The following is a 559,002-nucleotide window of genomic DNA, read 5'->3' on the forward strand; positions in this document are numbered from 1 at the left end:
AGGCTGGTCTTGAACTCCTGGACTCAAACTATCCTCCCGCCTGGGCCTCCCAAAGTGCTAGAATTACAAGCATGAACCACCTTGCCCAGCTGCAAGTCATTTTACTGTTGTGCTCATATGAAAAGGTATAAAATTGCTTTGACCTCCTGTGCTGGAGCTCAGTCAACCATCATGTCATGAGTGAACAATTAGCTGAGGATTTTCCAAGCTATGGGGCCTATAGGATAGAAGTTAAAGGGGCTGAGCAGGCCAGACTGAGAAAGGAGAACTTTCCAAGACAGGGTTGAAAAAGAGTGTGTCAACTTCACACACATTGAAGTAGCATTTAATAATTTTTATGAAATTGGCTTCAGAGTAAAGTCTATATTTTTGGAATACAGAAGTAAAGGAGAGTGGGAGAGAACAATATGATGAAGTCGAACCCAAGTCAGATGGAACAGGTTAAACGTGAAAGTGAATTCAGAGTCCTTTCCCTCAAACCCCCACCCACACTCCTGCTGCTGTTCCTGAGTATGGCCTGAGTTCAGGGCTGTAGCTTCTCCACAGCAGCTAAGGAACAAGGTCTACCCAAAAAAGAAGAGCTGGTGCCCTAGTGTGTCTGTAGCACTGGAAGTGAGTATCTTGTGAGGGCCTCTAGGTTAGGAAGATAGGAATGGAACTGGAGAGGAAGTGGTCAGGTTGAACTCCCCCCTTCAAGTGGTTTGAAGTGGGTTTCCCTTCCTTTCAGCCTCCCTGGAGAGACACCTAGGGCCAGAGAAGGCTCACACCTAGAGATGTAGCACTAGTCTGTTAGGAACATATCTCTTTTAAGAGAGTGTTCAGGGGAGGTTCCTGGTTGAAGCATCAGAGAAAAGACACAAGGTGGAGTTTTCCTGGCCAACACTCACTTCTAGGCAGAGGGAAAATAACCAGGCATCTTTCCAGCTTTGGTTAGAGTTTTCTGAAAGAATCCCTTGGCTGGGGCTGGGGGAACAAACCCAGCACTTAGTCTCTCTTTTGGATAAGTATAAGATGTCAAAATTGGGATCTCAACCCCTAGGATAAAAACCACAGGTGACACAAAAACAGACATGGAGAAACATTCAAAGATGAAAAGAAATCATTGGTTATGAGGGTATAGACAGTGCTTCCATGAACTAAACCCCAAATCCATAGATTAAGAATAATCCACATTTACTATATCAAACCCCAAATTATTATATGTAGATTCAGGCAACACATCTTCTGAGTTGAGACCCCAAGTTTGCTCTCTTCAATATATGAAGTCTGAATTTTCAGCCACAGAATGAGATTCCTTTCAATTGAGGTGAGAGTTTGACATCTAATACTAAAAGATTTAAAAAATGAAATAATAGAGCAAGTTCCTTATTACATTAGAGTCCATGGGGGGGCTGATCAGATTTTGTTGACAAGGCGCTTAAAACACCAAGTGACCAAGTCCAAAAGCATGACAGAGTAGAAGGAGAGAAAAGCAACAGAGTTGTGTTCAGTGCACACTGATGGAGTGGTATACTTGGGAGCTGGTATCTGTGAGGTTCCAACTGCCCAGATGCAAACCTAACAGCAGCTTCCTTGGTACTGGTCTCTCTGCACATTATCTTGACATTCACACTGTGTGCCTGAACAGTTTCCCATGCTGCAGTGGAACAGCAAATGCCTCCTAGATGGAACCTGGAGACCCAGGGCAGCAGCAGTAAATAAGTACCTTGCATATATGTCAAATGCAGCCCTCAAACAACACCTTACATCTAGTAAAGTAAGGAAGTACTAACAAAAATGATAGGCTTTTTTTCTTACAACAATGTTTAATCTCCATGCCAAGAATGTCCCATTGGACTTTTCCCCCCTGCCTCTTAAAATGAGGTGACATAGTAGAAATCTAGTCATGAAAATAAAAAGGCAGAGGTATATAAGCCCTGGCTCAATGAGACATATCAAATACACAGCATCCTGGTGTCACAACATAGAGAACTGTCCTAGACACTGTGGGGAAGATGGATAGTGGAGAGGTAAGAATTCTATTTTACTTAGTGATCACTCACACTTGAACAGTGTATTAGTCATTGAATGAGGGTACACTGCAAAGGGCAGGGAGGGTAGAAAAGTTGTAATTCTCTGTAATGAGGGTTGGTAACATATACTCATGGCTGGGAAATTTTAAGTAGTATGTTTATTATTACTTTTTTTTCCAGCAATCTTGCAAGAGGCAGAAGTGTGACATTGAATTGAGTGAGACGAGTGTGTGGGTGGGTTGGCGAGGAGCCCTTCTCTTGATGCAGGCTTCTGGCTTGTCAAGGAATGGCTGGTTCCACCGCTGGGACGTGTTTACTCTTTCGCTTCAAGGAAAAGGGTTTCTTGAGGGAACAACTTTACCTCCAATAATGATTTATTTGGGTCCAGCTGAGTTATCTAAAGAGAAAGAAAACACATATTCAAAAGCCTGGAACAAGCGCTATTTTCTCCACACGGCATTCTATCTGTGCACGTTGACTTTGAGCCTACTATGCACTGGTATGAGCATTCTCACATTATCTTATTTGATTTTCAAAATAACCCTGTGTGGTGTTGTTATAACACTTCCATTTTATAAGTGAGGAAACCAGAGATCAGAGCAATGAAGTCTCATAGTTTAGTTTGGTGGTGGACTAGCATTTGACCTCAGGGTATAGGTTCTGGAGATTTAACCTCATCCTGTCACCGTCTCCTTGTTGGGAGTATATTTAGTTTGAAAAAAATGAGTCAATGTCATAATTTCATATTTCAGAACTTTAAAAAATCATTATTTTATAATATGAACTATTAAAAGTAGAGCTAGACAAAATCTTGGCTCAATGGGATATGCTAATCATAAGGGCATACTAATTTAGGTTTATGCCCTCCTAGGCCAGAGACAGGGATGGGACATGAAGGTTTATGAAAAAGGGGGCTGGGTGTAGTGGCTCACACCTGTAGTCTCAGCACTTTGGGGGCCAAGGTGGGGGGGGATTGCTTGAGACCAGGAATTTGAGATCAGCCTGGGCAACATAGCAAGACCCTATCTCGGAAAAAAAGGGGGAGGGTCATGAATTTTTCAAAAGTTGAGAAATATTGGAACTAGGAAGACTGTAGTTTAAATCACAGCTTGTGTTGGATATCAACTTTGTGGCTTTAGAGTTAATATCAACCTTGCAGGATGGATGTGAGGATTAAATGACAAAAAATATATAATTATCAGTGTCTGGCACAGAGCAGGTGTTCAATAATGGCTACTGTGTATGAAAGCAAGTGTAAGGATGGGTGGACAAAGAGATGAATGGGCAGCTCCGAGTGTGTCTGACAGGAGTGCAAGCAATCTCTAGTCAGGGCTGAGGCTGCTGTTGTGCTAAATACAGGAGCTCTGGGCCTATGGGTAAAGACTGCAGCATCTGAGGCAGGCAATCTTGTCTTCTGCTCAACTCAAGCCACTCCTAATGAGATGATTCTTCTGTCTTCTAGCTAGGGGTAAGGGGAGTCCCTGGGGCCAAGGCCGGGTGTCACAGGCAGGCTGGCAAGCTGAAGGGGCCAGAAGGCGGACATTACCTTAGACTGTATCTAGATGGAAACCTGGTATGCCCAGGAGGATCATTAAGGAGACATATCCACCCCTAGAATCCTCCCTGCTTATAAGGAACCCAGGACAACTCTGCTCTATTAGTATTTCTTGGGTTATGGGCAGATGGGCAAACAGGGGTGGGGAAGGCCCAGCCTGCTGTCTATCTTCCAATGCACTGGGGGGCAAGCTGCTGGCAAATGTTTACCCACTTCCCCAATTAACGTACAATAACTGCGCTGGCTTCTGTCAACAAACAGAGCTATGCTGTCTCTGCTTCTGACTCTGGCATTTTCTGTCCAGCTGCTTCTGCTATTGTTCTTAATTAACATGCCAGAGCTCTTCCGGCATCTTCTACTTTGTTATTTGTGGTTTGTAAATATGATGTTTGCTGGGAGAAACCAAAACTATAATAGTGCCAGGGCTGTGAGTACAGGCAGAAAGATGTAGTAGGAAGCAAAAGAGGCTGGGAGGCCTGAGTATCAGGCCTGAGTCACACCCTGCTGGGGCTGACAACATGCAAGGTTAGAGACTCATAAACCGTACCCAGTTTTCACATGAGAAAATTGTGTCCCAGACAAGTTAAGCAATTTTCTCCAGTCACTTTAAGTGGGAGAGCTGGAATTTGGGAAGGAGGAAACTAAAATTTCTTGAACTCCTATTACATGTCAGGCCCTTATATTAAATATATTATTTCATTTATCTGTACAACAACCACGCAGAGTTGTAGAGAAGAGAAAATTGAGGCTAGAAGTGGCTGCCATATGCTTAATGAGTATCTGTCTACGTGGTATAATGGTTACCAACAGTGAAGCAAACTGGAGTCAAATCCTAGCTCTGTCACTTCTTACCAATATGACCTTAAAAGAAGTTGTATAACCTGAAAGACTCAGTTTTCCCACCTATAAAATGGGAAGCATAGTTTCTTCTTTATATGTTGTTGTGATGATGGTTAAATGGAATAATGTTGGTGAAGCCTCTGGTACAGTGCCTAAGCCAGTGGGTAATAGCCATTTCTGGTTGGGGCTTGCCTTGGGTAGGGGCCCTGATCTCTAACTTCAAACCTGGAGCTCTTTCCCTGAAGCCTGTTGGAACTCTGATCTGCAACCTGATCTGAAGGCTGCCTTTCTTGTTTCTCTCCCACTGTCCAGCAGGAATGCTACCCTTTCCCTGATTGGGTAATGTCTGGATCTCTGGAGACCCCCTTCTATAGCTTCAGTGTTGCTGTGCCACCAATGGACTGCTTCAAAGCAAACATGGCTCTGCTGGAGTGCTCCTTCTGGGGTCCCAGATCAAGCAATTTATTTTTTCATTTGAAGGTCATTTTAGATAAGAATTTCAAAGTGAACACAGACAATCTCTGTTTACATTCCCATTTTCCTGGCTTGGGCAAAGATTAAGGGGAACCTAGGATGGTGTAGGATACCATGATTTTCCCCAGCAAGATAGTGGCCATATGTGAAACCATACTACAGTGCTCTGGGCCCCATTCAAAATGGAGATGGAGCATGCCAGGAGGGACATCCTACTAGGGAGGAGCCTAAAAACTATGTTCTCTGAGAAATAACTGCAGAATGGGAGATATCTAGTTGGAGAGAGGGCGTTGAGGAGTGGTCCCGCTGCCTCTGCCATAGGGCAGGGAGGAGGCTGTGCCAGCCTCTTTGAATATCTGAAGGTCTGACAAGTAGAAGATAAGAGTAGATGTGTTCTGTGTAGCTCCAGTGGGTAGAGCTAGGATTAGTGAGGTAAAATCTCAAGGAAGCAGAGCCTAGGTAGTCAGAAAGAACTTTTTAACAGACAGAGCAGCAACTGGCATTGCTACTCCTGTATCTCTTTCTTTCTGCTCCTCATGTTCTTTATTTTCTGTTTGTTCTTCACAGTCATCATCATCATAGCAGCAACTGCCATTTATTGAGCACCTACTATGTAGCTGGAATCATGCTGGTACTTTATATACTTTATATATAGTACCTTAACTAATCCTCACAATGGCTCAGTGAAATAGGTATTATTACTTCCATTTTACAGATGAAGATATCATAGGTTATCTTGCCCAAGGCTGCAGGTAAAATAAGGTTTTACACTCAGATCTGTCTGACTCCAAACTCATGATAACCAGAAAGCTTCTGGCCAACATGTCAACAGTCTGCCTTGGGGAAATGGAGGAGTAGGGAGAGAAGTGAGTAAACTCCATGCTTTGAGTAAACTCCCTAGAAGCATTCAATTAGGGGCTTATTTGCAGATGATGATAGCTAACATTTATTGAGCATTTATTTTTTACCAGGCATATTCCAAGCACTTTACATTTATAAAATAATTTAATTTTCATAATAATCTTCTGAGATAAGTTATCTGATAATTATTATCTCCATTTTACAGAGGAGAAAATTGAGTCATAGAGCAGATAAGTAACATGTCCAAGGTCACAGAGCTATTAAGGGCAGAGCTAGGATATGAATCAAAAAGGTAGTCTTAATTTGGAGCCCACATGTTTAACTATTAGATTACACTGCCAGAGGTGCTACTAAGAGTAGTATCCATACATACAGAGAAAGAAGTTGGATGAGACGATTCTGAGGTTGTTCCTAACTAAGCTTCCAGAATATAAGATGTTTTGCACTTTAGGAATGGCAAAAGGTCATGGGTCAGGGAAAAAAATCCTGAAATGTTTATAAAATACGAATACAAAAACCCAATCTGAGCTTGTGTTGTGCCATTTACTTGGGACTTTACTGAATTATTGACTCTCTAAATCAACAGAGAAACTCACCCTTTGGGACTCCTAAGGGAGGAGGGGTGATCTCAAATAAGAGGCATGATTTGACTTTGTCTATAGTTAGAAAGGGAAAGTCAACCATCCTGACATTTTCTTCATTGTACTTAGGAAACCTGAATGGATATATTTTCTAATTAAGTTAATCATTTAGCAAATTGGCTTTGTGAAACATGTTTATGTTAGCAAAAATGCGACACATTCTTTGCCAAATAGAGCTATTCTTTTCAATATTCAAATTTTCAATAAATTTTCTCAGTGATTTGAAATTTCATATACATTTTATTTCTATTGCTTCCCTGGGCTTCAGTTGCTTTTCTAAAAAATATAACATTGCTATTGAGAAATATATGAATCAATGTGACAGATTCTCATCCTAGGTCATACTATGAATCCTAGAATGTTAGACTGGGAAAATTCCTTAAGTGCCAAATAGTCCAACCCCTTCATTTCACAGGTAGGTGACCTGAAGCTCACCAGCCATCAAGTGACTTGGCCCAGGTCACATGGCTGATTAGGGGCAGACACAGTACTCTGCCCCAGAGGTTCTGACTTCTGTTTTGGGGTTATTTCTAGTCACATCATTCTGCCTCTCACTTTTTTTTTTTTTTTTTTTTGAGACAGAGTCTCGCTTTGTTGTCCAGGCTAGAGTGAGTGCCGTGGCGTCAGCCTAGCTCACAGCAACCTCAAACTCCTGGGCTTGAGTGATCCTTCTGCCTCAGCCTCCCGAGTAGCTGGGACTACAGGCATGCGCCACCATGCCCGGCTAATTTTTTATATATACATCAGTTGGCCAATTAATTTCTTTCTATTTATAGTAGAGACGGGGTCTCGCTCTTGCTCAGGCTGGTTTTGAACTCCTGACCTTGAGCAATCCGCCCGCCTCAGCCTCCCAAGAGCTAGGATTACAGGCGTGAGCCACAGCGCCCGGCCATGCCTCTCACTTTTTAAAAAGAAATCCTCAAGCATAAATATAATGTTACAGGTTGAGTACCCTTAACCTGAAATCTTAAATGCTCCAATATCTGAAACTTTTTAAGCACCAATGTGATGCTCAAAGAAAATGCTCACTTATAAGTAAATATTCCAAACTCTGAAAAAAATCTGAAATCTGAAACACTTTTGGTCCAAGCATTTCAATAAGAGATACTCAACCTGTACTACTAGGCTGAGAGCTACTCGAGGGCAGGAGCTAATACTAAAAATAATAGCAGAAGTAATATTTGCATAGTTCTTTATAGTCTATAAGAGATTTACAGAAACATTAACTTATAGTCATGTAGAAGAGGTGGTATTATCAGCCCTTTTAAATTTTATTTAATTTTATGAGGTAATGTTTTGATTTTGAAATTGAATAGAAGAAAGTCTGGATCTAATATTTTCCATTTTGAAAAAATGCTAGGTTGGATTTTTTTCTTTTTTCCCCCTTAATATTCCCAATGTATTTGAATAGCTTATGGGGGGAAATGCACTGTAACAGTATTTGAAAATCAGCCCTACTCTATAGATTAGGAAACAAGACCCAGAGATTAGGTTTGCCTATGATCACACACAAAGTGGTAGAGACAGAACCAGAGCCTGTGACTTGTTTCCTCATAATTCCCATTGTAACTCCCCACTTGTAAGTGGACTAATAGGGTTCTCTCTTACTCCATGAGTTATAGTTTTCAAGTTCAATGTGTGAGCAATAAACTAACAAAGGTTTCTTAAAATGTATTCTTACTTTTAGAGTAAAATTTTCATTTTGGAAAGTTCCAGCTTCTTCAAGGCAGAAAAGCTCTCTGTTTGTTAAATTTGCTCTAGTATTTGCTTGCTTGCCTCTGGTGATCAACAACTACCATTTTCTAGATCATATGCTGGCAGCACTGTGAACAGAGAGAGCACTGCATAGCCTGGCCCCCAGGAGCAATCCTTTGCCACAATGGCAGAAATTTTGTAAGTCTCTTTTAGTCTACATAGAGAGCACACACCAGAACCTCATCTATACCTCATTTCCCTTCCCATCAATGTGAAAGAAACCAGGTCCCATCTTCTACATCAGACTCAGAGCACAGTAAACTTCCCCAAGCTTAAGGAAATCCACCCTTTCAGTTATAGCCTACTTATTTCTGAAAGGTCTCCCTCCTCTGAATTCCTGTGCTGACTGCCATGGCTGTACACTATCTAATGTTGTCAGGATCAAAAGGACTAGAACGTATGAGTTCCAGTCCTGGCTCTAGCAGTATGATTTTGGACAAGTCGCTTTTCTCTAGGCTTTAATTTTTGCATTAAAAAAAATGTGGGACTAGTGATTAAATGGAGTCAATTAGACTATAGTTGAGCTTTGGAAATAGAAACACTAGAATTCAAATCTCAGCTCTTAGCCAAGTTAACAGGATGCTTAGAGCACTCCAGTTTCCTTATCCACTGGCTGAAAGGGTTGTTGTAGGGATTGAAATAGCCATCACAATGGATGCTATTATGATTCAGTGCCTTCTTTATGTGTTAGATGTCATCTGTATGGCTAGAGCTTCCTAATGGTTGGAATGGTCAAAGTGTGATGTAGGGAGGGATACTTGGGATAGATTCCTACCTCTATAACCTTCCAGCTACCTGATGACCTTGAGCAAGTTACTAACGTTTTCTGGTTCATCATTTCTTTATTTATAAATTTGAGACATTTTTTTGCCTTCCAGACTTGTAAGGATTCAATAAGATAAAGCTTATAACCCTTTTTGGGGGGTCCATTTATTTCACACTCTTACTTCCATATGGGGTGACTTTTAGATACTTTCCCTATCTTTCACACAGGGTAAGAGACTTAACTGCTTGATGAGTCTGAGAGAAGAGTCTGAGCTTAGCCCCTTCATTTCCTTTTTCTAGAATCAACCTGCTCTAGTGTTATAAGGTGCCAGGGCCTGCAGTATCCAGCTGTACCATGGACTGGGTGGACAAGTCTGTATAATTTATGGGCAAAGAATATCACCAAGTTCCTTGGCTACACATCTGAAAACATGATCTCTGATCAACTTTTTGGGTAGCAAGTGTGATGTTTTTATCCCCACCTGAGTTCTGTGTCCATCTTTCAGTTAGTCTTGAACTAGTCAAGTAAAAGTGTATTATTCAATGACCCCTAAAATCCCAAATACCCCCATAGCACTAAGCAAGTGCTTAACAATTAGGATTTAACAGGGGCATAATTTTTTTCTCTCAAAGCCTGTTTGGTCTTGATTAAAAGATAAGCCAACCAGACAGGGCATAAATCAATTTTAAAGTACATTTTCCATCTGTACATAAAGTTACAACAAAGCTTATTCTTACAGAGATGCTTCTTTAAACCCAAGTGATTTGAATACAAAATGAATGTGCTAGTAAACTTCCTTCTGAAGAATGGACACATAATAATAATGACTATTATTTTAGAGCTCTCAAAGCACTTTACATATAAAACCTAAACCTCAAAGCTCTCCTAAAAGATTCATCTTCATTTTTAGAGATGAGAACACCAAAGCTCAAATAGGCACATTTCTTATGCATGGTCATAAAAACTGGAAATTGGTGGAGTTCACATTTGAACCCAGGTTTTCTCCCTTCAAATCCCGAGCTCCTTCTACTCTGTGAGGCAGCATACAGGCTGCATATATATAAGTTCCCAGACTATATTGAGGCTGAATGTATCTGCTTTTGGTGTTGATCAAAGTTAGCATTTACTTTGAATTTGGGAGAACAACTAATCTTTCTGGTATGCTATGAGTAACTTATTAATTAGTATATTAGAAAAATATGCATGTTAAATATCAGAAGCTTAATAACTGATTATTAATATCATCACTATAAAAAAGTTACCTTTTATTTGGTGTTTTCTAAGTGCCCGGCAATTATCTAATTAAATAGTCACACATGAGATAAGTACTCTTGTTATTTAATATTTCCATTTTATAGATGAATTCTCTGGTAAAAAATGGTTAAGGGACTTGCCCAAGATTACATAGGCAGGAAAAATAGGCCAGATATGTACCCAGATTTGTGAGCTTCCAGTCTGTATCCAATGCTTGTCCTTTGTTGCCTCTCAACTATGATCCTTCTTCTAAACAGGGGACAGTTTATGTGACTAACTGGCTTTTCCTTGGGTATAAAGAAAGGTGTACTCTGCAGCTGTGTCACAGTTCATGTCCCTATTATGGTATGGGCTTGTTGTTCCCCACAGGAACCCAAGCTATCTTTTGTTACTGTCACCTTAGTCCTAACAGCTAATTGCCATTTTCTTTAAACACCTTTTGATGAGCTAGGAATCCCTAATGAAGGGGTTACATCTACAAAGTATCGGAGGACTTTGGAGTTGATCTGCTGGTTATGTGCTGATCAAAGTGTAAAAAAGCTTTGTAACTGTAAAGTCTTTTGCAAACATAAAAGTTGCTATTATCATTATTATTAATTAATAATAACTATAAGAACCACCACAACAATGCCAGTTGTAGCTGTTAGTAACTTCTCTACTTTTGCTGCAGGTGATAACACAAGCCCAAAAGGAATTTCCAATCTGGAAGGGTCCCACAATGGGACTAATTTATGGTTTATCTCCATCTCAGCTTCCTGTGCAGTTGCTGGGCCAATCTGTCTCATTGGACCACAGGAAAGAAATGACACTGGGATGAGGGTGTCTAAGAAACAGTGACAAATGCTCCTCTTTTCATTATTGAACTGTGACAGAACAAATGGGGTACTAGAGAGTAAGGTTGGATGGGCTTCCATGGCTGCAAAACATAGGATGCCTAGGATATTTTCTCTCCTTGATGACTTTTTTGTAGGTGGGAAAAAGGAAAATAAAAGTAAAACTAAAAGAAGAACAAATGGAGAGAAGAGTAAGGTAAGAGAGAGATAAATTGTGTCTTGTAGGCTACCGTATCTATTCTTTGTTTCATCACATTATAATAATGATAACAACAGTTAACATTTATTGGAAGCTTACTCGGTGCTTACTGTGCCCAGTGTTTCATAAGCACTACAACAATCCTATGAAGAATAGAGGCTCAGAGAGAATATATAACCCACCTAACACTGCACAGGCAGGAAGTGGCAGAGCAAGGATTTAAAACTAGGTCTAGATCCAAAGTCTGTGTTCTTAATCACCACACTAGATTATTTTAGTATTGTAGTCATGCATTGGACTATTTATTCTAAGTCCCTTGCTTGGAAGGACTGTACCCTTCATGTAACTGAAGCACATATTCTCCATAACAGAGTAACAGAGTATATTATCACCTAAAGCATTTGGGCAAATTTTACTCATCTAGCCTTTCAATTATCACAGAGCTAGTGATTATTAGAGCTGGATAGGTCTTGAGAGGTCATCTCTGTAACATATGGGTACAGAAAAGCCAAGTGAGTGGAAAGAACTTATCCAAGGTTACTTAGCATTTATGGCAAATCTGGATTCTTTATTCTCAGCTTTTGTGTCTATTTTTAAATGGGCTGTTTAAATATCAACTCTACAGGGTTACTAATGTTAAAATGGCTTCAAACATGGCACACTGTCAGGGACACTTTGGACACCAAACAAGAGATATGAACTTCTTGCATTGGTATCACTGATGGTGGCTTTGGTCACTACACTATTAAATGACAATGTTAGTGGGAAAGGCCTAGAGGGAATGGAGAGGATTCCAACAAGGATGGGGTGGGGAGGGGAAAGCCTCTTTAGTCTAAAAACAGGAAAAGGCTCAAGTCTGCAGAATCACCATAAAAAGAATAAAATAATAAAGAACATAAAAATAATGAGAACAGGAATTTCTCCCCATCCTAGGAAGTCAGTTACCCAAATTAGCCCCCCTTGAGATCTAGAAGACACAATGTCAAGTAAATGAAAGGAAGTCCTGCTTTACAGAGCAGTTTGTAAGCTCATGGTCCCTGAAAACATAAACAGGGTATAAGCAAATGCGTGAGTGACGATTCTGTAGTGTGGCAAGAGAAACCTAGTACAGATCAGGCCCAGCAATGTGCCCACGAAACAGGTATGCCAAGATACCAGTTCTCCTCATCCCTTGGCACAGCCAAGCTCCTCAGGGCTGGGTTGCCTCTGACCCTGAGCAGCCCAGTATTGTTCCCCTGTAAAGCATACAAACATCATTTTCAGTGTGTGTGGTGATCTGAAAAAGGCTGGGAAGCACTGATTTAGGGGACGTGCCTCACTTTCAGAGGTTAATACCATGTAAGGTAGCCAGGTGCTTGTATAAAAGGTTCCTAGGATGCCTCTAATAAAAGATTGGTCCACAACACTAACCACTGTGTTTGGAATAGGACATTAAGAGACAAATGAAAGGAGAGATACCTGTTTACTGGTTAGGTTTAGAACTGTTAACTCAGCTTAAAAGCCTTCTGAGAAATCCTATTATTGTTTGCCTCAGAATTTCACCACTAGGCATGGATTAAGTGCTAATTAGGGAGGCAGTAAGAAAAAGCACTGGCGGGTTTTAAATCCTGGCACTGCATGTATGCTCTTGAGCAAGTCATTTAACCTCTTGTCATGAGGTCAAATTTCACATCTGTAAGCTGGTGACAGTATCACCCAATACCCAGTGGTCTCTCAATAGGCCATTTCCCTCTGGGTCTCTTTCCTTCACACTTCCACTCGTGAGAGAGTTGAACAAAATGTCTGATCCTGTCTCTCTCCTATTTAAAGTTCTTAAATGATTCCTTACTGAAACAAGAGAGACCCCTTTTGCTTTGGCTTCATTTTCCCAATATGTAAATGGGTAGTGTTTCTGAGAAGGCTCATAGCAGGCATATGGTGGAAGACATGCTGGAAAGACAGGTTGGAAAAAGATCATGAAGAGCTCAAATGTCTTAATAGGTATTATTTAAACTTCTGAAAAAACCTTTTCTCCCTGGCTTCACAGAGATCTGGAGTGGCATACTAGATATGCTCTTCAGGCAGAGTGGCTAGGGAGAAAGTGAGCATTTTGAATGCATTTTAATACCCAAGCAGGACCACGAGAGCTGGTGTGTGCATAGCTCTACATACATGCAGACACCGCTCAAGAGCTGGAGCTTTGAACAGGAGTTAAAAGAGTTGAGTCCCTAACGACATACAAAAGACTTGCCGGTGTGATTTATTCTGATGTATTTACTTATCCAATTACCAAAACAGCAGGAGATCATTAAATTTTCTAGTTACCAGATGCAGCACGTTCAATATCTTAAATGTTACCAAGGCTCTCTCTTAGCTATTTTGATATTACATTTCATCTCTCAAAAGCTTATGAAACTGGAAGGCAAGAATCAGGAACAGAGCAGGTGTTTTCTTTGATGGCTGGTCCAGCAGCTGTCTGTACTATACCAAACCCAAATTAAACCCAAAATTCCCAAACTCCTGAGCTTAAGGAAAAGTACCATGATGAGAAACCAAAGTATTTAGGAAGAAAGGATGGTAAGGCAGTAGTAATTGAAGGTGGCTACAGATATGCATTTTACCCAGCCAGGTTTTTCTTCATGTTCATTTCCTATCAGTTCAGTCTCCATGTCCACAGAGCGTCAGGGCTCAGAGTAGAGTGAGGAAACAAGCATCTTTTGGGAAACTGCAACCCTGTCTCCTAACCCTAGCATACTGCTTCTGACTACCCATGTGACCTTGGACAAGTTACTTTTCCTCCTCTGAGTTTCCATGTCTATTAAACAAGGATGTTGACGTCTGTTTTTTTTTTTGAGACAGAGTCTCACTTTGTGCCCAGGCTAGAGTGAGTGCTGTGGCATCAGCCTAGCTCACAGCAACCTCAAACTCCTGGGCTCAAGCGATCCTTCTGCCTCAGCCTCCCGAGTAGCTGGGACTACCGGCATGCGCCACCATGCCTGGCTAATTTTTTTTTCTTTTATATATATCAGTTGCCAATTAATTTCTTTCTATTTATGATAGAGACAGGGTCTCGCTCAGGCTGGTTTTGAACTCCTGACCTTGAGCAATCCGCCCGCCTCGGCCTCCCAGAGTGCTAGGATTACAGGCATGAGCCACCGCACCCGGCCGATGTTTATGTCTGTTGCACCACCTTGTGGACCTACTATGAGCATCAACACAGCTTACCTTCTGCTGTACTTTACATTAATGTCTCCTGGTTAAGACTGAGCAACTTGAAGTCAGGAGCTGCATGTTTGCTATTTCTGTACCTCCAGTACTTATGCAAAGGACCTTCAGCATTATATGTTCTCAATAAATGCTTGTTGATTAAAGTATCAAACCAGAGAATGTACACGATGGAACATTAAAAAATATACAGCACACCCACATTAACAACATTTTAGAAGTGGCAAAAATGTTTATTTTCTCTTGAAAAATATGTCAAAATAAGTGAAATCTGGGCCTATTTTTTTTTTTTTTGGAGACAGAATCTTACTCTGTCACCCTGGGTACAGTGTAGCAGTGTCATCATAGCTCACTGCAACTTCAAAGTCGTGGGCTCAAGGGATCCTCCTGCCCTATCTTTCCAAGTAGCTAGGACTATAGGCACATGCCATGACATCCAGCTAATTTTTCTATTTTTAGTAGACACAGCGTCTCACTCTTGCCCAGGCTGATCTCAAACTCCTGAGCTCAAGCGATCCTCCCACCTTGGCTTCCCAGAGTGCTAGGATTACAGGCATGAGCCACCATGCCTGACCTAAAGCCTAAACTTTTTTAAAGGGTGGTGGTGGCTTGACCCCAAGCCACATTCTTTTTTTTTTTTTTTTTTTTTTTTGAGACAGAGTCTCACTTTGTTGCCCAGGCTAGAGTGAGTGCCGTGGCGTCAGCCTAGCTCACAGCAACCTCAAACTCCTGGGCTCGAGTGATCCTTCTGCCTCAGCCTCCCAAGTAGCTGGGACTACAGGCATGCGCCACCATGCCCGGCTAATTTTTTTATATATATATATCAGTTGGCCAATTAATTTCTTTCTATTTATAGTAGAGACGGGGTCTCGCTCAGGCTGGTTTTGAACTCCTGACCTTGAGCAATCCGCCCGCCTCGGCCTCCCAAGAGCTAGGATTACAGGCGTGAGCCACAGCGCCCGGCCCCAAGCCACATTCTTACTATTCTGATCTCTAAATAATATCCTCTCATAGACCCTATGCTCCAGCCAATTACAGTAGTTTGCTATTCCCCAAATGTGTCTTATACTCTTTCTCCCTGAACATTTGCTATGTTGTCTCTTCTACCTGGACTGTCCTTCCTTTCTCCCCAGTTCCACTTATTCCAACTTATATATATCCCTTCAAGGCTCAGCTCAATGCTACTTTCTCCACAAAACCAGGCCTGATTGACATACGGCCTCAATTAATCTCTTTTTCTTATTCCTGTAACAGAGTTAATTGTAACTGGTATGGTTTCCCATTCACTAGGCTCATGGAACATAGTGACCATATATGTTCATTGTTATTTCTCCCTCATGTGCCTTTTCCATTGCCCTGCATGTGGTCAATCCATGTTTACTGAACTAATACCTTTATTCATCTTAGGCTCTATAGTCAAGGCAGCTGCCAAGGTCTGTTGGCAGACTCAAGGTCAGTGTTTAAACTGGAGTGTGGGTACTGGCAATGCCAATCCTGTTCTTTGCTAAAACAGCACTCTTACACTTTGACCAGGCAAAGGATCCTAGAGGACCTAGCTCAAAGGATCAGCTACAGTTTCACACTGAGTTATCTGATTGGTGTACCTCTCAGGCTGTTTTGCAATTATTTGTTTGTGAGTTTGTCTCTCTAGTCAGGTTGTTCTGAGGGGAACTGTGAGCTTTTGCTGGCTGCCTATCCCCAGGGCCTAGCATCCTGCTGGAAACTGTGTGATTTCAATAAATGTTTGCTAAAAGACTGACCTACTGAATGACTGAATGGAGCCTCCCCACTCCTCCCTAAAGCCTCCATCAATCCAAAGAAATGGAGTCTAGAGGAGCTGTATCCCCAGACCTCTTGCCCTTAGCCTCACTCTTATAGCAGGCAGACCCTGTCAGTGATACCATTAGCAGGTCAACCCAGCAGGTCTCTTGGCTCTAGATGCTCTCTGGCCCAAGCCTTAGTCAGTCTTGCTGCACACAGGGGCTGACAATAAGTTTGCATCAGTTGCCCTTTCAGAAGGGACAGATTTTTCCCCATATAAACCGCTGTTGGAACTGGCTAATTAGAAGGATTTAAAAAATCTTAATAGTCTAAACAGAGAAAACTGGTTCTGAATTATTAAGCAACATTTTCAATGCATTTGAATAACCTTAAGTGACTTAGCTGCCACCTGATCCTAAGCTCTGGCTCAGATAAATAAATGTGAAATATTGTCAAAGCCTCGGCTTATAGGAGCCTCCAGCTACAGTAAATAAAAGCTTAAATCCTCATAAACTGTCTGGGACAGAGACATTCTCATATAAATGGAGAGAAGATGATCTTAAATAAAGCCAGTAGACCAGGAAGCCAATGGCTTTGTTCCAGTTTTCAGAAGAGAGTTGTCAATGGGGCAGGTATTATCAACATCTAGGTTATTTAATCATAGAATCACATAGTATCAGAGCTGAAAGATTATTAAGAAAACAACCATTTTAATCTCTTCATATTTCAGATAAGGAAAATAAGACTCAGAGAAGTATGTGGCTTGCTTGAGATCACACAAGTGGCTGGAAAAATCAAAATTTTGCTCCAGGATGCCTGATTCCCAGTTTAGTCTCCTTCCCACTGCACCACATTCTTCAGATTAAAAAAAAAAAAAATAGAGACAGAGTCTCTATGTTGCCCAGGCTAAAGTGCAGTGGCCATTCATAGGCATGATCATAGTGCCCTGCAACCTTGAACTCCTAGCCTCAAGTAATCCTCCCACCTCAGCCTCCTCAGTAGCTGGGACTATGGCCATATGACACTACAGCCGGCTTGCAACACTTTCTTCTGAGAATGTCCTGCTGATGATGTCAAAATGAGAGGATGACAACTGGCTATTACAAGACAACTGAAAATTTTAACTGAATGAGTCGCTTCTGGTGCTTGAGCTCTAGAGACTCCATGCTCCCCACTCTCCACCTGGGAGTTCTACTTCCACAGCCATGCAGGGAGCAGATGAGGGCAGGGAGGGAGGGAGGGAGGGAAAGAATCCAGGACTAAGTAAGGGTCAACGTCAACTATAATGTGGGCCCTCACTTGCCTATCGTCAAGCCATTAGGATATCATGAATTTTTGCCTACTGAGATGGAAAACAAACAAACAAACAAAAAAACAGTGGATGTGTAAATGGGTAGGAACATTTTATTTCTTCTCATTTATTTGCTAAATAAATGTTTCCTGAATGTTTATTACATGTAAGAAACTATGCTAGGTATTGGATTATAGTAGTGAACAAGACACTATCTCTGTCCTCAAGGAGTACAGAGTTCAGGGCAGACAGTAGACAAGAAAATGGCCCACTGCAATTCAGAACATTAAAGGGCTACAATAGGGAAAAGGGCATCAAAGGAGCACAAGGAAGGCAAATGCCTAACTTGGTCCTAGGGTGTCAATTAGTTCCATATTTTCTTTCCTCCTTGTCTCATTCTAATATGAACAACTGTTTACTACAATTTAATTAACCATTTTACTGACTTTAAATTCAAACTTAATGTGTACTTTTTTTAATGTTTGTCTAAAAAATGTATATCTTACTTTCATTTTGTGACTAACTATATAAACTTGTGCCAGCCATTTCTGCTTTTGGTGTCTTTTGGTTTTCCTAGGCCTTGGGGAAGTTACTTTCAGACTCTGAATCTTAGTTTTTTCATCTGTAAAATAAGGGTCTTTTCTAGTTCTCACAGTAAAGAATGTGTGCATGAAGAAGGCCTGTTTACACAAGGTTTTACATAAAGCCAACTAAAGGAAGAAAAGTGAAATAAATTTGGAAACAGCAAAAGAATCTTCAGGTTTGGGATTCAGCCATAGACATTAAACCTGAAGCCTTGAGGTCCTGGTTCTAGGGGAAGAGCAGGGTGTGGTCTGGGTGAAGCAGGCTGGGGCTGGGGCTAGGGCTGGGTCTGGAGTTGGCACTGCAGTGAGGCCCAGGGGAATTTGGCATGTTGATGCATGTGCTAATATACTCTGGAACTCCAGCACTGGCTTTGAAAATGACAAGGAGTGTCTAGAAAAGGTTAATCTGCGCATATACACGTTTGCAGTTGTTTGTGTTTACAATGGGGTTATTATACAGGCTTTAAGTGAGCAAAGCATGTCTGCTGAAGCACCTGGAATACTGAGCACAGAACTAATGATTTTTTTATTTATGGCTGGATGGAGTCAGATTGGATTGTATGTACAGCCTTCAAAAGTTTATTTGATTTCTGATATAGCAATTTTGAATGGTATAGTGCTTATAAACACCTTACAAAATTAAGTTCCGGGACAGAGTAAATAATTTTGAAACGAGTTAAATACCTCAACACACTACACATAATCAGTAATAGTCACTCCATTTTATATTTAGTATAGTATGGGAAAAGGATCTGGGTTTTGAGAATCAAATACTGATACAGACACTGTGAAACACTGAGAAATTTAACCTCTCTAAGCTTCTGTGTCCTTATCTGTAAAATGGGGACAATATCTGTCTTTCAGAGAACTAATATATTTGAAGTATCCAGCATATAATGTGCACAAAAAGAAATGGCTATATTCATTGCCATCGCTCCCCACCATTCTAAGTCCTTTAAACAAGTAAATAAGTTAGAAAGAGGCAAAGGCAGATTTTATTAAGACTGAATTCCACTCAGCTTCCCAGATATGGCAGTAATTACCTCACACATTTTAAAAATTCCTTTGTGTATTCCTTTGATCTGGTCAGAAGCATATAATGATGAATTTTCTCATGTACTACTACTGGTTCCCTCAATACTTCTATGGGTTAGCAAGATCCTTTCCTCTTCTTGCCATCAACTTCATCATAATAGCTTAGATATACTGAGTATTTACTATGTGCTAGTGCTTTATAAATATCACTTCATTTCATTTTCACAACATCCCTATGAAGTAGGTACTATCATTATCTTTATCCTAAAGATAAGGACACTAAATTACACAGAGGTTAAGTAATTTACCCAAGGTCAAATGGCTGGGAAAAGGCCATTGAAATTTAGTCTAGGACTCCAGTTACACTGTTTCTTCCTTGATCATCTTCAAATCTGCTGTAGTCACTGCCAGGGACATTTTCTGGTGTTGAGTCAGCCTCAGTTTAAATATCTATCCTCTGCTAGAAAGCAATGCCCGGACTTTCTCCTGGCCCCTCAGACTCAACAAATCCCAAAGTGAACCTGCCTCTCCCATCTGTTTTCCTGATTTCTGTCTCTACCATCCTGATTTCTGTACTACCATCATCTTAGTCATTCAGACTGGGAAGCTCTGAGTCATTTCTGATAACTCCTTCTTCTTATTATCCCTCCACCTTGATATAGCCAGACAATCACCAAATCCCACTGATTCTTACTTATTCCTGCTTCTATTGCCCAATGCTCATCCCCAATTCCTGCCATCTTATTATAGTCTCCCATAGTCTGTTGTCTTGTCCTACTGGTCTCCCTTTCCCACACTCTCCCTACTGTAATCCTTCCTAATCAAAATAATCAACAGGGTTGAGACAGTGGAAAAAAGCAAAAATGTGGACTCAAAAGACCTATGTAGAGCTATTGCTCTGCAACTTAGCTATATCAATTTGTATCACTTGGCAGCTCTAAGCCTAAATTTCTCATATTTAATATAGGGGCTAACACCTACTTTAGCTAGTTTAAACTAGCACTAGAATTGGTTTCATGAAGGCTTGTCTTCTATTAGTGGACATACAGTAGTGAAGAAATCTATTAAGAACTATTCATTACCATATCCCCAATGTCTTGTGCATAAAAAGTGCTCAAAAAAATATTTGTTGGATTAATGGATAGAAAACTCTTCAGTACTTTTTCATCTCTTATTTCCCTCCATATCTGATTTCATACCCTAAATCCCAATTGTAGCAAAGTGTGTGCTATGATTATGCTAGTTTACATTCTTATGTTTATGCTATGATTATGCTAGTTTATATTCTTATGATTTTGTTCATATTACTTCTGCTTGGCAAATGTCCAATCCTTTTAACTTTTTATTTGAAAGTAATTATAAACTCACAGGAAGTTGCAAAAATAGTAAAGTCTCATGTACCCTTCACTAAGCTCCCCTACTAGTACCAACTTATATAACTATAGTATAATATCAAAACCAGGAAATTGATGCTGATATGATACTATTACCTAGATTATAGGCCTTATATTTTATGTGTTTTTATTTATATTCATTTGAGTGTGTGTGTATGTGAACAGCTACATGCAATTTAATCTCATGTACAGATTAGTGTACCACTAATCACAATCAAGATACAGAATGAATCCAAGAAATTTATGGCCATACTCACCCTTCACAAAACTCTTTATCCTTAAACACTGACAAACATTAATTTGTCCTCCATTTCTATAATTATGTCAATTTAAAAATGTTATATACCCAGTTACTTGGGAGGCTGAGGTGGGAAGCTTGCTTGAGGCCAGGAGCTCGGGATCAGCCTAGGCAACATATTGAGACCCCACATCTATAAAAAATTAAAAAATTAGTTAATCCTGGCTAGCTACTCAGAAGGCTGAGCCAGGAGGATCACTTGAGCCCAGGAGTTCGAGGCTACAGTGAGTTATGATTGTGCCACTGCACTGTGGCCTGGGCAACAGAGCAAGGCCCCATTCTTAAAACAAAACAAAAAATAAAACATGAGAATGTTATATAAATGGAATCAGATGGTATGTAACATTTTAAGACTGCATTTTTTTCACTTGGCATAATGCTCTTGAGATCCATCCAAGTTGTTGCATGTATCAAGAATTCATTCCTTTTTATTGCTCAGTAGTACTCCACAATTTTTTTTTTTTTAAAGACTTGGCATAAACTCCATTTCTTCTGTTAAGCTTTACTGACCTTCAGGTAGAATTAAACCCTCCAATCTTCCTTGGGTTCCCACTATAGCCAGCATGGACTATTCAGCAGTTTTGACATTTGAGTATTTTGATTTTTTTATGTGTCTATAAAGCCTTTGGTCATATCTCTGTATCTTTGGTACCTAGCAAGTACCTGATAAAACTAGGCATGTATGAAATGTTCATTAAACTAATATATGCAGAGTAACTTACAAGTTGTATGTAAAAGTGTCACAAAAATGGTAAAATGCTACGTAAATCTTCCTAAAAGGCTACCCAGCTTGTATATTATAGTCAATCCTCATCATTTGCTGATCCATACTTTGCCATTTGTCTACTTGCTGAAGTTTTTTATAACCACCCAAATCAAAACTTGCAGTACTTCATGATCATTTGAGGACATGTACAGACTGGTAAAAAATTTCAATTGCCTGATGCTCATGTTTCCAGCTAAGGCTGAACAAGCAACATTCTGTCTTCTTGTTTCAGCCCTCATACTGTAAATAAATGTGATTTTTGAAGTATATTTAGTGCCATGTTTTTTCACATTTTTTTGCTTTTTGTTAGTGATTTTGCTATTTAAAATGGGCCCCAAGCATAGGGCTGTAGTGTTGTCCCATATTCCTAAGTGCAGGAAGGCTGTGATGTGCCTCATAAGGAAAATATATGTGTTAGATAACCTTTATTCAGGTATGAGTTTTAGGACCATTAACTTTGAGTTCAATATGAATCAATATTACATATTATATAAAGTGCCTTTAAATAGAAACATACATAAAACAAGGTATCGTACTGATTGGTTTATGAAAAGTGACCAGAGGTTCACAAGAACTTAACTCTGTATTTCCCCTAGGAGAAATGGTTGAGTATTTGCTAATTCAGTGTTTGTGGTAACTTTATACAACATAACCACTGTGACTAATGATAATCAACTGTACTTCACACCCTCCATAGTGTATACTTGCCATCTATTCATCCATCTATCCACCCACCTACCCATAATTCAGTGAGCTCTGTGCTAGGCCTATGTAGGTCCTGTGCCAGAAACTGAGGGTACAAAGGCAAATGTGACACAGTACAGCTACTGCCCTAAACAAGCTTATACAGACAAGTCCCCAGAGGCTCTTGACATAAATGAGGTAAAAGTCTCTATGAGGAAATAAGCCTGTCTCTCACACTAGGAAAAACACTGTATTCTAATTCAGGAAATGTTTACAACTCTGAAAGAAATCTGCTGGTTTGGTTAAACAGAAGGCAGATAGTCAACCCTAAATATTTCTACTTAAATACCAGTCTCAACCTTTTGTTATTAGGCATGTAAGGTATACTGTTTGATATCCTTACTTGAAAGCTGGTAGTTTCCAACCAGTTAATATTGGACAAAGATTCTTTATCTTCTGAAAACTAAAACATTAAAAAAAAAGAGAGAGAGAGAGAGATAGGAAGGAGTGAATGGGGTAGGGGAGAGAAATAATCACCAATGCCACCATATTAACTACATTATTAGATTCTTACTCTGTATTAAATACCATATTTATATATATATAAACATTTTATATTCATTCTTTAATGCTCATAATAACCCTTTGAAGTAGATAGTGATACTCCCATTTTACCAAGAAATTAAGTAATCTAAGATCACTCAGTGAAGAGTTGATCCAAAATTCAAGGCAAGATCCATTTGATTCCATAGCCTGTGTGTGTTTCAGTCTATAATGTCTCTGAAATGTGGTTGAAAAGAAGAGGTAGTGTTAAATAAATTATCTTTACAGTGTTGATATATATTTGTTTATATAACAAGCACAGAAAAATAAATACAAAAAACTCCCCCCCTTTTTTTAAGTAGCCAGTTTGAAGAAAGTGTTCTCCCTAGGCAGTGAGGAAACAGAGGCTGCAGCCTCAAGGACAACTGTAGGGGCTCTGAGCAAACTATTACAGAGTTTGGGGCAAATATGCATTGGATATATTGACACCCTACAAACTACATGATGGACACCTTCAGAGACTGCTCTGCACTCAGAGTCTCTTAAAAATCTCCTTTGAAAAGGTAGAGTTAATTGGTGCTTGTTAGTATATTCTTCTGATACTACTTCTACCCTTTGCTACAAGACTAAGTTATGTTCCAAGCTAAGGTGGGAGGCAAAGTCAAATGCTTAGAAATTTCCCTGTTTATAGGGTTACCCCTATATATCTAGCAGTAAACCCCAGAAGTAGATTTGGGACATAAATATCTTAAAAAATAAAATTATATATGCAGAGAAGGGTTAACATAGGCAGACCTGACTGCTAGTCTTTTAAAGGCCTGCCTACAAGGTTGGCCCTTGGTTGACATCTGGGAACTTGGATTTCAAGAGGGTTCCCATTATTTCCAGAACTGATAAGAGTGGCTCATTACACCTAAACTGTGTGCAAACAATACAGTTTACATTGAACACTTGATTTCCTTAAGAGAGTCTGGCATTTTGGTATGCGCCTGGCAGAAGGTACCTATGGGGTCAGCCTCCAATAAAAATCCTGGGCACAGAGTCCCTATAAGCTTCTTGGTTGGCAACATTCTACACGTATTGTCTCAAATCATTGCTGATAGAATTAAGAAGGTTTTCTCTGATTCTGCTGGGAGAGGACCCTTGGAAGGTTGTGCCTGGTTTCCCCTGGATATTGCCCCATGTACCTTTTCTCTTTGCTGATTTTACTTTGTGTTCTTTTTCTGTAATAACTCATAGCCATCAGTATGATTATATGCAGAGTTCTGTCAGTCTTCCTAGGAAATCACTGAACCTGGAGGTAGTCTTGGGGACCCTCAACACATTATATGAAAATGTTCCTGTTTAGGATAAAGGGCATAGGCTTTGGAGGCTGGAATCCCAATTATGTCAGGTACTATGTAATGTGACCCTGTAAACATTATTTAACATCCCTTAGCCCCAGTTGTCATACCTGTAAAATGAGGCTACTATCTATTCCTTAGGATTTTTATAAAGACTACATGATAGAATACTTTCTGAAGTGTCTACTCAAGGTCTGGCACAGAGCAGAACATTAATAATTTTTAAATTCCTCTATCTTACTGAGTGCTAGAAAAGGCTGTAAGAACCAAAGAGGCCACCGAACCAGCCATAAAAATTTCAAAGAAAACTTCCATATCAGGGATCTACCACCTCTAAGAAGGCTCTGTACCAACTTATCTTGAAACTAAGCAGAAAATTGTACCAGCACATTTCACTGAAAACCTCTCTGTTGTTTGGTCACATTTCCATGCAACCCTAGCTGAGAGGATTTGGGTTTGTGGAAATAGTAATATGGAGAGAGGAAAGAATATGCTTAATTAAAAAAAATTAAGATTGAAAGTGAGATGGTATGGTTTCATCCTACACACAATGCCCTCTGGGGCAGGTCCAGTTGGTAAGCTGTGCTGTTTCTTCCCAGGAGAGGTCTACACATATTAGTTTCACATGTCCTGTGTACCTAGCATGTGCCATATATGTGCCCTCATGTTACCTCACTTAATTCTTATAACCAGCTCATAGGTGGCTATTATTATCTGCCTTTTACAGGTGAAAGAACCAGCTTAGAAAGGTTACGTTACTTGCCTAAGACAGCTCCAAGAACTGGTTCTTTATATTTTGTCATCATGTTATCTCCCTGTCATGATTGCAAAGGCTCAGAACATATTTTTCCTGCATTTAAGGGACTGCAATAAATAGTGGACTTTTTTCCAAGGCAGGGTCTGTTAAAATGCAATTGACAAAGGGCAGGTCACTTTTATACTAAGAATGAGGAATGAACCTACATTTTTTAAAAAGCTAGAAACAGGTCAAAAGCAATGACTTGTGGGAGATGGATCAAAGAAACTCAGCATTACTAACTCAAATGGCATGGCCTTCTGCTGTTTACCAAGTATTTTCATTATCACTTTTTTTTTTTTTTTTTTTTTGAGACAGAGTCTCACTTTGTTGTCCAGGCTAGAGTGAGTGCCGTGGCGTCAGCCTAGCTCACAGCAACCTCAAACTCCTGGGCTCAAGCCATCCTCCTGCCTCAGCCTCCCAAGTAGCTGGGACTACAGGCATGCGCCACCATGCCCGGCTAATTTTTTATATATATATCAGTTGGCCAATTAATTTCTTTCTATTTATAGTAGAGACGGGGTCTCGCTCTTGCTCAGGCTGGTTTTGAACTCCTGACCTTGAGCAATCCGCCCGCCTAGGCCTCCCAAGAGCTAGGATTACAGGCGTGAGCCACAGCGCCGGCCTTATCACTTTTGATCTTATAATCACAATTTATCTGTGAGGACACATGATACTATCCTCACTAGCAAGATGAAGTAAGTGAAATACAGAAAAGAGAAATCATGTACTCAGAGTAACTCAGCAAATAGGTAGAAGTGCCAGCATTAGAACAAAGATCTGTCTGACTCGAAGTATGGAGAAGCCAGGAGAAGTTACGGAGCCATTTTTAGTCCAGACATAGGTAGCCTTCACATCGAATCATCTTTCTAATCTTCCCCTGCCTGGCTGCATTTTTATCAACTTCTTTTAAAGACTTCCACACCCTTGGCTATTCCTTCCTGGCTTCCATCTTTCTCCATGTTAGTTCATCTTTCCAGGCTGCCAGTGAAATATAACAGAAAGAATCAGCACCTTCATATTTAATTTCCAGCTCTGTACTTCCTGGCTATGTGATTTTGGTTAAAACACTTCACTTATAGTTTCAGTTTCTGTATTGCTACATAGAAATAATATTTGCTTGGTATAATAGATTTTGAATATAGGTTTGAAATCTGCTTCTTTGAGCTTTTAATTTCCTAACTATAAAGCAAGGACAATAGCAATCTTATAGGGCTGTTGTAAGAATTCAATGAAATGACAACTATAAAATATCTAGCATAGTTGCCTGACACATAATGGAAACAATAAATAGTGGAGAGCATTATTACTACCTTATAGGCTGTTTTTCCATTTGCATCATTCATTCATTCATTTAACAGATATTTACTGAGCATCAGTTAGGTTCCAGGTACTGTCCTATGTGCCAAGAATGTAGCAGTGAACAAATAAAGTTCCTGCCCTCAAAGAGCTTTCATTCTAGTAGTAGGGAAACAATAAACAATTAAATATCTATTATGTCAGATGGTGATCAGTTCAATGGAGAAAAAGCATAGGGATTGTCAGTCTGGCAGGGTAAGGAAGACAGGGGAGGGAAGGGAGACTGTTATATGGGTTGGTTAGAAAAGGCCTCAATGAAAGGACAATATTTGAGCAGAAACTTGAAGGAAGTGAAGGCATAAGCAATAAAGATACCAAGAGGAAACCTATTTCAGTAGAAGAAAGTGCAAAGCCCTTAAGTGGGAACATGTTTCATGGTGTTGCACAAGTAGCAAGAGGCCAGGGAACTGGAAAAGACTGAGAGGGAAAGGGGTCAGAGAAATGCCAGGGAGTTAGATCAAGGAAAGCCTTTCCCTCTCAACTGGATGGAGAGCCTTTACAGTGTTTGAGAAGAGAAGTGACATGATTTGCCTTATTAAAGAAAAAAAAGAATCACTGTTTTTTTGGAATAAGACATTGAAGCAGGGTGGGGTGGGAGGCAGTGGGTGGAAGCAGAGAGGCCAACTAGGACATCATTATACAAATCTGGACAAGAGATTATATTGGTTTGGGCTGAAGTTTAGTTGTAAAGGCGGTGAGAAATAATTCTGAATATATTTTGGAGGTAAAACCAACAAATTTTGCTTATGAGTTGGATGAAGAAATGAGAGAAAGAGGAGTTAAGGATGATTCTAAGGTTTCTGCCCTAACGAAAAAGAATGAAGCTGCCATTTAATAAGATAAGGAAGACTGCAGGAGGAGCAGGGTTGGGAGAGGGTAAGAATGAGGAGTTCAGAGGCCTGGTGTAGTGGCTCACGCCTGTAATTCTAGCACTCTGGGAGGCCGAGGCGGGTGGATCATTTGAGCTCAGGAGTTCGAGACCAGCCTCAGCAAGAGCGAGACCCCGTCTCTACTAAAAATAGAAAGCAATTAGCTGGACAACTAAAAATATATAGAAAAAATTAGCCGGGCATGGTGGCACGTGCCTGTAGTCCCAGCTACTTGGGAGGCTGAGGCAGGAGGATCGCTTGAGCCCAGGAGTTTAAGGCTGCTGTGAGCAAGGCCGATGCCACAGCATTCTAGCCCGAAGCAGAGTGAGACTCTGTCTAAAAAGAAAAAAAAAAAAAAAAAGAATGAGGAGTTCAGTTTTAACTATGTTTAATTTGAGATGCCTGTTAGACATAAAGTGGAGATGTTGAGTAGGCAGTTGTATACATGAACGTCTGGAGTTGAGGAAAGAACATGGACTAGACATATATACATTTGGGAGTTGTGACTGTTTATGATATTTAATACCACAAGACTGGATGAGATTGCCTAGATAACAACAGTAGAAAGAGATCAGAGGACTGACATTTACTGAACTCCAGGCAATGTGGATTTTTAAATTATGGTATATTTGTAAGTTATGGAGTAATGTATGAGTAAATACTCTTTGATGACAACCATGATGACTATGTCATTCTGTTACTCAGCACATTTTACATGGAATAAAGCCAAGTTGCTTTGCCTAGTATTCCAGGTTTTATATTAATATATTCTGTTCCCAGTCCCCCTTCAGCCTTTTCTCCAGACTTTATTATATAAATCCCACATATTTCAACCAATCTGGTCTATGTTCTACTTTCTAGACATGCCTTATGCTTTCCAACACTAGCCTCTTTTCTTAAGCTTTCCTAGCTGTTGAAGAATGTTCTTCTCTTAACAACTCACCAAAAATCCTATCTATTTCAAAGTTTTATTCAACTGCTACTCTTTTATAAGCCTTTCTTGGTCACCCAGGCCAACAGGGATTTTGGCCAACTTTGACTTCTATTGCCCCTTTTGGCTAACTATGCTTTGGACTCACTGCATGAACTGCAGTGAAGTGCAGGATTAGTTATGTGTGAGGCCAGGATATTCTTAAATGTAATAAGGACTATGCCTTATTCCTTAGCACTGAGAAGATTGCCTAGAAAATAAATTTGTTGAATAAACAGGGTATGAAATACAACTAAGTGTTTATTTTACCTACATCTGGTTGTGACCCAGGAAAAGGAGTTACAAAAAGGAAATGAAGACATTAGAGATGATGAAATCTTTCCAAATATATAATACTGACTTTCATTTACACATAGAAAATATTTTTCTAGATGATAATCTACCTCACTAATTATTCCTTACCTGGCTCAGAAGGCATGATGGCATAGGGATTAAGAGCACAGGCCCTCAAGTCATACACCTAGGTTTGTATCCGGTTGTGATATTTACTATGACACTGGGCAAGTTACTTAACCTCTTTTGTGCCTCAGTTTCTCCATCTCAAAGTGGAGATAGTATGAGTATTTATCTTTAGAGTAGTTTTAGGATTAAATGAGATAATGCAGAGAGGACACGTAGAATAAGGCCTAGTACTATAAACCTTCAACAATTATTATTATTACAAAATTTATCCTGAACATTTATTTCGCTGTTGGATAATCATCATCACTTCTCATATTTGAAAGCACCTCACAGTTTACAAAACACTCATATATATTGCCTTATTTGAACAATGCTATGGTCTTAGGAGATAAGCAGAATTTATTGTTATTATTTAAAGGGGAAAAAAACTTAGATTTATGGGGTGGGGAGTACCTTGTTTAAGGTTGCATAGCTAGTAAATGATCTTCTGATTTTCAGTCCAATGTTCCCTCTTTTATATCATTTTTTTTTCTTTTCCATCTCTTCAGTCATTCTAATGATAAAGCAGAGATGCCCTCCCTCCCCTGGCCCAGAATATCAGTTTTCAGGTTGATTAAATGTGTAAGGCATTATTGTTAGGGGTAGGAAAGGGAAGATGTTGGTCAAGGAATACAAAGTTCCAGTGAGACACAATAAATACGTTTTAGAGATATATTGCACAGCATGGTGACCATAGTTAACGATAATGTATTGTATATTTCAAAATTGCTAAAAAAGGATATTTTAAATATTCTCACCACAAAAAAATGATAAGTAGGTAAGGTGATGCTTATGTTAATTAGCTTGATTTAATCTTTCTACAATATATACATGTGTCAAAGCATCATATTGTCATCTTTAAGGATATATAATTTATTTGACAATTATAATTTAAGAAACTTATAATTTATAAAATAATACATTTCTAAAACAGAATAACCTAATGAAATATAAACCACCCTAGCTAGAAAGAGTATTTTTTCCCTTTAATTAGATTGCTATTATGCCAGATTATAGTTTCACATATATACCTATTTAAGAAGCAGTTACATTATTCTTTTAAACCTTTTGCTATTTTGTTTCTTTTCAATATTGTAAATATTGTGTGAACAGTTTACCAAATGATTTCAACCTATAAACTCAAGTGTCCTGTCAAAATAATCCAGAACATTTTTACTTACAACATAATGTTTGAAAATAAAGCAATAGGGAGGCCTGACTGCAGTTCCTGGTTTCATTAATCGAACATGCTCTCAAACAAGTAATTTCACCTCAAAATCTCATGTTTCCCATCTGTTGAATGGTACTAATACTACCTATCTTGCTGCCTCTAAACACTGGCAAGAAGAGGAATAAAATAACTCTGTAAATGTACTTAACAACTCAGTGAGATCTCAGTTTCTTTAACTGGCAAGAAGAGGAATAAAATAACACTGGCAAGAAGAGGAATAAAACACTGGCAAGAAGAGGAATAAAATAACTCTGTAAATGTACTTAACAACTCAGTGAGATCTCAGTTTCTTTCAGTCCAGAAGTTTATTGTGGTTTAGTGGTGGGATGTCTGTGGTGGGAAAGTAATGGGAAGGAGTGAGAAGAACTGAGCAGGAAAAGGAAATGGTGAGAAATTATGAGGGATCTTATATGTCTTGATAAGGAGTTTGGACTTTTTCCTGTTGGCCATTAGAACCCCTGGAGGTTTTTAATAACCAGAAGATAGAGAGAGATATTCTGATAATCTGTGTCAGAAAAATAACTCAAGAGATAGTGGGGAGGATGGATGGAGGGTGAGATAAGCAAGACTGTAATCAGGGAGATTAATTAGGAAGCCACAGGTTTAATCTGGGCTATGAAGATTTGGGCAGTGATATGGAGGGAAGGAGAAGAAAAGAACAAATTTGAGAGAAGTTAAGAAGCAGAGATAATATTGTGATCATCTAGATATTAGCTGTGTTACATCCCAAAATCATAGTTCATATTCTCTGAATCTTGATCATTTAGGCATACTGGAAAATTTCAAATGACTAGATACAATGATATAAAATATCTTAGGGACAGGTGCTGTTGAGTGCCTAAAGGACAAAAGCTACCACCTCCCTTGAGGCTAGCAGTCTTCTCACCCCAGCTGCTTATCTCTTCTGGGAAGAGTCTACCCTCCATGGAGGCAAGTCTTTGGCACAACCACACCTCCCCTGCCAGAGCATTTCAGTGACAGGGCATAGCCAGTGTGGTAGCCTTGCATAATGCAAGCTGAGCTGCTTCTACCACCTCTGCAGCAGGTAGGCTAGGGTGGGAGTTGAGAATCTGGGTGCTTTTGTGCCCCTGAAGAACAGAGACCACCATCACTGCCAAGAGAGGGAGGTGTGAGTGGTTTGTACGTACTGGAGCTGCCTGTGGCTGCTAATCTCATCAAGAGGGTCCCCTCTTCCTGCCACAGGCTCATAGTGCACCCACCCTTCTCCTGCCTAAGCATTCTTCCACCCCATCCCTCATTAACACTGCCAGCGCCTGAACCCAGGGAAGCTTGAGGGTAAGTTTGCTGGCCTAGTCTCAGCCTGGTCCTTCCAGGACTCTAGCAAACCATCCAGGGGTCTGGGAATTGGGGATTACCTAACCTAGTCTAATACTGCTAGCATCTCAACACCCTTCCAGAGGTCTGAGGTTCAGCTGATACAATTGCCAGAAACACCACAGTGGGTAACTACCCACACAAGCCAAATGGCAGTGTACCTCTTCCTGTCTACACTGAGCAACAGAGTTACCAGTAGAGAAGAACAGGTGAACTACAAAGCTATCTGTTTTGAGCTGAAGAAGAGGTTCCAGATGAGAGGGAACCAGCATAAGAACCATGACAATATGAAAAAACAGGCTCCTTACACCCCCCCAAAGGATTACACTAGCTCTCTAGTAATGGACTTCAACCAAAAGGAAATTTTTGAAATGTCAGATATGAAATTCAAAATAAGGATCACAAGTAAGCTCAGTGGAATTGATGAGAAAGTTGAAAACCAACACAAAGAAACAACAACAACAAAAATAATAATTCATGATATGAAAGAAAAATTCACTAAAGAGATAGACAGACAGTTTAACAACAACAACAAAAAACTTCTGGAAATGAAAGAGCCATTTAGGGAATTCCAAAATACAGTGGAAAGTTTTAACAACAGACTAAATCAAGCAGAAGAAAGAATTTCAGAGCTTGAAGGTTTTGAATTAACCCAGTCAATCAAAAATAAAGAAAAAAGAATCAAGAGAAATAAACAAAGACTCTAAGAAATATGTGATTATATAAAATACCCAAATATAAGAATCATAGGTACTCCTAAGGGGAAGAAGAAAAATCAAAAGGCATGGAAAACCTATTCAAGGGAATAATGGAGGAAAACTGTCCTGCTCATGGTAGAGATATAGACGTTCACATACAAGAAGGTCAATGAACTCCTAGAAGATTCATTGCAAACTGGATATCACCAAGGCACATGGTCATCAGTTTGGCCAAAGTCGAAGTGTAGGAGAAAATCCTACAAGCTCTGAGACAAAACATCAAGTAACTTACAAAGGAAAACCCATCAGAGTAACAGTAGACTTCTTAGCAGAAACTTCACCAGCCAGAAGGATTGGGGTGCCATCTTTAGTCTTCTTCTTCTTTTTTTTTTTTTTGAGACAGAGTCTCACTTTGTTGCCCAGGCTAGAGTGAGTGCCACGGCGTCAGCCTAGCTCACAGCAACCTCAAACTCCTGGGCTCAAGCGATCCTCCTGCCTTAGCCTCCCGAGTAGCTGGGACTACAGGCATGCGCCACCATGCCCGGCTAATTTTTTCTATATATGTTAGTTGGCCAATTAATTTCTTTCTATTTATAGTAGAGACGGGGTCTCGCTCTTGCTCTGGCTGGTTTCAAACTCCTGACCTCGAGCGATCCACCTGCCTTGGCCTCCCAGAGAGCTAGGATTACAGGCGTGAGCCACCACGCCCAGCCTTTAGTCTTCTTAAACAGAATTACTGTCAGTCAAGAATTTCACATCCCACAAAACTAAGTTTCATAAATGAAGGAAAAATAAAATCTTTCCCAGATAAGAAAACACTAAGGGAATTTGTCACCACTAAACTAGCTGCATAAGAAATGTTCAAAAGTGCTCAAAACACTGAAATGAATGGTTGATACTCTCCAATATAAAAACACTCAAAAGTAAAAATTCACAGCTCTTATAAAACAATAATACAAGGGGGAATACAAAACAATTAGGTAGCAACTAACATGATAACTGGAATAGTATCTCACTTATCAATATTAAAATTGAAAGTAAATGTCTAAATGCCCCACTTATGAGATATATAATAGATTGACAGAATGAATAAAAAACACAACCCAAATATCTGCTGTCTGCAAGGAACCCAACCACTGTATTCTCTCTCACATGACAGAGTGAGACCCTGTATCCAAAGGAAAAAAAAAGCTGCACAGACTCAGGATAAGGTGGTAGAAAAAAATTCCACAGAAATGGAAAGCAAAAGAAAGCAGGAGTAATTATTCTCATAGCAGATAAAATAGACTTTAAATCAACAATAGTAAAAAATGACAAAGAGGGTCATTAAATAATTATAAAGGGATCAATTCAACAAGAAGATAAAAGAATTTTAAATATATATGCAGCTAACACTGGAGCTTCCAGATTGATAAAACAAATACTACTAGACTTAAAAAACAAAATAAACAGCAACATAATAATAGTGGGGGCTTCAACACTTGACTGACAAAACTAGACAGATCATCAAGGCAGAAAAATCAACAAAGAAACACTGGATTTAAACAAGACTCAAGAACAAATGGACCTAACAGACATTTACAGAACATTCTACCCCCAAACCGCAAAATTTACATTTTCCTCATCAGCACATGGAATACTTTCAAAGATAAACCATATATTAGATCACAAAACAAGTTTTAGCAAATTTTAAAAAATCAAAATCTTACCATGTATCTTCTCAGACCACAGTGGGTTAATCTAGAAATCAATTCCAAGAGGAATTCTCTAAACTACACAAACATGGAAATTAAACAACCTGTTGCTGAATGATCTTTGGGTCAATCATGAAATCAAGATGGAAATAAAAAGTTTATTTGAATTGAATGACAATGGGGATACAAACTACCAAAATCTCTGGGATATAGAAAAAGCAGTGCTAAGGGAAAAAGTTCATAGCACTAAATGCCTACATCAAAAAGACAGAAAGATCACAAATTAACAACCTAACATCACATCTCAGGGAACTAGAAAAACAAAAATGAACCAAACCCAAAATTAGTGGAAGGCAAGAATACTATAACAAAGATCAGAGCAGAACTAAATGAAACTGAAACCAAAAAACAATGCATAGGATCAATGAAATGAAAAGTTGGTTCTTTGAAAAGATAAACAAAACCAGCAGACCACTAGCCAGATAAACTAGGAAAAGAAGAGAGAGGATTCAAATAAGCTCAATCAAAAATGATAAAGGAGATATTACAACTGACACCACTACCACAGAAATACAAAAATTCATCTGAAACTGCTATGAACACTTCTGCATATAAACTAGAAAATCTAGAGGAAATGCATAGAATTTTGGAAACACACGACCTCCCAAGCTTGAATCAGGAAGAAATACAAATCCTGAACAGACCAATATTAAGTAGCGAGATTGAATCAGTAAAAAAAAAAAAAATCTCTCAACAACAATAACAACAAAAAAGCCACGACCAGATGGATTCACAGTTAAATTCTACCAGACTTACAAAGAAGAACTGGTACTTAGTCTACTAACACTGTTCCATAACATTGAGAAGGAGAAAATACTGACTAACACATTCTACAAAGCCAGTTATCACTCTGATACCAAATCCAGGAAAGGATATAACAAAAAAGGAAAAATACAGACCAATATGCCTCATGGAACATAGATATAAAAATTCTCAACAAAGTATTAGCAAACTAAATCCAATAGCACATCAAAAGGATAATTCACCATGGTCAAGTGGGTGTCATCCCAGGGAGGCAAGGATGGTTCCACATACACAAATCAATATGTGTGATTCACTACATAAACAGAATTAAAAACAAAAAACATATCATCTCAACAGATGCAGAAAAAACATACAACAAAATCCAGCACCTCTTCATGATAAAGACTCTTAACAAACTAGGCACAGAAGGAACATACCTCAAAATAATAAAACCCATACATGCTATCCATAGTCAACATCATACTGAATGGGGTAAAGTTGAAAGCATTCCCCCTAAGAACTGGAACCAAAGATGCCCACTTCCCACCTTTACCACTTCTATGCAACGTAGTACTGGAAGTCCTAGCCAGAGCAATCAGGCAAGAGAAAGAAATAAAGGGTATCCAAATCTGAAGAGAGGAGATGAAACTATCCCTTTTTGCTAATGATATGATCTTATATCTAGAAAATCCTAAAGATGCCTTCAAAAGACTCCTAAAATTGATATATTCAGTAAAGTCTCAGGTTATAAAATTAATGTACACAAATCAATAGCAATTCTCTACACTAATAACAGCCAAACTGAGAATCAAATCAAGAATACCATTTATAATAGCTACAAAGAAAATAAAATATCTAGGAATACTTAACCAAGGCGGTGAAAGATCTCTACAAAAAGAACTACAAAATACTAATGAAAGAAATTGTTGATGACATAAACAAATGGACAAGCATCCCATGGTCAGGGATTAGAAGAATCAATATTGTTAAAATGCCCATACTGCCCAAAGTGATTTACAGATTCAATACAACTCCCATCAAAATACCGACGTCATTTCTCACAGAATTAGAAAAAACAATCCTAAATTTCATATGGCACCAAAAAAGAGCCCAAATAGCCAGAGTAATCCTAAACAAAAAGAACAAATCTGGAGGCATCACATTACCCAACATGAACCATCAACAAAGCAGACAAAAACATACACTGGGGAAAGGACACCTCATTCAATAAATGGTCCTGGGAAAATTGGAGAGTCACATGCAAAAGAAAAAAACTCGATCCCTATCTCTCACCATACACAAAAATTAACGCGAGATAGATTAAAGACTTAAATGTAAGATCTGACACCATCAAAATTCTAGAAGAACTCTTAGGAAAAATTCTTCTGGATATTAGTCTAGGCAAAAAATTTATGACTAAGATCCCTAAAGCAAATACAACAAAACCAAAAATAAATAAATTAAACTAAAAAGTTTCTGCAAAGCAAAAGAAATCAACAGAGTAAATAGGCAACGTATAGAATGGGAGAAAATATTTGTAAACTATACATCCAAGAAAGGATTAATATCCAGAATTAAAAACAAAAAACCTATCATCTCAACAGATGTGGAAAAAATATTCAACGAAATTTTGCTTTGCAGAAATATCCAGCATCTACAAGGCACTTAAAACAGCAATGAAAAAACCAAATAACCCCACATTAAAAAGTGGGCAAATGTCATAAACAGACATTTTTCAAAAGAAGATACACAAATGGACAACAAACATATGAAAAAATGAGCAACATCACTAATCATCAGGGAAATGCAAATTAAAACCACAATGAGATACCACTTTACTTGTCAGAATGGCCATTATTAAAAAGTCAAAAAAGCCCCAATACATATTGGCACAGATGTAGTGAAAAGGGAATGCTTACACACTGTTGGTGGGAATGTAAATTAGTACAGCCTCTAGGAAAACAATATGGAGATTCCTCAAAGAACTAAAAGTAGACCTACCATTCAATCCAGCAATCCCACTGCTGGGTATCTACCCAAAGGAAAAGAAGTCATTATATCAAAAAGACACATGCACTTGTATGTTTACCACAGCACAATTCATAATTGCAAAGATATAGAGTCAACTTAAGTAAGTGCCCATCAACTGATGAGTAGATAAAGAAAATTTGATACACACACACCATGGAATATTACTCAGCCATAAAAAAGAATGAAATAATATATTGCACAGCAACTTGGATGGAACTGGAAGCCATTATCCTAAGCGAAGTATCTCAGAAATAGAAAAATAACACATGTATTCACTTATAAGTGGGAGCTGAACGATGGGTATATATAGTGTTACAGAATTGTGCGATGGACTTGGAAGCCTCAGAATAGGGGGAGTACGAGAAGGGTGAGGGATCAAAAATTATCTATTGAGTACAATGTAGATTATTCAGGTGATGGGTATTCTAAACGCGAGTGATTTTACCACTATACAATTCATTCATGTATCAAAAACTACTTATACCCCCTAAATCTATTGATTAAAAAAAAGCTCAAAACAAAGTAAAAAAAAAACAAACCCAAAACTTGAAAGGAATGGAGGGAACTCAGCAGTAGTAACTTCAACATGTATTTCACCAATTAGATACTTCATCTGGGTTTATTTTGAGAACAAAGCTTAAAGATATAAGTAGTTCAATGGCATTAAAGTTTTTCCTTTTGGCTTTGTTCTTTTTTTAAATCAGACTCAGTCTACTGTAAATTGAAAAATCAATTCCATTGCAATATTATAGGTTTAAAATACAAAAGTTATTGAAGTACAAAATATTTTAAAATACTGGTGCTTGGAGCTACTTTGGGGTGGGGAACCTGAGGTCTTGGGGCCACATGTGGCCTTCTGGATCCTTGAGTGTGGCCTTTTTCAAAAGACTGAATCCAAATTTTACAGAACAAATCCTTTTAATAAAGGGATTTTTTTCTGTGAAGTTTGGATTCAGTTGAGGGGCCACACTTGGGGATCTGGAGGGCCACAGGTAGCCTTGAGGCCACAGGTTCTCTATAATATATTAAACGATTTTTTAAAAGGACCCAACAATCATAAAAAGTAACAGTCATAAGAAAACTTGAGTGTTAGTATCAGAGCTGTTATGATTGATCATATGATTTAAGTGCTTAATTTTACCATGCCTTGATTCTCCCATCAGTAAAATGATAACATTAGTCTTGATATATCTGAAATCCTTCTCAAATATGAGATATTACAATTTCAATGATATATTCTTCTGAGTTAGAGCATTTGGATATTTGTAATGCAAATATCCATCACCATTCTAGAGTAGCATTTACTGCTGCCATGCTTCTTTAGCTGCAAGACCTTCCTACTACTACTACTACTTCTCTCTACTTAGGATAATTATAGCAGATACTGTTTTATGTCCTAGGGACACAGTAGTTTACATTCATTTATCTCTTACTTATCTCAACTCTCTCAAACAGACAGTACCATTTTCTTTCAAAGAGGAAGAAATGAAAGCAATCACCGCAGCAACAAAAATAAACAAATGGGATCTGATCAAATTAAAAAGCTTCTGCTCAGGCCGGGCGCTGTGGCTCACGCCTGTAATCCTAGCTCTTGGGAGGCCGAGGCGGGCGGATTGCTCAAGGTCAGGAGTTCAAAACCAGCCTGAGCAAGAGCGAGACCCCGTCTCTACTATAAATAGAAAGAAATTAATTGGCCAACTGATATATATATAAAAAATTAGCCGGGCATGGTGGCGCATGCCTGTAGTCCCAGCTACCCGGGAGGCTGAGGCAGAAGGATCACTCGAGCCCAGGAGTTTGAGGTTGCTGTGAGCTAGGCTGACGCCACGGCACTCACTCTAGCCTGGACAACAAAGTGAGATTCTGTCTCAAAAAAAAAAACAAAACAAAACAAAACAAAACAAAAAGCTTCTGCTCAGCCAAAGAAACTATCATTAGAGCAAATAGACAACCTACAGAATGGGAGAAAATATTTGCTCTCTACACTTCCGATAAAGTTCTGATAACAACAATCTATCTAGAACTTAAAAGAATTAACAAGAAAAAAAACCAAACAACCCCATCAAGAAATGGGCAAAGGAAATGAACAGAAACTTTTCCAAAGTTTTTTCTATTTTTGGTAGAAACGGGGGTCTCGCTCTTGCTCAGGCTGGTTTCGAACTCCTGAGCTCAATCGATCCGCCCACCTCAGCCTCCTAGAGTGCTAAGATTATGGGGGTGAGCCACCATGCCCAGCCCCAAATACAGTTTATTCCTGAATGCATATTTGTCTGTTTTGGGGGTTCACATCCATAGATCTGAAGGAAGACATGCTCTTGAGGCAAAAACAGGGGCTATGTGATTATATCAGTGACAAGGCACATGGACCATCAGTCCGGGGAGCTCACCTGTCATTCCTCATCCTCCTTTTCTAATGCTCTCCAGTCATTTTATAAATTGAAAGACCTCCTTTTCCATTTGTAGGTAGAGCTCTTCTGAGTGACATGGATATGAGTAGGCAAAAAAAGAAAACAGAGGAGGCAGGAAAAAAAGTTGTGAAATAAAGAAATATGGAGGAGGGAAGAGTGGAAAGAAGGGGAAACAGAAAAAGGGGAAAATAGGATAAGAAAGGAGAGGGGTGGGAGAGGAAGGAGGAGAGAAAAGGGAAGATAAGGAAATAGCACAGGAAAGGAAGGTTGGGGATACTGACAACATTATATCAAACAGCTTAAGTGACAATCAGGTTTTCTGAGAACGGCTTGTGTCTGGGCCACTGTAGGCCCAGAGGGCAGCAGTCCCTTATTCTGACAAGAGAGACAGGAGTCAGAATATAGGAGTAGTAGTGGACTCAGTGTCATTACTCAGTTTTTAGGACTCAACTACTTCATTCATGGGCAACAACCAGGTAAGGCAGATGGGCCACTGATGTTCATATGGCTTTAACATGTCCAAGAGGTAGAAATTAATGACATGAAATTAATGATCAAATAAATACTACCCCTTCTCTTGGTAACTGTTATTATAAAAATAGAAAAAAAGGAAAAGAAAACAAAACCAAACCAAATAATTCAATGCTCTTACAACTTAACAATTAACTCTTCTGGGGAAGTCCTATGTTTACTGCTATTTTGGTTGTCCCACAGTGCTCAATTCAGTGAAATATACCCAGCAGACATTTAGTAAATCATTAGACAGCTGAGAAATCTTAACATAAAGTATTGTTTTGGTTGTGGAGAGATGGAGGTACAGCAGAACGTTTAACAGGTCCTTTGGTGAGAAACCAGTCTCTCCTTTGTGGAAAAAAGGCTATAGACACAATAAGACTACTAGAGTCTTCTATTATTTGTTATTAAAGAGGCAAGGTCTTAAGATGTGCTTTTTAACAGTCTTTAGTTTGGCTGTAATTTAAGATGACTTTTACAAATTAGATCCTAATCCTTGCAGACACAGATGGCTGTTACAGAATAGCCTTGCAAAAACACTAGTCATTTGACTTGAAAGAGAATTCAGAGAAGGATGAAGAGCCATTAACTCTCACACCACCCCTGGCTCTAGGAGGCCTAAAGAGTCCTGGGTGGGCTTTCTGGGTTTAGGTCTGGAATCTGGGTGGGCCACACAGGGGTGGGAAACCTGAGGTCTCAAGGTCACATGTGGCCCTCCAGATCCCTTTATTAAAAGGATTTGTTCTGTAAAATTTGGATTCAGTCAAAAAACTGCACTCAAGAATCTAGAAGGCTACATGTGGCCCCAAGGCTGCAGGTTCTCCACCCCTGGAGGGCATCTGCTCTCATTTGGAAGAGCCTCTCCATTCACTCTGGAACCAGATTTAGGGGAGCCTGAGGTTATTAACATTCAACAACAGTTACTGAATGCTTATATATGAGGTACCATGCTAAGAAGTACAGGGGAGACAGATATGAACATGATATGGACTGTCTTTGAAAATCATTATAGAATAATAGGACAAGTGCTATAAGAGAGGAATGTACAAATTGCCAGTGGTACATAGGTCAGAAGCTTGGGAGAAGAGGTAGGGCTTCACAGAGGAGATGACATTTGAGCTAGGCATTAAAAGATGAGTTCAAACAGGCCTGGAAAAGTGGAGAGGTTGGATAAGAAAGGACAGATTACACAAAAGCACAGAGGCATGAGAGTCTCTTGTGCCTTTAGTGAATAGTGAACAATCTCTTATTTCATGGTGATGGAAATAAGTAATGAGAGGCACGATATAAGGTGGGAAAGGTAGGAATGGACCAGATTGTAAAGAATTTTTGGAAACATTCTAAGGGGTCTATATTTATCCTAGGGCAGTACAGAACTACTAAAGAGTTTTTTAAGCAAGATGGAATGATCAGAGTGAGATTTTGAAAAAAATGACTCTGTGGCAGATAATTTCAGTTTGACCAAGGACCAAACTGAATAAAATAGACTTGTTGATGGATATGGGGGAGGCTCTTGATTTCTCCTATAGAAGCAAACTTCTCTGGGAAACTGGGCCAAACTTTTCATATTACAGTTCCCCTGCTTCTTTGCAATAGCAACTTTTCACAGTCCATATTTATACCCTCTGGGAAGAGGTTGTTAATTTTTTTTGAGACAGAGTCTCGCTTTGTTGCCCAGGCTAGAGTGAGTGCCATGGCATTAGCCTAGCTCACAGCAACCTCAATCTCCTGGGCTCAAGCAATCCTGCTGCCTCGGCCTCCCGACTAGCTGGGACTACAGGCATGCGCCACCATGCCCGGCTAATTTTTTCTATATATATATTACTTGGCCAATTAATTTCTTTCTATTTAGGGTAGAGACGGGGTCTTGCTCTTGCTCAGGCTGGTTTCGAACTCCTGACCTTGAGCAATCCGCCCGCCTCGGCTTCCCAGAGTGCTAGGATTACAGGCGTGAGCCACTGCGCCCGGCCGTTAATATTAATCAAAAAGCCTAACTCCTTTTAAGATATCCTCTCCCTGACCCTTGTCACTAATCAGGTTTAAAAGTCAATTTGAAAGAAACTAAAATTTAATTTTAAAAATTGGGAAGGACAAATTGAGCTCCTAAGTTTTGTAAGCTCTCCAAGGTGAGATGTTCATCACAAACAAAGCATGAGAACCAGGCTGATCTTGAATACTTTGATAATGGTTCTCTAAATGTTGACACATTTAGAGTTGATCTTCAGTGACAGAAAATTTAAGGTAGTTTTCTTAGCTGGCTGTGTGGTAAGAAGATGTGCATATATGTGCATGTCTGTGCCTTATATATGAATAAAGGGAAAGAGCTTGGAGCAATAGGTGAGGCCAGGGAGAGAAGGACCAATGGCCAGTGCCTGGGGTTAACTATAGTCTCCGGGGCCTAGATATGTGTGTTGGGATCCTCATCCCACTCAGAGGGAATTGTGGTTGGGTGGTAGAGCTAAAAACATACCACTGGTTTATGTCTTTATCCTGTAAATCTGACAGTCAATGTGAGGGACTTAGATGAGCCTTAGCTAAATTGTTGGTTTTGGTATGCTAGGTTACTAGATTTAGATCAAAATGGAATTGTGGAGTATTAAGACCTACTATGTATCTTAGAGTTAAGCCAATCCAAGTCCCAATCCAGGTAAAGCAGAAATATCAGGGATGAATCTCTTTCCATATATATCCATTACTGCTGAAAAGAGCAGTGGTTGGTAATCTCTAGTGATAGGAAAATTAACACTTCACAACACAAAATATTCCTTTCTGAGAAAATGTTTTCTTGTGTTAGGTAAAATTTGCCTCCATTAATTTTCAACTCATTGGTCCCAGTGATGCTGCTGGAGCCTCACAAAGTCAGATCCCTTGTTTACATGGCAGGCCTTCTAGTAGCTAATGATAATAACCATGTCTTCTACAGCCTTTCTTTCTCTAGAGATAATGTTCCTCAAATGACATGATTTCTAGTTCCCTCACCTTCCTACTAACCCTGTTCTAGACATGCTCTTATTTCTTCAGGCTTATCTTAGTGTAGTACCATTAAGTTATTTTCTTGTTGGGATTACACCTCTAAAAATGCAGTTAACTTTTTTGTTGGCAGCCACAACACATTATTAATGTATATTCAGCTTCATTCAACAATAACTTTTGCTAAAGGAATCTATTTCTACATATTTCTGTAAGATTTCAGCAGCTTCATTTCTGGCTACAGTTTCAGTATTTTAAGGTTTTCTTGAATTTTATTTTTCATAATCCATAAATCTGCTAAAGTCTGCATTTAGGTTGCCAATAAATATGATGAATAATAAAGGATTAAATATAGAGTCTCTTGGTTCCCTACATGGAGACGGCAGTCAACATTTTCTGAACACAACCGTTTAATCAGCAATAAATCCACCTAACTATAGATCTGTATCTCTCTACTTTGCCCCAGAATTCCATCAAATACCATTCTGAAATACAGGTACACAGTGAATATAGGTCACCCTCCCTGACTTCCCAGGCTAGTAAGACTATCAAATCATAAAATATTCTTTGTTTAACATGACTCATTCTTAGTAAACCTATAATGGTTGACCTTGATCTCTAACTGCTAAGCTGTTAAGCACACAGTTCTCAGGTATACTCTGAGGTATACAGAGATGAGACCTCAGGAAAGCCTGTGTGAATGCTACAGTAGGAGAAACAATTTCTTACAGTAGTAAGATATTTCCCCCAGTAGTCTATACTACTGGGTACATACATGTCTGCTGGCTTAGGAAGCCATAACTTCTCCAAAAGCTGAGGAGAGAATGATATAAATAACAAAGAAGGACGTCTGGGTGTCTTGTAGTACCCTGTACCATGTGACTTTTCTTGGGCTCCTTTGTTCAGCTCTAATGATGGGATATCTCCCATCTGGACATACTTCCCAAGATAGGCGTGGGAACTTACGTCTCTCCTAGGAAAGGTGCTCAGTAACTTGAACTCATCCCATGGAAATCCTTTGGAAGCTACAAAATCAAAGACAATCTGGAGCTTATTGCTGGCCAGGAAACGCCGCTCCAGGAACTCGCCACTGGGGGTCCGGATCCTCAGTTTGCTCACAGGCTCAGCATTTTCTTCCTTTGGCTCTGGAGGCAGGGCTTGCTCTAAGGAGAGCCGGATAGCCTAAGAAGAACAAAAACTAGGTGTTAAAATGTGAGATGGATGGGACTGTAGGGTGGGGGAAAGAAAGATTAGAAAAAGACTGCTGCTTTCCAGAAACTCATTGAAAAGTCACTGACCCATTTACTAACCAAGCCTCACGCTTGAACAATAGTCATGTATTTTTCATTTTTTAAATATTAGCCCAATAGGTAATTAATTAAAATAAATTCCACCTTGATGACACATATTATTAAATCGATAGGTAACTATGTAGAAAAGAAAGGCTTTTTTTCTTTTTTAAACTGAATGGCTCAGATACTTGTGACCAAGGAAATAGGTATCAAATACCCAACTGATTCCTTTCTAGGGTATGAATTAAAGCTATTAGATGAAAGACACACACATACATAAACGTTTATAATGTTTGAGAAAAATTTCTCAAGTAGATGTAACTGAAGAGTTTGTAGAATACCAGATAATGTGTTAATGTCAAAATGGAATGGAAAGATTCTGTTAGGGGGGTGATGAAAAATTTTGGAAATAGTGGTAATGGTTGGACAATATTGTGAATATAATTAATGCCACTGAATTATACACTTAAAAATAGTGTGTATGTATATATATGTGTGTGTGTATATATATATATAGCCACAATAAAAGAAAAGTTAAAAAAATGGAATGGAAAGAAATTTAAATATCAGGTTTACTGGAAGTTGGAGATCACAGTCCTAGTTCCAGCTTTGCCACTAACTTGCTATGGGATTTGGCCAAGTCTCAGAATGATTGATTTCTGTACCTACAGATGGACCAAACTCTTCATTTTACAGATAAAAATATAGATTCAAATAGGTAAACTGTTGGGAGATCTTATGGCTAGAGATGGGCTTGAATCCAGGTTTCAGTATTACATTGTTTCACATTTGTGACATTCCACTGGAAGGAGGTTAGAGGGTCTCTGAAGTCCCTACTCCCGCTGGAACCTATGGCAGAAATCCACTAAAATCTTTTTTGTCTCTAGCACCTTGAGAAATACTTCATCTTAGAATCTATGGGATTCATCTAAAGCAGTGCTTATGCTCAGAGGAAATTCATAGCCTTAAAATTCTTGTATCAATAAAAATGAAAGAATAAAAATAAGTGAATTAAGAATTGGACTCAAAAGGCTAGGGAAAAATACAATAAAACAAATGGAAGGAATGCCGAGAATAAAATAATTAATTATTAAAGCTAGAAGCACAAAGGAATAAGTTAGAAAAAAAGAAAAATATAACTACTCAACCAATAAATAAGCTGGTTCTTTAGAGGAAATCAACAAACTTAGATAAATAAAAAGAAAGGAATAAATATGGTAACCTACAGAGGGTAGAGGAAACAGGCTGAAAAAGGTGACAGAGAATGTTTTCTGTATATATCTCATTATATTTTTGACTTTTGACTTATGTAAATGTATTATATGTTGAAAATAACAAACAGAAAAGCAAAGTTTGCTCAGACATGAATATGGATAAGAAATTAGTCAATTTCGGTATCATTTAGGAGAATGTCGTTGGTCCTAATATGAAAGTATTTTTAAGAAGTCATTTGAAATTTCTGTAGTGTGTAAGGAAAGCTAGTCTCTCCTATGACTTTGAGGTCATTTTCCTTTTGGAGGTACTATATAACCACTTACCTTACAGGGGATTACAGAGATGGGAATTACCCACATAACATAAGTAAAGTTCACAGTGTGGTGTCTGACACATAATAGGCTTCAGCAATGATTGCTTTTATTATTTGTAGAAAGAAGAAAAGAGCTACATAGAATTTCAGACCTGGAAGAGGTTGCATTGGCCAAATAGTCCTACACTCTCCTTAAAAAAATTGTGTGTGTGTGTGTGTGTTTGTGTGAAGATGGAGTTTCACTATGTTGCCCAGGCCGGTCTCAAACTCCTGGACTCAACGGATCCTCCCGCATCAGCCTCCCAAAGTGCTGGGATTACCGAGTTGTGAGCCACTGCACCCAGCCAACTCTCATTTTTTATGTGGGGAAACTAATACCCAGAAATGGTGACCTAAGAAATATAGTTCAAAAATCAGAAGAATAGGAAGTGAAACGAGTTACTTTTGCCTTCCTTTCTGATAGTATGAGGGGAAGTTTATCTATTAATAATATTGGTTTTCTGAGTCAGCAATGATTTTCAGCTGAATATTTCCAAATATTAAAATATTTTATGAAATTAAAAATAAATAAATAAAAAGAAATCTGGAGAAGAAAAAGCCTGAGAGAATTTAAAATTAAAAAAAATTTTTTGTAACACTGTCATCTACTAATAACCCAATGAATGGATGAAACTGTGTATATCAAAATTAAATGGTAGTTGTATAATAATATGTCTATTATAACATTCACTATACTGTACCACAGTTATCTGTTTAGAGTCTGGCTTTCTCATTAGCCTGCAAGCTCTGTAAGTGCATGGGAGCATATCTTATTTCTTATTCCAAGTATTGTGCATAGCACAAAGTAGTGCTCAATACGTATGGTAAGGGAAAGAATAAACTAACATGCCAATGAAATAAAATTATGCATGCTAAATGAAATAATGCATGTGAAAGTGTTTAGTATGGTTATAGACACATAGTAGCTGTCCAATAAATGCTAAAAGAATCTGAATATCACGATCTCTACTTCTAGTAACCAAGAACTAAACATCTTGACTCTCCTTCCTCTGAGGTCTGACTCCTTCTAGCATCAACTGTTCAGATTAATTTTCCATATATATGTCCTTTAAGGCTGCAGTGCTCAACCCCCAGTCCACGGCAGAGTTCCAGAGCTCCACTACCTCTGCCATCCCTCCCAAACTCCCCTCCCCCATCTGTGGAAAAATTGACTTTCATGAAACTTAGGGAAGGGGGGGGTGTCCCACAGCAGGAGGTAAGTGAGTGACTGGCAAGGGAGTGAAGCTTCATCTGTATTTACAGCCAGTCCCCATAACTTGCATCACTGCCTGAGCCCTGCCTCTCCCAGACCTGTGGAAAAACTGTCTTCCATGAAACCAGTCCCTAGTGCCAAAAAGATTGGAGACCACTGTTAAGAGCAAACCATGACTTGCTTATAGGTGTAAATTTCTGTGGATAAGAGTTATATATATTTTCCAAATTATTAATGGAATCAATCATTTATTTCTCAATAACATTGGTAGTTCTTTAAAACCATATCTTTGAGATTTAAAAACATTATTTCTGATTATAAAAGTAATATAAACTCATTGCAAAAATAGATTAAATAAGAAAAACATTAAAAGTAATTGGTGGATGGCAATGGCAAGAGGTAGCCATTGCCATCATTTGGGTGTTTATATGCATTAAATTTTAAACTATTTTAATCATTTTTAAGTGTCCAATTCAGTGGCATTAAGTACATTCACAATGTTGTACCATTACTATTTCCAGAACATATTTATCACCTCAAGTATAACTTATGAAAGAGTACATAAATCTTAAGGTTACAACTTCATAGTTTTCAGAAAGTTAGTATGCTTGTATAACTAGAAGTATCTCAGAAACATGCCCCTTCCTGGGAACTACCTCCTCTGAAAGTTAATCATTATTCTGACTTCTAATAGTGCAGTTTAAAAACTTCAATTAAATGCAGTATTATGATTAGGAACATAGGTTTTGGGATATGACAGACATAGGTTCAAATCCTGGCAATAAGGCAAATGACAGTCTTTGTGAACTTTAGTTTCCTTATATAAGAAATAGGGGCTGGGAAGGTGGCTCATGCCTGTAATCCCAGCACTTTGGCAGACCTAGGTGGGAGGACTGCCTGGGGCCAGGAGTTTGGGACTAGTCTGAGCAACATAGCGAGACCCCATGTTAACAACAACAACAACAAAAAGACCGGTGTGGTGGTGTGTACCAATCTGGGTTAGAAACTGTCTCAATTAAAAAAACAACAAGAACAACAAAAATTAAAAAAAAAAAACAAACAGAAATAGGGCCAATAACATCTTCCTTATAAGGTCCTTATATAACATGCAGAATATTTTTTTTTTTTTTTTTTTTTTTTTTGAGACAGAGTCTCGCTTTGTTGTCCAGGCTAGAATGAGTGCCATGGCGTCAGCCTAGCTCACAGCAACCTCAAACTCCTGGGCTCGAGCGATCCTTCTGCCTCAGCCTCCCGAGTAGCTGGGACTACAGGCATGTGCCACCATGCCCGGCTAATTTTTTATATATATATCAGTTGGCCAATTAATTTCTTTCTATTTATAGTAGAGACAGGGTCTTGCTCTTGCTCAGGCTGGTTTTGAACTCCTGACCTTGAGCAATCCGCCCGCCTCGGCCTCCCAAGAGCTAGGATTACAGGCGTGAGCCACCGCGCCCGGCCATGCAGAATATTTTTAAAACACTTAGTGTTGATACATGGTCAGCACTCAATTAATGACAAATGCCTAGCACTGATCCTCATGTTGTGTTAACACTGTGATCAACAGATGACAGTTGGTGGTGTTACCATTATTGTTATGATTATTCCTTTGCAACTACTTTAAATCAGAACTTAATGTGATATTTTCTGGTTTCCTCTCCTGCTCTCCCTTTAATCCACCTGTCTGCTTACTTTCTATTTTGACATTTCCCTGCAGAGTATAACAACAGATGCTACATCATTGTCTGAACTCAACCAATTATACTATAGAAGAATAAACAACAGTAGCTCATTACTCCATTCATTGTACAGACAATGTCTGCTCCTCAATGTACACAGTCTCCAGGGCTTTCCCCCAGAAGGAAAACAGACCTCAGATATCCTACACCAGTGGAACAATGTGGAAAACAATAAAGAGATATTAGGTAAGTCAGTAACCTTGGGATCTGAACACCCAGCAGTTTTGCTGGCAAAAAGAACAAAAATACATCAGTAGTTCAGTTTCAAATATACTGGCTAGGAGCAAGGGCCTCATGTAAGCAAACAGTTGTAAAACAATAACATAAAAGACACCTACATTCAAACAGCAGTCATAGTAAACACCATTGTTAAACTTCAAATTGGTTTGTTCAACAAATACAGTTTTTTGTTTGCATTATTTTAGGTTTGTAATAAAACAAGGAAACCTGGTATAAATTAAAAATATGAACTGATCTTGGACTTTTTCTTACTAAAAATATCTGAATATTTAAAGCATTTACATCTGAGGATGAGAACTGGGGACATGTTTTGAAGTGAAATTAGGCATTGAAAAGAGATACCCACAAGACTGTTTTTTTTTTTTTTTTTTTTTTTTGAGACAGAGTCTCATTCTGTTGCCTGGGCTAGAGTGCTGTGGCGTTAGCCTCGCTCACAGCAACCTCAAACTCTCGGGCTCAGGAGATCCTCCTGCCTCAGCCTCCCGAGTAGCTGGGACTACAGGCATGTACCACTATGCCCAGATAATTTTTTCTACTTATATTTTTAGTTGGCCAATTAATTTGTTTCTATTTTTAGTAGAGACAGGGTCTCGCTCTTGCTCAGGCTGGTCTTGAACTCCTGACCTTGAGCGATCCGCCCACCTTGGCCTCCCAGAGTGCTAGGATTATAGGCGTGAGCCACCACATCCGGCCCCACAAGACTGTTTTTATACAATTACATTTTTAAGAAGAAAAAATAATATACACTTATACCAATCTCTTACAATACAAATCAAAGATCAGCTTAATTTACTTACACATACACATACAGATATATAAATACATGCACACACACAATATCATGTAGGCTTCTATGAGTATATACCAAATAACATTTTATAGCTGGCTGAAGCCTAGTGTTAAATAGTCTATAGCTAACATTCATTAATTTCACGAATTCTTACTGAGTACCTTGTATGTGTCAGGCATTGTTCTAAATGATGGGACAATAGCAGTGAACAAAGTAGATAAAACGTTCTACCTAAATGGAGCTTATATTCTTGTAGGGTGGGGATAAAGACAACAAAGACACACATAGGAAAATAAAGTTATATGCCACATAAGGATGTTTTGATCAATGCTGGACTGCATACACCACAGTGCTCCTGTAAGATTATAATGGAGCTGAAAAATTCCCATTTCCTAGTATTTACTATACTATACTTTTGATTGTTATTTTAGAGTATACTTCTACTTATAAAAAGTTAACTATAGGTCAGGCATGGTGGCTTATGCATGTAATCCCAGCACTTTAGGAGGCTGAGGCGGGAGGATCACTTGAGGTCAGGAGTTTGAGACCAGCCTGAGCAACACAGTGAGACCTCCCATCTCTACAAACCATACAAAAACTAGCTGGACATGGTGCTGCATGCCTATAGTCTCACCTACTCGAGAGGCTTAGGCAAGGGGACCGCTTAAGCTTAGGAGTTTGAGGCTGCAGTGAGCGACTGTATTCTAGCCCAGGCAACAGATTGAGACCCTGTCTCAAAAATAAAAATAAAATAAAACAAAACAAAAACTGTAAAACAGCCTCAGGCAGGTTATTCAGGAGGTATTCTAGAGGGCAGCATTGCTATTTTAGGAGATGACAGCTCCCTATCTGTTAGTGCCCCTGAAGATCTTCCAGTGGAACAAGATGTAGAGGTGGAAGACAGTGATATATTGACCCAGTACAGGCCTGGGCTAAAGTGTGTATTTTTTTAACAAAAAAGTTTAAAAGTGGAAAAAAAACCTTTTAAAAATAGAAAAAAGCTTATAGAATAAGTATATAAAGAAAAAGAAAATTGTATAGCTATACAATGTGTGTTTTAAGCTAAGTGTTATGGCAAAAGAATTAAAAAGTTAAAATAAGTTAAAGGTTTATAAAGCAAAAATGTTACAGTAAGCTAAAATTGTTACTGAAAAAAGAAATTTTTTTTGGTAAATTTAGTGTAGCCAAAGTGTACAGTGTTTATAAAGTGTACAGTAGTGTACGGTAATGTCCTAAGCCTTCATATTCACTCACTACTTACTCACTGACTCACCTAGAGCAACTTCCAGTCCTGAAAGCTCCACTCATGGTTAAGTGCCTTATACATGTATACTATCTTTTTTTTATCTTTTATGCCATATTTTTACAGCACCTTTTCTATGTTTAGATATGTTTAGATAAACAAATACTTGCCAGTGTGTTACAACTGCCTACAGTATTCAGTACAGTAACAGGCTGTCCAAGGTTGTAGCCTAGGAGCAATAGACTATACCATATACCCTAGGTGTATTAGTAGGCCATACCATCTAGGTTTGTGTAAGCAAACTTTATAATGTTCATACAATGATGAAATTGCTAATGATGCATTTCTCAGAACATATCTCCGTCATTAAGTGACTCATGACTGTATATAGTTTGTCACATAATGATGAGGACTATGGACGGAGTGTAGGGAATGCTAGTAGAAGGGAGGGAGGGGCAAAATTTTAAATAATGTAAGCTTCAGTAAGCAAAGGCCTAAAGGAGAGAGAAATCCACATGGATATTTAGATTGAGTAGAAGTATATTATAGGCAGGAGCAGTTATAGTAAATACCAAGGCCCTGATGCCTAGCTTGACTAAGGAATAGCAAGACAGCTGATGTGTCTGGAGCAGAATGAGCAAGGAGAGAAGCATAGGAGTTAAAATTAGAGAGGAACCAAAGGAAAGAGGCAATTAGATCATACATGGCCTTGAGAAGGCCAGTTAATCATTTTTTCCCATTTTAAAATTAAGGTATAATTTATACACACTAAAATCTGTCAGTTCTGTAAATTTTGACAAATGCATACATTTGCATAACTACCATCACCAATCAAGATAAGGAACAGTTCTATTACCTCTCCCCACCCCTACAAATTTCTTTATCCCTTCCTGTTAATAACCTGTTTTCTATCCTTAGTTTTGTCTTTTCCAGAATGTTAAATAAATGTAATCATGATGTCATATAAATGGCTTCCTTCATTTAGCATAATGTATTTGAGACTTACCCATGTTGTTGAATATATCGGTAGTTAATTTGTTCCAATTTATTGTTGAGTAGTAGTCCATTATGCAGATACACTACAATTTGATTATCCCTTTTCCAGTTTAGGGACACTTCAGTTGTTTCCAGGTTTTGGTGGCTACAAATAACACTGCTATAAACATTTTTGTGTGATCATAAACTGCTTTGTGTGAACATAAACTTTACAGTTACTTTCGTTTCACTTGTATAAGTAAATACCTAGGAGTGTGACTGCTGGGTCATAGGGTATATGTATTTATAACTTTACAAGAAAGTACCAAGCTAATTTTCAAGGTGGATGTGTTATTTTGCATTCTCAGCATTAATGTATGACTTCCAGCTGCTCCTCATCTTTGCCAGTATTGTCCCTTTTTCTTTTAGAAAACCATTCTAAAAGGTGTGGATATATTGTTTTAATTTGCATTTCCTTAATGACTAAGAATGTTGAGCATATTTTCATGTACTAATTTGCCTTTTATATATCTTTTTTGGTGAAATGTCTGTTTAAATATTTTGTCCATTTTTAAATTTGGGTTATTTTCTTATTATTGAGTTTTGAGAGATTTTTATGCATTCTGGACAACAGATATATATGATTTTCTCCCAATACATGGCTGTCTTTCCAATTTCTTAACAGTGTCTTTCAAATAATACAAGTTCTTAATTTTGATGAACTCCGATTTTAATATTTGTTATTTTATGGATGGTGTCTTTGGTGTTAGATCTAATACATCTTTGCCTAACTCAAGGTCATGAAGATTTTCTCCTGCGTTTTCTTCTAGAATTTCAATAGTTTTAGGTTTTACATTTAGAACTATGACCCATTTTGAGTTAACTTTTGCTTGTGATGCAAGGTATGAATTGAAGTGTTTAATAAATATTTTTTGCATATGAATATCCAATTGTAGCATCATATGTTGAAAAGACTATCCTTTCTCCAGTGAATTGCCTTTGCACCTCTGTTGAAAAATCAATTGATCGGGTATGTGTGGACCTACTTCTAGCCTCTTTAGTCCATTCCACTGACCTATTGGTCCATCTTTTTGCCAATACCATACTGTCCTGAACTCTGGTAGTGTGAGTCCTCCAGCTTTCTTCTTCTTTTTTAAAAATTGTTTTGACTATGCCAGTTCTATTGCTTTTTCATACAAATTTTATAATCAGTTTGCCAATTTCTACAGAAAATCCTCCAGAGATTTGATTGGAATCACTTTATGATTTTAGCTTTTATTTTAAGATGTGAAGCCATTGCAGATTTTTCAAGTGACATGATTTGACAAGTGGTTTTAAAAGGATTTGTTAAAAGACCATAGGAAAGGCAAAAATGGAAAAATATAATCAAGTTGGGAGGCTATTAAAGTAATCCAGATAGCAGATAATGGTGGCTTAGATAAGGGTGGTAGTGGTAGAGTTAATGAGAAGCATTTCAGTTTTGCATATATTTTGAAAGTAGAGCCAATAGGATCTGTTCATTAAATATGGATGTGAAATAGAGAAGTCAAGGATGATTTCAAGGTTTCTGGCTCAAACAGCTGGAAAGATTTTCCATTTATTAAGATAGGAAAGACTGCAGAAAGAGCAGGTTTGGCTGAAGTAGGCAAGATGAGTTGTTCAGTTTTAGACATACTAAGTTTATAATGTATATTAGATATCTAAGTGGAGATGATGGGCCAGCCGTTAGATATTCAAGTCTAGAGTTCAGGGAAAGGGAGGAGCTAGAGATATAAAATTGGGAGTCAAATGTATAGATGATATTTAAAATCATGATATTGTATGAGATCACCAGAATAGAATGGATCCCATATAGGAATAGTTGATCTGACCCAATTCTGTAGCCACTACTGGCAACCAATCATCCATCTAGAGAGTATTACTACAAATATAACCTCACTCCTAGATAAAGTCAGCAAAGCAAATGATCATATTTCCTAAATCAACATTCAGATAGATGACTTCTAAGCTGCTTCTGGATATAAAGAAAAGTATGTAGCTTGTGATTTGGACCCTGTAAATGTAGAATTTCTGGTCTGTTTTAATGGTTCATGAGGACAACAGTGGAATATTTCAAATTGTAACTGTCCAAGGAATTGTGGATTTATGGTCTCTATAATTACAATGAGATGTTTAAGTATTGGTACCTACATTTTTGGATTGTTGTAAGAATTCAATAAGATAATTAATGTCTATAAAGTAATCACTATTGAGTTTAACACATATTAATTACTCAATACATAGTGATGATGATCATGATGATAACAGAGATGATTATCATTATGGTCATTAAAATTAGTTTACCTGACAAAAGCAACTTACATAAGACAAAAACACAAATTATAACAAGCAGTTTTGCTTTCATAACCAATTCATGGTTCTATCTTCATTTTTCCAATGTGGGGTAATAAGTAGAATGAATACTGGATAGAACCTCTGGTTCTGCTTTTGCCAGGAAAATGTAAGAATTTAAAAATACAAAACATAGAATTATTTGTTCTAGATCTGCGAAAAATGATGTTAGCATTTTAATAGGGATTGCACTGAATCTGTAGATCACTTTGGGTAGTACAGACATTTTAAGAATGTTGATTCTGCCAACCCATGAGCCTGGTATGGTTTTACATTTGTTTACGTCCCCAGCTATTTCCTTCCTCGGTGTTTTGTAGTTCTCCCTATAGAGGTCTTTCACCTCCTAAGTGAAATATATTCCTAGGCATTTTATTTTCTTTGTTGCTATTGTGAAGGGTATTGAGTCTTTGATTTGGTTCTCAGTTTGACTATTGTTGGCATATAGGAATGCTACTGATTTCTGTACACTGATTTTGTAACCTGAGATCAGAGAAGACTCTGTATAGCAAAAGCAATCTTAAGCAAAAAGAACAAATTGGGAGACATCAATTTACCAGACTTCAAGCTATACTACAAGGCTATAGTAACTAAAACAGCATGGTACTGGCACAAGAACAGAGACATAGACCAATGGAACAGAATTGAGAACCCAGACATAAAACCATCCTCATATCAAATCTTTGACAAAGCAGACAAAAACATACACTGGGGAAAAGCATCCTTATTCAATAAATGGTGCTAGGAAAATTGGATAGCCACATGCAGAAGACTGAAACAGGATCTGCACCTTTCACCTCTCATAAAAATGAATCACAATTCATTCATATGGAGAGATAGGAACACGCATATACTGCTGGTGGGCCTGCAAACTAGTACAACCTCTGTGGAAACTAATATGGAGATACCTCAAAGAGTTACAAGTAGAACTACCATTTGATCCAGCAATCCCATTACTGGGCATCTATCCAAAGGAACAAAAGATATTCTATAAAAGAGACATCTGTGCTAGAATGTGTATAGCAGCACAATTCACAATTGCAAAATGTGGAAACAACCCAAGTGCTCATAAATACATGAGTGGATTAATAAAATGTGGTATATGTATGTATGGAGTTCTACTCAACCACAAGAAACAATGGTGATCTAGCACTTCTTGTATTATCCCTGGATAGAGCTGGAGCCCATTCTACTAAGTGAAGTATCACAAGAATGGAAAAACAAGCATTGTATGTACGCACTGTCAAATTGTTATTAACTGATCAACACTTATGTGCACATATAGTAGTAACATTCATTGGATGTTGTGGAGGTGGGGATGGGTATATTTACACCTAATGTGTGTGGTGAGCACTGTCTGGGGGATTGATATGCTTGAAGGTCTGACTTACCTGGGCAAAGGTAATACATGTAAACTAAACATCTGTACCCCCCAAATATGCCAAAATAAAAAAATTAAAATTAAAAAAAGAATTTAAAAATAGGCTTTAAATTTTTATTGTACTTTTTTAGAGATAGGGTCTTGCTATATTGTTCACACTAGCCTTGAACTCCTGGGCTCAAGTGTTCCTCCTGCCTCAGCCTCCCACTTCCAGAGTAGTTGAATCTACAGGCATGTACCATTGTGCCAGGCTAAAAATAGACTTTTAAATCCAGCTGTGATCTTACTTTTTTTTAACTGTAAAACAGTAATGATATCTGCCTTACCAATTTTATAGAGTGGTTGTGAAGATCAAATCAGAAAACTGAAGGGAAAGCGCCAAGGCTTCTAATTCCATGTTCTTCTGTTCCTTCAGTTAATGGCCATATGACATGACATTTTCTACTTAAGGAGGCACCAAGGCATAAAAGGAAACAACTTTGAGTGGAAAGGCAAAAATTAACTTTTTTTTCTGTCTAAGGGAACCATCAGCAAAAGGGAATAGATTTGTGTCCATTTTTTCTACCCATGATTCTCCAAAATTTAGCCCTTTTGCCCATAGCTCTAATTATTAGACCATGTCCTAAATTTGTCCATGTACTGTTTGACCTGGGAGTCAAAGATTTTAGCTAAAACCTAGTCTGCTTACCAAAAACTCAGTGGCAAAAAACAATATTCGGGAAGGCTTTCTTGGAAGATATGTAGTTTGCATATTCCTCTAGTTATTGTAAAATCCATTCCTTAAACCAGGCTACCAGAAAAATGTATTAATTGGATCTTTGCAGAGATGATTTTACTAAATTGTGCTTTCGTCTTATGAACTCAGAATTACATTTAAAAAGTTATAAGAAGCTGGCATACATGACTTGCTATTGACAGTATAGTTATTGGATATAGTTGGGGCTAGTATTCACCACATTGCACAGCTTCCTTTTGAATAGAAACCACAGGAAACAGTGCTTCAAAGTCTCAGTGCTAGAAAAATGTGGGCATCTTCTGGGAGACTGGCCTTTATCTGATGTTACACACAAAGTAAAATTTGTACACTATAATTTTTTATTTATTTATTTTTTGCCTTGGCCCATGAGAAGTATAGAACAAATTTTATGGCTCATGTTGAACAAATGTATAGAACCCTGTCACATAGATTTGGTGCCTGTACTGGATTATCTGTTGTCAACATGTTAATCTTACCTTTGGCTTTACCTTTCTTTATTTGTCCTTTCCCTTGATTTCTTTACCTATTCTTTCTTTTTTTAATCCCTTTCAATTGCATGTATTTATCTAAGTTTCTTGAAACCGATTTTGTAGAGAATAAATAAATATATAAATTAGTAAAATAGGGTGAGATCTTTGCTGTTATTTCTTTGTTTTTCTTTCAGAATAGTCTTATACCCTTTTTCCTTACCAGGGCTAAGGACCAGATCAATATACTTTTCTAGATTTTACTGATTTCTCTCCAACAGTTACCACACAGCAAAATGAGGTCCACCAGTAAGGAATTTCTCTAAAACCAAGGTGATTTAACTATTAAATACTTTGTTTTTCTAAAGGATCTTCAAATACTGGAGATAATATAAATAATAAAACCACTCTTATTGACGTAATTATACGGGTTAGGATTTCTAGTTAGAAGGAAGGTAGTGATACTATGAAAAGTCAGGTGACCATAATCTGATTCAGATTATATGTGCAACCAGTTTGGTGACCATAGGCAAACCATATAATCTTTCTGGGTCTCAGTTTCTTCAGAGGTTGCACAATACCAGTTTTTTTCCAAACAGGGGTTTGTGACACACTAGTGTGCTAACATATGTTAATTACAAGATAAACAGTTTCTTTATGGTGGGATTTATAAGAGCCTTTAATTGTGACTCTCAGGTGAAGGAGGGTAGAGTGCACAGTATTATCCGAACTTGCATTTTATGGGAGCACATCAATGGACAAGTGCAAGTAATGACTAGGTGCAAAATCTTACTCCCCTCTCTCCCCCCATGCCTTATCCTCTCACATGTTAACAGCTGGAACATATATACTGAGTTATGCTAAAAGATATTTATAGGGTCTTCTATGAAAGGACATGATTTACATTTAGAAAAGAGAAAATTTTGGTCCAGGTTAAATTAGGCAAATCGTCAGAAGAAAGTACATATGCTGTCAAGCTCTAGATCCAGAACATGCATTTAATTGCGTACTCTTGACATTTTAGCAAACCAGGGTGGTTGAAGATATATTAAGAGAAAGAGAGAGAGAGAGCATGTATGAAATAGAGCATAATGGAGCAAGAATCCTAAGTTTTACAAGTATATTTCTTGAAATAGCTTAAAAGCATAAGTGATTAATCTTTTTCTTATTTAAACTTTTGTGAAACTCTGCATATATGACTATTATAGACACATACAATGATATATGTCCTTGAACTGGAATAAAGTATAAGAAAGAACATGAGCTTTTTTATTTATTTATTTATTTTTTGAGACAGAGTCTCACTCTGTTGTCCGAGTTAGAGTGCCATGGCATCAGCGTGGCTCACAGCAACCTCATACTCCTGGGCTCAGGCGATCCTCTTGCCTCAGCCTCCCAAGTAGCTGGGACTACAGGCATGTGCCACCATGCCCGGCTAATTTTTTCTATTTTTTAGTAGAGTTGGGTTCTTGCTCTTGCTCAGGCTAGTCTCAAACTCCTGAGCTCAAACGATCTGCCCACCTCGGCTTCCCAGAGTGCTGTGATTACAGGTGTGAGCCACCGCGCCTGGCCAAGAACATGAGCTTTGTAGTCATAAAGACTTAAGTGAAAATCTCAGCTGTTGCCATTTCTGTATGTGTGACTCTTCAATGAGCTTCAGTTTTCTCACTTGTAAAGAGAAATCTCTAACCTTGTAGTCTGTTTAAACAGTTAGTGAGTAAGCAATGTAAAGCAGTTAGCAGAGTATTTGATACACAGAAGATGCTCAACAAAGTATTTTCTACCTTCCATTACTGAGAATCCTCAGAGTACAGAAACTAGGGTTTGTCATGCATAGTATCTTATACATATGTGATAGTTACTCAATAATTGTTTTAACATAGATAAACAATGATTTCCAAACAGTGAAATTTCACACATCTTTCAAGACCTAGCTCAAATATTACTTCTTCCACATGTTGTCTGATTATCGAACCTGTAAAAGATTTTTTCCGTTGGTCCTGAACTCCCTAAGTATTTTGTTCTTAACTTTTTCTATGTCATTTAGCACATTTTTCCTTGATTTGCTGTTACTTGTAGACATGTTATAGCTTCCCTCCAAGATATAATCTCTTCTTCATTTGTTTCCCTTCAGTGCTCAGCACAGTTCTTGTTTGAAAAGCATGTGTTAAATAAATGAAAGATGTGGATGGCATCCTTTGAGAGAAAATGATGACTGAATTTTCCTCAGCCCCACTTAGGGCCCTCTAGGCCTTTCTGTCACTTGTTAGAGGGCTTCCTCTTTTTATAAGTGAATCTTGCCACTATATCTCACATCTAGAAAAAAGTTTTATTAATAAAAGTCCTCTACTGTGAAGCCAACCTAGGAAGTCATTTAACTCCCCTTTTTTTTTGTTCCCACTGCACCTTAGGCATACCTCTACAATAACTTTTACATATAGTATTACACCCCTATTTTTATAAGACTATTAACTCCTGGAGGGCAGGATCCATATCTATATCACTATGCCCTAACAGATTCTGGGTATGTAGTAAATATCCAAAAAGTGTTTGCAAAATAAGTGAATGAAAAATTCTCAGTATTGGTATGGACATAACATGAACTCAGAGGGGAAAAATATTAGCTAAGCTAAGTGGATTCAGGAGCCCAACCAATGTCAGATGTTGCAGAAGTAATCTATAGTATGTTTTGGTGGGTAAAGTGAAGCCTGAGGAAGGGACAGGAAAGACACTTTCTATTCTTGGAGTGAGACAATATCTAGGAAGGATGGGAAGAAAGTATTTGTCAAGCAGAAAAACAGGAAAGGAATTGAAGATAATAGAAAGCTGTGAATTTAGTACAAGATTAAGTTCTCTAAGCGTTCCATACAACCGATCAGGAATGACTAAGGAAAAGTTAGGTCTTCCATACTGAAATGAGTCTAGGAAAAGTAGAAAAAAATAAGTTATAAGAAATATCAATAGCCTCAGCATCAAATACAGTGGAAATATAACTCAGCTTCTGAATAACTTTTGTTAAAATTATGCCATACCTCACGTTCCTCTTCTTGTTCTTTGCGAATCTGCTCCAAACGAAACTGTTCTGCCATCTCTCTCTCATGAGCTTCCCTCTGTTTATAAAATAGAAAGGGAGCAAGCACTCAATACTTAATACACACTGCTTAAAAATAAATGAATGAATGAATGAATGAATGAATGAAGAAGGAGCATGTTGTATTCAAAGGGCTCACTCCTAGCATGACTTGGGGGTATATTGTGGTAATGGATACGTTTTTCTCCCAAACAAGAATGGAAATGAAAGCAACAACAGAGCACAATTCTCTAAAAATGTTGGGTTCCTAACCAAACACCTTCGATAGCTCTGAGTAATGTGGCATTTAAGATCCTTCAGGACCTTTCACTGGTTTTCCTTTCTGGCATTTTCTGTGTCTCTTCTGTATTCAAGCTCTATTCACATTAGTTTCTATCCATCCTCCATGCTTTAGACCCTTGATGATAGCTTATATTACTTTCTCTTCCCTCCTACTCCATTTTCTCTGTCCAGTTCTTATATATCATTTCTTCTTTAAAACATTCCCCAGTATATTCCTACTTCCTGGCTTTCCAAAATTTAGAAGAAAATTTCCACTGAAACTCCTGTTCACTGAACTCTCACAGAAGTCAGTACCTCCCTTGTGCCCTTAGTATCCTTGCCTTATGTTATAGCTATCTGTGTTCTTGACTTAATCTACTATACCACATTTGTGAGCACTCCTTTCAGGGCAGAACCTGTAGCTTATTCATTTTCCTCCCCTTCTTCATGCCCAATACAGAAGCAGGTGCTCAAGAAGTATTAAACAAATCAGTGGTTCTCAATCCTGACTGCACATTAGAATCACCTAAAGACCCTTTAAAATATTGCTGGCTTCTATTAAAGACCAATTAAAAAAACAAATAAAATAGATACAAGGCTCATTCTTGTTTTCATTTTTCATGATTTGAGACAAACTTTATCATCAATTATGAAGCATGCCTTAACACATTGACTGCCACACTAAAAAAAAAAAAAAAAAAAAACAATTTGGAGGGGCCACAGTGTTTTATCATGAAAATAGAATACAAACTGCAAAAATAAAATGATCTTTTCTAATTTAATGAAAAATTTGTTATTTTTTATTGTTTTCTGTGAGTTGTATGGAACTTGAAAAGTAGTTCACATGGCTTTTAAGGATCTTTTTAGGGATCAAAGTGATAAAAAGGCTGGCATTTTAATAATGAAAGACTATTTAGGTTTGAGTGGTTTATCCAAGAAGTCATCTGACCAAACCTACCTTTGCTCTGTCCGCCTCAAGTGAAAGGCGATAAGCCTCGTCTTGCTCTCTTTTTACATTTTCTCTGGCTTCACGTTCATCCTTAAAAGAAAGATAAAGATTCAAATATATTTTACCATATTATTTTGTTTAAGAAAAGATAAAACCAATGATAATGTCTTTGTCTTACTCCTGTAGGAATTTATTATAATAAGAAAATTTTTATGTGTATAGGATATAAATAAGGAAACAAGATGATGAATAATACGGTACATAGTGAAAATAAGAATGCTTGAATCCTAGTTCTACCACTTACAAACTATTTGACCTTGTGTAAGCAATTTAACTTCTCTAGGTTTTAGTTTCCTCAACTGTAAACAGAAACAATATTTGCCTTATATGGTTATTGTGAGAATTAAATGCAATGATATATAAACTGTCTAGCAAAGGATCTGGTACTTAGTTCGTTTTCCTAAGTATTAGTTCTCTTCCCCTTTATCCTGATTCTCCTGAAACTTGGAAACTGTCTGTATTGAAACTAAGGACTGGAACGGAGTTGTAAAAGACTAGGAAATAATCCCCTGGTTAGCATAGAAAGAGGCTGAAGGCAAAATACCCTGGTTAACCTCATTCCATACCACATCTCTAAAGCTTTGGTTATCGAATAAGTATTTCCCTACTATGTTCATACTCAGGAAGTGTGGATAACTAAGTTGAAAATCTTTTAGACTACTTTTAGCTTCTGAAGTGATTATACCATCTGCCTATATTTAAATCATGATCCCCTATAAAATTAAATCACTAACAGAATTTCTTATTTGTTAAGTTCAGAAGTATAGCCAATATATATGTACTTAATAAATATCCACACTTGTCTATATTATAGAGTTCCTTTTAAATCACTTGTTTATTAAGCCTGAATCATAGAAAGTCAGCAATATTTAACTATTTTTGACCTATAAAACTGGAATTTTCATATGGTTTAACTTAATGTTTTCTTACTTTTTGTCTCCCTAATTAAAGGCCGAATATCTCTTCAGCATTCTCTTACGTGCTCTCTCTGATACCTAACCAAGATCAGCCTTCTGTGTGAAGCCTAATACTTCTAGTTTCAATAATTCAACTAATTCCAGAAGCTCAGGTATGAAGAGTAACATTTCACTGATTCCCAATTTTTCAAATAAAGAATTAAATGTTGCTGGTCTGAAGCTAACTGTTATACTACAAAATATCAGGAACCATGTTTAGCCTGAGAGACCACTTAGGCTGCAAAGTATTCAGAATAATTTATATATCATACAATACTACACATGAATAAAACTGGGTTTTAAAAACTTCTAATTAGAGACTTGTACTTAGCAGTTAGTATTTATATTTCAAAGAAAGAAAAGCATTTTCCTTTAAATACATTTTCACTAATTCCAAATGGCTCTCTTACTTTGGCCTGTTTATTAAGGTTTTACTATGACTAGATACAACTAGCCTGATAAGGCACATTTGTGTATTTCTGTTTATATTTGTATTTGCCTAATTCACTACTCTGTAACTCTTTCTTTCACCCAAAACACAAGTTTGTACAAAGTGACCACTTAATAGTTCATTTGGCCATAGCTGATCTATATTTGATATATAATTTCTTTATTTTTCAAGTAACTGAGGAGAGGTAATGAGAAGATTAGCAGACCTGTGTTCAAGTCCTAGCCCCACCAGTAGCAAGCAATGTGTTCTTGAGTAAATAACATTTCCTGTTTCAATTATCTATTAAAGGATTGAACTTCTGATGATCCTATGCCTCTGTGGATAAGTCTATCTTTCCAAATTTAGATATCTCTTGAATGTAATCAACAAACTATGGGAGTAATCTTACCTTTCTATATTTGAATTGGGGAAATATTAAGATAATTAAAATTTCAACTTTGCTTTTTTTATTTTTGGAGAGAGAGTTTTGTTCTGTCAGCCAGGCTAGAGTGCAGTGGTGTCATCATATAGCTCACTGCAACCTCAAACTCCTGGACTCAAGTGATCCTCCTGCCTCAGCCTCCTGAGTAGCTAGGACTATTGGCATGCACCACCACACCCGGCTAATTAAAAATTTAATTTGACCTTACTTTTATGAACTTTCCCCTTCAAATTCATTTAGGTTTCTCTCATAACATTCTGTACTTTCCCTTTAAAGCATTATCACAATTGCAATTAATTATTGTATAATTATTTATTTAATATAGGATTCCCTCATGACACTGTAAGTTCCACAAAGACAGAGAACTTGTCCATGTTATATACTTCTGTATTCCATACACTGTCTAGACTTTGAGAGGTATTTCATAAGCATATATTGAATAAATGAATCATCTTTCCAGGCATAAAATACTTATTGCCTACATCAAGAATTAAAAGGGAAAAAGATACAGCTCATGCATAAAGCAGCTCCATCAGTGTCAATGAAATTGACTGGTTGGGCAGGAATGAACTGTTATGACACTATATACACATAAGAAAGGGACATTCTAAAAGCTATCACAGCTGGAAGCCCTTTAAGCACAAATACAGTTTATAATAAAAGCATTCTAAGTAAACAGCTCTGTTTTAAAATAGACTGTAGCAGATACGAAAGGCCACTAAATATAAGGATCTCTGCCATAGAATCAGAATGTCGCACTTGTCGTACACTCTCTGACCACCTGGAATTTCTCCTATGCCCTACAAAAGCTGTCCTTGTGGAGGTGCCCCTTTCTAAATCTGAAAGGACACATCAAAGTAACTAGAAATTTCTATACATTGATTGAATGGAGGTGGAACAGTTAAATGATCAGATTCAGAAATAGGTCTTAAGTGCTGCTCAGGCTATGGCTTAGGCTATTTTGACATTAAAACACTCCTTGTGGTTGTGCAAGGTGGCTCACACCTGTAATCCTAGCACTTTGGGAAGTTGAGGTGGGAGGATCACTTGAGGCCAGGAACTAGAGACCAACCTGAGTAAGAGCAAGACTCTATCTCTAGAAAAAATGGAAAAATTAGCTGGGCATAGTAGTATGCACTGTAGTACCAGCTACTTGGAGGGGCTGAGACAGGAGGATTTCTTGATCTCAGGAGTTTGAAGTTGCAGTGAGCCATGATGACACTACTGAACTCTAGTTGGGGTGACAGAACAAGACCATGTCTCAAAAACACAAAACAAAAGTATCCGCTCCTTGTCACACCAAATTAAGAAGCTGGTTTGCTCAGAAGTAAGTGATAGCCTCAACTGTAGCCTTTCATTTGTAGCGTATTTATCACTGCTCTCATACTGCTTGGTGCTACACTCATTTGTGTATTTGTCTCACTGCTCCCCACCTGAGCTGTATGCTCCCAGAGAGAAAAGACTCCATATGTCCATATATAAAATATCTCTGATAGTATCCAGGGTACTATATGACAAGCATCCAATACATCCTTGTTGTATGAATGAACGGAATTATGAGTACCCAAAAGTTATATAAGAGAAGTCATAGAGGCTCAAGGTGTTCTTCAGACTAGTAATTTTTATATAAATATATTTCCTATCCTGAGTATTATGAGTTGTTAAGAAGTGCTGAAATTAGAATTCAAACCTAGTCATTCTCACCCTGAAGCCTATGTTTTCCCCCTCTGTAGCACACTAGATGGGTTCAGTATAGTCCTATATCTCTGAGATAATAGCCATTGAATCAGATTTCACTATAACTCACTATAATCCGTTAAAAATAATGAAAACATTTTATGAGCTGTCAAATGGTTCCTACAGGAAGAATTAACCAAAAGTGGAATTTAGATGTAATTTATTACCCTTAAACAGTGAAGATTAGTAATCATTAATTAATTCTCAAAAGACTAATACAAAACTGTGAATTACCAAACTGTAATTTTACAGGCTATAGAGGTTAGGATTTTTTCAAATACTTACCAAATGCATACATACATATGACATTTATTTGTTTTTCTCAATGCCCAGGTTAGAATGCATACCCTGCTTTTTAATAAATATGTCCTTTTAAACAGGGAAATGGCCCTGCTCTCTATCCCTCAAGAGATATGAATCAAGATAACCTGAAATTCTCTCAGTATGAATACTTAGAGATAGTAGGTAAAATATAACAGGTATGTTTAAAAAGTACTACTGAGCATGTCAGAAAGAAACAAAGAAACAAAGAGAAGTTTCTGGGTACTAGAAATAAAGAGCAAATTGAAAATCAGAGATGTAAATAATAAGGTAATAAAGAACCTGACAAGGTAGGTTATCATCTATCTTGGTAACCTAGAGGCCCAGTTGTGAACGGAGACCTTATTTTGGACTCAATCAAGGTAGGGAGTTATAAAAGTTATCTCTGGGATAACTTTTTGCACCTGAATGTAAAGTTAAATTGGAGTCTGGGGATGGAGTGAGGAAGTAAGGGGAAGAAAGACTACTTTAAGAAATAATGGCCAAAATTTTTTCAAATTTGATGAAAACTATAAAGCCACATATTCAAGAATCTAAACAAACGTCAAGCAAAAGAAACATGAAGAAACTACATCAAGACACATCACAATCAAATTGCTTAAATTAATAATAAAAAGAAAACTTAAAAGCAGTCAGAGAAAAGATGAAATATGCATAGGGAAAAAAAGACTGAGACTTCTCATCAGAAACACTGCAACTGAGAAGACAGTGGAGCAACATCTCTAATGCACTGAAAGAAAAAAAGCCTATCTACCTATAATTCTATATGCACTGAAAATATCTTTCAAAACTGAAGGTGAAATAAAGGATTTTCAAACATACAAAATCTAAAAGAATTGATCACTAGCATGTGTATTAGAATGAAAGTAAAAGGAAGTCTTTCAGGTAAAAGAAAAATTATACTACAGGGGAATGTTTTTGTGTTAAGACAAAGTCATAAAGAAAACTATAAGTGGAGGCTTCATAAGTAAATTAATAAATATTTTTCTTATTTAAAAATCTCTTTAAGAAACAATTGACTGTGTTCTTCATGGCATTTTTTACATAAATAGAAAAACCCATCCCTAAATTCATATAGACTCTCAAGGGAGCATTAATAGTCAAAACAATCTTGAAAAAGAACAAAGTCGAAAGACTCACATTTTCTGATGTCAAAACTTAACATAAAACTACAGTAATTAAAATAGTGATGTACTGGCATAAGGAGAGATATATAAAACAATGGAATAGAATAGAGTCCAGAAAAACGTTCACATATAAAGTGAATTGATTTGAACAAGGGTGTCAAGACCATTCAATGATGTAAGGACAGTTAACTATTGGTGTTGGAAAAGCTGGATATCCACATGCAAAAGAATGAAGTTGGTCCTTTATTTTATGCCATATTAAAAAAAAAAACTTGAAATGGATCAAAAACCTAAATTTAAGAGTTAAAACTGGCCATGTGTAGTGGCTCACGCATGTAATCCTAGCACTCTGGGAGGCCGAGGCGGGCGGATTGCTCAAGGTCAGGAGTTCGAAACCATCTCTGAGCAAGAACAAGACCCCGTCTCTACTATAAATACAAAGAATGAATTGGTCAACTAATATCTACAGAAAAAATTAGCCGGGCATGGTGGTGCATGCCTGTAGTCCCAGCCACTTCAGAGGCTAAGGCAGGAGGATCTCCTGAGCCTGAGAGTTTGAGGTTGCTATGGGCTAGGCTGACACCACCGGCACTCATTCTAGCCTGGGCAACAAAGTGATATTCTGTCTAAAAAAAAGAAAGAGTTAAAACTATAAAACGCTTAGATGAAAACACAGGTGAAAGTCTTCATGACCTTAGATTAGGCAATGATTTCTCAGAATGGCACCAAAAGCATAGGCATTAAAAAGAAAAAAATAGATAATTCACATTTTATCAAAATTAAAGACTTTTGTATCAAAGGATACCATGAGTGAAAAATAATCCACAGAATAAAAGAAAATATTTACAAATCACATATCTGATAAAGGATTGATATAATGAACACTTACAACACAGAAACTAAACAAGCCAATTCAAAAATAAGCAAAAGATGTGAATAGACATTTTTTTAAAAAAGATATATAAATGCTCACCATGCACATGTTCACAGCATTATTCATAATGCATTATTCATAATGCCAAAAGGTGCAAATAACCCCAGTGTCCATCAATAAATGAATTGATATACAAAATATGGTATATACTGTGTTTCCCTGAAAATAAGACAAGGTCTTATATTTGCTTTTCCTCAAGAAGACACCCTAGGGCTTATTTTCAGGGCATGTGTTATTTTTCCCTCAAAGCCTCAGCTAGCAGCACGCACAAGATGGCCGGGACCTGACGGGGGAGCCGACCTTGTTGGTGGGGCTGCCTGCACCTTTCCGGTCACCTCTGGGATAGTAGCTGTCACGATGGGGCAGATGAGAAGGGCTGCTCATCTTCTTTATCGCTCTACCACAAAATGCATGGGTTGTGCAGATACGCTGCGTAGCCAAGCCCATCACTAGGTCTTATTTTTAAGGTAGGGCTTATATTGCGCAAATGCTTAGAAATCCTGTTAAGGCTTATTTTATGGGTAGGTCTTATTTTTGGGGAAACATGGTACCTATAGTGAAATATTATTCAGCTATAAAAAGGAATTTAGTTCCAATACATATGACAACACGGATGGACCTTGAGGACATTAGTTAGGCAAAATGAAAGAAGCCAAACACAATAGGACAAATATTATTATGTTTCTACTTACATGAGATACCTAGGATAGGCAAACTCATAGAGATAGAAAGTAAATTATCTGTCTCTAGTTTAGGATTGCTTGAAAAAAGAAAAAAATAGTAAGTAGATTAGAGGTGCCAGAGGCTGAGGCAAGGGGAAATGGAGAGTAATTGCTTATTAGATTGGCTAGAACTGCCAGTTTAATGGTGAATAGAAAGATATGAACAGATATCCCTGCCTTTTTCCTGATCTTAGCAGGAAAACATTCAATCTTTTACCAGTAAGAAAGATGTTAGCTGTAGGTTTTTCATAGATGCCCTTTCTCAGGCTAAGTTATACTTTATTCCTGTTTTACTAAAAGATTTTTTAAAAGAATAGATTAGCTTTTGTCTGACGCTTTTTATCTGTTGAGATAATTATATGGTGAACTTCACTGGCTGATTTTTTAAATCTGATGAGGTAGGAAAATGAAATAGAAAGCATGTAGGATAGACAGAAAGAAATAGAACTTTCTTTATTCATAGATAAAATGATTAGAAATGTGGAAAAGTCTAAGATTCTACCAAAAGCTATTATAAGTAATAAAGTTGTTAGGTAAGGCTACAGGATATAAAATAGATCGATAACAAGCAACTGTATTTCTTTATTTTATTTATTTATTTTTTAGGCTACTCAAGTAAAGTAATGAGAGTAGAGAAGGAACAAACAAATCTGTAACTGGTTGTGATTAATTAGTTGTAAACACCACTACACTTGGACCAGCCTATATTTCCATACACTAGCAAAGAATGATCAGAACTTAAATTTTAAAAATATCATTTATAATAGCCTAAAATATATTAAATACTTAGGGATAAATTTGATAAAAGATGCAAACGATGTGTACACTGAAAATTATAAAACATTGCTGAGAGAAACTAAGGAAGACTGAAATAAATGGAGAGATACAGCATTTTTATGGATTAGAAGAGTCAATATTTTTATATATGTTATTCTTTCTGAATGATCTACAGATTCAAAACAACTTCAATCAAAATACTAGCAAGGATTTTTTGTAGAAATTGACAAGCTGATTGTAAAATTCACATGGAAATGCGCAGGACCTAGAATAGCCAAAAAAAACTATGAAAAGAAGAACTAAGTTAGAGGACTTATACTACATGATTTTATTCAAGATTTTATTATAAAGCTTTTATAATAAAAGCTTTTATTATAAAAGATTTTATTATAAAGCTAAAGTAATTGTGTATGATATTGGTGTAAATATAGACAAAAGAACAATGGAACAGAATAAGGTCCAGATATAGATCTATGCATATATGATCAAGTGATTTTTGACAAAGATGCAAAAGCCATTCAGTGGAAAAAGGATAGCCATTTCAACAAACAGTGGTGGAACTACTAGATATCCATCAGTCCTCCACTCCCCTCTAAAAAAAGAACTTCAATTCATATGTATACTATTTATAAAATTTAACTCAAATGGATCATAAACCATAGATCATATAAGGTATAATACTTATAGATCATATAAGCTATAACATTTATAGCTTATATCATAAGCTATAAGAAGAAACATAGGAGAAAATAGTGACTTTGGGTTAGGCAATATTTCTTACATATGACCTAAATGTATGATACATAAAAGAAAAAATATTTAAATTAGACTTCATCAAAATTAAAAACTTCTACTCTCATAAAGATAATTGAAAATGATAGTGGGTATGCTTATATTAAAATATTGTATGTACCCCATAAATATGTACAATTATTATGTATGATCTGAAGAGAAATCAGAGTATATAACTATTACGTATCCATAAAAATAAAAAATAAAAAACTATTTAAAAATCATAGTTTAAAATTAAACCTGAGGTACACAGAAGTATTATAACTATACAATTGTAAGCTATTCATCTAACAGTGGAATTAAGAGTTATAAAACATGCTGACAATATGATCTTATATCTATCTAGAAAACCCCACAGGCTCCACCAAAAGACTCCTGGAACTGATAAATAAATTCAGCGGGCTGGGTGTGGTGGCTCATGCCTGTAATCATAGCACTCTAGGAGGCTGAGGTGGGAAGATCGCTCAAGGTCAGGAGTTCGAGACCAGCCTGAGTGAGACCCCCTCTCAACTGAAAATAGAAAGAAATTAACTGGCCAACTAAATATATATAGAAAAAACAAATTAGCCGGGTATGGTGGTGCATGCCTGTAGTCCCAGCTACTTGGGAGGCTGAGGCAGAAGGATCGCTTGAGTTTGAGGTTGCTGCGAGCTAGGCTAATGCCACGGCACTCTAGCCTGGGCAACAGAGTGAGACTCTGTCTCTAAATAAATAAATAAATCCAGCAAAGTCTCAGGTTGCAAAATCAATGTACACAAATCAGTAGCATTCCTATACACCAGTAATAGTCAAGCTGAGAGTCAAATGAAAGACTCAATACCATTCACAATAGCTACAAAGAAAATAAAACACCTAGTAATATACTTAACCAAGGAAGTAAAAGATCTTTACAAAGAGAACTATGAAACACTGAGGAAAGAAATCATAGATGACTTAAACAAATGAAAAAACATATCATGTTCATGCTTTGGTAGAATCAACATTGTTTAAATGTCCATACTACCCAAGCTGATTTATAGATTCAATGCAAACCCTATCAAAATACCAATGTCATATGTCATAGAACTAGAAAAAATAAATTTACATTTCATTTGGAAACAGCAAAGAGTCCAAATAGCCAAAGCAATCTGAAGCAAAAAGAACAGGTCTGGCAGCATCATGTTACCAGACTTCAAACTATACTACAATGCTATAGTAACCAAAACAGCATGGTCAGGTACAAAAATAGAGACATAGACCAATGGAACAGAAAAGACAACCCAACTGGTAGAAAAATAGAGACACAGACCAATGGAACAGGACAACCCAGAAATAAAATTATCCACATACAGCCAACTGATCTTTGACAAAGCAGACAACAATATACACTGGGGAAAATAAGCCCTATTCGATAAATGCTGCTGGGAAAATGGGATAGCCACATGTGGAAGAATGAAGATCCATATCTCTCACCATTAAAAAAAAAATTGATTCAAGATGGATAAAAGACTTAAATGCAAGGCATGAAACCATAAGAATTCTAGAAGAAAATGTTGAAAAAACCTCTTCTAGATATTGGCTTAGGCAAAGAATTTATGAAGAAGACCCCAATGACAATCATAGTAACATCAAGAATAAATAAATGGGACTTGATTAAATTAAAAGGCCTCTGCACAGCCAGGGAAATAATCAACAGAGCAAATAGACAACCTACAGAATGGGAGTAAATATTCACAAGCTATACATCTGATAAAGGGCTAATAACCAGAATCTACAAAGAACTCAAGCAAATTAGCAAGGAAAAAACAAATAACCCCACTAAAAAAAGTGGGTAAAAGACATGAACAGAAACTTTTCAAAAGAATACAGACAAATGGCCAATAAACATATGAAAAAATGCTCAATGTCACTAATTATCAGGGAAATGCAAATTAAAACCACAATAAGGCCGGGCACGGTGGCTCACGCCTATAATCCTAGGTCTCTGGGAGGCCGAGGCGGGAGGGGGGGGGGATTGCTCGAGGTCAGGAGTTCGAAACCAGTCTGAGCAAGAGTGAGACCCCATCTCTACTATAAATAGAAATAAATTAATTGGCCAACTAATATATATAGAAAAAATTAGCCGGGCATGGTGGTACATGCCTGTAGTCCCAGCTACTTGGGAGGCTGAGACAGAAGGATTGCTTGAGCCCAGGAGTTTGAGGTTGCTGTGAGCTAGGCTGACGCCACGGCACTCACTCTAGCCTAGGCAACAAAGTGAGACTGTCTAAAAAAAACCAAACAAACAAACAAAAAAACTCACAATAAGATATCACCTTACTCCAGTTAGAATGGCTCATATTAAAAAGTCCAAAAACAACAGACGCTGGTGTGGATGTGGAGAGAAAGTAATGCTTATACACTGTTGGTGGGACTACAAATTAGTAAAACCTTCATGGAAAATCGTATGGAGATTCCTCAAAAAACTAAAAGTAAACCTACCATTTGATCTAGCAATCCTACTACTGGGGAAAGTCAGTCCTTTTCCCAAAGGAAAAGTCAGTCATTTTATCAAAAAGACTCCTGCACTCAAATGTTTATTGTAGCACAATACGTAATCGCAAAGATGTGGAATCAACCCAAGTGCCCAGCAATTTACGAGTGGATTAACAAAATGTGGTATATGTATATCATGGAATACTACTCAGCCACTAAGAAGGATGAATTAAGGCCTTTCGCAACAATTTGATAGAACTGGAGACCATTATCCTAAGTGAAATTTCTAGAGAAAGAAAAACAAATACCACATGTACTTGCTATTAAATTGGAACTAACTGATGAGCACACATGTGCACAGAGGAAAGTATTAATTAAAACTCAGTGGAAATCAAGCAGGGGGGAGAGGGGATGGGTGAAAATCTACCTAATGGATACAATGAACACTATCTGGGTGATAGGCACACTTCTAACCCTGACTCAAGCATAACAACATCAATACATGTAACCAAAAATATTTGTACCCCTGTAATATTTTGAAATTGAAAAAAGAGAGAATTTCCCAAAAAGTAAAACAAAATAGTTATAAAACATTTCCTGAGCAGGAAAATGCTATCTAATATTTATTATTGTGAATTATCATGAGATACCAACAAATATTACTTTTGAATTATAAGCAACAATAAAATAGATCTGTTTTCTCAATAACCTATAATTCTACCACTCAATACAAAATGTGTACTGTAGAATATGTTGGAAATAAATTAATTTGTTACAAAAAGAAAGAAAGAAAATGATAGAATAAAAGACAAGCCACGGACTGAGAGAAAAATCTTTGCAAATCAGAAAGACTGCTTGAGCCTAGGAGTTTAAGGTTGCATGAGTGACTTGTGCTATGATGATGCCACTGAACTCTAGCCAGGGCGACCAAGTGAGACTATTCTCAAAAAAAAACAAAAACAAAAAGGCTAATTACATCAAGTGTTGACAAGGATATGGAGGCACTGGAACTCCTTATACACTGCCTGTGGGAAAGTAAAATGGTAAAAACATTTTGGCAGTTTCTTAAAAAGGTAAGTGTATATCTATAATATGATCCAGTCATTCTATTAATAGTTCTAAGCACAATGACCCCAAGACAAATTATCATATTGCCCTATGCCAATACAAAAAGTATACATAAATGTTCATAGCAGCTTTATTTCTAACAGCTAAAAACTAGGAAATAATCCAAATGTCCATCAACAGGTGGATGTTAAAAATATAAACACTATTGAAAGGAGCAGTAGAGTGTAAGGCTGGTGGCGGGCCCCCTCCCTTCCCTAGATCAAAAAAGAAAAGGCTCATGAGACCAGACCCACCAAGGACAAAACTGCCAGGCCCTGTTGAGAGGAACCACACCCAGATGTCTACCTGGATAAGAACGTTTAGGCTCTTGGATTCCACAAATACCTCCAGTCCCTCCTAAAATCCCCAGCTCTTTCTAGCCCAAAGTCCCTAGCCCCACCCAAAGGGTATAAAAGGCCTCAACTCCTTCAAACAGAGGTGACTTCTGGGCCCCCCCCCTCTCTTGGGGCCCCAGAACCTTGTCCATGAGTGTATAATAAAGCCACGTGGTTTGGTCCCCATTCTTTCTCTCTGTCTTTTCTTTTCACCACTGCCGAAAAACCTTACTTAGAGTTTTTTTGCCAAATCATTTCTTCTTCAGAGCAGACAGATATTGGAACCTCTGTGGTAATATAACAATTTCTCTTCATAAGATTTCAGAGAATAGGCATGGCAAGCCAATCATGACAGGGTTTGGAGAATTGAACTCTCTAACGGGAGACCAAATCTTGCTTAGAGATTCAAAGGAAGAGGTATGCTCCGAACTGAGTGATAGTCAGATAGCGGGGGAAGCAACACAAAGCAGACCCTCTCAAGACCCAGGAAGACAGCACTGATATGTAAGGTTAGATGAGATTGCTCAGCCACAATCCCAAAACAGAAAAAACAGAGGAGACAGAGCGAAGAAATAATTCAGTGGGAACTGAAACTACTCATTCTTAGCTTTGTCCACTTAATTTTATTAAATGAAAATGATGATGTTGGCCATATACAGAGTTGTATTAAAGTACAGACTGACAATCTTTCTAATGGAGATTAAGGGCACATCAGTATTTAGAGTGAATTAAGTAAAACAGCAGTGTTTGTTTCAGTGCCTGTTTGACAGGAACTAAGCTCAGGCAGTTGCCTTACATGTATAAATGTTATAGTCATCATATCATATTGCTTAGTTGCTGTTGGAGGCTGGACTTATCCTATAGGTTGGTAGCCTGTTTTAAGATCCAGGTTAGCTAACAATGAAGTTTTGGGGGTCTGTTGAAACATTGTATTTTAGTATAGCTGACTATTTGGGCTTTCCTGTGTGTATGTGTACCTGAGAAGCTAATCAGGAAGAAAAAATAATATATTGTAATTTTGAGCTACTTTGCTGTGTTTTTTACCTTATTTTTTATTTTGTTTGTTTGTTTATTTATTTATTTATTTATTTTTGAGACAGAGTCTCACTCTGTTGCCCAGGCTAGAGTGCCGTGGTGTCAGCCTAGCTCATAGCAACCTCAAACTCCTGGGCTCAAGCAATCCTTCTGCTTCAGCCTCCCTAGTAGCTGGGACTACAGGCATGCACCACCATGCCCGGCTAATTTCTTTATATTTTCAGTGGAGACGGGGTCTCATTTTTGCCTAGGCTGGTCTCGAACTCCTGAGCTCAAATGATCCGCCCGCCTCAGCCTCCCAAAGTGCTAGGATTACTGGCGTGAGCCACCATGTCCGGTCTACCTTATTTTTTAAAAAGGCATTTATGTAAAAATTTAAAATGTAATGTTAAATTATCCTCAAAGGCAACATTGGTAATATTGTTAGACTGTTGTTGCACAACATTGTAAATACACTAAATGCCATTGAATTGTATACATTACAATGGCTAACTATATATGAATTCCATTTCCATTTTTTAAAAAAATGCTAAAATCAAAACAAAAAATTATAAAATTGTGGTATATCCAGATAGTGGAATACTACTTAGCAATTAAAAGGAATGAATATTGATCAAGTGACAGTGGATAAATCTCAAAATGCTCATGCTGAGTGAAAGAAGGCAGACTAACAAGTATATATATGGTATGATTTAAATTTTTATGAAATTCTAGAAAATGCAAACAAATCTATACTGACAGACAGGTTAGTGGATACATGGGACTTGGGTTGGCAGACAGAGGCAGAAGAGAGGGATGATGAATTAGGAAGCTTTTGAGAGTGAAAGTAGTTCACTATTTTGATTGTGTTAAAGGTTTCACAGGTTTGATTGTGTTAAAGGTTTCACACATGTCAAAATTTGTCAAATTGTATACTCTATATAGGTATAGTTTATTATATATCAATTATACTGCCATATAGTTTTAGAAAATAAATGATTAATACTACGAAAAGTTAATGGATTAAACAGCAGCTTGGACACAGGCGAAGGGAAATCAATGAAATGGAAGTAATCAGAAGAAATTACCTAAATTGCAACACAGAGAGATACAGAGAAATAAAATATGATACAGAATTTAAGAGAATACAATCACAGTGTCTAATATGAATCTGCTAAGAATTCTAGGAGGAAATAACAGGATCGAGCAATACTCAAAGAGATAATGCTTTTGAATTTTCCAGTATATATGAAAGATAAGAATAAACAGCCATTTCAAATAGTTACTCCTAGTTTTACAGAAACTACTAAACCGAATAAACTAATAAATTGGTGGGCCTCACCATAGTCAAAGATTAGAGTTTTGATGCCACCTCTCCTATAGAATACTAGCTCTGATTCTTGATTCTGTTGATCCAAAGATAAACCCCTGGACGACTGGATTGTAGTAACAGAAGCAGTACTTAGATAGAACCTTGCTAATCAAACTGTGGTCCAAGCAGCACTGAAATAAATTTGGAGCCTGTCAAAGCAGAATCTTGGGCCCCACACTTCAGATTAAGTCAGAATATGAACTTTAATAAGATCTCCAGGTGATTCCTAGTCTATGTACACTAAATTTTGAAAACCTCTGCTTAAGAAGACCATAGTAGTCTTCTGAGCAGGGAGTCTTACTGATTATAAAGAAACTAGGTACATCTTTCATTAAAAATAATATGCTTAATACTGCTTAAGTAAAAAGTGGTTGGAATATTATTTTTGTGTTCAAGAAAGATATAAGCCAGGCATGCTGGCTTGTGCCTGTAATACTAACACTTTGGGAGGCTGAGGCAGGAGGATCACTTGAGGCCAGGAGTTTGTGACCATCTTGAGCAACACAGTGAGACCTCCAGCTCTACATTAAAATTAAAAAAAAAAAAAGTTAGCTGGGCAAGGTGGCACATACATGCCTGTAGCCCTAGCTACTTGGGAGCTGAGGTAGGAGGACTGCTTGAGCCCAGGAGTTTAAGGTTGCAGTGAGCTATGATGATGCCACTGCACTCTAGCCAAGGCAACAGAGTGAGACCCTGCCTCAAAACAAACAAACAAGAAAAGAAAAAAAAGAAAGGCATCAATGGAAAAGTTAATCCACATTGGTACAGAAGACTGGCTAAATATTAGGACTGGAACCTAATCCTTAACAGCCAGACAGGAGTTTGGGATATAAGACCTGTGCTTTTAAATAGAGACTCTACAATAAGTTCCCAAACAGACATGCAAATTCCTCATACAGGAATATGTCCACTGAAAGCATATATTCAGAGAAAGGTAACAAAAAACGTAGTCAAACACATATTTCCTCTCTAATATAGTAGCCCTGTTACATAGTAAATCCAACTAAATAAATGCTCTGAAGAATTGTGTGGTGCATGTATGTGCATGTGTATGTAACAAAGAGATGATATAATGGTCACTGATAAAAATCTGAATGTTGCATTTTGTGGACACTTCTCTAGTTAAGATTACTTCCTGAAAGTAGACAGATAAGACAAGAGGAATGAAGCTTACTTTCAATCACCCATCAGTAAATTATGGTCTTTGGGCCAAAGCTGGCCTGTCTCTGTAAATAAAATTTTATTGGAACATAGCCATGCTCATTCATTTATGTATTGTCTATGGCTACTTTTGTGCTACGATGGCAGAATTGAATAGCTGTGACAGTATATGGCTCCAAAGCCAGAAATATTTACTGTCTGGTCTTTCATAGAAAAAGTTTACTGACTTTCTAACATCACTATAAATGTTAGTTTCAGCCTTTTAAACTTTCAACTTTTAGTAAGCAGGGAATAAAATTCTAATGGGATTTAAAGTTTATAGAAGTCTAGAGGGAGCTTCAAGAAAAGGAAAGGTGAAATAGAAAGAGTAACTAATTTGTTCATTACAACAAAATCAGAAGCTATAACTTAGCTCTGATATTAGGGTGAAAGATTTAAAGTCAAATGTCTTATAGCAGTATGTTTCAAATTTTACATGGGCTAATAAGAGAAAGTCTTGAAAGAACAGACAGGTTTCTAGGAATCTAGGAAAAGTAGGGGAATAATTTCTAACTTTAGACATATTTTAAAATGCAACCTGTCTTGGAGGCTTAGCTATAGAACTTTTTGTTCTGAACACTTGGTATCTTGGCTTAGTTTCAGGTAACGACTCCATTGAACACCTAATATTAGCAATGCACTGGACCAGGTACTGTGGGAAAAAGAAAGGTGTTAAAACTAGTTCCTGGCTGGGCGCGGTGGCTCACGCCTGTAATCCTAGCTCTCTGGGAGGCCAAGGCGGGCGGATTGCTCAAGGTCAGGAGTTCAAAACCAGCCTGAGCAAGAGCGAGACCCTGTCTCTACTATAAATAGAAAGAAACTAATTGGCCAACTGATATATATATATATAAAAATTAGCCGGGCATGGTGGCGCATGCCTGTAGTCCCAGCTACTCAGGAGGCTGAGACAGAAGGATCGCTTGAGCCCAGGAGTTTGAGGTTGCTGTGAGCTAGGCTGACGCCACGGCACTCACTCTAGCCTGGGCAACAAAGCAAGACTCTGTCTCAAAACAAACAAACAAACAAAAAACTAGTTCCTACTTTAAAAAGTATCTAGATTTTATCTAAAATAACAGACAAAGCTTTTTATTCTTATTTTCATAGAAATTTTGTTGTTATATACTGCTATTATCAGATTTCTATTGTTGAGAGCACAATCAGTATGGGTAAAATAATTACTTTTCTAAAATAAAAATCATATTGTAACCTCTTTTCTGACTTTCAATGATTCTCCCATACTTTCAGGAAAGAGTCTAAACATGTTAGCTAGCACAGCAGCCTCAGATACTTTATCAGCTTCATCGTCTACTTTCCCCTACCACATACCCTAAGCTTGACTTACACAAGCTCTCTCACGACTCTTGACCAGATTAGGCTTTTTTGTACCTTTCTGACTCTGTATACCCTTTATTTTTGGCTTGGAATAATCTCCATCCCTTCTCCTTCAGGCAAAATCACATTCATCTTTCAGATGCAACTTAAGTGCAGCTCTGGGCATTCCTAGGTTCTCCCTCCTCCCCTAACCTTGGACTGAGTGGCTTCACTTCTGTGCTCAATTCACATTGCATGATTATAATGATTTATTTGTTTCTCTCACTAGACTGAGCACTTAGATGGCAGGGGTATTGTTTTATTAATCTCTGAATTTTCAGCATAAGTTAACATGGTTAGTACTTGGTAGATAATAGCAGTTAACATTTAGTGAATGCTTACTATAGGTACTCTTCTAATCATTTCATATTATTGTCTTATTCAATCCTCACATTGAGAGATAGAGGGAAGAAAAGAGGTGACCATATATAATAAGAAAGAAAGGAAAAAGGAGCTAAGGTACCGGCTCTATCATCAATCTCAAAAGTATCAATAGCCTTTACAAGGGGAACATTCTTGCTTTGCTTTCTTCTTGTTGCCATTACTGCCATTATCCCTAGATAAATTCTGAGATTTACAAGATGGCTGGAAGTAATAGGCAAGAATGGGAATGAGAAAATAGCTCTACTGAGGAAAATTATTCTCTTATATAGCGTGCCAGGTTATTCTAGGACTACCTTTTGTAACATAATCTACATGGGTGACATGTTTCTTTTCAGGGGGAATCTTCATGCTCATGACTAGGCACAGTGCTGACACACAGTAGCCACTGAACAAATGTGGACCGAATTAAAGTAGGAGGACAATGAACTGAATTCCTGAATCACTAAAACAGACAAGCAAGCCCCTGCCAAGTTTGTAGATTCAGTGATATTAAAAATAAAAAAAGTAAAATAACTTAAATATTTGATAATTTAAAGGCAAGTTTTCAAAACCTGCCCCTAAAACCAAATTGGTAATTACATTTTCTACGTAAGTACCTGGTTGGTATGAGAACAGAGGAAGCAGAGATTTCGGTAAACTATTCTTAAAGAGATTAATTAATTAGGCACTAGAAAGATATAAAAATATGTCTCAATTTCTTCTTTAGTGTTTGGAGGTGAAAAGCTTATTTAAAAAAAAAAAAGTTATGGACAAATTGGAATAGAACTTAAGTTCAGGTATTTCAGATCTTATTTTTGGAAATTTCTCAGGCCATAAGCCATTCTGATAATCTTGCTTACAAAACAAGGTATTGAAATAATAATATTTAATATTATTTAAATAATATTTAAATATTTAAATAATTTCTTATATTTTCAAAGAATCAGAATTAAAAAAGAAAGATATGTCAATGGCCAAGAAGCACATAAAAATATGTCAACATCATTAGTCATTAGAGAAATACAAATCAAAACCACAACATGATACCACCTCATACTCATTAGGATGGCTATTATTTTTTTAAAAAAGAAAAAATAAGTATTGGTGAAGATATGGAGAAATCAGAACACCTGTACATTGCTGGTTAGAATGTAAAATGGTATAGCCACTCTGGAAAAACAGTTTGGTGGTTCCTCAAAAGCTTAAACATAGAATTACCATATGACCCAACAATTCTAAGAATATACTCAAAAGAAATGAAAACAGGTGCTCAGATAGTTATACATGAATGTTCATGTATCATTATTCATAACAGCCAAAAAGGTAGAAACCATGCAAATGTCCATTTACAGATAAATGGATAAACATAATATATTATCCATACAATGGAATATTATCCAGCCATAAAAAAGAATGAAGTATTGATACATGCTACAACATGGATGAACCTTGAAGCCATTATGTTAAGTAAAAGATGCCTGACACAAAAGTCATATATTGTATGACTACATTTATATGAAATATCTAGAAAATGCAAATCAATAGAAACAGAAAAGCAAATCAATGTTGTGAGTGTATGGGGGGCAATGGGAAATGACTGTTTAATGGGCATATGGGTGATGAAAATGTTTTGGAACTAGACAGAGGTAACAGTTGCACAACATTGTGAATGTTCAAAATGCCACTGGCTTGTATACTTAAAAATGACTAATTTTCTCTTACATGAATTTTACCAAAAACCCAAAAACCCAAGTATCAAAATTATAGAGGGAGGTCACATCAGCTGGTTGTCTTCATGGCTACAGAGCCAAGAACAAGCAACAACAAAGCTGTCTGCAGAAGAAAGAGGGAGAGGACATTTTAATCTTTCTGCACTGAATTTTATCTCTAAAATGGGAAAAAAACCTTCCAGCTAGATTGATGGAAGGATGAATTGAAGTAATGAATATATATCACCTAGCATATCTGAGACTGTAGCATGTTTTTGATGAATGTTACCCTTATAATAATAATCCCAATAATATTTATCATCTTCCTTCTAATAACTAGATGTGTGGCTTCAAGACAAACAGTTGAATTTCTCATAAGGACTGCCTGGGAAAGACCTGGAGCAAATCAGCCCTCATTAATAGCATCATTTTTCTGTAGGTAAAATGGCAATGGTACAGGAGGGGAAGTAGGGGAAGGTTCAGAAATAATTACATGAACGTGAGCCTAAGGTCTCTGTGGTATCTTCTCATTGTTCCCTGCCTGATTGTTGTACCCCACCCAAGTTGGTCTCTATATGCCAGGGCTCTGAAAATAAGAAATTAGAGGTACTAAGCACACATTTTACAGCATATGCAATTGAGAAGAAAAGTAATACTTAAACTGCAAATAAGTTTCAGAAGTCTCGCAAAATTCTCATTTTTCTCACAATGATTATTATTATTATTATTATTTTTTTTTTTTGAGACAGATTCTCGCTTTGTTGCCTAGGCTAGAGTGAGTGCCATGGCATCAGCCTAGCTCACAGCAACCTCAAACTCCTGGGCTCAAGCGATCCTTCTGTCTCAGCCTCCCAAGTAGCTGGGACTACAGGCATGAGCCACCATGCCCGGCTAATTTTTTCTATATATATTGGCCAATTAGTTTCTTAGAAACTAGTTGGCCAATTAGTTTCTTTCTATTTATAGTAGAGACGGGGTCTCGCTCTTGCTCAGGCTGGTTTCGAACTCCCGACCTCGAGCAATCCACCCGCCTCAGCCTCCCAGAGAGCTAGGATTACAGGCGTGAGCCACTGCGCCCGGCTCACAATGATTATTTTGATTTTTCTGAAATATAAAATTTCAAAAAGGTATCTTTTTAAATTTTTACTGTATTTGTGAATCTACTCTTCTGCTTCCATAAGTGCTTAGTGTGCCTTTGAGTAATCACACTCTAAGTGCAGGAGGTGGGGCAGATAGAGGAAGGAGGCACTTCTGTATGAAGACCCAGGGCAAGCCCCTAGGTTTGATCTACTTAAGGTGGCCCAGGCTGTGAGGATCAAATGGAGAAACATATAGTGGGATTGTGCTCTGAAATGTACTAAAGGTTTCCAGACTAAAAGGAAAAATCATTTTGTTAATGGAATCAGGAATAACTTAGAAGGCTTCATCTCTGTGATAAGAATGAGTTCCCTGGCTCTAGGCCTAATTTATCACTATGGCTAACATTCTGTAAAAATCTCTCATTTCCTTGTTTATGTCATCTAATCTACTATTAACGAAGTATTTGCAAAGGGAAAATGTACAAAGTATTAATGAATATCCTCCTGCCTAAATTTTTATCTCAGACTTTAAATCCTTTAAAGCTTTATATTTCAACGTTTACAAAGCACTTTCACATATGATACTCATAACAATTAGATTGGCCAGGAAGGGACTTTTATCTCTATTTAGAGATGAGGAAACTGAGACTCAGAGAGCATAGGTTATTTTCCCAGGGTCACACAGCTTGTTAGAATGCAGGTGTGCTGTTACCTAATCTAGAGCTCTTTCTGCTATTTTACTTCTCTTGAACCTACATGCTTTTTGTGTTTCTCTACCTGTAAATTTTCTTCCTTCCAAATAGTCCTTTAATCAATATAGGGGATAGTTATGGAATAATATCTGTATCATGTTTATTTCTGTTACACTGATTTGTCTATAAAATCATTAGTGAATCGATAGTGTTCAAAAGCAGTGAATTAAGGATTATGGTAAACCTGACACTCAATATTCTTTCAGGTTACTATTTATCACATCAAAGATAGATCTTAAATGTCAGACTAACTGGTTATTATTAAAATTCCAGTTATCAACAGTTTTAAACACAGAAATTTCAAAATAGTCCATGGAAGACTATGAAAACACAAGTAAGCAAGAAACCTCCAAGTCCTAACTGAGATCGTCTTGCTCAGCTAGAATGTAAATCTCTGGAATTTCCGGTGGAGATGTTTAGAAAAGATTCTTTTTCATCTGGATAGAAGTGGTATGTGGGAGTGAGTTGAAAAGCTGGATTTAGGACTGGTTTGTTAATTTCTTTAGTGGCAGGATTTCAAGGGATGGATTGCTGTCTCCCTGTCTGCTTTAGAGGAAACTGGCTAACTTGTGAGAGTTTATGTTAAGGCTAAACCAATGCAGAGACAATCTACGTATCTGCCTGGTAACCCACGATGGAACCTGCACATTTTTCAAGAACGATGCCTTAGTTTAGACCCTGTCATCTCTTGCTTTGACTATGATATTAGCCTCTTAACAGGTCTCCCAAGTTCCAGTCCTTTTCCATAAAATTCAATCATTCATTCGTTCACTTAGACATTTATAAAACATTTACCGCACATCTACTAGATTGAGGCCCTGTGTTAGAAACTGGAGACAATAATATGAGTAAGATAGTTCCTTTCTTTCACTAGTTGTAGAAGAAAGATATATAAGCTTGGAAAGGAAGGCAATAAATATGACGGCCTATTATGGGTTAGTCATTTTACATATGATGTTTTTTCTTCCTTCACACAATATTATAATAGGGTAAGCATTATTATTTCCACTTGATAGGGAAAATTGTGACTTGAATTGGCTATGTAACTCATCTGTGGTATATACCTCATGAGGGACTGAATCAGGTTTTATATGTAGGTCTGTCTGTTTCTAAAGCCTAGTTCCTTCTGCTAAGCCATTGGTTCTTAAATTTTAAGATACATAGGAATCACTGGTTATATAGGAAACTTGTGAAAACACACTCTCTGTCCCCCTTCAGAGATTCTGATTCAGCATGTTTAGCTTGGAAGCCCAGAAATTTGTATTTTTAACAAATGAATGATCAATAGAACACACTTGGAAAAGCACAGTAGTCCAAAAAATAAACAAAATAACAGAAATTATAGTAAAATGGTATTATCATAAAGATATGAACAAAGTAGGTGAGCAAACCTATAGCCATCAGAATTAGTTTCCTAAATTGCAAATCTAATTATGTCAATTTCCTGCTTAAAAGAAGTGATGAATACTCACTACCTACAGTTTAAGGTTCAAACTTTATGGCAGAACATAGACATACCTTCAAGAAAAATGTGCCCTAATGAATATTTTTCAGTCTCCTCACTTCTCTCATCTCTACCAACAGCTTCTTCTTGCCTTATTGCTTTACTTCTCCTTTTCCATATGCCCCAAGCCACTTGACACCTACAAGCTGTATCATGTTTTCCAATTTTTGCTATGTACTTCATCTTCAGTCTAAATGATTCTTTCTACTCATTCTTCCAAATGCAGTTTATAATATTATTACTATAGAAAGTATTTCCTGAGTACTTTCTAGATGTCAAGTACCAGTCTAAGCACTTTACATAGATCAACTTTAATCTTCCCAACAATCTTATCAAATAGCTACTAAATGAAGTAACTAAGACACAAGAAGATCAAGAGATTTTTTTCAAAGTTATATAGCTGCTAGGTGGCAGAGCTAGGGTTTGAATTTGGGCAGTACAACACCAAAATCTCTCTCTTTTTTTTCCAAAATTTTTTAGTTTCTTTTAAAATTTATATAAAATTTAAATAAAAAATATTAAACCTTTTTGATTTAAACAAATATTAGCCTACATGAACTTTGACTAAGCACCATAATCTCTTAATCACTAATTTACAGCTATCTCTCATGAGACAGTGAGTATTCTCAGGCAAAGACTCTCTTCCACTTACCCAGGGCCTAATTCAAACCCCATCTCTCTTTAGATTCCTCTAGCCTACCCTCATATCTTCTTCTTCTAAACTTTCTTACATTCTACTTGTATGTGGACTATATCTCCCCATTTTAAACCCAACTATTATGTAATTGTTTCAGGTACTAAAGGTACTAAAGTAAGTGGCAAGCTCCCCGAGGGCAGAAATTGTGTCATCCTATGTAGTGTGGCCTGAGCTTGTCACATGGCAGACAATGAAATAATTTTTCTTGGACTGAAATACAGAGTAAGCATTTTATCAACTTAACTATGTTCAGTGGTTAGAGAGAGAGCACATGAATGGGTAATGGGTAGTCCCTCCAAAGTGGAGAGTGAGGGAGAGTGCAGCTATATGTTAGATAGTTCCTTTCTTAACAGAAGGCTGTTAGTTTGAGAAGCAAATCTGAAAGGGCTCTCAAGCATATGAAGGTTTGTTTTCCATGCTTGACTGGTACTGACTTTCAAAGTGAAACCCTACAGTTCAATCTCTTAGTAAATAGTAATTAGATACCTACTGCTATACATTCAAACTGATCTTTGGATTAAAAAGCTGTATAGAAGGTTTCAGTCTCTTCCCAGATAAGAGATTTTCATAAACACTTTGGTTGTAAATCTGAATCTTTCTATTGCTTTGCATGAATAAACTAGTTCAGGATTACAAAGTGTATGTTCTTTGTCTCAGTTACACCTGGAATATTTGCAGTGAAAAGATTCCATAAGTTGTAATCTTTATACTTTACATGCAGTTATTCTAGCCTATCTTTTCCTCAGGGTAAATCTTTTACAACTGCTAAAGTAGCATAAACAAATATATACATGTGCATATAAAAGCCTTATAAAAAAAGAGAATTTAAGGAAGCAATTTTAAGCAAAAGTATGTAGGATAACTATTTTAAAAGGAAAATGTTATTTAAAAACAAAAGCCAGAGTTCAAAATCATTTGAAAATCTTCCCAACCTCCCCATATCTACTAGATGTCTCATTACAAGAGAAATACTTTAATTTAAATTAAGAGCAAATAATACTAAAAGGAGAAAAAAAATTAACGAAAACAACAAAAGGCCTGACTCTGTAAGTGACCGTGGGCAAATAACTTATACTGAACTCAGTTTCCTCAATTATAGAGTAATGAAGTAAGATTAAATGAATTCTAACATTCCTTTCAGCTCAGCCAAGAGTAAAAATAAGAGCAATAATAGTGCTTACTAAATACTAGGCACTAGGGCATGCTTTGCATACATTATTTAATTTTCAAGACATGAATAGCAGGTAGATGCATTATCATCCCCATTTTATAGAAGAGAAAATTGGAAACTGACTCACTAGATCAGAGGCCCAGAAATGAATTTTAAACAAGCTCCCCAGGTGACTGTGACGCTAGTAGTCACTGTACTACACTTTGAGAACTGCCACACCAGTGGCTGTAGTTTATATTGTTAAAGATTGTGTAATCCCAACTGTTGCCCATCAAATAAGAGTTTTTTTCCGATTAGTATATGACTTGGGAAAGTGACTGAAAGTTCTGTGCTACAGTTTACTCACCTGTAAAATAGGTATAATAAAATTTGTCTTGCAGAATTTGTAAATAGCCCAGCCCTATGCCTATAATGACAGCTATTATCATAGGCATCCAAAAAGTTATTATTAATAAAACAAATGAAAGAATAAAATTTTGCTAAAACCCATTTTAAAGTCCATTCCATGGACTATTTCTTTTCCTTGTTTTTAATTTTATTTTCAAATGAATAGTAATAGTAAAACGGATTATTTTTAGTGTATAGTTCTATAAATTCTAACATATGCATAGATTTATGTATGTCAGAATCAGAATACAAAAGTTTGATCATACAAAAAAAATTCCCTGTAGTATCTCTTTGTAGTTACACTTTCTCCTGAATCCTCTAGCAATCACTGATCAGTTCTGTCCCGACAGTTTTGTCTTTTCAAAAATATCCTATAATGGAACTATACAGTATGTTAACTTTTAGAGACAGACATTTTTTAGTAAGCATAATGCCTTTGTGATAAATTCAAGCTGTTGTATGTATCAACAGTTTGTTTCTTTTTATTGCTTAGCAGTATTCCACTGCATGGACAAAACACAGTTTATTTACCCATTCACCCACTGAAGGTAAATTGAAGGACATTAAAAACAGTTGGGTAGTTTCTAGTTTTGGCAAATATGAACAGAGCTTCTATGAACATTCATGCACAAGGTTTTGTGTGAACCTCAGTTTTCATTTTTCTAGAGTAATACCTAGCAGGGGTTGCTGGGTCATATGCTAAATGTATGTTTACCTTTCTGAGAAACTGTTAAACTGTTTTTCAGAGTGGCTGAACCATTTTATATTCCTATCAGCAATGAGTAAGAGTTCTAGTTGTTCTCCATCAAGACTTTAGTGTTCTTTCTTTTAACTCAAGGGGAATAAGCATCTCTGATTTAAGTTCCCAAAGCTGTGCAAAGCTGTCATACGTATTTTAGCATACAAGCAGTGAATTGCTTCAGCAAAACAACAGTGGGTAGCTGAGAATTCCAAAAGCAAATCCTCTATTAAAATAGTTGTCTCTAGTCTGCTAAAATTTTCTGTAAGAATGTTTTCCTATATATACCTAGTCATAAAAATAAAAACCTCTAATAACAAAAATTTAGAAGTATGAAGTATCATTTCTTTTTTGCCTTGACTACCTTTGGTGTTGCTTATGCTAAAAATAGCTTGCAAAGATGAGCATAATAGGAAATGAGAAGTGTATATATTGCTATTGTTAAAGTGAAGTATCTAATCTGAAATTAGAATCTTTTGGCCTAACTAATCAAGTAGCCCTCATTTAACACATTGACTGCCACAGTAGAAAAAAATTTTTTTTCCCTTGGGGCCACAGTGTTTTATTACGAAAATAGAATAAAAACTTCAAAAACAAAATGATCCTTTCTAATTTAATGAAAAATTTGTTATTTTTTATTGTTTTCTGTGTGTGAGTTATACGCAACTTGTAAAATAGTTCACATGGCTCAAGATAAAGAGACATGGTAGTTACATATGCTTCACAAGGCCGGAGGCTCAAAACTAGCCTGAGTTAAAACAACTCACGTGGCAGTTAATGTGTTAATTACAATGTGTCCCTTTTGAGTGATGGTGAATTCATCCAATCTAGCCATCTATTGGAAAAGTACTATTTCTTCTAGAACTGTGGTCCTCAACCCCTAAGGCCACAGAGTGCTACAGGTTCTGGCCTGTTAGGAACCAGGCCACACAGCAGGAGGTGAGCAGTGGGCCAGCATCACAGCATAAGCTCTGCCTACTGATTTAAGTTCCCAAAGTTGCGCAAAGCTGTGATGTGTATTTTAGCATACAAGCAGTGAATTGCTTCAGCAAAACAACAGTGGGTAGCTGAGAATTCCAAAAGCAAATCCACTGTTAAAATAGTTGTCTCTAGTCTGCTAAAATAGTCTGCCTCCTCCGTCACACCAGCAGTGGCATTAGATTCTCACAGGAGCATGAACCCTATTGTAAACTGAACCAGTGAGGGATCTAGGCTGTGTGCAACTTATGAGAATCATATAATGCCTGATGATCTGAAGTGGAGCTGAGGTGGTGATGTTAGTGCTGGAAAGGGGCTGCAAATACAGATTATCATTAGCAGCGAGGTTTGACTGCACAATACATGTAATGGCTTGAATCATCTCAAAGCTACTCCTCCCCCTCTACCACCCCAGTCCATGGAAAAATTGTCTTCCATGTCCCTGGTGCCAAAAAGGTTGGGGACCACTGTCCTAGAAGACACTTCTCTGCAAGTCTACCTGCCACAATATTGCTTTTGAGTTCCAGCTTAAAAGAATTTTCCTTGGTGAGGCAGGTCTAACTCTGCTAGGCAGATCTAACACCCTACATCTATCTCCATCATGGAATTTGTGTCATTACACTGGAATTTTTTGTTTACATGTACTGAATGTCTAGAGGACTGTATCATCCCTACATCTACTGGTGTTGAGCAAAATGTGGGCATATAGCAGTTCCCTAAAGAAATGTGTAGGTTTAGTAGGCAAAACAAATTAATGGTGGTTTATCTGGTGAACCTCTACATATCATCCTTGAAGACTCAAATATTTTCTCCTCAAGAAGTTTTCTTTGTGCCACTCTTGTACCTTATATTTACTGTCACTGTTCTGTTTTCACCCTATATTGCAAGTAGTTGTTTACTGGGATGATAGGTAATTGAAGTCAAGGTAAATTTTTAAGTGAAAGAAAAGTGCCAGAACCTTCTCAGGATCCTCCCCCAACTCTGCAGAGGCATTAAAATCAGAGGAAAGTAATTTGGAGAGGTAAGGGTGACTTGTTAAAAATACTAATGGAAGGCAATTCAATCTTTCCTTCTGCTATTTTTCTATACAAATTCTGTGCTTTTTACAGCCAACATGATTTCAACTTCTTTATACCATTCCTTTGCTCATGTTTTCTCTATATTGCAAAACTCTCTCCTCTTACCTCTGCACATGCAAATTGCACTGTCTTTTCTAGACCCAGATCAAATTTTACCTCTTTAGAGAAGTTCTTCCTGACCATAAAGATTGTTCCTTCTGAATTCTTCTAGGTCATCTGACAAAAATGTTGCTAGGGATATTTTTGTAAGGATATGCTTTGGCTCGCCAACTTCATTTTTTTTTTTTTTTTTTTAATACAGTTTTGCTCTGTTGCCTGAGCTAGAGTGCAGTGGCACATCACAGCTCACTGCAAGCTCAAACTCCAGGGCTCAACGATCCTCCTGCCTCAGCCTCCCAGTAGACTGGGAGTACAAGCATGCGCTGCCATGCCCCGTAATTTTTCCATTTTTTTAAGAGATGGGATCTTGCTGCTATGTGGCTCAGACTGGTCTCAAACTTCTGGCCTTAAGTGATCCCACCTGGACCCTAGGATTACAGATGTGAGCCACCACAACCAGTTTTGGTTTGCCAACTTTAGATGGCAAGTTCCTTAAAGAGTAGGACTATCCCTCACACTGTTTTAAAAAATTATTTTTAACTGACAAAGCTGCATATATTTATCATGTACAACATATTCTGAAATACGTATGACATTGTAGAATGGCTAAGCTAAGCCATGTGTAAGCTAAATAGCATACACATAACCTTACATACTTATTATTTTTTTGTGGTGAGAACTCACACTATTTTTTTAACCTCCTTAGAAATAACTGGTGGTAGTTCCTCAATTTGATAGTAAGAAAATTGTTTGGTAGCAAACAAGGTAAAAGTTGAATGCACATGAAAAGGCACTTTCAGCCCCTAAGTTCCCTCTTACAAACACAGCCATATAAGATCCTGTGGGGAAAGAAAAATTCATGAGGGATATGACTGCCTCCAGAGATAGGGATTTAGGTCAATGTAATATTTAAGACATAAATAGTTTTTTCTGATTCTTTTTAAAGGATATCTATAAAAAGAGAAAATGTTCCGGTTAACATTTTATTTAGATGCTTGTCCGCTCTTATGACATTGGGAAGGACTCAATAGCCACTTGAGAAGACATCAGAAGAAATAGAAGGTTTAATTTGTATTTGGAGAACACTAAGGTAGCTACTTTTAAAATAATGATACATAAAAGACAATACAGTAACTGGATATATTACCATCCCAAAGCCAGCTAACTAGAAAATTAAACATACTTTGTTAGGCCTTACAGTTACTAGAAACAAAAAATGGACAGGTTGGGCCAGCTATTTAACAATGAATGCTTTTACAGCAATAAATGGCGACAGCCCAAATCAAAAAAGAATGCATTACTGAGATATTATCAATTATGCTCTGTCATTACACAGCAGCTCCACCTAGTTTAAGCTTGTCAAAAAGTGTTACTGTAATCCATGAAGAAGTCTCCACCTCAGGCAAGAGGAGAAAAATGTGGAAGGCTGGCTCTCAACAGGTGTGTTGAATCGTAATGCCACTGTTGAATCACAAATCTCTTCACATTAGTTTCATGTATGACAATTATTAAATACTCAGAGGTGTCAGGCATGGATAAAGTGATCTCTCAGCAGGCACTTTAAGAACAACAAATATAAATAAAGAGGGAGTAGATATATCTTTTTAACAGTGAGCATTTTCCATGCACAAAAATAGTTATTCTGTTCAAGTGAATATGGTATTTGGGAATCTAGGAATGTCTAATCTACTCTTCAGGTTAGCCCACTCTGATTCTACCTAATCTTAATAAGAGTGCTGATTCACTTTATCCTACAAATCTTTAATATAAATGCACCTCAGCTTTACAAGGGATCATGATGTATCAAAAAGCATGTATGTGTGTATTCTGGCTTTTACAAAGTTGTGTTACCTTAGGCAAATTACTTAACCTCTATAAACCTCAGTTTCCTCCTCAATAAAATGGGGGAAATAACTAGCTGTTAAGATTATCATAAAATCTAGAAAAGATTATTTAATTTAACATAGTGTGTGGCCCAGCAGACACTAAACACACCCTTAATCCCTTCTAAGGTACTTCACTTGACTTTACTTCCCTACATGGTGAAAGTTTGAAATTTAATACAGAGTAATAAACTGCTCTGGATTAAAGCTCATGAAGGCAGAGCTTGGATCTTTCCCCTCTATGTCAGTTCCAGTAGTGCCCAGTAAACACAGCCCAGGAATCAACAACTTCTCAAATTGTCAGCCCACAGTAATCTCTTGCTTCTCTGCACCGAAAAGGACTAAATCCTATGTGTATTCTTGTGTTCTTTTTTATTATGGTAAAATACACATAACATACAATACGCTATTTTAAGTATACAATTAAGTGGCATTAAGTACACTAATAATATTGTACAACTGTCACCACCATCTATTTCCATAACTTTTTTTATGACCCAAAAAGAAACTCAGAACTCATTAAGCAATAACTCCCCAACCGACCCGACACCTTCAGTTCTTGATAACTCTAATTTCTGTCCCTATGAATTTGCCTATTCAAAATATTTTCTCCCCAAAATATGCCTATTTAAGAATAATATAGTGTTTGTCCTTTTAAGTTTTAAAAATAACCTTTATTTTTTTTTAAATTAATATATGCAGTATAGGAAACTGAAAAACACAAGAAGCAAAGAACAAAGTCATCCACAATCACAAGCAGTTTACAATCTGATGTGTCCTTCTAGATCTTGACACATATACAACATCCATTTTATGGGATTGAGATCGTACGGTATGTATCATGCTTTTTCACAGATCATGAATATTTACTAACAATCCAAAATCCCAAAGCTGTATGAGTATTTTTTTTTTTTTTTTTTTGAGACAGAGTCTCGCTTTGTTGCCCAGGCTACAGTGAGTACCGAGGCGTCAGCCTAGCTCACAGCAACCTCAAACTCTTGGGCTCAAGCAGTCCTGCTGCCTCAGCCTCCAGAGTAGCTGGGACTACAGGCATGTGCCACCATGCCCAGCTAATTTTTTTCTATATATATTAGTTGGCCAATTAATTTCTTTCTATTTATAGTATAGATGGGGTCTTGCTCTTGCTCAGGCTGGTTTCAAACTCCTGACCTCAAGCAATCTGCCCACATTGGCCTTTCAGAGTGCTAGGATCACAGGTGTGAGCCACCGCGCCCGGCCTATATGAGTATTTTGATAACCAAAAATACACTACACCAACTCAATCTGTTAGGAAATATATGTAATCATGTTTGTCCTTTTCTGTCTGGCTTCTTTCACTCAGTATAATGTTTTCAAGGTTCGTCCATGTTGTAGCATGCAACAATCCTTTATTGTGGCTAAGTAATACCTCATTGTATGGTTATACCACATATTGTTTATCCACCCATCTATTAATAGACATTTGGGTCATTTCTACCTTTTGGCAATTGTGAATAATGATATTAATACAATGAAGATTCATGTACAAATATGTATTTGAGTCCCTGTTTTCAATTCTTTGGGGTATGTACCCAGAAATGGAATTGCTGGGTCATATGGTTACCTTATGTTTAACTTTTTGAGAATGAACAACTGTTTTCCACAGGGGCTGACATTTAACATATTAATAAGCAATGTATAAGGGTTACAAATTTGTCTACATGCTTGCCAACACTTGTTACTTTCAATTTTTTGGATTATATCCATCCTAGTGGGTGTGAAGTGGTATCTCATTTGTAGTTTTGATTTACATTTGCCTAACGACCACTGATGTTGAGTACCTTCCCATGTGCTTATTGGCCATTTATATATCTTCTCTGGAGAAATGTCTATTCAAGTTCTTTGTCAATATTTGAATTGGGTTTTTTGGTTTTTAGTTGTCAAGTTGTAGGATTTATATATGCTGGATATCAAACTTTTATCATATATATATATGATTTGTAAATATTTTCGTCCATACTTTGGGCTATCTTTTCACTCTGTTGATAGTGCCTTTTGATGCACACAAGTTTTTAATTTTGATGAAGTTCAATTTATCTATTTTTTCTTTTGTTGTCATATTTAAGAAACTATTATCAAATTCAAGGTTAGGAAACTATGTCCTTATGTTTTCTTCTAAGAGTTTTATAGTTTTACCTCTTAAATTTAGGTCTTTGGGGGGCGCCCAGAAGATGGCGGATGAGAAACACCACCAGACAGAGTGTCTCTGCAGAAAAGACAGATTCTAGCAATAATTAGAAGAAAGGAGCAAGAAGACGAGGCTACACTGGATAAGGGTCGGAAGGAGGAGTACCTGAGACCACGGGAGACTCCACAGGAGGAGGTCACGAAGGAGACCTGGAAGCTGGGACCCCCAGAGCAGCCCGGAGACCAGCGGGAAGTGTAGGTGGATCGGCCGTTTCCCCTCCCCTGCATCCCGGACTGCTGGTGGGCTTCCCAGCGACTGGAGAGACCTGCAGACACAAACCCAGCTATGGCCGCTGCCAGTGAGCGGTAAGCCAGTAGCAGATGCGGCACCAGGCACCCAACTCCCTCAGGGCACCTCCGTGTGCACAGACCCGAGCCACACGGCAGACGCCATATTGCTTTCTCCTCCCCTCCGTCGACCCTACCCGAGGCTGCCCAGAGAGAAAGAGAGACAATATAGCCACCAGCCAGAGGCACCTACAGGGAACGGGACCTTCCCTTTTGGGGCCCTACAGCTGACTAAGGGGAACTCAGACTGTGAGTTCCCTACCTGCCAGCCCTCCCAGGTGCTGCTGGAACGGTGATCCCAGGAGAACGGGGCAGACCCTGAGGTTGAGAGACATAGACCCAGCATGGGCTCCCTGTGGGTGAATTGGGACTGGCACTGCTCTCCCTGGTGGGGATACAGTTTGAACTCTGGGACCCAGAGGTCAGACCTGCAGACCACATCCCATGAACCGAGGCCTCGCATTGCCTGGGGCACAGAAGAGATATTTGTGAACAGCCAACTGAGGTGTGTGTGCCTTCAGGGGCAGATCAGCATCCTAGAGGGCAACCCTGGCCCCAAAGGGAGGCCGTGCGCCCAGCCCAGGTGGCGTTCCTGCGCAGGGAACCTCCCCGCCGGCAGCACAGCCAGGAGAGGCCTGGTGGCGTGTGGTCTGGCCAGCTGGCAGAGGCCCAGGAGTAGCCGTGGAGTTGGGGATGGTGGAAAGAAGCCAGGCCCGCTCCAGACTATGAGTCTCAGACAGCCCCACCCCCACACACAGACTCTCTGACTGAGCCGGGCCATTCCACCCCCTCCCTGTCAGCTTTGCCTGGAAGCAGAGAAGAAAACTTTGACCACTGCTAAGGACATTGGTGGTGCCTGAGGGCAGGCTTACCCAACCCAGCTCCACCCAGACTCTCTCCTAGACTTGCCCTCACCTAAGGGGAGAAAAGGACACACTTGGAAGTCCCAGGGCCCCACCCACCACCTGAGGCACTAGAGTTCTCTCTACAGTAACATGAGCTGATAACAGGACCTAAAAACAACAGCATAGCCTGTTCCTCCAAGCAAGCACCATCTACTGACAGGGAGAGCATCCTGCACACCCTTCTCACGACACCTACTTACTCATTATACAGGGAGTGGTCGAATCTCACCCACAGACACCACTTACCGGCTCAGAAACTAAACAAGGTGTGTGAATACTCAAACAAAAACCTAAAGAAAAGAAACAACAACTGGTCGACATGGGAAGAAATCAGCGAAGGAACTCAGGAAATATGAAAAACCAAATGGAAAACACACCCCCAAAAAGGAGCCCCAGCCCCCTAGAAACGGGCACCAACCCAAATCAGGCAACCAAAATGACACAAGAGGAATTTCATATGTGGATCATAAGAACACTCACCAACCTGCAAGAACAACTCAATAACCAACACAAAGAAACCACAAAAAGCCTCCAGGATCTGGAAAAAAAGTTCACTAAAGAAATAAACACAATGAAGAAAAGTTTAACCGAACTCCTGGAAATGAAGAATCAATTCAGGGAACTACAAAATTCAGTGGAAAGTCTCAAGAACAGGGTAGATCAAACAGAAGAAAGAATCTCAGAGCTTGAAGATAACACCCTCCAATTAAATAAATCAGTCACAGAAATAGAGCAGAGAAACAAGAGAAAAGAGCAAAGCCTATAAGAGATGTAGGATTACGTGAAGAAACCTAACGTGAGGGTCATAGGGTTACCAGAAGGGGAAGAAGACATCACTCACGGGTTGGACAAGCTTTTTGAAGATATAATAGAGGAAAAAGTCCCAGGGCTTGCTAAAAATCTCGATATACAAGTTCAAGAAGCTCAGAGGACCCCTGGGAGATTCAATGCAAACAGGAAGACGTCACGACATGCAGTCATCAGACTGACCAAAATATGAACTAAAGAGGCCCTTCTAAGAGCTGTAAGATGAAAGAAGCAAGTAACATACAAGGGAAAGCCAATTTGAATATCACCAGACTTCTCTAATGAGACTTTACAAGCAAGGAGAGACTGGGGCCCCATTCTCACTCTTTTGAAGCAAAACAATGCCTAGCCTAGAATCTTATTCCTGCAAAACTAAGCTTCGTATATGAAGGAGAAATAAAGACATACTCAGACAAGCAAAGGCTCAGAGAATTCACCAAGACAAGACCAGCCCTACAGAAAGTACTCAAAACAGCGTTACGCACAGAACATCATAATAATAATCCACGAATATAAAAACAACCAAAACCCAAAGATTAAAGGCCAGATATTACAATGGCTCAAGACAGAAATCATAGCAACATCCAACCCAACAGAAGGAACAGTAATTTACCTTACCTATCAGTTCTCTCAATAAATGTGAATGGCTTAAACGCTCCACTCAAGAGACATAGGCTGGCTGAATGGATAAGAAAATACAGGCCAAGTATATGCTGTCTTCAGGAAACACATCTAACCTGCAAGGATGCATATAGACTAAAAATAAAAGGGTAGAGATCAGTATTCCAAGCAAATGGAAGCCAAAAGAAGGCTGGCGTGGCAGTTCTAATTTCAGACGATTTAGTTTTTAAAGCAACAAAAGTAGTGAAAGACAAAGAGGGTCATTATATAATGGTGAAGGGCACAGTTCAACAAGAAGAGATAACAATTTAAAATATATATGCACCCAACTTAGGTGCACCCAGATTCATAAAGCAAACCTTACTGGAGCTAAGCAAATGGATTAATAGCAACTCCATAATCACTGGAGATTTCAACACCCCACTGACGGCACAAGACAAATCCTCCAAACAGAAAATTAATAAAGAAATAATATACTTAAACAAAACTCTAGAACAATTGGGTCTGACTGACATTTACAGGACATTCTACCCAAAATCCACTTCTCATCAGCACATGGGACATTCTCTAAGATTGACCATATCCTAGGACACAAAGTAAACCTCAAGAAATTAAAAAAAATAGAAATCGTACCATGTATCTTCTCAGATCACAGTGGAATAAAAGTAGAAATCAACCCTAACAGAAACTCACATTTCTAAACAAAAACAAATTAAACAACCTCCTACTAAATGATTACTTCATAAATGAAAAAATCAAGATGGAAATAAAAAAATTCTATGAAGAAAATGACAATGGAGAGACAAGTTATCAAATCCTCTGGGACACAGCTAAAGCAGTTCTGAGAGGAAAGTTTATCTCCATAAATGCCTATAACCAAAAGTCAAAAAGATCAAAAATAGACAGTCTAATGAAACGACTCAAAGAGCTGGAAAAAGAAGATCAGACCAGCCCCAAACCCAGCAGAAGGACTGAAATCAACAAGATCAAATCAGAACTAAATGAAATTGAAAACAGGGAAGCTATTCAGGAGATTAATAAAACAAAAAGTTGGTTCTTTGAAAAAATAAACAAAATTGACACACCACTGGCTAAGCTAACGAAAAGCAGAAAAGAGAAATCTCTAATAAGCTCCATCAGGAACAGAAAAGGAGATATCACAACTGATCCCAAAGAGATATAAGATATAATTTATGAGTACTACAAAAATCTTTATTCACATAAATTGGAAAATGTGGAGGAAATGGACAAACTTTGAGAAACACACAGCCTCCCTAGGCTCAATCAGGAAGAAATAGATTCCCTGAACAGACCAATCTCAAGAGCTGAAATAGAAACAGCAATTAAAAATCTCCCTAAAAAGAAAAGTCCCAGTCCAGATGGTTTCACACCCGAATTTTACCACACTTACAAAGAAACCAGTACCTATCTTGCAGAAACTATTCCACAACATCGAGAAGAACGGAAACCTCCCCGACACCTTTTATTAAGCGAATATTACTCTGATACCAAAACCAGGAAAGGATGCAATAAAAAAAGAAAACTACAGACCAATATCCCTAATGAATATAGATGCAAAAATTTTCAACAAAATCTTAGCTAACCGAATGCAGACGCTTATCAAAAAAATAATCCATCATGACCAAGTGGGCTTCATCCCAGGGATGCAGGGATGGTTCAACATACGTAAATCTATAAATGCAATTCACCACATAAACAGAAGCATAAACAAAGACCACATGATTCTTTCAATAGATGCAGAAAAAGCTTTTGACAAAATTCAACACCCTTTCATGATACGAACACTTAAGAAAATAGGCATAGAAGGGACATACCTAAAAATGATACAAGCCATATATGACAGACCCATAGCCAACATAATACTGAATGGGGAAAAACTGAAAGCATTCCCACTTAGAACTGGAACCAGACAAGGCTGCCCACTATCTCCACTTCTATTCAACATAGTGCTGGAAGTCCTGGCTACAGCAATCAGACAGGAAAGTGGAATTAAAGGTATCCAAATAGGGGCAGAAGAGATCAAACTTTCACTGTTTGCTGATGATATGATATTATATTTAGAAAACCCCAAAGATTCAACCAAGAAACTCCTGGAACTGATTAATGAATTTAGTAGTCTCGGGATACAAAGTCAATACACAGAAATCAGAGGCATTCGTATACGCCAACAACAATCAAATTGAGAACCAAATTAAAGGCACAATACCCTTCACAATAGCAACAAAGAAATTAAAGTACCTAGGAGTATACTTAACCAAGAAGGTAAAAGACCTCTACAGGGAAAACTATGAAACACTTAGGAAGGAAATAGCAGAGGATGTAAACAGATGGAAATCCATTCCATGCTCGTGGATCGGCAGACTCAACATCATTAAAATGTCTATACTACCCAAACTGATCTACAGATTCAATGCAATACCTATTAAAATCCCATCAACAATCAAATTGAGAACCAAATTAAAGACACAATGCCCTTCAAAATAGCAACAAAGAAATTAAAGTACCTAGGAGTATACTTAACCAAGGAGGTAAAAGACCTCTACAGGGAGAACTATGAAACACAGAGGAAGGAAATAGCAGAGGATGTAAACAGATGGAAATCCATTCCATGCTCATGGATCGGCAGACTCAACATCATTAAAATGTCTATACTACCCAAACTGATCTACAGATTCAATGCAATACCTATTAAAATCCCATCAGCATTCTTCACAGATATAGAAAAAATAATTTTACGCTTCGTATGGAACCAAAGAAGACCCCGAATATCAAGAGCAATTCTAGGCAACAACAACAAAATGGGAGGTATTAATATGCCAGATATCAAACTATACTACAAAGCTGTAGTAATTAAAACAATCTGGTATTGGCACAAAAATAGGAATATTGACCAGTGGAACAGATCTGAGAATCCTGATATAAAACCATTCTCATATAGCCATCTAATCTTAGACAAAGCAGACAAAAACATACGCTGGGGAAAAGAATCCCTTTTCAATAAATGGTGCTGGGAAAACTGGATAGCCACTTGTAGAAGGCTAAAGTAGGACCCACACCTTTCACCTCTCACAAAAATCAACTCACGCTGGATAACAGACTTAAACCTAAGATATGAAACTATTAGAATTCTAGAGGAAAATGTTGGAAACACTCTCCTAGACATCGGTCTAAGCAAAGGGTTTATGAAGAAGTCCCCAAAGGCAATCAAAGCAGCAACAAAAATAAATAAATGGGACATGATGAAACTAAAAAGCTTCTGCACACAGTCATGAAAGTAAACAGACAACCTACAGAATGGGAGAAAATTTTTGCATCCTACGTATCTGATAAAGGGCTGATAACTAGAATATACTTAGAACTCACGAAAATCAGCAAGAAAAAAATCAAATAACCCTATTAAAAAGTGGGCAAAGGACTTGAACAGAAACTTTTCCAAAGAAGACAGAAGAATGGCCAACAAACATATGAAAAAATGCTCATCATCTCTAATCATCAGGGAAATGCAAATCAAAACTACAATGAGATATCACTTAACTCCAGTGAGAATGGCCTTTATCAAAAAATCTCCAAATAAGAAATGCTGGCGTGGATGCGGAGAGAGAGGAACACTCCTACACTGCTGGTGGGACTGCAAACTAGTTCAACCATGGTATGTATACCATGGAGTACTATTCAGCTCTAAGAAACAACGGTGATATAGCACATCTTATATTTTCCTGGTTAGAGGTGGAACCCATACTACTAAGTGAAGTATCCCAAGAATGGAAAAACAAGCACCACATATAGTAACCAGCAAACTGGTATAACTGAGCAGCACCTAAGTGGACATATAGGTACTACAGTAATAGGGTATTGGGCAGGGGGGAGGGGGGCGGGTATATACATACATAATGAGTGAGATGTGTACCATCTGGGGGATGGTCATGATGGAAACTCAGACTTGTGGGGGGAGGGGGGGAAAGGGCATTTATTGAAACCTTAAAATCTGTACCCCCATAATATGCCGAAATAAAAAAAAAGAAAATTAAAAAAAAAATTAGGTCTTTGATCCATTTTTAGTTCATCTTTGTATATGGTATAAGGTAAGGGATCAATTTCACTCTTTTGAGTCTGGAAATACAGGTTTCTCAGTGCCATTTGTGGAAGAGGCTGCTCCTTTCTCCATTGAATGGTCTTGGCACCCTTGTTGAAAATTCAATTGACCACAATATGTGAGTTTATTTCTGGGCTCTCTATTCTATTCCATTGGTCTATATGTCTGCCCTTATGCCAGTCTCACATTGCGTTGATACTCTTGGCTTGTGATAAGTTTTGAAATCAGGAAGTATGAATCTTCCAAATTTATTCATCTCTTTCATGATTATTTTGGCTATTTAGGGTCCCTTGAAATTCCATATAAATTTTAGGAATGAGTTTTTCTATTTCTGCAAAAAAATGGCTTTGGGATTTTGACAGGGATTGCACTGAATCTGTACATCACTTTGGGCAGCAATGTAAATATCATTAAGTTTTCCAGGGAATGTTTTTCCACCTACTTAGGTCTTCTTAATTTATTTCAGCAATGTTTTGTAGTTTTCAGTGTATAACCTTGGGCCTCCTTGGTTAAATTTATTCCTAAGTATTTTATTCTTTTTAACGGTACTGTAAATAGAATTGATTTCCTAATTTCCTTTTCAGATTCTTTACTGATAGTGTACAGAAACACAATTGATTTTTTCTTTTTTTTCTATTTTTGGAGATAGGGACTCTATCTATTACCCAGGCCAGAGTACAGTAGCATCATCATAGCTCACTGCAATCTCAAACTCCTGGGCTAAAGCAACCCTCCTACCTCAGACTCCTGAGTAGGGACTACTCAGGGTGTGCTACTACACTCGGCTAACTTTTTAAGTTTTTTGTAGAGACAAAGTGTGTCTTGTTATGTTGCTTGGGGTCCCAAAATCCTAGCCTCAAATGATCCTCCTGCCTCGGCCTCCCAAAGGGCTAGGATTACAGGCTTGAGCTCCTATGCCTGGCCCAGAAATACAACTGATTTTTATGTGTTGATTTCATATCCTGCAACTTTGCTAAATTTGTTATCACTAAAAGATTTTTGGTGTGGAATCTTTGGGTTTTCTACACAAGATCATGTCAGCAAATAGAAATAGTTTTATTTCTTCCTTTCCAATTTGGATGCCTTTTATTTCTTTTTCTTGCCTAATTGCCCTGGCTAGAAGTTACAGTACTACATTGAATAGCAGTGGTAGAAGCGCACATCCTTGTCTTTTTCCTGATCTTAGGGGAAAAGCTGTCAGTGGTTCACCATTGAGTATGATGTCAACTGTGAGTTTTTCATGTATGGCCTTTATCATGTCAAAGAAGTTCCCTTCTATTCATAGTTCATTGTTCATGAAAGGGCATTGAATTTTGTCAATTTTTTTCTGTATCAATTGAGTCTTTTTAGTATCAGATTTATAGATTATGTTATATAATAATTTGAATGTAAAATATCTGCATGCACATTTCTAGTCTGTTCTTTTATCTTAATTTGCAGTCCTCATAATTCATTGGTAAAGAAATTGACTTTAATTCTTTTAATACCAAGCACATGACACTGGCCCATGGAGAAACTAGTAATTTTAGGAAAATTTTTAAGGTCTTAATTTTTAGATAATAAAAATTAAACAATATTTAATAATAGCTTATTATCAGTTTGAAGGCAATTGATAGCTTGTAATATTTCAGAAAGGTTATTTATATCCAGTTTGATAATTCCTACCTTGACATGTAGGTTATCTTTCATATCCTATTTCTTTTTTTATTTCTAATAAGTTAGAAAGTTCCACTAAGAGGTTACTGAGAATGGAAGCAAATGCTTGTTGGCTCTTCCAGTTACATCTGAATATTTGGATCAAACAAGAAATCAAATGGAGGGATTTCTAATAAATTGCCACTGTAAACTTTGGCAATGAGCATATCACACTCAAAAGGTGAAACACTGACTATCTTGGAAGATAGTGGTGAGTAGATTTCCAAGTCATTCTTTGGTTGCTCTTACTCTAGAAAGTATTTCTTAATGTTCTGTTGCAGCTTTATTTAGGAATTTAAGATATCCTCTATTACATATCATTGATTTATTTCACTGAAGAATGAAGAAAATTATCAAGGTTTGGGAAAGGATCAAAGTCTTGATGAAATCTATGTGTACCACAGTTCCTTTTTTCTTAAGAAATCTTTATATTTTATTCTCAACATTTAAAACTGTTATTTTTAGCCCTAAAATAATAGGTTTCACATATTCAAGAATATACTGCTGAGATATAAGATTTGAAAAAGTCCTGTGCATTTTTAACATTATTATCTGTGTTATGAAAAGGTTTTCTCTCATGCCTGATTACAAATGCTTATGCTCACACCTGTCTCTTAGATCTGAGGATCTCAAACATTAGTGTGCATCAGAATCACCTGGAGGGCTTACTAAGACACAGATTGCTTGGTTCCACCCTCATGATTCTGATTCAGCAAGTCTAGGGGGTGGGGTCTGAGAAACTGCACTTCTAATAGGTTCCCAGGTGACACTTTGAGACAACTGCCTTTGATAACCAGTATACTTATTTTAGGAGAAGGAACATCTTAGACTCCCTTACAATTATTTTAAATAGTCTACTAGAAAGATGTCTATTTAAAGTTGCCTAAGATATTAGTAATTTTCATTATTTTCTTCAATATCTTATTAAGGTTTGAGGGATATATTAATTACTAGGTATTCATTTTAGTAAAGCAGTGTGTTGACTGACATTCAAGTGCAATCTTTTTCATCTGAATAACCATGATCTTCCTTCAGCAACCTTGCTGAACTTATTTAGCATTTTTTTTTTTTTTTTTGAGACAGAGTCTCACTTTGTTGCCCAGGCTAGAGTGAGTGCCATGGCGTCAGCCTAGCTCACAGCAACCTCAATCTCCGGGGCTCAGCGATCCTACTGCCTCAGCCTCCCGAGTAGCTGGGACTACAGGCATGCGCCACCATGCCCGGCTAATTTTTTGTATATATATTTTTAGTTGGTCAATTAATTTATTTCTATTTTTGGTAGAGACGGGGTCTCACTCAGGCTGGTTTCGAACTCCTGACCTTGAGCAATCCGCCCGCCTCAGCCTCCCAAAGTGCTAGGATTACAGGCGTGAGCCACCACGCCCGGCTATTTAGCATTTTTATTAACAGCTTTATTAAGAGGTAATTCATATATTATACAATTCACCTATTTAAAGTGTAAAATGCAATTTTTTTACTTAGTCACAGATATTTGCTACCATTAGCAACTTACCATAGTCAATTTTAAAACACATTCATCATCTGAAAAAGAAACCACAAATGCTTTTATCTACCATCTGTCTGTACCCTCAACCCACCTACCACCACTCCCTGAAGCCCTAAGCAACCACTAATATAGATTTCCCTATTTTGATCTTTCATATGAGTGGAATCATATAATATGTAGTCTTTTGTGATTGGCTTATTTCACTTAGCATAATGTTTTCAAGATTCATCGATGATGTAGCACATATTAGAACTTCATTCCTTCTTATGGACAAATATTATTCCATTGTATGCACGTGCCACATTTTGCTTATCCATTTTTCCATTGATGGGCATATTAATTGTTTTGCCTTTGTGCTACTATAAATAATGTTTCTATGAACATTCATATACAAATTTTTGCATGGACATATGCTTTCATTTCTGTTGGGTATATAGCTGGTAGAATTGATAGATCATATGGTATCTCTATATTTAATCAACTGAAGAGCTGCTATAGCCTGTTTTCCAAAGCTGTTGCACCATTCCTGCTAGCAATCTACTAGGGTTCAGATTCTTCACATTCTTGCCAACACTTGCTGTTATCTCAACTTTTGATTCTACACATTGTAGTGAGTGTGAAGTAGTATATCTTGTAGTTTTGATTTGCATTTGCCTTATGAGTAATAATGTTGAGCTTTTTTTCATGTGCTATTGCTATTTGTATATCTTTCCTGGAGAAATGTCTATTCAAATCCTTTGCTCAGTTTTTACGGGAGTAATTTAACTTTTTGTTATTGAGTTGTTAGAATTCTTTACATATTCTAGATACTTAAGTCTATACTAATGTTGAACTACAGCTGACTCTTGAACACAGGTTTGAACTGTGTGGGTCCACTTATAAGCAAAGTTTTTTCAATAAAAGTTATGAGTGTGCCTGTCTTTCTTGTGTCTCCTCTTCTACCTCCTCCACCTCTTTTCCCTCTACCAGCCCTAAGACAGTAAGACCAACCCCTCCTCTTCCTCCTCCTCAGCCTACTCTGCGTAAGGATGACAAGGATGAAGATCTTTATGTATTTTCTCTTCCTTATGATTTTCTTAATGATATTTTCTTTTCTATATTATGTTGTATTGTAAGATATATATAATACACATAACATACAAAATATGTGTTAATCAACTGTTTTTGCTATTGGTAAGGCTTCTGTCAACAGTTGGCATTTAGTAGTTAAGTTTTGTGGGAGTCAAAAGTTACACATGGATTTTCCAATCCCCATCCCCCATGTCATTCAGGGTCATCTGTACTTCAAACTATTATACTTAGTTTGCAGTACTTATTATACTATATTCATCATTAATTTTATGATTCAATGAACCATCTTTGAGCTATGATAAATTTTGGGTAACTAAGAATATAATTAACTTAAACAGGGAAAAACAAATGTAAATTTAACAATAACATATGAATGACATGAAAGTTCAGACATTAAAGTCAAAATGCCCCTGTTAAATGAATGTTTGCCAAGACCAAACAACCAATGCAATCTTTGCTATCCATAAGCAGGCTAATAAATTGTAACAGATGTGATGACTGAAATAGCATTTGGAAGAATACCCTAAGTTATCGTATATTTCAAAATGTAAAATAAACACAAATAAAATTGACCCATTGCTTGTTCATACCTGTCTGGGAACCATGGTAGATAGTTGGGTACTCCAGTAGTTCAGGAATCACACTGAGAAACATTGCTTTAGAGATCAGAACAATTACTGGCCTAAGCAGGAACCTGAAAACTGGCTGCTATTGTCTACATTCTTACCTGTCCTACTTATCTTGTAGCTTGTACTGGGAAAAGGCAAGAGCCCCTCTGTGTGCTCCTGCACCACCATGACAAGTTGCCTGCATAGCATGTCTGGCCTGCCCTGGCTAGCTAGGTGCTCCCTGGGCTTCATCTACCTAATCATTTGATAGACTTTGTTGGAATTTCTGGGTTGTAAGCCCAAGGACCTTGTCTACTTTGCTCACAGCTATGTTCTCAGTACCCCATATAGTGTCTGGTATATAGTAACTCAATAAATATTTATGAAATGAATATACAAATCAAGATGAGAGAAATTATCATTTTCTGTGACCTGTGCCAACTATGGAGAAAAATCACTGGATAAAGAATGCTTTTTCTGAGCAAAAAGTAACTATCTATAGAAAGGCATCTATGGTGTACCCAGCTTTCCATTTAGTACCCTAATCATTAACAGTTAACACTTCTTTCTCCTCAAAGCTACTTCTGAATATTAGATCTTCTATGACTTTTACATTTTCAGTGGACTTCTGATATTTAAAAATACTGCATTTTTGGTTTTACTGTATCTTACACAAAAACTTACATGCAGCTACATTAGGGAAAACTCTCCTAATAGAACTACTGCCTAATGAGTAGTCTTTCTAGCTTTAGGAAGTGTTCTATATACATATACATATATATATATATATATATATTTTTTTTTTTTTTTTGAGACAGTCTCTCTCTCTGTTTCCTGGGCTACAGTGCCGTGGTGTCAGCCTTGGTCACAGCAACCTCAAAAACTCCTGGGCTAAAGCAATCCTCTTGCCTCAGCCTCCTAAGTAGCTGGGACTACAGGCATGTGCCACCATGTCCAGCTAATTTTTTTTTCTATATATTTTAAGTTGGCCAATTAATTTCTTTCTATTTTTAGTAGAGACAGGGGTCTCGCTCTTGCTGACGCTGGTCTCGAACTCCTGACCTTGAGTGATCCGCCCACCTCGGCCTTCCAGAATACTAGGATTACAGGTGTGAGCCACCGCGCCTGGCCTATATACATATATTTTAAAAGATAGATAGTAAAACTTCCTTTTAAAGGTTGTCTGTTTAGTAAGTTTTGCTTTAGTTTTTGTACGAAAAGATTGTTTTTGTTCTTTATGTGTCTTGTGATAACTTATTCCTGCTTTAAAGAAACAGAAGCCTGAACCTGTATCCTATTTGTCATTATTAGCTTTATAAAAAAGAATAGGTATGACGATGGTGAGATTTTTAAACAGAGGAAAGGAAAAGGAGTGAACTGCTGAAAACAGTTAAGACTAAGACAAAGCTTAGGGAAAAAAAGTTATACATTCTATGTAACAGCACAAAGCTAACAATTAATTTCCTTTCCCAACAAAAAAGTTGCCATAAACTAATTAGCATACCCTCCCTGTGCTGTGGCAATGCTGTCTTTAAGTCCCAAATCAGAACCCTCTAAAATAAGCCTAGAATGTTCCTCTGGCATATTTTGCCCATGTATTCTTAGAATTACCAAAGAAATGAGAATGATGTAAACTGCCCTTGAAATCTGCCCTGATCTCCAACATCTGGATTGTGACAATTACTGAGCTATTGCTCATATACAAGTCAATCAGAGAGGTTAGCCTGGAAGAGAATAATTCCTACATCCAGAATAGAGAATTATAAATAAATTCATGTTGAATGAATAAACAAATGCATGAATGAAACAATAAATAGATCAGGAACTAAGTACCACAAAGTCTTAATTATCAGAGGTTTCTAGATTACCCATAGGAAAAAAAAATAGTGCATATAAACAAATTCATCCATTTACTTATTACAAAGCATCTATTATTTGGAACCAGGTTTTAAGCAAAAATAGATTCTAAAATGTGGCCACTGTCATGTAGTGATTCTTGTTTTCTTTCTCATCCCCTTTTTGGTAATAACCCCTCATTAGAGAAAAGCACCTCTTTGTCTGAAGCACCTAGCCCAGTGATATGTACTTGGTAGAAACTCAATAAACATTTATAAAACCTAACCAATGATATTAATGAAAATGTCTAAGAAGGAAGTGATAGGCAGTTCTGTCAAAAACAGAGGCTCATGTAATATATATGTCCTCACTAGAGATAAAACAATCAGTGATATAAAGGTTAGTTCATTCTGGACCATTGAAGAATGATTCAGGCTCAGGTTTGTTAAATAAAAGCTTTATATGTAGGTGTCTCTGCTTGCACTAATATAATGGAATCATTGAAGTGATGGATATAACTTAATCAAAGTTAAGTTTAAATAAATTCAGGCCTAGGAAGCCATCCTCCAAACCTGTTCACTAATTTAAATTGCAAGCTTAAGACGAAGTCTTGTTTGTAATTTTTTAAAAATAAAGGCAAATTCACAATTATAAAAGACAGTGTTTCTTGTCACATATTCAGTAGACACCAAATCATTATGATCTATGCATAGTCCAAAAGAAGTTTTTAAACTTAGAAAAGCTTTTCTTAGGAACTCTATTTATGACTTGAGTGATAACTTTCATGAAGATACTCTAAAAATAAAGAGAAATCCTATCTCTTACAGTTAAATTATAATAAAAATTTCAATTATATGGAGCCTTGGATTTTTGCTATAACCCTCATACTAAATTTTGTGCTCAGTATTAAAGGAATTAAAGTCAACTTCTTTACCAATGGATTATAGGGAATACAAAATAAGATGAAAGAATGAACTGGGAATATGCATGCAAATATTATACATTCATATTATTATACAGCATAATCTGTAAGTCTGGTACTAATGAGACTCAAGATTTAAAGGGCTGAAGAATGTGTTTAGTGAATTATTGTCAATCAATGCCTCTGTTCCAGGATAAATGTAATCTTGAATGGCAACACACCTATTATTACAAATTCTTAAGTAAGGACATTATTTCAAAATGTCACTGTCAATTTATAGAGTAACATATAAACATCTTTCCACCATATCAATTGCCTTTCCTTCAGAATAACTTTCCTTCAGAAAAGGAAAATTAAGAAAAATTATAACTATTAAGAAAAATTATAAAGTCAACATTTTTACAGCAATAAAAGAAAACCAATGAGCATTAAAACTCTAAACTAGTTATACCACTCCAAATTTCATATTTGTTAATATGGATACATTAGATTTTATACCATTGTAATCAAATACTGTTTTTTTCAAGTTACCTTATTTCATGTAAATTCTTCTAAATATTCACTTATTGAATCATTTAATAAACATTTACTGAGTGCTGACTTTGTCCTAGGCACACTGTTAAGGGGATAGAGTTACAAACACAAATATGATATGACTCTTGCTTTTAACAAACTCACAGCCTAATGGAAGACAGAGATAATAAAGTGAAATACAATAGTACAGAGTTATATTAAAATTGTCTACATGTTTCGCATTTGCAATAATTAAAAAACACACTATTGAAAACACTCACTATATTCAGAAGCTCTTCATCATTGCTCAATATCAAACTCTCCCTTATTCTATGGAAATCTTTTTTTAAAAATTAAAAATAATTTTATAAATATCTGTGAACTTAGCATCTCAAAAACAAATACTAATATTTATTTCATATTTTATCTTAAGGGTATTTTCCAAATCCAGAAATTTCTAGATTGGTCAAGTACCAATGATTACTTCAGATTATTACTTATATCTCCTACCAGCTATATGATCTTGGACAAATTTGCTTAACTTTTTTTTTTTCCAATTTGTGCTTAGATTATCTTCCATTTTCCCCTCAGGATCCATGCTCTACTTAGCTTTTTGCCCAGGGAGGTTTTCTTGCCTTCTATTAATAGTTTCTGACTGAGTTAGGTCAGTAGGAGATACTTGTAGGAGATTAGAGTATGGAAGGAAAGTGAAACTATTCCCTGGTTTCCTCCCTACTAGGTCCCCAAGGTTGGCTATATTTCTCTATCAAAAGCAGTCTTCTCCATACAGTATCTTCTCCTAGGCATTCTGGTCTAGAAATAGTAATGGCTCCCTTTAGCCTTGGGGTCAGTATCATCCCCTGATATTCGTAAACCCTGCCTATGTCTTTATAAATGGTCCCCTTTTTAAACTCTTCTCAAATAACTCTGTTTGAAAGTGTCATCTATTTCTTGTCAGAACTCTGATTGATATACAACCTCATGGATTATTTTGAGGATCACATGAGATGATGATATATGCAAAGTGCTCAGCACAGTGCTTAGTACATTATAAATACTTAGTATTTATGCTTTAAATACTTACTATTTATACTAAGTATAGACTACTATTGTCATTATCAATACTGATGTTATTATTTTATTTGAGGTTCTATGCTTATGCTACCTATAACATCTGAATATGTTTCAGAGATTGAGAAATTCAGAATTCTGGAGATCTTTTACTAATTCTCACAGTACTTAAAAAATATATTCAAATGCAAAACATGTTTATTATTAATCAATTTCAATATTTAAAAAGAATAAGAGGATCTTAAAAGTAAAGTGATAAAATCCATATAGTAGACAGGATTTTCTGGTCTGTAATTTCTTCTGTAAATATGTTTCCAAACTCATTTCTTGCAATTGACCTCCCATCACCATCCCAAAACTAGCGAAGTATCAAAAGTCCATAAATTTAAACAAAGTATTGGGTCTTAGAGTCATGGAAAGAATGGACTGAAAGGTAAACTCTATGGTTTAAAAGACCTTGGTAAATTTAGAAATGTACCTTCGTCATACTTATTTATCAATCATGACATAGTCAGGCATCATCATTTGATAAATCACCTCATTAAAATATGCTTAACCTTTCACCTTACCTCATCCTTTATATCTTCTTGTTGTTGGGCTGTGAAGATCTCCATTGCAGCCATGAGTCTCATCATTAACTCATCTACTGTTGTGTTACCTAACAACACATGGAGATTGACAAATTTTACTTTATATAAACTTTTTATACATAACTTCAAAGTATTAAAGTCATTAAAAAATGGAAAGTTGCTCTAGAATTAATCAGAAAGGAATAACTATAGTCTAAGAAATTAGTTAAAAATATTTTCATGTTTTCATTGAAATGTTCCATATGTTCAATAAGAAAGAATAACTAGTATATATTGGCAGGTAAAATTTCAGAATAGTTATATCTGAGGAACAGTCTCCTAAGAAGGATTTTTAGCACTATAAAGAAGAATGTCTAAGTCATAAGCTTGAAAAAAATTCTTTTTAACTATGAGAACATCTCCACTTAGTAACACGTACAACAACTGTTTATATGTCAGTGGTTAGCACTTTACTTGTATTATCTAATTTAACCTGTACAACAATTCTATGAAGGGGTCACTATAATTTTGATTTTAAAGAGAAACAAAATGAGCCTTAGATAGCTCAATCAACTTACCCAACCAAAGTCAAGCTGATTAAATGGTGGGGCCACAATTTGAAATCAGAGCAGGCTCACTTGAAGCCTATCCTCTTTGCCTCCTCAGTACACTGCTTTTACTCAGAATTATCTCCTATCACTACTATTTGTTTCTGGTGAAACAAACAGTAATTCAAATTATGAAAATATCTGATTCCCTTTTTTTGGCCAATTGATATGTTTTCCTTTCAGCTGCTTTCAAATGACTATACTATAATCTTTACAAAGAGGGTATTTAAAATGTTTGATTTTCCTTAATATAATTTTATTCCTTGTTCAAGTCCATAACAAACATATAGCATATATATGCCATTTCCTAAAAGCACTATGTCCTTGTGACTTGCTTTGGATGTACTATAAGAGAGAAATTCATAAGGATACATAAATATATGACAATTCTTCTCTTAAACCTACAGGCAGAGTTAGTTTTTCTCCAGGACTTGAGAAGGAGTCTTCCTATCTCATTAATGAAATGGCCACCAAAGGGACAATAAAGAGCAAGCATCTTTGCTGGTGTTTTTCCAGCGGGCTTTACTAGCATGATCTTTCAATGGCCCTTTTCCTAGTTTTTCTTATGACCATTGGCAGCATGGGGTTCAGGAACATCTGCAGTTCTTAGAAAAAGAAATGATCCAATTTGTTCACATCAGCACTATGCTCTCAATAAACGAGCTATAGAACAAATGTTATCTTGTCACTAAGGAAACAGAACTGGTTTTGTAGCCAGAGTAACAACTCTAGTTCCATTACTTATAAGCAATATGACCTAGTACCTATAAATTGTCTAGCATATGACAAAGGCTTTAATAAACATTTGTTCAATAAAGAAATAAATAAGTGAATGAGTAGACTGTAGCTTTCTAAAGATCAGTTTTCTTATTTTAAAAATGGAGATAATACTAGTTCTGTAATGTTCTTGGAAGGAGTAGAAATTAAATGTAAAGTACCTGGTACATAGTACACATACAATTACTGGTCATTATTATTAATAGATATGATAGATGGCAAAAGAAGTTTAAGAGTACCTTCAAGGTAGATTTTATTATTAGACAAATCCTGGGTTTCCATATCTCATTTGCAAACTGTAGTAATTAAGACTCAGAGCATAAGAAATACTTTATGGAGTATACTGAAATCATCAGTGGGAAAATACTATACTTGTATAGTGACAAAACCTTGGCCATTAATTTTCAGGCTTAAGCCACTGCTCATCAGCTACACTTCAGTCCTAACTGCAAGGACCCACTGCCAAACTGGACTTGTAGGTACTTTATACTTAAATCCTTAATGATCTAAGACAGAGAAGAGGTACCAGTTAATGTTAATGCAGTTCAGGGCAAACTTACTCTTCACAGCCAATTGCAGTTCTCAAATGTTTTAATGACAAGACTGCTCTATACTCTTAAAAACAACTGAGATGGTCAAAGAACTTTTGTTTATGTAGGTTATAGATATCAACATTTATTGTATTAGAAATTAAAATTGAAATATTTAAAACAAATTTATCAATACATTTAATAGCAACAATAAACCCATTACGTTAATATAAATATTACATTTTTACAAAAAATGACTACTTTCCAAAAGAAAAAAGTTTAGTGAGAAGAGTGGCATTTTTATAACATTTCTGCAAATCTCCGTAATGTCTTAATAGCAAACAACTGTATTCTCATATCTACTTCTACACTAAACTAGTTACAATATGTTGTAGTGGTTGAAATTTATGAAGAAAATCTGGTCTTAAAAAGATAGGTAGTTGGAAAAGGAAGAAGTATTTTGATAGATGATTGTGGACATTCTTCTTTGATACCACACTCAAGCTGACAAGTGGAAGTTTGTTCAAATTAGATACATGTGGAATTTGAAACCATATCAATTAACTTTTTGTCCTTTGTTAATTAAAATCCATTGCCCTTTAAATGGACCTTTTAACTGTTTGTGATTTTATAACATCATGCATTAGTCATTTGGAAAACACTGGTTCACTCAGAAGAGTTATATATTTCTTCTGAATGTTGACACACTTCAATATATGATATAAAAAATCACATTTGTTAATATCACCACTGATGTCATCAAAAAAGTATTTAAGCTGTCAATCTTAAAGTGCAGAATATAAATTTTGCTTGAAAACTCAAATTTTATCAATGACAACAAAGTATCACTTTTTTTTACTTGAAAATGACAGATTCACTTTGCTCATTTTGGAGAAAATGACTGCTAAATATCGAGGTAACACAAGCATAGTTTGTCAGTCCTATTTTCAAGTAAAAATGATTTCTGTAAAAAGAAAAAAATAAAGAACTAGTTTAGCTCAAGCAACCCACCAAGTGCTTTTGAGACAACCAGTATATGTCAGTACACAGCAAAGTGCTTTATTCATCCCTCCTACTGCATCACAAAAACTATTAAAAGGGTTAAAATTTAATAAAAGCAATAATTTTTACTGCTTCATCAGGGACATTTTTAAATGGCATTTTCTTTTTCAACTCCAAGCATATGGCAGTGAAGAATATGACAACTAGTATAGTTTTATGTGATGGCCTTGATATGTGCTAAGGCAGTGGTCTCCAACCTTTTTGGCATCAGGGACTGGCTTCATGGAAGACAATTTTTCCACAGACAGCGGGGGTGGCTGAGGATAGCTTTGGGATGATTCAAGTGCATTACATTTATTGCGCAGTCAAACCTCTCTGCTAGTGATAATCTGTATTGGCAGCTGCTCCCCAGTGCTAGCATCACTACCTCAGCTCCATCTCAGATCATCAGGCATTACATTTTCATAAGGAGTGTGCAACCTAGATCCCTCACATATGCAGTTTACAGTAGGTTTTGCGATCCTATGAGAATCTAACGCTGCCACTGATCTGACAGGAGGTGGAGCTTATGTGGTGATGCGAGTGATGTGGAGAGGCTGTAAATACAGATAAAGCTTTGCTTGCTGGCCTGGTGCTCATCTCCTCCCATGTGGCTTGGTTCCTAACAGGCCACAGACCAGTACCATTCTGTGGCCTGGGGGTTAAGGACCACAGTACTAAGGTACCAACAGTTTTACAAACTATTGCTTTTGACCCACTAGTGCAAATGTCAATAAAGTAAAAAAGGCAATAAAAAGGTCTTCTGACAATTACGAAAATAATATTGACCTTACAGATCCCCTGAAAGGGTCTAGGGTACCTCTGGAGTTTATGGACCACATTTTGAGAACTGCTAGCTAATGCAATATTGCCTCTGACAGGGAAGGCAGGAATGAAATACTATATTCATTATTCATTTACCCTATACAAATCAGTTCCCCCATAGGTCTTTTTAAACATGTTTATGAAACTGAATGCTCTAGTTATAAACAAAACACAAAATGCCAGAGGTTTACTTTGTTTGGGTTTTAAAGATATTAGAATTTATACATTCCCTCTCCTCCATCAGACCTAAATGGGGACAGAAATTAAGTATCCCAGACACAGCTTTAGCTTGGAGTACTTGAAAAACCTTTTTCCCGATAGCACAGAGAAGACAGACTGCTTTCAATTTATACTAATTCTTGGAGTGCATTAGTAACTATAAAAAATTAAAATACCATTCACTTATTTTTTTGGTAAAGTGTGCACCGTGTGCATCGCAGGCATCCTAGACATGGAATCACACAAATAAGGAGAAACAAACGTCACTGTGAACAATTCAATCTACAATATACATTGACTGGATTTTCCAGATAACTAGAGATAAGCATTTCTTTCAACTAATCAACATAATAGCAACAAATCAATATAAATGAGAAATGTCATATTTGACAACTATAACCTAATTGCTTGTTTAGAGAATTTGGCAATTCTGAACATTTAACTTGAATATCCTATGTCCCAGGGATGTGCAATTTTATTAAGATATTTCTGTTACAAACATGTAGCATGTTTTATTTTTTATAGCACTTATACTTTTTGAAGATGTTCTTCAAGATATTTTATATTTTAAAATGCAAAGACATTCGCCAATAGAAAGATATATGGTTAACTTTGATGGTAAAAACTATAAAGTTATTAAATACACAGAAGATTTTACCCTCTTTTTGACATGTACGTTACCTTGTATCACATTTAACACTTCATTAGATGATCGCTTTCCCATAATAATCAGGAAAAGTGGAAACTGATCTGTTTTTTGAGTCCGAATGGTTTGTGCAACAACACTGCCAAAATGTCTATTGCACATTGTCAGAAATCTAAAATGAGACAAAATCCAAAGTAAATTTTATTTCAGAGTTTAATAAATTTACTAGTACTCCAACAAAAACTTATTACTTTATTAGTTATGTTAAAATGAGAACCTGCCTTAAAGCAATATGCAAGATCTTGCTATATTGCATTTTCAGCTAAATCTTAAATGGTACAGAAATGATTATCATATGGAAAGCAGGAAGCATGTCCCCAATGCTGTCTGGGCTGACAGCATAGAATTCATAATCTTAAACACTGCAAGCTGTGTTACCCTTAAATTATGAAGAAAACAAACTGAAGAATTTCAGTAGGAGAGAATTTCTTAAATAGAACAAATAATATAGCGTGGTACAAAGATAAATTGACTAAAAAACAGAATTTAGTAACATTTTTACAAGTTTTTAGAATCCAGAACTGTACTTTAGAATAGTGTTTTCTTCAGTAGTAGTAGGTCTTCTAGTTTCATACTTAGTATGAGATAAAAATAATAATTCTAAGCTTTTGACCAAAAAAAAGCTCAGAGATATTAGCATACTGAAGTCTAGCATTAGTATTCTTAACACGATCTGGAATAAATGAAAAAACTGATAAAGCTTTTCTCTTCTATTAGAGGACTGTTTGAAATTAGCATTTCTTTCAAGAGAAAAGGGTAGCTTATGATATGTTTTCAGATCTGATGGTAAAAAGTAAATGTCATAATAATAATGAATTATGAAAGACCAAATGCAAATATAGAATGCTTTAATAAGATCCAATTTAATAAAGTCTGTAAAAATAATGGACTTTTAATAACACAGGTCACAAAAGGCAAAACAGTGGAAATTCTGGGGACTAGCCACTGGTACTAGCTTATTAATTCTTAATTATGTTCATGAAAGGCAACTTAAATCGTGTGTTTTCTTATGCCTTATGATAATATTTTAGGTAACAACTCCTCTGAAATGCATGTTCTGGCTGATGAGCAAAGTCCTGTTGTCACATGCATTAGAAGGTAAATCTATTTGAAAAGATAAACGACATTAAAATGTCATGTGCTCAGATTCAGTTGATATCCAAATTCAAAACAGAATCAAATCTCTTAATTTTTAAAGCCAATATATTTTCTGTAGAAATTCATCTCAGAAATTTAGGCTGAATCCTCCATAAAACCTGTGTGCTGTGACTATAGAAAGTAGGTCTTGTGAAGGACTACTGGAATTACTGGCAAGAGTATGAAGACCAAGTTAGCACCACTGCAGTAAACTCACTGGGAGGCAGGTTCACATACTCATTTAGAGCAGCAATAACCAGACTTCATGGCCATGATATGACAAGGTCTTAAGACATCCACTGTTGCCCACGACATAGTGCCATCATGAAAAAAATTCAAATCTTCACATTCCACACCTATTATGGGATAAAAGGTGGTCAAGCAGCCTAAGTTTCCATACTAAATTTCACATCCACATAACTTCAACTCATTGATGGAAAAGTGTAGTACAGGAGACTAAAAAGTTAGGATCTTATTTTTCTTTGTGCTTCTTTTTTAAATATTTGAAGTCAGTCTTGACCTTGACATAATCATTGACAACCTCTAAAATTAAGATGTCAAAAGACAGTTGGAATGACATTTTCTGCAAAAGGGAATAAGTCTTTGTTGCTTTCATACCAATGGATTAAGTGGATACCACACAGTAGATGCCCACTGCAGCACCAGCTTTACAAGTGATATTAAAAACAAGATACTCTTCAAAAAAGGTAAGAAATAACAAAATACCATAGAATAGAAGTATTAGAAAAAAAAAAAAAAAAAGGTAAGAAGAAAGAGAGAGAAGGGGAGAGAAAACAAGCAAGCCAGCTAGCCGGGAGCTGTGGCTCATGTCTGTAATTCCAGCACTTTAGGAGACCAAAGTGGGAGGATTGCTTGAGGCTGGGAGTTCAAGACTTTGAGAGTAATCTGAACAAAATAGTGACACCCTGTTTCTACAAAATAAGTTTTTTTAAAAAATTAGCCAAGTGTGGTAGTGCACGCCTGTAGTCTCAGCTACTTGGGAAGCTGAAGCAGTAAGACTGCTTGAGCCCAGGATTTTGAGGTTGCTGTGAGCTATGATGATACCACTGTACTCTAGCCCTCTAGCCTGGGTGACAAAGCAAGACCCTGTCTCAGAACAAAAAAAAAAAGAAAGAAAAATGGTGGTGGTGGGGAAGCAGGCAGGCTCAGGCTAAATGGTTTTAAGAATTTCATTTCAAGACGGTTTTGCCTGGAAACTGTGTACTCCCAAATTCTTTCTGTGAAAATGAGCAAGACGGGAAAATAATTATGAAAATGTAGGTATCTTGTTTGGTATAAAATACTATAAAACACAAATTTCAAAACCACACAAACCATATTCAAGAGAGGCACAGTCTCTAAAGGCACATAGCCATTCAATTAACTACAAAAAAAAAGCAAAGTGATCAATTTCTTTACTAGTTATTTGCAAATCACTTTCATTTTTTGGGAAGTAGTTGGGAATTATGCAGGGATTACACAGCCAGCTGACAGTTTATAAGCTTTAACTATTTGTTTCTAACCAAAGAGACTGTTAAAATTTTAACTAATCTGATTAGTCTTCCTAAAATCTGAATCATGTTTGAGATTTTCAAATTGCAATCATTGACAGCCTGTCAGGCCAATGGACAGCACCAAATTGCAAAATTGCTACTTGTTAGCTCCTTCCATTATAAGTAACAAGAACTTGTGGAAACACTTCACAACACAAATATCAAATCTTTCTCATGGCTAGGAGGCTCTCCTTCCTTTTCCCAAGATCATTCATAGCGCAACATTACCATTCATAGCACACTATCAGCAGCAAAAAAAATTCAGTTCAAAACATTAGAAGAAAAACAAGACATGGGAAAAACAAGTCATTTTAAGAGAAAAAGTATGGTTCTCATAATTGTGGTATTTTCTTGCTTTTGAACAGATAAATGTTTGACAGTGTATCTAGTGGCAGGGACAAAGCTGTCAACCCAATTGCACATGGCATTCATGAGAAATGAAGGGATAGTTTCCACAGCTATTGGATTCCTGCAATCTCAAGCCCAAAGGGGGAAACAATGACAAACTATTCTGTAACAAGGGGAAATTGTTCCGTTTTTTTTAATTATAAAAGATTTGCATAAATCAAACAACCTATAGATTGCAGATCTATTTGAGGAGGGGAATAAGAAGTTGCCAAATGAACCCCCAAGACCAATGCTAAAATGACAAACTTGAGAAGACAAAGAATAGAAGCCCTCACTAAGGGGATAAAATGAGAGAGGGAGGGAGAGAAGGAAGGAAAAAGGGTTGAGAAAAATGAATGAAAGAAAATGGTTAATCACAAATCAGGTATATTTTTATATTCACCAGTTCTTGCTATTAGAAAACTAGGAAGATAAGATTAAATGGTTTTAACCTAAAGTTTAGAGAGAAAAATAAATAATATCTGATGGCTAGCATACATTAATCAGTAAAATTTTTAGTCTCTGAAGCACAGATCTTTTCTATCTTGCTAATGGAAACCAGGATTACCAATAAATCAGATATGGAAAAAAGTAATCTTCTTTTCATTCAAAACAGAATATAGTTTAGTTTCTTTCAATGTAAGTCATAATTACATAAGTCACTAACTTTTACTAAGCTGTACTCCAACATAAAATATGTATTAAATGAACCTAGCAATTTAGGGGGAGGGAGATGAAATTCCACACAAACACATATTATCTGTCTACTGCATACCAGGTACTGTAAAAGAAGGCACATTTGATAAAAAAGAAAAAGTGGAGGTCACAAAACTGCCAACTACTCTATTTAAGGATTCCTGATTATTACATTTCAATGTGATTCCCATAAATTTAAAGGAGTCTCAGCCATAAAGTGGGAATAGCATTTATCTTTAAAACACTTGTCTTCTAGTACAGATAAAATGAGGTAAGATATAGAAAACACTTGGACTTGAACTTATACCTAAGATATAGTAGGCCCTTAAAACTGGTAGCTATTTTAGTATTATTAAATGTATAATGATATTAAACATTTTTATCATTTTTTCTTTCAGGATTAAAATGATAGTTCATACCTACAGGTCAAGGCCAACACTGAGAGATTTTTTTTGCACAGTAAGATATAGTATCAAAGAGTTGTTGACTAAACAAAAATTGTCACTGTTTTCATTCAGAAAATGAATGGGCAGGTATTGATATGTAGAAAATAAGAAAACAGAATTATATATGCAGCAGCTGTGCAATATTACAAAATTTTAAACATTTAAAAGTGGATACAAAACTAAAATCACTATTTTATTTTAAATACGTTTATATTTAATCATAATGTGGCAAAAGGTCAAAGGGGAAGCAGACACATGTGAAGGGGTGAAACATGAGGGGCATCCTTGGTTTATAACAACCCAGTCTCCCAGGAGCTAATCCATTTTCTTGACCACTAATCCAGTCTCCTGAGAAGAAGAGAGATAACTCACTATCATGAGAACAAAGGCAGAGCCCCCATGACCCAAATGCCTCCCATTAGTTTTCACCTCTTAAAGTTTCTACCTTCTAACACTGCCCCACTGATATGAGTTTTGGTGGGGACACACAAGCCATAACATAGTCCTAAGTCTTTGGTACAAATTGAGTTAGGAAAACAGGGTACGTGACTAAGCTGGGGGAGGCTGACTATAAAGGCAGTGATCCTCAACCTTTACTGGTCTACGAATCACCTAGGGAATTTATTTAAAAGGCATGTTCAGAGGCCAGGCTGGTGGCTCGCACCTGTAATACACAACACTTTGAGAGGCTGAGGCAGAAGTATCACCTGAGGCTAGGAGTTCGAGACCAGCATAGGCAACATAGTGAGACCTCTTCTCTACAAAAAGTTAAAACAAAATTAGATGGGTGTGGTGGCGCACACTGGTAGTCCCAGTTATGCAGGTGGTTACAGTGGGCGGATCATTTGAACCCAGGAGTTTGAGGCTATAGTGAGCTATGATTGTGCTACTGTGTGCCAGCCTGGGTGATAGAGCGAGATCCTGTCTTAAAAGTAAAAAGGCAAGTTCTTCAGCCCTATTCCCCCAGAGATTCTGATTCAATAGATGTGAGGTGAGATACAGGAAACTACCTTTTAATAGACCCATAACCCCATCCCAGGTGATGCAAATGGTTAATGGCCAACTTTGAGAAACACTGTTTTCACAACATAGGAATGCTTTCCTATAAGGCTTTAAGCTGCCTCTGAAGATGGTTTTTAAAGAAGTCATCCAAAAAATGTTTTGGGCAATGGCAACTTCACTGGACTGTGTCTAGTCTCCTGAAATTATCACTTTGCAAATGTTAGTTCCCACTTACTTTATTTGTATGGGTGAGCTCCAAACTGATGTGGGACAAATAAATAAATGGTTTAAAAGTCTATGAGTTCCAGGTGATGATGGAAAAACAAAGCAGGGAAAGGGAGGTTGCAATATAAAATAGAGTGATCAGGAAAAGTCTCACTGAAAAGTTGACATTTCATCAAAGACTTATAAGGGGTAAAAAGGAAGAAGTGAAACACATATCTGAGGAAGGAGAATTCCAGGGTGGAAAGAACAGCAAATACAAAAGTCTTGAAGTTGTAGAGTATTTAATGTATTTGAAAAGTAACAAGGAGGTTAGTATAGTTTCAGCAGAATGAAGCATAAAAAGACAAAATTGATGATTGTGACTATTTCCACATGGGGGGAAAAAGACAAGAAAAAAACAAAAACTGTAACAAGGCCAGAAGATAAATGATGAACAGGGGGAAATTTTCTGAATGTCAAGCCACAGAGAAAGGGCTGATATCCTAAACATATAGTATATATATATATAAAATTACATATATAATTCTTATAAACCAATAAATACAAGATCAACAAACAATATATTTAATATAAAGACAGCTTCCAGAAAGGGAAACAGTAATGCTCAAAAGTGTGTGAAAAGATACTCTAACTCATAATTAGCTAACCCCTAATTAAAACTATCCTAAAATACCATTTTTCACCTGTCATATTAAAGATTAAAGTATTTGGCATTGGCAAAGTTATAGAAAAACAATCACTACTACACACTGTTAGTAGCAGTGAAATTGGTACAATTTCTTTGTGGGCAATTTGCCAATATCTATTAAGATTTAAGTGTTCTTAACCCAGAAATTCTACATTTGGCATTTAGTCTATAGATATATTTTTATGTGGAAGTCACCTATGTACACAGTTAATTACTGCATGTTTGTAATAGCAGAATATTGAACATTACCCAAATGTCTATCAATAAAGTCTGGTTAAATAAAATTATAGCATATTATGAAATTTAAAGGAAAACTTTGTAGCCATAAAATAGAAAGGGCTTTTTGTGAACTGATGTGGAATATCTTTATGATATAAAGTTGGTGGGAAAAGTCAGGCATTAAATAGTATTTGCCATTTGTGTAAAACTGGGAAAAAATATATATATTAGCTTGTTTATATACAAAATAATATATGTCTCTGTGTCACCCTCTGCAGAGGCAATGTTGTAAGTTTCTTATTTATCCATCCAGAAATTCATTTTCCAGGGACTGTATAAGAGCAATTTTATGTTAAATATCATGTAACATTTCTTCTGTATTCTGCCTTTTACCAATAAATAGAAATTTATGAGAGTCTACTAAATATATGACAAGATAACACATGGTTGTGGTCCTTAGGATACTAATAATATTTTGGCTTTTATAAATCAAGGCCTCCAAACAGTAAATGTAATCTGGTATGTTACCAGGGCCTAGATTTAATGGTTCACATTAAGTGCTGGAGGAATTGGAAGGGAATGGGGGCCTAGAAGTCAGGGAGAACTTTATGTTGCAAGATGGTGCTCCTAGAAGGCTGTTAGGAGATGAACATCTCTTACTTATCTCTGCATTCCTAGCACCTATTATTACCTAATGTATATTTATTGTATGCATGGGCCAATTCACTTGTAACATTTATCTCCACCATGACAGTATTGATCATACAACTCTCCTTTTCCTCTTCCAACTACTTATGAAATCAGTTTAATTAAAAGACCACTGACCATAATACTAAGCTTCCCTTCTGACTTTTAGCAAACTGCAGTTTTTATTAATATATAATTTCATCCTGTCACCACCCAATGACTGAAAATGTGACTTAGAAAAGATTTAAAACATACCAATATTAACAAACTAGAGTAAGTGGGAATTACTGCAAGCAGAATAGTATTGTGGGAAGAACAAAGACTTTAGAGTCCAACAAACCTGATTTTGACACTTACTATAAATAATTTTTACCTTTGGCTTACTTAGTCTAAGTAAGCCTTAGCTTTTTCATCTATAAAATGAAGATGATGATACCTACTTTTGGAATTGGCCTGTGGCTAATAAATACTACTTCTTTTCCTTCCCTTTATGTGCTTCAGGTCAAAATTGGTGCCTCCCTCAAAAATTAAAGGTATGGTGAAATGTTTCCTAAAATAAGTTATAGCAGCAATCTCAGACTTGTATCACTGAACAAGGAGTTATCCTTAACACTGCATTTGGCACTGGATTTATTGCTATATAACTTCTAGAGTATGCATCAGTATCTTCATGATGCCCTACTATAGAGCAGAGATTTAAAGATACATATTGATGTGTGTAAGATACATATTGATGTATGTATGTATACATATATAGATTGACTGATTTAATGTCGTCATGTTCTCTGATCTTTTCCACCTGCCAAATTTAGAGACTTTGTGATTTTATTATATTAAAAAATTTTCAGGCATTTATTTCAAGGTTGGTTGGTTTCTCTTGGAACACTGACATTTATACACAATTTCCTAATGTATTTGAAAACAACTATAACCCTAGTGGATAAAAATGTATGGTAGAAATCTCATACACAGAAGGAAAGTCTTTAAAAGATAAATGACCAACAGAACAAAATATTAGCACTTCAGTCACTCATCAAAACTTTCTAGCAAGAATTGATTTCAACTCAGCATTTGATAAAGGTTCACTTGAGATATATGGCTCACTCTGATATATGACAGAGAGAGCTGAATGGACATGTTGACTGTCTAGGGTTTCCTCTAAGCTTTAAACCTATTTTGAGTTGGATCATCAAAAAGGAGTTTTTGAGGACCATATCACCTAAGCTCCCTCAAGTATTATCATTACTGGAAAGAAGATTCAATACAAAGTCCTCTGGTTTTACAGGGGATTAATATTTTAAACATCTATTTAAAATAATCTGTCTTCTGCAAAACAACAGTGGCAGATTATTGTTCTATTTAGTTTTCCTAATGACTTTTAAATAGAAAATTATACAATAAAATTCTCCCTTGAAGGCAGTGTCAGAAAATCTTGAGAAGAACTATTAGGCTTCCATATATCAGACAATGAGAACCATAAACTGTAAACTCTCAGGAATATTATCTGGAACATAAGAGAAACACAATAAATATATATGAAATGGACAGATGAATGAATATATGCCTATGATATTTCCTTTTTCTCCTTTAGCTGCAGGAATTATAGAGCTGAACTTCAACTCAGGTGCTTATAAATATTCATCTATTTGCAATTATTAATTGGTTTAATTCTGATTTTATTTTCCTCTTTAATATTGTATTTACTCTTAGATAGTAATTATATCGACTTTTAAAAGTAGAAAAGTTGTAAATGCTAAAGGGAAAAAATAGACATAGGAGAGAAAATAAGGGGAGCAAGAATGTTTTCCTAATTCAAGCACAGTATATGGTACATAGTGCTTAATAAATACTTTTTTGGATAAAGAAATGGACACATGGTAGAGTGAACAGGACTATAAAAAGCTAAAATCAATGATGATGAATGACTATAACCTGAGGAATCTGCATCCCTAAATTAAATACCATGATTTTACAAAGTACAGACCAGTAAACTTGTCCTCAGTCCCTGCAAAATCTAGAAAAGTTGCTTATGACAAATGGTTAATGAATATTTAGAACACAGTAGTGATGAATGGGAGGCAGCATAGGTCATTAAGAACACATCATGTCCAAAACTAACCATGAGCTTATAAGACTGAGAACACATCAGCATTCCATATGCTTTAACTATCCGGACTTCAGTAAGGCATATGATAAGGTGTTTCAAGGGATCCTTCAGCATTTTATAATATGGAAACTGTAACTGGGAGGATTTAAGCAACTCACCCACAGTCATCATAGTGGCCCAGTGGCATAGCTTGTGGCAAAACTAGAATTCCAATCTTGGTCTGACCAAATCCAAAGCTCATTCATATTCTTGACCATTATGATGTTTTGCATTCTTATAACATCCAAAAAATAATTATTGAGCATCGTAGTAAGAAACAAAAGTGAAAAATGTTGATGAAGTAAAAACTTCTTATGAAGTTTTTACTCTAGTGGACCAACAGCACAGAATAATAAAGCTTACAACAAGCAAAAGTAATGGCTTATTATGGAAAGTTCTAGGAGGGTGCTACTAAAGAGAATGATGGTGGAGGAGCCTTCTCTAGAAAGATTCATAAGACTTTACTGAAGAAGGGACATTTAAACTGAGACTTGAAGGGCAGAAAAATGGGTTCATTTCAGTCTTTCTGATGACTTCTGTTTTCTCAAGCAACTAATGAGGGCAGCTGGGAAGGGGAATAGTGAGGGATATGACATACTTGGTATACGAGGAGTAGTATGAAATAGACATCTCACCCAGGCAAAGAGAACTAACTAGGGAATCCCAGTAGGCTTGCCCAGCATTATTATGTGCTCATTTAAAGTTTGTATTTATTTAAAAAAAAGTCAGTGTGATTTTTTCCAGCAGTGTTCAAATGCAAGGGTACAGGCATATAGAAGGTGAATAGATGGATCAAACAAAGTGAGTGTAACAGAGGGAGTTTAAAATATAACAAGAAAATTATTAACAATGAACATCAAAATCTAAATAAGACAACGAGGGAAATGAGAATTGGACACAGGAAAGGGTAGATGGAGTGAGAGAAAGGTCAATAGACTGGAAGGCATGAGGAAAAAATCTTTAGCACTAATGATGCTTGCAGAAATGGGTGGGAATAGTAGGAAGTGGTAGTCAGAGCCAGATGTTTTAAATCAAAATATATGACATGATAGTTTCTACTGATGACCATATCTAAATGTGGTAAGGGGAAGAAGAAAAATTTTCTGGAGTTGGACACATCTAGGAACTGAGAGAATTACCAAAAACAATGATAGGAATAGAGATGACAAGGAATTAAGGTCTTATTTTTAAGTGGTAAGATTTGGAAGTTAACAGATAGAATGTGAACCCCCAAAGATTTTGTCAATGAAATTGTGTTAGTAGAAAACAGTAGAAATATCAACTTGTGGGAAAACAAGTAGGGGGGTTTCAGTTGAATCCCTGGCTCTGACAACAGAAGCCAATAATAAAATTTCAGAATAGAATTGTGCATAACACCAGACAAACCTCCTCTGGAGCACTATGGGACCTTTGGAAGGGGCTGAATCTAGATACACTATCATATAAGGACTAATTATAGTTGGTAAAAAACAGCAGGGAAAATAAGGTAAATGAGGGCTATGGCTAAATTGGTAAGAGGCTGTAATGCAGAAGAGAAGTTATGCTTATTTCAGGTAATTGCAAAATTAGAACCAAAAAGGAGAAGGGTGGGAAAGCTCTTTATAGAAGAAGCACTGTAGCAAAGATCCTTAAATGCTTTTTTGAAGCTTTCGTTTCCCTGTCCTAGCAGTATTCAGGAAGAGGTTGGAACGCCAGTTAAGCATATTATAGGAAAAAAAGGCCTGCATGCCCGCAAGCTGTACTGCTGACTAAGGATTTGTCTAATCCTCAACTCTAAGGTTTGGTGAATTTCATGTTTATTTGTTCCTTGAGCAAGTGGTCCACATCTTATACTTTTTTGATAAGATGCCATGGAACTTTGCACACAATAATTATACAGTACATTTTGTTCTTGAAACATTCAACATGGCAAGATTATGGAACAAGAAGCATCATGTAGCAGAAAAGCACAGGTAGGGTTGGGATTTACATCTGGTACAGCCATTTGGCACAACTTTTGGTAAGTCACAGAACCTCTCTGAGACAAAAATAGTTTCCTCATATGTGAATAGGACCTTTGCTGTTTACCTCAGAGAACTATGGCAAAGATTAAATGAAGTAATGTACATAAAGTGAAGATTAAAAAGCTCATGTATATAGTGTCTGGCACTATAATGTAAGTAGGTACTTAATTAATGGCTGTAATTGTTATGATATATTTTCATTTTTTAAAAATCGGTTGTGACAGTATTGCTTAGTTACTGATACTTGATAGATGTTCCTTGTCACAAATAATATTAGCTTGGAAGACAGTTTGAAGTGAAAGGAAGCTGCCTTTAAGGGTAAGAGGAAGCAAAAGACTGGCTTCCTTCATTACAACCTACTACAATCACTCAGACTAGATTATCACAAACTGGTAAGGGCAGCATGTTCATGCTATAATCTAATATACTTACAAACTTCACCAACATTTATTTTAAAAATGTAATCCTGGTTACCTCATATTTCTCTATGGAAAATAACTGTGTCCAAGTCAGAATATTAGAGACAAAGTCAAAGGTCTCAGGTCAAATAGGTGAGGTTCCTATTTTCAGAGATGTAAAAGAAAGATATAGAGACGTTACACTACTTGCTTAATACTGCCTTATTTTTCATATTTCCAGCCTGACTGAGTCTCACTTCTTAATTGCTCTACATTTTATGATTGATGTCTGATGGCATAAACAATGAAAAAATAGTTGCATTAGTATTTAAAAATCCGTTTTTTAAAAAACAGCAACTGACATATTCAAACATGTATAGGCTGGCTTTAAGAACTAATAAGTTAATACACAGTTTTCATAATAGCCACATAATAAACTTTTGTTGCTGAGGTTGAGTAATTTATTTGAGAGCTGCTCAGAGACTCCAATACCCCATTTACTACTGGGACTTGGCAACATAATTTTTCAGATAGAGGTATGGTGATCAAAGTTTATTTATTTTTCATGTAACCTTGCCTCATTCCTTCCTTAGCTGAGGTGTGTAGAAAAGTACGTATTAAAGAAAACTTTCTTGGTACTGATCATGTATTGAGGAAAAGGAAGGTACATGAAAGGAGCCAATTTAGAATTTTTTAAATTGTTGGCTGTAGCTACAGACTGAGTTAGCCAATAGTAGATAAACTGACAGATAGCTTTCTAAAAATTCCTATAGTTAAATAAAGGATTTGTGAGTAATACAAAACTATCCATCACTCTTCTCTATTACTCTAATGCTATCAAGTGAAGAGATAAAAGCATATGCTTAAGGAAAGGACACCAAATCTATTCACTAATGAATTACCCAAACACTTAAGAAACAGAATTCCACCTTATTCCACAATTGCAGATTAATAGGAAATTTCAATTTTTTTGTGTGATATATTTGGCAGGTTAGACCATTAATATTGTTGAGTACTAAAATCTCTTTGAGTGTTTATGCTGACTGATAGGCAAAAACTGTATGATATGTTAGAGGAACCAGTTTACACATGTGGTTTTATATGACTGAGCTTTCTTTTTTACAGTTTCTCTGTTTTACTACCAATATTTATGGAGGAGGAGAAATGTGCTATCAATTTAAATGGTATATATAAGTAAAAATTTTTCAGAAACAACCACAACTATAAAAGTCATTAACAATGAGAAAGCACTTAAAAAAAACAATCTTTTGTGACCTTTACAATTTTAGGTAAGAAGAAAAGCAAAAGACATGATGGGTATATATATATATATATATTTTAAGATATTTCACTTTATAAATGTCTTATTTTTAGAATTTGTTTCATTGGATAACTCATGTTTTATAATATATATAAAAACTAGATCAAACACCTCTGGCAGCCATATTTATTTCAACTTGTATGCCTTAAAACAGCGGTCCCCAATGTTTTTTGGCTCCAGGGACTGGTTTGATGGAAGACTTTTCCCTGGAGCCAGGGGGAAGGGAAGGGGCAGAGCTCAGGCTGTGATGTGAGTGATGGGGAGTGGCTGTAAATGCAGATGAAGTTTCTCTTGCTCACCTCCTGCTGTGTGCGTCTTCCCCATCCCCACCCCACACCAAGTTTCATGGAAGACGATTTTTCCACAGACAGGTGGAGGAAGGGAGGTGATGGAACTCTGCAGCCTGGTCCCTAACAGGCAATGGACCGGTAGTGGTCTGTGGCCTGGGGGTTTGGGGATGGCAGCCCTAAAATACAAGGATAATCAGCTGATGGGAGTGAATATTTGCACATAATTATACATGAGTACACCACAGAGGGTTCACAGAATGAGAAAGGATTCAGGAACAGATCAAAAAGGCTTGGAATTAAGAACAAACTTCATATATCTTGAGTGATGAATCTTGACTCATAATCAAGATACCTGGATTATTCAAAGCATAGAGTGATTAGGAGAAAGAACCAAGAAAAACACCCATAAACTAACAGTAGACTAACAAGAAAGATCTAGTGCATGAGAAGAATAGGATTTCATAAAAACTTACAATGTTGTTTTGGACTGGCTTGTCAATACTATCACTTTTGTTCTTTTCTAACAACAGTTTTCATATAGACTATTTACTGACACTGTATCTGAGTTAAATTTATATTTCCTGAATAGCATTAATTAGATTAATATAGAAGAAAAAAATAGGCTTTTTTTCCCTAACACAAATGCTTTGATTCAGATACAATGCATACGCTACCAGGCAGTTGTAATTGTAGTGCTAGATAGAAGTGTGGGAAGTAGTCAAATCAGAGTAAAAAAGGCTTGTAAACTGGTAATTTTAAATTATCTCAAAGGACAATTTTAAAAGGATAATCTATTTTTAAAAGAGTGAAAAATGTATTATGAACAGTTTGGCCATCATCTACATAGAGACTGGCTTGTTCTCAATCGTAAGAGGCCATCACCTTTCATCCGTTCCCTCTTTCCCTTCCTTTCAGTACTATTAGGAAACTATTCACAAGTGCACCCTTGGACAATGCTGAGCAGTAATTATGACTTGCTGACAAAGAGATATGAACAATTACTGAGCCCATTTTGAAACCCTACACTAATAAAGTCATTAGATGCTGCCCTTGCCATGATCCCTCTAAAAGCTTCTGAAGTTACAAGAACACATGGCATTGTTTGCAGGGACAATTGCTGCTGGCAGAACACAAACCTTGAGTTAAACCATGCTGCAAATTGATCTTGACATTCTGTTAAGACCGCCACTAAAAATCAAAAGCAGAGGAGAAAAGGAGAAAATGAGTGGGTAGGATGTAATCATGGAACAGGAGGGGTTCCTCCTCACCTTCTCTCCTCCCTCTTCACAAAACAAACCAGGGAGAAAATAACAAACTCTCCTGGTGTTTTTGGAACCTTCATTTTAAAGCATTAATTAAGCCCTTGACCTGGGATGTTTAGGATGGCAATACACTTCCTTTAAAAGTACTGGAAGGAAAATGTTACAGAAAAGGAATAAAGAAGTTTGGGGAAAATTATATGGAAATCTGGCATGAAGGCTCTCTGGAAGTCTTAGTACCCCAACAACAACATGTTCATCTGTTTTATCAGCTACCTCTGCAGAATCCGTATTTGTTTTTAGGTAGCAGCTAGAAATTAACACTCCTTGTGTCTGTGATGCAGACCCCACACCTGGGCTATGCTTGGTGGATCAAACGGAAGTGTAGGGTTAGAGTAGCACAGTCAGTTAGGCTTCAGCCAGGCATGAACCACTGAGTACTTTGGAATTAAGGGTAAGCCACTGTGAATATGGCTAATTACTGAGATGGAAAGTACAGGTGAAGACAGCCTACTGATAACAAGTGCTTTAAGTCAATTAACTCTTGCCAAAGATTAAGTAATGTGGAAAACTATCACTTGACTATTAAGGCTAACAAGTACCTGTCAGCACAGCAGCGGAAGTTTGCAGTGACCTGAAATACTGCACCCAAGGGCATTAAGTTCAAAAGCTAATATTGACAGGAAATAGAATTCTGTCTGTGAACACTGGTACTGTGTGTACAAAATTTAATACAATGCTATGTACATGTTACATGCAACTGTGTAACCCAGGCATCATCAATTCCTAGGGCACTATTTACAGCTACTCTGAACACTGCTTAGAAATAATGTGCAATGCCTGGTTTAACACTTAGCAGCATGTACACTGATAAGCAAAACATTTTCACGTCAGCAACTTACATATAAGCAACTCATTCCTCAGCACTCATAGCTGGCTGATTACCCAGTTGGCATTATCTTAGTCAAATTCAACGTTTGATTCTAAATTTTCTAGAATTAGATCATCTAAACCAGCACCTGTATTTGCCTCATGGACCCTCCTGGTCAGAGCAAGAGATGCCCACTAACCTACTTATCACTGGTTAATACTAGTGGTTTACTGTGCCATATATGTGATGTGGCTTTTCTTTATGAAGCCACTTCGGCCAAGAACCCACAGCTCAGCATAGAGGGTACTTGTGCCAATGTTCCTATGCATCAAGTACATGTCCAAATAGTTATAATAGAGGGAAACAAATTAACATTTAACTGTATTGATGCTTCATTTGGTAATTATTTATAGTTAATTCTAATGGCGTCCAAATGGAACATACCTGACTGCTTGGCATCTCTCACCATGCAATCAGTCTAGCATTCTAGTCCCATGGATATGTTTACTTCAATCAATGCCACCACTATTGCAGAAAGTTCAGTACCATCCCAGAATGGACCAATTTGGGAGGCCAACTTCTTTTGGGATATCATAGAGACTTGGTGAAATCTGGGGAAGAAACTATGGAACCACTGGATGAAGGTATCTGAGTTGGAATCCAAGCTCCTTTCTAGATGGCCTGGGGCCCCTGGGGCACATGAGTGTACGCCATGATATTCTGGGGCTCTACAGGGCCAGCAGAAGACAAAGTACCTAGTCTGGACATTTTAGTTCATTTTGCAAGGCGAATAAAGGCTTCAGGTTTTATTAGTCCCATTAGTGGCTACAGGAGAAGATCACACAATTAGAGGTATAGAGTGGTATTTCCAATGCTCTTGCCATTACCTAAACTTTTTCTCTCTTATTCATTATTTTTCAATAAGCCTATTAGAGATTATTTGTTTATTATCAATATAGCACTTACTTTTTAAAAAGCACTTGTATAAAGCAATGAGATTATAGCTCCCTCACAGAGCTGATAACCTAGCAGAGAGACAGACAATAACCATACAATACAACGAATGCTATTAATACAGGTTAGTATAGGGACATTATGGGAGCATACAGCATGTGCATTTTAACCCAGACTGTGGGAAGGGAAGGATGGGTATAGGCAAGGCCTTCTAGAGGTGATATTTGAATTTTAAAAAATTATTCTTTCATAGCTAAGCACTCATTCACTAAGAACATATTGTACTCAAAAATATTTTTATTATATTAGTTAAATCCATGATGGTTTTCCACACGTTTCATACCCAAAAGAATATATGATCTCTATTTCACTGTCTGCCTGTAAGCATATGCCAATACTGGGATGAATCGTTAATAAAACAACTTCTTTGGACTTGTCCATCCTGGTTGGTTGACCTTAATTCTCAATCTGGTTCCGACCATACAGGATTATATTAACTGGCCAGCTCCCTCTATTCTTTCTGCCTTCCACAATTAGCTCAACCACTGACTCTTCATTCCAGATACCTAATTATGAGGTTTTAGATATGAATACTGTTTAGTAAAAAATCTGCAACCCAATAGACTAGGAATTTTATCACAGTAATACAAAAAATCTCTGAATAGAAAGAGTGAAATTCTAATTTCATCTGTTTGTCATCTCTTTTAAGTCCTTCTCCGAACCCCCTCAGGTATAGCTACTCACTATGAAGTTCATCTGTACTGCTAAAGCACATACCTCATATCGTATATAAGCACTTATGCCTGCCTTGCCTACTAGACTATGAGTGTTCTGAGGGTTAGCATTGTGTCTTGTTCAACTTTTCATCTTCAGAGCATAGTACCATTCCTGGTCCATATTAAATATTCACTAAGTGTTTATTCAATGAATAAACATGAAGGAATACAGTTGGTCTTTCATATCTGTGGGTTCTGTACCTGTTGATTCAACTAAAAGAGATTCAAAAAATTTTTTTAAAAATTGCATCTGTACTGAATATGTTCAGACTTTTTTCTTGTCATTATTACCTAAACAATACAGCAAAACAACTATTTACACAGCATTTACATTGTATTAGGTATTATAAGTAATCTAGAGATGTTTTAAAGTATATGGGAGGATATGCCTAGGTTACATGCAAATATTTTGCCATTTTCTATCAGGGACTTGAGCATCCACAGATTTTGGTATCCATGGGAGGTCTTGGAACCAATTCTCCAGGGATACCAAGAGATTTGCAGGATCTCTTTTTTTACTATTACCTCTCTGTTTTTAGCTCTTCCATTTACTGGTATATCCTACTATTTCTACCAGGATCACTGTCAAATGGGTATTTAAGAAATTACAGCCTGGCACAGTAGTGGGCACCAGCTACCACGGAAGCAGAGATGGGAGGACTGCTTGAGGCCAGGAGTTCAAGGCAGCCGTGTGCCATACTGAGCCTCTGATAGCCACTGTACTCCAGCTTGGGCAATATGGAAAGGCCTCATCTCTAAAAAAAAATTTTTTTTTTTAGTTAAAAAAAATCATACCCTCTAGAACCTCAAGACTACCAAAGGGCTTTCTGTCTACTGCTTTAAGAAAGAATGGCCCTGAAATCCAATAAGACATGGCAGCCAAGACTGTACAGAATTTCCCAAGAAAAAAAAAACCCACTTAGTATGCAATACTGACATTATAAGCAAAATTCTTAGATGGAATTGGATGCATATATTTATTTGCTAAATGCTTATTGGGTTTCTTTTTCTTAGAATTTTTTAAAGTGCTTTGTTTAATGAGACAAATAAAATGAATAAACCCTTCTAAGAGATCACAATTTAGTAGCAGGAAAAACAGGCATTAATCATTACTGCTAAAGTTTGGTGACTCAGGTCACTTTTGGAATATTCCAAGATCAACCTAGAAACTATCCCAATGTTTTTATACAGATATGGGTTGGTCAATTTAAGTATTCAATTCAGTAAGAAAGTTACTAGAGTCATTTTAGAGGTGCAAAATCTAAATCACCAACCATCACAGGGGTTATGACATTTTATAGAAATCTGTTTCTTTTTTTATTCCAGTTTGTTAGAGAAATCAGGAAATTTAATTTATAATAGCAAGTGATATTCATATTCTGGTAACTTTACTAAAGCATTCACTTAGTTTAATATCCTTCACTTCTACACGAGAGAGAGTCACAGTAAATTGTGATTGGAGGACTAATGTTTTTATTGGTTTAATCAGAGTATTCCTTAAGCAAGAGTATTAAATTTGCTTGGCAAGTCCTTTGCCATCTTGGACATTAATGTTCCCAGCTATAACATCAGGTGGTAGTCCTAAAAAACCACTAAGGGACCACCCAGACCAAATTGTTGACAGGCCCAGGATTCTCTAAATTTATATGACTAGTTTGAACTTGGACAATCAGATATGGGATCAGATAAACTATCCACCAGGAATTTATTTTGAAACTTGTATCTGTTGTAAAGAAATCACAGTTAAAAGGAAACCCACAACAACTTTATTTGTGATGCCTTGAAATCTCTTCTGTATTTCCATATATTAATATGGCCCATCTCAGCTCTCATTAGTAATATGCAAATGTCACATAACCCTTCTGATACATATCCCACAGATTAATAAATATTAGTGCAAGTAGTCTTCTATTGAACTGAGTGAAAGTCTAAGGTTTTGTAACTCAAAGTTATAAATATAAACATCTAATGGATTGCATTAAATGCAGTAAATTTTCATGATAAACACCTTTGGATAAATGTGATATAAAAATCCAATAAAGATCATACAGGGGGAAACCCAATTACACAATTTTATTTAGATGAATCTATGATAGGTGGTAAGAAAATTGTGTCTAAGCTAAACTATTTTTGGGGGGCAATAAATCAGCCTAATTATCTATGGTTTTATATATCAAAGGAAATCTACTTTTACTCTTTTTTGGGAATATGCCATTCTAATGAATTTTCATCTTGTGTTTGTAAAATGTATAATTTTCCATTTTTCTTAATAATAATGATGGAACTGGACCTCAAAAGTAACTATGCAATTTTATTTGTTACTTTAATATAGAGAAATTTAATACCTTAACTTCAAATGGTTTTTAATTTGTAATATAGACAGAATTAGATTTTCATTAGGGATGCCAAGTATCTTAAATTTCAGAAATCATTCCATTTCCCTGTGTGTGGCTCTTATAAATGTTTAATAAACTGAATTCCTAGATGTTTCTATTTTTAGTCTTTAAAATCACTTCTTTTATTTTTATGACAATTACTTAATAATGGGATACCACGTTTTTAAAAATATAGGTTGAAATATCCTATCATACTTCATAGTTGGTCCTGCAATCCATAGAGAAATAGCTCTAAAGCATTAAACAAGGCCTTTATTTAGTGTTTTTAAAAAAGTGTCATAAGGAGTTAATAGGACACAGCTGTACTGGCTCTTTCTAATAAGCAGCTTCTGTCGCTTTGGTCACCACAGGTGTCTCTGTAACCTGCAAACTCTTATTACTAGTGTATCAAAGTTGTGCTACTTAACAGACTTCTTTAGTAAAACATAACAAAGCAATTACATGGCTGTTGATTGCCAGTCATAAAAAAAACCCCTCAAACACTGTTTTTCAAAAGAAACTACACTGCAATTTTTTGTCATTGTAAAATAAAAGGAACTAAGGAATTAAATGGAGGATAGAACAAAATAACAGCAGGTAGCCCACTGAACTTAGCCACTACAGATGGTTTAGAAATAGTGTTTCCTTCTCCATCAAGTTGTGGATAAAAGGAAAGGAGGAGATTCCTTACTGCCAGTGAATGGCAAAAGATTTAGCCAAGTCTCCAGTCTATGTATTTTGCCTCATGAAAGACCTTCGATGTGGCATTTTTATCTGTTTTTGGCACTGCTTTTCATCACCTTTAACTGAGTGTGAATAATAACCTGATTTAATTTAAACAAATACAGGTGCTAAAGGTTCTTTATTTATGTATAACAGGGAACACTTCCAAGGCAGAACAAAGTCATCCTATGAAATTTCCTAACCATTTGCTTAAAGAAATGAAGTATTAGGTGAAGAAATTGCTTCAACATTCTTTTGCCTCACATTTAAGGGGAAGAATCGTCTTTCTTTACTGATTTAGATTAAATAAAACAAAATCTGAATGATAACCAAAAATTCAGTGAGCCATACAATAACAAAAAGATAAATCAGATGATTCCTAATTGTTCTATAATTGCTTAAATAAGGTTAACTATAATAGGCCTGCCTTGAAATGAATTAATCTAATCTCCCTGTTCATAAGCCAGCAGCCTGTGATTATGATTGTGTTCACTCGCCCAAAGTAGCATCATGGGCTGTTATGGTCACATGTGTAATTAAACATGATGAAATATATTTCAGATGGGAAACTCAAATAAGCAAAATATGAAGAATTATTCATTACTTACAGATATTATGATTAACAAACTCAGTAAACTTATCCTGACAGCTAGGAGAGATTTTTTTTCCTATTGAGAATATGGATGTATTGCTGGCTGTGTGCAAAAGAATGTGTGCAATAAAGCGATTACATCAATTAGCATATGCTAGAGTTAAGCTATTACCAACTCCATAGACTGGTCCAGAATGTCCTGCCTTCTTTACTGAAGTTATTAAAAATAAAATACTAGGATTATATATTAGACTTGCTTTGCCTTTTCTGAATATTATTAAAAACACTGATTTTCTTAAGGTTCAATAACATATTAGAATTATACTGTATCATATTACAAAAAAGATGAGAGAAATTAATTTTTCTTTACTGGTTACTCTTGAATTTAAGAAGAGTCTTTTATAAGTTAAGGTATTATTTTCACAATTATAAATAACTGTATGTGTTAGCCACAACAAATAGCTTCCCTTTAATGAAATGCAATGGTAGAGAATTTAGTGCTGAGGATAAAAAATGTTTATGATGATGGAAACGAAACACGATTTTTTGTTGTTGTTGTTAAATAGAAGCCCAATCTATAACTTGTGAACAACAGTATTACCTTGCTCTGTTGGCATCCTTTGTCAGATCCCAAGCCCAGGTTATAAAATTTTGACTCAGATAAGAAACAATGGATTCAGCACAAAGCATTTGTGAGCAGAACACGTTGGTTAATACACTTTCATCATGGTGGAGGTAGATAGCAAGAAGCTTTCTCTGAAAAGAGGAGAAAAGACTGATCAATTAAAACATCCACTGATGTAATAAGACATCTTGAATTTTGGAGAGGCATTATCAGTCTATATGAATAACAAAGACAAAAATTAAATGCTATTCTCTAAAAGTGTACCTTACATTTGGAGTTCCTAAAGCATCTACTTTATATGAATAAATTTTGCTTACTTCTACTTTCAAAAGGCTAGGATGATTATAGCTAGTTTTATAGACTGCTATTGTAGATATCCGTTAACATGTGCAAACCTATCTCAAGCAGAAATTCCAACAGAATTGCATTTTCCTTAAATAAAATGGAATTACCATTCTTTTCATTTAATATGTACTTTGTATGTACAGGGAAATATTAACTTTGAACTATTCAAACTATATAGAGGAAAAGATACTCATTAAGATTGGAAGGCAAAAATCCCTCTTACACAATTTTTATGGTTTAATCTGAACACTGAATAGTCTCTTCTACTTGAAAGAAAAGGTCTGAAATGAAGTTTTGTTTTAGTTCCACAGGTAACATGTTCCTGTATTAAAGTCCTTATTTAAGAGAATGTAACATCTAATTGCCACTTGAAAAGATGATAAAAATTCAGTTCATGTGAATTCTTTCTAGTTTATATTTCAGAAAATGTCCAGTGTGGTTTCTCAGATGGAATATTATTCTTTCCTTTTTGCCATAGTAAAACTTGCCTTCAAGAAATGACACTTGCTCTCTTAAAAAGTGTCATCTATCATAGTAGGATATTCAATAAAATAATTGAAACTAAAAATTGAAATTGAACAAGGAAATAGGTATAACAAGAACAATGGGTGTTAAGTAGCTCTGCTTATAATTTGCAATATGTTAGCTTCAACAACAACGTTTACAAGGATGAAAAAGCCTAAATTGTTGACTAACTTCTTTGGTGGTACCTTATAGAACAGCTGAGTTTAAGAATAGTCACAATTACCAGAAAAAGGAAAGATAAAATTTTATGGTAAAGACAACATACAAACCAATCTATGAAATTCTACCACAGGGAAATTTCAAGGAATCTTAGGATCTTTCCCTTCTTATTGAATAAGGATGTGATGATAGTAAATGAAAATTTGCTGTGTGGGATTCTAAATAAAAGAAGGATACTTATAGAACAATATAAGGTTCATTCTGATGAAAGGCTAATGAAGTCTGATGCTTGGAATTATCTTGATAAAGAATCCAAATAATAATATTAATGGTAATAATAAAGCAATTATTAAAATATTGTCTTCTGACATAAATTTTGTACTAAATCAGGGTAGACAGAGTTAGATGGGTAAATTAAGATTCTAAAAGCTTCAACTCTGAATAGGAGACACAGTTTTATGACCATTATCTACTTTAATCTTAGGAATAAACCTGTAAAATAGACATTCTTAACCTCATTAGCATATGGGGAAACTGAGGTTTAGAAAGCTGACTTGTCCCAAATTTCACAGCTAGTTAGTAAGTAATACAGCTGAGATTGGATACCAGATTGTCTGACTCCAAACCCAAGTGTTCTTTCTCTGACAATACAATGATAGAAGGAAATCAACCACACTATAGTCAAGGCTTGTGGGAGCACTCTTATATGAAGATGCCAGACTGTTTATAACATCATTACTCCCAAGACTTAGACACAGCATGTAATGGGAATAAGGACAGGACTCCTGGGTATAAGTAGCTCAGTTGATCCTATCCTGCTTCTATGTGTTAATTCATTTATTCATTCATTTCACAAGCATTTGTTGAAGTACTCTTTGTGTCAGGCTCAGCAGGAAGCATTGGCCATAAAATGGTGAACAAGAAAGACTCAGGGTTTCTTCATCCATGTTGATGTCAGCAGAGAACAGTAGCAGGCTTCTAGGAAGTTTGTAAACAGATACCAGATACATTGTTTGAAGATACTTATCTAGTAAATTCCTACTAACCCTTTAAGGCAACCTTTTTGGAACCAGGGACCAGTTTCGTGGAAGACAATTTTTCCACAGACCGGGGTGGGGAAGGGATGGTTTTGGGATTATTCAAATGTATTACATTTATTGTGCAGTCAAACCTCTCTGCTAATGATCATATGTATTTGCAGCCACTCCCCAGTGCTAGCATCACCACCACAGCTCTATTGCAGACCATCAGGCATTAGATTCTCATAAGGAATGTGTAACCTGGATCCCTCGGTGCGTAGTTTACAGTAGGGTTTGTGCTTCTATGAGAATCTAATGTCACAGCCGATCTGACAGGAGGTGGGGCTTATGTGGTGATGAAAGCAATCGAGAGCAGCTGTAAATACAGATGGGGAGTTGCTATAAATACAGATGAAGCTTCACTTGCTTGCCTGCTGCTCACCTCCCGCTGGGCAGCCTGGTTCCTAACAGACCATGGACCCTTACTGGTCTGAGGCCCAAGGGTTGGGGATTGTAGCTTTAAGGCTCAAAGCAAATGCCTCTATGAAACCTTCACTGATTCCCTCAGGCAAAGTTAAGAGCTTCCATTCCTGAGCCTCTATCTCTTCCCATAATTGTTTACCACTTTCCCCTCTAGATTAAGTCTCTCAAGGGTAAGGATGTGGTCTCTTCCAGTCTTCTTTATATCATTAAACTTGCACAGGACTCAGTCTGTTTGATTAAGAAAAAAAAACTTGGAAGCTGATACCAACCACAGCCCTCTGGCAAAAAAGACACCCAATGGGAGCAGCAATGCTAAATACATTTTAGTAAATGAATCAAGAATTCTGCTGCTTTAGGAAAAGGAACATGAACCTGGCATCACTAACAAATTCACAGCTCCTCTTCTTAGGAGCTCTCTAGCTGAATAGACAGAGGGATGTCAACCTCTAATTCGGCTTGATCGTATCTCAGCAACTACATTTAATGAGACACTGGGAACAAGAGAGCTGTCCACTTTTAAATCAGCACATTTCTAACCAAACAATGGCAATGGCTAAATCTTTAAAATGCATATTTCTTTCAAGAACACTGCAATGGAACATTTAGACTTTGGGAAAGAGATTAGTGATTTACATTGCTATCTCACTGATTTAATTTAAATGTTCTTCCAAACCAAACACATATGTGCTAAAGAGGCTACTAAGAAACCCAACATGCAGAGTTCCCTATAAGTGCAGCCCACAGTGTTGACTGAAACTAAACTTGGAAATCCAGGGCACTAATGCACAATATCAAGCAATAAAACAGCATCTCTTTGGCAATATTTAATTTAAAAAAGAAGAAAGAGGCAGGCGAAGATCAGGCACTGTTTTGGAGGATCAACCATTCTGCATTTCAAAGCACTAGTCCCTGCAATATCCAGGTTACTGTGCTAGAATCTCGACTATTATATCGTGGTTGTGAGAGGGAGGGCAAAGATGTGTTTACTCAGTGATTAGGCCCTTAGAATAAGCCTCCAGCTCCTAGAGAGACAGCTCACCACTTATTCATTTGGGCCAATTCACAAAGCCTAGGAAGATTAAACATCCATGCTGAGAAGACAAGCGAATGCAGACGGTGAAAAAGAAATAAAAATTCTTTAAAAACTCTGAGATGACTTCATTATTTTTCCACAAGGAAACTTTAGGAAAGTGTTTAGTTAGAGAAAAACCCACATTGACCTTTCTCTAAACCCTTAATCTTTCCTTTGTGGTGGCACTGCTTTGTGGTAAGCGACTGGCTCGCCTCGCCCCTCTTTTCACTGGAAGCTGAGAGAAAAAAGGCTCTGGAGAAACAGTTTTCGTTCCAGGGACACAAACCCCTGACACTGTTAAACATGAGATGCCAGGAAAACACGCTTAAAAAAATCCCCACTTTAAGCTCTAAACTGAATGTGAAAAGGAGATGATAAAAGAGTATCAGAAGAGGATAGTCAGGCTAGGGGTACTCCCACAGTACCTTTCAAAATGAAATCTGAATAATCTTTAAATAATCTTTTCTCTGACATAATAAGCTTTCAACAAAAATTTTTCTTCTGCTATTATGACAGTACATAAGCAAAATATAGATTCTCAATAATATGCACATGCTACTAATTTTGGGCTATATACGTATCTGATTAAATTATAGGCACAGATAAGTGAGCTCCAGACTCAGACCTCTGATTACTTCCATGAACTCAAGCACAGGCCAAAACAGTAAGAACTGGGTTCAGCATATCAAACAATTTGGGAAAGTTAAAATGGCAAAGCAATCAGAAAACTGCTTTTGTGAAGAATGGGCATCTAGTACTATAGGAAAAGCATAAGAAAATGTTTTGTTTTCCATTACTATAACCATTTTTTCCTTTGGTCCATCAATAATTTAGTTCAATAACACTTAAAGAGTACCTGAGTGTTGGCACTGAGAATAGGAAGATGAAAAAAATAAAGTTCCTTGCCCTCAAAGAGTTGGGGGGAGAGATGTGAAGAGGCAAACATTTAATTGTAGTACCATGTAAAAAGTGATAATACTGAGGCATTAAGAATATATTTTATTTGTCCTTTCTAATTTGGCAGAGAGGGTTTAAGTCTGGTAGACCACAAAGGAAAGCAACCCAGTTACACTATTCTCAGACTCCCTTTTTGTGATCTAGGTTTTGGTAACACAGTGTAAAGGAAATCTCCAAGATTTAAAGTAATATAAAGCTCTGTTCTAAAGTCCATTCTGCCACTTACAGCTGTGTGAGCACTGGCAAGATGGGTTGTTATAAGCCTTGGTAAGTGCCTATTTACAATGCCTGGCCCATACTAGGTACAGACTGAAAGGTAGCTGTTAGGATAGAGATTCCTGAACTATCCATGCAAAATAAAGGGGGTTGAAAACATTTTCAAGAAAAATAATAGCCATGAAAATGTATGAAAGATTAAGCAGCTCCTTTGTTTTTCCTACTGGTAATAGAGACTGAAATGCTTATTGTGTCCCTGCCTTTAGTGCCTCACTAATCTTCACATTCAAATTCAGAAGCTAAGGTACTAACTTGATAGTTAGGAAATGCCCAGCGACAGCAACTGATGTGACTTGGTCTTGAGCTACAGTAGCTATTGTATTTAGACATTTAGTATCACAGAACCACAGAACATTAGAGCTAGAAGAAATGAGCTATGTCTCAAAATAAGACAGGCACAGAACAGACACTCAGGAAATATCTGCTGATGGACTGAAAAGAAGCATTTCTTTTTGAATACAAGAATATCCATAATCTGTATTCAATGATTTTAAAGTTGATATGACAAATAATTTCTATTAATAGAAATAATACAATGTGGTTCATAGCTTTTTTCAGTATAAGAATTATAGCATAAAATAATTTTCTTTGTGTAAACTGGGACGTGACTTCTTTTCTTTCCTTCCCATGTGTTATCCTTTTCCATCATCATTATCATCACCATAATAATGAGACTCATTATCACTACCATTCTTGTGTTTTTAAGTTTGGTGATGGCTTTTTGATACAATGGATATGCTGACACAATAAACACCCATTTATCCTTTACATAGATTTACCAATTATTAACATTTTGCTATATCTGCTTTATCATTCTTTTTATACTTCTTTTCTTGAAACATTTGAAAGTTGAGACATCTTGATACTTTTATCCTAAACACTTCTAGTATGTCTCCTGAAAACATATCCCCTTACACAACCATCATCTTTATTACACACAAGACATTTAATATTGTTACAATATCATCTAATATAGAGTTCATATGTCATCTAATATAGAGTTCATATTTAAATACCCCAAGATATCCTGCTCTGTTTATTGTCTTACATCCAGTATCTGATTTGGATTACTCCAGTCCTCTGCCCACTTCCACAATCCTGTTCTTATACATAGATGTTCATGAGTCCAGCTCAGCATATAACTATGACTCAAGATAAGTGTATGGTGAGAACAGAGGCAGGGCAGTATGAAGCCACACTATCTGGGTTCAAATTCCTGTTCTGACACCTCCCAGCTGTATGACCTTGGGGAAGTTACTTCACTTTACTGTGCTCGGGTGCCACATAGTTCTTTTTTTTCCCCCCTTGTTGAACAGAAGTTAATTCATTTTTGTATCAGATTCAACTGAGATTTTATTTACATACAGTAAGAGTCACCGATATAGGTAATATAGTTGTATGACTTTAGAAAAATGTATACAGGCATGTATCAGTCAAGATATAGAATATTTCCACCACCCCAAAATTCATTGTGAGAATCTTTATTGACACTTTTCTTTCTGTATCTCCAGCTCTGCTAATCAATAATCCAATTTCTGTGCCGATAGTTTTGCCTAGGCTAAATGTCATATTAACGGAATTTTAGAATAAAAATGCTTTTATTAAATGTATCACTAGCTTTTTATTTTTATTGCTAAATAGCATTCCATTGTTCAGATATATAATAATTTGTTTTTTCTTTCACTAACTGATGAATATTTAAAGTCAATATTTTACTTCTTTCCCTTATATATCATACCTGGCCCTTCTCACTTCCTAATTCACCCTTCTTCCTGGCCCTGCCCTGCTCATTTCCTACTTGACCCTTTCCACTTGTTTCTTGCTTCACATTTTTTTTTTTTGAGACAGAGTCTCACTTTGTTGCCCAGGCTAGAGTGAGTGCCATGGGATCAGCCTAGCTCACAGCAACCTCAAACTCCTGGACTCAAGCAATTCTACTGCCTCAGCTTCCCGAGTGGTTGGCACTACAGGCATGTGCTACCATGCCCGGATAATTTTTTCTATATATATTAGTTGGCCAATTAATTTTTTTCTATTTATAGTAGAGACTGGGTCTCACTTTTGCTCAGGCTGGTTTCGAACTCCTGACCTCGAGCAATCCGCCTGCCTCAGCCTCCCAGAATGCTAGGATTACAGGCATGAGCCACTGTGCCTGGCCTTACTTCACATTCTTATATTCCACATGGGTGCCATATAGTTCTGAAGGTTGGAAGTCCAACACTCTGTCTAGATGGGAGTAGTAAGAAGGTAAGGCTGGCAAATCAGTAGTAACGAGACTATAATAGACCTGGTTCTGTGATCTGGGCATAAACATCAGACTCACTGCTTCTTTGTGAAGGTAACACCTCAACTGCATTTTAAAAGTAGGATAGGGTAACTGAGTTCTCTGTGCCTGAAGCTAGATTTTAAATTTACATGATAGGAAAAGAAGAGTGAAAACAAAAAAAGCAAACAGAAAGTTTGGGAAAGGCCCAGCAGTGCCAATGGCCAAATGTGTTCAAAGAATATCAAGCCAGCTATTTTTAAAGAGTAAAGAACCAGAGTTCAAGTTGTACTGTGAAAAGAATCATGACACTTTGCCTTGTTTGGCTCCCAAAGATGACTTCTGAGACCAACAGGCAGCAACCAAACTGGAGAGGTTCCAAAAGGAAACAGCCAGCTGCTGAAATGAGGGGATACCAGGATGATGTCTTTTTTCTCTCACTTTCTGAAGCAGATGTTGGGACAGCATTCTGAAATCTTAAAGATACAGCTGTCTTTGAATCTCACATAGGGAGAACCATCATATGAAAGTCAGAGGGTTTAAAAAAAAAAGCCTAAAGTAAAATCAAACTCTCTTCATAAAATAAGCTGACAAATGTTCAGCAGGTATAGATCTTTATCAGTTTTCATTTTTAAGACTGTAATACTCCAGTAATGAAATATATTTGAGGAAGGCCAACATGTCACTAAAGTTTTTATGAATAAGGTAATTAGAAGCTCAAGTAACTAGCTCTTACAGTAAACTATAGAGAGGTAGGTATGCTCTCTGGGGAAGCTGGGAGAGGGAATGTGGAAGCAAGGAAGTAGGCAGTTTCAGGCCAGACCAAAAGATCTTATCTCATTGGTTTTCCAGGTAAACACTTAGATGCACTAACCAAGGACTTTGGAAAAGCAGCCTCTTAAAAGTACAGGAAGGATTTTTCTGATCCTCTACTATTCTCTTCTGAGAGGGATAGCACTATCTGTAGCCAACCACAGGCCTATTAAACAGGCAGAACCACATGAGTGTGAATGTGAGGTACACACTTTGAAAGGTAGTAGTAAACCAACACTCCCCTCCTGCACCTTGAGGCCATTGAGGAAGAGAAAAAGAACCCTTGGTTTACCTATCTCATCTATTTCCACATTCCAAGGGGGTGGGAGAACCACAGCCGTAAAGAATTAAACTTTTTCAGTAATTTTTCATTTAAAATATATTGTTAATAATGCATTCTTGCTAAAAATCATAAAAATTACAATTATTTATGAGTACACATATTCAGTAGCTTTTTAATAGCATCAAGTATTGTTTGGCAGACAGACCTGAAAGTAGAATATTGTAAATTATAAAAACAAGCTGAATTTAAGCATATGGAACTGGAGTAACGCTTAATAGGAGTGGCAGAGACTGCTAGTAATCCTTAAATATTTTCCATTTTCCCTTGGTGAGAATACCTCTTATTTATTTATTTTTTTTAGTTAGATTAATGGCTGACTGAAATAAAAACTACATTTCTCAGTCTCCCTTTTAATCAAGTATGACCCCACAACTCAGTTCTGGTCAATTTAAGCAGAAGCGCTAGTTGGAGTTCCAGTAGTCATTTTGAATCCTGCCATACAGTGAAGTAACATGATAGAAGGAATCCAAGTGTCTGACTCTGTGAATTGGCATACCAGGCCTGGAAAGACTACCTCCGGACTTCTTGAAGGCAACAAATTAAATTCTATTTTGTTTAAGCCATTATTAATTTTTATTCTTCTGTTATAAGCAATTAAACCCAATCCTAACTCTTAATAGGCCAACTATAATAAATCCTTAGTCATATATAAAAAAGATGTAAAACTTAGTCTATAGTATCATTAACCCATAAGATCTGAAGAAAATAAATGTATTTATGGGTTAGCTCTTGGCCCAGCAAAAAGATTCTGACAGCCTACCAATGGAACACAAATCATATTTTAAGGAATTATAATTACCATGGCTTGAGGCAAATGACCTAATTAACCTGTCATTTAGAAAGCTCCATCTTTCCATCTTGTGCATCTCTCTGGTTAGTATGAAGAGAGAAATCCTATTCTCAGAAGGCCAAGTAGGAACCGTGATTGGATAAAAGCAAAAGAAGACATGGAAGTTGCTGCTTGGGGTGAATCTAGTTTAGTTTTCATGCAATGGGGCAGATAGGGCCTTCACTGCTAACATGTAGTCTAGCCCATTTAATCCAGAGAAGATAGCCTACTGGGATTTGGAATAGTGTAATAGAGAAGTGGGCATTACTTGAAATGCCATATGCCCCAGATTATATATATTTGAGACTCAATAGGGTGGTGGAAGTCATAGTAGGTATTTTTTACTTTTTATCATCTACCTACCTACCTATACACACATGTAATTTTTATAACACAAAAGCAGATATGCTACACATACTATTATGCACCTTACTTTTTTCACTTAACAATATATCTTGAACATCATTCCACATCAATATATATAAAGTGGCTTCATTCTTTTAAATGGTTGCAGATTATTCCACTGTGTGACTGTATCATTACTTATTTAATCAGTCCATTATTGATGGGTATTTAAGATATTTGCAGTTTTTGCTATTATAAATAGTACTGTAATAAGTAATCTTGTATTTATTATTTTTCATTTGTATTAGTATCTATTTTAAAGAGATTTCTGCTATCATGATAGGTGAAAACTATTGTATATTAGTGTAGGATTAATCTGTATTTCTTGTATCATCAAAGATATGAAGCATCTTTTTATATTTTATGAGCCATTTTTATTTCCTTGCCTGTGAAATACCTGTTTATTGCTTGCCCATACTATGGTTGTTATCTTTTTCTTAATGATTTTTGGAGTTCTTCATAAGAGTACATTTAGAGAAATGTACACTTTGTGATATAACTTTCCAATATCTTTAATAATGATTTTATGTACTGTTTGACATAAGAAATACTTTGCTTTTTCTCAATATATTTATAAAAGGGTACAAATGATAAGGCAAATATAAAATCAACAAATTCTATCAAAATGTTCCAGAAGAAAGAAAGGCCAGAACATATTAGAGTAGATCTATGACGAAAGCAGTATTATTCTTTTCTATTTTTCTTAGACACTTCCAAAGATGCTGAGAGACAGGATACCAGAAGATACATGTGTATAAAAAGGTACACAAAAGCAAACAGGTTGGGAAATATAGAGCCAAAAAGTCTATAAACTATTTTGTGCTATTATTATTACTGTACTATGGTTTTCTAATCATTTCCTGATACTCCAATAGCTACACATATACAAATGGACACAGATCAGTCTCACTGTCACAAATTTCTCCCCTCTAATCCATCTTGTAAACTGGTATCATATTATTTATTCCTGTATTACAGCTCTGACAATGTCACCCTCCCATCCAAATCCTTTCAAAACCTAACCATTGCCTAACAACAAAAAATATTAGCTGGCGTTCAGGGATTTCCATGATGACTCTTGCCCCCAGACTTTTCTCTTCTAGCCCTACTGTCCTACTGTCCTAGGGCCTTATAAGTACTCTATATACCTATTAAATAGGCCTATTCATCTTCTCTAATATGTATATCTGAATAACTTGACTATTATTAAGCTAAGGATTCATTATTCCAAGGTAGGTTCATCACCAAGATATACTTATCCCCATTTCAGAAAAAACAAAATGGAGGCTTATTATATAGCTTGTCAGTATCAGGACCTACTTTCAAATCCAAATCTGCTAGATTTATTCAACATCCATCTACTATAAACAAACAATCTCAAAGATATTTCATATACATTTCAAAGATATCTTACATATATTACTTTTTTTTTGTTAAACCTTGTGAGGTATGAATTATAATCTAAAGTTTTAAATGTAGAAATTGATGTTCAGAGAAGTTGAGTAATCTGGTTAAAAAGATAGTTACTAGTAATAGCTAGTAAAACAGGAGCCAGAATTCAAACCTGAGAATTCTGATTAGTACTCTTTCTGCCATATCTCTTGTTTTTAAATGAAAATGTTTAGGAGATAGATATGGAACAAGTTTCATTATGTGTGAAGTATTTATCTTTTTAAAATAGGTAATATGAATAAAAAGTACTTCCTAGGATCTGGGAGGGCCCTTTGGGGAAAATGATACAAATATGGATAAAGCCCAGGAATAGAAATTAGTTTTACTTTTGATATCTTAATACATTTTACTAGCACTATTTTTCAAAAACAGCTTTAAAAGATGGTGAATAGCAGTACATTGTGCAGAAAGTTTCACACGGCAGCATATTTTAAAACTAATTTAATAAATTTTAAATTGATTTAAGAAATAATTTTAATATGGATATTAAAGATTTTTACAATTTTAATTAGGCAGATCTGATAACTAGATTGGAGAATTAAAGGCAAATTCTAAAAGGTGCTAATAATACACTGTTTAGTGAAAACATCTAATTACAGAATAGCAGATTTGGTATCGTTGTATTTACGTAAAATATATAGCTTTTTGACTGATAATCATGTTTATAGATTTTATTTAAAAAGTAAAAACATTTACCAGTGGTTATTTTCAGGTTTGGAATTATGTGGTAACTTTCATTTTTTACTTAAAATGTACCTGTATTTTTTTTTTTTTACAATACATTATTTGTATAATGAAAATGCATCATAATTCATATCTCACACATGTGCAGGATGCTGTCCTAGCTGTCACACAAAATTACACCAAAAGATACTGGCCTGACTTTAAGGAATTTAAATTGAAAAGATAACACAGACAAGATGAGCAGACTGGGCATATTTTCCAAAGTACAAAGAAGTTTGTTTGCCTAGTTTTCTGGATGATGGGGTGCTAGAAGCTCAGCAATTAGAGCTATGGCCTCAGATTTGTGTAGAACTTACTTTTCTTAAAGACATTGATCAATGATGGCATTTAAATTTTTTTCAACATAAGGCGGTAGAAATAGCACTACTTTAAAGTGGGCCGATTTAAAAAAAATTTAAAAATTGATAACTAACAAGCACTATTAAAGTGAAGCACTCACTTTAGTGATGGAAATGCTCATTGGGGTTTTCAAAATTCCTTTTTGGAACTGTTCTTAGATCTAGTTCATAAATGAACGAGAAAATCAGTTTTGTTATTTTACAAACATTTCTCAAATTTGTACAAAACTTCTTAATGGCAATGCCTATCTTAGGCACAGTGCTGGGTGCACTTATGGGCAGTACCCCATTTAATCCTCAAAACAACACATATAAAGTGGATATTATCATCATCTTCATTTTTTTTCCATATTAGAAACAGGCTGCTTAGGTGTTTGGGGCCACAGAGCTACTAAGTGGGAAATTGGGAGTTGAGCACTGGTTTCCTTAATATATGTATAATATCTGCAAACAGCAGAGTTAAATCTATGGAGCTATAACAGGATTACTAATATCAAAGCCCAGTCTCCCAAAGGGATGTTTGGGAAAAGAACAATCTTTCATATGAGAGATATGCTATAGCATTGAGATTTTTATTGCTGTTGATTTGTAGTTACTACAAATGTCCAATGATTCTCTAGGGTACTTTTTGTTGTGTGGAAGAAGAGAATTCAGGGGTAGCAGGCATGAGAGGTATGGGGGCTATAAGGAGAAAAAGAATCTTCTTCAAGAAACTCCCAGGGAATCATGGTATAGCCAGTAACTCTTCTGCAACCTTAATTAATGAGGCTCACCAGGGACTCTCATTTATCTAAAGATAAAATATAAGCTTTATTCAAAAAATATCTTTTAAATGCCAGCTAATGCCAGAGAATCACAGGCCCCTCCATGCGTTGGTCCCACTGATCTTTCCAGTTTCATGCCTTGCAGTGCAACTCTCTGTCCTACATTTTTTTTCCCAGTAACGCCAAACTGGTTGTGTAGTCCCCTCATCTTGATCTTTCACTGAATTTACTTGAGATCTTCCTTCTGTTTAGAATACTGTTATTTGCCTAAGTATTTCTCATATTTTAGGATCCAAATTAGATGTACCTCCTTTAGAAATCTTTCCCCTGAACATCTAAGGTAGATGAGGAACCTCTCCTGTATGCTTCTACAGCATATTATACTATATGGATCTTTATATTGTCTTATCTTCCCTGCTAGACTGTGAGTTTATCAAGGGCAGGAAACCTCTATTTCCCAGATTCTTAGTGCACATGTGATAAATATTTATAGCCTGACATCCTTCATAAAGTCAAGAAAGGAGGTCATAAAAGTGATCAACACATTATCAGAAGCCTATTCTTTGTTACAATATACTTAAAAGAAACATAAGAACTTAGCATATCTGCTTTACTGAAGTTGGAGTTCTGCTTTGTACAATATTGTAAATTCCTCAAGAAAAAAGGCAGAAAGAATTATGAGCACTCTCACTACCAAGTGCTCTCAAATGAAATCAGTTTGAAGCAGTTTTCATTAAGATGGATTGAATGTGGCATCGTGAGAAACACTTTATCAAATGTAGTGTTTTACTTAGTGATTAACTATATACCAGTTGATGAAGCTCCCCAAATCCTTTGTAATCCCACCACTCCAATAAACATTTAATGAGTATATAAGTTCAAAAAGCCTAGCAGAGGATTTAAACCTTCAATCTTGTTTTTATTTACTCTTGGAACTCAATTTCTCACTTCAAGTGCAGAATGCTGGTGCTTGAGGCTCATCTGTTGCCCTGGTAAAATTAATGTGCCTCCCACAGTTTAAATTAAACATGTGATATTTAAGATGAAAGAAATTTAGTAAGAGTGCCACAGTATCATTCACACTGGCCTTAAAATGTTTGAACATCAGCAAATTGTTTTCTCAAAAATGATTCATTCAGAAGTTTTAGAAAATAGAACTGAGCAAGATCTGTTTTAACTCTCAAATGTGAAATTTGAAAAGGAGACATGAAGTTTAATAATTAAATCCTGCGGTACAGCAGTTAGCACTGAAAACTAAAATGTGATGGTAAAGTGTAAGCCATGTTTATCTGTGTTAGAACACATGAGCTGTTATTTGGTCCCTACTACTTACTATTGCTATGTCTTGGGCAAGACATGTAGCTTTTCTGAGCTTTCTCATCTCTAAAATGGGACTATGAATATTGTATGTCCCTATCTCACTGTTTGTTGTGGGGTTCAAATGAGATATGCATAGGAAAATGTTTTACAAACCACAGAACATCATATAAATCTAATGTAGCATTACTATTACCATACTTACACAATACACAATTAAAAGGAGATGTATACAGTCTGCTTGATGACTATAATAAATGTAACTGCTTAGATTTAATTCTGCATAATTTATCTGTCATGGAGTTAAACTTCACTTAAGTTTACAGAAATGTAATAAACTATACATAAACTACTGATCTGTAACTTGGAAAAGAGAAAAGAGGGAAGAAAAAAGTCCTGGACGAGGGGAGAAAATAAAGACATTTTATCAGTCCAGAGAAATCAGTAGATTTTGGTATGAAGCAAACATTTAATTACATGAACCAATGATATCATCTGCTAAAACACCTAAATACTAATCAAAAGCAAACAATCAATTGTTTCATTAGAAATATCGAGGAGTTAGTAAACAAGATCTTATACTCCTCTGGGGATTATCAGTCTGAATAAATTCAAATGTCAATTTAGTATACAAGGTAAAAGTTCTTTTGTCTATAATACACTGTATATTTAAGTATAAGTATATACATTTAAAGGTATTATGTGTGAGGTATACATCGTATATCTTATAGAGGCTTTTGAAATGGGATTTTAAAAATATTTATGCCTATTTTGGGAGCTACAGTTTGTTACAAAAGGCCTTGACATTTTCTGGTTACTTCAAATGCTTAGCCATCTTGCTGGAAAGCAGAGACAGATATATCCCAAATACAATCTTTCAAGGAATGAGTTGAAAATTAGGTGATTTTAAAACTATAATAAGATACTCTTTCAAACATATTTATGTCCAATAATAAGTGATTGTTTAAATATAATAACATTGCCACACAGTGAAAGATTCCATAACCATTAAAAATCCTGTTATGACAAAGTATTGAGAATTACTTACAAAGCATTCTTAGAAAAAGCATTTCACTTTAATCTAACAAAATTTTTTGACCTAATCCATTTTTCAGGAAATCAGAGATACAGGAACAAATTAAATAATATCACAAGGAAACAATCAAACAAATCTAGAATTTGGAACAAACTACAAGTCATTTGGCCTGATTTCACAAAGCAAATGCCAGGAAGAAAAGGGAAAATATGCTACTTGCTTAAAAGGGATTTAAGAAATCTAACACTCAAATATAATTTGTGATTCTTTTTTTTTTTTTTTTTGACAGAGTCTCCCATTGTTGCCCAGGCTAGAGTGAGTACCATGGCGTCAGCCTAGCTCACAGCAAACTCAAACTCCTGGGCTCAAGCGATCCTCTTTCCTCAGCCTCCCGAGTAGCTGGAACTACAGGCATGCGCCACCACCATGCTCGGCTGATTTTTTCTCTATATATTTGTTGGCCAATTAATTTCTTTCTATTTATAGTAGAGACAGGGTCTCGCTCTTGCTCAGCCTGGTTTTGAACTCCTGACCTGGAGCAATCCGCCCTCCTCGGCAATCCAGAGTGCTAGGATTACAGGTGTGAGCCACCGCGCCTGGCCTAATTTGTGATTCTTGAGTGGATTGTGGTTCCAAAAAAACAGCTAAAAAGAAATTCTGGGGATAAAGTAAAGTTTGAATATGCACTGAATATTAGATAATATTAGTGAATTATTGTTATTTTTTTCTTTTTCTTTTTCTGAGATAGGGTCTTGCTCTGTTGCCTGGGGTTAGAGTGCAGGGGCATCATCATAGCTCACTGTAATCCCAAACTCCTGGGCTCAAGCAATCCTCCTGCCTCAGCCTCCTGAGTATCTGGGACTACAAGTGAAAGCCACCATACATGGCTAATTTTTCTATTTTTTGTAGAGATGAAATCTCACTCTTGCTTAGGCTGGTCTCGAACTCCTGGTCTCAAACAATCCTCCCACCTCGGCCTCACAGCGTGCTAGGATAATAGGCATCAGCCACTGCACCTGGCCTGTTAATTTTGTTATATGTGAAAATGGTATTATGATTATGTATGAGAATATCATCATTTTTAGAAAACACATACTGAAGTTGTTAGGGGTAAAGTATGATGCCTACAATTTATTTTGAAATAGTTCAGCAAAAAATAATGAATATACAGGGTATCCTAAATGTTTTTCTTCAATATTAATAACTTCAAAACCTTAACTGCTATAAACTTTAAAAAAATCATTTGAAACTTTATTTATATTTATTGGATTTTCTGAAGTTTGAATAATAGATTTTTAATTTATTTTCTGTTCTAGTCAGCATTTGGCATTTTCAAGTAGAGAGGAACTGAAACAAAAATTTGTCATAAAACTTTATGCATCAAAATCACAAAAAATCCAAATAAGTATAAAGTTATAAATAATTAAATTTCAAAGGCTGCTCTTTTGCCAGTTTATAGCAGTTAAACTTTTGGCCACTAACGCTTAGCACTCCATTAAGACTTTGGGATACCTATACATGGAAGAAGCAAATATGGCAACATTTTCAAAATTACTGAATCTAGTTATAGAACATTTGGATGTTCATTGAATTATTCTTTCTACTTTTTCTGTATTAAAATTTTTGAAAAAAAATATTTTGCTTATAAAAAGTTGAAATATTATAAAAGAAGTTATAAGGAAATGATTCTATAATATTAAAAGATGAAAAAAGCTGTTATAATAGGATTATAACATGATTCAATTTTATATTAAATATCTTTAAACATACAATAAAAAACATAGAAAGGGGGTCCAGACAACTCATGGTGGCTGCAGCAGCTTGGGTGTGGTACAGTGGTGACTGAGTTGCTAGCCTGGCAGGCTAATGCTGTGCAGGTGCTGGGCTCGCCCCAGCCAGGATGATGGTGAAGTATTTCCTGGGCCAGAGCATGCTCTGGAGTTCCTGGGACCAAGTGTTCACTGTCTTCTGGTAGCGGTACCCAAATCCCTATAGCAAATATGTCTTGACAGAAGACATAATACACTGGGTGGTGATCCCCTAACCAGAAGTTCTTGTCATGGTGACTCCTGACCAAGACCAATAGGATGTCCCGCTGGGCCAAGCAACTGTTTTCTGTCAATGTGCTCATTCAGTGTACTCCACTGTGGATCCATAGAATCAAACCATGACCACCTTCACCTGGAACATCAACCACACCCAGCTGATGGGGGGGTGGAGGAACCATGTGTTTACTATCTGAACTCTGACAATACTGGCTGTACCAAAATGCAATGGGAAGCCTGGATCTCTTCTAGCTTATTTGGCATCTCCAGAGCTGTCCTGGAATTTGGTCTTGCCTCGTTTCAAAAGCAATGTGACAAGCCAATGAAAGGTTTTGAATACATCTTGGCCAAGCTGCAGGGTGAGGCCCCTTACAAAACACTTGTTGAAACAGCCAAGGAAGCCAAGGAGAGGACAAAAGAGATGCACTGGCAGCTACAGAGAAAGCGAAGGACCTAGCCAACAAGGCAGCCACCAAGAAGCAGTAGCAGCAGCAGCGGCAATGTGTATAGCCAGCCTACCACCACCATAGCACACCAGACAACTCAGCTCAACTCCCTCTGTCTTCTTCCCATTGTACTCTATTATTAAAAATCAACTTCTAGCCCTATCCACTGTCTGGGTGGTGAGTTGTGGGAAGCTGTCCAGTTTGGCATCTGTGGTACACCAGACACATTATCCATGTCTAAGCTGTGCCTGCCATCTCCCTATAGGACAGCTGAGAAAAGAAGTGTGGTGACTTGCCCCTATCCCAGATGGTATGCAGGTGAAGTGGCAATAAACACTAGACTGTAAGCCCCATGAGGGCAGGGCTATTCGTTTTGTTCTCTGATGTGTCGTAAGTACCTGGAACAATATCTAGCACATAGTAGGCACTCAATAAATATTTGTTGAATTAAAAAAATATATAGAAAGAACATATATCATAAAGTTAATAATCTGTGTTAGAATAATTTCTCTTTGCTCTTCAGTATTTTTTGTAAACCATAAATGTATTATCATAAACAAAAATAACAGCCATTTTACATGTATTTAATACTTAAATAAATGCACAAAACAGTCCTTTAAAAGGGCTATTCTGCTATTCTTAGGGTAAAGAATAGTTTGTTTCTTAATCTAAATTCATTAAACTGTCAATGATAGCTCTATGTTTATCATCATAGAATTCAATTTTTAAAAATTTGTTTTAAAATAAAATTTCCTTTATATCAGAATTTAACATAAACTAGAAACCAGGAATCTGAGACATCCTTGTACTTGTTTCCAAAACTCCTTGCTCTCTTTAATTCCACCAGCTTTCCCGTATACTCCATGTACACACTATGCCTTCCTACTTCCCTTTCTTTTATCTTTCATTCATTAAACTTTTATTATTGAATATCTACTATGTTCAGGTACATAAGGGACATAGTCCCTGCCAAAAGAAAACCAAATCTCCTGTGATGACATATACAGAATGGACAATTATAAAAAAATGTGTTAAGTGTACCAATAAGAGATGATCAGAGGGTTTCACTGGATAGTACTAAAGGGGGATATGTGCAGTCAATGTGAGAGAAGTGGAAGAGCCAGGAAGGCTAAGTCTCAGACAAAGAGGAGTTCTCCAGGTAAAGATTAGGATCAAAGGCATTCCTAGCAGTGGGGAAGCATGAAAGAAGAGTAAGATTATGAGGAAATACAATTATTGTATTGCCAGATTTATTAAGTGTAAGGTAGGGAATGGGAAGAGCTGAAGCTATATGGATATGCAGGAACCAGATCACTGAGGTCTTGACTACTGTGTCAACATAACAAATAGAGTGGTTAGCATCTTCTTGCTCAAAATGTACCTTCTGAATTCTTATTACAGACTTTAATCTGCTGGGTTTCAAGATCACAAAGCCCATTTCTATATTTAAGAAAGAGTCTTTTTTTTTGCCCAAAGTGACTTTTGGGAAAAAAAAATTACAGTTGTTAGATATATACTATTACATGGAATAGTCATTTTTGGGAAATGACTGAAGAACAAATCCTCCACCAAGAACTTGTGATTCACATAAATGAAAAGAATATAAACATGGAGCTTGGTCCCTTCTAAACATGTCCACATTTCCTTTCCTCTCTTTAAAAAAAACTGTTTCAGAGCTTGACAAGGCCTTCTGCAAGAGCCAGCAGTACCCTATCACACTAATGTCTCCTCTGAAATGGGCATCTTGGTGAAGATTAGGTTGGCAAAAGAAGCAGAAACAAAACAAGTTTTCAATCTCAAAACAAAAACAAAAATGTTACTCATTGTCTCAGTAGGTCTAATGGTACATCTGTGGCATGCACTTTTTAATCAGAAAAGGTAAGACTACTTACATCTCGGGCTTTCACATAGAAGGCCTCTTGAAAAGCAGCTTCTAATGAGCCAATAAAAAATACAGGATGGCAGTCACCATATCTACAGGAAAAATTAAGTCTATTAATTAAAATACATTTCAAACTCACCTCAAAGTATCACAAGTCTAACCAATGACTTTTAAAGTAAACATTGGGGCTAATGTCTAGTGCAAACTAAACATTAAAACATTTCTTCAAAAGCTTGGAAATGAGCAATTAGGTTTTAGAATTCTTCTTGGCTTATACTGATATATTACAACATAGGAATTTTAAGTATACCTAGCAAATGGATTTAGTAAGTGCTGTGAAACCATGCCATTTATAAGAAGCAATTCTTGATTACTCACTTTCATAAGATATTCCTGGTTACATTAGCCTTAACTTCTCACTTTAGTTCATTTATTACATAATTCCAATACAGAGGAAAAAAAATAGTTTCCTGCAGTTTCTATGTTATAGTATAATACATCAGAAAATAGCACTAAAGAGAAATACAATTTATACCAAAATTGAGTTAAATATTAATCTTTTTTATATTTAAATACCTCACCAGACTGTCAAATGCATATAAAACATTTTATATCTATATTAGACTCTTAAAAGAAGAAGTGCTAAACAATTCCAAAAAAAGTTAAAAGAAAAAAATTCACTACACTTAAAGTTTTTAAATTACTTTTTTTATTTAATTTTATTTTTAAAGAATTATTTGTTTGTCCTAGGAGATACTAAAAATTAGCATCCTATACCCTAGTCCTTTTGGGAATATAATAAAAATATTAAATTAGAATCCACTTAGTCAACTTCGATAAAGATATAGAAATAAGTTGAATAAATCCATGAAGTGGCATAAATGATTTGCTAGTTATCTCACATTGAACCATATTGTTTCAACTCTTAGGGCTGTATAAATTGATAAATGTAGCCTTTGAATACTTTAGGGAGAAATTTTAAACAATCTATAATTAAAATTGCCCCAGAAAAATCACAGTAGCATGAAAGAACATCAATTTTATATATTTAATGTCCTAACCCTACCTTGAAGAAAACTCTGCTGTAAATTGTAATAAGGCATCTCCTTCATTTTCTGCGTTTTCTGGCACTAAAAAACAAACAAAAGAAAAAACAAAAACAAAAAAAACAAAACAAATAGACACAAAAAACAAACCACATAACATCTAATCCCACATATAAGAAATATATTTAATCAATAAAGAGGAAATAAAATTAAATTTTAGCTTCTGTGATATATCTGAGGGGACATTTTAACTCAACATATATTAGATTTTATCAAACCAGAATTAAAAACCTTAAAAAAATTCCAAGTTTATAAATTTTGGAAAACCAACTGACACAATCCTGCTAAGCATTTATACTATGTGGCAGTAGTCATTTAGGATTTCCATGTTTTCTTGAAATAGACATCTTGTGATTAAATTATATAAAAAGAGTCTGACATTATTTTAAAGATCTCATTAATTGGGAAAATAGTCAATTCTATGTAAATATCACATAAACTTCTGCCCAGAGGAATTCTCTATTTCACAGAATAAATGAGTCAGTTAAGAATTTATTTTAGTGTTCATTTGCCATATAGCATTGCTAGTTATTCTACAGTATGCATCTCATTAAGTAGAAGTGAGAGAGATGGCACATTTAGTTTACTTTTTTCCCTTCCAAAGATGGGTACCAGTGAACAGAAAAGTAATATTACTATTTTTAAAACTGGTAAGATGTGAGGAAACACGTACCAGTTACAGAAAGTACAGCTGTTTGTTAACCTTTAGGACTAAATAAAGAGAGTTATAACTAATTATATATGTAAAACAAAAGTTACTTTCCTTTGCATTTTTTATGAATTTTCCTAATGTGCCGGGAATTTTTGAGTTTAAGATAATTAAAATTCAAAAGGCTCTGGTTCTAATGAAGAATACCCACTCACTATATTTTCCCTCTCCAAACCTGAGGTCAGCAAGAGATTTTTAAGTTCGCTGTCCTTCATAAGTTTGTGCACTAGAAGGGAGAATTAAAATGCTAGACCCAAAGAGCTATTATTAATACTCACTCATTGAAGATTTTCTCAGGGCAGATGATGCCATGCCGAATACTTCTCCATCATCCACTCCAAATTCTGTAGCATCTTCAAAGTCATCTCCATCACTATCACTAACCATATGAACATCGGTGCTTTGCTATTTAAGGAAAGCCCTGATTAGTTCCATATTGACTTTAACATATCAAATTCTAACATATAAGTTATGTAATCACAATAGGATTTAGTCTTAAAAGAGTTTTAACCAATACTTTTCAAATAAGAAGTCATTAGCTAGACTAAAGCTTACTATTTTTCATTTTAAGTCTTACCTACATTTATAAACTTGCCGTGATACTTGTAGCCCAAAGGTTGGAGACTGAGGGAAAACAAAAGAATGCTTACATACTCAATGAAGATAGGGATTTTTGTCTGTTTTATTTCCAGCTTATACTACACAATTAAGTGCTCAATAAACTAGGAAATGGGTACAACTGGAGAAGTCAGAGATAAAGAAGTAAGCTACCAGTCTCTCAAAAAGCTCACACTAATCTATATTTGGCAGGTAGAAACAATGGTAGCATTTTCAAACTTGTCATTTCCTTACTGCAGTGGTTTCCAAATTTTTCATTAGTAAAATATGGTATGCTATCTTCATGACGTTATCAGAAGATAACATGAAATACACTATATATGAGAGTTCTTTGTAAACTGAAGCTATTAAATATGAGCTGTAATAATGATGTTTAATTTATGAACATTATTGAGAATTTACTGCATGCTGGGCACTGATAAACATTCTCTGCTTATTTTGCTTTTGGCAACATGAGTCGATGTTTAAGGTATTAACAACATCAGCTTCAAAATATGAACCAGGCTACTATTCTCTCTGGGGTTAGAGTGAAATTCCAAAATACTGAGATTTAAAGCATTAGAACTGGGTAGTGAGTACTGACAAATATTCAAGCCTTAGGTGAGAAGAGGGTTCAAGTAAGGTATCTGGAGACATGCCTGTCTACTATGACTACGAAGACTATTTAATAAATGAAATGTCTATCTTTTAAAAATATGGTATTATGTACTTAAGTTATGAAAATGGGGAAACTATTTGATCCTTCAGTCTATGCAGAAAAACCTAACACAGAGATAAATATTTGACAGAAAAGCATTAAGAGAAACAGAATCTAAGACTCATAAAATGTAGCTAGAGTGAATGTTAGAGGTCAGCCAGTTATTGAATCATAGACTTTTAAAGGTGGAAGGGATCTTAGAAATATCTCATTAGTGGTTTTCTAACTTCTTTTCATGGAGTTACCTTCCTCCCCTAGGCCCAAACAAAATATTAAGTAAAATGGCAATGCACACAATAGATAAAAGTAGGGCTACTCTCACTGAGGCAGAGGGAGCGCAATGGGGGACCCTGATATTCTTAGAGTTGGCCTTTTCTTCCTCATATCTGTTTGACAGCTGGGGTACCTCCAAAGGATTTCAGAATCCTTTGGAATCCTTTCAGAATCCCTGGAATACTTTTTGGAACTGCTGATCTAGTAGGTCTAACAGTTCCAAATGATTAAACTAAGATATTTACTCCATTTGACTCAGTATGCTCAGCATTTCCTCCTTGAGCATACCCAAGCATTAATGCCCAGAATCATAATCATAATATTTTTCCCTTGTATCTTTAGGACAGCCTTTCCAATAGTTTAGATAGACAAGGCAATGAAGATACACTTGTTGTCTAATACATTGGAGGAATAAAATAAATGCTCCTTTCCTTAGCCAGTTTACCCACTATTCTGATTCTACCACTATTTCTTACAGACACCTTGGTTCTACAGGCAATCCTAATCCTCCCTTGTTTGTCCTGTATAGTCAAGATAAGCTATTCAACAGCTTTAAAATTCAACACCCCCTCTCATTTCAAAGCAGTAAGGGAGACTCCTCGACAAAACAAACATTTACTAGGACAACTGTGCTTGAATTCCCTCTATGTTTCAGGCAGTCAAATATCTGAAGCGTGAAGTTCCCTTTAACTTTGAGGCTTAGTCTTAAACAAGTAAAGGCTCAAGATCTACAAGGCACATTAATACATTCCTTTACAGTGCCTGACCAGGTTCACAGATAATCAAATGGAAAGAAATAAAGGTCAGTATGACAGACCTTTTCACATCCTCTATCACTGTACTCCACAACCTCCCCCCACCCTGCAAACAAGTTTGCACAGCAAGAGGTAAGCTGTATAGCAAGAGGTGAGCAGCAGGTGAGTGAAGCTTCATCTGTATTTATAGCCGCACCCCTGGTCTGTGGAAAAATTGTCTTCAATAAAACCAGTCACTGGTGCCAAAAAGGTTGGGGACCTCTGCAATCAGCTTAAGCTACTATCTCAGCCTTTGCTTAAGTCTTGCCTAGTACTCATCCCTCTCTTTGAGATGTATCAGGTAAAGATCAAGAGGTGGGGGAAAGGAGAGAAAAAAAGGGAATGTTCTCTGCAGATGCTTCTTTCTTTTCTTACCCCTTTTACCTTACTGTCCCAGATCTATCGTCTTTCTCCAAATCCAGTTTTCAATTAAATAATAGCCCCCTTCAATAACAATAGGACTTTAGCTCATACTAAGATACTGATTTTAATTTTCTCATTGTGTCTCCATTATTCATTTTGCCTTCACAAAGTACAGAATTTGCCCTGACAATCCCAGAAAACAAAATCCTAGAACCATGACATCTTCAATAGGAGGTATCTAAAAAGCCGATTTTGTTGGAAAAAGTATATTCCAAATATGAATTATTGAAGTATCTGCAAGAATGAGCTACTTAATTATGTATAAGGGACTCCCAATCTCTTCATATTTTCTTATCAGCCATCTAACAGGTTAGGAAAAGCTTTTTCTAAAAAATGAGATAAACAATCTTTTTTTCATTAATGTTTGCTGATGAGAATAGATAATCTCTTGGAATCAGTCATGGCTATCCTAAAATTCTTTGACTCCAGAAAAGCTATTTATTAAGAATTGTAAAAACAGCTAAAAAAAAAAAAAAAGCAGTGATTCCATTTTGGCTATTTATTGCATTCATTTATTATCTTTATCATTCAAAAAACATTTATAAATCCCTACTAAATGCCACAATGCCTGAAACTGTCCGAAAGATATAGTCTATGCTCTCTCAAGGAGCTCTATATAATATATACAGATAATTATAATACTGAGTGATAAGTATTTTGACATAAAATTCAGAGAAGAATATCCAACTCACTAGGGGGGGGGAAGATCAGGGAAAACTTTCTGGAAGATATGATAACTAAACTGTTTAAGGCAAAAATTTAGAACTCGTAACTGGCATTAAAGCAAGATCATAACTGAAGCAGTTGTTCCTTTCAGCAAATTTTCACTAATTACCTACTATGTTGAGGCACCAGGTTAAAAGCTAGGTATACAGAGATAAAACATGACATCAGCCTTTAAGAAATTTCCTTTCTAAAAGGAAGATACATTTAGTGACGAATATTTCTTTTTTAGTGTGTTAAGTAATACAAAAAAACCTGTAATATGTTTTTGGAGAATAGAGGGAGAAAGTGATTCGTAGGATCAGTGAGGAAGGCTATCCAAGGCTTCACACAAGTATTAATATTTAACCCACACCTTGAAGGAAAGATATCATCAGTGTGGTGGAGTATGTGTATAGGAAGACTGGTGAGGAGGGAGTTGTATACTAGGCAGAGTAAAAACTCATGCAAGGAATTGGGTCTTAAAAAAAAATCAATAAAGAATTCAGAAAAGTAAACTGAATCATCAGCTCTATGTGTGAGATATAAGTGTGGACTGGCAGTAAGGACAAAAAGATTTGATGGAACTAGATTGTGTTAGTCCTTAAACTGGCATGCTAAAATATTTTAACTTTACTCTGATGGGAAAAGGGAAATCACTAGAGGTTTTTAGGCAGAAGAGTATTAAAGAAAACAAATCTAATGGCAGTGTGTGTGTGTGCGCACGCGCCTGTGTGTGTGGGATGGTGTGGTGGCATATGGCAGATAAGACAGGAAGATATGAGAGGGAAGACCTATTTCAAAGTTTCAGGAGAGGAACAGGGCATCTACACTTGAGCAGTAGCAGTGGAAACTGACTAAAGGTGACAGACTTAAAATATACTTCAACAGAACTGATAGGAATTGTTGACCAATTAGACTTGGAGATGAAGAAAATGGAAAAGGCAAAAATAACATCAAGATTTCTAGTCTGTGTCATTGAGCGGGGAGAGAAAGCCAATACTGGTGAGGGAGAATCTTGAGGCCAGTCCTCAGAATAAATCTGAAGTGGCTGTACCACATCCAGGTAAACATATCTCATAGGTGACTAAAAAGAAAACTAAAAACTAAAACTAAAACAAAAACACTTTCTCAGGAGTTCAGGAACAAGGTCCAGATAAGATTTAGATTTGGAAGCAATCAGCATATAATTAATAGTTAAGGTTACAAGAGTGACGATTATCACTCCTATAAAAATAGAGGAAGAAGAGTGATAATGATTACAACTCACAATAGCTCTATATATGTATCTATATATTTTCCAATTGGTGAAGGAGGAGAACCCAGTAAGAAATGAATAAACAGCTGTCAAAGATTACAAAATAAATTGAGAAAGTGTTATAGAAGGAAGGTATAAGAAAATTTCTAGAATAGGAGTGGATGACAAAAACTGTAAGTAGATTTAGTAGAATGAGGATTAAGAAAGAAATAGCTATGGTATTATAAGGAAATCAACAATCAACCACCACAACCAAAAAACCCCAAATTTTTAATCAAAGGTCATAGGGTTGAATACTCTTATCATTTTCTGTATGATTTTAGGCAAGTATCTTCACACTCCAACTCTAGAATGTGACTAATACTGACCTCAAAAATACTGTGAAAATGAAAGGAGATGGCATAGCCCATACAGTAACTTACAAAACTTACTATTTTAGCTGACTTTAATAGATAAATTCAATTTTAGTCACACAGTGCAAAGTAGCCAATTGTAGGGAGTTATGTGAATAGAAGATGAAGAAATAGAATCATTCAATATAGATTACTCTGAGAAACTTAGATGTGGAAAGAAAAAAGAAAGAGGGAGCTAAAGCATGAGGGAGCGCGAGGTTTGAAGGAATATATTTTTTAGAAGATTTGAACATGTTTTCAGGATGAAGAGAAGGAAGCAATAGACAAGGAGAGGATAAAATGCAAGAGAGACCCCATACCTATTGAGTCAGTGTTGTGGGACAAGCTAGATAATGGGCAGAACATAACCTCTAATAGCAAAGAAATTTCTCAACTAAGAGAATAAGGCAAAAATTTGCTGCCACCATAAAAATATCCTCTTTGAACAGTAAAAATGAAAGGTTCATAAAAATCTCAAGGTATCAGATCAATTGGGACAGTTTCAAAAAACCATTTGACCAGTGACCAGAGTAAACAGTTTCTGGCTTGGGTCCAATATAAGCACTAACATGAATGAGGAGATAGGTTTTTGGGAGAACATGGTAAGTTCAGTTTTATACAAAGTGAATTTGAAGTGGGCATTCAAAGAGATTTGTTTAGGAAGCAACTAGATTACTATTTAGCTTGTCTGCCTGTGGTGCAATGTCACATACTATGGGATAGGGAATCTGCAGCTTTCTGCTTTCAAGATTTTCTTCTTTTTGATAATAACCACACTAACAGGTATGAGGTGATATCTCACTGTGGTTTTAATTTTTCATTTCCCTGATGATTACTAAGGTTGAGCATTTTTTCATATACTTTTTGGCTATTTGGATCTCTAGCTTTGAGAAATGTTTGTTCAGGTCCTTTGCCTATTTTTAAATTGGGCTTTTTGCTTTCTTGCTATTGAGTTCCTTTTACATTTTTGATATTAACTCTTTATCAGATATATGTTTTGCAAATACATTTTCCCATTTTCTAGGCTGCCTTTTCACTCTGTTGACTGTTTCCTTAGGTGTGCTTTGTAATTTGATGCAATCTCACTTAGCCATTTTTGCTTTTGTTTTCTGTGCTTTTGGAGTCAAGTTCAAAAAAGTATTGCCCAGAACAATGTCCTGAAGCATTTATCCAATGTTTACTTTCAGCAGTTTTATATTTTCAGGTCTCAGATTTAAGTGTTTAATCCAATTTGATTTAATTTTTGTATACAGTGAGAGATAAGGGTCTAGTTTCATTCTTCTGCCTATGGAAGTTTTCCCAGCACCATCTGTTCAACAGACTGTCCTTTCCCCACTGTATGCTCTTGGCCAAAGTTAAGTTCACTACAGATGTGTGGATTTATTAATATTTCTGGGTTCTCCAGTCTGCTCCATTGGTTTATTTGTCTGTTTTGATGCCGGTACCATATTGTTTGGGTTACTACAGATTTGTTGTATAATCTGAAGTCAGGTAAGGTGATTCCTTCAGGTATTTACTTTTTATTTTTTGTTCAGGATGGCTTAGGCTATTCTGGGTCTTTTGCAGTTCCATTACTTTTTATATTTTCTGTGAAGAATGTCATTGGTATTCTGATGAGGATTGCACTGAATCTGTAGATTGCTTTGGGTAGTACAGAAATTTTAACAATATTGATTCTTTTAATCCATGAACATGGAATATTTCTCCATTTTTCTGTGTTCTATTTAAGTTCTTTCATCAATGTTTTATAGTTTTCATTGTAGAGACTGTTCACTTTTTTGGTTAAGTTTATTCCTAGGTATTTTATTTTATTGTAGCTATTATAACTGGGGTTACTTTCTTGGTTTCTTTTTCAGACTGTTTACTGGCGGCATGTAGAAATGCTACTGATTTTTGTATGTTGATTTTGTATCCTGCAACTTTACTGAATTTGTTTATCAGTTCTAATAGTTTTTTGTAGGTCATATGTGTCTAGGAATTTATTCATTTCTTCTAGGTTTTCTAATTTAGTGGCATATAGTTGCTCACAGTAGTCTCCAATGATACTTGGGATTTCTGCAGTATCAGCTATAATGCCTTTTTCATCTCTGATTTTATTTTGGTCTCCCCTCTTTTATTCTTAGTCTAGCTAAAGGTGTATGTGTTTTATGTATCTTTTCAAAAAACAATTTTTTGTTTTGTTGATCTTTTGTATTTTTTTTCAATTTTCTCTATTTATTCCCTGATCTTATTTCTTTTCTTCTGCTGATTTTGGATTTGGTTTGCTCTTGTTTTTCTAGTTCTTTGAGATGCATCATTGGCTTTTATACTTTTTTGATGTAGGCACTTATTGCTATAAACTCTCCTCTTATTACTGTTATTGCTGTATCCTATATGTGTTGATATGTTTGAGAAATTTTTAAATTTCCTTCTTAATCTCTTCATTGACCACTTTATATATCTGGTAGAATTCAGAAGTAAAGCCATTGGGACCTGGGCTTTTTTTGATGGGAGACTTTTTTATTATTGATTTAATCTCCTTATTATTGGTCTTTTCTTCTTCTTTTTTATTTTAATAGAGACAGAGTCTCACTCTGCCACCCTGGCTGGAATTCTTGGGCTGAAGCAATCCTCCTGCCTCAGGTTCCTGAGTAGCTAGGATTACAGATGCTAGCTACTGTACCCAGCTAATTTTTTTCTTTTAGAGATGCAATCTTGCTAGATTGCCCAGGATGGTATCAAACTCCTGGGCTCAAGTGATCCTCCTGCCTTGGCCTTCCAATGTGCTAGGATAACAGGTGTGAGCCATTACACCTGGCCAAGATAACAAAATATTTTTTTCAAGAGACAGGGTTTGCTATGTTGCCCAGGCTGGATTTAAACTCCTTGAATGTTCACCCAAGCAATTTTCCCACATCAACCTCCCAGGTAGCTGGGATTAGAGGCATATGCCACTGCACTTGGCTCAGATTTTCTATTTCTTCATGGCTTAGTCTTGGTAGGTTGTATGTTTCTAGAAATTTATACATTTCTTCTAGGCTATCCAATTTGTTGGCATATAATTGTTCATAGTAGTTTCTTATAATCCTTTGTATTTCTGTGATAACAGTTGTATTGTAATGTTACCTCTTAGAAACTTCACTTTTTATTTCTTAGTCTAGCTAAAGGTTTATTAATTGTATTTTTTTTAAAAACTATTTGTTTTGTTATCTTTTCTATTGTTTTTATAGACTATATTTCAATTTATTTCTGCTCTGATCTTTATTATATCTTTCCTTCTGCTAACTTTGGGCTTCATTTGTTCTTCTTTTTCTAGTTCTTTGAGGTATAATGTTAAGTTTCTTTATTTGAGATCTTCCTTCTTTTTTGATTTAGGCTTTTATTGCTATAAACTTCCTTTTTGAACTGCTTTTGATGCATCCCTTATGTTTTGTTATGTACTGTGCCCATTTTCATTTGTCTCAAGATATTTTTTAATTTCCTCTTTAATTTTTTCTCTTGATTCACTGGTTGTTCAATAGCATATTGTTTAATTTCCATATGTATGTGACTTTTCTTTTCTCCTCCTATTATTGATTTCTAGTTTCATATTACTGTGGTCTAAAAAGATATTCAATACGATTTCAACTTTTTAAAATTTATTAGGATTTGTTTTGTGGCCTAACATATCATCTATCCTGGAGAATATTTTGTCTGCACTTAAGAAGAATGTGTATTCTGTTGCTGTTGCATGGAGTGTTCTGTATACATCTGTTAGGTCAATTGGTCTGAACTGCTCGATGATTTTTTAATTTAAATAAGTTTGCTTTCTCCTTCATATACAAAACTTAAAAAAAAAAAATAAGTTTGCTGCCCCTTCCTCTTTCTCATCTCCTTATATGGACCTCTTATTCTGCAAATGTTGGATTAATGGTGATCCAGAGATCCCACAGGCTTTCTTCATTCCTTTTCATTTTTTTTCCCCTCTGACTGGATGACTTCAAATTATATGTCTTCAAGTTCACTTACTCTTTCTTGTGTTTGATCTATTCTGCAGTTGAAGCTCTCTATTGCATTTTTAAATTCAGTCATTATATTCTTAAGCTCCAAAATTTTTGTTTATGTTTTCAATCTCTTTGCTTAGCTTCTCATTTTGTTCTTGTATTGTTTTCCTGATTTTATTAAATTGTTTTTCTGTGTTCTCTTGTAATTGCTGAGACTTTTTAGAATACTTTTTGGAATTCTTTGTCAGGCAATTTGTATATCTCCAATTATTTGGGGTCAGTTACTGAAATTTATTGTGTTCCTTTGGTGGTATCATGTTTCCCTGATTCTTCATAATCTTTGTATTCTTATTCTTTTTTTGTTTTGTTTTGTTTTTGTTTTTGTTTTGTTTTTTTTTTTTTTTTTTTTTTTTTTGAGACAGAGTGTCACTTTGTTGTCCAGGCTAGAGTGAGTGCCGTGGCGTCAGCCTAGCTCACAGCAACCTCAAACTCCTGGGCTTGAGTGATCCTTCTGCCTCAGCCTCCCGAGTAGCTGGGACTACAGGCATGTGCCACCATGCCCGGCTAATTTTTTTATATATATATCAGTTGGCCAATTAATTTCTTTCTATTTATAGTAGAGACGGGGTCTCGCTCTTGCTCAGGCTGGTTTTGAACTCCTGACCTTGAGCAATCCGCCCGCCTCGGCCTCCCAAGAGCTAGGATTACAGGCGTGAGCCACAGCGCCCGGCCTGTTTTTGTTTTTGAGATACAGTCTTGATCTTGCTCAGGCTAGTATAATCCTTGTATTCTTGTGAAGGTGTCTGTGCATCTGAAGAAGGAGTCACCTCTTTCAGACTTTATGAACTGGCTTTGGTAAAGAAATATCTTCACCTGTGGGGATGGAGAGGAAGGGAGGAACTCTGGGTCATGCTGTGGTACTGGGTCTAGTGTCACAAGGAACCAAACATGGTGGTATGTGGTTACTTGAGGTCTGAGGGTGGGGGAGACTGGATGTCGTCAATTCAGGCAGCTGGAGCCTGTGACATCAGCACCTGTGTAGCCCTTGGTAGCAAGAGCAGTGAGAGGTCTGCAAAGACTGTGGAGGTACTGGGGTCCTCTGCTATGTCTCTCTGTCCAATGGGAATGGACGAGAGGGCTGGTAGCAATGTGTGTACATCCTCTAATGTGGAGGCTGGCTACAAACACATCTGTGTCAGCAGATGCCAACTACAGGCTCATGCACTGGGGAGAAGGCTGGGGACAGAAGCAAGGAATGAGGCTGACTGAGGGAGCACACATGGCAGTAGGGACTGGCTGCTTGCATGTGCATAACTGCAGGGGCTCTTGGGATTAGGTGACAGGAAATAGGTTGTCTGTGTGTATGTAGGCAGCTATGGGGCTATACGTGGCTGCAAGCACTGTGGTGAGGGCAGGAGCTGAAGGGTAAGTCCAGCTGCTTATGCATATACAACCGTGGGACCCAGGGCTAGCAGCATGCAGTAGCCTAGCTACAAGGGTTAGCCTCAGATACATGTGGTGGTGAAGTTGGAGCCTGAGGTGGGGGGCTTAAGGGGTGTTTGCAGACACATGTGTGGTCACTGTGCTGTGTCCTTGGACCAAAGCATACAGAGTCAGCAACTGGGGTGCCACTGGGAAGAATAGGTGATGGCTTAGGCACTTGGAGAATGCAAAGTCTGCTGAGGCAGCACTTTGGACTCAGGGGTCAGCAGCTCAGGTGACTTTGAGGGAGGAAGGAGAAGACTGGTGGGTTAAGTACCCAAAGACTACTAAGGGTACTGGGCTGGATTCCCAGGCAAAAATGACCATTGCAGTAGCAGTCTTGCAGCTCTGAGTATTTACTCATTTTTGAATTGGGTTGTTTGGTTTTATGTTATTCAGTTTTAGGAGTTCTCTACATATTATATATCAAATATTTTCTCCAATTCTGTGGATTGCCTTTTTACTCTATTGATAGTGGGTTTTGATGCACAAAAATTTTTCATATTCATGAAGTCCAGCTTCCTTATTTTTTCTTTTGTGGCTTGTGCCATTAGTATCACACCTAAGAAATCATTGTCAAATCTACTATTGTAAAACTTTTGTCGATGTTTTCTTTTTCTAACTGTTGTATTGTTTTAGGTCTTAGAGTTTGGTCTTTGAGTTCATTTTTGTATATGTTGTTAGGTAAAGGTCCAATTTCATTCTTTTGCACATGGACAATCCAGTTTTCCCAGCACCATTGCTAAAAGGCTTTCCTTTCCTCTATTGAAAGGTCTTGGTACCCTATTCAAAAGTCTTTTGAACATATATGCTAGGGTTTATTTCTGTATTATCTATACTATTCCATTGGTCCATGTCTGTCTTTATGCTAGTATTGCACTGTTTTGATTACTATAGCTCTGCAGTAAGTTTTGAAATCAGGAAATGAGTCCACCAGCTTTGTTCTTCTTTATCAGGATTGTTTTGGCTATTCAAGGTCCTTTGAGATTCCATATGAATTTAGTATGAATTTTTTGATGTCTTCAAAAAACATAACTGGGATTTTGATAGGGATAGCAATGAATCTGTGGATTGCTTTGGGTGGTATGGACATTGTGACAATATCAAATCTTTTAACTCATGTACATGAAATGTGTTTCCTTGTATTTATATCTGCTTTAATTTCCGTCAGCAATGTAGTTTTCATAGTATAGGTCTTTCATTTCTTTGGTTAAGTTAATTCTTAAGCACTTTATTCTTTTTGATATTATTGTAAATGGAACTGTTTTCATAATTTTCTATTCAGATTGTTTTTACTATATAGAAATGCTATTGAGCTTTGTATGTTGACTTTATTATATCCTGCCACTTCAATGAATTCATTTTTTAGTTCTAATAGTTTTGTTAAGTGGAATCTTTAGCATTTTCTACATATAAAATTACATTATCTGTTAACAGAGATAATTTTACTTCTTCCTTTCTCATTTGGATGCCTTTTATTTCTTCTTCTTGCCTAATTTTTCTGGCTAGAGCTTCTAGTACTATGTTGAATAGAAATAGTGAAAGGGGACATCCTTGCTTTGTTCCTGATCATAGTGAAAAAGCTTTAATCTTTCACCATCGAGTATGGGGTTTGCTGTGGACTTTTTATACATGGCCTTTATTATACTGAGGTAGTTTCCTTCTATACCTGGTTTGTTGAGTGCTTTCATCACAAATAGGTGTTGAATTTTGTCAAATGCTTTTCTGCATCAATTTAGATGATCAAGTGTTTTTTTTCCTTCACTTTGTTTATAATGTGTATTACATACATTAAGGATCTCATTAACTCTTGCTTGAGCTAGTACTATAGACTCATACCTGATTTCCCAGTCTCCAATATTGTTTCCCTTAAATCTATCCTCTGCACAGTAGTTAGAGTGCTCTTCTCTAAAATGTATATTTTGGGGGAAAAAAATCATCCCACTTAAAAATCTTTTATTGTTCCCCAGAGTTCAAGTTCTCCATGTGACATACAAAACTTATTTACTTTTGCCTCATCTATTAGCTTCCTTTTTCTCCCACTTTATTCTGTGCTGATATCAAACTGCACTTGTCTCTCCCCCTCCCCATACTACATCAGATCATGCTGTTTCCCTTGAATGGAACATAATTCCGATGATTCTTTATTCAGCTGACTGTGACTCATTCTCTGTAAGTCAATTTCGATGTCAACTCTTCTAGTCTTTTCTTTTTCTTTAAAAAATATTCTTTCACAAATATAAACTCTGTGTCTGCTACATGCCAGACACTACAGTAGGTATTAGGGTACAAAGGTGGATAAGGCAAACAAGGCTCTTGCCTGCAAACACTCTTTACAGTTACACTGCCCCCCTATATCTGTGCTTCCTTAGCATCTCATGCTTGCCTCAATTTTCTCATTAATCATACAAGAGGAAATTATCAGTTTAACCTCATCTGACCAGCACATAGTGAGCATTCAATAAACGTTTCCTTAATCACAGTTATAAACCAATGCTTTTAACATTAACTACATTTGAAAAAAATTTTTTTGTTAGTTTTCGGTTAACCTTTCTCCTTCTCCAGTATCAATTGAGAATTAAACAATTTCCAAGGAGCTAGGATCCGCAGAGCCCCCACACTGTGTAACCCACGCAGCTGAGGAGAGATTGGTACCTAGCTAGGTACACAGAGGTATGGAAAAATCACTAACAGGGGGCTCAGGAGTAAGAGGTAGATGGGAAGAAAAGAGAATATATTAAATTATTATAAAGAAAATGTGTTTGTAGGATCAGGTGAATAATGTAAGAATCAAAATTTACCCAGCTAAAGGACATATAACTACAATCCACAAAATCTAAAACTTGAATTTAACTACTGGTCCTTCCTAACTCAAGCTTTAAGAAAGTAAATATAAAAAAATTTTAAATTTTTAAAAATAAATAAATAAAAGTTAATAGCAAAATGGTGATTGTTTTGAAGTACATGAAGGCATGAAGAAGTGTAGAACCAGAAGAAAGCAGTGGAACCACTGGGTAGAAGTTATAAGTACATATATTTTAATGTAACATAAGGAAGATATCAACAGAAAGAGCTGCACAATGCAACTGGTTGTCATATGAGGGCCAAATCCTGTCACTGGAGATATTTTGGGGACATTCTTACATAAGACAGTGAGCTCTTTCAGCATAGGGAATATGGCCCTAAGGTTAGGCACCTAGAATACATTAAATAAAAGTTTAAAAGAACGAGATTGAAATGGATAAAAGAGGGGTAGATGAAAGTGTAGGGGGCCAAATGATCTCAAAAATCCCTTCTAGCTTTATATTTCTATAATAACATAAAAACTAAGTTACAAAGCTTCTTTCCCATTTCTCACCATCCTCCTAGAGGAGGTGGTATTTAGAAATTATCGAAGGAAGGAAAAATATGAGCTCATTCCGGATAGTGAGATTTTTAAGGAATTACTTTTAAAGAATTACTAAGGTTGTGATTGTTATAGTTTGGCTAGGACTCCTAACCCCACTCTACCCTTTTCTCTAATTAACACAAGAGGATGCAAGCTTCACAAACACTGCTTCTCTCTGTATGGAATTGACTTCTCTCTGCCGATAATACCATCCAAATAACATATATAATGGTGAGAGTTACAGAAGAGAATAAATAAGTCAGGAAGTTACCTATAATCTCTCAGGGCATAGCATAATTAAAAGTTTTGGTTGGAGCTAGTTGGGCAACTTTAATATTAGTTATCCATTGAAGAGTTTGAAGCATGACCTACTATAGCAGACGTCCTCAAACTATGGCCCGTGGGCCACATGCCACCTGCCTAGGACATTTATCCGGCCCTCCGGGTGTTTTTGCTGCCACTGCCTGTCATGCTTAGCAGCTAACTCGTCCTGGGCCCACAGTGTGCACTCGCCAATGGTCTGAGGGACAGTGAACTGGCCCCCTGTTTAAAAAGTTTGAGGACCCTGTACTATAGCTTTTAAAAATAGACTCAAGCACTATAAAGAAATATTTCACTAAACTATTTCTGGTAATTTCTGCCAAAGAGTGAAACTTATTCTCATTTTTCTTTCATAAGGACTAGTAAGATAAAGTACTGGAAAAAATGGTGTGGCCTCTTTAAAGAAATTAACAGTTTTGGAGGCCCAAGTACAGTATAGTACAATATAGTACAGTAATATCTGTACTAGGAGAAAAAGTTTCCTTCTCGTGGTTTTCTAAAAAATGTTAAAAAACACAGTGGCAAATTATCATTTTCATGGGAGGTCAAAGACTAGAACTCTGTTTATGCATCTTTACTTCTCTTTCACATATTTAAGTGATATATATATATATTCAGAAGATGGCTGGAGAAGTCCTGTGGCAGCCTCCAGAGTGGATGTCCAAAATTATATAGTCAGTTTAAATAAAAAATGAGCAACCACATTTTGTATAGAATGTAAGTGGGAAAAGGTTTTATTAGACTAGCCCAAGCTTTTTTTTTTTTTTTGAGACAGAGTCTCACTTTTGTTGCCCAGGCTAGAGTGAGTGCCGTGGCGTCAGCCTAGCTCACAGCAACCTCAAACTCCTGGGCTCAAGCAATCCTCCTGCCTCAGCCTCCCGAGTAGCTGGGACTACAGGCATGCACCACCATGCCCAGCTAATTTTTTGTATATATACTTTTAGTTGGTCAATTAATTTCTTTCTATTTTTAGTAGAGACGGGGTCTCGCTCAGGCTGGTTTCGAACTCCCGACCTCGAGCAATCCGCCCGCCTCGGCCTCCCAGAGTGCTAGGATTACAGGGGTGAGCCACCGCATCCGGCCTAGCCCAAGCTTTTAAATACCTGAATCATGCTCTATCCTAAAAAAATACTACTTTAAATAAAATTTTTCTGTGCTATTTAGTTATGACCTTTGTTGCATAATACTTTTTGAATCATGGTGATGACTTTTCCTAGCACATAGCAAGAGCTCAATAATTATTTCCTAAATGAATAAATTGTAACATCCAAATTCTCTTTCTTATTTCCTTATGACTATGGTCAGAGTTGAGCGTGGAAGTGCTATTTGTAGCCATGGGAGAGAATTAAAATATTGCCTTTAACATTCTTCAGGTTCACATAGATACAAATAGGCAGAACACATACACAGGCATGTTCAATCTTTACTTCTCCTCCTCTTTGTTTCTACAGTATCCTTGTGTGCACTGCTATCTATTCATTTTTTTACATTATGCTGTCATTGTTAGTTTATTATCTATCACCCTTTACTCTAAGCACTTTGGTATAGGTATAGTGTTATTCACCTTTATTATCTAATATCAAGCAGTGTCTGGGTCATAGAAGGTGCTCTCAACCCAATGAGTTAAAGAACCTCCGGGATCAATCCTAATAAATATAGTCAAATACTTAGTCATATAACCACATAGCAGCAAAGAAAATCCCTTTGTTAACCTGACAGTTCTAAGTAAAAATCATCTCAACCAATCTGCCTGAATTCTGTTGGCTGAAGCATGAAACTAACAGAACAAGAAGGAGCACATTAGTAATAACCTAGCAATGGAAAGTTTCTGCCTTCAAGAATTTACTGAGACTTTGTTCATACTACATTAATTTTATCTATTCATTGCTGTGGAAGATAAAAAAGAATGGGAAGTGGGCAGGTGAGTGGAGGATAGGCCTTCTGTTCAATAAAAAGCTAGCAACAAGGCTTACTTCTTCTGACTGCTCCTGAGTCTGTGCAGGTGAAGATCTTCTTCCCACTGTAAGTCGATGGCAAGGATAAGAGAGCCCTGATTCAGCAAGACACATCTGCAAAAAGTAGAATCCATTACTTGTAAATAAAATGTAGCCATGTTTCACAAAAAAATTTTATTTTTTGAACATTTTCTATTATTTCTGAAGCTAGATTAGAAAGCTCACTCTAGTAGTCTAGGTATTACATTACCAGGAAGTCTTTGAAAGATCTGAAAATTTTCCACACATGAGATGTTATAGTAGTTAAGGCTAATTCTTATTAGACTTGGTAATAGACTGTGGCTCCAGGAAATGGTAATAATCAAAAAATAAGGCAAATCATACACACTTTTCCCCCTAGTATGTGTCTGATTAGTAAAATACCACCTCATTTCGTAACTCCCTACACAATAAGGCTAGTAAAACCAAAGTTGCAGGTGAGACACAGAATCAAAAAATTCCTGAAGACATTTATATACCAAAAAGATAACAAAATATAAATTTAGGTTTTACCTAAAATAATCTCTGAGAAAAGAGGAAACTGCCTTATATTTGAGCATTTGCAAAAGTTCTCCTATTACAGGGTATTTCCTCGAATACTTTATTTTCAATACACTGGGAAAGACAAATTAGCTTGAAATAACCACAGTCAATGATGCTTCAGTTGCTTATGGAGTTCACCTGTCAGAATTGGTTAATAAAGAAGACAAGGATATTTACATCAATTTCATGATTATTTCTAGAGATATGATCTCACACTTATATATAAGTGTTGAAAGCCCATATAAACAAGCTTTTAAAAGATACTTTGAATAATGTCTTAGGAAGACAATAAATATACATCTACAGGACAAATGGGAAAAAAAACCCACCACTGTCCTAATGATACCTAAATAGGAACAGTATTAGATTAGTAGCTTCCCCATAGGATAGGGATAATAAGGTTGAGCTAACATGGGTAAAGCAAAGAGAAAATGTCTAGCACACAGTCTTAACAAACATTAACTTTCTATTTTTCTGTGAATGAGTACTTATGGTTTTGTATAAAATGTCTAGTGAGAGCATGACATGCTGATTCAATATGGTGCTGAATCTCAAATAACTTAAAGAGGATAGACTCTAAAAAATGTGACTCTAGTGATGATAATTATGCTTATATATATATAAAATGTATATAGAATTTGAATAAAATTATTTCATGAAATGTGAGGGTAGACAAAAGCAGTATTTGTAAATTAACATTGTTTTATATAAGTTAACATTAAGTATGTCCAATTAAATGAATTAACTTGATAAGCAATTATTATACTATATATCACAAAGTTTATAAACTGCCCAAAGAATACCTTTTTTTTTTTTTAAATAGGGATTGTCTTATAGTATTTTTATTTGCAAGATAAGGCCACATTTTTAAGCATAAATAGCTACAGTAGGCAAGAATTCAATCTGATTGTTCTTGTCAACTGTCAATGATTGAAATGTAAGGATGGCAAATCATTTTTAAATTAGACATGAAGAAACATGACCAAAATCATAAATTTGATATGTTAAAAAGTAATCCAAGGAAAAGGCAGGTGCTTGATAAATTCTTGTTGATTGCTAAAGGAACTCTTTCTATTTAATAACAGGAGACAGCTGAGTGTAGCATGGACTTTCAAAGTCAGTGTCCTGAGTTCAAATTCACTTCTATTCATTTTCAATCAATATTTTACATCTCAAACCTAAGTTTCTTCTTCTATAAAAATTGATATTACCTTTCCTAACAAGCTTTCTGTGAGGATAGCTTGAAAGAGAATACTCTTGCCACACAGTAGATATCCTTTTAGTGACTAAATACTGTAAATTTACTGTTAAATGGGCTTTAACAGTATTTAAAGTTTTCTCTTTTCTTCTGACAGAAGGTATTTACTATTAGGAACATATTAACTATGCCAATGATTCTCAAAGTGTGATCTATAGACAAAGGGTTCTTGAGACACTTTCAGGAGTTCTACAAGGTCAAAATTATTTCATAATAATATTAATACTTAGATGGTATTTGACTTTTTTCACCATATTTAACTGTACAAATTCATCTATTTCATAGGGAATGGAGGCCCAAGGAGAATCAGAATCCCTTAGACATATCTGTTGAATATCAAAAGCTGAGAATCCCATGATGAATTCCACACAAAAGCACTAGTCCCTCCAGGTTTCTTGAAACTTCAAGTGGATCATGGTAAGATGCATCCAAAATTCCAGGACTCACTGGATGAATGTTTGCCTCACTTGTGAGTAAAGGGGATTCTTCCTTCTTCGCTGAAATAGTATGGCTTGATGTTCCTGGTGACAAACGTGGCTGAATTTGTTGTTGCTGCTGCTGCTTCTTTCATTTAACATGCTGGTTCTTAAACCAAGCCTTTATTACTGATTTATCAAGGTGGAGCCTTGAAGCCAATTCCTCTATAGTAACCCATTTTGGGTGCATGGTCTTTTTGAACTCTTCTTTCAATACTGAGTTGTTCCAGACTCAAGTTTGTGTGGTGCTAATTCTTTGGCTTTGCCGACTTGAAAGTAGACATGATATCTCTTAGAAGTGCAGAACTCTTGAGCTTACTCTATGTCTTTTCACTGTATTTTTATACTGATTTAAAAAAGCAATGGTGGTTGTGTCAGTCAATGAATATAAGGAGAACTACAGTATATAAGTATTATGGATGGTTATTCAGTGCAATATGTAGCCTGAGTCCAACCAGAATGGCTGTTAACCAATTTTGAAATCATGTTATAGATACACAAACACTGAAAAATAAACCAAAGAATCCTTAAAAAAAAAAGCAATGGTGGTCAAATCTGTTGGTACCTTAGCATGAATCAGGGTAGTGGCATCAAACTGTGCTAAAATCTCCAGTGCCATTTATTCACTATAAAACTAACAGTTTCACTTAAAAATGCCCCTGTTGAATTAGTAAAAATTATTAATTTTAACTATATTTTGTCTCTTGAGTACAGGTCTTTTAATATTCTATATGACAAATGAGAAGTATATATAAAACATTCATGCTTCATATCAAAGTATGATATGTTGAGGGAAAAGCAATTGTGTTTCAGTTGTGTGCTGAACCAGCCACTCTTCTCATGGAACACCCCTACTACTTAAATGACTGGCAGACAAACTGGTTATTTGGATTTGGGTACAACTGAGTATCCCTTATCCAAAGTTCTTAGGACCAGAAGTGTTTTGGATTTTGAATTTTTTCAGATTTTGAATATCTGCATCATATATACTTAACAGTTAGCATCCCAAATCCTAAAATCTGAAATCACATTGGTGCTCAAAAAGTTTCGGATTTTGAATTTTCAGATTAGGTATACCCAACCTGTCTCTGGCAGGCTTTTTCTCCAAAATGAATGGAGTGAACCTACTACTTCAAGGAACAGGTCTGACAGTATTAATTGCTAATGATAAAATTTGAGTTTTCAAGTAAAAATTAAAAATGTAAAAAGTGTCAGCCATCATGAGCTTGACAGCTTCTCAATGCTTAAAGATTTTTCTGATGAGATTGGTGGTGATATTAACAAATGCAATTTTTTGATATAATGAAATGTGTCAACATCTAGAAAATCTGTATAACTTACAGGACCAATATTCTTCCAATGAGCAGTGAATGCATGATGTTATAAAATTATGCATGAGTAAAAGTTCTATTCAAAGTGTGAGGCAAACCAATGGATCTTACTATAACAAAGTACAAAATGTAATATGGCTTCAGATTCTGCATTGAAACTAACTTGTAGGAAACTACTACTTGTCAAGTTCTACTTTAGTATTAAAGAAGAAAGACTCTTCCTTTTTCCAATTACAAATCTGTGTGAGGCCAGATTTCTTTTTCTTTTCTTTTCTTTTTTTTTTTTTTTTTGAGACAGAGTCTCGATTTGTTGCCCAGGCTAGAGGTGAGTGCCGTGGCGTCAGCCTAGCTCACAGCAACCTCAAACTCCTGGGCTCAAGCGATCCTCCTGCCTCAGCCTCCCAAGTAGCTGGGACTACAGACATGTGCCACCATGTCCGGCTGATTTTTTGTATATATTTTTAGTTGGCCAATTAATTTCTTTCTATTTATAGTAGAGGCGGGGTCTTGCTCTTGCTCAGGCTGGTTTCGAACTCCTGAACTCGAGCAATCCGCCCGCCTCGGCCTCCCAGAGAGCTAGGACTACAGGCGTGAGCCACCGCGCCCAGCTCCAGATTTCTTTACATACTTCATCCAAAACAATATATAACAACAGGCTGAATGCAGAAGAAGAAAGATATGAGAGTCCAGTTGTCTTCCATTAAGCCAAACATTAAAGAGATTTGAAAAAGTATAAAAACAATGTTACTCTATTATTAACTAAATTTTTGGCAAATATAAATATTTCTCATAAAAATGCTGTTTATATTAACATGTATGGTTTTATTATCTTAATTAAATATTTATCGTATTTATTTTTTCTCAATATTAATTTTTAAAATGGTGAATTTCAGTAACTATATTCTTTCAGGTCTTTGATGATTTCTTCATAGGTACAAAGGGATCCTGAGACCAAAAAGCTGTAACCTGCTAAAACACACAATGTGTACGGATGCAACTAATTTCCATAAATAATAATAGTAATATTTGAAAGAACAGAGAAGCCAAGAAAGCACTTTCTTCTGTGAAATTTTAGAATCTTTTCAATGATATTTCCTCATATAATTAACAAAGCACACAATGTTTTCTTTATAAACATATTAAAATAAAATATTAAGATAATATGCAAAAGAAAACTAAATCATCATGACTGATCACTTGCTATCTCTGCCAAGTTGTTAGTATTATTATTTTAAGCTTGGCCCTTGGTGTTTATAAGGCCCTTCTTTTTTTTTATATCACTAATCAATTTTTATTGTCAAAATGTTTGTCATCAAGAGCAGAGGCAGTGGTTGTCTGGTTGGGGCAGAGGTGGAGTGAATACAAAATAGTATGACAGATCTCTGATGGTAATGTAAATGTTTTACATCTTGATCGTGGTGGTGGTTACATGAGCATATGTATTTGCCAATACTCATGGAACTGGATACTTAAAAGGGGTACATTTTAATATGTAAACTATACCAAAAATAATCTATTTTAAAAATGTGAACTAAATTCATTTATTTATTGTATTCCTAGAAAGTCAAATCATTATGCAAATAATTATTGGGCACTATGCAATTTGATTTAAATTTATAGTTTATGAAAAAATGTATTTGAAGAAAATTGATTATTTCTTCAAATTAGCTACGTAATTTAAAAATACAGCAATTTTTATGTAACATGTTTGACCAGGGCACATTTTATTCCCCTTCGGAGGAGGACAGCTTATCAAGTGACTCCTAGAGAAGAGAAGAGGACAGGGATAAAATTAAAGTAGCATATTTCCTATTAATGAACCACCACAAATTGGTATAAAATGTAGACTTTAGGAAAATAATACAGATAGCTGAGAAAATGAAACAGAGTAATGATCCAGAAACATCATAAAGAATTGCAGGTTCAACTTTGCATTTTTACTACCAGCAAATATAGTTCCAAGTAGATTTTAATGGTTTCATCTGCACTTTTCTGTTTCTCTCAGGTCTAATGTGATAACATGATTTTAAATTCTTAGCTAATTGGATGCGTCAATTTATTAACTTTCTTCCTCCCTCTCTCCCTCTCTTTCACGTGCGCTCTCACTGTCATTTAATATCTATATTGCTAAGTTCCTTTGAAATGTGTACTTTTTTTTTATTTTTTTATTTTTTTTTTATTTTGGCATATTATGGGGGTACAGATTTTAAGGTTTCAATAAATGCCCATTTCCCCCCCCTCCCCCCAAAAGTCTGAGTCTCCATCATGACCATCCCCCAGATGGTGCACATCTCACTCATTATGTATGTATATACCCGCCCCCCTCCCCAATACCCTATTACTGTAGCACCTATGTGTCCACTTAGGTGCTACTCAGTTAATACCAGTTTGCTGGAGAATATATCTGGTGCTTGTTTTTCCATTCTTGGGATACTTCACTTAGTAGTATGGGTTCCAGCTCTAACCAGGAAAATATAAGATGTGCTATATCACCATTGTTTCTTAGAGCTGAATAGTACTCCATGGTATACATATACCACATTTTATTAATCCATTCTTGGATTGATGGGCACTTGGGCTGTTTCCACAGCCTTGCAATTATGAATTGTGCTGCTATAAACATTCGAGTGCAGGTGTCTTTTTTGTAGAGTGTCACTGGATCATTTGGGTAGATGCCCAGCAATGGGATTGCTGGATCAAATGGTAGATTCACTTGTATCGCTTTAAGGTATCTCCATATTGCTTTCCACAGAGGTTGAACTAGTTTGCAGTCCCACCAGCAGTGTAGGAGTGCTCCTCTCTCTCCGCAACCACGCCAGCATTTATTGTTTGGAGATTTTTTGATAAAGGCCATTCTCACTGGGGTTAAGTGATATCTCATTGTGGTTTTGATTTGCATTTCCCTGATGATTAGAGATGTTGAGCATTTCTTCATATGTTTGTTGGCCATTCTTCTGTCTTCTTTAGAAAAATTTCTGTTCAAGTCCTTTGCCCACTTTTTAATGGGGTTATTTGATTTTTTCTTCCTAATTTTCGTGAGTTCTAAGTATATTCTAGTTATCAGTCCCTTATCGGATGCATAGGATGCAAAAATTTTCTCCCATTCTGTAGGTTGTCTGTTTACTTTCATGACTATTTCTTTGGCTGTGCAGAAGCTTTGTAGTTTGATCATGTCCCATTTATTTATTTTTGTTGCTGCTTTGATTGCCTTTGGGGACTTCTTCCTAAACTCTTTGCCCAGGCCGATGTCTAGGAGAGTGTTTCCAACTTTTTCCTCTAGAGTTCTAATAGTTTCATATCTTAGGTTTAAGTCTGTTATCCAGTGTGAGTTGGTTTTTGTGAGAGGTGAAAGGTGTGGGTCCTGTTTTAGCCTTCTACAGGTGGCTATCCAGTTTTCCCAGCACCATTTATTGAAAAGGGATTCTTTTCCCCAGCGTATGTTTTTGTCTGCTTTGTCAAAGATGAGATGGCTATATGAGGATGGTTTTATATCAGGATTCTCAGATCTGTTCCACTGGTCAATGTTCCTGTTTTTGTGCCAATAACATATTGTTTTAATTACTACAGCTTTGTAGTATAGTTTGATATCTGGCATATTAATGCCTCCCATTTTGTTTTTGTTGCCTAGAATTGCTCTTGATATTCGGGGTCTTCTTTGGTTCCATACGAAGCGTAAAATTATTTTTTCTATATCTGTGAAGAATGCTGATGGGATTTTAATAGGTATATACAAGCCATATATGACAGACCCATAGCCAACATCATACTGAATGGGGAAAGATTGAAATCATTCCCACTTAGAACTGGAACCAGACAAGGCTGCCCACTATCTCCACTTCTGTTCAACATAGTGCTGGAAGTCTTGGCTACAGCAATCAGACAGGAAAATGGAATCAAAGGTATCCAAATAGGGGCAGAAGAGATCAAACTTTCACTGTTTGCTGATGATATGATATTGTATCTAGAAAACCCCAAGGATTCAACCAAGAAACTCCTGGAACTGATCAATGAATTTAGTAAAGTCTCAGGATACAAAATCAATACACAGAAATCAGAGGCATTCATATACGCCAACAACAATCTAATTGAGAACCAAATCAAAGACTCAATTCCCTTCACAATAGCAACAAAGAAATTAAAGTACCTAGGAATATATTTAACCAAAGAGGTAAAAGACCTCTACAGGGAGAACTATGAAACACTGAGGAAGGAAATAGCAGAGGATGTAAACAGATGGAAATCCATACCATGCTCGTGGATCGGCAGACTCAATATCATCAAAATGTCTATACTACCCAAACTGATCTACAGATTCAATGCAATACCTATTAAAATCCCATCAGCATTCTTCACAGATATGAAATGTGTACTTTTATAAATAATTTATTTGGACTTTAGAAATAAATTAATAACTGATTAGTTTGATAGACTTGGGTGCTGTAACTTGATTATATTTATTCATATATTTAATGTGTACTTATGAACTATACTATGTGTGTATGACCCTCCTAACTACTGAAGAGCATGAAAAGAGATGTAGTCATATTGCCTATTCCAAGGATTTTACATATAGAAAAGTGGAGTTAGAAAAAAGCAAAAGTACCAGGACAAGGTCAAATAGAATTAATTACCAAATAAATGACCTACACGCCCATTCAATACAATAATTGCTATAAAGGTCAATGAAAATTAAGAACTTCCTAGTTTAGTACCACCACAACAAAATGGAGCTTGAATTTGATCTAGAAAGATAGTATGACAAATATTGGAAGGGTTGAATTCTTTTGTAATTTCTGTCTTCAGTACAAGGCCCTTCTTAATTACTGCTTTCATTAAAAATATAAATTAGTCCTTCAAAGTATTTTTTATTTTGTTGCCAAATTTTAACTCTCTCCCAAATACATGTTTTCAGTCTGTCTTCCTTCCTAATTATTAATGGCAGAGACTAAGACCTTTTAAGAGTACTAGACTAGAATTTAGAAGATCTGAGTTATGGGATCTTAAGTCAGTCACCAGGAGCCTTAATGTCTCCTGCAAAATATGAAGGTAACCTACCAAATGATCTCTCAGATTCCTTCTAGCTCTAATGGGCTATGATCTTAACATGTCATCAAGGTGATAAGGTTAAGTCAATGGCAGGCTCCCAGTCCTGCATGTGACACAGAGTAATACAACTGAACAAGTCTGAAACCATAGCTTCACTATTTGTATCTCTTTTTTTCAATTAACTTGTAAAACATGATTCCCTGTGTTTTAAAAAGAACATTAATATAAGAAAAGTTTTTAAAAACCTTATCTCAAGCTTGTCATCATCCTGACAAGGTACCAGCATAATTAACTGCATCCAGGTTTGAGAATGCTACTGGGTACTAGCATTGAATAAAATCATTGCAATATGTAATATGAAGATATTAATGTATGTTATTGAAGTATAGTAGGCTTATAACAGACTACACATATTTGTATACAATTTGATACGTTCTGACATATGTATATATATATATACCCATGAAACCACTTGGTATTTTAAAAAATATTTAATAATTATTATTAAGAGCTTAATATGCATTGTTATTACACAAAGTGCTTTATATACATTACCCCATCTAATTCTCACAATAACCCTGCCAGGTAAGTATTATAATCTCCATTTTAAAGATGAGGTTACTAAACCTCACATAGATTAGAGGCTTGCCCAAGGTCACATAGGTACTGAGTGGTGAGCCAAAATTAAAACTCAGGTACTTTTATCTTACAACCATTTAAAAAGAATCTAATCAAATAACTATTAAGGCTCTAATACATCTTGTCTTATGGTCTGATAAACAATAATTACTTTCTTTGGCTTAATTAAAATAGCTACTCCTGGAAGCCATCAATTTGTCAGGCAATATATAGTAAGTCCTTAACATATGTTTATCATGAATGACAAACCTGCAAATTAAAGATTATCATGATTGTATAGACCACAAAACAGGCTTAGGGAGGTAGAGTAACTTGTCCAAGTCAAATTAGGTACTAAGTGGCAAACCAAGTTTAACTCCAAAGGCCATGGAGTTTTCTATTACATCTTATTTCCAACGCAGGCTTTGAGGAGTAATAAGGAGCCTTGAAGGTAACTGCTAGAATACCCCTTTTATATTTTCAGACGCTCACTGTTCAGCTAAACAGATTACCAAGGTAGTTTTAAACCAAACTGAGTCATGAGGCTAAAATTTCATTTACTGCCAACCAAAGGGCAAATCAAAAATCTACTTTTATTCACAAGCCAAGCTTTTTCCCCCCTTTTTCCTACTTTCCTCTTTTTTTTTTTTTTTTTTTTTTTTTTGTTTAAGTCACTTATGTGCTGGAAAAGTCACACAGAGCTTAATTTGTGGCAGGTTGAAGCAAGCTTATTAAGAATGCTAGTTACCAAGTATACATCCACTTGTCTGGACTAGCCCACTGCCACATTCTTGTAGCAGGGTTAAATAGCAGTTTAGTCACTTCACAAAAAAGCACACTGTTAAAAAGGAAGTGACTAATAATATTCTGGAACAAGTGAAATATTAAAAGAGATGTGCAGGTCAAGATCAATTATCTACAAAACTCCTGTGTAAAAAGCTCAAAAAATTGTCTCTTCCGCCTGGCCTTGCTGTGCTATAGTCCTCAATTAATTTGGCAAGTTGGTAAGGTTTAATGAAATAAATACAAACAGTAACATATTTGGAGGCTTTTTGCTATATACATAAAGACAAATGCTACCATGTAAGCAAGCAGAGTTGGAAGATACGGGGATAGCTGCTTAGATGGTTTCATTTTAGACTTCAGATGCTAGAGTCGGAAGGCTCCTCAGAATTCATCAATTGCTAGTATCCCAACCAGGAGAGCACAAATCCTGAAGCCTTAGCTGAGTCAAGTGGTGCTGCCATTCCCTCCCCTGCCAATCATCCCCTGCCCCATTCCAAACTAGTAGTGAGAATTCAGAGAGAGAAGATACCAGCATCCTACTCTTAACCTTCTCCTATCAGCAGTACCACAATCCCCAAGAGATTCCAAATGAAAGATAGTTTCTTCTCACAAGATCTAGTCTAATTTTCCCACTTAGCAGGGAAAGACACTTAGGTGTGGGGAGCTAAAGTTGTTTGCCCCAAATTTCACGTCTGTTTAATGATAGCACAATCATCTTCTCTTGACTCCTAATCTTGGTTTTTCTACTAAATAACCTTAACTATGTTTTTATAAAGATGTTATGTTAAAGGTAGTTGCAAAATACCAGTAAGTATCTTGATTTAATTACCTCAACTTTTCCTTAAAGAATTTTTTTTTTTGAAATATATATGAAAATAATTCACAATGCTCCTGGCTTGCTTTTTTGGTTTATTTCTACCTTTTAATCTGGTGGGATTCAAAAAATCAAGGAGAATCACCTCATGCTACTTTTCCACATTATGATTGCACACCCTTATACTTCCCCAAACTGGTCAAACATTATTTTGAGTTTTTTCTATTAAAAAGAGGTTGTTCAACACGATTTTTTTTCTACTGCCATCTCAGCCCCTAAAACCAGACAATTACATAAGGAGATAAAGCACTGCTCACTGCAACAGAATTAGCAAAATTTCTAAGCAGATATACTTTTTTTTGGTAGCTAATAATAATTATATTTCAAAATAAAAACATTCTCCTTTGCACAGAAACCTCAAAAAGGTGTTCAGCCTATGAGCTTTTTTATTTCAGCATATTATGGGGGTACACATTTTAAGGTTTCAATACTTTTATTAACTAAATATATAGATATAATATTCTTGGATTTTATTATTTTTAGATTTTAGTGAATACACTAGAAGAGGTTCTCAAGTACTTCAGAACATTAGAATCCTTCTGAATAGCATTAAGTTATACAATAAGAAATATAGCCATTTTAGATCAGTGTAACACTGTCTAGTGGCATAGTCTCTTTCACACCTATTTAAAGAGAATGGTCAGGTTTACCTACATATTAATAAAAATACTACCCTCAGGCAGGTGGCAAGATGTTTCCTGTAAGGCAACTATAAACCAAAGCTATTTCAGTTGAATCAAGAGTTCTGTTTAAATAAAGTCAACTCTTTTGCACAGAGGCCAATTAGCCATGCTGTGCATTAAAAGGGTCCTTATTTCTCAGTTCCTGTCACTACTGCTTTACGTCATTTAATTGCTTATGAGCACCCTCTATTGGAGGGCAGAAGAAGGAAAAGAACATATTAAATGTATTGCCTCTAATCAATAAGACAGGTGAGGAGGAAAAGATCTGGAACACATGCAGATTTCGCTTTAACTCTGCCCTTCTTCTCCAAATTATTTGATAATTTCCAGCTAGTTGCTGAATAAGTTATACTAACCATATAGTTACTCAGAATCTATAAATTAATTATTCAATAAAAATTTATTGAGTGCTTATCGTATGTCAGGCCCTTGGATCCAGATAACCTGGCCTTGGATCCTGGCTTTGACATTTAATGTCATTTCCCAGAGAAGTTGCTTAACTCATAAGACCTCTGTTTCCTCATCTGAAAAATGTGAATAATATCTACGTTGACAGTAATAAAAGGATGGTAAGTACCTAGCAGGGTGGACTTAATTTTCTAATTTCAAATAAAAACCATGAAACACTTTATCTTTGGCTCCTTGCCAGAAAGCAGGATTATCATATAGGTGTTTTTTCAGTTTCAGTGCCCAATTATTTCTAACTTTAAAAGTCTAAATCTATGTGACAGTATTAGTATCATTTAAGTGTTCTATACCATCTGTCAAGTACATTTAACTTTATTAGTGTTTTGAAACATACACAGAGCAACCAAATATTAATATTTTACTCAATCTTTTCTATACCAAAGACATCCAAAAGATGTTGACCAATATTTAATAAAATTGTCTTCTTAATTGAACAAAGTAAGCTTAAATTATTTAAAGGTTTGTCTCTTCTTACATAATATTCTTGTCAGTGTAACCCTGTGGAGAATATGTTTGGTTAGAAACACTGTAGCTCTGAGAGCTTCTAAGGGCCCATCTCTAACATCAGTCACTATCTGCTTATGACTGGGATTTTCAAAAGCATATGTTACAAACTGATGTTCAAAAATGGAACTTGCTACAGGTTTCTCATGAAATTCCTGTGAGATGAATTTAACCAAAATTGAGAGGCAGTTATAGGGGGCAAAGGAAAGGGGTGTCCCTCCCTGACTGCTTTAGCGGCTTTGGGAGACCAATTATGCTTACTGAGAACATTCAGTTATTCAGCTTAAATATGTTTAACCAGGCTGTAAGCCATGTTTTTTTTTCTTCTGTCACCACCATTAAAGCAAAGCAAGTATTGCTCTTTTATGTCTTTAGGCTGCATGGTGCCCTTTTATGCTCCTTTTTCCCATCAATGCTACCTATGATATGATTCCATCTGTGTAAAAACATTGGTGGGTTAATACATGAAAAGAATACTGTATATAGATCAATTGACCTGGATTAAAATCCTAAAGCTGCCTCTTATTCATTGTGTGACCTTGATCAACTCTCTTCTCTCAGTTTTATCCCCTGTAAAATGAAAAAATTGAGTTAAATGATTTCCAAGTTCTTTTCTCTCACCTGGAACAATTTTTTCAGTTCAAGCTTAAAGCCATACCCAGCCCATCTTTTCAGCTATTACCTCCCACTATTTCTGTATACTGTATACTGTACTGTACTATATTTCTGTTTGCTCACTGATCCAAAAATGTGTTTTGCACTTGCCTACTCCTAGGCTTCTGCTCATTCTATTATTCTTGCTTAGATTTCCCTCATCGTTTTTTTCCACCTGTCCACTTCAAAGGTATATGAGGATCATGAGAAAATGTAAGTGAACACTTCTTAAAAACTCATCTCAATCTCTTCCTGAAAGCCTTTTAATAACCTCCCCAAACTCAAAAATTTTTGTCCCTGAAACACTTGGTGTCTTTTGGTAGTCAATCATACCCATGACATTTAGACAAATCTTCCAGAAAATAAGCACTTTTGTTCAGCTAGCTTCTAAGGGAAGGACCAGAATCCCAGGTAGGAGCTGAGTAGCCAGAGGCAGTAGGAATGTCATAGGCAGAGGTCCAGAAGCTGGACCCAAGAGAGGGGAAAGACAAATTCCTAGACATCAAAACTCTGTCTCCTACATTTGTGGAATTCTGCCCAGGCCATGGCCCTGTATGATATTTCTGCTCACTGGGGAACAAGTAATCCTAAGAGTAACACTGCACTTAGGATTCAGTGAGTGCAGTGGATCAGGGGATCTGCTGTTCTAGGAGGGGAGAGGAAAAGGTAGTGTCCTACTGAAGGAGGAGGAATCTTACCCCAAAATGTATCCTCATGCTTCCCAAATCATTTGTACCTGTGATAGGAAAGTGTCTGAAAAAACACGTGTCACTGTAAGGCAATTTCTTTGGTAAGAAGACATCACTATACTTCCTTGGATAGGTATAAAAGTAGAGCGATTATGAACTTGGACTTCAAAGCCACACCATTAAGGTTTGAAATCCTGATTTTGCCAATTAATAGCTGTTTGACTTTGGACAACTCTTCTATCTTCTTAGTGCCTCAATTTCCTCCTCTGTAAAGTTTTCTAATGTATCTATATCTGTCTATCTAGCTACCTATGTATGCTTGGTGATATAAATTTTGCTGTCTAATTCTGAGGGGACAGATAATATACAACTTGTTTTAAGTAGACTATACAATACTATTATTCATGCACTTAACTAATAGTTACTGACAACCATAATGTGCCAAGAACTCAGCTGAGTGTTAGGCATACAACCAAAAGTGAACAATTTCTGCTTTAATAAAGCTAATGGTTTTCTAAGCTATGTAGATTTGTGAATAAAGTATAGGCCATGCTAGTTCCATTTTATATTGCTATGCCTTATCCTTATTATACCCTTAGTGAGAATGAATCTGCCATAGTTTGCCACATTAGCATTCCACAGACAAGAAAAATGAGATTCATATTTTTACCCAAGATCACACAGCTAATAAATAGCAGAACAGAGTTAGAACTAACTTAAGTTGACTCCTAACTTTTAAAAATGACATCATCTCCACTTGGAAGGTGAACCAACCTGGCTAGCTTGTTAAGCCTCTAATTTTGGCGGTGCAGGAACATGATAAAGCTGAATTATGAGGAAAAAAGGTTAAGTCATTAGATTACCCAAAATATATAACTATATTTTAAGGCAATATAAAAATGATGAAAAAATAAAAAGAACAACTTATGTTGCAAAATCTCATCTGTTTTTTGCACAGTTAGCTTTCATAGACAGGAAATTAGTAAAGAGAAATCTCACTTTAACTTCTCTACACTTGTCAGGTCAAACAAACCTAATCGTCATGTCATTTGAATTATTTTGTTAAATAAATTAAAGTATACTTAAAAAAATACAGCTGTCAAAGAAGGTAACAATGGATTGTGCTTAAAGAACAGATTGAAAAAGATTTCTCAAATCTTCCCTAGTTTCTACTCCATTTAATTATGGCATTTGTATTATATGAAGGCTTGCAGGTCATTCAGCTTATTCACATATATGTGTTATCCTGTTTCGTATGAGTCAGTTCAATACACTGAACATCTCTCAAAGTAATTGAAAATCAAACTTTCAAATATTTTTCTAATTGGGAAAGTATCTTTTCCAAGAAGAGAATATAACTTTTTATACATTATTTGATATTTCACAGCATAATGGCTTAGCAAAACAAGAAGCATGGAAAAAAAGTTTTCTGTTACCAAAACTACTTAAAACAAATACCAAAAAAAGCTATGTGCTAAAATAAAAATAAAAGTATGTTTTCAAAAAATTTCTATTTAATGTTAATTGTTCTTGTTACTGTTCTATGAAAATATCACTTCAAAATATTTAGAAGTTTATGTTAAATGGGTGAAAAATCTATCTTGGATGCAGTGTGTTCAGGTTATAAAAGCATCAGTGCTTATTTTATCTCCCCACAAAGTGTTGCTGAGATAATTACTGCTGACAGCTTTATTCAAGGTTCATTTCACTTTTTCTGCTATTTTTCTCTGGTTAGAAGTTCAACAGAGCCCATGGGAAGCCACACCCCTCACACCTGTTAGGCTTCTTCATGTTACTAAGGGCCAGTATGGACATGTCACTTCAAATTAGTATTGTACCAGGGCGCTAACTGTGACAATTACTTATCACAGGTTTAACTTAAAAAAAAAAAAAGTTTCTAATTCAACCACAAAACAGTGTCGCAAAATGTAATTTAAACCTGTAAAAGCAGGTTGCATAAAAAACATTCAGAGAGCCACAAAATTGGTTCCCAGGGTTGAGCTTTGTGCATTATCTGAATTATGCAGGAATGCTATACAAGTGAACATTTCTTTTAAAACAAAACAAAACCAAAAAGGTAAACAAGGCTGAGCCAACAATTACCTTACCGGCCAGCAATGGTGATGAGCAGGCCTCTTTAAGTTTTCTTCAGTGTGCTTGAATATTTGGTTCATTTTGTTAATTCCTTTGTGTCAAGTAACTAAATAATGAAATTTCCAGTTAAAGCAAAGCAGCTACTTCTAGACTTACCAGAGAAAAGATACTATTTTATACTAGGTAGGACAGAAACATTCTCTTCTAGTATTTGCTTTTTTTCTACTTGTAAGCCAGAAAATTATCATTAGAGAGGGTAAATATTACCAGAAAAAGAAAAAGGAAAACCTCATATTCTTAAATGTGTTTCAAGCTAGTTATTATGAGCTTCTCTGTTTCAAGTGCAAAATAATCTCAAAATCATGCCACCTCTGAAAGTCCTAGGATGGTTGAAGGTGGTTAATATGGACTGCTGTGAGGCTAATTGTGGATCTTGAGTTAATTACTTTCTGCTGATAGGGGATTTAAAAAATAAATAAAATGGTCTTTTACTCCATTTTTACTTCAATTTAAACTCAGCAAATATGGAATGACGATGGCTAAGCTCTGGATACTTAATTATTTGCGGCTATTCTTTAGATGAGGACCCAAAGCTGGGCAGTATATCCACATCATAATCAATGCTAAGGTCCCTTAGCAAAACAATAGTGAATGGATCTGTATCTGCCACAATGTGCACAATTTGATTCACGAATGCTGAGTGTTCATTACCTGATCAGAGTTAACAGGAATTCAGTGCTATTTCTCTTTCTCTCTCTCTCTCTCCCTTCTCTCTCTCTCTCTCTCTCTCTCTCTCTCTCTCTCTCTCTCTCTCTCTCTCTCTCTCTCTCTCTCTCTCTCTCTCTCTCTCTCTCTCTCTCTCTCTCTCTCTCTCTCTCTCTCTCTCTCTCTCTCTCTCTCTCTCTCTCTCTCTCTCTCTCTCTCTCTCTCTCTCTCTCTCTCTCTCTCTCTCTCTCTCTCTCTCTCTCTCTCTCTCTCTCTCTCTCTCTCTCTCTCTCTCTCTCTCTCTCTCTCTCCACACACACACACACACACACACACACACGCTGGAGGACATAAGCCAGAGCTCATGGAGACTGGCTTTGAAACAGAATCTTAAAGTATTAAACACTCATGAAAAGCAAAGGACAAAATAATGACACCAAGCAGGAAATTCAACAGAAGAAATTAATTGCGTGTTTGCAGAAAATCACACCCATTGGTGGATGAAAATAGTTTGATGTTAATCTTGGTATGGCAACATAATTTCAGTATCTTAACAGTTTGACAAATTTTAAAACCATTATACTCACAAAGGATACATTGGAGATGTAGACTTTTTCTCAAGAAATTTTCTTTATTTTTTTAACGCTTAGAAAATCATTTATTAACAAAAGCATATCAAGTCACCATAAGAAATATTGATTATAAGAGTCCAGGATCTTATCAAAACAAGCCCTTTGCCTTATTCTACAATCACAACATAATCACAAAGAATCAAAACCAAATCTTCAGTTACAAAGGTGCTTTTACCTCAAGCTGCTTCCTCATTTTAAGTTTCATAAAGAAGTTCTGTTAGGAGAAAAATCTTATTATTTTAGAGAGCTACTGTATTAACCAGTGGTGATTTCAGTTTATCATAACCATAGAACCTCCAAATATGCAAGGATACATATCTCAAACCTGTTTTGTATGCATGAAGAGTACCAACCAGCCATTTGGCACATGTCTAGTCAATAGCGAGATGCCATTTACCCCACAAGATTGTGGAACTCTTTGGATAGCAAATATAGGAGCTCTGGATATTTTTCCAGCAGCATCTAATTCCTTGGCAAAACTCAGGCAGTTATGCTAACAACTTTGGTCTCAGCACATGGACATAGTACTGCTGGGCACCTTGTCCTGGCTTTTCCTCCTAGGAAAAATGGAACCCAAATTAACTATACCAAGTTAGGCACACCAGCATAAATGAGGACTGCCTAGAAAAAAGAAAAAATAATTTCACCTTGCTGGCCCATCCCAGCCAAGTGATTTTTTTTTCCTTCTGCTCAACTACTATAACCCATATTGTAAAACCTTTGAAATTTTTAGTTTGTGATTTAAAAGAACCACAACTTTGGCTGTGTTTGTGTTTAGGCGACTCTAAGGTCCTTGAGGACACAGTCTGGACCTTACATTCTCATTTTTAGCTGCCACAGGGTTTAGCAGATTGCTTTGCATAGGCTAGTCATACAATAAATGTCTACTGCTTTAGTTTAAATGAGTACTGTCCCTATTTTCCTTATCAAGATAAAATACAAAAGACTTGTAATTTTCTAGCAAAATTATTAATATACCTACCTAGTCCTATAACTCCAAACCTGGAAACCACTCCAAAGTGAGCTAAATACTAAAAACTATCATTAGAGTTTAAATAACTATCTGATTGACTTCTGAGCCTAAGTAAAAAGTACAGGGTTCAAAAGTATTCTGACATGAGATTGCATGTTACATTTAATAGTCACTGATGATTTGAAGCACTAATCAAAATAAGAAAATTACAGACCACTCAAATTCCACATCAATATAATTTGAATTTGTGCATTTTCATTTTTTGATAAAGGTATACTAGTTTTATTTCATATTTAATGTTTTGGTATAATTATCTTTGCATGCTAAAATATTTTATCTCTGTGGACTTCATGGGAATTAGAATAATCTAAATGTCATTTCAACTCTATTTTGTAAGATATGATGGCTCCTAAATTTATGAGGAAGCATAATGTAGCTAATAAAAACATTTTCAGATTGGCATAGAAACCATCTAACAATGTATATTAAACATAAAACTATATGCCAACACACTTTAAATGTCTCACATAAGAATAATGCATTTGACATTATTATACTATTAATTATACTTTTTAGGACTCCCACTCAAGTAAATACAAAAACCAATAAGTAATCACTCTATATACATGTGTATATGTTTACTGACTGGTTCACTGGTTCTTGTACATAGACACACATACCAACCAGAATAATCTTTTATATTAAAAATTAAAACAAAAAGCAAAATCAGAAAATCCTCATATCCAATAATCTTTTAAAAAGTAATTTTGACACATGGTAAAATAATCATCTATTCCCAACTCAAGCATGTCTTCTGTGGGCAGACTCATACCTGCAGCATTTCTTTATGCCAATACCAAAAATTTAGTATAAAATGAAAGCTGTTAAGTGTTAACTCTTCAAAACAGGGAGAAATCATTTTTGTGCACTAATTATAAGCCTATTTTTTCAAAAAACTAGTCAAACCTATAACTGAATAAACTACTGGAATTAAAAGGGAAAAAAAGAATGTTTAATGTGAGTATAACAAAAACTAAAAACTAAAAAACATTTTCCAGAGACTGGGATAAATCATTTTATATTTATTTTGATCAACACATAGTAATATCAGAAACCTTCCTTCAAAAATAAAATAAAATGCAATCTCTCAGCAAAATGAGAGAAAGAGATGACTTGAAAATTAATCTAAGATTTATTTTTTAAAAGCTCTTAGTATAGTTATTCAGGGGTCTTACATTATTTGAAATTTACTTATTTTAATTGATTAATTTCATTTGCTAAAGAATTATGCATTAGATTTGTGTAGAATCAGAGAATTTAGAGTTAAAGGAAACCTTGGAATTGGGAGTGTGGAGGATTGTGAAGAGGAACAGAGAGGATTCCAATATTTATTAGAATATTTATTATGATCTGTTGTCTACTAGAGTGGGATGTTCCTGGGGATATTGTGAGAAGGAGGGAAATCTGGCTTTCTGGAGGAGCCCTTGATAGTATGGCTGTGCATATCTGGGGGCAGCAGTGGGCACAATTGAGCACAAATGGGAGGCAGCCTGGGGTTTCTTTTAGATTCTACCCTCATCCCCCAAATCCTTCTCTAGGATCTGGTTCCTCCCTCATTCTCTTGGACTTGGTACTCTCATACCCTAGTCTCTGCCCACTAGGGCTCATTAATATTAATATCATAATAACTTCTTCTATGATCACAACATATTCACAGAGAATCAAGACCAATTCTTCAATTGCAAAGTTCTTTTACCTTGAGCTTACCTGTCTTAACAACAACAATACAAAGAATCCACTATTACAGCATGAATTTGACCCAACACAACTCTTCACACCTTAAAATCTGGCCATTCTTCATTTCTTCTGCTTACTCTTCTTCTCTAAAAGAGTGAGTGGCTCGAGGGCAGGTAAAGTGCAAAATGGTGAGGAACATAGGTAGAGGTATAGGTCAGATCATGAAGGGTCAAATACACCCCATGAAGGAACTTAGATATTATCTTGTAAGCAATGGGAAACCACTGAGAGATTTGACTCTGTTCTCATTAGCTCCTAACTTTACTGAACCTTACCTGTATTAAGCCTTAGCTCCTCAGAGCCTCAAATATCAACTAGCTCAATAAATGTACCATGCTTGAACTAGCTCATATCAAGTAAAGAACACTCCAAGACTTGGCTAGATTATATTCATTCATTGAAACTATGGAATTTGGGAGACAATATTCCATTTTGACTGTAGTTTGGGAATTTCCAGAAATTGTGGTTCATGTTAAAAAATTCCTCATAGATCAAAGCACAAATGGTACTGTGTGCTGGTGTAGCCAATCAGAAAGACCATGTAGTTCTGTGGGAGGCAGTCCGGTAGACAAGTGAGAAATGCCTGGTTCTAGTTCAGATACATTTTTTTTTTTTTGCCTTAAATATTTCTTTGGGGAAGAAATACACTTCTACACAATGAAGAGAAACATTTTTAGAGGCCAGCGGTCTTTTATTAGTTTCATCTCCTATGCCATGAATTCATAGGGAATAGGTTCCAACAGCTCAAGGTCCTTTCCCTTGCTTCTCACAAACTGTGCTATGCCTACCATGCCATGAATTCATAGGGAACAGGTTCCAGCAGCTTGGGCTCCTTTCCATTGGTTCTCACAAAGTGTGCTTCTCTGGGTGGAGTAGGCTGGCACTTCAGTTGAACCCAGGTACTTTTCTCTTTGGCTTCCTTCTTTTTCTGATCATTTTCCTTCATACGTTTCAGGAAGCTATCTCGGCTCTTAGAGTGCTTAATATGCTCCATACGCACATTAATCCCCTTAGCAAGAATCTTGCCCTTAACTTGTCTGTTTATAACAATTCTAACAGCATGCTAGGTAACACTGTAGACTCTCCCAGTTTTGCCATAGTAACACTTGTATGACATGCCTTTTTGAACAGTATCCATCCCCTTGATGTCTACAATACCATCTTTCTTATAGATTCGCATGTGTGTGGCCAAAGGAACTACTCCATGTTTTGTAAAAGGCCTAGAGAACATGTATCAAATGCCTCTCCTCTTTCCCTTTGTGTTTGTCATTCTTCCAGAACTACTAGAAGATGGCAGCTCCAGACGAAAAAAAGCAGACACAACTTTCAAACTTTGTAGTGTTCTTGTTAAAGTCATTTGCATCTCTGAACCTCAGTTTCCTTATTTGTAAAAAAATAAAAAGAAAAAAGAAAAACAAAAAAACCCCCAAAATCAATAACTCTTCTAATTAAACAGATTATGAAAAAAAAAATGAGTTAGTTTATGTAAAAGGACTTTAAAGCTAAAAAACAGAGGGTTAGGGCTTCAACATATGAAAAACAAAACCAAAATAGAAAAACTGATTGGTTTTATTTCTCCCACATTTACTAGGCTTATCCTACACAATAAATAACATTATATATCTTTAACTTCTCATATGTATTCACTTTGTGTGACTTATATTTAGTGTGACCCCAAAGTAAAATCCAAGTGACATACAGTAAATAGATGTGCAATAAAAATACGTCAACTTCATCCAAAGTGAAATGTGATTTAACTTCCCTCTTTATACAGCACCAGAATCCTACAGCTGGCCTTAGTCTTAACAACAATAATACAAGGAATCCACATTTACAGCATGAATTTGACCCCACATAGCTTTTTGGCCAGCTTAAAATCTGGCCATTCCTCATTTCTTCTGGTCACTCTTCTCCTCTAATCATCCTGTCAATAAATATTAAATTTCTGCTATGTACCTAAGGATAGAGAGATAAAAAGAATTGTATCCCTGCCTTTGAGAGGTTCAAAAACAAATAGTGAATGAACATATACACAACAAGTGTAAATAACTAATTTTACCAATGTGGTAAGTCCCATAATAGATGTTTGGGAGCAAAGATGAGGAAATGTTTAATTTTTGCCTGAAGACGTCAAGGGAAATGTCACAAAGGATTGCCAGCTGAGTCTTAAAACAATGATTTGATTAAGAAGTAGGCCAGAAGGAGTGTATGCACCTTTGAAGAGAAAGAAATGATATAAGCAATGGCAAGAATGAAGATAACACATCTATGAAACAAGTAGTTCAGAGTGGTTGGAGGACAGGTAAAGCACAAAACAGTGAGGAACACAGGTAGAAGGCAAGGCATACATCATATCGAGAGGTGTAAAATATGCCCCATTAAGGAGATTAGACATTATTCTGTAGGCAAGAAGAAGCCACTGAGAGATTTGAAGTAAGTAATATGATGGAAATGCATATAACAAACATAACTCACACTCCAGAAGTTCTGGAGAATGGAGTGGGGGAAGCAAAAGAGGCAGGCCTGAAACAGGGAAATCAGGAGAAAATGAGGAGAGGCGGAACTATGGCAAGAATGGTAGAACTACAATGGAGATGGATCAATGGACCAAAACAATGGGAACTGAAACCACAATAAGTTTTGCCATTTGTTTGCATAAGTCTAAGATCATAGTGAAATTAAAGAATTATAATCTTCAGTAGCTAGAATCTATCTGCCTGGCTACAATGATACCATTTCCTTAGTGTGTTATATTTTGAGGTATTTGGACATATATCATCTTATTTGAACTTAAAATAATGTTCCATAGTTGTAAGAATGGTAAACTGAGGGTTAGAGAGCTTTATTCATTTAAGCAATATTGAGCTCCAACTTTCTGAAGGTTTTAGGTATGCAATGATAAACACAAATAAATATCTTCCCTTGTGGAACTTATAAAAAGTAGGAAATAATCACTTGAATAAAATATAAAATCACAACTCTGGTAAATATAATGAAAGAACAGCTTCATGAAGAAATGGTTAAGTGGGAAGAATGAGTTTAAGTTGGAAGAATGAGTAAGAATTATACAGAAGACCATCAGGGAAGAGGAAAGGCCCAGTGATGGTATATTTTAAGAACACTCAGGAGACCAGCACAGCTTGAGAACAGAAAACAAGAGGCAGTAAAATATAACACTAAAGAAGTAAGAATGAAACCATTCAGTGCCAGGTTTGTCATGTTAAGGAGTTTGGACTTTATTTGGGATGATTTAAGCAGGAAGACTACTTGAGTAGATTTATATATTTTGGAAAAAGGATTATTCTGATGCAGTATGGAAAGGTGATAGAAGGGAAGAGAGAGTGGATATGGAAGCCCAGTTTGGAGTCTTTGGCAATAAATTATCCAGATTCAAGAAGTTGTTAGCTTATATTAGGGTAGTGGCATTGGAAATGGACAGAAGTGAATGAATGGGAGATATATAGGAACTGATAGGAATTGATGGTTATTTGGATAAAGTCAGCAAGAGAGACAGATATCAAGAATAACTCCTGTCTGGCTTGTGGAACTAGATGGATGATGCCATTTATGGAATTAGAAAACATCAGAAGAAGCAGGAATGGCCAGGGAAGAACTCAAATCAATTTTGTATGTGTTGAATTTAAAGTCCTTTGGGACAATAAGAAGGTTCTTCATGGGAAGACCAGGCTAGAAATAGAAATCTGTTAGTCATCATCCCATGGGTGATAATTTAAACTATAGATGTGATAAAGAATACCTAGGGAGAACATACTAAGTGAGACAAAATGAGTACATGGAACTGATTCTTAAAGAAGTCCGATGTTTAATGACTGGGTAAAGGAGGATGAGCTTGCAAAGGAGACAGAAAAGGAAGGAGCACCAGAGAGGCAAGGGAGAAACCGGGTGAGTAAGGTGTCCTGGGAAGCTAGGGAAGAGTGTTTCAGGAGGGAGTTTTCAACAGGATCAAATACTGCTGTGAATAATTTATTTATTTTATTTTTTATTTTTTCATATTATGGGGGTACAAATATTGTTAGGGTTACATATATTGCCCCTGCCATTCCTCCCCCCGCACCCCCCCCTTTACCAAAACATCAAGCATCTCCTACCCTCAGGTGGTACCCATCACACCTATTTTGTAAGTGTAAATTCTTCCCCTCCTCCACCCTCCCATTTGCCCACCACCTGATAAAAGTTTGTTTGTTTGTTTTTCACTTTTTTTTTTTGACCTTTGGGTTAACACTGTATATCTTAGCCTTTTCCTTGGAAGGGTTAGATGTATTCCCTCCCCCCTCTACTATGCTCATCACAACCCTAAGATGTGTATTTCCCCCTCCCCCAAACCCTAGTGGGCACTATCCCCATTTGAGCATCATAGTTTTAATCAGTCAGTACCAATTTGATGGTGAGTAGATGTGGAGCCCGTTTTCTTGATCTTGTGTCACCTCATTTTGGATAACGGGTTTAAGCTTAATGCAGGATAGCATAAATGGTGCTAACTCACTGTCATTTCTTAGAATTGAATAATATTCCATTGTGAGCATATACCAAATTTTAGTTATCCACTCGTGAATTGACAGACACTTGGGTTGTTAGCTGTGAAGCATTTAAATTGGCCCAGAAGTAAGGCAATAAAAACAAAATGGGAGATATCAATTTATCAGACTTCAAAACATACTACAAGGCTATAGTAATTAAAACACCTTGGTACTGGCACAAGAACAGGGACATTGACCAGTGTAACAGAACTGAGAACCCAGATATAAAACCATCCTCATACAGCCAACTAATCTTCGACAAAGCAGACAAAAACATACACTGGTAAAAGAATCCTTATTCAATAAATGGTGCTGGGAAAACTGGATAGCCACATGTAGAAGACTGAAACAGGACCCACACCTTTCACTTCTCACAAAAATCAACTCACACTGGGTAACAGACTCGAATCTTAGGTGTGAAATTATTAGAATTCTAGAAGAAAAAGTTGGAAATAGTCTTTTAGGCATTGGCCGAGGCAAAGAATTTATGAAGAGGACCCCAAAGGCAATCACAGCAGCAACAAACATAAATATATGAGACCTGATCAAATTAAAAAGCTTCTGCACAGCCAAAGAAACTGTCAAGAGAGCAAACAGACAACCCACAGAATGGGAGAAAATGTTTGCAAGCTACATATCGGATAAAGGGCTGATAACTAGAATTTATTTAGAACTAAGGAAAATCAGCAAGGAAAAATCAAACAACCCTATCAAAAAATGGGCAAAGGACATGAACAGAAATTTTTCAAAAGAAGACAGAATAATGGCCAACAAACATATGAAAAAATGCTCAACATCTCTAATCATCAGGGAAATGCAAATCAAAACAGCAATGAGATATCGCTTATCTCCAGTAAGAATGGCCTTTATCAAAAAGTCCCCAAACAATAAATGTTGGCGAGGATATGGAGAGATAGGAACACTGCTACACTGCTGGTGGGACTGCAAACTAGTACAACCTCTGTGGAAAGCAATATGGAGATACCTCAAAGAGCTCCAAAGATCTACCATTTGATCCAGCAATTCCACTACTGGGCATCTACCCAAAAGATCAAAAGTCACTTTATGCAAAAGACACCTGCACTCGAATGTTTATAGCAGCACAATTCACAATTGCAAAGTTGTGGAAACAACCCAAGTGCCCGTCAACACATGAGTGGATTAATAAAATGTGGTATATGTTTACCATGGAGTACTATTCAGCTTTAAGAAACAATGGTGATATAGCACCTCTTGTATTTTCCTGGATAGAGCTGGAACCCATTCTACTAAGTGAACTATCTGAAAAATGGAAAAGCAAGCACCTCATGTACTCACCAGCAAATTGGTATTAACAGATCAACATCGAAGTGGACATATAGTAATAACATTTATTGGGTGTCGGGCAGGTGTGGGGGGAAGAAGGGGATGGGTATATACAAACATAATGAGTGAGATGTGAAACGTTTGGGGGATAGTCACGATTGAAGCTCTGACTTGAGGGGGTGGTGGGGCATGGGCAATATGCATAACCTTAACATTTGTACCCCCATAATATGCTGAAATAAAAAAAAGTAGCACCTACAATAAAATTCCCCATTTTCAATAAATAAATAAATAAATTGGTCCAGAAGTAGAAACTACATAAATGCTTGCCTCATCAACAGATAAATAATATGGAATATACACACACAATGGAATGTCACAGAGCAATGAAAATGAATGAGCTATAACTACATATAACAATATGGATCCATCTCACAAACTAAGAAGAAGGAATTAGACATATAGTACATACTATATGATTCCATTTATATAATGTTCAAAACCAATCTATAGTTTTATCTTTTTGGTAATAGGGATATGAAGGGGGCTTCTGGGATGCTGGAAATATTCTCTGTCCTACTCTGGATGCTGGTTGCATGGGAATATTTATTTTATAAAAATTCATCAAGTTGTACATTCATGATTAGTAAATTTTTCTGAATGAATTTGAATTAAAAGTTTTTTAAAATGCTGCTAAGAAGTCAAAAATAATGAAGATTTAAAAGATCTACTTGATTTAGCAACACAGCAGTCATTGGCACTTGAAGAAAAACTATTCTGCTGGAACAATGGATTGAAAGCCAGAGTGGTGTGAATTCAGGAATAAGTAGAAGAGAAAAAATGGAAACAGTAACAATGGATAAACTCTTTGAATTTTGGCTGCAAAGAGAGAAAGTAATAACTAAAGTTAGGGAGGATATTTTGGTTTTGCTTTCATGGTATGTGTATATTTCTCAGTGTGTTTCTTTTAAGATGACAGACTCTTCATGTTTAAATGTGGACATAACATCTAGCACAATGAGATTAGTTAAATATAAAATATATTAATGAAGAGATTATTGATAGCATACGGTTGAGAAGATAGAAGGAGATACAGACCACATATGAGAAGATAGGAGATACAGAGCACAGGTGAAGGAACTGATTTTACTCACCTTGGCTAGAAACAAGGTTTTCTGACCCCCAATTCCAGTGGTCTTTTTCTACACAGTTATCTGATTCTAAAATGTGGGATTTGGGCTAATGGCAATATTTTAATGTTCAGTGTAAATGGAGTTTCCAAGTTTTAATCCTGTCTCTGTACCTTGGGTGAGTTTTTAAATAGCTAGCCATAGTATCTTCCATGTTTAAAATGGGGATAACGTTTAATATCATTTCTGGAGTTTTATGGATCAATTAGTACACTCTCAACTAATAGATTCAGAGATGAAAAGGGCTAGAATGACAATACTTTCTACTTTTTGGATGTCAAAAGCTCAATAATAAAACTTGTAAACTATCTCTAGACCAATGCAACTAAAGAAAAGACAATTGGAAGACATGGTACACATGGTGGTCACACTTCACAGTAAATTATAGAAATTATAGATCTAGTTACTGTTTGCATCCATAAAAGTGGGCTATGGTCACAATGAACGTGGCATCTTCATCAGAGTCTTACCACAATGAGTATTATGGCATGGTAAAGAACAGAGATGACAGGTTTTCAGAAACATCCTGTTGTTGATCTTCCCTGCTACTATGAGAGACATACAGTGTGGTAAGGCTGGGTTCTGTCTGGGTTCAAATCACACTACTACTTATCAATTATGTAGTGGTATGAATATGGCTCAGTTTGCTCATCTGTAAAATGGGGCAAGCAATAGCCTTCACCTGGTAAGGTTGTTAGGAAGATTAAGTTATATGGATATTACTACGACTAATGCCTCTTTGTATATAGTAAGTATTTTTTTAAGTGTTATCTATTATTGTTATTCTCAGAGGGAGAGGTCTGAGATGAACTTCAGGCAAAAGGACCAATCTTATGGGATCAGACAGATTCTTCAAGGAAAATCTCTGTACATAATAGGTGAAGCTGGGGAACTATGCTGGGGAATGAAAAATAAGAACTTGGGATTTAAGGTTCATAAAGAAATCTTTTTTTGGTATAGTGAAAAGAGGTAGCCTTTAGAGTCAAACCTGGCTCAGGATTCCCTTTTGAACACTCCTTAATCTCTGTGTTACTGTGGATAAGTTATTAAACTACCCTAAGTTCCTTCATGTATAAATACGGGGATAGTAACATTTACCTTTCAGGACTGATTAATGAGAAGATTAGAGATAGAACATATAAAGGCACAGCAAAGTGCCAAAAACAAAGTAGGATAAACATTGTTTCTGTTATTATTTTTATTATTAATAACAACAAAAATAATAATTATAGAGGCCAGGAGAAAGGGTTAAGTTTCATCTAGATTTCTTCTTCTTTTTTTTTTTTTTTGTTGTTCCTAGGGGTCAAGTCACAAAAGTATTCCACATTTTGTTGTAAGATATGTTCTGCATTAAAATAACAAAAATTCAATTTTTGAAAGTTATTTTAGTGCTCACTTTAAAACTTGTGATGTTATACTATAAAAGGCCAATTTTCATTATACTACATTTGACTTTATAATCATCTGAAAATAGATAAATATCTTAGATAATAACTATGATAAATTTTTGAGCTTCTGAATTCAAGAGATAAATTGCCATGTCAGTAAAAAGAACCAATTCTCTCAATATAATAAACATTTTTTTGACATGGACTTCCTTTACATTTTTGAGACTACATGCCCTTTTCCCCTACAATATAGGTTGCATTTTGTTTTGGTTTGCTTTCTTGTTTTGTTTTAGGTAGCAATTATAAACTGTTATTTATCTATTCTAAAATACCGTGGTAATGATACGGTCTTAAAGACCACCTCAGGGGCAAAATTCAGAGAGAGATTCCTACATGGATAACCATAGCACTGAAGAACACATCATATAATAATTCAATTCTTACAGATCTCTCTTCTGTATTTCCCTCTCTTTTATTTTATACAGTAGTCTCCCATTATCTGGTTTCACTTTCTACAGTTTCATATCTACCTATATGTTAATAGTATGTATCTATTTTCACTCTTCTATTGTGTTCACACAATTATCCCTACTGTCTAAATACAATTCTTTTAGCTGTTCCGCACTACTGCTAAGTCTGTTTTGTCCTCTTTAAGATGAAGTGGATCCCCCCTTATACATGGTTTCAGTTACCTGCAGTCAATTGTGGTCCAAAAATGTTTATTTCTGGAATTTTCCATTGAATATTAATTCATAAGCTTTAAATAGTGTGCTGTTCTGAGTGGTGTGATGAAATCTTGCATCACCTTGATCCATCCTTAGGACATGAATCATCGCTTTGTCCAGTGTATACTGCCTGTTAGTCACTCAAGTAGCCATTAACAGATTGACTGTGGAGTTATCACACAGTGCTTGTGTTCAAGCCACCCTTATTTTACTTAATAATGGCCCTAAAGCTCAAGAGTAGTGATGCTGGCAATTCAGATACACTAAAGTGAAGCCATAAAGTGCTTCCTTTAAGTGAAAAGGAGAAATTTCTCAACTTAAGGAAAGAAAAAAAAATCGTTTGGTGAGGTTGCTAAGATTGACAATAAGAACTTATCTTCTATTTATGAAATTGTATGTGAAGAAGGAAAAAGAAAATTTGTGCTGGTTTTGCTGTCAGATCTCAAACTATTAATATAAAAGTTACACCTATGGTGTGTGATAAGTGCTTAGTTAAGATGGACATGGCATTAAATTTGTGGGTGGAAGACACGAACAGAAAACATGTTCCAATTGAGGGGAATGCGTTGCGCCAGAAAGCACTGAGATCTCCTGAAACAAATGTTTTATTTTATTATTAAAAATCTCCAGAGGCCGGATACGGTGGCTCACACCTATAATCCTAACACTTTGGGAGGCCAAGACAGAACAATTGCTTGCAGCCAGGAGTTCAAGACGAGCCTGAGCAAGAGTGAGATGCTGTGTCTACAAAAAATAAAAAAAATTAGCTGGGTGTGGTGGCATTCAGTCCCAGCTACCTTGAGTCCAGGAGTTTGAGGTTGCAGTGAGCTATGATGCCACTACACTCTAGTCTGGGTGCCAGCTCAAGACTCTGTCTAAAATTAAAAAAAAATTCATGAGGCTTAAGTGGGAGGATCACTTGAGGCCAAGAGTTTTAGACCAGCCTTAACATAGCAAGACCCTGTCTCTTAAGGAAAAAAAAAAAATAGCCAGGCATAGTAGCATGCATACCTGTAGTCCTGGCTAGTCAGAAGGCTGAGGTAGGAGGATCGCTTCAGACCAGGCATCTGAGGCTGCAGTGAGATAACTGTGCCACTGCACTCTAGCCTGGGCAAGAGAGCAAGAACCCTGTTTCTAAAAATAAATAGATAAATAAAAATAAAATGATTGTTCTGTTTTATCATTATTGTAATAAATCTCTTATTGTGCCTAATTTATAAATTAAACTTTATCATGGGTGTGTATATATAGGAAAAACATAGTATACATAGCGGTTGGTGGTTTCAGGAATCCACCAGGGGTCTTGAAACATATCACCTGAGGATAAGGGGGGACCACTGCACATCAAAATACAGGACTGATGATTAAGTAAACCATAAGAAGTAAGGGATGCAATGAACACCATGGGGTAACACGGTGTTAATAAAGGTCTATCATTTGAAAATGTCATATTTGTTTGTCACTCGTCTAAAGATTGCCCTTTTTTATCTGAATTACAAATATTTGAGAGTTGAGTTTACATCTGTTCTAAATGAGACTGAAAGGTTACAAACAAGTAACACAAATCAGATCTCCAGGCTTTTCAACTGCACACCTAATTCAAGATAACTGATTAGCTTGTGTTAGGCCACATCGTTTTTCTGAACCCTCATTCCTGTGCTATACATATGCTTGTTCATTAAGCATAGTTTAGCAGCAATTTGCATGTGTTCTTTTTCATCTCTTCAGATTCTTAAGTTACTTCTCTATTTAATTCATTCTACTTGCTTCTTGTTTAACAGTGAATTACATTTAAATTTTAGGGTAAGATATTTAAGTGCTTCACATCTCCCATCAGATTTGCATGGTTCAATTTGGGTTAGTGTCCCTGATTTTTCTTGGTGGTTGGTTTTTTGTTTGTTTGTTTTGCCTCTGTCAACAGCATCAACTACACAGACAGTACTTTCCAGTTCTCAAGGAGTCCCATACTTATCCATTGTTAGTAGGATTCTCCTTCCAGAATTAAGATTATTAACTTTCCTAGCTCCAAGAGCCTAGGGAAAAAATAATGTCTTCTTATGACTTCTATGACATTTTCAGCTAAGATTCAATTTTCTCCAGTTATTTCTTGAATCTTCTCCTGTTTTTCCCCATCATCATAGGTATTCTCTTCTAAATTTGAAGTACTTCATATAAACTGCTATTTATAAAGTATCCATTTTTAATTACTCCACTGCTGAGAATAATGAAAAGAAATTATAAATACCCTTATCAAGAAAAGTGTCCAAATAAAACTATCTGCCTTTAAACAACAAAATGTTAAAGCAATAGTTTTAAATGAGAAACTGACACAGAGAAATGAAAGATAACTTTTAAAATTTGAGATGGAACAGCTAGCAGCATTCACAAGCAATTTAGAAGTCAAGTGCATTTACTTATTAAACAAGTAGTGAACTATATTGCCACTAATAGCATAGAATGTCCAAATTAACTTGTTACATATGGTTGGAGAACATGTATTGGTTCTTTAAAATTTTATTTGTAGTATCAGTCATGTATCTTCTAACCTGTCGTAATTAATTCAGTCCCCTTGCACTTTGAAATCTCCACAATAATAAGAACTTTATCAGGCTGGTGTTGGTATGAAGTGGCACAGCAAACCAAAATCCCACTGGGAGCAGTTCACAGACTTCTCTTCTAAGCAGCAAAAAGCTGTTATCATTTTCTGAATTACAGGAACTATAAAAGGACACTCTACTCAAGCTGCCGCTGAATGTCACCTGAAAAGCAATCACAAAAGGGCTCTGTCTTGGCTTATCTCTGAGCTCTGTCACTAAGGCAACCAGCAGGGAATAAGTATCTGTGGGTCTATGAATTTCAGAATCCCATAAAAGCCAGGGCTAAAAAGGCATGTGCAGCCTCTCAGAGATTGACTGCATTAATACATTAGCAAATACTGTGAAACACTGGATAAATGTCAGCAATTATGGAAAAAGCGTCTAATAACGATATTCGTTGCCTGTCAAACCCCAGTGAGGTTTGATATGTAACTGCCACTCAAAGCTGTCTGTAATTTTATCTCTTTTATACATCTGAATCCACAGCATTCAAATTTGTACTTTGAAAGTAATAAACTGTAAAGCAGTTCATTCCATGTTGATCACAACTGTCAACAAACATACAATAAAAGAACAAAAAGACTTTCATTGGCTCTGGGAACAATCAGTACCAACAATCTTTTGTGGATATTTATTTTTTAAAACTATATATATTCTACATGTAGAATGTCATGATGTGGAGCAACAACTGATTTGACTATCGATTAAGTCACCTTGAACTTAAAAGGTTGCTTACCATACATGAATGTTCATTTAAATCCTTCTTTTGGGGTTAGAAAATTTATAAGAATTCATAGCCAATTAGATACAGTTGTGAACAACCTACTTTTTGTGCACATCAAAAAATGCCATGGAATCTGTTAGCTCCAAACAGGCTATAATGTTATCTTCATGTTCTTTCTCAAATACAGAATTACAGGCAATTGATTACATATAAAACTCAAGGGTCTAAAAGCACAACTTAATAAGCTGGGACTTTACTCTTTGGGTTCATATTTCTACTGCTCAAGAAAATAACTTATTAAGAAATCTTATCACATATGTTACAGCTGCTCAGATGAAATAGACAGCATGTTAACTTGCAAACACAAATGCCAGAGATTAAGTAATGCACATATGTATTATAAACAACCTTCCATTTCTCAGTTATAGAACAGGGTCAAGTATAAGGGTTCCAACAAAGACCTTTCTCAGTAACAGAGGAAATGAGCCTGGTTTCTTGAGGAAAAGCAAGGGTGTCTCTGGAGAAAGCAGTAACATGTATTAGAGTGATGGACTACCAAATATTTATTGTAATTCAGACAATCACTTACTTTTCAGTGGCATAATTAATATTAAGGAAAGAAACATCTACTACTTATTTTGTGCCAGAGGCTATGCTGGGCACTTAAAAAGATCTGCTTTCTGCCCTCAAGGAAGTTCACAGTTTCATAAAAGGAAAGTTATTACAAATACTCTTCTTATAAACTAGCTAGAAGGAAAAAGGTGGTTTGAAGTAACCTTTAGGAAAATTGAAGATAACAGTAACTATATTGCTCTGTATACTATTTCTCTCAAAAAATACTTATAACCTACTACTTGGCTCAAATGACATCGTGTACATGACATATGTTTTGTAAACTGCAAATCACTACATAAATGTCTCTTCATACTCACCTACCACTATGTTAAGTAATTTTGAATACCAAAATAGTGTTACTGCTCATTCTTTGCCATATTAATAATATGCTATTCAAGAACACATACAAACCAAAGTGTCACGGTGAAAATTTGACACAATTCAAAGACACAAGTGCTAACCTAATAATGGAAAAGTTTTGCTTCTCTGTTTCAGCCTTTTTAAAAATTTTTTTTTAAATTTCAGCATATTATGGGGGGTACAAATGTTTAGGTTACGTATATTGTCTTTGCCCCACCTGAGTCAGAGCTGCAAGTGTGTCCATCCCCCAAACAGTGCGCATTGCACACATCAGATGTGTATATATCCATCCCTTACTCCCACCTTCCATCTGCCCAACACCCGATGAATATTATTACTATATGTGCATTTAAGTGTTGATCAGTTAAAACCAATTTGATGGTGAGTACATGAGGTGCTTGTTTTTCCATTCTTGTGATATTTCACTTAGAAGAATGGGTTCCAGCTCTATCCAGGATAATACAAGAGGTGCTATATCACCATTGTTTTTTTGTGGCTGAGTAGAACTCCATGGCATACATATATCACATTTCGTTAATCCACTCATGTGTTGATGGGCACTTGGGTTGTTTCCACATCTTTGCAATTGTGAAGTGTGCTGCTAAAAACATTCGAGTGCAGATGTCTTTTTTATAGAATGTCTTTTGGGTAGATAGATGCCCAGTAATAGGATTGTGCTAGATCAAATGGTAGTTCTACTTGTAGCTCTTTGAGGTATCTCCATATACTTTCCACAGAGGTTGTACTAGTTTGCAGGCCCACCAGCAGTGTAGGAGTGTTCCTATCTCTCTATATCCACACCAACATTTATTGTTTGGGGACTTTTTGATAAAGGACATTCTCACTAGAGATAAATGATATCTCACTGTAGTTTTCATTTGCATTTCCCTGATGATTAGAGATGTTGAGCATTTTTCCATGTTTGTTTGCTATTTGTCTATCTTCTTTTGAAAAGTTTCTGTTCATGTCCTTTGCCCACTTTTTGATAGGGTTGTTTGATTTTTTTCATGCTGATTTTCCTGAGTTCTAAATAGATTCTAGTTATCAGCCCTTTATTGGATGTGTAACATGCAAATATTTTCTCATATTCTGTTGGTTGTCTGTTCGTTCTTGTGATAGTTTCCTTGGCTGTGCAGTAGCTTTTTAATTTGATCAGGTCTCATTTATTTATTTTTGTTGGTGGTGTGACTGCTTTTGGGGTCTTCTTCATAAATTCTTTGCCTAGGTCAATGTCTACAAGAGTTTTTCCAACATTTTCTTCTAGAATTTTATAGTTTCATGCCTTAGGTTTAAGTCTGTGATCTACTATAAGTTGATTTTTGTAAGAGGCAAAAGGTGTAGATCCTGTTTCAGTCTTCTACGTGTGGCTATCCAGTTTTCCCAGCACCATTTATTGAATAAGGATTCTTTTCCCAGTGTATGTTTTTGTCAGCTTTGTCAAAGATTAGATGGCTATGTGACGATGGTTTTATATCTGGTTTCTCAGTTCTGTTCCATTGGTCTATGTCTCTGTTCAGCCTTTTATTGAATAATTGTAAACTTTCAAACTCAGTTTAATCATATTAAGACAGAAAAATTCAGCTAAATCTCTCTACTTTCCCTCTATACCATGAAATATAAAGAATCTAAATCATGTTCAACACAGTTTCCTAATCCAGAGTTATGTAGTTTTTTTAAACAATTTGATTTTTTAAACAGAGGTAGGTTTAATATGAAAACATAAGTATATTTTAATTTAAAATCTTCATAAAAATACTGGAATTACATTAGATCAGTCACTGAAATCGTCCTGAAATGGCTGACTGTCAATTCGATTGCATTAATGCCATTTAGCTCACTCATGTGGCCTTACTGACTCCCTGAGTACGGTCTATCCTTAGCTATTGGGTTCCTAGGCCACTGCAGAGGTCAGGATAATTGCCTAACCTGTACTGTAATTAGAGATTTAAGTCAGATATTGGGGGAATAGACTTAAAGTACTTTGGAAAGTCCATCCATGCCTCTTGCTATTATATAATAGTTCCCAAACTCCAATAAAGGCAAATGGTTTGACCAGTGCAGTTGCAATCATGGGAAAAATTGGACTGGATATTTTAAACTGGAACTATTCTGAGAAACATGGAAACATAAGAAATAACATGATACAAGACAAAGAACACCTGCATGGGGGAGCAGGTTTAGAGCTGAATACTGGTTCTGCATTTTATCTTATTATTTACTGGGTAAGGTTTCAGACCAATATAATCACCCTAATCTACTAGTTAAAAATAAAACTTATTGATGTCTAGTTACCTACAATAAAATGCACTCATTTTCAGTATAGTTCGAGGAGTTTTTATATACTCTTGTAACTACCACCACCACAATCAAAATACAGAAAATTTCCATCACCTCCCTGAAACCCCTTATGTTCTTCTAGTCAACCCTCATTTCTGACCCCAGGCAAATGCCACTAAATTGGTGTTCGTCATTTTATTATTTAGTTGTGAGACTTCTTTATATTAATATTACCTAGATCCAGGCCCTTTACCACATATATGTTTCACAAATTTATTCTTAGTCTGTAGCCTGTTCCGCCCCCGCTTTTTTTTAATGGTGTCTTTTGAAGAGCAAAACTTTTAAATTGTGATTAAGCCCAATTTACTGGGGTTTTTTTTTTTTTTTTCTTTTATGGTGAGAGCTTTTAGTATCCTAAGAAATTTTTTCCTATTCCCAGGTCTTACAAGATTTTCTCCTATGTTTTCTCCTACAGGTTTTGCAGTTGTACCTTTTGCATTTATGTCTATGATCTACTTTGAGATAAATTCATGTATAGCATAAGGTAAAAGTTGAAGTTATTGATATCCTATTGCCCTGTCACTATTTGTTAAATAAAGACCATATTTTCTCCACTGCACTACTTTGGTATCTTTGTACAGAATCAATCAAAAACACATATATATGAATCTATTTCTGAACACTCTATTTTATCCATTAACTTATATGACTGTCCTTACATAAACACATTGTCTTGAATACCATATTAATATTTTTTGAAATAAGGCATCTTAAGTCTTCTAACTTTGTTCTTTTTCAAAATTGTTTTGGGAATTCTAGATCCTTCAATTTTCATATAAACTTTGGAATTAATTTATAATGTCTACAAAAAAAAGCTATTAAGATTTTGATTGGCATTGCAGTACCATAGCTTGGTTTGGGAGAGAACTACCACCTTAAAAATATTGAGTGTTCCAACATATGACCACGATAGCCCTCTTCATTTCTAAGAACTCTGTTAATTTCTATCCAATAATTTATAATTTTCAATGTATAGCCCTTGCACATATTTTGCTAAATTTATCCTTAAATATTTCAAGTTTTTGGAAAGAACTGTAAATGGTATAAATTTTTAAAACTCAATTTTCAAAATGTTCTTGACTACTATATAGTAATACAATTGATTTTTGTATGTTGATCTCAGCCTGTGATCTTGCTATCATTTGTCATTTCTTATAGCGTTTTTGCTGATTATGTTGGATCTTACAGAAACAAACTACTAAATATTTTGTATAAAAATAAAGACAATTTTATTTCCTCCTTTCTAATCTGCATATATTCTTTCTTCCTTATCTTATTGTACTGGTAAGCATAACACTGAAATTGTTAAAGTGGACCTCCTTGCCTCATTTCCAAACTTAGAGTGAAAGTATTCCCTCATTAAATATGACAACTGCAGCCTTTTCATAGATTCCTTCTATCAGGTTGGAGAAATTCTTTTGTAATCCCTAGTTTGCAGAGTTCATTTGTTTTTTCTTTTGTAAAAACTTAAGGTATAGGCCGGGCGTGGTGGCTCACGCCTGTAATCCTAGCTCTTGGGAGGCCGAGGCGGGCGGATTGCTCAAGGTCAGGAGTTCAAAACCAGTCTGAGCAAGAGCGAGACCCCGTCTCTACTATAAATAGAAAGAAATTAATTGGCCAACTGATATATATATAAAAAATTAGCCGGGCATGGTGGCGCATGCCTGTAGTCCCAGCTACTCGGGAGGCTGAGGCAGAGGGATCGCTCGAGCCCAGGAGATTGAGGTTGCTGTGAGCTAGGCTGACGCCACGGCACTCACTCTAGCCTGGACAACAAACCGAGACTCTGTCTCAAAAAAAAAAAAAAAAAAAAAAAAAAAAAAAAAAAAAAACCTTAAGGTATATTGGAGACTCATTTATATATATGAAATTCACCAATATTCCAGTTGTATAAACACAAACACATTTATAATACATAAATTTCTACCACCCTAAAAAGTTTTTCTGTGTCCCTATTGGAGTCAATCTCCCCCAGAACCCCTTGGCAATCCACTGATATGATTTCTGTAGCTATAGTTATATCTTTTCAAATTTCATATAAGTGGAATACTTAGTGCTATACTCTTTTGTGTCTGTTATCATTCCCTTACCATAAGTGACATATATATGTCACTACTCTTCATTGAACGCAACATTCCATTACATGGATATATCACAATTTGTTCATTAGTCACTAGTTGATGGACATTTTGGTTGCTTCTAGTTTTTTGCTATTATGAATAAAGCTCCCATAAAAAATTCAAGTATGAATCTCTGTGACAATATATGTTTTCATTCCCCTTGGGTAAATATCTAGGAGTTGAGATTGTATGTTAAGTGAATATTTAATTTTCTAAGAAGCTGTTGTTGTTTTCCAAAGCAGCTGTACCATTTTGCCTTACTACCTTGCTGACTGATTTTTATCATGAATATATGCTAAATTTTATTGAATGCTTTTTTGGATCTATTCAGCTGATCATGCATATATTCTCATTAATTTTGTTAATAAAATTATATTAGTTGATATTCCAGTGTTGCAACATTCATATATTACTGGGATAAATCCCAATGGATCATGATGCATGATCCTTTTTTTTTCACCTCCTGGTCCTTCGTCTTCATCTTTCTTTCTTTTTAAAATAACAGCTTTATTAAGATATAATACCATACCACATATCATAAAATTCACCCTTTTAAAATGTAACATTCGTTTAAAACTTTACATGTATTTCATAAAGGTTATTGGTCTGTAATTTTCTTTTGCTATAATGTCTCTGACCAATTTTGGTGTCCATAAAACAGTAGCTTCATAAAATGATAATCTGTACAGGATTGGTATTAATTTTCCTTAAATGTTTGATAGCGTTTGCCAGTGAAGTCATCTGGGACGTTTATGTTGTGGGGAAATTTTTAATTACAAATTTGCTTTCTAAAATTATAGTTGAGCTATTCTCATTTTTTTATTTCTTCTTGGATCATTTCAGTAATTTGAGTCTTTCAGACAACTTGTCCATTTCATCTTAGTTGTAGAATTTATTGGCATAAAGTCATTCATAATATTTCCTTTTTATCCTTTAACTGTCTGTATGATCTGTAGTGATAGCCCTTCTTCAATTACTGGCACTGGTCATTTTTGTCTTTTCTCTTTTTATCTTGATCAGCCTAGCTAGAGTTTATCAATTTAACTGATCTTTTCAAAGAGTCAATGATTTTTCCTATGTTTGTTTTTTATTTCATTAATTTCTGTTCTTATCTTTATTATATCATTTCATTTACTTGGATTGAATTTGCTCTTCTTTTTCTATCTTCTTAAGGTGGAAGATGATGTCACTTATTGTGGGTCTCCTTTTCTAATATAAGTATTTAAAGCTATAAATCCTCCTCTAAACACTGTTTTATTTGCATCCCACAAATTTTGATATGTTGTATTTTCATTTTCATTAAAATACTTCCAATCTATGTGATTTCTTCAACTCATGGATTTTGTTTTTTAAAAAGTATGCTGTTTATTTCAAATATTTGGGGACCTTCAGATACCATTATGTTGTTGATACGTAATTCAATTTTATTTTGGTCAATACTACTCATTACTATGCTCCAAAATTTATTGAAACTTTACTTACGGCCCAAATCCTGGCAAATGTACCATGCACACTTGAAAAGAATATATATTCTGCTACTGTTGGGTGATGTATCTATAAAGTCCAATTAGGTCAAGTTGATTAACAATGTTGCTCAAATCTTCTATATCCCTACTTATTACTTTTCTGTAAACTACTAAGAAAGAAATGTGAAATATGTAACTATAATTGTAGATTTATCTGTTGTTTTAGTCTAGGTGGTTTTTGCTTCATATCTTTTGAAACTGTTATTAGGTATATACACATTTAGGATCACTGTGCCTTCTTGATGAGTTGACCTTTTAATTAGCATGAAATCCCTCTCCTTAATCTAATAATATTCTTTGTTTTGTATCTTTTCTGATGTCACATAATCATTACTTTCTTGCATGGTAAATATTTAGTTTAGTGCTTGCATGGTAAATATTTTTCCATTTATTTGGTGGAAAGATGTTCACAGTAGATTAACCTATCATTGTCACTTAAAGTATGTTTTTATAGGCAGCATATAATTGAATCTTGCATTTTAAAATTCATTTTGATAATTTCTGCCTTTTAATGTGTAAACAATATATTTCCTGTAATTATCAATATGGCTGGATTTAAACCATCTTGCTATTTGCTTTGTATTAATCCCATCTTTTCTTTGTTCCTTTTTTCCTGCCTTCTTTTGTGTTTGTTTGTTTTTTTAAGTATTCCATTTTTTCTCCCTTAATGGCTTATTAGCTATACTTCCTTGTATTATTTCTTTAGTGGCTGCTCTAAGGTTTACAATATACATCTTTAACTTAATAGACTACCTTTAATTATTGTTATACCACTTCACATATAATGTAGGAACCCTACAACAGTATACTTCCTTTCTGTTTTTGGTGCTATTGTATATTTTACTTCTATATATGTTAAAAAAATTCCATATTACTTGTTACTGTTTTTCCATTTAAAATTATCTTTTAAAGATATTAAAAACATGAGGAAAAATGTCTTTTATATTTAACCACATATTTATCATTACTGGCACTCCCATTCTTCTCTGTAGATTCAAATCTCTATCCGGTATCATTTGCCTTTTGCCTAAAGAACTTCCTATAATGTTTCTTGTAGTGTAGGTTTGCTGGCACCAAATTCAATTTTTGCTTATCTGATAAAGTCTTTATTTCACCTTTAGTTTTGAAGGATTATTTTCAATAGATATCATATTCTAATTGGTCATTTTAAAAATATCTTTCAGCCCTTTAAAAATGTCATTCTATTGTCACCTGACTTGCACTGTTTCTAATGAGAAATCTGAACATTCTATATTTGTTCCCTGTGTGTATAGTTTTTTTACTCTGCTTTGAAAGTTTTTTCTTTTTCACTCTATTTCGGCAATTTTTTAGGACGTGCTTTTAGTGTGGAATTCTTTGCTTATCCTTCTTGGGGTCCATTGAACTTTTTTAATTGATGGGTTTATAGTTTTCATTAAATACAGAAAAAAATCAGCTATTATTTCTTCAATTTTTTTTTCCCCTTGACCTTGTTCCCTCCATCTTTCCTCTCCTTTTATAACTCTGGCTCCATGTATGTTAGACTGCTTAATTTTGTCCCACAGGTCACTGATACTTTATTTATTCTTGTCTTTTGCTCCCTGTGCTTCAGTTTGGATAGTTTCTATTGCTGTATCACCGGTTCACTATTCTTTTCTTTGGCAGTGTCTCAACTGCTGTTCATCTCATCCAGTGAAATTTTCACTTTAGATACTGTATTGTTTATTTCTAGTAGTAATTTTTTTTATTTTGTATATTCTACTCTCTCCTCATTAAGTTCATGTTTTCATTTAAATCCTTGAGCATATTCCTAATATTATAATAGCTACTTTAAAGTCTACATCTACTAATTTCATTATCTAAGTCACTTCTCTGTTTCTTTCAACTGATTTCATTCCTGGTTATGGGTCAGATTTTCCTGCTTGTTTATATGTGCAGTAATACACATACTTTTGATTGGATGGACTTTGTTTGTAGAGGCAGTTACCTGTTAAATCAACTTGCTCCTTTTGAGGCTTATTTTTAAGCTTTCAAAAAGGAAGTCCTTCACTAGTTTAGCTACTCCACAAAGATGTAACTCTTCTGAAGGCATCTACTGAATGCCCTGTGTATTCACTGAGGGGCCCCTACTATGGTTGGTAGGAACTCAAATATTTTTAGCTTTGTGTGAACTCTGAGAATTGTTTACCTTACAGCTCCCACTTGATTATTTTTTCTGGCAGATTTTGTTTGTCTAGCCTCTTAGAATTTCACCCTATATACACACAGATCGGTATTCAGCCAAAGACTTGGGGAACCCAACGCAGACTTCTGGATATTTTTCTCTGCTGGTAGTCTGCCTTGCAGAGATGCCTGGTAGCTGTCTTATCCTCCCCAAACTCCAAACTCCGTCCCTTCAACTCAGTGAAATCACCAGCTTCTGTTTTGGTTTCACGTCCATCCAACAGGATCCAGAAATTGCCTCCAGGTAGAACATAAGACTATCACAGGACTCATTAATTTTTTTCCTTCAGAGTTCTGCACTACTTGTGTCTAGTAACTGAAAACAGTTGTTTCATGTATTTTATCCTGTCTTCTAGCTACTTAAATGGGGAGGGAAAATCCCAGAGCAGTTATCCCTTCATGGGCAGAAGCAGCAGTCTACAGATTTGGGATTTCAATAAACTGAAATCAAGATCCACAGCATCAGATCTCAGTGCTTATAAGTTTCCTATGGGGCTGTCTCACTTTCATGTGTTTTCCCTCATATTTACTGAGTAATTACATGTCCCTTGAGTGCTTCATCCACACTCCCAAACTTCTCATTCTCTCTGTTCAGGATAGAGTTGATTTCACAACTTTTCTTTCCTTTTAAAACCAAACTTTCTTCCATTGCTTTCAAAGCTGTTCTTTCCGTCTGTTTAGTCTTTGCCTGTGTTATTTGTAAAAGACTCTATATGTTGACAAGGGCAATGAACCCTCTGAAGCTACTGAGTCTCACCACTATCAGAAGCAACATTATCCATGACCTTGCCAAATAAAGAAAAAGCCAGTGAAAATGTGCAAAGATTGCTTGAATCTATCTGCCCTAGGATAGGCTAACAAAGTAATTTAAATAGCATAAGATGACCCTGAAGCTACTCAAAGAATGGTTCTGATTCTGCATGTGTATGCAATATAAAGAAGGTGCTTACTCAAGGGAAAGGGAGTTAATGTTTGTTGAATGCCTACTAAATGCCAGACATCACACCAGGGGTTGGCAAAATTTTTCTGAAAAGGGCCAGATAGTAGATATTTCAGGGTTTGTGGGCCATATGGTCTTTGTTGCAACTAGACATCCATGCCGTTATAGTGTGAAGGCAGCTAGGTACAATACATAAACAAATGGGTGTGAATGTGTTCCAACAAAACACTATTGACAAAAACAGATGGTAGGTGAGATTTAGGTCCACAGTCATAATTGCCAACCCCAGCATTACATTATGTGCTTTTACATCAGCTAAAATCATATGAAATAGGTAATATGTAATCTTTTTTGTCCTTAAAAAATGGCAATTTCATATAGTTCAACCTAATATGTTAACCCATTTAATCTTCACAATAAATTTTCAAGGGTGTTAACATTATCTCCAATTAATTTGCAGATGAAGAAACTGAAAATCATATAGTAAGTAATGTATGCAAATAACAGCAATGCTAGGATTCAGTGAATTTGTATTGGTCTGCTCACTTGTTTTCTCTCTTTCTTTCTCCCTTTTCTCTCAACCTCCTCCTCCCTCTCTCTTTTTCTTTCCCCAATATACATACACACACACATACATTGATACAAACCAACTCACAATGTAGCTTCTCCTTCTCTTAAATCTGCTATTCTATTTGCCACTTAAAAAAGTTTAGTGTGTTACAGAGATCAGGGAAGAATTAAAAAAATAAAAAATAAAAAAAAATAAAAAAAAAAGTTTAGTGTTGATAATTTTTATTAGAAAGAAAATAATCTGATTCTCTAAAAATTTATCAAGTTATTATAATCATACAAATTGACCCTTTAGTTGTTTAATTGTCATAGATGTCAACTTAGTGGAGCTCTGAACAATTTAAATAAATGAATGCATAAACAATACATTTGATCCTGCAGAGCATAAAATCATGAGAAAGATAGTTCCTACTTCCAATGTTCAGAATTAACAAAAGGGTAGAATACAAATACACAAATTATAATGTAATCAAATGTTCTTTTTCTCTGGAAAGCCTTTTTCACCATCACCATGTGTTAGCAAAATTGGTTGTTCCCTCTTATATGATCCCATTGCATTTATATAAATTTCAATTGTCACTGTTTGTTTATATATGTCTTTCAACATACTCTTCAATCCCTGAGAAGCAAGACCTTATCCTCGCAACTTTAAGGGCCAGGAAGGTTACTGGTTTATAAGAGTTGTTCCATAAATGTCAAGTGAATGAATAGATAGATGAATAAAAATAAAATAATAATAGCCAAAGGTTAATCATGTTAGACATTCTTTCGATAGGTTATTAAATAGGAAATATACAATTTCAAATCAAAAGTATATTATTGTACCTCAAACAAGAAGCAGTACAATTAATCTAAGTATGCACCTAAACTATTAACACCATTTTGCCATCTTAAGGGTAGCCTGTTTATGCTAGCAGCAAAGAAACCTGGGGAACAAGTGGAGATGAAATTGTGAAAGGCATTTTCCATAGCTTGTTGAGAACTGAATATTTTTCCTTACAAGTGATCCAAAACCTGGAAGAAGTGGTAGTCAGTTGGTACAAGGTCTGGTGAATACAGCGGGTGACAGAGAGTTTCCAAGTCCAGCTGCTATAGTTTGAGCAGTTTTGTGTGTGTGAAATGTGATCGAGCATTGCCTTGCAAGATGATTGGCCTGTCTCTATTGACTAATCTCAGCTGCTTAATCACAATCATCCTTATCATGTCATCTAATTGGTTGCAGTCCATCCCCTGTAATTGATTGACCAGGTTTCATGAAGCTGTAGTGGATAATACCAGCACTAGACCACCAGACGGACACCATTAGCTTTTTTTGATGAATATTTGGTTTTGGACTGTGTTTTGGCACTTCATCTTTATGCAACCATTGTGCCAAACACATGCGATTGTCAAAAAGAATCCATTTTTCATCATATGTAACAAAATGGTGTAGAAATGGTTCCCATTTATGTCATGACAACAATGAAAGGCAAGCTTTGAGATGATTTCTCTTTTGACACTCATTTAAGTCATGTGGAACCCATCTATGCAGCTTCTTTAACTTGCCGATGTGTTTCAAATGGTCCAATATTGTTGGAATAGTAATGTTGAACCTTGCTGCTAATTCACATGTAGATTGAGATGGATTCACTTCCACTACAGCTTTCAACTCATCATTATCTATCTTGGTCTCAGGTCACCCACATGGCTCATTTTCATGATTAAAATCACCAGATTAGAACTTCTCAAACCTTCTCAAACCCTACAATTTATACTTAATAACCTAATAGTACTAACTACTTCAATCTTCAAAAATAAACCTAGGAGTAACTGTCCTTGTAACTACTGATGCCTTTAGTCTTCCAAATAACTCTATAAGTAATTATGCTTGTTTGACAGTTATGGAGGCTGAGACCCAGAGAAGTTAAGTTGTTTGTGATGACTCAAATAGTAAAGCGATAAGAGTCAGATATGAGAAAGGAAGGGAAGAATGAAGGAAAGAAAGAACAAAAGAAGCCAGGCATGGTGGCTTATGCCTATAATCCCAGCATTTTGACAGGCTGAGGTTAGAGGATCACTTGAGGCCAGGAGTTTGAGACCAGCCTAAACACCATAGCGAGACCCTCTCTCTACAAAAAATTTAAAAATTAGCCAGGCTTGGTGGGGCATGCCTGTAGTGCTAGCTACTTGGAAGGCTAAGGCAGGAGGCTTGATTGATTTCGATGCCAAGATTTCGAGGTTTCAGTAAGATTTTAGTAAGCTACAGTTATGCCACTATACCCAGCCTCAGTGACAGAGCAAGACCCTGTCTAAAAAAAGGAAGAAAGAAGGAGAAAGAGAAAGAGAAGAAAAAGAAGACAATGACAAAGAAGTGAAAAGAATTTAAATAGAAGAGCAGAACTACAAAATAATTTTTAAGAGGGTTACAGAAAGGGCATGGGAAGAGGGACACAGGCAGGGTTTCTTAAAGAAACGTCTTGAAGGAAGGAGATAATTGTCAGTATTCTGGGTGGAAGGAATAATATTAAATGACACAGAGTGGGAGAGAGCAATAAGTATATTGAAGAAGATGAATATTTAGCTAAAGCTGAGGCATATAAGGTATAATACACGATCATTCATTCAATAAATACTTATCAAGTATTTACTCAGGACCTGTATGGGAAAATAAGCCTGGAAGGAAAGTTTCAGACCAAAGAACGAAAGGTTTGAATGCCAGCATAAAAACTTGTACATAAATCAGCAGGTATTGGGCTGTCACCTAAAGTAAATAAGCAAGGCTGAATGTGATTCATGTTGTACTTCAGAAATATTAACTTTGCAACAATGAACAGAATGACTATAGTGGAGGCTTATGAATTTACTTAGTTGGTAACTACAGTGTGGTAAATATGTGGTAACTGGAGACTGCGAGACTCTGCATTTGAATTCCTATAAAATGGGAATGGTAGTCCTGTGTCAGGATAATGTCCACAAGTAGACACTTGCTAAACACAAGACACCAGGGAGAAGTCACAGCCACCACCCCTACTCCTATAAAGTGGAGGTGGTAGTCCTGTGTCAGGATAATGTACACAAATAGACACCTGCTAAACATAAGACACCAGGGAGAAGTCACAGAAGAAAATGGTCCCCATTAGAAGGAAAAAAGCAAATGACATTCTTTCATTCAAAGATTTGTTTCTATTGAAGAACATGTCTGGTTTTTGTTTTTATTTTATAGAAAGGCCACCATGTAATGGTTTTGCTTATAAGTGACCTTACATTCTCAATGTAAAAATATTTAATGAGTAGCTTTCTGTCTCCTAACACATGCCAAAGACCCCTGATTCTAAAATTTCTAATTTTTCAAAATCTGAGTATTTCTTAGCCAATGGAAAGACCATTAGTAATCTCAAAAGAAAAATAAAGACACACAACAAGAAAGTATTCAAATTAAAGGACTTTTCCTCTATTACATAGCATTATCAAATTCTGGAATTAAAAAAACTACATATACTCAAATTGTCTACATTATAATACAGTGTCTAAATGTAATTCACAGTGTTAAAATTATTTCTACTCTCTAGAAACCAAGAGTGTCCTTGTTAAAGTGTAAAATGAGATTTTGCCTGCTTGCAACTCCTTGTTCTCACAGCTGAACTGTCACAGCATGAAAACATTCCCCTACTGGTGAAGCTTTAGATACCTATTTCCCTGATGAAAGAGTGCAAAAGGAACTGAAAGAGTTATTGACAATTCATACAATATCCCATGCTCCATTAGGGTACAACCACAAGGAAGAAAATATTTTAACCCTGAAGGGAGATGGGCAACAATATTCTTGATTGTTGACTTCACTGAGTAGTTTGAAAGTGTCAAAAGACTGAAAATTCTACCAGGTTAGTAAGAGAATCGAGATTGTATAAGAATCTGATTATAAGAAGCCTGTTTCTTCATCCTGTTTAATAGATCAAAGGTTAATGAAAATTATACTGAAGAAAACATCTCCTGTGTTATTGCAAAGTATTTCTCATGCAGTATAAAAACACAAATGAATAAGTATTTTAATCTAGTTCTTCCCCATCCACTTCTTTTTTTAAAAGAATAGCTTCATTGAGGCATAATTTACATGCTGTAAAATGTAATCATTTTAAATGTTCAATTAAATAATTTTTAGTAAACTGAGAGATGTGCAATCTTTACCACAATCTAATATTTAGAATATTTTCATCACTCCAAATCCAATAAATTCTTAATCTATGGTATTTCCACGAATTCATGGAAGCCATTTGTATTTAAAGCTACTGTATATTCAAGGCCATAAAAATTTCTGCAACTTAGCAGGAAAAATACAAACTAACCTCATTTTTAATGACCTTTATAACCAATCCTCTACTCTGGCACTGGAAGCAAATGTTCAGGTGCTTTCTCTGAAAGTTAAACCATTCTAAGTAATAAGTTATGGCACACTGTCTTGGAAAGAAATTAATTATATTTTTGTTGGTAACACATTTCAGGCTGTTTACACAGCTGACATTTCTCAGCTGTACCCAATTCATGCCCTAAGCTGTGAGGACTATCTTGTTTTGTAGCAGATGCCTCCACTTGAGTGATTTCAGTAAATATAAAAACACCACTGCCTGCAACAATATAGATTACAAGCACCAGCTTTATGAGTTTTTATAGTCCTAATGAAAGAAAGATTTTATGACACTTATTTGGCTAGGATCTCCTTAGAAGACTACAGTTATAAGCCATTTTTATCTAAACTCAAGCACTGGAGCTGGTGGATCTGCTGTAGCACCAGTTAAAAGCAGTCTGGCCCTAAACATCTTTGTTTTATCAAATCATGCAGCTTAAGGCAACATCCTGCCAATGTGACATTTGCTCTGGGGAGGTGTGGGCAGGCACCACTTCACAGATTCCAGGACAAGGTGAAAATATGAATAATGAGGCAAAAAGAATCAAGCCTCCTGGTGGGAATTCCCTCTTGTGTTTGCTGTGTTAGATACAGCACTAAGTAGCATTATAGTCTTGGATACAGTCAGTTTTAGCTGCTTTCCATATTTTCCTATAGTAGTGAAACTGCATTACAACTCTTTGGTAAGAAATTAAATGTTATAAAAATCATTAAACATGGGTCTCAAAAGACAATCAGTTTGTGACAATCCTGGACAACATAGTGAGACCCTCATCTCTATAAAAAATTTATAAATTAGCTGGGTATGGTAGTGGCACATCTGTAGCCCCAGCTACTGGGCAGGCTAAGGTGGGAGGATAGTTTGAGCCCAAGATTACAAGGAACTAAGATCATGCCAGGGCACTCCAGCCTGGACGATTGAGCCGGACTCTGTCTTTTAAAAGAAGAACAGAAAAAGAAAAGATACAAGCCAGTGTGAATTCAATGAATTAGCATCTAAAATGTAAAAGGCACTATGTTACAGACAGAAGAACTGATTGTATTTTATTGAATTTGCGTATTATTCTTGGAACTGGCACTTGATAAGCCTATTTCAGTCTAGTCTCTACAAGTGTGGGTTCCATGAGCAGTTGGTTCTTCCTACCCTGTGAAGCCCCATATTTCTAGATATTCTCTATTACCTTATGCTTGTGCTCCTAAACCAAATTATTTTTGCTTTAAACTTTTTATTATGAAAAATTTCAAATTATACAGAAGTTGAGAGAACAGTATAATAAACCCAATATACGCTCCACCCAGATTCAACAATGATCAATAGATGCCTAATCTGGATTACCTCTATTCTCACTCTCCGCCACCCACAGTTTATTTTGAAACAAATTTCAGGCACCATTTCATTTATTTAAACCAGCCATTTCACACCTGCGATCTTTTTCTTGAGTTATCTTAACGTTAATCACAATATTGACTCTTATTATCTACTCTGAGTCAGATACTATATATATATATATATATATATATTATCATGCATCTTTATAACAATCCTCCAAATAAGTGAGATAATTAAAACTCAGGAAATTTAAATGACATGCTTAGATCTTAATTTTATTTTCTTCTGTTATTTCTTGTAATGGGTTCTTAGACAATACTAAGAACATTTCTGGTTTATTCATGTCTCGTCAGGTAAACAGTAGGCTATCATTTATGAACATCACTCTTTTAATTTTGTAAAAATAAATGTAGCTCATTCTATCAAATTTCTAACCTCAAAGGAAACAAACAAACAAAAGAACCCAACAAAACAAAGAAACCCCAACAACTACTATCCTTAGCAATGGACAACCAGTCAATAATACTAATGATATACTATAATCTCAATGATAAAATCAGTTGTTCAGAAATAAATGTAGGGGCCTATACCTAAATAATTTTTTTGCTGGAAGGTTCATTAAAATAAGCTGTGCTATTTTCTGATTATTTTTAAAGTTTCATAACCCACAAAAGCATGTTCCAAAGGCACAGCATTTAACACTGTAGAGTAATTAGACGCAAGTATCATCTACATAAACAAATTGTCTTAAAATGTTTCTGTCTTCCACAGAGAATTCCTTCACATTAAAATACATGGTGTTGGTGCCAGAAGAGGAGTAGTTATTATCCAGGCAGAAACATAACATTTACTAGAAAATATGGAAAGGTAATTCAATTCTAAGCCATAATCATTAAAAGATGTTTACAAAGTCCCAATTTCTTTTTAGCCATATTTATTTTGAAAATTAGATTTAACTTCAGAATTCCTGAAAGATTCTTTTATTTTTACTTTTTTTTTTTTTTTTTCCTATTTTTACTTTTTTTAAAAAAATGAGTATCTGGTTAGAACAAGCAAGTTTATGGGAAAAAGTGACCAAACAATTTCAGTTGCCTCCTTAGATAATAAAATTTACTCTCATGGAAAAGAGCAATGACTGGAAACAAGGCAGAGATAGAAAAAAATGTCTGAAAATTTACAATAGGAATCATTATAAATATAATATCAATATAATATAAATAAATATAATAATAGGCAAAAATGACAGACTAAATCTTTTCTTCCAGTTTTTTATGATAGTGAAATTTATGGGTATATTTAAGATTAAAGTGCTTTTTTAATACTAACTGTAAAACTAGGTTTGTTTGTTTGTTTATTTATTTATATTTTCTTTTCTCTTTTACAGCCTGGGCAACATAGCATAAAAATTGTTTTTAAAGCACCAGTCTACTATGAGAAATTTAGTTTTAGAATGAAATATAATGATTAGTTGATTTTGAAATACTGTAACTTAGGAAAAAAAAATTTTGATTTGAACATTCGTAATATCTGAATATATTCTTCTCATCAAGGAAAAGAATTTAGGTCAAATCAAGAACCATCAAGCTTTTGACATTGATACTATAACATTGCCAATACAATGTTGATGTATTTGGCTTGTAATATCTATTCTTCAAGTGAACTCAAATTATTACAACTCCTCTTGTTTTCACATTGATTTGTAAAGTTCTTTCAATGGAAGATTCAAAGCATTTGATTCTGCTTATGATCAAAGCCAATTAGAATTAAAGTAGCAAAAGAAAGAAGAGGATATAAAACTGAGAATTTGACAGTTACTTACTGAGTCATCTGTGGCAGAAGTTGGCCAGCCTTCCCATAATTGATGGCGAACAGGGATACTTGTAAGGTCATAAACATTTCTCTTTACCTATTAAAAAGAAAGAAGTAGCACAATTAAAATAGGATTTCTACATGACTTATGATAGCTTCCAATCAATTTATGTGGCATACACTGAATTTCCTGTTTTCTTCTAGATTCAAAACAAGAATTTAAAACAAGGAAAACACAAGTCAGAAATATTTTGTAAAGAAGAACAATATCAAATTTAAAAGATTTTAAATGAAGACTAGATGAAATAATAGTTGAAGAAACATCCCTTTTCCCTTAATTGTTTTTCAACTCCTGGTTGACTTCAAGTTTCTTTTCAGTCAACAAACTTCACGCACACAGTTCACTTAGGGCCACAATTATAAATTTTTGTAATTTATTTAATTTTTTAAATGTGCAATGATTCAAATATATATTGCAAGTTTCTATGTGGGAGAGAGAAGGGTAGTGGTTTTTGGGGGAGGAGCATGGGAGGAAAAACTTCAAGTTGTCTTTATTTTTCCATGTAAGTTTCAAAGATATAAAAGCTTATTAATAGAGGTTATTTCTTTGAAATCATCCCAAATTAAAAATCATTTCAATGGAATATTTATTAACATCAGAGCCATCCATTATTATATTGTTTAGGCCCTTCGTGAAAATAAAATACAACAAATGCTGTTAAAGATGAAGAACTATTTTTCCCAACACGCAATATTATACCTTTCAATTTAGAAGGAGAGAAGGGAACTTACTAGAATACGGTATTGGAAGGTTAAACTCTATGTTATCCAGTAATTAAGAAGTATCATGTCTTTCCTTCAGCTTTTTTTCTAAATAGCTTATAGAAATTCCATTTTATTCTTTATTCACAAACAAAATAAATTAACAAATCATAATAGTGGAAAGACCATGTCTCTTCAGGTTAGTTATGGCATTATTACCCTATTGTAGCAAATGAAGCTAGTGTTGAAACGTTGCCCATACTATATTCTATAATAAGACTTCAATATGGTTCTTTATATTTCAACAAGCATTCATTCATGTTTTAAAAATGCAGAAGTCTAAAGTATCATGTTGTCCAATTACAGCATTTTGTTATCACATTACTCTTTCTTATACATAAACACATCTAAGCTATTCTTCCAGTGAAATAGAGATATATGTTCACTAGGGAAAGGAAAAACAAAACAAAACAGAACTCAATCTATTTTTATCTCTATTGTACACCTGTGGAAAAAAAGAGTTAGTAAATGAGATCTGAGGAGCTTGGGGTATGGCTTGATCCCTACTCAATTCAAACAAACAGCTTTTCTTTAGAGGTTTTTAGCGATGGCCAGTCTACCATGCAATATTTTGTTTATAGTCAGTCACATCAAGTTTAGAAATTTTCATCAGTTATTATTATCCAACAATTTATCCAAATGCAACTGGTTTAACATCTGATCATTTTCACCAACTGAGACTATCTAGTAATGCTTAAAAATTAGTGCTCTTAAGGAGAAAGGTGATCCAGAAACCCAAAGCATTGTATTAATAAAAGAGAGAGAATGGATAGAAGGAGTATGAGGAGTCTTTAGGCTTCAAGGCAAAAAAAATTCCTTTTTTAAAATTGTTTTTGGATCATGTTGCCTAGATATACCGAATTTTATCACCTATTTTTGAATAAAAGCAGGACAAATATTTATGTATGTTGGAAAAGTGGCCAGGCTACCCCAGCATTTGGAAGTATACACAAACAGTATGAGTATTTAAAGAAATAACTTTGGAGTGGGATTCTTTAAATTCCACCTTAATTCCAAAATACAACAATAAGGTATTATGAAATAAACAGTATTTTCTTCTTTCATTAACTCATCTGTAACTGCACTGAATTGAATAACATTCCTTTGCTATTCTAAGCCTGAAAAGCATGTTCTGGCTATAGTGTTATGTTGGTATAAAGCACAACGCCAGACTGATGTGCTGAACAAAAGTGATCAAAGTTAGAGTAATGTTAGCCACTGCACAAGTATTTGGCTTCATTGTTCTCCCCAGAATGACATCTGTTAAGCAACTTGTCATAGAATAAACTGGTTAATGCAGACAGAACTTGGCTGAGAGGGTACCATGTAAAGCATATTAGGCTAATGTTTAATTGTTCCAATGCAAAGGCTAAATTCCCGGAGTATGCTGAGATTAAGCCAAAAGAATTTTGTGTTGAACCACAATCACCAAACAACAATTTAAGTGAAAACAAATTGGTTTTTCAAAAATAATTCCATGTTTATCAATACTGTAACCACAGGTAGATTTTACCAGTATATGGGTAAAGCACAAGTGATAAAATTACAAATGCACCAAATGAGTGATGATTTTACTAACAGAGATATTAGAATTCCATTAACTTTATTGATGGTTATATTTAATTAAAAATTTAAACCACAATCCTTCAGGGAAGGCAAAAAATCCAAAATGTAAACAAAGCAAAAGTTAAAATGATTCTTTAAAAAAATTAGTATTCCAGAAAACCTGAATGATAAAATACAGCTGTGTATAAAATGATGCAGATTAATTTAAAGTCATCATGAATCAGATGAAGGACAGAGAGTTCTCTCAGAGAAGGAGGGAGGATGGAGAGAGAAGGAGAGAGGGAGGGGAAGAGAGGGAAGGAGGTGGAGAGGAGGAAAGAAGGGGAAAAGAAAAGGGAAGGAGATGGGGATGGAAGGTAAAGAGACAGAAAGAGGGAGATGAGAAAAAAAGAAAGAAGGGACAACAAGATAGAGAAGGGGAAGGGGGAGTAGAGTAATTGATCAATTCAAGAGATGTGAGAGCACTTGTGAGAGGTAGAAAGAACACACACGCAGGCTGCGTTGCTGTGGCTGGCATGCCCAGCTGTCATTATTGTGCAGCTTCTGATGGAGTTTCATCTTTAGAGTGTGTGTTAAATTCTAGTTAAGGACAAGTGGCACTTCACAGGGTAACATTTCCTAAGGGCCTTTTTGTTTTACACATTTTCTTTGATCAGCATTGGCTCAAGATCATGCTGAACCTTCATAATCTTTTCAATTCTTGTTTTGCATTAAGCTCTAAATCTATGAGATTTCAAGCTGCTAAACTATGCAAATGTTTCAATTAGTTCTGAAGGAATTTAATAAATGCTTTAATTACCAGCTGAACATTAAAATTATGTTACAAACTATAATGTACTTGGATCAAGAGTTCCAGATTGACAATAGGTTTTCCAGTTTGCTTTCTAGATTTTCTAAAGGGATAGTTTAATTTCTTCCCCAAGGTTTTAGATAAGAATTGTTTATAACTGAGAAAATATATAAATAATATTAACTCTTAATAGTAAAGAATTAATATGGTATTGATTTGTTTCCTTATTACTTTTCATTAACAAACATCTGTTCATATACTATATTTAATGTAAAATGCTAAGCAATAGACTCTACTTCGTACTTCCTCAGTGTCTGTGGAAATTTCCATGCTAAACACAGCACTAGGAAAAAGATCATTTTATTACAATCTGCTCAATATAAAATTATAAAAATACCGTATTTTAGTTTACAAGATATTCATCTCCCATAAAATTTGATTACAATTAACTTAAATTTTCCATATTATTTTTTAATTAAGTTTCATCAGAAAAATCTTAGAAAAATAATTCTTAGGAAAAGTTACTCTGCTAAAGGCTAAATTTTGAAGCTCAGATCAGCCTCAAATGAGTTTTTGTAAACTATACAAATTAAAAAATATAAAACAGTAGATAATAATGTCAGCTATAATAAAATGATTTCTTGTGAGCAAAATGTTGGTCAAACTACTGAAAAACATTTCAGGGAATTTTAAATGTCATTGAAGTATTAACCAAGTAAAAGCAGATTCTAATAATAGAAAAGTCACAAAGTTTGAGGTGTTGTGGCATAATGAGAGGTATAGAGCTAGATTTCTAATCCTAATTCTGATCGTTGTTACTGTGGGCAAACTGATGAAGCCTTTCTGAGATTTAGTTTACTTAACCTTAGAAGAGAATACAACATGGTAATTTCTGATTTTCAAAGCTCTAAAGTCCTATGATTTCATAAAAATATTGTGGTTAATCCTAGGTACAAGAAAAGAAGTGCTAAATATATATAAGACAAGGAAGTAATGAGGGGAAAGTTTAAAACTAGTAAAGCTAGAAAATGGAAGAACAATAGTAAAGTTAATAAATATAGCAGTGACATCAAAAAAGAAAATGGCAAATAATTTCAGGTGCGAAATAAAGATATAAGTGTTTGGGTGAAATTTTTCTTGGATGAAGAAAAGTCTTAGTCTTTACTTTCATTACACTTTTTTTAAAAAGCTAATTAATATTTTCCCCTTATGAGATGTCATTTAAAAATGAAGCCTGTCACATTGGTTTCCCAAATAACTATTCCATCAACCAAATGTTATTAGAGTGGCTATGGTTTTGCCATAACACTACTAAGTGATATAGTTTCAGTTTTATTAATTTATTTGAACATTTAAAAATTTGTGAAATCTGGCCCATGATTCTTCATGTAGCAAACATTTTAGTAAAGAAAAAAAAGAAAAACTCAAAATATTTAATTGCCATGGGCTTAGAATAATAGCTATTAGCACTTTAGTTTCTAGATTTTCTGAATTAAGATACTATGTCGCATTATAGCCCTTACAAAAAGTACCCTGAAACTACAGGCATCTCATTCTTTTATCATTCTTAGAAGAAAAGGCCTCTGGTCATATTAGAACCTGAGCTTATCCAAATTTTAAATATACCAAAATTTGAACTCCAAGTACTTCACTCTATCAAATGATGTTCTGGTTAAGAGTTTGCTAAATAATAACAGCACTGAACAAGTTAAGTATTTGTATGTGTTTAAATCAAAATAAGGCATACTGGCTAGGCTTAGTTCCAGTTTCCTAGCAATCTTTGGTGCTCTGAAAGGCTTATAGTTAAGAAACCAATCACTTCTGATTCAAAGTGGGTTTTGAACACATACTTCATATCTAAGGTCTTTTCTTTTTCTTCTTTTTAAACATATTGTACAGATTTGTTTTACTAAGATGCAAGTTACAACCCTCCTAAAAATCCTTCCTGAACAAAAAGCGCTTGAAACCGGATGGTGCAAGGGGAATGAGAAGGTGGCATCAGTAATCAAATGTTAATTAGCAAGCTTTTTTTTTCCTTCCCCCAGGGCTGGCCTGTGTTGGAGAATTCAAATCAGAAATCAATGCTCCAAGTGTTTAACTATTACTTCTTCTCATTAACCATTTAAAAGACCTAACTATTCTCTCGTCATAAAAACAGTAAATGGAGACATTTCTTTTTCTCAAATACTATCTTTCCAAAAACAATGAGGATATTGTTTCAAGAAAAGTATAAAATTGAGTTGCTTTCAATCAGGCTTTGAAATGACTATATTCTGCAGTTTTAAAACATCTTTTGGCTCTAAGTGAATTAATTCTTCATTCTAACCACTGTAACTTAGTTTTGCTTTGTACTATATTTAAAAACTTATTTCATCTCTTCCCTATAAAGAAATTTGACAATTGGCATTTTAAGAGATTACTAGGATGATGATGATAAAGCTAATCAAATATGGAAACTAGTTTAAATGCATATATTGGAAATGGATTTTGGCCATCTTAAAAAAACTACCAAGGATAAGGCTTAGCACTTTCATTGGGTTATATTGATAATTGCTTACACTAAAAGTCTGGTGTGGGTGAAAATGACATTAAAATTGCAAAGTTAGATCATATTTAAAGTAATTGAACTAATAATCATGAATTTATTGAAATGAATTTATATCCTTAATTAAAGGTTAAACCTGGATTTTAAGATAAAAGACAATTCATAAAGTGCTAAGAAAATGTTTATAGATGAGCAAAGCTCAGTATATTTCATAAATTGAAAAGAGGCTAAATTTTAGGAGCTTTCTAAAATAGAGGTATAGAGAAATTGTGAAGTTGCAGAAATTAAAATTATAACTAAAAAAAATCGGTCAATTATTTTTCTACAACAGTGGTTCACAGTGTGAACAGTATTAGTACCACCTGGAAACTGTAAGAAATGCAAATTCCTGGGCTCCACCAAATACCTCATGTGTTGGACACTCTGGAGGCATTAATCTGTGTGTTAATGATTCCTCTAGGTAATTCTTACCAAAGTTTAAGAAGCACTACTTTAGGATGTACAAATTGTATACAGGCTCTTTCAGGATGGTCATGCATCTTGAGTTTACTGATTCTAAAATTTTTTGAGCTCTGCATAAGATGGACAGTCCCTTCTGAGAATGAATATGATTAGTAATGATTTGTTACAGAAATTTTAGAAATACTGTAATTTTGTTTAGATAAGTAGTTTAGTCTAAGAAATTAATAAGCGAAGACACTACTTCTTTACTATAGACTTTACAGCATTCTTAATCTAAATTTCTGCTAACAGAAAATCTATGTTAATCTTCAGGTTTTCTGCCTCAAGCTTAAATGTGATTGCTTTCTGGCTATAATTTATATTTGGAAATTGCAGTAAACCTGCAAATCCACAATAAATGATCTATTGGTCACACTAAATAAACTTGGAAGATACCTATATATGTCAGCTGAATTAAAGAAATACCCTAAACACTAGAGAACTATGTTTGAGACACATAAATGACTAACTATTTTTTCCTCTTGTGGGTTAGCTGAAACAAGACCCAAAAGAAAAAGGTTAATAGCCTATCAGTAAATCAAGACCTTATTGTTGAAGGCAATATCTCCTCTCTGTACTTTTTGGAAACAATGAGGGAATAAAATTTTTCCAGTTATTTAATGGCCTAATAAATACTATAGAAGCAAATGTTTCTTATTGCCTGTAGTGAATAAAACAGCAGTCACTCAATAAAAGCTCTTAAAATATCCTCATTAGTAAATTAATCAATTTATAATTCCTTCCACAAATTTAAGCAAAAGGTCAATTATAAAAATAACTGGAAAAATTACAAGAACATTTTTAGGAGTTTTACTTTAACCTAAAACCATTTTGTGAAATTCAATTTTATGTACTACTTTAAAGATTGGTCACATAATCAAGAAATACTGCGGACCAGAAATGTTTTGATTTTTAAGTCTGAATTTTTATAGACAAACAATCTAATATAATGTCAGAAGCAATGTACTAATTAATCTTAGACATAAACATATATGCAACCAAATATTTAGATATAAGGATATTCATTACAGCCTTATTTATCATACAAAATCATCAACAAAAAACCAGCACAATCTAATATCCAATAATAGAATAGTTAAATGAATGAACGAAATACCATGCAGCCATTAAAATGATGATGTAAAACCAGGTTCAGCAAAGAACAGCCCAGAGGCCAAATCCAGTCTACCATCTTTTTTCGTAAATAAAGTTGCATTGGAACACAGCCACATTCACTTGTTTACATTTATCTCTGACTGCTTTTGCACTACTAGGATAGCATTGTTGAGTACATGCAACAGAGACTACATGGACTGAAAAGCCCAAAATATTTATTATCTGGCCCTTTCCAGAAAAAACTTACTGACCTCTGATGTAGAAGAATATTTAGCAACATTAAAAGTTGTTACTATCTAGTTAAGAAAAACCAGGTTAGAAAATCATGTACAGTTCTGTTTAAGTTATACATAAACATGTATGTATATGTATATATGTATGTATAAAAGAAAGACCAGAGAGATAGAAAACAATTGTTAAAATTTATTACCTCTATATCATGGTATTATGACTCATTTTTAATTTCTGTGTATTTCTTTTCTAAGTTTCCATTACTTCTATAATAAAACAAAATTTATTCAAAGTAAAGAAATGCACTTTGGAGTCATGGGTTTTCATTTCAGCCGTGCCACTAATTATCTGAGTGACGCAGAGCTACGGAAAGAGGAGGAAAGAGAAAGGCAATTGAAGACGTATTGAGCATTATCTGTAAACCAGGTACTATGTTAATACATCATCATCCTCACAATAACCTTTTACATGTATTATTATCTTCATTTTTCAAATGAGAAAATGAAGGCTTAGAAAACATAATTTGCTCAAGGTTACTTCAGTTACTAAACGATGACATAGGATTCAATTTGGTTCTATGAAACTCCAAAATCTAGATCCTTTCATGACTATGACCTATCTTCTCTTAGCCTGAATTTTTCTCTTCTGTAAAATAGAGTTGCAATAAATTATCTTTAAAATGATTTTCCACCTGACACTTCTATAATTGTAAAATTTCTCATAGAAAATAACCATTTGCCATGAGACCATTTACACTTAACTCTGAATGGTGGTCATTATGTGGTAACAAGTGAGAGTGACCAACTATGGGCTAAGCCTCTGTCATGAGAGCAAGTGAGCCTTTTCACAGCTGTTGCGCTGCAACAGGCAATGAAGAGCAGTTACAGGCTGTCAACTTTGTACTTTTAAGTGCTGTAGAGGAAGAACAACTGCCAGAGTAAATAGCAACTTGTTATTGTTTCAACAATTGAATGCTGCCTTCATAGTAAGAGGGCAATTCTTGATGTCACAGAGAGCTGGAAAAGAAATGGCAAGATAAAAAATTTCTAAGGAAGATAAACCAAGGTAAATAAATGGAGAATACCATATTAAAATAGTAAATAAACTTTATCATATGAGGATTAGCAAAGGTTCTTCCTCTTCCAAACTTTTGGTCAATGCCTTCTGAGTCTCCCTCACCTCTTTCGAATATGAAGGTTTTGGCTAGAATAAAATACGAAGACATTCACACTATAATAGTCTGCTACTTCTACTTGGCCAATGTACAGTAAATCAATTATGTCCTATCTTGTTATTCCAGTTTTCCATCTCTCAACAATTGGGCACTCTTGCCAACACCTCTCCTATGCTTTTGATCTGGACAAGGGAAATTCTTATCAGAAACAGTTAGCTGTGTTTTATTTGCAACCTATATAAGTTCTAAAATAAAACTGCATCTATAAGAAAGAAGATGTGGGGCAATGCCAGTAATCTACTCTGCCAATTTGTTTTTTATAGAATTGCATTTCCTTTTATTTTGATTTCACATGAGTAAAACACACAAGTGCACACATGCATAAACACAGACAAATTAAGCTACTTGCCTAAATGTCATTCATTTAGTTAATGACTAAGTCAAGATGATAATGCAGATTTTTAAAAATTCTGAATCCATTTATTTTTTCTTCTAGAAAATGTTTTTTTCTTAAAGAACAGACCATTGCTTCTATAGCAAACTTCAAAATTTGTAAATGCTGATAATCAATGTTTTTAGCAAAGAACTATCTTTATATTTTGATAAAGATCATGTCTTTTCCCACTCTGGTAGCACCACATGGATGCTCAGACATGATGTTTATATTTGCTTTGCTGCTTTCTGTTGCCTATCTAGGCCTTTGCCTTTATTTGAGACGTGAAAAAAGTGGTGGGAACCATCAGCAACAGAACCTCACTCTATAATCAGGTCTCTCATAATTTTATCTTTTCTTGTTAACAAAAAAATGCAAAAAACAAAGACAACAAAGGGACTTAGTGTTGGGGTCTGCCATGAATACTAAAGTGGCCTGGGGGTGTGGCTCATCAAGTGAAAATAAACCATTCAAGTCACCCACATCAAGAAGAAAGTTTGGGAACAACTAGGCCAGTGTTTGCATTTGGGGCCCTGGAGTCAGGAGAGTTACATTTCCCTATACTCTGATTAACTAAGGCACCAGAGACAACCTACTTAACCTCTCCTTTAGGAAATGCTAAGCTCCTCCAAAGAACCACCTGAGAGATATTTAAAAGTACGTCTGGTCAGGTTTTCTGATTCTAACTTGCTACATCCCAAGATCAGCTTTCAGCATTCTCTCTCATTAAGATACGTGGGTGGGAAGGCAGACGGGGTATTTTAAGAAAAGTAGTTGCCTTGGCCAAGAGAAAAGTTATGATAAAAGGATAGGCACCAAAATTGTACTAGTTAAGTTTAGGTAAATTAGACAGAGTTGGAAACTGGCTCCAAACAACTTATTAAATCTTGTCAAGTGAATTGACAACCTTGAATGAAAGTCTAATACTGCACACCAAACCCTAACTAAGAATTGATCCTACCAATGCTCAAAAGCTTCATACAACTGGCTTTTAATTAAGAAAGTAAAATCAAACCCAACGATTCACTGTTAGGGCTCCTTCTGAAATGCAGATAGTTAGTTTAGAAATAAAATACCAGAAATGCCTTAGCATTCCCACTTTATGTACTATTAAGATAAAAAAAATTTAAACACATGATTAATTAAATAAGCAGACAATCTAAATAAACTGCCTCAAGTCTCCTGTTAAAAAAAATTACTCCTATTTATTCATTAACAAAGCTATTCCTTAGCTCATCCCTGCCATAACCTGCTCTATTCAAAACCATATGGGAAAGGACATTAAAAAACCGCCACAAACCATGGACTTCTGGTATTAGTGCTACACACAGCATACCCCTATTCATTATTCTACCTCCCTTGTTTAATCTATCATTAAGATTCAGTGACCCCACACTAAATTTAAAGCAGATCCTTCCTTCCTCCCATGCCTAAATTCACATACTTTTCTAGTTGGGGATGCCCTCAAGTATTAACAACTCTACGGGGTTTCTTTAATCTCAGCTCTGAACTATGTCATGCTATAGAACCAAGAAATTGCTGTTTTACATCCCTAACTATGGAGGCTTCCATAAAAAAGGACCATATAATTTACTTAATAAGATAAAGGGGGAAAAATCACCATTTAATAAGTATTTTTTCACTGTATATGGTAAAAGAGACACATGGAGACACTGTCATATGCTGTGTTCTCTTAAAAGTGAATAACACCTAGAGACATTACTTCAACTGTATTCATCATAGAACTTAACAGTTTTAAATAATGGTAAAATTTTCAGGTGTTGACTATCCTAATGGATCGAATAACAAAGGAAAAAAGAACATGATGATTTAAATATATAGTTGATAAAGTGACCATTTGGGGGAAATAAGATTTTAAGAAGTCAGCAAAAGTTAGTATTTCTAGAAAATATTAAACTCTTTTAAAATTACACACAAAAAAGTCTAATGTCAATGTGGCAAAATAAATAGTAAGGAATTGTGTATTTAATGGTCTATAAGAGCTAACATAACTTTCTGTGATGACAGAAATATTTTTTATCTGTTCTGTCCAATAGGGTGGCCACTAGGTACATATGGCTACTGAATACTTGAAATGTAGGTAGTCTAAGAAACAGAATTTTAAACTTTTTAAAAATTTTAATTAATTTAAATTGCCACTCGTGGCTAGCAGCTACCCTACTGAACAATATATTAAGATTACTTAATAAAGAATATAGAGCCACATAAAAACATACCATTCATAAAAGTATAATCTTATATACTTTACTTCATTCTTATTTCATTATAGTCCTTGAAACATAAAGGTAAAAATAGTGTAGCTAAAATAATTTGTCATGCCTTTATTTTTATTATTTTTAATAATGTTATTTTAAAGTAACCTGAGAACTATCAATAGAAACTATATGGTAGAGTATCCCAAAATCAAAGAGTGATAGCATACATGTAAATAATACCTTACTTGGGAAAATACAGGGCAATAATGGACTATATAATAATAGTTAATAGTTAAATATTCTTTAGTTAAAAATGTTAAGCTTGACTTACATAGCTGCTAATTATGTAACCTAGGGTCTAGTTTTTTATTAATTCATTAACAAAATGATTATCTGAGAATGAGTACAGTGATTTAAATGTTACTATAATAGTTTATGTTAACTGTGTATCTGGTAATTTTTTATTGAAGAAAGTGATGATTCAGAATTAATTCCTTTTTTTGGGTCAAAATCCTTAAAGCATTTATGTATTAGGCTACGAGCAGATGAAATGGATACAATTGATCACTACTAGTTTCAGATTCAAATCCTTTATCAATTCAACAAGTACCTACTGAACATTTATCACTTAAGTGACTACAATACAGCAAAGAAATTGCTGAGTTAACAGGATGCTTTGACAGCAGACCTCTACACTCTCTTAAATGCAGATGGAAAAAATGTAGATAGGACCAGAGAAGAGACCTGAGAATTAAATATAAAAATTTCTGCTGGGTATCATGCCTGTAATCCCAACACTTTGGAAGGCCAAGGCAGGAGGATTGCTTAACCCCAGGAGTTCAAGACCAGTGTGGGCAACATAGTAAGACCCTAGCCCTACAAAACATAAGGGAAATTAGCTGGATGTGGTGGAGTGCCTGTCGTCCCAGATACTTAGGAGGCTGAGGCAGGAGGATTGCTTGAGCCCAAGTGTTTGAGGATGCAGTGAGCTATGATCACACCACTGCACTCTAGCCTGGATGACAGAACAAAACACTGTCTTTAAAAAATAAACAAAACCAACTTTCTGCCTCCTTACAAAAAAGCAGATGATCTCTTTATTAATTAAAAATTAAGACCCATGTAAATTAGGATAACATTTAAAAACTTTTTTAAAAGGAAATACAAATGTACTGCTAACAAAGTGCTAGAAGAATTTTTCAACAGACTTACAGGCAACTGAGAAACCTGTTCTAAGTTTAACAAGTACATTCATTGAATGCTAATAATTTATGAGCATTCAGTTGTCTAGCCAGTCAACAAATATTTACCAAGTACCTAATACGAGGAAGGTATTATTTTGCAGTAGCGACTAAAAGAGACAAAGTCTCTGTCTTCATGGAGCTTATATTCATTCTATATGTATACAGTGGTAAGGAAGAGCCGGGGGAAAGGAAAACAAAAATAAATAAGTGAATATACAGACAAGGCAATTTTAGCATTAGGTAAATGCTATGAAGCTGTCAGCCATTCTCTACTTCAGATGGGTTGAAACCTGAATGAGAAGGTGCAAGTTCCATAAAGAATATTCTAGGTAAATAAAACATGAAATGCAAAGGTTCTGTCAGGTGCTTTACATACACGTATATATTCTCTAGCACTTATCAAGTTAATGCAGCTTTTATTCTTTCTTTACAGAATAAATTAAGGGTTCAAACTCTCCAAAGTAAGTCGCAACAGAAGGATTCAAAAGGAAATCTATGAGCATCTGAGGCATTTTCTCTTTTTTACTGTACCATGATACTTACCTAAAAACTAAAACTAGGAAAATTTGTTCTTTTCCTATAGATCACCCACACATACACACACACACATTCTCCCTGCCAAAGAAATGTTACTCACACTGTTCACATACTTGGCTAACTCTTCCTTCATAGATTTGGGACATGCTTTAGTTCAACTAAATAATCATAAATCCCAAATTACTGTCAGGTACAAATTAATAAAGTTTACTATAATGATAGCTAACTCAAAGGAATATTTCAGAGATTCTGATCAAAGATACCTTGTCTTCAAACAGTTGGGTGTTGTTTATGTTTTTGCCCAAGTGAATAGATATTGTCATGCATTCCAAAATAAATGGCAAGTGCATTTGATCATATCTTATTTTTTGTCATGTTTCACTGCATTATGCCAGTAATAAATAAATAAGAAAAGCCTGTTATTTCAAAGCATCATTCTCTGACCCCCAACATTACCACTCATTCTTCATGCTGTATATTGAAAAAGAAAGATGATGGGAATAGTTGTTGCTAAAGCAGAGCTAGACCCTTATCACCTTGTACATTTTAAAGTAGATCTGGTAGACTTTCTTCCCCCCCCCCTTTTTTTTTTCCAGAGACAGGGTCTCCATCTGCCAGCAGTGGTATAATCATAGTTGACACTTCTGGGCTTAAGTGATCCTCCTGCCTTAGCCTCCCAAGTAGGTAGGACTACAGGCATAAGAAACTATGTCCAGCCCTAAACTTTCTATACTTGTATATATTTATGGTTCTTTCATTCATCCAGTCAACAAACATTGAGCACTTCCTTATGTTCCAGACTCTCTGACAGTCACTACAGGAGCAGTCTAGACATGCAAATGTCTAGAGCAGCCAGGTAAGTAACATAAATGAGTGAAATTCGATGGGAAAATGGCATTCAGCTTTAGTTTTAAGAAAACAATACTGGGGTGTTAGGGAATCTGGCAAATTGGAGAGAATGCCATATCCAAGGAGGCAGATGCTACTCCAGATCAGCTGCTTGCTGCTACGGAAAATCTAAGGTTCAGCATCCTCAGAATTTTTTGATTCTTCGAGAGAACCCAGAATTCAGGAATCCTGCTTTGTTTTGCTTGAAATGTGAAACTTTCTAGTTTTTAAACACTGGCAACCAGTTCAAAATTAAAACACTCAGGGACCCAAACTGGTAGCAAACCAGTTTTACAGTTGCCAGTTTACAACCTTTGTGGGAGAAATACAAAGATAAAGACACAATATTATTGCCTTAAGGGAACTCACAGCCCTCTAAGGGTCACACCTAGAAACTAATATTTATGATACAATATGATAGTTGTAATGATAAAGATATCAATAAAGTATTAGGAAAGGCACAGAGAAGAGGCAATTGTAATAGCTGCAGCTACCAGTTATTGAGTACTAGAGCACTAATCTAGGTAGTTTGCATATGTTATTATATTTCATGCTCACATCAATCCTGTCAGTACAGAAATTGCTTTATTATGTGATAGAGCTGGATTTGAACCCCATTATTTCTTTCAAAAATCTGTGTACTTTTCTACCATATCACAACTGTCACCAACTGCTCAAAACAAAAGTCTTAGTTTCTGAATATCAATTGCATGAAAATTTTAAAATGAAACTAATTCCTTTTTCACCCAAATAATTTCAGAAAGAAAGAAAAAATTTAGATATTCCTTTCAATTTAATAATCACCTGGGAAGATATTATAAAACATATATTCAAGATGTGATTTTTAGAGATTAACACTGGAGATACAGGAGCAGATACTTTTAACAACTATGCTACATTCTATTCCAATTGTTATACACATGAAAAATGGCAATAAAATACACATAGCAACATATACTTGATCTGTAATAAAATTAATAATGTGAATCAGGTGCCTTGGTATTGTTATAGCTCATGACTACATACACACTAATCACTTTCTAATTGAATAAATACTACAGTAACTCAGTTCAGAAACTATAATATCATTAAGACAAACAAATAAACAAAGAAAAATGTTTAATTTCACTAGTAATTAAGGAAATGCAAATTAAAACAGGATACCATTCTCATCAATTGGGCAAAACCTAAAAATATTAACATAATCTATTATTGGTAAGAATATACTCACATATATTCTACCATACCTGCCCCCATACTGCTCGTGGGTAAAAAAGTAGGTCAAGCTTTTCTGAGGGGCAATTTGGCAATATCAAAATAAAATTAATGTAGCCTTCAACCCAGCCATTTCATTTCTAAATACTTATCCTAGAGAAACTCATATAAGTCATAAAGAAGAGCTCTCATTTTATTTTTTTAGATTTCTGAGTTCCTGAGTCATTTACAATGAAAATGTTATACATGTGCTTCTTGAGTAATTAGAAAGAGTAAATAACACTATGATGGAAAAATTACTGTTAAACTTTTGGATGTCAATCTGAATTGCATGGGATCTTTTTATTTTAATTCATATTACTAAATTTAGAAAAATTATGCATTGTGAAGCAAATCAGGCCAAACAGATAAATTACAAAGAGAAAGTACTAATTTGTATTTTTTGGATAATTTAAGACTATTTGATATAGCTACTATCCCTTCAAAACTAACACTTGACTTCGGGCCCTTTGCATGCTCCAGCCAGCTCTAATCATACATTCCCACCCCCACCCTCCTTAAACTATCCCATAATGCAAAATCTAAAAACTGCATCAGGAATTTCTCCAGTCTTTCCTAAGTCCAGATAGCATTATCCTCATAAGCAAGTGTATAGGCAATGAGTAATCAGACAACCGTACTCTATTAAAACCACAATGTCATTTTTGTTATTAAAAAATTCATAGGTAAGGCAATGTCAGGCATATACTGAGGAGCAAGTTCCTTAGGGTCAATGTCAAGCATATATTGAAGGGTAAGTTCATTGGCTAGGATACTATAGGAAATCCCTTTTTCCTCTAGCCTACACATTTCACAAAACTCATCATTTTTTATGAGTAAAACACAAGGAAGAAGGCAAGAATTGGACAATTAGATAAAATAAAACTAGTTGCTTTTAAAAAAATACATTTTCCTATGTCAGATCCATAAAGGATAAACTACCAAATATGACAACATACAGTACATTTATGACTACTATATGTGGTAACAACATTACTAGTGGAAAGGAAGCCAGTTCCAATTTTTTAAAGGGTGTTGTTTAGGCTTTAAATATCAACTCCACTCATTCATTGCTTCATTCATTTAACCATTAAATGCCACGTGCTTTATACATTAACATATCCCTCAGTAACTCTATTAACTAAATGGCATTATTTCCACATTACAGATGAGAAAAATGACATCTAAGGATTTGCTCAACTGATGAACCTGTTTCTCCACTCAGATATTTAACAATGAAAAGGTAATGCAGCTAAAACTAAACTATTCTCATAACTAGTTCTCCCTATTTCAATAATTGGCACTACCATTCACTCAGTTACTAAGTAAAAAAGTTAGGCATCGTTTTTCATTTCCCCTTAATCTCACCATCCACCTCTTTCAATCCATAATCAAAACAAGACTACCATCATCTCTCAGCTGAACTATTACAATACCACCTCACTAGTTTCTGTGCTTTCACTTTTGCCTTACGTAATCCAGTCCCCACACAGCAGCAAAAACAATATTTTAGAAAATATACACTAGGATCGTATAATTTCTCTACTTAAAACTTCTAAAAGCGTTTCATTGTACTTAGAATGATCTGCCCCCCCACTTCGTAAAATTAATAACATCATTATCCTCTCACCCACCAGTTATTTGTTTAAAGATGAATGTGTGACTCAAGCTGAGTCAGTTAAATCAGTGGCAAGATTTTTGCTGTAACAATGGGAAAGGCAAATTTCACTGAAGTTACTAACTGGCAGAATATAAACACATAGCTTTATATAGTAACAACTACATCACCACTTGGGAATATACTAACTGAGAATAAAGACAGTTCAGAAGAAAAGAGATATAGAGAAGAGTTTATGCTGGTTTGTGCTAGACTTATATCACTTATATTTACTTATTATTCAAACATTAAAAACTTTCTATATGTCAAGCACAATGCTAGGCAGAGCCTAATATGATTTTGAAGATAAAAGAAACCTTTTTTTAAAGGTATATGAGAAAAATGATGTTTCCTTAAAATATACCTTCAAGTTTCCATGGTCTCACCTCTTGTCTACCCAGAAAAGTCTTAATCATTTTTTAAGGTCTAGTTCAAATACTGCCTCCTGAGAGAAGGCCTTCCTAAACTCTGTAGGTAAAGCTAATCCCAGCCTCTATAATTTTCCAACAGAATTCTTTTACAGAACTTTTTAAATCATCTTTAATAGGTTTATGTCCTCATAAAGTCCACATATAAATCATCCATGTATAAGCTGCTAGCATTGTACCTAGCACATGGTAGAAGTACCATAAATATTTATTGAGTGTAGGGGGTCTATATTTCTTTTGTACAGATGGATCTTTATGCAAATGCCCAAATTTTAAGATGTTACTTATTAAGTACAAAAAAAAATCATAAACCAAGAGCCAAGAGAAAGAAGAAAGTAATTCTGTCCCTATGAGGATGGGAGAAGTTTTATGGAGGTGGCAAACTTTGAGCATGTACCTTAATAATTTTCTAAATATGGACATGGAAAGTAAAAGAATCATAGCAGAAGAGAGAATGAACAAAGCAAATGTATAAGAAGTTTCAGGGACTTGTGCCTGAAGAATGTAGAGCATCCCTGAATGGTTGGAGCTTCTGGTAAACAAGGGGACATAACAGATGAAGTTGTTTGCTTTTAAGTCATAACAACACTCAGATATAAAGAGAGCAAGTATTATTATTCTGTAGATATTATTATTCTGTAGATATCTGCTTCTGTAGAAGCATCAAGTAATGCTGAAGTAGATCTTAACTTGCTAGAGAATACCATACTAGATATAGTAAGGTACGAGTAAAGCACACCGATTCTCCTTCTGAAGCTTACAAAAGGAAGCAATGGACACATCAATAAATAATTTTTTTTTTAAATTTAGGCCACCCTAGATTCAGATCTATAAATAAATCTAATACAATCCAAGCAACATTTACAAATAATAATGATGATATTAAAAACATGTATCAAGTTCTTTATATTTTAGGCTTTGTGTTAAGAGCCTTAATTAATACAGTTAATCTTCATAACAAATCCTGAGATAAGTCACCATCTCAGAGTTGGGGAAATTGAGACATGGAGAAACTAAATAATTTCCCAAGGTCAGAGAGTTGGTAAAGTGGTGAATTTTGTACGAAGCGCTCTGTCAGCACAGGACAGAAAGAGAGTGAGTCTGACTGGAAAAGTTTCTTAGATACAGTAAAATTTTGTCACAGCTATAGAACTAGTCGCTGGGGTTATGCCAGGGAAGGAGACAGACATGGTATTGCTTCCATGAAGCCTATAGTCTAATGGAAAAAACAGGTAGCAAATGTATAATTACAACTTGTGATAAGTCCTATGAAGGAAAGGAACTGGATTTAATGATGGAAACTAACAAAGGAGTGGAGACCTAGTTAGACTGAGGGGATGATGACAAAGATCTTCAAAGACAACATGTTGTCTTCTTAAGACAACATTTAAGCTGAGGCCTGAAGAATGAAGAGCCAAGCAGGCAAAGGATGTTCCAGATAGAACAGCCAAAGCAAAGGTGATAAGGGGAAAGACTTGTGCATTTAAGTAAAGGAATTAATGTGCTAATTGCATGGTGGCTGCAGGAGAAAAGTGGGAAAAAATGAGGCTAGAGAGGTAAATCAGATTGTATAAGATCATATAGGATCATTGTAGTCAATGGTAAGGAATCTGTGTTTTATTCTGTTATGGGATATTACAGAGGGTTTGAAGCAATGAGGTAAACATGTTTTTAAAATGTTACTGGATGCTATATGAAGGCTAGATGGAGATTAGGGGTGTAAGAATCCAAGCAAGAAAATTCAATAATGGACTACTACAGTAGTCCAGGTAAGAAATGATGGTGATGGTGACAGAAGTAGATGTGGCAAATAAAAAAGAAAGGAATCAAAGATGATGCCCAGGTTTCTAACATTCACTTGGTTGGGCAAGTAAGGCTTTTTAAATGAATAAAGACTTTATCAAATCTTCTAACCCTTAAAATCCCCATTTTACAGCAAAGGAAATAGGTTTAATGAGTCAAGTAAAAGACTTGTTCAAGGTCTCATTTTTTCAACAAGGTAGTATAACAACACAGTTAAGAGTGTGGACTCTAAAGTCAGATTGTCTGATGTATAATCTGGCTATGCTATTTGCAAACTGTGTAATTAATTTCTCTGTGCCTCTAAAGGGCCAAAGAATTTAAACATTTTCTTCAAAACAGAGCATGCCTTAGTTTTCTCACCTATAAAATAGAGGGGTCAAATTAAAGAGACCTCTAGAGATCTTTCTGAGTTGAGATTTAGAGACAGAATTGGGTATAATAGTTTCTAAGTACCTAGCCATAAATAATTTGTTCTTCAAAACAGTGGTAAGAAGTGGCAAAGAATTCTCTCCAAGAGTACAAATGGCTAAAATGGATTCACAAATTCATGTCACAACTCCTATATTCTAAACCTAGTCTACATCTTTAAGGATTTGTTACTAACATGGCATATACAGTTGAAGAAAATAATTCCTCAGTAAATTCTATTCCATTCCTATAAGTTGTATTTCAGTTTAATATTACTGAAAACGCATTTTTGCTAAGGATTAAAAGTATAACATTATGTAATTAAAATGTAAAGCACATAGTAATAAATATAAAATGAAAATATTAGTAATTGCTATATAGTTCCACAGGTATTGCGTGTCGCAGACATTCTAAATGCAAATACTAAAAATTAAATAGTTTCTGTACATGCATTTACTTTAGTAGAGTCTGAACCATACATCCTGGCAATTAATACATTCAATAACAACATTACATAGACCAACAATATATTCCATTTCTGGACTTAACAGTAATGACCTAAACAGGAATAAATTCCAGAGCCTGGAACACTTTGCTTCAAAATGAGTAATAGTTTGCCTTTAGTTAAAATCTAACTAAAACAAGAAAATCACTTTCACTGTGACATACCTAGTACACAAAGTAAATGCTTAATAAATTACTTTTGTTTCATACTGTATTAATTTTAATTCTGAAGCATTTAAAATTAATGTTTTCCAAACTGATGAAACATTAAGCTCTGATAGTTTGTAATAGATTGATAACAAATATCTAATGAATGTTTTGTGAAACTAATGCTCAAGTGTTACTGACAATTAGCTTTATCACTAAATATAAATTACAACTTTTTTTTAGTTTGTTCCCTGCTATACATTATTTAAATAAGGTGCATTTTAAAGAAAGGATGCCTTCAAATAGAAGTTATAATGCTCTATCATATTATTAAGGAAACACTTAGAAAATCCATCACAGATTCTAAGAACTTTAGAGCCAAATGTGACCTAAGGTATCATCTGGTCAAAACAACTACTCAATGCAGTAGTCCCAATAACAAAAACTCTGACAAGTAATCAGAGTTTCAGGTGCTTATATCTGTTTCTAACATGCTCAGATCAACTTAAAACACCTCTGATTTTCTTATTCCTATAGTTAAAACAATTATGCACAGAATTTAAGCAAACAAATAACTATAGGTAGAGTCAACAGAAAGCTATTCTACATGGTAACCCAAATAGTTGCTTCTACAAAGTGACCATATATGATAGAACATAAACACTACATCCAGAATTCTAATTATTTTTATAAAATGTCTGAAAAAGAAAATTTTCTTAGTTGCATGCTTCTTTTCTACCCAATTTTGTAATGATCTTGACTTTATCAGAAAAACAAAAAGTAGTTAATTTCCTATTTTGATTAAAAATTTCAAATGCTCATTAGTCTTTGTAAGGGATTCAATAATATTCTCATATGCACACACTTGATAAAAAAATACTAGCACGCTATACATTTTTAAGACAAGCACGAATACCTCATTTTTGTGATTAGCTTTTATCACTTAACTGTTCCACAGAATAGGCAAGGTTTTAATGGTGATATAGCACCTCTTATATTTTCCTAGATAGAGCTGGAACCCATTCTACTAAGTGAAGTATCTCAAGAATGGAAAAACAAGCACCACATGTACTCACCAGCAAATTGGTATTAAGGGATCAACACCTAAGTGGATATATAGGAATAACATTTATTGGGTTTTCGGGGCAGATGGGAGGGGAGGGGGGGAGGGGTATATACAAACATAATGAATGAGATGTGCAACATTTGGGGGATGGTCACACTTGAAGCTCTGACTTGAGGTGGGGGCATGGGCAATATATGTAACCTTAACCCATAATATGCTGAAATAAAAAAAAAAAAAAGAAATTAAAAAAAACCTAAAAAGATAAAAGAAAAAAAAAAGAATAGGCAGGATTTTGTTAAAATGTCATCACTCCATTCTTCTTTTTTTCATCCAGAATACACAGTGGAGCCACTATTACTCTTAAATCAAATATCTTCAATATCTGTGTTATATTAATTCCATATAATACAGTATTTCAATATGTAACTGAGTAGCTGATGCCAAAAGATGTACCTCTAGAGATAGGATGTACTTGCACCTAATTAGAACTGTTTTGACAGTTTCTGAGCTTTCCATAAAACCAACAAATATGAATTTATTTAATGTCCTTTTGTGTCTGTCTTGATTTTACCAGCAAAATATTAAAGCCATTGTCTAAAGCTGCCAGCCAAACTGCTAGGCTGTGGACCAGTACTGGTCAATGGCCTATTAGGAACTGGGCTGCACAGCAGGAGGTGAGCAGCAGGTCAGCAAGCAAAGCTTCATCTGTATTTACAGCTGCTCCCCATCACTCACATCACCGCCTGAGTTCCACAGCCTATCAGATCCGTGGCAGCATTAGATTTTCATAGAAGTGTGAACCCTACTATAAACTGACAGATCTAGGTTGCATGCTGCTTCTGAGAATCTAATGCCTGATGATCTGAAGTGGAGCTGAGGCAGTGATGTGAGCACTGGGTAGTGGCTGCACATACAGATTATCATTAGCAGAAAGGTTTGACTGCACAGAGACCAATATAAATCAATTGCTTCCAGACTCTTATCAAAATCCTATCAATGAGCAGCAAGTAATAATTAAGCTGCATCTGGTGGCAGGCTTTATAGTGGCAAGTGACCATCTTGCTACAATTGTAAAGCTGCATCTGGTGGCAGGCTTTATAGTGGTAAATGAGTTGGTGTGCTTCAATTGTACAGCTGCATCTGGTAGCTGACTTTAAATCAGAATCTGACAATTATTTTTGTCTGTGCATGGCAAACCCATTATTTTATTTACCACTTCCATCTGCGCCTGTTTCTTGCACTGTGCACTTATCTCAGTCACAATTGTGGTAAGCCCACAAGCTAACCCTAGCAAAAATGAGTAAAAGACAAACATCACTGGAGAGCTTCTTTGAAAAGGGGGAAAGATCCAACGACGGGACAGCAGAAGACTCTAAGACTGCCAAAAAAATGAAAGCTGTACTTATAAGAAAATACCTAGAGTCCTACTTAAATTATGGATTCATTGCAACAGGTGATTCACGTTCTCCAAACCTGCTTTGTAGAATATGCGGTGACTGGCTATCCAACAAAGCCATGAAAGCTTCAAAACTGCTTCACCACATGGAGACCAAGCACACTGCATTAAAAGATAAGCCTTTGTAGTTTTTCAAAAGAAAAAAAGATGAACACAAAGAACAGAAGCAATTATTGAAGGCCACCACTTCATCAAATATGTCTGCAATGAGAGCACCATTTTTAGTGGCTAACCACACTGCTAAAGCTAAGAAGCCCTTTACTACTGGTGAAGAGGTGATCCTGCCTGCTGCTATGAACACTGGCCATAAACTATTAGGAAGGGCTGCAGTTCAAAAGGTGGCATGTGTTCCTCTTTCAGCTAGTACCATAAGTAGATGAATTGATGAAATAACAGAGGATATTGAGGCACAATAGTTAGAGAGGATTAATGAGTCACCATGGTATGCAATCCAGTTTGACGAGTCTACTGATGTTGACAACAAGGCAACAATGCTTGTTTTTCAAGAGGATGTGCAAAAGGATATGTTATGTGTACTTTTGTTACCAACTAACACCAAAGCTGCAGAACTATTCAAGTCTTTGAATGATTACATATCAGGAAAACTGAATTGGTCATTTAGTGTTGGTATATGTCAGACAGAATGGCTGCCATGACTGAACAGCTTTCTGGTTTCACTACTCAGGTCAAGGAGGTCGCTTCAGAATGTGAGTCTATGCACTGTGTCATCCATAGAGAAATGCTGGCTAGCTGAAAAATGTCACCTGAACTATATAACATTTTGCAGGATGCGATTAAAATTATCAACCACACTACAATACATGGCCCCAACTCACATCTGTTCACGCAGCTCTGTAAGGAGATGGACATGGAGCACAGATGTTTTCTCTTATACAGAGAAGTAAGATGATTTTCTAAAGGTAGATCACTGGCCACAGTTTTTGAGTTACAAGAGGTGCTCAAGAGATTTCTTTTAGAAAAAGTTACCACTGGAAGCATTTCAGTGACAGAGAATGGGTCACAAAACTTGCTTCCTCGCGTGACATATTCAACCTACTCAATAAACTCAATCTGTCACTTCAGGGGAGAACGAAAATTGTGTTCAAGTTGACATATAAAGTGGCTGCATTCAAAGCCACCACACCTGGCTAATTTTTTTTTTTTTTACTTATCGTAGATACAGGGTCTCCCTATGTTGCCCAGGCTGGTCTGGAGCTCCTTGGCCACAAGTGATTCTCCCACTTCAGCCTCCCAAAATGCTAGAATTGCAGGAGTAAGCCACTGTGCTGAGCCAGAAGTTGCTATTTCTATTCTTTTAATATTTAGTGTTAAGATCTGAATATAGGGTTTATATTCTCCAAAATTAAAAGAAATTAAAAATAGATTCAAGTTTAAATGACAACAGATATCATATAAGATGGTCAGAAAACATCATTTTTTTAAGAAACCTCATATATATCATGATTATGGAGGATGTTTTAGGAAAAATTAAAAATCCAAATAACTCAATATTATCTTTAAATTTCATTTTACATATTACTTTTGATAAAATTGATAGGAACCTTAATAATGAATACAAGTTGTTTTAATACAGTCATTTTTAAAGTGATATTTTAAGGCTCCAAAGACAGGACCAAGATGGCTGACTAGACAGAAGTAGTATGTGCTTCCTCCACAGACAGGAATGAGAATAGTTGGCAGATTCTCACATTTTGAACAGATTATCTAGAAGAGAATGCAGGGATTCACCAGGGAAGCAACAGAAAGCACTAAAAGTGGGTAAGGAGTGGGTTCAGGGCAACTTGCCCAGCTGATGACTGGCTAAAAGTCAGGAGAAGCTCTTGGACATGGAGAAACAGCAAGAGAGAAGCCCCCAGGGCTCCACTGTCCAACATAAGCTTTTACAATCTTGGCTATGAGAGACAACTCCTATCCATGCTGGTCTCAGAACTCTGCCCTGCCAAAACCCACACAGGTGTCTGGCCTAAAATACAGAGCTGCTTAGAGATGGCACAGAGATGTTGCTCCATAAAGGTAACCCATGCAAAATCCCATAGCATTTTCTACAGTTTCTTGCCCAAACTGCTTGCCTGAATGGGATCCCATCCTTTCTATGGTTGCAGGTCGAAGGTATCATTTTGAGAGTTTGACACTGGGCTTCAGTCCCCACCTAGTTGGGGAGGGGCAGGGAAACCAGGCATTCTAGCACATGTCTAGGACAGTGCCCACAATCCTGTAGCCAGCTGCTGTGGTATCAAGTCTCAAGCGAACTGCACTTCCCACAGTTTCCTGCCACAGCTGCCTGCCTAAAAAGGCCCCACCCTCTCTGGGCACAGGCCCAAGGTGACATTTTGGGAGTTTAAAACTGGGCAGTGCCCCACCATTGGGCTGACTTAAGGTTGACTCTGGGCTGACTCAACTGCTGCCCCACCCAGCTGAGGAGGGACAATGGAGCCCAAGCTCTCTTACACATACACCTAGGACAAGTCCCACTGCCCTGCTAATAATAAGCTCGCTCAGTCAGAAATGAAAAAGGAGACATCATAACTGAAATCACAGAAATACAAAAAATCATCTCAGCCTACTATGAACAGCTCTAGGCACACAAACTAGAAAATACAGAGGAAATGGACAAATTTCTGGAAATATACAACTCCCTAAGCTTAAACAAGGAAGAAACAGAATGCCTGAATAGGTCAATAATGATTAGTGAGATAGAATCAGTAATAAACAAAAATCCCCACACACACACAAAAAAGCATAGGACCAGATGCATTCACAGCCAAATTCTACTACATGTACAAAGAAGAATTGGTATCAATACTATCGAAAATGTTCCAAAAGATTGAGAAGGAGGGAATCCTCCCTAATTCATTCTACAAAGCCAGTATCACCTTGATTCCAAAGCCAGGAAAGTATGTAACAATAAAAGAAAACTGCAGACCAATATCTCTAATGAACATAGATGTAAAAATTCTCAAAAAAGTACTAGAAAGTCAAATCGAACGGCACATCAAAAGGATAATTCACAGCGATGAAGTGGGTTTCATCCCAGGAATGCAAAGATGGTTCAACACAAACAAGTCAAATGTGATTCACTATATATACAGAATTAAAAACAAAAACCATATGATCATATCACCTCAATGAAAACAGAAAAAGCATTCAATAAAATCCAGCACCCCTTCCTGATAAAAACCCTCAAAAAACTTGGCAAAGAAGGAGGAACATACCTCAAAATAATATTAATAAAAGCAATAGATGACAGACTCACAGTCAACATCACACTAAATGGGGAAAAGTTGAAAGTATTCCCTCTAAGAACTGGAACAAGACAAGGATGCCCACTTTTACCACTTCTGTTCAACATAATACTGGAAGTCCTAGCCAAGAGCAATCAGGCAAGAAAAAGAAATAAAGAGTATCAAAATTGAAAAAAAGGAACACAAATTTTCTCTGTTGGCTGATGATATGATCTTATTCTTAGAAAACCCTGAGGATTCCTCTAAAAGATTCCCAGACTTGATAAATGAATTCAACAAAATCTCAGGTTATAAAATCAATAGCATTTCTATACACCAGCAATGACCAACCTTAAGACCAAATCAAGAACTCAATGCCATTTATAATAGCTGCAAAAAATAAAATAAAATACCTAAGAATAAATTTAACCAAGGAGGTAAAAGATCTCTACAAAGAGAACTACAAATAAATCACTGATGAAAGAAATTGTAGACAACACAAACAGAAGAACATCCTATACTCATTGAGTGGAAGAATCGATATTGTTAAAAAGACCATACTGTTCAAAGCATTTACAAATCCAATGTAATTCTTATCATCAAACTATCAACTTCATTTTTCACAGAATTAGAACAAACAATTCTAAAATGCACATGGAACCAAAAAAGAGCCCCAACAGCCAACACAATCCTAAGCAAAAACAAAACAAAAACCTGGAGGCATCACATTACCTGACTTCAAATTATAACAAAAGTTTATAGTAACCAAAACAGCATAGTTCTAACATAAAAGACACACAGATCAATGGAACAGAATAAAGGACCCATAACTAAAACTATAAACCTACAACCAACTGATATGCAACAAAGCAGACAAAAACATAACGGACAAACATATGCATAAAGGACATACTATTCAATAAATGGTGCTGGGAAAAAAACAAAAGTAAATTCTTGACAAAAACCAAAAATAAAATAGCCTTTTCAGATAAAAAAATATTTTAAGGCTCCAAGACATATTTTCATTTGTTGGTATTTATACCATTTATGACTAAGGAAAATCAATCAGTTAGTTATTTCTTATAATAGGAAAGGAAATCTTTCAGCTAATTTGAGATGGTTCACACTATTGGCTTCCAACTTGGAAACTGAAAAGTGAGTTAGTCAGTTAAGCAATAGATGCCAAAAACTTAGTAGGCAGCAAAGTCATAGCAGGAGTAGCTTAACAAGGTGATAATAGACAGAAATGCCATCCTTACTGTGCTATTGAAACGTGTATTTAACAGCCTTGATTACCAATAGATTTTTTTTTTTTTTTGGTTCAAACTCTGGAGCAGAAAAAATTACAGTCTATGACAATGGGCCATTTCAAAGCTCGATTCCCCAAAATATACTGGATTCCAAAATTTAGGCCCTGCCAGCAGGGGTCAGGCAGTAGAGGAATAAAGCAGCTGATATATTCAATCACTTATTTATTCAATAATTCAGCAAAGAATGTTTCTATCACACTCAGGCATTCAGGCAGAGATGAACTTGAAAGAGCTCGTAATTAAGTAAGGGTTAGAAACACACAACTATTGGTGTACGGGTAAACTGGCTCTCCCAAAACAAAAAGTCATGATTTGAACAGTTTGCCAATTTCCGTGAGGTAAATAATCTCACTGTAATTGATTTCAAACTACCAATGATTTATTAGATTCACAAAATTCCTGAATATTTAACAATCAGCTGTCTTACACTGACAGGAGTTAGCTCTAGCCAACAACTAATAATTTCAATTGAATGTTTGCAAGTTAACAACAGTAAGTGCTATAATATGTGTACATGAAAGTGCTGTGGTTAGATTGCTTTAATAAAATGCAATTAATTTTGACAAATAGATTTTGTTCCTCTATTATTCTTAAAGCATTCTGTTCAGTTCTATAGAGAATATAAACATAATAAAATATAGTGCCCCTTTTCAAAGGTTTATAGGCTATAAGATGGACTAAGACAATTATACAAAAAGTGTAACATGAGGCACAATATCACTGTGCAGTATACAAGGGCAAACTCAAGAAGCAAAGAGAGATTACATTCATATAGGATAGAGGATTATAGAAGATTAACTGATGGGTATATCAGCTGAGTGTAGTCTTCCTGAAACATATATGGGTCTTTAAATAGTGTGAGAAGGGGTCAAGCTGAGGGAGAAGAGGTGAAGGAACTATATGAGCAAGGATTCATACCCTTTTTAAAAATAGCGAGGCATGTTCAGAGACGAGTAAGTAAATATCATTTGGTAAAATCTGAGGTAAATGGAAAGAAGAATAACTAATTTTCATAAAAAGTATTTTACAGTTAATAAATTTATATTCACCTACACTGGCTCATTTTCATTCTCATAAATAGTATCTGTCAGACAAGTAATATTACCGTTATGCTAATTTTACAGATGAGGAAAGAGTCTATTTAGTGAGACACAAGAAAGGTGAGGTAGGCTATTGCTGACCGTATTAATGGATGGAAGATTTAGGAAATGGAATCTCGGAAAGCAGTACAAATCATACAATGGGAAAAAAGCAATGACTTCCTTGTGAACTGTAATATATTCTGCATCAGTACCTCTGTTTGTATAGCAGGGAGAGTTGGCCATCAAGCCCTATACTCTCACTTTCACAAGACCATTGTGTTGCATAGCTTCAGCAGGTGCCATTTTCAATTTACACAGCCAGATGTAGCATACCTAACAGCAGTAGATGCCATAAGAATCAAATGAACTAAGGTGAGGGAAAGGAGTTGAAAAGTATAAAACATTCACCCATTGTGAAGCTTCCTCCTTCCCCTCAATGAAGTTGATATGAACTTTCAAGGTCAACAGCTAGAATAACACTGACTAGAAGAGTCTCTACAGAAATACATTCAAGTTACCTTACAGTAAAAACCATTCTCCTTTTTAATGGATGTCTACTAGAAATACAGATGATATATAATAATTTCCCCATAGAGAATATGTTTTTCTAGCAGGCTAATTGATACCTTTATTCTACATACAAAGTATTCATTCCATGCTCAAATATACTGATCAAAGCACTATGCAAAATTCCTCACAGAAATTCCATATGATGATTTAAAACAGTACCTGTTAATAGTATGTCTGTCTATGTTACCATGTAGAAAACTTGGTATTAAAGCACTTGAAATGTTACTCTATTCGAGCAATAGACCTGTCATCAAATTGTCAGAAACAGAGCAGGAACGTGTCCCCTTTTAACAATTTAACAAAAATGTTTATAAAATGTAGTTCCATAAAACTCTTCAATGCTTAATATAAAACTCAAGAAAAATTGTGTCTAACATTACAAAGTCCATTTTCTCTTGATTTAACTTCAACAGAAAGGAAAAACACCTAGTCACTATCTCAAAGAGTTCTTTAAACTCTTGGTAAACATTGCTAAACTGTAACTTCTTGTTCCTATACTTTATCCAGGTGACACTATCTCCAATTCTCTGTACCTTTTTGGTACAGCTTTTCACTTTGTTAGGGGTAGCTCTCGTATAAGCCCTCAGTTTTCCATAGTCATTTTTAAAATTTTGTTTCCTTTCCATTTTTAAGTGTACAATTCAGTGGTTTTCAGTATATTCACCAAGTTGTACAACCACCATCGTTAACTCCAAAACATATTCATCATTCAAAAAACAATAACCCTGAAAAAAATGGGCAAAGGACGTGTATAGACATTTCTCCAGAGATATACAAATGGCCAATAAGCACATGAAATGATGTTCAACACCACTAGCCATTAGGAAAATGCAAACCAAAACCACAATGAGATACCAATTCACATATAATAGGATGACTATTGTCAAAAAACAAAACAGAAAATAACAAGAACTGGTGAGTATGTAGAGAAACTGAAACCCTTATGCATTGCTAGAGGGAATGTGAAAAAAACGGTTCCTCAAAACTTAAACATACAATTATCATATGACCCAGCAATTTCACTTCTGGGCATATACACTCAAAAATGGTTATATATATTTTCCTACAAATAGAAAAAAACAAAAAAACATATATATGGCATATAAAATGTATGTATCTGCATTTTTGTTCCTTTATGACTAGATAATATTCTGTTGTATGGATATACCACATTGTTTATCCATTCATCCATTAATGGACACTTGGATTAGTTCTACCTTTTGGTTGTTATGACTAATGCTGCTATGAACATTCATGTACACATTATTTGGTGGAGATATGTTTTCAATTCTCTTGGTAAATATTAAGGACTAGAATTGCTGCATCAGATGGTACTTTCTATTTAACTTTTTTAGGAATTGCCAAACCATTTTCCATAGCTACTGAATCATGTTCCATTTCTACTAGCAATGTGTAAGCATTCCAATTTCTCAACATCCTTGCCAACACAACACCTGTTATCATCATCTTTTCTATTCCACCCATCCTAGTGGTGTGAAGTGGTATCTCATTGTGGTTTTTTGTTTAACTGACATATAATAGTTGTATCTATTTATGGGGTACAATGTGATCTTTTGATGTATGTATACATTGCAGAAGGATTAAATCAAGCTAATTAATACATCCATCACTTCACATATTGTGTTTTTGTGCTAAAAACATTTAAAACCTACTCTTACAGCAATTTTGAAACATATATTATTATTAACTATGACTATAGTTAATAATGCTGTGCAAAAGATCACTAAAACTTATTCCTCCTGTCAAATGGAAACTTTGTACTGTTTGACGGACATCTCCTCTTTCCTCATCACTACCCCTCCCTCAGCCTTTTGTAACCACTGTTCTACACTCTACTATGAGTTCAACTTTTTAGATTCCACATGTAAGTGAGATAATGCTTATTCACTTAGCATTATGTCTTCTAGGTTCATCCATGTTGCAAATGACATAATTACCTTATTTTTTAAGGCTAAATAGTATGTCATTATATATATATGCTACATTTTCTTTATCCATTTATCCACTGATGAACACAGGTTGTTTCCATATCTTGGCTATTGTGAACAATGCTTCAATGAACATGAGAGTACAGATATCTCCTCAACATACTAATTTCAATTTCTTTGGATTTTTGGTTTGCATTTCCCTAATGACTAAAGATGTTGGGCAATTTTTCATGTGCTTATTGGCTATTTGTGTATCTTCTCTTGTGAAATGTCTATTCAGATCCTTTGCAATTTTCAATTAGATTATTTGTCTTTTTATTATTAAGAGTTCTATATATATCCTAGATATAAGTTACTTATCAATTTATGATTTAGAAATATTTTCTCCTTTGAATTGTCATTTAACTTTATTGATGGTGTTCTTTAGGGCACTAAAGGTTTAAATTTTGATGAAAAAAAATTACCCTATTTTTCCTTTTATTGTTTATGGTTTGGGTGTTATATCTAAGAAACCACAGCCGAACCCAAAGCCATGAAAACTTTTTCCTACATTTTCTTCTAAGAGTTTTATAGTTTTATGTCTTACATTTAGGTCTTTGATACAACTTGAGTTAATTTCTCTATATGGTGTGAAGAAACAGTCCAATTTCATTCTTTTGCATGTAGATATCCAGTTATCTCAGAACCATATGTTGAAAAGATTATTCATTCCATGTTGAATTATCTTGGTAACTTTGTTGAAAATTAATTAACTATAAATGTAAAGGTTCACTTCTGGACTCTCAATTCTGGTCCACTAATCTGTATGTCTGTCCTTATGCTGGTGCCACAGTCTTAATACTCATAGAATTTTAATTCACTTACTACAAATGAAGCTAATGACATCAAATTAATACCATTTATATTCTTGCCTCTCAACAACACAAATGCTATGTATTAGAAAGACTTGTTATTTATATGTAATTCATTATTAAAGTCTTCTTGCGTCATATGTATATAAGGTAAAAGTCTACTTTAAGATAATAAATTTTTTTATTATTCAGGAAGAAAAAAAATCCATGATTTATAGAGATTCCTACACCATGGTAACAGAGAACTGTATATCAAACCTGAACCCCTTAAATAACACTTTAAGGATTAAAGAAATACTTACATTTCACAGTAACATATTTACACATTTACATACACATACACAATGGTCCACTGACCATTGTGCACACTTGCACACATTCTCTCTCATACACACAAATAGTTCACTTGAAGCATATATTAGATTTTCTAAATTCACATGTGATCACCAAATTTTAGAACCAGAAAAGTCCTTCACAATCATTTCCCATTTCTCATAAAGGACCCAGACCCATAGTGGTTAAAAGAATTGTCCAAAATCACATAGTTAGGAAGCAAAAAAGCAAGTATTAGAATCCAGATTTCCAAATATCTTTTCACCTACTGGTTGCTGATTCATGTAAACATTTGTTCATTTGACAATCATTTAAAAGGAGCTAGGCATTATACTTAGGGCTAGAAACATAAAGATTAAATGACTGTTACGAATATATGGTTTGATAGAATAAAACCTAGTGTTCAATACCTCAGTAGGGTAACTATAGTTTATAATAAACTATTATACATTTGAAAATAGCTAGAAGAGAATAATTTGGATGCTTCTACCATAAAGACAAATATTTAAGATGATGAATATTCCATGTACACTGATTAGATCTTTAGAAATTATATGAATGTATTAAATTATCTCATGTACCCTCCCCAAATAGATTCCATGGCTGAGATCTTGTCCTCAAGGAAGCTATGATGAGAAGAAAAATGAACACACACAAAAAAACAAAAAGACAGGGGTACTGCAACAGAAGTATATACCAGGTTCAATGGGACAGAGGGATTTCACACATGTTTTAAGGTTCCAAGGCATTTCACTATATATTTTTACTAGCAAAAACTTTGAGTTGCTGCTTTTCTACATTATAAAAAAATCCAAACAAATGAAAAATAAAAACCAGGCCACTCAGGGCTAGATGAACATGTAGCTTATTAATGGCAGAAGGGTTAAAACTCAAGCTCCCTTATATGATAGCACAATGAATGATCTTTCTATCACTAGCTAATTGCTAGTTGAGAAATAACTGTTTGTTTAATTAAAATCTGTAACAGTGCATTCCTAAATTAATAATATTTATTTATTTATTCATTCATTCATTCATTTATGAGATAGGAACTCACTCATTCATTCATTCATTCATTCATTTATTTATGAGATAGGAACTCACTCTGTTGCTCAGGCAAAAGTGTAGTGGCATCATCATAGCTCACTGCAACTTCAAACTCCTGGGCTCAAGTGATCCATCATCCTGCTCCAGCCTCCTGAGTAGCTGGGACTACAGGCACACACTATCATTCCCAGCTAATTTTTTTTTAAAGACAAGGGTGGAGGATGTAGGGTGTCTCACTATTGTCCAGGTTGGTCTCAAACTCCTGGCCTCAAGTGATCTTTGGCCTCCCAAGGTTCTAGGACTACAAAAGTGAGTCATAAGAATACACTTTTAAAAATTCAGCTATAACATCGTTTAGAAGGAAACCATTAAGAAATTATTTGTCAAATATTACAAATTAAGCACAACATCAATCTATGTAAAGTAGTTTTGTTTTGTGCTTCTTTTGCAAGCTGTCTATTCTGAGCCTCCTTTTTAACAAATAAGTGAGAATTTACATTACCAAATCAGAGAGATCCTCTCATAATAACCCTCTTTAGAAAGCACATGTTTATTTCAACATTAATACTTGAAATACTCAGAAACACTTAGATAACTTCTCTTTTGCAATTGTGTTAGGCTACAAATAATGTCATTGCTTTACAGATCCTTCTTTTCTAATTCAGTCATTCATTAAGCACGGCTACTCTCTGACAAATCCAATGGTAGGCCCTAAAATAAAGAGATGAATTCAATACTTTTCCTATTTTAAGGTATGCATAGTTTAACCAGGAAAATAAGCAAGTAAATATATAACTGAAAATGAATGTGATAAATACTATGCGAGACATGTTCACAGGGAAAGAAAGAACTAGAAAAAAGACACCTAACCTGAATTTGACTACCCAGATTGAATAATCGCCTGGCATACAACACGTGGCTTCAAATTACTTTTGGTAGTTTTAACAAATCACTTTTCCTCCTTCACAGGACAAAGACTGGCCATAAGAAAGGCCATTTATGTATAAAAAATAATAATAATGTATCATAGGCTCTAAAGCCAGTTCCAGGAAACCTAGAATAACTTTTGAGCAATAAAGGATATTTGTATCACCAACAAAGATGACTGAAGGAGTCAACATTCCTTTAGATTTAAGACACATATGCATGTTAATATACCAATCACATTTCCATTAGTCATGTTTCACATATTGCTCCATTCATTATACACAAAAATTGGTTACAATATTTGAAGTGAAAATTACCAATGGAAATTAGGACTCTTAAGATATTCACTATATTTCTGATATTTCAAATTTCAAGCAAAGTGATCCATGTGAATATATGCTATCATCAATAAAAATTTTCACAAGTAAGAAAATTGTAGCTTTTTAAAATGTCTTATTAAAATTCCTTTGTTTATAATATGAAGAATAAGGGAAGCAGCTTCAATTCAACAGAAATGAAGTGATATTTAACTGATATTCTTTTCTTATGACTATCATAGCACATTATAAATATACCTCTTAAAAGGAAATATTTCATGTTACATTAGCCAAAGGCAGGCATGTAAATGTAAAGTGCTTTTGAAAACAGAACACCAAAAGACCTAGAAACAAATGCCACTGGCATATTTTGAATTTTATATACATAATCTATAACTCTAATATTGGCTTTTGAAATTGAGGCTTTTTAAAAAAAAATCAGAAATCTCAATTATTTACTTATAATTAATTTTAGTTAAATATGACTTTCATTATATTTTTCCTTCATAGTGATTATGGATCTCCTCTATAATAGTACAGCCAGAAAAAATTTGTTTTTAAAAATCCCAAAGCAAAATTTTATTAAGTATTTACTATAGTAACTACCAAATTTTGATAACAATTTGCCTACAAAAAGTATGACAAGTATTAAATTGATGAAGATTTTAACTGCCAGCAGAATGGAAGCAAAGAGGCTGAGGAAGTTAATGCATAAAACAAAATTTTCAATTCATTTCAAATAAAACTGGAGTTAGATATATAGATTTGTCACTTTCCTAAACACTTTAAGATTGTCCAATAGTGCCACTTTGGATAGATATTCACTGTAAACATTTAAAGCAGGCTTATTTCTAGCAAAGAACAAAAAGAGAATTGTATAAATAAATACAAACTAATGCTCTGGAAATGTGACATTTAATCACATATTCAAGAGGTCCAGCAGGTATATAAAAATTCTAGAGTTGCTTATCTTTAAAATCGAAGGTCCATCTCTTTTATAACATATGGTTTCTTCTATAGGACAAATTTCTTTTTTAAAAAAACTACTTGCTATTAAATTGTTAGGCAAAGGAAATTCTATCAGTATTTCTTAATATTCTCCTCATAGACAACCTGAAAATAATTCAAATTATATAAGTCAAACAAGAAATCATAGCACCTTGATTTCTAACAATGGAAGAGAAAATACACATGTAAGTCAAGTCTTATTTTGAACATTTTCTTGCCCTCTCACTTCAAAGGGTAATCCCGGACTTCCTCTGGAGTGTATCGTATGCTCCTCTCCTAAAACACATAGTTACGGTTTGCACTTCTTCAAGCAGAGGTTACTGAATGCTATATATATATATGTATATCGTCCCTGAAATATAAACCTAATTTTCCTTTGTACAGTCTGTCTTTGTTTTGGAGGGAGAAAATGTTCTCTTGCATGCCTACAGTCATTTTAAACGCTTAACTAGAAGATTCCTTTCTCAGCTTCTTCTGGAATTGGTCAAATCACATTTTTTTCTTCATTAGATTTTTTAAAAATTCAACTCCAACAAATATTTGGCTTTGATTTCTATGCCTTCAATTACTTAAAATTTGTGAGCGTTTGACTTTTGCAGCACCAAGATTCCAGAAAATTATTCTATAATCTGGAATAATTCCATAATTATTGTCTCCAAAATAGGAAAAGATTCCTTCCTTGCCTTCATCTAAATGGATACCGTATCTCTGGATACTGCAGGCTAAAACTCTGCTGGTATTTTAAAAAATTCTATTTTGCACTCTAAGTACAAATACAGTTTGTTTTCCTTGGTCACTCATAGGATTTCCCAGCATTATTCTTTTCCAAAGTACCTTCTTTCTTCTTGCTTCCTTCATCACTTTCCACCAAGTGTCCATGTTCAGTATTAATTCTCCCACTGCCCTCCCTCCACCTCCACACATTAGCTGTAAAATAGATGTAAAGCTTGGTGTAAGTCCAAAAATTTTATGATCAAAATATATACTTAGCAAATTGTTTGGCTAAATCTTTCATGTATGATGAAAGATTATTACCACAATTCATTAGCAAATTATAGACTTTGAAATGTAGGCAGACAAATATTTGGCCCTGTATCAATCAATTTGGACCAGCTGGGTAGAAATTCACACAATCCCAGGAAACCTGGGAAGTGAGGTGCTCTTTCATTTTTCATTCACTTGAAACATTAAAGAAAAATTATCATTCTATAAAAATGTCCACTTTTCAAGATTTTAGCAGAGCTGTTTTAGAATGGGTTTTATTGCCAGTCAATTACTACTTTAGTGACCAATAAACTAATCATTTTTCTTGCAATTGATTGTGGAAGAATAGTGCCTAATGCACACAGGGACACTCTAATACTTAACCATTATAATCCAGTTTAAAAAGCTAAATATTTAGTAATGGTTCTACTGACCCAAAAGGGGAGAGGAAGGGGCTTCTATACACATTAAATAAGCCTAGAAACTAATTTTGCAGTTATTCATGATAAATAATATCATTAACATTCTTTCTCTGAGCCTCCCTAGCCTAGTGAGGTGACCCTGTACAAAGATTCTGATTGATCCTTAGACTGTCTGTTTTGGTTAAGCTACAAGGCTGTATACAGGGACAGCTGCACTTTGGAGCAACTTAAAACAAATTTCATCTTAGTGGCATCTAATCCAGTGCTTGGTACAAGATGCATGGAAAAGTCAGTGTCAAAATTAAACAATGCCGGCTTTGCAATGAGCAGATGCTTTTGCCTTGCAGCTGTAAAACCTTAGAACAATCCAGTACTCTACTGTCTGGTCACGCAATGACCACAAAGCAAGGAATACATTTTGTCATTTATACAAAATGTTTGCTATAAGCTTTTAAAGTCTTTTTTCTTTAAAAAAAAAAGTTAAAAAAAATAGTAATAGGAGTATATTCAGGGTAATAGAGCACTGTAACATAGCACTATACTGAGCAGTACAACTTTTTAAAAGTATATTTACCACACTAAATATATTTTAAAAAGAATAACTTTTTGACTGTACAACACTGAGTCATACACAAGACACATTAGAAAAAAGAAAAATTACCACAACCTAATGTTTTAAGATGTTGTAACCAAATATACTTTGGCATGTAAAGACAAACCTGTAAATAATTTTCAATATTCAGGTCTTATCTTAATACACCTAGTCTTGGTGCTGCTTATGTTTATGAGCACTTTATATTGATTTACTCATCCTTTTATTTAATTCCTTGTGTTTTTGTTTATTTTATAGCTGGAGGATACTTAAATGTTAAAATACTTCTCAACTTAAGCAATGTACTTAAAGGACTATGAGGAAATTGCAGCCATTTCCAACCCATACCCTACAGGAGAGAACCTCATCTCTGGCACTCAAGAATCTAGGAGTTAATATTTTAATACTGAAAAAACTACCTCATGAGGAGCAAGGCTCCAACCACTGTCTATGAAACCCAAGAACCAACTTCACCTAAGTGAATGCATCGTCATGATCAATCCACTTCTGCTAATTGAGGTTCTGGCTTTAAAAATAGCTTTTTATTGTACCTACAAGAAAGAATCTAGTAACTTTTATTTTATTATAAATAGTATACTGCAAAAAAATTTTTTTCAGCTAGTTTTTTTCTTAATCATTCAAATTTTTTCTTGAAATATTTTTCTCTCCAAGGATATCAATTCATTAACACCTCACTGCTTATAAATTTCATTGGATATTTTGTTGGTTGAAGGTTTGGGAATTCCCCTTGTATCCCACCCTACAACTTATACTTCAATGAACAAGTCCCAAAATTATGACTTCATTAATATGAATCAAATTTTATTTTAAATATCAAAGAAAGCATGTTACCCTCTTCAATTTAAAGTCTTTGGGAAATAAAAGTATTTTGTGGTTGCTTTTGTATTTCTGTATTTTATTTTCTAATAATATAATTAAAACATTGACATAAAAAGCATATTGGGGCATTATGCCATTTTAAATGTAAATTCTAGACATTCATTTGAAGAGATAAACTAAACTTAGAAAAGACTATGAAACATTCGTTATTATCATTATGTACTATTGGTATTATTTTGTTGTATTCTTTGCTAATAGCTATAATTAAAATTAACTTGAATAACCCTGTCAATAATATATGGCATCGAACAAAAGTAAAGCATGTCATTAAAATATATCACAAGTATTAAACTTAGAACTATAAAAACAAATAAGTGACGTATATTCCTAAATTTGATCCCTTGTATCCTAACCCACAAGCTTTCAATAAGAACTAATTATTTTATAGTGTCAGTATCCCAAATCACAGTACTGTACATGAACAACTTTAAGGATAAGGAATAACTATAAATTTATATAAACTGGACTGGTTTATATTTTCTTGTTATCTCATAATAATTTTGGTTAATAACCAGGGATGCTAATAGAACTGTGTGAAAATATTTTGTTTGGAAATGTATTCCATTCAAGGTTATTAATTATACAATCCAATTCACATTTAGTGTACTTTATTACATTACATATTTTTATAGGACTACGTAGATTTGCAAAAATGACTGGCTAAAATAAATGGTTCTCTTTTAAGTGCATTTTATCCCTTCAGGTTCACTTAATCCAGCAATATATTTTTAAAGTATATATTTTACTCAAAAAATACATAAATAAGTCACAAACCAAAAGCTAACAGATGTGTGACTTCTAATTAGTTATAATAATCTCTGCTTCAATGCCATTAGAATGAGCCTTTCTTTCCTTTTGAAAACTAAAAAAGCTTTCCTTTGAATTTTAAACTGTCAGGGTGCTTCAAAGTCAATGTACAAAATCTGCTTTGATTAAAATTTTAGACATCTACAGTGATAACTTTATGAAAGGAAAATATTAAATTATAATTATCCTAAACAGACACAGTCTTGTGAAACTAACCCTACATTCATGTTAAAACACAAAGAGTTGAATATAATGAATTTGATTCATCCTCGGACACAAAGCTTCACCACAGTAAACTCAGTCAACTGTTGCTCTTGCGCCTATATTCACAGTGCTTAAATAGCGCACTTTAAAACAAAAAAAACTCCAATTGGCTTTTCATATATCCACCCTCCCCAAAAATAACGCACTTGAAAAACTCAAATGATATGAAAGGCTTCAAGGCCTCTTTTCTCCCTTTCATACCCCTTTTTTTTATTTCTGTTTGCAGTAATCTGCCTTTCTCTTTCTCTTTCTCATTGCTACAGAGCAAGCGAGGAGGCTCAGAGCTTTGAAAAGGGGGCTCAGTGTGTAATGGGTCCACTAGAATTAATTTACTTGCACCAAATCCATTGAGCACAGAGGGTTTTTCCCCCCACTCTCTCCCTCTCTTCTCAAATCATTTGGAGTCGAACGCAGCCCCCAGCCTTTGTAATTCTAGTAAAGCACTTAAAGTGCACAGTAGGTGTTCATGAGGACCATCTGGTCAAAAGCAAAACAAGCTGCTGATTTTGCCTTTGAATAGAATGAAGCAAGTGTGAATTAGTCTCTTCAATTAGCACTATTACAACCTGTCAAGTGCATATTGTAAAACAGGATTATTACAGTATTGGTCACCAGTGCAATTATTTACTCTCTGCCTTTTCTTGCATATAAAAAAATGTCTTGTGTTTATTAGTTTCTGATAACTGAACATAATTTCCCTTAACTCAGTCATTTCAAAACTATAAGCACACAAATCACATATCATGAAACATGGCCGGCTAAGATGTTAGGATGCATATATCTTAAGTGACAAAAGGTCTAAAACACAGTCTTTTATTCTTAACAAAATTTCATTGTTTCTATCATCTTGAAATGCAGGTGAACAAATATATGGGCTAAGAAAGATTTCCAATCCAAATTATTCTAAAATACTTTTAAAGGAGGAAAAAGATTTGTTCATTATAAATGACTGCATTGTAAATATTACTTAAATTTATTTCTGAAGGGGATAATTTATTAAAAGACACAGAAAACCTCAATATTTACAAAATCATCATTACTTATTTGTTCATTTGAAGTGGAATGATTTCAACAGATATCAGTTTTAAAAATGCAACTTGAATAATATATATGTATATTTAAAAGAAAACTCATAATTTCCTTTTCTGAAAGCTGAATAAAGGCTTGAATTCATTGCCCAGTTGCTTAAAAAATTATGTATCTCATTCTTGCTAAGATGTCATTTATGGTTTCAAATAAAAAAAATCAAACTATGATATATGCTAATTAAAATTGGTTCATTCTAATTGATATAATATATGTCATTAATCTTGCAGTAAAAACAAACCACTTAAACTTTTAATTAAATAAGCACACAACTTAATTTACCTTCTTGCATATGCACATTCTCAGCTACCCTACTCTTTCTTCAGTTCTAGGCCAGCATCCCCCCACTTTCCCCAAACTGGAAAACAAACCAAACAAAAAAAATCCAATACTTAAAACATTTACAGAAAGGGTGTATTAGTTAAAAAGTATAGTCAATCCACTACTAGAAAATCACTCATTAGCACCATCTATAAAAGACTACATATTTTAATTACTGTTACTAACCACCAGCATTAAAGGAGAATAGTACAAAATATACATTACTCAAGCAAGTTGAGAAAGTAACAAGTAGAAAAATAGATCCAACACACAAAACCTGATATGAGGTTCAAATTTTTAGAATCAGAACTAGCCTCATGATTTCACAATTATTTAGCTAAGATTATTTTTAAGGACTTATGTATTTAGTTCAATTCTTGATACTAATCAAAGTCTACTGGTGTCCTACTTAATCACTAGTTTGCACAACATGGTACTAGTAGTGAAATGTTTTACTACTCCCTGCAAGATGTATCTTTATAGGTTGTCAATTTTCCCCTTTCATTCCCATTAAGAGCTAAATCAACATTAATAAGAACATTGAGAATTCTGGGGTAAAGTGAAACTTGGGAGAGGATTTGAATAATTCCAATAGCTATTCATCTTGCTTCTTGCTGTAATGGATAAGTAATGCTCCATGATTCCACACTAAAAATACTTAGGTTTCTTATCATCATTATCCTGGGTCGTGTGTATATTCCTTAAATTTGGATGACATCTACAAAGAAAAGTAGATATTTTGCCTAGCAGAAGCTTTTGCAATAGTAAGACGGATAACAAAGAATCAGTTTCCAAGAAAAGTTGGCTTGATTTCAGGGACTTTATATCCTTTTCCACACCTGGGTTTAGGATTTGCTGAAAGCAAATCAATCTTTTATTCCCCTGAATTTAACCCATCCCAAGTGCATTTGTAACCACAGATCTTTAATAGTATTAGATAGAATTACTAGAACCTGTACAATTAACTTTAAAAATCTGAATTCTCAGTGTCAAAAATTAATTAAAATAAGGTAAGCCTATTTAAATATTCAAAGAAATTCACTATTTTAAAGTGTGACAAGTAACTAACTTAACCCAAAAAAGGTGGAAAAAACAGACTATCACAAAATTATTGTCATATTATTTGATAATTTTTACAAGTTGTTTTTTCATAATAGAAAAGAGAAAGGATTTTTCTTATGATTACTCACAACTCTCACTATTCTCATCTTTTATACCATCAGTGCCTTCTCCTCAAGTAGGATAATGTAAATGGAAGGATTTATAAAGAGCTTAAAACAAAAACAAAATCAAAAACAAAACCCCTCACTAACTAACTAGCTTAAATTAAAATCTAGAGCACCCAAAGGACACAGTCATGCATTGTGAGGCAGCAGACCACAGAGCCAGAATGAACAAACACTTGTACAACTATTGATTTATCACCAATGACTTGCATGACCATATGGTCACTGAAGAGTTTATCTGAAATTCAAACTGCATCTTAGTTCTTGTTTCTAATTCAGTATTTTTAAAAAAATGGATTTTGTATAATTAAAAGTTGAAATCATAGAGGTGCCTTTTTCAATCCTATTTCATTTACTAGAAATTTGCCTCTAGGGGAAAAATATTGCAAAAGCTTTCTTTTAAAAGTACAAAGGTTTCAAAAATTAAATAAATATTTATAATATTGGAAAAAAGACCAAGGATTTTTGTTTTATTTTTATAAAATTTCTTCCTTTCCCTCAATTATACTATTCAGAATTCATTCTTGGACCTATTAATACTGAAAAGAGATTCCTGAAACTGTTGAGAGAAATTAATTTACAATTTAGGATATTTAGCAGCATTAAGCTTACACATTAATTTTGAAACACTAGCATTTATACAATAAAACTGCAAAATTGTTTCACAATTTTATTTTTATCTTGGTGCAAACTCACTTCATTCATGCAACAAGAAAAACTGAACATACTTAAGTGTCACTGTGGATTGCATGGCTGTAGATAGGAGCACCTTGTCCTTCTCCTGAAACCACCCCCACCACCACAGGTATTCCACAATTTGAAGCAGAAAAGTCATAAGACTAGGCCTAGAGAATGTCTATGTGTACCTCTCTACTCACATAAAAGCAACTGACATTATTAACAACTGCCATTTATTTTTTCCTGGCAAACTAGCATTTCAAAATATTACTTTAAATTAGCTTTAAAAAGGAAAAAAGAAAAGGAAGAAGAAATCAAATTCTTGTTAGAATATCTTTGCAAAAAATTTCTGGAACATTTTTCAAACAATATTTAAAAAATGGTATGAAAAAGATTTACTGTTTTCAAGTCCTTGAAGCTTAAGATATATTTGATAATCAAAATAGCAGGCCATGGAGAACAGTTTCAGCCAACTGTGGCACACAATGGCACATTTACAGAATTTTAAATATTTCTTTTAATAATTGATGTAGTCATTTTGAATCATTCTGCATAGGATATCAGGTGTGAGCAGATTGCATTAACACTGCTTAAACATTTCAACTTGTCAGTATGGCCAACTCGATTTCGGAAATATTTGCAGTATTTTCCCATCGAAACAGTAATAAAGGCAAAATAAATATATGCCACTACTTTATAATCACCGCACATTAATGAATATTTTATGTCTTTTTAAATCTCCCTGTTTAATTTTAAAGGGTGAAATTAAGTCTCCTCCCTGCAATATGCCAATTATCTGTAAATCAAACAATAACTTGGCCATTATGCTCCTTTTTGTTAATATAAGAGAAGCTAATTTGAAAACACTGAATGGCATTTTTAGGCTACTTGCTTAATAGTCCTTTCTGCCCTCTTGTGGGAGAAAGTTGAAACACACCCCAATTATAGAACCTGGAAATGTAAGGGGAAAAAAGCAAAATTTTGGCTATAAATATCAATCAGAAAGAAAAAGAAAGCCGTCTATATTTATCCATCATGCATTATACTATTCTTCAATTCAAAAATTTAATAAACAATAAAATGAATTTACCTATTATCTTTGCTTTATGGATTAAATTGGAGTTATTTCAAATTAAATTGTCTTATTTAATTATACTCACATATATAATTTAGCTTTTACTACCATGAAGATCTTGTAATAGCACCAAGATAGAACCATAGCAAAACACTATTTCTACTGTAAAAACAAAAACTACTCTTCAAGGAATTAAAAGGTTAAATTTCAGGAATAATATATCCATTAAGCATATTAAAAACAAACATCAGCTTATACATATTTAAAATCCTGAAAAAAATCCAGAAAAAAATCAAATAACCCAAACCTATGATTCAATTTAGAAGTCAGATCAGAAAAAATTTTAAAGACTTTAGTTACTAGTCAACAAACTAAGTGATCAATGAAGAAAATAAACTTAAAACAATGAGTTATTTATGCCAAATTCAGACATTGAAATTCCTTGACAAAATATGAAAAAAAGGAAACCATTAACAGCCTAGCCATTACTGAAACAAGTCACATACTTCTGGGGAAAAAAATGATTAAGGTAAAGATGGCTTGTTCTTTCAAGATGACATTAGTAATTATTTTAAGCAATGTAGTCTAAGAAAAAAATTGAAATAATCCAAAATTAAGCATGACTAATTTTCTCTGAAAAGATTAGTAGACAAATGATTATTGCCTTCACAATATGAAGGGTAATATCACATAGTCACCATTTCACTATTTCTAAACACAAGTCCTATCATATCCTTAAACACTGTTTTTTCCCATGGAGATAAATTACTAGCTTTTAGGTGGGTGGGGCCCAAAGCATACCAAGAAGATACCTCTTCTTTCTTGAGGGAGGTTCTTTTTTGAAACAGTGGCCCTGGTTAGCCCTTTTGAAAAAACTATTGACACTATCCACTCTTCTCAGATAATCTAAGCTAACTGACAATTTCCAACAGCATTTTAAGCATACTGCCCAAGGCTGGGATTGAGCTGCTTAAGAAAAGTCTCCTCAAATTCCCTTTAGAAACAGGCAGACTACACAATATAAATAATATATTTGAGAGTGACCTTTCAAATAAATTATAAGCATCCAAAATTAATATTGTCAACAATTTCCAAATTAATATTTTGAATAATTACTATAAAACCATGAAATATATTACATAATAATGAGTTATTTTTAAGCAGGGTTTTAAGTTGACTAGTTTAAGAATTATCAAGAGCTCCCATTTACAACATCTTATCTTTCTAGGTCAAGTCATTTAGTGTATCTACAATAATCACTGATGCTCCAGCTAATTAAAATTAAGAACCCAATAATGAAACATAAAGAGAGTTTCCACTCAGAACAGATAAGCCCTCTTTAACAGGGTCAACATTAGCTATAATGAGCTACCTTTATTCCTTAGCTGTGAGACATAACTCACCTCTTGAATAGTACTGCTTCCTGAGAAGTTCAGGTTGTACTCCCGCTGGACTTCTCGGTGGGTGATGATCAGCATGAAGTTTTGATTTAATGACTCCTGCAGGGCACTGAAAGGGTTGAAAGAAAAACAGGGAACTCAGAGATGAACAAGTTCTAGCTTGCTTTACAGCTAGCTGCAAAACCCCAGGAGTACCCTAACCTCCACACAGGCATGTCCAGGCCCAATGTTATCATATTTTCAGCTCCTAAAGGCAAGAGAGCATGCTGAGACAACCAAGGGGAGCTAACCTGTTAACTCCTTCTCTACCAAGGTGTTTTTAAACTTCAATTTTAAATACTTTGCATACATAAGAATTTTCGACAAGTCACATGCTATTATCTGCATATGAATTTCCTACAAGATAACCAATCATCAATTATATCAAATTCCAACCATGCTACTAAAATATATACTCAAAGACTCTGGTTCAATACCAAGTGAAATAGCTGTTCTGTAATAACAGAAGTATGAAACTATTGTTTATGCTCATGAATGTGGCTCAAGAACAGAAATATGGTTCCAACAAAATTCAGAAATTCTATTGAATTCAAAATTCTATTGAAATCTATACAATATTAGTTGCTATACCAAAATTCCTTCAAAATAATTGTGATTTCACTTAGGACTCAGCAATACACAGAATTTGGAAATTAGAGAATTCAGAGTAACATTTTTTAACCCTATCACAAAGTTCCAAAATGTTGGAAATGTGTCAGAACCATGAAGAGTAAATGAAATTAGCCACACAAATTAAGAAACATTAAGTCATGGTTCTATTTTTATGTTAATAATAAGAAACACTATTTTCATCAGTATTGAAAATAAAAATCTTATCACTACTAGTCTGAATAATCTGTACTGTCTGCCTATAATTTTGCCATGCCATGTCTGATGCCATAGGAAATGGCATCAGGAAAAACTTTGGGTGTGCTACACAGTTCTGGCCTTCACCACTCTTCCTTTACCAATCTATAACTATGTGATAAATATAAATACAACATAAAGATTAGAATTAGGCAGCTAATCTGTCTGTCCTGTTGTCTCCTATAGAGTTCACAGGTTAATTACAGACTAAAAATACCTGGGAAGTACCAATGTATATCATGAAATATTACTGATCAAAATCAAAGTAAATTACACCCAACTAAATTAGAGTTTCTTGAAGCAAGGATCTTTGTCATTGCATCCTTAGCACTTAAGCATAATGTCTGGTATGCTGCAAATAAATATTTATTGAATAATGAATAAACTGTGAATTTCCAGAAGTCAAGAGTTTTATTCATCTTTGTATCTCACACAGCAATGTTACATTCTGAAAAACCACCATGAGAGTTAAGATTTTGATTCATTTACTTATCAACCTTAACTCAATGTCTTGCATTATTCCAGGTGCTAAGGAAACCAACCCAAATAATACACAATTCCTGTACATGAAAAACTCATAGTCTAACAGGGATAGACAAATATATAAATAATTATAGTGTAATATAATAAGTACAAATGAGAAATTGAAAGAACAAAAGTACAATAGACACTGAGAATAAAGTGCTTAACTCTGCCACAGTGAGAGGGGATGAGAATCAGAGGAAAGCTTTAGAGGAAAAAATATGTAAGTTGAAATATGAGGGTTAAAAAGTACCTTAGAGTTTTTATCACTTGGGAGAAATAAATTTTTTGTTTTGTTTTAGTTGAGGAAGGGAAATGGTTGGCATTTTTTAGACAAGAAAATAACAAGTGGAAGAACATCGCATGCCCACACACTTATTGAGCAACTACTTATGTTCATAACACTGTTCTAGTTGCTAGGGATACAGCGGTGAACAAGAAAAACATGGTCCCTGCTTTCATGAGACTTATATTCTAGTAAAGGGGATGAACAATGATCAGGAAAATGAATAAATAATTTTATAAACTATTAAGTGCTGTGAAGAAGATAAAATAAGATTATAAAATAAAAGGTAACAGAGGGGCATGGTGAAGGGAATTACTTTCAATGATAGTTGTAGAAGATATCTTAGAGGAAGTAACATATATAAATTGAGGCTAGTATGACAACAAAGAGATAACAGAGGTCTGATTATGTAGGTCCTTGTAGTAATTGCAAAGGAAAGCCACTGGAGGATTTTATAATGGGAAATGGTAAGATCTGTCTTATATTTTCATTTATACAAGATTACTATGGCTACTCTGGAAAGACTGGAGGTAGGGAAAGCAGATAGACTAGCCCAGGCTAGAAGTGATGATAGTTTGGACTATAGTGGTAGAGGCAAAATGGTGAGGAGTTGCCAAGTTCAGAGTATATTTTAAAGGTGGAACTCAGACAATTTACTGATGGAGTATGAGAGAATAACGTAATCCCAAGGTTTATGAACTGAGTAAATAGAAGGATGGAATTACATTTAACAAGGAAAAGTAGAATAGGAGTGGGGTGAGTGGGGAAATTGAAAGTGAAGTTTTGGATATGTTAAAGTTTGAAATGCCTATTAGACATCCAAATAGAAATGTTGGCCAGGCACACCTGTAATCCCAGCACTTTGGGAGGCTGAGGAGGGAGGATCACTTGAGGCCAGAAGTTTGAGATCAGCCTGAGCAACATAGTGAGATCTTATCTCTACAAAAGATTAAAAAAAAAAAAAGAAGAAAGAAAGAAACAGCTGGGCATGGTGATGTATGCCTATAGTCCCAGCTACTTGAGAGGCTGAGGCAGGAGGATTGCTTGTACCCAGAAGTTTGAGGTTGCAGTGAGCTATGATGACAACACTGCACTCTACCCTGGGCAACAGAGTGAGACCTTGTCTCAAAAAACAAAAAATAAACAAACAAAAAAACCCTTTTTTTTAATTAAAAAAAAATTAAAAATAAAAAAAGTCATGTACAGTTGAAGAGCCAAAGGTCACGTACGAAAGCTTAGAGCAGGAGAGTTGATAGTATATAGTCAGTATTTAGACTTTGTGGCCAAAAGAAATCACCTAGGAAAACAGGTGCCCCCAAAAAGGAGAGAGGCCAAGATGGAGCCCCGGAGCATTCCAATCATTTGAAATCAAGCAGAAGAGGAGTTAGTTTAAAGGAGATTGATAAATGACCAGTGAGAAAAAAGAAAAACCAAGAAAGTCTACTATACAGAAGCCAAAAGAAATAACTGCTTCAATCAGAAGGGCGGGATCAATTTTGACAAATGCTGCTGAAACATTAAAGGCAGTAAAGTGAGAAAAGCTCAGTGTGACTACAGTGAAGGGTGTGTGAGAGAAGTGTATTGGGAAATGATACTCAACCAATAGGATGGGTCAATGTTCAATATCTGTATAGTAAATTAATTTGGGGTCAGAAGTGACAAGTAATGAAAAGCCTACTTTAAGTATCAAGGCCCTTCATAGGTAGACCTATTTTTATAACTATTCTCCAAATTTGGCTTTTGCTCTAGAGCTTGGCTGACATTCCCTCATGTCAAAAACATTGTACCATGCTCACTTCAATCTCTGTTCAGGTTGTTATTATCCTCCATTCCTTTGCCCCCTTCCAAATACTATACAGCTTTCAGACCACCTTTTAAGGCCTACCACTTGTATGTACTACTAAGCTCCTTTCCTCCTCTGTATTCTTATATCACATATTTCAATACTTAATTATAGCATGTCTGATTATTCATCAGTATATCCCTTGGCAACTAGCACACTAGAAGGTGATTCAATTCAATCCTGTAAGACTATATAGTTCTACATATTCTGAACTGCATAAAAAACTACTGATTCTAATTTTTTGAGCCTACCTGTGAAATATCATTTTATTTATAAAATTGTGGTTCAGAAAGGTCAACTGCCCAAGGTCATAAAGCTATAAAGGAATGGAACCTACCTTCTAATCTATATTTGATTCCATGTTCTTTACACCTTAGCATCCTATCTCCTAAGAGGACATGCTACTTGGGAAATACAAAGATGAATAAGACTCCTGCCTGCTAGAATTTCACCATCATTCATTCTTAATTGATTCCTATTATTTGTAATAATATAGGAATAAAAGACATAATCACTACCTCAAGACTATTCAGAGAGGTTCAAACAATTAGATGTAAAGATTGTGAAGAAGGGAGAATATGTGGAAGTACTATGAGGAAGACTGGATAATGATTTGATAAACGTATATGGAGGATGATTGCTCACATAGAATAAGTTGAACAGCGATGGAGACTGGAGAATATAAGGAAAGATATAGAAAGCAAAGAGGAAGCAGTAAAAGCGGATGTGAAGAAGGGTTTATAATAGAGAAAACCTGAAAAATATTACAGACCTACATTACGGAGGGCTTTAAATACTAGTCTAAAGAGCTCAGAGTTTTAGAAGTCTTGATTATTATAAAGATCCTTCTTTATCTTTACATATGAATCTACACATATGTTTAATATATTTAGTGCTTGCCTTTATGCAATTCCTTAGATGTTGCTTGATCTAGACTGGCAGACTTATGCAATAACTTTGCAGACAGGTTTGCCAGGACCAGTACTAACTGCCAGGCTACTTTAGAAGCACACCAATTTACTCTAGTTCTGTTAATACAATTCCTGGATAGCTGTGGAAGAAGGTAAGTTGGCAAGAAAAATATTTATGGCTTTAAACTGCTTGGAAATCATAAAGCCATATTTGAATCCGTGTTCCACTACTTTATAGTTTGACCTTGACAAGTCAACCATTCATTCTTTCAATAGTATTTACTGAGTGTCAACTATATACATGGCCCTATTTTAGGCAATTGTCTACACTGCACATTCTGAGGAAAAGAATAACCCTTTCTTCATAGAACTACTTTTTACATTTTAAAAATCCAAGTGGGATTTTTTGTGTGTGTGGAAATCTCACTATAAGTGGGAATTTTTATTGAACATAAGTTGTAAGGTGACCTATTACAACTTACTGAAAATAGAACACTTTTGAGGGGTAATCTATACTTTAAAATCTTACAATGACAGTGAAACTTCAACAAAAGGATCTAAGGCACTTTTGTAACAGTTATTTTTCATGTTTTAATTCTGTTTCCTGGCCGGGCACAGTGCCTCATGCCTGTAATCCTAGCTCTCTGGGAGGCCGAGGCAGGAGGACCGCTCAAGGTCAGGAGTTCGAAACCAGCCTGAGTAAGAGCGAGACCCTGTCTCTACTAAAAATAGAAAGAAATTAATTGGCCAACTAAAAATATATAGAAAAAAATTAGCCAGGCATGGTGGCACATGCCTATAATCACAGCTACTCAGGAGGCTGAGGCAAGAGGATCGCTTGAGCCCAGAAGTCTGAGGTTGCTGTGAGCTAGGCTGACACCACGACGCTCTAGCCAGGGTGACAGAGTGAGACCCTGTCTCAAAATAAACAAAACAAAACAAAACAAAACAAAACAAAATAAAATAAAATAAAATAAAATAAAATAAAATAAAAATAAAGAATTGTTTCCCTCCAGGAGTTCACAGAGAATAAAAACATTTTTGACCACTGAACATAACTGCATATTGTGCCTAATGTTATCCAGACTAATAGTCATTGGGGCTCAGAAAACAGTACCCCAAAATGAAAGCTTCAGAAGCAGCCTTCCAAAACTGAAGCAAAATTTTTCTCTGACCTTCTCCTTTCCTGTCTCTCAGTCCCATTTTCCCCTGAGACTAGCCATAGAAACTAGACTCCCTCTTCCCCAAGGTGGGTCATAAAAACAAGAACCTTCTTTCCCGAAGGCCAGCCATAAAACCTAAAATTATTCTGTGTAAAAACTGGCCATAAAGAAATTATCTGACCTACCTTACTTGACTATAGGTCATAAGACCCATCCCCTATTCCAGAGAGAAGGCCCTGCCTCACACCCAGAAGGAAGGAATATGTGCTCAGAGAGGCCAAAAAAGATATAGACAGATAAGGTTTGCTGGGTTTCCCCACTCAGTCTATTAGCATTAGATCATACCTTCTGTGTCCAATCTTATTTCTACATGGCTATCTATACTTTGTTGATCCTGAGTATAAAAATGGACAATTTTCACTGTATCTTTGGATCTTTATTATGAAGGCTCCAATGTATATATGTTAAATAAAATTGTATACCATTTCTCCTATCAATCAGTCTGCCTCAAGTCAGTGATTTTCAGCAAACCTTTAGGGGGCCAAGGGCATTGGTCCCTATATAGTATTTTTTGTTTGTTTCTTTGTTTTTTGAAACAGAGTCTTGCCCTGTTGCCCAGGCTAGAGTGCCTTAGCAATAGTTAGTCACAGCAACCTCAAACTCCTGGGCTCAAGTGATCCTCCTGTCTCAGCCTCCCAAGAGGCTGGGACTAGAGGCATGTGCCACCACACCCAGCTAATTTTTTTTTCCTATTTTTAGTTGCCCGGCTAATTTTTTCTATTAATATTTTTAGTAGAGACAGGGTCTTATCCTTGCTCAGGCTGGTTTCAAACTCCAGACCTCAGGTGATCCTCCCGCCTCGCCCTTCTAAAGTACTAGAATTACAGGCGTGAGCCATTGCACCTGGCCTATTTGTTTTGATTTTTTAAACACAAGTCTTGTTTGGGGCTGATCTACCATATTCATGCTCCTCACAAGAATAGTTTGTTTAGAGGAGTTGGCTGAGAGTATTATCTTTGACATCAGATTCTAGCATGACTCATTCACTTAGCCATTAATAATAACGGCTAGCCTTTAACAAATGCTACTATGTATCAGACATTAAGAGATTCATGCCAACTTTATGATGTTATTTTATCATCATCATTTCCATTTTACAGATAAGGAAACTGGTATTAAGTTACTGGCTTAATGTCACATAAAAATTAAGTAGCAGTGATCTAGGTCTAACTTTAGAGATTATACTCTTATGATTTGCCCTCCAGGTACCAAGGAAGTGAACCGAGTAAGATCACATTTCTACCTTCCTTGGGTTTACTGAAGGAGGGCAAATAAGCAAACTTAAAATTCACATGTGGTACCATGTGCTAAGACCTCTAATACCGATTTTACCTAAGATGCTATGGAAACACAGAATACTTAAATTAGACCAAGGATACTTTCCACAGAAACTGGCATGTAAACTGAGTGAGTTTCGTTTGTTTTGTGATAATTTAGGGAGGACAGGGTAATGGGGAAGTCTGTAAGGAATTTGATCTGCATAATTTGCAAAGACTTTATTGCTAAAATGTTATATAGGCAAACTGACTCTAGCTACTGAAGCTAACAATGAGTTAAAAGTCCTCATTTGCTGCATCCAGGAGCAATTTTCTCCCTAACAGTGCTGTCTCATGGTTGGTTAGGATAGTTAGACATGGTTAAGCCATCTGTGAGCAGTCTCTCTTTTACATTCAAGATGCAAAGTCATTGTGACTTTAACTTTTGATATTGAGAGTCTAAGGATGATTGTCAATCAAAATGGGTGAGAAATAATGAAACTGTTTTAATGACATGTTTTCTCTTCAATTAGAGGGAGAAGAAAAGGTGTAAGCAAATGTAGAAACTTTTTAAAAGCAGTTTGAATTTTAACTCAAAGCAAGAAGTAGATTTGATAGAATATATATTCTCTCACTGGTTTTTATTTTTTTCTCCATTATGAGTTTTCTCTCAATTGAAATATTTGCATTTGTCAAGAAGGACATGGTTTGGTTTTCTACAAACAGAAAAGGGACATTAAAACTACCAGCCCTTGCTCTACCCTCAGATACAGACTGAAATTAATGTTTAAAATATTATCAGAATAATATACATTGTCTCTAGACTCTGAGCTAGTGGCTATTTGCAATAAAATAAAATAAAAATGCATTATTAAGCACCTATCAGGCAAAGTGCTAGATGTTTTCACATGCATAGCCTCCTAACTCCCCTAACCAGTTTACTGACATTAAAATTTGGATGGGGGATTGAAACAGAGGGAACCATAAAAATGTATGCAGATAATCATTTCGCTAAAGTCCTCAGTACTATAACTAAGCATTAATATCTAAGCCACTAACACAGTTCTAGAAATAGTTAAGTAAAACTCCTTTTCTCTCCTCTCTTTTTCTGTAAGTCTTGAGCTTCCGAAACTCTTTCATTAGCAAAATGTCCGTCCATCTATGCCTGGGGAGATTCATTCCAATTTAACTACAAATATTTATCATGAACAGAGAAGTTGTCTGTAAAATACCTGCCTTCTAATGAGTACTAATGTAATTTTAATCTACCAGCTTAATTTATATACTTTGCATTCCCTTCCACTTTTTTTTTAAAGAGGAAAGTCATGTATGGCAAATTTTAACAAATAGACCCTAATAAATAAATTTGAAGCTCTAGTACAGGCATTTTTTTTACATGCAAACATACAAAGCTATTTATTATTAGCTTCCACATGTCAAGTATTGATAAAATCAGCAATACCACCAAGAATGAATTTAACAGGTTTTATTGTTTTGAATGAGTTTATTTCACAAAGAATACTTTAGGAACTCACATATAAGAAAGCACAGGGCTCTTTTAATATATATGATATAGTAATTTTTCAAGGTTAACTTAAGGCTGAATTATGGAAGTATTTAATAAACAATCATTTATGAATTCCTGAAGAAGAATAGGAATGACCTCCCTCCTGCCAACTAGCACCAGGCCCATTTCAGAGGGTACCACAGTAGTAGGCAAGGTGTTTTGAACCAAGAATAATAATAGTCATTTAAAGATCTCCAATCTAGCAATTCCTTGAATCCAGAATTATCTCTTAAAGTCTTTAGTGAAGAGATTTGGCCAGGCTAACCCATAACACACCTATTAAAACATTAATAGTACTAGGGCAAATACTCACTATTTATAAAGTATAAAAGCATCAAAATTAAACTACAAGATTAGAAAAGATAAATTCATACTTGGGCTTCAGGGCTGTTATAGATTGTTACGTTTGTGCCCTCCCCAAAATTCATATATTGAAGCACTAACCCCCAGTGTGATAATATCTGGAAACAGGGACTTTGGGAGGTTTAAGTTTAGATGAGGTAATGAGGATGGGGCCCCCATGATGGGATTAGTGTCCTTATAAAAAGAGAAAGAGAGACAAGAGCTTTTGCACTCTTTCTGCCACGTGAGGACACAGCAAGAAGGTGGGCCAAGCCAGATGAGGGTCCTTGCCGAAACTAAATCTGCCAGAACCTTAATCTTGGACTTCCAGCATCCAGAACTGTGAGAAATAAATGTCTGTTGTTTAAGCCACCCATTCCATGGTATTTTATTAGAGCAGTGCAAGTTGACTAATATAAAGGCTTTTAGGGCCTCTGTATTCATAGCACTCAAGTAAATGGCTGCCGTCAGTTCAGCACAGGCTTCTAAACTGTATGTGTGCATACAGGTGTCTAATAAGCAGTCACTCCTTAAAATCCATAGATTTTCAAAATTTCACTCATTAAAATCCAAGTAGAAAACAATATTCATTTGTTAAAACTCATAAAACTCAGAGACACTTAAGAACTGTATTTATATACAAATTGTATCTCCATAAAAAAGTTAACCATAAAAAATGCTTTCATTAAACTGATAGTGACCATTTTTGCAATTAAATGGTCTCCATATTCTTAACGTTAAAAATACATCACCCTTTTAACCAGTGTAAATGGGAACCATGGATTTGTTGCCATTGTTACTTAATAACACTATATGTCCACTGACACATTTGAGTCATCAACAGTGAAATTATACTTCTCAAATTGATGGTATATGTGTAGTTAAGACAAGTAAAGTATTAACATCAATATAGTGATTGAAAGTCTTGTTTCACTCTTGCTATGTGTATATGCTATTTCTTTTCTTGCACTCGGTATTTTAAACACAAATCTCAATATAAAATAGGCTTATAAAGTTCATTTCCATAGATTTGATTTTTTAAATATGGCCTGATACTAAAGAATAGCAATTTATTTCAAATTACTGTAATTTTTTATTATGAAAATGTAATAATTTTTAAGTGTCATACCGAATTTTTATTAATACTTTATAATTTATATCTTCCAAAGGCCCTAAAATTTTTTCTCTCTTTTGTCTCTTTGGGAATATTTTGTAATCTAAAATACTCTTATCCTTTTAGATACATCAAGATTTTAAATTAAAAAGCATGACACATGGCAATTTAAATTTCCATTCTAAACTTACAGAGTCATATGAGCTCTTGTCAACAAAAGACCAAATTTACTATAATTATGGATTATTTACACTAAAACAAAATAAGAAATCAATATGTAAATGTAATGTTTGTTGTAGCTAATACAGCCAGCAATGACAGATTAGGTTCAAACAGCAATCAGTTTGAAAATCTGGCACATATGTAAATGAGCTAGGGCCTTAATGTTTACATTTGACTGTATTTCATTCAGGATTTTTAAATTGTCTCAGGGAAAGCATAAAAATAAAATGTTAATTTTTCCACTATAAATATGGCTTGAGCTCTCATCATAGCTGAAACTAGATTTTGCTCCTGTCCAGCTAAACTAACATATACTAATAATTCTGAATTGGAGATTACATCATTCTTAATTAACACTCTGCTACAGTTGTTAACATCCTCCAAGACACCATGTTATCATCACCACAAGTTCTGTAACAATCTTAAAACCATGTTTAACGAAGGTTGGCCTCTTACTCTGCAGTTACTATTAATTGCTTTCTTTGCTGGCAATTAAATATGTCTAGATAAATAAACATTTGGTTTCACATAATTCCTAATAACATTTTTCATGATGATTTCAAAGTTCAGGCGGCCTTATGTCTATAATTACTGTTTAATCAATATAGTAATATTGGATTCAACAAAATGTATTAACCAAAGTATGTAAGATTAATCAAAATGTGGTAATTAGTAGTGATAGTGATATATTGTGATCCATCAGGTAGTACATAGCAAAACTGTCAAAATATAATTCTACCCATCTAGACAAAGTATGAAAAAAGCAAAAAAAATATATTTACAGATATACTGGTTTTTGTTTCATGAATTAGTGATCAAGTTTCTGACTATCCATTAAATCAACCATAGAGAATACCTGCAGTTCTTGTTCAAAGTGTGATGCTAACAAGCTAATCTCAGTGGTCACTGACCTACCAATAGATAGTAAACTATATAAATGGGTTTGGTACATCACTCCAATTAGATGTGTTGTGATCTCCATCAATGCTTTAATTGGGACAAGTTTCTTCTTTCATCCAGAATATAAAACTTTGAGAAAATGTCTTCTTAAAATAAGCCGAAGCTTATTTACAGACAGACAATGGCTCAAACCTGTAATCCTACCATTTTGGGAGACGGAGGCAGTGATTGTTTGAGGCCAGGAGTTCAAGAACAGCCTGAGCAACATGGAAAGAGCAACCCCATCTATATAAAAAATAAAATTAGCCAGCCATCATGGCATGCACCTGTAGTCCCAGCTATTTGGGAGGCTTGAGCTCAGGAGTTTGAGGTTGCAGTGAGTTATGATAATGCCACTGCACTCTAGCCTGGGAAAAAGAGCAAGACCCTGTCTCTAAAATTAGCCAGTTTTAAGTGGTCTCTTATTAACAAAAATTTACCAACTCAACACTTCCAAATTTTATTTTTACAAAAATCTAATAATAATGCTCACTGGAATTATATTTAAGTTGAATAATAATCACAATAATGTGCTTGAAATGCTGATTTTTATCAATTTCTTCTTGAGAAATGTTACTTTAAGAAAGATATATCAAATCATACATTGTTCTGATTATAACACTGGTAACTTAAAATATTTTTACAGATAAATATTGAAAGAGCTCAGGAAATGTCACCCCAAACTAAGATGTTTTGGGATGTTGGTTACTTTGAACTGAAGACACTTGGGAAACAGCTGACACAGACAGAGGTTTTGTTCTAAGCTCCGCTTATCTGCCTTAAGACAGATCCTCCAAAAGGAACTCAATTGTCATGAATCTCCTCCCTAGAAACCTTATCACCCAGGGAAGATTAATAACTTGGATCCCAGTAGAAGAGACTGGAAGTTGACACCATGTCCAGACAAACTATCACCTCTTCTTCTGAGGGCTGCCGTAAAATAATTTTTATTACTGGGGAGACCTGTTATCTCCATAACAAGACAACCTTTATTCACCACGAATTTCTTCTCTCACCCTCACATAACTTGTGTCACCACCCCCCAACCAGAAGCCCCAAGGCCCTATTCCTCTCTATAGCCCAAGATGCTATAAAAGCTTCAATCATCTGGCCATTCTTCAACTCTCATATTTTGTGGGGCTCTCATGTGTATGCATGTAATTAAACATGGTTTTTCTCCTGTTAATCTGTCTTATGTAAATTTGATTTGTAGCCCAGCCAAGGAAGGGTGAAGGGAAGCCATTTTTCACTCTCCTACAATATCCTCCATGAAAAAAAAAAAAAATTACAACTGATCCATTCAGAACATTTACTTGCATACATACAGTTTTCCGAAAATTGTAAACTTAAAGGTCACTTAAAGTTCTCCTTTTCTGCCATATGGCTAAAACTTTAAAAATCACTAAAAAGCCATCATGAAGAAGACACACTAACAGAAAACCATTTCAAATGAAATTATAGCAAATTATTAGGAGATATTAAACCTATTTTTTTCCTAGTTTGAAAATAAAAATACTTAGAAAAAAGAGCTCCTCATTGGCAGTTGTTTACCTATTCCTGAAATAACTGCATCACTTTGCCTATTCACTCAAAGGATTTACTGAGTATCTACTATGGGCCAGCAAGCACTGCTCCTAGTTTACTTCACACATGAACTAGACTGAAATGAGACTTTATATTCAGGATCATATTAATTCTGACTTATTGAGCAACCCTTGAGTTATAGTTAAAAACTCACCTCTAGGATGTTCAAAGGCACTATGATGCGTGATTTGGAGTTCATGGCCCTATGAAATCCAAGTCCTGGCTCATCTGTTAACCAGCTCTATGACCTGGGAAAGGGAAACTCCTGAACACATGCATTGTACCAGACCTGAAGCCCACCTGTGCTATCTTAATTTAATCACATCCATCCCTCCCCAAAATCCTAGGAGGCCAAAATCATGCTGATCATTCTGAGTGAAGAAGCTAAGGCCTGAATAGACCATTTGACGACTTCTTTCTGTACCTCAGTTTTCCTAGCCATAAAATAGGACTGAATTGATTGTTTTAGCTCCTTCCAAAGATGATATCCTAGAGCAGGGTTCCTCAAACTTTTGAAACAGGGGACCAGTTCACTGTCCCTCAGGCCATTGGAGGGCCATTGGAGAGTGTGGCGCACATTCCACACATGTGCACTGTGGGCCGCGGACGAGTTGGCTGCTAAGCAGGACAGGCAGCAGCGGCAAAAACACCCGGCGGGCTGGATAAATGTCCTCAGCGGGCTGCATGTGGCCCATGGGCCCTAGTTTGAGGATGCCTGTCTAGAGCTTTCCTCGCATTCTAAGTCAGAGTTCTCATGAATGTGACTTCTCTTGCATTAGGAGACTATATCACAAACTAAAATAGTAGAAACTAGACAAAAGAGTGAAAAATATTATAAGCATTAATATTTGTGCAGAGATTGTGAGGTGTTGGAGACACAAAAGTAGGATGAGAACTTTTTGAAAGCATCCGCAGAATGCCCTTCGAATAACTGAACCCCAGAACAGTTCTACAACACTTCTCAGTTATCTTTCTTAGTTGGGATAATGGGGACAGAAGAGAGATGAGGGGCTATAATGGCCTCAGTACAGGGGGAGAGAGGTGGGAATGAGAAAAAAAAAGGTATACTATGTTTGTATGAATATCAATACACATACCACCGAGAGGGTGTCACTTCTTTGCTAGGGCCAGGGCTGGGACCACAAATGGATATCTATTACCACTGCTGCTGGATGGTTATTAGGAGCAGAGACAGAGAAGTAATACTTCAGAATTTTTCTCTTATACATTCAAACTTAATGGATGTAGTAGAGTGCAACTCAAACAGAGAGAGGTGGAAGAGACCTCAAGTATGACAATGTTTCATTTGCTTTTCCTCAAGCTTTTGCCTCTCCTCATAGGGAAGATAAAACTTCTGCCCCTGCTGATACTTCCCACTAGAGAAGAGTTTAAATGAGAAAATTTGTGACCCTGCCCCTGAATCCCCCATATTCCAGACTTATTTCTCCCAGAGCAAAAAAAGAGCCAGTTAGAATTACTCACAACATACCTAAAAATGATAAAAGTCATATATGACAGACCCATAGCCAAAATCATACTGAATGGGGAAAAATTGAAAGCATTCCCACTTAGAACTAGAACCAGACAAGGCTGCCCACTATCTCCACTTCTATTCAACATAGTGCTGGAAGTCATGGTTACAGAAATCAGACAGGAAAGTGGAATTAAAGGTATCCAAATAGGAGCAGAAGAGATCAAACTTTCACTGTTTGCTGATGATATGATATTATATTTAGAAAACCCCAAAGATTCAACCAAGAAACTCCTGGAACTGATAAATGAATTTAGTAAAGTCTCAGGATACAAAATCAATACACAGAAATCAGAGGCATTCATATACACCAACAACAATCTAATTGAGAACCAAATCAAAGACTCAATTCCCTTCACAATAGCAACAAAGAAACTAAAGTACCTAGGAATATACTTAACCAAGGAGGTAAAAGACCTCTACAGGGAGAGCTATGAAACACTTAGGAAGGAAATAGCAGAGGATGTAAACAGATGGAAATCCATACCATGCTCGTGGATCGGCAGACTCAACATCATTAAAATGTCTATACTACCCAAATTCATCTACAGATTCAATGCAATACCTTTTAAAATCCCATCAGCATTCTTCACAGATATAGAAAAAATAATTTTACGCTTCGTATGGAACCAAAGAAGACCCCGAATATCAAGAGCAATTCTAGGCAACAAAAACAAAATGGGAGGCATTAATATGCCAGATATCAAACTATACTACAAAGCTGTAGTAATTAAAACAATCTAGTATTGGCACAAAAAGAGGAATATTGACCAGTGGAACAGATCTGAGAATCCTGATATAAAACCATCCTCATATAGCCATCTAATCTTTGACAAAGCAGACAAAAACATACGCTGGGGAAAAGAATCACTTTTCAATAAATGGTGCTGGGAAAACTGGATAGCCACTTGTAGAAGGCTAAAGCAGAACTCACACCTTTCACCTCTCACAAAAATCAGCTCATGCTGGATAACAGACTTAAACCTAAGGTATGAAACTATTAGAATTCTAGAGGAAAAAGTTGGAAACACTCTCCTAGACATCGGCCTAGGCAAAGAGTTTATGAAGAAGTCCCCCAAGGAAATCACAGCAGCAACAAAAATAAATAAATGAGACATGATCAAACTAAAAAGCTCCTGCACAGCCAAAGAAACAGTCATGAAAATAAACAGACAGCCTACAGAATGGGAGAAAATTTTTGCATTCTACCCAACTGATAAGGGGCTGATAACTAGAATATACTTAGAACTCACAAAAATCAGCAAGAAAAAAATCAAATAACCCTATTAAAAAGTGGGCAAAGGACTTAAACAGAAACTTTTCTAAAGAAGACAGAAGAATGGCCAACAAACATATGAAAAAATGCTCAACATCTCTAATCATCAGGGAAATGCAAATCAAAACCACAATGAGATATTACTTAACTCCAGTGAGAATGGCCTTTATCAAAAAATCTCCAAACAATAAATGCTGGCGTGGTTGCGGAGAGAGAGGAACACTCCTACACTGCTGGTGGGACTGCAAACTAGTTCAACCTCTGTGGAAAGCAATATGGAGATACCTTAAAGCGATACAAGTGGATCTACCATTTGATCCAGCAATCCCATTACTGGGCATCTACCCAAAAGATCCAAGGACACTCTACAAAAAAGACACCTGCACTCGAATGTTTATAGCAGCACAATTCATAATTGCAAGGCTGTGGAAGCAGCCCAAGTGCCCATCAATCCAAAAATGGATTAATAAAATGTGGTATATGTATACCATGGAGTACTATTCAGCTCTAAGAAACAACGGTGATATAGCACATCTTAGAGTTTCCTGGTTAGAGCTGGAACCCATACTACTAAGTGAAGTATCCCAAGAATGGAAAAACAAGCACCACATATACTCACCAGCAAACTGGTATTAACTGAGCAGCACCTAAGTGGACGCTATAGTAATAGGGTATTGGGCAGGTGGGAGGGGGGAGGGGGTGGGTATATAAATACATAATGAGTGACATGTGCACCATCTGGGGGCTGGTCATGCTGGAGACTCAGACTTGTGGGGGGAGAGCTTCTTTATTTTCAGGTAATATGTGAGGCCCACAGCAGAGCACTGACTTTCCCAAAGTCATAGCGATTCCATAGAAGAGGAATAAAAATTCAGCTATCCTGACTCACTATTCCTCAATTCCTTATGCAGCAACCACTGGAAAATGTAACAACTCTACTCTCACTTAATTCATGACTACTGCCACCTGCTTTCCCATCAATAGTTTACCAAAGAGACACACACACACACACACACACACACACACACACAAGGTGTATGTTTTAATGCTACTGGTTTACTCAACTATCACAGGAGTCCCAATTAGCAACCTGAATTTACTTCTGCTTAAACAAATAGCATCTAATTCAAAGCCATAGTAAAAACAACTTCATAACCCAGAAGCCACACAAGAGAGTCATATGCCTGACTGCATGACCAGAGCTCAACAATACCCTCATGTGATGTCATTAAAATATTAACTGGAACCATAAGCCCAGTACAAAAAGCTCAAGGTCAACAGCAAGACTCAATTACTACTTGTAAAAAGGACAACAGAAAACAGATACCATGTTTTCTGTTACCTTGCCATAAAAATGAAGAAATCTGTATAATTAAAATGGAGCTGGACACTTTCATCACTTTTTAGACTATGACTAAAGCAAGTTGCAATGACTGTCTTTTATTGCCAAGACATCCATTTAGTCCTTTCTAGCAAGGTGATCATCAGCAACTATCAGGCCCAGAAATGTCAAACATTCTCCAACTGTATTCATACATGGTCTTAGGGCTTTGGCACTAGCTATATCTCCTGACTAGAATACTCTTCACTAAGCCCTTCACTTAAATGGCTCCTCCATTGTTCACGTCTCAGCTTAAATAGTACAACTTTAGAGAGACCTTTCTTGACCTTACGACCTACTCTAGTCATCCAATTGGTCATACCATGTCACCCTATTTTAGTTTCCAGAAAGCACTTTTTATCACTTGATATTTTTTCTTATTTATCTTGTTTATAGTCTGTTGTCTTCACTCCCCTCTCACCTCTACACATATTACATTATAAACTCCATGAAAGCAGGGACCTTGTTTGTCTTGTTTCTCATTATATATCTAGCACCTAGAACAAACACTTAACACAATCCAGGATGATACTCAATATACATCTTGTCAATGAGTGAATAATTGACACCCTGCATGTGTAACATGATAGACGAAATCTCCATTTATCTGAAAACACTTTGAGTCTGACAACAGCAAAACAGTCAATGGAGGCCGGGCGCTGTGGCTCACGCCTGTAATCCTAGCTCTTGGGAGGCCGAGGCGGGCGGATCGCTCAAGGTCAGGAGTTCAAAACCAGCCTGAGCGAGACCCCGTCTCTACTATAAATAGAAAGAAATTAATTGGCCAACTGATATGTATATAAAAAAAAAAAAAATTAGCCGGGCATGGTGGCGCATGCCTGTAGTCCCAGCTACCCGGGAGGCTGAGGCAGCAGGATCACTCGAGCCCAGGAGTTTGAGGTTGCTGTGAGCTAGGCTGACGCCACGGCACTCACTCTAGCCTGGGCAACAAAGCGAGACTCTGTCTCAAAAAAAAAAAAAAAAAAAAAAAAACACAAACAGTCAATGGAGAGAATATAAATACATAGACCAAAAATCACATTCCTCAATTAGTCATGAAAGTTTTCATATTTATTATAAATATTTATTAAGGGCCTCTTACATATGTAACACTTTTATGAGCTGAGAGAAACGCTCAGTAAGAATGTTCTTGTTCTTCATAGCTCAAGATCTGGTTGGAAAGAGAGGGTAGCCAGACAAAAAATAATACTGGGGAAGCTAAAATTCACAGAAGAAAGTATTGTGTGAGACCACAAAACTTCGTGTAGAACAGATATAAGACTGAACAGCCTGTTCAACTATAAAGTCAGAGCTCCTTCCATTACTCCATACCATGATGGAAAAAACCAGAGGGAACACTGGACTAACTAAGATTAAGGCTAACCTCATGCCAAAGAGTAGAAACTGTCATTACATTTATGGGACACTTATAAGGTCTTTTGTTCCCCAAGTATCTAGTGTGTGCTCTGCATAATACTAAATTTTCCACTATTAGAACGTAACTCCTTATCTTTGATCTCTTTTAAGAGACAAATACCCTTGAAAATGTGTCACTTTACAGTATTCATTCCACAGATATTTCTAAGTACCTACTATGTTTCAGGCACTCTTTTAGCTACTAAGGATACAACAGTGAACAACAACAACAAAAAAGGCCCTGATTTTTTATATCTTTACATTTTAGTGAAAGAAAAAGATAACAAATATGAATATGAATATATTACCAATATAATGCATGGTAGTGACAAAGCAAGGCAAAGAGAAAGAGTACGACAAAGGTGCTGTTTTTAGATAAGGGCATCAAAAAAAAAAGTCTCCAAGTATGTGACATTTGAGTAGAAGCCTGAATAAAGTGAAGAAATGAGTCAAGTTGTTACCAAATAGGAGATCATTCCTGGCAGGGAAACAGCAAAGTGTAAATGTGCTAAAGTAGATGCACAAGAGAATGTTTAAAGAAGAGCAAAGAAGCTAGTGTGGCTGGTAAGCGAGAGGCATAGTGATAAAAGATAAGGTTAGAAAGAAAGTCAGAGACAAGACTATGTAAGTACTTTGTAGGCCATGGTAAGAAACCTGGATTTTATTCTAAGTATGATGGAAAGCTAGTAGAGGGGCTTGAGCAGGGTAGAGACATAATCATGTTTTTTAGAGAGAACTGGTTCATTTATATCTTAGTGAGACCTGTTGAACTTGGGAGAAGATGCTGTTTGAAGGTAGTGGAATAGGTACTGGGAAAGAAGAGGTCATTAAATGGTAAGGCTTAGAGAAGCCAAAGAAAAGTTTATCTTCCCATTTTTATTACCTATGGTTGTGAGCTTTAGCCATATATTTTTAAAAATTATTTTCCTTTTCTGGTTTTGGTATCAAGATTATATGACCATCTTAAAATAAGATAGTTAGTAACCCTTCTGGGAGTAGCTTATATTAGACTGGGATATCTGTCCCATGAAGATTTGGTAAAATTTCTTTATGGAAATCCTCTGGGGAATGTGAGTGAAGAGGAGAAAAGCAGCATGTGGAATTTTTGACGTGGAATTCAGTTTCTTCAATAATTATATAATTTTTTCAAGTTATCTATTTCTTATACTTTATATTTTATATAAAATTTTCTAGTTAATCTAAATTTCCAATTTTATTGGTATAAGATATGCATATTTATTATTTTTATTTTAAAATAATATATTTTATTAATGATTTTAGTATTATTTAATAATTATCTTATTAGATTAAAAATCTCCTCTTAATCTGTAGTATAAGGTCCCCTTTTTGTCTTTATTGTTTTGTAGAGATGGGGTCTCACTATGTTGTGCAGGCTGCCCTTGAATTCCTGGGCTCAAGCGATCCTCCCACCTCAGCCTCCTAAAACACTGGGATTACGAGCACACACCACTACACCAGCTAATTGTTTTTTTAAAAAAATTTATAGAGATGGAGTCTCACTGTGTTGCCCAGGTTGGTCTTGAATTTCTGGCCTCAAGTGATCTTCATACCACAGCCTCCCAAAATCCTAGGATTACAGGTGCAAGCCACTGCGCCCAGCACAAAGTCCTCCTTTTTTATACCTAGTGTTTTTATTTATGCTTACTCTCATTTTTTTCTTGGCTTGACTTTTCAAACAAATAATTACTACTTTTTGTTGACTGCCTCTATCATTGATTTCTGTTCTTTAATCTTTCTTTCCCTCTGTTTTCTTCCAAATTACTTTGCTGTTATTTCTGTTTTCTTAAGTTGAACACACAATTCAATGGTTTCCTTTCCTTTCTCCTTTCCTTTCTCCTTCCCTTTCCTTTCCTTTCCTCCCTCTCTTTCCTCCTCCTCCTCCCTCTTCTCCTCCTCCCTCTCCTCCCCTCCCCCTTCTTCTTCTTCTTCTCTCTCTCTCTCTCTCTTTCTTTCTTTCGAGACAGAGTCCCAATCTGTCACCCTGGCTAAGGTACAACAGTGTCATCAGCTCACATCGCAACTTCAAACTCCTGGGGGCGCAAGCAATCCTCCTGCCTCAGCCTTCCAAGTAGCTGGGGCTACAGGCATGCCTCCACACCTGGCTGTTTTATTTCTTATTGTAGTGAATTGTTCTTTAATCTTATGTGGCCTCAGCAGTCATTTTGAATACTACCTTAACTCTCCCATACCAAAAGCAGGGCTCTGTCATCCCTGACACAGTTTTCAGTCCTACAGCATACCCAAATGTCTCAAGCTGGCAGCCAAAGATAAGATCTTAGAAGCATCTCTCTCCTCTAGCAAACTGGGCTCCCCCTTTTCTGTAGCTTTAACCAGATTATTCAGGCATTTGCCCATGAAGTTAAAGTGACCCACCTTATTCCCTCATACATACTGCTAGTTGCCACACACTGTTCTCTCTCTGCCTGACTCTTCATTCCTGCCTCCTGTGGATGGAGAACTACCCTCCTGACTCAATGTGCCCTACTGCCCAGGATCTGAAAGTAAAAAAATCTTTACACTTGTTTCTATTATAGTGGTGTATTGAATTTGCACCTTCCACCTGATACTCAAAGTATCATTTTCTTTTCCTTTCTCTTTTCTCTGTCATTTCATTAAAGGATATCTCTTTGGTAAACAACATATAACTGTTTTTAAAAATCTTATTTGAGAGCTTCTGTTTTTAATAAGAGAGTTAATACTTTCTTGTTTATGGAGATTTCTGATATATATATATATATTTGCCATCATTTTTTATTTTCCTCTCACATTGTTTTCTTGTACTTCTGTTTCATATTCCTATTTGCTAATATATTGACTAGATTTCTAACTTTCTATTTTCTTCTAGAAGTATGCAGATTATTTTTCATTAGTGTTTATCCCCTCTAGTTATTAACATTTATACCTGTTTTTTTTTAATATGAACTAAAGGTAACCAATATCTCTAGCATTCTTCAAACAAGAACCTAAACAAGCTCCCAATAACCACTATCTCTCTGTCATCACCTCACCTCTACTCCTAATTCAGTTTCTCTGTCTGCAAAACATGGGTAATAATATGTACTTATGATTTATTGTGAGGATTTAATAAAATAATATATATAAAGGACTTGGCAGAAAAGCCTGGGCTCATAAATGATAGTTTTTATGTCACCATCACTTATCTTTATTAAAATGTATGTATATGTTATTGATGTATAGAAAAATAAATGTCAATTTAAAAAAGTCAATAAAAAAAGAAGACCTTAGAAAGGAGACTAGATTATGTAATTTGAATATCAGAAAACACCAGGAATGAGTTAGAATATCAGAAAGAACACCAGGAATGAGTTAGAATCTAAGGAAATTTTCTGTAAAGTGATGAATTAAGAAAAGGCCTAACATCCTTAATAAAACAGGTTACAAGCTCTGTGAGGGAAGAGCTGGTTTTTAATCTAGCAAATAATCAGTAAATCATTAATGGAATGAATCTTTTCTATAATAATATGAACCGTATAATTAACGGTTTTCCCCCTTTCTAATTTTACTATAATTTGTAATATAATTTACAGTTGTGCCACAGGGGTACTGCTTCATTCTTTCAATTAATTAGTGAAATTTAATGTATTTTTTTAAAAGGTTTAAAATGCTTTTCAACTGTTATGAAGATTATGATTAAAGAGTTTGCTCTTAAATTCTCAGGAAGCTTGAAATTCTGTTTTCTAAAAAACATAACTTACTTTAAAATCATTCTAAACTCAATTATAGGTGCTCATATGGTAACTTTGCAGCTCTCAGCCTGTATCGTTTTTTTCCTCAGAAAGAAATTGTATATATAAATACAAAGATGCAATTACCAAGCACCCCCTAGTGGCAGTAAAATCAAACCAATAAGGTTTTGTGTGTGTGTGTGTGTGTGTGTTTAAATAGAATGTGGCATGAGATATAGTTTTCTGTATCTATAGTTGTCACCAAAACTTAATAATAAAATGATTTGTTGGTAAGAACATGTTATTTTATATCTACATTTTATTAAATGATTAATAAAATACTGTAATTAAGAGTGAATTCACATAATGAAATTTCATTAAAATTCCTGAAAAGAATTATAATAAGTGAAATAACAAAAGCAAATGTCTTTCAAAGAGTATATAATAATAAGCTACAAGATTTTTAAAAGAAATCTCCTTCAGGGCTGGGCATGGTGGTTCATGCCTGTAATCCTAGCACTTTGGGAGGCTGAGGCAGGAGGATTGCTTGAGACCAGGAGTTCAGATCAGCCTGGGCAGAGGCTGGTCTCTATAAGAAAAAAAAAACTAGCCAGGTGTGGTGGCACACATGTGCGGTCCCAGGAGTCTGAGGCAGGAAGATCACTTGAGTCCATGAGTTTGAGGCTATGGTGAGCTATGATAACACCACTGCTTTCTAACCTGGGCAACAGAATGAGATCCCATCTCAAACAAACAAACAAATAAATAAGTAAAACAAATCTAGAGAACAGCCTTCCAAAAAAGAAGCTGCCTTTGGGTCCTTGCCTGTGAGAGTGGCCACTGCGTTGGTGCTCTGGGGCTTGGACCCTGGCTAGCCAGAAAATAAACCTCCTCTTGTGTGATTGCATCCTCGATGTCTCTGCTTTTCTGTCCAGTGGGGCTGTGGAAGGTCGGTCCCTAACATTTGGGGGCTCGTCCGGGATTTGCCTTCCCCACAGACTACCGGATAGAATTCAGGGCTGAGGGAGGAGTGTGAAAATCCACCCCCGGACTAGCCAGGTGTGGTGTTGGGCAAGGGACACAGAATCCCCTTGCAGGACCCTGAATCAGGACACCGGCACAGGACCTAGGCGGACGCACTGGTGGGTCGCCGGTAGGAGCCAGGCGGAGACGTCCTCTGGCCCCGTTTGGACTCCGGAGCTGACCTTGTAGGCAAGGGCTCGGTCAGGAGGAGACCAGGGAGTAGGTCCGGACCAGGTTAGGTTGTCTGTTTACCTCACTGTCCACTTGTCTGTTGTCTGCTTTGTTTGTTGCCGTGTGTGTGTGTGTGTGTGTGTGTGTGTGTGTGTGTGTGTGTGTGTCATCTCTCATTGGTTTGTTGAAGTCTCTGGGTTCTATGGTTTCAGCCCAAGAACCCATCAGGGTTGCATGGGTTTTTGGGCTGGGGCCGTGGAATCAGGGGACCCACGAAAAGATCCGCAGGGGCGACTAGAACCTCCAGGTGAGTATTCCCCTGCATGGGCTGGCAGCACACAGTGTATTTCCTGCCGCCCGTGCCAGGAGTGGCTAGTGCGGGAGGGACACGGCCGTTACCTCCGTAGGGAGTGTGAAAGGCTAGGGATTCAGATCCTTGTCCCCAGGGCCCCAACTGCAGAATATCAGTTTGCACATCTGCCTATTATCAACTAGCCATGGCACAGGCTCCAACAACGCTGTTGTCCATCCTGGTGAGCCATTTTAAGGATGTCAGGGCAAGGGCACACAACCTGTCCCTGGAGGTCAAGAAGGGAAAGTTTGTTACCCTTTGTGAGGCCGAGTGACCCACGTTTGGAGTGGGGTGGCCCAGGGAGGGCTCGTTTGATGCCTCCTTGATCGAAAAGGTAAAAGGGGTGGTATTTGGCCGCCACGGCCATACTGATCAGATCCCCTATATTGTGGTCTGGCAAGAATTGGTTCTAGACCCGCCACCCTGGCTGAAGGCCCTACTACCTGCCCCAAGGGGAAAGGCGGAAGTTCTGGCAGTTAAAGAGGTCAGAAAGGAGAGGGCACGCAGTCCGCAGTCCGTTGGGACGCCAGTGTTGCCAGACTCCAATCTCCGAGAATCTGAGAGACCTAATTAATCTTTTAGACTCTGTTCTTTTTACTCATCAGCCCACCTGAGATGATTGCCAGCAGTTGCTTAAGGTGGCTCTTCACAACGGAGGAAAAAGAAAGAATTCAGGGGGAGGCACAGAAGCTGCTTCCGGGGGAGAATGACAGACCTACTACAAACCCGAGAACCATCAACCGAATTTTTCCCCTTGAACAGCCGCTTTGGGACTACAATGAGGCTGAAGGTAGGGAGCGTCTCCGGGTCTACCGCCAGACTCTGATGGCCGGTCTCCGTATGGCGGCGCGAAAGCCAACCAATTTGGCCAAGGTAGGAGATGTTCGTCAGGGGCCTGAGAGCCTGGCAGCATACTTAGGATCATAGAGCCCTTCCCGCAGTACACCCCCATAGATCCCACAATGGAGGAGAATAAGCCGCTGTTATGATGGCATTTGTCAATCAGGCGGCCCCTGACATTAGGCGCAAGGTGCAGAGAATAGATAGATTGGGCGAGAAGACTGCAGGACCTGTTAGAAGTGGCGGAGAAGGTCTATAACAATAGAGAGACGCCAGAAGAGAGGTTAGAGAGGATCAGGATAGAAGATAGGAAATTCTAAGCTGGGGAAGCACGGAAAGCAAACAGAGAGATGGCTAAAATCCTGCTAGCCACCACAAGAGGGGGGCATATAGGGTCAGAGGATAGGGAAAGGCCCCGGCAGGAGAGCCTAGGAAAGATCAATGTGCCAATTGCAAGGAGCATGGGCATTGGGCCCGAGAGTGCCCCAAAAAGAAAGGGGGGCGAAGACTTGGAGGTCCTGAAAAAGTCATGGTTGCAGGACAGGTGACAGACGAATAGGAAAGACGGGGTTCGGTCCCCCTTCCCAAACCTAGGGTAACTTTGCAAGTGGAGGGGAACCCAGTCAGCTTCCTCATAGATACAGGAGCAGAACATTCGGTACTAATGGAAGACACAGGAAAATTGTCCAGTAAGACCAGTTGGGTGCAGGGGGCAACAGGAGCCAAACTATATTGGTAGACCACACGGCGGAGATTGGATTTGGGTTCAGGACAAGTGAGTCACGCCTTTATGATCATCCCTGAGTGCTCCACGCTGCTACTGGGAAGAGACAACCTTACCAAGCTTAAGGCTCAAATTCATTTTGAAGAAGAGGGAGTAATAATAACAGGGGTCACTCAGATCCTGACCCTGACACAGGCAGATGAATATAGACTGTACTAGCCCACAAAAAGCAGAGAGGAAGGCATGGAGCAATGGCTCTGTGAATTTCCCATAGCGTGGGCCGAGACAGGGGGCACAGGATGGGCAAAACACCGGCCGCCTCTTTACGTTGAGTTAAAACCCGGAGCCGAGCCAGCCCGGGTCAGACAGTACCCCATGTCCCAGGAAGCCAGAGTGGGAATTATGCCCCACATTCAGAGACTCCTGGACAGTGGGATTCTCCAGAAATGCCAGTTGGCCTGGAACACCCCCCTGTTGCCGGTGAAGAAACCAGAGGGGTAAGGACTATAGGTCTGTGCAAGACCTCAGGGAAGTCAATGCAAGGGCCCTGGATATCCACCCTACAGTCCCTAACACCTATACTCTGTTGAGCTCTCTCTCTCCCACGCTGTCTTGGTATACCATCCTAGACCTAAAGGATGCCTTCTTTAGCCTGGAGGTGGCGACATGCAGCCAGGAGATTTTTGCCTTACAGTGGCAGGACGACAGAGAAGAATTCATGGGCAGCTGACGTAGACGAGACTGCCCCAGGGGTTTAAAAACTCACCTACCCTGTTCAATGAGGCCCTCCATGATGACCTTGGGTTTGCGAAAAGGCTCCACTTCTGTATGAAGGGTGTAAGGCGGGGCGAGCATGGGAGTGGACTGTGCAAATAGAAGCCGCTTTTCAGGCCCTGAGGGCAGCCATGCTGGAAGTCCCGGCCCTAGCACTCCCTGATCCTACAAAAGAGTTTCACCTGTTCATAGACGAGAAGAGGGGAATAGCCAAGGGGGTACTCACGCAGGCCCTGGGACCCTGGAAGAGACTGGTGGCGTACTTGTCAAAAAAAATTGATCCAGTGGCGGTGGGGTGGCTAGCGTGTTTGCGAATCATCGCGGCCAGGGCCCTATTGGTCAAAGACGCTGATAAGCTCACCCTAGGGCATCGGCTGCAGATCACCACCACGCACGCCATTGAGGGGGTTCTGAAGCAGCCACCGGGACGGTGGATCACAAATGCGAGGCTGACTCATTACCAAGGGCTTTTGCTGGACGTACCCCGCATCGAGTTCCGGACCCCTGCCGCCTTGAATCCGGCTACGCTTCTGCCAACCCCCGATGCAGCCGCACCTTAACATGACTGCCTTGAGATTCTAGCCGAGACCCAGACAACCCGTAGAGACTTGAAGGATCGCCCCCTTCCAGGTAGCGACCTGACCTGGTTCACGGATGGAAGCAGTTTCATCCGGGACGGACACAGGTACGCAGGGGCGGCCATAGTAGATGACCAAGGTAAACTTGTCTGGGCGGCATGCCTTCCGCAAGGGACATCTGCTCAGAAGGCAGAACTAATAGCGCTGACGGAGGCTCTTAGCCGGGCCCAAGGAAAAGGGCTGACAGTGTACACTGACAGCCGCTATGCCTTTGGGACTGTGCACATACATGAGGCCCTCTACAGGGAAAGGGGCTTCATCATGGCAGAGGGAAAGGAAATTAAGCACAAGCCTGAAATACTTCACCTACTAGAGGCTGTTTTGCTGCCAAAGGCAGTGGCGGTAGTCTACCCCGGGACACCAGAGCGGGGATTCCGTGAAAGCATGGGGCAATTGGAGAGCGGACGCTGAAGCTAAGAAGGCTGCAGAAGACACTCGGCAGCCAAACATCCTGCACCTTAGCCTGCCACCCCCAGGCATGGGATGGTTGCCTCCTCTGCCGGACTATTCCAGTGTAGATGAGGTCTGGGCATCAGAGCAGCTACGTGTAAGCAAAAGTGAAGATGGCTGGCTGCGGGACGAAGGGCATCGCCTAATAGTGCCAGAACTCTTAGGACGCCACCTGTTAGAACACCTGCATCAGACCACACATCTAGGGAAGAGAAAGATGCTGCAACTGCTGGACACTGCTCAACTAAGGTTCAGGTCACAAGGACGGTTGCAGATGACATCGTCAGAAGCTGCCGAGCCTGTCAGGTTATGCAGCTGGGGAGGATCAGAGGGACCCACGTAGGTATGAGGGAAAGGGGGAGGCAGCCAGGATTATTTTGGGAAGTGGATTTCACAGAGGTCAAGCCTGGGAAGTATGGGTATCGTTATTTACTAGTCATGGTAGATATGTTTTCCAGATGGGTAGAAGCCTTCCCTACGAAAGGAGAAACAGCTTTGACAGTAGCTAAGAAAATATTAGAAGAAATAGTCCCCAGGTATGGACTGCCGGAAGGGATAGGATAAGATAATGGACCTGCGTTTGTCTGTCAGGTTAGTAGTCAAGGGCTGGCCCAGGCTATGGGGATAGATTGGAAATTACATTGTGCATATAATCCCCAGAGCTCTGGGCAGGTAGAGAGAATGAATAGAACAATAAAAGAGACCCTGACTAAATTGGCCCTGGAGACTGGCGGAGACTGGGTGACCCTCCTTCCCTTCACCCTGTTCTGAGCCCGGAACACCCCTTATCACTTGGGTTTAACCCCTTTTGGAAATCATGTACGGCACACCCCCTCCTGTAGTTCCTAGGATGAGCCCTGAGGCTCTTCCGGGACATCCCAAAGAAGTGTTACAAGCGGTGCAGGCTCTGCAACATGTCCACAGTCAAGTATGGCCAGCCCTCCGTGCTATCTACCGGCCTGAGGAGGAGGGTGCCGGACACCGTTTCACCCACACCAGCCGGAGGACTGCGTGTGGGTGAAACGGCATAACAGCAGAACCCTTGAGCCGAGGTGGAAGGGCCCCTATCAAATTATTCTTGTTACCCCCACTGCTCTTAAGGTCGATAGAATAGTAGCGACCTGGATACAGCACTCCCACGTGAGACCTGCTAATAAAAAGACCAGGAGCGGTGCCAGGACCAGTACAGAAAGCAACTGCAGACCCGAAGAATCCTCTGAAGACCAGACTGACCCGAGAGGCGGCGACAGCCCAGGACTGCTGACACAGACTTGGACTGGGGTTGTGGCATCTAAAGATTGAACTGGGTGACAACATGGATGGGTCACGGTGGGGGTTGGTTGTTGTGTTTTGGGGATGTTGTATTTTTGGTCTAATGTTTTTGGGGTAGAGACCTACAGCTGTACTTACCGCCCCGAACCCCCGCCAACCCCATAACCTTACATGGGTCTAAAGATTACTGTATAATGGTGTTAGTTTTCCCAAAAATAATATACCACACTGAGGAGACAATGTATGAGGGCATAGTAGGGCGAAGAGTCACCAATCTAATTTTTAAAAGAAAAAGAGAGCCCTTCGCAGCCATAACCCTGGCTACTATTTTTGGCTTAGGGACAATAGGAGCAGGAACTAGTATCTCTTCTCTGGCAATGCAGCAAAGAGGGTTTAATACTCTGAGGGCAGCTGTTGATGAAGATATTGCAAGGATAGAAGATTCAATCTCAAACCTAGAAAAGTCACTAACCTCCCTATCCGAGGTAGTGCTCCAGAACTGGTGGGGGTTAGATCTAGTATTCCTCCAGCAAGGAGGACTGTGTGCTGCCCTCAAAGAAGAATGTCATTTCTATGCAGACCATATGGGAGTTGTTACAGAATCTATAGCTAAGGTCAGGGAAGGGCTTGCCCGCTGCAAACGGGAATATGAACAGCAAGCAGGTTGGTTTGAGTCTTGGTTTAACAGTTCCCCCTGGTTAACAACGCTACTATCCACCCTACTAGGCCCACTCATTATGCTAATCTTAGTCCTTACTTTCACGCCATGTGTAATTAATAGACTAGTAGCTTTTGTGAAAGAACGGATAAACACTGTCCAGCTACTAGTATTGCAACAATATCAGCAGCTACAGTCAAGTGCTATAGAACTAGAGCACCTAAGAGACCTTGAGGACGAGCAGGAGTGCTGGTCTGCTACCTAGAGAAAGGGAGGAATGTAGGACAGAGGAAGGGCAGAGGAGTTTTTCCAATTGTCGGGAATTTACTTGGGTGGGACAATGAGCTAACCGCAAACTTTTGCTTCCGGTCATTGCTTGCTTGCTACGCCGCTGTATGGGGAATTATGGGATGAGGTCATTGAAACACGGGCGACTGGCCCATCAGGCAATAGAGGGCAACCAACCCGCCAATTATTTCAAAAGGCAATAGTGGGCAACCAATCATTTTAAAGGTCAACGCATGATCCATGCGTAGTCAGCTTGTGCACAGTGGGGATAAAAGGCATGCTGTTGTTCCGGTCGGGGTCCTTGCCTGCGAGAGTGGCCACTGCGTTGGTGCTCTGGGGCTTGGACCCTGGCTAGCCAGAAAATAAACCTCCTCTTGTGTGATTGCAAAAAAAAAAAAAAAAAAAAGAAGCTGCCTTTGAAATAAAGCTCTTGGTATTTCTGTCAAGAGTCTGAAAGCTATATAGATTTCCAGAATACCACAATCTTCAGAGTCAGAATATTTACTGTTCAATGAAAACAATGAAAACAATCTACTCTTCTAAACACCTCAACTTTCTTATTCATTTTCAGGATAAGACAATAAGAGGATAAAATTTCTCAGGATAAAATTTCCTCAGGAAATTTCCTCAGGAAATCATAATTACCTTTTATTTTCTCCTTTTTAGATTACAAATTAGGTTATAATTTCCTCAGGAAATTTTATCCTATTATCCAGGAAATTTTATAGATTTCTTCATCTATAAAAAAGATGCACTAAAATAGACCTGCATCCTTACAGAATTGTTATAAAAGTCAAGTGAAATTTGAAAGAAAAGAATTACTATTGGTCTTTATTAGCATACATAAATCATTTCAATTATTGTTCTTTATAATTTGCACTTTCACATATAATGTAGCACCGTTGCTTACTGAATTTTTACAACCACCCTGACAAATGCAAACAATGCTTCTCATTATGTACACGAAAAATCTAAGGCCCTAAGCCAACTTGGAACGGGAATCCAAGTTTTTCTCATTATACTTTGATATTTTTTGTCACAAGAGATGAATTATAACCATATTACTTTTCTGATTTGGTTACAATAAATTTTGTTTAGGAGTGACACTATAATACTAATGTTGTCTAGGCCCTTGAGAGAAGACTAAAAATACTTTATAAAGAAAGAGGCTAATGTTTGCCACTGTGCTGGAATTGGAATGGTAGAATCCAGGAGCAGGCCCATATCATAGTTCTACACAATTAACAGGCAGTTTATCCTCCAGTTCCCCTCCATCTTCCAACATCTACTGAACTCACATCAGAGAAAAACATAACAAAATGAGAATTAAACCAATTAAGTATCAAACAACTGCCTAAATCAAATATACCACTTTTTAATAAATCTCCTATCTGAGATGAAGAAAGGAATGGGGATAATATGTACATAAACCTGCCCATTTTCCTCTACCAATTTCAGAGTAGATCTGTTAATTTGCCAATTCCCAAAGACAGTCCTAAGAATCATAATTACCTTTTATTTTCTCCTTTTTAGATTACAAATTAGGTTATGAATTACAAATAAGATTTCTATGAATCCACCAACTATAACAAAATTCTGCAAAAAGAAATCAATTTGATTCATTTATGGAATCTAGTACAAAGCAAACTTATCTGTCTGCCATTTTTAATATGATATGCTGTATAACTCACTAAGAAATTAGTTTTGGGCCTCCACTATACAGTTAAAATGTCAAAAATTATTTTTATCTAGTAAAACACAAAATGAAAAATCACAAGTTAAAAATAATTATTACTATTAGTCTTTAAGGTTCTACATGGATTTTATTTTGTTTTTTTAAATTATCTCCCATGAAATCAGCATTTAAGATATGTTACTTAAAAACTCTAGATTTATCAAAAGATATGTTGGATATTTAAAAACTCTAGCTTTATCAAAAGATATGTTGGATATGTTGGATATGCACTACAAGAAGTGAACCCTGGCTTTTTAGTTAGGTTTTAATAAAATGTGCACTAACAGGACTTTTATATCAGCAGGAGTGTCCATTTGCCTCTCCTCCCGCTACATCTTTTGTTTGACTTTGAATTTTTCTCTCTTATTGTTCCAACACAAGAAATAGCATCATTATAACGTACTGAAAATCCACAAAGCCAACTAGGAAAACTACTTTAATGCTATGTGAAGTATTCATTTTCCAATAAACACTGCATATCAGCAGCATTGTAGGTCCCTGCTTGTCTAGGGATTGAGTGACTGGCAATCAAACTAAGGTCAGCCACATGGCAATGAAGAACATTTCCATTAGCCTGGAAAGACATTTTGATAAATCCATTTAATCATGCTACTGGAAAGCAATAGATTATAAACAATGATGTCTCCTGTCTGCTTTTAATTATGTGGATTACATATTATATGACAGTGATTACACTTTGTTAACTAACCTACAAAATAATGTTCTACCTGATTAGATACAGAACTATAACTCTCTGTTTAACTTAATCTCATCTGAAGTTTTATATCAACATTACTATAAACACATGCAGTATAAGTCTGTAGTTTATAATTTTGTAATAGTATACAAATTCCACTTCCTACTAATATATAATCTAAACACAGTAGAAGATAAAGAGCAATCCAAGAAATCTTTAAATTCTTAACATGAATAAACTATTAATAAATGATTAAATACAATTACATTAGATTTAACTTTTCAGTTCAGTGATTTCTACTTTAGTGAAGCCGAATTTAATTTTCTTTTTGTTTCTAGCTTCCTAAAAATAAAGATATTTGGTAAATGGTGGTGGTAAAACATTGACAATATTCAAAGTTTAGTGGCTACGAAAAATGACCAAGTTATATTTAAAAGAAAAAATTTGTTTGAAAACTGTGAAAATCTAAAAATAACAAACATAATTCTGGAATAATAATGTATGAAAAGATTATTCACAAAAATTATTTTCTATCACTAGTATAATCATTTACTATAGATTGGTTTATCTAGCAATAAATATACTAAAATAATATGATCATTCTATAACTGTATTGAGTTCCACTGTGAAAACTGAAAAAATGAGGTCCTCTATTCCAAATAGAAGAAAAACCTTAATAAAAATTTTATATCAGTGCTTTTCAAACTTTATTCTATAGAGCCCAATGAATTTTACTCAAAGGTAATGTCTTCTTAGCAATGACAGAGACTGGGGTTCCATTTACACTTTGTCTTCCCTCCAACTCTAATCCTTCTCCTTTGATCACAGAAGTACCATTTGACTATTTTTTATATATCAGAGTTTTGCTAAAGATTTTCTTTGGATTAGAAGATTCCACCACTAAAACAAATAAAATTCTAGACCAAATAGTTTGAAAACTGATATACTTAATGTAGTCGCTAAGTTAAAACTTCAACAAGACTTTCATTTAATTTTGATGTTTCTATATAACTTAAAGCAATTTAACAATCAAACTTTCATTTCAGATTCCCAGGAAAAGTAAACACCTTACCCAGCATGACTAGATGATGAAGGTGGTGGCAAGTCTGGTGTAAGGACATAAAGACTGTTGTTTTTTGGCAAATGCAGTGATTTTAGGACCGTCTGAAAAAGAAAAACAAAAAATGAATGTTGATTGTGCATTACTAATTTTTACTGTCATTCTTAAAAATTGGTAATTTTATAGTTTGATTTTTCATCTTTTAATAATTTCCCAAATAGGGTAATGCAAAAGAACTGCTAAATCCAAATAACCTTAGTTCCTCTACGTATCACAAGGTAGCATAAACCTGAATGTTAAAATAATATATAAATTCTTGAGCTCATGAAGAGATACAAATAGATAAGAACAAAGTTGGGACTCAATAATTTCTTCACTGAAGAAGTGTATCCTTGCAACTAATATGCACTTCATTTCAGAGTCATTACGGAAGAAAATTAGCAATATAGGTTTTCAGAGATCATTGGACTTTGAAAAAAAGTCATAGAAAGTACTTCAAGCCAATGCTTTTAAAGATGAGGAGATACAGCCTCAGAGGTTAAGTAATTTGGATATGGACTTTAAAAGTGTTACTTGGGTCACTTTACTCTTAACTCCAGGTATCTTTTTTGTTAAAGGTCTCTATTGGGAGCGACTTAACTACTCTTTGGCTACATATGACCTACTATCTTGATAACCATAAAAATTTCATTAAATTTCTTTACCATAAAACTCATATACAGTTCAAACTCCCAATCTGATGGTAAAAACTTACTGAAGTACTTCAAACTTTTTTGACAGCAATAAACATTAACAAATACATTTTACATTTCTACATTGTAAGCTAGGACATACATTTATTCAACAGATATTTATTGAGCCACCTACTACTCGGTACCAGGGCTACTCTAGCCATTGAGGATACAGCAGTGAATTGAATAGCCTAAAATAAAATCCCTGATATTATGGAGCTTACATTTTAGTAGGAATAAGTAAAATAAGTAACCCTGTATAGTCGAATATTAGAGATAATTTTTTTGACTAAACATAAAGCAGGGAAGGCAGATAAACAATGTGTGGGTGTGGTGCTTTGTAGTTTTAAACACAGTAAACAGGCTGGGTCTCACTTGGAGAATGAAATATTTGAGCAAAAACCTAAAGGTGGAAGAAACAAACCACGAGAATATATAGAGAAATAATATTGTGGGCAAAGGAAACAGCCAGTGCAAAGTGTTTAAGGAATAAGAAGGTGTCCAGTGAACTTGGAGCCAAGTAAGCACTGGTAGGAGATAGGTCAAGAGAGGTAACAGTGATGGTGAAGACAGGACAGTGGCAGCTGCGTTGAGAATGGATGGGAAAGAGGTTGACAGAGGAGGGCAGAAGAACATAGTGGGGTAACAAAATAAACTAAGACTGATGGTGGCTTAAGCCACTGTGATAGCAGTAGAAGTGGTGCAAAAGCACTGGGTGAAGTTGCCATATCAACTGATATGGGGAAAACTGCAAATGAAGACTTCCATTTTGGACAAGGTAAGTTTGAAATGTCTATTAGACATTCAAATGGAGAAGAGAAGTTAGCAGCTGGATATACCAATCAGGAATCAGGGAACATTTCTGGGATAGAGATATAAAATGGAGAGTGCATATAAATGCATTTAAAAGCCATGAAACTGGATAAGATCACCATTGAATTTAGTAATGGAGTGGTTGGTGATTTTGACAAGAACACTAGCAGATCCCTGCTTAGAGACTAGGCTCAATAAAATAGAGGAGAGGAACTGGGGAAGTCAAATAAAAACAAGTCTTTAGAGGAAGTTTTGTTATTAAAGGGACTACAGAAATGGAGCCATTGATGGAAGAGGGGTTGGGATCAAGGTGTTTTTTTTGTTTTGTTTTGTTTTCCTTTCCAGATGGAAGAAATAACATCATGTTTGAATGTTAATGGTAACAATCTACTACAGGAAAACACTGATGGTCCAGGAGAGACAGGGAAGAAGTCTCTGAATAGAGATGGAGAATGTAATCCAGAGCAAAAATGGAGGTTTGGTCTTAGATAGCAGCTTGGGCAGGGCACTAGAGCAAAAGGAGAGAAAGGAGAGTATGTGGGTAAGACGCAGATAAGTAAACAGAGACTGAATTGGGAGCTTTAAAGGACTCTCTGAAGTGGAAGCATTAAGGGACTCTCTGAAGATCATGGTCATGAATTTAAAGATATATTAATAGTATGATTTTGTTTGTCTCTTGTCACATTTAGACAGAGAGTTGGATTTAACCAAGTAAGAATTCTGGTCAAGCAAGGACCTTGAACCAAGAGTGGAGAGTATACACAAGAAAAGTAATTATAATGACTGACTGGAATTTAACATAGTATAAGAAATGGAGGACACAAAAGAGGTAATAATGATGAAAAGAAGATAGAAACAATAGATTAGAGTGTAAGTAGAGCTGAAGGATTGTTGGAGTTAGAATACTAAAAGAAGCAAGCTAGAAAGGTAAGAGATGATGAGCAGGAGATGGGAAGCTTGAAATTAAGATTTGAGTGTTAAAAGACACCTGCACTCAAATGTTTATAGCAGCACAATTCATAATTGCAAGGCTGTGGAAACAGCCCAAGTGCCCATCAATCCAAAAATGGATTAATGAAATGTGGTATATGTATACCATGGTGTACTATTCAGCTCTAAGAAACAACGGTGATATAGCACATCTTATATTTTCCTGGTTAGAGCTGGAACCCATACTACTAAGTATCCCAAGAATGGAAAAACAAGCACCACATATACTCACCAGCAAACTGGTATTAACTGAGCAGCACCTAAGTGGACACATAGGTACTACAGTAATAGGGTATTGGGCAGGTGGGAGTGGGGAGGGGGGGTGGGTATATACATACATAATGAGTGAGATGTGCACCATCTGGGGGATGGTCATGCTGGAAACTCAGACTTGTGGGGGGTGGGGAGGAAAGGGCATTTATTGAAACCTTAAAATCGGTACCCCCATAATATGCCAAAATAAAAAAAAAAGATTTGAGTGTTGTTGTCATTATTAATACTTGATAAAACATTGAGAAGATATACACAGCTGAGGGAGGGTGGAGAAAAAGATCTTTGTAAGGGAGAAATTCAAGGAACTAAGAGACCAACATATTGGAAGAATCATTTACAAAGATATTAAAACTATTAATACTAAGAATTAATACAGAAATCAATTATAAATAGGAATTAAAAATAATCAGGAAATGAGGGGAGCTGACTTCAAGTCATAAGTTATAAGTCAGTGATATAGTCTTTTGACATGAAATTTAAAGATGAAGGAAATTTAAAGAGGAATGACAGATAATACTCTGAAACTAAAAATGAGGAACAATGAGGAGATATATTTTGCCACTTATTCCAGTGGTATGAGGGTTGACAGAGAAAAATAACTAACACTGAGAAGAGAAACAATTGTCCTCAGGAAGATGGATTTTAGTCAAAGAAAGATAGTGAAAGGAAATGTACATGAAAAAGGTTGACAACAGTAGAAATTTTGCTAATAATGAATTTGTTCCACAGGGCATAGCAAAAAGGTTTCAGATATTGCAGAGAAAAAAGGATAGAGACAGGTATGGAATGTGCAGAGACTGTGGAGATTTGAGTGAAGGGTAACCCAGGAATTTTTGGACTCCATTCAGTGACAGGCACAAACAGGGAAAAAGCATAATGAAATTAGTCCTGGTTGAATCAATGCAAATAATAATGGCAAGGCTGAAAGTATTAGAAAGCAAGGAGGTGTGGAGGTCTAAAAATCTTTCTTAACCTTGCAGATGGAGGCAAGCATGCCTGGAGGAGCAGTCTCACCCAAACATAGAACATCAGGAAATTATTCTTGACCCCTCCATTAGAGGGCCCTTCTTACTAAGTGCACAGTCTTACACCAAGGGTATTGAGTCTAACTCTTAACTCATATTAGTTATGTGTTAAATAAAAAGAAATATATACTTTCCTTTATTATTTGAAAAACACTCTGACATTTTCTATTGTATTCTGGGTTTTACTTTTATTTTTTTAAATGCTGTCTATAACCCGTTCAATTAACTTCATAACCCACTAATGGTTTGTGGTCCATGGTTTGAAAAAAATAGCATATTAAGCAATTACCTATAACTTCATAATCTACCAGGATACACTGAAGTCCTGAAACTTTTTATCAAATATGTGATGCCCTTTTGAAATTGATGTGTTATCTCTGTAGAGTTAACATGCAAACAAACAAAACATGCACACATAGGAAAATCATTTCTGTCTCTTTATCTTTTAGTATTTTACTTTGTGAATTACTGATAAATGCTTAGTCTTACCACTTCATCAAATCATTACTATCTTTTTGCCATGCCACTATCCTAAAAGATTTTCTATTAAATCTGCCCTGCAAAAGCACATATGGCATGAATAAATAAAATGGACACTTTCCTTAAGTCATTTACTCATGAATTCATTCCATGAACATTTATTGATGCCTCTTATACCAGGCACTGGATATACAATGGTGAAAGAAATAGATATGGTCCCTCTACTCATGCTGCTATGATGGAGAATGCTGGGATGAAAGCCAGATTAGACACAGAGGCCTTGTTGGAGAAGGTAACATTAAGCTGAGACTTGAAGGATGAAAAAGAGCCATCCATGTGAGGAATTCAGGGTAAAGCATTCCAGACAGTTGAATAGCATTTGTCAGATAAAGATGTAAAAAGCATGAGCCTATTAAAAGATTTAAAAGGAGATTTCTATGACTGCAGCATGGAAAGTGAGGGTAAGAAAAGCTCAAGATAAGGTTATAGAGGTGAGGAGAGGCTAAAGAATGTAATGCCTTTTAAACTATGGTAAGTAGTCTGAATTTGATTTGAAGTGCAATAAAAAGCTATGTTTTAACAGGAGAGCAATATAATTTATGTTTTTGAAAGATCACTCTGGATGCCATGTGGAGAATGCATTAGAAGAACCCATGAAAGGAAGGTAACACAAAAATAATGACATTTCATACTGAACAGTCAAGACATGATAATGGCCTGGATTAGGCAGTTGCAATAGAAATACTGAAAAGTGGCCATGGTTAAGATATATTTTGGAGACAGACTCAATAGGACTTACCAAAGGGTTAAGCATTACAAAAAATGAGAAAAGACTGACAAAACACTTTTGGATTTAGTAGTGTCTACAGAGTGCTCCCATTTATTGGGAAAAATTAGTAGAGAAGTAACATAGAAGGGAAAATTAAGAGTTACATCTTAAACATGTTAAGTTTGAGATGCTAATAAGATATGCAAGTACAAAAATCAATTATCAATTTGGATATGTGAAGTAGAAGTATGGGTTGGAAATATACATTTCAGGGCAATCAGAAAATTAATGGCATGGGAATATATCAGAAAAGAGTATAAAGAAGTTAGTAACTAAAAGTATTATTTGTAACAAAGACTATGTTTAAATATTAGAATATATAGCTTGAAGAACATTTTCAAAATGATTGCCTTTTTCTTCACAAACTTCTGAAAATACCATGCAAGTTTGATTCATACCCACAGGTTTCACAATGAATGAATGCATAAATAATACAGCTACACAAACAAATTCATTTTGGTATTTTATTTCTGTCAAGGCTGTTGATTTACTCAGCACTTTAAAAAATTTTTAATCCATGTATCAATTAGAACAGTCGTGCAGCACCAGGGGACAGCAAACCCTGGCCCCTGGGACAAAATTTAGCCTGCTACTGAATTTGTCCCACAGTCTGTTTTTGTATGGCCTGTGAGTTAAGAATGGTTTTTACATTTTTAAATGGGTGGAAAAATAAAGCAAAAGAACATTTCATGACACATGAAATTACTTAAAATTCAAATTACTGTGTCCATAAACAAAGTTAAATTGAAACATAGTTATGCTTGCTTTTATACATTTTTGTCTATGGCTACTTTGACACTCCAAAGCAGAATTGAGAAGCGGTAACAGAGACTATATGGTTCACAAAGCCTAAAATATCTACTACCTGGCTCTGCACAGAAAAAGCTTGCTGACTCCTAACATGGCACATCACTAACTTGTATCTAAACTTACAAATCTCTTGCCAACCTGAAATTCCTATAAATATTGAAATACTCAGAGCATCTCCATATTTCAAATGAACTCAGATACAAGTACTTATCAGCACAATGTCTGCCAGAAGCCACTGACAATTAAGAAAGGAAGTTGAAGATTCTAAGTTTATGCTTGGTCATTAAAATAATGACTCAGTAACTAGTGTAAAAAAAAAAAATTGATATTTCTACCTCAAACATCTAAAACTTTAGAGCTAACTAATTTTTTTCCCCTCCTTCCCCACACTCTCTGTAAAAAAAAAAAAAAAAAAAAAGAAAGTGTATGAAAGATTTTATAACAGGGGCTGTTACTGGGTCCTTGAAAATAGCCACTGTTTCCTTAAAACTGAAACACTCTACAAATTTTAAAGTATAATTAATTCCTGCCTCTATCTGCCACCATCTGAGTAAACAAAGAAGAATTCTTACCATTTAAATTCTCCAGGTTTTAAAAATTTCCTATTATTATCTTTGTTTCATAATTAATACTTGGCATAAATATATCTGTGTGACTTCTTTCAGGCCAATATGTAATTGTTCATTAACTTATTATTCCAAGGCACTCACTGATACCCTAAGAGGTTTGAGAAAAAAGTAAAGACTCTCAAAAATGAGTGTCAAACTCCTAAAAAATTTAGAAATAGGAAAAACATGTGATATTGTGCATTTGTTTACATGCTTAACTCATTTAAAATTGTCATTGGTTTAGCATGAAAATGCTTTAGCTTAAAAAACATTGTTTGGTGATTCCTTAAAATAAATTACCATTGCTGAATCTACTCTGTAATATATAACATTAATTAAAACCAATTTTTATGTATCATTTAGTCAATTGCATAACTTAATTTTCTTTTATTTCTAGGCAATTAAGAAACTTACACTGTCTTCCACATCTCCAGTCTTCCAGCCTTTTAACAGCATTTTAGACATAGGTATCTGAAGTTCATTTTCTAGAATCTGTTTAATTTCTCCTGTATAAATAAGAAGAGACCAAATATTACTAACAAAATAACACATTCAACATTTGTCCATATCCAAGGCTAGCACTAATATTTGGAATACAGTGCACAGTCAATGACATTTATCCAATGAATGAATAAGAAAAATTTCAGTAGTCCAAACTTCAACTCTCCTTGAGTAAACATGTTGCCCCTTTCAAGAACTCAGGATTCAACATTAATTATTATAAAACACTCCACAATTAATTATGTAGTTAATTTTTCTAAAGCATGGCTTTTTAAAAGAAATAGGTATTAGTGATTGGGGATTTGAATGAGACAATCTCTTTGAAACCAATAAACTGACAATACCTATTACAGGCACAATATGTGATAGGAGCTGCAGATAAAATATAAAATCTGAGGCATTACAGTATAGGGAATGATGAACATTTGGGTTGAAGTTTTATTTTGGGGAAATCAAATAACTTGCCTATTCTTATTTCTACATCTATAAAATGGGGAATAATATTCCCTATCTTATCTTGTCCTTGGATATAAGGATGAGTGGGAGATACACATTAAAGTAACTGAAAAAATAAAGCTAATATGTATTATCTAGAAGACAATTTAGGTTGCATTAAAGAGAAATGCAACAGAATTTCAGAAAAGCAAAAAGAAATTGTGCTGCATCAAATAGCCAGAGAAGGTTTTGTGAGAAAGATGAAGCTATGAAGGACAGCCAAACTAAAACAGGCAAAGACATTCTATTTAGTGAAGACAGAAAGGTAGAAAAGGAAAAATGGACACAATGCTCAAGAGAAATAGTGAGCAATCACAATTTTTGCAGTGCTCCAGAAATTCTTTTTCAAGAATCAAGCCTACTTATAAATTAATCAGCTGATTTTTGATACTGCACTATTTTAAACAGACATTGAATCAGAATGAATATCTTTTGTATATCTGCTTTCTGTTAGGTTGCTGCTAGTCTCTAATTTGAGATTAACACATAATTCAATTCTATTTATAATAAGTTAGTACATGAATACCAAAAAAACTGATTATATTATATATTAAAAGAGGAAAAGTAATTCCATGCTGATAAAGGAAAGGAAGGGTGGAAAAGCTTATGCTACACAAGTTCTATGAAAACACAGCTGTCTAGGTAAGCAATGCTACAATACAATCATTCATGGCCTCAGTGACATATTTTACTTTCCAAAAGAAAATTCCTATCTGAGTACTTTGGATAGTGATTAGCCATCAAAAAAATAATTCTGGTTCAACATTATATCTGTAGAAGCACAAACTTTAATCAACCTCGACCTGCAAAAATATCACTATTGATAAAGCATCATTCTGCTTATAGAAATAATGAGAAGGTAAGCTATACTTTTTGTACTAAATACATATAAACACTGCCTTTTTGCTTGTGCTATTTCTAAAGCTGTACTTGTCTGGAACTCAGCTTATACATTTGCAAGTCTTCCCAGCTCTTTCCTCCTAGAAACCTATCTCCACCTGACACCTCCCTCTTACACTCTTGATGGAAAAAGTAAAATGAGATTTTAACTTAAAGTCCCAGTAACTCTTTGCAGAAAACCTGGGTAACGCACAAGGGGAAAAAATAGTTTTTTGTTCCACAAGCAGAGAGGACTAGAAAACAAAGCCAGAATCATGACAGCAATCTGAGTTCGTCATATTTTTAAAATTAATTTCTACTGGCCTCCATTTCTTCTGTAAAGTGGAAATGGTAACTATACCACCAACACTTCAATGGGTTCTGTATAAATTACAGTCGTGAAAAATATTTTTTGAAGTGCCTAACAAACTAAAAAAATGTTCATTATTTTGAGTTGTACTGTTATTACAATTAATGAGGCAATATACACATAAGTGTCCAGCATAGTACCTGGCCAGCATAGATTCTCAATAAAAGGTAGTTACTGTTTCTAGGATATACAAAATAATTTGGAGAAGTAAAGTGTTAGAATGCAACAAGTTTCAGAACCAGAACTTATGTCTGGGTCTGCTTAACTCCAAAGACCTTACCACAAGACGGTACTGCCACTACAGTACCTTCCACATGTTATTTGGAAAATTATGAAGATATGCAGATGTCATCAAGAACAGACTATTGAATTTAACAGCACACTTTTTAAAAATTAACTTATTTGGATTATGATTTGCATATAATAGAATTCACTTGTGAGTTTTGACAAATATATACCTGTTGTAACCACCACATAATCAAGATAAAGAACATTTCCCATACAAAAAGTTAGCTCATATCCCTTAGAAATAAAAGCCTGACCCTGCTCCAACCATTGATCTTCTTTCTCACCCTAAACATTAGTTTTCTCTCTTTTGTGTCTGGCATCTTTTGCTTGGCATGTTTTTGAAATCCACCCACATTGTTTCATGTATCAATAAATAGCTGTTTTTCATTGCTAGGTACTATTCCACTATACAGTGTGGTAGGCAATTTCTGAAATGACTTGCAATGATCCCTGCTCCCCGGTATTAATGCCCTTTGTAATCTCCTCCCTTGATTATGGGCTGTATCTAGATATTTGCCTCTGAACAATAAAATACAGGCTAGGCGTCGTGGTTCACAAGAGGTGAATGGTGGCTACTGAGGAGGCTGAAGAAAGAAGATCACTTGAACCCAGGAGTTCAACTTTGGAGTAAGCTATGATGGTACCACTGCACTCCACCTTAGCCATAGAGCAAGACCCTCTCCCTTAAAAAAAAAAAAAAAAAAAAGGAAAGAAAGAATAAAATAAATACAGTAAAAACATGATGGGATGTCACTTCTGAGCTAGGTTACAAAAGGTCCCCAGTTGACTGCCCTCAGGAAATGAATCCTGCTGGCAACTCACAAGTGATCTTGGAAGTAGATCCTTCCTTAGTTGAGGCTCAAGATGATATATTGATTTCAATTCATCAAATACCATTTATGCTCAGATTCCTCACACACACACACACACACATAAGCTGTGAGATAACAAATTTTTATACCATTAAATTTTGGGTAATTATACAACAAATAACTAATACATATAAATAGATTTACCAGTTGATTAACATTTGGGTTCTGTTTTTCCATACTATAAATAAAGCTGCAATGAACATTAATTGTGTGAACCCTTTAGTGAACATATATGTTGATTTCTCCTAGTAAATACCTAAGAATGGAATTGCTAGATTGTAAGTGTTTAACTTTATAAAAACTGCCAAACTGTTTTCCAAAATGATTGTACCATCTTGCATTCCACCAATGTTCCAGTTGTTCCATGTCACTGACAATTGGAATTTTCAGTCTTAAATAATTTTAGCCATTTCAATGGGTATAAATTCTGATGGATGGTTTCTCATTGTGTTTTCCATTTTAATTCTCTGATGATTAATGATAACTAATGCCACTGAGCATCTTTTCATGTGCTTGTTAGCTATTTGCTTATCTTCTTCTATCAAGTGCTGAGCAGTGTTATAAGTGGCCCTAGCCTTGGTTTTGATCTTAAGAAGGAAGTAGTCTTTCATTATAAATTATTATGCTAGTTGTAGGTTCTTTAGCAATGTTTTTTTGATCCACAAAGGACAACATTCCCTTCTATTCCTATTTGCTGAATGTTTCATTTTTTTAAACATAAAATAGATGTTGAATATTGTTAAATGCTTTTTCCTCCATCTATTGAAATGATCAAATGAATTTTCTCATTTATTATAACTAAAATGGTAAATTACAGTGATGAATTAACTAGGCTGTTAAACAAGCCTTGCATTTCTGGGATAAAGCCCACTTGGCCACGATGTATATTATATACATAAGTACATAATTTATTATATTTAACTAGATTCAATTTGCAAATTTTTTAAAGACGTTCTACCTTTATGGTTTTATGAAATCTTTTCCTATAATATCTTTGTCTGGTTTTAGTAATAGGATAATGCTGGCCTCATAAAATGAATTAGGAAATGTTTCATCTCTATTTTGTGAAGGATTAGTAATACTTCTTCCTTAAATATTAAATAGAATTCACCAATGAGGCCATATGGCCTTGGAGTTTTCTTTGTGGGAAGGTTTTCACTGTCAGCTCAATTTATATGTTTGATGTAAAGCTATTCAGATTTTTTTTTTCTTCTCTGAATATGGTAACTTGTGCCTTTTTAAAAAAATGTTTCTAAGGCCGGGCGTGGTGGCTCACACCTATAATCCTAGCACTCTGGGAGGCCGAAGCGGGCGGATTGCTCATGGTCTGCAGTTTGAAACCAGCCTGAGCGACACCCCATCTCTACTAAAAATAGAAAGAAATGAATTGGCCAACTAAAAATATATAGAAAAAATTAGCCGGGCATGGTGGTGCATGCCTGTAGCCCCGACTACTCGGGAGGCTGAGGCAGAAGGATCACTTGAGCCCAGGAGTTTGAGGTTGCTGTGAGCTAGGCTGATGCCATAGCACTCTAGCCCACACAACACAGTGAGACACTCTGTCTCAAAAAAAAGTTTCTAATCTTTTAGAGTTTTATTTAACTTTTAAATTTCCTGGCATGTTTGTTCTTAATATGGCCTTATAGTCCATGTAATGCCTTATAGGTACCTCTTTCATTCCCAGCATGAATAACTTGTGTTTTTCCTTTTTTTTTTTTTGAGACGGATTCTCACTCTGTCACCTGGGCTAGAGTACCTTGGTGTGGTGTCAGCCTAGCTCACAGCAACCTCAAATTATTTGGTTCAAGACATCCTCCCACCTCGGCCTCCCAGAGTACTAGAATTACAGGCATGCACCCCCGCGCCCAACCAGGTTTTATTCGTTTTGTCTACTTCTTTTCTACTGCCATTTTCTACTCCATTGATTTCTGCTCTTATACATCCTATTTTCCTTCTGTACTTGCTTTGCATTTGATTGCTCTTCTTTTTCAAAACTTCTTAACAGCTTTATTGAGATATGGTTGACATAAAATAAACTGTACATACTTAAAATCTATAATTTTATAAGTTGTGACAATTGTACCCAACAATGAAGCCACTACTATAATCAAGGTTATGAATTTATCCATCACCTCCAAAGGTTTCCTTGTATCTCCTGGTAATTCCTCCACACTACTCCCAGCTTCTTCCCTAGAAAATCACTAATTTAATTTCTATAACTATGGATTAGTTTGGGTTTTCCAGACTTTTATATAAATGGAATTTCAGAATGTATTCTTTGTACATGGCTTCTTTCATTCAAAATAAACTAAGATTTCTCAACACTGTTGCATGCAACAATAGTCCATTCCTTTTATTACTAAGTATTCCATTGTATGGATATATACCAATTTACTTATACATCCACTGGTTTATGTACATTGAGGTTGTTTCCTATTTGGGCTGTTCCAAACAAAGTTGTTATGAATAATATACATGTCTTTGATGGACATGTGCTTTCATTTCTCTAGAATAAATACTAGGAGAGGAATGGCCAGTGTATTTTTAAGTTTGTAACAAATTCCCAGTGCTTCCCAAAGCGGTTTCTATTGTGATGTCTTCAAGTTCACCAATCTTCTTTTCATCAATGTCTGATCTGCTGTTATCTCATCTGGTATGCTTTTCATCTCAGACATCAGTCTTCATCTCTGGATGTTCAATTTGAGTCATTTTCACATTTCAAATGATTTATCATGTTAAATCTTTTCTCTTTTTTAAGATAGGAACTGTTCTAAAGTCATTATCTGCTCATTCTAACATCTGTGGTAGTTCTGGGTTGGTTTTGATTGATTTCTCTCCTCATTATGGGCCAAGTTTTCCTACATTTTTGTGTACCTGGTAATTTTTTACTGGATGCCTGACACTGTGAATTTCATCCTGTTGGGTGCTGGATATTTTTGTATTTCTATAAATATTCCTGAGCTTTGTTCTGGGACACAGTTAAGTTACCTGGACATAGTTCAGTCCTTTTGGGTTTTGTTTTTAAAATCTGCTAGTTAGTACCTGAGTAATACTTAAGGTAGGGCTAATTATTCTCCACTACTTAAGAAACAACAAAGCCCCATGAATTCTACGGTTTTCCAATCTAATTGGTAAGAACAGTCTTGTTCTCCCTAAGCCTTTAAGGTGATATTTTTAGTTCTTACAAGAATGAAGGTAAATCTGTTTCCTGTTATTCTATCTTGGTTGATAGTAGAAGTGAGGACTTTTCCTTCTTCTCAGGTGAAGCTTTAATTAAGTATTTAAACCTTCAGTTTCCTTCTCAATACTAATTTATTGATATTAAATGTTGATATGCCATGTTTTCATCATAATTCAGTTCAAAATATTTTCTAATTCCCTTTTTTTTTTTTTTTTTTTTTTTTTTTTGAGACAGAGTCTCACTTTGTTGTCCAGGCTAGAGTGAGTGCCGTGGCGTCAGCCTAGCTCACAGCAACCTCAAACTCCTGGGCTCAAGCGATCCTCCTGCCTCAGCCTCCCTAGTAGCTGGGACTACAGGCACGAGCCACCATGCCCGGCTGATTTTTTATATATATATCAGTTGGCCAATTAATTTCTTTCTATTTATAGTAGAGACGGGGTCTCACTCTTGCTCAGGCTGGTTTTGAACTCCTGACCTTGAGCAATCCGCCCGCCTCGGCCTCCCAAGAGCTAGGATTACAGGCGTGAGCCACAGCGCCCGGCCTAATTCCCTTTTGATTTCTTCTTTGTTCATGGTTTATTTAGAAATATGTTGTTTAATTTCTAAATATTTTGGGATTTTCCAGAGTCTTTTGATTTCTAACTTAATTCCATTATTGTCAGAAAACATGCTTCAGGTGATTTTTAAATTTTTTCGTGACTTGTTTTATGGCTTAGCATATTTTCTACCTTAATGAATCTATCAACAGCACATGAAAAGAATGTGTCTTTTGCTGTTATTATTAGTAGCATTATATACATTTCAAATAAGTCAAATTGGTTTCTATGTTGTTCAGATTTTTTCCATGTTCTGAACATTACTAGGAGAGAAGTATGTGGTAATTTCCAGTTAAAATTGTGGACTTGTCCATTTTTCATTTCAGTTCTATCAGTTTTTACTTTCACATCTTTCAAACCCTATTATTAGATATGTACACATTTAGGATACTTGTATCTTCTTGATGAATTAGTATTTTCATCATCATGAAATGTCCCCATTTATCCCTCATTATTTCTACCTATTATTTCTACTTTAAAATGTCAATTATCACTTAAAGAAATTAAAAAATAAGAAAAGGGTGTTTTTTACAATGTGTATCTAGTATTTACCCATTTCTAGTGTTGCTCATTTCTTTGTGTTAATCTAACCTTCCATTTGGTGTCACTCTATTTCAACCTTGAATATTTCTTGTAGCTTTTATCTGAAAAATATCTTTAGTCTACATTTCTAAAAATTATTTTTGGTGGATATAGCATTCCAGGTTAACATTTTATTCCTTCAGCACACAGAAATATCACTGTATTGTCTCCTGCCTTGCATTCCTTCTGATGAAAAGTCTGTAGTTATATTTTTAAACCTCTCTTTCACTATATGAAATATGTCCTTGTTTCCCCATATCTGGCTGCTTTTAAGATTTTTCTACTATTGATTTTGTTTAATTTGATTATGATGTGGTTTCCTTTGAGTTACTGCTGCTTGGTATAACTAAGCTTCTTAGATCTGTGAGTTTATAAGTTTTCATGAAATTTGGTAGTATTCTGCTATTCTTTGTTTAAAAATTTCCTCTTTCCAGTCTCCCCTCTATTTGGGGGCCTCTTAACACGTTACACCATTTTATGTTTACTTGCAAGTCACTCAGGCTCTATTCTTCCCTCCCCACTCCCTGACCCCCAGTATTTTTGCTGTGTGTGCTTCAGTTTGCATTGTTTTTATCACTGTGTCTTCACACTCATTGATCTTTTCTTCAATAGTTAATCTGTTAAATCAACCAGAGTAAATTTTCAACTATACATATAGCTTCTATTTTTAGCTTCAAATTTTTCATTTGGTTATTTTTTTAACTTTTTAAATTAATTTCCTAATTCTTGATTTCCTTTAAATTCTTAAACATATTTATAAGAGTTGTTTTTAAATCCTCACCTGATAATTCCATTATCTTTACGATTTGTAGATGTATTTTTATCTTCTAATTTTTCTTTGTGTTATGAGTCACATGTTGCTAATTCTCAGGTCTACTAGTTTTTTACTGAATGCCAAACATTACAAAAATTACATTAATGAGTGTCTAGACTTAATGGTTTGCCTTTAAAGAGTATAGAAGTTTACTGTGGCAGGCACTTAACTTTTAGGCATATCAGGTTGATCCTTTTGAGTCTTCATAAGATTTTTGTCAGGTGGATCTAGAGCAGTGATTCTCAAAAGTATAACAACAGATTCCTGGGGTTCCTTGAAACTGATAATACAAAAGCAATGCTGGGTAAAACTGTGATGCCTTACCACAAATCAAAGTATTGATGCTAAGATGAACTAGTGGTCATTATACTGAATTCTTTATCACCAAACACTTGCATTTAAAAAAAAAAACAAAAACAAAAAACCCTTCATTTAAGCATGTGTTTCATGAAGTAAAAAAAATTATTACTGTTACATCTTGATGCTTGATACTTTTAATATTGTGCATGATGAAATGGGAAGTACCTGAAAGCACTTCTGCTACATACTAAAGCAAAATGGTTGTCTTGAGGAAAAGTACAGTCATGCGTTGCTTGACGACAGGGATACCTTCTAAGAAATGAGTCATTGGACTCTTCTGTTGTGTGGACATCATAGAGTGTACTTACACAAATCTAGAAGGAATAGCCTACTATATTCTAGGCTACATGGCATAGCAATTGCTCCAAGGCTACAAACCTGTACAAGATGTTACTGTACTGAATACTGTAGGTAACTATAACACAATGGGGGTATTTGTCTATATAAACATATTTAAACATAGAAAAGGTAAAGATACAGAATCATAATCGTACAGAACCACCAATGTATTATGTGCTCTGTCATTGACTGAAATGTCATTATGTGGCATATTACTGTATTTGTTTTGTCACAAAGCACTGTTTTTGCTCAAACGAATGACTAAAAACTATGGTATTGCTATGGTTTGAATATCCCTGCCAAAACTCATGTTGAAAGAGGTTGAGTCTTTAAAAGGTGAATAGGCCATGAGGGCCCCACTCTCACAAAGAGATTAATGCTATTATGACTATTATGACTATAGTGGGTCAGTTACTGGGGTAATAGATTCCTGATTAAAAGGATGAGTTCAGCCTGACTTCTTCTCTGTCCTACACATTGCCTTGACGTGTGATGCTTTCCACCATGGGATGCCCCTCACCAGATGCCAGTATCATACTATTGGAACTCCCAACTTCCAGAACTGTGAAAATAAATCTCTTTTTTTAATAAATTAGCCAGTCTGTGTTATTCTGTGATAGAGGCAGAATACCTATCTTAATCTTAAGATAGGTATTCAGACTTGGTATTTTCTCAAAAATGAACTGAATGAGCCTGTAAATTCAAGGAAAACAACTGACAACATTTTTTTGCTGCCAATGATAAAATTTAAGCCTTCAAACTGATATCCAAATATTTAAAAACTTCCTACCTCCCCCTAAAGGCCTGATAGCTTCCCAATACGAACATATTTTTCTGTGAGAATGATAATGATATTAACAAACATATTTATTGATATAACATGCCAACACTTAGTTAATATGCCTAATAAAGCAAACCAATATTTTCCAAATGACCAATTCATATTACAAAATCATGCACTGAAAGTACAAAACACCTCAATGTATTTTAATATAACACCAAAATTTCACTGAAGTGGTTTCAGACTTTACATCACAACTAACCTTTAAGAAACAATCACTTGTCAAGTTTTGATGCAACATCAAATAAGAATATTCACAATTATCTGGCTATTAAAATATTCCTCCATTCAACAATGTACCTGTTTTTAGGTGGCCTTTTATTTATATACTTCAACAGAAGTAACACATTGCAAAAGAATGGAGAAGCAGATACAAGACTCCAGCTCTCTTCTATATAGACAGATATTGAAGAATTTTCAAAAAATGTAGAACAATACCACTTTCTCACTATGTTTTATGCTTTGAAAAATTATTTTCATCAAGAGTCTTATATTAACATACAATGGGTTTGCTATTATTTATTAATTAAGAAATAAGTATTTTTTAAATTTATCAGTTTTAATTACTAATAATGGAATATATTCCTTCTGGGGTCTCTACTAATTGTCCCATGTTCCAAAAAAAGTCTCTTTTCTCTGGTGGGAAACAACTTAATAGTTTCCTAGTCCTACCTATGAGTTCAAGGAATTGTTCAGCTTAGCCAATCATATACAGATTACTATGCAGCCAACGATCTCAGGAAGCACCACCATCCAGATTTCTGAAGTTTTCTCCATGTAGCTCTTCTCTGCCCTATACAATCCAGTCCTCTCAGACCCAAGGATCTCCTAGCTCTTCTCTTTAACTCTACAAAGCTGTTGGCCTCTGTTTAAGTCTCCTTTTTCTGAACCCTTATACAGAAATTTCCTCTTGACAGAAATCAGGGAAAACTATACAGCTCACCTTGTTTGCTTCCCACTTCTAAGAAATCATAGGCCTATAGTCCCTGTTGCCCAGTGTCTACAAACAGTTATTTCATATATTTTGTCCAATTTTCCAGGTGCTTACAGTAGGAGAGCAGGTACTATACCAGTTACTCCTTTAAAGACAGAAGTAAAAATTCTTATAATTTTCTATAGATCATACAAAGCTACTGCCAAGAAAAATTAAAATATTTTCCCAGATTTAATGAGTTTCAGAAAAGCTAACTTGCTCAGAGATGTAACTTATAAAAGCTTATTCCCCAATCTGTTAGACACATTAATTCTATTTGACATTAAAATGCCTACCTTTACATTGGAAATTAGGTTGGTTTACATTCACTTGGGTTCTATGTTAACATAAATCAAGTTATTACCATAAATTATTTCACCTAATAATTTATCTTACAGATTAACATGGATATTTAAAATGTTGTTCTAAGTATAATTGTCTTTGCTTTTTATTTTTAATAGCACTCTTTCTCTAAAATTTTCCAGTGTTTAATGAGAAAGAAAGAAAAGAAAAGAAAGAAAGAAAAAGAAAAGAAAAAATGGCCTACCTCAAATCTAAGTCAATTACTCTAAATGGATTTTGGCCCATCCAGGAGAGAAATATTTAGCAAAAGTTCATTCTGTTTAGTCTGTTACACTCCAATAAACTGAAAACAGATATATAATCATTTAATCTGCCATTTACCACAATGCAAGAGTACTAACCACCATACGATCACAGCCAGCTGCCTGAAAAACAAATCATTTCAAATAGCTGTTTTTATTTTTCTTCACAGTCCCAAGTTTTAACAAATACATTGTCTATAGAATTTAGTACCTGTTTTCAAGGTCATTTGGAAGGAATTTATTATTTAAATTTATAGTTTTAAACCTTTATAATTTCTGGAAGGCAACTAAACATGGTGGGATGGAATGTACATTCCAACTATTTCCTTTCAGAGAGGAAACTGTGTGGTGAAAGTTGGATACTTTGACTACATTAACCATTTACAAACACAACATAGCACAGCATTGCAATGTTGTGATCACTAACACATAGAGCAATATCCCTATTATATCACTAAGTGACTACACTGAGTCAAATTACAGGCACTTTCTGGGCCTCAAATTCCACATTACTGGAGAATAAATAAAAAAAGTTATAATACATTTCACATTAATACTGCCTGTTACCATTTTTTAAAATTAAGAATATCAACACAAGGTGGCGCCAAAAACTCAAAAGAAAAATGAGACCTAGCCCATCTCAGGGTAGATACAATAAGGAAATCAAACCTGTTACCCAGAAGAAACAAAATGTGCAATAACATATCATTTAGCTTTTTCCCAAGTACAATTCTCAAGAGCAAATTTCTTCTCTGTTTGTCCATTAACATTTTTTGCAATTTTAGAAATCTTTTACTGCCTCTATTCATTTCCTTATTTTAAACATTATAAGTCACTAGCCCTCATAATACTTTTTGTTTAAAATATAAAAACTATCCCTTTGAGAAAAAACAGGTTGAGATTCTACCAGAAGAGGCATTTTGGACTTTTAGGGCTAGAACGGACCCATCCCAGAAGATGTTTAAAACCACTCTGGGATATGACTTACTCAAGAAAAAAGTGATTTGATGACAAAGACTAGAGAGCAATCCTGCATTGCTTTTCCCTCTGCACCATTCCCATCTCACAAATTCAAAGATGCAACCCTTGCATATCCTGTTGCTTATACACATAAGTTTATATTAAAAATTCATTAACATAACACCTATAATTAAAAGATTCATAAACATGTGACTATTTGAGGGTTCTGAGACAAAAGGATTTCAGAAAGTTCAGCTCATTTTATTTATTTATTTTTATTTTTAGAGATAGGATCTCACTGTGTTGCCCAGACTGGTCTCAAACTTCTGGGCTAGGATGATCCTCTTCAGCTACCCAAGTAGTTGGGACTACAGGTTTGTGCCACTGCACCCAGCTTCAGCTCATTTTATACAACATTATTTACAGTGTTAGTGGGTCCTATGGGATTTGAGATTATTTAGAGAGAGTGAGAGCACACAAACATTTCTCTTTTACTAAAGATTATCAGATTGCGCAGGAGGAGGATGTTTGTGTCTGTGAGATTAAAAGACAGAAAAGTCTTTCTTCCCCCAAATTAATGTTTCCTTTAACACTGAAAGAAACTTAAAGATTATAATTAGTAGGAAAGTGAAGGCTCTAAAATATTTTTTCAGGGAGCAAAAGTTCCAGTCATTTATGAAAGATAATGGTGAATAAAGATTATCACTTAATTTTCATGAGCAACTGTATTTTCTATTTACCTCTTTGTTTCTTGTATTGGAGAGGCTTTAACCAAATAAAGACACTCATTCTGTGCTCACTAGAAAATCATTCTTTAACTCATACAACAAAATTGTTTTAAGTTTAGTGGAAAGCATACTGAACTGACAGTCAGAAGACAGTGACTGGCTATTCTGAGCTCTGCTACTATTTGTGGGACAATGGGCAGGTCAGCCTTCCTGAGGTTTAAATATTCAAACCTGTAAAATAAAGCAGCTTAGACTGAATGGCTGATAAAGGCCTTTCCAGTCCTAAAATCTCACATTTATGTTAATATCTACTATGAGTAGGGCACTAATTTAAGAACTTTGAAGAATACAAAAGCTTTATGTCAGGACGGGAAGGGCTTCCTTATCACAAACATAAAGCAGAAAACTATGAAGAAACAGCCCAATAGTATAAAAATTTAAAACTTCCTTGTCTCAAAAAGCACAATAAAAATGGAAATAACCAATTGGGGGCTATATTGCAAAACAGGTAACAGATGAAATAATCATCTTACTAATATATAAAAAGTTCTTATAAATTAATAAGAGTCACAACAGAAACCTATAAATTTACAATTAGTGAAGAAGTGTTACCTCATTAGTAGTGAAAGAAAATAAGATAAACTTACTTCCAATAAAATAGGCAAAGTTTTTCTTCTTTTTTTTGTGTACAATATACATACCACAAAATGTACCATTTTAACTCTTTTTGAGTCTACAGTTCAATAACATTACGTATGTTCACATGTGCAATCATCGCCATTATCTACCTCCAGAACTTTTTCATCACCAAACTACAACTCTATATCCATTAAATAATAATTTCTCCCAGTCCTGGTAACCACCATTCTACTTCCTGGAATTTGGATATTATAAGTACCTCTTCTAAATAGAATAATACAATATTTGTTCTTTTATGTCTGGCTCATTTCTCTTAGCTTCATGTCTCCAAAGTTCATCTGTATTGTAGTATGTATCAGAATCTCATGCCATTTTTTAAGGCTAAATAATATTCCATTGTGTATATTTATCACATTTTGCTTAACCATTCACCAGCTGATCGACATTTGGATTGTTTCCACCTTTTTTGGCTGCTATGAATAATGCTGTTATGAACATGGATGTACAAACACCTATTTGAGTCTTCGCTTTTGATTTTTTGGGGTATATATCCAAAAGTAGAATAGCTCAATCATGTGATAATTCTATGTTTAATTTTTTTGAGGAACTGCCATACTATCTTCCATAGTGCTGGCACCATTTTACATCCCTAGCAGCAAAGCACAAGGGCTCCAATGTCTTCACAACTTTACACAACACTTTTCCTGTCTTTTTGTTAATAATAGTCATCCTAATGGATATAAAGCAGTATCTTATGATAGTTTTGATTTGCATTTCCCTAATGATTCATGATATTGAACATCTTTTCCTGTGCTTATTGGCCATTGCTATATTTTCTTTAAAGAATGTTCCTTTGCCCATTTTTGAATTGGGTTAGGTTTTGTTGTTGAGTTGTAGCAGTTCTTTATATATTCTGGATATGAACCCCTTAACAGATATATTATTTGCAAATATTTTCTACCTTTCCATAGGTTCCCTTTTTGCTGTTAATAGTGTCCTTTGATGTCCCAATTTTTTAATTTTGATAAAGTCTGATTCATCTACTTTCCTTTTGTTCTTGTACTTTTACATATGTAAGAAATCACTGCCAAACTCAAAGCCATGAAGCTTTTCTCTTATTTTTCTTCTAAGAGTTTTATTTTTTTAGCTCCTCCTTTTAGATTTAGATCTGAGAATTTTTTTTTAATGTCGCAAACTGTTAACTAAGGCAGGTTTTTAAAACCTCTGCTATGATATGTTGGACCATTCATATGTTGCTGATTATTTTGAATTTGCCCCTATTCTCGATATTTTACTGTAATATATTACAGTGAATCTTCTTGAACCTCAGTGGTTATTTTCCTTAATACAGATGCCTAGAAGTGTGATACTGGGTGTACATTTTTAAGGTTCTAGGTATATTTCACCAAATTACTCTTCAGCAAAGTCTATTATTTTGCTACCAACAGTATACTATTTTATGCCTTAGTTAACAGTTTGCAACATTAAAAAAAAGCTCAGGCCGGGCGCGGTGGCTCACGCCTGTAATCCCAGCACTCTGGGAGGCCGAGGCAGGCGGATTGCTCGAGGTCAGGAGTTCGAAACCAGCCTGAGCAAGAGCGAGACCCTGTCTCTACTATAAATAGAAATAAATTAACTGGCCAACTAATATATATAGAAAAAATTAGCCGGGCATGACGGCGCATGCCTGTAGTCCCAGCTACTTGGGAGGCTGAGGCAGGAGGATTGCTTGAGCCCAGGAGTTTGAGGTTGCTGTGAGCTAGGCTGACGCCATGGCACTCACTCTAGCCTGGGCAACAAAGCGAGACTCTATCTCAAAAAAAAAAAAAAAAAAAAAAAGCTCAGATCTAAATCTAAATGGATAAATACCAATTAGCGGAACAGCTGGATTATATGGTAGTTTTATTTTTAGTTTGGTGAGCAATCTCCAGTGTTTACCATAGTGGCTATGCTAATTTAATTTACATTCCCACCAATAGTACATGAGAGCTACCTTTTCTCCACATTCTCTTTTGTTCATTTAAAAAATTCTCTACAATGAACATCTGAGTAGGAATGGGGTTACAAATGAAGTATTTAAAAACAGAGAGAAGCAATTTCTATCCCAGAACTTAAGGAAGAAAGGGTGAACAATCCAACTAATATCTACTGAAAGGCTTTCTTCTAAGCACTAGATTTTAACCGTGTATATTAAGTACCATAAGGGACTTGTTATAGATTTTAAGCAAGGAAACAATCTAGCAGTAGAGCAAAGAATTGAATGGGAAACAAAAAAGGTGAAACCTTATTAGCAGAGGCTATTAAAATAGCAAAAACATAAAGTGAGTGAAAGCATAAACTGCCTATGTTGAAAATAGAAAAGGTGATGCATGAGATAGTAATTTGTGAAGAAGAATTAATAGGAATGTTTCTCAAGGTGTAGTTCTTGAATCAATTTCATCAGAATCACTTATGTTGTTTTTTGAAAAAACTGGAGATTTGTGGGGTCTATTTCATTACAGAATTAAAATCTAAAACTATGGGATTCACCCTAGATAGTACACATTTAATCAGCACCCCATCCCCCACCTCTATGTAATTTTTATGCACACAAAAATAGAAACAGTCCCATGGGAATACTAATAGAACCTGAGGACAAGAAAGATGGAGGAGTAGACGAAATGGCTCAGATATCAAGTGTACTATCTCCTGTTGCTATGGGTTTTCCATCATCAGTGACTTTACTACAGAAACTCTGTTTCATGTTAGTTTAACTTAACAATCGCTTCTGCCTGCAGGTTGCTTTTTATCACACTAATCAATTGCTTAATTTACCTTTTTTAGACTGTATTTCTAACCTCTAAAGCTGCTTACAGTATGAGTTTAATAAATCAATTTAATATTAATACTAGGCCTGTCTTTCAGGGACTAGAAGTACACTTGGCATATAGCAGAACACAATGAAATGAGAACTTGAGACTTATTAGGAAAGGAAAACAGCGAGGCTAGAAAGGTAGGATAAGACCAGATAGGGAAGGAGCATGCACACATGTGCATGCATGCATGCATACATATACACACACACACACACACACACACACACACACATGTGCGCATGCTAAAGCTAATGAGCTTGAACTTACCCTAAAAGGGCACTGTTGGATGAGATGTGATCTGACAAATGTATACTCCTGTGCAACCACTGCCACCATCAAGATAAAGAACATTTCCATCACCACAAAACATTCCATTGTGTTCCCCTTTGCAGGCAATTTTCTCCCCTATTCCCAACTTCTGGCAACCATTAATCTGATTTCTTTTATAGTTTTGCCTTTCCAGAATCCACATAAATAGAATTATACAAACTGCTTTTGGTGTCTAGCTCCTTTTACTTAGCATAATGTTGTGCAATTCATTCACACTGTTGCCTGTATCCACAGTTTGTTCCTTTTTATTACTAAATAGTATTCCATTGTGTAGTTGTATCACAAGTTACTTATCCACTATTAGTTGATAGACAGTTGAGGTGTTTCTACTTCGGCCATTATGAATAAAGCTGCTATGAACATTTACCTGCAAGTTTTTGCATATATATGTTTTTATTTCTCTTGGGTAAATACATGGGAATAGAATAGTTGGACCATAGGGTAAGTACATGTTTTAATTTATAACAGACTACTAAACTTCCTCAAAAGTGTAGTATTTTGCATTCCTACAAGAAACGTATGAGATTTCCAATTGCTCTGCATTCTTGCCATTCCTCACTATTCAGTCTTTTAAATGTTAGTGATTCTTATTTTTATTTTATTTTATTTTTTTTTCTTTTTTTTGAGGTTTGATACCACATGGAAATGTTAGTGATTCTAATGGGTGTATAGTTATATCTCCTTGTGATTTTTGTTTGCATTTCCCTAATGACTAATGGTGTTGAACATCTTTTGACATGATTATGTTCTACCTATGTCTTCTCTGACAAAGTGTCTGTGTGAATCTTTTGTCTATATTTTCATTGCATTGTTTGTCCTCTAAGATTGAATTTTGAAAGTTCTTTATGTATTCTAGATACAAGTGCTTAATAAGGTATGTGCTTTGCAAGTCTTCAATTTATCTTTTCATTTTCTTAAGAATGTCTTGCAAAGAGCAGAGTATATAATTTTGAAGATCCCACCCTCAACTTTATGCTCAAGATGGTTATATTCTTCATTATTCCTTCAGATATATTATTATCATTCCTGCCTCTGTTTTTCCCCTGCCTAGAATAAATTATTCCTCACTTCACCCACATGATATATTTGACCCATATTTCATAGCATGGTCCTCTCTGAAATCTTTCCTGAACATTCCCACAACCCTATGTATTCCCTTTCCACACTCACAGCACACAACTAAAATTAAATTAATTGCTTCCTTTTCAATAACCTCATGACACACTGTATGTACTTTGATAATGGAAATTACTTCATTGGAAAAATCATGTGTTCTACATTCAGTCTAAGACTGAACTCCTGGTTCAGGAAGTCTCTAAGCCTCAGTTTATTCACCTTTGAAACAGGGATAATGGTATCTGCCTCAATGTGTTGTTGCAAGGGTTGTATAAAATCTAAGCATAGTGAGCACAGTGACTTGTGTTGAGTAGGTAGTATGTGTGATAGTGTGAGAAAAGAGGAGAGGGGAGGAGGGGAGGGGAGGGGAGGGGAGGGGAGGGGAGGAAGAGCTTTTATTTCCATGTCTTCTTCCCTGCTCCTAACCCAGCAAAGACTATGAAGTTCTCTGGGATAAGGACTGCCTTATTTACATATAGCCCCAGAATATAACATATTACTGGGCATAAAGTAATCACCAAACATCTATAATAAAATGACCTATTCTGCTTGCACAAAAGCCTTTTAAAACTTACCTCCTAATTTTCAGCAGTGATTGCTAAATATGAGAGCTTGGGAAGTGAAGTGTTATTTAGTATTATAACCATTACTACGTATGTTTATTCCTTTAAAAAGGAAAAAAGTTATCTTGAAAGATGATAGGGAAATATCGGCGAAAAAGATGTAAAGAGGAAGGGCAGAAAATAAATATATTAGAAAAAAACAAGTGTATTCTGATTCTTTACTGCCTTGCTTTGAAGATAACAAAAGTAACAGGGATAAAAGTATTTCACAGAACAGTAATTTTAAATAAGTAAAATTAAAGGCTTTTCATAAAATAGCAACCTCAAACTATATACCAAACTGATTGATAATAGCAAGAAGTAAGAATGAGGAAAAGAAAAAATACTAACTTTTTCTTATATACTTCACTATTTAAAAAACTTTTTACTATAGGTACAACATTTAAAAATGTGAAACTAGATTCAGTAATCCTACTTCTGAGTATATATCCAAAGGAATTGAAATATGTTGAATAGATGTCTGAACTTCTATATTCATTGCAGCATTATTCACAATAGTCAGCATATGAAAACATCTAAGTGCCCATCAACAGATGAATAGATTTTTAAAATGTGGTGTATATATAGAATGGAATACTATTCTGCCCTAAAAAAGAACAAAGTTCTGTCATTTGCAACAATATGAATGAATCCAGAAGACATTATGCTAAATGAAATAATCCAGGCACAGAAAGACAAATACTGCATAATCTCACTTATATATGGAATCTAAAAATTCAGCCTCATGGAAGTACTGGGTATAATGGTGGTTACCAGAGGCTGGGGGTTGGGGAGGAACTCAGTGGGGAAAGGGCAAATGTTGGTCAAAGGGTACAAAGTTTTAGCAAAACAGGAGGAATAATTTCTGAGGATCTATTGGTGATCTAACTATATTTCCAGTAAAGTAAATATAATTAATAATAATGTATATTTCAAAATTGCTAAAAGAGTAGATTTTAAATGTTCTCACCCACAAAGAAATGAAAACTGTGTAAAGTGATAGATATGTTAATTAGTTTGATATGCTCATTCTGCAATGTATACATGTATCAAAACATCACATTGTACCCCATAAATACAAATAATTATCAAATGTCAATTTTAAAGTGTGAAGCTAGAACTATTTCTAATGTATAAATAAAAATAAACTATGCACATTAAGACCACAGTTTGAGATGTTACTTACTCAGGTTTTAAAATGATTCCACAATTATTTGGGGAATCGATGGCATGGAGGCAACAGAGATCAGTTTGCAGATGGATCAAGCAATGCTACTAACACAGAAAATTTGCTGTCTTTCCTCCCCAAAAGTACAAGCTATAATCAATCCTCTTGTCATTTCATGCTCAAGATATCTTTGTAAGGAAATTAAATTGTCACTCTTTCCTTCTTTTCACATGTACTAATAACAAAAAAATACTTAAGTGGCATATATTGTTCATAAAACATGGCCAAAAGACAGAGGAGGTTAAGGCATTTGCCAAACATTATATATACTGCATCTGTGTAACAAAGTCAAGACTAGAAACTAAATGTAGAGATTTGGGAAAAAAAATGGTTTGAAATAACTTGAATTACTTTTTCAGATTGAAAATGCACTTGCTAAATGTTGGGTTTTTTTTTTTGAGACAGAGTCTCACTTTGTTGCCCAGGCTAGAGTGAGTGCCATGGCGTCAGCCTCGCTCACAGCAACCTCAATCTCCTGGGCTCAAGCGATCCTCCTGCCTCAGCCTCCCAAGTAGCTGAGACTACAGGCATGCGCCACCATGCCCGGCTAATTTTTTGTATATATATTTTTAGTTGGTCAATTAATTTATTTCTATTTTTGGTAGAGAAGGGGTCTCACTCAGGCTGGTTTCGAACTCCTGACCTTGAGCAATCCGCCCGCCTCGGCCTCCCAAAGTGCTAGGATTACAGACGTGAGCCACCGCGCCCGGCCTTGCTAAATGTTTTGAATCTTTCCATATTCAACTTGATTCTTTTAAACTAAAATAAGTATCTAATATAATAAAAGTGGCTTTAAGAACGTAGATTAAAAAGAGAAAATAAGACAAATTATTCAAATGAAAAGAGACCGATTTTTCTGCTATATTCCAGAAATTAAGGCTATGCTGAATAGGTCTAATAAAAGCAGGTTTGTTGACAATGCTGATTCAAAAAACTTTATATTAAACAAATACCTGTATGTTAAGTTAAATCCATTGCTAGATCTTAGAGACAAAATAATAAACAATAATCCCTACCCTAAAAGAGATCACAATAGTTCACACTAGATAGCATTTTATAGGAGAACCAATGCTTTAAAATAATTCTTAAAATTTGCTCAAGAAAAGAAAACAAAACTCAGAAGGATTTTGGTAATAAAATAAAACTGCAGTAATAAACAGGACACTAAAAACATTAACAGGCCAAAGAAATTACCACTAGGTGTCACTCTGATATAAAGCTCTTGGCTGCCTTTAAGCTTGCTTTCATATCTTGCTACATCTTTCGGGTAATAATGTGGAAAATGCATTATCTTACTGAGCATCTCTTTGCATTTTAATATTTATATGCATATTGCTACATGGAAGTTACTGTTTCTCCAATTCCAATAATATTAAAATGATTTATATTTATAACAATTACATTGCAGTTTATATGTAAACTTTAATGAAGTATATTTTTTTTAAATTTCTTGTGATAGATGAATTAATATATATACTTGCACTCATTTATTGAGCCATTAATTTCTTCAATAGGCACTACTCAGTACACTGGGATAAAGAATTTAGAGAAGAATAAGACCTGGTCTTTAAGTTTGAGAAGTTAACATTCAGAAGGGAAAACTGAAACACAAAGAAAGGGTAAGATGTTTTAAAAATCCATGTTTAAAATATATACAAAAATTTATGGGATCATAGGGGATGATTCAATCTAACCATGTTCACAGAGGTTAGGAAAGGCTTTGCAGCAGAGGAATTATTATGTGGGATCTTGAAAACTGAGTAGGAGTTTTCCAGAAAACTAAAATAAGAAAGGGTAAATCAAAGGAGATATATTAATAAATAGGGAGCCAATGAAAGACATAAGATTTATGTCTTAAACAGGTCACTGTAGGGCAGCTATGGAACATATGAACTAGAGGAAGAAATAAACAGAATGTATGGAAATTAGACAGGAAAATTATCTTAATAACTAATGAAAGAAATTAAGTCCTGAACTGTATCAAAGAGAGATTCAAGTGATACTGTGATAGAACTCACAGAACTTAATCCATCAAATGCAGCAAAAGGAAGAAAAAATTCTATCGTGTCCCAAATACTACACTTTAAGTATGCCTTTCATGCCAAGAGTGAACACAGAGAAGGTACATGACATGTAACTTATGACTGGCATATAATTCATAACAAGGTAGTAACTATAATTCAGAACAAATACAACTGGAACATCTAGGAAAAGCAGGAGCAGGTACATGTCGTATAATAACAATATCTGGTTTACAATTTATCATGAGTCAAATTTTGTTTACAATATGTCTGTAAATATCTTAACTGTATTTGTTTTCAAACAGAACAATTTGACTGCTCCTACTCTACCATACTTGAATACAAGTCAGATTTTATAATAAAGGCAAAGGTTTACAAACGGTGATCCATGGAAATTCTTTCATACGCATTTATGATAAAGCTTTAAAATATTTCCATAGTCATATTCTCCATATTAAGATGGAATTAAAATGTAACATTAATAATCATAATAATCCAGACAAGCCAGCATTTCTGATCACCATCCTTAAAAAGAACAGGGGAATTTCACTCAAGTTGAGAAAGTGGTTTGAGTGATCTAAGTATCCATGAACTTCCACCATACATCAAATAGTCTATAAACAAAAAGAACCAGGTCTTTTTGAAATAAGATAGTGTTCATTCAAATGAATTCACACTTGCAACATAATGGCAGTTAAAAATTTATTTAATATATAATTACATTCCAGTTTTCTTAAAGCAGACAAAAATCTGAGCTAATTTTAAGATTTAAAAGGAGTTTGATATGGCACTGAATTTGCCCCCTCTAATAATAAAAATATCTGCCACTAAAAGAAGGTAAAGGCTAAGTCATACCTTTTTTAAGTGATCCCAACTAATAAACTAAGGATGCCTTAGCAATATTATTGAAAATCCATGTAAGCACCAAGCCTGGTCAATTCTGACGAATTAATATTGTAAAGATAATACTATTTTTCAAATATCAATAAATGGGGTTTGATGATTTAAAAGACACAAATTCATTTAAATCTCATATTGAATTCATAACTGCATTTCATTATTATGTATCTTCCAAATCAAAGCTATAAAAATATTTTTTTAAGGCTGGACAAAGTGGCTCACACCTGTAATCTCAGCACTTTGGGAGGCCAAGGCAGAAAGATCACTTGAGGCGAGGAGTTTGAGACCAGCCTTGGCAACATAGTCAGATCCCATCTCTACAAAATTTTTTTTTAAATAGCCAGGCATGGTGGCACACACCTATAGTCCTAGCTACTGCAGAGGCTGAGTAGGGAGGATCGCCTGAGTCCAGGAGTTTGAGGTTGCACTGAGCTATGGTCATGCCACTTCACTCCAGCCTAGGTAACATGACAAGACTTTGTCTCAAAAAAAATAAAAAATAAAAAATAATTTTATTATTCAATGGAAGACCTTAAACTAAAAATAAATAAATAAAGAAAAAAAAACACAGATTGTAAATTTTACTAGAGGTATCCTCAACATATCTAAGAGAGTTTGTTTGATGAGTTTGGACAATCAACTTGAAATAAGAGTACAGTTAGTTACCAAGTTAGAAAAAAGAGATTGACAGCCTGTTACAAGGTCTGAATTCAAAATGAACTTTGGAATCTGAATTGATAGTAAGGAAGGAAATAAAGAAATTCAGAAAGGATCAGGGGCTGGACATGATGGCTCATGCCTATAATCCTAGCACTCTGGGAGGCCAAGGTGGAGGATCATTTGACATTTGAGCTCAGAAGTCCAAGACCAGCCTGAACGAGAGCAGGAAGATCGCTTGAGCCTAGGAATTTGAGGTTGCTATGAGCTAGGCTGACACCATGGCACTCTACTCAAGATGACAGAGTGAGACTTTGTCTCAAAAAAAAAAAAAAAAAAAAAAAAAAAAAGAAAGAAAAGAAAAGAAAGTATCAGGAATCTAGCTAAAATTGAAAAGATTACCAAGATTAATCATTGGCAAGGATAAGGAGCAACTGGAACTCTGTTCCATTGGTAGGAATGCAACCATTTTATAAAGATGTTCTGCTCCACCTGCTAAGTCTAAACAAGCATATAACCTATGATGCAGCAGCTCTACATTAAGGTCAAAAGAAGAATACTTATGTATGTCAACGATATGTACAATAATGTTTATAGCAGATTTTTATAACAACAACAACAAAAAAGAAAAACCAGAAAGAGCCCCCAAATCTACCATCAGTACATTGGGTAAATTATGGTATTATCATATAATAGAATACTACTACACAGCAGTTAGAGTAAATAAATTACCGAACATCAAAAATGTAATGTTGGCCGGGCACGGTGGCTCACGCCTGTAATCCTAGCACTTTGGGAGGCCGAGGCGGGCGGATTGCTCAAGGTCAGGAGTTCGAAACCAGCCTGAGCGAGACCCCGTCTCTACCAAAAATAGAAAGAAATTAATTGACCAACTAAAAATATATATACAAAAAATTAGCCGGGCATGGTGGCACATGCCTGTAGTCCCAGCTACTCAGGAGGCTGAGACAGTAGGATCGCTGAGCCCAGGAGATTGAGGTTGCTGTGAGCCAGGCTGATGCCACGGCACTCACTCTAGCCTGGGCAACAAAGTGAGACTCTGTCTCAAAAAAAAAAAAAAAAAAAAATGTAATGTTGAGTAAAAGAAGTTAAAAGAATATATACTATATGATTTCAATTATATGAAGGTCAAAATAGGCAAATGCAATGAAAGGTAATAAGGGTCAGAGAAAGTAAATGGCTACACAGGGCAATAAGGGAGACTTCCAGGGCAAAGAAAATATTCTCTATCTGGATCTGAGTGGTAATGGTTACAAGGGTGTTTATATTTATACAAATTAATTGAACTGTACACTTAAGATTTACATATAGTTGACCCTTGAATAATGGGGGGGAGGTGTTAGGGGCACCAACCCCCCCAGTAAAAACATCTATGCATAACTTCTGACTCACCCAAAACTTTAATAATAGCCTAATGTTGACCAGAAGCCTTACCGATATAGTGTATAGTGTAAGCATAACTTTTATATTTACCAGGAAACCACTAAATTTATTATAAAGTGCTAATTGCTTTATTGTGACATTCACTTTTTTGTGGTCATCTGAAACCAAATCTACAGTATCTCCAAGGTATGCCTGTACTATTTACCAGCCTTTGTATTACATCCTTTATATAATGGATTGTTTGAGTTATTCAGTCCTTGTCTTGTTCTCACAAAAAAGGCACTTATTAGTATTACAAACAATATTGTTAGACATGGATAAGTCATAAAATGGATAAGACAAGAAATGGAAATGAGCCCAAGATCAACATGAAGTTGATTAACACACATTTAACATATACAACTCAACATGAAGTTGATTAACATATATTTTGTATGTTATATGTATTATATACTGTATTCTTACAACAAAGTAAGCTAAAGAAAAGAAAATGTTATAAGGAAATTCATAAGAGAAAATATATTTACTATTCATTAAGTGGAAGTACACCATCATAAATGTCTTCAACCTTATCATCTTCATGTTGAGTAGGCTGAGGAGGAAGAGGACAGGGTAGTCTTGCAGTCTCAGGGGTGGCAGAGGCAGAAGAAATTCCACATGTAGGTGGATCTGTGCAGTTCAGACCTATGTTTTTCCAGGGCTAACTATACTTTACTGTATGTAAATTATACCTTAATTTTTAAAAATTACTATTAAAAGATCATGGTAAATTGTGCAAAGAAAAGACTGTGAACTTTAGAGACAAGTAATTCAGAGTTTAAGTCCAAGAATGACTACATGTAAGATCTGTGACCTTAAGAAAGATACATAAAGTGGGGCTAATCACAAAGAAATAATCTTACAAGGATGTTTTCTCTGAGTACACATGGAAGAAATTTCTTTAATATCGATGGTCAGATATACTTGCTACATTTCTGAGTAACTGGTTTGCCATATTTTAAGAATAATATTAAAATATAATAAAGAAGCCAATTTCACTTCCAGAATAGCTATTTGACAATTTGAAGGCAAATGAGTGGTTCAACTCTAACTAGGCCATTGCATGTCAAAGAATGCACAGACTTTTTATTGTTTTATTTTCATTTCTTGTCATTTTTATGACTTATCCATGTCTAACAGTATTGTTTGTAATACTAATAAGTGTCTTTTCTGTGAGAATAAGACAAGGACTGAATAACTCAAACAATCCATTATATTATATAAAGGATGTAATACAAAGGCTGGTAGATAGTATAGGCATACCTTGGAGATACTGTAGATTTGGTTTCAGATGACCACAAAAAAAGTAAATGTCACAATAAAGCAATTAGCACTTTATAATAAATTTAGAGGTTTCCCGGTAAATATAAAAGTTATGTTTACACTATACTATGTTCTATTAAGTGCACAATAGTATTATGTCTAAAAAATATACATATTTTAATTTAAAATATTTTATTGCTAAATAATGCTAATGATCATCTGAGCCTTCAGCGAGTTATAATCTTTTTCTGGTGAAGGGTCTTCTCGTAATGTAGATGACTACTGACTGATCAGGGTAGTGTTTGCCAAAGGTTGAGGTGGCTGTGGCGATTTCTTAAATAAGACAACAATGAAGTTTCCTATACTTTGTAGCATGTGAAGCTGTTAATGACAGCATTTTACCCATAGTAGAATTAATTTCAAAATTGGAATCAGTCCTTTGAAACCCTGCTACTACTTTATCAACTAAGTTTATGTCATATTCTAAATTATTTGTTGTCATTTCGACAATGTTCACAGCATCTTTACCAGGAGTAGATTCCATCTCAAGAAACTACTTGCAGGCCGGGCATGATGGCTCACACCTGTAATCCTAGCACTCTGGGAGGCCGAGGCAGGCGGATCGCTCAAGGTCAAGAGTTCGAAACCAGCCTGAGCAAGAGCGAGACAGTCTCTACTAAAAAAAATAGAAAGAAATTAATTGGCCAACTAATATATAGAAAAAATTAGTCGGGCATGGTGGCGCATGCCTGTGGTCCCAGCTACTCGGGAGGCTGGGGCAGCAGGATTGCTTGAGCCCAGGAGTTTGAGGTTGCTGTGAGCTAGGCTGACGCCATGGCACTCACTCTAGCCTGGCTGACAAAGCGAGACTCTGTCTCAAAAAAAAAAAAAAAAAAAAAAAAGAAACTACTTGCTTTGCTCATCCATAAGAAGCAACTCTGAATCTGTTGAAGTTTTATCATGAGATTGTACCAATTCAGTCACATCTTCAGGCTCCACTTCTAAATCTAATTCTCTTGCTATTTCCAGCCATCTGCAATTACTTCCTCCTTGAAAGTCTTGAATCCTCAAACTCATCCTCAAGGGTTGAAATCACCTTGTTCCAAACTCCTATTAATGTTGCTATTTTGACCTCCTCCAACAAATCATGAATGTTCTCAATGGCATCCAGAATGGTGAATTCTTTCCAGAAGGTCTTCAATTTACTTTGCCCGGATCTAACAATATCAAAGAAATCACAATCTATGGCAGCCTTATGAAATGTATTTCTTAAAAAATAAGACTTGAAAGTTGAAATTACTCCTCGATCCACAGGCTGCACAATGGATGTTGGGTTAGCAGGCATGAAAACAACATTAATCTCTTTGTACATCTCCATCAGAGCTCTTGGGTGACTAAGTGCATTGACAGTGAGCAGTAATAGTTTGAAAGGAATCTTTCTTTTCACAGCAGTTCTCAGCAGTGGCTTAAAATGTTTAGTAAGCCATGCTGTGAACAGATGTGCTGTCATCCAGGCTTTGTTATTCCATATATAGAGCACAGGCAGAGTGGATTTCGTATAATTATTAAGTGCCCTAGGATTTTCAGAATGGTCAATGTACACTGGCTCCAACTTCAAGTCACCAGCTGTATTAGCCCTAACAAAAGAATCAGCTTGTGCTGTGAAGCTTTGAAGTTAGGCATTGATTTTTCCTCTCTAGCTATAAAAGTCCTAGATGGCATCTTCTTCTAAAAGAAGGCGGTTTTGTCTACATTGAAAATCTGTTATTTAGTGTAGTGGCTACATTCATCAATTATTTTGGCTAGAACTTCTGGATAACTTGCTGTAGCTTATACATTAGCACTTGCTGCTTGCACTTTTATGTTAGGGAGATGACTTCTTTCCTTAACACATTGACTGCCACACTAGAAAACAACTTTATTCCTTGGAGCCATGTTGTTTTATTACAAAAATAGAATAAAAACTTCAAAAACAGCAGAAAAAGCATTTGACAAAGTCCAACACACCTTTATGATAAAAACTCTTAATAAAATAGGCATAGACAGCTCATACCTTAAATTTATCAAATCCATTTATGACAAACCCACTGCTAATATCATTCTGAATGGGGAAAAATTGAAATCATTCCCTCTTCGAACCAGAACTAGACAAGGATGCCCACCATCTCCTCTTCTATTCAACAAAGTGCTCAAAGTCCTAGCTATAGCAATCAGACAAGAGAGGGGTATCAAGGGCATCCAAGTAGGGACAGATGAGATCAAACTCTCACTCTTTGCCGATGATATGATATTATACCTAGAAAACCCCATGGATTCATCCAAGAGACTCCTAGATTTGATAAATGAATTTGGTAAAGTTCCAGGTTACAAAATCAATATACACAAATCAGAAGCATTCATATATGCCAAGAACCATCAAGCAGAAACTCAAATCAAAAACATAATACCCTTTATGATAGCCCCAAAGAAAATTAAATATCTAGGAGTATATTTAACGAAAGTATGAAAGATTTATACAAGGAGAACTACAAAACACTAAAAAAAGAAATTGCAGATGATGTAAACAGATGGAAAAATCTACCTTGTTCATGGATTGGTAGAATTAATATTGTTAAAATGTCAATATTACCTAAAGTGATCTACAGAATTAATGCAATCCCCATCAAAGTACCACCATCATTCTTTACAGATCTAGAAAAAATAAGTCTTCACTTTGTATGGAACCAGAAAAAACCTCGTATAGCCAAAGCAATCTTAAGGAAAAAAAACTTCAAAAACAAAACGATCCTAATTTAATGAAAATTTTGTTATTTTTTTATTTTTTCTGTGCGTGAGTTATATGCAACTTGAAAATAGTTCATGCAGCTCCCAAGGTGAAGAGAAATGAATTACATATGCTTCACGAGGCACTAGGCTCAAAATGAGGGTGAGTTCAATACAACTCACCGGGCAGTTAACCTGTTAAACCTCCTGAACCAGCCTCTGCTAGCTTCCAACCTTTCTTCTGCAGCTTCCTTGCCTCTCTCAGCCTGCATAGAATTCAAAAGACAGCCTTTCTAGATAAGGATTTAGATTAAGGGAATGTTGTAATTGATTTGATCTTTGATTCAGACCACTAAAACTTTCTCCCTATCAGTAATAGGGTGGCACAAGCAACCAGCTTATGGTCCATCTTGGCTTTTGGCATGTCTTCTTCACTAAGAGTAATCAATTCTACCTTTTGGTTAAAGTAAGAGATATGTCATTCTTCCTTTCACTTAAATACTTAGAGGCTCTTGTAGAGTTATTGACTTGCCTAATTTAACATTGTTGTAATAGGGAGGCCCAAGGAGCAGAAGAGAGATGGGGGAAATGGCTAATTGGTGCAACATTCAGAACACACACAACATTTATCAATTAAGTTTGCTGTCATATGTGGGCATAGTTTGTGGCACCCCAAAACAAGTACAACGGTAACATCAAAGTTCACTGATCACAGATTACCACAACAGACATAATAAAAATGAAAAAGTTTGAAATATTGTGAGAATTACAAAAATATGACATAGAGATAGAAAGTGAGCATATGATGTTGGAAAAATGGTACCAACATACTTGCTGTACACAGTGTTGTCATAAACCTCCTATTTGCTTTTTTTCCTTAAAACAAGAAACAATATCTGCAAAGCACAATAACATAAAGTATGATAAAATGAGGTATGTCTGTATGCACTCCATAAATATTATCGATTAATATGCAAGAGTAGAAAGATCAAGCATGAACTCAAACTGAAAAATGTCCCAAGTACACACCTTTACATATGAATAGGAGAAGGAAAAAAGAAGCCCTAAAGAATTAACAAAAATACCATGAGGGTAATATGTACTTAACATTTTAAGGTAAAACACTTCCAGTGGGTGCATACCTAAAAATACAGCATAAAATGACCACCTGGCTTATTTATCACACACACCCAAAGAGGCACAGAGGGTACAGATAAAATTACAACAATGAATAAAGAAACAAAAAATAAGCTTTTAAGGAACAATTAATAGAACTAGTTTACTCAGTGTGAGAAAGTAAAAAAATAAGTATAATGTCTTTGAGTATAAGAGGAAAGCTATACAAAGGCTAAACTCTTTTCACCAAAGATAAAACAAAACAACATGGGTTTAAACATCATTACAAACTGTTTTAGAGAGAAGAAAGCATTTCTCTGCTACCAGGTTTTAAGAAGCAGGAGGTAGAATAGTGGTTGCCAAGAGCTTGAGAGACGAGAATATGGGAAGTTGCTATCCAATGAGTATAGAGTTGCAGTTATGCAAGATAAAACGTACATATAATTAACAATCCTCTACTGCACACTTAAAATGAGTGTAAATCTTATGTATTTTTTTTACCACAATTGTTTTAAATATGAAAAACAAGAATGAACAGGAGAATATTTGGGAGCATTGAAATGAGTACAGGGAGAAGTGAGTGATTTAGGTGAGGAACCTAGGCAGAAGAAGAAATAAGCCCACAAGTACAGTGGGCTAATAACTTACTCAGTGAACTGAAAGAAGTCCAATGTGACATAAGAATAGTAAGCAAGAAGGAAAGTGGCAATAGATGAAACTAGATATGTAGGCAGGAGTAGCTTGATCAAGCAGGGACTTATAAGCCATGAATTACACCCTAAAAATCAATGAAAAGTTCTTAAATGGTTTTAAGAAAGGGAATAACATAATCTGATTAGTGTTTAGGAATGATTTAACAGCCTTGCTTTTCAAGTCTCAATTAATACAATTAAATAAAATTAGGAAAAGATCTCCCCAAAAAGGAACAAAGGGAAAATTTCAGAAATATCTGGAATTTAGAATTAAGGCAAAAACTACATTAATACAGAAATTAATACAATTTGCAGTTCTATGATGAAAGTAGATCAAATAAACTGAATCAAATATGAGTTCAACATAGTTAAACTATACTAATTTGGTAAAGTCTGTCCAGGAATGAAACACATATACTTTGAGTTTCCTTTGATAAGATAGCATTTGTGCAACTGGCAGAGAGAGAAAGTGATGGAAATGTATCTCATGTCTGACTTCTCATTAAACACAGTATTGTGGTTTTAATACATTTCATTCAAAATTCAGGTATTGCCTATGTGACAGTATTAAGATACAGGGCCTTTAAGGGGTTATCAGGCCATGAGGGCTCTGCCCTTGTGAATGAAATTAGGTGCTGTTATAAAAGGTCTTGACAAAGGGAGTTTTGTCTCCTTTGCTCTCTGGACTTCTGCCATGTGAAGACACAGTGTTTCTTCCCTCAGGAAGATGCAGCATCAAGGTGCCATCTAAGAAGCAGAGAGCAACCTTCTCTAGACACTGAACCTGCTGACACCTTAATCTTGGACTTTCCAGCACCCAGAAATGTGAGAAAATAAATTTCTGTTCTTTATAAATTACCTAGTCTCAGGTATTCTGATATAGCAGCACAAAACAAAGACACACAGTATGAAAAATGAGTGAGCTTTAGTTGTAAAGTCTGATAGGCAATGTACTTAATTAGGGCTTTTTTTTTTTTTTTAAGCTCCTAGATATTTGGTTTGCATCAGCCCTAAAAACAGCATTGTATACCATTCCACATATGTAGAACAGAAAAAGTATTCTCAAACTTACCTCAATTTTAACATAGTAAAAATAGAGTACCATAATCTGTAAGAGAAAGTTATCAGTTTCAATTTGCTTTTTCCCCCTTATTGCTGGCAGTCAACTCAAAAGAAAGAATATAAACTAAATGTTTGCCTAATAAATTATTTATTTGTGAAGGCTTTATTGTAGGAAAAACCTTACCAACAGTACAGCTGTCTTCAAGTACCACATCAACATTTCTGTCTCTGTACTCAACCCTGAAGTCCAGCATCCGAGGTTGCCTTTCTACAATCTGCCTGGATGTCATTACAGGTCGAAACGCCGAAGAAGAGGAAGTAGGAGCTGGAGCTGGATGATTTGTTGGATTAAATGCAGGTCCTGGTATGGTCTCACCTCCATATTCACTAAAATGTTGACATAAAAGAAGGATTATCATCAACCAAATCATTACAGAATACCACTAGGGACCCTTTTCCATACTTAGCTTATGTTGTTGTTCTAATCAAGTTTAGCTACCCATATGTCAAGGCGAAACTCAAGTTCTACTCCCTCCACAAAATCTTTCCCAGGGACTGAAGGTCACATTATTCTCCCCCTCATCTTTGCCTTTCTATGTTTATTGGCAGTATCACATCATTTAGCATTTAATTAGGTTTTTGCCTTGTATTGTTATGATGTTAGTAAAACATCAATTTAAACTCTGTAAATTAAGAACAATGTCTTCTCCTTCACTCACTCTTACTTACTGAATTATTTCACTCATTAACCCTAATTTCCACAAAGACTATTTTGAAATTTCACTGTCCTTGAACCTCAATTCTCCCTATCTCACTCTTTACACTTCACAGTTGTCCTACTTTGCTGAGAAAACAAAAGCTACCAAGAGAAATTTCCCTTTTCTTCTTAACATCGAATGAAAAGCTAACCTGCAAATGCACTCTTGCTCTTGTCTCCTCTCTCTCTCTTTCTCTCATTCCCTCCTTACCTAGGGATTATCATTTTCCTTTCCAGTATCTTTGATATCCCCTTCTCTACTGGATTCTCCATCTCTCTATGCTAATAGACACATAGCCTTTCATTTCTTCTTTCACCTTAATCCTTCCTATTTCATGGGGAAACACAGGCAATTTCCTCTAAGAATATTCCTTCCTCCTCAACCCATCCCCAATTCCATCTTTCTTTTAACTAATTTTTTGTGGGGTTTTTGTTTGTTTGTTTCATTGGTTGGTTGGTTGGGTGGTTGAAACAAGGTCTTGTTCTGTTGCCCAGGCTGGAGTGCAGTAGCACGATCATAGCTCACTGCAGCCTCGAACTTCTGGGTTCAAGTCATCCTCCCACCTCAGCCTCCCAGAGTGCTGGGATTACAGGCATGGGCCACCATGCCAGGCCTCTTTTAGCTAATTATACTCATACTTTTTATCTCAGATTGAATGTTTTTCAACTCAGAGCACATTTTGCTACTTCAGACTAGGTTTAAGTCCCTATTACTATCTATAATTATAAAATTAGTTATAAAATGAATTTATATCTATGTCCCCAATAGAATACAAATTCTACAGGATAACGCTCAAATTTGTGTCTTTAACGGCTTTATCTTCTACCCTGAGCTAAAAATTTTATACACAAAAGGCACTCAAATATTTGCCAAACTAATGAGTAGAGGAATAATTATTTTAAAATTTGGCTGTTCTCTGATTTTATTGTATGTATTGTCAACCCCCTGCCTGGGAAGAAGGTGGAGAGGGAGGGAACATAAGGAGTGTTTCAGTTGCAACATCATTATTGTACATATATTCCACCACCACCAGAACTCAAGACCAGCTCTAAAATATCTTTCTTCTCACCTTGAATTTATAGAAAAACAATGGACTGGGAATGTGCATAGGAACAAAATAATCAAAAACATGCCAAGTTAAGCACTATTCATACAATTAAGCAGGAAAAATATTTGTATTTATTTTCCTTCTTCATACCATTTCTCTGAACAGTGTTTATCAAACCAGATTATATAGCTGATTTAGTGAGTTGTGATCAGTCTTTTAAAGATTAGAACACAAAGAAATAGAAATTTTCAGTATTGTGTCACTTAATAGTTAGGACCAAGTATTATTTCCTAAAGCTTTTAATTCAGTTACATATTTGTTTATAGGTGCTTTGGGTCTAAGTATTTTTTCATTTTTATAAGTCATAGACAAAAATGTTTGATCTAGTTTCAACCAGTGTTCTAATGTTCAACTAGTTTAGATCTCACCAGAGTGGAGATATTCCAGTAATTACTGATCCAAAGAAAAAACCTATTCTTCTCCTAATTTTTAAATTCAAAGAAAGTAATCTTGTAAGGTAAACATGGGAAACAAGGAAAATGTTCAGAACAGAAAGAATGCCATTACTGAAATCCAAAATGTTCCTAAATATCTATGAACAGAATTTGGGCAACACACTTCACATTTCTGAAGTTTGTCACAAGTTCTCAGAACCTAAGAAAAACAGCTAATATTAGTAAACTGGTCACTGAAACTGTTTCTTGACTCCAAATCCACCCTTCTGTATAGTCTATTCTGTGATTCTAGGGCTGGGATTCTTCAAAACTGTACTTGCCTTTGCTAAATGGTTTCCTGTTAGATTCTGCCGATAGAAAACATTATATAGAGTGTAATAGGAGGAGGGGAAAAGAGACTCTCTTCTTCCTGCTTGCATGCATTTCTATCTGTATCTTCCTATAGGCAGTCCTCTGTTTTTGTTTTTTGGGTTTTTTTTCCAGCATTCTTACAACCAGCTTCTTGACATTCCCTCAGATACCAGCAGCAGCTAGACAGTGTGCATTCAAAGAAATCTGATCCCCAGCTTCATGGGACCCCTCTGAGCTTCACAGTTCTATTAACTCCTTTGTTCCCTAAACCTAACAGTAGTAGCTTCCTCCAGCAGTTATTATATACAGGTTACCACTTCTTTTTGCTCTTTTAGTCTTCCACATCTGTGTAACCAATCCTACAGTCAATTCCCTTTGTTGAAATACCTAAGATGGTTTCATATTCTTGACTGGATGCTGATATTGTAAAGGAGTCACAGGAAACATACTTTCAAAAATAGGATTCAGGAATTGGCTTGATTGTGTCCTTGACCTTCAATTCACTGTTAGCTCCTTGCCAATGAAAAATGGAATACTCACTAGTATCCATACCATGGCATAATGATTATTAAATTATTACCAGTTGCTGGGTACACTGGCTCACACCTGTAATCCTAGAACTTTGGGAGCCTAAGGTGGTAGGCTTGAGGCCATCAGTTCAAGACTAGCCAGGGCAACACAGGGAAACCCCCATCTCTACAAAAACATTAAAATATTAGCCAGGCATGGTGGTACATACCTGTAGTCCTAGTTACTCAGGAGGTTGAGGTGGGAGGGTAGCTTGATACCACAAGTTTAAGGTTACAGTGAACTATATGATCACACCACTGTATTCTAGCCGGGGTGACTCTTAAAAAAAAATCATCACTTATAACTAATTATGATGCCATGCCTATTGAAACAAGAGCCTAAGGGGACCAAATGACCGTTTGACTCAACTATTATGGTAGTAATAATGGCAACAAAGACTCAAGGATGGCTACTTCTGACTTGGAGACTTGAAGAAAATGATACACTCAGAGTTTTTAACTTTCAGCAAGTCATGATAAGATAGCTACAAAATTTTGAAAATGGCTATTTTAAAAGTTTCTTCTTTCTTATAATCACAAGCATGACCCTGCCAAGAATTAGTTCCAAAATTTAATTTGCCAGGTTGTAGAACTATGATGAAAGTTAAATAAAAAATGCTTTCTAAGTCTCTTTTTAAAAAGTTAAGATACTGTTTAGGAAGGAGTGAGACCCTAGGATGTGGAATGGATATGTGGGTGGACTCAGATGAAGGATAACCTTAAACCCCCCTGGAGTCTCTCTGAGCCTCTTTTATAAGCAGAAACAGCTCCTCTGTCTCCTATGACTGAGAGGGCTAGCCTCTACTTTCTTGAATACTCTTTAATACTCTCACCTGAGACAGTTACCTTGCAAGGAAATGCCTACTCTTAAAACCTATCCCCCACTATTCCTTATTGCCTCTAAAATCAGACCTAGGCATATGCTAAGAGAACAAGTACAATGTCTTCACTGAGAAGAGATAATTTATATCCAAAACTAATTCTAGCATTTTGATAAATTCTATCAGCAAAAACCTGGGAAATAGATATGGAAATGAATTTGAAGTGTGTTTGACCAAAAGAGTTTGGATAGAGCCAAATATAATATGTTGGCTTAAGCAGCTGTAAGTACCTCTAATAGTTAGTTGCTGGCTGAACACAAAGTCTCAAAAGAGTCTACATTTATGAGGATAGATGCCCAAAACTCCTAGCATAATGTAGACAAAAATCCAGATGCTTAAAGAAACAGGAATGCTGGCCTGGATTTACCACATATAGCCTGAATATACACGAATCCTCTACATCATCCATGAGATCCTGGAGGATATTACATTAAAGCATTGAAAAATACATTAGTAAGGGAATCTGTATTATTGAAAAACTCTGTGGTGGCTGGGAATGACATGGGGAGTTGACACTGAAAAAGACTTTCTAATGGGCTGATGAGATATCAGAGTGGCAGATCTCCAATGGCAAACTGTAATAATAAGGAAAGGTAAGAGCAATTATGTTAATGGACAGCATGGACAAAAAGTGTCAGTCATAAGGTTTTGACCTGCAGAGACCTTTGGTAGTGTTTAACTGAGTATGGTATTTCTAAGGAATAAAATTAAATATCTACTGAAATAGGCAGCCTAAATCCTGACTTCAGTAACCACCACAGAGAGTCACAGTCACTCCTAGTTTCTAAACAAAAGTTGGATCACAGACATAAAGCCCCCTTATTACTTGGAAGGCCTGGTTCCCCAAAAGATAACTCAACAGAGCCACAAGTGTATATTATAAATTTTCCCCTAAGACTTCCACTAAGAGACCTACAGCCATTTACTGAGGTATTTGTGTGCCAATAAAAGCAAAATATCCAGATTTTTATGGGAGTACTAGATGCTAACTTTGAAATGATGCCAATTCCTGGGGATTTTACAAAAGTGGAAGATCAAGGTTGGAAATGAAGTTTGGCCCAAATCAACTCACAGTAAATTCAGTGAATCTGTCAACCTAGCCTGCAGTGATTTCCCTAGGCCCTGAATGTATAATAGACACACTCAGTAATGAGTAGCCATCCCATATTGGTTCCCTGATCCAAGGAGTTAGGGACATAACATAGGAAGGGACATAACACAGGAAGGGACAACAGGAAGCTGATGCTGTTGCATATACTTTTTATTCTCTATACTAATTTGCAAGCACCATAACAAGCATTTTGCTTTCACCTAACAAGCTATACAATATACCTTCACAATCTTTTCCTAAAGATTGTCAACTCTCCCACTCTTTGTCAATAATCAAGTCTAGAGAGATCTTGATCACCAGACATTCCACAGAACATTAAATTGATGACAATGCAGACTGGTCTTGAAGAACAGAAGTAGTAAGTACAGGTTGAATATCCCCAATACACAAAGCTCCAAAACCTGAAACTTTTTGGGTGCTGGCATAATACTCAAAGAGTTCACTGGAATATTTTGGATTTCAGATTTTTCAATTAGGGATGCTTATGCATTAAGTACAATGCAAGTATCACAAAATACAAAAAAATTCTGAAATCTGTGGCCAAGCATAGTGAGTCACACCTGTAATCTCAGCATTTTGGGAGACTGAGGCAGGAGGATAGCTTGAGGCCAGGAATTGGAGGACATCCTAGGCAACACAGCAAGACCCTATCTCTATAAAAGAAAAAAAAATTTTTTTAAATGAGCTGGGTGTGGTGGCACACACCTATAGTCCCACCTACTTGGGAGGCTGAGGGGGGAAGATCACTTGAACCTGGGAATTTGAGGTTACAGTGAGCTATGACCATGCCACTGCATTCCAACCTGAGTGACAGAGTGAGACCTTGTCTCTTTAAAAAAAAAAAGAACACTGAAATCTGAAACACTTCTGATCCCAAGAATTCAGATAAAGATATACTCTGTACTGGAATGCTTTAGTAAGACATATGCATGCTAGAGATTAGCAAAGAAGTACCACAAAAATGCAGGGGCCTGCCACTTTGGTAAAGTTTCTGGGGTTCAGTGATCAAAAGCTGTACCTTGTACTTCCCATCGATAAATAAGAAATGACTAAGTTAACTGAAAAAGAAAAAATTTGGACTGGGAAGAGAAAAAGTGATTATTTATAGTATGCTGGTACTAACCAAAACTAGACTGCTGCAGCACATGGCCTCAATCAAAGATATCCCTGAAAGACAGCAGTGAAAGAAAAGCCTCCCAGTGGGGAGAACTTAGGGTTTCACCATAGATTAACCACTTCATTTGGAAGTAGAAAGAGCCTGAGGTATAAATCTACATCAAATCACAAGCAACAGATAATGGTTGACCAGCTGAACAGAACTTGGAATGAATAAAATTGAAGAATTGAGTGACAAGTCTGGGAAAGAAATATGGAAATGGATCTTTTAGAATGGGCATAGAATGCAAATATATTTGTTTCCCAAGTGTGTGTTCTCTATGGGCTAGCCACTAAAAAAAAGGCTCTCGGTAACGTGGCTAAGATAATGCTGTTCAGCCAGCTTTTTTCCCTTGCTACTGGGGATGCTGAATGCATTAATGTATAATATAGCTATGCCAACAGAGACGGAGGTTAGGCATGGGCATGACAACATGGACTTCCCTTCATCAAGGCTGAATTTGACTAGGGGAACAATAGAGTGCCTAAACTGCAAACAATAGGGATTAATATTGAGACACCAATATCGTACCATTCCCTAGTAACCTAGTAATAAATTGTTTCCATCATGGAAGGGGCAGTGATCTATCTTCACTGAAAAAGCCACTTTTCTAGATATGAAATTGACTTCTCTGTCAGCACCACCATTCATGTATTTGGGGAATACCATATTCATCTATGGCTTCCCACAGAAAACTGGTTCTAACTAAGGAATTCCTTTCACAGCAAAAGCGCAGCACTGTGCTCAGTAATGTACACCATTATCTAGGAACAGCTAGCTTGAGAGAACAATGAAATAGCTTACTGAATACTCATTTATGACACAGATTCAGAGATAACTTCCAAATTTGGGGCTCTACCTTAAAGGATGTGGTATATGCTTCATACCAGTGACCAAAACACCACATTCTTTGTCATGCTATCAGATAATATGTTTGGGAATTAAGTGGTGGTAGTGGTTCCTCTTATTATGCCTAATAATTTCCTGCAACTTTGAGCTTTGATGATTCAGAGATCATAGCAGCCATGGATGCAATGTTCCCACAAACTTCCATGGAAATAGAACTTGAGAATGTCACTTGGCCATTTTGTACTCCTTGTGGCACTGAATCAACCAGAAAAGGAAGGGGATAGGCTGGAGTGAATGGTCCTGATTACTTTAAAAAGAAGGGGGGGGGCGCAGAGGGGTGTATGGTTACACAGTGGACTATATCTGGAGCCCTGGGGATTTTCTGGAGCATGTCTAATAAGAGTTAATGAAAAATTACAACTAATAAAAAAGTTACACTGAGGATTCTGACTCTTCAAGAATGAAGGTATGAGATGCCTCACCGGGTAAAGAATCCTGACTACCTGAGTTGCTGGTTGAAGACAAGGAATATAGAGTAAATAGTGGGAGAACAAACTAAAAATATCAACTATGGCCTTATGACTAGTTACAGAAACAAGGACTTCAATAGCACATGCAAACATACATATACACACACACAACCCCTTCAACTTTCTTCTTACAGTTTTCACATTGATCCTACCAACATCACCTTAGCAGTGATATATCACCCTAATAATGGCACCCACTTTATTTAAGCATCAACCACTGATGTTAGCTTCTAGTTTTTTCAGCACCTTTTGCACACAACTCTTTGCATCTTGTCAGAGACACCAATATCAGCTGAGCAGGACTTCCTTCTCATATGTCTGAGGCCAAGTTCCTAGAGACCTTCCTCTGAGCTTCAAAGTTCTGTTAACCTCAATCTCTCTCAACTTCCTTCCTTGTTCCTCCAGCACTTTCCTTTGTGCCCTCTGGTGGTCAGCAGGGAGCTCTCCCTGGTAGGACTGCTCTAGCCACAGCTTCTTGACATGCAGTAAGCATCTAGACAACCCCAAGTAGACACACAGGCCCTAGCTCTGCCCCCTCCTCTGGGGGAAACTGCAGCTGTGAGTCTGCTCTCACCCTGGGCTCCTTTCCTCATCAGCCAGAAGGAGCCACCCCCATCTGGGCCTCGGGGTCGAGCTACTTCCTATAGTCATTATTTCTGGGTTGTCTCAGTAGCCCCCTCCCCCTTTTTGACCTTTCAACATTCTCCACATCTGAGGAACCAATTCCCTATATGAAATTCCCTCTGTTGAAATTCCTTTAGATTTTTTTTCCTTTATCAAACCCTAAATCTAATTGATAGTATAATATTTTTAATTAGAGTGGACCATTTGGTATGCTTGTTAGCCACACAGAAGATTTTTTTAAAAAGTTACCCTTGCAAATTTTCTCAGTAGTTATAATTATTCTGAGATCAATCAAAAATATTACATTTAAATTTTGGATGAAGAGTTTTTCACTAGCAATCCAATAAATGAGAGAAAGGAAGAAATCCTACTAGTTAATGAATGATCCCATCAGTTTTCACTAATGTTCAATGGTATCAAAGCATCCAAAATTGTTGACTTGAAAAAGAATAAATGTATTTTTAAAATCTTCCACCTATGGAAACTACCATCTTATAATTTAACATCACTATTCTTTTCTATTTAATCAATTAAAAAAAAATACTGATTAGAAGCCAGGCGAGGTAGCACATGCTTGTAGTCCTAGTTACTCAGGAAGATAAGGCAAGAGGATTGCTTGAGCTCAAGAGTTCCGGTCTAGCCTGGGCAACACAGTGATTCCTCATTTCTTTAAAAATAAAAGACACTGAATGGTAAGGGAATCTATGGAGAGATCTCTTTTAGATCTAAAACCTCAACTGAAGGAGTATTTTTATCCTTACTCAACTTCCCTCTACAAACCACTCAGGCTCTTGGAAGACAATGAATAAAAGTAAACAGGAACTCTTATCATTTCAATTTTTAAAAGTCATCTCATGGCAAAATCTTTGGGTACTCCTCTTAAAAAAGAAAAAAAGCATTCATTTTAGAGATAAACTTGTGAATCAAAGCAGATGTTTTAAATGGGAATTATAAGACACAGAAAGTATTCAGCTTAAAGGAGTATCTTATAAGTCATAAAACTTGGGCATTTATATATTCTGAAACCATAATGGTCAAGGTTTGAAAACAAATTTTTTTTCTTCTCTAGCTGTTTGCAATGAACTGAACAATGGACAAATGTGCATACTGTACACCTGTATGGGTCTCAAAAAATAAATGAGTTAACAAATATCACCCACTTAGCGAATGACTAAAATTACATTATTAATTTATAAAATTTTTTTTTATAAAACATAGCATCAGCCATCAACTAGTACAAGTAATTCACTAACACTTTTTTCTAACAGTATCTCCAAAAGTAATTTTTAAAGATGCTCTGGACAATAAACTGAAAAAATATTAGACCATGATGTGGTAAATACACATACTCAATGTTTATGACTGAATGAATACATTTATGATCACGTAAGTTACACCATTATAAATGTTGTGTTAACAATACACTGTCTAGCAAATAAGCCTTGGAGAAAGAGCCAGAAGACCTGCTTATATTCCTGACTCCATCAACATCATGCTATATCATCTGAACCAAGTCACTTTATGACTTATTCTATCTACCTATAAAATAAAGGATAATAATATCTGCCTTCACTAGCTTACAACTAAAATAATAACTGTAAAAAAGAAAGTCATGGGAGAAAGACATTATATACATGGACTAAATTTCAACTTTTTTACTCAAAGGAAAAATCTGAAAACAAAAGTTATGATATGCTTGCTTTACTGATCTTGAAGAAGACAGAGCAGTGTTAAGAGCATGGCTTTGAAAATGAAACAATCTAGACTTCACGACCTACTACACCACTTGTGACCTTGGGCAAGTCTATGTAAACTCTCTAAGCTTGAGTTTCCTCATATGTGAAATATTAACATTTACCTCTTACAACCTGTAATGAGTTTTAAATGAGGAGAAAATAGTCAATTGCTTAACACAGTGTCTTAAGCATTCAAAAAATGTTAGTTTCTTTCCTTAGGTCTCTATAGTTACATTAAAAAGCACATTCCCTCTTCTGGATTCACATGAAAATCTGATTTCAAGAAAAGCTATAAAGCATAAGGACACTGGCTCTTCTTCCTCCAAAAATAATTCATATTAAAGAAAAATCTAGTTTAGATTGTGTATAATTAGTACAATTTTTTATAACCTCTGGTCAAACAAATTAAGTATCAACACATCTACCAGTGCTGTAGGTAATTATTTCCTACCAAAAGTTCAATATCTCATGATAATATTGCAGTATACAGTAAGTTCTTTAAACTGGTATTTGATAACTCTTTTCTTTGTGAAGGTATGAACTGACAGATTAAGAGTCAGTTATAAACACAGACTATTTTCAATTTTATTATAAAAACCAAAGATCCTTTTAGCTCCCTGTATATACCATTCCTAGCATTGTGTCTTTTGCTTTCAGTGTTAAGCCTATGAGAAAGTACAAAGTGGCCTCTTGTATATTCCTCTGGTTAGCAGACACACAAGAGGAATTCTCAGTTATGTCAAATTCACAATGATTTCAAAGCTAAAGAACAAATTTAAGAAGGAAATAGTTGAAGACTATTACTAGACACAAGTGATTTTCATATATACACATGACTCATTCCTTTAAAATAAGCAAACAAAACCCATAAAACCCCACTAAAATCAAAATTTAACCTCAAATATTATAGTAACTTTATGAGAAAGTTAGTACTAAATTTATAGTCATAAAATGTATTAAGCAAAAAGAATCATCTGTGAGAGGAAAGATGGAATGTTTCCAGAGGAGCAGGAATTTCTACAGTTTACCCATAGCAAATGTTATTAACTGGAAGATGTATCCAATATGTACTCAGAATCTAGTAGCTAAACTCACAAAGGTTTAGCACTGAAAAAATCTGGCATAAAAAGTGGTAATAACATTTACTCAAAAATAAAACTGGAATGATATTTAACAGTATAAAACTTTCTAAACCAGGGGGAAAAAGTGATCATGAAGGAAGTTCCTATAATCATCTGGTTTGCTTTCTAGAAAAGGGTTTCAATCTAATTAAATGTTTTGAACAACAACAACAACAACAAAATAATTAAAAAACAAAATAAGTTGGTAGATACTCTAGAAATCAGTCACATTTATTCTGGATGAAACTCTGACAGTTTAAACAAGGGGCAGTGAATAAGACTATTTATCATTGCTTTCACCAAAAAACCACTAATCATTTAAGGTGGTAAAGGTCCCAAGCAGAATTTTGCTTCTATCCTAAGTAGACACAGTTTCTTATGAAGTACAGCACATTTTGCAGTTCATGGTGAATTTTTTGATGTTTTTGCAAGAGTACTTTTCTTCCTCTCCAAAACAACCTCATTCCTAGTCTGCTATTTCTGTTTGCTTCATCTGCATTTAGCAGATCATGCTTCAGTGACTTAGAAATCCCAGCCACCAAAATTCAAGCCAAAGTTTGAATTGAGAGGAAAGGAGGGTGGGGGGGAATCAAGTAATTAAACTACACTTGGAAGGGAGAATGGTTTTACCTCCAATGACTTTATAATGTGTTCTTTTAATCCAGGACCAGAGTCTCCAATTTTAAGGACAGAAAAGTTATGAATTTATTTTTAACTTAATTAATTATGTTGTAACTATTATAGTTCTCTTGGCCTCGTCTCGCAATTTTACTTTCTGGCAATGACACAAACCACTAAAACCATTCCTCTTGTTAACACTGGATTCTTCATGTAAAGTAGTTCAGAGCTGTGGCAAGTTTCATTATTAAAGATAACCAAATTGTTGCAAGTTATCGTATACTTGATTTAGAAACCAAAGGAGCAAGGAAAAAAGATTTTAATAAGCTTGGAGATAAAGCCTATATAGTTAGAAGATAACCATACTACTGAGCATGTCTCGTTTTCTTGGTGCCAATGGTTTAAAGAATTCAGTTCCTTCCATCTTATGAATCAGAAGATGTCCTTGAAAAGCTTTCTTAAAAGTAAGAATAAAACCACCTTAAAAGACAGTATTACCCAGGCTGTAATAATATACAGTTAAAAGTTGGAGCGTTTAGGGGAATTAATGTAATCAATAAAATGTCTGAAAGAACAATGACTACATTAATGAACGTACGTACCAAAAAATCAAATGCTCTATTAAAAAGGGAAACAAAAATATTAACAGGTTTCTCTTTTTTGCTCAGCTAAATTGGCATCTTACCAGTTAAGCACTTTAAAACATACCTTTGTAGAATGCCATTTTCTTGGGGTATTACACCATTGATAGCTGCCTGCAAACAAGAAACAAAGAACGACATTTAAAGAAACAGGTCAATGCCCAAGGGGAGTGGGAAACACTGTAAAGGGAAATAAGTATACTTTGAAATACTTACTTAAACAAAATACTAAATGTTTTCTTAATAATGCAAAATATTCTCTATTAAATGTTTCTCTACTTCTCAATAAAATCATATTTTAGAAAATTAAAAAACATGCATTTGGTATGTAATATCCCCAAAATTTGAGTCATCAGAAACTTAATTCCACAGTCCTCATTGAAGCAAAACACCCAGAAAACCAATGTTTAAGGATATCAGAACCAAAAAAAAAAAAAACCAGTGTCTCTTAGGAACATTATTTCCTTCCTCGGATTGAAAGGAGCAAACTATAAAATCACAAATGAAAAGTTCTATAAGAATACAAAAATTAGCTCAAGAATCAAATTCACTCTTTCCTGTTATAATCATTACTCTTAATGAAAAGAATATCAAGAAAGAAACAATGTGGAGGCAAAAGTTCTTGGATAAATCTAACACTATGACAATATCAGGTGACAAAAGGATACAATATCAGAGAAGTTTCCTTATATAAAACATTTCTGTTTGGGTTTGTCTGTTCCTTCGGTTCGTTTGTTTGTTTGTTTTTTGAGACAGAGTCTCGCTTTGTTGCCCATGCTAGATAAGTGTCGTGGTGTCAGCCTAGCTCACAGCAAGTTCAAACTCCTGGGGGCTCAAGCAATCCTACTGCCTCAGCCTCCCGAGTAGCTGGGACTACAGGCATGCGCCCCCATGCCTGGCTAATTTTTTCTATATATATTAGTTGGCTAATTAATTTCTTTCTATTTATAGTAGAGTCGGGTCTCGTTCTTGCTCAGGCTGGTTTCGAATTCCTGACCTCGAGCAATCCGCCTGCCTAGGCCTCCCAGAGTGCTAGGATTACAGGCATGAGCCACCGCCCTCGGCTTATAAAACATTTCTGAAATTGATCTCTAAGCTAAGAAGTTACTGATTAGTCAGAACACAGCACAAGTATGACACGACATGAGCGTTTTTGAAGGGTACTAAGCAACATGCTGGACTGTAGGCAGCTCACAGCAGGGTAATACAAAATATTCTCTGGAAACAAACAAACAAATAAACAAAAAACTCCAACCTTTCCAACTTTGCCTTTGCACCATAACAACTTCTCCTCTACCTTTCCCAATCCACATCAAAAATGAAAAAGTAACACAAAAACAAAAAATACCTAACACTTCAACGTTTTATCAGCTGCCTGGAAATCAACTGCCAAAAGGAGTCTGTATATTTTGTGCAACATTACCTTAAATATTTTCAAGCACAGTGTAGGATGCTTGCTATGAATTTTGAGAGTTGTAATGTTCCACTGGCAAGAAAAAAAAAAATCAAAGAAATCCACAGATTCATACAGACAGTGGAGACCATAGAACCCTGACAACTCTGGAGGCTCATAAATTCTGAGTCAAGCAAATGCAGTTTTCAAAGCCACAAATTCAATGGAAGAATCTCTGCCTAGTGCCAGGTCAATTATTCTTTTTCTGTTGATGGCAATCACTTAATATACAAATATCTCTTCTGCTAAATAATAGTAAATGGTTAAGAGAATGCTCTACGATTCTGGAAAAGAAACAAAATAGCAGAGCTTGGAAATATTTGGTTCAAATTTTACTAGGGAATGCCAAAGTATAATGGAAAGAACACCAAGGATTTAGAAAGTCATAAGTGTGAATCCAGGCTCTCTCATTTATTAATTTGGTGATCTTAGTATATTCACTGAACTTCCTTGATCCTCAGTTTACTCACCTGTATAATAAGCTAGCATTACATTCTCAGCCACAATTGGCCTGCCTTTCTGTTCCTCAATGGCATTGAGTTTTTCTATTTCTGAAGGCCTTTGAAGATATTCTCTCCATTTGTAATGCCCTTCCCCTATTCTTTGACTGGCTAAATCCTAAATCATCAAAAGTTTCTGTTAGATATACTTTTTCAAAAAATTCCCTGATCAACCCTCCATCTAATTAGGTTTACCCTAAAATTAAACCTTTACTTCATAGTAATTATCATAATTTATAATTACTTATTTGGTGATTTTTAAATGTCTTTCTCATTAGACTGCAGGTTCCATAACAGAAGAGACAATATCAGCTTGTTCACCACTTTATCTCCATTGCCTAGCACAGTGCTTGCACAAGGCACTCAATACTTATTTGTTAAAAGTGTGATAACAGAGGAGTACAAAGAAAAGTCACCCAGTCAAGACATGAGGAAGGCTCAGGGAAAGTTTTCTGGATAAAATTAAGTCTCAACTAAGACTGAAAGATGAGCGAAAAGTAGCAAGATTGAGATGGGGAGCATTCTATGCAGAAGGAATAATGACACACCTCTACTTTTCAACACTTTCCTCTTCCAACATCTCAGATCATTTTATATAGTGTATTTATCTGGGGGTAGGAAGTTAGTCCCTGACCTCAATTTTATGTACATAATAAACTTTATACATAAATAAGTGAAATGTTATCCAGAACAAACGTACAATAGAAGTATAATTTGCTACAGGGATATAGAATAAATAGATTTTTTGTTGTGAAGATTAAAGCTTCAGAAAAGAGATAGCATTTGAGCTGGACTTCAAACAATGGGTATATATAAAAGCAAAGGAAAATTCAAGATTAGTTCAATTTATGACATGTTAACTTTGAGGTGACAGTAGGACATCCTTTATTCATATACCAAATGTGGATTAATTGCCAACTATGTACCAAATACTGTGCTAAGCAATGGAGATATACTGACAGACAAAACATAGCTTGCCTTCTAGTAAAGACAAAATATCTTCAACAATTAATTTTATAATGAGAAGTTCAGGTAAAACCCAAATGGAGATGTCCAAAAGGTAATTTAAAAAATCAGAGCTAGCAACATGTGTTTAAAAGCAAATAAATCAAGCCCTAGGAATATTTTAATTCCCTCCTTCTATAAGCTATCTTCTTTGGTGAAGAGAAAAGAGAGAAAGATAAAATCTTGAAGAATTCATTAAAAACACAATAAAAAAATTAAAATGTAAGGGTCAGATAGAGGAAAAAGACCAGGAATATGTCATAGAGGGAAAAAGAAGGAACTATAACGAGAGATTAGACAAAAACTGGAAAATATGAGTTAGTTACAACATATTTAAAAACAGTTTAACAAGAACTAGATTATAAAAGGCTAAAAAATGGGAAAGTAACTACAAATGACTCTTTTGAAACATTTAGTGTGAAAAGCATAACAATAGGAACTGTAAGAATGACTGCAACAAATTTTTGTTTGCTTCCCTTTTTTAAATAGTGATTGTTTGAGCTTATATAGAATCCATTGGAAAGGAAAACAAAGAAGATTCAAGAAATGCGTAAAATGAAAGTTTGCTTCAACACACTCTTACCAAATGCCTATTCATTGCCAGGCACTATGATATAATTTGGGTATATAGACAGAGGGGACATCTTTAGAAAAGAGATCAATAAAATCTGAATTGCAAACTAAAAATGATACTGAACACTTAAAAGAACTACAAATCATTTGCTAAATACTATTTATTCCATTGCTAATATTCTTTTTGCTGGAAAGATATTATATGTCTTAATCTATAAACAGGACAGAGACTAATTAAATATTTGGTCAAAGTAACATAGAATAGAATCAGGACAATATTTCCATTTCTGAGACTGACTCAAATGACTACAGTGGAGTGTCTTCATACTGCAATGTATTTTAAGAAAACTATCTTGCCTTGACCTAGTTTATCATCATTTGAAACTCCATTTTGGTATAACTATTATTGCTTTCATGTTAATTATGTCCATGATATTTTTAATCTAGTTGATTTACCACAACAAGAATACAGCCTTTAAGTTCTCTTCAGCAAAACTTGACAACACCGCCACCCTGAGAAATGTCATTTTCCAAAATCCACTGTAAGAAACGTTAGGTGTGCATAAAGCACAGTGTAAGCCAAAGTTGGAGAGGGTCATAGGAGAAGGAGATACTCAGATCTTTTAGCCTTAACAAGGGGAAATGATGACATTCATGGTGGGCTTTAGACTTTTTGGGGGAGGGAAACAGCAAAAATTCCCATAAATCTTCTTAGAACAGTGGTCCCCAACCTTTTTGGCACCAGTGACCAATTTCAAGGAAGACAATTTTTCACAGGCCTGGGGAGTCAGGGGGTTAGGGGTGAGGAGAGGCAGATCTCTTGCAAGTGATGGGGAGCGACTATAAATACAGATGAAGCTTGACTCTCTTGCCTGCCGTTCACCTCTCCTGTGCGCTTCCCCCCACATTCCTAAGTTTCATGGAAGACAATTTTTCCACAAATGAAGGGGTAGAGGAGGACTCTGTGGCCAGTCCCTAAGAGGGGATTAGAGACCACAACCTTAGAACATCATATATGAAAAGAAACTCAGTAACTGGAAACTGGTAAATTGGTAGATTATAAAAACAGCAGCATCTAATGCAAATCATCCCCTAAATGGAATGTTAGGATATCCTTTCTCCAACACATATCTTGGCTTTGGTCTTTTGTTTTTTAAAGACTCCTAAAAAAATGGTAATGACATTATTTGAGGAGGAATGGAGATGGGACAGGGAAGTACAGGCAGCATTTAAAAGACTCGATGATAACTTCTGAGTAAAGGCATTGTAGTGACAATAACAGGAGCTAACATTATACAGTTCTTACTAGATGTGAGGCATTTTCAAAGTACTTTATATGTATTAACTCATTTGACTCTCATTTTACTCCCATTTTGCAAATGAGGACACCAAGAAAACAAAGTAGAAAATTGTCACAATACTGAGTAGGCAAGTGATGAAATTAAAAAAGTGATAAATTGGTTTAAAATTCAAAATATCTGTCCTTTGAAAGACACCATTAAGAAAAGCAAAAGGCATGCTGAAGACTTAGAAAAAATATTTGCAATAAATATATCTGAAAGAGGATTTATATTCATTATACATAAAGAATACTTATAACTTAATAGTAAGACAAGTCAATAAGAAAACTGAGGAAAGATTTAAACAGACACTCCTCAAAAGAAGATATATTAATAGCCAAGAAACATGTAAAAACATGTTCAAATTAGTCATCATATAAATACAAATTAAAACCACAGTAAGATACCACCACATACCATGGTTAAAATCAAATCGGACAATACAAGTTTTAGTAATAATGTCAAACAAAAAGAAGTCTCATATATTATACAACTAACTTTCAAAATTGTTTAGCAGCTTTGTATAAAGGCAAAAATATGATCTAGCAATTCCACTCTTAAGTATTTATCCCAGAAAAATAAAAACATATGTCCCAAAGATTTGTACTATAATCTCCCCCATCTTCAGGGAATACATTCCAAGGTTCCCAATGGATTCCTGAAACTACAGATAGTACCAAACCCTATATATACTATGTTTATTCTCATACAAACATGCCTAAGATAAAGTTTAATTTATAAATTAGGCACAGTAAGAGATTAACAGCAATAATTAATAAAATAGAACAAGTATAAAAATATACTGTAATAAATGTTACATGAATGTGGTCTCTCTCTCTCTCTTAAAGTACCTTATTGTACCATACTGTTGGTAACTTAAACCACAAATATGGGTGTACTACTATACACTAATATCCATAGGTGCTTTGTTCATAATACCCTATAACTGGAAGCAAATCAGATGCCCCAAACAGGCAATGTTGTTTGGGGCATTCAATGAAAAGTATATTTACTTGTATTCTACATTGTTATATTAAAACCTACTGTAATTATTTAGTGTGGCTATCTTAAAGATCATTTTAAATTTATACAAGTCTGAAATTAGAAAAACAGATGATTGAAAGAACTTAAAGGGTCATCCTAGTGTATTTCAGACTGAAAAATGAATAAACAGAGATGGTGATATCAAAGGAGTTAAACGGTGGAGGTGATATTAATAAAAAGTTGAAAGTAAGAAAAAAAACATTATGCTAAGTAAATAAAGTTAGACATATAAGAGTAAATACTAACTCAGCAACAACAAAAAAGCCATAAACAACCCAATTCAAAACATGGGCAAAGGACTTGAATAGAAATTTTTCCAAAGACATACAAATGGCCAATAAATACATAAAAAGATGCTCAACATCAGTAATCATTAGAGAAATGCAAATCAAAACTATAATCAAATATCACCTCACACCTATCAGGATGGTGTCTCTCTCTCTCTCTCTTTCTCTCTCTCTCTCTCTCTCTCTCTCTCTCTCTCACACACACACACACACACACACACACAGAAAATAAGTATTGGCGAGGATGTGGGGAAGCTGGAACCCTTATACACAGCTAGTGTGATATAAATATAAAGTGGTGTAGCCACTGTGGAAAGCAGTATGGCTTTCCTCAAAAAGTTAGAATTACCATATGATGCATCAATTCCACTTCTAGGTTTATAACCAATAGAAGCTTGATCAATCAGACTCTCATGAGAATGTGGGTCTTGAATGAATGAGAACTGGTTGAAGTTGTATCCTTCTAACAACAGTTTTCAAGAGGCACTTTTGATAATGAATTTCTGATGAAGCAACTCTGTTTACTGATCCCCTTTAAAGCCTGGTTGGTCAAATTTTCTCTCAAATCTGTGAATTTTTTAGCATCCTCTCAATAAATCCTGCTTCCTTAAACTCACACACCCAACCTCCATTTTATATTCAATCGATGATAAACTAAGATTAGAAGGGGTTACATGACAAGCTCAATATAATATACACTAAGTACTAGCCGACCACCATTTTTCCAGGCTTCAAGGCTTATATCATAGCATTATCATTAGCTTTATTCTTATTAGCAGCCTCCTCAGCTGCTCAATCATCAATTACTGATTGCAAATCAGTGAAACTAAGTACTAAAAACATTTCAAATACAAGAATTACAAACAAGTAGAAAATCAGTCAAATAAAAAAATAACACATTCCATTATATATAATAGCATACATTATTAGCAAATACAAGTAAGAGTACAGGTAATTTTGTATATTCCATATGTTTAAAAAGCCTGTAAATTAGAATAATAATTATTATTACAATATTAGCTTTATTTTGCAAACTATCATTTTTTCATCTCTTGAAAATATTTACCACATTGACTGCCACACTAGAAAATTTTTTCCCCTTGGGGCCACAATGTTATATTACAAAAATAGAATAAAAACTTCAAAAACAAAATGATCCTTTCTAATTTAATGAAAAACTTATTATTTTTTATTGTTGTCTGTATGTGAGTTATATGCAACTTGAAAAATATTAATAGTTCACACAGCTCCCAAGGACAAGAATAGACATGTGAATTACATATGCTTCCCAAGGCCCTGGGCTCAAAACTAGCCTGAGTTAAATATACCTCACATGACAGTTAACATGTTAGAATATAAAAAAATGCTTTCTAAATCAGTGTACTTTTGTTCAATTTGAAATTATTCTCACATGGTATGTCAGATTTCAAACATTTTCAAAATACTTAAATAAGAGGCATTCGACTAATAGTTTACTATTCACAACTCCAATCTTGCCATCAAGTAAATTCTTCCAACACATGTTAGATTTTCTCTCCACCATTCATACTGATACATAATATCTTTTCTGTTTTCCATCAATTCAAATTCATTCATTCTTTTATTCTGAGCACCTGATACAATCAAGGCAGTGTTTTAGACACTAGAGGGAGTACAAAGATGACAAGACCTTTTCTTTCCAGGACAGATAGTTATGGAAATGATTGCAATGCAATGTGAAAAGAGGTATGGGATCACTAAAGGAGGAATGTCTATGGTTGCCTAATGGAGCTCAAGACCTAGATTTGAATCATTTCCTTCAAAAAAATTTAACTGACTCACACCAACTTTTTCTTAATGGTTTTCCCATAATGTTAAGTTTACATAATATTCATCTTATTCATTAAAATATTTCATTTAGTCACTCTACTATCAATCTTTCCAACAAATTAATTGCTAAGCTAGAATTGTTCAGGGTACTGAGGAAACAGTTGTGAACAAGACAGAATCATCCTCCTCTCATGTTTTTTGCTCTGAGTAAAATGGTCTCATTCTATCAATGAGAGGTTCTACAAGAGTCCATCATTCTACAGCTAAGAATTATGGCATTTCAGCTTTGATTTCATTAGTACTATGTCAATCAAGTGAGCTATGAGAAAGAAGTTTATTTGGGATGAAACCTTCCTCAGCTACAGATATAGTAGGCCAAAGAAATAATAGTAACAGATTTATGAGTCCACACTAAAGAAGAAAGTTCTAAAGAAAGATTACAAGATTACAGCTGTAAGCCAGTGAAGTCTCAAAAAGATACTTAATATCATTTTCTCCTCTTTCTGGGCAGAAAAGAAAATCATTTTTCATAAACAAATATTTAATTTTTCATAACTATCTATAACAGACTATTGCTAATAATCTACTATATTTAAATTAATTCTTCTAAATTTTTCTTTATACTCCTACTTTCCAAAATTTTAGGTATTTTCCAAAATTTTTGGTATTCTAAACTTTCCTTAAGTACTCTCCTATGTGACTCCAAAGGTAATGATTCATTTATAAAGGACATCAATAGAGGAACATGTAAGAAACACTATGAAGGCAAACCAAGTGAAGAAACCTGACTAGCAGAGGAAAGGCTAGAAAGAAGAGATGATACTTGAATCAAGTGTCAAAGAAGGGCTCTTCCAGGGGAAAGAGACCAGAGTGGCATTCATGGAGTAATTTTTTTGTTTTAAGTGAAAAAGTATGAATGTACTTAGCATATCCAAGAAGCTGAAAGTGGTTCTGCATGACTTCAGCAAAGGTCTGGGTCAGGAAGCAGTGAGAGATAAGTTGGAAAGCTATGCAAGAGTTAGATTATGAGAGGCAATAAATATAAAGGCATTAAAAGTTTTATTTAACCTGTAGATAATGAAAAGGCAACTGCTCTAGCTCAAATTTGCATTTTAGGAACATCATTTGATCAGCAGTATGAGATATGAATTGAAAAACAGAGAAGAGCTAAGAATGATGCTCAGGGTTTCTGGCATGGGTGACTTGGTAGACTGCTCCTGGTCCAGCCCTCCCAATCATGGAAAATGGCAAACAATTCTAAAGATTCAGTTGCCCAATTTAAAAACCACATAATCATCCCAATTCTTTTCTTTCTCTCATACCTCATATCGAAAAATCTATGAGGAATTCCAAATTTAGAATCTGGCCAACATCCTCTGCTACTACACTGGTCTTACCAGCATCATATTCCCTCTGGATTACTAGTTTGTCAGTCTCCAAACTGATCTCCTGCTTCCACCCTTGGCCCATACACTTAGTCTATTCAAACAGCAGCCAGCATGATACATGTAAATGCCAAGTCAAATAAAACCCTTTTCCTACTCAAAATGCTCTAATACTTTCCCATATCATCAGAGTAAAAGTTCTCATTCTGATCTCACAAGACTATATATTCTAGCTCCAGCTCCCTCTCTGACCTCTTTTTCCACTAACTCCACATTCACATAGTAAAAGTGAACCAGCCAAGCATACTCTCCCATCAAACTCCTTATATTGAGTGTCTGGTGGAATGCTCTTCCTTTAGATATCCACACATCTCACTCCCTCACTTCAGTAAAGTTTCTACTCCAAGGTCCTCTCAGAGAGGCCTTCCCTAACCATCCTATCTAAAAGAGAGCCTCTTCCAAACATGAGACTCTAGCTAACAAATTATATATTTATTGTTCCTTTTTTAATTATCTGTCTTCCCTCACCAGAACATAAGCATCAAAGGACTTTATTTTGTTCATTGATATGTCCTCAATGCCAAAAACAGTACCTGGTGAAGTGAGTTAATATACACTGAATACATGAATGAATAAATGAATGCATGCCATGAACCCTAGAACATGAACAAAAGTTTGTGCTCAGGCTGGATGAGGATAGGGATAAATGAGGCTTTCAGTTTTAGACATGTCAATTTTGAAATACTGACGAGACATTCACATAGAGATATCCCATAGATTGCTAAGAATATAAAACATATAATTTTGAGATACTGAGTTTGGAATCGTGAGTTATCCATTTTAAAGTATTTGAGGGAAAATAGAACTACCATATGATCTAGCAATCTCACTTCTAGGTATATAGCCAAAAGAACTGAAAGTAGGGTCACAAAGAGATATTTCCATACTTATGTTCACATTAGCACTATTCACAATAGCCAAGAAGTGGAAATTAACTCAAATGTCCATTGATGAATGAATGGATAAACAAAATGTGCTATGTACACACAATGGAATATTATTCACCCTTAAAAAGGAAGGTAATTCTGTCACATGCTATAACATGTATGGACCTTAAAGACATTTAGCTAAATGAAACAAGCCAATCACAAAAAGATAAATACTGTATGGTTCCACTTACATGAGGCATGTATGTAAAGTAGTTGAATTCACTGATCCAGAAAGCACAATGGTGGTTATCAAGAGCAAGGGGGAGTATGAAAGGAAGAATTGTTGCTTAATGGGTATAGAGTTTCAGTTTTGCAAAGATGAAAAAGTTCTGGAGATCTGTTTCACAACAACATGAATATACTTAATGTAAAGCATTCATATTCTTACAAACCTGTTTTCAAATCCTGGCTCTATGACATATTTACTACTTGTATGCTGTTAGTCATTTCCACCCCCCAGTTTTACTGGGATATAACTGAAAAATAAAAATTGTATATATTCAAGGTGTACAATGTGATGATTTTATATATGTATACAATGCATAATAATTACCAAAATCAAATTAAGCAACACATCCATCACCAACCTTAGTTACGCTTTGTATATTACAGTGCACATGCACACCCTGAGAACACATAAGATCTACTTTCTTAGCAAATTTCAAAAAGTAAACAATACAGTATTATTAATATTAGCTATAGTCATCATGCTGTATATTAGATCCCTAGAACATACTCATCTTATACCTGAAAGTCTGTACCATTTGATCAACATCTCCCAATTTCCCTCATGTCCCAGCCGTTGGTACCACCATCTAACCTTTCTGCTTCTATGAGTTCAACACTTTTAGATTCTATTATACATATAAGTAAGAACATACAGATATTTGTCTTTCTGTGTCTGGTTTATTTCCCTTAGTACAATGACCGCCAGCTTACTCCATGTTGTTGCAAATTCTTTTTTATGGCTAAATAACATTCCATAGTGTACATGTACATATATTTTATATGTATCACATTTTCTTTATCCTTTTATTCGCCAACAAACACTTAGGTTTTTTCCATACCTTGAGTAATGTGAATAATGCAGCAATGAACATGGGGCTTGGTCATGTTAACTTGACTACTCTAAGATTTAGTTTCCTTATCTATAAAATGAAGGTAATAATGCCACCCTACTTTACAAGGCTGTTAAAAGGATTAAACAACATAATATAAAGTACTTCGTAAATGTCAGCCCTAGAACCATAATTATCCTTCCCTAATATGTAGTTTTCTTTTTAAAAAAATCTATTTTGTTATGTGTTATATACCAGCAGTCTGTCTCACATCAGGCTAGAAATGTAGACATATCAAAGTCCTGCACCCAGGAAGGTAGCCTGGAATGGAGCCCAGAAATCATATGTACTTTATAAGTTCCTCAAGTGATTCTGATGCACAGCTAGATTTGAAAAAATTATAGTTTTTGGCATACATATTGGAGCCCATAAAAAATCTTTTACTATGTCATACCGTATAGAATTATTTCCCATAGGCCCTGCATTGTTTCAGAATTTAATGGCTAAGGGCATAGATCCTTCATAAACTCATGTTATTATGCTCAAACTGAGTGCTCAGAAGCCAAAAAGCCACTGTATTCCAGATCCATCACTAACTAGCAATTTTGAGAAAATTGTTTAATTTTTCCCTGTCTCAGTTCCCTCCTTAGTAAAACAGGAGTGGATAACACTACTTTGTTCATACAGGATCTCACTCTGTCACCCAGGCTGGAATGCAGTGGAACAACCACAGCTTCCTGTAGCCTCAAACTCCTGAGCTCAAGCCATTCTCCCACCTCAGCCTCCCGAGTAGCTGGGAATACAGGTGTATACCACCACCTGTATAGCTACCCAGCTACTTTTTAATATATATATGTTTATATTTACTTATTTATATAGTGAGATGGGGTCTCACTATATTGCCCAGGTTGGTCTGAAACTCCTGGGCTCAGGTGATCCTCCTGCCTTGGCCTCTCATAGTGCTGAGATTACAGGCATGAGACACCACACCCAGCCTGTTCAAAATTTGTTAACACATAAAAAGTGCTTAAATGGTGCTTGATACTTTATTCAGTAAAGTACTCAATAAAGGTGAGCTGCTTTTATTGTAATTATTGCTGTACTGAGATTTATCCTTTTTCAAAATCACAAAAGGTTTTTAATAAAAATTTTTGAAGGCAAAGAATAAACACTATAAAGAAATCAACTGTAGGTAATTTATTTCTGGAATCGTTTCCTCTTTTCACTTTTTAAATAGTCTACCACCATCAAAATGTTCTATTAGTTACAGATAAGGTGATGATACCAAAGTAAAAGAAAACTGAGTAGTTTAACAGCCCTACAACTCTAAACCAAAATTTCTTTATATTAATCCTGCTGTTTATTTTTGCAGTAGAAAAGAATTCCAACTGGCAATCCTAAAACAGCTCCTAACAGCCAAATGTTTGGTTTTAATAAGTTCTAACTGGAGATTTTTTTCCAGGGAGGGGGAAAAAAACCAGAAAGCAGAACAATTTAAGAAATGTAACCACTCCACAATCTGTTTTCAGTCAAATGCAAAGAATGTTCACTGAACCTTCCAAGTATTAATAGATATCACTATCAAAATAGCCCAATAAGCAGAATCAAGATTGATCCAGATCAAATTAAACACAAGAGAATATGAGGCAGACCCTAAGACTAATGGTACCTGAAAGACTCACCCTTATCAAATAATATCTACCAGTGAAAAACCAAAGAGTAGACTATGAAAACCACAGAGCTGGAAGCAAAAGGAACTGACAACCAAGATCTCATTTACTAAAACCAAAATGCAAGAAAGATGTTTTGTGTGACAGTCACCTACTTTCCCTTCCTCCAGGTTCTTTGCCCCTCCTTAGGTAACACAGTGATAGTTAGACTTTGGTCAGCATCACATAAAGGCCCATTAACTTCTCTCTCTTACACCCACTGTATAATTGCCTTCTCAATTCAATGAATGTGGAAGGAGAATGTCAACTAATCTGTCTTTTCTAGATTGAATTTGTAAGCTAAAACCCAAAAGCATCAAAAATGTCTGAAGATTAGTTGTTTTAAGGATTTTGGAGGCAGACATCCTGCAGTATTCAAGGGAAGACTTTTAGAATGACAGGTTGATGAGCAAAGCCAACAAGCCATATCTGCTTCATATTACAAGAAGCAATAGAGGTAAACATTATATTAGCAGCCCTGAATATAGCTGCCTCCATTTTGAGGCTGATGTATATTTAAAATCAGTTTAATTCAGAAAAGTAGATGCAATTACTCTGTACAAGGAATTATGCTAGGTATTGTGAATAACACATGTAAGAGGCAGCCCCAAACCTTGGGAAACTAGGAGGAGAAATAAGATAAGCACACAAATATGTACAATATCAAGCAGAATACGGAAAGTGTCCGTATCTCAGAAACTGGCAGCTCCATTCATCTATTTGGTCAGGTCAAAAATCTCAGAGTTATCCTTGACTCCCTCTTCCTCTCATTACCCCTCCTTTCTCTATTGACTAGCAAATTACAATTGCTGAAATGTTAAAACACATCCAGAATCTAATCACATTCTGAAAGAGTAAGTGATTCATCCAAGATCATATATGGTATCAGAGCTAACATTTAAACTCAGGTTCCTATGACTTCAAAAAGTCCTGCCTTTTTCCCCACAAAGCAAACTGGGGGATTTATTTCTTGACAACAGAGAAAAGAAGATACACTTCCAGTTTCAGATCAAATCTGAAACTCAATATATACACTATACAACCTCTATGGTACACTAGCAATATTATTATTTGCTATAGTTCCATGGGCCACTAAGACTATTTTAAAAACTGAGAAATCAATCCATCTCTGATCTGTGTCTGTGTGTGGGAAGGGAGTGTGTGGGCTGGGGGAAGAAGGAGTATGAGGAGGCAGGTGTGACTAGTAACACCAGTGATCATTCCTAGAAATCTCTAAGCTATATTGAATTCTGAATATAGAATATCTTCTAGACCAGTGCTGCCCAAAAGAACTTTTTGCAATGATGGAACGATTCTTTATCTGTGCTGTCTAATACTGTAGCCACTAGCCCATGTATCTATTGGTTACTTAAAACATGGCTAATGTGACCAAGGATCCAAATTTTTAATTTAAATTCAAATACTTACATGGGATTAGTGGCTTCTGTACTAGGCACCACTGTTCCAGACTCTCCATTCCATTTCAACCATCTCCTTCACTTTTCTCACTAGCTCTCTTCTAATACTTTGGTCCATTTTTGATGATGACATTAAATATAAGGTAAAGTCCTTTTCCCAAAGAAAAGAGAAAATTACCTTACAAATAAGTCTTTACAATTATTTTTGAAAACCAAAAAACTATTTGAAAAAGATCTATAACCCGAAACAACTTCAGACAGGACCAATTTGGGACACTGAAAATAGATTATCCAGTGGAATCAGTTAAAAAGGATAGCAAAGAAATTCAACACAGATTTCATAATTATTTAGAGAATATGAATTCACAATTAAAACTTTTAGATGCCATTATAAGTAAGCCCATTAATGATTACTTGAAAGGGATTCATTGTAAAGCTCATGAGTAGTAAATGAATACTTGTGGCTGGAGATAAAAACTCTCAGGGCAAGTATTATACTAGATTTTTTTTTAATGCATTATTTGAAACTATGTAAGTAAAAATTAAGATCACATCCTCTGGAAATTTGAGAGACTAACTCTAGTAATGAGGAAGACACTAATGTTTAAAATGCATATAAAGAGTTTGAATAATTTTATTTCATGAAACAAGTATAAAAAAACAATATTTCTAAAGTAATCTGTTACTTTATATATATTAATATAATTAACTTAAGCTGAATATAATGACTATTTCTTCTACAAGCTTAAAAGTTTATATATTCAAGTTGATCAGAACATTTTTACTATCATTCATTGGGAAAATAAGAATCACCTCATATTCAGACATATAAAATAAGTCCTTATATTAATATTTATTTTAAAAGCAGCTAGGTTCACCCATTCCAGTAGGTACTAAGCTCAATTCAAGTCTCTCCTCCATTTCCTGAGCATTCTCAGTCATTCTCATACTCTCTCAACTTTTATTGTCCAAACCTATTTAAAGACAATAGGTTTCTCTTATCACATTTATTTATCACATATTATATTTTGCCTTATAATGTTAATCTTTTTTCTCCTCTGTATTACTTCTTTGTATATATCATACCACCTAGAGTTGACCAATTTTCTAGAAGACAGAAGGAAAACTGCAGTTCTGGTTCTGCAACTATATTAAAATATGTAAATGACAAAACAAAATCGTTTTCAATCTATTATACAAAACAATCTACAGGACAATTATCTCAGGTCCAGTAGATTTGAGCAATTTGCACAAGGTCAACACTGCCAAAATTCAGAGTTTTTCCAACTTCCAATAGTTTATTCTCTACTGACAGATTACTAACAGATTTGCACATTGTTTAAATATTAGCACTCAGAAGTAAAACTGCTAAAAAGTCACAAAGTATTAGGTTGATTATATTTTCCTCTTGTTTAGGCCCATAAGCCAACAAACAAGCAAGCTTTATACAGCTGAAATCGGCAATTTATTTTGAGAAATATTCTCTGCTTACCGTGTTTCCCCGAAAATAAGACAGGGTCTTATATTTATTTTTCCTCAAGAAGACAGCCTAGGGCTTATTTTCAGGGGATGTGTTATTTTTTTTTAAGTACGGTACAACAATCCACATTTATTCAAATATAGTTAAGTCGTCGTCTTCTGGAACATCATCATAACTCTTCAAACCCCGAATTCCATCCTGAATTTCTTGTGACTCTATTTCCTTTAGAACCATTGGCCCCAGTCTCTCATGTCATGCGATAGAGCTCTCATGGGGCAGATGAGAAGGGCTGCTCGTCTTCTTTACTGCTCCACAACGAAATGCATGGGTTGTGCAGATACGCTGTGTAGCCACGCCCATCACTCAGTCTTATTTTCAGGGTAGGGCTTATATTACGCAAATGCTTAGAAATCCTGCTAGGGCTTATTTTATGGGTAGGTCTTATTTTTGGGGAAACATGGTACTTCTACCTAGATCAAAGATTCTAATAGCTTCTGCCTACCCCACCCCACCAACCCTCACCAGCCCTCAATCCCCAGGAAGGGATGGAAGGCAGGAAAGAGAGGCAGGGACAGTAATAGTGGCAGCACAGAATGTATGTGTCCAGGCACATAATTTATGATAATCAGTGTCCACTTTGAAAACGTCTTGGGTACCACCAGTCAGAAACAGCCCAAACATTTCTACGCAGAAAAAAATCAGTATTAGCACAAGATATGGGATCACAAATAATTAAGACCTAAAAGTAAGCAGTACGCATCATGTACCAACCTGCCAAATCTGAAATGAAATGAAATGAAATGAAATGAAATGAAATGAAATGAAATGAAATGAAATGAAATGAAATGAAATGAAATGAAATAAATGAAACAGCTCCAGGCTGATAAGAATCAAAAGTGCCATAAACCCAAATCATTTCTTCCCTACTTAATATCACCAGGAACAGAGATTTTAAAAAAAATGTAAGGAGAGAATGCACCACCATAGCAATTAAGAGTTCCAGTTTTGCAAAATGGGAGGCATTAATATGCCAGATATCAAACTATACTACAAAGCTGTAGTAATTAAATCAATATGGTATTGGCACAAAAACAGGAATATTGACCAGTGGAACAGATGTGAGAATCCTGATATAAAACCATTCTCATATAGCCATCTCATCTTTGACAAAGCAGACAAAAATATACGCTGGGGAAAAGAATCCCTTTTCAATAAATGGTGCTGGGAAAACTGCATAGCCACCTGTAGAAGGCTAAAACAGGACCCACACCTTTCACCTCTCACAAAAACCAACTCACGCTGGATAACAGACTTAAACCTAAGGTATGAAACTATTAGAACTCTAGAGGAAAAAGTTGGAAACACTCTCCTAAACATCGGCCTGGGCAAAGAGTTTATGAAGAAGTCCCCAAAGGCAATCACAGCAGCAACAAAAATAAATAAATGGGACATGATCAAACTACAAAGCTTCTGCACAGCCAAAGAAATAGTCATGAAAGTAAACAGACAACCTACAGAATGGGAGAAAATTTTTGCATCCTATGCATCCGATAAGGGACTGATAACTAGAATATACTTAGAACTCACGAAAATCAGGAAGAAGAAATCAAATAACCCCATTAAAAAGTGGGCAAAGGACTTGAACAGAAACTTTTCTAAAGAAGACAGAAGAATGACCAACAAACATATGAAAAAAATGCTCAACATCTCTAATCATCAGGGAAATGCAAATCAAAACCACAATGAGATATCACTTAACTCCAGTGAGAATGGCCTTTATCAAAAAATCTCCAAACAATAAATGCTGGCGTGGTTGCGGAGAGAGAGGAACACTCCTACACTGCTGGTGGGACTGCAAACTAGTTCAACCTCTGGGAAAGCAATATAGAGATATCTTAAAGCATTACAAGTGATTCTACCATTTGATCCAGCAATCCCATTGCTGGGCATCTACCCAAAAGATCCAAGGACACTCTACAAAAAAGACACCTGCACAGGAATGTTTATAGCAGCACAATTCATAATTGCAAGGCTGTGGAAACAGCCCAAGTGTCCATCAATCCAAGAATGGATTAATAAAATGTGGTATATGTATACCATGGAGTACTATTCAGCTCTAAGAAACAATGGTGATATAGCACATCTTATATTTTCCTGGTTACAGCTGGAACCCATACTATTAAGTGAAGTCTCCCAAGAATGGAAAAACAAGCACCACATATACTCACCAGCAAATTGGTATTAACTGAACAGCACCTAAGTGGTCACATAGGTACTATAGTAATAGGGTATTCGGCAGGTGGGAGGGGGGAGGGTATATACATACATAGTGAGTGAGATGTGCACCATCTGGGGGATGGTCATGATGGAGACTCAGACTTGTGGGGGGAGGGTGAGAAATGGGCATTAATTGAAACCTTAAAATCTGTACCCCCATAATATGCCGAAATAATATAATAATAATAATAATAATAATAAAGAGTTCCAGTTTTGGAGTCAGAGATCCAAGTTCAAACAGGTCTTGGGCAAACTATTTGACTTCCCAATATGCAAAGTAGGAGGTGACAATAGAACTTATTTCTTAGGAATTTTGTGAAAATTTATGAGAAAACTGGATACAAACTGCTTAGAATAGTGTCTAACACATAGCAAGCACTCAATATGCTTATTTTTTATTTGAGGTATGAGGAAGTGAGCTTTTCAATTGGATATTGTTGCAATGCAATTTCTAGTAATAAGAGTGGCAAATGAGAAGTCAGGAGACTGGGTTTCATGCCCTGGCTTTCTCAACAACTTATTCTTTGACCTTGGGTAATATCCTTATCTCTCTGAGCCTTTATGTTACCAAATCTATAAAAGTAAGGGGACTGAGCTAAATGATCTTGTATTAGTCAGGGTTTCCCAGAGAAACAGAGCCAATAAGATGTATATATTTACAAAAAGAGATTTTAAGGAATTAGCTCATGTAACTATGGAGGCTGAGAAGTCCAAAATCTGCAGGGTAGGCCAGGAGGGTAGAGACCAGAGAAGAGCTGATGGTACAGCATAAGTCCAAAGGCTATCAGCCTGTAGAATACCCTCTTACTCAGGAGAGGTTAGTCTTTTGTTCTATTCAGGTCTTCAGCAGACTGGATGAATCCCACCCACATTATGGAAGGCAATCAGCTTTGTTCAAAGCCTATAAATGTAAATATAAATCTCATCCAAAAACACTTTTACAGAAACATTCAGAATGTTTGACCAAATATCTGGGCACCATGGCCCAGCTAAGTTGACACATAAAATTAACCATCACAGATCTCTAGGGTCTTTTGCAGCTATAAGATCCCATAACCTCCAACCTTTTCATCTGTGAAGGTACTTACTTCACAGAGTCTACTCATGTATCTTTATGGAATTCTTCAAGAAAACTAATAAATTTTAAACACACACAAACACACACAGATCCACCCATAAAGTTAAAACTGCTGGAGAGCATACAAGCTGGACTAGATGCAAAATTTACAAGGACTTTGTAGGATTTATAAACTGGCCACAAATTCTTTGACAATCCTCCCATTAAGAAATGGACTCTTGAATCCAGGTAGGCATGTGACTACTTCAAACAATAAAGTATGATAGGAGTATACTATGTGACTTCTGAAGCTAGGTAATAAAGCCTATAGCATTTCCCCATAGTTTTCTTAAATGTTTACTCTTGGAAAACTCCCTCTCAGAACTCAGACTCATTCTGTGAGAGACTCAAGCCACAGGGATAGATCACATAGAAATGCTTCAGTTTCACTGTCCCAGCTGAGCTTAACCATGCAATCGTCTCAGCACAGGCTCTATGTGAGTGATGAAACCACTTTGGAAGTGGATCCTTCAGCTCTATATTTTTGAGCTGCCAGTTATATGAGTCTTCTCAGCCATTCAAATTGTCCCACCTGAAGCCCCCAAAATCATGGAACAGACAAACCATTCTCACCATACCCTTTCTAAATTCCAGACCCACAGGATCTGTGAGCATAATAATGTGTTTGTTTCATGCCACTGAGATTTGGGCTAATTTATTACACAACAGCAACAACAACTGGAACTCAAAAATCAGATCAAATGCAATTTGACAAGCACACTGCTAGGCACTTTCCATGTGTAATTTTGTTTAATCCTCACCACTTTGTGAAGTAATTATGATTATAACAGAATCAAAGCAGTTAAAACTTTCCAAGTAAATGGTAACTTACAGCTAGTAAATACTGGAAATGAAGTTCTAAATCAGGTAATTAAGGTCCCTTGTCTAATATAGTGTCATCATGTTCTCACTTTCACCTCTAAAAAAGCCATACTGTATTTTATCAAGTCTTTCCTTAAAGCCATTTTTCATGGGGAGCTGTAATAGGTATCAAGAGGGATCTATTTTGATAAGTGTGAGGCTAAAAGAGGAAGGAGGGCTAGAGTACTGATATGGTTTGGTCCCTCCAAATGTCATGCTGAAATTTGATCCCCAGTGTTGGAGGTTGGGCCTAGTGGGAGGTATTTGGGTCAAGGGAGAGGATCCCTCATGAATGGCTAGGTGCCCTCCTGGCAGTAATGAGTGAGTTTTCTCTATTGGTTCACACTAGGGCTGGTTGTTTAAAACAGCCTCCTTGCCTCACCCTCCCTCACTTATCCCCTCTGGCCATGTGACACTCCTACTCCCCCTTTGCCTTCCACTTTGATTGGAAGCTCCCTGAAGCCCTTACCAGAAGCAGGTGCTGGTGCCATGCTTTTCAGAGTCTGGAGAACCATGAGCCAAATAAACCTCTTTTCTTTATAAATTACCCAGCCTCAGGTATTCCTTTATAGCAAAGCAAAACAGACAAACACGGGTAACAACATGGACATGTAAACAAGAGAAGCAGAACCTCAAATACTAGGAATTTGAACTTATGGCAACTGCAGGCTGAGTGACACAATGCAGTCCTTGGGCAATTTCTCTGGCTATGCTGGCTCACAGCCAGTGGAGTTGGGGTGCATATGATCCAGTGAAACACCAGTGGCTGTGACCAAGCCAGTGCCTATGTCGCCCCTCCCTCAACTACAGGCAGCACACCTTAGGGAGTCTTCTTCCTACTGGAGGATAGGAAAGGGAAGAGCTCAGAGAATTTTGTTTCACAACTTGAGTACCAGCTCAGCCACAGTGAAATAAAGTGCCAAGCAGACTACTGAAGGCTCTGATTCAAGGCCTTACTTCCTAGACAGGATTTCTAGACCCACCCTGGGCCAGAAGAAAGCACACTACCCTGAAGGCAAGGACTCAGTCCTGGCAGAATTCACCACTTGCTGACTAAAGAACCCTTGAGCTTTGAATAAACACCAGAGGTAGCTATGCAATAGTCACCACAGACTTTGGGTGATAATGGGCTGGCTTCAGGCGTGACCTGGTGGTGGTGAGCATGAGGGAGTACCCACCTTACTACTCTGCCAACTCCAGCAGCCCAGCACAGAGAGTGAGGGAAGAGAATGAGAGACTATGCCTGGTATTTCAGGGAATTCTCTTGTATCTTACCCAAGCTCACCAAGGCAGTACCACAAGGACTCTGCAAGAATCATAGCATTACTGGGCTTGGGGCACCCTCTATTCTGCCATGGCTGCAGTGACTAGAGATTTAGACCATAACACTCAATTCCCTTTGAGTATCTGGAAAGCCTTCTCAAGAAGGATGCATTCAAACAAGCCTAGACTATGAAGAGTAAAACAAATACCTAACTCTTCAATGCCCCAACAATGACGAACATCCATAAGCATCAAAAATATCCAGGAAGACATGATCTTACCAAATGAACTATTAATAAATAAGGTACAAATGACCAATCTTGAAGTGACAGATATAGATGATCTTTCAGACAAAGAATTCAAAATAGCTGTCCTCAAGAAGCTCAATGACGCTGGGCACAAAGGCTCACACCTGTAATCCTAGCACTCTGGGAGGCCAAGGTGAGAGGACTGCTCAAAGTCAGGAGTTCAAGACCAGCCTGAGCAACAGTGAGACCTGATCTCTACTAAAAATAGAAATAAATTAGTTGGCCAACTAAAAATATATAGAAAAAATTAGCTGGGCATGGTGGTGCACGCCTGTAGTCCCAGCTACTTGGGAGGCTGAGGCAGAAGGACTGCTTGAGCCCAGGAGTTTGAGGTTGCTGTGAGCTAGGCTGATGCCACGGCACTCTAGCCCAGGCAAGAGAGTGAGGCTCTGTCTCAAAAAAAAAAAAAAAAACAGAACCTCAATGAACTTCAACACAACACAGAGAAGGAATTTAGAAGCCTATCACAGAAATTTAACAAAGAGATTAAAACAATAAAAAAAAGAAGCAGAAGTTCTAGTGCTTAAAAACTCAAGTGACAAACTAAGAAATATATCAGTTTCTCAACAGCAAAGTTGACAAGCAGAAGAAAGAATTAATGAGGTTAAAGGCAGGCTACTTGAAAAAACACAGAAGAGAAAAAAGAGGAAAAGGTAAAAATGAAACACATCTACAAGACCTAGAAAATAGCCTCTAAAGAGCAACTCTAAGAGTTGGCCTTAAAAAGGAGGTAGAGAGAAAGACTGAGGTAGAACATTTATTCAAAGAAATAGTAACAGAGAACTTTCCAAAACTAGAGAAAGATATCAATATTCAGGTACAAGGAGGTCATAGAACAATAAGCAGATTTAACCCAAACAAGGCTACCTCAAGGCATTTAATAATGAAGCTCTAAAAGGTTACAGATAAAGTCCTAAGAAAAGCAAGGAAAAAAAAAAATAGGCTGTCCAATACGTCTGGCAGCAGCACACTTCTCAGTGGAGAAACCTTATAGGCCAGAAGAGAGTGGCATGACATACTCAACGTGCCGAAGGGGGGAGGGGGGGACCTTAACCCTAGAAATTATATCCTGCAAAAATACCCTTCAAACACAAAGGAGAATAAAGACTTTCGCAAACAAAAGCTAACAGATTTCATCAACATCAGACCTATCCTATAAGAAATGCTAAAAGGAGTTATTCAATCTGAAGGAAAAGAATGTTAAGGAACAAGAAGAAATCATTTGAAGGTATACAACTCACTGGTAACAGCAAGGACACAAATATAGAATACTCTATTGCTATAATTGTAGTGTATAAACTACTTATATCTTGAGTAGGAAGATTAAAAGACAAACATCTCAAAAATAACAACTTCTCGAGAGACTGACAGTATAAAAAGATATGGATGGAAACAAAAAGTTAAATGGCAAGAAAGGGATGGCGTTAAAGGGTAGAATTTCTGTTAGATTTCTCTTTGCTTGTTTATTGTTTGTTTATCATATGTTTAAAATAATTGATTATAAGATGTTTTTTGCAAGCCTCATGGTAACCTCAAATCAAAACAACCTACAATAGATACTGAAAAACTAAAAAGCAAGAAATTAAAACATACTACCAGAGAAAATCACTTTTAACAAGGGAAGAAGGAAGGAAGGGAAGACCACAAAACAACAAGAAATGAAATAACAACTTAGCAGTAGTAAGTCCTTCCCTATCAACAATAACACTGAATGTGAATAGACTAAATTCTCCAATGAAAAGACAAAGTGGATGAATAGATTTAAAAACCAAAACCCAACTATATGTCATATGCAAGAAATACACTTCACCTATAAAGTAACATACAGACTGAAAATAAAGGGATGGAAAAATACATTCTATGAAAATAGAAACCAAAAAATAACAGGAGTGGCTATACTTCTAGCAGCTAAAATGATTCAAGACACAAACTGTAAAAAGAGACAAAGAAGGTCATTATATAATGATAAAGGGGTCAATTCAGCAAGAGGATATTAGAGTTCTAAATATACATGCACCCAACATTGAAGCACTCAGATATATAAAGCAAATATTATCATAGATAAAGAGAGATAGACCCCAATACAATAATCGTTAGAGAATTCAACACATTCCATTTTCAGCATTGGACAGATCATCCAGACAAAAAATCAAGTGGGAAACATTGGACTTAATCTGCACTATAGACCAAATGGGCCTAATAGATGTTCATAGAACGTTTTATCCAACAGCTACAGAATACACATTATTCTCCTCAGTTAATGGATTATTCTCAAGCATAGACCATATGTTAGGCCACAAAACAACTCTCATAAAATTTTAAAAGACTGGAATTGTACCAAGTATTTTCTCTGATCACAATGGAATAAAACTAGAAATCAATAACAAAAGGAACACTGGAAAATACACTAACACGTGGGAGTTCAACAGTATGCTCCTGCATGACCAGTGGGGTCAATGAAGAGATTAAGAAGGAAATTTAAAAATTTCTCAAAATAAATGAAAATGAAAGTACATATCAAAAGCTATGGGATATAATAAAAGCTGTTATAAGAGGAAAGTTTACGGCAGTTAAGTCCCTACATCAAAAAAATAGAAAAATTTCCAATAAACAATCTAACAATGCATCTCAAAGAACTAGAAAAACAAGAGCAAACAGACTCCAAATCAGAAGAAATAATAAAGATTAGAGAAGAAATAAATAAAAAATAATACAAAAGATCAATAAAACAAAAAGTTATTTTCTGAAAAGACAGATAAAACAGACACACCTTTAGCCAAACTAAGAATAAAAGAGAGAAGACTAAAATAAATAAAATTAGAGATGAAAAACGAGACATTACAACTGATACTGCAGAAATTCAAAAGATCATTAGAGACTACTATGAGCAACTACATGCCAATAAATTAGAAAACCTAGAAGAAATGAATAAATTTCTAGACACATCCGACCTACCAAGACTGAATCAGGAAGAAATCCAAAACCTGAATAAACCAATAACAAGTAATGAGATAGAAGCAGTAATAAAAAGTGTCCCATCAAAGAAAAGCCCAGGACCTGATGGCTTTACTGCTGAATTCTATCAAGCACTCAAAGAAAAACTAATGTCAATCCTACTTAAACCATTCCAAAAAATCAAGGAGGAGGGGATACTTCCAAACTCACTCTACAAGGCCTGTATGACCCTTAGTATCAAAACCAGACAAAAACACAATTAAAAAAGAAACTTATACACCACTATCTCTGATGAACAGAGATGCAAAAATTCTAGCAAACAAAATTCAACAACACATTTAAAAGATTATTCACCATTATTAAGTGGGATCCATTCCAGGGATACAAGGATGATTCAAACACATCCAAATCAATCAATGTGATACTTCATATCAACAGAATGAAGAACAAAAACCATATGATCATTTCAATAGACTCTGAAAAAGAATTCAATAAAATTCAACATCCCTTCATGATAAAAACTCTCAAAAAAACTGCGTATAGAACAAACATACCCCAAGATGATAAAGGCCATATATGGCAAACCCACAGGTAACATCATACTAAGTAAGGAAAAACTGCAAACCTTTCCTCTATGACCTGGAATAAGACAATAAGTACTTTCACCACTTTTATTCAACACTGTACTATAAGTCCTATTCAGAGCAATTAAGCAAGAGAAACTGGAAAAGAAGAAGTCAAACTATTCTTGCTTATGGATGATATGATCTTTTATCTAGAGAAACCTAAAAAGTCCACTCAAAAACGATTAGTACTGATGAACAAATTGAGTAAATTTGTAGGATATACAATCAACATACAAAAATTATTAGCATTTCTATATACGATCCTAGTGAACAATCTGAAAAAGAAATCAATCCCATTTACAATAGCTAAAGAAAAAAAAAACTAGAAAAAAAATTAACCAAAGTGAAAGATCTCTACAATGAAAACTACAAAACACTGATGAAAGAAACTGAAGAGGACACCAAAAAAATGAAAAGATATTTGATGCTCATGGATTGGAAGAACATCGTTAAAATGTCCATACTACCCAAAGTAATTGATATATTTGATGCAATCCCTGTTAAAATACCAATGACATTCCTCACAGAAATAGAAAAAAATAATCCTAAAATTGATATGGAATCACTAAAGACCCAGAATAGCCAAAGCCATCCTGAGCAAAAAGAACAAAGCTGGAGGAATCATACTATCTGACTCCAAAATACACTAGAAAGCTATAATAATCAAAACAACATAGTACTGGCATAAAAACAGACACATAGACCAATGGAACAGAATAGAGAACCCAGAAATAAACCACACATTTATAGCCAACGTACCTCCAACAAAGGCACCAAGACCATACACTGGGGAAAAGACATTCTCTTCAGTAAATGGAAAAACTAGATATCCACATGCAAGAGAATGAAATACTAGACTCCTGTCTCTCACTATATCCAAAAATCAATTTAAAATGGATTCAAGACTTAAATGTAAGACCTGAACCTATAAAACTACTAAAAGAAAACATTCAGGAACTGCTTCAGGACACTGGTCTGGACAAGGACCAGTAACACCCCCAAAGCAAAGGCAACCAAAGCAGAACTGGAGAAATGGGATCACATCAAGCTAAAAAGCTTCTGTACAGCAAAGGAAACAAACAACAAAGGAAAGCAACAACCCCACAGATGAGAGAAAATATTAATATTTGCAAACCACCCATCTGACAAGGGATTAATAACTAGAATATACAAGGAGCTCCAACAACTTGACAGGAACAAATCAAATAATCCAATTAAAAATGGGCAAAGGATCTGAATAGACATTTCTCAAAAGAGGACATACAAATAAATGGTCAACAGGTATATGAAAAAATGTCCAACATCACTAACCACCAGGGAAATGCAAATCAATACCACAATGAGATATGATCTCACCCCAGTTAAAATGGCTATTAATAAAAAGACAGAAAATAACAAATGCTAGTAAGGATATGGAGAAAGGGAAACACTTTTACACTATTGATGGGAAGGTAAGTTAATACAGCCACTATGGAAAACAGAATGAAGGTTTCTCAAAAAAAAAAAAAAAAAAACCAAAAAGATCTACATGATCCCACAATCCCACTGCTGAGTATATATACAAAAGATGGGAAATCAGTATATTAAAGAGATAATTTGCACTCCCAAGCTTATTGCAGAGCTATTCACAATAGCCAAAATGATGTAATCGGCCTGAGGGTCTACCAGTGGATGAATGGATAAAGAAAATGTGATGTATATACACAATGAAATATTATTCAGCGATAAAAACGAATGGAATCCTGTTATTAGCAGCAATATGATTAGAACTGGAGGTCCTTATCTTAAGTAAAATATACCAGGCAGAAGACAACAAATATCGTGTGTTCTCACTCATATGGGTGCTAAAAAATTGATCTCATGGATATAGTGAATAGATGATGGTTACCAGAGGCTGGAAAGGGTCGAAGAAAGTGGGTGAAGAAGAGAGGTTGGCTAATGGGTACAAAAATACATTTATAGAAAAGGAGGCCAGGCATGGTGGCCCCCACCTAACACTCTGCAGGGCTGAGGTAGGAGTATAGCTTGAGTTCAGGAGTTCAAGACCAGCCTGAGCAAAAGTGAGGCCCTGGATCTACAAAAAGTAGAAAACTTAGTTGAGTATGGTGGTGCATATCTGTAGTCCCAGCTACTCAGGAGGCTGAGGCAGGAAGATTGCTTGAACCAAAAAGTTTGAGGTTGCAGTGAGCTATGATGACACCACTGCACTCTAGCTGGGGCGACAGAGTAAGACTGTCTCCAAAAAAAAAAAGGTAATAAACTCTAGTGTACCATAGCACAACAGAGTCACTGTAGTTAATGATAACCGATTGTTTCAAAATAGATAAAAGAGAAGAAATGGAATGTTCCCAACACAAAGAAATGATAAATGTTTGAAGTGATATCTTAATTACCCTGATTCATTCATTACATGCTATATGCATGTGTCAAAATATCACCCTTTATCCCATAAAATGTAGTTATTATGTATAAATTTTTAAAACTTGGGGGAAAAACCCAAAAATATTTCTAAGAGACACACCTTAAATATAAAATGTAGAAATGGTGAAAGTGGTTTTTAAAACTAGAAAACCACTAGAGGTAGTATGGATGTTCTCTATGTACTAAATACCATGAAAACACTAGAGCTAGTATAGATGTAGCAATACTAGACAAAGAAGACTTGAAGGCAAAGGGATGGGGAGGAGCTTTTTCATAATGATAAAAAGTTCAATCTACCAAGAATAAATATCATTTTAAAATCTGCAGATACCTAAGAACAAAGGGTCAAAAATTACAGTTAAAATAATAGAAAAATCCATATAATACAGGGAGATTTTAACATATCTCTACCAGTGACTGAAATTAATTAAGAATATGAAAGATCTGAAATAACTTGACATAATAACATAAAGAACACTGGATCTAACAAATGCAGACTATACATTCTTTTCAAGTGCATAGCAAACATTTATCAAAATTTGAACATAAGCTGAGTAACAAAGCAAATCTCAGTGAATTTTAAAGTACTGAAATCATAAAATATATTTTCTGACCAAAGTGGAGTTCAGCTGAAAAACAATACTAAAAAGTTAAACGGGGCCGGGCGCGGTGGCTCACGCCTGTAATCCTAACTCTCTAGGATCTCTCTCGGATCCTAGGAAGCCAAGGCAGGCGGATTGCTCAAGGTCAGGAGTTCGAAACTAGGCTGAACAAGAGCGAGACCCCGTCTCTACTATAAATAGAAAGAAATTAATTGGACAACTAATATATATAGAAAAAATTAGCCGGGCATGGTGGCGCATGCCTATAGTCCCAGCTACTAGGAAGGCTGAGGCAGGAGGATTGCTTGAGCCCAGGAGTTTAAGGTTGCTGTGAGCTAGGCTGATGCCAGGGCACTCACTCTAGCCTGGGCAACAAAGCAAGACTCTGTCTCAAAAAAAAAAAAAAAAAAAAAGTTAAACGGAATATTCTCCTATGTTTGAAAATCAAGCAGTGTACTTCCAAACAACTGAGGGCCAAAAGAGAAGAAAAAAATTGGAGAATATTTAAATAACAATAAAAATACATGGTAGCAAAATATTATATGCAACTAAAACCATGCTTAAGGGGAAATGCATAGCCTTAACAATACAAAAAAAAGAAAAGGCTTTGTTAAAAACAAAGATAGGCTTTGAAAAAGTTATCTAAGAACGCCTGTTAATAAATAACAAAAATAAAAACAAGTGAAAACCAAAAAAAGAATTAAAACATAAAGATTAATGTGAAAAATAATAAGAGTAAACAAATACTCTTTTTTGTGCCAAGAAATCCACTAAGATTCTCAAAGATCCATAAAAGGAATCCAACAAAAGTTGGATCTTTAATAAGACTGCTAAAATTGATACACTCTTGGCAACATGGTTAAGAAAAAGATGTTTACAGTAAATATTGTTTACTGTAAGTATGTATGGGATTTTTATTTGCTAAATCTGATAACCCTACATATGATTATGAGGCCAAATAACCCTGATACCAAAACATGTTAAATAAATGTCCAATATTAGAAATGAAAAAATCTTAACAAATCCTACAAATATTTAAAAAATCATAAAAGAATATTATGAATAACTTTATACCAATAACTATGAAAATTTAGATTAAGTAGACAAATTCTTAGCAAAACACAACTTATGAAAACACAAGAAAAAATACAAAAATCAGCTTAGTTTAAATCTATTAAAGATATCAAAACTTCAATTAAAAACCTTCTCACAAGGAAATTCCATGTACAGATAGCTTCACTGATGAACTCTACCAACATTTAAGGAAGGAAACACCAATCTTACACAAACTCTTTCAGAAATAAATAGAGAAGGCCAACATTTCTGAATTTGTCTTTTGAGTAGGGTTGCCAGATAAAATATAAGATGCCAAATAAGACTGCTAAAATTGAATTTGAATATTTTAAATTAATAAATTAAATTTGAATATTAAATAAACAATAAATATTGTTTACTGTAAGTATGTATGGGATTCTTATTTGCTAAATCTGGCAACCCTACTTATGATTACGAGGCTAAATAACCCCGATACCAAAACATGTTACGAACATTACAAGAAAAGAAAATCATATATGGACCTCTCTTATGAGCACAGATGCAAAATTCATAAACACAATACTAGCAAAGACATCCAGAAGTAAATGAAAAATAACATATAACATTCAAACATCAATCACCACCATTCACAACATGAAATTGCTATGGCAATTTCAATCTATGCAGGAAAAGCATCTTATAAAAGTCGATATCAATTATAATTGCTAAAAGATAATTTTTTTAAAAAAGGAGAAAAAAGAAATTTCCTTAACCTGATTAAGGGGAAATACAGAAACCTACAACTAACATCACTCTTAATTTAAACATTGAAATCTTTCCTTATACTATTGGGAATGACACAAGGATATTCACTAGTATTACTCCTTTAACACTGTACAAGAGGTCTGAGTCAGTACAATAGGCAAGAAAAAGAAAGTACTGAAGAAAAAATAAATAAATGAAAAAATGTACACATACCACTCATAACAGTATCACAAAAGTTTAAATACCTATGAGATATCTTTTTAAAAATGTGCAAGACTACAACAAAGACAATCATAAAAAAAAATCAAGAGATATTAAAGACAAGTTCAGTAAATAGAACATATTTTATGTTCATGGATTTGAAGACTTTATATTGTAAAGATGTTAATTCTCTTGAGACTCATCTTCAAATTCAATAATCTCGATTGTAGTTCTGGCAGATTTTTTTTGTGGAAATTGATAACCTGATTATAAATATAAATGAAAATGTAAAGATCTAAGAATAGCCAAGACCATGTTGGTTCAAGGACCTACACTATCAGATTAGTAAGACTTTTTATAAATATACAGTAAATAAAACAGGGTAGTATTAAAGTCATGATTGACAAATAAACCAAGGGAAGAGAATATAGAGTTCAGAAACACATCCACATATGTAAGGATACTTGATTCATGACAAGGATGGCACTGTAGAGAATAGGGAAAGAACAGACTTTTCAATAAATGATAATAGGTCAAATAGATACATGAGGAAAAAAAACAAACTTGAGCCCCTCATACCACAGACAAAAATCAACTCCTGATAATTTACAACTTTGAAATGTAAAAAGTAAAACCAATAAAGCTTCCAAAAGAAAATACAGAAGAACATCTTCATGAACTTAAGGTGAACAGAGATTTCATTAAAGACAGGACCCAAAAACTAAAATAAATAAAGGAAAAGATTAATAAGCTGAACTACATGAAAATTAGTCATTCCTGCTCATTAAAGACTCCATTAAAAACAAAAAGGCAAGTCACAGAATAGCAGATGATTTCTGTAACACACAACAAAGAGCTTCTATCCAGAAAATATAAAGAACTCTTGTGATTCAAAAGGAAAAAGACACACAATCCAATAGAAAAATAAGAAAAAGATCTAAATGGGCACTCAGAAGTGAGCATCCCCAAATGGTCATTAGTAATCAGGGATGTATAAATTAAAACCACAGGCTAGGCATGCATGGTAGCTCAAGCCTGTAATCCTTGCACTTTGGGAGGCTGAGGTAGGAGGACTGCTAGAGGCCAGGAGTTTATGACCAGCCTGAGCAACATAGTGAGACCAGGTCTCTACAAAAAAAATTTTTTAAAAACTTAGCCAGGGATGGTGGCACACACCTGTATAATCCTAGCTGCTCTGGAGGCTGAAGTAGGAGGACTGCTGAAGCCCAAGAGTTTAATGTTGCAGTGAGCTCTGATGACGCCACTGTACTCTAGCCCACAAAACAGAGCAAGACCCAGTCTCAAAACATTAAAAAAAATTTTTAATTATAAATCAAAAATACAACCACAATAAAATGCCTATGCTCAAAAGAATGAATCAAAACAAAAAGGTTGACAAGTACTGGCAAGAATGTAGGGCAGCTGGAACTCTCAAACTCTGCCAATGGGAGAGTAGGACATCGGTTGCACTGATAACCACTTTTCTGAAAGAGATAGTGTGTTATAACCACAGTTTGAAGGGGGTGGGTAGTGGAGGGGCCTTAATGTGAGGAGCCATATTCTAAAGTCAAGGTGGGAAATGAAACCAAGGCCAAGCAAAAGGGTCTGTTGTTTAGTGGGATAAAATATGCAAAAAAAGGCATTAACCTGAACCACCTGTTTAATGAGATGTCACAGTTTTGATTTCATAGTGTTGCCTACTGTGAATTACTAATATAATAATGTGCTATAAACCATAAATTGATTCACCCCCAACTAAACAGCCTTTCATTAGACCTAAACTCAACAGTGCCAACACCCATCTGTTGCCTTCCTCAACACATTCCACAAAAGGAAAACAGGCATGTGTGCCAGAGTAAGTAGGAAACTGAGACTGCTGCTCAGGATTAAAGGCAGTCAAAAGTAACACCCCTTCTCAAACGTCCATTTCTCTTCGGAGCATTCTGTACTACTCAGTGGAAACATAAAGAAACTAAGAAACTGCCCACACATCTTTCTCTTTTTCTCTATTCCACTTGTTTCTTTTAAATCTGGGCAACTGATAATGCAACCTGTTACTGAGTTGCCAATTTTTGACAAAGTAAAAGCCAGCCTTTCAGTTGTTTAAACCTCTTGAGCCAAACTGCTTTTGCAAGTGAGTGTAATAAGGAAAACATTGTTCTCAATAAAGTGGCATTATCAATTGTTTGAAAGTAAAGTTACAAAAGTGATAGTGGTTTAGTAATTAGAATCTGGCACTCAAGTACCACCCAAACCTTGGTGTCTTGGTGTGTCCCTTTTAGATTCAAGTGGGTTGCTGTGATGTGCAGGCACATCACAGAGATCTAGATTAAACACAATCTAACTCATTTCTCATGATCCCCAGGGTGTCATTGAAGACACAGAAACAAAAAAGTTGTTCTTACAAATTTTCTGTGATGGTCATTTGATCAATTTGAATTAACCATTCGGTTAATTCAGACTGACCACTTCAGCAACTAATACATACATCTTTTATTAAACATTTCCAAGTTTTACCAACCCACATTGTATAATCTGAATAGAATTTGTTATTAGTTTGTTGAATAAATTAGCTATTATATATTGTGGCTTCCTCCAGAGCTCAAAGTCTTGTTTACCAACTCCAATGGCTTCTCGTCCCACTTTAAAATAAAAAATTAACAAATTTAAACTTTACAGAAGAACATAAAAAGGAAACTTGAAAAAATGGGAAGCTTTTCCTGAATGGAAAAACTATGGGAATGATGCCAATTCCTCCCAAATTAACTCATAAGAATAAAGAAAATCCTATAGTAATATCAATGGAATCTTTTTTGTAACTTACTTCTAAAACCCATCTGGAAGAAAAACAGTTGAAAGCAATCAAAATATTGTTGTGAAAGAATGTAATGACAAACCATAGTGTATAGAAAAATTCAACATATGCTAAAGGTGACATTTCAAATCCATAGAGAAAATAGGTGTTATAAAAAAATGTTTCTGATTAACAACTAACTAGCTGAGAAAAAGTAAGTTGAATCACTATTTACATAATAATAGATTCCATGTGGATTAAAGAGTTAAATGTGAAAAAACATGAAAACACAGCAGTGCTAGGAGAACTATATGTGTGTTTCATCTGATCTTATAGTAAAGAAACCCTATCTAAGCATTCTAACAAAGAAAAAAATTAGAAAGAAAATGACAAAACTACATAAAAATAAAGATGTGTGATATCAAACCCAATAGATTTAAAAGACAAATGACAAAATAGGGAAAAAAACAGATGCACATCATGATAGTTTAAGTCCATATCTTTAATAGGCAGAAATTCTCTTAAAAAGTTCCATTTCTTCCCATTCTCTTTTGAAGCTAAGCCAGAAATTAGAGAGAAATTTAAGCTAATTACTTCTCTAGTTTCATTTCTCTCAAATAGAAAACAGTTCTCTATAGAAGTCAACACAGCCTTTAAATCTCTGCAGTCCTTTTTTGCATGGGGGAGGGAGTCTGGGGAGAAGACAATTCACTCTACTATGCTGTTGTGGTTTTGTTCATCTCACACCAACCAATTCTGACACCAATTCTACAATTATCCAATGCTCTGAACACCAGCTGGGTGTCCAACAACTCAATTCTATTCTAACACTACCCACAGTTAGTAACAGACTCCCCAGGTTTAAAGGCTCAATGCCACAAGACTGCCCTCACTTCAGATGCCAGTTTTAAGTACTAGGTCCCCTGGTTACCCACACTTTGGTCCACCTAGGCTACAAATTCTAGGTTCCCACAATTCCCTCCTCAGGTTTGATATTTTGCTGGAACAACTCATAGAACTCAAGAGGAACAGCCAAATAGAAAAGATGCATAGTGTAAGGATAGGGCGGCAGGGGCGTCATGCAGCCTCTCAAGGTGTGCCACCTTCCCAGCACCTCACTGTGTTCACCAACTTGAAAGCTCTCCAAATCCTGTTGTTTAGAGGTTTTATGGAGGTTTCATTATATAGGCAAGATAGATTATCAGTAGTCACTAGTGATTAACTCAATCTCCAGCCCCTCTTCCCTCCCTGGAGGTCAAGGGAGGTAGGGCTGAAAGTTCCAAGTTTCTAACTAAGGCTTGATCTTTCTGGCAACCAGCCCTCACTCTAAAAGCCATTAAAATCTACATAAAATGTTTACATGTTTTTATTTTATTATTATTATTATTATTATTATTATTATTATTATTATTATGAGACAGAGTCTCATTCTGTTGCCCAGGCTAAAGTGCTGTGGCATCAGCCTAGCTCACAGCAACCTCAAACTCCTAGGCTTATGCAATTCTTCTGCCTTGGCCTCACAAGTAGCTGGGACTACAGGTATGCACCACTATGCCCAGCTAATTTTTTCTATATATATTTTTAGTTGTCCAGATAAGTTCTTTCTGTTTTTAGTAGGGACAGGATCTCGCTTTTGCTCAGGCTGCTCTCAAACTCCAGACCTCAAGCAATCCTCCCGCCTCCGCCTCCGCCTCCGCCTCCGCCTCCGCCTCCGCCTCCGCCTCCGCCTCCGCCTCCGCCTCCCAAAGTGCTAGGATTACAGGGATAAGCCACCACGCCCAGCCTCTCCAGGTGTTTTATTCAATCAGAATTTTGTAAAGCAATGATAGCTGCTGGCCTGATAACAGAAAAAAGATGGAGAAATGGCCTAAAAACTATTGCTGATCAGATTTTGCTAACTTCAACGTTTTATGCTTTCAAAGAAAGGGAAAGTAAGACGTTCTATATAAGGATACTTACAACCTATCAGGTCCTTCTAACAACTATTTCCACATGGCTATGAATCTGTCTAAACCTCAATACCAGAAGAGAGTTTGGCAAAAACTAATAATTGAAAAAGAGACAAAAAATCGGGACATGCCCTGCTGAAAACAAACATATCACAAATCACATTCTACTACAGCCCCCCCCCAAGAGATTTTTTTAAAGAGAATTCTTAAAAGCTAAGGCCTATCAAAATTCATCAACTTCCAAAGACACAAAGCCTAGATCCTGACTCCCTATACTTTAATACTACAAATAAACTCATTTCTTGAAGCCATTGTATAATTGATTTTCAATAAGGGTGACAAAGTTATTTAATGAACAAATAATATTTTCAAAAATGGTGCTAGAACAACTGGGTATCCATTTGCCACAAAAAATAAAATAAACTTCAACCCTAAATTCACACTGTATATAAAAATTACCTCAAAGTAGATCACATACCTTAAAAGCTAGAGCTATAAAACTTCTAGGAAAAACATAGGAAAAAATCTTTGTGACCTTGGGTAAAACAAGGATTTCCTATATAGGGCAAAAAAAAAATAAATAAATAAAAGAAAATAATTCATAAATTCAACTTCATCAAAATTAAAAAATCTTTGACTTCCAAATGACCCCATTAAGAAATGGCAAGCCACATACTAGAAGGAAATATTTATACTACATATATCTGACAAAGGACTAGTATCCACAATATATAAAGAACTTCTATCATTCAGTAACAACACAAAAATCCAAATATAATGCACAAAATATTTTAATAGATAATTCACCTAAGAAAATAAACAGAGGTTAACAAGAACATATGAGGAAGATTCATAAGGAATCTATGATAATGGAAATATTCTATATACTGATACAGGCATTCAGTACATAAAAGTATAGGACTGTCAAAATTCATCTAACTATATAATTAAGATCTAAATATTTCACTTTATAAAAACTCTAATAAAAAGTATTCCATAATGTCCAGGGTTAGGAAAGACATAATTTGTTATATATAAATTGGTATATTTCTCAAATGTAATCAGGCAATTAATATCAAATTTGAGCAATTTCACTTCCAGGAATGTATCCCACAGAAATTTTAGCACAAGTAAATATAAGGATATTTACTAAACCATAGTTTTGTTTATAATAGAGAAAAAATATAAAGAGTTTAAATTATATTAGATGATTAATTCAATAAATTATGGTATATCCTACAATGAAATACTACTCAGCCAAGAAAGAAAGGACAACATGGGTTACTGAAGTAAGACTGGTAGTAATACCACACATTACTGAGACTAGAAGTCCCTCAGAACCCAACTCCTTGACGTATGAGTGTCAGGCTTTGACAAAAATAGCTAACAGGAACAAGAACTACAGGAATGGTAACTATAACCTAACATCCCAACTATAGCACTACCCCTGAGCAAAGATCTGGGCCTGCAATGGCTCTATTACAGCAGTAAGAACAAGATCTAAAGAAACAAGTTTCAGCAATAGTACATGATAGTGAATGAAAAAGACCTGTGTTAACAGACTAATTCGTAAATCCCCCTGAAAATACATATAAAATTTTGTCTTCAACATTTATGTATTTTCTCACATCTACAGCTTTCAGAATTTTTAAAGATATTAGTGACCCCAAATTAAGCTTAAGAAAAACTGGTATATATGTATGCATGCTTATATATAAACACAGAAGAAAGAAAAAAAAAGGAAGACTAGAAGAAAACATACCAAAATGCCAAAAAGTTGTAGTATAAGATTATAAGTTACTTTCACCTTTGTGCTTTTATGTAGTTCTTAATTTTTCAATAATATTCATGTATGTTCATGTACTAAAACAAAAATATATCTTAAAATATAATTAATAATAGTAAACTCAGAACAACTACCATATAAACCAAGTCTTTTTCCATTTGTTTCTTTGCCTTTAGGGTTTTGGTAAAAAGGAAGCAAGTGTAAGAGCTAGGCATTTGACTAGCAAAGACAAAAAAGATATGAAGTTATTTGAAAAGCAACATTCTGAATTAGACAATCAATTAACACAATAAGAAATGGAAATAACTGGAGAGAATGAAAAGCCAGATAGTAAAGGATTTTCTAAAAGTTGTTAAGGTGAAAAGAAAAACCCAGATAAGGGGCATAACATTTTTAAGATTAATCAAAAGTATGGCCTAAATAAATTAATGATACCAAAACTTCACCTTGACTATTAGTTTCTGTTTCCTTTCCATCAACCTGCAGACCAGTTGCTAAGCAGTATCTGGCTTAGTGCTGGACTATTATACTTCCTGACTAAGTAGGAATGCTGGATCATTACATTTCCAGACTAAGTATAAGTTTTAGACTCAGTTACACTTCTTGACTGAACAGGAATGCAGGGCCTCATTATACTTGCTAACTTACTTGAAATTCTGGACTTCATTTCACTTTACCAACCAAAAATTTAAGACTTGTTATACTTTGTCTAAGTATATTAAGTTTCATTACCTTAAGTAGGAGTGCTGGATCCAGATACACTGACTAACCACACTAAGCCACATTATATTCACTAACTAGAAGTACCAACTCTTTCACATTAACTGACTAGAACCAATACTTTCATTCTGATGTAAAACTCTAGATTTTCAGTTCCTAGATCAATGCAGCCCAAATGGTGAAAGGCAGGTAGGTATAAAGGAAAAGAGCTGAGGGTCTGGGTAATAAACTCTATGGAACAATAATGAGTTCTTCCACTGTTTCTTCACTGACATGTATTATAATAGCTTACCATTTACGGTTGACTGTAAGACAGTAACACTTTGCATTCCAAACCAATATAATTTTAGATCATTCTTAAGCATGTATTTTAATGTTTCATGCATTAATGAAAAATTCATTTTTGTATAATGTCATCAAACTAAAACATTATTGCCAAACACAAAATTCTTGTCTACAAAGTCCTACAAAATCAGATCCCTTTCTCTGTCTTCTCCTTTAAGCATACACCTAAGCTCACTATACTCTAGCCACAAAAGATTTCTAGCTCTTCTCAAACACATTTTCTCTCACCTCAGGGCCTTTGCATTTGCTCTTCCTTCTGTCTTCACAATATTTTTTCCTCAGATCTTCACATGGCTGGCTCCTCATTCTCAGGTCTCAACTAAAATAAACCTCATAAAATAACCTCACCTAACTCCACAATGCAAAACAACCCTCTCTACACCTTCAGTAACTCTATCCCATTATCCTGTTTGGTCTTCTTCATGTATTTATCATTTTCAAAAATTATACTGTACATGTATAAATTTACTTGCAGATTATCTGGATCCCATCAAGCCAAGAATGTAAATTCCAATAAGATCGTGCACTTTGTCTTGTTCACTGTTACATCCCCTGTGCCTAGAAAAGTGCTAGCACACAGTAAGGACTCAATATAATATTTGAATTAATTAATCAGTAAGTCAATGAGATAAATTCATTTTGGAATTATTTACTAGTTTTATAAAACATCATGGCAAGTGATAACAATAGAGATGTTATCAATGTCAATAATCTTTGTCTAAAACCAAAACCTAAATTTGCTATTTAACATACTACTAGTAATTATAACTGATTTTTGCTTTAATATTGAGGGCTATATGTCACATATGTGATAGGAAGATTTGCCTATGGTTTCCCATCTAATTCTTGTTTTTATTTTTGTGGGTACATAATAGTTATACATATTTATGGAGTACATGTGACATTTTGATATAGGAACATTCTAAATCTTCTCTTCTAGGTATTTTGATATATACAATAAATTATTGTTAACTATAGTCACTAGTGGACTATAAAAATTTATTCCTTCTAGTGGACACTAAAACTTATTCCTTCTATATAAATGTATTTTTGTACCTATTAACCAACCTCTCCTCATTCCCCTGCTCCCTTCCACCCTTCCCAGCATCTGATAACCACCATTCTATTCACTAACTCCATAAGATCAATTTTTTAGCTCCCACATATGAGTAAGAACATGTGATATTTGTCTTTCTGTACTTGGCTTATTTTCACTTAAGGACTTCCAGTTCCATTCATGTTGCTGCAAATGACAGTATTTAAGTCTTTTTATGGCTAAATAATATTCCACTGTGTGTGTGTATCACATTTTCTTTATCCATCACCCACTGATGGACACTTAGGTTGATTCCATATCTTGGCGATCGTTAATAGTGATGCAATATATACGGGAGTGCAGATATCTCTTCTATATACTGATTTCCCATCTTTTGGATATATATGGGATTGCTGGATCATATGGTACCTCTACTTATAGTTTTTTGAGGAACCTCCATACTGTTTTCCATAATTGCTTTATTAATAATATACATTCCCACCAACAATCTTTAAGTGTTCCCCTTTCTCCACATCCTTGTCACCATTTGATATTTTTTTGTCTTTTTGATAACAGCCATTTTAACTGGGGTGAGATGATATCTCATTGTGGTTTTGGTTTGCTTTCCCTGATTAGTGATATTGAACATTTTTTTCATATACCTGTTGACCATTTGTATGTATTCTTCCAAGAAATGTCCATTCAGATCATTTGCCCATTTTGAAATTGGATTATTTGGTTTTTTGCTATTGAGTTGTTTGAACTCCTTACATATTCTAGTTAATAACCCTTTGTTGGATAGTTTGCAAATATTGTATCATATGTATTGTATCACACAAATATTGTATCTCTTATTCTACAGGCTGTCGACCACAACTGATTTTTAAGACACTTTGAAACGAACATGGGTATTGTGAGAAATATATGCCTATAGCAGATTTTTAGAAGCAATTTTGTCACTTTTTCCTGCTAAACTCAAACATAATTCCATAAACCCTAATATACTGCTTGAGGCAGACACTCTCAATTGCCTTTGCACACAGCAAAATATAATTGAACAGAATTGGCTTAAGTGTTAAAATTGTTTGTCATCTCTAGTACAGAGGAATCTGAATCTAGAGTCAGAAGACCTGGGCTTCAAGTTTTGATACCACAGCAGTGTCAATGTAATGATGCAACCAAGAAATCTAGTTAGGAAAAGTGGATAGAAAGGATCTGAAAGACAATGTAAAGGTAGCAGGATCAATAAATTACAGATCCTAGAGTGCTTGAAAGATTTTCCAAGTCAGGTTAATAAAGGCTTTGAGATGGTGGCAGGAAAAAGGGGTGCCTGAAAATATTACAAAGGAGATAATAGTGTTGATAATGACAAATTTATAGTAAAGATTATAACAGGGTGCCTGAGGCAAGATATATGTTTGACAGGCTGGAAAGAGGAAAATATATGAAGTACCAAGGAGCAGCATTCCAAATGAAGGTTTTATTAAGAGAAAGGGTACAGATATGTAAAATTTGGTAGGACTTCCAGCTAAATGAAGTTAACACTTCATTTAGCTTACTTACTATTTGGTATCCAATATCTCCATTTGTCTCAGTTATTAATTTATTGACTATCAGGTCCAAAAATACCCTTCAATTATGTTCTGTGATTTAATGGGAAAAAAAGAAATCTCTTACATATCTCCCTCCTTTAAAGTGAGGATGGACACTGTAGAAAGAAGTTCTCCTGCAGTTTCTGTCTACAACTTGGAAGCTGGCAGTATGAGTATGAGGACATCTAGTGTCCATAGGCCCAGAAAATGGTACTTCTGCAACCTTGCAGTCTTGAACTACAAGATACTCTTTACATGGCCTTCTCAACATGGAAACCACTGTCCAAAGGCCTCCTGCCCACCTACCAGCACTCTGATTCCCTCTCCAAGACCCTGTACATATCCTGTCTAAGATCAGAGGGTTCATACCATGCTGTTACTCCTTCTGCAAGTTGCCCATGCCATACATGCAGCTGCCTGTCTGTGCCCAGAGGCTCCCACACTCTACACAAGCCCACCACTGCACATTCATGCTACCGCTTACTGATTTGCTTCCTCGCCTGCACAGCAGAGGGTACCAATTGTTTGCCCAGGGACTACAAAGCAGCCCTGGCCTGGCCAAACCAATGAACATCTTTTCTATTCAGTAAACTGAACTACACCTTCTCCAACAAGGTCCAAATCCTAAGTTTGCCCTTCATTTGTATTCTCCCTTAGTCCTATGGTGCTATATAGAATTTCCTTATATCATATATTCATTCCTTTATAATAGTTAATAATTCCTTAGGATAACAGTATGGTTTTCTACCCCCTGATTGGAGCCAGAATGTTAAACCATCCAAAGCAATACCAAACAACAAGGGGAAAATAAAACTAAACAAAAAACCTTTCCTCGCTGTGACTCAAAGAAAGAGAATGCTGAACCTTCAAAATAACTATGAGTAAAAAGTAAAAACTTACCAAATTTGATTTCTTAAGATTTCTTGTGGTCCTGGCCCCACCCTCAAATCCACAAAGACAGATCTAGAAAAACTGAGGGGAAGACAGAAAACGGAAGCTAGAGAAGGAGATTGAGGTTACTATGAAATTACTATATGAGAGCTTAAGTACAAACTATCTGAAGACATTAAAAAAACTATATGGGCAGATCAGAGCCAAGATTATAGGAAAGGGACTTCAAAAAAGCACAATTTAGGGGGGAGGGGGGAAATGGGCATTTACTGAAACCTTAAAATCTGTACCCCCATAATATGCCGAAATAAAAAAAAAAAAAAAAGCACAATTCAAAGAGGCAGGCATGATTTAAAGGAACACATAGACTAGGAAACACAGCTTCTGCAGAAAGAAAAAAAAAATTAAAAAGAAAGTAAAAAGGACCCTTTGGCAATTGAGTGGTAAAGTGGAAAACAAGTAAAATGGTTAAAGCTAAGTTCTTGTAAGACAAAAGAGAACCATAAAACGAGTACTCATTACACTTCATGCCCATATGCCAAAACAAAACAAAAGAAAAAAACCAAACAACTGGTAAAGTATCTGAACTTTGCTAAACTGAGAGCAGTGGGTGCAGTTAAATAAAAATCTTATAAATTGGCCGGGGGCGCAGTGGCTCACACCTGTAATCCTAGCACTCTGGGAGGCCGAGGCGGGAGGATTGCTCAAGGTCAGGAGTTCGAAACCAGCCTGAGCAAGAGTGAGACCCCCGTCTCTATTATAAATAGAAAGAAATTAATTGGCCAACTAATATATATAGAAAAAATTAGCCGGACATGGTGGTGCATCCCTGTAGTCCCAGCTATTTGGGAGGCTGAGGCAGCAGGATTGCTTGAGCTCAGGAGTGTGAGGTTGCTGTGAGCTAGGCTGATGCCAGGGCACTCACTCTAGCCTGGGCAACAAAGCGAGACTCTGTCTCAAAAAAAAAAAAAAAAAAAATCTTATAAATCACACTATTACCATAAAAATGAACATGCTAACACAGACACCATATCAACTAATCTATAAGAGCTACTGCAAAAAAAAAAAAAAAAAATCAGGAAACAAAAATTACACACATATCTACTAAGAAAAATTCCCTCCCCAAAACAAGCATGAAGCCAAAAAAACTATAAATCAATATTCCAAACTTAAATATACTTAAATTAACATTTAAGTATATGAAAAAACACACTGAATCAGAAATTCAAAAACTAACAGCAACAGCAAGCAACAACCATAACAAAAAGATAGAGACAAATGAAGTAAAGTTGATGGTTCTTAGGAAAAAGAAGACAAAATTCTCTCAGAAATTAAGAATAAACCGTAAAATGCTTAAGGGAAAAACAGATGTCAACAAAAATTTAATGAGAGGCATTGAAAAATGGCAGGAAAACAACTTTGTTAATCAAAATAACATAATGAAAAAAGTAAAAAGGATCAGAGGAAAAGTAGTGGGAAAATGGAAGCGAGACAAAGAAGTAATAATAGTCATAGTGTCAAGTCCCTAAAGAAGAAAAAAAAAAAAAAAGCAATGGAACTGAACTAAAATTTAAAAGCATAATCCTAGAAAAATTTCCAGAAATATACAAAAACATGAATCTATATTGGATGCCTGGGGAAAATTAACCCAGAATAATCAACTCTGATCATTTTCTATTAATATGACATACTCAATTAAATTTCAAAACCAACATATAATGCAAGGAGCACCAGTTTTTAAAAAACTCAATTAAAGTTAAGTATGAACCAAAGATTTTATATACAAATTGTTCTTCAACTATCAGGGTGACAGAAAAATAGTTTCCAACATACAAAAACTTAAGAGAAATCTGCACCAATCAGCCCTTCTTTCAAAATCTACTAGAGGAAGACCTTCATCCAACCAGCTGATGACTAAAAAAATTTAGTAAAAGGACCACCAGTGAGTATTTTTAAAAACATACAAATAAATACCACTGAAGCAAAGGTGAAACACAGAATAAAAGTCTCATAAATAAATTTAAATGTTCTGACAAAGTATAAATAATGCAATTTTTTAATGACAGGAGAGGAAAATGGAATAAGCACATTAATTGCTATATAGGCAAAAGGTAGGCTTAAAGAATACGTAAAAACTGATAAAACCACATAGTAAAGGGTTATTAAGAAAACGAGAGATTAAGACCATTTTTTAAAGTTTTAAGTACAAAAGTAACCACAAGAACAAAAGTATAAGCCATCTTAGATACCAAGAAAAAAAATTACTCTTAACAAAAGCAAAGAAAATATCTCACAGAAAGTGTAGCAAATATAACACACATAATTATAAAATATTATGCCATAGAGACCAAAAAAGCCAATCATATTAATGAATATGAATGGACTTAACTATTAAAACAAAAATTTTCAATTCAGCTCATAAAGCAAGACTCCACTATATGCCATATATATAAGACATATACTTAAAACAAAGTAATTCAAAATGCCTACCAATAAAGCCACAAACAAAGGATGTCAGGCTAACTAAAACACAGAGAGGGCAGGCATAGATAGCTATCTGATAATAAAGAAAGTGGCACGTAGGCCCAAGGCTTTAAACACACCAAAGGTCACTTTGTAATGCAAAAACCACTATAAACAATGAAGATTAATATTCTTATGAATGTATATGCACAAAATAACAGAGCAACCAACTTTGAGAAGGAAAAACGGTAGGAAATTTAAAGAGACACGGATAGGACAAAAATGCACTAATTAATCACAGGAAAGTAAATACACCACTCTCAGTACAAGATAGATCAAGTGGATAAAACGTAAGAAAAAATGTAGAAGATCTCATGAAGTATCGACAGGTATATCTTACTAGATATATATCAAACGCTTCACTAACAATAGAGTATACTCTCAAAAGCCAATAACAAATTCAGAAAAATCAATTATATGTTAAGGCGCAAAGAAATACAGTTTCCACAAAGTAGAAATGTTACAAACAATATTCTCTGAATGAAACACAATGGAACTACTATAGAAGTTAAAAACAAAAAAAGAAAGAAAGAAAATAAAAAAGAATCTTGCATCTGGAAATTTTTAAACTAAACATTTATTTGGGTAAAGAAGAAATACAAAGTGAAATTTCAGAAGTTTTTAAAATAATGATGATGGGTCATTTGGGAACTAGAAATCTTACAATAGAAAGAGGAAAGAGTAGGGAAGACAGTGATGAATGGGGGGGTGGGGGGAGGTGGAGTTAGTCAACAATGGGAACCCACTAGAGTGCTAAGGTCACAGGGCAAACAAATTACCTAAAATCTAAGAAGAGATAGGTGCCTGTAGAGATAAGATGTGGCTTACTAGAGGCGAACCTAATGGTGCATTAGTGAGAGAAGACAAAGGCAAATATGTGAGATTCCTCAAGTTTTGCAGGCTTTTTCTCCATGAACACCACCAAGCGCTCTTAGGAGAAATTGGAAGAATTCTTAGAAAATTTCCATTTGTGTGCACAACACAGGGATAGGAGCACCAGACATTGTAGGAGGGACAAAAAAGCTGCCAGGACCCTTCTACCTCCCTTACAAAATAAAAGCCTTAACCTGAGGCAGAGAAGGAGGGCAACAAACATTGTCACATTTGGGGTACTAGAGAGTATCCATAGCTGCTAGAAGAAGAGAAAAGGGGAGAAAAATCCTCTACCCAAGGAAGACAGGCAGGAAAACTTTATGCTCTCTCGGAATTATAACTGAAAAGAGAGGGACTTTGAGAAGGCCACAAACCCAAGACCTACAGATTCAATGCCTGCAGAATACTGAGGTATTGTTACCAGAACAACAGAGAATGTCCTCCAGTCCCTATGGACAGGCTAGATATACTAAGTAATAAGTAAGTAACTTGGACTCTCTTTGAAGGAAAACCAAAAGCTGAAGGGGAGCAAGGATTAGAAAAAATATATATCTAAATACAAGGTATCACTAGAAGAATTTGAAGGCTTTGGTGTATTGATCAAATCCATGAGAAAAATAAACCTCAAACCCAACCCAATACAAAATTAGATCAACTCAAACTTGCATGAAGAGAGGCATGCCCATTTCCAGGCATAAAATCTATTTACTGTAGTCTGTACTATGCTACATAAGATCTCTAGCTTTCAAGAAAAAATTACAAGGCATATCAAAAGGCCCGGAAAAGTATATTTGCAAGTGACAAGTTATCATCAAAAACAGAGGCAGGATACAGATGTTGGGAATTTTAAATGAGTATGATTAATATGTTAAAGGCTTGAATAAAAAAATGAACAACATATAAGACCATATGGGTAATTACAGCAGAGAAAGAGAAAGTAAGCTTAAAATGAAAAAAACATAGTAATAGGAATAAAGAATGTCTTCAACAGACTCATCAGTAGAACTGACACAGTCAACTTGAAAATAGTAATCAGTAAATTTGAAAATAGATGTATAGAAATTACTCAAACTGAAACACATAGAGACGAAAAGATGGGGGAAGAAACAGAACACACGATGTTGTAGGATAAAATTAAATTATTTAATAAATGCAGAGCCAGCCTCTTAGGAGAAGAAAGAAAATAAACCAAGAATTTTCAAAACCAACTACAGAGAGCTGATGGTTGCACAACATTATGAATACACTAAATACCACTGACTTACACATTTTAAAATGGTTAACTCTAAGTTCCCTGGTGGTCTAGTGGTTAGGATTCGGTGCTCTCTCTCTCCTAAAATGGTTAACTCTACATTATATACATTTCACCTCAATAAAAAAGGAAAAAAATTCAAAACCACAAATCCAAGAGCACCAAGCAAGGCTAGAAAGCTTCAGAGACCAACACTTACACAGATACACGCACCTGCAAATTGTGAAAAACAAACACAAAAAGAAATCTTGAAGGCAGTCAGAGAGGGTAAAAGATACATTCCATAGAGAAAAATATAAGAATAACAACAGACTTCTCTCCAGAAATCATGCAAGCTAGAAGATAACAGAGTGACATCTTTAAAGTGCTGGAAGGAAAAAATCTCAACCCAGAATTCCATGCCCAGTGAAAGAAAGGATCTTTCAAAAATGAAGAAGAATTTGAAACTTCCTCAAACAAAAAACTGTGATAATTTATTGCCAACAAACATACTCAACAAGAAATGCTAAAGGAAGTAGTCCAGGCAGAAGGAATATTATACCAGGCAAGAACTTAACTTTACATCAAAAAATGAAAAAACACTGGGAATAAAAGAAATGAAAGTAAAATAAAATTAACTTGCTCCCTACATTTAGTTGCTTAAAAAGATAACTATTTGAACAAAAACAATGGCAACATATTGTGTTTATAACATATGCCAAAGTAAAATATATGACAACAATAATACAAAAAAATGGGTGGGAAGAATTAGAAGTACAATGCTGTAGGGCCACGACATGCAGCAGTATATTGTTATTTAAATGTAGATTTTAGCTAATTAAAGATTATATTGTAAATTCTAGGACAATTACTAAAACACAGTTTTATAAGGGGTATAGTGTCAAGTCAATGGAGGAGATAAATTTAGTTGGCAAAAATTTAATGAGGAACAGGATTATCTGCATAGCCCTCAAAATATTTCCTCACAATATATTTACTAATTTCAAAAAGAAACACAGTAATTTTCCTGTGGACAAAACTGAGAGACACCACCTTAAGCATGTATCAAAGTTATTACCAGTAATAAGACATATTGACATCATGTACCTCCTGTTACACTGACAAAGGCACAAAATCAAATCAGTGACAGTCTTTCCTACAATAAATAAACTCAAGTCTCTCAGGAGAAAACATCAGATAAACCCGAAATGAGGAACATACTACAAAATACCTGATCAGCAATCTCTCAAATTGTCAAGGTTATGGAACTAGGAATGGCTGAAGAATTATCAGAGAATGGAAGACACTATGGAGACATGAAAACTAAAAGCATTGTAAATCTTAGAAAAAGTACATTAGTAGAAAATCTAGTGATAATCAAATAAGGTATGTAGTTTACTTAATAGTATTATACCTACATTACAAAAGTACTATCATCTTATAATAGTATTGTACCAAAATTACCAGTAGCACTATACTAATTATTACATACCATTGTACTGTGGTTATGTTAAGATGTTAACATTAGAGAAAGTTTGATGAAGGGTATTGAGAACTCGGCACTATTTTGCAAATCTTTTGTAGATACTTAACATTTCTAAGTATTCTAATGTTCTAACCACACTGCTGCCAGTAATTTACATTTTTAAAATAGTCATCCTCTGTAATAAATCAATTACTAAGAAAAAAATAAGACCCCAAAATTCAAACCTAGAATGTAAGAGTGGTATTGGATTTGCCATGTTTATAATATAGATCTCTGATTACAGAGACTACTGGCCTTCTAGAACTATATATACCTCAATTTTGGCATTAAGAAAAATATAGTATCAAAATGGATATCACTTAACTTCAGTGAGAATGGCTTTTATCAAAAAGTCCCAAAACAACAAATGCTGGTGTGGATGTGTAAAGATAGGAATACTCATACACTCTTGGTGAGACTGCAAACTAGTACAAACTCTATGGAAAGTAGTATGGAAACATCTTAAAGAACAAAAGTATATTTACCATTTGATCCAGCAATTCCACTACTCGGTATTTATCCAAAGGGAAAAAAAAGACATTTTATAAAAAAAGACACCTGTACTCGAATGTTGATGGCAGCATAATTCACAAAGATATGGAAACAACCCAACTGCCCATCAATATGAGTGGATTAATAAAATGTGGTATGTGTATACCATGGAGTACTCTTCAGCCATAAAAAAAGGTGATCAAATACCTCTTGCATTAACCTGGGTGGAACTGGAGCCCAAGTGAAGTATCACAAGAATGGAAAAACAAATATCACATGTACTCACCATTAAATTAGAAGTAACTGACCAACACTTATGTGCACATATGGAAATAACATTCATGGGAAATCAAGTAGGTGGAAGGGGAAGACAGGATGGGTAAATTCACACCTTGGTAAAATGCACACTATATGAGTGATAGGCACACTTATAACTTTGACTCAAATGGTACAAAAGTAATTTACGTAACCAAAATGTTTGTACCCCCTTATATTCTGAAATAAAATAAAAAAAGAAAAATATAATAAACCTCCTTAGAAAAAAATCAAAATGCCAACATGTTGGTAACAATGTGATACTACATTAGAGCTACTCAAGTATCTTTAAGACATCATCTACACAGTTGCTAGCAGACGATTAAAGGTATCATATAATGCATTTCCCCACCTAAACCTATGAATCAAAGTGTATGCTTTTCAATAAAGTCTTTCCTTACAGACTCTATCTATAAATCATTAAAATCCTTTCAATAATTATTACACATTCTCTTTAAATAGAATCGTGTGTGTGCACGTGTGCACACGCATGCTCCAAGGTGAGAAGAGGCAACAAGGTAGCAAAGGCTAAGTAGTAAAAGACTAGTAACCACAAGGAGGAAATAAAGTTTTAGAGTCAGGTGTCCCTACTAAGCAAAGAGGATATTAGGGAACAAAAGGGATAAACTTTAGGTGGGCCTTAAAGGATAGATAACATTTGGATGGTCAATAAGAAATAAGGGGAAACACCCATGAGAGAGCTATAATAGCAAAAGCTGAGAGGCAGGAATACATATAGCATATTTGAGATCACGGCTATTTTAGCTGGATTATGAAGTTAGACATACTCCAGGAGCTATGGAAAATCATTCATGATGAAGAAACAGGGTCAAATGATAGAGAGCTTTCAACATAAAGCTAAGGAGGAAAACCCAAACTCACTAACAGGCATTTAAAGAACAGTTAATCTTAGACTATCCTGGAATCTGAAGAACCGTGGAACTATATGGTTGCCATTGTTTACCAAGTAGAGAGATTTTATGCTTAGCTTTTCTTTTTTTTTTTTATAAGATACAGAACAAGTATATGTTTGAGAAAAATTGAATACATGCACAAGAGATAAAGTAGAATTTAAATGAGCACATCAGAAATATAAAAAATAACTAAAACATCAAATTAAATGAAATGCAAACCAAATAAAATCCAAAAATAGATTATTAAAAGATGAAAAAACTGAGAACCTGGGCAGATATAAGTAGGAAATATAAATTTTGCATATGAATATTTACACATTTTACTCAAAAATATAGAAGTATAAACTTTTAAGAAATCATATTACCATTAAGTAGCAATTTTTTAAAAAACTCGCAGTATAAAGAATTATAAACAGGAATTTTAACTCCCATATTATTTTTCTTTTCCAAGCACACACTGATTTATGTCAGCTGATCCTTGAAACTAGCAGGAGGAACTGCCAAGTCATCACATTTACAGGTGTGCTAAACCAATGACTTTCCTGCAATGATATTTTGTTTAAACTACTTCCAATAGTAGAAATAAATTAAATATCATAGGAAGGAAACTTGTCAAAAATAAGCCTATTTTTAAAATTTAACTTGCCATGCACACTGGGTCACTCCTGTAATCTACTTTGAGAGGCCAACGTGGGAGGATCACTTAAGGCCAAGAGTTTGAGGTTGCAGTCAGATATGATCATGGTATAGCACTCTAGCCCAGGCAACAGAGCAAGACTCTGTCTCAAAAATAAATAAATAAATAACTTAGTTAGAAAGCTTAAACAAAAATCAAGTACACAGTGCATCTGATTGACATGAACAATTTTAAAAACAATTTAAATTTAGATAAGTGTACTAGAAATCAAAAAACAGTAAACATTAGCCACATGTTTCCAAATTGTACCCAACAGTGGGCACCATAGCTTCCTGCTATGTAATAACAGACAACATTTTTGTCGGGCCTAGGAAAGCCTCTGAACTGTTTTCTACTATCGGTTGTATAAAACAGGATAAGAAATAAAGTAATTCTAGAACTAGATTATATTTAAAGGGAAAGTGATACAACGTGTAGAGGAAAATCCAATGTAAAAAGAAACAGAGCCGGGGAGGATCAAGATGGCGGACGAGAAACACCGCCAGACAAAGTGTCTCTGCAGAAAAGACAGATTCTAGCCGAAATTAGAAAAAAGAAGCAAGAAGACGAGCATACAGCGGACGAAGGCCAGAAGGAGGGGTACCTGAGACCCCGGGAGACTCCATGGGAGGAGGCTGCGGAGAAGAACTCGAAGCTGAGACCACGGGAGCAGCCCAGAGACCAGCGGGAAGGGTAGGTGGATATGCCGTTTCCCCTGCCCTACATCTAGGACTGTTGGTGGGCTCCTCAGCGGGTGGAGAGACCTGCGGACACCAGCCCAGAGACCGCCGCTGCCAGCTAGCGGTGAGGCTGTAGCGGATGCGGCACCAGGCTCCCAAATCCCTTGGGCACCTCTGTGTGCACAGACACCAGCAGAGTGGCAGGCACCATATTGCCTCCTCCTTCCCTCCCCTGACCCTACCTGCAGCTACCCAAAGAGACAATATAGCCACCAGCCAGACCCTTTTGGGACCCTACAGCTGACTAAGGGGAACTCAGACTGTGAGCTCCCTACCCGCCAGCACTCCCAGGTGCTGCTGGCACGGTGATCCCAGGAGAACGGTGCAGACCCTGAGGCTGAAAGACATAGACACAGCTTGGGCTCCCTGTGGGTGAATGGGGACCGGAACTCCTCTCCGGTCCCAATCCTCTGGTGGGGATACAGTTTGAACTCTGAGACCCAGAGGTCGGACCTGCAGACCAGATCCCGTACACCGAGGCCTAGCATTGCCCAGGGCACAGAAGGGATATACATGAACAACCTACTGAGGTGTGTGTGCCTTCAGGGGCAGATCAGAGTCCTAGAGGGCAACCCTCCTCCCCAAAGGAGGCCGTATGCCCAGCCCAGGTGGCGTTCCTGCGCAGGGAACCTCCCGGCCGGCATCACAGTCCGGGGAGGCCTGGTGGCGTGACGTCTGGCCTGCTGGCAGAGGCCAAGGAGTAGCTGCAGAATTGGAGAGAGTGGAAAGAAGTGAGGCCTGCTCCAGACTGTGGGTCTCAGACAGCCCCACCCCACAAGCAAACTTTCTGGCTGAGCAGGGCCATTCCAGCCCCTCCCTGACAGCCTTTCCTGAAGCAGAGAACAGAACTTTGACCCCTGCTAACAGCACTGGTGGTGCCTGAGGGCAGGCTTACCCAACCCAGCTCCACCCAGACTCTCTTCTAGACTAGTCCTCACTGAGGGAGAGAAAAGGACACAAGTGGAAGTCCCAGGGCCCCACCGACCACCTGAGGCACCAGAGTGCTTCCCTACAGGAACAAGAGCTGATAACAGGACACAAAAACAACAGTGTAGCCTGCTCCTCCAAGCAAGTGCCACCTACTGACAGGGAGGGCATCCTGCAGAGCATTTTCACGCCACCTTTAATGACTCATTATACAGGAAGTGGTTGAATCTCACCCACAGACACCACCTACCGGCTAGAAACTAAACAAGGTATGTGAATACCCAAACAAAAACCTAAAGGAAAGAAACAACAACTGATCAACATGGGAAGAAATCAGCAAAGGAACTCAGGAAATATTAAGAAATAAACGGAAAACAACCCCCGAAAGAGGAGCACCAGCCCCCTAGAAACAGACACCAACCAAAATCAGGCAACCAAAAGGACAGAAGAAGAATTTCGTATGTGGATCATAAGAACACTTACCAACCTGCAACAACAACTCCATAACCAACACAAAGAAACCACAAAAAGCCTCCAGGACCTAAAACAAAAGTTCACTAAAGAAATAGACACAATGAAGAAAAGTTTAACCGAACTCCTGGAAATGAAGAATGAATTCAGGGAACTAAAAAACACAGTGGAAAGTCTCAAGAACAGGGTAGATCAAACAGAAGAAAGAATCTCAGAGCTTGAAGATAACACCCTCCAACTAAATAAAACCATCACAGAGAAAGAGCAGAGAAAAAAGAGAAAAGAGCAAAGCCTACAAGAGATGTGCGATTATGTGAAGAAACCTAATGTGAGGGTCATAGGGTTACCAGAAGGGGAAGAAGACAACACTCAAGGGTTGCACAAGCTATTTGAAGATATAATAGAGGAAAATTTCCCAGGCCTTGATCAAAATCTCGATATATAAGTTCAAGAAGCTCAGAGGACCCCTGGGAGACTCAATGCAAACAGGAAAACGTCACGACATGCAGTCATCAGACTGACCAAAATATCAACTAAAGAGGTCCTTCTAAGAGCTGTAAGATGAAAGAAGCAAGTGACATACAAGGGAAAGCCAATTTTAATAACACCAGACTTCTCTAATGAGACTTTACAAGCAAGGAGAGACTGGGGCCCCATTCTCACTCTTCTGAAACAAAACGATGCCCAGCCTAGAATCTTATTCCCTGCAAAACTAAGCTTCATATATGAAGGAGAAATAAAGACATTCTCAGACAAGCAAAGGCTCAGAGAATTCACCAAGACAAGACCAGCCCTACAAGAAGTACTCAAAACAGTGTTACTCATGGAACACCATAATAAAAACTCACAAATATAAAAACAGCCAAAGCCCAAATATTAAAGGCCAGATAATACAATGGCTCAAGAGAGAAATCAAAGCAACAACATCCAACCCAACAGAATGAACATTAATCTACCTTACCTATCAGTTCTCTCAATAAATGTAAATGGCTTAAACTCTCCACTCAAGAGACATAGGCTGGCTGAATGGATAAGAAAATACAGGCCTTGCCGGGCACGGTGGCTCACGCCTGTAATCCTAGCACTCTGGGAGGCTGAGGCGGGCGGATTGCTCGAGGTTGGGAGTTCGAAACCATCCTGAGCGAGACCCCGTCTCTACTAAAAATAGAAAGAAATTAATTGACCAACTAAAAATATATATACAAAAAACTAGCCGGGCATGGTGGCACATGCCTGTAGTCCCAGCTACTTGGGAGGCTGAGGCAGGAGGATCGCTTGAGCCCAGGAGTTTGAGGTTGCTGTGAGCTAGACTGACGCCACGGCACTCACTCTAGCCTGGGCAACAAAAGTGAGACTCTGTCTCAAAAAAAAAAAAAGAAAATACAGGCCAAATATATGCTGTCTTCAGGAAACACATCTAACCTGCAAGGATGCATATAGACTAAAAGTAAAGGAGTGAAGATGAGTATTCCAGGCAAGTGGAAGCCAAAAGAAGGCTGGCGTGGCAGTTCTAATTTCAGACGATTTAGTTTTTAAACTAACAAAAGTAATGAAAGACAAAGAGGGTCATTATATAATGGTGAAGGGCACAGTCCAACAAGAAGAGATAACAATTTTAAATATATATGCACCCAACTTAGGTGCACCCAGTTTCATAAAGCAAACCTTACTGGACCTAAGCAAATGGATTAATAGGAACTCCATAATCACTGGAGATTTCAACACCCCACTGACGGCACGAGACAGATCCTCCAAACAGAAAATTAATAAAGAAATAATGGACTTAAACAAAACCCTGGAACAACTGGGTCTGATTGACATCTACAGGACATTCTACCAAAAATCCACTCAATATACATTCTTCTCATCAGCACATGGGACATTCTCTAAGATTGACCATATATTCGGACACAAAGTAAATATAAAGAAATTAAAAAAAATAGAAATCATACCATGTACCTTCTCAGATCACAGTGGAGTAAAAGTAGAAATCAACCCTAAGAGAAACTCACATTTCTACACAAAAACGTGGAAATTAAACAACCTCCTACTAAATGATTACTTCATAAATGAAGAAATCAAGATGGAAATAAAAAAATTCTATGAAGAAAATGACAATGGAGAGACAAGTTATCAAATCCTCTGGGACACAGCTAAAGCAGTTCTGAGAGGAAAGTTTATCTCCATAAATGCCTATAACCAAAAGTCAAAAAGATCACAAATAGACAATCTAATGAAACGACTCAAAGAGCTGGAAAAAGAAGAACAGACCAGCCCCAAACCCAGCAGAAGGAGTGAAATCAACAAAATCAAATCAGAACTAAACGAAATTGAAAACAGGGAAGCTATTCAGGAGATTAATAAAACAAAAAGTTGGTTCTTTGAAAAAATAAACAAAATTGGCACGCCATTGGCTAAGCTAACAAAAAGCAGAAAAGAGAAATCTCTAATCTCCATCAGGAACAAAAAAGAAGATATCACAACTCATCCCAAAGAGATACAAGATATAATTTATGAATACTATAAAAATCTTTATGCACACAAACTGGAAAATGTGGAGGAAATGGACAAATTTCTAGAAACACACAGCCTCCCTAGGCTCAACCAGGAAGAAATATATTCCCTGAACAGACCAATCTCAACAGCTGAAATAGAAACAGCAATTAATAATCTCCCTAAAAAGAAAAGTCCTGGTCCAGATGGCTTCACACCTGAATTTTACCACACTTACAAAGAAGAACTAGTACCTATCTTGCAGAAACTATTCCACAACATCGGGAAAAACGGAAACCTCCCCGACACCTTTTATGAAGTGAATATTACTCTGATACCAAAACCAGGAAAGGATGCAACAAAAAAAGAAAACTACAGACCAATATCCCTAATGAATATAGATGCAAAAATTTTCAACAAAATCTTAGCTAACCGAATCCAGACGCTTATCAAAAAAATAATCCATCACGACCAAGCGGGCTTCATCCCAGGGATGCAGGGATGGTTCAACATACGTAAATCTATAAATGCAATTCACCACATAAACAGAAGCAAAAACAAAGACCACATGATTCTTTCAATAGATGCAGAAAAAGCTTTTGACAAAATTCAACACCCTTTCATGATGCGAACACTTAATAAAATAGGCATAGAAGGGACATACCTAAAAATGTTACAAGCCATATATGACAGACCCATAGCCAACATCATACTGAATGGGGAAAAATTGAAATCATTCCTACTTAGAACTGGAACCAGACAAGGCTGCCCGCTATCTCCACTTCTGTTCAACATAGTGCTGGAAGTCTTGGCTACAGCAATCAGACAGGAAAATGGAATTAAAGGCATCCAAATAGGGGCAGAAGAGATCAAACTTTCACTGTTTGCTGATGATATGATATTGTATCTAGAAAACCCCAAAGATTCACCAAGAAACTCCTGGAACTGATAAATGAATTTATTTATTTATTTATTTATTTATTTATTTTGTGGGGCCAAACAACGTGGCTTTATTTAGCACTTCCGGGTGAGGTTCTGGGGTCCCAAGAGGGGGAGGGGCCCAAGAAGTCACCGATAAATGAATTCAGTCAAGTCTCAGGATACAAAATCAATACACAGAAATCAGAGGCATTCATATACGCCAACAACAATCTAATTGAGAACCAAATCAAAGACTCAATTCCCTTCACAATACCAACAAAGAAATTAAAATACCTAGAAATATACTTAACCAAGGAGGTAAAAGACCTCTACAGGGAGAACTATGAAACACTGAGGAAGGAAATAGCAGAGGATGTAAACAGATGGAAATCCATACCATGCTCGTGGATCGGCAGACTCAACATCATCAAAATGTCTATACTACCCAAACTCGTCTACAGATTCAATGCAATACCTATTAAAATCCCATCAGCATTCTTCACAGATATAGAAAAAATAATTTTATGCTTCGTATGGAACTAAAGAAGACCCCAAATATCAAAAGCAATTCTAGGCAACAAAAACAAAATGGGAGGCATTAATATGCCAGATATCAAACTATACTACAAAGCTGTAGTAATTAAATCAATATGGTATTGGCACAAAAACAGGAATATTGACCAGTGGAACAGATGTAAGAATCCTGATATAAAACCATCCTCATATAGCCATCTAATCTTTGACAAAGTAGACAAAAACATACGCTGGGGAAAAGAATCACTTTTCAATAAATGGTGCTGGGAAAACTGCATAGCCATCTAAAACAGGACCCACACCTTTCACCTCTCACAAAAATCAACTCACGCTGGATAACAGACTTAAACCTAAGGTATGAAACTATTAGAACTCTAGAGGAAAAAGTTGGAAACACTCTCCTAAACATCGGCCTGGGCAAAGAGTTTAGGAAGAAATCCCCAAAGGCAATCGCAGCAGCAACAAAAATAAATAAATGGGACATGATCAAACTACAAAGCTTCTGCACAGCCAAAGAAATAGTCATGAAAGTAAACAGACAACCTACAGAATGGGAGAAAAATTTTGCATCCTATGCATCCGATAAGGGACTGATAACTAGAATATACTTAGAACTCACAAAAATCAGGAAGAAGAAATCAAATAACCCTATTAAAAAGTGGGCAAAGGACTTGAACAGAAACTTTTCTAAAGAAGACAGAAGAATGACCAACAAACATATGAAAAAATGCTCAACATCTCTAATCATCAGGGAAATGCAAATCAAAACCACAATGAGATATCACTTAACTCCAGTGAGAATGGCCTTTAGCAAAAAGTCTCCAAATAATGAATGCTGGCGTGGATGCGGAGAGAGAGGAACACTCCTACACTCCTGGTGGTACTGCAAATTAGTTCAACCTCTGTGGAAAGCAATATGGAGATACCTTAAAGTGATACAAGTGAATTTACCATTTGATCCAGCAATCCCATTGCTGGGCATCTACCCAAAAGATCCAATGACACTCTACAAAAAAAAGACACCTGCACTCGAATGTTTATAGCAGCACAATTCATAATTGCAAGGCTGTGGAAACAGCCCAAGTGCCCATCAATCCAAAAATAGATTAATCAAATGTGGTATATGTATACCATGGAGTACTATTCAGCTCTAAGAAACAACGGTGATATAGCACATCTTATATTTTCCTGGTTACAGCTGGAACCCATACTATTAAGTGAAGTTTCCCAAGAATGGAAAAACAAGCACCACATATACTCACCAGCAAATTGGTATTAACTGAACAGCACCTAAGTGCTCACATAGGTACTACAGTAATACGGTAGCGGGCAGGGGGGAGGGGGAGGAGGGAGGGAGAGGGGGCGGGTATATACATATATAATGAGTGAGATGTGCACCATCTGGGGTATGGTCATGCTGGAGACTCAGACTTGTGGGGGGAGGGGGAAATGGGCATTTATTGAAACCTTAAAATCTGTACCCCCGTAATATGCCGAAATAAAAAAAGAAAAATTTAAAAAAAAAGGAGCAGAAAATCAAGTTGCAGGTCAGGAAAAATTGTGAACTTCAAATGGTTTCAATTTGATAATGTAAACCAATTTGAGTTTAGTAAACTGATAATTTCATCTCTGTGCAAACTAAGATTTTCCTTTGAAAAGTAGAAAACAATTCTTTCATACCCATTTAATTACACTTTAAATAGCAGTCCTCTTTCACTGCTATAATTTTTCTCCTGCAAAGCAGAACTGATAAAATCTTTCAAAAGGGTTGGATCATATAATAAGCTTTCCTTAAGAAAGAATGGCACAAGGAAAAACAAATAGCATAGAAAAAAAGATTTTCATGAGATTCGAAGAAAACTACAAAGAAAAGATTCATGAAAAGTATTTCTCAAAAAGGCTACAATAAGTAGAGACCATCTAAATTTTACTAGTTACCTGTGCTAAAACCAGCCCTAACCTAGTCCTTGAGTTTCTGGTTATCCTCCTCTCCTTCCTCTAGCCTTATGTTTGTCAGATAAGAAAAAGTAATATTGGTAAGAGTCAGAAGTCTTAACAGCAAAGATTTCCAAATATTCAAATGATAGAGAGAAATAGATCTAAAAATAAGCTTGCTAATAATAAAATCAGTCAAGCATTCATTAAGTAAAATGTGCCAAAGACAAAATTAACAAGAAACACAATTCCTTTCCTCTAGAATCTTAAAATCTATTTGAAAACATAAACATATTTAAAGTAAGGCACCATTATATGACTACAGCAAAAGCTCTCTCCCTTGACAATGTAAAATTACTTGTGAGTGGTAGGAAGAAAAAAATAGTACAGAGAAGAATAGCATACTGGGTAGGGAAAATTTGATAAATAACCTTAAACTATGGTTTTAAAGTTATGAAAATTCCTTATGTGTATTGACGGGCCTGGGTTCACAATCAGTTTTACCCTTTAACAGCCATGTGAGCTTGGATAATTTATTTAACTTTGTTAGGCTTCAGTTTCTCATCTATAAGATAAAACTAATAACTACCAGTCTACCTTATGGGACTGCTATGAGGATTAAATGAAATAATTTAGCTAAATCACTTGACACGACACTTAGCACAAAGTAGGTCCTCAATAAAAGGAGAGACAGTACAAGTTGGTATGGTTGTCAGGTTACAAACTGAGAAATTGAAAAATTCCGTAAATAATGGGCTTATGGTTCCCTGAGGGCAAAAGAATCAAAATCGGCAGTAACAAAGGAGGAGAAATTGATATGATGGGATCTTTCTTCACAGTAACTTCTCTTTTGTTATAGCAAGCCTCTGCATAAATATAAACCAGTGTCTGATGGCCACTGATGAAGAGCAATGCTCAATGCTTGGCTGCTTTCTCATGAGGACACAGACTCATTATGTCACTGGTTAGACTATTCATTGACAAAACTGCAGGTGTTCATAACACTGTATAAAGTAGAAAAACATATTCGAGGACCTCTACAGACACATCCTAAGCAGGGTAGTAGAAGAAACTGCTCTACAAAACTTTGGGATAATCATTAAGATATGTCCCTTCAAAAATGAAAACTGGTAGAATAGTAAGTCTCAGAGCACCTCGATGAATCTTAAAATGAGACATGTTATGTGCATGATAATTTTCCTTGGTTTTGATTCTTCAGTGTATATGACTTTACTGTAAGCTTCTATTAGTACAAAATTATCTTTGAGAACTAGAAATTCAGTGACAACACAGAAATATATATGCTGATTTGTATTATTTTTGTCTTAGGTTGGAACATGTAGTTAAAGATAAATTCAAGCACTCTCAACAGACTCTTTCTTCAAAAAAACAGCAATGTCAGCACAGGCAGCAAACTAGAGCAGAAATAGAGTACAAAGTTCAAAAATCATTTCCTAAGAACATTGAGTACTTAAAATGTAGTATGGCTAGGTTAATGTTTACTTTCATTTTATTTCACTTGAGTTATCAAGTATATGTAAAATACCTTTTCCTGGTTCTGTTAGAACTTATTGGAAATTTTAATTTATTGAAGGAGTTTCATATATAGAGACCTTGTATAAAAGAATTAGCAGAGCATCTTCTGCCATTATCTATGTTATGAAGTGGTTAAAAGAATTTTTAAAACTGGTATGTGTATGAGTTTTTCAAACTTATAAAGTTCTATTAAAACATTTGCTTATACTACTATTTGTAACCGACTACTTTTCACAGAATCTTAACAGAAATTAGGACAGATTCTTCATAAAAACTTCATGTATCATGGGAACTTGAGTATAATCTACTACAAATCCTTTATTTTATATGAGGAAGTTCAGAAGTTCAGAGAGAAGTAACTTGGCCAAGGCCATATTCAATGAATTAATGACAAGAGGTCTGAAAAGCCAATTCAATATTAATGCAGGTTCTTACCACTACAGATAGCTGCCTAACCTTTTGATCACCCAAATTTCACAAACCATATAGATTTATATTCTCCCTTGGCCCAAAATCTTTTATACTGAAAAAGAAAGTAAAAGTGAGTCAATTCTGGGGCCCAGATTACAATTTATAATGATTATGTAGTATACTTCCAAGTAAAAAAAACAGTCCTTTGGTAAAAGAGTCTAATTTACTGCGACTTAAATAATGCAAATTGTTCCATAAGGCCCATTTGAAAAGCAGTGATGGTCATAACTTAGAAACACAAATGTAAATGCATAGGCAAAATATAGAGGACCCCATATAAAAAGTTCCATGATGCTACTGAAAAGTTTGAATTAGTAATGAGTTACTCAAAATATTTAAGTTTTATTTTTAAAAACTACAGCATAAAGTGAGTGTTGTATGAATACAGAAGTAATGATAACATTTATTTATAGGGCAAGATAGTTACAAAGCACAGCAAATCTTTACTGTGAATAAAAGTGGATCATTTTTTGAGAAAAGCCAGCTAGAAGATATATTCCAAAAGAAAGCCAAAGTTTAAGGTTGTGAAAGCTTTTACTTGGGCCCAATACAGTGTGAGACTGCATTTCTGCACAAATATCATGCCAATGCTTTTTGCCCAAGTTCTATTACAATATTTTCCCAAAATCAAATAACTCAGAAAGTTGGAGAGCACCTTACCATTCAATTATTCAACATTATCTGGGAAAATTCTTCTTTTGCAATACTCTAGAGATAAACTGGATTGAGAAAATACAATCAATAAGTATATTAATCTGCAAAACTAATGAACATAAGCCAATAGGAAGATGATAAGGGAAGACCTTACATCCATCTCCACAACTGGTAATTCCCACATCAAAGACTTGTAGAGTTCATTACTCTAAACTTCCAATCTCCCTTTTCCCCCAACCCATATTCCTCTTATCAGTACCAAGCAAGAATACCTTGGTGGAGCTTTTAACCTCCCCGATAACTTCTATCAGTCTCTCCAAAAGATATCCCCAAAATATACAAACTAAATAAAGCAATGCAACTGCTATTGCAAAAGAAGCTTCAAGACAAGAAACTTTAGGACCCCATTTCAAATAACTTGCTGTCCCCTTTCCCCTCGTCTACATAGAAATCATAGAGCTGTCACATGTACTACGCTTTGTTTGAGTACAGCACAGTGGTTAAAAGCATGGATTTGGAGTCAGGTCATACAAATTTGAAGTGCCAAAACATGGAAAAGGTAAGAAACCAGTAGTTTAATGAAATAGACAAACTCAAAAATGTACATATTTCGTAGAAATTTAAATTAGTAAAACCTTCTTGGAAGTCCATTTGGCTATAAATACCCAAAACCCTAAAAATATGACCCAGAAGTTATAAAATGAATTTATTCAATTTCTTCTTGTGAAATAATAGGTGAAATATTCAACCGGTAAGTACAAAAATGTTCTCCATAGTAATGTTCATAATAGCAAATATTGCAAAACTCTTAGATGTCCAACAGCATAAAACTAGTAAAAATTATTACACTACAATCACACCTTGAAATACTATGCAAACATTGATGAACAGCACATCTAAATTCTAACACAATTTAGTTAGAAAAATGTTCATAATATGATGTTAAGTGAAAAATACAGATTTCAAAACAGAAGGTATAAAATAATCTGTTTTATTTTTTTTAAAAAAGGTTTAATCACATAATCATAGAAGACAATGTGGAATAATTTCCCTAAAAATGTGAAACAATTATTATCTAAGTGACGAGACTAAAGGTGATTAGTTTTCTTTGTAAATTTTTCATCTTCTCATTTCATTAAAATGCACATTGATACTCTGATAATCTGAAAAGCTTTTTACATTTTGAGTAAAAAAAAACTTAGTAGTAAATCTATATGAAGCACACAGATAACCAAGAGTTAATTATGTAAATCCATGTAACATATATGTATATATACCTACATAACTAATCTCACTACTATAAGTACATATCTTAAGTTTTGACTTTTGAAAATTAGCACTTCTTCAAAATTATAATTTAAACTTTCTTTAGCATTTCAAAGGTATTGAGGGTCATCCTAACACAACCAATACTCCAATACCATTATACAATCCATTTTTAAGTTGCTTTGAGCAGGTGAATATTTAGTGCTATGTTGTGCCTTGCCTTTTGAGTTACTGCCAAAAAAGAAAAAAAAAGGAAAAAACTAAGCCACCTTTATAATATACTGCCTGAAGTTCATAAGGAAAACCCCAGAAGAATGCCACTTCTTTAACAGCGTTAAGGAGTAATTATCAGTGAGGGCCCCAGGAAGTAAGACAGAAAAATCAAATAGAGTTATTCAGACATTCACACAAGTCTGACTTTTCTCTCCTTCCAAGCATTCCCACCCAAATACGAAATGGGAAAATGAACCATAATACACAGTAAGATAAGAGAACAATGTTAAAAATCTTTAGATTATCTAAGTACTCATGGCTATTTAGTAATTTAATACCGAACTGAATATGAACTTCATATTAAAGATATTACATTTAGATTTTACTCATTCAGATTATAGTTACAGATGAGCTTTGGGTTGCTGAACCATCTATAAGGAATGTTAAAGACATTCAAGAATTCATAAAATTTGATTACTGGTCAGAGAAAAGCAAAAATACTTACCACTAAGTCCCAATTATTTTGTTCGAGCAATGTAATAGCTTCATCAATGTTTTCAATGCCAGTGCATGCCTGGAAATGAAGTAAATAAGCATTTTAGATATAACTTTAAAAACAGGTAGGTTAATTAGACTTAAAGATGTAAATAATATATAATTTATGTTCAAATATAATATATATATATATAGGCATATAAATGCCTAACACTGCTGAGCATTTTATACATATGGTGTGAAAATTGTTAATTACAAAGTAAATTTATATTGCTCTGAAATAAAAGATAATAAAATAAATCTATAAAAGAAGTATGTTTAGATATTGAGCTTTGGAGTCCAGGATAATCTCTAATTGTCAAGAACAACTCATATTCAAAAGTTTCTGATGAGGCCGGGCGTGGTGGCTCACGCCTGTAATCCTAGCTCTCTGGGAGGCCGAGGTGGGCGGATTGCTCGAGGTCAGGAGTTCAAAACCAGCCTGAGCAAGGCAAGACCCCGTCTCTACTATAAATGGAAAGAAATTAATTGGCCAACTAAAAATATATATACAAAAAATTAGCCGGGCATGGTGGCACATGCCTGTAGTCCCAGCTACTCGGGAGGCTGAGGCAGGAGGATCGCTTGAGCCTAGGAGTTTGAGGTTGCTGTGAGCCAGGCTGACGCCATGGCACTCACTCTAGCCTGGGCAACAAAGTGAGACTCTGTCTCAAAAAAAAAAAAAAAAAAAAAAAAAAAAAAAAGTTTCTGATGAACAACATATGTGAATAAATGAATTTCAACCCAAACTTTGTACCTTATATAAAAACTAACTCAAAATAAGAGACCTAAAGATAAACCTAAAACTATAAAACTTCTAGACCTGTGCTGTTTGATTTGGTAGCCACTAGACACATGTGGCTAATGAATCCTTCAAATGTGGCTCAACTGAGTTTAGATGTGCTGTAAATATGAAATATTAAATACACACCAGGTAAGACTTAATACAAAAATTAAAGTGTAAACTATCTCACTAATAATTTTTCTTTTGAATATAAGTTGAAATGGAAATTTATGATATACTGGCTTAAATAAAACAGAATATTAAGATTAATTACACCCATTTCTTTTTACCTTTTTAACATAGATACTAAAAAACTTTTAACTACATATATGATTTACATTATATTTCCAGGACTGTTAGTAGAAAAACACATAGGAAGATATATTTATGATCAGATTAGGCAAATATTACTTAGATATGACAACAAAAGCACAATCCAAAAAAGCTAATAAAATGGACTTTATTAAAATTAATGCCTCCTGTTCTTTGAAAGACATTGTTAAGAGAATAAAATAGCAAGTCAGAAACTGAGAGAAAATAACTGCAAAATATTACTAACAGAGGACCTGTAACCAGAATATAAGAATTCACAAAACTCACTTTTTAAAAATTAAAAATAACAAAAGATTTTAACGGAAATGTCATCAAAGAAGATATATAGATGATGAATAAACACATGAAAAAATGCTTCACATTATTAGCCATTAGGGAAATCCAAAACAAACACAGAGAGATACTACTTCCACACATTATAATGCTAAAATTCAAAATATTAACAATACCAACAGATGGTGAGGATGCAGAAGTAGGACTCTCCTACATTGCAGGTCAGGACACAAAAACATATATAGCTACTTGTGAAGACAGCTTTGCAGTTTGTTAGAAAGTTATGACCCAATAATCCCACTCTTAGGTATTTCTCCAAAAGAAATGAAAATTTTAGTTCACATGAAAACCTATACTGAATTTTCATAGCAACCTAATTCATAATCACTGAAAAAAAATATCTCAAATGTTCTTCAATACATACATACAATAGAAAACTACTCAGCCACAAAAATGAACAAACTACTGATAACAGAAAATAACATGAATAAATCTCAAATTATGCTACATGAAAGAAGTCAGATTCAAAAATACTACATTCAACAGGCTACATACTATATGATTCCATTTCTATGACATTTTGGAAAAGGCAAAGTTGTAAGAACAGAAAACATATCAATGATTACCAGGAAGTAAGATGAGAATATAAGGGTTGATGACAGAGGGGCAGCAAAGGGGAACTTGGGGGTGGGAGGTGATGGGACACGTTTGATTCTGGATATCATATAGAAGCAACAAAGGCAAACAAGTAAAACAACATTAAAAAATACAATCTTCAGTTCCAGCAAAACAAGAAGAGAAGGATAATCCAAAGACTCCCAAATATCTATGAAAGCTACCAAGAACAGTTAAGATAGGGCAGCAGTTACATAGGAGAGAAAAACTACAGGTGTGCAGTGGAAGCCCAATAGCTACAAATATAAGAAAGCACAAGAAAAAATACATTTCCACAGTGATGTCAACAAAAAGAGGGGAGTAGGCAGTTCTAAGATAGAGTAATACAAGGTGGAATAAGTAATCTGTCCCTCCACGGAAACACCAAAAAATCGAGCAAAACCCATCAGACTTAACCTGTCATAACTCAGAAAATAGTCAAAAGATCAACTGATCTTCAATTCCATCAAGTGGGCAAACACTGGACCAAGAAAAAGTCAATTTAAAAACAGTGTGTAAATTTCTGCAGCATTTTTATTTCCCTTATCTCACCCTCAGCTCAGCAGCAGTCTTAAAAACAGCAGGCCACATTACCATTGTTGGAGACTGGTGCCTGGTTCCAGAGGGAGCAGAACAGATTTTATTCTCAAATAATTATTTGAGAATAATTCCAACAGAGACAATATGCAAAGACTGAGAGAGGTTTTCCTTTCGTCTTTTTTCCTTTCTTCTTTTGTTTCTACTCCAGGTATTCAAGGAAATCTCTTTCAAAAATACTAGCAGACCACAGCTAAAAAATAAGAGACTTCAGAGACTATTATGGACTGAATGACTGTTACAGACTGTAATCCCCCCCACCAAAATTCTTATGTTGAAGTCCTAAGCCCCACTATTATGGTATTTTGAGATGAGGCCTTTAAGAAATAATTAGGGATAGATGAGGTCATGAGAGCAGAACACTCATGATGGGAATAGTGCTCTTTAAGAAGAAATATTAAAAAACTTCTTCTCTCTCTCTCTACGTCTACCATGTGAGAATGCAGCAAGGAGGAAGCCATCTACAAGTCAGGAAGCAAGCCCTCGCCAGAAACTGAACATGCTGGCACCCTGATGTCAGACCTCTAGCATCCAGAACTGTGAGAAAATAAGCCATCTACTGTTAAAGCTAACCAGTTTATCATATTTTGTTATGACAGGCAAGCAGACTAAAACAGGGACCACACATGACAAAGAAAACAAATGTTCCAAAAATAGTTTAGAAAAGTCATTAAACAAACAAACAACTACAACACTCAGAAAGCAACAAAAACAAACCACAAGGAGGGGAAGAATATGATTTCCAGAGTTCTTATATTATATATTTTAAATGCCCATTTTTTCAAAAATAAAATTTGTAAAGTACGCAGAGAAATAAGAAAGTATGGCCCCTTCAACGGGAGAATTAACAGAAACTGTCACTGAAAAAAATAGACATCAGGACTCAATAAACAAAATTTTTCAATCATTACCTTAAATATGCTCACAGAGATAAAAGAAACCATGGACAAATGGCTAAAAGAAACCAGGGAATGATATGTCAAAAAAAGAGAATGTTGATAAAGAGAAGTTATTTTTTAAAAAAACCAAACAGAAATTCTGGAGCTGAAAATTATAATTACTGACATGGAAAATTAACTAGAGGGTTTCAATAGCAACTTTGGGTATGCAGCAGGAAAACAAAAACAGAACTTCAAGACTGTGCAGCTAAAATTATCAACTATGAGAAACACAAAGAAAAATGAAAGAAGAAATATGAGCAAAGGCTAAGTGAACTCTGGGACACCATCAAGCACACCAACATACACATAATAAGATTACTAGAAGGAAAGGAAAGAGAGAAAGGGGCAGAAAAAACACTTAAAGAAATAATGGCCGTAAACTTCCCACATTTGATAAAAGATAAGAATATACCAATTCTAGAAGTCCAACAGGTTCCAAGAAGTATTAATATAAACATCAAATACAGGCCAGGCACGGTGGCTCATGCCTGTAACCCTCGCAATCTGGAAGGCCGAGGCGGGTGGATGGCTCAAGGTCAGGAGTTCAAAACCAGCCTGAGCAAGAGCGAGACCCCGTCTCTACTAAAAATAGAAAGAAATTAATTGGCCAACTAAAAATATAGAAAGAATTAGCCAGGCATGGTGGCGCATACCTGTAGTCCCAGCTACTCATGAGGCTGAGGCAGTAGGATCGCTTGAGCCCAGGAGTTTGAGGTTGCTGTGAGCTAGGTTGATGCCACAGCACTCTAGCCCAGGCAACAGAGTGAGACTCTGACTCAAAACAAAAAAAAAGAAAAAACATCAAATACAGACATCAATACCAAAACACACAATTAAACCATCAAGAGCCAAAGGGAACCTTGAAAGCAGCAAGAAAGAGGTGATTCATGTACAACAGAGCCTTAATAAGATTAGTAGTCATTCTCTCATCAGAAACTAGAGAGTCCAGAAGGCAATGGGACGACATATTTAAATTGCTGAAAGAAAAAAAAAGTGAACAAAAAAACTGTCTTCAAACCTCAAGGAACTGACATTCCCAGATAAACAAAAGCTGATGGAAGCTGTGAATATTAGACTTTCTCTACAAGAAATAATAAAGGGCGTCTATCATGGAGAAATGAAAGGACATGAGACAGTAACTTAAAGTTACATAAGAAATAAAGAATACATATAAACGTCTTTACATAGGTAAATAAAAAAGTCAGCATTATTGTACAATTGGTTTATAATTCTTATTTTTTCTTTTTATATTATTTAGCAGAAAATGCATAAAACAATTATTTAAAATCTATGTTAATGGGTCCATAATGTATAAAGATGTAAGTTATAACAACATCATAATGGGGAGGTGATGAACTGCACAGAAACAGAGTTTCTTTATTTTTTATTTTTATTTTTTGAGACAGGGTCTCACTCTGTTGCCCAGGCTAGAGTGCAGGGGCATCACCATAGCTCACTGCAACTTCGAACTCCTGGACTCAAGTGATTCTCTTGCCTCTGCCTCCCAAGTATCTGGGACTACAGGTGCATGCCACCATGTCTGGCTAATTTTTCTATTTTTTGTAGAGACGGTGTCTCACTCTTGCTCAGGATGGTCTCGAACTCATGGCTTCAAGCAATCCTCCTGCATCAGCATCCAAAAGTGCTAGGATTACAGGCATGAGCCACCAAGCCCGGCCAGAAGCAGTTTCCAGATACTATTACACCAAAATTAGTATTAATTCAAAATAGATGGCTGCAAATTGAAAAAGTTATTAGTAATCCCTAAAGTAACCACTAATAAAATAACCCTAAAAACATACAAAAAAGGGGCCAGGCACAGTGACTCACACCTGTAACCCTAGTACTTTGGAGAGGCAAAGACAGATTGCTTGAGGCCAGGAGTTCAAGACCAGCTTGAGCAACACAACAAGACACCATCTCTACAAAATATAGAAAAATTAGCTGGGCATGGTGGCACATGCCTGTAGTCCTAGCCACTCAGGAGGCTGATTACTTGAGCCCAGGAGTCTGAGGTTGTAGTGAGCCATGATGATGCCACTGTACTCTACCCTGAGCAACAGTCAAGACCCTGTCTCATAAATAAATATAAAAAAGCATATAAGTGAAATAGAAAAAAATCAATTAAATATAAAGGAAGGCAATAATGAAGAAACTGAAGGGGGGAAAAGATATGGCACATAGAAAAAAACAGCAACTGGCAGAATTAAATGCTTTCTTATCAGTAATTACTTTTAAGTGTAAATGGATTAAACTCTCTCCAAATAAAAGGTAAAGATTAGCAGAATGGATAAAAAGACATGATCCAACTATTATGTATGCTGTCTATAAGGGCCTCACTTCAGATCCAAAGACACAAGCAAATTGAAAGTGAAAGAATGGAAAAAGATATTCAACATAATTACTTACCAAAAGAGAGGCTGGTGGCTATATATCAATACCCCTCTCCCCAAAAAATAGACTTAAGGTCAAAATTGTCATAAAAGAAAAAGCAGCACATTATACATTGACAAAGGAATAATCCATCAAAAAGGGACAGTCCAGAATCTATGAAAGAAACAACTGACAGAATTACAGAAAGAAACAGATAGCTCTAAAATAATAGCTGGAGACTTCCATGCTCCATTCTCAATACTGGACGAAACAACTAAACAGAGATCAATAAGGAAATAAAGTATTTGAAAAGCACTATAAACCAACTACACACTAACAAACACAGACCATTTGACCCAAAACAACAGAAACACATATTTTTCATAAGTGTACATGGTACATTCTCCAGGATAAAACATATTTAGGTCACAAAACTAGTCTCAATAAATTTTAAAAGACTAATAAACAAAGTATCTTCACCAACCACAAAGGAATCCATAACTGTAAACATCTTTATTTAAAAAGAAGAAGGCTGAGCATAGTGGCTTCCACCTGTTATCCCAGCACTCTGGAAGGCCAAGGCAGAAGGATCGCTTAAGGCCAAGAGTTCTATACCAGTCTGGGCAATATAGCAAGATCCCTCTCTACATATATACATACAAACAAACACAGAAGAAAGATCTCAAATCAATAATTTACATTTAAACCTTAAAGAAAAGGAAAAAATTAAACCCAAAGCCAGCAAAGGAAGAAAATCATAAAGATCACACATAAATGAAACAGAAAAAAGAAAAAAATCAACTAAACCAAAAGTTGGTTATTCTAAAAGTTTAACACTGATAGAATTTAATTTAAAATTACCTACATTGCCTTAAAAAAAGAGAGAGAGAAGACTCAAATTACTAAAATTGGAATGAAAGTAGGAACATTAGTATTGACCTTCCAGAAATAAAAAGAATCATAAAAGAGAATACTATTAATATGAATAATTATATGCCAATAAATTAGATAACCTAGATAAAATGGGCAAATTCCTAGAAACACACAAACTACCAAAACTGACTCAAGAAGAAAGAGGAAATCTGAACTGACCTACAAGAAATAGAAATTGCCTTTGTAATCAAAAGAATCCCAACAAAGAAAAGCCTAGGCTTTTCACTGTTGAATTCTACCAACCACTGAAAGAAGAATTACCACCAGTTCTTCTAAAACTAATCCAAAAAAACATTGAAGAGGGAACAATTCCTAAGTCATTTCATGGGGCTAGCATCACGTGGTAACAAAGCCAGAAAAAGCACAAGAAAATTACAGACCAATATTAAGTATATAAATGCAAAACTCTTCAAAATACTACCAGACTGGACTCAGCTGCATACTAAACATATTATGTACTATGATCAAATAGAATTTATTCCAGAATTGTGAGGGTGGTTCAATGTATAGGAATCATTATGCCATACTAATAGAATGAAAGAAACAAACATGATCAGCTAAAAGGATACAGAAAAAGTATCAGAAGAAAACTTAACAATCTTTCATGATAAAAAAAACACTTAAATTATGAATACAAGGAAACTTCCTTAACATGACAAAAGACATTTAAGAAAAATACAGAACTCATATTATACTCAATGATAAAAGATGAAAAACCTTTGCTCTAAGATCAGGAATAAGGGTGTCCACTTTCATCCCTTCTATGCAATATTATGGTGGAAATTCTAGCCAGAGCAATTAGGTAATAAAAAAAAAACATGCTGAAACTGGAAAAGAAGAAATAAAATAAAACCAACCCAATTCAAAGATGGCATGATTTTATATATGGAAAATTACTTGAGGATTCACCAAAAAAACTATTAAAGCTAATAAAGGCAGCAAACTAACAGGATAAAAGATCAGCACATAAAATCCAGTTGTATTTCTACACACCAGCAATGAACAATCCAAAAGAAAATTTTTTTTAAATTCCATTTATGTCATGGTCCAGAAGAATAAAGACCTAAGAATAAATTTGACCAAGGAAGTAGAAGACTGAAAACTACAAAACACTGCTATAATAAATCTTTAAAGATCTAAATAAGGGAAGACATCTTGTATTCATGGATTAGAAGATTTGATATTATTAAGAGACCAATACTAACTAAAAGTGATCTACTGATTCGATATACCAATATCCATTTTTTGTTCAAATGTAAACGCCGATCTTCAAATTAATATGAAATGGCAAGGACCCAGAATAGTGAAAACAATCTTGAAAAAGAAGATTACAGTTGGAAGACTCACACTTCCCTTTTTCAAAACTTACGACAAAGCTATAGCAATCCAAACAGTATAATACTGACATACGAATAGACATACAGACCAATGTGACAGAATTGGGGGTACAGAAATAAAACCATCTATCTATGGTCAATTGACTTTTGAAAAGAGTGCTAAGATCATTCAATAGGAAAAGAATAATCTATTTCCACAAATGGTGCTGAGATAACTAGAAATCCACATGCAAAAAAAAAGTTGGACCTCTACCTCACATCATATACAATAATTAACTCGACAATCTAACTTGGATCAACAACCTAAATATAAGAGCAAAAATCAAAAATTCATAGAAGAAAACATAACAGTAAATCTTTATGGCTTTGTATTTGGTAATGGATTCTCAGATATGACACTAAAAGCATAAGCCACACAAGAAAAAATATACATATATTGGACATCAAAATTAAAAATATTTGTGCATCAAAAGACATCATCAAGAAAATGAAAAGGCAGTCTACATAATGAAAGAAATATTTGCATAATGAGAGACATATCTGGTAAGGGTCTAGTATCCAGAATAAAAAACTCTCACAAGTCAACAACAAAAAGACAAATAACTCAATTTTAACAGGGCAAAGGACTTGAAAAGACATTTCTCCAAAAACAACATACAAATAGCCAATGAGCACATGAAAAGATGCTCAATATCATTAATCATTAGGGAAATATAAACCTTAATCACAATGACATATCATCTTGTATCTATTACGATAGCTATAATTTTTTGAAAAAACAAAATTACAAATGTTGATGAGGATATGGAGAAACTAGAGCCTTTGTACACTGCTGGTGGCAAGGTAAAATGATTCAGCCACTGTGGAAAACAATTTGGTGATTCCCTATATGACCCAGTAATTCTATTCATAGATATTCTACTCCTAGATACCCAAAAGAATTGAAAACATCTATCCACATAAAAGCATGTGAATGAATTTCCATAAAAGCATTATTCATAATAGCCAAAATATGGAAACAACCCAAATGTCCATCACAGATGAATGGATAAACAAATTGTGGCACATATATACAACAGAGTATTATTCAGCCATAAAAGTAATGAAGTACTAATACATGCTACAACATGGATGATCTCAAACATATTATACTAAGTGAAGAAAGCCAGACCCAAAGCATCAAATATTGTATGATTCCTTTTACATGAAACATCCAGAAGAGGTAAATCCACAAAAAAAGTAGACTGGTGGTTGGCAGAGGCTGAAGGGAGAATAGAATGGGGAGTAACTGCGTAATAAGTAATGGGTTTTCTTTCACAGTAATGAAAACGTTTTGGATAAAGGTGATGTTACACAATACTGTGAATGTCCTCAATGCCAGTGATTTATGTACTCACTGTATGTTTTTAAATGGTTAATTTTATGTTATGTGAGTTTCACCTTAATTTTTAAAAAATATATTTTCTCAAGGTAAGGGGGTTTACCCAACATGCAAAGTAGTATCCCTTGTTTTCAAAATGCAGTACTCAATCTGGGAAGGCTAGGATAGGATGAGAAAGAATATGCAAGAAAAGGTATAAGAAAGAAACTTGGGAAATGACGGGGCCCCAGCAAGGGCTGACATCAGAAAATGCCAGTCAAAAAAATAAATAAATAAATGTTTTTCCTAAAGGTTAATGGCCAATATTGAATGGGGGAAGAAATGTACTCATTTGTGCAACCTAAATCTATAAAAAGAATCACACAAAGGAAATATATTTCAAGAATCAGTTTCTTTGTGGCAGAGAAAGAAACTTACTTTAGTTGGTAGTGCCTAGAGAAATATTCTGGGCCTTTCTCACAATAGGAATCTCCAGAAAAAACAAAACGGATCCAGAAAAACCCAACATAAGCAATGATGAATAATGAAAAAGGAAGAAACACAGCATCAATACAAGGTATAATAGAGTAAAAATAATAAAAGGAGCAGGCAGAAAAGGGCAGCAAAGCTATAGCAGCAAGATAAAAATTGTAATCAAACATTCTGCCATAACTTTAACAAATTTAGTAAGGCAATACACACTATGAAGGACATCAAAACTCAGGGAAGTGACAATTTAAAAACAAAAATAAAGCACAAGATAGTGAAATTCAGCGAAGTTGAGGAGGAAAAAACAAACAGAAAAAATACTAAATTGGACAGAGCAAACAGGATAATAAACCATGCAAAACATATTATAAGGGATCTGGAAAAACAAAATGAAATTTAAAGGGATAAAGTATAAAGACTTGAAAAAAAGCAATAGGTTGCCAAAAGCCTGTAGGTCTAACAGACAATCTACTAGGATTAGGATCAGTAGGCAGTCTTCTACATGCCTAAAGAAATGTAAATTGATACAACCCCTAAGCATATCTGTTGCACAATATCTATCAAAGTTATAAATGCAAATATCCTTTGACCCAGCAGTCCCAATCCTGGAAACACCCATTTGTACACTTGGAAAATGATATGGAGTTATTTATGGAGTTATTTATTGCAGCATTACTTAAAATAGAAAAAATTAGAAATAATCCAACAAAGAGGCCTGTATCTATTCCAGCTCCCACCAGCTCTCATCCTTCAGCCTTTCTGACTATCCACCCATGGACATGACAAAGGGTACAAGCTGCATCACCTACACCATGTGGTGTATACATCACCTATACCATGTGGTGTCAGACATAGACATGGCTCCAGTTTGTCCTCTTGAATTTCAGCTTTCCTTCCCAGCTGCCTACCCTACTGACTTACAAACATCTTCAGGCCCACCATCATACACAGAGACAGCAGTCTTCCATAAATTTATTCACCAGTTTCCCTGCTTTGACAATACTGGGCTTTTATTACATTTACCAATTTGTGCTAGTTTCATTGGTGGTTTGATACTTTAAAATTGTTTTCACTAGCAATTATTTTACCATGTGCAGTTACCAAGAGGCTGGACTAAGAGGAGAATGTGAGTTATTGTTTAATGGGTAGACAGTTTCTATTTTGATGATGAAAAAGCTCTGGAAATGAACTTTTGATGATGGCAGTCATTGTGATATAGTAAATACCAATGAAATGCAAACTTAAAATTGGTTAAAATGGTAAATTTTATGTCATATACACTTTAACACAATTTTAAAAAGGAAAAAAGGTCCTTTCCCCATTGTATTATCTTCGCCCTGTTGTCAAAAGTCAATTGACTGTGTGTATCAATCTATTTATGTACTCTATGCCATTCCATTAATGTACATGTCTAATCTTATGCCAATAAGAATACTATAGTCCTTCACTCTAGTACTTCTTTCTGTGAGGGTATAAAAAAATAAATAAAAAGAAAAATGTTTAATATTTTTATAAAATTTAAAAAAGAAAGACTACTGTAGCTTTATATTAAATCTTGAAACGAGATGCTGTAAGTCCTTCAAACTTATGCTTTATGTTGTTTTGACTATTTTAGGTCTTTTCTTCTCCACGTAAATTTAGGATCAGTTTGTCAATTTCTGCCAAAAAGACAGGGGTTTTAACTGGGACTGTAGTGAGTCTATACTCATCTGGGGAGAATTGGTATCTCAACACCATTGAGATGTCCAATATGTAAACATCTCTCCATTTAGTTTATTTTCTTTATTATCTCAGAAATATTTTGCATGTTTTATTTATCCTTAAGTATTTCATGTTTTTTAATGGTATTACAAATGGTATTTTTTGTTCTTAAAATTGCTGGTATATGAAATACAACTCATTTTTGCATGTTGACTTTGTATATTGATTTGTTAGTTCAAGCAGCTTTTCTGTAGATTCCCTATGATTTTAATTGCAGAGAATCATCACATATGCAAATAGACAGTTTTTCTTCTTTTTCAATTTACAAACTGAAGTCTTCACTTCTCTCCTTGCCTAATTATATTGAATAGAACTTCCAATACTATGTTGAATAGAAATGGTGAACAGATATACTTGTCTTTATCCCTATCTTAGGAAAGAGTTCAATCATACCCTAACTATGACATTAGCTACAGGTTTTTCAGATACCTTTTATCAGGTTGAAGTTCCCTCCAATTCCTTGTTTGCTGAAAGTTTTTACCATGAGATGGTGTTATGTTTTGCCAACTATCTTTCTATATTTATTGAGATGATCATATGAATTTTTGCCTTTAAACTTTTAATATGTAAATTACATTGACTGCCTCTAAAATGATGAATCAACCTTAAATTTCTCAGATAAACTCTACTTGGTCATGATATATTATCTTCTTTATACATTCCTGGATTCAATTTGTTAATATTTTATGGATTTTCACATCTATGTTCTAGAATTTTAGTCTATAATTTTCTGTTCTTTAAATGTCTTTGTCATGGCCAGGTGCAGCCTATAATCCTAGCACTCTGGGAGGCCAAGGTGGGAGGATCGCTTGAAGTTAGGAGTTCAAGGCCATCCTGAGCAAGGGTGAGCCTCCATCTCTACTAAAAATAGTAAAAATTGGCCGAGTGTGGTGGCGCAAACCTGTCATCCCAGCTACTTGGGAGGCTGAGGCAAGAGGACCGCTCGAACCTAGGAGTTTGAGGTTGCTTGAGCTAGGCTGATGCCACAGCACTGTAGCCTGGGCAACAGAGCAAGACTCCATTTCAAAAAAAAAAAATGCCTTTGTCTTATTGGGTACTGAGTTAATGCTGCCCTCAAAGAATGAATATGTAAGTCTTCCCTCCTCATCTATTTTCTAAAAGGGTATGTATAGAACTCTCTCTTAAGATGTTTGATACAATTCACCAGTGAAGTGATCTGGGCACAGAGTTTTTTCAAGGGAAGTTTTTAATTATCCATTTACTTTTTAAAAATTGTATAAGGATATTCAGATTTATTTCTTAATATTTGTATATCTTTCAAGCTGTTGACTATATTAGCAAAAGTTGTTCATAATAGTCTCCTTATGGTACTTTTAACTCTGGAACATCTATAGTAATCCCCTCCCTTTCATTCTTGATGAAGAATAAAAGAATTATCATATAAAGATGAATTATCATAGGATAATTTGTGGGTTATTCTTTTCTTGATCAGCTTAGAGTTCTATGAATTTTTTTTTAAAAAGTACTAGTATTTGCTCTCATTTTTTTTATTTCAGCATATTATGGGGGAACAAATGTTAAGGTTACGTATATTGCCCATGCCCCTCCACCCCCTCTTGAGTCAGAGCTTCAAGCATGACCATCCCCCAAACATACACATCTCACTTATTATGTTTGTATATACCCATCCCCTCCTCACCCCTCCCACCTACCCAACACCCAATAAATGTTATTCCTATATGTACACTTAGGTGTTGATCCGTTAATATCAATTTGCTGGTGAGTACATGTGGTGCTGGTTTTTCCATTCTTGAGATACTTCACTTAGTAGAATGGATTCCAGCTCTATCCAGGAAAATATAAGAGGTGCTATATCACCATTGTTTCTTAAAGCTGAATAGTACTCCATGGTATACATATACCACATTTTATTAATTCACTCGTGTTTTGATGGGCACTTGGGTTGTTTCCACAACTTTGCAATTGTGAATTGTGCTGCTATAAACATTCGAGTGCAGCTGTCTTTTTTGTAGAGTGTCATTTGATCTTTTGGGTAGATGCCCAGTAGTGGAATTGCTGGATCAAATGGTAGATCTATTTGTATCACTTTAAGGTTTCTCCATATTGCTTTCCACAGAGGTTGAATGAGTTCGCAGTCCCTGCTCTCATTATTTTTAATTATGTCTTTCATTTCACTCATTTGTGTTTCTTATTTTCTTCCCTCCACTTATTTAAGTTGCTCTTCCAGCACCTTTAGATCAATGATTTTAAACCTTTTAAACCTTTCTTCCCTTCACATATAAGCATGTATAGCCATAAATTTTCCACTGGGCACTGCTTTAGCTACATCTCACATATTTTTATATATGTGTTTTCATTATCACTCAATTCAAAATATTTTCTAGTTTTCATCATGATTTCTTCTTTGGCCCATGTGTTATATTTGGAAAAATGTTACTTAATTTCCAAATATTTAGGGGTTTTCCAAACATCTTTTTGCTACTGATTTCTAAGTTAATTCTACTGTGATCAGAGAATATTATCTGTATGATTTCAGTCCTTAGAAATTTGTCCAAGACTTCTGTAATAGCCCAACCAATAATCTATATTGCTAAATGTTTTGTATACATGTAAACATGTATTCTATTAATATCTGTTATTGTGTGTTGTTTCAGATCCACACAAATATGTGTTCTATCTGTTACTATATAGAATTGACATTGTCAATTAAGTCTAGCTATTAATAGCACTGTTGAAATCTCCTATATCTTTACTATTCTATTAATTACTGAAAGAGGACTGTGATAATCTCCACTTATAATTGTGGACTGGTCTATATCTGTCTTCATTTCTGCTATTTTTGTTTGATAATACTTTTTTTTTTTTTTGGAGACAGAGTTTCACTCTGTTGCCCGTGGTGTCAGCCTAGCTGACAGCAACCTTAAACCCCTGAGCTCAAGTGATCCTCCTGCCTCAGCCTCCCAAGTAGCTGAGACTACAAGCATGCACCACCATGCCCAGCTAATACACACACACACACACACACACACACATACATATTAGTTATCCAGCTAACTTCTACTTTTTTAGTAAAGATGGGGTCTCGCTCTTGCTCAGGCTGGTCTCAAACTCCTGAGCTCAAACAATCCTCCTGCCTCAGCCTCCCAGAGTGCTAGGATTACAGGCATGAAGACACCATGCCCAGCCTGTTTGATAATACATTGAGTGTGTTAAAATTTGAAGTGTTATCTCTTGAAGAATTGATTCTCTTATTGTTATAAGTTCCTTTTCTCTTTGGTAATATTCCCTGTACTGAAGTCGACTTTGATATTACTATAGTGATCCATGTAGCTTTTCAATGATAGTTTGATGGTATGTCTTTTTCGATAAACTGTGGCTTTATTTATATAGTGCCTTTCTTTTAGGTAGCTTATAGGTATGTCTTGCTTTTATTCAGTTGGATGATATCTGTTTTTTAAATAAAGTATTTAAACCATGTATTCTTACTGTATTAATTAACATGGTTGTTTTCTATTTACTCCATTTTCTGGTAGCTTTTAGTACTTATTTTTTATTTTGCTATTATGCAGTCTGAGTATATGCTATGGTGTTTGATTGTTTTGTGTTTTTATAAATCTGAGACATTCTCTATTTTATTTACTTGCATATTATCTCTCCCACATAATTATCCCCTTTAAGAGCTTCTTATGGATAAGCAAAGAAAGCAGTTTCTTGAGATGGAATCTGTTCCTGGTGAAGATAATGTGAACATTGTTGAAATGACAACAAAGGATTCAGAATATGACATAAACCTAGTTGATAAAGTAGTAGCAGGGTTTTATAGGATTGATTCCAATTTTGAAATTAGTTTTGTGGGTAAAATGCTATCATTAACAGCTTCACAAAATAGTTTTTCCTGAAAGGAAGAGTCAATTGATGCAGCACACTTCATTGTTGTCTTATTTCAAGAAATTGACACAGACACCCCAACCATCAGCAACCACCACTCCCACCAGTCAGCAGCCATCAACATAGAGGCAAGACATGACACTAGCCAAAAGATTATGACACTGAAGGCCCAGATAATTGTTTTTTTCAGCAATAAAGGATCTTTAAATTAAGATACATACATTTTTTAGACATAATACTATTGCACACTTAAAAGACTATAGTGTAAACACTACCTTTATATGCACTGGTAAACCAAAAAATGTGTGTGACACTTTATTGTAATATCCACTTTATTGTAGTGGTCTAGAACCAAACCCACAATATCTCTGAGGTATACCTGTAGTTCTAACTTTTTGAGGATTATGCCTTCCCCCACCCACCATGACTCCGAGTGAATGGTCACCTTCTTTACAGCTTCCCTGTATCTAAGGGTAAAATTTTCCTACACATTATTTGAGACGTAGACACCAGGTTTTTATAGCTCCCAACTTCTACAGGACAATTATTAAATATTATGCCCATTAATATCCTTACACGTAAAAAGCTTACAATAAATTATTATGAGCTAAGCAACTTACAGTATCTCATTTAATATCTCACCAACCCTATGAAGTAGATACTGTTATGATGATTTTAACAATGAAAATTAAAGTTTTAAGGAGGTTAAGCAATGAGCCTTGGATCATAGTGGTAGTAAATAATATTAGAATTCCAAAGCCAGAATACTTTCCATCCCACAGTACTGCCTCTCTGTTTGTTGAATGAAAGCATAAATGAATCAGAGAGATTAATGGAATTCATTTATGATTAGTTACCTCAATTCATTAGAAACCAAATGGAATTTGGTGACTGACTGCTCGTGACTGGGGGAGAGGGGTGAATACAAAGATGACTATGATAGATTCCCTATACTCAGGTATTCACAATCTATTACATATGCCAACAATTAGTTCCATAAACCAGAATGAAATGACTGTTATAACAGAGGTTAAAAACTACATATGATATACGGAAAAAGAAAAATTAAATCCAATTAGGTAGATAGGAAGGCTTCATGGAACAGGAAACATTTAAGCTGAACTATGAAAGATGACTAGGATTTCAACTAAAAAAGGTGAAACAGGTCATTCTAGGTACTACAGTGTATTTACAACAGGTTTATAAACTTAAATGTCTTTTGAGACTAGTTAGGTAACTTAAATTTGTAGTTCTCAAGTGTTGTTCCCAGACTAGCAGCATCAGCATCCCCTGAGAACTTATTTGAAATGTAAATTATAAGGCTTCACCCCATACTCCTCTATCACAAACGCTAATGTTGGCGACCAGTAATCTGTGTTTCAACAATTCTACCACATGATTCCAATGCATACTAGAGTTTGAGAACAACTTCCTTAATTGTTTAAGAAAGCCAGGAGTAATAATAATAAGATAATAAGATGTGGAAGGGACTACGGGAACCTGCCTAAGAGAACTCAAATTCAAATTTCTAAAAACACTGAGCCAACAAGAAGAAGAAGAAAGTATAGACTCACAAAGTAGAGAAAAACGTGCATCATTTTGTCTTATCAATCATTCATGTTAAAGTAAACACAAGATAGTCTGGGTTAAAACTTCCAATTTTGGCCAGGAGACAACTTCTGATCCACTCACTCCTTTCTAGGCTGCTAACATTAAGGAATGTTGCTGGTTTCTACCCAGTAGTGTCTAAGGAGAACACTTTTATGAAGAATTAAATGGATGTCAAGCAACAAACAGACCAACCAAGGAGCTGGCTGATATTCATGTTATGGTTAAGAAATCAGATTTCTTTTCTGTCAATATTAAAAAAAAAAAAAAAAGGAAGGCTATCAGGGAAAAGGTGGCAGTAGAGTGGGAGGAGAATGTGGGAGGAGGAATGTGTAAGAATATCATGCCCCAAAATGCAATGTATAATGGACTGAATGTTTGTGGCCCTCCAAAGTTTGTTGGAGCCCTAACCCCCAATGTGGCTGTATTTGGAAGAAGGAAATAATTAAGATTAAATGAGGTCATAAGGATGGGGCATTGATCCAACAGGGTTACTGTCATTATAGAAAGAGACATTAGAGAGCTCTTATACTTTCTCCATGTGTTCACACCAAAGAAAGGTCATATGAGGACACAGTATGAAGGCAACCAGCTGCAAGCCAGGAAGGAGAGCCTCTCCAGAAATCAAATCAGGTAAAACCTTGATCTTGGACTTCTAGCCCCCAGAACTGTGAAAAAATAAGTTTCTGATGTTTAAGCCACCCAGGGTATGGTATGGCAGCCCAAGCAAAATGTGGTATAACTTATGCGCAATTATTATAGCACAGAATGAAAAAATAATAAAATTGACTTGTAAACTATAATAAATTTCATGAATAGTCCAGTCCTATAGTTACCATCTTAGAAGGGAGGAAAAAATGAAACTCTAGCATACCACTTGGCTCTGCAGTTTCAACAAGTGAAATGCTATTTATTGGTTTTCAGTTTTAGAACCACCTTATGAACCAGTGGTTCTCAATCCTTGCTACGTGGATATATTTTTTTAAATATCAATGTCAATAGCCTACAAACTCACAGATTCTGATTTCAATTAGCCTGAGTGGGGTTCGAACATTAACACTATTTAAAAAGTTCTCTAGGTTATTCTAATGAGTTATAGCCAGTGTCAGAATCATTATTCTACACAACAAACAAGTATTATTTTGCTATAATTTAAAAGTGAGAGAAAACTAAAAATTCATAGGCTCTACTCCCAAAGACTCTTTTACAGGTAGTTTATGGTGAGGTGTGAGAATCAGCATTTTAGAAAATTCTCCAAGTGGTTCTGATGTAGGTGGTCCCCTCATACAATCTACTGAACTGTTGTAGCACAAAGATATTTTTGGTTTTGTTCTTGTGCACCTGCTGTTTCCTCTGGAAGGTTGCTTCCAAGCTTGTCCTCCTGGTGAACTCATCTTGAAAGCCTGAAAACTTAAGAGTGTGCCAATTTGAGTTGGATAGTAATTATTTCTATGACTCAGTTAATTATTCCAAAAATCTGCCTATTTACTCATCCTCACACTCCCTCTCACCAACAAAAAAAGGAATATCCAGACCAAGATTAAGTCTTCCAAATATTATGGTACAGGACACTGGGGATTTGAGTAAATACTTCCTAACATGTATCTATAAACTGAAAACAACCCTCTGGAAAATTCTTAGCCACAGCTTCAGGTACTCATGCAGAGTTGGAGTTGCTCCCCATAAGGCAGAAAATAAGCTTATCACTGTTACTTTATCACACAAGTGGTTTCTAAAACAGTTGAATCCTATTTCATCTACTACGGCAAATAATATTCAAAACCTATATGTGATTTTAATCCTGAACTAAGGAGTTACTTAATAGCCATAAGAAAAGTGCATTTATGAGGAAGCAACATTAATATGTAAAATGAAAATATACACAGGTAGAATATAAATTTTTAAGTTGGAACCATTGAAGTTGGTAAGATTTCTACTATTCAGTTGATATATTTGGAAACTATCTATGATTTTAGATGTTTTAATGGTGACTTCCCACAAAAGGCACTGTCTTAGTAGCCATTAAAGATAATAATGCTTAAAATACAATAAGCATATAACATCAACACTCTGAGCAATGATTATTGGACCCCTCCCTTCCCCCAACTGGACCCCTCCCTTCCACCTATGGGCCTGGAGACTGGCTCGCCCATCCCATTGCAGCTACCACCAACACCAGCACAGCATCCCTCAACACCCAGAGAGTCACCCCAGCATTGCTACAGCCATCATCCACACTACCCAGGCTGCGCAGGGGTCAAAAATTCTGCCCACTTGCCTAGCCTGCCACTGCTACTACCAGCATCTGAGCAAGCCACCTGGAGGCCCAAGAATCAGCCCACCTGGACCTGCTGACACCAGTGACAGTGTATGCTACCCTAGGATCCAAGAACAGGCATGCTCACCCACCACTGCCCACTACTGGGGTCTGAACACAGGCACACCACCTTGCACCCTAGTCCCCAGCAAAATGTCACCACAAACTCCATTAATAATTACACCCTAAGCCACTGAGTAAATCACAGATACCACTGATACTGAAATCATATGTAGACTACACTACTGCATGTACTCAGAATCAAAGCCAAAGTGCCCAACCCAACCAATGTCATAGAAACATATTCAAGAAAAAATCCTACCCTATAAATAAAAATTTTAAAAACTGAAAGCAGCAACTATTATATCAAATATGCAGATATCAATGTAAGCAGATAGGAAACATGAAAACAAGGAACTATTACACACTAATTCTCCACCAACAGATCCCAATCAAAAAGAATTTATAAAATCCCAAAGAATTCAAAATATAGATTTTAAAGAAGGGTCTCAGAGAGATACAAGAGAATACCGGGAAACACTCTACAAACATTTCAGGATATGTATGAGAAATTTAGCAAAGAGATATATATCATTAAAAAGAACCAAACAGAAATTATAGAATTGAAGAATTCATTGAATGAAATACAAAATACATCCAAAACCCTTAATAGACAAGACCAAGCAGAAGAAAGAATCTCAGAAATTGAAGACAGGTCTTTTGAAATAACTCAGATAAAAATAAAAAAGAATGAACAAAACCTACATGACATATGGGACACCATAAAGCAACCAAATACTCATATTTTCAGGGTCACAGAATACAAAGAGAAAACAAAAGGGTTAGAAAACCCATTTAATGAAATAATAGATGAAAACATCCCAAGCCTAGCAAGACACTTAGATATCCATATAGAGAAGGCTGAGAGATCCCCAAGCAGATACAATGCTAAAAGGCCTTCTCCACAACACATTATAATCAAATGAATTGTCAAAAGTCAAAGACAAAGACAGAATTCTATCATAAAAGCAACAAAAGAATAGTGGCTAGTCATTCATAAAGGAACCTCATAAGACTAACAGCAGACTTCTCAGTAGAAACCTTAAAGGCCAAAAAAGAACTGGATGATATATTCAAAGTACTGGAAGGAAAAAACAAAAACAAAAAACCCTGCTAAGCCAAGAATACTATACCCAGCAAATTTATCCATCATAAATGAAGGAGAAATAAAATCTTTTCCAAAGAAAAGGTGAGGAAATGCATCACCACTAGACAAGCCCAGCAACAAATGCTTAATGAAGACCAATACCTGGAAATCAAAGAATGTTATCTAACATCATGAAAACACATGAAAATATATAAATTAATCACTAGTAAAGCAAGCATACAAACAAGGAAAAGACTCAAATGTTACCAATACAGAAAACCACAAAACCACAATGACAAATAATAAGAAATGAAGAAACGATATTCAAAACAATCAGAAAACATTTAATAAATGACTAGAATAAAGTCTCACATATCAGCCATAACCTTTAATGTACATGGATTAAAGTTTCCACTGAAAAGACGGCTGAATGGATTTTAAAAAATTACTCCACTAAATGTTCCTTACAAGAAACTCATTTCATTTGTAAAGACACATATAGACGGAAAGTAAAGGGGTAGAAAAAGATATTCCATGCAAATGGAAACCAAAACTGAGCTGGAATAGCCATACTCATATTAGGTAAAACAGACTGTAAGTCAAAAACAGTAAAAGGAGACAAAGAAGAACGTTATATAATGAAAGGGATCAATTCAGCAAGAGGACACCCCAATTCTAAACATATATGCACACAACACTGGAGCACAAAGAAATATAAGGCAAATATTATTAGATTTAAAGGGAGAGACAGACTTCAATACAATAATGAGGAATTCAACGCCCCACTCTCAGCATAAGACAGATCATCTAGACAGAAAATTAATAAAGAAACATTGTATTTAAGCTGCATATTAGACTAAATTCACCTAACAGACATTTATAAAACATTTCATCCAATAGCTACAGAACACACAACTACATAGACAGTATGTTAGGCCTCAAAACAAGTCTTAACAAATTTTTAAAAATCAAAATCATATCAAGTGTCTTAAAAGACCACAATAAAATAAACCTAGAAATCAAGAACAAGGGGAACATTAGAAACTGTAAGAACACATGCAAATTAAATAAGTCTCCTGAATGACCTTAGAGCCAAGAAAGAAAGGAGGAAATCACAAAATTTCCTGAAACAAAAATGAAAACACACCATACAAAAATCCTACAGGACAGAAGAAAAGAAGTGATGAGAGAGAAGGTTATAGCAGTACATTCATACATAAAACAATTAGAAAAGTCAAGCACAGTGGTGCACAACTGCAGTCCCAGCTGCATGGGAGGATGGACCAGGAGGACTGATTGCGCCCAAGAGTATGAATACACCCTGGGCAACATTGCAAGACACTGTCTCTTAAAAAAAAAAAAAAGTATAAAGGTTTTATAAGGCTGGTGGCGGGCCCCCTCCCTTCCCTAGATCAAAAAAGAAAGGGCTCACGAGACCAGACCTGCCAAGGACAAAACTGCCAGGCTCCACTGAGAGGAACCACACCCAGATGTCCACCCAGATAAGAACATTTCAGCTCCAGGGTTCTGCAAATACCACCAGCCCCTCCTATTTCTCAAGGACCATCCAAGATCACAGTGGACAATTCCCAGCTCTTCCAGCCAAAAGTCCATAGTCCCACCCAAACAGTATTAAAGGCCTCAGCCCCTTCAAACGGAGGTGACTTCTGGGGCCCCCCTCTCTTGGGGCCCCAGAACCTCATCCAGGAGTGTATAATAAAGCCACGTGGTTTGGCCCCCACTTTCTCTCTGTCTGTCTTTTCTTTTTGCCGCCACTGAAAAACCTTACAGGTTTCAAATAATTTTGAAGGATGTACCTCAAAGGAACTAGAAAAGTAAGAATAAACTAAACCCCAAATCAACAAAAGGCAAGAAATATTAAAGATCTCCACATGGAAAACTACAAAGCACTACTGAAAGAAATTGAAGAAGACACACAAAAAAATGGAAAGGCATACCATAATTATGGAATGAAAGAATTAATATCAATAAAATGACCATGCTGCCAAAGCAATTTACAGATTCAGTGCAATCCCTATCAAAATACCAATATTATTTTACAAAGAATTAGAAAAAAAAATCCTAAAATTCATATGGAGCAACAACAAAAAGCCTGAATAGCCAAAATAATCCTGAGCAAAAAGAACAAATTTGGAGGGGATCATACTATCTGACTTTAAAATATAATACAGTACTGGTATTATAGACATATTAAAAAAAAATAAAATAAAATAAAAAAAAATAAAAATAAAATATAATACAAGACTATAGGAACCACAACAGCATAGTATTGATATAAAGTCAGACACATAAACCAATGCAACAATAGAGAATCCATAAATAAATAGACATATGTACAGCCAACTCATTTTTAGCAAAGGTCCTTTCCCCAATGTATCTGTACTTCAACAAATAGTGTTGGGAAAATTGATTATTTATATGCAGAAGAATGAAACTAGACCCCTATTTCTCACTATATACAAAAATCAACTCAAGATAAAGAATTAAATGTAAGACTCAAAACTATAAAACTACTAGAAGAAAAATAGGGAAAACACTTCAGGACATAGGTCTAGGCAAAGATTTTGTGGCTAAAATCTCAAAAACACAGACAACAAAACCAAAAATAGACAAATGAGACTATATTAAACTAAAAAGCTAAGCACAGCAAAGGAAACCATTAGAGTGAAGAGACAACCCTTTGATTGGTAAAAATATATGCAAACCATTCATCCTACAAGAGACTTATATCCAGAATATACAAGGATGTCGATTCAACAGTCAAAAAATTAGCCAATTAAAAAGTGGGCAAAGGACATTAATAGATGTTTCTTGAAAGAAGATATACAAATGGCTAACAGGTATATGAAAAATATCATCGAGGTATAGAACAGAATGACAGATACCTGAGGCTGGGAAGGATGTGTTTGGCTGGGATGGTGGATAAAGAAAGGTTGGTAATGGGTACAAATATACACTTAAATAGAAGGAATAAGTCCTAATAATGTTCAATAGCAAAGTAGGGTAACTATAGTTAGCAACAATATATTGAGTCTATTTCAAAGTAACGAGAGGACTTGAAATGCTCCCAATGCATAGAAATAATATACTCAAAATGATGGATACCCCAAATATCCCAACATCATCATTACCCACTTCATACATATAACAAATACTGACATATACCCTATTAATATGTAAAATATTATGTATTAATAAGGTAAAAAATATATATACCACTTATGCTCATCATTACTTAAAAGTAAGATATTATCAGGCCTTCCATTAGATCTTATTATTTAATACATTAATAAAGAAGCACATATCTTTCTATATTACCAAAAATGATCTGAAATAGAAAATAATGTAGTTGCATTAAATATACATATATAAGTGTACACATACACAAATACTAGGTTTATGTATTTTGTTTGTTTGTTTGTTTGTTTGTTTGAGACAGGATCTCACTCTGTTCACTCTGTTGTCTGGGCTAGAATACAGTGCCATCACCATAGTTCATAGCTCACTGAAACCTCAAACTCCTTAGCTCAAGCAATCCTCTTGCCTCAGTCTCCCAAGTAGCTGGGACTACAGGAGCATACCACCATGCCCAGCTGATTTTTTTTTTTTTAATTTGTAGAGACAATGTCTCACTATTGCCCAGGCTAGTGATGAACTCCTGACCTCAAGAAATCCTCCCACCTCAGCCTCCCAAAGTACTAGGGATTATAGGCATGAGCCTCCACACCTGGCCAATGAATTCATTTTGAAACGCAGCTAAGAGGTCTAGAGTCAGGACTCATAAATGCCCACCAGATTTGATAAGTGGGAAGTCACTGTTAGCTCCACTTGGAAACTCCTATTTACTCTCCAAGTATGCAAATCAAGTGACTCTCAGTGTCATTGAGCCAACTAACAAATGTATGGGGCAATCTAAACATCAAAAGTAAAAATACAGGCCAGGCACAGTGGCTCACACCATAATCCTAAAACTCTGGGAGGCCAAGGCAGGAGGATCACTTGAGCTCAGGAGTTCAAGATCAGCCTAGGCAAGGAAGGGCAAGACCCCATCTCTATAAAAAATAGAAAAATTAGCCAGACCTAGTGGTGTGCACCTATAGTCCCAACTACTTGAGAGGCTGGCTGAAGCAGGAGGATAGCTTGAGCCCAAGAGTTTAAGGTTGCAGTGAGCTATGATGATGCCACCTGCACTCTAGCTGGGGCGACAGAGCGAGACTGTCTCCAAGAGAACATTAAATTTAAATTTAAGAAAATAAATAAAAATATCTATACTGGATTGTAATGCACTGAATAAATAAAAATCTAAGTTGATTCTTTTAAAAAACAGTTTTTATTTGTAAAATGCTGAAATACCACTCCCAGATTACTCGATAATTTGCTGAATAGTCAACCCATAAACCAAATGACCACACTAAGCATCACAAATAGTAAGAAATATCAACCTATAAGCTTTCTGGTGTGAAAAATGAAGTTCACAATATCACCCATGACACACATGTACCCAAAATATTCAGTGTAAGTCTAATCACTCTCCAAACCTAAAGGAGGTACAGGAACAAGTCAAATGACACCATGAAGAAACAATTGGACAAATGCAGAATGCACAGCATTCTACAAGACTATCCTGGACTCATCAACAAGTTAATATAAAAGAAACAAAACTGAGTCGGAAATAATGCAATATCTACTCATCATAAAAACTCACAGCAAATTAGGAATAAAAGAAAATATCCTCAACTTAATAAACATCTACGCCCCCCCAAAAAAAAACCTACAGCTAACTTAACACTAAATGGTAAAAACTAGATGTTTTTCTCCTAACATCAGGAAGAAGCCAAAGTATATCCTTCTCACCACTCCTATTCAACATCATAGTGGAAATCCTAGCTAATGCAAATCAGACAAGACAAGAAAAGATACACAGATGGGAAAGGAAAACATAAAACATGTCACTGTTTTGCAGATGACATAATTGTTTACACAGAAAATCCCCAAAATCAACAATAACAAACTCCCAAAACTACTAAACAATTATAGCAAGATTAGAGGATACAACATTAATATACAAAAGTCAGATGCTTGTGGAGAGAGACGATTTGGAGAAGATGGCAGAGTAAGAATCTCCAGGAACGTGTATCCACATCTAAACAATTTTACTGGCAGAATCTGATATAACTATTCTGGAGCTCTGGAGTCTATTAAAAGGCTGGCAATTTCTAGGGGATGGGTCAGACAGCAAATTGCAGTTAATTTGGGTCAAAAAAAAGTTAGTACAGTACAAGCTATGATACCTCCAGTCCTATCCTGAGTCAGGCAGTGGGGCATGTCTTACACAATCAACATGCATGTACCTTGTACAAGCCAGGGTAGGCTATAAGGACCCTGTCCTCCCGCATATAAGGAATCTTATCAGATCGCTGATTGCTGTTGCTCTGGCTTTTTTTATTAACCATTTTACTGAGGTTTGTTTGACACATAAAAAGTTGTATACTAAATGAATACAACTCAATGACTTGGGGGATAAGTATGATCCCATGAAAGTAACATTACCATCAAAGTACAGACTTCCCAAAGTTTCTCCCATCTCGAGTTTTTGATTACTGAGTCTATCTGTTTACTTGTTATTATTGATCTATGGATTTTCTACTTCTTCATGATTTTGAGCTGTTACATATTTCTTGAATTGTACCGTTTTTTCTATGTTTCCAATTTATTTGGCATATAATTGTCCACAAGACTCTTATACTCCTTCATAAATCTGTGGTGTCAGTTATATTGTTCCCATTCATTTATAATTTTATGAGTATTCTCTTATTTATTTTAGTCTAAGAGTTTGCCAATTTTGTTTCTTTTCAAAAGACTAATTCATAGTTTCACTGATCTATTGTTTTTTTAGTCTCTATTTCATTTATGTCTAATCTTAACTACTTCCTTCATTCTAGTAACTTCGTGCTTCGTTTGTTCATTTTCAAGTTCCCTAAAGTTAGATTATTTCTTTCAAATTTTTCTGTATTCTTAGTGTGTTTAATACTACAAACTTCCCTCTTTAAAATTGCTTTTGTTGCATCCTATCTGTAAGTTTTACAGTGTTGTGTTTCCATTTTCATTTGTCTGAAGGTATTTTTTATTTCCCTTTCTACATTGAACCCTTGGTTATTCAGGAGTATGGTGCTCAATTTCCATATATCTGTGAATTTTCCAATATTCCTCATGTTATTGATTTATCACTTCATACTACTGTAGAAAAAGATACTTGATATGATTTCAATTTTTGTAAATTTGATAAGACTTGTTTTGTGTTGTATCATATATCCTGGGTGATGTGAGAGGAGTGTGAATTCTACTTGATTTATATATTTAGGTGCTCCGATGTTGGATGCATATATATTTACAATTCTTACATGCTCTTGATGAACTAACTGCTTTATCATTATATAATTTCCTTCATCGCCTTCTGTGGCAGTTTCGGACTTAAATCTATGTTTTCCTGGTTTCAGACAACTTTGCTCTTTTGGTTACCATTTCTACAGAAAACTTTTTTCATTCCTTCCTGTTCAGCCTCTATGTCTTTAAGCAAGTTTCTTGTAGGCAGCACATAGTTATATCTTGCTTTTATCTGTTCAGCCACCCCATATCTTCTGACTGTAGAATTGAATCCATGTAAAGTAACTGTAATGAATAAAAATTAACTATTATCATTTTGTTCATTGTTTTCAATATTGGTTGTATATTGTATATATTGGTTTGACTGATCATGTCCTCTAAGCTTTCTCCACCCTTTTCAACTATTTGTTCCTCTGACTAGATAATTTCAAATGAACTGTCACTGCAATGCTGATTCATTCTTTTACTTAGCCAAGTCTGGTGTTGAAGATCTGTATTAAATTTTTCAGTTTATTCACTGTGTTCTTCAGCTCCAGAATTTCTCTGGTTGTTTTTTATTATTTCTATCATGTTTATGGATATCTTATTTTCTTTATATATTATTTTTCTGAAATAGCTTAGTTCTCAATCTCTGTTCTCTATAGCTTACTAAGCATAATTATTTTGAATTCTTTTTTAAGCAGTTCATATATCTCCATTTCTTTAGAGTCAGTTACTGTTGCTTCATCTTCTTTCTTTGGTGGTGTCATATTTTGGCAAGCCTAGAGCCTAGTTCTACACCAGTTGGTCTGGCACCAGAACCACTGGTACAGGCCTGGAGCGTGAGTACACAGTAATAGTAGATGCTTGCTTCACACTCCTTTCCTGACAAGAGAGATCTTGGGCAGAGGTGATATCTCTTAGCCCTGAGTTTTATGGGCTTGGGGAAAGAGGTGACTTGTGTAGTATGAAATTGTCCTTCCTATCCTCATTAATGCATCTGTCCTGTGTGCTCCACCCAGATGCTGTAATCTCTCCTCTGGATTCCAGAGCTTTCATGAAGGTATTTTTGTGTGCAGATAATTGTTGAATCACTATTTCTATGAGGATAAAAAGGCTGGAACTTCCTATTTTGTTACTTTGCTGACGTCATTCCTGACTGTAGCTTTTGATCTCAGAAATGCAGGCACAGAAGTGGACAGCCTTTTCTGCAAGCCCCTGCCCCTCCAGCTGAAGCAACTTCCAGGGAATTTAAAGCACTCAGTGCTTTTTTTCTTTTTTCTTAGCCTTAAGTTTTTTCCTTTGCCCCTTGTGGGAGCTAGATATTTAAAGATTAGGACATTCTAAAGCAACTGAATATACAGAATAATTTAGAAAGTCATAAAGTATGCCTAGGGAAAAGCACAGATTCAGAAAATACCTGAGAGTACTTTAAATTTATACCTAAGGATGATCCTGGCACAGAGGAAGCCTATAACAATAAAAAGTAAAAGAATACAAACAGAAAATTTTAAAAATAGCAAACATGGAGGAAGAAAGAGAATCTGATTTCCAGAATCACCACATTATCAGATTCAAATGTCCAGTTTTCAACAACAAAAAAAATCACAAGGCATACAAAGAAACAAGAAAGTATGGTCCATTCAAAGAAAAAAATAAAACTACAAAAATCATACTGGATAAAGACCAGATGGGAGATATGGCAGACAAAGACTTTGAAACAATTCTTAACAATGATCAGAGAAATAAAGAAAGGTATGGAGAAGTCAAGAGAATATTATATGAACAAAATGGAAATATCAATAAAGAGACAGAAAACCTTAAAAAAGAAAAAAAAAAAGAAAAAATTCTAGAACTGAAAAGTACAATAACTGATAAGAAAAATTCACTAGAAGGATTAATAAACACTTCTGGCAGAAGAGTCAGAATGTTTAAGATATAGCACAATTGAAATCATCAAGGAACAGAAAGAAGAAAGACTGAAGAAAAGTGAACAGAATCTACGCAACCTTTGGGAAGCCATTATGTAGACCAGCATATGTATTGTGGGATTCTCGGAGAGGAAAAAGAGAGAAAGGGGCAGAGAGATTATTTGAAGAAATAATGATCAAAAACTTCTGAAATTTGCAGAAACACATGAATATGAACATCAAGGAAACTCAGCAAACTCCAAGTAGATGAACTCAGACATATAAGACACAGTATAATCAAACTACCAAAAGACAGAAAGCAACAAAAGAGAAGCAACTTTTCAATGACAAGAATCCTCAATAAAATAATCAGCAGACTTCTTATGAGAAATTCTGGAAGCAAGAGGCAGTGAACTGATATATTCAAAGTGCTAAAAGAAAAAGAAAAAAAAAAAGCCTGTCAACCCAGAAAACTATATCTGACAGGACTGTCCTTCAAAAGTGAGTTAGGAATTAAGACATTTTCAGATAAAAAAGCTGAGGTAGTTAGATACCACTAGATCTGTCCAGAAAGAAATACTAAAGGAGGTCCTATAGATTGAAATGAAAGGATACCTGACAACAACCTGAAGCTTTCTGATAAAGATCTCAGTCAATGTAAATACCTGAGCAATTATAAAAGGAAGTATTATTGTAACCTCTGTTTTTAACTCCATTTTTTTCTACATGACTTAAGAGACTAACACTTTAAAATTTTATTAGTCTAAAAGCTAGTATTACTTTAACTTCAGTTTGTAACTCCAAATTTTGTTTTTTACATAATTTTTTAAAATAATGAATGAAAGGCTGGGCGCGGTGGCTCACGCCTGTAATCCTAGCACTCTGGGAGGCCGAGGTGGGTGGATTGCTCAAGGTCAGGAGTTCGAAACCAGCCTGAGCAAGAGCGAGACCCTGTCTCTACTATAAATAGAAACAAATTAATTGGCCAACTAATATATGTAGAAAAAATTAGCCGGGCATGGTGGTGCATGCCTGTAGTCCCAGCTACTCGGGAGGCTGAGGCAGGAGGATTGCTTGAGCCCAGGAGTTTGAGGTTGCTGTGAGCTAGGCTGACGCCATGGCACTCACTCTAGCCTGGGCAACAAAGCGAGACTCTGTCTCAAAAAAATAATAATAATAATAATGAATGAAAAAACAATTATGAGTCATGCCTTTGGATGCATAATGAATAAAAATGTAATTTTGTGGACCGGGCGCTGTGGCTCACGCCTGTAATCCTAGCTCTTGGGAGGCCGAGGCGGGCGGATTGCTCAAGGTCAGGAGTTCAAAACCAACCTGAGCAAGAGCGAGACCCCGTCTCTACTATAAATAGAAAGAAATTAATTGGCCAACTGATATATATATAAAAAATTAGCCGGGCATGGTGGCGCATGCCTGTAGTCCCAGCTACCCGGGAGGCTGAGGCAGAAGGATCACTCGAGCCCAGAAGTTTGAGGTTGCTGTGAGCTAGGCTGATGCCACGGCACTCACTCTAGCCTGGGCAACAAAGTGAGACTCTGTCTCAAAAAAAAAAAAAAAAAAATGTAATTTTGTGAATGTGGTTAATGAAAGGGGGTGAACATGAGGTTGTATAGGAGCAGAGTTTCTATATTTTATTCAATTTATGCTGATATCAATTCAAATTATAGAATTTTAAATGTAATCCCATGGCAACCACAAAGAAGATAGCTATAGAATATACAAAAAAGAAGGAAATTAAAATGTTTCATTACCAAAAAAAATTACACAACATAAAAGAAGACAGTAATACAAGAAATGAGGGACAAAAAAGCTACAAGGCATATAAAAACAAATAGCAAAATGAGAAGTATGTTCCTCTTATTAGCAATTATTTTAAACACAAATGAAAACTCTCCAGTCAAAAGACTTACTTTAAATCCAAAGATATAAATATGTTGAATGTGAAAAGATGAAAAAAAATTATCCACACAGAAAGTAGCTAAAAGAGAGCAGGGCTGACAATAGTAATTATCAGAAAAAACAGATTTTAAATCAAAAAAGTTACACTAGACAAAAGATGAAATTATGTATTAATAAAAGGTTCAATACAGCAACAAGATAAAACAATTATAAACATTTACCTACCTAATGACAAGCCATCAAAATACATGAAGCAATAACTGACAGAATTGAAAGGAGAAGCAGTTTCATAATAATAGAGACTTAACTACCCTAAAATCTTGATAGTAGATACAACAACCTGGTAGGACATAAGGAAGGAAATAAAGGACTTGAACAACACAGCAAACCAAATAGATCTAACAGACATACAGAACACTCTACCAAAAAACAACACAATATATATTCTCCTCAAGTACATATGAAACATTATCCAGGATAATCCACTTCTTTGCTATAAATTATGTCTTAATAGATTTTAAAAGACAGAGATCATACAAAGTATCTTCTCCAGCAGATCGTTAAAAAGATCTTTTAACAGCAAGACATTAGAAATCAATAATATATGGAAAACTGGAACATTCACTAATTTGTTGAAATACCACACTCTTATACAAATAGTGGATCAAGATGAAATCACAAAGAAAAAAATAAGAATAAAAATGAAGACAGAACATAAAATTTATGGGGTGCAGTGAAAGCAGTGCTAAGGAGAAAATTTATACCTATAAACACTTATATTAAAAAATAATGCAGGCCGAGTGTGGTGGCTCATGCCTGTAATCTTAGCACTCTGGGAGGCCAAGGCGGGCGGATTGCTCGAGGTCAGGAGTTCGAAACCAGCCTGAGCAAGAGCGAGACCCCGTCTCTACTATAAATAGAAAGAAATTAATTGGCCAACTAATATATATAGAAAATATTAGCTGGGCATGGTGGTGCATGCCTGTAGTCCCAAGTACTCAGGAGGCTCAGGCAGCAGGATTGCTCGAGCCCAGGAGTTTGAGGTTACTGTGAGCTAGGCTGACACCACAGCACTCACTCTAGCCTGGGCAATAAAGCGAGACTCTGTCTCAAAAAATAATAATAATAATAATAATGCAGATCTCAAATCAACAATTTAAGTTTATTAATAAAGAACCTTACATTAAAAAAGAAGACAGATCTCAAATCAACAACCTAACTTTATTAGTAAAGGAACAACAAAAAGAACAAACTAAACCTAAAGCTAGCAGAAGGAAGACAATAATAAAGATTAGAACAGAGATAAATGAACTAGGAAAAAAAAAAAGATAACAAGCAACAAAACCAAAAGTTGATTCTCAGGAAAGATCAACAAAGTTGCAAACCTTTAACTAGACTAAGAAAAATGAGAGAAGATATCTAAGGGATGTCTGCACTCCCAAGTTTACTACAGAATTATTCACAATAGCTAAGATATAAAAGCACCTACGTGTCTATCAATGGATGAATAAAGAAAATATGATATATACATACACACACAAAGGAATACTATTCAGCCTTAGAAAAGAACATTCTGTCATCAGCAAAAACATTGGTAAACCTGGAGGACATTATGCTAAATGAAATAAACCAAGCACAGAAAGGCAAATATCATATGATCTCACTTATATGTGGGATGTAAAAAAGTTGAACTCACAAAGAAGTAGAGAAATAAAAAATAGAGAGCAGTATGATGGTTACCAGGTTAGGGATGGGGATGGAGGAGGAAATGAATAGTTTTTGGTTAAAAGGTACAAAGTTTCAGATAGGAGGAATAAGTTCTGACATCTTTTGCATGTAAGGGTGACTATAGTAATAGTAATATATATTTCAAAATAAGTAAGAGAGTAACTTTCAAATTTCCCAATAGAAAAAGTAAGCAAGGTGATGAATATGTTAACTGGCTTGATTTAATCATTTAACATTGTTTACATGTTACATATCACATTGTTTACATAAATATCACATTATACCCCGTAAAAATATATAATTATGATTTGCTAATTTAAAAAGTATAATCTTAGGGCCGGGCGTGGTGGCTCACACCTGTAATCCTAGCACTTTGGGAGGCCGAGGCGGGCGGATTGCTCAAGGTCAGGAGTTCGAAACCAGCCTGAGCGAGACCCCATCTCTACCAAAAATAGAAATAAATTAATTGACCAACTAAAAATATATATACAAAAAATTAGCCGGGCATGGTGGCGCATGCCTGTAGTCCCAGCTACTCGGGAGGCTGAGGCAGTAGGATCGCTGAGCTCCGGAGATTGAGGTTGCTGTGAGCCAGGCTGATGCCACGGCACTCACTCTAGCCTAGCGAGACTCTGTCTCAAAAAAAAAAAAAAAAAGTATAATCTTAAAATGTTTTTAAAAATTATTTTAAATAAGAGAAAAATCAAATTACAAATATCAGAAATGAAAGGGAGGATATTACTACTAATTCTACAGAAATAAAAAAGATTATGAAAGAGTTGGAAACAATTATATCCCAACCAACTGGATAATCCAGATGAAATGGACAAATTCCTAGAAATAAAAAACCCACAATATTGAATGACAAAGAAATAGAAAATGCAAATAGACCTATAACTGGTAAGGAGATTTAATCAGTAATAAAAAATTTCTCAACAACAAAAAAGCCCTGGATCTGGTGGTTTCATTGATGAATTCTACATTCAGAATGCACCATACATTTAAAGAAGAACTAACACCAATCCTTCACAAACTTTTTCAAAAATTTAAGAAGAAAGAACACTTACTAACTCATTCTATGCAGCCAGCATGGTAATGCTCAACAAAAACCATACAAGAAAAGTAGATCAATACTCCTTATGCACACTGATCGAAATTCCTAGCCATCAAATAAATCAAACCATCAAATACTAGCAATCAAATACTAGCAAACCAAAATCAGGAAACAAAATACTGGCAAAACAAACCATGAATTCAGCAGCATATTTAAAGGATTATATACTATAACCAAGTGAAATTTATTCCTGGGATGCAAGCATGGTTCGATATATAAAATTAATCAATGTAATACCTCATACTAACAATATGGGGGGGGGAGTCATTTTATTCAAATGATAAAAAGCATTTGACCAAATTCAACACACATTCTTGATAAAAAAAAAACATTCAACAAACTAGAAATAAAAGGAAAATACCTCAACATAATACCAAATGTGAAAAATCCATAAAAAACATCATATTAAATGGCCAAAGATTGAATGCGTTTCCTCTGTGATCAGAAGCAAGGCAAAGATGCCCATTTTCATCACTTTTATTCAACATAATACTGGAAGTTCTAGCCAGAGGAATTAGGCAAGAAGACATAAAAATAAAAAGCATTCAAATTGCAAAGAAAATAAAATTATCTCTGTACACAGATGATTTGATCTCACATGTAGAAAACCCTAAATAGTCCACATACAAAAAAACTATTAAAGCAAATAAACAAATCTAGCCAAGTTCCAAGATACTAAATCAACATACAAAAATCAGCTGCATTTCTACTAACAATGAGCGTTTCAAGAAAGAAGTTAAGAAAACATTTCTCCAGCAAAGGTATAAAAATAAATAGCCAATAAGCATATGAAATAATGCTAAACATCAGTAACAATTAGGGGAAAACAAATTAAAATCACAATCAGATGCCACCACATACCTATTAGGACAGCTACTATTATAAATAAATAAATAAATAAATAAATAAATAAATAAATAAATAAATAAATAAATAAATAAATAAATAAATAACAAGTATTGGTGAAGATGTGGAGAAATGGGAACCCTTATGCACTGCTGGTACGAATATAAAATGGTACAGCCACTGTGGAAAACGTATTGCAGTTCCTTCAGAAAATTAAAAATATAATTACCATATGATGCAGCAACTCCACTTCTGAGTATATACCCAAAAGAATTAAAAGTAGGGTCTTAAAGAGTTATTTGTATGTCCATGCTCATAAAAGCATATTCACGATAGCTAACCCATAAGTGCCACCCAATATTGATCAATGGATGAACAAATAAGCAAAATGTGGTATATACATTCAATGGAATATTACTCATTTTTAAAAAGGAAGCAAATTTTGACATGTGCTATAACATGGATGAACCTTAGGGACATTATCCTAAGTGAAATAGCCAGTTACAGAAAGACAAATACTGTATGATTCCACCAATATGAGGTACCAAGAGTACTAAAACTCAGACAGAAGTAGAATGGTGGTTGTCAGGTGATGGGTGAAAGGGAATGCAGAATTTGTGTTAAATGTATAATTTCAGTTTTACAAGATAAAAAAGAGTTATTGAGATGGATGATGGTGATGATTGCACAACAATATCACTATATCTGTACATTTGTTATCACTGCATGTATATACTTAAAATTGGCATACGTGTATCTTCTCACAATTTTTAAAAATTAAGAAAAATCAATTATTTTCTATACACCAGCAATAAACAAGTGGAATTTCAAAATAAAAACACAATACCATCTACATTAGCACCAATAAAAATGAAATAACTGGGAATAAATCTAATAAAATATGTGCAAATCTATATGAGGAAAACTACAAAACTCTACTGAAAGAAATCAAAGAAGATATGAATAAATGGAGAGATATAGTCCATGTTCACAGACAAGAAGACAAAATAGTAAGATGTCAATTCTTTATAATTCCCCTCAGATCACTACCACTTTATGAGGCAGTGTTAACTTTAACCATTTACTACACCACTTACCCAATACACAAACATGTGTGTGCATGTATGTGTTTCTCTTCTCACAACCTGAACAGCCCAGGAAAACACAGACCATATTATATTCCTTTTCCTATATTAAATAAATGAATGAATAAACCCATGGATGAATGAATGAATTAATGAGGATTTTTTTTAAAGTGTCCGGCTGATCATCAGTCAGAGGTATTATAAAATATATGCCTACTTTCAGAGGAAATTAGGCTAGGGGGCTTCCATTGCGATTTCCTATATTATACCCTATAAATATACTATCAAATACTTTATGAGAAAAATGACTGACACTGTAAAGTTGACTATAGAGCCAACTTTTAAAAAATTTCTAATTTTATGGAGCAAGGACAAAATGGACTGTGGTATTGAATTCAAATCTTCAACCTTCCACGCATCTATGCCATACAACTCCACAGTTTTTCCCATTAAAGTATATTTTCCAGTGACACTGGGCTTAGACATGACTTTATCTTGTCAACATGGAATATGATCAGAAGTGGTGTTATGACAATTTTGAACCTAGGCCTCTAGAGGTTATCATGAGTGTCTGATTGCAGTCTTAATTTTGTATCATCATAAGATCTTTCCTTTGATTTATCTGTGATCCCACCAGAGGATCTCAGAATAAATACACATGGAACATAGCTGAGCCCAAAGTGCTCAGGAGCCAAGTCCAACTAGATCTGTTTGAGGAGAGGATCACTTGAGCCCAGAAGTTCAAGGTCGTACTGCATTATGATCATACCTGTGAATAGCCACTGCACTCCATCTTTAGACAACATAGCAAGAACCCGTCTCTTGAAGAAAAAAAAAAAAAAAAAAAACTCTAGGAGTACTATGCAGTCATAAAAGAAATGAGCTAATATCTACAAATAGAGATATATAAATATGAGACATCTATGCATATATGTATGAGCTCATTCTATGTATATGCAACAATGATGAGACTTCCCGAATATATCCTTGAATGAAAAAAATGGTATAGAAGTTTGCATAATCTGCTACCATTTTAGGTTCATAAAAATATGAAAATACACATTTACTTCTATTTTTAACTAAACGAAAATAAAAGATAATTTTTTTGTTTTCTATAGAAGGAAGGGAATATGACATTCTCTAGGATAGACCATATCGAACTATACTGTATACTTTAAAAACAAATTTAAAGATGTTGCTTTACTGTTTTATGGCTTGCACTGTTTATGATTAGAAGTCTTCTGTCAGTCTTTGTTAGTTTATATATATTTTTTTTTCCTCTGGCAGCTCTTAAATATTTCTCTTTTCATTATTTAATGCAATTTAATTACATGCTTTGTAGTTTTCTTCATGCCCTGTGTTTGAGGTTCAAAAGGACTTCTTTGATATGTTGGTTTATAGTTTTCCTCAAATTTAAAAAATTTAAGCCATTATTTCTACAAAATACTTTTGTCTTCTCCCCCCACCCATCCCTGCCTTTTGGTGATTCCAATTATATGTTTTCTAGGCAGCATAAAGTAGTCCCACACATCAATGTTCTTCTTTTGATTTTTTTTCTAGTTTGTTTTGTTTTACATAATTCCTGTTTTCAAGTTCACTAATCTTTTCCTCTGCAATATCTAATCTGCTATTAATCTCACTCATTGTATTGTTCATCTAAGACTGTGGTCTCCAACTGCCCTCCACCCCCACTACCACCCTATACCAGCCTGTTAGGAACCAGACCACAGAGCGGGAGGTGGGCAGACCAGTGAGGGAAGCCTCATTTGTATTTACAGCTGCTCCCCATCGCTTACATCATCACCAGAACTCTACCTCTTGTCCGATCAGTGGCAGCATTAGATTCTCATAGGAACACGAACCCTACCATAAACTGCGTATGGGAGGGATCTATCTATGTTGTGCACTCCTTAGGAGAATCTAATGCCTGAGAATCTGAGGTAGAGCTGAGGAGATGATGATAGAGCTGGGGAGTGGCTGCAAATACACATTATCATTAGCAGAGAGGTTTGACTATACGATAAATGTAATATGCCTGAATCACCCTGAAACCATCACTCCACCCCCCACCCCCATGCATGGAAAAACTATCTTCCATGAAACTAGTCTTTGATGCCAAAAAGGTTAGAGACTACTGATCTAAGACATTATTGCTATTCATCTGAAGATGTTTGATTTAGGACTATTTCACATACTCCACATCTTCAACATACTCATGCTTTCTTCTACTGTCTTAAACACATGAGATATAGTTATAAGTTTTAATGACCTTCTCTAATTATATCATCTATTTCATTTGTATGTCTCTTTCTATGAATGATTTTTCTCATGATTACGGATCATATTTTCCTGCTTCTTGCATGTTGGGTAATTTTTTACTAGGTCCAAATAGTGTGACTTTTTTCCTTATGTGTTAAACATTTCTGTATCCCTTTCAATATTCTTTAGCTTTGTTCTGAGATGCTTGGAAGTAACTGATCTTTCTCAGGCTTCTTTCTAAATTTTGTTAGGCATTATCAGAGAAGCCTTTAATACCAGGGCTGTTTTCCCCCTACGACTAAGGCAATATCCTTCTGAGTACTCTAGGATGCCCCATTTATTTATTTAGGATACTCCATTTATTATGAAGGATTTTCATTTGGCTGGTGGGAACAAGAAATCATCTGTGCTTTGAGTGAGTTCTGCAGATATTTCACTTCATAAACATTTTCTATTTACTTTTTTATTTTTCTTCCTTTTTTGTGAATAGCTCCAGCATTCCTCAAAGAATTTTAATCATCTGAGAAATGTCTGGAAAAATAGGTTTTACGGCAAATAAGTGAAATATGCCAGACATAAAAGGACAAATATTATCTGATTCCATCTATATGAGGTACTAGAGTAGTTAAATTCATAGACAGAAAACAGAATAGCACCCCCAATTTCTATGATAGTATCTCGAGATACTCAGCAATAAGCCCTGCTATAACAGATACAAGGCCAGCTTTTGTGGAGCCTGAGGGCAATCTCACCCAGCCTAGCCCTGCTTAGCTGTACTCTCCCACCTGCCTTTGCTGTAGCAGAGAATAAGGACACTCCTTAAGTCCTAAGGCCCCACCCACCACCTGGGGCATTCCAGTAATTCTCCTGAGGGACTAGAGCCAGTTGCAGGACCCAAAGCAACACTGCAGCTTTTTCCCTCTGGCAAGCACCACCTTACTGACAAGCATGTCAATTTGCATGCCCTTTATGGCACTTACAGACTCAATCATACAGGCCATGGTTGATTCTCATGCATAAGCACCACCTACTTTCTCAGAAATTAAACTGTGTATGTCATTATAATTCACACTTTTAAGAAACCACAGGACTGGGGAAAGAGAATGGATTTCAAAGACCTCCACCTCCTTCATCAAAGAGAGACAGGGAATCTGCCCACTCACATAGCTCGCCATTCATACAGCCTACAAAAAACTAGCAACTGAGAAAACCACCACACCCAGGGTATCTATAACCAAGGCATAAATCCAGAATCTAGATCGCCTTCAAAGCACCCAAAAGCAAAGCCAAAGACTCTTATGCAACATATGCTACAAACACGCCCGTACGACAGTGAGGTGAGGGGGAAAAGCTCTATCCAAATCAAAGAAAATCCAAAAATAAGAAGCAACAGCTGCTCCAGATGAGAACAAATCAGTGAAATAACTCTAGAAGTGTGAAGAATCAGAGCAAAAGGTCACCACAAAAGGGAACACTAGCTCTCTAGGAATGGATATCAACCAAAACAAAAATACTGAAATGACAGATAAAGATTTTCAAAAATGGATTATAAAGAAGCTCAATGAAATACAAGAGAATAGGGAAAACTGACACAAAGAAACCACAAAAAAATTTAGGAAATGAATGAAAAATTCACTAAAATCAAATTATTAAAAAAATCAAATAGAACTTCTGGAAATGAAAAATTCATTCAAGGAAATACAAAACACAGTGGAAAATCTTAAGAAGAGACTACACCAGGCAGAAGAATGAATTTCACAGCTTGAGGACAACACTTTTTGAATTGAACAAGTCAGTCAAAGATAAAGAACACAGAATTAAGAGGAACAAAGCCTACCAGAAATATTGGACTTTGTAAAGAGGCCAAACATGAGAATTATAGGCATCATTGAGGGTGAAGAAGAAAACACACAAGGATTGGAAAACCTATTTCAGGGAATAATTGAGGAAAATGTCCCAGGTATTGCTAGAAATCAAGATATCCAGGCACAAGAAGCTCAACAAATACCTGGTAGGTTCATCACAAAGAGGCAATAACTACCACACAGTCATCAGACTGGCCAAAGTCAACACAAAAGAGGAACTCCTAAGAGCCATAAGGCAAAACCCATCAGGTTAATTGCAGACTTCTCAACTGAGACCGTATAAGCCAGAAGGCACTGGGGCCCCATCTTCAGTCTTCTTAAACAGAATAATAGCCGGCCTAGAATTTTGTATCCTGCAAAACTAAGTTTCCTATATGAGGGAGAAATAAAGACTTTTTCACACAAGCAAACATAGAGAATTTGTGAAGACCAGACCTGCCCTGCAGGAAGTACTCAGATCTGCATTATACATCAATAAGTACAATAGATGCCCACCAGTGTAAAATCATCCAAAAGCTAAACCTCAGAGCCCATATAAAATAATAGCTCAAGAGGTAAAACAAAGCAATAAGGCCCTACCCAACAAAATGAACAGAAATGCATCCCATTTATCAATTATTTCAATAAATGTGAATGGCTTGAATTCCTCACTCAAGAGACATAGGCTGGCTGAATGGATAAAAAATGCAAGTATCTGCTGTCTCCAGGAAACACATCTAACCCACAAGGACTCACTCAGACCCAAGGTGAAAGGATGGGGGGGGGATTGAATGCAGATGGAAATCATTAAGAAAGTAGATATAGGCCGGGCGCGGTGGCTCACGCCTGTAATCCTAGCTCTCTGGGAGGCCAAGGCGGGCGGATTGCTCGAGGTCAGGAGTTCGAAACCAGCCTGAGCAAGAGCGAGACCCTGTCTCTACTATAAATAGAAAGAAATTAACTAGCCAACTAATATATATAGAAAAAATTAGCCAGGCATGGTGGCGTATGCCTGTAGTCCCAGCTACTTGGGAGGCTAAGGCAGAAGGATTGCTTGAGCCCAGGAGTTTGAGGTTGCTGTGAGCTAGGCTAATGCCACGCACTCACCTAGCCTAGGCAACGAAGCGAGACTCTGTCTCAAAAAAAAAAAAAAAAAAAAGTAGATATAGCCATTCTCATATCAGATAACAGACTTCAAAGCAACAGGAGTAAAGAAAAACAAAGATGGTCATTATATAATGTCAAAGGGAGCAATTTATCAAGAAGATATAACAATCCTAAATATTTATACACCTAACACAGGTGCATCCAAATTCATAAAGCAAACCCTGCTAGAACTAGACAAACTGCTAAATAGCAACAATGTAATTGCTGGGGACTTCAACACTCCACTGACAGAACTGGACAGATTCTCCAAGCAGAAAATAAACAAAGAAACACTGCATTTACCTGAAACTTTAGAGCAAATGGTCTTAACAGACATTTACATAACACTTTACCCCAAAACTACTGAATATACATTCTTATCAGCACATGGAATATTCTTTAACACTGATCACACCTTATGCCATAAAATATGCGTCAACAAATTCAAAAACACAAAATGTATACCATGTATCTTCTCAGACCATAGTGGAATAAAATTTGAAATCAACTCCAACAGAAATACTTAATTCTAAACATAGTCATGGAAATTAAACAACCTACTGCTGAACAATTACTGGGTCAAGGAGGAAATTAAGGTGGAAATCAAAAGATTTCTTGAACTAAATGACAAAGGGGACAGAAGTTATCAAAATCTGTGGGATTCAGCAAAAGCAGTGCCAAAGGGAAAATTCATAGCCTTAAATGCCTATATCAAAAAGACAGAAAGATCACAAATCAATCTAATAAATTGTCTCAAGGAACTAGAAAAGAGCAAACCAAACCCAAACCAAGCAGAAAAGAAATAAGCTCAGAGCAGAACTAAATTAAATCTAAGACAAACGAACAAACAAAAAAATACAGAAAACTGATGAACAAAAAGTTGGTTCTTTGAAAAGATAAACAAATTAGACCTCTTGCTAGATTAACCAGAAATAGAAAAGGATCCAATAAGCTCAATCAGAAATGGATAAGGAGATATTAGAACTGAGAACTGATACCACAGAAATACAAAATATCATCTGTGAATACTATAAAAGTCTCCATGCAAATAAACTCAAAAATGTTGCGGAAATGGACAAATTCCTAGAAACATACAACCTCTTCAATCGGGAAGAAACAGAACTCCTAAACGGACCAATTATGAGCAACAAAATTGAAGGAGCAATAAAAAAATCTTCCAATAAAAAAAAAGTCCCAGACCATAGGGTTTCACAGCCGAATTTTATCAAAAAAGGTAGCCATACTGTAGAAATTATTTCATAACACTGAGAAGGCAGAAATCCTCTCCAACTCAATCTAGGAAGCCACTATCTACCCTATCCATCCATGGTTTATATCTAGAAGCAAAAGACAGAGAGAAATAAAACCAGATAAATGAAAGAAAATTAAAAGGTGAATAGAAATGAACCAAACCCCAGTTTTAATTTTTAATCAGACAAGTCCCAGATAACTGTCAATGAAAGAAAGTTTCTGCCAAATGTATCAGGTGGATAACTGCAATATCATAAATTTATAATGATAAAAGCATTAGCTATTACCATAATTAACAGAAAAAGACAAGGGAAGGAAGAAGAAAAAACAGTGGAAGATGATCGATTATGCTTGGGTAAAGAGCAAAACTTAAAGTCCAAGGCCGGGCGCTGTGGCTCACGCCTGTAATCCTAGCTCTTGGGAGGCCGAGGCGGGCGGATTGCTCAAGGTCAGGAGTTCAAAACCAGCCTGAGCAAGAGCGAGACCCCGTCTCTACTATAAATAGAAAGAAATTAATTGGCCAACTGATATATATATAAAAAATTAGCCGGGCATGGTGGCGCATGCCTGTAGTCCCAGCTACCCGGGAGGCTGAGGCAGAAGGATCACTCGAGCCCAGGAGTTTGAGGTTGCTGTGAGCTAGGCTGACGCCACGGCACTCACTCTAGCCTGGACAACAAAGTGAGACTCTGTCTCAAAAAAAAAAAAAAAAAAAAAAAAAAAAAAAAAAAAAACTTAAAGTCCAAACCACTTTTTTAAAAAGTATTCCCATGAATGTATTCAAAATATTCTGCTTCTAAGTAGGATAGAGTAGCTTGTAGAAGAGTAGCTTCCTCACTGAAAACAAACAGAAAATCTGGAAGAAATACTGTGATAATCTATTTGAAGGCCAAGCAAATATTCTTCACAGCAGTCAAGAAGAACAGGATGGCTTAAGACTCTGAAATTGGGGGAACCCCAAAGAGGTAAGCTGACTTCTGCCAGGATAATTGTCAATTCTGAACAAGAAGCAGAAAATACAGGCTTTGCATCCATGGAACCAACAAATAAGAAAATTTTCTTGGCAATTTGGGAGCCTCAAACATAATGTCAGTTTTCTGCCAAGTAACATACTAAACTCAAGGTATCCACAGGTGAGAAAACCAAAAACCTCAGTAAAAAGCCCCTAAAAAAAGGAACACAGAGTTTTTCAGTCTTACAAAATGAAAATTACACATAAATACCAAAGTTAAGACCTTTGACAACAAACCAGGATCTAAGGTGAAATAAAAAGGTAAGCCATTGGGGGGGGGGGAGATAGGCATTTATTGAAACCTTAAAATCTGTACCCCCATAATATGTCAAAATAAAAAAAAAATAAATACTACATATACAGGCCGAGCGTGGTGGCTCATGCCTGTAATCCTAGAACTCTGGGAGGCCAAGGCAGGAGGATTGCTTGAGCTCAGTAGTTGGAAACCAGCCTGAGCGAGACCCCGTCTCTACTAAAAATAGAAAAAAATTAATTGACCAACTAAAAATACATATACAAAAAATTAGCCGGGCATGGTGGTACATGCCTTATAGTCCCAGCTACTTGGGAGGCTGAGGCAGTAGGATCGCTTCGGCAGAGGAGACTGAGGTTGCTGTGAGCTAGGCTAATGCCATGGCACTCACTCTAGCCTGGGCAACAAAGTGAGACTCTGCCTCAAAAAAAAGAAGAAAACCTACATATACATACATATATGGATGAAACTCAAAAGCATTATGTGGTGGGGGGGGAAGTGAGATGCAAAAGATTACATGCTGTATGACTTCATTTATATAAAGTGCAATAACAGGCAAAACTAATCCATAGTGATAAACAACTCAACAGCAAAAAAATCAGGTAATCTGATTGGAAAGGGAACAAAGGATCTAAATAGACCTTTCTCAAAAGATGACATACAACTAGCCAACAGGTATATGAAAAAATGCTCAATATCACTAATCCTCACGGAAATGCTAATCAAAACCACAATGACATATCATCTTATCCCAGTTAGAATGGCTATCAGTTTAATTAAAAAATGGGCCGAGAGTGGTAGCTCATGCCTGTGTAGCACTCTGGGAAGCCAAGCAGGAGGACTGCCTGTGGCCAGGAGTTTAAGAGCAATCTGAGCAAGAGTGAGATCCCCATCTCTACAAAAAAATAGAAAAATTAGCCAGGTGTGGTGGCACAATCCTGTAGTTCCAGCTACTGGAGAGGCTGAAGCAGGGGGATAGCTTGAGCCCAAGAGTCTGACGCTACAGTGAGCTATGATAATGCCACTGCATTCTATCTGGGTAACAGAGACAGTGTCTTTAAAAAAAACAAAAAATGGGCAAAGGGTCTGAATAGACATTTCTCAAAGAAGAAATAGAAATGGCCAACAGTTAATATCATCTCACCCCAGTTAGAATGTCTATTATCAAAAAGATAAAAAAACAACAAATGCTGGTGAAGATGTAGAGAAAAGGGAACTCTCATACACTGTTAGTGGGAATGTAAACTAGTACAGCCATTATGGAAAACAGTATGGAGATTCCTCAAAAAACTAAAAACAGAACTACTATATGATCCAGCAATCCCACCACTGGGTATATATCTAAAGGAAGGAAATCAGTATATTCAAGAGATATTTGCACCCCCATGTTTATTGCAGCACTATTCACAAAGGCCAAGATATGGAGCTAACCTAAGTGTTTGTCAACAGATGAATGGATTAAAAAAAATATGGTATACATACACAATGGAATATTATTCAGCCCTAAAAAATAAGATCCTGTCATTCACGGCAACGTGGATGAGCCTGAAAGACATTAAGTAAAATAAGAAAGGCATAGAAAGATGAATACTGAATGTTCTCACTCAGTATTCATGTGGAGTTAAAAAAAAAAAAAAAACTTAGCTCATGGAATCAGAGAACAGAATTGTGGGTCTTAGAGGCTGGAAGGGCAGGGGAGAGGAGGGGAGAAGTTGGTTAATAGATTTAAAATGTAGCTAGATAGGAAGAATGAGTTCTGGTCTTCTGTAGTACTATAGGGTAAATATGATTAACTATAATTTATTGTGTATTTTCAAAAAGCTAGAAGAGAGGATTTTGAATGCTTACTACACAAAGAAATGATAAGTGTTTGTGGTGATGATATGCTAATTGCCCTGATTTAATCATTATACATTATAATATACATGTCAAAAACACCACTCTGTATCCCATAAATATGTCATTACGTGTAAAATAAAAATACAAGGAGAAAAAAGAATTACCATATGATCCAGCAATTTCACTTCTGGTATATACACAAAAGAATTTAAAGCAGGGACTCAAACATATTTATACAGCCATGTTCACAGCAGCACTGTTGCCAATCACTAAAAGGTAGAAACAACCCAAATATCAATCCACAAATGAACAAAATGTAGTATGTACACAGAATATTACTGAGCCTTACACAGGTAGAAAATTCTGACATGCTATAACATGGATGCTCCTTAAAAATACTATGTGAAGTAAAATAATCCAGACACAAAGGACAAATATTGTATAACTGAACTTCTATAAGGTACCTGAAGTAGTCAAACTCATAGAAGCAGAAAGAGGAATAGAGAGCTAATGTTTAATCAATATGGAACTTCAGTTTGGGGTGATGAAAAAATTGTGGAGATGGATGGTAGTGATGGTACACAACAATGTCAGCATACTTAATACCACTGACCTGTACATTTAAAATGGCTAAAAGGGTAAACTTTATGTTATGTATATTTTACCGCAATAAAAATGGCCTAATGTATGGCTTCATGCAAAAAATTTTTTAAACCAGCAAAACTACTTATATTATTATTTTAATATATGTATAATATATACATATAAATAAAAATGTTAGAAGTCAAAGTACTGGGTTTGCCTTCACCCTGGAGTGTGAGGGATAAGTGACAAGGAAGAAGCATCTGGAGTTCTACATATGCTTTCTTTTTTGTTGTTTTTTTTGGTTTTGGTTTTTGGTTTAAACAACAGAAATTTATTTTCTCATAATTCTGGAGGCTAGAAATCCAAGATCAAGGTGTCAGCAAGTTGGGTTTCTTCTGAGGCCTCTCTCCTTGGTTGTAGATGACTGTCTTCTCCGTGTGTCATCATGTGATCTTCCCTCAGTGTCTCTATGTGCCCTAATCTCTTTTTTTTTTCCTACTCTTTTGTATATTGCTTTCTTAACCTGAGTGTACATTTTATACAAATACATCAAACTATACTCTTAGGATTTGTGTTATTTACTATTTGAATATTACATCTTCAAAGCCATGCATGGTGGCTCCTGCCTTTAATCCTAGCACTTTGGGGAGCCAAGGTGGCAGGATTGCTTGAGTCCAGGACTTCAAGGCTGTGTCTCTACAAAAAATTTTAAAATTTAAAAAGTTAGTTGGATGTGGTGGCACATGCCTATACCAGGTACTCAGGTGGCTGAGGCAGAAGCATTGCTTAAGCCCAGAAGTTTGAGGTTGCAATGGATTATGATGATGCCACCACACTCCAGCCTAGGCAGCAGAGCAAGACCCTGTCTCAAAAAAAAAAAAAAAAAAAAAGAATTTATACCTTTGTTTAAAAGATTTATTCTACATGTCAAAACATTCCCAAAGCCCAGTTGCTTATAGCCTCAGTGACATTAATTCTTTATAATAAAACTATTATGCTTTTAAAGAAAAAACTGGTCAGGTGTTCTCAATTCATGAAATGTGAAGGCTAACAAAATGATGAAGTCTTCTTTCAAAATCAAAACGAGAAATGCTCAACATTGTTATTAGGAAATACATTCAATAATACTCTCAAAGGATATCTAATAATATCTACTAGAGTTTTAGAATTAAGATAGTACTCTCATGATTCATACAATTTACATATAGGAACGCAGGAGTAGGCTCAAATAAGTGAGTAAATTCAGTTGGTAACTCGGAGTGGAAATAAAAAGAAAATAAAATAAAACTGTAAAAAAAGTGAGTAAAATTTATAAAATTGTATTAACACCACTTCAAAAAGAAATAAATTTTGGTAAATCTTACATCGTTTATAATACATCTTTTGATAAAAACTAGAGAACAGATTCATTATAAGAGTTTGCATTCTCCTTTCTATCCACAAGAGGGAGCAAACACTTAACACATTTAGGGAATTTCATTACACATTAGTTTTCACACGAGACTTTCAGGAGACAATAACTGGAAAAAAATAAAATTTATTGAATGTCTACCATGTGCGAGACATAATGCTAAGGTTTGGAAATACAGGGGGTAAAAGTTATAGCTCCTGCCCTTAGGTTTTACAATATTTCAGGCAAAAAAAGTACATCTAGGGATTCAAAGATTCTTTACATGAACACAAACCAACCATATTTAGCTTTTTCATACTATTATAAACTATAATTTCTAAGTATTGAATCTCACCAGAAACTAGAAATATGATGTAATGACTAAACAAATTATCAGCAATTTACAGTTTATAACTCCAAAAAGCAAATAATATATATTAAGCAATTTACTATACAAAGAATTCACACTAAGCTCTAAGACGTGAATATTTTCTCTTTTCTAAGTGGACTCAAATGATCTACACCACTAGGCTTTTTTAATTAGTTTAAACCAAAATGTTAACAAATTAGCATTTACCTAGGGGAATTTGGGGCTATCTTGCTTGGAAAGAGAAATGTCTTTGAAATGTACTAATAAGTAATAAAATCACAATGGCAACACTGAAAATTCTCAATCACAAACTATTAATAATATTTTAATGCAGCTATTTTTATGATTTAAAGAAGAATGGATTCCAAAAGAGCTTGATGAACTAGGTAGGTGACCTCAGGAGAGCCCTTCCAATTAGGTGTGCTTATATGGAAGCAAAGCTTGGGGTACAGTACTATTCCGGAAGGTATATTCACAGGAAACAATGTGTAGCGAAAATAAATCAAGTCTGAATCAAAGCACAACTGGCTTAAAATCTAAGCTTTGCCACTTAACTAGCCCTGTGATTTTAGGGAAGTTATTAACCCCTCTGAGTCTCAACATTTCTCACTCTTCCAGTAACAATCATTTTGCAATGGTGTTACAGGGGTTAATAATAATGCAGGTAAAATGCCCACCATAATACTCAAAAATTAACTGCATTTTACAGATAAGAAAACTAAAGAAGACCATATAACTTACCCAGGGTGAGAAAGCAGAAAAATAGTTGGTCAGAACTTCCTTATTTCTGGTAATACTCCTTATCTCAAAATCTACTTGGTCTGATATTAATCATACCAGCTTTGTTATGATTATTGTCTACATGATATATATTTTTCCATTCTTTTATTTCCAAACTAAACAGGTATTTTTATTTCAGATGCTTCTCTTTTAAACAGTATAGCTCAACCTTTCATTTTCATTCAACTGACAGTCTCTCCATTTTGATTACTGTTTAACCTATTTACATTTAATGTAAGTATTGATATGGCTGAGTTTTTAAGCTTACCATATCTTGGTTTCTTTGTTTTGTTTTCAATCTATCCTAATTGTTTTTCTTCAGTTTTCCTTCCCTATCTGCATTCTCTAGGGTTGATCATATTTTTAGCATTCCATTTTATCTCCTCTATTGGCTTTCTAACTATACCTCTTCTATTTATTAGTGTTTATTCTAGGAATTACAACACGTATCCAGAACTTATCAGTATACCTTGAGTTTATATTACCACATCCCATGTAACATAAGAACCTTACATAAGAGTCCATTTACTTCTTTCCTTTCTGCTACTGTTATATGTTTACTCATAATTTTTTTATACTTACCCACATATTTACCATTTTCAGTGGTCTTCATTTCTTCCATAGATCCATATTTCCATCTGGTATCTTTCCTCTACAACCTTAAGAACTCCCTTTAGAATTTCTTATAATATGTAGATCTCTTAGCAACAAATCGTCTCCAATTTTATTTTCTAAAAATTTCTTCACTTTCACTTTTAAAGAGTAATTTTGCTGGATATAAAACTCTAGTTTAATAAATTTTTTTCCTTTAACATTTGAAAGGTATCATCCCACTGTCCTTTGTATTCCACTATTTCTGATGAGAAGTTAGCTATCATTCTTGACATTGTTTCCTTAATGGAACTTTTCGCCCCCTCCCTGGATGTTTTTAAGACCTTCTTTACTTTGGTTTTCAGCATTTTGACTATGATGTACCTTCATGTTATTTTCTTTATATTAAACCTACTTAGCTGGCCGGGCGTGGTGGCTCATGCCTGTAATCCTAGCACTCTGGGAGGCTGAGGTGGGAGGATCACTCAAGGTCAAGAGTTCAAAACCAGCCTGAGCGAGACCCCCATCTCCACTAAAAATAGAAAGAAATTAATTGATCAACTAAAAATATATATACAAAAAATTAGCCGGGCATGGTGGCGCATGCCTGTAGTCCCAGCTACTCGGGAGGCTGAGGCAGTAGGATTGCTTGAGCCCAGGAGGTTGCTGTGAGCTAGGCTGATGCCACGGCACTCACTCTAGCCTGAGCAACAAAGTGAGACTCTGTCTCAAGAAAATAAAAAATAAAAAAAATAAACCTACTTAGCGTCCACTGAGCTTCTATAATCTATAAATTTGTGTCTTATACCAACTAAGTGCAAAGGTACTAAAAACATCTTGCCAATAAGATTCACATAACCCACAAGAAATCACTGAGGAATTTTTTAATAGTAGAGATGCTCAGAGACTTTCAAAAGATTAAAAAACAGGGCCGGGCGTGGTAGCTCATGCCTATAATCCTAGCACTCTGAGAGGATCACTCAAGCTCAGGATTTCAAAACCAGCCTGGGCAAGAGCGAGACCCCATCTCTATTAAAAATAGAAATTAGTTGGCCAACTAAAAATATATAGAAAAAATTAGTCGGGTGGCACATGCCTGTAGTCCCAGCTACTTGGGAGGCTGAGGTAGGAGGATTGCCTGAGCCCAGGAGTTTGAGGTTGCTGTGAGCTAGGCTGACACCATGGCACTCTAGCCCAGGCAACAGAGTGAGACTCTGTCTCAAAAAAAAAAAAAAAAAAAAAATTGGAAAATTAAGACAATTAGAGACCTTGCACTTTGCCATCAATTCAGGCTAAAATTTTAGAACAAATTTAGAGCTGATGGACAATAAATCCTTTCTAGAAAGGGAAGTATGATCATTAGAAGTCATCATGAATTCATTATAAATAATTCATGCTAAAATATTTTTGACAGATGATTAGCATGTCAGGAATATAACATTTTCTAAGTCTGATTTCAGCAAAGCAATGGACAAAATTTCTGATTTATTCTGAAAGATAACATACAGAAAATGTGAAAACTAGGGGAGAGGCCATTCTACTCTATTCCAAATTTCTTTTGGAATATTGTACTCTCTCCTGAGCACCTCCTTTGAAGTGCACCATTAACAAATACGCACATCCAGAGGAAAGCAACTAAGCGATAAAAGTGGTGGAAAGAACTGGAAAATGTGGGCTCAGATAATGAGTTCATGGCAACACAGACGCTTTCTTGGGGAAAAGGGACTTGATGTAGGTCAAGATTAAATCACTAAGTTACAAAGAGGCATACCTTTATTAGCTGCCTTACAAAGTAGTGATCTCCCAATTACCAAAAATTTTCAAACAAAAGCTGGATGTGAGGAAAGATACAGAAAGGATTTTAGCCCTAAAACTTTGTATCACAAGATTTGTATGGTTTTACAGTCATCTGACAGTTAATTGTATCTGCCCTATAGACATTTATAATAGTATTGGTTTAAAGTGATATATGAGTTTATCTATCTTAACCACTGGACCAAATTCTATATTCCTCTAATGTTATCCTATAATTATATATTATGAAGATTTTAAGAACATTTAAGACTCAATCTTAATTTTCATATCTCTTCTTCCCCTTCCTGATCCTAGTCATCAAGACCTAGTATAATGCTTGTCACAGAGCAGACACTCAATAAATTTTTGTCCAGTGAGTGAAAATACAAATGAAGACAGTGTCAGGTAATATATATTTCTCTGCATTTCTCATTTCCCACATTACAACACATGTGAGGCCATTCAAATATCAGTTGAACAAATGAATATCTGGTATAACCTCTATATGTAATGATTTAAAGCAGTAAGAAATAAATGCACCATTCTTTTATTAAGCACTATCGCTTATACCACAAAAACTCCACAATGTACCCATCTCTCTTATCTGACCACAATGCTAAGCATGAGTATTTCTGAGTAAATGCCTTGTTGGGCAAGCGCAGAACATCCTATGTGGGATTACTATATCAATGGTGGAAAGCAACTAAGAGCCATGGCTCTACAGTTTCATACTTTCTCTAAGGGTAACAAATAGCAACTGTAAGACATACATCCCCTGGCAAGCAGGAAGCTCTTTCAGCTATCTTCATGAAGGTCTCTGAAATACTCAGTAGGAACACATATGGAACTGAGTCCTAGTGCCAGCTATATATGTCACCAGTGCCCTTTCATCAAAGGATGACTGTATCCCTATTAACTCAGGGTGCCTTCGGAATCCAATCCCTGGAAATGTCAAGGCTCTGCAATGAACACATATGAACACACACAATCTGCACAGATTTAAAAAGAAATAAAAATCCTTTTAATAGACATGTCAGAAAGGAAGTGCTTGTTTCTTGGCATATTAATATTTTTATCTTGGCAGATTAAATTACTATTGGATTGTGGGTAAGATTTATTATCTAATAAAATCTTTAATCTTAATTTTAAAAATACTTCATTTTGGCATAATCCACATTTTAACTTTATATACTCTTCACACATGTGTAAGTGGGTAGACTAATAACTTATGCAGTCTTTCTCCATTCTTAAGACAAATGAGCTATATTTAAACATTATTATCACATGCTATTCTATTAGGACAATAAAGGAATAAAAAATAAAAAGTCATTGCAAAAAACATATTGTATCGGCTGGGCACGGTAATCATGCCTGTAATCCTAGCTCTCTGGGAGGTCAAGGCAGGCAGATTCCTAGAGGTCAGGAGTTCGAAACCAACCTGAGCAAGAGCAAGACCTTGTCTCTACTATAAATAGAAAGAAATTAATTGGCCAACTAATATATATAGAAAAAATTAGCCGGGCATGGTGGTGCATGCCTGTAGCCCCAACTACTCGGGAGGCTGAGGCAGAAGGATTGCTTGAGCCCAGGAGTTTGAGGTTGCTGTGAGCTAGGCTGACGCCATGGCACTCAGGCTAGCCTGGGCAACAAAGTGAGACTCTGTCTCAAAAAAAAAAAAAAAAAAAAAGCATATTGTATCAATACACACAGAAAACGATACAACATCTAATCAGCCTTCTCTTTTTGCTTAATATATCTTTTGTACAGTTTTAGGCTTCTGATTTTGTCAAAATATTAGTTATAAAAAGAAAAATGCTGTTAGCACCTCTTTGCCAAAATACTGTTTCCCCAAAAATAAGACCTACCCATAAAATAAGCCCTAGTAAGATTTCTAAGCATTTGCACAATATAAACCCTACCCCAAAAATAAGACCTAGTGATGGGCAATGCTACGCAGCGTCTCTGCACAACCCATGCATTTCGTCTCGGAGTGGTAAAGAAGACAAGCAGCCCTTCTCATCTGCCCCATCGTGACAGCTACTATCACAGAGGTGACCAGAAGGTGCAGGCAGCCCCACCAACAAGGTTGGCTCCCTCTGTCAGGTCCTGGCCATCCTGTGTGTGCCACACGCTGAGGCTTTGAGGGGAAAATAACACATCCCCCGAAAATAAGCCCTGGGGTGTCTTCTTGAGGAAAAATAAATATATGACCCTGTCTTATTTTCAGGGAAACACGGTACTTGTCTTCAGTTATTCATATTTAGTACATGAAGGTAATTTCTTACAACTTTCCAACCTTTATCTTGTTTAGAAAAATTGATTAATTTTAGGAAAATTTTATTCCTAGACTACAATTAAGGCTTTTTACAAATAAAATTTAACTAGCAAACTACTTTAAATTTTCCAGCAACAGAAAATATAGACAAAAATTTACTAACTACTCTGGTAAAATGCTATGATTACAAAGCAATGGTAATCAAAGTAATAATACTATGACTGCTATGCCATTACTTCCTTGTAATAGTGTCATTACTACTCCTGTAATCCAATTATCTATTAGAACATGAAGATAGTATACTAATGCTTACAATCTCCCCAAAGTAATTTTTATTTTGGCAGAACATCTTTTTTACCCCTTATAATGGAAAATTTTAAGCATATACAAGAGTAAAGATAATAAAATGAACAGCAATGAACAGAATATCTTCCTTCAACATTTACCAAGTCATAGCCAATCTTGTTTCACTCTCTGCCAACCATATCCGCAAGCCCCTCACAGATCACTGTGATGTTAATTCCAGATACCATATCATTTCATCCATAAATATTTCAGTATTTATCTCTAAAAGGACTCTTTTTTAAAAAAACATAACCCAATATATACATTATCACACTGTAAAAAAAATTATAATTATTTAATATCATCAAATATCTATCCATCCAGTCAGTGCTGCGCTGGCAGAATATTTCTTCTGTTTATTTGTTGTTTTTTTTTTTTTTTTTTGGAGACAGAGTCTTACTCTGTCACCCTGGCTAGAGTAGAGTGGAGTCATCATTGCTCACTGCAACCACAACTCCTGGGCTTAAGCAATCCTCCTGTATCTACAGGCATGCACTACCATGCCTGGCCTTTTTTTAATTTTTTTGTAGAGATGGGGTCTCACTATACTGCCAAGGCTGGTCTCAAACTCCTGGTCTCAAGCAATCTTCCCCCTTGGCCTCCCAAAGTGCTGGGATTACAGGCATGAGCCACAGTGCCCACCTGGTGGAATATTTCTTACTACATTATTCCAAAGTAATCAGTAAGCATTATTTTTCCTCTTCTAAAATACAATGTAGTTTAAAACAAAGTTCATGGGTATCAACTTGAGGCCAGCTTGCTTTAGCCAAAATCAATTCTATTACTTTCATTACTTTTGCCAAAACACTATTACTTTTGCTTCAAGTTCCACTATCAGGACATTGGGAATATACCCAAAACTGATAATACTCCCAGAAAAATAAGGCAAATTAATTAGCATTAATATAGATTTATACTAACAATAATTTACAGACACTGATAAATATAAAGTAAAAAATACCAGTGACAAATGGAATATTACTCAATCCTAAGAAATGATGGTGAGCTAGCACCGTTTATGCTATCCTGGATTAAGCTTAAGCCCATTATCCAAAGTGAGGTGACACAAGATGTGGAAAATGGGCTTTACATCTACTCGCCATCAAATTGGTACTGACTGATTAAAACTATGGTTTTCAAATGGTGGCAATGCTCACCAGGAATTGGTGGGGGGACCCAATCTTAGGGAGGTAGCGAGTATTTTGGAGGGGAAGGGCATAACTCTAACCCTTCTTAGGGAAAGGCAAAGATATACAATGTAACCAAAATGTCAAAAGAAAAAAAAAATCAAAACAAAACTTTTTATTGGGTGGTGGGCAGGCAGTAGGGGGGAGGAGGAAAGGGGTGTATGCTTCCATAACATGTGTGATGGGGGGGGCAGGGGTAATATTTGTAACCCTAACAATATTTGTACCTCCATAATATGATGAAATAAAAAAAAAAAAATACCAGTGACAAAATAATCTCTTGCTTAAATTCTAAGTAATCCCCCTAGCCATCAGAAAAACCATACTGTCCTTTCTTTTTGTGTTTCACAAAGCTACAATAAGAGGAAGGAATCAAATAATACCTGGGTGCAGTTTTGATTTGATTTTAAAAGGCAACATGGTAAAGTGCAGTACTTATCAAATTTTGCCACTACTATAGTCCTAATAATAGGAAGGAAGCATGTTCCCCCACTGGAAGAGGGTAGAAATGACCCAAACAGAAGCACATCCTTATAATGTCTTTGAAATCTTATCTTCTACATAAAATTCATATAAATGTTATATATATTTCATAATTGTTTTTAATAAACCACATGTTAAAAAATAAACTCATATTTCTTTTTATATTATTAGTCTAGTAAACTAGTGCTACAGGAAGACATGTACATTTTTCTGCAGATCTGAGTATTGCCTAGCATACCCATTTGAGAAATGTGGATAGATCATAGACTTTACTTTGTAGTTGAACAAACCTGAGTTATAATCTCAGCCTCGTGACTCACTACCTGTCATTAAATTATTACTTAACCTCTTTATATCCCTCTATATTCTCATCTTTAAATGGAAATAGCAATAGTTATCACAGATTTAGATGGGATATACCAATTAGGCTAATGCAGATAAAACACTTATCACAGAACCCAGCAGAAAGAATTTCAGTAAATGACAGTAGTAGTTATGATTACCATCTCCAAAATCAATCTGTAAAATGAGGGATTACCTACCTTGCAGTGTGGTAAGAACTGAAAAGAAGCTAAGATTTCACCCTACTTACTTACAAGCTAACAATTTAGCCTGTTACAATTTCATGGATGTTGGAAGAAGACACAAGACTCCTTGGTGAAGGACAAAATACTTTATTACTCACAGCAACAGCAGTAACCAGAGTAATGGCATTTTTAATACCAGTTCCCATTTCTCACAGAGTGACACAGAGTGGGCCAGGTGACATCTGCACACACAGTGGATTGCATTACAGGAGAGGAATCCTGAGCTTAAGGCGTATGAATCTTTTATAGTGGATGATAAGCATCCCTGCCCTTTACTTTGGAGGGAAAAAGTATCTTTATCTTTAGAGGGTAAGCAACCTACCCTTTGGTCTGGAAGAAGACACTATCTAGGCTGGTTATAATACAACATCCTTCAAAAGATAGTCTAGAACAATCAGTGCATCTGTTCATAAGATGTGCAGAAATGTAAGACACACAGAGAATTGTTTCCCAACAACATCCACTTCTCATTTCTATCTTGGCTGCTGATGCATTTTCTCATTAGTATGCCACCCCATCAGCCACTCTGATTAATCCAACTGACCGAAGCTTGGACTAAATCCAATCAGTTTGTCTCATACATCATTTAATTAAAGCTACTATCAATGAGACTCCAAGCAACAGGATGAGGTCAATCTTCAGAAAGAATTTCAACCATGTTTCTCAAGGTTGCTCATCCAAATGAGATAAAGAAATCCCATAAGCCATCAAGGGCTACCTCAGAAAGCCAGGGGGCTTTCTCCTTAAGTCCGTGTATTGACCTTTCCACTTGGGCTAAGGCACTAATCCAGGAATAATAGGATATATCAGCAATTGTATAGACTCCACTGTGGCCTACACAAACACAAAAAAGTCCAGGGCAATTTTATCAACCATAACAACTCTGGTCAGTGAACTGAAGTTGAACTTAATGCCTTCCAAGGCCAAAGTGGTATCATTGAGTACTTCAGCTAAAAAGTCAGGAACAAATTTTGAACCTCCTAGTCTAAGTGAGTGACTTCCCTCAGAGATAACTGTTCACAGGGTGTGCATAAATAACAAATCAGTTATCACTCCAGGAAGCTTTCCCAAGTAACGAAGAATAGCCTCATGTTAAGAGAGACTGCCAAAGACATCTAAATTCTACAAGATTTATTAGTATTTCCTTAACCATTCAAAGATTCAAGAGTCCATGTTTTTAGGATGGAGGTAAGTTATTGCCTGGCCTACACAAAAGAAGTAACATCCCAAGGAAACAGACGGTACACCTGGAAAGAAAAAGTTGTTTAGAAACATTGGGTCTTTCCAAGTGGGAACTACATCAGCCTAGGAGGTGCCTTTCAACCTGTGTGCCAACATAGGGTTCCCAGTTCAGTTCAAATAATTGAGTCTAATCCTTGTTTTTGAACGGACTAAACGAGGTCAATCAGTACAACCTGTCCCATTTCTTCAGGCCAAAAGCCAGGTGGCCAGCATCTGCCTCCACAGACTCTCTGAGTGAAGGCTATGGGATGGGAATGAGGAAGATATCAGGAGGTGTTGACAAGTGTTTTACACGGAAGGTACAGGAGCTGAAAGCCAACCCTCACTGTTTCCAAAAGACTTCCCAGTAAGGTTAAGGAGAGTGACAAATCAAGATCAGAGCCATCTAATGGGGAATGGCAGACCCAGCAGTCAGCTAAATTTAATATGCTTGCAACAGTTTGGAAAAGCTGCATCAGGGCATTTCCCTTCGTGAGGAAGGCTTCAAGGGTGGTTCTGAAAGACAAAGAACATTAATGTCTTTCCCTCCCCCAAACTTTCAGGTTCTAAGGTATCCCTCCCCAGGTGTAGGGATTGTTGCTCTTAGTCCACAGCCACAAAATGTCCCATTCCAGCAGCTATAAATTCACCTTCTTTCCAATCATTTCTTACTCACAACACCCACATCTTTCATCTGGAAATGTCAAGTGCAAGAGAGTCAAGGAAATTTTTATAAAACCTACAGAAATCCATTATGGCCCCTACCTGACCACATCATCTACTGTAGGAAGACTAAGCAAGCAGTATACTCAAACAAATGGTCATTATTCTGATTATCTAGAACCATATCAATCCAACAAGAGAATCCAGGTAACTGAACAAGAATTAAGTTTGAATTCCCTAAGCCACCTTTTGGCCTAGCTGCCAAATAGAAGGTGTACACCAACCAGGCTGTCCATGGGTTGCTGCTAGGGGGGAAAAAAAGAAACATCATGCCCAAAAATGGTCAGGGTAGAACCCTGAATTTTCAAAACAGGGCTATATAACCTCCCACCCCTTCCATCCTAATCATTACTCAGGAATTGATCAAGATGAGATAATCTCTTTCTGAGGACAACCTACATTCAGTGACAAAACTGACTTATTAAGGTGTGTGGACCAGGAGCAGATGAAGGATGTAGAATCAGAAATCTTTGAGACAATTTTTGAAGAAGCTGTTCCAACATTCAACATTTATCCATATATCAGATACCTATAGATGGCAGGAAGCATAAAAAATCATCAAATACACTGACTCATTGCTGAGGGTTTTGTGATAAAAGGGGCACCACTGTCAGACTGCAAATGGTCCAGAAAGCCAAAAGCCTAGCATGCATAAGCTTCTAGGGCCATAATGGTGTGGCCAGAGTCATTTGATTGGACTGGAACAGCAACATCAAAACCAGAAAAGTGTCAACAGTGGTGAGGCACCACTGATAGCTCTGAGAGGAAAGTCACAGGTCCAATATATTCAATCTGCCAAGAGCAGGCAGGAGCCACACCCCATGCAAACGGCTTTTCTCATCATGTGACAAATGAGTAAACTTTTGGCAGGAGTCAAAGTCGGGCATATACCCTCTGTGTCAGAGTCTTTTATTTTGTGCCCAGTTTATAATGACTGATGTGCAGTCACATCTGATACAATGATGAATACAGGCAACAATGGTGGCTCTGGGCAGCGCAGGCTCAATCAGAAGCTTGATTCCAGTGGGCTTCACCAGAATACAAGCCCTTACTGTGGGTATCTACATGAGTGATACAGATGGTTTGAGCAGCAGTTATAATTTGTCTTTATAGTTCACATCCTTCAAGAGCTCTATTTTTAATAAGCCAGTCTATAGTTTTCCAAGTGGCAGTCCAAGCAGTTAGGCTGATGGCAATAGGCAAAGATCAGTAGAAATATAACAAGTTTCATCAAGGAGAGTATTGAACAGAGATATAAGAACGACCTTGTGTTCTGCCCAATTAACAGAGCAATCACATCCATTATCATGCTCCATAGCTGTAGAGAGGCTGAACGGCCCCAAAACTAGACAGACACAATCAGCTTTCAGCTTGGCTAAAACCATCAGCAAACCACATCCAGGTTTAGGGTGAAACCTCTATGAATTGAAGACTTCGTTGAGCCAGTGGCTTGCTTCAGACAGGGAAGTAGGGAATAAAATTTCCTCCAAAGGAGGAGCTGAGCCATAAGACATTATGCACCCCATTTCTCAGGCAAAGCAAAGTTCTAACAACTTTGTTTTCTGCCCAAAGCAGTTGCAAATCTGCCTCCTTTCAGACTCAGTGAAAAGATACAGACAAATGCACACAAATCTTCAGTTGCTGTCTGAAAGAAAACAGAACCTTTCACCCAGTCAAGAGGCATCTTAGTACTAGTTTTTACACTGGGGAGAACCTGAGGCTCACTCTCCAGATTGGTGAAACCCCAACCACCCACCCACCCACCCAAAGGAGAGTTAGCAACAAACAGCAATGTTCAGGCAGCTGTCTTTGAACCTACTTCCTGGAGCTCAGTCTGTAATCACCTCCCCAATACCTCCTCATTAACAGGCAATAAAGTAGAGAATCACCTAATTTAGGCAACATGTTTCTACCAATCCCCATGGACTTCCCTCAAATTCTGTTAACCAGCCTATGAGGCCCTCATCTTTCTTCTTCCAGAAAGTCATGTGTCTGCCAATATTCCATCTGTGTTGCCCAAACTGTTAAGAATTGTGAAGGATCTGATATTTACACTACTTGCAAGCTAACTACTGGGCATGTCAATTTCATAGATGCTAGCAGAAGACATTGCCTCCTAGGTCACAGATAATGAACTTTATGATTCACAGCAATATCAGTGAAGTATCAGCATTTTCTTATACTGGTTTTCTCATTTCCCACAGGGCAACACAAAGTAGGCCAAGTGACACCTGCACATGCAGTGGACTGCATTATAGAAGAGGAACTCAGAGCCTAGAGAACCAAATCTTTTATAGAGGAAAATAAGGTATGCCTACCTCCCTTCACCCCAGAGGGAGACATTATCTCTACCTTCCAAAGCTGTTCACTATACAAACAACCTTAAAAAGGCAGTCAGAAAAAAATAAAATCAATGCTTCTGCTTACCAGATATATGGAAACCATGGAGAACTGTATCACTATATGCCCATACAGGATCACTATAAAAGTCAGATCTTCAGAGTCTTGTATAGCATCTAGCACATACAGAGCAATTAAAAGCTAGAAGTTAATGTTCTTACTCCTTCTCTATTAAAATAAGAATGCTCAGTTGTCTCCAACTCACTTCAACTAGATGCCAAAGGATACATCTAAAATTGACTTTAAAAAACAAGTTCAACCACTATTTTCCCTTGGGTTAAAAACAGAAGTAGCAAGCAGGGAGAGCACAGAAAAAAAGCTTTCACTAACTCTCTTTTATTATAGCTCAATCATAAAAGAATCCAGGGAACCAGGTGAATTGCAAAGAAAAAGACTGGTGATTCAAACCTAACTCAAAAGCCATCAAGGTACACATAACCAGAAAACTCTTCCTTCTTCCTTTACCACAACTTGACATCCCATTCTTCCTATCTCAATTATTCCTCTACAACCACAAATAAGTATAAAGGCAGGCGCAATTATTCTCTGTTAATCCTGGCCAACTGCTTTTTGAAATTATCTGTCAAACTCATCTTGATATCAATGACTAGTGAGTTAACATGATGAACACTTTTGATATGAAATTAAAATTTCTTCCTTAAAAAAGAGTTTGAGAGTAAAACTATTAATATAATCAGGAAGAGTGACTGATACAGCATGAATCAGTAACAGCATTCAAATTTTACAAAGTTCTTGGCTTCAAGGCCTATATTTTGCAACATTCTTACTGAGCCCCTCCAAAAAAGCTAAACCAGAGGGGAGGTGTTTTGTACTTCTCTATAAATGGGTCACTTATAATCCTCAATTTAATAAAATAGTCAAATCTTTATTCTCTCAATGACAGATTTTATTATTCAAAATCATGTCAACAAATGGTAGATGCTTAAAAATACATAAAAACATACAATTCTACTCTATTTGTACCCTACTAGCCTTTATTAACAATATTATTTCAGTAAATATTCTTGAGCCTCTCTTACTAGATACTGTAGGAACAGATGGTTAAGACCCAGGCAGTGTTGCCCCAAAGAGCTGACAGTAGAGGAAAGAAACATATCAAATGATCACTGACAATCTAACATAAGACTCAAAAGAAGAGAAACATGTATAAGATACATAACAAGAAATTATTAACCCTAACTGGGCACAAGTATGAATGTTATAAGCTAAATATAGGCAGTGGGTTTCAAAAGACAAATATTAATAGAAATTTTCACAAGGGTCACAAAAAGTAAAGGTCCAAAAACATGGAGTCATGAAACAGCCTGAGCATCAAGTATTCACTAAAATATTCCACTTTGCTAAGTCATAGAAATGGAACAGTACTTAAGCTCACAAAATCGAAGAACAACAGGAATGGATGGAACTTCAAAAGTCATCTAGCTCAGTAGTTATCTATTTCAGTCCTTGGATTAGCAGCATCAGCATAACCTAGGAACCTGGTAAAAATGCAAATTTGCAGACCCTACTCCAGATCTGCTAAATCAGAAACCCCAAGATGGGGATCCAGGAACCTGTGGTTTAACAACCCCTGCAAGGTACTCTTACATAAGCTAAAATTTGAGAACTATTGATTTAGATCAGGGTTTTTCAAAACTATTGACATATTGGGCCAGATAATTCTTCATTTTGAGATGTCCTGTGCATTATAGAATGTTTAGCAATATCCCTCACCTCTATACACTAAATGCCAGTAGCTCCCCCAAGTTGTGACAGCCAAAAATGTTTTCAGATATTGCCTAATATCCCCTGGAGGATAAAAATTACCCTCAGTTGAAAACCACTGATCTAGATCAGAAATCAGCAAACTTTCCTATAAGGAACAGGGTAAATATTTTTGGCTTTACAGGACATGCAGTCAACTACTTAACTGCTACTGAGGATAAAAGTGGCCAGAGACAACATGTAAACAAACATGCATAACTGTGTTCCAGTAAGACTTTATTTACCCAAAAAGATAGTGGTTTGGGTCTTCAGGCTGTAGTGTGCTGACCACTAATCTAGATCAATTACCTGAATTATAACTGAATGTCCTCAACCCTAGTGCTGTCAAGTGATTAGACTATTTGGCTTGATGATCTAGTTCAGTCTTTTGTTTATAGGTAGATGTGGCTCTAGGCAGATCTCTACTCTATAGACTAAATAACTGAAGCCCATAAATGGTAAATGACTTTCTCAGAGACCATAGCCAAACAAAACAAAACAAAACACTACAGCTCTAGGTAGTCTACCTAAATGCAATGCTCTAACAACTGCCCCCCATGGAGGTGTAATCACATACTGCTTACCAGGCCGGCATTCAAATGTTTTAGCACTCTGAAGTTACTCAAACCTAGAAAGAAACATACTGGTATCATGGAGGGGGCAGGAGAAGTAGGTTTCCTAAAGGCCTATATAATGATTATTTTAGCCTTGTGGGCCACAAAGTCTCTATCTCAAATACCTTACCTTTGTCACAGTAGCAAAAAAGCAACAGACAATAGGTAAATGAATGGGTGTGGCCGTGTTCCAATAAATCTTTATTTACAAAAACAGGCAACCAGCCTGCAAAATAGAATTTGCTAATCTTTGATCTACAGGGTCCATAAAACCAGTCAGGCTAACATAGGCATCAACCCAATCATGCTCGGTAATCTAGAGACACTGTTCATTCCATGGCTTTTGACCACCTGTGAGCTTAGAAGCACAGCACCAAGTGGTAGACTAGTAATGACCAAAGTGCCAGTTTTCTCTTCCTTCCTGCCCTTCTGTATGTCTACTACATGCCAAGCACTGTTACTTTACATGTAAGTTTCCTCATTTGGAGTAATTTCTAAATGGCAGGTCTTGTTTTCCTCAAAAACTCCAATCTATCAGACGAATAAGCTAGAATATGAACACTCTTACATGTACCTGGATAAAATCTTGGTTTCAAACCAACATATGACCTTGGACAATTCATTTCTTTTTCTACATCTCAATTTCCACAAAAGGAAAAATGACAGGCTTCAAAATAGATTATCTCTGAAGTTTCCTATAGAGAACAAGTACATACCTTAAAATTGTCAAAGATAACAGCTAAAATGTGTCAGATACCTTTTCTAATTGCTTTATATGTGTTAACTCATTTTTCATACGGGAAAACTGGAGCAGAGATGTGAAGTGATTGGTCAAAGAGCACAGGACGAGTGAGTGGTAGAGCTGTGATTTACATCTAAGTAGTCTGAACCCAAAGTCCATATCCTTAAACTACCAATTATTATACTTTATTCTACAAGCCAAAACCTTATTTTCCCAATAATCTACAATCCTGATACCAAAACAACATAATTTGTCCCTCTAATAAATAAAGAGGATAGAGGAGAAAGGAAAGAAAGGACAGATAACAAGACTACTTACGTCCATTATACTCAATCTCTTGCCCAAGGTAACCTTCCAGGAATAAAACATGATGTTTCATAGGTATTCAGTTTGGTCCCTAATCCACGACATCAAAAAGGATACCTATCAGTTTGGATTGATACCATTACTGTTCACACAGTCATCGTCTTTTACAGAAAGTACCTCTTTGTGTCAAACTAAAGAAGAAAGAAGAGAGATTCATAACTTCATTTAGAAGGAGAAAATGTTATGAAGGGGCAGAAACTACTCGTGTGTCACTGAACACAAGTGACTTACCAATAGTGTCATAGAAGAGCCCATGCTTTAAAGAGGAGCTCATATGCAAATGAAACTTAAAAGTCCCATTGCGATAGCCCAATATAAGAAAATTTATACAGCAATTTAGGCAGCAAAAGTATTACTAGCTGGAAAGACCAGGAGTGAAAAACAAAGGCACAATTGTGTGGTACAGGAAACATAACTGAAAGTAACATCAAAATCAATGCCAATCCTCATTTGTACAGTGGTGAGTTAAAAAAAAAAAAAAAAGCCAAATTAGAGAAGAAATAAAAGGATTCAATCTATGACACCATTGGAATTAGACTCAGAAAGAATACTTTTTTACCAAGGCAGATAAAATTTTGTTTCTAAAAAAATCTGAAACAAAACACAACTCTTGGCCGGGCGCAGTGGCTCACGCCTGTAATCCTAGCACTATGGGAGGCCAAGATGGGTGGATTGCTCAAGGTCAGGAGTTCGAAACCAGCTTGAGCAAGAGCTAGACCCCGTCTCTACTATAAATAGAAAGAAATTAATTGGCCAACTAATATATATAGAAAAAATTAGCCAGGCATGGTGGCGTATGTCTGTAGTCCCAGCTACTCGGGAGGCTGAGGCAGAAGGATCGCTTGAGTCCAGGAGTTTGAGGTTGCTGTGAGCTAGGCTAATGCCACGGCACTCACACTAGCCTGGGCAACAAAATGAGAGTCAGTCTCCAAAAAAAAAAAAAAAACACTACTCTAGTAAGAATTGTTCTTTTTTTTCTTCATTTGAGCAGAGCTATGATCTCTCTATATATAATCAACAACAGAGAAACATAAATAGAAAAATTATCACTTTTCAGCCTTTTAGCTAAGATCAAGTGAAAAATATATTAAGAACAACCTGAGACTAATCTAAATAAATTCATCCCCCTTTTTATTATATGTTATAAAATTTTATCTTAGAGGAAGAAGAAATTAGCATAACAGTAATCAAAAGGTTAAAGGGGCAGAAAACCATTATTCATCTAGACCCAAAGTAGAAATTAACTACTATTACTGAAATTATTTGATAACAACTACCCAATTGTTTGGATAATTGTTTCACATCCGTAAGCAAACCAAATAGAAAGTTTGTTTGAGCCAATGATTTTTGTACACTTCAACATAAAAAAAGAATTCTACAATTACAAAAAGAACAAGGTTTGGAACTTTCACCTGAATGTATCTCTTTGTTATAAAAACATGAGGGGGAGAACCTCATGATTCATCAATGCCTGCCTATTTTTTTTAAACCCAGGAAATTCCTTTACACCCCCTCCTGGCTCTAGCCAGCCAGAACTGTAGGTGTGTACTACTTTAGTCATTCTTTTACCAGTAACATACTATGCTAACACTGTGTACATTTAAAGCTGATTTGGGGTAGAATATCCCAAATTCTAAATTCATCTGCCCAAAACTAAGTTTAAAAATAATTACATATATACAACTATTATGTACCCATAATAATTAAAAATTATTGATTAAACACGATGCTGGCATTATCTCCATTCAAAATTTTGGTGGTACAGCCACTATGAAAAACAGTATGGCAGTTCTTCAATTATAAACAAAATCCACCATATGACCCAGCAATTTTACTTCTTTGTATATACCCAAAAGAATTGAAATCAGAAGCTAGGCATGGTGAAAGTAATGAATAAACAAAATGTGAGATAGATAGATAGATAGATAGATAGATCTAATAATATTATTTAGCCTTAAAAAGGGATAAAATCCTGACATATGCTAACATAGATGAACCTTGGGGACATTATGCTAAATGAAATAAGCCAGTCACAAAAAGACAAATACTGTACAATTCTACTTATATGAGGTACCTAGAACAGTACAATTCATACAGACAGAAAGTACAATGTGGCTGCCAGGTGCTAAGGGGATGGAGGAAGGAGATGTTATGTTTTAATGGGTACAGAATTATAGTTTTGTAAGATGAAAAGTGTTCTGGAGATGGATGGTGGTGATGGTAGCACAGCGATATGAATGTACTTAATGCTACTGACTGTACACTTAAAGTGGCTAAGATGCCAAATTTTATAAGTATTTTATCACAATTAAATTTTACTTAATTGGGAGAGTTTGGGGAGTGGGTGGTCTTTTAGAAGACAATTTGGAATATATTTGCATTATATTAAGGTTATCCATCTATGATGTTCCAAACCTGCCCCATTAAGTCTAAGCTGTAATCGTCCACCTGTTACTTATTACCACTCCACTGATTTCAACAGAAGTTTTTCTCTATTGAATTGAATTAGTCAAAAGGAATACAAAAATCCTTCTCAAAAGCTTTTTCATATTTAGACATTGTATTTATTAGAACCTACTATCTAGCAATGATCAAAATCAGACATTTATTTTCAAAATCTAATCAAATGTTAAAATTATGTCCTTTCTACAAAGACAGCACTAAGCTCTCAAACTATTGATTCTAACAATTATACGATAAATAGGATATAATTTTACTATTATAGAAAAAACCAGCATCATCCAAGGATCCACATGTCAAGTCTTGAGCTACAATCTTCAAAATAAATCACTTGGTTTTCTTTTTTTGTTTGTTTTTTGTTTTGTTTTGGGGTTTTTTTGTTTTTTGTTTGTTTGTTTGTTTTCTTATAACTGGATAAATGCTTACCTTTATTTAAGAGTTAATCCTGTTTAAAAAATTACATAATATAAAAAACAAGTAGAATAATCATTTTAAAACTAAGACCACAAAGGAAACTGATCTGGTATCATCATCTGTAGGAGGACTACAGGTTCCTAAACACAAAAAGGGCTAGCATGTTTTAACATGTGTGTAGTTTTCTAAATGTTTTATTCTATCAATAACATTCTCTTACCTATTTGACAATATAAAATGAACTCTCAGCATTTGGAAAACTACTGTTCACTGCAGATGCCATTAGCTCTTTTCTATTTGTAAACAATTATGTACAGCATTGCCATTGGACTGAAGAGAAAAACTTATTAGATTTTATTAATGTGGTCACAATAATCATTTTGATTTCCAAACCAAAATCCCTGATACTTATCAGAAAAATCTTACTTTACCTGAGCACAAGAAGCCTAAATTTCCTGTCTTTTAGGCAATATAAGGTTAATAATAAACATAATTGTTACAAATAATAAGACAGAAAGCAGCTACAAGTTATTAATATTAGAGGTAAAAAGTTTGGTAAAATAAAACAAAGTTATAATTATCTTAAAGCTGTTAATGAAGTAAACTACACTCTTTGTTGCCCAAAGCCTATCCCATCATAATACCACAATTTTATAACAGGACAAAACTACATCTAGAAATATAGTCTTTTTTCACACAATGCATTCCACATTAGATAAAAGATTGAACTGGAGAACAAAAAAAAAACAAAAAGATAATTATGGAAAATTTGGGCAGGCAAAAAACCTCAAGCCAATCCTAAACCTACAAAACACGAAAATCTTACAGTCAACTTATATTTTAATAACCCTCCTTTCTAAACTTGGAGGTTACAGTATAATCAAAATGTAGATACATGCATATTCCTAATACCTGCATATCAGATACCACTGACAACCAAAAGAGCAAACTCTGGAAACAATCATCGGAACATCAAGTTGTAAAAATAAGGAACTTAAAAGAACAGAGAGAGAGAGAGAAACCCAGCCCAACAAAATCTCAGTAACAAAAAATACTGCCTAGTATGTTAGTGTTGGACCATGTGCAATGATGAGCGTTAAAGACAGAGGGAAAAGTCTGCATATACTTGACAGTAGCTTCTAAGTCAATGCCAAAATGGTCTAAAACATGTCATTAAAATATTTTCTTCGCCAAACATCAAAAGGCAAAGGTAGCATTCACAGGGTATTAGTTCTAACTCAAAGTCTTTCATGATACATACAGTTCTACTTTCAAAGAGCCTCCCTAAGATACTCATATGTTAGTGTCACTACAGCTAGGTTCAGTAAGGGAATAACCTTTACTTATCTTTTAAATTATTCCTGAAGAAAGGACACCAACCAAGCAATTCAAGTCTGTAGGGGAGAGTAATTACCAATTCACAAATATGAATTGGTAATTTGTTAAGCTTGTGAGTTCACTGCAGAGATACCTTGGAATATAGAGTTTATCTGCCTCATTATCTTCTTATTCTCTGTAGATTCCTGTAAAGTATTCAAAGTCTCAACTGTTCATTTTTCTTTGAAAAGGACCACAATGCCCAGCTTACCCTCATCAACTCCTCTCCACTCTGCTTTTTTACTCTTCCCTTAATACAATACACCACACCCATAACGCCACACGCTCCACACCCACACTCCATACATCACACTCTCCTCATGGAACAACCCAAAACGCCCCATACTTAATGGCCACACTTGATACCCCCAAATTCTACACATTCCCCATATAATACAGGAAACACTACATACACACTCCACACACACAGTAACCCCAACAGACTTAACAACCCCTCCTCCTAAAAATCCTATTGAACCAGTATTTCACACATTCTTACACACACCTAACATAGCATATGAATTATATGCTCCTCCACGGCTCACAACACACACCCCAAACCACATACCGTATAAAAGCTTAAACCACACATTACTGCAGCGCTCAAACACATTCTGGAAAGAGGCCACCCTTCTGGCACCAGGAACCCATCAAACTGGAGGTGGGAGAGGAACAGGGCCAGATACTTCACCTGAAAATCCGCCAAGATCATCTCCCTGTCCATGTTGGACGCCATGGCGGCTACCGAGTTCCGCGGCTCCGGGAGCGAAGCGCGCACCTGGGAGGGAGAGGGCGCCTCCTGCGGCCGTCGTCGCCGCCGCCGCCGCCGCCGCCGGGCGCCGAGGGGCTGGCGGGCTAGCCGGCAGGCGGGCCGGCGGGCCGGCGGGCAGGGCAGCTCGGGAGGCGCTACGCGCTCATGCACTCGGTAACCTTCAGGCGCCCCGGCCGCCCGCCTGCGCCCTGCGGGACCCGCGCCGCAGCCGACCTGACAGGGAGGCTCGTCTGGATGCGGGTCCGGTCTTACGGTCGCCAGCCAGGATGAGGGCAGGTTGCGACAGCGCTAACCCGGCTCCCCTCAGCGGCAGCGAGACCGGCGGGGGCGGGGAAACCGAGCGAGCGAGCAGGCGGGCAAACGCCACAGCCGCCTCCGCCTCCGCCTCCTCCGCTTCCTCCCTGGCCGCCGCCTCCGCCCCTGGTTGGCCAGCGCCAGGGCTGTCGCACATTTTGCCTGTCATCGAGGTCGCAAAGCGCTGCTTTGCGGCTTCCACGTGACCTCCCTCCTGTCAAGCGCTGAGCGCGCGACTAAGGCGAGGAGTCTCTTGGGGACGCCGACCTGCAACTGCGGTAGCTTGAAGTCCCGCAACAGGTTATTCTGGTTTGGATTTAAGCAAAGGCCTCAGAGTATCGTCTCCCTCTAGCTGGGGCGGTAATCAGATTCTGCGCCTCGCGTGGTTAGTCAATACGTACACATCCAGCCTCACAACCCAACTGAACACACTCACAACCCGTCTAACAAACAGCATTTCAAAAATATACATTTTCTCTAACAAAGTTTCACCAAAATACAACTTCATATATAGTCTCTTATACACAACCGCACTGTCACAACCCGCTTACACAGTGTCATATCCAATCCCAAACTCCGCGATGTCTGCATCCTCAGACTGTTAACACCGAGGTAACCAGACTGCCATGGAAGACATGGTGGAGACGTGGAAGCTGAGAAAGGTGGAAATCTAGTCCCCAAGAATAGGATAAGCATTTTTTTAAATCAGTATTGGTAGTTTAAAAACCTACTGTTGCAGTCACACCTGTATTTAAAACTGAGATATATATAGGGAAAAGGCGAGTCCAGCTTTGAATATAGTCAATTTAAAGTACTTTCATAAGAAACGATATTAAAATACTTACCAATTACTGAAAGTTTCAACCTATAGTCAAAAATTGACAGCCTCTGTACCTGAAACAGCCAAAGACTGTGTGACAGTTTGACATCCAGGCTAAAGGAAGGGAAACAGTGGAATATGTTCATCTTAACTTGGGAAAACATCAGCTTCTGGATTTCAATAAGACATGTACTGACTTTGGAAAGAATGTGAAAGCCTAAAAATGTGAAGTAAGATTGCTGATTTTATACTGTAGAGCTAAAATAAATACTAGTGAAATTGCGATGTAGAATCAAGGCCTAGTCTTCTTAAACTGAGAATATATTCATGAAAAATCAGAAAATCTGAGTTAAATGTTCAGTTTCCCGGAATACAAAGTAGTACACTATGTTGCTTTAAGATTCAGGTTTATTCTGTGTGTTTTCCCAAATGAAAATAGTCTGGCCTACATCTCTTGCATGATAATGTGTTTACACCAGAATTAGCTAAGTAATAGAACCCTTCATAGTCACATGAATTGAAGTGTGCTGCTTGTCATCCCTAAGAAAACTAATTCCAAAATTTGACACAAAGGTGAAATACAGTGACAATATAAATGTGGCAATTCAGTTGCCCCATTCATATAGGTCACCCTCAGTACCAGACAGGTGAATCATTTTTTCTAGTTACATGCCCAAGGCTTAATGCAGCCCTGAAAACTTGAGGCTTATTCTCTGTGATGACACGTGTATACTTCAGAACCATTAAAATGTCACATTACTCCCTTTCTTCCTCACTTCTCTCTACCTGGAAATTAAAACAATGTGTGGTTATGTAGAAAGATAGGGAGAATGCCCTAGATATTCAGGCATATTAGCACTGCTTTCCTAAATAATTATCTGAGGGAACTTGGATGAGTCACTTAGTCTTTCTGACTTCAGCTTCTGACAGGATTATGTCAGGTGACAAATGAGAAAACAATTATAAAAATACATGGAAAGCAAAACATTTTTACAAAGCTAACATAGATTTCAAAGTCAGCATTCCTGGATTTGCATTCTAATTCTGGCCCTTCACAAAACCTCTGTGATTCAGTTTCTTTATCTCTGAAATCAGGCTAAGAAAACACTGATTTTGAATGTAGAATGGTATAATACTTATGAAAACTCATAAACCTTAAAACTCTCCAAACATATTAGTATACCAATTCATGTATATCAATTCCTAAATGATTTTCTCAGGATCACCTTTTCCACAAAACTTAAGCCAATAAGGATTTTTCTCCTTTCTAATCACTGCTTTTACAATCTTTACAATTTAGTGTTCCAGTAAATTCTGTAATTTTTTTCTCTAATCGTTTCATCCATATATGGTTTTGGGGTGCTTTGTTTGTTTGTTTTGTTTTGTTTTGTTTTGTTTTGTTTTTGTGAGACAGGGTCTTACTCTGTTACCCAGGCTGTAGTGCAGTAGAGCTATTCACAGGTCACTGCAGCCTTAAACTCACGTGCTCAAGGGATCCTTCTGCTTCAGCCTCCCAATTAGCTAGGACTAGATGCACAGGCCACAATGCCCAGCTAATTTTTCTGATTTTTTGTATAGATGAGGTCTCCCTATGTTACCCAGACTGGTCTCGAACTCCTGGCTTCAAGCAATCATCCCCTCTCAGCTTCCCACTGTGCCCAGCCTCATCCATGTATGTTTTATCTCTCCAATTTGAAAGTTCCCTAAAATTATAAACCATTTTATCCCATGTGTTTTCATACTCACCATAGTTCATACATAGCAAAGTCTTGGTTACATAATTGCCAATATTTTTAAATTTATTTATTTTTATTGGGTGTCTACTATGTACGGGTACCTTACATGCCTTATCTAATTTAATCTTCAAAACAACCACTTTACATAATAAAAAGCTACTCTGAGATATTACAAAGTGTCAGTCCTAGGATTCAAGGCTAAATCAAACTAGTGTTCTTTCCACTTATCCTGTTGCCTCCCTACAATTCACACTCCATGCTGCTAAGTTTATATAGTTACTGAAGAGACTGTGTCTTCCCTTTGACCTAACTGTTCACAGTTTGATAACCAGAATCAAAAATAGTTGTCCACTACAGAAAAAAGGAGGAGAGAAAAACAAATACTGAGTTAGGAGAAAAAAAAATCACTTTTTGTTTCTCCAGAATTCCTCCCTTAAGAAAAACAATTTCATTTAAGTCCTACAAAGAGAATAGAAATGTAGAGAAATTCTCTATCCATAAGCACAAGCAAAGAAAAAATAATTTTAATCTATCTATTCTCATAGTTTGTCTACTGTATAATAATTCATGGAACTATGCCTAAGTTAAATACAGATCTTTTTCTAGAATCTCCATGTTCAAAAGTAACTTTTATTTCATATTTATTTCAAATATAAACAATCAAGCTTATTTATAGTTATTTTATGAAATTTTTATTTGAAATTATTTTAGTTTTAGAGAGTATTTCCACAGATAGTACACAATGTTCCATTTTTTATCCATCTTCCTCTGATGTTACCATCTTACATAAATATAGTACATCCACCAAAACTAAGGAATTAACATTGCTACAATACTATTAATTAAATTCTAAAGACCATATTTGGATTTTTATGCTAATATTCTTTTTATCTTCCAAGGTCCAAAATAGAAATACCACACATTACATCTAGTTGTCATGTCTCCATAGTCTCTTGCAATATGTGACAGTTTCTCATTCTTAACACTTTTGAAGAGTCAGGAACTTTATAAAATGTCCCTTAATTTGGGATTGGTTAATGTTTTCTCAGAATTATACTTGAGTTTATGGATTTGGGGGAAGAATACCACAGAGGTAATATGTCCTCGTCACATCACATCAGGGCCAAATGTTATCAATTTGACTGGTGGTGTTAACCTTGATGGTTTGGTTAAGAAAATCAAGTTTTTTAAAAATACTTCTCACTTATAAGTTAATTCATGAGAAGACAAATGTTACTATACAGTTAGATCTACATTAAAGTAATCAAACAAGCCGGGCGGGGTGGCTCACGCCTGTAATCCTAGCACTCTGGGAGGCTGAGGCGGGCGGATTGCTCGAGGTTGGGAGTTCGAAACCAGCCTGAGCGAGACCCCGTCTCTACTAAAAATAGAAAGAAATTAATTGACCAACTAAAAGTATATATACAAAAAAATTAGCCGGGCATGGTGGTGCGTGCCTGTAGTCCCAGCTATTTGGGAGGCTGAGGCAGGAGGATCACTTGAGCCCAGGAGTTTGAGGTTGCTGTGAGCTAGACTGACGCCACGGCACTCACTGTAGCCTGGGCAACAAAGTGAGACTCTGTCTCAAAAAAAAAAAAAAAAAAAAGTAATCAAACATGTATTTCATCTAATGATTTAATGTTAAGAGTGTAGTGGCTGATCCTTAACTTTCAAGTAATGAAAAAGGCATAAGATTTGTGGCCTCAAGATCTGAGCTCACATTCTATGTCCACTACTTACTGACTTTACTTTTTTTAACTCAAACCAGAACAGATGCTAAACTGAGTTTAAATCACAATTTCTATCAACTTCAATTCCCTCACCTAAAAAATGGGCTTAATTATCATACTTTCCTGAGTTGTTATAAAGATTAAATAATTTAAAAATTGTATTTTTAATATATACATATACCATGAAACATTATACAAATATTAATTGTTGCTATTGTGATTGATCTTTTGAGTTGCTTACTGGGCCTTAATTTTTCTTTACAAAAGCATTTTATTTTATTTTTTTTCAATAATTTTTTTAAAAACAAGGAGTTCAATCTGTAACTGACTATGAACAATCAAGTGAGATAACTCACTATTTTTGGACCAGCCACAAAAGGACTTTCATAAGTGGTAGGAGTACCCAAATGGAAAAGCTTGCTGAATCTCAGAAATAATATGCCAACGCCACAATTATAAAGTGATAAAAATGCCCCCTGGGGTTGCCAGTCTGTTTTCCACCTCTGTTGACCTATAAATACCACAAAGGGGAAGACTTTGAGAACATTTAAAGAAATTGTAAATACAACATACATATTTCCAAAAGCTGATCATTCAGAAACTGTGCACACTTAAGTCAATGAGGGAAAAAGCACAAAATAATTTGACTAAATCATATTTCTATAAGTCTTTTAAAAGGATTATAAACTGCTGAAGAAAAAATTTCCATGACTCTTAGTATTTAATATCCAACTATAAAGGCTGAATTTCGGTATTTGAGGGACATATCACTACTATGTTAAAAGAGAAACCACTACTTTCAATATAATAGAGAGCTTAACTCTTAAATCTTTCATGTAAACCATGTTAAGAGTATTAGCTTACTGAAGGCAGAGATATTCACCCTTAAATCTACTTCATTGAACTGGCACTCAATAAATATTAGATTTTCCTTTGAAGTACTTTGTAATGCTTACTTATGCTCTCTAAACTAAGACTTGTAGCCTCTGTGCTACCATTTCTGGTTTACCCAATAGGCAGACTAATCATGTGCTTTAGAGCACCAGCAAAACAAGAATTAAAAACAAAAACAACAACAACAAAAAAACTTAAGTAGCATTTGAGCTCCTGAAAAAAAAAAAAAGAAAAAAGTTAAATTAAATATAAATTAAAAAAAAAAACTTTCCCAAAGAATTTAATGTGTCAACAAAAGCACTGAAGTCGTCATCATGGGAAAAATCAGAACTTTGCTGGACTTTTTTTCTCTTATTTTGGGGTTTTGTATGTTTTTATTTTTATTTACATATGAGGAAGAGTTTTTAGGGCATCAAAATCTTTTCAGGGCTTAAGACCTCCAAAAATGTTAATCTGACTCTGTGTGCATCTTAAATTATCATAAATTTTATTTACTCAGTTATTCAGCAAAAGTATTTTATTTCATGGAAATCATAACACATTTATACCCATACTTTATATAATAAGTAATAATTTATAATAATTTTACAATATAATTCAATAATTTATAATTTAATATTATTCATGACACTATTTTCTCTAAGTACAAAACCAGAACAAATGCTAGAAAGCAACTCATAAATTGGAGTTCTCTCCCTCCAGCTGTATTAAAAGATTCCATAGTTCCCAGAACAAAGTAAATTTTTATTTCTTACTAGTATAAATGAAATATTAAATGTTCTATTTGAAACGTCTAAATATATGTAAGAAGAAAGAGAGGAGTTCATTTCTTCTGTTGTAGTTCCCATTTGATTCACAATTCAAGTTCAGTTGCCCAGGAAAAGCGCCCTGGTTATTTTTGTCCTCAACAATTCAGTTATAGAAAACATTGCCAGATTCTTCCCAGCTTCCACTCTCCCTCTACCTACCAGCCAATCAGTTGCTAGATGATTATCCAGATGTTTCTGATGTGTTTTGTTGTTAATATTCCCAGTATACTTCAAGGATAAGGGTACAGATGTTGCTTGAGGATATGCTTGCCAAAGACCGGTTCTAATTAAGCCACTTGTCATTTTTTGCTTGGTTTCATTTTGACCACTGGGTGCATCATGCAACCGTGTTGGATATTTTTAAGAGCATAAAAATACAGACAGCAGCAGTTAATTGATCTCACATAGCACAAAGAGGCAGTTAAGAATACAAAACTTGGTGTCAGATGATTAAATAAACGATTAGGAAAGAGACCATTCCTTTACATCTAGAAACCCTCCCCACCTCTCGCCCCCATCCCCCTCAAAACCAAGCCATCTCTAAGTAATGGAAGAGAACTTCGGCAACAAAGAAGTGGCTTTGGTAGAAAACACTTTCCAAGGCTTATTTTAATTTTTGCTTTAAAAGTAATTGTTTCTCTCCCTTTCCTCCAAGAATAGGAATATTTGTTTCTTACCCCTTGAAACATTAAGGCTTTTAGAGTTCGTTATGATTTCTTACCTATACTACGTGTTAAGTTTTCGTAAAGCTCAGTCTATACAAGGCTGACTTTTTTTCTGAGCACTGTGCTTATAGTCAGCCCGAGTCTCTCCCCGACCCCATGGCCACCTCTGCCCATCGCAGCCCTAGGCGCTGATCTGGCAGGTGCGAGGCTGAGGCCCGGCGCTCAGCGAAGGAGGCCAAGTTTACTCAGTGCGCGCGCCCTAGAGGAGGCAGCGGCAGCCGCAGGCCTGGCCGCTCGAACTTTTCGAGGCCGGCAGGAGAGCGGGGAGGCAGGCCGACCTGCCCTGCTAGTACTGGAGAAGACTCCCTTTGCGCCAGCTCGCTCTCCGCCTTTCTACAGCCAGCGCGGCAGAGATTCTGAGGCCCTGCGGCTTTTCACCGCCGTCTTAATTAACAAACCCCCGCGCCGAACAGTGGAGTTCGGGACAGCCCGGGTTTCGCGTCGCAGACTCCAGCCCGCCCACTAGCCGAAGGAGGACAGGCCCGGCTTGCCTGGGCAGAACCCCGCTCCAGCTGGGGCCTGGCCGCCGGGTTGGCGGGCGGGAGCCAGCGCGAGAGACTGAGGGAAGGAGGCGGGGAGCTAGGAGACCGGAGGAAGGGAGCGGGGCTGAAGGGGCGGAGCCTGCGAGGCAGCGGGCGAGAGCGCCAGCGGGGCGGAGGGCGGAGCGTGGGCCGGGCCCAGCCTTCCCGCTCCCCGGGCGCTGCAACTCTGCCGAGCCTCCTTAAAACTCTGCCGTTAAAATGGGGGCGGGTTTTTCAACTCAAAAAGCGCTCAATTTTTTTCTTTTCAAAAAAAGCTGATGAGGTTGGAAAAAAGGGAGAGAAACCGGCACCGTCTCTGAGAGGCAACAGAAGCAGCAATTGTTTCAGCGAAAAAAGAAGCAAGTGAGGGAGGAAAGGAAAAGAGCAGAAAGGGGGAAGACGCGCAAGTGACTGTAAGGGTGAAGGAAGCAGGGGCTGGCGATTTGGGGGACCAGCTACAACAGCAACTGTCACTGGGAGCACTGCGGCTTGGAAAGAAGCTTTGCTGCCAGGCTGGGCTCCAGGGCACAGCTGGCTGGCGGCTGCCCTGTCCAGGCACAGGCTCGGGGCACGGCGAAGGCCCGGAACCGCGAGAGGTTGGCGAAGTGGCACCAGGCGCTGAAGCTGCCGGGCTCTTGCTGAGAAGGCGGCTGGACTAGCTGCGCCCTGGAACTGTGGCGACTCCCCCTACTCAGAGGTTGGCCTGCACTTCCCAGGACCTCCCCATCTCCGGAGGCCCCCAGAAAACCGGGAAAGGAAGGAAAAGACGGCGGCGGCGGCAGCTCAATGAGTGCCTACAGCAGAAAGCCTGAACTAGCTCGGTCGTAGGCGGGAAGTTACGGGAGGGCTGCCCTGTGCAGCCGCGATGCTGCGGCGAGCTGCGCCAGCGGCCAGGGCCCGATAGACGCTTCCCGCATCGCTCTCCTCCTTCCTCAGGTTGCCGGGAGTCCCGGGACCTGGTGGGGCCGGCATGACGGGCTTGCTGGGGGCCCGCCACGCTCCTGGCAGCCTCCGGATACGCGCGCCGAGCCCGGCTCCCACGACCTCTGAGGTTCGGCGGGGCTGCGGCAGCCTGCCGGGCCAGATCGGGAGCCTTCCCGGGCGGCGTTAGCCCGCGGCTCGGCCCGGACGTGACTAAAGGCTCTTCTGGAGAAGCCGAGAGCACTAGGGAGCCGTGAAGACCTGTAACTTGAGGGCCACGGAACTGCTACTCCCGTTTGCCTTTGGCGATCATCTTTAACCCCCCGGAGCACGTCAGCATCCAGCCACCGCGGCGTTCTCCCAGCAGCTAAGGACTCGGGACTACCCCTTCGGCGAGACGGATGGAAACCGAGCCCCTTCGAGGACCTGCCTCTGCAGTTCTGGCTCATGCGACTCAAGTCACCACCGTGAACAAGGGTGGGTTAATGCCTTTTCTTCCGCGGTGTTTTCTGCCCTGATCTGGTCCCTTAAGTCTCCACACACATTCCTCACTGAGATCTGTTTCATAGGTACGTGACAGCTCTGTCTACATCTTACGTCCACAATAATTAACCAGGAATGTTATGTGTGTCTGTGTCTCTCTGTTGAATCACTAGAATTCTTCATAGGGGTTAAGCTAAAAAGCGAGAAGAGGAGCCCCTCTCCAATGGCTCAGTTTTGCTGAATAATCACGTGTGAATCGAGGGGCGGGCTTTTGGCAGGCAGATCTTACTAGTATTTACTACCAAGCTCTACTCCAGATTAACCATCCCAGTCCTTCTGTCAGTCCCCGATGCCATCATGCAGCCTAGTTAGGAGCAAAGGAAAGGGGAAAAAGGAAAGCAACTAATTCATCTTTTCCCGATCGTCAGGACCCTAAAGAATGGCCGAGCCTTGGGGGAACGAGTTGGCGTCCGCAGCTGCCAGGGGGGACCTAGAGCAACTTACTAGTTTGTTGCAAAATAACGTAAACGTCAATGCACAAAATGGATTTGGAAGGACTGCGCTGCAGGTTGGTATTCAGAGAGGTGGGGAAAACAGGTCAGTAATGTTGCCTACGTGACCCGGGTTTCTAGAATGACAGCTTTTACTCTTTCAGTGGTAACAAAATTTCACTGTTTTTCAACCTAGTTGGTTGCCATATTTTATATCTTTAAGTGGATCCAACTCCCCAAAATGACGTACTTTGAACAAATTCGTCAAATCCCATAACATCCTCGATATCAAGTGAGTTCCAGGTTTGATCTTAATTTTTGGAATGTTTTTGTGACGGTGGGGATCTTAAAGTAGTCATTGTAGCGCCGAGGTTTGTTTTGTTTTGTTTTCTAAGACAGCTCTGTAAACACATTATTATGATTATTTGAAGTAAATACACTGCTATTAGTGGTTTCACGTACTTTGCTCCCAATAATTGACTTTAACGTTAATTTTCTTGGCTACTGGCAAGAGTGTTTTTCCTTCAAATACTTCAAGTTTTGACAAACGACCTTTCCTCATTTGTAATGGGTGGCTTGGGCACCGGGACAGGATGTACATTTCACAGTTAATGTAATACCATCCACTCATTCAGGAGTGGGAAAGAATAAAAATTTGAATTTTCTAATAAGAGCTTAGCTGCAATGTTTTTGTCTCTGCGATCATGCCGTGGTATGCTCTAATTTTCAGTAATTAGATTTACAGGAAACAATTGACATGTGTCCAGCTGCCAAGAATTGTACCTGATAATTTTTTTCCTCCTCTGAGTGTTATATGTAATTTAGTTGAAAAGCTTAGAAACAGAAAAATGGCAAAATAGTATCAAATAGTTGCTTTATCAGAGTTCTAATGACATTCTTATGAGCTATTCTTATTTGGAAATGCAACACTTGAAGTTGTTTTTGAAAACTTATTGGGGAGAGGGTTTTTAGAGGGCTTTGTTTCGGTTGTGAGAATTTGAAATTTAAGTGGCAAGATATATACTATTAACAGATGAAATCTATACAGTTTGTACATTTTAAATCAGAATACACTGGCCTTTCAAAAATTTCAGTATTAAGGAAGCTTATGCATAGATACTACATTATTTATCTTGTTATTTCAGGTAGATTAAGTAGGGAAAGGATTTTTTTTCCTTTTTCCCTCTAGGAATTTTGAACAGGTTTGGTGATGATAGCAATTCCACAAATTTAATATACTGAAAAGTTTCCTGTTAAAAACTCAAAAGATTATGTAAACCTCACAAAGAATGAGCCACTTAACCCACGTTCAGAATAAGATCTTACAGGACTTTTGACGAACAGGAAGACTGGGAGATTAACACTACAAAAAAAACAGTTTTGACAAACATTTTTAATACAACCTTGAATCTTGTTTATATTAAACATACTTATCAAGATACTAACACCCACTTATTGTGGCTTAGTCCTAGTACATAAAATGAAACACACACACACAAACAGGAGTTTCAAAGCTTATTTTCAGTATGCATAATCATGACTCTGAAGTAATGTCATAACTCCAGAAAGAATTTTCTTCAAAATCATTTCCAATATTGCTATTATGTTCTGTGAAAGAAGGCAGATTTACTTCTGAAATTATGTTTATTTAACTCAATTGCAAAAGCTTTTTCCTCCTCCCTCGTGGAGTTTTTCTATCAGGATAATATCAAAGGCCTTAATCGTACTTACAAAGATCCAAAGTGTCTCTTATTTTTCTCATTCTAGGTCCTTAAATGTGACTAAATCTTTAGAGACAATTGTGGCAAAAATTAGATTATATTAATTTTTAATGACCAAAAGTGTATTTCATTGAAATTCTTGAAAAATAAATTATGTATCTTTTTTTAACCACTGTTCCAAAAGAAGGGCTAAAAGTCAATAGGGTTTTGTTCAATGGGGAATCCTTAATATTTTGGCCACCTATAGTTTTCATTCACAAAATATTATTCACTCTAAATATTTTTTGTTACTTAATTTGTGATTATTTTTACAAAAAATAATTTAAACACATCAACTTTGTATTCTCCAATAGATTATCATCTAATTTCATAAACATTGAGTGTGTCTATTATGTAAGCTATCTATTATTAATTTAGATTATTATGAATATACCTAAAAATAAATGAAGCCAGTTAAAATACAGAAAATTTCTCACATGTTAAGGAGCGAAATATTTTTTAAAACTAAATTATATATTTTTTATACTTATATGCTGCTCTACAAGATATTTTATAATTATAAGATACTAATAATGACCTTATTAGAGTGAAATATATTCAAATAACAGCAGATAAGTATTTTGTGATGTGAATTATTTGACTGTTGATAGCAAATGTTAATACCACATCGTACTTTTAAAATGTTGGCAGTTTACAAATAACTATTCCTAAATGCTTGATAATAACTGCAAAAGGAAATAAGATGGGATCACCAGTTGATTACTAAATGGGCTCAAACCACAAGACAAGGCTGTCCATGTCCCAAAACACTCACTAAATGTCTATTTTTACTTCTTTTGATCACTTGAAAATAAGAAGGCTAGTGAGAACTTTGAGAAGTAGTAGATAATATAGCAGGATGACTATTTCATTCTTTTCAAGAACAGTTGCCATACAATCATTTCCTATCTACTATAAGGCATATCAGGAACTTGGTTTTACATAAATTGATATCATAAGCAATGTAGAACACTGTTGCTTATTTAACACCTTAATAATCAGTAACATTGTGTAATTTCAAATGAAGGATTCTAAGCACTAAGTACACTAGTGACCAATATTAAATAACTTGCAAAGAAAAAATATTTTAGTGAAAGGCTTGGAAATTTGGTACTATATCTATTTGGAAGGAATTTGTAAAAATTAATCATTTAAGAAGGTACCAGAAAATATCATTTAACAGATAATTTTTACACTAGGTGATAGATTCAGATGTGTCAAAACACTTGTTTTGGGGTTTACAGAAACTTACCATCCTTATTTGCTTTCAGTACCTATTTAGAAAATAAAGTTTAATCACATTTGATTTTCCAGAATTAATACCCAAGGCACATTTTTAGTATGAACAACCAAACAAAATGAGATTCTTATTTAAATCCCAAATTCCATTTCTTTTATTTTAATTCCATTTCTTTTATTTTAAACTCAGATGGAAAACTGAGTTATCAGTGAATTTTATACAAGTTGCACAAATTCTGTCCTATTGATCATTTTATCCTACTTTGGGGCCCATTTAAGATATTCCATCATAGGAGCTCAATTTTAAGAAGTTTTCTTCTACGTTTACCTACTAGAACTTTTCTGCAACTCAGCCCTTCAAACTCCATCCTATGGGTCTTCCCCAAGCACTCTATCAAAAATAAATAGTTAACATAAATAGAAGGGCAGATAGATATTTTAAAATATTTCTGTAGCATGAGCACTTGAAGGATTCTACCACTTTTACTTCTTTTCTAGGTTATGAAACTTGGAAATCCTGAGATTGCCAGGAGACTACTACTTAGAGGTGCTAATCCCGACTTGAAAGACCGAACTGGTTTCGCTGTCATTCACGATGCGGCCAGAGCAGGTTTCCTGGACACTTTACAGACTTTGCTGGAGTTTAAAGCTGATGTTAACATCGAGGATAATGAAGGGAACCTGCCCTTGCACTTGGCTGCCAAAGAAGGCCACCTCCCGGTGGTGGAGTTCCTGGTGAAGCACACGGCCAGCAATGTTGGGCATCGGAACCATAAGGGGGACACCGCCTGCGATTTGGCCAGGCTCTACGGGAGGAGCGAGGTCATTAACCTGATGCAGGCAAACGGGGCAGGGGGACCCTCTAATCTGCAATGAATGTGGGGAGGGCTTTCCCACATGGTCTCTACTTTGCTAGTTAATTGGGTGGCTGTTATGATTATTTTAATATCATTTGTTAAAATACAGTTTTGTCATATTTTAAGCAGCTAGTTAAATCTTCTGAAATTGCATAAGTGAAAATCTTACACATATATTTAAGCAACATCTTTTTCACCTGCAAAATCCTGATTCCTAACGTGTAATTGCAAATAGCTTTGGCTTTCTTCTGAATATTTTATCTTTCCTTGCTTCCCGCTTTGCCAATCTCAATACTCAATACTGGGAAAGTTTGTTTTTAAAATGGTTTGCCCTGATGCTTCTTTTGCCTAATTAAAAGACTTTCAAAACAGGACGACAGTTTTCTGTGATTTTCACTCTATAACCCACAGACAACTTGCCACTTCCTAAAGAGAAGTGTACTAAAAGTTCATTGATGTTTTAAGTCTTGACATTGGAAAAAGTAGAGCAAATGGAAAACTAGACATGTATTTTTTATGATTCACTTATTCTTTTCTTCCTGTCCCCATATTCCCCATCTCAGATTCTACTTGGTTCCTAGTATTTCTGCTTTAAAACAGAATAAGGACAACATTTTTTGAAGATCAAACCTGAAATTATTTCAGTGCGAACTTTTCCTAATGTTCAGTCTTCCCTTTTTCTTAAAGTCAAGTCAAATAGTTGAAGGACAGGTTTCAGGAGTAGGAATCTGAAAACAAATTGTTAGCTCTAAAAACCAGTTTTAAAAGAAAATGCCACTTTAAAAGTGCTTCCCATTAATTGATTTTTAATTACAAAATGAAACAACTGGTTAAATAATACACTTGCCACAATTATAAGTACACTACATATAACATTGACTTTTTCTCTCCAAATGCCAGAAATGTAAAATTATAAAATGTTTAAGTATTAAATAAAATACAATACCAACTTTTAGGTGGTGAAAAACTCTGCAAGAAAAAAATTTTAAAAATTATATATAAAAGCCATAACTATTTTAGGGTCTGCAGAACAATAAATGTAGTAACTTGTACAATAATAACTAAGCTGCTCCCACATATGGTACTTATTTCCTCAAAACTTTTTAGTAAAGGAGTATAAAATCTTTTTAGGAACATGTTTAGCTAAAAATGTAAAAAAAAACTTTTTTTGAAAGAAATAGAAATACCAAATTTCCGAAGAGGATTTTCCAGCATCTACTACTAACTATCATTTTAGTTAAAGATTATCTAAATTTATAAATACTTTTTATGTTTTATGTGAAAGTTGTTTTATGTGAAAGTTGCCTCCTCCTTCATAAGCTCTTTGCCCTTGCTCCAAAAAGAACAAAATACTTCAAGGTTTATTGAAGGACATGGTTCTGAAGCCTGCCCTAAGAAGGATTGGAATGGTTGCAGGCAGTGGTTTTCAATAATTTATTTTTCATGATAGTATAAAAGAATATAGGAGGAAAAGTTTAAACCTTTTCATTTTGCACTAAAATCCACAATCTCTAAGTGCAACAAGATTTTGACTTCTGTCATCTTTAACCACAAGTTACTAAGTAAATTTTTATGGTAACATAAAATTAAACTTAAAACATTTTTTTAAAAAGAAAAAGTAGTAATTGAGATGACTTTAAAGAAAAAAGGATTTTGTCTTTAAAAATAGTCAATATGCAAAATATACTACCTTAGCTGAATATTTTTTAAATACAACACTATTATTGAAAGTAATAAAAACGACCCTTATTGCAACTGTAAAGATGGACATTTCTGAATTTAAAATCCAGTTTAATGGACTTTACAATATCTAGCATGTCTCAGCATTGACTTTATTTCATAAAGTAAAACTTCCCTTTCAAGATTTCATAAGCAAAAGAAAAGAACTGCAATAGCTTTGTTCTCGGGTGGTCGTAGCACAACAGGGGGAGAGGAAGCTCTATCTTTTCATCTGCCTAAAATTTGCTAGGCATTAAAACATTGCCACATTACTCTGGCTCTCCGCAGGAAGTAGCTTTGCTAATCTAAGTATTTTAGAAATGAGTTGTGTGGTCCCATCTAGGAAATATGAAAAGCTATTATTCAATCTCTCAAAAACCTCGACAATATTCAGTAAGACTCTTGAATTTGCCGAAATGTATAGAATGGAAGAAAAGGTGCTGCTGAGTGTAATGGAGTCTAATTTGCAGCGAACTGAGGTGGGGAGGAATCTAAACTTATTCAGATGCAAAGGGTGGGGTGCAAGTGCTAGTTAATAGAGTGCCCTGAGCCCCAGGGGAAGACGCTGTAATAAGGATGCAGGATACCAAGCAGGGATGTGCTCTCAAATTCAATTCTTCACTGCGACCGCATCCACTTCGGGAAACACAGGCTCAGACTTTGGCCAGTAAACTGAAGCCAAGCTTACACCTGGGGTGAGGGGAGGCACTAACAGGACCTCAGTCCATGTTCTGGCCCTTGAACCACTATGCACAGTACTTTTTATCATATTTCGGTAGTGAATTAATAGTTTTCTGATAAATATTATGCATCTCGCAATGGGTGTGATGAGTTCATGTACACACACATTGGGTGACCAATGTATAGATAAAGTATTCTGTCGTGGGAAAGCAAGTCACTTGGTAATATGAAAATTTTCCCTTGTCCTATTGATCAAATGAATGTTGTGGAATCCGTGGGTCAGGACTGGTTTCAAAATCTCAGTTCCCAAAAAGGTGCTTTCGGCTTTTACGGGGGTAGAATACTCTAGAAGCGCCAGAAGATCACGGTGCTGGAGCAAGAAAGGGTCGTCCTCGCAGCCTTCCTGATGTGCCCTAAGTAACCTTAGTCAAAAGGCGCGGGAGGGGGGGCGGGGGGAGTCCCTGTCTTGGTCTCTGGAGACTGTTTTGCTTTTACGCGGCAGTTCCATGAAAACAGATCCACGCAGGAACCTAGTGACAGGCAGGAGACAAACTTCACGCCTGAGACCCAGGATAAAGCTCTGCACATGGCAAACCTAAACTCTCTACGGAGGGGCTGCGGAGACATCCCTTCTGTCCCTTTGAAACTCTTTCACCAGTCTCCAGCTCCAGCCCCCAAAGCCCGAGTGAGGAAGCTGGAGCCCAGAGCTCCCTCAGGGCGCGCAGCACAGCCCGGGGTGGGGGTGGGGACGCTTCAAAACCGTTAGCTCGCGTTTTTTCCCCTCCCTCTCTAAAGTGTCTTTTCTTTTCTCTTCCTGTCCAAATATTTCAAATTTCCGCGCCTTAAATAACAGTCTCCTTTTATTTAGTTAGTTTCCTCGGCAGGTTTGGCCGCCCGCTTGTCTCTGCCCCCCTACCGGCCAGGGGCGCCTGGGGCGCCTCGGTGCTGCCTGCAGCCCCCGCGCACTGCCCCTGGCCCAGCTAGCGGGACACAGAGCGCGCCCGCCAGAGCCACAGCCCCCTGCGGCCGCGACCTCGCCTGACCCGCTGTCCCGGCACCGGGAGCCAACTAAGGCTGCCCCCAGCCCAGACGCCTGCCTGCCTCCCAGCTTGACTTCCCTCTCCGGACTTTGGAGCGTCTTCTGCTTTGAGGCTTGGATCCTGGTGGCCCAGGAACAGCAGAAGGGCTGCGGCAATAGGAAAGCAGAAGAGGACAGTGGCCGGAGCCGGCCCCAGCCCCCACCCCGCGGGTAACCTTGGAGGCGCCCTCGGAGTGAGTGTGTGCGCTGCCGCGCCAGCCGGCTGGGGCGAGCTGGCTCTCGGCGCGGCGGGCAGGAGGCGGGAGCTGGGGGCGGGGAGGGGAGCGGGCTCCGGCGCCTCCCGGCCGCCGCCGCAGCGCCCCGGGAGCTGCGGGTTACCCCGGCGTCCAGCGCCCCCCCTCCCCGCCCGGGTCCTGGCCCTCAGGCAGCAGTCCCCGATGAGGCGGCAGCCATCCCACTGGATGGCTCCGGCGACCTGTGCCTGAGGACTGGGGCTTGAGGGCAGCGTGGGAGCAGGGGCAGGCGGGCCGGTGAGTGCCTAGCTCTGCAGAGGTGAGCTGGCGGCGGGACGCAGCGGGGCGGCTGGTGCAACTCAGTGCCCCGAGTCAAAGCTCGCTCTCCCTTCCCCTCCCCCCATGACAGCTGAGGACAGCCGGGCGCTGAGCCTCGCGACCAACTGCGTAGAGGCAAATGCCTCTCTGGCTTCTTAGCCCCTTAGACTATTCGGAAAGTTGCCCTGTGGTTTTGCCTTTCCCCCCATAACGTATTAGACGTCCAGGACTGAAAATGCACTTTCAATTCTGAAGACCCTCAGCCTGAAATACAGGGAATTGCAGGGCTAGGGTGCGCAAAACGTCTAGAAGGGGTCTTGTTTTTCAATCCGGAATAGTTTCAAAAAATCGAGTACTGTATGGATCATCAGCGATGCCTTAAAAGAATAAAAACTTCTCAGATCTGGATATAGACTTGGTAAATTAAGGTTCCGGTGAAATGTTTTGTCATTTGCGATAGAAACACTGTGCATTCAGGTGTTAGGATGTGGGTTTGGAATTTTCAGTGCTGTCTTTAATCCTCAAAGACATTAAATAACAGTATGGTAACATACCTGGCAAGTGAGCAAAGGTTATCCTTGCCACCACAGCACCTGCAAAAGCACAAGTGGAACTCCCATATTTTGCTTCCCGAGTACTAAAATGGCTTCTGAACCGTACAGAGGTACCAGCACATACGGGGAGAGGGACCGGGGACAGGAGGACAGTGTGTACATTTTTAAAAACTACACAGATATATTATTACACTTCAATTGTTCCAGCTCACCTCTTTCTCCCAGCCCCCGTCATCATCGGTCAAGGAAGAATTTTAGTTTAGGCCTATTCAATAATTCTATATTAAGCCTTTTTCTCTTTCCTCACATCTCTCTCTCCTCCACACACACACACACACACACACACACACACACACACACACACACAAAATAACAACCAGCCAAAAACATAAACTCTTTGGGGGAGGAAGTAAAAAACCACTAATCTTTATCCAACTACACGTCATTTCTGTTGGGCACTAAGGAGAAATCCTACATACAACCAATGCTATGAAAGAAATAATTTACCAGGACTTCAAACGCATTTAATTGGTATAATTAAAGTGATCTTGTCTTTTAACGTGAAGTTAATGAGACAATTTCTGGAATTGATGAGTGAAAACCTCAAAAATCTTCCTGGAAATTTTTGGAGACAGAAATTTCTGCTCTTTAAATTTCATCAGTAGTTACTTAGAAAAAAACCTGATACTTTATCTTGACCATATAAAGTAGTATCATGTTGACCAAATTTATTTTCTTTATATGCTTTAGATTTTCAGATGTGCTATATGAATAATGAAAGTTCACAGATAAAGGAAAACTGCCAACATCTTTTAATGCCAAATTTTTAATTTAGAAATGCAACCAAATTATCATACCTTATTAAAATACAGTCCATTCCCCTGTTCCTTCTCAGTGTACACTGTGTGTAACTTGTTGGTAAAGTCTGTTCTGAGTTTAAAATTTATACTTTGGAAATATGATTTCCTAAAATAAAAAATAACTTACTGGCCTTAATTTGGCTATTTTGTACACAATATAATAGTATCTCCTTTTCTAATATTTTGGAACTATTGTACATTTTGGGAATTCTTATTCCATAGTTTTCCCCTTTAGATATTTTTATTAAAAAGTGATTGTCCTCAATATGATACAGCAGCATTCTGATGCCCTTTCTGCTAATTCAAGCACTTTAGACCAAACCTATACAGGCCATTTAAAAATGAACATTTATTTCTTCTTTTGTCCAAGTTTGAAACAGATATGAATGAATATTAACATTTTAAAGGCCTAGAACAATTAATCTGCAAACCAGTAATATTATAGTGTGGTAATGATTCAAGATGAAATAAAAATACTCATATATTAGCATAATAAATGAGATCAGATTAAATTAATAAGCAGCATTTGATTAACAGTATAATATTCTCCATGTCAATATTCACATGGGCAATAGTGTGTAGTGTGGTATGGTTTTTAACTGTGAAAGATATTATATAATAATCATGAGATATAAAAGTGATCACTCCAGAGACTCTTTTGCAAAATGTAATTAAAACAGTTTTTAAAAAGTATTTCATTATACTATCACCTATAGTTTTGTCTATCTCTCATCCTTTTTATTTTTTTAACTTTTTCTATTTCTTTTCTTCCACATTTTAGGTGAGGAACAAAAAGAGCATGTAGATAGAGGTTTCCAATTCTCCTTTATTCCTGCTTCCTCAGCCATCTATTTACCTATTCACCAACATTGCTTCAACTTTTAAAGTCATATGTAGTGATGCTAAAAAGTAGTTATTATCCCCATTAATTCAAATGTATCATAGGCCTGTGAATGAAAAAGCATTCAGTCTGCATTTCATTTAAAATGAAAAAGTTGTACATTAGGTTATAGTATTTGTGTGTTTACGTTTAGAATATAAATAAGTCGAAATGTCAAAAACATAATATTTTGACACATGCTAAGATTTTCAGCATAGAATTAAGAGCTAGAAAATCTTACATTTAATTTCTGATCTTCAGAAAATAATTTAATGCATTTTAATTTGCCGTATTAAAATAAGGCTAATTATTTTAACTAATAAAAAGTTAAATTGTTAATATTTAAAGAAAAATATAAGGAAATGACTATGTTATCAAATCCAAAGCAAGTTTTTTAAAATAAATTATTCCTACTGGTAAATTATATATTTTACTTGTAGCTTTTGTAATTTCTTAATTATATTTTGCATTTGGCACATGGACCAAAGCTTTCTATGTTTATCCATAAGTATATAGCTGGTACTATGCAGGTAATCAAAATAATGCTCTTTGGTCCTTTCATATGTGATTATCTTTATGTATATGTGTATATGTTAAGATATTGCTCACTAATGTTTAGTACTAAGGAAATGGATATTTTAAACAAATACTAGCAATTCACTTCATAATACTACTTTAAGATATTAAATTATGATCTACTAAAGAAAAACATGCTGATAATTTTTTAGATATAGGTAAGATCATTTTCATTAATGGTCCTGGGAAAGATATAAATTAAAAAGTATAACTGAAAACACTGATGCAGGTCCTAGTTCTACCTAATTATTATCTCAAATTCTTGTCATAAGGCAAATATATATTAAAAAGCCACTTAACATCCACAATTTGGAAATTTCCAATATTAGAAATAGAATTATGATAGTGACAAGAGGAAGAATGGATATTTTAAATGTTTTAGATTGCCATGCCTGTAGGTTAATTTAATCTTAATTACATAATAGGCGATTTGCTAAAGAATCCAAAAGCAAGGACAAAACAAGACTAGTAAAAGATATTTGCCCAAGAATCCAAAAGCAGGGCAAACAAGACCAAAACCAATTTTTTCCATTATATCACAATGGTAAATACAAATAAAGTAATTTTCTTTAATTAATTGTCTTTAATTAATTTTTCAGTTTCCTGTGATATTTTCTAACATCTTCACTTAGTTAGCTTTATAAATATATAACTAGGAAAAAAACTACTTATAGCCATATGTACAAATTACATATATAATATGTTTTACTTACAAACAACAGACACATATTCTATCCCAAAATAGCAAGCTTAGCACCATTCTGAAAGAGTAAGTGGATACAGTTGGACATCTGGACTAGACTGAGGGTCTGTTCAATGTGAAGCTAGAGCAGGGCCACAAGGCAGTGAGCACTGAACTGACAATGCTGGCTAATTTGCCCAAAACTAGTTAAAATGGCTCTGAGCTAGTATAAACTGCCTACAGTTGTTTAAATATACCATGTACCTATTGGTAAAGCAATTAACTCTATACAAAGACTATTAAAAGAAGGAATATATACATATATTTTAGTCCACAAGGACATTACAGATGTCATAGGGAAAATATTAATAATGTGGCAATATAATAGAGAATTGTACATAATAACATTAGCCAAAGATCAATGATTGCTTTCAATTTCTTTAAAAAGGGCTTATGTATCATGTTTTAAAGATTTAAAATGTACAGTTTTTCAAACATGACTATTATCTATAAACACCAATACATATTAACTTATTTATATTCTAATTTTTAAAACATGCCCCCCAAATACTTGCTAGTTCATAGGATCTTATTGAAAAATCTTGCACCTAAGATCAGCAAATAGAATTTCTGACTTACCAACATAAAATAATTTGATAAGTGGTTTTTAAGGAAAATACTCTGTTTCAAATTACCAGGATGAAGATCTGGGAATTTTTAGTAGCACTTTTTTGTCTTTTAGAGAGATTATGTTTAGGATCAATGTAAAATTAATTATCATTTCTACAGTAATATTTTATATCATTGTTTTGAGTTTAAATATATAGAATTTAAACAAGAACAGTATTAGGCCATTGTGAGGTTTCTCTACTCAGCAACACAACATACTGAAGAGAAATAAGATCAAAACATAACAACAATGATATTAAATCAACTAACACAAAAATTGTCTCACACAAAAATGATCTATTAATTTGGGGAAAAGGAGTGGTAAAAAATATTTAAATATCTTTCCATTAGATTAAAAGATGACTAGTCTCTTATCCAATGTTGTTAGAAATAAAATCCTAAATATTTAGGAAAAGGATATGAACATCCTAAAAACAAGTGGTCTCTGTTTAGGAAGTGTGATAGTAATTGATCTGAGAGTGTTCTCTGAAGACGTTTTAATGTAGTTATGAATATGTTAGCATATAAAAAGCACTCAGTAAAATCCTGAATAATATTATATTGAATCTATTCATAAAATTTGTAGGCTATTAAATCACATGTATATGAAGAAAATAGGAGGTATTTTGATAAATGTCTTTTATTTTTAGTACTTCTTTATTCACTTATTCACTAAGCCTACATTTCAGTGAGAGAAAAGAAACACAAAGTCAAGCAAGTTAATAAATCAATATTTATTTTGTATCTGTATTGCCTAGTTTAATATTCATAACCCCTTCATGGATTGGACTTTATTATCTCATTTTACAAATCAGAAAACTCAGATTTGATGATGTTGAATAACTTGTCCATGGTCATAGGCTGATAATTTATAGCATAAGGATACAAACTGGGTGTCTTTTCTACTGCACTGTGGCCAGATGAAAAGATCTTTCAGGAAAATTACCACAAATCAGTCAACTCAACAATCATGTATTAAGCACCCATCATTATGGTCACTTAATAGGTTTACAATCTTGGCACTAATTATATCTGAGGCTTTCCACATCTGTAGAATGGGGGTAATAATAACTAATTTGCCATGTTATTGTAAATACATGAAATGTATGCAAAGTTCCTGGTAGTAAGTCTTTAATAAATGGCAGCTATTATTATGGGAATACAAAGTACCAGAAAATGCATTCTTGACCTCAGGAACTTAAAAACTATTTAGGTAAATAAAGTGTACATATGACATACTACAGCAACTGGAAAGTAAGCAAGGTATAAGCAAGTGCGTGGTAGTGTGTGGTATTGATTGCATCAAAAAACACCCTTATTAGGGAAAAATCTTATTAAAAGACTAATAGCATGGATTTAAATATCCTACATTGGAAAACTTTCCTGAAAAGAAAAAGGAAAAGCTACCTATTTGTTTTACTAGCATATAACCTCTGAGGATGTTTATATCTAACAAGTGAACAATGGAAAGTGACTGCATGGACAGAAAATATATTATAAAAAGCATACATAAACAAGTATTTTGAAAGATATTATTCATTATTTTGAATAAGTGAATATGATACTCTCAATCAAATAGGAATAGAAAAATATCAAGGAATTTTATACAAAGGAATTTTATTACAAAATGGGATCCATAATAAGTAGTCAGTATAGGACAGTGAATAGCTGTTGAGCCAAATAAAATTTATTTCTGACTCTGGTACTTACTATGCATCTCACCTTGGAACAGCCACCTTAACCTTTCTTACCTTTACTTTCCTCATTCATAAAATGAATGTCACAATATTTATAGGGTTTTAATAATTATAAATAATATTTATTAATAAGTAACTTCAAACTCTAATATAGGAAACTTGAAAGGGCTAAAACCAAGAGGTTACCTGAGGCTTAGATTTAATCACATTTAATCATATTAGTCAGAAAGAAAAAAGAATCACTCCTAGATGACCATAACCTTCAGTAACAAAGGCATTTGCAAATTAAAAATACAAATTTTAAATTAAGACTTAAAGCTATCACTCCAAGCAACTTTAACATACCTATGCATCTGATCAGTATACAAACACATTCAGTTTAAATACTGAATGTATTTAATAAATGCATTTATTAAATGCCTATTATATGTGAGGCATTGTTCTGTATACTCAGTATAGAAAGGTGAATAAGACACCATCCCAACCCTCAAAGAGCTAGAAATTTTGTGAGAAATAAAATGCCATGTACAGACTACAAGAGAATATTAGGCACAATTAAGGCACAAAAGAAATAATAAATTTGACTTGGAAAGTAATGACAAGTACCTGAGAAAAACCAAACTCCATTTTCAGAAAGCCATCCTTGAAGAATCAAGCAGACTTCCATTTCCAGCAAAATGAAGACTAAATATCCTTTAAAAATATTCCCAAAAGAAGACAAATAAATTGCTGGATAAAATATTTTTTAAAACATATTTTGGAATGTAGAGTAGTATGAGTAAGGAAGTAAAAGAAATCTACAGAGACCACAAATGAAGGAAAGTGAGTCTGATGCCAGCTGTTCTAGGAGGCATCTACTGATCCTTGGTGTATTACTGTCCTGAGGCTGCCATAAAAATATACTACAAACTCAGTGCCCTAAACAACAGAAATTTATTGTTTCACAGTTCTGGAGCCTAGAAGTCTAAAATCAAGGTGTCTATAGGATTGGTTCCTTCTGAGAGCTGTAAGGGGAATCTGTTCCATTCCTTTTTCTTACCTTCTGATAGCTTCAGGCTTTCTGTGGCTTGCAGATGGTATTCTCCCTATGTCTTCACACTGTCATTCCTCTATGTATGTTTTCCTCTGTGCACAATTTCCCCTGTTTATAAGGACACCAGTCATATTGGATTAGGGCCCACCTTAATGATCTCATCTTAACTTGGTCATCTGCAAAGACACTATTTGCAGGTACATTCACAGGTACTAAAGGTTAGGCCCACAATGGTCTCCAATTCCTAGACTCAAGCATTCCTACTGCCTCAGCCTCCTGAGTAGCTGGGATTACAGGTGCATGCCACCCCACCTAGCTTGTCTTTTGAAGAGAAATTTTTATGTAATGAAGTTAGGAAGAGCTGTATAACTTGATATGGAGAGACAAATGGATAAACAAAATATGATATATCCAAACAATAGAATATTTACAGTCATGAAAAGTACTGATATATGCTACAACATGGATGAACCTTGAAAATACTGGGGTACAAAGTTAAAGAATATTTTTATCACCCCTAAAAGGAACTTTATAGCCATTAGCAGTCATTCCTCATTTCCCCTTCCCACAGTCCCTGACATTGTTAAATTTCGTGGGTGAAATAATGGTATTGTGATTATGTAGGAGAATATCCTTGTTCTTAGAAGCAACTAGGAACTGGTTCTTTGAAAAGGTTAATAATATTTATAAACTTTTAGTTAGATTGGTCAAGAAATACAGAAAACAAAAATTAATCATTACAGATATTTAAGGGATAAAGGGAAATATTGTGAACAGATTTATGCCAATAAATTCCACAACCTGAATGAAAGGGACAAATTTCTTTTCTTTTCTTTTTTTTTTTTTTTTTTTGAGACAGAGTCTCATTTTGTTGCCCAGGCTAGAGTGAGTGCCATGGCATCAGCCTAGCTCACAGGAACCTCACATTCCTGGGTTCAAGCAATCCTGCTGCCTCAGCCTCCCGAGTAGCTGGGACTACAGGCATGCGCCACCATGCCCGGATAATTCTTTCTATATATATTAGTTGGCCAATTAATTTGTTTCTATTTATAGTAGAGACAGGATCTCGCTCCTGCTCAGGCTGGTTTCAACTCCTGACCTTGAGCAATCCACCCGCCTCCGCCTCCCAGAGAGCTAGGATTACAGGAGTGACCCACTGCCCCCGGCCCACAAATTTCTTTTTGAAGGAAACACATTATCAAAACTGAATGAAGAAGAAATAAAAATATAAACAGCTGAATAGTTATTAAAGAAATTGAACTCTTTACTTTAAAACACCCCTATAAAAGAAACTCCAAGTACAAATGACTTCACTGGTCAATTTTATAGAGTCTCACTTTGCTGCCCAGGCTAGAGTGCCCTGGTGTCAGCCTACTCACAGCAACCTCAAACTTCTAGGCTCAAGCAGTCCTTTTGCTTCAGCCTCCTGAGTAGCTGGGACTACAGGCACACGCCACCATGCCCAGCTAATTTTTTATCTATATATGTTGTTAGTTGGCCAATTAATTTCTTTCTATTTTTAGTAGGGGGGGGCGGTCTCGCTCTTGCTCAGGCTGGTTTCGAACTCCTGAGCTTGAGCAATCCTCCCGCCTCGGCCCCCCAGAGTGCTAGGACTACAGGTGTGAGTCACCACCCACCACGCCCATCCTAAACCCTTAACTTCTAATCCATAAAACCTGTTTTTTCTCCTGTGTTTCTTATGTCAGTAAATGGCTCATCATCACCCAAATGCTCAGGGTAATCAATATTGACTCTTCCTTTTCCTTATACTAAACTATTAGCAAATTCCATTGACTGTATCACCAAAATATATTTATATTTTATATATACTTATACACATATGTATTATGAACCCAATGACATCTTACTTTCTTCATCCTTGTGCCTTATTGGCTCTAATTAACTGGTATGTCAATCTTTGAAGTAATCACTGTGGCTTTCTATGGTCAACCTTGAGTCATGCCCATTTCTGGGGGCACTGAGTCAATTCTACCCAAAGCACCTGGATGATGAATACTAGCAAAAAGACAGATTTTGGCCATAATGCTGCAGCATGTTTTTTAATTGCTTATGTTCTTTGTTTTAAACATTAAATAGGAAAGAAAAATAAACTTGGCACTTACTGCTTATGATGCTCTACAAAATATTATCATGCATAGTGTGTTTTCAAATGTGAATTAATTTATGCAACCTAAACAAATCCTTTTTTACATATATTTTTAATTATCTAGAGCCAGTTATTTTTTCAAAGTCATATTAATACTTAATAAATCTTTTTCACATAGAATGGAACAATATAATTTATATATGCAAATTAATGAAAAGTTCTTCTATCTGGCAAAAATACTTTTTTCTAAGGTGCTCTTTAATTCACTGCTCACACACTTAAACCTAAACATAAAAGAAGACCCACTTTACACCTTTGTGAAAGTATCCTTTCAAACCTCTGTTCAGTTTATTGATGATTTCTCTGGTTTCTTCTTAGACCACCAAAAGAATAGTTTTCTTCATTTGGAATATATAATTGCCAAATAGGGCACAGTTCTAAACTTGAAACAGTTAAAGTCTTATAAAAATTACCCTATTTAACTGTAGTAACTACATGTTATGCAAAATTTCAGAAGAATTAAAACTCTATGAAAGAGGTAAGTTCTTTCCATTTAAACACATATGATTATTGCTGTTGAAGAAAGTTATGTCTGTTGGATGCAATTTATACATTCAATACACATGTATAAATTATATCTAACGGTGCCACTATTGGATAGTGAGGACTGTAATAGGTGCTAAGATACAGTCAAGAAGACAGATTTGGTTTTAGTCTACATGGAATTACAATTTTGGCCTACTTATATAGAAGTGGTTTGTGCTGCCTTCATATGACCTAGATACTGAAATATAATTTATTTTCAGCCAACCCCCAATGCCTTGCTTCTACTGACTCCTTTGTCTTTCAGGTCTAAGGGACCTAATGGCTTCTGGCTGTCTTTGGTTCTTGAGATCCTTTTCCCTTTTTTCTCCCCTTTAATCTTGTCCACATCTCTGTAAATAGTCTCTTTATATAATAAAACTCTCTTCCAGTCCTTTTTTTTTTTTTGAGACAGAGTCTCGCTTTGTTGCCCAGGCTAGAGTGAGTGCCATGGCGTCAGCCTAGCTCACAGCAACCTCAAACTCCTGGGCTCAAGCAATCCTGCTGCCTCAGCCTCCCGAGTAGCTGGGACTACAGGCATGTGCCACCATGCCCGGCTAAGTTTTTTTCTATATATATTAGTTGGCCAATTAATTTCTTTCTATTTATAGTAGAGACAGGGTCTAGCTCTTGCTCAGGCTGGTTTCGAACTCCTGACCTCGAGCAATCCTCCCGCCTCGGTCTCCCAGAGTACTAGGATTACAGGCGTGAGCCACTGCGCCCGGCCTGGTTCCGTAACTCTTATCTAAAATATAACGTTTTTACTTGCCTTTTTACAATCTTCCCCAGTAGACTGTTATAGGAGGACAGGGATCATGTTTATTTTTTTACCATTATATTCCTTGTGGCTGGTATATAAAAATGCTCAATAAATATTTGCTGGCTGGGCACAGTGGCTCACGCCTGTAATCCTAACACTCTGGGAGGCTGAGGTAGGTGGGTCATTTGAGCTCAGGAGTTTGAGACCAGCCTGAGCAAGACTAAGACCCCATCTCTACTAAAAATAGAAAGAAATTAGCTAGACAACAAAATATATATAGAAAAAATTAGCCAGGCATGGTGGCACATGCCTGTAGTCCCAGCTATTTGGAAGGCTGAGGCAGGAGGATCGCCTGAGCCCAGGAGCTGCTAGAGGTTGCTGTGAGCTAGGCTGATGCCACAGTACGCTAGCCTGGGCAACAGAATGAGACTCTGTCTCAAAAAAATAAAAATAAATATTTGCCTATCCACATATTTAACAACTATTAATTGAGTACTACTGTGTTCCAGACCCTATGTTTTAGGTTTATGAAACAGAAAAAATGGACCAAGTCCCTCCTCTTATGAAATAAATAAAGTGTTGCATTCTGAATATAGATCTATGTGATATTCATAGCCCACAGTAAAAAAAAAAAAAGCATTCTATGGACAAATATATTTGGGAGATAGTTACTTGATAGTTTAGAATTGATTTTTTGTTAAAGGTTTTCTCAGTTACTTTAATAAGCATATATGAATTTTCAAGAGGGGACTGATATATATGCAGTTTTCCAAGCTTTTAAATCACAAAACTTCCTTTTCAGTGAGGAAAGATTAAGATTTTGGAGTAGGCCATAACTTCTTTAGGGCAACGTGAGGTTATTGTTTGAGATTTTTTAAATGGTTTAGGAAAAATTTGTACCAGAGGTAAAAATTACATGTCTAATTCACTCCCATATCATCCTTCAATCAATTCATTAAAAATGGACAACACCCAATGGTCTTTATTTATTTAGGAGTAGGTCAAAATTTCTTTTAGAAGATAAAAAAGACATTTAAACAGTTTTGCAGTTGACTCATGGAGCATTGTATAATTAGATTTTCAGTATGATAATTTGCTCCTTAAAGATTTAAATGGCTGGCATAATTTCAGAATCATCAGTGTTTAACTGGGGGTCATATCAACCTAGCATTAGTCTCTTTTGTTGATTTACCAGTATAGCCTACTGCAAAAATCATATACCTTCTCAATTCCACACCTTCTTTGTTCTTTTTCTCCCAGAAGAGGTCCTAGTTCTACCTCTTAATTGCTGTGTCTTTGAAAAAAATTTATAGTCTCTGAGCCTCAGTTTCTTCAACTATGAAATGCGATAATAATAGCTATATCATAGGATTAAATAAGATCATATTATATAATTCCTGTCACGAATGGAAGATTATAGATAAACAAGGGGAACGAGATAGAATAATCCATAGCACAATGGACTAGAGTTGGAGACATCAGTAAGAACTTATGTTTAACTTAATATAGATACAGATGGTTACACTTAGAAATATTTATAGATATGTGTACATACATAGGTTAGTATATGCACATATATTTCTGTGTTTTGTCAGCTGAGAGGGCCTAGAAGAAATGACACCCAGTAGCAAAGAGCATATTTAATGCCCACATCTTGGTTTCTAATACCATTCTTTATGAAAAGGAACCAGGGCTCCTTGGAGAAATGGCTGATTTAAGTACTGGGGCAAGAAAAATATAAGATAAGCCTGGATCATTTTGTAGTGCCAAAAAATAAGGAAGTGTTCAAAACACACATGTGCACGCACACACATGGACAGGCTATGACAAACAGACACAGAAGCCCACTGAAAGAACTCACAATGACCAAAGCTGAAACAATTTGAGCAATGAACTAAAGGAGCAATGGATTATAACCCAAAGTGTAAAATAAATATCAACAAGTACATACTAATATAAATAAATGAATAAATTAGGGAGAACAGACAAATCTCTCATGCAGAAGAATTCCAAATATATTATGTAGATACTCCACCTTAAAGGAATGAAAGCCTATCTCTCCAGTCCTTAAGTGTAAGCTGCACATAGTGACTTTTATTCCAAAGAGTATAGTATGGAAAGGGAGAATAAAAGAGTATCTTTACAGTAAAAAAGCCTTATAAACACTACTTCAGTGAGGTGATCAAAGTCAACATCAACAGTCCTAAATCATGCTGGTACTATGTAACTTTGATATGATGTGATGAAAATGATACTTTAATATGCAATATTCCTCTAAAAGGCTCATAACTCCAGTCTAATCATGAGAAAAACATAAGAAAAATTCCAATAAAGGAGCATCCTACAATATACCTGACCCAGGAATCCTCAAAACTGTCAAGGTCATTGACTACAATATACCTGACCCAGGACTCCTCAAAACTGTCAAGGTCATTGACAACAAAGTCTGAGAAAATGTCACAACTAAGAAGGGCCTTATGGAGATAATATAACTAAATGTAACATAGGATCCTGCATAGGATCATGGAACAGAAAAAGAACATTAGGAAAAAACTAAGGCAACGTGAATAAACTATGGACTTCAATTAATAATAATGTATCTTTTAATTTGTTAATTATAACATACCATACTAACAATATCAGATGTTAATAATAGCGGAAACTATATGGATAAAGTGGGGGTTATATAGGAACTCTCTGTACTATCTGCTTACTTTTTCTATAAATCTAAAATATTTAAATAATAAAGTCTATTAATTTTTTTAAATGCCTGTCATGATGCCTGGTAAGTCAAAGGTGTTCAATAAGTGATCTGTATAAATCATTATCATAATTATTATTAATAACATAACCTATGTTTTTCTCATTTGCACTAGTTTATAGTCACAAATAGAGTCTTTTTTTTTTTTTTTTTTTTAGAGATGGGGTTGCGTTCTGCCTCCCAGGCTAGAGTGCAAATGCATCATCATAGCTCACGATAACCTCACTCAAACTCCAGAGCTCGACTGATCCTCCTGTCTCACCCTCCAAGTAGCTGGGACTACAAGTGCATGCCACCACTCTCGGCTAATTTTTTTCTATTTTTTATAGAGACAAGGTCTCCCTCCTGCTCAAAGCTAGTCTCGAATTCCTCACTTCAAACTATCCTCCTACTTGGCCTCCTAGAGTGCTAGGATGACAGCATGAGCCACTTTGCCCAACCTACAAATATAATCTTATTTAAAATAATCATCATTGTTTCAATAGAAGCCATTGTGGCACAGAGAAGAAGCATTTGAGCCTTAGAGAAAAGATGCTGAGATTAGAATCCTGGCTCTGAATCTTTACAGGCTTTGTGACCTTAGGCAAATTATTTATTTACTTTACCTCTCTAATTTCCTCATTTTTAGCATGGGGCTAAAAACAACACCTACAATAACCACATGAGGTTACTGATAGAATGACATGAGGCAATGTAAACATTCATTTGTTCTACTAATTTTATTGAGTGCCTACTATAAGGAATACCAAGAAAGAAAGGGGCTTTTTGTTGGGGGAGGGAACAGGGAATAATAGAAGTTCAGTTTGGGATGTGTTAAATTTGAGATACTTATTAGATTTCCAAGCAGAATAGTCAAATAAGTGGTATATATGAGTATCCTGAATAGAGAAAAGAGGTCAAGGTTGGAGATAAAATTTAGCTTTACAGTTTGGGGGCTGAATAAATTCACCTGGGGGACACACCAACATTTAGAGCTAAGTACCATCTGTGATGTTGTACAATCCTGCTAGACTCTTTTCAGTGAAATCGCCTGACCCCCAACTGCCTGTGATATTACTTAATGATGCCTCTGCACTGCCACTAGTCCTGATGCCCATCTTGAATATTCTCATGTCCAGTCCAAAGATACTGTATCCTAATGATCCCAAAGCTGCTAGTGCCAATATGCCAAAATCTTTTAGGTGCCAAAATAGTGAAAACTTAGAGCTTTCAATGGGAACTATTTGGAGCAGAAAAGGTGAGGGTGCCCTTCTCCCTCGCTTTATGTGCCTGGAAACCAAGGAATTCTGACCATGATCCTAGCTAGCTCTTCCACAGTAATTTCTAAAAATAGTCTGTTAAGCTTCTGGTTAGACTACCCCTGTCCTTAAAGGGCTCAAACTTAAGTCCATTCGTTTGGCCAGTTCTTTAGGACAGAATCCCTTGTTGTCTTCCTAATTGTTCTTTTCATCCTGCTCCTTTTTTTTTTTTTTTTAAAGAGACAAGGTCTCACTATGTTACCCAGGCTGGACTCAAACTCCTGAGCTCAAGTGGTGCTCCCACCTCAGCCTCCCATTAGCTAGGACTGCAGGCACATACCACTACACTAGCATCACCTTACTGATTTTATGACCTCTCTCTGCTCCCTAAACTTCATGCAAATCAATTCATGCAAATTCCTACTTGTCGCCTTAAGGAATACATGTGGCCTTCCTGGTCCTTAAATATAGTTTTTTGACTAAATCCAGATTTTACACAACAGCACAGAAAGATGAAGGTTTTCTTGCCTCCTTTAGTGCTTAAAAAAGAACAATCTTGAAATCAGAAGGCAGCAGGTTCTCCATAGTGTGCCAAGACTGTAGTGGTGGGAAAAGTCTTCTCTTAATGAGGGCAATAAGGAGGTAAAGTAAATGTAGAGAATGTGGAGTAATAATAAAACTGTCTAAAGGTAGATCTGCTTTTTACTGTAACATGAGCAAACCATGTCCATGATAAAATACCCCTCTCCCCAAAATGTTTTGTTCATCTAAGTTCTAGACAATTGTGCAGTTTTATATATATGTGTGTGTGTGTGAGTGTAAATTTTCAATTAGCACATTTTTATTATTTAAACAATGTATTCTACATGGAAGTTAGTTCAGAGTCATACTCTGACACAGACTAGCTACATATTCCTTTGTTTTTTTTTTTTTTTTTTTTTTTTGAGACAGAGTCTCGCTTTCTTGTCTAGGCTAGAGTGAGTGCCGTGGCGTCAGCCTAGCTCACAGCAACCTCAAACTCCTGGGCTCAAGCGATCCTCCTGCCTCAGCCTCCCGAGTAGCTGGGACTACAGGCACAAGCCACCATGCCCGGCTGATTTTTTATATATATATATTAGTTGGCCAATTAATTTCTTTCTATTTTTATGTTAGAGACGGGGTCTCGCTCAGGCTGGTTTTGAACTCCTGACCTTGAGCAATCCGCCCGCCTCGGCCTCCCAGAGTGCTAGGATTACAGGCGTGAGCCACCGCGCCCGGCCTATATTCCTTTGTTTTGAGTAAGTTCAAAATGGTTTAGAACTGCTTGAGCTCACTGCAGATGCTGTTCTTGTTTCTAACTGCTATGGTACTATATATTTCTGCATTTAAATAGATAAATTTGCTATAACAATGATAACATATTGTAAAGATGAAAAAACAGAACTTGAGTCACTTCAATGCTGTCATTTTACATGACTATATGGAGTTCTTGTGTTTAAAAGTTAAAGTTTAAAATGCAGAGACCTTTGAAAGCAACTAAAATCAGTCCTGAAGAAATAAAGATATACAATTTCTAAAATTTATTGAGAAATGGGATTTTTATGAATCTCTGCCAAACTTATCTTTTTAAAGACTCTTTCTATTTGCACATATGATGCTTCATTTGAAAGAAACTTTGCAAAATTAAAATTAATAAAAAGTTCTTCAATCAACAGTAAGTAAAGACAGATTGACAAGTCTGGCTATATTCTTATTAAATATGAGTGTGTAAAGATGATCAATTTTGATGAAGTTATTGACAAATACATAGAAGTTAAGCCTCAAAAATAAAATGTTATTCATTACTGCAACAGACCAAAATGTAAGTATGTTTCTTTCTTGTTTAAAAAATTAATTAATTAAAAAGTATTAATCTGTTACTTTTTTGTAGTCTAATATTTATTTATCTTTCTCTTTTGTTTTGAACAAAAGAAGATTTTTTACTGTTTCTATTTATTTTTTGGCCATTATGATTCATTTCATTTTCTGATTTTTATTAAAAATAATTTTGTCATCTAGAGGAGAAATGTGTTAACAAAATGTTCCAATCCTGGTGTCAAATATACTATATACATGACTACTTGTAATAATAATTTAATATTTTAAGAATGAGATTAAAAATGTTCCCATTTCCTGAACATTCCATATTTCTGAATTTATGGCACTTATTTTTTATATTTCATTTGGAATCATTCACCAAGTTGTACATCTTACAAAATTACAAATTGTTTTATCTCCCCAAATAGACTGTAAAATCCACAAGGTCATATCATGTAAAGAAAACTCAATAAATATAAATGTAATAAATATTCTCACTGTACCCTAACTAGACCAAAAAGTGAATTTGATTTTGAGAAGGAAAAATGCTCAGCACTGACATGTATTGATTCCTAATTTAGCTGTTCATATTGTGAGGCAACTTTATTCTTAATTTAAAATAATAATTATTATAACAATAGCATGTGTCCTTCTGTAGTAGATGTCACTGGCACCCATATCACATATTCACAGCCTATCTTTGATTTCAGCCACATTTATGTTAGTCCATTCTAATTGACCTCGTATTCCCAGTGTCCTCCAAGAAGCCTACACTCTGCCCAAGGGCCTTCTTTAGACATCATGGAAGCATGCTAAGCCCATTTGGCAAGCACAGCCCAAAGTGAGATGAAGAGGAAGGGGAAGGAGAGAGTTGAAGATTTGAGGAGAAAGAAGGTATGAGGGTGGTAGAGTAAAAACACTGGGGTAATATAGTATAATTTTGAAATAGCATTAAGGGCCCACTTGAGATTAGTTACCATAAATTTAAAGTGACAGCAGCAGTATAGTTGTGTGTTCTTCTTCAGTCACATTTAGATATGTGAATGTAATGGTGGAGAGTTAAATTTAACTAGTTTTTCCATAGAAATATGACAACGTGAGAGAAAAGCAAGGAAGGGGGAGTAATTATAATCATTGACCATGGAGTTTAAATTAGATAAGAATGATGTGAGGTCCTAAGTGGGATGAAAGACAAGTAATAGGTCATAGGAGCAATGAATTATAAGTCTTAGGCGATTTGGAGAATCTTTGGAGTCACAAACTTAGAGGAAGTGAGTGGAAACACAGGAGAGATGGTTAGAGGGTGGGATGCATGAAATTGAGATTAGGGAAAGGTTATAGATAAGACAAGATCTAGGGTGTTATTATGGTAGTGAGTGGCAGAGGTAGCTGGAAAAGGGGTCAGGTAATGAAATATATATAGCCTAATGGAGATTACATCTGGGTAAGAAGGATGACCTGTGAGAATTTGGGCTTTGTTTTATTGTTGTTGTTGTGTATGGTTTTTCTTTTTTTCTATCTTTCTTTTTTTTTTTTTAGACAGAGTCTCATTCTGTCACCAGGCCAGAGAACACCGGCACCAGAACATAGCTCACTGCAACCTCAAACTCCTGGACTCCACCCATCCTCCTGCTTCAGCTTCCCAAGCAGTTGGAACTATAGGTGCGTGCCACTGCACCTGGCGAATTTTTTCTATTTTTCTTGAGTAGAGATAGGGTCTTGCACTTGCTCAGGCTGGGCTTGAAATTCTGATTCAAGCAATCCTCCCTCCTCAGCCTCCCAGAGTGCCAGGATTATAGGTGTGAACCACCTTGCCTGGCCAGATTTGGGTTTTTTTGTAGTGATTTGTATAATAGAGATAAATGACATGATAAGATTAATTTTGAAAGTCCCAAGGAAGATTTTGGTGGTAAAGTAGTGATTACTGCAATAGAGAGAAAGTCTTGCTAAATTGAGAGTTTTATGCCACCCCTTGACTTCTGGTAGAGGCACTAAGGCATAACACAATTTAACATTTATTGAATGCCAAGGCACTGTATTCGGAATCATTATAAGAAAATCTTGTGGTCAATTTATTAAAGTCTGGCTTCAATTCCTACCACTGTCCTAGAAGGATGGCAGAGAGTCGGGCCTATTTGGAGGGTAAGGTGACCTCAACAGACAGGTGAAGGGCCAGAAATTAAGGTTGTATTTTTTTTTTTTTTTAACTAAGGAGAAGTCTTTTTCTTGAAACCAAAGTTGAGGGGAACTCTAATCAATAATCTGGAAGAGACATTGAGAATTGTAGAGAGATACCCAAGAATTGAAAAGAGAGGTCTACAAAGAAGTCCACAAAATTACTCTGCTAAAGATAGAACCACTGACTGTGCAAAAGCCAGAAAGAAGACCCTGAAAGCAGATTATAACTACATCGGTCAAGTGAGATTTTTTTTTCTGTCCCTTATTTTTCCTCCCTCTCTCTTGTTCTAATCCAAATACAGTCTTGTGAATGAGGGAGTAGGAGTCAAAGCATATAGTGGTAAAGTAGAAAAAAAGTCAATTATGTCACTCTCCTCAACAAAAGCTTTTTATGTCTGAAGCAGGCCACACTGTGTAAGGAGGAGTTTAAATTGTATGAGAATTCGAAGTAGGAAAGTTTGGATTGGACATTTTTTAGTTTCAAAAAAGAGATATCGACCGGGTGCGGTGGCGCTCACCTATAATCCTAGCACTCTGGGAGGCCAAGGCGGGAGGATCACTCAAGGTCAGGAGTTCGAAACCAGCCTGAGCAAGAGTGAGACCCTGTCTCTACTCAAAATAGAAAGAAATTAATTGGCCAACTAAAAATATATAGAAAAAGTTAGCCAGGCATGGTGGCGCATGCCTGTAGTCCCAGCTACTCAGGAGGCTGAGGCAGAAGGATCACTTGAGTCCAGGAGTTTGAGGTTGCTGTGAGCTAGGCTGATGCCACAGCACTTTAGCTGGGGCAACAGAGTGAGACTCTGTCTCAGAAAAAAAAAAAGAGAGAGAGAGAGATATCATTTATTTGACTGGAGAATTTTTTTTAATAATTAAAAGTGACTTGCAAAGCTATGGAAACTGCCTAAGATATCATCCAGAACAGAGAAGAAAAGTTGAGAGAGCAGGCTCGAAGGAATCAATGAGAACGATTAAAATTACTTACCACTAGCACTGAACTGGGTCCAGCTTGTTCAGTGAAAAGATTATAATTATATTACAAGGAGGGAAATGGTAAGTATCATAGGAAAAGAAGAGGAAAATTCTGGAAGAGTTGAGTGAAAAAAAGAATCCAAGAAGTAAAATGTAAAAGGCATGAAAATAGCTTTGTATATACCTCAGAGGAGGTAATGGGAGTGGGAGAATGGATAGAATTTAAAGGAGAGAAGGAAAGACTACTAACAGGCTTTGATGGTTTGGGGTTCCTAGAAGGCCAAGGCAAAGCTGAATTTCTTATGCAAGAGAGAGGAAAAAGGGAAATGAGACAGGGAAAAAATTGTAGCAAATTCAATGTGGTGCATTACTAAACTGGCTGTTACTTCTCTAATCTGTAAGCCAGATACTTACCCACAAAGGACATCTCCAGACAGGTTATAAGGACACACCAAGCCTCAGAAAAGTCTACTGGAGAAGAATGAACGAGGAATTTATTAGTTGGCTCTCTCCTGTTTTCTGTCTCCCATTGTCAAAGTTTGCCCCTTACAGAGTTAATTACCCTGTACCTTCCAGTCATGTGGCCTCTCCTGTACTTTTGGATAAGCAAAATCCCCACACTCTGTAGTACAATCCTTCATCTGAGTCTGGAATTTGTGGAGGAGCCAGAAACTCCAAGATTTGGTTATGAAACCGCATGGGTCCACTGGAATCTGTGAAACTGGTCACTGGGGCAGTAGCTGGGGCTGAAAAGCAGTTGATAGCCAGGAAGACTAGTGGAGAATCTAAGGCAATGCATTAAAAAGTGTCAACTACACTCCCAAATCTACATCAGTGGTCCAGATAGTACCACTTGGATGGTCCACAGGTATCTCAATCTCAACATCTCTAATATATTTTTGAATCTTTTTATTATGATATATTACATACCCATAGAAAAGTAACAAAAAAATCCACAGGGGGGAAAAGATATTTGCAACACATAAAACTTACAAAGGACCCATTCTAGAAGAACAGATAGAAAGCTCCTTCGAGTCAATAAAAAGAGACAACCCAGTGGAAAAGAGAGGCAAAGCTTCTTCCCAGGTGGGGCAATTACACCAAGGCAACAGCGCCCACTTTCTTCCTGAGGAGACCCAGAACCCCTGACTATCTACCTAACAGACTGAAATGAAATGACTGAATACAAAGAGTTCTGGAGCCTGAGAAATCCATGATGTAGTGATCACATATTATGGGGGCTTTTTTGATGCATCATCCCGTGGAAGAGGGCATTACATGAAGGAAAATTCTCAAAACATTAAAGAAAGTAGAAACTCTTATTATTCAAGAAGTTAGGTAGAAGAAATGTGATGACTTTGACTTCAATAAAAGGCCATTATTCTGTGGAAAAGAATTTGGAGATACCTCAAACAGCTAGATATAGAAATACCATTCGACCCAGCAATAGCATTGTTGGGCATCTACCCAAAAGAGCATAAGACATTCACCATAAAGACATCTGCACATGAATGTTTATGGCAGCACAATTCACTATTGCAAGATCATGGAAACAACCCAAGTGTCTGTCAATTCATGAGTGGATAATTAAAATTTGGTATATGCTAAAAAAAAAAACAAAAGAGGCAAAAACTTAACATATATATTTCATAAAAAGGGAACTCCAAATGCCCAATAAAGACAGGAAAACAGCCCAACTTAATTAGGAATATGGAAAATTCACTTTAAATCATGATAATTCCATTTGTGGATAAGATATAATAGGAAGGATAGACGAATATCCTGATATTACTAGAAAAAAATAAATTATAAGAATCATATTTTTAACATATCAGTGTTCATTTAGATGAATTAAACTTTCAGAGGGAAGAGTCTTTTCTAGATAAGCTGGCAATTGCTAACTTTTCTTTTCTCAGACTCCCTGATTCTAAACACAGACTGATGAATTGGGTTTGGCCTCGTCAGAAGGACTCCCTTGGGGAAAGAAGAGCATTTGATGGCCACATGGGCTGGCCTAAAGGATTAGAATTTAAAGGTGCTACAAAATGTGTAGCCAGTTTATCACACAAGACATTTTCTGACAGAGTGGAGCAGGAAGCTGGTGTGCCTAGGCTAGGAAGGGAGAGTGAAATTCCATGGTGCTTAGGAGACAAAGAGTTTTGCTAAAGTGAATGGACCTGCAACAAACACACACAAATTTCTCCCAAGAAATTTGCTAAATTTTAAAACTGCATGGAGAAAGAAGCAAAAGAATTAAGTTCAAAACTCCAAAGCACAGAAATTTCAAGGCTAAGGAAATCAAGATCCACAAGGCTTCCAATCAAAACCCTGGTATGGTCATGCTTGAGAATGGGGCTGGGCCAGAAAGGCGGAGTGAAATCTCTTGTGATTTCATGGCATTCAAACCTCTGACGGACAGATGAATTTCCAATGGTGTTTCAGGCTTTTCCCACAATAGATAAGCACTTTAAACCTACCATGCTTTCAATCACAAGCTCAGAAGGGCCACCTCTGAGGAATAGGGTAAATCAGAGGTGAACTAAGTCTCACTAAAACTATAACTCAGCTCCAACCTAGCTGGATTCCAGATTGGACTGAGGTGATCTTCACCTTAGTACATCTACTTAACAGAGAAAAGGCTGAACCATCTCTGGGGAGAAAACAGTATTACCTGTACTCTCTATGGTCCTATTGTACATAATACATAAACGAGGAAGAAAAATGACACCAATAATCAACATTAACAATAATAGAGCCAGACCCACATATGATCCATATGTCAGATTGGCAGGAAATGACTTCAAAATCACTATTACAAATGTGTTTTAAAAAATCAAAGAAGAGTTAGAAAAACAGGTGGAAAAAAGTGCGGTGAAAACTTCAAGAGTGAATTAAAATTTATCAAAAAGGAAGATGGCGGACGAGAAACACCGCCAGACAGAGTGTCTCTGCAGAAAAGGCAGATTCTAGCAGAAATTAGAAAAAAGAAGGAGGAAGATGAGCATACAGCAGACGAGGGCCGGAAGGAGGTACCTGAGACCCTGGGAGACTCCACGGGAGGAGGCTGCGGAGGAGAACTGGAAGCTGAGACCACAGGAGCAGCCTGGAGACCAGCAGCAAGGGTAGGTGGATTTGCCGTTTCCCCTCCCCTGCATTTGGGACTGCTGGTGGGCTCCCCAGCAGGTGGAGAGACCTGCGGACACCAGCCCAGAGACGGCCGCCGCCAGCTAGCGATGAGACTATAGTGGACGTGGCACCAGGCTCCCAACTCCCTCCCGGCACCTCCGTGTGCACAGACCCCAGCCTTGCGACAGGCGCCATATTGCCTCCTTCTCCCCTCCGCCGACCCTACCCGCGGCTGCCCAGAGAGACAATATAGCCACCAGCCGGAGGCACCTCCAGGGAACGGGACCTTCCCTTTTGGGACCCTACAGCTGACTAAGGGGAACTCAGACAGTGAGCTCCCTACCCGCCAGCCCTCCCAGGTGCTGCTGGCACGGTGTTCCCAGGAGAACGGTGCAGACTCAGAGGCTGAGAGACATAGACCCAGCCTGACTCCTTGTGGGTGAATTGGGACCGGAACTCCTCTCCTGGTGGGGATACGGTTTGAACTCTGGGACCCAGAGGTCGGACCTGCAGACCAGATCCCGTGCACCGAGGCCTAGCATTGCCCAGGGCACAGAGGGGATATACGTGAACAGCCTACTGAGGTGTGTGTGCCTTCAGGGGCAGATCAGAGTCCTAGAGGGCAACCCTCCTCCCCAAAGGAGGCCGTATGCCCAGCCCAGGTGGCGTTCCTGCGCAGGGAACCTCCCCGCCGGCATCACAGTCCAGGGAGGCCTGATGGCGTGAGGTCTGGCCTGCTGGCAGAGGCCGAGGAGTAGCTGCAGAATTGGAGAGAGTGGAAAGAAGCGAGGCCCGCTCCAGACTGCGGGTCTCAGACAGCCCCACCCCCACAAGCAGACTTTCTGGCTGACCTGGGCCATTCCAGCCCCGCCCTGACAGCTTTTCCTGGAAGCAGAGAACAGAACTTTGATGCCTGCTAATGGCATTGGTGGTGCCTGAGGGCAGGCTTACCCAACCCAGCTCCGCCCAGAACAAGAGCTGATAACAGGACACAAAATCAACAGCGTAGCCTGTTCCACCAAGCAAGCGCCACCTACTGACAGCCTATTCACGGCACCCACTGACTCATTATACAGGAAGTGGTCGAATCTCACCCACAGACACCACCTAACGGCTCAGAAACTAAACAAGGTGTGTGAATACCCAAACAAAAACCTAAAGGAAAGAAACAACAACTGAGCGACATGGGAAGAAATCAGCGAAGGAACTCAGGAAATATGATGAACCAAACGGAAAACACCCCCCCAAAGAGGAGCACTAGCCCCCTAGAAACGGACACCAACCAAAATCAGGCAACGAAAATGACAGAAGAGGAATTTCGTATGTGGATCATAAGAACATTCACCGACCTGCAACAACAACTCAATAACCAACACAAAGAAACCACAAAAAGCCTCTAGGACCTAGAACAAAAGTTCACTAAAGAAATAGACACAATGAAGAAAAGTTTAACCGAACTCCTGGAAATGAAGAATGAATTCAGGGAACTACAAAATACAGTGGAAAGTCTCAAGAACAGGGTAGATCAAACAGAAGAAAGAATGTCAGAGATTGAAGATAAGATCTTCCAACTAAATAAAACCTTCACAGAGATAGAGCAGAGAAACAAGAGAAAAGAGCAAAGCCTACAAGAGATGTGGGATTATGTAAAGAAACCTAATGTGAGGGTCATAGGGTTACCAGAAGGGGAAGAAGACAACATTCAAGGGTTGGACAAGCTATTTGAAGATATAATAGAGGAAAATTTCCCAGGCCTTGATCAAAATCTCGATATACAAGTTCAAGAAGCTCAGAGGACCCCTGGGAGATTCAATGCAAACAGGAAGAGGTCACAATATGCAGTCATCAGACTGACCAAAATATCAACTAAAGAGGTCCTTCTAAGAGCTGTAAGACGAAAGAAGCAAGTAAGTTACAAGGGAAAGTCAATTTTAATAACACCAGACTTCTCTAATGAGACTTTACAAGCAAGGAGAGACTGGGGCCCCATTCTCACTCTTCTGAAACAAAACAATGCCAAGCCTAGAATCTTATTCCCTGTAAAACTAAGCTTCATATATGAAGGAGAAATAAAGACATTCTCAGACAAGCAAAGGCTCAGAGAATTCACCAAGACAAGACCAGCCCTACAAGAAGTACTCAAAACAGTGTTACGCATGGAACACCATAATAAAAACTCACAAATATAAAAACAGCCAAAACCCAAAGATTATAGGCAAGATAATACAAATGATTCAAGAGAGAAATCAAAGCAACAACATCCAACCCAACAGAATGAACAGTAATCTACCTTACCTATCAGTTCTGTCAATAAATGTGAATGGCTTAAACTCTCCACTCAAGAGACATAGGCTGGCTGAATGGATAAGAAAATACAGGCCAAGTATATGCCGTCTTCAGGAACCACATCTAACCTGCAAGGATGCATATAGACTAAAAGTAAAAGGGTGGAGATCAGTATTCCAGGCAAGTGAAAGCCAAAAGAAGGCTGGCGTGGCAGTTCTAATTTCAGACGATTTAGTTTTTAAACCAACAAAAGTAGTAAAAGACAAAGAGGGTCATTATATAATGGTGAAGGGCACACTTCAACAAGAAGAGATAACAATTTTAAATATATATGCATACAACTTAGGGGCACCCAGTTTCATAAAGCAATACTTACTGGATCTTAGCAAATGGATTAATAGCAACTCCATAATTACCGGAGATTTCAACACCCCACTGACAGCACAAGACAGATCCTCCAAACCGAAAATTAACAAAGAAATAATGGACTTAAACAAAACCCTGGAACAATTGGGTCTGACTGACATCTACAGGATATTCTACCCAAAATCCACTGAATATATGTTCTTCTCATCAGCGCACGGGACATTCTCTAAGATTGACTATATCCTAGGACTCAAAGTAAATATCAAGAAATTTAAAAAAATAGAAATCATACCATGTACCTTCTCAGATCACAGTGGAGTAAAAGTAGAAATCAACCCTAACAGAAACTCACATTTCTACACAAAAACGTGGAAATTAAACAACCTCCTACTAAATGATTACTTTATAAATGAAGAAATCAAGATGGAAATAAAAAAATTCTATGAAGAAAACGACAATGGAAAGACAAGTTATCAAATCCTCTGGGACACAGCTAAAGCAGTTCTGAGAGGAAAGTTTATCTCCATAAATGCCTATAACCAAAAGACAAAACGATCACAAATAGACAATCTAACGAAACAACTCAAAGAGCTGGAAAAAGAAGAACAGACCAACCCCAAACCCAGCAGAAAGAGTGAAATCAATAAGATCAAATCAGAACTAAATGAAATTGAAAACAGGGAAGCTATTCAGGAGATTAATAAAACAAAAAGTTGGTTCTTTGAAAAAATAAACAAAATTGACACACCATTGGCTAAGCTAACAAAAAGCAGAAAAGAGAAATCTCTAATAAGCTCCATCAGGAACAAAAAAGGAGATATCACAACTGATCCCAAAGAGATACAAGATATAATTTATGAATACTACAAAAATCTTTATGCACACAAACTGGAAAATGTGGAGGAAATGGACAAATTTCTAGAGACACACAGCCTCCCTAGGCTCAACCAGGAAGAAATATATTCCCTGAACAGACCAATCTCAAGAGCTGAAATAGAAACAGCAATTAAAAATCTCCCTAAAAAGAAAAGTCCTGGTCCAGATGGCTTCACACCTGAATTTTACCACACTTACAAAGAAGAACTAGTACCTATCTTGCAGAAACTATTCCACAACATCGAGAAGAATGGAAATCTCCCCGACACCTTTTATGAAGCGAATATTACTCTGATACCAAAACCAGGAAAGGATGCAACAAAAAAAGAAAACTACAGACCAATATCCCTAATGAATATAGATGCAAAAATTTTCAACAAAATCTTAGCTAACCGAATCCAGACGCTTATCAAAAAAATAATCCATCACGACCAAGTGGGCTTCATCCCAGGGATGCAGGGATGGTTCAACATACGTAAATCTATAAATGCAATTCACCACATAAACAGAAACAAAAACAAAGACCACATGATTCTTTCAATAGATGCAGAAAAAGCTTTTGACAAAATTCAACACCCTTTCATGATACGAACACTTAAGAAAATAGGCATAGAAGGGACATACCTAAAAATGATACAAGCCATATATGACAGACCCATAGCCAACATCATACTGAATGAGGAAAAATTGAAATCATTCCCACTTAGAACTGGAACCAGACAAGGCTGCCCACTATCTCCACTTCTGTTCAATATAGTGCTGGAAGTCTTGGCTAGAGCAATCAGACAGAAAAATGGAATTAAAGGCATCCAAATAGGGGCAGAAGAGATCAAACTTTCACTGTTTGCTGATGATATGATATTATATCTAGAAAACCCCAAAGATTCAACCAAGAAACTGCTGGAACTGATAAATGAATTTAGTAAAGTCTCAGGATACAAAATCAATACACAGAAATCAGAGGCATTCATATACACCAACAACAATCTAATTGAGAACCAAATCAAAGACTCAATTCCCTTCACAATAGCAACAAAGAAATTAAAGTACCTAGGAATATACTTAACCAAGGAGGTAAAAGACCTCTACAGGGAGAACTATGAAACACTGAGGAAGGAAATAGCAGAGGATGTAAACAGACGGAAATCCATTCCATGCTCGTGGATCGGCAGACTCAACATCATCAAAATGTCTATACTACCCAAACTTATCTACAGATTCAATGCAATACCTATTAAAATCCCATCAGCATTCTTCACAGATATAGAAAAAATAATTTTACGCTTCATATGGAACCAAAGAAGACCCCGAATATCAAGAGCAATTCTAGGCAACAAAAACAAAATGGGAGGCATTAATATGCCAGATATCAAACTATACTACAAAGCTGTAGTAATTAAATCAATATGGTATTGGCACAAAAACAGGAATATTGACCAGTGGAACAGATGTAAGAATCCTGATATAAAACCATCCTCATATAGCCATCTAATCTTTGATAAAGTAGACAAAAACATACGCTGGGGAAAAGAATCCCTTTTTAATAAATGGTGCTGGGAAAACTGGATAGCCACCTAAAACAGGACCCACACCTTTCACCTCTCACAAAAATCAACTCACGCTGGATAACAGACTTAAACCTAAGGTATGAAACTATTAGAACTCTAGAGGAAAATGTTGGAAACACTCTCCTAGACATCGGCCTAGGCAAAGAGTTTATGAAGAAGTCCCCAAAGGGAATCGCAGCAGCAACAAAAATAAATAAATGGGACATGATCAAACTACAAAGCTTCTGCACAGCCAAAGAAATAGTCATGAAAGTAAACAGACAACCTACAGAATGGGAGAAAATTTTTGCATCCTATGCATCCGATAAGGGACTGATAACTAGAATATACTTAGAACTCACAAAAATCAGGAAGAAGAAATCAAGTAACCCTATTAAAAAGTAGGCAAAGAACTTGAACAGAATCTTTTCTAAAGAAGACAGAAGAATGGCCAACAAACATATGAAAAAATGCTCAACATCTCTAATCATCAGGGAAATGCAAATCAAAACCACAATGAGATATCACTTAACTCCAGTGAGAATGGCCTTTATCAAAAAGACCCCGAACAACAAATGCTGGCGTGGATGCGGAGAGAGAGGAACACTCCTACACTGCTGGTGGGACTGCAAACTAGTTCAACCTCTGTGGAAAGGAATCTGGAGATACCTTAAAGCATTACAAGTGAATCTACCATTTGATCCAGCAATCCCATTGCTGGGCATCTACCCAAAAGATCCAGTGATACTCTACAAAAAAGACACCTGCACGGGAATGTTTATAGCAGCACAATTCATAATTGCAAGGCTGTGGAAGCAGCCCAAGTGCCCATAAATCCAAGAATGGATTAATAAAATGTGGTATATGTATACCATGGAGTACTATTCAGCTCTAAGAAACAATAGTGACATAGCACATCTTATATATTTTCCTTGTTAGAGCTGGAACTCATACTATTAAGTGAAGTATCCCAAGAATGGAAAAACAGCACCACATATACTCACCAGCAAATTGGTATTACCTGAACAGCACCTAAGTGGTCAAATAGGTACTACAGTAATAGGGTATTGGGCAGGGTGGAGGGGGGCGGGTATATACATATATAATGAGTGAGATGTGCACCATCTGGGGTATGGTCATGCTGGATACTCAGACTTGTGGGGGGAGGGGAGAAATGGGCATTTATTGAAACCTTAAAATCTGTACCCCCATAATATGCAAAAATAAAAAATAAATAAATAAACATAAAAAGATAAATAAATAAATGTATCAAAAAGAATCAAATGAAAAATCCAGAAACGAAAAATACAAAAAAGCTGAAAAAATAATTCATCTGTTTAAGAGTAGACTAGAAAGACTAGTGAACACAAAGACAGGTCCAACAAAAATATTCAAACTGAAGCATAGAAAGAAAAACGAATGAGTAAAATAGAATAGTAATAAAAGACATTCAGGACACAGTCAAATGGTCTAACATACATATAATTGGAATCTTAAATGGTGAAGAGAAAAAAAATGGGGTTGAAGCAATATTTGAAAATATAATGGCCAAGAACTTTCTGAAATTGAAAAAAATATTTCAATTCACAGATTTCAGAAGTTCAAGATAAATCCAAAAATTCTCATGTCCAGATATAATTTGGTAAAACTGCTGAAAATAAAAGACAAAAAACTAAAATCTTAAAAAAGTTTCTCCTTTAAAAGAAGAACAATAAGTTTTCCAACCAACTTCTCCTCAGAAGCAAAAAGGACCATGGAATGACATCATTCAATTGCTAAAAATAATAATAATAATAATAATAAATCCCAACCTAGAATTCTATACCAAGAAAAATTATTCTTCAAAATGAGATGAGATAAAGACAACATCTCACCAAGAAAACACACACAAATAAAACCCAAAATAACAACAACAGCAACAAAAACCTAAGTGAATTTGTTGCCAGCAAATCCACACAACAATAAATTCTAAAAGAAATTCTTCAGGCTAAAGGAAAATGGTCGCAGATGAAGTACAGAGCTGCAGGAGAAATTAAGAATACCACAAGGGTAAACATGTGGCTTAGTGCAAAAGAAACTAGATTTTTTAAAAAGCAAAATAACAATAATACAGATGGTCCCCAAACTTGTGATGGTTTGACTTAAGATTTTCAACTATGACAGTGGGAAAGCAATATGCATTCAGTAGAAATCACACTTTGAGCATCCATACAACCATTCTGATTTTTACTTTTAGTACAGTGTATAATAAATTATATGAGATATTAATATATAATACTTCATTATAAAATAGGCTTTGTGTTGGGTCATTGTGCCCAACTGTAGGCTAATGTAAATGTTCTATGCACATTTATTGTAGGCTAGGCTAAACTATGATATTTGGTAGGTTAGATGTATTAAATGTATTTGCAACCTATGATTTTTTCAACTTATGATGGGTTTATTGAGACAGATTCTATCATAAGTTGAAGAGTACCTGTAGTGTCTTATGAAGTTTATTACATATGTAGATATAAAATATATGACAATAATGCTACAAAGGAAGGAAGAATAATAAATAGAATTAAACGGTCCTAAGATTTTTCTATTGTGGTAGAAGTTCTGGCTAGGTATGGTGGCTCAAACCTGTAATCCTAGCCCTTTGGGAGGCTGAAACAGAAGGATTGCTTGAGGTCAAGAGTTCAAGACCAGCCTAAGCAACAGTGAGACCATGTCTCTACAAAAAATGAAAAAACTTACCTGGGTGTGGTAGGGCATACCTGTAGTCCCACCAACTTGGGAGGCTGAGGCAGGAGGATCACTTGAGCCCAGGAGTTTGAGGTTGCAGTATGCTATGATCAAGCCATTACATCCCAGCCTGGGTGACACAGTGAGATCATGGCTCAAAAAAAAAAAAAAAAAAAAGGAAGATGTATTACTAGATATAAAGAGTATAAAGAGAGACATTTTGAGACATTTTATAATGATTAAAATATCAACTCAAAGGGAACATACAATAATCCTAAATTTGTATACACCTAATAGCATATCTTCAACATATATAAAGAAAGAAAAAAAGAAAGCAAGACTCTGAATGGTCTTCTATCTGTTAAAGAAATCATATTCATAATTAAAACTCTTTCTACAAAGAAAATTCCATGTTCATATGGCTTCACTGGACAATTATTTCAAACATTTAAAGAATAACACCGATATTAACAACCTCCTTCAGACTATAGTGAAAGAGTGAACACTTCCCATTTCATTTTATGTAGCCAGCATAACTCTAATTCTAACCCTTGACAAAGACAATATAAAAACAGAAAATTTACAGGCCATCATCTCCCATGAACCTAGATGCCAAAATCCTAAACCAGGTGTTAACAATAAAACCCTGTCATATGTAAAAAGAGTAACATATATGACCAGGTTAGATTTATTCCAGGAAGTGAAGTTGGTTTAACATTTGAAAAATCACTTTAACTTACCATATTAACAGAATAAGAAGAATAACAATATGATCATCTCAATAGCTGCAGCAAAAGCATTTATACAAAGCCTATAGCTAGGATATAGGGGTAACACTTTTCCCCTGAATTTGGAAACATGAAAACAATGTTCACTACCATCTATTCAGTATTATACTAGAAACCCTAGCCAGTGCAATAACAGAAAAGGTTTTTAAAAAAGTATAATCTTGGAAATGAGGAAGTCAAACTGTCCCTCTTTGCTGACAATATGATTATTATTTTTTTTTTTTTGAGACAGAGTCTCACTCTGTTGCCTGGGCTAGAGTGCCATGGCATCAGCCTAGCTCACAGCAACCTCAAACTCCTGGGCTCATGCAATCCTTCTGCCTCAGCCTCCTGAGTAGCTGGGACTGCAGGCATGTGCCACCATGCCCGGCTAATTTTTTCTATATATATATATATATATATATATATATATATATATATATATATTAGTTGGCCAATTAATTTCTTTCTGTTTATAATAGAGACGGGGTCTTGCTCTTGCTCAGGCTGGTTTTGAACTCCTGACCTTGAGCGATCCTCCAGCCTCAGCCTCCCAGAGTGCTAGGATTATAGGTGTGAGCCACCACGCGCCGGCTCAATATGATCTCACATCTAGAAAAACCTAAATACTCCACCAAAATGTCTTAGATTTGATAAATGAATTCAGTAAAGTTGTAGGTTACAAAATCAATCTGTAAAAATCAGTATCATTTCTCTATGCCAATAATGATTTAGCCGAGATAAAAATCAAGATGGTAATCTTGATTTATAATAGCTACAAAAAAATACCTAGGAATAAATTTAACCAAGGAGGTAAAAGATCCCTATAAGGAACACTACAAAACACTGTTGAAAGAAATTGAAGATGATACAAACAAATGGAAAAATATCACATGCTCAAAAATCAGAATAATCAATATTGTTAAAATGATAATATTGCTGAAAACAATCTACAGATTCAATGCAATCTCTCTTAAAATACCACTAGCATCATTCATAGAATTAGAAAAAACAATCATAAAGTTCATATGGAACAAAAAAAGAGCCCAAATAGTCAAAGCAATCCTTAACAAACAAACAAACAAAAGAACAATGGAGGCATCACTCCTGACTTTGAAATATATTACAAAGCTGTGGTAACCAAAACAGCATGGTATTGCTATAAACTGACACATAGACAAATGGAACAGAATAGAGAACCCAGCAATAAAGCCACGTATTTACAGCCAACTGATCTTTGACAAAACCAACAAGAACTTACATTGGGGAAAGAACAACAAATGGTGCTGGGGAAATTGGATAGCTACATGCAAGAGAATGAAACTGGACCCCTAACTCTCACCATTAATGAAAATCAACTCAAAATGGATTAAAGACTAAACTATAAGACATGAAACTATAAAACTACTAGAAGAAAACATAGGGGAAACTCTCCTGGACATTGTTCCAGGCAAAGAATTATTACTAAGCACAGGCAACAAAACCAATAATGGACAAATGGAACTTAAATAAACTAAAAAGCTTCTGCATAGTCAAAGAAACAATCAAAAGAGTGAAGATACAGCCTATTGAATGAGAGAAATATTTGCAAATTATCAATCTGATGGGACACTAATATTAAGAATATACAAGGACTCCATCTCTACAAAAAAATAGAAAAATTAGCTGGGCATGGTGGTACAACACCTGTAGTCCCAGTTACTAGGGAGGCCGAGACAGGAGGATCACTTGAGCCCAAAAGTTTGAGGTTGCAGTGAGCTATGATTATACCACTGCACTATAGCCTGGACAACATAGCTAGACCCTGTCTTGAAAAAAATATATATATATACATAATATACACATACACACACAAGGAACTCAACCCAACAGGAAACAAACAAATACTCCCATTAAAAACAGGACAAAAGATATGAAGAAATCTTCCTCAACATCACTAATCATCAGAGAAATGCAAATCAGAACCACAATGAGATATCATCTTATCCTAGTAAGAATGGCTATTATTAAAAAGACAAAAAATAACAGATGTTGGCAAGAATGCAGAGAAAAGGGAACTCATACACTGTAGGTGGGATTATAAACATAGCCATATGAAAATAGTATAGCCATATGGAAATTTGGAGATTTGTAGATATGGAGATTTCTCAGATAACCTAAAATAGAACTACCATGCAATCTAGGAAACACATTACTGGATATGTATCCAAAGGAAAAGAAATTAATATATCAAAGAAATACCTGCACTCGCCTGTTTACTGCAGCACTATTCACAATAGTAAAGATATGGAATAAGGCCAGGTACAGTGAATCATACCTGTAACCCTAACACTTTGAGAGGCCAGGTAGGAGGATCACTTGAGGCCAGGAGTCTGTGACCAACCTGAGTAACAATGAAACCCTGTTTACAAAAAACAGAAACAATTAGCTGGGTGTGGTGGCATGGGCTGGTGGTCCCAGCTGCTTGAGAGGCTAAGGCAGGAGAATCACTTGAGGCCAGAAGTTTGAGGTTGCAGTGAGCTATGATGAGGCCACTGCACTCTAGCCTGCGTGACAGAGTGAGACTCTGTCTCAAAATAAATAAATAAATAAAAATTAAATTATGTCATTTGCAGCAACATGGGTAGAACTGGAGGTCATTGTCTTACATGAAATAAGCCAGGCACAAAAAGACAAATATCACATGTTCTTACTGTAATCAGGAGCTAAAAAAGCTGACCATATGGAGGCAGAGAATGGGAAGGTAGAGAACAAAGACTGGGAAGAGTGAGTGGGGTTGGGAGGACAAAGAAAAATGGGCTAAAGGGTTCAAACATACAGTTTTAGACAGAAGGAAAATATTCAATGTTTGATAGCAGAGTAGGGTGACTATAATAAAAAAATGTATTCAGGAGATGGATATCCTAAATATCCTGACTTGATCACTATACATTATATACATGTAACAAAATTTCATATGTACCCCATAAATTTGTACAAATAAAAAAAGAAGCATAAGCAACACAATTACTGTTTTTTCATTTTCTTTCTATTTTTAAAATTTTATATTATTTATTTACATTTTTTCTTTTTATTAATCAATGAAAGCATGTGTTTTGCTGAAACAATTATTGTTTTGAGTAAAAGCACTATTATTACGTGAAAGTAAAAAGATAAAGTATTTTATAATTTGCTGTGATAACTTTTACACTAAAACTTTTAGTTTAACTTTTACACTAAAATATGAGTACAGGTTTTCTTAAATGCATTTCTTTTTTATTATTTCCATTACTAGACATTCAACAGAATGTTCTTTCTCCAAATTAATACTAATTTTTTAAATAATATATATACACAAATGCATTTTTATTCACTTACATATTTGATCACTTAATTTCCCATGATTGCACCTCAGATATTTCTGCTGGAGTCAATTTACATATTGTTCTTTTTTTTTTTTTTAAGATATTCCCTTAGAGAAAGTCTCTTGGTTGTAAACTTTTTCAATTTTTTTTTAAATTTTATTTCATCATATTATGGGGGTACAAATATAGACAAGGTTACATATACTGCCCTTGCCACCACCCCCCCCCCCGCCGAGTCAGAGCTTCAAGCATGTCCATCCTCTATGTGGTGTGCATTGCACTCACAAATTAATACCTAATTTAAAAATAACTTAAAGAATACTATAGAACAATAATATTTAATGACTTTGTAATCCTCTGCATAAAAGCTCAAGCAGTTAAAAAAGAGAAGTTTTTTACACTAATGTCAAAATCATGACAAATATCACTTACATTTTACTTATATTTTTAACAGAGAATAATGTTTTTTGCATACTATCATGTTTTATTTTCAATTTCAATTTGTTTATGTAATAAAAATGTTATTTTATCAAGAAAAAAGGTATAGTCTGGGCGTGGTGGCTCACGCCTGTAATCCTAGCACTCTGGAGGCTGAAGCGGGAGGATTGTTTGGGTTCAGGAGTTCGAGATCAGCCTGAGCAAGAGCGAGACCCCCATCTCTACTATAAATAGAAAGAAATTAGCCAAACAACTAAAAATAGAAAAAATTAGCTGGGCACAGTGGCGCATGCCTGTAGTCCCAGCTACTTGGGAGGCTGAGGCAGGATTGCCTGATCCCAGGAGTTTGAGGTTGCTGTGAGCTAGGCTGATTCTAAAATTTATATGGAAATGCAAAGGATCTAGGATAGCCAAGATAATCTTAAAGAAAAATATTTTAAGACTTATTGTAAAGTTACAAGTAATTAATATAATAAGTGTGGTATCGGCACAATAGACATACAGACCAATAATGATACAGAATAGAGAGTTCAAAAATAGATCCACACATATACAGTCACCTCATTTACAATGAAGTTATAACTGTAATTAAGTAGGGAAAGAATATTTTTAAACAAATGGTGCTAGACAAATTGGATACCTGTATGAGAAACAATGAAACTTAACCCCTAACTCATATCTTCCATAAGAATAGTTGAGATGAATCTTGAATCTAAATGGAAAGACTAAAACACTAAAGTTTATAGAAGAAAACAAAGGAGACTATCTTCATGACCTTGTGGTAGGCAAATATTTAAGCAGGACACTAAGAAATAGCAACTATAAAATAACAATTAACAAACTGAACTTCATTAAGAACTTCGATTTATCAAAAACATTAGCAAGAGAGTGAAAAGGAAGGCTACAGTCCAGAGCAGATATTCGCAATACATACATCTAACCTTTGTATGTATCCTGTATTTATAAAGATTCCTATAAATTAGATAAAGGAAAAAAATTTTAACTTTAAAATTGACAAAAGAGTTGAACAGGTCCTCCTAACACAAGATATGCAAATGACCAATAAGTATCAACATTATTATAATCAGCATTATTATATAAATTATATAAACATTTTATATAATTTTTATATATAATGTTTATTATATAAACATTGTTATATAATGTGATTTTAAACCATAACAATGTATCACTTCACATCTAACAGAGTAGCCAGTAATGAAAAAGACTAAGAATACCAGGTACTGAAGATGTGGATCAACTAAAACTCTTCTATGCTGTCAGTGAGAGTATAAATTGGTAAGACCAATTTAGAAAACTTTTAGGCAATATCTATGAAACCTAAAGATTCAATTTCTCTCCAAGAGAACCCACCCAAAATAATTGAATGCATATATCTATCAAAGAATGCAATCAACATAAGCAAAGAATGTTTATAGTACTTTTATTTTATTGCAGAAAAAAAATTGTAAGCAATGTAAATGTCAGTTAACAGTAGAATGGACAGATTGTGATGACATCATACAATGAGACACTAAGAACAAAAATCTAGTACTACAATAAAAAAAATTTCTAGTGCTACATTGTATTAATGTGGATGAACTTGACGAATATTATGTTGAGTGAAAGGAGATAAAAAGAGTACAAGATAAGGCAAAACTAATCCATGATAATATAAGTTATAATAGTGGTTGTCTGGATGAGTAATAGTTATAGATAGGAAAGAGGCATGAGAGAACCTGAAGTGGTGGATGTGTTCTGTGCTTCAATCTCGGTGGTAGTTATAGAGGTGTTTACATGTTTCAATTCATAGAGTTGTAGACAATGCACTTGCTGTATGTATGTTATATCTCAATGGAAAATAGTAGTATGGCTATCACAAAACTGTCTGACAATGTGTCACATTCAGAATAAACATTTTAAATAATAATATTTCATTGAAGATACTTCTTGACCTGGACCTTGCTTTTCTGAAAATATTTCTCCATTCTAACAATAGGTTCCTGTTTACTTGCTATATGAAAATATTTAGTGTTTTTTTTAAATATTTTTTCTTTTTTTTCTGTCTTTTTCTTTTTCACAACATCTTGCTTATCAACATTTAGTGTTTTTTAATAATAACCACACATTCTTAACCCTCTTTGCCTTTGCAAAATTTTGTTCTTTGCCTGGAATATGCTTAATATCCTCTTATTCTATCCCCAAATTTTCCTAGTAATTTCCACAAGTCTTAATTCTATCATTACATTATGATAGAATTAAGATAGATATGATAGAATTATGATAGAATTAATGATAGAACCTTATGCAAGTCTTAATTCTATCATTACCTTATCCAGAAAACCTTCCCAAGCCATCTCAGGCACAATTAGGTACCTCTTCTACTTTCTTTTAGTACTTTAGTACCCTATCATAACATTTTCAAACTGTATATTAAGTTTTTGTTACTTGTCTCTCACTAGATTGTAAAGTTCTTGAGAAAAGGAATTTTTTGTTTGTTTTCTAAATATTATTAATACATAGAATAAAGTCTGGCATAAAGTATGCACAATAGGAATTTTTGTAAGTAAGAGAACAATTAGGGAACAATTAGGGAAAATCCTGGTAGACTTCTTCTTTTTACAATGGAGAACTTTCTTTCTGTCTGTCTCTCTTTCTTTCTTTCTTTCTTTCTTTCTTTCTTTCTTTCTTTCTTTCTTTCTTTCTTTCTTTCTTTCTTTTGTTTAACATGTGTGAGAAATAGAACTTTATTATCTTAAGCTACTGAGATTGAGGAGTTTATCTGTTGCAGCAGCTACAAGTAATAACAATAATGAATATACTAACAGTACAAAGTTCATAAGAGGGATCAAACAGGCTATTTACATACAAGTATGAACACAGTGTCAAAGAAACAAGCACTGGTCACGGTTGCCATTGAGTAAGATGCATAAATAAATAGTTCTAAATAGTAACAAAATGGTTACATTGAAGAAAAAATTCTGGAGAAAAGTAAATCTTGGTTCTAGAGTTTAGAACTTTAGATCTGAACTTAGAAGTCATTTACTCTAGCATTTTTCAAACTTGTCTAATTATAAACATCAGATTCTTGGCAGAAAAATACAAATTTCTAGGCCCTGCTCCAATTATAATGAATCATAATAAAAATATAGATTTCTAGGCCCTGCTTCCAATTATAATGAATCATAATCTCTAGGAGAAAGGTTTCTTTTTCTTTTCTTTTTTTTTTAATTTTTAGGTAGACTTCCATATTGAGTTTCTCTTACATACTCAGTAGTAGGTCTGGGCTTTTCTATAGTCTGCAGAGGCTTAGAAGATACAACTCCATAATTCCTGACTTAAATACTGCAAATATGGTACTAAATTTACTTTCTTCAGTTACAGGGTGACATTTAAATGTAGAAAATTGTTCATAACTCCAAAACAGCCAAGTGATTTAAATAGTAGATAGATAATTCTGCCCAAAGCAGGCCCAACAATCAGTAGATATACTCTCTTTCCTTAAGAGTAGCCATGAGAGCAATAAAGACAGGGGAAAATTAGGCTAGTACAGCTTGTTCATGTGGTGATTCATCAGGAACACAATGGCATTAAACATTAGAAAATATAGAAATGGCTTTCTTCATAGGAGTATTAAAAGTTCATTTATCATATTAAAATGCTACAAACAACCATCTTCATTTAATCATTATCAAAAATATATTTTCCTAAAATATCACATGTAGTCAAATGAGATTACCTTTTACCAAAATAATGGACATTTGATTGATAATCTATAGCAGGTGTACCTAAAATTCAGACTTGTGTTACTGTAGTACAACACACCTTTTACCTTTAACTCAATAGATGTTTTCAATAACACCAAAGCTACTGGAAATGTGTTTGGTCTCTATATTAATTTTTTAAAGTAACTTTTAAATCAAAACATTAACATAGCAAAGGTATAGTCAAATGTGTTTTTAAGATATCATTATCACATTTATTTCATTGTAAAACCTTTTTTAAAAAAATGAGAAACCGAAGGTAAAATTCTTAAGAGACATAAATTGGCTGCTAGTTACTCTCTCAGAAATCAATGTAACAGATATTAATAACATGTTAAAATCTATAGTAGTTGCTTATTTTGGTATGATTTGTATTTGAGATTGCCTTATCTATTACATTGCTATTGGTTTTGATAGTGATCTGATATAAATTTTTTAACCAGATGATCTCTAGAACATGTTATAAAAGCTGGTATAATTTAGTCTAAATAACTTATGATGTTTTAATAACAGGAAATCCTGTTGCTGAATTTACTTCTAATAGGATTTTAATAGTAATTTTGCTCTTGTAAACATAAGGCCAAAAGTATTATTTGAGAATGCGTATGCAAAACAAAATTTGGAAGAAAATGAACTGAAGTAAACTTTTTAAAAGAAATGGAACTTGAGAATTTAGAAATTTATCATTTTAATGACACAAGAAATAAGCATTTCTCCTAAGAAGCCACCTGTAACACATTAAGTATAAATCATAGATTTTTAAGTACTGTTTTGGGACCTTTATGTTGCAATTCCAGATTCATAAGTTAAGTTGGTTAAGCAAGGGTATTGTTGCATTTGGGATGAGCAAAAAGAAAATGAGGAAAGACAGGCCTTAAAATAAATTAGGGAAGAAACTCTTTGGAATTTAAATTTGACATAGAGTAAATGTAGGGGAAAATAATCAAGATTTTAATGTATAAACATCTACATCTACATAGCACAGGATCATTAATTCGCTGATCTTATTAGATTTACTATTTTTAAGTTGTGGCATGAAAAGACTGCCTCTTATTTAAAACAAAACAGCGCCAAGAGGTCTAAATTAGAATAGAAACTATGTATTTTAATATTTAAAGGCATTGTATAAAGTACAGAATTCAATCTCAAACCTAGAATGCCTTAAAACTTTTACTAAAAAATTCATTATTTTTAAAATAACACTTGTGCTTATAACATACCAGTTATGCTTTAAGCACTTTATAAATATTAAGTCAGTAAGTCCTTATATTTAATAATAATCTCACGAGGTAGGTACTATTATCTTCATTTTACATGAAGGAAACACATTAAATGAGGAAACACATTGCTTTTGGCTGGATAAAGCTTCCAAGACATGGATGTTAAGAAATTGACCAAGGTCACCAAGTTAGTGAGTGGTAGAGCCAGATATGAACCCAGACAATCATTCCAAAGTCTATGATCTTATCCATTAGATGCTCTACTGTTTTCCCAATGCCTAATATTAAGCCTTAAGAAAATTAACTAGTACGAGAAAATACTTGAAAAAAAATTTTTTTAGCCACATGCTCTATTCTGCTGGAGAAAAATTTTAATTGAATGAAATGTCAAAGAATCTAAAGGCTAAGGTTGTTAACTATATTCTACTAAAGCTCCCCATAAACACTGGAATTTTTCATGAAAATCTTCAACAAAAAATCATAGACTTTACTTGTATACCTCCAGTGACAGGGAACTCACATTAAGGTAGACAATTTTATTTTCAGAAATTAATTTTTTTCTGAAATCTTCCTCCTTTAAATTTTTACCCTATTTCTGTCCAATCTTCTAAAGTCACACAAAATTGATATAAAACCCAGGTTGGCTCTCAATGTGTCCCTCTTGTCCTGTGATGCCTTCTGCCATGTTACAACACAGCATAAGACCTTCATGAGAAGCTAACTATATGCAGCCACCCAATCTTGGACTTCCCAGCCTCCAGAACTGTTAGAAACAATTTTTTTTTTACATCAATTGCCCGGCAATGCAAAACAGACTAAGACAGAAAACTGGTACTGAGAAGTAGGGCCATTGATAATAATAAACACCTGAAATTTGGGGTAACTTTGGAACAGGGTAATGGGTAGAGACTTGGAACAGTTCTGAAGTGAATATTGGAAGAACATACATGCTGTGAATGGAACATTAAAGATGATGATTCTGGTGAGGGCTCAGAAGAAGGCTAGGAAAAGTATGGAACTTCTTAGAGATTAGTTAAGTGGTTGTGACCAAAATGTTGATAGAAATATGGACAGTAAAGCCATTCTGATAAGTCTCAGATGGAAATGAGGAATAAAGTGTTGCAACCTGGAATAAAGGCTATCCTTCTTATAAAGTAGCATAGAATTTCTCTGCCTTATGTTCATGCCATAGGGCTTTGTGGAAGGTGGAACTTAAGAGTGATGAAATAGGATTTCTGGCAGAAGAAATATATAAGCAGCAAAGCATTCAAGATGCTATGTGGTTACTTTTGGCTTCTCACAGTGAGATACAAGATGAAAGGGAGGATTTAAAGACAGAATTTATAATTAAAAAGGAAGCAGAATACAATTATTTGGAAAATTTGCAGCCTGGCCATTTAAAAAAAAAAAGAAGAAGATGAAGAAGCATGTTTAGGAGAAATAAATAAGGGTGTAGCTGAGGTATCAGTTACTAAAGTTATTAGTATGAAATAGAAGGGAGCCAGGTGTTCTTCATCAGGATAATGACAGAAAGACTCCAAAGGCATTTCAGAAATTTTTTATACTGCCTCTCCCATCTCAGGCACAGAGGCCTAAGAGGACAGAATGGTCTCATGGGATGGCCCAGGACACCCTCCACAGCCTAGCTGCCCAATGCCACTTCAGGACTCTATTCCCTGATCTCAGTGCAGCACTACTCAGCTGCTTCGGCTATGGATAAAGTGGCCTCAAATGGGGCTCAATCTACCGTTCCAAAAGGTACAAGTGGTAAACCTTAGTGGCACCAAGTTGTGGCTCAAGTGGGCCCAGAAGTGGCTCATGCCACTGCTCTAGAGGGTGCAAGTAGCAAGCCTTGGAGGTGTCCATGTGATGCTAATTCTATTGCCATGAAGAATATAAGAACTATGAGACCATAGTGGCTTCCACCTAGATTTCAGAGGCTGTATTGAGAAGGCTGGGGGCTCATGCAGAAACCTACCAAAAGGACAGAGCCACTATGGAGAGTATCTATCAGGGCAATGCCTGATGGAGCTGTAGCAATGGGGCTGCCACTGGGACCCCAAAACTGTCAAGCCACCAGCCACATTCAGAGACCTCTGAGGAAAGCTACAGACACTGGACTCCAACCCAGGAGACCAGCCATGTGGGCTATACCTAGCAAAGCCTAGGGGTAGGACTGATTGGTATCTTGGGGACCTATCCCCTGCCCGTTCCAGTGTACATAAGATACTGGACATGGAGTCAAAAGAGATTATTCTCTATCTTTACAATTTAATGTCTACCATACTGGGTTTTGGACTTGCTTGGGGCCTGGTACTCCTTTCTTCTGACTTATTTCTCCCTTTTGGAATGGTAACGTACATCCTATACCTGTCCCACCATTGTATCTCGGAAGTAGATAACTTATTTTGATTTCACAGGCTCACAGATAAGACTTTGGACTTTGGAGTTGGTGTTGGAATGAGTTAAGACTTTGGGCTATGGGGATGGAATGAATGAATGTATTTTTTGTATGTCACAAGGACATGAGTTTTGGGGGTCCAGGGGCAGAATGCTATGGTTTGAATATTTTTTCCCTCTGAAACTCATGTTGAAACTTAATCCCCAAAGTAACAGTATTAAGAGGTAGGGCCTTTAAGAGGTGAATGGGTCACGAGGGCTTTTCCCTCATAAATAGATTAATCCATTCATAGATTAATGGATTAATGAGTTATCACAAGAGTGGGTCTGTTATAAAAGACAGTTTGGCTCTCAGTATGTCCCTCTTACCCTTTGATGCCTTCTACCATATTATGATACAGCATGAGACCTTTGCCAGAAGCCAACCAGATGCAGTTGTCCAATCTTGGACTTTCCAGCCTCCATAACTGTAAGAAATAAATTTATTTTCTTTATTAAAAAATAAAGTCACACAAAATTAATCTTACTTTTCTTTTACATTGCTGCCCTTCAAATATGTGAAGAGATCGATTATATTCTAATAACCCCCACCCCATCCCAGGATAAACATTCTATTTCCTTCAAAATTTCTTCATGTATACAGTGGAATTTCCTCACATTTCTACTTTTTATTTTCTGGACATGCTCCAATTTATCTTGTCTCTCTTAAAGTGTACTGTTTCCAAATGGAATTCCATATTCAAGGATTATTTTGAACAAAGTAGAGTAGCACCATTACCTTCCATTCTAACTGTTATTAGTCTAGATATTAACTTTCTTAGACAGCAAAAACTTATAGACTCATGTAAAGTTTATTATAAAATAAACCCTCTAAGATTTTTCCACATATGCTGCAGATAGTAAACATAATTTACTTGTTCAATTGGTTTTTGAACATAAATTCAAAATTATTTAACCTTATGAAATTGCATCTTATTGCAGATAAGTTCCTCATTCTGGTTTGTTGAGATCTTTTAAAATCTTGATTATCTAATTTAACAAATTAGCTATCCCTTCCAGTTTTTCTCAATGAAACTTGATTGTGACACTTAAAATCTTGCAATGTTTATCCAAGATAATCATTTCAACATCAAACATGAAAGAAACAATGTTGTACTGATAGATTTTTTTTTTTTTGGATACAGAATCTTGCTCTGTCTCCCAGGCTAGAGAGCTAGAGACGGTAGTGGTATTATTGTAGCTCACTGCAACTTCAAACTCCTGGGCTCAAGTGATCCTACTGCCTCAGACTCCTGAATAGCTGGGACTACAGGCCGGCACCACCACATCCAGCTAATTTGTTCTATTTTTAGTAGAGATGGGTTCTCGTTCTTGCGCAGGCTGGTCTTGAACTCCTGATCTCAAGTGGTCCTCCTGCCTTGACCTCCCAGAGTGCTAGGATTACAGGTGTGAGCCACCACGCCCAGCCTATACTGCCAACTTTTTAAAAAATGTATTTATTAAATAAACTTTTATTTTACAACAGTTTTAGATGTTCAGAATTATTATGAGGGCAGTACAGAGATACACCCCATACCCAGTTTCTCCTATTATTAACATCTTACATTGTTATTATGGTATACTTGTCACAATTAATGAGATAATATTGATAATTATTAACTAAAGTCCACAGTTTACTCAGATTTCCTCCATTCTTTCTTAATGTCCTCTTTCTGTTCTAAGATTTCATCCAAGATACCATTAATACACTATGTTTAGGAGTCACATGTCCTTAGGTTCTTCTTGGTTGTGACAGTTTCTCAGACTTTCTTTGTTTTTGATGACTTTGACAGTTTTGAACAGTACTAGTCAGGAATTTTGTAGGGTGTATCTTGACTGGATTTTCCCAGATGTTTTTCTTGAATAGATTGAGGATATGGGTTTTGGGGAGGAAGACCACAGAGGTAAATTACCATTCTCATTACATCATATCAAGGGTTCACTGTTGATCCTGGCCTTTGTCACCTGGATAGTATTATCAGCATTCTCTACTGTAAAATTACTCTCTATCAAAATCTCTTTCCATATTTTACTCTTTCAAAGAAAGTCACTATGTGCAGCCCACATTTACAAAGTGTGCATTTATATTCCATCTCCCCAGTGGCAGAGTATCCACATATAATAAATTATTTAGAATTCTTCAGTTGGGGATATTTGTCTCTTCTCCCTATATATTAATTTATTTAACAATTTACTTATATCAGTATGGACTCATGGATATTTATTTCATACTTTGGGTTATAGCTGATTACTACTTTATTACTTTTGTTGTTAAAATTATTCCAGCTTTGGCCAATGGGAGCTCTTTCATCTGGTTACTGTATCCCTCTGGCATAACCTCATCATTGTGGTTTTTTTTTTTAAAGCACCTTCCCTTTCTGGCACTGCTTTCTTACTTTCTGGCTCATCTTGTGTATCTCCTGCTCCAGTTATTGAATTACTAATTTCTCTCTTTTTTTTTAATCTTTTTAAATTTTAGATTGGCTACATCTGTGGAAAGAATTACTAATTTCTTTAAGGCTTACTGCCAGCTTTTAATGCCTTCAGTTTAAAATATACCAATGACTCTTACTTGAGTGTTGTTTTTAATATAAATACTCAAATTAAAGACTCATTTTATTGATTACTTATCAAGTAAACATACCCTATGTTATCAACCACCTGTTGTCAAAATAGATTAGGTCCAGAGAGTATTAGCCAAAATCCAGACAAGTATATAATGGTTTTCTTCTCCTAATAAAGATCTATTAAGAATTTCTAGGATGGGCGCAGTGGCTGATGCCTGTAATCCTAGCACTCTGGGAGGCTGATGCAGGAGAATCGCTCAAGGTCAGGAGTTAAAAACCAGCCTGAGCAAGAGCGAGATCCCGTCTCTACTAAAAATAGAAAGAAATTAATTGGCCAACTAAAAATATATAGAAAAAATTAGCCAGCATGTTGGCACATGCCTGTAGTCCCAGCTACTTGGGAGGCTAAGGCAGAAGGATTGCTTGAGCTCAGGAGTTTGAGGTTGCTGTGAGCTAGGCTGACGCCACGGCACTCTAGCCTAGGCAACAGAATGAGACTCTGTCTCGAAAAAAAAAAAAGAAAGAATTTCTAATGACACTACCCAAAGAAAAGGAGTTTATTTTATATGACTTGTTATTGAACACAGGCTATGTGCAAGTATGATTAGAGAAGATTTAGAGAAAAAGTACCACAACCTGAAAACAAGTCTAATGCAGTAAACCTGTTAAAAATGCAAACAAAATCTTAGCATGCATAAATAGAGGACAATATGTAGCAAGCATTTGTAATTAACCCTCTTCAAGTGGGCAGATACTTATTAGACTGATTGTGAGCCAACAATAAGTTCTTTAACCCCAGAAAAACAGAGCTTTTAGAGAAAGCTTACAGGATAGTAACAAAAATGATGAAAAAGAAAGAACTATAAGTAAAGGTTAAGGAATAATATATTGCTCTGGAGAAAACAAATATGCATGTTTATTTAATGGTGCTCTTGAAGATTTAGATACCTATTGCAGTGCTTAGGTATGGTCTAGGATACCCTTTTGAGATTCCAACTCAAGAGTCTCTTAATACAATGCGTGGGATAGCCAAAGATAAGTAAAAAAAAAGAAAAAAAAGAAAAAAAAAGAGTCTCTCTAGAAATCAAATTCAGGATGCCATTAATTCAATCACTTGGAAGCTGTGTCTAAAATCAAAATAAATCTAAAGCCAATTTACTATAGTATAACATGTCTCTATAGTAGACTCTACAGGACTAACACATCTGCTTATAGATAATGTTAGTCAATTGTTTTATTTCCAGTTTCAGTATATCCTGCATGAATATCTTACATCTTGGAAGGTTTTGGTGCAAGAATATGTAGGTTTGTCATAGACCTAGCCAATGCATAGAGACAAAAGTACAAAATATCAATAAAAGATACTGAGAAACAAAGAGGCAAAAATGTTATTATTAGTTAATAATAGTGTATCTAGAGAAACTAGAAGACTCAACTGCAGAATTTTTTTTTTTTTTAGATAGGTCTCGCTCTGTTACCCAGGCTAGAAAGCAATGATGTCATTGTCATCATAGCTCACTGCAACCTCAAACTCCTGAGTGTCCAAGCTAATTTTTCTACTTTTTGTAGAGACGAGGTTTCACTATATTGCCAAGGCTGGTCTTAACCTCCTGGACTCCACCTTAGCCTCCCAAAGTGCTAAGATTATAGGCATAAGCCACTGTGCCTGGCTGAAAACTTTTAGAAACACAAGAAATTTTATTAATGGGATTGGTTATAAAATATGCAAAATAAAAAGTTTTACTATATTTGATATTAAAACCATTATGATGATACCCACCACCAAAAACAACCAACCCAAAGAATGTCTAGTCATGAACTTGATATAAAACACGTAAGATTTATATGAAGAAACACATAAAACTGAGAGGCATAAAAGCAATGGATTAAATAGGAAAAAATATTATATAAGCATAGAAAAATACTAGTTCTCCTTTAATTAATTAATAAATTTAATACATTCACAATCAAATTATTTCTTGGAACATTTAAAAATTCTTCTGACAAAATTAATAGATGAAAGTCGGTTTCCAGCAAAATGTCAAACTAGACACTCTAAAGGGTTTTCCTACTATAGTATAATGAGATCCTGGAAAAATACAAGCAGCATAATTTTTAAAAACTTTTCTGGTGATTCAATAAAGTGAGGAAAATTTCCAAGAGCCAAAATAAAGACACAGTGATATGAAACCTCAATTGTGAAAGGTTAATAAATGCTAAAGAGGAGATTTCATTGGAATTAAATGCCTATCCTAACTCTAATGTTGAGAAGCAGGATGTGGAGCCTGCTCCAAGATGAAAGAGCTGAATTTGAGACTCCAGTGATTAGCTGGAGTTCCTGAAGGGGGCTAAAGTTGTCCCACATTTGTAGCACCCCTGGTTCTCATCAGAAGTAAGCACAAGTTCTCTTTGGAAGAAAGCAATCCCAATTTAGATCTCATGATTCTATATATTAAACTTAATAAGTTCTACAAAGTTATAATACCAAACACACAAGGAAACAAGTCACTATGAGGAAAATGACAAACAACAAGTTTAGACCTCCAGGAACTTCATATATTCAAAGATTAGGTAAAGAATACTGTGACATTGTAAAATATTATTTGATCTCCCTTCCTGTTTCCTGGCATATGATTCCTAAAATCTGTAGCATCTCCAGAGTAATGTTTTTTTGTAAGCTAACAAGTTGTCTGATTGCTGGCCTCCCCCAGGTAGCTTTAGTATGGGAGTAAATCACTGGAAAGACCAAGGCATCATTACAGGGCTGGGACTTTCAGCCTCACTCCCCAGACTCTGGAGAAGAAAGAGGGACTGAAGGTTAAATAGATCTCATGGCCAATGATTTAATCTATCATTCCTACATTATGAAACTTCCATAATAACCCAAAAGGGCAGGGTTTTCAGGATAGCTAAACAGGTGGAAATTCCTGGAGGGTGACACACCTAGGGAAGGCAGGGAAACTTCCCTTCCCATACTTCATTTTATGCATCTCTTCATCTGTATCCTTTATAATAAACTAGTAAACATAAAAGTTTCCCTAGGTTCTGTGAGCCATTCTAGTAAATTAATTGATCCCAAGAAGGGGGTTATGGGATCCCTGATTTATAGCAGGTAAGTCAGAAGTACAGGTAAAAATAAATAAATAAATAAATAAAAACCTGGGGCTCATGGTAACATCAAAAGTGAGGGGCAGTCTTGAGGACTGAGCCCTTAACATGTGACATCTGATGCTATCTCTAGGTATATAGTGTCAGAATTGAATTGAATTAGAGGACATCTGGTTGGTATCTGCTGCAAAATTGATTGCTTGCTTCTTGATGGGAAGAAATCCACATTTGGTCACAGAAATCTTCTGTGTTGATTGTTGTGATGTGAGAGCAGAGAAAATAAAGTTTGTGTCTTTTCCACTCAAATACAAAATAATTATTAATATGATATTTAAAAATCATCAATAAGTAAGACAATCAAAATGACAAGCAAATATGAAATTAAATAGAACTTCCAGAAATAAAAAACATAATTAAAGCATTTAAAAATTCAGTTGATGAATTAAACAACAGATTAGCAAAATGTAGACAATAGATCTGAAGTAGAAAGGAAGATATATTAGGCCATTAAATATGAAATGTCTGATGTAGAAGTTTAGTTTATTATATCTCAAAAAAGAAGCAGTACAATTAATCAAAGTGTGTGCCTAAACTATCAATATGGTTTTGCCATCTTTTTTTTTTTCTGGTAAGGTGTGAGGGATTGTGAAGAAGGGTATTCAGTTCCCTTGTTTCTTTTTGTTGAGACAGAGCTCAATCTGCCGCCTGGGGTAGAATGCAGTGGTGTCATCACAGCTCACTGCAACCTCCAACTCCCAGGCTGTAATCGACCCTTCTGCCTCAGCCTCCCATGTAGCTGGGACTAAGGTGTGCATGGCAATTCCCAGCTGGTTATTTATTTATTTATTTATTTTTGGTAGACATGGAGTCTCACTCTTGCTCAGGCTAGTCTCAAACTCTTGAGCTCAAGCAATCCTCCCACCTCAGCCTCCCAGAGTGCTAGGATTACAGTCATGAGCCACCGCACCCAACCAGTTTTGCTATCTTAATGGTAGCTTGATTAAGCCAGCAGCAAAGAAGACTGGAGAGCAAGTGGCAATGAAATAATGAAAGGCATTTTCTACAACTTCTTGAGAATTGAATATTTTTCCTTATAAGAAGTGGTCCAAAGTCTGGAAGAAGTGGGAGTCAATTGGTGCAAAGTCTGGTGAATACAGTGGATGACAGAGAGTTTCCAAGTCCAGCATCTATAGTTTGAACAGCATTGTTTTTTTCAATATGTCATCTTGCAAGAGGACTGGCCTGTCTCTATTGACCAATCTTGCTGCTTAATCATAAGCATCCTCATCATTTCACCCAATTGGTTGCAGTAGACATCTGCCGTAATCGATTGACTGGGTTTCATTAAGCTATAGCAGATAAAACCAGTGCTGGACCATCAAACAGACACCATTAGTTTTTTTGATGAATATTCAGTTTTGGACTGTGTTTTGGCATTTCATCTTTATCCAACCATTGTGCCAAACACTTGTGATTATCAAAAAGAATCCATTTTTCATCACATGTAACAAAATGGTGTAAAAATGGTTCGCCTTTATGTCATGACAGCAAAGAAAGGCACTTCAAGATGATTTCTCTTCTGACACTCTTTTATTTCATGAGGATCCTATCTATCCAGCTTCTTGACCATGCCCATTTGTTTTGAATAGCCCACTATTGTTAGAATAGTAACATCAAACCTTGCTGTTAATTCACTGGTAGATTGAGGTAGATTCGCTTCCACTACAGCTTTCAGCACATCATTATCAACCTTGGTCTCACGTTGCCCACATGGCTCATTTTCAAGATTGAAATCACCAGAATTAAAGTTCTCAAACCATTGACATACCATGCATTCATTAGCCACGTCCTTCCCAAACACTTCACTGATGTTTTGAGCTGTCTGCACTGCATTGGTTCCATGACATAACTCATATTCGAAAATAACACGAATTTTTGACTTACCCATGGTTTCACAAAAATTGCTCTACAAGAAAATTTGAAAGATAATCACAAGCCAAAATGTGCATTTGAAAGAATGAGAATGTATCTTCACAATATATAAAACAAAAGAAGTGTCAAAGTGATACTTTGTCAGAGATATCAACTGTCAAACTTAGTTCTTAAGGAAATCAGACATTCCGTACTTAATAACCTAATATATAAGGCCATTTCCAAGAGTGAGGCACAAAGAATAAGAATTAAAAAGCATGCTTTCAGTTTAACTGCAGTTGGATGCTCTAACGTATGTCTAAGTAGGTTCCACGAAAGAATGGAGGAAATGTAATACTCAAAGAGATTACAGCTTAGAATTTTTCAGAACTGAAGAAAAACATGATATACAGATATAATTAGCAGTCAGGATAAGCAAAAAGAAGAAAAGAGAATAGAATAGAATAAAAAGAAAATAAAATAAATTTGAAAAACAAATAGATGAAAAAGGATAGACCTTAATAGTAGCCAGAGAAAAAGGACAAGTTCATAAAGGACAGAGAAAACAAACAGGTTCCTTATACATGAACAACATACAATACTTAAGGCCAGAGAGGAGATCTCCCAGCAGCAATGAATAAAGCCAGAAGAAATGGAATAACATCTTCAAAGTTCTGAGGAAAAATAACTGTCCACCTAAATTGTATAGCAAAATTATATTTCAAGAATGATGGTTTTGAAAAAAAAAACATAAACATGCTTTTAGATTAGTAAAATTTATGAAAGTTTCTTACCAAGAAGCCTAAACTGAAAAACTTCTAAAGGATGAATTTTAGGAATAGAGAAAATGATCCCAGCAGGGTAATTTGTAATAATTTAAATAATGAACATATATAAACATGTAAAGAAATAAAAACAAGCATTACCTGTTAACAACAATAATATTTACTTTATGTAATTAAAAATATAGAATTAAAAGAAAAAGACTTCTCCCTGTCATGAAATGAAGATTTTGGCAAGTTTTTTCACCATAAAACTATAAAACTAAATAAAATTGTTAAAAACAGTTTCCACAGCTCTGTAAATAGACCAAAGACAAACAACAAATTCAGAAGTGTTTATGAAAAATTGCTGAATAGTGGGAGGATGTGGATTCTTGCCCACGATTGCTTACATCCACACACAAACAGGAAAGTGTGAGTCATATTCATAATCCAACAGAAACTGACCACACAAGGATAAGATTGTTGGATCTAGTATAAAAAGACCTCAAGGCAGCTATTATAAATAAGTTCAAGGAAAAAGGAAACTATGTTTAAAGATTAAATGGAAATATGATGACAATGAATAAACAAATAGGAAATATCAATGAACATGTATAAATTATTAAAAAGAAGCAAGTGGGAATTTTAGAGTTGAAAAGCAAATAAGCAAAATGAAAAACTCACTAGATGAACTCAACAGCATATCTGAGTGACCAAAATCAGTGAAGTTGAACCTAGATCAATAGAAATAATCCAAAGCTAAGAACAAAGAGAAAAATTATTGAATAAAGATTAAGAGAGCCTTAGAAATCTGTGGAACATTAAGTATACCAACACAAATGTAGTAGAAGTCTCAGAAGGAGATGATGATGAGAAAGGGATTAAAACATTATTTGAAGCATAATAGCTGAAACCTTTCCAAATTTGATTAAAATAAGAAAACATTAATTTAAATATTCAATAAGCTCAACAAACCACAGGTACAAAGAGAAAATCAAAAGCAGCAAGAGAAAACAGATTTAAATATAGGGAAACAACAATATGATTAACAGCTGACTTCTCATCAGAAACAATGGAGGACAAAAGGCAGTGGAATGACATTCAAAGTGCTGGGGGCAGGGGGGAAATGTCACCAAAGAATTCTATAATAACAATTAAGGAAAAATAAGGATATCCATAGATTAAACAAAGACTGAGAAAATTCATTGTTAGCAGACCTACCTTATACTGAATACCAAGGACGTTGTTCAAGCTGAAAGGGAATGACACCAGACAATAACTTGAATCCACAGGAAGAAATGAAGAGCATCTGAGATGGTTAAAATGTGGGTAAAGATAAAAGTCTATATAAATATTTATTTTTCTCCTTTATTAATTTCTTTAAAAGACAAGATTATATTATATGAAGTAATCATAACATTGTTATTGAATTCATAACAGAATCATATTGTAGGCCAGGCGTGGTGGCTCACCCCTGTAATCCTAGCACTCTGGGAGGCTGAGGCGGGAGGATCACTCAAGGTCAGGAGTTTGAGACCAGCCTTAGCAAAAGCAAGATCCTGTCTCTATTGAAAATAGAAAGAAATTAGCTGGACAGCTAAAAATATATTTTAAAAATTTAGCTGGGCATGGTGGCACATACCTGTAGTCCCAGCTACTTAGGAGGCTGAGGCAGGAGGATCACTTGGGCCAAGGAATTTGAGGTTGCTGTGAGCTAGGCTGATGCCACAGTACTCTAGCCAGGGCAACAGAGTAATACTCTGTCTCAAAAAAAAAAAAATCATATTGTAGATGTATATTAATCATATTGTACAATATGATTAAGAATCATATTGTAATATCTAGAAAAATATGAAAAAATTATAAAATATTCATATAAAAATAAACAGAGGAATTGAAATGATATGTTAAAATATATTTACACATCAGCCAAGATCTGCCTTAATAAAAAAATACATATATATTTAACATAAGAATGCAGATAAAAAGAAATTAGACATTTAGAAAATACATAGAAAATTAGCAGATGTACATCTAACCACATCATAATTAATGAAATGGAAATGGACTAAATACCCCAACTAAAAGGCAGAGAATTTCAGTCTTTCTAAAAGACAATATCAAAGAACTATATGCCATATACAGGAGACATACTTAAAGACACAAATAGATTAAAAGTAAAATGAAAGAAAAATATGTATTATGGAAATAGCAACCATAACAGAGAGTAATTATATTGATATCAGATGAAATTTCAAGATAGAGAGGGATATTTCATAATGTTTAATAAAAAGTTTATAGGCCAGGTATGGTGGCTCACACCTGTAATCTTAGTATTTTGGGAGGCTGAGGCAGGAGGACTGCTTGAGGCCAGGAGTTTGAGACTGGAGCAAGAACAATACCCCATCTCTACAAAGAAGTAGAAAAATTATTCAGGCATTGTGGTATGCACCTGTAGTCCCAGCTACCTGGAAGACTGAGGCCAGAGGATCACTTGAGTCCAAGACTTTGAGGTTGCAGTGAGCTATGATGATGCAATTGCACTCTAGCCTAGGTGACAGAACACGACCGTGTTTCAAAAAAAGTTTACTACATCAGGAAGACATAACAATTGAAAATGTGTACACACCTAACAACAGAGACACGAAATACATGAAGCAAAAAAAAAGATAGATCTAAAGACAGAAATTAACAATTCAACAGTTTTGGGTGGATATTTTGGCACATCATTCTCATAACAGATAGAATAGCTAGGCATAAAACCAGCAAGGAAAGAAAAAACTTTCATACCGCTATCAACCATCATGTCTTAGGAGGCATTTTTAGAATAGTTCATACAATAAGAACAGAATATATCTTCTTTTCAAGCACACATAGACTATTCCTCAAGACTGACCATATATATGGTCATATGAAACTGGTCCCTAAATTCAAAAGGACTATATACACTTGAAAATTCAAGTGTGGGAAAAATAACAAAAATAAAAAAATAAAAAATAAAAAGACAAAGAAAAGGACTATAATCATTAAAAGTATGTGTGCCAATTAATTAATTAATTAATTTTAAAAAGGGGCTCTCTGCAGCATTACTGGCTCAGGGTACTGCCTTAATTTTTTTTTTTTAAAAGTATGTTTGGATACAAGTATATTCTACAGGGAAAAAAAAAATAGGGTTAAAGGGATTATTGTAAACAACTTTATGCCAAATTAGAAAATTTAGAAGAAATTCCTGGACAAGCACAAATTACCAAAACTGGCTCAAGAAGTAAAAGAAAGTCTGAATAAACATATAACAAGGAAATAAATTGAATCAGTTTTAAAATAGTTTACATACACATACATGCCCAGGGTTTGAGTCATAAATAAATTCTATCAAAATTCAAAGAATAAATAATGCTAATTCATTATAATCTCTTTCAGAAAATAGAGGAGGAAAGAACACTTCCCAACTCATGAGGACAATATTACTCAGATACCAAACCCAGACAAAGCCATCATAAAAAGTCTATAGACCAGGCCGGGTACGGTGGCTCACACCTGTAATCCTAGCACTCTGGGTGGCCGAGGCCGGCAGATTGCTGGAGGTCAGGAATTCGAAACCAGCCTGAGCAAGAGCGAGACCCCGTCTCTACTATAAATAGAAATTAATTGGCCAACTAATAGATATCGAAAAAATAAGCCGGGCATAGGGGCACATGCCTGTAGTCCCAGCTACTTGGGAGGCTGAGGCAGTAGGATTGTTTGAGCCCAGAAGATTGAGGTTGCTGTGAGCTAGGCTGACACCATGGCACTCACTCTAGCCTGGGCAACAAAGCGAGACTCTGTCTCAAAAAACAAAAAGTCTATAGACCAATATCCCTTATGAACACAGATGCAAAATCTTTAATAAAACATTAGCAAATAAAATCCAACAACATATAAAATGGTTTATATACATGACCAAGTAAGATTTATACCAAGAATTGGCTCAACATCTGAAAATTCATTAATATCATATACCATATTAACAGAATAAAGGCATCATAATTTCAATTGATACCGCATAATATGGCAAATGTAATACATCAGTGTAATATGGCAAGAAAAAAAATTAAAAGCATATAGATTTAAAATTTATTTCCTTATTCTTATCTAATGTATGTACTGATTATATTTGTTGAAATAAAATGTTATCTTTTTTGAACCTAACAAAAAATTTGGCTTGCTTTTTATATGTCTTTTTTATTACCATTTCATTTTTTTTTACCTAGTGTACTTTTTCTGTTTTTTCAAAAGTATTGGTATGTGATAGATGGGAAGTAAAATTAATCTTTCAACACAGAGAATTTGAGAAGCCCTGCTGTGACCAAGATTGCTGTCTCTGATCCTTTCATATGTATATATTCTGGAAATACTTCAATAGATACTAAAGTTTCTGCTCAGCAGGTAAAGCCAATGCTATAAAACAAAGGCTGTTAAACCAGCTAGACATTATTTATTAAATGTATTAATGAATCTAAAAGAAGAAAATTCGAAAAAAGGTATATTCATCCAAGAGCATAGAAAAGGAAGAGCAAAACCACAAATATTAGCAATACCTACCTAAGCTAAGTCCAAGGATAATAGTAGGTGGCAAACTCCTTTGTTTATTCCAATCATATTTGCAATGCCATGTCTATAAGACAGATTGATGAAAGGAGTTGGAGCCAAAGGAACTGAAATATTCTCATTTTTTAAAAATAGAATCTTAGCTGTGGCATTAACCATTACATTTAGACTCTGGATATGTTATTTCATAAATGATGGTGAACTAGCAGTAGATGCTGGCTGTCTTGGTTATTACATTACTGTCCCTGAGCTCCAAAGCCATCATTCTATACTATGTTTTGTGAAGCTATTGGCAGGACTCTGCAAATCCTAGCTGGGTAGCTGATAGATTTCAGGACAATTCTCAGCAACTAACAGAACTGTGAGAAAACTTTAGGGTGATTAAAAGTGGCTCTGCCAATAGGTGGGGATTGAAGGAGACTACAAGAATTGAGTAGAAAGAAGAAAATTGCTCCTTTCTATTTGTCCTCTTTGGTTTTCTAGGGGTCCCTGTCTGCTTATGGTTCCCATGAATGGCATCCCAGTAATTCTTCATCATTCCAGAGTTCCTTCCCAACAGAGCAACTAAATCCAGGATGCAATTATTCCAATAGATGCAGATCCAGCTTCATTGTTCCTTATTCCCCCCAAAGGCACTAGCTTCAGCTTGTTGGTGCCTCTCTTCAGAGTTTGGGTAATAGAGACAGGGTCTCACCATGTTGCCCAGGCTGGCTCACTGCATCAGCCAAAAAAAAAATTTTTTTTTTTTGAGACAGGGTCTCACTTGGTCACCAGGCTGGAGTGCAGTGGCATCATCATAGCTCACTGCAACCTTAAACTCCTGGGCTCATGGGATTCTCGTGTATCAGCCTCCCAAGTAGCTGGGACTATAGGTATCCACCATCATGCCCAGCCAATTTTTCTATTTTTTGTAGAGATGAGGTCTTGTTCCTATTCAAACTGGTCTCAAACTCCTGACCTCTAGCTCTCCTCCTGCCTTAGACTCCCAGAGGGCTAGTATTATGGGCATGAGCCACCATGTCAGGTCTTTTTTTTTTTTTTTTAAAGGATTGTATTGTAGAGCAAATAAAAATTGGGCAGGCACAGTGGCTCATGTCTGTAATCCTAGCACTTTGGGAGGCTGAGGTGGGAGGATCACTTGAGCCCAAGAATTCGAGGCTGCAGTGAGCTATGATTGTGCCACTGCACTCCAAGGTTGGTGACAGAACAGGACTCTGTCTCTCAAAAAAAATTGTTTTCTGCAAATTTGGTGATTTTCTTTGTTAAAGACTATCTTTTTTTTTTTTTTTTTTTTTTTTTTGAGACAGAGTCTCACTTTGTTGCCCAGGCTAGAGTGAGTGCCGTGGCGTCAGCCTGGCTCACAGCAACCTCAATCTCCTAGGCTCAGCGATCCTACTGCCTCAGCCTCCCGAGTAGCTGGGACTACAGGCATGCGCCACCATGCCCGGCTAATTTTTTGTATATATATTTTTAGTTGGTCAATTAATTTCTTTCTATTTTTGGTAGAGACGGGGTCTCGCTCAGGCTGGTTTTGAACTCCTGACCTTGAGCGATCCGCCCGCCTCGGCCTCCCAAAGTGCTAGGATTACAGGCGTGAACCACCTCGCCCGGCCTCTTTGTTAAAGACTATCTTACTTTCTTTTTTTTTTGCAAGATTTTTGTAGCTTGATAAAGACTATCTTAATTTGCTCAGGCTACCACAACAAAATACCACAAAGACTGGATGATTTAAACAACATTTATTTTCTCATAGTTCTCAAGACTAAAAGTCTGACATCAGTGTGCCAGCAAAGTCAGTTTCTGGTGAGGTATCTCTTCCTGGCTTGCAGTTGGCCACCTAGTTATATCCTCAAATTATGGAGTGCGGGGGCTGGGGGGAGAGAACACTTAGTGTCTCTTCTTATAAAGATACTAATCCCATCAAGACAACCCCAACCTTAAGACTCCATCTAATTACTTCCCAAAAGTCCCATCTTCAAATATCATCACATTGGGGGTTTGAGATTCGAGAAATGAATCTGGGAGTGGGGGGGGGACTCAATTCAGCAAATAGCAAAGACTGCCAATATCTAAGCTTAACTTAAGATAGTTAATGGAATGACATTTGGATATTATTTTAAATCCTAGCATTAAAGATTGAACAGGAGATCATTAAAAACATATCCATTAACTTGTAAAGTATAAAAGGTACAATTTATGTCTGTGTTAGCAACTTGCATATCATTTCACTACTTAATATTCCCTATGAAGAAATACATGTTTGCAAAGAATAAAAAATTGTCATACTAAAATCCAGTAATTTGAACATTTGAAATGCATAGTATTATTATAATAAATGCATGAAAATTTGATGGTAATTTTGTCATGTAGAACAGTGTGTCAAACACTTTTCTTTCTTTTAATTCTCAAATTCCCATGTTAATATGGTAACCATGGCACCATCTTGTGGATATTTTCTCAAATAGCTGAGTAATACAAACATGGAAACACTGTAAATGAAAGTTATCTATTAAAAAATGAAAGTTTTAAAATTTAGTTTAAGTTAATAAAATAAAATGTTAGTAAGTAATCTTCCTCACTGTCTGTTCAAAGGGCTTCAACTATATAAGTAAACTATTAAACTAGCTCCAGCATGCGTACATTTTCTTTTTAAAGTATTTTCTATATTAACTTTT

The 559,002-nt window shown here is 36.0% G+C and overlaps 2 protein-coding genes and 1 pseudogene across 3 annotated transcripts; 2 read left to right on the plus strand and 1 right to left on the minus strand.

Moving 5' to 3' along the window:
* Nucleotides 1–2,151: 2,151 nt before the first annotated feature.
* Nucleotides 2,152–484,253, minus strand: FAF1 (Fas associated factor 1). Of its 2 annotated transcripts, XM_012776173.3 has the most exons (19): nucleotides 483,755–484,253; nucleotides 415,199–415,267; nucleotides 352,457–352,503; nucleotides 340,126–340,328; nucleotides 308,285–308,376; nucleotides 301,324–301,415; nucleotides 268,607–268,712; nucleotides 223,437–223,523; nucleotides 172,618–172,713; nucleotides 156,613–156,739; nucleotides 155,586–155,649; nucleotides 154,530–154,611; nucleotides 134,983–135,137; nucleotides 113,609–113,745; nucleotides 108,928–109,016; nucleotides 60,593–60,673; nucleotides 59,315–59,392; nucleotides 43,200–43,415; nucleotides 2,152–2,409 (listed from the first exon to the last, which is right to left on the minus strand). In XM_012776173.3, exons 1-19 carry the CDS (start codon nucleotides 483,797–483,799, stop codon nucleotides 2,326–2,328), a joined length of 1,950 nt encoding a protein of 649 aa, XP_012631627.1. In that variant the 5' UTR covers nucleotides 483,800–484,253; the 3' UTR covers nucleotides 2,152–2,325. The 2 variants fall into 2 exon arrangements, with proteins under 2 accessions (XP_012631627.1, XP_075854361.1); XM_075998246.1 differs by lacking the exons at nucleotides 415,199–415,267; nucleotides 483,755–484,253 and adding an exon at nucleotides 353,813–353,831.
* On the plus strand, nucleotides 152,050–152,701 carry LOC142864851 (PRELI domain-containing protein 1, mitochondrial pseudogene; annotated as a pseudogene).
* A 6,525-nt stretch (nucleotides 484,254–490,778) lies between the features above and the next one.
* On the plus strand, nucleotides 490,779–497,487 carry CDKN2C (cyclin dependent kinase inhibitor 2C). The gene is made up of 3 exons (XM_012776170.3): nucleotides 490,779–492,762; nucleotides 493,197–493,336; nucleotides 496,757–497,487. The coding sequence occupies exons 2-3, from the start codon at nucleotides 493,208–493,210 to the stop codon at nucleotides 497,132–497,134; spliced, it is 507 nt and encodes a 168-aa protein (XP_012631624.1). The 5' UTR covers nucleotides 490,779–492,762; nucleotides 493,197–493,207; the 3' UTR covers nucleotides 497,135–497,487.
* Nucleotides 497,488–559,002: the final 61,515 nt, after the last annotated feature.

Source organism: Microcebus murinus, chromosome 2, assembly GCF_040939455.1.
Source record: "Microcebus murinus isolate Inina chromosome 2, M.murinus_Inina_mat1.0, whole genome shotgun sequence".
NCBI lineage: Eukaryota > Metazoa > Chordata > Mammalia > Primates > Cheirogaleidae > Microcebus > Microcebus murinus.

What these genes read in the sequence shown, in the direction of transcription:
- FAF1 (XM_012776173.3), bottom strand. Translation starts at nt 483,799, where the DNA reads ATGGCGTCCAACATGGACAGGGAGATGATCTTGGCGGATTTTCAG. An exon ending in TGAAGACAGCTGTACTGTTG is followed by an intron (nt 308,377 to 340,125) that starts GTAAGGTTTTTC and finishes TTATTTATACAG; the next exon opens with GAGAAATTAAACAGATTCTA. An exon ending in CTCAGGAGCAGTCAGAAGAA is followed by an intron (nt 156,740 to 172,617) that starts GTAAGCCTTGTT and finishes TTCCTTAAATAG; the next exon opens with CAAAGCACCGATGTTCATAT.
- CDKN2C (XM_012776170.3), top strand. Translation starts at nt 493,208, where the DNA reads ATGGCCGAGCCTTGGGGGAACGAGTTGGCGTCCGCAGCTGCCAGGGGG. An exon ending in TTGGAAGGACTGCGCTGCAG is followed by an intron (nt 493,337 to 496,756) that starts GTTGGTATTCAG and finishes CTTCTTTTCTAG; the next exon opens with GTTATGAAACTTGGAAATCC.